This window comes from Pleurodeles waltl, chromosome 8, assembly GCF_031143425.1.
Source record: "Pleurodeles waltl isolate 20211129_DDA chromosome 8, aPleWal1.hap1.20221129, whole genome shotgun sequence".
In the NCBI taxonomy this organism is placed as follows: Eukaryota; Metazoa; Chordata; class Amphibia; order Caudata; family Salamandridae; genus Pleurodeles; species Pleurodeles waltl.
Genome location: NC_090447.1, coordinates 902,517,527 through 903,094,242, shown reverse-complemented (window position 1 = coordinate 903,094,242; position 576,716 = coordinate 902,517,527).

Here is a 576,716-nt window from a genome sequence, read left to right as displayed (position 1 = left end):
ATCACGGTTACTATGGATCCCAAAGTCTGGCTTTTTTCTGATGTATGTTTTCAATGTCACATACTGTGCTTCCAGATTTAGTATTGGGGACACTGTGTTAAGTCTGACTGCAGTCTCATGTCCAAGGAAATCCTCATAAGGTGAGTGGTAGTAAGCTCTCTTGTAGTATAGTGTACAAAACTCACATAGATCATTTGTTACACTGTTCAGCATGATTACTTATTTGGATGTAAACTCATACACCTCCATTCATGCAGTTTGGTGTGTTAGCTTAAATTTGTGGGAAATGTCACATACATTAGTTTTGCATTGAAGCAACAATTTTGAAGGCACTATTTTCTTGATTTGACATCCCTTGAGGAAGCATTATTCTGCCCAACACAGCATTATGATGTATAGTTTCTCTTTTCCTCTGAAATAACCCTCAAGAAGGGCAGAGTATGGTAGAATCCAGGCCCAAGCACAGCACCACCTATGCATAATTATCAGCCCACATTATTTCAGGACAGTTGTATTGACAATCTATAATCATTGACAGGAGGCAAAATTCACTGATGTACTGCACGGTTGATGTGTCACATAACACAGAGAAAAAGTGGTTGTGTAAGTGCTATTTATTGAAAAGTGCTGTAGTGCTATATGTACATTGTCCATGACTGTGAGACCATTATAGTGACATCTTCCATTGTGATCCTACACAAGTGCAAAAGAACATGTCATTGGACATGCTGGGATGAAGTGTCAGACAGTGCAGAGGTACAGGACTTGCCAATGAGTTAGTGAGAGACAATCACAGGGGAGGCTGACAAGATAAACAGTGGTTTGCAGAACAGTGCGTGAGTACAGTTGTTGCAAGACTGGCATGTTACAAAGTGCAGGACCTTGGTTATAGGTGGCCATGTGGCAGGGACTAGTGCTAGCGGGTACTTTTACGTGTGAAGGTGATCTGTTCATGGTCTTCATCTTCTGATGTGTGTGTTGCCTCCTCTGCCCTTGGTGGTGGTGGTTGTGAAGGGGCAGCGCACACCTCAGTGTGTGTGTAGACGTGGAGTCAGACATCCCAGTAGCTGCTACCTGTGGGGGTCTTAAGGGCAGTACTGCTGCAAGGAGGATCTGCTGGTTCTTAAAAATAGCAGCCACATCATGATGATAGGCAGCCAGGTCGGCCCTGAGGGGTTCAATGTTGCATTCGTGCATGCGTTGACAGGATTGCTGTTGTAGATGTTGGGTCAACTGTATTACAGCTGTGCTGATTTCTTTTAGCCTTTTTTCTACTTCCTGCAAGAGAGTTGTTCGCCCTTGCATCGCTGCTGCCTGTTCTTCATTTGACATCATGCACGAACGCACCCCCTCTAGGCTGGCTGCCATACTTTGCATCCCCACCCGCACCTCCTTGGCCAGCTCCCGCTGTACTCCGACTACAGTTCTTTCAAAGTTGGTGCCAGTGTCGCCAGAGTCCTCAGCTGTATTGGAGCTGGCAGGTCGTACAATTGAGGTGGTGGGTGGGTCCTCTGTGATGGCTGCTGCATCTGTGCTCCTCCTTGTGACTGAAGGTGGGGTCTGGAGGGTTCCAAGGACCTCTTGGAGGGTCTGCTGGCTGATGTTTGTCAGCTCGTCATCCATGTCATCAGGGTAGTCCTGGACAGGCATATCCGCAGGAGATCCATCGTCCTCTGCAATGAAATACAGTACAATTAGTGTGTCAGTGTTGTGAGCTTTGTAATGTGACATGCCTGTCTTGTGATTATTTTCACATTGTGATCTTGGTTCCTGTTCATTGCTCCTGTCTTTCAGATGGGCATTCTCCCAGGCCCATGCCCCACCTGCATGTGGTCAGTTTGTGGACTTGTCAGCATTATCTCCTCTAGGTGTTTGTTCTGGCCGAATAGTGACTTGCTTCCTTCTTGTCCTACTCAACCCTCTGTCTACTTCCATTCTCATGGTGAGGCCTTTCACTGGCTGTGGGTGCTCTGATGGCACTAGCACCACACTTAACAATCTGGACCTGCCCCAGTCTCTAATCTTTCACATCCACCTATATGTAGTTGAAATGTAGTGTCTATTATGTATAGCATTGTTATGGCACAATATGGATGTCAGCATTGGTAATGTGTACTGCTGATGTTGGGGCATGTGTAGTACACTGGAAATGCCCTGATGGTCGTAGCAGTGTCCTATTTCCTCCTCTGACTGTGCAGGTGTATTTCTGTGACCAGTTACATGTGTCCTCCCCCTCAATGCTGTTGTCTGAGCAGTATAACATTTGGGATGTTGCATTGTGACCCAGGCACAGGGTGGACCCTGACATATGCAGCATGGGTATGACATTAGTGCTGTGTACCTCCTAATGTGGATGACATTGGCTGATGTTTGCGGCAACTATGGACATTCACATTTGACAGCCTGGAACATTTGTCTTGTTTCAGGGGATTGTTAATGTTGTCATCCTAAACCCTCTAATTTGGGTGTGTTTGATCCATGGGGATGTTACTGCCATTAGCTACTTGACCAGCACACACAGCGGAGGTGGTAGTGGCAACTGTTGTCAATGTTACATTCCAGTTCTCAGTATGGCTGCAGGTTGTTAATTGGGCCCGAGTTAATGTAGGGAGTATAGTGGCTGACGTGTGACGGGATGCCAGTTTGATGTTGTGCCCTTCCCTCCTGACCTGGCTTTACCTTTGCAACATCGTTGGCATGGCAGCAAACACCCATGGAAAGGTTGTTGGTGTTGTGTAGTGATGTGCCCCAGGTTTCCTCTGAACGGGCCATGGCCCGGTGCCGTGCCCCTATACCCATGCCACTCCCTGGGTATGACTTACATGCATTGTGTAGTAGGTATTCCCCCCCTCTGGCAGTTAACATTTGTGCATTTTAATTCCCCATGCGACTTACCCTGCATGTGCGTTGTCTCCTGGTAGTCTGCGCTGTCCTGTCCTTGAACCCCTGTGACTATCTCCTCAGGGATGACAGCTGCGACCATCTCCTCCATGTGGTCCAGGGACTCCTGTGGTGCTGTACTCCCACGTCCAGTCTGCAGTGCTGCCTTCCTGTTCCTGGCCATTTTTTCCTTGGTCCTGCGTTTGCAGTCATGCCAGCGTTTCTTGCACTCGATGACTGTTCTCTGTACTTCTGCCACACTGTTAATCTTGTCAACAATTTGTTGCCATATTGCCTCTCTCCTACTGATTGGCAACTTTGAGGTAACAAACAGTTTGTGCTGGTGTTCGTCACCTCTTTCACCATAATTTCCTGCTCCTCTGCACTGAAGCAACACTTTCTTTTCTATTTTGCCCTGTCCTGGGTCTTGTGTGGGTCCTCCTGGCTCGTTCCTGGTCTGTTGTCGACTTCCTGGGGTTTTTGCAAGCATCTGGGATCCATTTTGGCTCTCCTTTGCACAAATTGCTGTGTTTGCGGCGAGTTTTGATGCTATTGCGTCAAAACACGCCGCATATCCAGTTTGCGGTGTCGTAAATCGCCTCACAGTCATTTCTGCTGCGTTAATGTCGTTTTTCTTTACGACGTGATGCTGTGGTGTGCATCAAATAAAATGACTCACACCTGTGGTTTGCGCCGCCATGCGTCAAAGTATAAATTTGATGCCCGCACGGCACACAGAAATGGCGTTAGTCAGCGGTAATATTTTTGACGCAAAACTGCGTCGGCGCAGTTTTGCGTCAAAAAGTATAAATATGGGCCTTGTTGTCAGGCTAGATCAGGACCCTACAGGAAAGAACAGGGCCTATCTACAATGGGTACCTGTTTCTATATGCTGTAACTACTGAAGGATGCTCTTCCATGTCTCCCAGTGTCAGCTAGAAAAACCCCGGTAAAGGCTCTTATTGTTAGCCGGTTGGACTCTTGTAATGCACTTTTTCCATCAGCCAATGATACATTACTGCCCAAATTGCAGGTCATGCAAAATATAGCAACACAGATCATTTACAGTCTTCCTCCAAGAACAGCCTTTACTACTCTTTTAAAATCACTACACTGCCTGCCTGTATGGAAAATAATTATATTTAAAATATGTTGCCTAATCCGTAAAGCCATACTAGGGTAATGTCTGAACTATTTACATCAGAAGCTTAAGTGCTATTTTCTTACTAGGAACATGCATCCCAATGATAAAGCATTACTGACCATTCCTTGCATCTGAGAATCTACGTGTGGTAGGCGGGTCTTCTCTTATCTGGCCCCCACCTATTGGAACAGTTTGCTCTTCCATGTTTGTACTTGCACTGACTAAAGCTAATTAAACAAAATATTAATAACTGCTCTGTTCTAAGTTTTTAGTACTCTGTTTGCTGTGGTTTACCATAGCGTTGAAAAACCCTGGTTGAGTGATTCATGTGAAATACTAAGTTACTATAATAAATAATAATCCACTTCTGTATCCGACCCACACTCCATCACGGTTTACCATATTTTTCAACTTGCATGACTTGATGTCAGCATTTGGACTTTGATCCTTTAGGCACCAGGGGGCATATTTATACATATTGTTTTTTTTCAAGCAAATTTAGCCCAAACTTCTCTCCATAATTATATTTTGATGCTAGACACGTCTAGCGTCAAAAATTGGAGTTTGCACCATTTTCTGGATGCTTGCACCTACCTTGCGTCAATGTGATGCAAGGTAGGTATTCCCATCTAAAAAATGTAGCTATCCTCATAGCCCCATTTTTATTCCCCCATGCTAAAAGCATGCATGGGTGGGAGGAGGGGCTAAGTAATAGTGCATAGCTTGCTTTGCACCACTATTTAAAACCGTGGTCACACCTGGCATTAGGGGACTTGTGGACCCATTTCCATGGCTAAACGCCATTGAATGGGACCATAGGTGCCCTTCTCAAGCCCCAGGAACACCCCCATCAGAGGGACACAAGAGGATGTGGGACCCCATCCCAGGTAAGTAGGGTTAGTATTGGTAAGTATTTTTTTTAAGTGCCACTGGGGGCCCTAACTTGGGGCCCCATGCAGGGCACTGGGTGCAATGGCCATTCCCAGTGGGTCCAGGTACCCTGTGCTGGCCACTGGGATGGAAGCCATGACTCCTGTCTTTTATAAGACAGGAGTCATGTGTTAGGATGGTTGTGCATCAGAAAAAGATTCTAGGCAGGTTAAGGCCATTTTATTTTGCCTCTAACCAGCCTAGCATAATTTTTTGAGGCAAAATCCCCTTCACCCCTACTGCCCCCCCCTACTTAGATAATGTCATTTTTTTACGCTAGCCAAACCTGAGCGCTGGCTTGTGGCATTCCATAAATTTGGCAACCGGCTGGTGCTTAGGAATGACGTAAGACGGCACTATACTTTTTGCTTTAAAACTGTGTTTGCGCAGTTGTGCAGCAAAAAAGTATAAATCTGGGGCTTAGGTTTTACCAAAAACTAAATTCATAACTGCAGTTCTACTGATTGGATTTTTGTCATTTTGGTGTCAAATAATGTATCAAAACCGACTCTTTTTTTATACTGGTGTAGGAATTTTCTTGTGTTGTTTTTTCATGGTATTGCTGTTTATGTGTTGCATAAATACTTTATACATTGTCTCTAAGTTAAGCCTGACCACGTTTGTGACAATCTACCCAGACTGTGCATAGGTTAAGTTAATGAGTTCTTATGGATCACCCTGCCAGTGACTGTGGCTTGATCAGGACTAACACCCTTGTCAATTGACAACCACATTTCTCATGTTTCCTGTGATAGAGAGCTGCCATGCACCTCTGTACCCTGATGCATGGTTGATTGCCAAACAAGGAAACCTGCTGCCACAGACAAATCTCAAGAGATATGGCTGTGCACTGTGATTTCATACTTGAGCCATACAGTGCTGAGCAGCACATATGATTGCTCTGCTACATTGTCTGAAATTGCTGTAAATTTTATCCATAAATGGGCCAATCACTTAATCCTTGGGCAGCATGACCGCTTCCTGAGTGCCAGTAGATGTCAGGAGTATTGGGGTATTGATTCTCACAGCTTTCTTGTAGATTCATTTTACCTTCCAGATGTTGTCGTCTTCCCTGGTCCACAGATTTTCTGAGAAAGTGGTAGTGAAGGGACAGGTTTATCTTGTGCACTATCAAGTAATTGGAAAATGTCCTACACCTAAACTGGACTACTCTCTTGCACTACTCCCACTTCCTTTTCAGCATGTACTCTTTGGTTTACTAGAAAGATTCCCTGAATCTCTAAATCCAACCTTGCTAACTCATTTTTCAATGTGAATGGGGTCAAAACCTTTCTTAGTAACAGCCCTTCATAAATAGGGTGTCCTCTGATCTGTCAGCATAGAAACTGGTTTCCCCTTCCACTTTGGTGCAGCCATAACGTTTAGGATGCCTTGGAGATGAACGGGAGCAGGTCTTGACATTGGCCCCTTGCATTACCAAGTCAAGCGAAAAAGAGTTGAGGCTTTCCATTTTTCTGGCAACTGTTCCTGTTCTGATTAATGGCTAATACCTGTCAAGAGGCAGTTCTTGGCATCATCCTACCTTCCCGAGACCAGAGGCCAAGTGGTTGTCCTCTCAAAACAGGGTGCGTAACTCCCAACAAGGAAAGTTCATTATGATTCAGGAGAAGGACTGAGAAGAAAGCAAATTATAAACAGTTTATCACTGTGGCCCTTTTATTCTGCTGCCCAGCTAGATGTGAAAGATAACTAAATCAATAGACTCCAGAGGGATACATTATGCTATGTATACCTCTAAAATCACTTAATTATTATTGGAGCAGTGTGTACAACAATTGTATCAACCTTACTTTATTATGCCTCAAACAAATGTAAAAATTTCTTACATGGAAAATAAACAAACCTACTCTCTCATTTAGTATGTACGGTCATTACAAAGCACCACCATAACATATAAATGTCCATACACATATGAAAACTAGTCCTTATATATCAATCTTTTTGAAAATAGACGCCCTATATAGATAGTCCAATCATCTAGGGTTCATTAAGAAAAGGCAGTCCTCTTTGGAAAGACTTTAGCGACTATGTCCTGTTCATTTATAATGGGAATTGTGGTGTTGTGTAGCCATTTTCAATATAGCTCCATGCACGTTATTTTAACATGCTAGGTCTGCTGCTGTGCACTTTAACCTAGGTAAATTGTATTCAGCGTTTCTTTATTATTGTCATAATAGCCACTTTTATGGTCTTGTTTTATCTATATCTCTCTAAGTGTTTTCCCCTAGGCCAGCACTCTGTTCTCAAACAAGACATTCTTGCTCACTCTGTGCTTCTTCTAAAGCTGCAGTAGGATAGCTTGCCGGTGAACGTGGTATAAGTTTATTCTCTGACATTCACAGAAAACACACATTGTTACATAGGGACATTTTCTCAGAACATCAGTTGTTTTATTAGAAAAACACTTCCCGGTCCCTTACACGTTAGAGGGAGATTCCAGCCAGAGAACCACAACTGTATGCTGATTGACGAAGGCTTTGCTACAGCTGCCTTGGCAGACTTCAAGCCTTTCCTCAGGTATGGGGCATGATCTCTTTCCAGGGGAACCTGAAGGGCAGAATTAGAGCTTAACACGCTGTGCTGTATTATAGCCCAGGTAAGAATGAGTCTATTTACTCTAGGGACAATGTGGTAGCGTTATTTTTATGTTTTACTCTTTTTGTCACAATTTTAATCTTGTCATGCTGTATCGTCTTGGTTATTGCAGTCCACGCTTTGCTTTCTAAGATGCAGTCACTTTATTAAAGCATTATTGCAATATCTAATGCCTCTGTTTGTCATTGTGTATGTGAGACTAATGTAACTGGGAGAAACGGATGAGACCTGAGTGACCAAGGCTTCCCTGAGAAACCAGTTATGTCATGCGTTCATCTGCCCAATCATCCCTGCCCTTGGGTAGCCGGAGCATAACCCAGATTGGAGTGACAAGTATCACCTGTAGTGAGCAGACTCAGTCTCCCACACCGCAGGCGATTCTGCCACTCAAAATCCCGTAGTCTCATTAGAATAATGAGGGCCTACACAACAGTGGCTGTCAGTCTTCCTATTTCCTTTTTATTGAATATTTTCTGCTTTCAATGATGGACTCCTCAAGAAAAACAAAGGGGGTCATTCTGACCGCGGCGGACGGCGGTCGCCGCCCGCCACGCGGTTCCCGCCAAAAGACCGCGGCGGTCATTCTGGCTTTCCCACTGGGCTGGCGGGCGACCGCCGAAAGTCCGCCCGCCAGCCCAACGGGAAACACCCTTCCCACGAGGACGCCGGCTCAGAATTGAGCCGGCGGTGTGGGAAGGTGCGACGGGTGCAGTTGCACCCGTCGCGAATTTCAGTGTCTGCTAGGCAGGCACTGAAATTCTTTTTGGGGCCCTCTTACGGGGGCCCCTGCAGTGCCCATGCCATTGGCATGGGCACTGCAGGGGCCCCCAGGGGCCCCGCGGCACCCCCTACCGCCATCCTGTTCCCGGCGGGAGAACCGCCAGGAACTGGATGGCGGTAGGGGGTGTCAGAATCCCCATGGCGGCGGAGCGCGCTCCGCCGCCATGGAGGATTCTCAAGGGCAGCGGAAAGTCGGCGGGACACCGCCGACTTTCCGTTTCTGGCCGCGGCTGAACCGCTGCGGTCAGAATGCCCAGCGGTGCACCGCCAGCCTCCAGGAAGAAAATTATTGCCCATTGTCACTAAAGACTCAAATTTTGTTTGAATCTTTCTCTTTGCACCCCTCAATAAATTCAAACCTCAATCTCTTTGAAAGGAGGACCTTCCTATTTTCTATTCACTGCTTATGTATAAGCAAATAATTGATGTAATAAGATGCTAGACTTCAGCCTAAATCATAGAACCAAAGTGAGTGGCAGAGCCAGGATTGTATTGCAATTTGTTAACACTTCATAAGTGACAATGTGTGCTGCCTTTTTTAGGCGCATGGCACTGTAAAAATATTAGGCATAGAAATTGTATCTAGTAGATACATACCAACAACTTTACTGAAATGGATCCCAGTGATGTAATATTAAAGACAATTACATTTCTAGATTCAGTTCTATTTATCTCCTCAGCACACCAAACATTCAACAAGTCTCACAGCCTCCTTTCCTCTCATTAGATCTAGCAATACTCAAAAACAGAAACCAAACAAGTTAAGATTTCTCACGCTCAAGTAAACTATATTGCTGACTAACATGCAGGCACAACTAAACTGTTACCTCCCTGACCTTTTCCCCCAAGAATCTGCAGGCAGTAAATGGGCAGACAGATACCTTCATCATGGTGTCACCAAATGAGACACTTGCACTAATGATGCAGTATACCACATAGCCCCCTAAATGTCACTGCAATTCCTCCAGTGTCAAAGTACATTTAATATAAAGGCCACAATACTACAAAATCTAGAAGCAGCGTCTATTGCTGACTTAGTTGTGCAGCAAATATAAAAATGATACATCCTGAATGCCTGTCATTGCTGTAGACACTGACCTCAATATTGTCACCACTCTCGCTCAAGCTCTTCACACTCTGTCTTTGGCCTGTCATCTCACCTGCATTCACTGAACTGATGACTGCAATAAGAAATAGTTGAAATTCGGCAACAAACATAACCAAATTGGTGCAACAAGCCTTTCACCCTCTACAGAATTTCATTGCACCCATTTCACCTCTTTTTGTTAGATTACCACACGTTTTCTATGGCTCAAGATTAATACCTACTCTAAATCTTGGAAGATCAAATCTGCGTTAGCAGGACTCAAAATCATGACCTTTAGATATGTAGTAATGCCAGCAGTGAGCTATATTGATATATTATGTGTGGTCGAAGTTTTTCCTGTCTTCTAAAATGCATTGTTTGGTTAACATATGCATATTTGTTCTCCAGTTGTTACTTGAGCTGCTAATTGTCTCTACAATGGCAAGATTAAATTCTTGGTATAGATGTGTTCTTATGTTGAAATGGGATGTGGAGTAGCAAATGTCTTTTTTACATAAGATGCGGAAAACCATACCTGAGTGGACAATCTCAGTGAGAACTTCACCAAAAGAAAGATAGAAGGCAAAATAGGATCCTCATAATGACATTGAGCAGAAAGGCACATAGTGTTAGAGAGGTTAAAGACATGAGAGAAAGCACATGGACAGAATTGGGAATATTTATACTACCTCCTCTACCTCCTGTATTTTGCATACGTATGATGGTGCAAGGTTGCCATTTGCTTTCTAAGAACAATGAAATAAATGCAATGGTGCTGGAGCTTGTGAAATATGATAATAGCCTGATCAGAGTTTGTGCAATGACTTCATTGCATTTGATTTGGTTTCACTGCTATTCTTTGCAACATGTCCATAGATACACTCTGACTATGGTAGCTATGCCTATGATGTGTCTGTTTTCAAGGTACACTTTTTTTCATTTCATTTTTTTTAGGTGCAGTATTTATTGCTTATGTATAATTGTATAATTCATATGATATGGAACTATTGCATATGTTGGCTTGTGTTGCATGCCAATCACATTCAGAAAATCTCACATGTAATTTACAGACATTTGTGTCAATGCTACATACATGCTTATTTGTTTCTGTGCAAATGACTAACTAAACAAAATCGCAGTAGATATGATCCTATGATGTTCATATTATACAATTGTTATTTCATACCCAACTTATGACAAAAATAAGCAAAACCAGTCCTCTTGCTGTTAACTACCTGAGCTATTGGCTTTACCATAAAGAGGCAGATTGAAAGACGAGGGGACAGAGGAATAAAGAACATGCTACAGTTATAAAAAACAAAACTATTAAATGATGAGCAAGGAGAAAATCCAAAGTCCACATTAAGTACATGTTACATATTAGAAAGAAAAAGTTTGACTGCAGAAAGCTAAAACTGCGAATCCCTGATACCTAAAAATAATGGTGAGGTTGGGCACTTTCTGCAGAGACCCTTTTTGCTTAAGTATTGTTTGTGAATTTACCGTAATTTGCACCTATGTGTTGCACATGCTCAAATCAACAAATGAGGCATTTTCACAAACAAATTATTTGGAGTGAATAAAGTGACTTGTATTTAATGAGTGATTAAGGGGCTGATTTCGAGTACCATGGTCCGAAGACTTCTATACTGACAGTGGCTGTGCAACCGCTCTGTCCTATGGTGGTCCGACAGCCCGAATTGCATGGTGGTAGTCTTACCGCCACAGGACTGCTGCCACCACCAACCTCTGACCCAGTGCCGCCGCAGCAGTCAGGAGAGTGGCGGAATATGCACTGCCATCCATATTACAATCCAACTTTCCACAGTCCTTTTCACGGCATGGACAGCTCTGTGAAAAGGTCATCAGAAAGGCAGAGAAGGGGCCACACGGGGGGCCCTGCACTGATGATACCCATGTTGTGGGCAGTGCACTGTGCTCCCTGCCAGCACAGTCAGTATTTACACTGTGCAATAGTACACATACCGACTGTGCAGTCGGTGCAGTCAGTGCAACTGACATTGGCCTTAGAGCCAAAGTCAATGCTGCCACACTGACTCTGCTGCCAGCCCCACAGGAAAATCATAATGTGATGGTCAGAAGGCAGCGGTTTGGCAGTGACCTCTCGACCGCCGCATTGGTGGTAAGGTGGACCGACTGCTAGGGTCCAAATAGGGCCATAAGTCAGTCCGATGTAAAAGCTTTCATCATCTGTTTGTCAAGTGTCATGAAAATGTTGTGTTAGTATTATCATCCCTATTACTTAACTCTGAACAAGAGGGAGCTAAATTCAAAATAATGCAGGCATTTGTGCTTTGGTTACCATGTATCAAAACTAGAACTGATTTGTTTACTCTTTCAACTCACTGGAACTTCACCTCAATTCTCATCCACATTTATTGTTTAGGGTTGTGGTGATTTGCTCCTAATTAGGAATGTGAGTCCCAGTTGTGTTTTTACTACTTCTGAAAAAAGAAAATCTAATTTAACCTGTTTGTTGAAGGTTGGGGTACCCCTCTGGACTAATTAAGATATTTTCCAGTATAAGAAAGGAACATTTTCAGATAAAAAAGAGAAAGAGCATGACAGAGCTATGAGTGGCAGATAGGTAGAGACAGGATACGTGCCAGAGAGCAAAGTCACTTAAAATGTATTACATAAACTGTTGTGATATATTATTCTTTCCTTGTTTAAAGGTAGTTAGAATCTCATTACAAAACAGAGCATGTTTGAATAAAGAGGTCTCTCAAAAATCTATAAAAGGAATAGTGATGAACAACAAGCCCTCAGCTCAGTGGGTTGAGCACCAACATTCGGGATACATTTAAGTACTAGTGTACACAAACCTAAATTCAAGTATGGCTGCAAACCTTTGCCTTATTTACATGTTTTATTTAGTTAGTGGTTTTAGAAATCATTGTCCCTTATCTTTAAGTCATTTCAGAATACTGTGACACAAGAGGCATGATTATTTAAAGCTCACAAAGGGCAGTGAGCCAAGTTGAGGCTGCGCTGCTTGATTGGGGGAGAGCTGAAGAGCACCATATCTTCTAGGAACACGTCAGTCCACGATGAACAGTGATGATGAATATTTATGTGCTGTCCTGCTCCTGGAACTTGAAGAGCTCACCCAGAAGTCCGTGGAGGACTGTAAAATGTACACAAAATGTTTGTAGATTGACTAAAGGTAACTATGTGTAGGACACGGCAAAATCGCTCCCTAACTTATTGATCTCCAGGAGGGGTGACTAATAGGAGTATGTGAAGAATAACTGCTGGACTACTGCTTGGGGTAATGGATTTGCTGCCCCCAGCTGCCCAATCATCTCCAATGTGATAAAGAAATACCTCAGACTTCTTAATCTTGGAATCTGGTTTTAATTGGTCAGTTCCTCATAATGTTCAGGTATGACAAGAAGAACAGGAACATTTCACAAGAAGAGTGAAAAGAAAAAAAGGGAAACAGATGAAACCAACTAAGAAAGGGTTACACATTACAACACACATTTTATAAATCTGGGTTTGTGTCAAAATGCATGGTGATGCATGGGAACTCTCCACCCATGTAATGCCTATCCATCGCAAAGTAATGCAAAGCAGCACTATGCAATTCATTCTGTTACTTTGTATTTCCATGGCTTAGGAAATTACAAACACTTTTTGCAATGGGACTGCACTAAAAAGTAATGCAATCGTGTCACAAAATCATAGACACTCGACCCTTCTCTCTGTAACCTTGACAGTATGTCAATTGATAAGGTTTCTAGCAGGGAACAAAGCAAAGGACTGGTATAAAGAACTTTTACACATTGTGTGGCAGCCAACCTGATGAATCCAGATGTGGGGAATTTTCAAACTTCTTCTTTAACAAGATTGCAGGCCTTCAACATAACATCAGCAAAGGCCCAATGTTGGAAAGGTAACTCAACTTTTGTCAAAAGTAAATTCGATTTCATATGGAAATGATTTGACTTCAACCCTCTCACAACTTGGAAAATATAGGCCCTCATTAGGAGTTTGGTGGGCAGAAAAGGCCGCCTGCCCAAACCCCGCAGGTCAGGAGACTGCCAGTGCAGTCTCTTTACCTCTGGCCCTATTATGAATTTCCCTCTGGACTAGCAGGCAGAAACACAGTTTCTGCCCGCTGGCCCAGCAGGAAATGCACAACAACATTGACAGTGGCTCATAATATGGCTGGCGACAATGCTGTTGTGCATCCAGTGCACCAGCACCAGGGTCGTAATGGGGCCCATTAGTCACTAAGACAAGACCCCACAATATGCAAATTAGTTTATCCCTGCTTCAAAAGATAATGTAATCAGGGATGTATTGCACCTATCTGTCTAAACTGCATCAATACCTACCTACAGGTAGCGTATCTGACTTCTTTAAAATCAGGCAGGTAGGACCTCTATGAAAATAGTAAATTGCAGACCAATAAATGAAAATAAATGTGAAGCCTCACAAAGTGAAACTAAAACACATTAACAAGAACTAACTTTTAGGTCTGTATTCAGAACAGATCACAGTTCTATAACAAGCCTATTCAAGATAGTGGGTGATTCCCCTGGGGTCTATGGGAAAGTGGACCCTTGCTCACCACTTAACATGTTTGACCACAATATCCTATTATTAATTTTTCAAGAACACATACACACTAATAGATGTGCTTTAAACATGTAAATCCACCTCCAAAGTCACAAGATCACCCCTGAAGTGTTTCAAGGCTATGTTACAGCCCCTACTCGTCTTTAGGTGGAACCTCTGGGAGGCTGATAGATCTCTTAGCCTAAAAGCAGTCTTCATTTTTGCTGGCCTCAGAACTCTGAACACTTTACCACTGCCAACCAGTGCTACAGTGGATGTGCTCAATCCTTAAAACATGGTAACACTGGCTTATACACAATTGGCATATTTAATATACTTGGACGTTCCTGGTAAAGTGGTACTATATGTACCCAGGGCCTGTAATTTAAATGCTACTAGTAAGTATTGTAACTGGTTTTATGGTTGTCAGGGTTATGCACCTTTTAAAAGCAAGAACTAGCACTTCCAGTCAGGGTAAGCTAGATATACACTTAGAGAAACTTGTGTTCACCCTCTGGTAGCTTGGCAGAAAGCACTCAGGCTTATCTAGAGAGGCAATGTGCAAAGTATTTGTGCAATACACATACACAGTAGCACAATGAAAACACCACACAAAGTCCTCTGTGCAGGGTTAGAAAAATAGATTATATTTTGATGAGTAAAACAAAATAAGAATGACAAACATGCAATCAGTAGAAGTCGAGATATTAATTTTTAAGGAATAAGCCAAAACTAGTGCTTAGAAGTCAATAGGGCTAAAAGGTAACTTGAGGTTGTACTAGACTGGGGTAATTCCAAAGTTCAGGCTGACCGCAATGGAGGGCAGGCTGGCTACAAACCCCATGCAGGGTCGACTGAGAAAGTGTCTTGAATGGAAGAAGCATCAAGGTTTAGGGCTTGTTGCGGGAAGCAGAGGAGGAGAAGCTTTACTGTTGATCGAGGACATGTAAGTGATATGTTGGTTCCAAGCTATACAGTGCCAAGGATGCGTCAAAGATCAGGTAGTGTTGGGCATTGAGGTGATGCGTCATCGTTGAACCTCTTGGCTGGAGCAAAGCATCAGCACTAAGCTGTGCAAGGTCAAAGATGTGTCAGGATTACTCATGCGGTTGGCAATGCGGTGTCTACAGCTCAGGCAACAGTGGCATGCATCAGCACTGAGAGGAAATATGCTGGTTCAACTCAGTACAACATTGTTAATGCATTGATTTTCTTCAGCTGCAGCAGAGAAACTCACTTCCAAAGGCCCAGAACTGGATTGGCATCACTTGGTAGAGCAGGACTCACAGCAATCAGAGTTCAGGTGCTGGTTGCAGGCACTCTTTAATGTCCCAGAGACTACAGGAGAATAGGGGCATGCCACTCTGGGTTGAGGTGAGAGGGGTCCAGTCTGTTCTCAGCGGGGCAGAGATCAGCAAGCAGCAGGGTAACTCATCAAAGGAGAGAGCAGTCCCTTATAGGGAAGCAGTCCAGCAGAGTGGCATTCCTTGTAGTACAACAGTTCCTACTCCTGGCAGAGTTAGTCACAGTTCCAGTAATGTACAGCTTTTATAGGGTGAGAAACCCAGTTCTTAAATTCAACGTGCCTTTGAAGTGGGAGTGACTGCAAAGAATGGTCTTTGAATTTCACAGATGGCCTTTCCTCCTCACCCCTGGCTTCAGACTATCAGTAGGTGGCAATCAGCTACTTGAGTGGAAACAGGCACTCCCTATTCATGTGTAAGTGTCAGCTCTTCCTGCCCAAAAACAGCCATCGGACTGCAGATTAATGTAGCTGATCGTAGACATACCTAACCTTCCTGATTTGTGGCTGTCTAGAAGGAACGCACAAAATGGAGCTCTCACCCACCCCAGATGTGTTTTGGGGACAGGCTGCAGTAACACAGAGCTGTGAAAGCAGAGAAATGCCCACTTTCTAAACGTGAAATTTCTAAAATAGTACTGTTGAATCTCACTTTACCAGTAAAGTGGATTTATCATTACTGTACCAAAAATATGAAACATGATGTAGCTACTTCTTTCTGATCAAGAATTAAAGCTTAAAAGTATATTAAGGAATGCTGGCCTATGAGAGGAGTAGGACTCATAGTAGTATAAAAATGGCTCTGGGAGGGTTTCATTACCAGGGCATGGGAAACTTAAAAGTTCATGACCTATCTTTTTTCATGGCACCCTGCCCTATGGGCTACCTAAGGCCTACATTAGGGGTGGCACATGTAATAATAGGGAAGTTTGAGGCTTGGCAAGAAGTCTAAATACCAAGTTGAAGTGACAGAGAAACTACAATTTCAGGCCTGAGACATGTTTAAAGGGATACGTAGGTGGGTGGCACAATCAGTGCTGCAAGCCCACTCGTTGCATTTAATTTTCAGGCCCTTGGTATAAGGAATACCACTTTACAATGGACTTACCAGTAAATAAAACTTGCCAGTTGTCTTCAAAGGAGCTAAGGCCAATGTCATAGCATTCTTCCCGCTGTTCAGTCAGAGGGAAAGCGCAATTCTAAAAAGGAAAAAAATTAGGAGTATTTGCTAATGTTCTGAAATTGTTTAACATATATTTTAATATGTTTATATTTTTGGTGAGTTGTGTGGCTTTGTAGTAAAGTACAGTGGCAGTTTTCATTTTTTTTTTTAAATATGTATTTGTAATAATTTTAATTGTTTTTTTCCACAAAAATATCGATAGGACAATTTATATAGTTTTTGAACAATTTTGTTGATTTTCCTCAATATTTCAGTTATGTGCATACATTTGACATGAGTTAATCTTTTCAATGATCATGGGCTTTTCAAATATTTTTCTTATTATTTATATATTTATTAATCCTTATGTTTAACTCTTATTACTATTTTATTTTAATTGTTTGAATTAGTCCATCTATTATGTTTTTAGTTTTTTTTTGGCAACATATTTTTTTAATTTAACAGTTGTAGATAGAATTCACAGAGATAGAGATTCTTCAAATTTGTGGTTGCTAATAACTTTGTAACTGATCTACAGATTTTTGATAGCTAATAACTTTGCAACTGTTTGATGAATAAGAAACATGGGGTCCTTAAAATGCACTTTGCCACCTATGCATAGACTTTGCACTCATTTGTGGAGCAAAATCAGCTGAATGGATTTCTATGAAGTGTGACTATTATTCATGGTGTGTAGATGATGTTTTTGAGTAGTACAGGTAAGTAGGGTAAGTCATTTAAGATATAAGGCATTTTAACTTTGTGGTATCTGTTGTTGCACTAGTTTCATGGAAATTTTACAGTGATTCATGGCAGTTTATGACATGGCATTATGTGATTGGCTAATGACTACCTTCACAAACATTAAAGGAATGCATTTGTTGTAAGTTCACTTTGGCTGTGTTCTACTTTACTTCTTTAGATATAGGTAAGTATTAGATATTAGGTTTTACATTTTTTTCCTAGCTATTACCACTTTACTAATGAAAGGGAAAATGTATAATTTACTGCAGTAGATCCTAGAAATTACTGTGGCTCATAAAAAATTAGTTCTCCATAAACTGATGTAAAGAATATATCAAATTACAACATTTCTCTACCTAATTACAGATTAATAATGTGGTAATAAGTAGGAAACAACAATTAAACCTACTACTTACCTAATCTATGTCCCTAACACAGAATGCAGCAAATGTTTGCTAAAAGGTACTTGGCTGCCTTATTGTAAAGACAGCCAGTATCCAACCACATGCTGCCTTCTCATCAGTATTTACTGATGTAGGTACCATGGTAAACCATGTCAGAATGTACAACTAGATATTTTACAACATAAATTTAACACCACTTGTACTATTTATACCTACTACCAAAAATTATGATCACCCTTCATCAGCCAGGCTAGCTTAAATCTGGTAGCTTAGCAAGAATGGGACCCACGTCTGGGCATACCCTTCCTACTTGGGGCGACAAATGCAAAAACAACATTCACCCCCAGTCACAGATCTGGGTTTAATCCATCAGTTTTTTTGCTTGCCATGCCATTCCAGTTTGGACCCAGCCATATGCAAATCAGTCTCAACTCTGTTCCCCATCGGAACAGTCCAGCCCAAACTGCCAGGCTAGTTCCTCCCTGGACCAGAAACAAGCATCCCGGGACTGGATCAGCCAGGCTAGCTTGAATCTGGTGGCATAGCAAGCACGGCACCCACCTCTGGGCATAACCTTCCCACTTGGGGTGATAAATGCAAAAAAAACTGATGATGGATGGAATGCTGAACAATGCAAACATTCACCCCCAGTCACAAAGATCTGGGTTTAAGGCATTGTTTTTTTGCTCACGACGTCACCCCAGTTTGGACTGATATGTAAATCAGTCTTGACTCTGTTCCCCATGGGAGCAGTCCAGACTGAACTGCCAAGCCAGGTCCTCCGTGGACTGGAAACAAGCATTTTAGGACCAATTTCAGGGTATCACCCTTCATCAGCTAGGCTAGCTTGAATCCAGTGGTGCAGTGAGCACTGGACCCGCGCCAAATTTTCATTTGAATCTTACAAATTTTTTTCGGGTTGAGTCTGCGAGTGCATTGCTGTCACATGCGTCTCTCATGGGAGACACTCTTGTGTTCAGTAAAGGGCTTGGAGCGCGCCTGTCACTCACCATTTGTTTGTTTGCATGGTACTCTTCCTTATAGCCCCGTAATTTATCAAGGCATTTATGGCACTATTTCTGTTCCTTGGTGAGGAGCAGGGATCAAGCACTAATTGATTTCAACGTAATTAGTGCCCGTCCTCTGCTCCCGATGTGATTGAGGTACTATTTTGTTCTAACTTCCAGTGCCCCCAAACAGAAGACTTGTGACTGGCAAAAATACGCCCTGCAGTTTCCGCTAGTCTTTTTTTGTTTTTGCTCATGGGCACTGTTGTCAAAAGTTGACAACTTGTTTGAAATATGTGAGACAGATTGCATTACAAATGCTTGTTTTATATATATATATATATATATATATATATATATATATATAGGTTGTTGATGAGTTAGTGTCAATGTTGCCATTGCTAATGTAATACAGCCTAGTGGAACCCTTAGTGAGATAATGGTGGCAATATAGCATTGAACCTTGAGCGTACTGTAATTAGAATGAGGCAGAGTGACAGTTTAATTTAGTTATTTGGCATTGGTGACATAATGTCAAAGGTGCTGCAATGGCCCTTTGGTGTACTGAAAAACAATGGAGGTACACTAGTTGTTTCCTTTTGTAGTTGCTTTATTTAGGTCTATTAAACATGTGCAAGACCTCCTCAAAGGCTGACAGTGTTTTGCCACTGTCTGGTTCATAAGGCTTTCCATGGTGAATGCAGAGCTTTAGCATTCTAAGCTACAGGGAAGAGAAAGCAAGGCTTTAGAGTGCTAAGCTTCAGGGAACAGAGGCCACAGTCTTGAAGATGTGTGGCAGAAATTAAAAAATACATATTTCCCAAAAATGTAATATGGTTTCTAGGAGGAATCTATGGATCATACTCTGTATTTTGTCACAATTAAGCAGGCCTTTATTTGACAACACACTCATTAAATAAACTAACAATGGCCCTTCAAAATTGTGGAATTAAGGTTTTAGGTACCTGTGGACATCAGAGTTAGGGTGGATGTTCACATAGAACAATGAGGTTTAAATACATGGTTTCTGCTGTTCAATAACACTTTAATGCACTTTGTATATTTTACTCCCACGCTGGCATAAAGCACAATTTCTCACCATTGATGACATTGAGCTACTGCATAATTCTTACATAACTGAAAAAAGATGATTATCCCAATTGTTGATAGTAACTGCCTGCAGGTGATGTATGGTAAACTTAGCAAAAGCCCCTCTTCCCTACATCTTTGTGTCAGAGTGAAAAAGTATTTACTTGCATTGAATGCATAAGATTTTTTAGGTAACACCATACATGTCAGCCAGTATTCAGAAGCATAATACCGAACAATTGAAAGAGCTCTTTAAAAATGATGTTTTGTCCTCTATTTTTATTTCTATTTGAGAGCTTATTGATAATAACAAGTCTTTTGACAAGAAAACAAACTGACCTGAAATATTTTCTTGTAGATCGTGTGCCTGAATGACAGTGGAAACAACTCTCAAAAGCAAACTCCATGTATCCTTTTCTTTCTCTGAAAACAGAACATCTTGCTACACATGCTCCAAAGACAACAGCAAATGAATTTCAGTGTAGAAGAAGGCCCTGTGTCTGTTTTAGTAGTGAAGCTTCAAGGTGATGACCTCTGTAATCTTGGCAGCTGGCGACTAAAATATGCCAATAATGAACAGAAGAAATGGAATGAATATAAAATCATGGAAGAATAAAATATGACTGTAGAAAAGGAAACAGAAACATATGTCACTAAAATATGTTTCACACATTTAATAACCACCAATCAACACAAATACACATCAGTTGGTTCTATTGTTTACTTTTGTAGTCTTGAGTAATAAGTGCCATACATGTCAATGGCATTTATTACAGTTTTAACACTATGCAGCACAGCAACCAAAGTTCCTATGCTATGTTGCCTTAAGATGAGAGAGCAGTGCAGGAGCATAAATAACTAGGCATAGCATAAAGAAGATATTGCATTGCTGCTGTCATCTCCAGCGCTTGTACACAATCATGCTGTCTAGCACCACATACTCAATCAATCAATCTATCAGACATTTCTAGAGCGCGCTACTCACCCACTAGGGTCTCATGGTGCTGACGGGTGGGGGGGCAGGGAAGGTGCTACAGCACGAACAGCCAAGTCTTGAGGAGTTTCCTGCAGGCCAGCAGGTCCCGGGTCTGTCTTAGGTGGGGGGGGGGATTCCAGGACTTGGCGGTGAGGTGGGAGAATGATCTGCCACTGGCTATAGATCGCTGGATGCAGGGTCAAGGTTGGCGGAGCGTAATTGAGGGTTGGGGGTGTAGAAGGTGGGTCTCTCATTGAGGTAGGCAGGGCCTGTGCTGCGGAGTGCTCTGTGAATGTGGATGAGGAGTTTAAAGGTGATCCTCTTGTTGATGGGGAGCCAATGTAGATCACTCAGGTGGGCAGAGATGTGGTTGCGGCATGGGATGTCGAGGATGAGGCGTGCAGAGGCGTTCCGTAAACATTGCAGTTTTTTTCTGGAGCTTGACAGTAGTTCCTGTGTAGAGAGTGTTTCCGTAGTCCAGTCTGCTGCTGACGAGGGCCTAGGTGACTGTCCTTCTGGTTTCAGGGGGGATCCACCTGAAAATCTTGCGGAGCCTGCGGAAGGTGTTAAAGCAGGAAGATGAGACGGCGTTGATTTGCTGGGTCAGGCTGAGCGATGAGTCTAGGATGAATCCTAAGTTGCGTGCGTGGTTGGTGGGTGTCAGTGGTGTGGCTAGGGTGGCTGGCCACCAGCAGTTGTCCCATGCGGAGCGGTTAGAACTGAGGATGAGGATCTCCGTATTGTCTGCGTTCAGTTTCAGACATCTCCTTTCCATCCAGTTGGCGATGGCCTTTATTCCGTCGTGGAGGTTGTATTTGGCAGTGGCGGGGTCCTTGGTGAGTGAGAGGATCAGCTGGGTGTCATCGGCGTAGGAGACGATGTTGAGGTTGTCGGATCAGACGATGTTGGCGAGCAGTGCCATGTAGATGTTAAAAAGGGTCGGGATGAGTGAGGACCCTTGGGGAATGCCACAGATGGTCTTGGTGGCTTCAGTGAGGGAGACGGACTCTCTTGGTACTGCCAGGAAGGAAGGATGTGATCCAGTCCAAGGCTTTGTGGCGGATCCCTGTGTCGTGGAGGCGTGTGCGAAGGGTGTGGTGGCAGATAGTGGCGAAGGCAGCCAAGAGGTCTAGGAGGATAAGGACCACAGGTTTGCCTTTGTCGAGCATGGTCCTGATGTCATTGGTTGCGGCGATGAGGGCGGTCTTGGTGCTGTGGTTGCTGGGGAATCCGGATTGAGAGGTGTTCAGCGTGTTGTTGTCTTCCAGGAAGCGGGTCAGTTGGCTGTTGACGATCTTCTTGATGACCTTCGCTGGGAAGGGGAAGAGGGATATGGGTCGATATTTCTTGAGATCTCTAGGGTCTGCCTTGGGTTTGTTTAGCAGAGCGTTGACTTCAGCGTGCTTCCAACTCTCCGGGGAGGTGGCAGTCTCCAAGGAGCTGTTGATGATCATACAGAGTTGGGGGGCGATAATGGGACTTGCTTTGTTGAAGACATTGCGAGGGCAGGGGTCGGAGGGTGAGCCGGAGTGGATGTAGCTCATGGTATTGATGGTGTCCTAGTCGTTAATGTGGGTCCAGGCGAGCAGGAGGTTGGTGTGTCTGGGGTCCGGTGCGTTGAGGTTTGTGGTTGCCACAGCAGTTGTGGGGGTCGGAGTGTTGAAGCTGTCGTGGATGTCTGTGATCTTGCAGTGAAAGGTGGAGAGGGAGTCAGAGGTCTTGCAAGGGCGGTGTGTCGTTGGAGCAGGACCTGGGGTTGGCGAGTTCCTTAACAATGTTGAAGAGCTCTTTGCTGTAGTGAGCGTAGTTGTCAATGCGTCCATTGTAGAAGAATATCTTGGTGGACTGGATCGGCTGGTGGTGCTTGTAGATGGCTATCCTGAGAGCGGTGTGGTTGCTCTCTGTTTGTTCATGGCACCACTTCTTCTTGATTTTTCAGCAATCCCGCTTGGAGGCCAGAAGGTCGGTGGTGAACCAGATGGCCTAAGTGCTGGAGCGGTTGTTGGAGGGTTTCCTGATCTGGGCGAGGGTGTTGGCACAGTCTTCTATCCATTGTCTGCGGTCGAGGGCGGCTGTGTTGGGGTCGGTGGTGATAGGTGGTGGGGCTCGGGTGAGGGTGGAGATCATCTGTTCTTCAGTGATCTTGTTTCATCTGCGGTGGGGGATCTGTTGTGGGTGGCGGTGTGTGGCGTGGTTCTGGAAGGTGAAGTGGACGCAACTGTGGGCAGTCGAATGGAGTTTGGTGGTATGCCTGAAGGTGATGTGGCTGCTCGCGGAGAAGACGGGCCGAGTGTGTGGCCAGCGGAGTGGGTGGGCAACATGACAAGTTGTTTGAGACAGAGGTTGGTGAGGTTGGCGATCAGGACAGTGAAGTTGCTGTCGCTGGTGTTCTTGAGGTAAAAATTCAAGCACTGAGGAGGATGTAGTCTGTAGAAGCAAGGGCATGGGTTCTGATTACGTCGGGGATGAAGCCACTGAACTGTGGCCTAGAGGTCTGTAGACGAGGGTTCCTCTGAGAATGGTGTTGGCGTTGATGTGAATCTGGAAATGTAGGTGTTCGGCGGCATCAAGAGCATTGTCTGTTTAAAAGTGCTTGCAGGATGTCTACCATAGGCTTTGTACTGAAGGAGTACCATTCAAATACATACTACTATGTTAGGACATGTTTTAATACTTTTAAAACATTGTGACGCGAATTCACTAACATTTTATATGAGTTTTGTGTTTTAAAACTCATGCAAATCCAGCAAACAGTGCTATGGTGGGATTTACCTTCCAAAGCAAATGAATCCATTGAAAACATATCTATAGCAATGCAAAGTAACCCTATTTTTACTCTGCACTACTTTGTGTCAAGGGTCCGTACCATAGGCGCCACATGTGGGTTCCTCTGCAACCATCCATGGGTTGGATGCAGATCCTTGTCTACTAACTTTTGAAGAGAGAGATTTGCACCAAAATGTCTCCTGTGTGAGGGAAGCAGGTAATTGGGCATGCAAGAGCATCCATCTGAAGAGCTGGGTTCCAAAATGGGATTTTTTTAGAGAGGAATTGGAGTGTGAAGCAAGAAGTGGAGATGGAAGGACAAGTCTGTTGTGATGGCATTGAAGATACTGAAACAAAGCCTTGGAACTGATCACTTGTCTTGGAGTCTTTTTCTAATCAAGACTTACCATGGGGTGACAAAAATGCTGTGATGTGGCAGGCACAGTCAAGGGGAAGGCTGCAAGTAGAAGGCCTATTGTTTGCACCAGTTCCGGAATCTGGTGTGGTTGCAGTGCGTGGCAGGAGGGGTATTGCCATCAAGCGTCATATCCACTAAAAACTTTTTTTTTCATGATACTAGTTGAGATGTCTGCACCAATAGCAATGACCTTGTTTACTTGAAAGACAGGCATGCAGAAGATTCCCCATAGAGCTTTGTGACAGAGAAGAAAGGATCTGAAAGAGGTATTCTTATTGGCTGCTATTATAGTAGCATTTTCATTGGCTAACAGCATATCATGTCTAAGATCATCAAGTGATTGACGCAAATTGGGAGCTGTCATTTTGAATAGTATTGCATTACAGCACTGCATCTGGTAATTTCCAAATGAATGAGGAGAGAGCATTTCACTTTAAAAGTGGATGTACAGTAAAGAGAATTCATTGATGGCATACCAATCTCCTTAGAGCTGCAACTATATTGGAAGAGCATCAAGATCAGAAGGTTTCTTATATTAGTTTGTTTTTTTAATTAGTTGTTTTAGCTTGTTTTTTCAGTTAATTGTATTAACCTATTTTCTTGTTTTTTGACTGGAATAATGGCAGTAGCTAGCATCTCACAACCTCCTTCCTTTTTTATCAGAGGCAGGTTAGCTGTTGAACCTGAAAGGATGGGAAAAAGTATTCTACTTCACAATTTAGTAATGAAAGTTGAGAATATTGGACACAATTCTGATCGTCGAAGGTTATGGAAACCAAACTGACATATACAAATCGTCAGTTAAGATGTTGGAGCAGCATTTTGGCATGCAGGTGAACATCGTGATGGAGAGGCACAAATTTGACTCTAGGTACCAAAAGAAACAGAGAAACTATCTAACTCTGTGGCCTCCTTGAAAAAATCTAGTGAGGATATTTGAATTTGGTAAACTCACTGATTCACTTGTTAGATACCAATTGGTATGGCGTACCAACAGTTTGAGGGTTAATGAAAAACTCTTAGCCAAGAATCCTAATCTAATGGAGGCTAGCTCTATAATTGAGATTATTGAGCATGCATCACGATGGAAAAAAGAAATGTGGAATGATGAATGGGTTGTTGCTGAGATAGATAGAATCAATGATAGGTGTCAAGAGGATGCAGTTAAGCAAAAAACAAAAAACAAAAACAAAAAAAAAACAGAATGGGGAAAAGCAGAAACAGTTGCTTGGGAAGGTCAAGTATTACCAATTTGTAAGGCTAATCGCTCCTCAAGTAGTCCAAGTTGCTATGGAAGACTCTCTACTTGTCAGAAGTGTGGCAATTAGGGCCACTATTCTGGGGTTTGTAAAAGTCACGAAAATCAGATTTTAAACACAAACTCTCTTCAATATGATGTCTGTTCTCACTGCAGATTCAGATAGTGTTACAGATGTGATAAAAATGCCTGAACGTATGGTTCTCTTTGGTGGAAAAGTGGGAGAAGAAGTAGACTCAGGTTCTCCTTAGACGTTGGTAGGAAACAAGAATTGGGACTCTATATTTGGTGCAGATGGGATTGAGTTCCAAAAGCCTGACAAATCCTGTGGGTTAATGTATAGCCTCTGTTGACCTAAAAGGCTATATTCAATAATGTTGAAGGACAGTGAAACAGTTGGGAACATTTATGTGGCAAGAAGGGGGACAATTTTTGGGATGGAGGCATCACTCCAATTTAAGAATTACCTTGACTCCTAATTCATCAGATTAGGTTATGAAGATTGCATGTTTGAGTGATGACAGTGACATAGTCAGTTGTTTTCCGGCAGCTTTTCCAGAAAAGCCTGCTTTGAGGGTTTGAACATAAAAGTATACTAAAACGGGAGCGAGGGTTGTAGTTTACAAAGTAAGGAAAGTTCTGAATTTGATAGAATTTGAAGAGTTTGGGAGTGATCAAGAAAATGTAGTCCTCTGAGTGCTTGGCACCTATATTTATGGCATCCAAAGATGGTGTAAAGAATATCAGAATGTGGGTTGACCTTAAATATGAACCTTTGGGTGGACAGGCATCTGCTACCTCATATTGCAGAGGAGATGTCATTACTGGGAAAAGAACAAGCGTTTGGTATTCTATACTTGTCTTCTGCATACCACCAAGTTTTGTTGAGTGAGGACTCTAGACACTTAAGTTCTTTTGTTACTGGTGCATTGGGTGCATTCCATTTCATAAGGATGCCATTTGGTCTAGCCCCAATGGCTGCTTGTTTTCAACACATGATGAGGAATATATTAGAAGGTGTCAAACTGATTTTAATTTTTCAAGACAACATGGCAAAAACAGAGATGATCACAATATGGTGTTGGAACAAGTAAGGTTGAAGTTGCAAAAGAGTGGGTTTACCTTGAAAAAGAGAAAAGTATCAATTCAGAGTAGGGACTGCCCTTTCTGGTTTACACCATCTCTAGGGAAGGAAGGTATCAGTCCCAATTTAGCCCTAGTTAAGTCACGGTTGAAGCCCTAATATCCAGTGACAAAGAAAGACCATTTGTTGGACTCACAAAGTACTTTTCAAAACTTATTAAAAATATTGTTTCCATAGCCAATGAGGCAACATCTGAAGAAAGGAAATAAAGTCTGAATTTAGTGATAAGTGGTCAAGTACTTTTGAATCCATCAAGAAACAATGGAATGGAATACTGACCTTGGGACATTTTGATGTATGTAAAAGAACCATTGTAAGTACTAATGCAAGTCTAAATGGATTAGGTGTGGTCTTGTCTCGGCTAGGTAACGACAAACAAAAAGTGGTTGCATTAACTTCTAGAGTGCTTAAGGGTTCAGAAGTTCAGAATTCTGTCATACAAATGGAGGAAGTTGCGTGCATTTGAGCAGTGAGGAATTTCACAGTTTATTTGTGGGGTATGCTTTTTCTGATATGCAGTGATCACAAGCCATTGGTGCAATTGTTCTTATATAAAGGAAGTAAGCATGGTACACCAAGGATTGCTTGGTGGTTGCAAGGTGTAAGAGAGTTTGACTTTGAGGTGCATATGTGAAAGGTTACAAAAAATAAAGTGCCAGAATGTCTTTCTACATTAGAAATAGTATGTGGTCACTACAAGAGGGAAGTAAACCTAGACTTCCACAGTAAAATTAGTTATTAAATTCAGTTCATCCAATCTCCTTGGGTTAATTTAATTTTTTTTTTCTTTTATCAACTCAGTTATTATAATCTGCAAAAGATAACAATAATATTCTAGGTGATCCTATACTCACAAACACAGTGAAAGTAAATATTGTGAATAAAAGTGACGGTGTTATGTACAATATATACAAAATATGTGGTGAGAATCAATGAAACATGAACTTCCAATGGCTCCTTCAATCCAGGAGTCCTGAAGTCTCTCAGAGACATGTAACATCAATCCACAATTAATTTATGTGGACATTTCGACCCTGTATATAGATATAAATCTACAATGGCTCATCATCAGGACTGGGAATCACTTTATATGGTAGCATCTAGAAATAAATAATCATCTATTTTAATGAAGGGATTATATTCATAAAACAAATACATCAATTATTTAAATAGGGGTTATCACTAACCTATTAGTTCAGATTTAGGGGGTCATTCCTACCCTGGTGGTCATGGACCGCCAGGGCAGGGGACGGAGGAAGCACCGCCAACAGGGTGGCGATGCTTCAGGGGCCATTCTGACCGCGGCGGTAAAGCCGCGGTCAGAAAAGGGAAACCGGCGTTTTCCTGCCGGTTTTCCCCTGCCCCAGGGAATCCTTCACGGCGGCGCTGCAAGCAGCGCCGCCATGGGGATTCCAACCCCCTTCCCGCCATCCTGTTTCTGGCGGTTTTTACCGCCAGAAACAGGATGGCGGGAACGGGTGTCGTGGGGCCCCTGGGGGCCCCTGCAGTGCCCATGCCACTGGCATGGGCTCTGCAGGGGCCCCCTAACAGGGCCCCATTAAGATTTTCAGTGTCTGCAAAGCAGACACTGAAAATCGCGACGGGTGCAACTGCACCCGTCGCACACCAGGAACTCCGCCGGCTCCATTCGGAGCCGGCTTCATCGTTGCTGGGGCTTTCCCGCTGGGCGGGCGGGCGGCCTTTTGGCGGTCGCCCGCCAGCCCAGCGGGAAAGTCAAAATGACCGCCGCGGTCTTTTGACCGCGGTACGGTCTTTTGGCGGTCACCGCCGGGGTAGGAATGACCCCCTTAGTGTTGTCATATCTTGATAAAGTCGTATTCCTAATAGGAACACAAATTCTTTAAGAAATCATTGTCCCTTAATGTTATACTACAAAGAGTAATTCACTGTGTAGAATTACTTACAATGTTAACGATTCTTCACAGTAGTCATTTTAAACGATGCCTCTTATTAGGTGTCTTCACCAGAATTATGATCTATCCCTTAAATCCTTACTTAATGGAGTACTGACAATAATGGCGGCTGATTATTAATTCATAGCTTCTAAAAAATACAATAAAAATATAATGGATAGCAAAAAGAGCGAGATTTAGAATGCCAAAAATACAAACTTCAATCCTTGATATTGGTATAATCAACAACTTACTTTCAGAATGTCATCCCGCGCAACGTCGCGTTACAACCTCTTGCATGTGTCTATCGGGAGCATTTACATCAAGCCAGCACATGTGTGCCTAATCAGGTAGGTTGTTTCCTTTCTGGTCCGCCTAAAGGAGGAGGGGGCAAACGTCATCGTACCAAGAAAACACTTTCAAACAACAACCTATTCCCTTTCTGGTCCACGGAGGCGTGCTTACGTAAGACGCCAACGTAGGCTCAATCCGCTTAAACAACAAGAGCTATTTCTGGTCCTTTACAGTGTTCTTACATTACATATACGTAGAACACTAAAACTGGCTTCATCTTAGTAAACAAATACACAGCCGTAGTTATCGTATTCAACCCAAGGAGATTGGATGAACTGAATTTAATAAATAACTGTACCATGGAAGTCTAGGTTTACTTCCCCCTTGTAGTGACCACATACTATTTCTAATGTTTATGTACCCAGGTCAAAGGGTTAGTGGGTTTTGCCTCATTTTCTGAAAATAGATTGTCTCTCTAGGCTGCTAATGGGAAATGATAATGATGCAGTTCTTGAAGAGCCTAAGGTGTTTTAAATTAGTCAAGAACCTATAAAGGAAAATGAATGAGAATTGATGAAAAGCAAGTATGTACTTTATGGGAAAATCAGTGAGTCTATAGTTAGGGGGTGGCCAGATTCAAGAATCCATAATGAGGTTGAGAAGTAGTATGGTGCAGGGAAAGAAAAGTTGTATATTGAAGGGAGTGATTTGTAGAGATATGGGAAGAATATTCCACCTAAAGGTGTGAGGATAAAATTGGTATGTTTTGCACATGAGGGTCACCTAGTTAGAAATGTAACTAGGACCAGGCTGAGATAATTTTATTGGTGGCCAGATATGGGCAGGTTGGTAGAGGAAGTGGTCAAGGATTGTAATATGGGTGGCCAGGCAGACAAATAGTGAATAGAGGGGTAAGCCCCAGTAGAAGTCACAGATGAACAATGTCAAAGGTGGGGAATGGATATTGTAGGACCTTTTTATCTGAAAAAACCTTCTTCAGAGAGGTTTGTAGTGTTGCTGGTTGATTATGACACTAAATTGGTGATGGCTAAGTGTTTCTAAAACCATCATTGATTCTTGAAGGAGAAATTTTCTAAGAAGGAAATTTTTAAGAATTATGTTACAGACAATGATGTGAAGTTTTTGTCACAAGTTATGGGAGAATATTCGGTGCTCTGGCATTGAGCACTGCCACACAACACCCTATCAACTTTAAGGCAAGGGCCTTGGAGAGGTTATGAATTAAATGGTGAAGGTATATGTGCAGAGAGCCTTGCAGAGAAGAATGTCTTTGCCGAATGCATTGTGGGAAACTCTCTGGACAGATAGGAACAGTCCTAATGGTGTAAGTGGTGTTTCCCCATTTGAAGGGCTAAGAGGTAGGTTAGCCAAAACTAAGGGGCATATTTATGAAAAGTGGTGATGCACCTAATGCAGCACCACTTTTCTTGTGCCCCTTAGCGCACGCATAATGCCTATGTGCCTTACTAAATATACGGCATACCATGGCGGTAGTTGGGAAAACAGCATCAGAACATTTGAGAGTAGTTCCGCACTTTGCAGGATTACCGTAAAACATTCTGACACTAATTATTCAAAGCACCCAGAGGCCCATTGAATCAGAGCCTTCTTTTGATGCCTGTTCTGAGCAGGCATTAAAGGGGGCGAAAAAATGACACAAAGAATCACTTAGATTTCTTTGTGCCATTTTTTAGGCCTCCTTAACAGAGGAATGTCCCCTTTGCATCAGTTATGCCTGGCACAGGCATAATGTAGCACAAAGGGTTACAAAGTGGAGAAATGCATGCTTTGGGTCACTCTATAGATTTGGCATGGCGATTGTGGTCTCATTGGACCATATTAGCATGAAAGAAGATGCTAATGTGACACAAGGAGGTGCTAGGAGCTCTAAAATCTGCCCCTAAGTTTTCTTCAGTTTGGTGGTTTCATGGAGATTATGGCTGGGTTTGTGCCACAAGTTACCAGAGTATTAAATGGTATCAACAGATGTAGAAGAAAATATATGATGCTTTGCATATGGTTAAGAGTGGGAGATAGAGTGCTGGGGACATTGTTTATATCAAGTCACATGGGTTTGTAAAGAAAGGCACCACACCTTTTAGGTGAACTTATAAAATTACTGGAGCAAAAACGAATGTTGTTGTTCTAGAATCTGGTGATGTGTGGAGTATGTCACAATTAGTAAAAACAAAAGACATTGATGATGATGTTATCAGTGGAGATGCTACTATTGGTCGTTTTAATCATGCTGGTCCCACTGAACCATTTGTGTGGGGTGATGTAGATCTTGTGATGATGGCCGTCCAGAAAAACAGCAAAGGCAGCATGAGGGAGTTAAAGGAATTTGTTTAGTCTGGGTTAGTAGGAGTACTGCCTTATTTTGAGTGGTAGCATATGAAGACAAGAAGAAGAAGGTGACAACCATTGTGAACTGCTTACATTTTTGCAGTTTGTGGAAGTATAGTAATTGCACCTGGTATTTTTGACCTCTTGCCTTTATCAATAACAGTATTCTATTTTATGAAAGTGTAGTTCTTTAGTAGCTATTTTGTATCAGTTGCATTTTATACACATTACCATTATTTTATTTTTGTGGTGTTGCATATGTTTTCTCCATTAGGTATTCTTATTGTTATTTTTGTTTGTGGAAAAAGGGGTGTGTTGGGATTGGTTTGATTGGGTGTGTAAAGGCATGCATCTTCAGAGCTGGGTTCCAGAATGGGAATATTCAAACAGGAATAGGAGTGTGAAGCAAGAAGTGGAGTGGGTATGACACAGTCTGATGGCATTGACGATACTGAAATAAAGTAATGGACTCAATCACTTGTCTTAGAATCTTTTTCTAACCAAGACTGGGTTGTATAATAGAGGAGCAAGTTTCTAAAGCCCCAACATGTTCCAAGCTTTCAATGTGTGGTAAACTGTACACCACAAATGCAATGTTGGAAAGTCATAAAGCATAATACACCTTTAAGCACAAAATGTGAACTTGAAAAAACAGTTGAAGGATGTGTGGCTTAAATGGTACAATGCTGTCTTTGCAGATATGTTTTTTTTTCTCTTAGCTTCTGACACAACACAATGCAGCAACTTTGGTTGCTGTGCTGCATTGCACCAAACATAGTAAATCTGCCCCTGTATCGGTGCTATAGAGCAGCAAACATGCAAAGTTTTAAAAATTAGCAGTAATAAAAACATTTCTAAACATTAATTCCTGCCTCAAGGAGATTATATATATTGAAGCAAAGCCATGTCTACAAATTTTATTAAATAAGGCTTTGAGTTAAAGTCCATGGGCCAGATTTTGAGTTTGGTGGATGGAAAACTCTGTCCACCAAGCTCCCGACAGGTTGGCCATTACATACACGGCGACCTCCCCGCCAGAGTCATTAATAGTTTTCCACTAGGTCAGTGGACGAAACCTGAATTTCCACTCGCTGGCCTAGTGGGTAACAGGCTGCACCAGCTCGTAATCGAGCCGGCAGTAATGCTGTAGCCTGCAGGGGGCACAGCACCCTCGCAATATTCACTGTCTGCAAAGATGGTGCTGCCCTGAGGCTCCCTTAATTTGTTCTCTGCCAGCCTTTTCATGGCAGTGCTACTGCCATGAAAAGGCTGGCGGAGAATGAGGTTGTGCTGCCCTGGCAGATTAGGACCACTACCTACCTCCAGACCACCGGGATTTCTGATCCTGGCGGAGCTGGCGGTTCCCTGGTGGCCTGACTGACAGGGTAGTAATGTGGCGTGATTCTGGCAGTCTACTCACCTCCAGACTCGTAACAAGGCCCCATATGTAGAGTCATGGGAATGTCCATGGTAAAATAGTGCAGAACACACATTTGCATTACTTTAGGGCTTCAGTCCAGTGCAAAAATATGAGCTGAAAACAAAATGCCAATGCTATTATTTGGGCTGGTTTAACTCAGTTTTGTTATGTAAAAACTGGCTAAAATTGTTAATTAATCTACCCCGAAATCTCTTTAAACAGAGGTTTTGGACTAATGATTTATAGTGTACAAATTACAGCCTTGAGGCATCCTTTTTTGTCCTCATGAATTACCAACTAAACGACAATGGACCACCTTACAATTTTAATTCTTTCCTTCTTCAACACTATGGAGCATATTTATACTCCGTCTGCGTTGATTGTGCGTCAAAAATTTTGACGCACAATCAGCGCAAACGTTGCCCCGTATTTAAACTTTGACGGCAGCGGACAACAAATTTCCGCCGTGTGCGTCATTTTTTGGATGCGGCAACCCGCCTTGCGTTACTTATAATTATAAGCAAGGTAGGCGTTCCTGTACAAAAAATGGCTTAAAGTGCTGTGCGTCGTATTTATGCTTTCGGGCAAAAATGACGCACGGCCGGGAGGCAGATCCAGAAAATGACGCACAGCCCGATTTGCGTCAAAAATTAACACCTGGGTCAGGGCAGGTGTTAAAATGGGGCAAACACACCTGTATGTAATCAGAACACACAGAAAAACAGCAGAGCAGCAACAGGGAGCCATGGAGGTCATTCTAATCCAGCATGCACGCAGACACAGAGCCCAGCAACAACAACAGCAGCTACAACAACACCAGCATGGACCCCAAAGGCAGCGCAGAAGGCAGGAGAGGATATTCCACCCAAGAACAAACCTTCAGGGCCTCAGGGAACACAACATCATACAGAGGTACCGGTTGAACTGGCAGGCCATTCAGCAGCTGCTGCGAACCATTGAACTGCAGTTGGCCCCCACTTTGGTGACACCCCACACCATCCCAACATCAACAAAGCTGCTTGCCGTACTTCATATGCTGGCAAGTGGCTCTTTTCAAACAACTGGTGCCCTGGTTGTCGGAATATCACAACCATCATTCTCCGCCTTTTTGCCCAAAGTACTGGATGCCATCATTCGACTGACACCCCGCCACATCTGCTTCCCTAACACACTGCAGAAGCAGCAGGAAACAAAACAGGGGTTCTACGCAATCAGTGGCTTCCCACACGTCCTTGGTGTAATCGACCGCACACATGTACGCCTTGTGCCACTTGCTGCAACTGAACACCTCTACCGCAACAGGAAGCACACACATTCCATCAACGTGCAGGCCATTGTCGATCACCAGGGATTGATCACCAACATCGTGGCTAAATGTCATGGGAGTGTCCATGACTCATTCATCTTCTGTCACTGCACCATCAATCAACACTTCCAGGATGGACGGTATGGCAATGGACTACTTGTTGGTAAGTACAAAAACCTACTTATATATACACTGCACAGCAACCCACTAGGACACACAACACATACACCACAACAGCAACATGTCAACAGGAACACACTGAGGTCATGACATCACTAGCCATGTTTCTGAAGTCACCATTGAACCTGTCACACATCGGAAATTACTGTACAGCCAAATGTGAAGACATCAATGAGTGTGGTTGCCTAAATGTCACCTTGCAAATTGTAAGTGTCCCAATGACCTCTACATTAATACATTGCCTAAGTCTAAAGGTATGGGATGTCCAGGGTACTTTCATATGAACGTGCTAACAACACTTTCAATTTTAACTCTGCATGGAACTATCATCTCACCCCCAGTGAAGACACACGGACACCTGTATCACAAGTCACAATGCTAGGGAGGGCACACTGTACTGAAAATCCCCAAACATATTGCTGACAAACGGTTAGCAGACCAACACTTGTTCAGCCAAGGAAACAACACAATGCAGATGGTATAGCCTACAAACATAGGATGTCACATTAGTACACAAAAGAGACACAGACAACACAAGACAACTGCTGTCATTAAAGGTCTTTTCAATAGTGCCAGCTACATCAAAATGATCCCATTCATTTTCTATTGCAGCTGATCAGGGGTATGGCATCCAGCTATGGATTATGACACCATGTGGCAACCCGAGTACAGCTGCAGAGCGTGCATACAACGAGGCCCATAGGAGGACACGCAGCATTGTCGAGCGGACATTCGGCATCCTCAAGTCAAGATTCCGCTGCCTCGACATCACTGGTGGTAGCCTCCTATATTCCCCCGAGATGGTCTGTAGGATCATCCTCACATGTGCAATATTGCACAACATTTGTGTCAGAAGAAACATTCCCCTCCTGGAACCAGAGCCACACATGCCTGAAGAGGAGGAAGAGGAGGATGATGGCCTGCAACAGGAGGGGGAACTAAAGAACACAGCTGCTGGTATACGCAGACGGCAACAGATTGTAAATAATTTCTTCTGAATATGCTCACCTTCACCACTTTAGTTAACTATTTTAAATAAACACCTATTATAATCACTGTATCATGGTCTGGCTATTCCTTTTTTACACAGCTTCATCTCTACTTATCAGAATAAGAGTGTTGCCTCATGGAGCATTGCTGACATACTGAGTAGGACACGGAACATCCCAGAGCTTATGTGATGCCTAACATACAATGGTCACATACACACACACTCTTAATGACATATATCATGTACATATCTCTTTTGAAGGCCTATAGCAGAGGACCACAACTATTTTCACACATACATGTTGAAAGCAAGGTCCAACACAGCATGGTGGTCTATGGTTTCTCACTTCATCAGATTATTCCCTCAGGATGGGCAGAATATGATGCAATCATGGTCACTGTGCAGATTTCTCTAACTACATAATATCTAGACAGTTGTATTGAGAAGCTACGTTATTTGACAGTAGGGACATTCCAATTATCTACTGCGCAGTTGATATGTCACATTACCCAGAGACAGATTTGTGGTGTAAGTGCTATTTATTGAAAAGTGCTGTAGTGCTATATGTACATTGTCCATTTCTGTGAGTCCATTATAGTGACATTTTAAATTGGGATCCAAAACAAGGGTTTACCAAAATGCTTTTGTCATGCTGGGGTTGCTGTTTCAGACAGTGCAGAGGGACAGGATTTGGCAATGAGTAGGAGAGAGACAATCACTGGGCTGGGTGACAAGATATACAGTGGTTTGCAGAACAGTGCTTGAGTACAAATGTTGCAAGACTGGCAAGTTACAAAGCGCAGGACGTTGGTAAATGTCGGCCATGTGGCATGGACTAGTGCTTCCGGGTACTTTTCCTTGTGAATGTGATCTGTTCCATGTCTTCTACTTCTGATGTGTTAGAAGACGTGGAGTCAGACATCCCGGTCGCTGCTCCCTGTGAAGGTCTTAAGGGCAGTACTGCAGCAAGGAGGATCTGCTGGTTCTTGAGAATAGCAGCCACATCACAATAGTAGGCAGCCAGGTCGGCCCTGAGGGAGTCATGTTTGCATTTGTGCATGCAGTGGAAGGTCTGGGGTGCGAGGTGTTGTGGCAACTCCCTTACTGCAGTGGTGAATTCCTTGACAGTTTCTTGTAGTCTTTGCAGTATGGATGTTAGGGCTTGCATAGCTGCTGCCTGATCTGCAGATGACATCATGCACAAATGCACCCACTCAAGGCTGGCTGCCATATTTTGCATCCCCACCCGCACCTCCTTGGCCAGCTCCCACTGTACTCCAACTACAGTTCTCTCAAAGCTGGTGCCAGTGTCATCTGAGTCCTCAGCTGTATTGGAGCTGGCAGGTCTTACAATTGGGGTGGTGGGTGGATCCTCTGCGATGGCTGCTTGTTCTGTGCTCCTCCTTGTGACTGAAGGTGGGGTCTGGAGGGTTTCAAGGACCTTTTCGATGGTCTCCTGGGGAATGTTTATCGGCTCGTCATTCATGTCATCAGGGAAATCTGGGACAGGCATATCGGCAGGAGATCCATCTTCCTCTGCAATGAAACAGGGTACAATTAGTGTGTCTGTGTTGTGGCCTACAGTACCTTTCACACGGGAAGCAATCTACAGGTGATACCAGGCCTTAAAAACTCCAAGCCAGTGTATTATTTGAGCTGACTTCCATGCAGTCAGATAGTACTATGACAATGGTATACCATAGGAAAGGGTGTGGCACACTGGATGACTCTTGTTAGTGTGTGTGTGTACATGAGGGAATATCAGGGTACACATATTTGTATTCCAGGGACCTCTTTAGACAGGTGGGGTGTCACCAGGCACTTGGGTGTGTCATGTTTTTAGAAAAGGGCTGACATGTAGATGGGATGGGATGTGCTGGATGCTTGTCATATGTGTGGCACTTGTGCTGTGTAGGTGCTGCATATGTGTAACTCTAGTGACAGTCTTTGCAAAGATTGTATGTAGTTGGAATTACTGCTGCCAAGGTTCTGGTCATACATTCCTGTTCCTGATGCAAAAGCATGTCAACTGCCTGATGTATGAGGCCTGTTTTCCCCTAGTTGAGTGATGGTGTTTTAGTTGTGTGCCATATGCTGCGATGAACCATGTTTCCAACATGTATGTGTGTAATAGGTGTGGTCCTCAGCTATTGCCCTTCAAAGGTGAACTGTACAGGATGTCAGTCATTTACATGTGTGTGTATGTGACCGTTGTATGATAGGCATCACATTTGTAGTGGTATTTTCTGTGTCCTGATTGTTATATCATCAATGCTCCATGAGGCGACACTCTTCTTCTGATATTTAGAGCTAAAGGTGTGCCGAAATGATTAGCCAGACCATGATGTGGTGTTCCTTATCAGTATTTATTTACAATAGTTCATTAAGTGGTGATGGTGATAATATTTAAAAAAAAATGTTCACAATGTGTTGGCGCCTATGCACTTCAGCAGCCGTGTTTGGTTGTTCCCCCTCATGTTGCAGGACAGAATCCTCCTCTTCCTCGTCTTCAGGCTTGTATGGGTCTGGTTCCAGGAGGGAAATTTCCTTTTGATGCAAATGTTGTGCAGGATGGAACATGTTAGTATGATCTTACAGACCATCTCGTGGGAATATAGTAGGCTACCACCAGTGATGTCGAGGCAGCGGAACCTTGACTTGAGGATGCCAAAGGTCCGCTTGACAATGCTGCGTGTCCTCTTATGGGCGTCGTTGTATGCATGCTCTGCAGCTGTACTCGGGTTGCCACATGGTGTCATTATCCATGGCTGGATGCCATACCCCTGATCAGCTGCAAGAGAAAATGAATGGGATCATGTTGATGTAGCTGGCACTATTGAAAAGACCTTTAATGGCAGTAGTTGTGTTGTGTTGTCTGTGACTCTCTTGTGTACTGATGTGACATCCTATACTTGTAGGCTATACCATCTGCATTGTGTTGTTTCCTTGGCTGAGCAAGTGTTTGTCTGCTAACCGTTTGTCATCAGTATGTTTTGGGATTTTCAGTACAGTGTGCCCTCCCTAGCATTGTGACTTGTGATACATGCATCCGTGTGTCTTCACTTGGGGTGAGATGATAGTTCCATGTACAGTTAAAATTGAAAGTGTTGGTAACACGTTCATATGAAAGTACCCTGGACATCCCATACCTTTGGACTTATGCAATGTATTAATGTAAAGGTCATTGGGACACTTACAATTTGCAAGTGACATTTCGGCAACCACACTCAGTGATGTCTTAACATTAGGCTGTACAGTAAATTCCAGTGTGTGACAGGTTCAATGGGGACTTAAGAAACATGGCTAGTGATGTCAGCACCTCAGTGTGTTCCTGTTGACATGTTGCTGTTGTGGTGTATGTGTTGTGTGTCCTAGAGGGTTGCTGTGCAGTGTGTATATATGTAGGTTTTTGTACTTACCAACAAGTAGTCCATCGCCATACCGTCTATCCTGGAAATGTTGGTTGATGGTGCAGTGACGGAAGATGTATGAGTCATGTACACTCCCAGGATATTTAGCCACGATGTTGGTGAACATTCCTTGATGATCGACAATGGCCTGCACGTTGATGGAATGTGTGTGCTTCCTGTTGCGGTAGAGGTGTTCAGTTGCAACAGGTGGCACAAGGCGTACATGTGTGCAGTCGATTGCACCAAGGACGTGTGGGAAGCCACTGATTGCGTAGAACCCCTGTTTAGTTTCCTGCTGCTTCTGCAGTGGGTTAGGAAAGCAGATGTGGTGGGGTGTCAGTCCAATGATGGCATCCAGTACTTTGGGCAGAAATGCGGAGAATGATGGTTGTGATATTCCGCCTACCAGGGCACCAGTTGTTTGAAATGAGCCACTTGCCAGCATGTGAAGTACGGCAAGCAGCTTTGTTTCTGTTGGTATGGTGTGGGGTGTCACCAAAGTGGGGGCCAACTGCTGTTCGATATTTCACAGCAGCTGCTGAATGGCCTGCCAGTTCAACCGGTACCTCTGTATGATGTTGTGTTCCCTGAGGCCCTGAAGGGTTGTTCTTGGATGGAATATCCTCTCCTGCTTTCTGCGCTGCCGTTGGGGTCCCTGCTGGTGTTGTTGTAGCTGCTGTTGTTGCTGCTGGGCTCTGCGTCTGCGTGCACGCTGGATTAGAATGACCTCCATGGCTCCCTGTTGCTGCTCTGCTGCTCTGCTGCTTGTTCTGTGTGTTCTGATTAAATACAGGTGTGTTTGCCCTATTTTAACGCCTGCCCTGACCCAGGCGTTAGTTTTTTACGCAAATCGGGCTGTGCTTCATTTTCTGGCTCCGCCTCCCGGCCGTGCGTCATTTTTGCCCGAAAGCATAAATACGACGAACGGCCGTTTAAGCCATTTTTTGGACGGGAACACCTACCTTGCATATAATTAATGCAGGGCGGGTTGCCGCATCCAAAAAATGATGCACACGGCGGAATTCTGTCGCCCGTGGGCTCGGGCGTCAAAGTTTAGATACGGGGCAACGTTTGTGCTGATTGTGCATCAAAATCTTTGAAGCACAATCGGCGCAAATGGAGTATAAATATGCCCCTTACTTCTTTGATTCTCCAGAATCGGCCTGGCAATGGCTCATGGATGAATGTGCCCACCAAGACTCTGCATAGATACCCACACAAACCTCCGACAGCCTAATGGCAGCCGCTGATGGATTGAAACCTAAGCCTCAATGCCGTTGGTCCTGTTCGTGGTAGTGACATCAGGGCCCAGACTCTAACTCCTCTTCCACAGTCTCCCTGAGCCCACAATTGCCCTCCATCCTTATCAATGACCCATCAAATTCCCAGCATGAAGGAGCACCAACCACTACTTGAGGATATCCCTAATGAGACATCACAGGCACAAATAGACTGCAAAGATGACTCTCATCTTTCACAAAGTCCTACATTATGATCATCCCACAGCAACCCTTTGGTGAGGGCTCAGAAAATGATCTCTAACTGAAGTATAATACAATGGCTAATATTTATCCTTCATAGAGGAGGGGTCCACCACTCTCCCCTTTTTGATTTTGTGCCTTGTTTCCTATGTTCTAGTTTTCAAGGGAGGTGGCAGATGCTTCTGGGAGACAAGTATGCGGTGGGGTGGGGTGCGGTGGCTGTTGAGGGGGTTGATTCTCAGTAGCATTGTAATGTTTTGTTGCTTATTAGTTCAGCCTTCTACATCACCTGGGTTCATAGGTCTTATTACATACAGGTTCACTACCTCAACTTACTTCACAAGATGCGTTCTGGGTGGCACCAGATGACACACACAAACGCCTTATCAGCCGCTTGTCTGATGAATGGAGGTATTATATATATATCCTCTTCCCCATCATTGCAATCTGCAGTACTTCCACCATGGCAAACTTCTGAACACTTTCTAAAATGTTAATGGTCTCTTAGACAAAGTGAAATGTACAGAAATTCTCACTTTTGCATACTAACAATCCCAAATGTCCTACTGCTCCAGGAGACTCACCTCCTGGGCATTCACTGCAATGTATTAGCCTGTAAAGGATACACTAGGGTCTACCACGCAGGATGTATCAGGGGTTCCAGAGTGTGGGCGTATTGCTGCAAAGGTCTTTTCCCATGGTATACTCACATGAGGTAAGAGACTCTTAGATTCACTTGTTGGCCCACACCAGAACAATTGAGGGACACACCATTAATCACATGAGTATGTGTGCCCTTGCAGTGACCCTTTACATCTGCCTTCAAGACGTTTCTACATACCTACTAGATCTCCCACTGGAGTTGACCTTGATAGGAAGTGATTTTAATGTGGTCCTGGCACCTGATATTGATGTCTCAGGGCCTCCTCCACATCCTGACATGCTAACGCCTGCCACCTTTCTGACTGGGCCACCTTGCTTGGCTTGTGTTATGTGTGACCGACATGGCTCCTGAAACACTTGCAATTCACACATACCTCTGGAGCACATCGCACTTACATATAGATTTGGTCCTCATGCTTGCACTGGACTGCAGCAGTGTCACCCAGATACAAATTCTACTGAGAGGCATTTATGGTCATTCTCCGATCCTCCTTCATCTCGACCCCCAGAGAGATGGCTTGTATCCAATACGGTGCCTTAATGCACGGTATTTGCAGGACAAATCGTAAGTCCATGCACTTGGTGTGGAACTTCCAAATTATTTTAGCAACAGCGAGGGATTGGTTGCTTCTCTTGGTACACTATAGGCTGGCAGTAAGGCAACCCTGTTGGATTTGCCATAGGTTATCTTTGTGTACATGAACAAACCCATTTACTTCAAATCACCCAGTTAGGGGATTGTGCCCTCTGTCTGGAAACTAGTATCGCTGAGAACCCAGACGAGGACACAACCCAAAAACTTTGACTTCTTAGAGATGAAATACACCACCAATCTCTCTAGGCGGCAAACTTATATGGTGAGCTACTATGGCCAATATATATATAGCTGAGGAGACAAGAATGGTAAACTTTTGTACTGGCTCACCTCCCACCGCCAAACTACTAGGATTGTTCCCGAAATTGTAGATGATGAGGGCAATAAAATGCACACACTAATAGAGGTGGCACAAAACTTTGCCCGCTACTTTTGCAAACTATACGTAGCCCCACACAGGAAACATGCATACTTCTCTACACAATTCCTTCTGGACCTATCTCTCCCCTGATTATCCCAGAATCAGACTCAGATGATGGATGAGCCTCTTATAGACACAAAAATAGCCACAGCTCTACCCATGCTCACCACAGGGAAAACCCCCAGTCCTGACAGTTTTCTGACTGAATATTACACAACCTTCAGAGAAATTCTAGACCCTTGACTATTGACCCTCTACAAGGATGTAGGACAGGAAGGCACCTTTCTACCTTAACTGGACCCAGCAACAATTGCTGTAATACCAAAATCACAACCTCCTTCTACCTCTTGCACAGCTTGCCGCCTCATCTCCCTTATTAACTGTGAGGTGAAAAGTTTTGCCTCCACATTAGCCGCTCAGCTTAAACATGTCCTTCCCACTCCGATACATCCCGGTCCATGTGGCTTTATATCTGATGGCATTGTATCTGACGCCTCAATGTGGCTCTGGCCACCTTCATTGCCTCCCTGCTGACCCACCTCAACTTTTCCTTGATTTTGAGACTGCATTTGATACAGTGGACTGGGACTATCTGAGGGCAGTATTGGCACATGCTGGATTTGATCCCATTTTCGCAAACTTGTACAGGCCTTTTACTCCAACCCTACAGTGCAGGTACAAATTAATGGGACTCTATCAGATGAGGAACCAGGTAGAGGTGTCCCCTGTTTCCTCTTCTCTTTGCGCTCGTGATAGAGCCAATTAGCACATCTGAGCCCTAGCGATGTTCACATCCAAGGTTGGAACTGGGAAAGAGGAGGGAAAGATCGCATTGCTTTATAAGCAGATGATGTCCACCTCTGGCCAACCATGCCACCACTGGTTTCTGTCTTCACATCTTCCAAGGTTTTGAAGAGGCCTCGGGCCTCCTAGTGAACTCCTCTAAATCAGTGCTGATGCCCTTGGATAAATCTCTGGACCGCTTTGATTGGCAAGCCAATATTTTAATCTCCCATCTTGATATCAAATACCTGGGCATCTGGGTGCCTATATACCCGGATCTTACCTGGAATCTAAACCTGGACCCACTGCTGAAGAAAACCAAGCAGGACCTCACTAAATGGCAATTTCTCCCACTAAACGTAAAGTGTCATATAGATCTCTATAAAATGTTGATGTTGCCAAAGTTCCATTATGTAGTTCACAATACACCAATTACCATACCAAAGATGTGGTTTGGACTTCAGGATAGGATTGCAACCTCTTTCCTGTGGCGAGGGACTCGACCCGCCTGCCCTGAAGAACTGCACATATGAAGTTTTTTCAAGAACTTCAACTTGACTGCTCACTCACAGCAGCACAATTTTATAAATACCTGCAATTACACCATGCCCTCTACACCCAGGTTTCCTGTGCTGACCTACTTCCAGAATTCAGCCCTCTAGAAGCCAAACTCCTCATTGGGACACTCGACAAACAAAGGTTATCTCGAATTTACCAAAAGCTTATCTTAAATATACTAGGTGATCTAAACCACCTCAGATTCAACATTAGTGGACCTCAATAGCAGTTGAATTCACTGAGGTGCTGGGGGTGGGAGGTCCACCTATCTCCAATAGTGTTCTTGTTGGAGATTCAGGAAGTCACTGGAGGCAGAGTAGAAAGCCCAAGCACTTTCCATTCTCTCACAGTGTCGCTGGGCAGTTGATTGGTGTGCCCAGCTTGAGAGATCGGTCTATGAAGCCAGGAGATGCTCTTGTAAACATAGTCTAGTGTGGTGGAAATGGTTGGGGCAAAATCCATAAGACTCCATCTGCTGAGGAAGGGGGTGTACTATTTGGTGGTACCATATTTGTTATTTGATTGCCATGTTGGATATTCTTGCGATTAAAAATAACAGCTTTGTGCTAAGTGCTGCCAGGATAATTCACTGTTTTTATGATAAACATAACAAAGTTTGTTATAAAAATACACTTGGTGGCTTACTTTCATCCCCTCTGTGCTGCTGGAATGTCACTTTTATGACAGTCCAGCAGTGCACACTGCAGATCTATATGTGCAAGGCCACATAAAGCCAACCTGCATGGCTTTACATGGCCTTGTAGATATGGAGTGAGGCAACGCAGCGCTAGTCACTGCATTGCCTGACACTGAAAGGGAGGTGTGCCATGGGCATTATGATGAGTGTTCCCATGTAACACCCATGGCATTTGACTCATTCTCAGATTTACCAAATGTTGTAAACCTTGAAATACGTGAAAATCGTACGCCTCCCCTCATAGGCCTAATGAGGAGAAACAATTTTATTTCTTCTCATTTTTCTCTGCATTCTGCAGCACACATTGAAAGAGGAAAAGTCTCAAATTATTAATTTTGTTCAGGAAGGTGTCCCTTCCTGCACAAAAACAATCATCCCTATAATGCAGACACCATTGCACCACGTGCAAGGGTGCCTTTGTTGTCTCATGGCTGCCCATTGTGCATCAGTGTAGGAGGAAAGGACAGGAATGTACCAAATCTCACAGATATGGTGCATTTCTTTCCTTTCATTTTGACACAGGGCAGTGCGGCAAGAATTCTTGCAGCACTGTCCTGTACCAAAACCTCATAATTGAGGCCCTGAGTATCCATTGATGGTTGCTCAGATTGCTTGCGATTGTGAGAAAAAGAGGTAGACTGTTTGTTTAAGGATGTGTGGATTCTCTTTGCTCTAAATAATTTGGAACTCTCACCTAGTCTTGAAGATGGTACTGATGAACTTTTGAAGGGTATTGAAATTGTACCATTGTAAGTGCTGATAAAGTGTGAGAAATGAATATTTGGACCATCTCCCAAAAACAAAATGTACGGTTGTATCATTTTTACCTTGCCTTCTCAGTGACATTTCCCCACTATTTAAACATTTTCAAAGCTTTTATGTATTGTGCTTTCTTTATAAACTGATTTTGTATGTAAGGGTTGATTGATGGGGTTTGAGACAGAGCTTTGCTTTTTTAACTGAATTATCAGTGAACTATAGATTTAATAATACATCTAAAGGGTTTAATTGAGTGGCAAAGCCTCTCAGTGATTTTCTGTACTTTTTGAGTTTTATTGATTTATTCTTGTGATGCATCAAAGCACATTGTTAGTGGAGTAGCAAATGACTGGAGAATATTTTCCACCAAATCCTGTTTAGTTTCTTATCCCATGCCTAGCTCCTTTTGCAGCAGTGTATCTTAACTTTTCTGTAAAACAAATCCCAAAAGCCCTATGCCCAGAATGACTCACCTCTTCTCTAGAGAGGCTCTACAACTCGCTAAGCTACCTCCTTGCTAGATGAGGTTTCCTCCCTCTGTCGGAACCAACAATTAGATTTTTCTCTTGCTGGGGATGGAGCCAGAAAGTCTTGAAAAGCCATTTGAATTAAGGAAACAGATCCCGTCACCCAATTTGACATGACTGAGACAAAGGAGGCAGTGAAAAGGTTGTACTTTTTACTTTCTACTGTTACAGCCCTTCCCTCAGATGGCTAATCACATTCAAGTGCCAATGTTTCTACTGGGACCAAGAGGGCAGGTTAATTTCCTCTAGAGAGCATTGCAATTACCTCCAGCCAGGAATGCATATTTATTTGAAACATTTTATAATACACCAAGAGAGGTTCAGTTACACTGAAATGTATCACAAAAACATTTTGGGTGTAGAGATAAGCTAGGTGTAACAACTATGATACTTTTAACATGAAGATGTCGAGGCCAATCCCTCCATCTCTCCTAGAGATTGACTCATGCTCTTGTAATAGGTCAAGGAAGGTAAAGAAACCCCATACTGAGAGGAAAAGTAACAAGGCTCCAAAAATTGGAGAGGGTCCAAATTACTATTCTCCTGTGTAAATGCCTTAATTGTTCAGAAGGTAGGGGACTTGACCAGAGGACAGGGACCCAAATGTCCTCTAAAAAAGAGTATACACCATCAAAAAGAGGTAAAGCCCCACTCAAAGTTCTTTAAGCAATCAAATTCAAAGTTTATTGCATTGTTATTGCTGTCATTGCTTTTGCTTCCAAGTGTTCAAAAGAAAAAATCACTTTTTATCCTTTAGTAAAAGCGACACCCAAAATAATGGCACGAGAAGAAAGGAAAAGAAACAGCCAACACGTGTTTCGCCCCCTCTGGCTTTATAAGCCGGGGCTTTCTCAAGGCTGAAAAACAAAGGAAAAACCTAATGATTATATTAATGAAGAGAAGTCGATAAAGATTCAAAGGTCACCGAAATGTGAACAAGAGAGCAGAATATTCTGCGAAAGGAATCACCAATGTTGTGCGGTAGATGAAACCGATACAAAGGCACTAGTCATTTGTGAATAATTTCACTAAAATCTTTGATAAGATAAGATAAGATATCTGATACTTAGATCCCAAAAAGAAGATAAAAAGGAAGAAAGAGGCAGTGCTAAAAACATATTCAAAATGAAGCTTAATTACTGAGACACTACATTAAGAAAGTGATTAGGTTAAGCAAAATGTATCATGAAGATAAACATTGATAATATAAATTAATTACATTGTGTAACAACTTTGTGACAGTTATTGAAGCATTTCTATTTTGAATCGTAATGCTCATAAAGTAATTAATTAAACACACAAATTAAATTTAGGCCATTGAGGCTCGTCTACAATATTTGTAAAATTCATAGATCTAAGATGTTACATTGCTGAGTATAACATAAGTTATGTTGGTTAAATTAACGAGAAACACTGGGACAAAAAGGGCGGAATCTCCGTGTAAAACAGAGACCGCTCCTTACCTTTTAGATTCTATTATTGTCGAAAAACGCCGATTTTCATGGGCGTGAGGTCCTATGGAGCTGGGACGGGCGCGTTAAGTGTTGCGCTCCCACTAAACAAACTTTTATCGACTAGCGTCGTTCTGTTTCAGAAATGAAACAAACAACGGACTACTAACATTATCAAAGAAAGGAGAAAAGATGGGCGCCATGTTTAACACAGTGCATGCAATCGAAAAAACATATTGTCAGTGCTTCCAAATAGTAAGCATATAAAATAAACACATCATTGTTATGTAATTTTTTGTTTGTAACAGGCACACCACCTAATGTAGCATAAACATAAAGAAAATAAGACAAGGTTAAAAAACGAGCAAATGTAAAGCAGAATAGAAAGAAAAGTCAGACTGGAAATATAATTTGAAATATCTGAATAGAAACTGGTAACCAACATATAAATATGAAAGAAAAAAAGAATGAAAGTGAAAAAATAAATGAAAGTGAAAAAATAAAAATGTATGATTAAATGAAAAGAAATGGCGAAGAGAAAATATGTCTGAAACAATTTTGTAGTCTGGGAGACACTTGCCTAGCAGAATGAGAGCACTGATTATTTTGTGTCATAACAAAGAACTAAACATTTAAACAGTGTATTTTTGAAACCAAAAAACGGCCTTATTTTCTACAGTAACCAATAATGCCATTCATAATCTTTGTTGAGGCCTTTGTTAACTGTGTCGTATTTAATAATAAGACGACTTTCTTCTTGACGTAGTCGCAATGCCCTGTTACCACCTCGCGGGGAGGGTGGAATACGTTGTAAACCACTGAAAGTGAAAGTAAATTGTTGTGAATGACAGTGTTTGAAATGATCAACCAGTGGTGATTGAATGTCAGATTTTTGTATATTCCGAAAGTGTTCCTGAATTCTAGTTTTTAATGGGCGAATCGTGCTGCCAATGTAAGTTAAGTCACAAGGACACCAAATGGCATAGATGACGTAGGTACTAGCACAGTTAATAAAATCTGAAATCTGATGAGTGTAATTATTGATATTAGCAGTTGTAGATTTAGAACGACCCAATCTACATACAGAGCATTTGCTGCAGGTAAAGAAACCTTTTGGTTTTGAGGGTAGGAAAGTAGTAAAAGGTCTTGGTTGAAGAAAAGAAGGGCAGAGTTTATTCCGGAAGTTAGGTGCCCTCCTGAAGCCAATTTGGGGGTAGTTGGTAATATATTGATTGATTGAAGTGTTGTTCAAAAGTAAGAACCAGAATTTCCTAAGTGATTTTCGTATATAGTTATGACCGTTATGAAAGGTGGTAATAAAACGAATCAAATTGTTCTTATTGGTTTTTTTAGGTGTGTTCAACAGTATATTCCGATCCATGTTTCTTACTTCATCTCTAATAGTATCTAGGGAGGCCTTATTGTACCCCCTTGATGTTAATCTTGTAATCATTTCAGAGGATGTGTTATCATAGTCAGAGATATTAGTGCAATTAAGCCTTGCTCGTCTGAATTCTCCTTTCCGTATATTTCTAATTGTACTGGAAGAATGGCAGCTAGTGGCATGGAGAATTGAATTGGCTGATGTCATTTTACGAAAAAAATTTGTCTGAAGTTTGTTATCTTCAACATAAATCAAAAGATCAAGATACTCAATTGAGGAGTTAGAGATATGATAAGTTACATCAATATTCCAAGGGTTTGGTGTGAGAGACTGAATAAATTGTTGAAGATAAACTTCCGAACCTTGCCAAATAAGCAAAATATCGTCAATATATCGCCCCCAAAATATAATGTGTTTGATAAAACGTTCTGAGCGATCTGACCAAAGCCAATAAATTTCCACAGCTCCCATCAGGATGCATGCGTAGGATGGAGCAAATTTTGCCCCCATCGCAGTACCTTTAAGCTGTAAGTAAAAATTGCCATCAAAAAGGAAATAGTTATTTTCAAGGCTAAATTTGAGAAAATCCAGGATCATGGTATTCCGTGTCAATAGTTCCACTGATCTAGTGGATAAGCATTTGTTCACTGCTTCAAGGCCATCATTATGTTGAATAGACGTGTAAAGACTAACAACATCAATGGTTGCAAGAAAAAAATCTGGTTGCCACTCTATGTCTTGAAGTTTTTGCAAAATGTCTTTGGTATCTCTAACATATGAAAATAGATTTATCGGGACGGGCGCGTTAAGCGTCGCGCTCCCACTAAACAAACTTTTATCGACTAGCGTTGTTCTGTTTAAAAAATGAAACAAACGACGGACTACTAACATTATCAAAGAAAGGAGAAAAGATGTGCGCCATGTTTAACACAGTGCATGCAATCGAAAAAACATATCGTCAGTGCTTCCAAATAGTAAGCATATAAAATAAACACATCCTTGTTATGTCATTTTTTGTTTGTAACAGGCACACCACCTAATGTAGCATAAACATAAAGAAAATAAGACAAGGTTAAAAAACGAGCAAATGTAAGGCAGAATAGAAAGAAAAGTCAGACTGGAAATATAATTTGAAATATCTGAATAGAAACTGGTAACCAACATATAAATATGAAAGAAAAAAGAATGAAAGTGAAAAAATAAATGAAAGTGAAAAAATAAAAATTTATGATTAAATGAAAAGAAATGGCGAAGAGAAAATATATCTGAAACAATTTTGTAGTCTGGGAGACACTTGCCTAGCAGAATGAGAGCACTGATTATTTTGTGTCATAACAAAGAACTAAAAATTTAAACAGTGTATTTTTGAAACCAAAAAACGGCCTTATTTTCTACAGTAACCAATAATGCCATTCATAATCTTTGTTGAGGCCTTTGTTAACTGTGTCGTATTTAATAATAAGACGACTTTCTTCTTGACGTAGTCGCAATGCCCTGTTACCACCTCGCGGGGAGGGTGGAATACGTTGTAAACCACTGAAAGTGAAAGTACATTGTTGTGAATGACAGTTTTTGAAATGATCAACCAGTGGTGCTTGAATGTCAGATTTTTGTATATTCCGAAAGTGTTCCTGAATTCTAGTTTTTAATGGGCGAATCGTGCTGCCAATGTAAGTTAAGTCACAAGGACACCAAATGGCATAGATGACGTAGGTACTAGCACAGTTTATAAAATCTGAAATCTGATGAGTGTAATTATTGATATTAGCAGTTGTAGATTTAGAACGACCCAATCTACATACAGAGCATTTGCTGCAGGTAAAGAAACCTTTTGGTTTTGAGGGTAGGAAAGTAGTAAAAGGTCTTGGTTGAAGAAAAGAAGGGAAGAGTTTATTCCGGAGGTTAGGTGCCCTCCTGCAGCCAATTTGGGGGTAGTTGGTAATATATTGATTGATTGAAGTGTTGTTCAAAAGTAAGAACCAGAATTTCCTAAGTGATTTTCGTATATAGTTATGACCGTTATGAAAGGTGGTAATAAAATGAATCAAATTGTTCTTATTGTTTTTTTTATGTGTGTTCAACAGTATTATCCGATCCATGTTTCTTACTTCATGTCTAATAGTATCTAGGGAGGCCTTATTGTACCCCCTTGATGTTAATCTTGTAATCATTTCAGAGGATGTGTTATCATAGTCAGAGATATTAGTGCAATTAAGCCTTGCTCGTCTGAATTCTCCTTTCGGTATATTTCTAATTGTACTGGAAGAATGGCAGCTAGTGGCATGGAGAATTGAATTGGCTGATGTCATTTTACGAAAAAAAATTGTCTGAAGTTTGTTATCTTCAACATAAATCAAAAGATCAAGATACTCAATTGAGGAGTTAGAGATATGATAAGTTACATCAATATTCCAAGGGTTTGGTGTGAGAGACTGAATAAATTGTTGAAGATAAACTTCCGAACCTTGCCAAATAAGCAAAATATCGTCAATATATCGCCCCCAAAATATAATGTGTTTGATAAAACGTTCTGAGCGATCTGACCAAAGCCAATAATTTTCCACAGCTCCCATCAGGATGCATGCGTAGGATGGAGAAAATGTTGCCCCCATCGCAGTACCTTTAAGCTGTAAGTAAAAATTGCCATCAAAAAGGAAATAGTTATTTTCAAGGCTAAATTTGAGAAAAGCCAGGTTCATAGTATTCCGTGTCAATAGTTCCACTGATCTAGTGGATAAGCATTTGTTCACTGCTTCAAGGCCATCATTATGTTGAATAGACGTGTAAAGACTAACAACATCAATGGTTGCAAGAAAAAAATCTGGTTGCCACTCTATGTCTTGAAGTTTTTGCAAAATGTCTTTGGTATCTCTAACATATGAAAATAGATTTATCATGAAAGGTTGAAGCTCTCTATCAATGAGGGAACCCAATTTAGAACATATAGAATTTACTCCTGAGATAATTGGTCTTCCCTTTGGTGGGTGTCCTGTTTTGTGAATTTTAGGAAGTAAATACAGGGTCGGAATAGTTGGGAATTGAAGAAAAATAGAGTTTTTTTCAGAACTAGATAGCATATGATGAGAATGCCAATGTTCCAACAAATCAAACAGTTTTTGTTGTATTTCTATTGTTGGGTTGTGTGTAAGCTTTTTGTAGCATGTTGTGTCTTGAAGTTGACGGTAGGCTTCCTTGAGATAATCTTCAGTGTTAAGAATCACAATATTTCCACACTTGTCTGCCTCTTTTATGATGATATTATTATTAGTTCTTAGCTGTTTAAGTGCTTGAGCCTGTTTACTTTGAATATTGGTTGATAAATATCTCCGACGAGCACAATATCGTTTGAACTCACGATCTAGATCACATAGTACTGCTTTTGAAAACAGATCAATAGAGTTGCCTGCCGGAAGGACAGGAGTGAAAGTAGATTTAGTGCGGAGGTCAGAGGACACATATTGACTGATATTTAGATCAAGTTCTTTAGCAATGACAGATGGTGTAACATCTGATTCAGTACTATTTGAAAGATTACAAAGGAGAGATATATCAGATAAATCCTGAACTGTAATGTCATGGGAAGAGTATGTAGAGGGTAATGAGCTAGAAGAAGTAGGTAGAGAAGAAAAAAAAGATTTAAGCTTAAGGTGTCGAATGAATTTAAACATGTCAATTTTGGTTTGAATAATATCCCAAGAGTGGGTTCGACAAAAAGACAGTCAATATGTGTCCTCTGACCTCCGCACTAAATCAGGTGTGCCTGTTACAAACAAAAAATGACATAACAATGATGTGTTTATTTTATATGCTTACTATTTGGAAGCACTGACGATATGTTTTTTCGATTGCATGCACTGTGTTAAACATGGCGCCCATCTTTTCTCCTTTCTTTGATAATGTTAGTAGTCCGTCGTTTGTTTCATTTTTGAAACAGAACGACGCTAGTCGATAAAAGTTTGTTTAGTGGGAGCGCGACGCTTAACGCGCCCGTCCCGGCTCCATAGGACCTCTCGCCCATGAAAATCGGCGTTTTTTGACAATAATAGAATCTAAAAGGTAAGGAGCGGTCTCTGTTTTACACGGAGATTCCGCCCTTTTTGTCCCAGTGTTTCTCATTAATTTAACCAACATAACTTATGTTAAAGTCAGCAATGTAACATCTTAGATCTATGAATTTTACAAATATTGTAGACGAGCCTCAATGGCCTAAATTTAATTTGTGTGTTTAATTAATTACTTTATGAGCATTACGATTCAAAATAGAAATGCTTCAATAACTGTCACAAAGTTGTTACACAATGTAATTAATTTATATTATCAATGTTTATCTTCATGATACATTTTGCTTAACCTAATCACTTTCTTAATGTAGTGTCTCAGTAATTAAGCTTAATTTTTAATATGTTTTCAGCACTGCCTCTTTCTTCCTTTTTATCTTCTTTTTGGGATCTAAGTATCAGATATCTTATCTTATCTTATCAAAGATTTTAGTGAAATTATTCACAAATGACTAGTGCCTTTGTATCGGTTTCATCTACCGCACAACATTGGTGATTCCTTTCGCAGAATATTCTGCTCTCTTGTTCACATTTCGGTGACCTTTGAATCTTTATCGACTTCTCTTCATTAATATAATCATTAGGTTTTTCCTTTGTTTTTCAGCCTTGAGAAAGCCCCGGCTTATAAAGCCAGAGGGGGCGAAACACGTGTTGGCTGTTTCTATTCCTTTCTTCTTGTGCCATTATTTTGGATGTCGCTTTTACTAAAGGATAAAAAGTGATTTTTTCTTTTGAACGCTTGGAAGCAAAAGCAATGACAGCAATAACAATGCAATAAACTTTGAATTTGATTGCTTAAAGAACTTTGAGTGGGGCTTTACCTCTTTTTGATGGTGAGAGGAAAAGTAGGTGAGAAGAGGAAGTACATGAGAAACCCTACTGCTAGTTGGTATTCGTAAAATCAGGACTTTGCTACCAGGTCACAGCATCTCTAATTCCAAGCTATAGTTTGTGAGGTCTCTGCCTATAAGAGAGAGAACATGAATTATAAAGTGTTGCACATAATAGGAAAATCATGACAAAGAAAGAAACATATTTTATGACTTACCCCTATCACGCAGATGGTACACTGTAAGTAGCCCCTGAGAGCACTGCAAGTTCCACTCAGGAACAAAAATAAGATGTACAGCTATTGCAGTGCTGTGAAGGAGGAAGCCTGGGAAAATGAGACAAACAAAAATGTACTTTCACCATTAATTTGCATTTGTTAAACTCATTAGAAAACTTTGAGTTACTGATAATATTTTCCTGAGTAAAGCTATGTTCAGAGACAATCTAGCCTAACCTCCACAATGAAAGCAACTTTCAGATGTTTAGTCCTTTAGCACATTATTTCCAATATGCAGCACATCACTCTTTTTAGATCTTGAGCACTCATACCAGTGGCACATCACAGGGTGAATTGTAATACAATGAATGGTTTTCCTACAAAAGCAAGATAACCTCCCTCTCCAAATGTCACTACAGTGCTTTCACACTGCATCCAAGCCAGAGCATGTATTTAATTGTTTAAAGATTTAATTCAAAATAAAGTTAACAAGTTAACAGTTCAGAAGCATGTTGCCTTTGTTTTGAGTTTAAACTAAATACATAAAAAATGCACAATAATATTTAAAATAAAAGACCTATTTCTAACTTTTTCTAAGCTTAATAAACATTTTAAATGTTCCCTATACTTCACCATAGGGATATCTTTGCAGTCATGGAGAGATCTCTGTATAGAAAAGATAGAATAGATAACTTTTCCCAATATATTAAATAAGGGAGATCTCCATCATGGTGGCAAAGATCCCTCTATGGTAAAGTACAGTGAAAAGTAGAAATGTTTAGTACGCAAGTTGCACATTTATGAATTTCACATTACTTGAAATTTGCAAAATGCTTGGGAATTAAAATTAAATCACTTGCACCAATTTTTGTTTACATGAGACTTGTTTGACTAGAAAATGTCTTGAGTGGAACCATTCTCACCTAGAGTCATTTTTGGATTGAAACGGTCTCTTGCTAGTTCATGATTCTTGTTGCAAGATATTTCATCTCATGAAAAAATGATGTGAGCTTTTAGCAAATGACATTTCAAGCCACTCAAACATAATGAAAAGGAGAGAAATGCTGGATTTTGGAAGGATAAGATTTGCTAATCCCACTCCAACATAAGCAATAGGGGGAGAAGTGCTGATCTTTGAAGGGTTTAGGTTTACTATTTCTACTCCAAGTAAGCAACACTGGGGGATGTTTTGGACTTTGTAGTGGTCAAATGTACTTTTCACACTTAAACCTGAGCAACAGAAGAGAAAGTGTTTGAATTGGATGGATCAGGTTTACTATTCAAACTTCACTGTAAGCAACAATGGGGAACATGTTTGACTTTGGAAGGATCAGATATTTAATTTCCACTCCAATCATAGACACAGTAGGGAACGTGTTGGACTTTGGAGGGGTCAGATTTACTAATTCCGCTTCCCCCTAAAGAAGAATTGTGTCAGTGTTGGACTTTATACAACTTAATTTTAATTGTCCCCATCCTAAATTAATAGAAAATATAATATAGGCACAGTGAATAAACATGAAATATATTTCCAAAAACATATACAAAAAATATCAAATAAAACACTTCTTACACTATTACCATTGAGTGACTACAACCACCAAAATTAATTAAATTATTAACAGAAAAGATAACAATAGACATTTTTTACAAATGAATAACACTAGAAAATTAATATACGAAAAACACACACATATTTTTTAAAAACAATGACTATTTACCACAATCAATTATCCAATTAACAAATTACCACAAAAATAAAGAATTACAGTGTTTCTAAAATTTAAATAATCAAAAATACATTTGCATAATTAATTATCAAACAACAAAATAAAAAATTGAAAAAGCTAATCACTTGAAAAATGATATTTAAAAACTGATTTTCTACTGCTAAAATTCAGTGCAATATGGGCCAAATGTCATAGCTGACAAAATGAGGCAACCACTTTGTTTAATAATGGAATCTGGTGATATCTGACTCTGTAACAGGAGCAACCATCTCTTCAGGGACACAGAGCTCTTACCTGTTAGAATCAGCCAATGCCATTCTCTAGCTAGCAGCAAATATAAGGCAATTGCCGACTCTTCCTATACTTTCAAAGTCACAAGGATATTTCAAGTGCTTTTCAAACTTGATCCTTACAAATGGCTTTGAAATTGCGATATAGATTCACAATTCTTTCTACCAAAAGGTCAAGTAAAGAAGCCTGATCATCTGCAGTAGAAAAGTCTTGGTGGTGACTGTGACCTGATACCCTGCATAGACTAGGTCAATCACATGTTTTGATACAGAGCTTGGTATTGTGAGATGCTTGTCACTTAAACATAAACCAGAGCAGTGGGTTTTGATTTAATTGTGGAATTATGTGTAGCTCTGAGATCTGCCATAAGACTATCTTTGTGTTGGTAGTGAGCACACTTTAAATCTCTCCACCTCTCAATTTCCAAGAGGTCTGCTACTACTAGGAGTGTCAGACAATCCCTTGATGTTTGCATAGTGACTTCTTTTTTGAGAGTGCACGGACAGGCTTGCTAAATGACTGACCAGATGCATTCTTCAGAATCAGAACCCTTTCTATCTCAAGTAGCAAGTGGAAATCTGGACTTAATGTTAAATAGGTTATTTTACTTTCTCAGTTTGTATTCCTGAAGACTGACATTTGACTTCTCATTCTTTGGAAGCGTTCTTTCTTTTAGGGTTACTAAATAGTAAAATCAGAGCTTGATGTGCTATAATAAGGTGAATGACTAACTGTAGGCAAACAAGTGGAAGTGCTAACAGCCAGACGACAGCTTACCTTTTTTTCTGAGGACTGGTGAGGCTGTGAATGGCATAGAGCATGATGCAACAAGATGTTTTGAGATCGTTCTCCCTCTGGTCAATTGAGACTCCCAGACCAACTTGTATCTTATCTAAAATGATCTCATTGAGAAGGTCTGTGTCAAAATATACCAAGTCAGAGCCACATTTAATGTTGTTGTGAAAAAACATCTTGGCATCTGTTGGACCATCTAAATGGATTGCACTGTTTGTCATATTTAGCATTAGGACACTCATTACGACCCTTGCGGTCGGTGATAAAGTGGCAGTAGTACCGCCAACAGGCTGGTGGTAATTACCGCCAAATTATGACCATGGCGGTGTTATCTCTGATAGACAGCCAATGTACCACACTGACCGCCAGGGTGGAAACACCGGTCACCAAGGCAGTAGCCTTCTACAACCAGGTGTAAAACAAAGTTCCACCCACCATATTATGACACCACAATCCGCTACCTTTTCTGGGGTGGTACCAATGCCATGAAAAGCCTGGGAGAAACAGAGCACAGAAGTGAAAGGACTCACTTTTTTTTGGAGACACAGAGAAGAACCACTCCGCCATGGAACCTGAGCTTCAAGTCTTCCCAATGATATTCTACGTTATGATCCACCTGGAACACCAATGCCGGCAAAGACGATGACAGTGAGTACAGCCACCTAGCATAAAAGGGGGGGAGGAAAAAGAGAGTGAAACACACATGCACCACACACACCCAACATACACACGCCATAAACACAATCAGCTGCATTGCAAAAACAATCTGATCACGAAAATCTGCTGAATAGTGCAAGGACAACAGGAATTGACAAAAATGATTGTAATCAGTCCAACAATAAAATTATAATTTCGATTTGGTCATGATACAGATCTGTACATATATATAACAGAGGGACAATGCCCAGTCCTTAGCGCAAAGGGCCCACATGGCCACAGGGCACAGTCCAAGGCCCTACTCAAAACCTGCACAAATCCGGATAGAACACTGCATGGGCATCAATTGTCAAATAGGCAGGAACCTCAGGGGGAGGGGAGGGGAGGGGAAGGGGGTGGCCCCTCAACCAGACACAGGAATAAGTCCACTGGTTCTGGAGGGGGTAACATGCCCTCTGCTCTTGGTCCTGCTGGAGTGCAAGGCCACAGTCTCTCAAGTGGGTGTCTTGCTCAAGGGTTCTGGAAGGGGCAACACGCCCTGTGCTCTTGGTCCTGGGGAGTGCAAGGCCGCAGTCTCTCGAGTGGGTGTCTTGCCCACAGGTTCTGGAGGGGGCAACATGCCCTGTACTTTGTCCAGGGGGGCGCAAGGCCACAGTCTCTCGAGTGGATGTTTTCCCCTCTGGTTCTGGAGGGGGCAACATGCCCTGTGCTTTGTCCTGGGAAGTGAAAGGTCACAGTCTCTCAAGTGGGTGTCTTGCCCACTGGTTCTGGAGGGGCCAACATGACCTGTGATTTTGGTCCTGGGGAGTGCAAGGCCTCCGTCTCTCAAGTGGGTGTCTTGCCCACTGGTTCTTGGTCAGGCAACATGCCCTGTGCTCTTGGTCCTGGTGAGTGCAAGACCTCAGACTCTCAAGTGGGTGTCTTGCCCACTGGTTCTGGTGGGGCAGGCTGCATGGTAGCCCATGGAGGCTGGACTATACGGCATCCACCAGCGGTGACGCCTACACTGCAGTGGTGATTGTGGAAGGCTTCTGTTTAGCCCCTGCACCCTCTGATGGCGGCATAACCACGGCTGGTGGAGGGGCCCTGGGACAACTGGTGGTGGTGGCAGTGTTTGGCTGTCAGCTTCCGCTGGCCTAGAGTGCATCCTGTTCTTCTGCTCATGGGTTGGGGATTCCTTGCCCTTCCTGGCACTGGTGCATGGGCTCTTCCCCCCTCTGCTTGCTGGTGCTGGCTCCTTCCTCTTCTTAGCAGCTGGTGAAGGCTCCTTTCCCTTCTTGTCAGCTGCTGCAGGCTCCTTCCCCTTCTTAGCAGCTGCTGCAGGCTCCTTCTCCTTCAGTGCTGTTGTCCTGGAATCCTTTCCACCACGAGTCAGTGGTGTAACCACTGGGCCCGTAGACTGTTTGGTTGAGGTGCTTGGCTGGGTCCTTGCTATCCTGCCCATACGTGCAGGATAGGCGGCGGGATAGGGAAGAGGTCAATCTGGGAAAGGAAATGCTTTTTAGGGATGTTGAGGCGGGAAGAGGGAGGGGTAATGGGAGTAGAGGATGAGGGAGTGGTTGTTGGAGGAGTTTGTCTGCTGGATTTGGCTGCAGGTGCATGGGCTGTACCTTTTCTGCAGGAGGAGGAGACTGGAGATGCCCCTGTGGCAGCAGTGGACCCTGAGGACAGTGAGGATGAGGAGGCAAAGGATGAGGGTGTGGACAACAGAACATTAGTGATCCATCGGTACTTCCAATGACACACAGGTGAGACAGTGCAACATTTCTATGACTATTGTTGTATTCTGTGTGGCATTGCCATGCTGGCATTACCCACTTCTTTCCCCTTTTTGCTGTAATCTCTGGATATTGATTTTGCAGATGTTGGTGATATGACACATTCTCCTGGTGTGATCAGAACACCCAGCTACAGGTCATTATTTCTGTGCTCATTTTATGCACAGTTAATTTGCAATGGTTGTTGCTGTTTCAATCAATACAAATTTGCAAAACATGAATTACTAGTAGTTGATTTTTATCCAAGGATGTTTATTGTAGTGCTAATATCTAGAGGGGAAAGTGCAATGGGATGAGGTGATGATGGAGGAAAGTCCAGGGTATTGTTTCAGTCTGTTTATAGCACAGGTGCATTGTCCATGGGGACATAGGAAGGGGAGCTATGGCAGTTCAAGGTGTACAAAGTGACTGAGTGGGACACAAGGAGACAATCAGGAGAGTCTTATTTCCTGGTGGTGGTCTTGGCAAGTGTATCTGCCTTCTGTCTGGTTCACAGGGAACGTTTGCGGATGTTTCACCTTCTGCAGGGGGAGGGGTGCCAATGGCCTCATGGCCACTAGCGGCAGCAGAAGTGGAGGGCTGTTCATTTGACTGGCTAGTGGTAGGAGCCCGCTGGTGTGGCACTGCCTCCCTCATAATGTTGGCCATGTCTGCCAACACCCCTGCTATGGAGATCAGGGTGTTGTTAATGGCATGCAAGTCCTCCCTGATCCCCTGATACTGTCCCTCCTGCAACCGCCTGTTCTCCTGCACGTTGCCAAGGATCGGGCCCATCGTGTCCTGGGAATGTCGGTAGGCTCCCAGGATCTCTGAGTGTGCCTCCTGGACAGTCGGTTCCCTGGTCCTGTCCTCTCTCTAGCGCACAGCAGTCCCCCCAGTTCCACTGTTGGCCTGTGCCTCTGTCCCCTGAACGGTGTGCCCATTGCCACTAACCCAGGCCCCTGATTGTCTTGGGTATGAGGTGTGGCCTGGGGTCCCTGTACAGGTGGACACACTGCTGATTGACGTGTCCTGGGGACAGAGGTGTGGGTACTCTGGGTGGGTGCTGTGGTGTTGGTTCCTGATGGGGGAGGCTCTGTGGTGGTCTGTGACTATGTTTGGGTGACCGACTGTCCAGTGGTCCCTGACGGGCCGGTATGATCGTCCAGATCCAGAAGTCCAGAGTTACTGTCATCATTGTGGTCCTCTTTTGTTTGGGGACTGGATAGTGGTGGCACCTCCTCTCCAGTGACATTGGCTGGGGTACCTGTGGGGATGTAAATGATGTATTATGCTTCAGGTGTCTGACATTTGTACTTAAGTTGCTTCCCCTTTATGGTTGTTGTTCCCCGCCAGCTTTTGCTCGTGTATGTTGGTGTAAAATGGTTATGTTAGTTTCCCTATGCTGTGCATGCTTTGGTGATGAGGGTCCATGCAGGGCTGTGAGGGTTGTCCATGCATTGGTACACCATGCAGGGCTTGGCATTGGGATCAGTGTGATGTGATGGTGGAGTGTGTGGAATGGACTGGAGTGATGGGAGTGAGGGTAAGGTGTGTGAAGGCATGCAGGTATGCAGGTATGAGGAGTGATAATTGTTAAAAGTTGACTTTCCAGTGTCCAGTCCTCCTCCAACTCCGGCCAGGCCCTCAGGATGCAGTATTGCCAGTATCTGTTCCTCTTATGTTGTGAGTTGTGGGGGTCCACCGCCAGTCCTTGGTCGTTCCACCTCTTCCTGATGGCATCCCTTGTTCTTGGGTGCTGTCCCAAAGAGTTGACCCTGTCCACAATTCTCCACCATAGCACCATCTTCCTTGCTATTGATATCTGCTGCACCTGTGCTCCAAACAGCTGTGGCTACACCCTGATCATTTCCTCCACCATGACCCTTGACTCCTCCTCAGTGAAACAGCAGTGCCTTTGTGGTGCCATGGGTGTTATGTGATGTTTGTTACTAAGGGTGTGTTGGGGTGTGTGATGTGGAGTATGTGAGGGGTGTGACTGGTGTGTGTGTCTAGTTGTTGCAGTGGTCTTGGTGTCAGTCTGGTGACAATGATTTGTGTTTGTAAAGGGTTGTGGGTAATGTGGGTGTGTGTTTTATAGTGGTGTGGGTGTGGTGTGTGTATGGGTGTCAGGTGTGTGTTGTTTGAATTGTCTAATGTAGGGTTATTTTGTCTCTGGGTGTCCATTGTGAGCGCAGAGGTATATACCGCCAATGGTTTGCCGCAGTTGAATGTCAACCATGGTGATTCATGGGTCATAATGTCATGGGTGTTGTTTTGTTGGCATAATGGTGTGGGTTTTTGGACCGCCACTTTAACACTGACCTTTGGGCTGGCGGATTTGTGTATGTGGCTGTTTTCTGTTGGATTGGTGTGGGTGTGGGTGTGTCATAATATGGTGGAGGGATATTTGCCAGTGAAGCAGTAAGTTGGTGACCATCAGCACACAGTAAGTGCCATTTACCGCTAATGTCATAATGAGGGCCTAACTGTTGCAAAATATTGGATGCACTGTGGGAAAGTACCCCCCCACTTTGGCCTGTTTGTGAGTGTGTGTCAGTGTGTTTTTACTGTGTCACTGGGATCCTACTAGCCAGGTCCCCAGTGCTAATAGATAAAAACCTATATGTCAGTGTGTTTTGCCTGTCTCACTGGGATCCTGCTTGCCAGGACCCCAGTGCTCATAGTTTGTGTTCTAATTTGTGGATGCCTGTGTAGTGCCTAACTGTGTAACTGAGGCTCTGCTAATCATAATCTCAGTGCTTATGGTCTCTCTGCTTTTAAATTTGTCACTGTAGGCCAGTGACTTCATTTACCAATTTCAATTGGCATAATGGACTCCCCTTATAAGTCCCTAGTATATAGTACCTAGGCCAAGGGGGTTGGGGTTCCAGGAGATCCATATGGGCTGTAGCATTTCTTTTGCCACCCATAGGGCGCTCAGACAAACCCTTACACAGGACTGCCATTGCAGCCTGCGTGAAATAGTGCAAATACTATTTCACAGCCATTTTCACTGCACTTAAGTAACTTATAAGTCACCTATATATCTAACCTTCCCTTGCTGAAGGTTAAGTGCAAAGTTACTAAGTGTGAGGGCACCCTTGCACTATCAAAGATGCCCCCACATAGTTCAGGGCCATTTCCTCAGACTGTGTGAGTGTGGGGACGCCATTGCACGTGTGCACTACATATATGTCAATACTTATGTGTAGCTTCACAATTGTAACTCCAAATATGGCCATGTAACATGTCTAAGATCATAGAATTGTCCCCCCATACCAAATCTGGTATTGGGGAGCCAATTCCATGCATCCTAGGAGCTCCACCATGGTCCCCTAATACTGCCAAACCAGCTCTCTGAGGCTTGCACTACAGCTGCTGCCCCCTCACAGACAGGGTTCTGCCTTCCAGGGTTCTGGGCAGCCCAGTCCCAGGAACGCAGAACAAAGCATTTCTTCTGAGAGCAGGTTGTTACACCCTCTCCCTTTGTAAATAGGTTTTACAGGCTGGGGAGGGGTAGCCTCCCCCAGCCTCTGGAAATGCTTTCAAGGGCACAGATCTGGGTTTAATCCATCAGTTTTTTTGCTTTCCATGTCATTCTAGTTTGGACCCAGCCATATGCAGATCAGGCTCCACTCTGTTCCCCATGGGAACAGTCCAGCCCGAACTGCCAGGCTAGTTCCTCCCTGGATCAGCAACAAGCATCCTGGGACCGGATTCAGGGTATCACCCTGCATCAGCAGGCTAGTTTGAACTGGTGGCATAGCAAGCACGGCACCCACCTCTGGGCAAACCCTTCCCACTTGGGGTAATTAATGCAAAAACAACAGATTATGGATGGAAGGCTGAACAATGCAAACATTCACCCCCAGTCACAAAGATCTGGGTGTAATCCATTGTTTTATTGCTCATGACGTCACCCCAGTTTGGACTCAGCCATATGTAAATCAGTCTTGACTCTGTTTCCCATGGGTGCAGTCCAGCATGAACTGCCAACCCTGGTTCTCCGTGGACTGGAAACAAGCATTCTGGTACCACTTTCAGGGTAACACCCTTCATCAGCTAGGCTAGCTTGAATCCAGTGGTGCAGTGAGCACTGGACCCTTGCCAAAGTTTCATTTGAATCTTACAACATTTTTTAGGGTCAAGTCTGTGAGTGCATGCGCTTACACATGCGTCTCTCATGGGAGACACTATTGTGTTCAGTAAAAGGGCTTGGATCGTGCCTGTCACTCACCCTTTGATTGTTTGCATGGTACTCTTCTTTATAGCCTCGTAATTCGTCAAGGCATGTCAGGCATTATTTCCATTCCTCGGTGTGGAGCAGGGATCAAGCACTATTTGATTTCAACGTAATTAGTGCCCGTCTGTTGCTTCCGATGTGATTGGGGTACTATTTTGTTCTAACTTCCAGTGCCCCCAAACAGAAGACTTGTGACTGTCAAAAACGTGCCCTGCAGTTTCCACTAGTATTTTTATTTTATTTTTTGCTCACGGGCGCTGTCGTCTAAAGATGACAACTTGTTGAAAATATGTGAGACACATTCCATTACAAATGCTTGATGCTTGTTATATAATATATATATATAGGTTGCTGATGATGATGTTGCCATTGCTATTGTAATAAAGCCTAGTGGAGCCCGTAGTAAATTAATGGTGGCGATAAAGCATTGAACCTTGAGTGTACTGTAATTAGAATGAGTGGCAGATTAATTTGGTGATTTGGCATCGGTGACATAATGCCAAAGGTTCTGCAATGGCTTTTTGGTGTATTGCAATTAGCTGGAGGCACACTGGTTGTTTCATTTTTGGAGTTGCTTTATTTAGGTCTATTAAACATGTGCAAGACCTCTTCAAGGCTGGCAGTGTTTTGCTACTGTCTGGTTCATAAGTCTTTCCATGGTGAATGCAGAGCTTTAGCGTTCTAAGCTACAGGGAAGAGAATGTAAGGCTTTAGAGTGCTAAGCTTCAGGGAACAGAAGCCACAGTCTTGAAGATGTGTGGCAGAAATTTAAAAATATATATCTCCCAAAAATGTAATATGGTTTCTAGGAGGAATCTATGGATCATACTCTGTATTTTGTCACAATTAAGCAGGCCTGTATTTGACAGCACAATCATTAAATAAACTAACAGTGGCCCTTCAAAATTGTGGAATGAAGGTTTTAGGTAACTGTGGACATCAGAGTTAGGGTGGATGTTCACATAGAACAATGAGGTTTAAATACATGGTTTCTGCTGTTCAATAACACTTTAATGCACTTTGTATATTTTACTCCCACGCTGGCATAAGGCACAATTTCTCACCATTGATGACATTGAGCTACTGCATAATTCTTACATAACTGAGAAAAGACGATTATCCCAACTGTTGATAGTAACTGCCTGCAGGTAATGTGCGGTAAACATAGCAAAAGTCCCTCTTCCCTACATCTTTGTGTCAGAGTGAAAAAGTACTTACTTTCATTGAATGCATAAGATATTTTTGGTAACACTATACATGTCAGCCAATATTCAGAAGCATAATACCAAACAATTGAAAGAGCTCTTTAAAAATGATGTTTTGTCCTCTATTGTTATTTCTATTTGGGAGCTTATTGATAATAACAAGTCTTTTGACAAGAAAACAAACCAACCTGAAATATTTTCTTGTAGATCGTGTGCCTGAATGACAAGTGGAAACTATTCTCAAAAGCAAACTCCATGGATCCTTTTCTTTCTCTGAAAACAGAACATCTTGGTACACATGCTGCAAAAGACAACAGCAAATTAATTTTAGTGTAGAAGAAGACCCTGTGTCTGTTTTAGCAGTGAAGCTTCAAGATGATGACCTCTGTAATCTTGTCAGCTGGCGCCTAAAATATGCCAATAATGAACAGAAGAAATGGAATCAATATAACATCATGGAAGATATAATATGACTGTAGAAAAGGAAACATAAACATATGTCACTAAAATATGTTTCACACAGTTAATAACTAAAAATCAACACAAATACACATCAGTTGGTTCTCTTGGTTACTTTACTAGTCTTGAGTAACAAGTGCACTTCATGTAAATGGCATTGTAAACAGTTTTAACACTATGCAGCTCAGCAACCAATGTTCCTATGCTCTGTTGCCTTAATATGAGAGAGCAGTGCAGGAGCATAAATAATTAGGCATAGAATAACTAAGATATTGCATTGCTGCTGTCATCTCCAGCGCTTGTACACAATCATGCTGTCTAGCACCACAAACTCAATCAATCAATCAGTCATTTGTAGAGCGTGCTACTCACCCGCTAGGGTCTCAAGGCGCTGATGGGTGGGGGGGCAGGGAAGGTGCTACAGCACAAACAGCCAGGTCTTGAGGCATTTCCTGAAGGTCAGCAGGTAATGGGTCTGTCATAGGTGGGTGGGGAGGGAGTTCCAGGTCTTGGCGGCGAGGTGGGAGAATGATCTGCCATCGGCAGTAGCTCGGTGGATGCGAGGAATGGTGGCGAGGTCAAGGTTGGCAGAGTGGAGTTGACGGTTGGGGGTGTAGCAGGTGAGTCGCTCATTGAGGTAGGCAGAGCCTGTGCTGTGGAGTCCTTTGTGAGCGTGGATGAGGAGTGTAGATCTCTCAGGTGGGCAAAGATGTGGTTGCAGCGTGGGATGTCGAGGATGAGGCGTGCAGAGGCGTTCTGTATACATTGCAGTATTTTCTGGAGCTTGGCCGTAGTTCCCGCGTAGACAGCGTTTCCGTAGTCCAGTCTGCTGCTGACAAGGGCCTGGGTGACCGTCCTTCTGGTTTGTGTGGGAATCCACATGAAAATCTTGTGGAGTATACAGAGGGTGCTGAAGCAGACAGATGAGACGGCGTTGACTTGCTGGGTCATGGTGAGCGATGAGTCTAGGATGAATCCTAAGTTGGTGCATGGTTGGTGGGCGTTGGTGCAGTTCCTAGGGTGGCCGGCCACCAGCAGTCATCCCATGCGGAGCGGTTGGAGCCGAGGATGAGGATCTCCGTCTTGTCTGCATTCAGTTTCAGACGGCTCCTTTCCATCCCGTTGGCGATGGCCTTTATTCCATCGTGGAGGTTGGTTTTGGTGGAGGCAGGGTCTTTGGTGAGTGAGAGGATCAGCTGGGTGTCATCGGCGTAGGAGATGATGTTGAGGTTGTGGGATCGGACGATGTTGGCGAGTGGTGCCATGTAGATGTTAAAAAGGGTCGGGCTGAGTGAGAATCCTTGGGGAACGCCACCGATGGTCGCGGTGGCTACATAAAGGGAGGGAGGGAGACGGAATCTCTGGTTTCTGCAGGAGAGGAAGGATGTGATCCAGTCCATGGCTTTGTGGCAGATCCCTGCGTAGTGGAGGCGTGTGCAAAGGGTGTGGTGGCAGACCGTTTCGAAGGCAGCCAAGAGGTCTAGAGGATAAGGGCCGCAGTTTTGCCTTTGTCGAGAATGATCCTTATGTCGTTGGCTGCGGCGATGAGGGAGGGCAGTCTCGTGCTGTGGTTGCTGCGGAATCCGTATTGAGAGGTGTTCAGTGTGTCGTTGTCTTCCAGGAAGCAGGTCAGCTGGCCATTGACGATCTTCTCGATGTCCTTCACTGGGAAGGGGAAGAGGGAGATGGGCCTGTAGTTCTTGAAATCTCTAGGGTCTGCTTTGGGTTTCTTTAGCAGGGCGTTGACTTCGGCATGCTTCCAACTCTCCGGGAAGGTTGCAGTTTCAAAGGAGCTGTTGATGATCATATGGAGTTGGGGGGTGATGATGGGACTTGCTTTGTTGAAGACATGGTGAGGGCAGGGGTCGGACGGTGAGCCGGAGTGGATGGTGCTCATGGTATTGATGGTGTCCTCATTGTTGATGTGGGTCCAGGTGAGCAGGAGATTGGTGTGGCTGAGGTCCGGTGCATCAGGGTTTGTGTTGGCCGCAGCGGTCTTGGCGGTCGGGGTGTTGAAGCTTTCATGGATGTCTCTTATCTTGCAGTGAAAGAAGGTGGAGAGGGAGTCACAGAGGTCCTTTGAGGGAGGTGTGTCGTTGGAGCAGGACCTGGGGTTGGTGAGTTCCTTAACAATGTTGAAGAGCTCTTTGCTGTTGTGAGCGTTGTTGTTGATGCGTTCCTTGTAGAAGGATCTCTTGGTGGACCGGATCATCTGGTGGTGCTTGTGGATGGCTATCTTGAGGGTGGTGTGGTTGCTGTCTGTTTGTTCATGTCGCCACTTTTTCTCGTTTTTTCAGCACTCCCGCTTGGAGGCCAGAAAGTCAGCGGTGAACCAGATGGCCTTAGTGCTGATGCAGTTTTTGGAGGGTTTCCTGATGGGGCAAGGGTGTTGGGCAGTCATCTATCCATTGTCTGAGGTTGAGGACAGCTGTGTTGGAGTCGGTGGTGACGGGTGGTGGGGCTCGGGTGAGGGTGAAGATCATCTGTTCTTCAGTGATCTTGTTACAGCTCCGGCGGGGGATCCGTTGTGGGCAGTGGTGTGTGGCGGGTTTCTGGAAGGTAAAGTGGACTCAACAGTGGTCAGTCGAGTGGAGTTCGGTGGTATGGCTGAAGGTGACATGGCTGCTGGTGGAGAAGACGTGGTCGAGGGTGTGGCCTGCGGAGTAGGTGGGCAACATGACAAGTTGTTTGAGACCGAGGTTGGCAAGGTTGGAGATTAGGGCAGTGGAGTTGCGTTCTCGAGGTGGTGCTGGCGTTCTCAAGGTGAAAATTCAGGTTGCCGAGGAAGATGTAGTCTGTAGGTTCAAGAGCGTGGGTTCTGATTATGTTGGTGATGGAGTCACTGAACTGTGGCCGGGGGGTGTGTAGACAGAGGGCTCCTCTGAGGGTGGTGTGGGCGTTGATGTGAATCTGGAAATGTAGGTGTAAAAGTGCTTGCAGGATGTCTACCATAGGTTTTGTACTGCAGGAGTACCATTCAATTACATACTACTATGTTAGGTCATGTTTTAATATTGTTAAAACATTGTGGAGGGGATTCACTAACATTTTATACAAGGTTTGTGTCTCAAAACGTATGCAAACCCAGCAAACAGTGCTATGGTGGGATTTACCTTCCAAAGCAAATAATGAATCCATTGAAAACTTATCTATAGCAATGCAAAGTAGCCCTATTTGCTACTCTGAACTGCTTTGTGTCAAGGGTTCATACCATAGGTGTCACATGGGTGTTCCTCCATCTATGGGTTGGATGTAAATCCTTGTCTACTAACTTTTGTAGAGAGAGATTTGCACCAAAATGACTCCTACTGGAGGCAAGCAGGTAATTGAGCATCCAAGAGTATCCATCTCAAGAGCAGGTTCCAGAATGGGATTTTATGAGAGGAATTGGAGTGTGGAGCGAGAAGTGGAGAGGGTAGGACAAGTCTGTTGGTGTGGCATTGAAGATACTGAAATAAAGCCTTAGAACGGATCACTTGTCTTGAAGTCTTTATCTAATCAAGACTTACCTTGTAGTGAGACAAATGCTGTGATGGGGCAGGCAAACCCAAGGGGAAGGCTGCTAGTAGAAAGCCTATTGTTTGCACCAGTCCCGGAATCTGGTGTGGTCGCAGTGCTTGGCAGGACGCATATTGCCCTCCAGCGTCGTATCCACAAAATTTAGTTTGTTTCATGATACTAGTTGAGATGTCTGCAGAAAAATAGCAATGGTCTTGTTTACTTGAAAGACAGGCATGCAGAAGATTCCCCATAGAGCTTTGTGACAGAGAAGAAAGGATCTGAAAGTGGTATTCTTATTGGCTGACAACTACTATTAAAGAAGCATTTTGATTGGCTAACAGCAAGTCATGTCTGAGATCTTCAAGTGATTGATGCAAATGGGGTGCTGCCATTTTGGAATGGTATTGCATTACAGGACTGCATATTATAATTTCCAAATGAATGAGGAGAGAGCATTTCATTTTGAAAGTGGATGTACAGTAAAGAGAATTCATTGCTGGTAGACCAATCTTCTTAGAGCTGCAACTATATTGGAAGAGCATCACGATCAGAAGGTTTCTTATATTATTATTATTATTTTTTTTAACTAGTTGTTTTAGCTTGTTTTTTCAGTTAATTGTATTAACCTATTTTCTTGTTTTTGGCTGGAATAATGGCAGTAGCTAGCATATAACAACCTCCTTACTTTTTATCAGAGGCAGGATAGCCCGTTGAACCTAAAAGGATGGGAAAAAAGTATTTGATTTGTACCTGGTTGCATAATGGGGTGAAATTGTTTTTCAGATAGGAAGCAAGGAATTCTACTTCACAATTTAGGAATGAAAGTTGAGAATATTGGACAAAATTCTGATGGTTGAAGGTGATGGAAACCAAACTGACATATACAAATTTTCAGTTAAGATGCTGGAGCAGCATTTTGGCATGCAGGTGAATGTAGTGATGGAGAGGCATCAACTTTACGCTAGGTACCAAGAGAAACAGAGAAAATATCTAACTCTGTGGCCTCCTTAGAAAAATCTATTGAGGATATTTGAATTTGGTACAATCACTGATTCACTTGTTAGAAACCAATTGGTATGGGGTACTAACAGTTTGAGGGTTAATGAAAAACTCTTAGCCAAGAATCCTAATCTAATGGAGGCTAGCTCCATAATTTAGATTACTGAGCATGCATCAGGATGGAGCAAAGAAATGTGGAATGATGAATGGGTTGTTGCTGAGATAGCAAGAATCAATGAAAGGTGTCAAGAGGATGCAGTTAAGCAAAAAAAAACAAAAAAAGAATGGGGAAGAGCAGAAACAAGTATTACCAATTTGGTAAGGCTAATCGCTCCTTAAGTAGTCCAAGTTGCTATGGAAGACTCTCTACTTATCAGAGGTGTGGCAATTAGGGCCACTATTCAAGGGTTTGCAAATGTCACAAAAATCAGATTTTAAACACAAACATTGTTCAACAAGTCCAAGAATTGCAAGAATGTTTAAATAAAGTTATCTTCAATGTGATGTCTATTCTCACTGCAGATTTAGATAGTGTTACAGATATGATAAAAATAATGTACGGTTGTCTTTGGTGGAAAAGTGGGAGAAGAGGTAGACTCAGGTTCTTCTTACACGTTGGTAGGAAACAAGAATTGGGACTCTATATTTGGTGCTGATGGGATTGAGTTCCAAAAGCCTGACAAATCCTGTGGGTTAATGTATAGCCTCTATTGACCTAAAATGCTATATTCCCAAGACAATAATGTTCAAGGAAAGAGAAACAGTTGGGAACATTAATGTGGCAAGAAGGGGGGGACAATTTTTGGGATGTAGGCATCACCCCAGTGTAAAAATTACGTTGACTCCTAATTCATCAGATTAGGTTATGAAGATTGCATGTTGAGTGATGACAGTGACATAGTCAATTGTTTTCTGGCAGCTTATCCAGAAAAGCCTGGCCTGCCTTGAGGGTTTGAACATAAAAGTATACTAAAACAGGAGCAAGGGTTGTAGTTTACAAAGCAAGGAAAGTTCTGAATTTGATAGAATATGAAGAGTTTAGGAGTGATCAAGAAAATGTAGTCCTCTGAGTGCTTGGCACCTATATTATTGGCATCCAAAGATGGTGTAAAGAATATCAGAATGTGTTTTGACCTGAAATATGAAGCTTTGGGTGCACAGGCAACTGCTCCCTCATATTGCAGAGGAGTTGTTATTACTGGGAAAAGCACAATTGTTTAGTATTCTATACTTGTCTTCTGCATACCACCAAGTTTTGTTGAGTGAGGACTCTAAACAATTAAGTTATTTTCTCACTCCATTGGGTGCATTCCATTTCATTAGAACAAAATTTGGCCTAGCCCGAATGGCTGCTTGTATTTAACAAATGATGAGGAAGATATTAGAAGGTGTCAAACTGATTTTCATTTTTCAAGATGACATGGCAAAAGCAGGGATAATCACAATATTGTGTTGGAAAAAGTAAGGTTGAAGTTGCAAAAGAGTGGGTTTACCTTGAAAAAGAGAAACGTATCAATTCAGAGTGGGGACTGCCCTATCTGGTACACACTATCTCCAGGGAAGGTATCAGTCCCAATTAGCCCTGGTTAAGTCACCTTTGAAGCCCCAATATCCAGTGACAAAGAAAGACCATTTGTTGGACTCACAGAGTACTTCTCAAAACTTATTAAGAATATTGCTTCCATAGCCGATGAGGCAACATCTGAAGAAAGGAATTAAAGGCTGAATTTAGTGATAAATGTTCAAGTACTTTTGAATCCATCTAGAAGCAATGGAGTGGTATACTGACCTTGGGACATTTTGATGTATGTAAAAGAACCATTGTAACTACTAATGCAAGTCTAAATGGATTAGGTGTGGTCTTGTCTCAGCTAGGTAAAGACAAAGAAAAAGTGGTTGTATTAGCTTCTAGAGTGCTTAAGGGTTCAGAAGTTCACTATTCTGTCATAGAAATGGAGGCAGTGGCGTGCATTTGAGCAGTGAGGAATTGCACATTTTATTTGTGGGGTATGCTTTTTCTGATATGCAGTGACCACAAGCCATTGGTGCAATTGTTCTTATATAAAGGAATTAAGCGTGGTACACCAAGGATTGCTAGTGGTTGCAAGGCGTAAGAGAGTTCGACTTTGAGGTGCGTATGTGAAAGGTTCAAAAAATAAAGTGCCAGATTGTCTTTCTAGGCTGCTGATGGGAATTGATGATGATGCAGTTCTTGAAGAGCTTAATGTGTTTTAAATTAGTCAAGAAGCTATAAAGGAAAATGAATGAGAATTGATGAGAAAGCAAGTATGTACTTTATGGGAATATCAGTGAGTCCATAGTTAGTGGTTGGCCAGATTCAGGAATCCATAATGAGGTTGAGAAATAGTATGGTGCAGGGAAAGAAAAGTTGTATATTGAAGGGAGTGATTTGTAGGGATATGGGAAGAGTATTCCACCTGAAGGTGTGAGGATATAATTGGTATGTTTGGTACATGAGGGTCACCTAGTTAGAAATGTAACCAAGACCAGGCTGAGAGAATTTTATTGGTGGCCAGATATGGGCAGGTTGGTAGAGGAAGCGGTCAGGGATTGTAATATGTGTGGCCAGGCAGACAAATAGTGAATAGAAAGGCAAGCACCAGGAGAAGTCCCAGATGAGCAATTTCAAAAGTTGCGAATTGATATTGGATGACCTTTCTACCTGCAAAAACCTTTAGAGAGGTCTGTAGTGTTGCAAGTTGATTATGACACTAAATTGATGATGGCTACGTGTTTTCTAAAACCATCATTAATTCTTGGAGGAGATATTTTCTATGAAGTGAATTTTAAGAATGATGTTACATACAATGATGTACAGTTTGTCTCACAAGTAATGGGAGAATTTCCTGTGCTCTGGCATTGAGCACTGCACACAACACCCTATCAACCTTAAGGCACGTGCCTTGCAGAGGTTATGAATTAAATAGTGGAGGTATATTTACAGAGAGCCTTGCAGAGAAGAATGTCCTTGCTGAATGCATTGAGGGAAACTCTCTGGACAGATAGGAACACTCCTAATGGTGTGAGTGGTGTTTCCACATTTGAAGGGCTGAGGGGTAGGTTAGCCAAACCTAAGGGGCATATTTAAAAAGTGGTGATGCACCTAATCCAGCACCACTTTTCTTGTGCCCCTTAGCGCCCGCATAATGCCACCATGTATGTGCCTTATTAAATATATGCCATACCATGGCGGTAGTTAGGAAAAAAGCATCAGAACAATTGACGATAGTTCGGCGCTTTGCAGGATTAGCGTAAAAAATTCTGACACTAATTCTGCAAAGCACCCAGAGGCCCATTGAATGGGAGCCTCCTTTTGATGCCTGCTCTGAGCAGGCATTAAACGTGGCGAAAAAATGGCACAAAGAAATCTCCTAGATTTCTTTGTGCCATTTTTTCAGCCACCTTAACAGGGGAATGCCCCCTTTGCATAAGTGATGCCTGGAACAGGCATAATGTAGCGCAAAGGGTTACAAAGTGGAGCAATGCATGCATTGGGACACTTTATAAATTTGGCATGGCGATTTTGGTCTCATTAGCCCACATTAGCATAAAAGAAGATGCTAATGTGACGAAAGGAGGTGATAGGAGCGCTTAAATCTGCCCCTGAGTTTTCTTCAGTTTGTGATTTTATGGGGATTGTGGCTGGGTTTGTGCCACAAGTTACCAAAGTATAAAAGGGTATTAACAGATGTACAAGAACATATATGATGCTTTGCATAAGGTTAAGAGTGGCAGATAGAGTGCTGGAGACACTGTTTATATCAAGTCACCTGGGTTTGTAAAGAAAGGCTCCACACCTTTTATGTGAACTTATAAAATTACTGGAGCAAAAAGGAATGTTGTTGTTCTAGAATCTGGTGATGTGTGGAGTATGTCACAATTAGTAAAAACAAAAGACACTGATGATGATGTTGTCACTGGAGATGCTTCTATTGATGGTTTTAATCATGCTGGTCCCACTGAAACATACATGTGGGGTGCAGTAGATCTTGTGAAGATGGCCGTCCAGAAAAACAGCAAAGGCAGCCTGAGGGAGTTAAAGGAATTTGTTTAGTCTGGGTTTGTAGGAGTACTGCCTTATTTTGAGTGGTAGCATATGAAGACAAGAAGAACAAGGTGATCACCATTGTGAACTGCTTACATTATTACAGTTTGCGGAAGTATAGTAATTGCACCTGGTATTTTTGACCTCTTGCCTTTATCAATAACATTTTCTATTTTATGAAAGTATAGTTCTTGTATTAGCTATTTTGTATCAGTTGCATTTTATACACATTACCACTATTTTATTTTTGTTGTGTTGCATATGTTTTCTACATAAGTTGTTGTAGGAAAGTCCTCCTTTTTGCTCTGGTCACCCCCACACTTTTTGGACAGGTACTGGTGGCTACTGACTCTTGGCTGTGCCCTGGGTACTGCTTACCAGTCCAAGGGCCAGTGCTCTGTGTAAAATGGATATGCAAATTAGGCAAATTATAATTGGCTAAGTTAACCTACCTATAAGTCCCTAGTATATGGTAGGGCATGTAGGTTTAGGGACCACAGCATAGGTGGTGCACACCTAGGTGCACTGCTGAGGTGCCCAGTGTCATTTTAAAGGCAGGCCTGCCTTGCTGGCTGCTTTTAAATTAAAGTTATATGCAAATTCGACTTTGGAATTAAAAGTAGTTCCAAAGTCTTAAACTACCTTATTTTTACATATAAGTCACCCCTAAGGTGTGCCCTATGTGCCCCTAGGGCTGGGTGCCATGTAACTATAAGCAGGGACTTTATAAAAATAGATTTATAAACCCTGGTGAGGTAAAAACAGCCAAATTCGTTTTTCCCTCATTGAAGTAAATGGCCTTCATGGGCTAGAATGGGGAGACTTTATTTTAAATTTTAAAATCTCCTTAAATGTTGCGTACCAAGAATTTGGTATCAAATTAATTGTTGTAATAAATCCCACAACTTCCAGTTGTTGGATTTAATATAACTTGTTCAGGTAAAAAGTTTTAGACTTTACCTAAAAAGTTGCCAATTTCAGCCCTGGATTGATTTTGCTGCTGTGCTCTGATTGGCCAGCCTGCAGCAGCTTAGCCAAGCTGCCTTGATGAGGTGTGAAGTGGCCTGGCTTCACACAAAGGAATGTGTTTGTGGGAGAGAATCTCCCCTGAGCAGATGGTGAGGCAGGAAGGGGGAGGGCTGCCAAACTGGTCTTCAAAGGCAGAGAAGGACATTTGGAGCAACCAGCAACACCCCCACATCCTGCAACCCCAGACAACTAGGTGCCCCCTTGATTAGATTAGGAGAGGGCAGGAGAGGGGTATGTTTATGATTTTTAGCCACACCAGTGGGTGGGCTCAGCCAGATGTAACCTCCAAAAATCAGATTCAGCCATGTTGGATTTTTAGAGAATGTTGCCTTCTGGGCTGGATTTTTGCCACACTTCCCAGGAAGTGGTCATCACAGGGGGACGACCCTGTACCTGATTGGAGAACCAGGACCCCCCTGCTTTTCACCCAGGAGCAAGGATAAAACTGGCAGACCTGCACCCACACCTCAGATCCCCTTCAGATTTCAACAAGAAAAGAACTAAAGGAGAAGAAGGACTGCCCTGCTGGACCCCTGGCCTGCACCTGGAACCTGCACTCAGAAGGACTGCACCAGCTGCACACTTGGGCTTCACCACAAGAAGGACTTTGCCTGGCTTCAACTGGTTCAAGGAGGGACTCCCTGTTTGCTACAGGTGAAAAATTGCTATCCAGAGTCCCCCTGCACCAACTCCTGAAGAAAGTGACCGACTGAACACTGTCCAGTGGCCAAAAAGGAGTTTGCGCCAGGTGCATTCTGGGAGTTGTAGTCCGCACCCCCCAAGGACCATCTCAGAACTTCTGGACCCTTGGGGTGAGCTGTGGACCCCAAAAGAACCTTAAAAGAACATCTGGGTGAAGCCCCAGAAGTTTGGAGAAGATTTGAGAATTTTCGTAAAAAGCTCTATAGAGGGACCGACCCGCCGCGGAAATTCTAGCCGGCTTGCCTCAACCGCGACCCGGCCTGACTTGGTGGTTCGTCCCGGTAAAGAAAAATCTCCGAAAAAGAGACTAAGGCCCTCATTCTGACCTTGGCGGGCGGCAGAGGCCGACCGCCAAAGTCCCGCCGTCAGGTTACCGTTCCGCGGTCGAAAGACCGCGGCGGTAATTCTGACTTTCCCGCTGGGCTGGCGGGCGGTCGCCTTCAGACCGCCAGCCAGCCCAGCGGGAAAGAGGCTTCCACGATGAAGCCGGCTCGGAATCGAGCCGGCGGAGTGGAAGCTGTGCGACGGGTGCAGTTGCACCCGTCGCGTATTTCACTGTCTGCGCAGCAGACAGTGAAATACATTTAGGGGCCCTCTTACGGGGGCCCCTGCAATGCCCATGCCAGTGGCATGGGCACTGCAGGGGCCCCCAGGGGCCCCGCGACCCCCCCTACCGCCATCCGGATCTCGGCGGTCCGACCGCCGGGATCTGGATGGCGGTAGGGGGGGTCGGAATCCCCGCGGCGGTGCAGCAAGCTGCGCCGCCGCGGAGGATTCAATGGGGCCGCGGTACACTGGCGGGACCCCGCCAGTGGTGCCGGTCCGACCGCGGCTTTACCGCCGCGGTCGGAATCCCCATTGGAGCACCGCCGGCCTGTCGGCGGTGCTCCCGCGGTCCTCCGCCCTGGCGGTCAAAGACCGCCAGGGTCAGAATGACCACCTAAGTTCGAAGGTAAAAAGTTGACCGGGACCTCCCAGCCATCGTATCCGAGAAGGGCTCCATAGACGTCGGATCAAGATCCAGGTTTACCTCGGTCGAAGGATTTTCACCTCGAAAAAACGACTAAGTCCGAAGGTAAAAATCTCCACCGAGGAATCCAGCATCGCGTAACCGGAGAAGGGCTCCAGGAGGTCGGATAGGACTGGCAGGTTCGTCCCGCTGAAAAAAAAAAGAAATCGTCAAAATAAAGACTAAGTCAGAAGGTAACTTTTTAACCGAGGCCTCCCGCGACCTGTAGCCGAGCAGGGCTCCATCGCGGTCGGCCTGAAACTTTGACTTTGCCCCGGTCGAGGTGCAACCAGATGACCCGATTGGCGCTTTTTGTTTCTAAGCGCTAGAAAAATAATAATTCTTTAAAAATTCATATCTCCGGTTCCCCTTATCCAATTTTATTAGTTTCTGTGTCATTTTAAAGATAAAAATATAAACTATTTTTATAAATTGGTTTTGGATTTTTAAACTGTTTCCTGTGTTTTATTTAATTACTGTTTTGTGATATTTGAATGCTTTACACACTGTCTCCTTAGTTAAGCCTTGACGCTCGTTGCCAAGCTACCAAGGGTTGAGCTGGGGTTAATTTACTGAGACCTAACTGGACCTAAGTGGAGGTTAGTGGCTTGTTGCTGGGTGTAGGTACCTACCTGCCCTTACCAATAACCCATTTTCCAAAAATTTTGGTGGCAGCGGTGGGATCCTGTACTTGTGTTCAGTATCAGGTTACAGTTTTAAGTAAAACAAATTAAAAATCCTTTAAATTGTCTTAGTGCAAAAATTGTTTTTTTTTAAAAACAATTTACATTTTTAATTTGGATTAATTTCTATTATTGAATTTTTGTAATTTTTCTAAATTATTGTTTCCAATTTTTGCAAAACGTTTTTGTTGACACAAAACTAGGGAACCATGGAGCTTGATCTGGCTAGCCTACCCACACTGACAGTAGTCCAGCTTAGGGGGTTGTGTACTGAAAGAAGGTTGCCTGCAACCACTGACCTCAGGAAGCAAGTCCTGATCAAATCCCTGACAGCATGGGCTGAGGCCCAAGAGGTAGACACAGAGGAAGCTCCAGAGGAGAGAGAAACAGGGGAGGATGCTAGCTCTAACCTCTCAGGGTGGGGGAGCCGTGAGCCATTTCACTTTTAAAGGGAAAGGGTATCAGGGAAAGAATTATGATCCCGCTAAAGCAGGAAAGTTTCAGGAGCTTGCTAAGGCCGGCAAGTGTTTTGAGTGTCATCAACCTGGACACAAGAGAGGAGATGCTATCTGCTCCAAGAAGCCCCCCACTGGTGGGCAATCCCAAGGGATTGCTAGTGTAGGGTTGGGGGTGGAAGTTGGCCCAGGGCTGGAATCAGGGTACACAGAGGTCGCCTTAGTATCCGTGGGTGGGGTGGACATTGCAACTATGGCCACCTTACCTCCTATCATGGAGAGGTATAGGCAGAGGCCTAAAGTCAATGGGACTGAGGGAAGCTCTGAGAGATACAGGAGCCAGTGTGACAATGGTCACAGAGAAGCTGGTTTCTCCAGAACAGGTCTTACCTGGTGTCTTCCACCAAGTGACTTATGCAGATAGCAGAACCAAACTCCATCCCATGGCCATGGTGAGTCTGGAATGGAGAGGTGTGACTGGCCCTAAGAAGGTAGCTATAGCTCCTGCCCTCCCAGTAGAGTGTCTGCTGGGAAATGATCTTGAAGCATCTGAATGGTCAGAAGTGGAGAGAAGGGTCCATGCACAGATGCTGGACCTCCCTGAATGGGTGTGTGCTGTCACCAGGTCACAGGCAGCACAACAGGGAAGTGCTGGATACTTGGACCCTGGAACAATGGGCCAAGCCTCCAAGAAGAAGAGAAAGGGCACTGGGTCTGACTTGCCAGCCCCTACAAGTACAGAGGGTCAGGAAGAATCCAACCCTGAGGGGGAGGATCTGAACTCTGAGGGAGGGACACTTTCCCTGCAAACTCTGCCTGACTTGGCAGAACTGCAAGGGGCAGGTGGGCCCACCAGAGAGGATTTGTGCCAGGGACAAAGAGAGTGTCCCACTCTTGAGGGCCTGAGGCAGACTGCTGCCAGGCAAGAACAAGGGGATACCAGTGGGACCCACAAGGTTTATTGGGAGGATGGAGTTCTCTACACTGAGGCAAGGGCCCTCAAACCAGGGGCTACTAGGAGAGTTGTGGTCCCCCAGAAGTATAGAGAATTCCTCCTTACCTTAAGCCATGATATCCCCTTAGCTGGACATTTGGGACAGACCAAGACCTGGAACAGGCTGGTCAACCATTTTTATTGGCCCCAAATGTCAGAAAAAGTCAAGGAGTTTGGCAGCTCCTGTGTCACCTGCCAAGCCAGTGGCAAGACAGGGGGCAAGCCAAAGGCTCCCTTGATACCACTGCCAGTGGTTGGGACTCCCTTTGAGCGGGTGGGGATTGACATTGTTGGTCCCCTAGACCCACCAACTGCCTCAGGTAACAGGTACATTGTGGTGGTTGTGGACCATGCCACCAGGTACCCTGAAGCAATACCCCTCCGGACAGTCACTGCTCCCACAGTGGCTAGGGCCCTACTTGGTGTTTTCACCAGAGTGGGGTTCCCAAAGGAGGTGGTCTCAGATAGGGGCACAAACTTTATGTCAGCCTATCTGAAAGCCATGTGGGATGAGTGTGGTGTTACTTATAAGTTCACCACCCCTATCATCCACAGACCAATGGTCTGGTGGAAAGATTTAATAAGACCCTGAAGGGCATGATCATGGGTTTGTCTGACAAACTCAGGAGGAGATGGGATGTCCTCCTCCCATGTCTGCTGTTTGCCTACAGAGAGGTGCCACAGAAGGGGGTTGGATTCAGCCCCTTTGAGTTACTGTTTGGGCACCCTGTAAGAGGCCCATTGTGCTTGGTGAGAGAGTCTTGGGAAAAGCCTCTCAAAGAGTCCAAGGAGAATGTGCTAGATTATGTGCTGGGCCTGCGGTCACGCATGGCTGAGTACATGAAGAAGGCAAGCAGAAACCTGGAGGCCAGCCAGGAGCTCATGAAGCTCTGGCATGATCAGAAGGCTACCATGCCTGCGTATCACCCAGGACAGCTGGTGTGGGTTTTGGAGCCCATGGCTCCTCGGGCACTTCAGGCCAAATGGACTGGGCCCTATCCAATTCTGGAGAAAAAAGGTGAGGTCACCTACTTGGTGGACCTTGGCACCCCCAGGAATCCTCACAGGATCCTGCATGTTAACAGGATGAAACCCCACCAGGACAGGGCAGACATGACCATGCTGATGGTCACTGATGAAGGGAAGGAGGAGGAGGGTGAACCTCTGCCAGACCTCCTGCCACAAAGGCACAAGATGGGTCAGTGGAGGGAGTGGTACTCTCTCCCAAATTGACAGATCAGCAACAAAAAGACTGCAAGCAAGTTTTGGAACAGTTTGCTAGTCTGTTCTCCCTGACCCCTGGACTCACCAATTGGTGTGTCCATGATGTTGACACTGGTGACAGCTTGCCTGTCAAGAACAAGCTGTACAGGCTGTCTGACCAGGTCAAGGCCAACATCAAAGCTGAAGTGGCTAAGATGTTGGAGCTCAAGGTAATTGAGCCCTCTGAAAGTCCTTGGTCCAGTCCAGTGGTACTGGTGCCCAAACCTAACCCCAAGGTGGGAAGAAAGAATTGAGATTTTGTGTGGACTACCGAGGTCTAAACGCAGTCACTAGGACTGATGCTCACCCCATACCTAGAGCTGATGAGCTCATTGACAGGTTGGGGGCTGCCTAATTCCTGAGCACATTTGATCTGACCTCAGGATATTGGCAGATTGCCTTAAGTCCAGGAGCTAAGGAGAGGTCAGCATTTTCCACACCAGAGGGCCACTTTCAGTTCAAGGTGATGCCCTTTGGCATGAAAAATGCTCCTGCCACCTTCCAACGGTTGCTGAATAGAGTCCTATCTGGGTTGGAATCTTTCAGTGCAGCTTATCTGGATGATATAGCTGTATTTAGTTCCACCTGGAAAGACCACCTGGTCCACCTGAAGGAAGTGCTTCAGGCCCTGCTTCAAGCAGGCCTGACTATCAAGGCAAGCAAGTGCCAGATAGGGCAAAGCTCAGTTGTGTACCTGGGCCACCTTGTTGGTGGAGGCCATGTACAACCTCTCCAGCCCAAGATCCAGACTATCCTGGATTGGGAGGCTCCTAAAACCCAGACTCAAGTCAGGGCCTTTCTTGGCCTGACTGGGTACTACCGGAGGTTTGTTCAGGATTTTGGGACCATAGTGGCCCCTCTGACTGAGCTTACCTCCAAGAAACAGCCCAAGAAGGTCATTTGGACCCCAGAGTGTCAGAAAGCTTTTGACACCCTAAAACAGGCTATGTGTTCAGCACCAGTGTTACTGGCCCCTGACTATAGCAAGGAGTTTATAGTGGAAACAGATGCTTCAGAGGAAGGGATTGGGGCAGTGTTAGCACAAGTTAATGAAGAGGGCCAAGATCACCCAGTTGCCTTCATCAGCAGACGACTACTCCCCAGAGAGAAAAAAGGGAGTGCCATTGAGAGGGAGGCCTTTGCTGTGGTCTGGTCCCTGAAGAAGTTGAAGCCTTACTTGTTTGGCACTCACTTCCGTGTACAAACTGACCACAGACCTCTTAGATGGTTGATGCAGATGAGGGGGGAGAACCCAAAACTGTTAAGGTGGTCCATTTCCCTACAGGGGATGGACTTCACAGTGGAGCACAGACCTGGGACTGCCCATGCCAATGCAGATGGCCTTTCCAGGTTTTTCCACTTAGCTGATGAGGACTACCAGGGTGTAGGTTAGTACCCATCACTTTTCATCTGGGGGGGGGGGGCAGTGTAGGAAAGTCCTCCTTTTTGCCCTGGTCACCCCCACACTTTTTGGACAGGTACTGGTGGTTACTGACTCTTGGCTGTGCCCTGGGTACTGCTTACCAGTCCCAGGGCCAGTGCTCTGTGTAAAATGGATATGCAAATTAGGCAAATTATAATTGGCTAAGTTAACCTACCTATAAGTCCCTAGTATATGGTAGGGCATGTAGGTTTAGGGACCACAGCATAGGTGGTGCACACCTAGGTGCACTGCTGAGGTGCCCAGTGTCATTTTAAAGGCAGGCCTGCCTTGCTGGCTGCTTTTAAATTAAAGTTATATGCAAATTCGACTTTGGAATTAAAAGTAGTTCCAAAGTCTTAAACTACCTTATTTTTACATATAAGTCACCCCTAAGGTGTGCCCTATGTGCCCCTAGGGCTGGGTGCCATGTAACTATAAGCAGGGACTTTATAAAAATAGATTTATAAACCCTGGTGAGGTAAAAACAGCCAAATAGTGACAGAATTAAGGGAGTTATTCTAACTTTGGAGGAGTGTTAATCCGTCCCAAAAGTGACGGTAAAGTGACGGATATACCACCAGCCGTATTACGAGTTCCATAGGATATAATGAACTCGTAATACGGCTGGTGGTAAATCCGTCACTTTTCCGTCACTTTTGGGACGGATTAACACCTCCTCCAAAGTTAGAACAACCCCCTAAGTCCGAAGGTAAAAAGTTGACCGGGACCTCCCAGCCATCGTATCCGAGAATGGCTCCATAGACGTCGGATCAAGATCCAGGTTTACCCCGGTCGAAGGATTTTCACCTCGAAAAAACGACTAAGTCCGAAGGTAAAAATCTCCACCGAGGAATACAGCATCGCGTAACCGGAGAAGGGCTCCAGGAGGTCGGATAGGATTGGCAGGTTCGTCCCGCTGAAAAAAAAATCTTCAAAATAAAGACTAAGGGCCTGATTCTAACTTTGGAGGACGGTGTTAAACCGTCCCAAAAGTGGCGGATATACCACCTACCATATTACGAGTTCCATAGGATATAATGGACTCGTAATACGGTAGGTGGTATATCCGCCACTTTTGGGACGGTTTAACACCGTCCTCCAAAGTTAGAATCAGGCCCTAAGTCAGAAGGTAACTTTTTAACCGAGGCCTCCCGCGACCTGTAGCCGAGCAGGGCTCCATCGCGGTCGGCCTGAAACTTTGACTTTGCCCCGGTCGAGGTGCAACCAGATGACCCGATTGGCGCTTTTTGTTTCAAAGCGCTAGAAAAATAATAATTATTTAAAAATTCATATCTCTGGTTCCCCTTATCCAATTTTATTAGTTTTTGTGTCATTTTAAAGATAAAAATATAAACTATCTTTATAAATTGGTTTTGGATTTTTAAACTGTTTCCTGTGTTTTATTTAATTACTGTTTTGTGATATTTGAATGCTTTACACACTGTCTCCTTAGTTAAGCCTTGACGCTCGTTGCCAAGCTACCAAGGGTTGAGCTGGGGTTAATTTACTGAGACCTAACTGGACCTAAGTGGAGGTTAGTGGCTTGTTGCTGGGTGTAGGTACCTACCTGCCCTTACCAAAAAGGGGTGGGGGACTATTGAAAGAGGAATGGGAGTGTGAAACAACAAGTGGGGTGGGTATGACACAGTCTAATAGCATTGACGATACTGAAATAAAAAGAATTGGACTCAATCACCTGTCTTAGAATGTTTTTCTAACCAAGACTGGCCTGCATAATAGAGAAGCAAGTTTCTAAAGCCCCAACGTGTTCCAAGCTTTGCATGTGTGGTAAACTGTACACCACAAATGCATTGTGGGAAAGGCATAAAGCATAATACACCTTTCAATACAAAATGTGTACTTGACAAAACAGTTGAAGGATGTGTGGCTTAAATGGTACAATGCTGACTTAGCAGATATTTTTTTTTCTCTCAGCTTCTGACACAACACAATGCAGCAACTATGGTTGCTGTGCTGCATTGCACCAAACATAATAAATCTGCCCCTGTATCTGTGCTATAAAGCAGCAAACATGCAACGTTTAAAACATGTGCAGAAATAAAAACATTTCGAAACGTTAATTCCTGCCTCAAAGAGATGGTATATATTGAAGCAATGCCATGTCTACACATTTTATTAGATAAGGCTTTGAGTTAATGTCCCTGGCCTGATTTTGAGTTTGGTGGATGGAAAACTCTGCCCACCAAGCTCCCGACAGGGTGGCCGCTACATAAGTCATTAAGAGTTTCCCACTAGGTCAGCGGACGAAACCTGAATTTCCGCTTGCTGGCCTAGCGGGAAACAGGCTACACCAGCTTGTTATTGAGCCGGCAACAAAGCTGTAGCCTGAAGGGGCAGAGCACCCTTGGAATATTCATTATCTGCAATGCAGACAGTGAACATTGTGAAGGTGCTGGCCGGGGGGGGGGGCCTTAATTTGTTCTCCGCAAGCCTTTTCAGGGTAGTGCTACTGCCATGAAAAGGTTGGTGGAGAATGAGGTTGTGCTGCCCTAGTAGATTAGGACCACTACCTACCTCCAGACCACCGGGATTTTCTGATCCTGGCGGAGCTTGTGGTTCCCTGGTGGCCTGACCGCCGGGGAACTAATGTGGCGTGATTCTGGCAGTCTAGCGATCTCCAGACTCGTAACAAGACCCCATATGTAGTGTCATGGGAATGTCCATGTGCCACACCTGGAATGTTCCCTTTATGTAAATCAATGTAAAATAGTGCATAACACACATTTGCATTACTTTAGGGCTTCATTCCAGTGCAAAAATATGAGCTGAAAACTAAATGCCAATGCTATTATTTGGGCTGGTTTAACTAAAACTAAAATTGTTATTTAATCTACCCAAAGATCTCTTTAAACTGAGGTTTCAGACTAATGATTTATAGTTTACAAATTACAGCCTTGAAACATCATTTTTTGTCCTCGTGAATTACCAACTAAGCGACAATGGACCACCCTCCAATTTCAATTCTTTCCTTCTTAAACACTTTATACTTTCCTGAATGCCACCCTGAGTGGGATTTTTCATGTCAAAATACAATTTTTAGTTTGGGAAGCAATGCGACCCTGCAGTCCCTGCAGCATTCCCCATACAGTGGAAGTACATTGATGAATGTTCAGTTTGCTGTCATCATAATTCTTGCATTTATTATTTTGTAGTTTGTTTTGAGGAATAACTGCTTCCACCATGAATATTAATGAATGCTTAATGCATTTTGGGATCCAGTCCTTTGTACTAGAGCTATGCTATTCATAACCTGTAAATCAATCACACATTTTTTAGCTTTAATCATAATGCTACTAATTTACTAAGATTTTGAGTTTGGTTACTTTTGGGATGTAGCCTAGCACAAAATCCCTTTGGCATTCAATAAGCTAAGTCAATTGGCAGACTCTGTGTGGTTTAGTAAATATCACTTAGTGCAACGCAAAGTATAGTGCTGCCTTGCATTACTTTGCATCATGTAGGTATTACATGGGACGATCATGGCCGTTTCTGTGCATCCACCCATGTATTTTGACATAAACACAGATTTTCAAAGACTTGTAAACGCAGGTGTGGGCCAAAATACTGTGCCTGCCCAACAGAGGTGTGACTAGGAAAAGTATCTTTGTTTCTACTTTCTACTTTCTGTTTCTAAGCGTGATGCATTCTGCTTTACACTTAGAAACAAAAAATGGTCTTTTAGTGTCGTTTTTTGCAGGACGATATTCCTTTCTGTACAAAAACAATCCTGCCTGTAACTCATACACATTTGCACCATGACAATAGGGTACCTATTGCTACCAGGTCACAGCATCTCTAATTCCTACAGTTTGTGAGGTATCTGCCTATAGGAGAGAGAACATGAATGATAAAGTGTTGCACATGATATGAAAATCATGATACAGAAAGAAACATATTTTAGGACTTACCCATGTCACGCAGATGGTACACTGTAAATAGCTCCTGAGAGTACTCCACTCAGGAGCAAAAATAAGATGTAAAGCTATTGCAGTGCTGGGAAGGAGGAAGCCTGGGACAAATGAGACAAAAAACTAGTTTCACCATTAATTTACATTTTTAAAACTCATTAGAAAACTTTGAATATGACTGATAATATTTTCCTAAGTAAAGATATGTTCATAGACAATCTAGCCTAACCTCCACAATGAAAGCAACTTTCAGATGTTTAGTCCTTGAGCACATTATTTCCAATATGCAGCACACCACTCTTTTTATATCTTGAGCACTCATACAAGATGCACATCACAGGGTGAATTTTAATTAAATAAATGGTTTTCCTACAAAAGCAAGATAACTTTCCTTTCCAAATGTCACTACAGTGCTTTCACACTGCATCCTAGACAGAGCATGTATTTATTTTGATTAAAGAGAAACTTCAAAATAAAGTTAACAAGTTAACAGTGCTGAAGCATGTTGCCTTTGTTTTGAGTTTAAACTGAATACATAAAAATGCTCAATAATATTTAGAATAAAATACCTATTTCTAACTATTTCTAAGCTTAATAAACATTAAAAAATTTCCCTATACTTCACCATAGGGATAACTTTGCAGTCATGCAGAGATCTCTGTATGGAAAAGATAGAATAGAGGACTTTTCCCCACATATTAAATAAGGGAGATCTCCATCCTGGTGGCAAAGATCTCTCTATGGTAAAGTACAGTGAAAAGTGGAAATGTTTAGGGCACAAGTTGCATATTTATAAATTTCACATTACTTGAAATTTGCAAAATCTTTGGGAATTCAAATTAAATCCCTTGCACCAATTTCAGTTTACATGAGACTTGTTTGACTAGAAAATGTCTTGAGTAGAACCATTCTCACCTAGAGCCATTTTCAGATTGAACCGGTATCTTGCTAGTACATGAATCTTGTTGCAAGATATTTCATCTCATGAAAAAATCATGTGAGCTTTTGGCAAATTACATTTCGAACCACTCTAACATAAAGAAAAGGAGAGAAAATGCTGGATTTTGGAAGGGTAAGATTTGCTAATCCCACTCCAACACAAGCAATGGTAGGAGAAGTGCTGATCTTTGAAGGGTTTAGATTTACTATTTTTACTCCTAAGTAAGCAACACTAGGGAATGTTTTGGACTTTGAAATGGTCAAATGTACTTTTCACACTTAAACCTCAGCAACGGAAGAGAAAGTGTTTGACTTGGATGGATCAGGTTTACTATTCAAACTTCACTGTAAGCAACAATAGGGAAAGTGTTTGACTTTGGAAGGGTCAGATTTTTTATTTCCACTCCAATCATAGACACAGTAGGTAAAGTGGACTTTGAAGGGGTCATATTTACTATTTCTAATTCAATCTGAGACACAGTAAGGAAAGTGTTGGACTTTGGAGGGGTCAGATTTACTAATTCCACTTCCCCCTAAGGAAGAGTTGTGTCAGTGTTGGACTTTATAAAACGTAATTTTAATCGTCCCAATCCTAAATTAATAGAAAATATAATATAGGCACAGTGAATAAACATAGAATATATTTCGAAGAACATGTAAACAAAAATATAAAATAAAATACTTCTTACCTTACCGTTGAGTGACTACAACCACCAAAATGAATTAAATTATTAGCAGAAAAGATAAAAATAGACATATTTTACAAATGAATAACACTACAGAATTAATATACGAAAAACGCACACATATTTCTTAAAAACAATGACTATTTAACACAATCAATTTTCCAATTCACGAATTACCACAACAAGAATTACCATGTTTCTAAAATTTAAATAATCAAAAATACATTTGCAGACTTAACTATCAAACAACAAAATTAAAAATTAAAAAAGCTAATGAATTGAAAAATGATATTTAAAAAACTGATTTTCTACTGATAAAATCCATTGCAATGTGGGCCAAATGTCATAGCTGACAAAATGAGGCAACCACTTTGTTTAATAATGGAATCTGGTGATATTTGACTCTGTAACAGGAACAACCATCACTTCAGGGACAAAGAGCTCTTACCTGTTAGAATCAGCCAATGCTATTCTCTAGCTAGGGGCAAATATAAGGCAATTGCCAACTCTTCCTATACTTTCAAAGTCACAACGATATTTCAAGTGCTTTTCAAACTTGATCCTTACAAATGGCTTTGAAATTTCTGTATAGATTCTCAATTCTTTCTACCAAAAGGTCAAGTAAAGAAGCCTGATCATCTCCAGTAGAATAGTCTTGGTGGTGACTGTGACTGGATACCCTGCATAGACTAGGTCAATCACATGTTTTGATACAGAGCTTGGTATTGTGAGATGCTTGTCACTGAAACATAAACCAGAGCAATGGGTTGTGATTTAATTGTAGAATTATATGTGGTTCTGAGATCTGCCATAGGACTATCTTTGTGTTGGTAGTGAGAACGCTTTAAATCTCTCCACCTCTCAATTTCCAAGAGGTCTGCTACTACTAGGAGTGTCAGACAATCCCTTGATGTTTGCATAGTGACTTCTTTTTTGAGAGTGCACGGACAGGCTTGCTAAATGACTGACCAGATGCATTCTTCAGAATCAGAACCCTTTCTATCTCAAGTAGCAAGTGGAAATCTGGACTTAATGTTAGATAGTTTATTTTACTTTCTCAGTTTGTATTCCTGAAGACTGACATTTGAATTCTCAATCTTTGGAACGATTCTTTCTTTTAGGGTTACTGAATAGTAAAATCAGAGCTTGCTGTGCTATAATAAGTTAAATGACTAACTGTAGGCAAACAAGTGCTTACAGCCAGACAACAGCTTACCTTCTCTCTTTGGACTGGTCAGGCTGTGAATGGCATAGAGGTTTTGAAATCTCCCTCTGGTCAATTGAGGCCCCCAGACCAACTGGTCTCTTATCTAAAATGATCTAATTGAGAAGGGCTGGGTCAAAATATACCAAGTCAGAGCCACATTTAAAAAATGCGAAATGCGAAAAACATCTTGCCATCTGTTGGACCATCTAAATGGATTGCACTCTTTTGTCATATTTAGCATTAGGACACTTATGCCCTCATTATGGCCCTGGTGGTGACAAAGTGGCAGTAATACCGCTAACAGGCTGGTGGTAATTACCGCCAAATTATGACCATGGTGGTGTTATCTCCAATAGACAACCAATGTACTACACCGACCGCCAGGGCAGAAACACCGGTCACCACGGCGGTAGCCTCCAACAACCAGGCGTAAGACAAAGTTCCGCCAACAATATTATGACACCACAATCTGCTACCTTTTCTGGGGTGGTACCAACGCCATGAAGAGCCTGGGAGAAACAGAGCACAAAAGTGAAAGGACTCTCCATTGGAGACACAGGGAAGAACCACTCCACCATGGAACCCGAACTGCAAGTCTTCCCGATGATATTCTACGTTATGATCCACCTGGAACACCAACGCCGGCAAAGACGACGATGAGTACAGCCACCTAGCATAAAAGGTGGGAGAGGAAGAAGAGACTGACATATACATGCACCACACACCAGACATACACACGCCATACACACAACCAGCTGCATTACAAAAACAATCTGATCACGAAAATCTGCTGAATAATGCAAGCATAACAGGAATTGACGAAAATGATTCTAGTCAGTCAGTCGAACAATAAAATGATAATTCCGATTTGGCCATGATACAAATCTGTACATATATATAACAAAGGACACTGCCCAGTCTTTAGCACAAAAGGGCCACAAGGCCACAGGGCACAGTCCAAGGACCCACTCGAAACCTGCACAAATCAAGATAGAACACTGCAGGGACATAAGTTGTCAAATAGGCAGGAACCTCAGTGGGAGGGGACGGGGTGGCACCTCAGCTGGACACAGGAATAAGCCCACTGGTTCTGGAGGGGACAACATGCCCTCTGCTCTTGGTCTAGCGAAGTTCAAGGCCACAGTCTCTCAAGTGGGTGTCTTGCTCATGGGTTCTGGAGGGGGTACATGCCCTGTGCTCTTGATCCTGGAGAGTGCAAGGCCACAGTCACTCGAGTGGGTGTCTTGCCCACTGGTTCTGGAGAGGGTAACATGATCTGTGCTCTTGGTCCTGAGGAGTGCAAGGCCACAGTCTCTCAAGTGGGTGTCTTGCCCACTGGTTCTGGATGGGGCAATATGCCCTGTGCTCTTGGTCCTGGTGAGTGCAAGGCCACAGTCTCTAAAGTGGGTGCCTTGCCCACTGGTTCTGGTGGGGCAGGCCGCGCAGCAGCCCATGGAGGCTAGACTAAATGATGTCTGCCAGCGGTGACGGCTGCACTGCAGTGGTGGTTGTGGAAGGCTTCTGTTTAGCCCCTGCACACTCTGATGGCGCCATAACCACGGCTGGTGGTGGGGCCCTGGGACAACTGCTGGTGGTGTTGGTGTTTGTCTGGCAGCGTCCGCTGGAGGAGGGTGCCTCCTCGCCTCCTGCTCATGGGGTGCGAATCCCTTCCCCTTCCTAGCCCTGGTGGATGGGCTTTTCCCCCCTCTGCCCACTGGCTCCTTCCCCTTCTTAGTAGCTGGTGAAGGCTCCTTTCCCTTCTTATCAGCTGCTGCAGACTCCTTCTCATTCTTAAGCAGCTGCTGCAGGCTCCTTCCCCTTCAGTACTGTTTTCCTGGAATCCTTTCCACCACGAGTCGGTGGTGCAACCACTGGCCCCGTGGACTGTTTGGCTGAGGTGCTTGGCTGGGTCCTTGCTACCCTGCCCAGATGTGCAGGACGGGGGGAGGGGTAGGGAAGAGGTCAATCTGGGAAAGGAAAAGCTTTTTAGGCATGTTGAGGTGGGAATAGGGAGAGGTGATGGGAGTGGAGGATGAGAAGGCAGAGGATGAGGGTGTGGACAACAGAACATTAGTGATCCATCAGTACTTCCAATGACACACAGGTGAGACAGTGCAACTTTACATTTCTATGACTATTGTTGTATTCTGTGTGGCATTGCCAGGCTGGAATTACCCACTTCTTTCCCCTTCTTACTGTTACCTCTGGATATTGATTTTGCAGATGTTGGTGATATGACACATTCTCCTGGTGTGATCAGAATAGCAAGCTACAGGTCATTATTTCTATGCTCATTATATGCACAGTTAATTTGCAATGGTTGTTTCTGTTTCAATCAATACAAATTTGCAAAACATGAATTACTAGTAGTCGATTTTTATCCAAGGGTGTTTATTGTAGTGCTAATATCTAGAGGGGAAAGTGCAATGGGATGAGGTGATGATGGAGGAAATTCCAGGGTATTGTTCCAGTCTGTTTATAGCACAGGTGCATTGTCCATGGGGACATAGGAAGGGGAGCTATGGCAGTTCAAGGTGGACAAAGTGACTGAGTGTGACACAAGGGGGACAATCGGGAGAGTCTCATTTCCTAGCGGTGGTCTTGGCAAGTGTATCTGCCTTCTGTCTGGTTTGCAGGGAACGTTTGCAGGTGTTTCACCTTCTGCAGGGGGAGGGGTGCTAATGGCCTCCTGGCCACTAGTGGCAGCAGAAGACGAGGGCTGTTCATTTGACTGGCTAGTGGTAGGGGCCCACTGGTGTGACACTGCCTCCCTCATAATGTTGGCCATGTCTGCCATCACCCCTGCTATGGAGATCATGGTGTTGTTGATGGCCTGCAAGTCCTCCCTGATCCCCTCATACTGTCCCTTCTGCAGCCACCTGTTCTCCTGCACGTTGTCAAGGATCTGGCCCATCGTGTCCTGGGAATGTTGGTAGGCTCCCAGGATTCTGTCCTCTCCCTAGCGCACAGCAGTCCCCCCAGTTCCCCTGTTGGCCTGTGTCTCTGTCCCCTGAACGGTGTGCCCACTGCCACTAACCCCAGGTCCCTGATTGTCTTGGGTATGAGGTGTGGCTTGGGGTCCCTGTACAGGTGTACACACTGCTGATTGACGTGTCCTGGGGATAGAGGTGTGGGTTCTCTGGGTGGGTGCTGTGGTGTTGGTTCCTTATTGGGGAGGCTCTGTGGTGGTCTTTGAATGTGTTTGGGTGACCGACTCTCCAGTGATCCCTGATGGGCCAGTTAGATCGTCCAGATACCGAAGTCCAAAGTTACTGTCATCACTGCAGTCCTCTTTTGTTTGGGCACTGGATAGTGGTGGCACCTCCTCTCCAGTGACACTGGCTGGGGTACCTGTGGGGATGTAAATGATGTATCATGCTTCAGGTGTCTGACATTTGTACTTCTGTTGCTTCCCCTTTATGGTTGTTGTTCCCCTGCCAGCTTTTGCTTGTGTATGTTAGTGTAAAATGGTTATGTCAGTTTCCCTATGCTGTGCATGCTTTGGTGATGAGTGTCCATGCAGGGCTGTGAGGGGTGTCCATGCATTTGTACACCATGCAGGGCTTGGCATTGGGATCAGTGTGATGTGATGATGGAGTGTGTGGAATGGACTGGAGTGATGGGAGGGTAAGGTGTGTGATGGCATGCAGGTATGGGGTGTGATCATTGTTAAAAGTTGAATTTCCAGTGCCCAGTCCTCCTCCAACTTCAGCCAGGCCCTCAGGATGCAGTATTGCCAGTACCTGCTGCTCCCATGTTATGAGTTGTGGGGGAGGAGGAGGGGGTCCACCGCCAGTCATCGGTATAGCGAGCTGGTGCCTTGCTGCTATGCAACATACATTCCCCTGTAGGTCATTCCACCGCTTCCTGATGGCCTCCCTTGTTCTTGGGTGCTGTCCCACGACGTTGACCCTGTCCACAATTCTCCGGCCGTAGCTCCATCTTCCTAGCTATTGATATTTGCTGCACATCTGCTCCAAATAGCTGTGGCTAGACCCTGATCATTTCCTCCACCATGAAACTTAGCTCCTCCTCAGTGAAACAGCAGTGCCTTTGTGGTGCCATGGGTGTCATGTGATGTGTGTTGCTGAGGGTGTGTTGGGTTGTGTGATGTGGAGTGTGTGAGGGGTGTATGGGTGTGAGTGGTGTGTGTTTCTAGTTGTTGCAGTGGTCTTGTTGTCAGTCTTGTGACAATGATTTGTGTTCGTAAAGGGTTGTGGGTAATGTGGGTGTGTTTTACAGTGGTGTGGGTGTGTGGGTGTGTGGGTGTGGTGTGTGTATGGGTGTCAGGTGTGTGTTGTTTGAATTGTCTAATGTAGTGTTATTTTGTCTGTGGGTGTCCATTGTGAGCATAGAGGTATGTACCACACATGGTTTACCGCAGTTGAATGTCCACCATGGTGATTCGTGGGTCATAATGTTATGGGCGATGTTTTGTTGGCGTAATGGTGTGGGTTTTTGGACCACCACTTTAACACTGACCTTTGGGCTGGCAGATTTGTTTATGTGGCTGTATTCTGTCTTTTTGGTGTGTGTGTCATAATATGACTAATATTTGCCAGTGCAGCGGTAAGTTGGCGGCCGTCAGCATGGCAGTAAGCTCCATTTACTGCTAATGTCATAATGAGGGCCTAACTGTTGCAAAATCTGGCATGCACTGTAGGAAAGTAGCCTATTTCTAGCATGGTTATCCCACTTTTGGGCTGTTTGTGAGTGTGTGTCAGTGTGTTTTTACTGTGTCACTGGGATCCTGATAGCCAGGACCCCAGTGCTCATAGATAAAAACCTGTATGTCAATGTGTTTTGCCTGTCTCACTGGGATCCTGCTTGCCAGGACCCCAGTGTTCAAAGCTTGTGGCCTAATTTGTGGATGCCTGTGTAGTGCCTAACTGTGTCACTGAGGCTCTGCTAATCAGAACCTCTATGCTTATGGTCTCTCTGCTTTTAAATTTGTCACTGTAGGCCAGTGACTTCATTTACCAATTTCTATTGGCATACTGGACCCCCCTTATAGGTCCCTAGTATATGGTACCTAGGTACCCAGGGCATTGTGGTTCCAGGAGAACCATATGCGCTGCAGCATTTCTTTTGCCACCCATAGGGAGCTCAGACAAACCCTTACACAGGACTGCCATTGCAGCCTGCGTGAAATAGTGCACACACTATTTCACAGCCATTTTCACTGCACTTAAGTAACTTATAAGTCACCTATATGTCTAAACTTCACTTGCTGAAGGCTAGGTGCAAAGTTACTAAGTGTGAGGTCACCCTTGAACTAGCAAAGGTGCCCCCACATCGTTCAGGGCCATTTTCCCGGACTTTGGCCCTCATTCTGACCCTGGCGGTCGGTGATAAAGCGGCGGCCAAGCCGCCAACAGGCCGGCGGTCTAAAATATGCAATTCTGACCCTGGCGGGAACCGCCAACACAGCCCGCCAACTTAACACTCCGACCGCCACAGCGGTACAAACAAACAGCGCGGCGGTTCCCGCCAACAGCCCGGCGGCAGACAAAGTACCGCCCACCCTATTACGACCCACCAATCTGCCACCTTTTCCGGGGCGGGAGCACCGCCGATAAGAACACGGCGGAAACAGACTACGAACGGGAAAACGCTCACCTCTACGCACTCCACGCGAGATTCCGGCAGTATGGAGCCAGAGTTACAGGTCATCCCCGCACTCCTATTCCTCCTCATATACCAGGAGCACGCCCGGCGGCGCGGAAGACATCGGTGAGTACTGCACCTACGACACAGGGGAGGGAAAAGATTACCGGCACACACCCACCCACCCACACCCACTACAACACACATCAATGCATTCCCACAGATCACTGTCACAACCCACAAACCACCCCCCTCCGAAATAATGCAAAGACCAAAAGAAGAGATCATAAACGGGCAGATATATTGAAATATGTACGCCATTAATCCCAATAAATAAATAAACTATGTACAAAATATATACAGCTACTAAATGTAGTCCAACCACTGTCCGTGGATCACAGGGGTCCTGTGCAAAGGGGCAAGGCCCAGTCCCACGACAAGAACTCCACGGAGAGAACACTGCAGGGGCATCAGAAAGAAAATAGGACAGGCACCTCAGGGGGAAGGGAAGGGGGGGCACCTCAGCCACTTGAGTACACGACGCCAGATCCACGAGGGGACTCCATGACCACTGGGCCATCCTGGGGAGAGCAAAGCCACAGTCCATACAGTCCATACAGTGGGTGGCCTGCCCACTGGGCCATCCTGGGGAGAGCAAAGCCACAGTCCATACAGTCCATACAGTGGGTGGCCTGCCCACTGGGCCATCCTGGGGAGAGCAAAGCCACAGTCCATACAGTCCATACAGTGGGTGGCCTGCCCACTGGGCCATCCTGGGGAGAGCAAAGCCACAGTCCAAACAGTCCATACAGTGGGTGGCCTGCCCACTGGGCCATCCTGGGGAGAGCAAAGCCACAGTCCATACAGTCCATACAGTGGGTGGCCTGCCCACTGGGCCATCCTGGGGAGAGCAAAGCCACAGTCCATACAGTCCATACAGTGGGTGGCCTGCCCACTGGGCCATCCTGGGGAGAGCAAAGCCACAGTCCAAACAGTCCATACAGTGGGTGGCCTGCCCACTGGGCCATCCTGGGGAGAGCAAAGCCACAGTCCAAACAGTCCATACAGTGGGTGGCCTGCCCACTGGGCCATCCTGGGGAGAGCAAAGCCACAGTCCATACAGTCCATAACAGACCCCACTGCCACTGGAGGAGGCAAGTTGGCCAGAGGACATCCTGCAGCCCTGCCCGAGATAGATCCTGCCCTGCCACGTCTGCCAAAGGGCCAGCGGTTCTTGCCCTGAAGGGCCCAGTTCAGCGGTTCTTGAGACGGCGGGGCCCAGTTCAGCGGTTCTTGAGACGGCGGGGCCCAGTTCAGCGGTTCTTGCCTTGAAGGGCCCAGTTCAGCGGTTCTTGCCTTGAAGGGCCCAGTTCAGCGGTTCTTGCCTTGAAGGGCCCAGTTCAGCGGTTCTTGCCTTGAAGGGCCCAGTTCAGCGGTTCTTGAGACGGCGGGGCCCAGTTCAGCGGTTCTTGAGACGGCGGGGCCCAGTTCAGCGGTTCTTGCCTTGAAGGGCCCAGTTCAGCGGTTCTTGCCTTGAAGGGCCCAGTTCAGCGGTTCTTGCCTTGAAGGGCCCAGTTCAGCGGTTCTTGCCTTGAAGGGCCCAGTTCAGCGGTTCTTGCCTTGAAGGGCCCAGTTCAGCGGTTCTTGCCTTGAAGGGCCCAGTTCAGCGGTTCTTGCCTTGAAGGGCCCAGTTCAGCGGTTCTTGAGACGGCGGGGCCCAGTTCAGCGGTTCTTGAGACGGCGGGGCCCAGTTCAGCGGTTCTTGAGACGGCGGGGCCCAGGTCAGCGGTTCTTGCCTTGAAGGGCCCAGTTCAGCGGTTCTTGCCTTGAAGGGCCCAGTTCAGCGGTTCTTGCCTTGAAGGGCCCAGTTCAGCGGTTCTTGCCTTGAAGGGCCCAGTTCAGCGGTTCTTGCCTTGAAGGGCCCAGTTCAGCGGTTCTTGCCTTGAAGGGCCCAGTTCAGCGGTTCTTGAGACGGCGGGGCCCAGTTCAGCGGTTCTTGAGACGGCGGGGCCCAGTTCAGCGGTTCTTGCCTTGAAGGGCCCAGTTCAGCGGTTCTTGCCTTGAAGGGCCCAGTTCAGCGGTTCTTGAGACGGCGGACGGTCTATGGCCAACTGCTAAATGCCTGGTGGTGCCCTCCTGGGCAGCGGGGATGGTGCTCCTTCACTGCCCACCTGGGCTGTGGGTGGTGGGGCCCTCCTGGCCAGCTGGGCTGGGTCCTCCCTGGGCAGCGGCTATGGGGCTGGTGGGCTCTCCCGGGGCAGCTGTGCCGGTTCCTCCCGGGGTAGCGGCTATGGGGGTTGTGGGCTCCTCCTGGGCAGCAGGCCTGCTGCCTGACCTCTCCAACTTGCTGCCCTTGCCCTCCTTAGTCGTCGGCCTGTGGCCCTTTCCTCCCTTTGGAGCTGTGGCTGGTGACTGTCTCTGGGTGGTGTCCGGGGGGGATGTAGATGGCGGGCTCCTGCGGCGCCCCTTCCGCCTTCTGCTCCTCTTCCCAGGGGGTGGGCTGGCTGTCCCCTTGCTGCTGGGCAAAGATCCAGACATGCGGGCTGGCGGGCTCCAATACCCCTGCACCCTTGTCAAGGGGGCTGCAGGGCTGGTGGTGGCTGAGGTGCTCTTCTTACCCCGACGAGAAGGAGGGGGGGGCTCAGGGTCAGGAAAGAAGTTAGTAGTGGCGAGGAAGAGCTTCTTGGGACAATGGAGAGTGGTAGGTACAGTGGGAATGGGAGTGGAGGGAGAGGATGTGGTTGTAGGTGAGTCACGTTTGCTGTCTTTGGGTGCAGGTGCAGGAGGGATAGGCTGTCGTGAGGTGGATGGCTGTTGGGTGGGTGGGTGGCTGCGTTTGTGTGGTGTGGAAGAGGGGGTGACAGACACAGTGGGAGAGGACACAGGGGACGTGTAAATGGCAGTGGGGGTGGTGACTGCACGTGTGCGGACTGGAGTGGAGGGTGTGCTGGTGATGGAAACACTGGCTGATGGTGAGGTGAATGGAGGTGTGAGTGTAGACGTCACAGGGAGGGAGGAGGGAGACGAGGAGGTGGGGGTCACAGAGGTGGTAGTGACTGTTGGCATGTCTGCATCGGAATGTTGCGTGTGTGAATGTCTGCGTGATCTGTGGTGCTTATGTTTGGATGAGCTTCTCTTGGGTGTTGAGGTGTGTGCAGGCTGGTCTGATGGTGTGGGTGGGACAGGCAGAGGAACAGGAGACTGGGAGGAGGGAGTTAGTAGAGGCAGGCAGGAGACAGGGACAATGGCTGCCGTCAGTGCTGAGGCCAGAGCCTGGAACGATCGCTGATGGGCAGCCTGACCCGAATGAATGCCCTCCAGGTACGCATTGCTGCGATGAACCTCCCTCTCCACCCCCTGGATGGCATTCAAAAGGGTAGTCTGCCCAACAATGAGCGTTCGGAGGAGGTCAATGACCTCCTCACTGAGGGCAGCGGGGGTAACAGGGGCAGGGCCTGAGGTGCCTGGGGCGAAGGAGATGCCCGGCTTCCTGGCAGAGCGGGCACGGGGCGAACGCGGAGGGGCTGCTGGGAGGGCGGAGATGGTGCGCTGGGTGGCGGCTGTACCTGTAATGGCGGGGGGCACGGATGGTGCCACCCCCGCAAGGGAGCCCCCTTCCGAGGACGTGTCCGTGTCGCTGCAGGCTCCAGTCGTCCCCGTCGTGGAGCTCCCCTCGCCCTCCGTCTCACTGGTCCAGTCTGACTCTGTGGCATGGCCCTCCTGGGCCATGTGAGATGCAGCTCCCTCCTGCCCCGATGCCACTTCTCCTCCGCCTGATGATGCTGATGCACACAAGCACAGAAAGACAAACAAAAAGGGGGGGGGAGAGAGAAATAAAGGGATATTGATTACATGGATCTCCGGTACAGTTAGCGGACATGACAGACACAGATGCCCCCTGCACTAAGTTGCGCACTTGGGGTCCGCTACGCATTCCGTGGAACATGCCCTACACGCCTAGAGTTGACAACTGCACCCATGGATGACACGGCCCAGGGATGGCTGTACTGACAAACTACTGAGGGTGGTGGCTGGGGACACAGGGGCTTACGGGGGTGCCCAGCCTACAGATATCGCCCTGGCCTAGGGGGACCCACAGCCCTCCTCCCCCACCCAGACACCTCCACTGCGCGACAACAGAGTAGATAATGCTTGGACTCACCCCCTTGTGTCTGCTGTGCTGCCCTCACGTGCCCATCCAAATCAGGGTAGGCCACCGCCAGGATCCGGAACATCAGGGGGCTCAGTTGACGGCAGGCACCCCGCCTATGTTGGGAGGCCATCCCCAGCAGAGACTCGGCGGTCTTCTTGGTCCCGCGGCGGATGTCCTCCCACCTCTTGCGGCAGTGGGTGCCCCGTCGATGGTGGACCCCCAGGGCCCGGACTTCCTTGGCGATGGCACGCCAAATCCCGATCTTCTCATGGGCGCGGACCTATGTGACACGTACAGGGAGGGAGAAATACCACGTTCAAGTTACTCAGCATTTTCCTTTCCAGTGGCCCAACGCCCCCCATCCCCGCCAGGCCCCCCGCCAGGCCCCCCGCCATGCCCAACATGCCCCCCATCCCCGCCAGGCCCCCCGCCAGGCCCCCCGCCATGCCCAACATGCCCCCCATCCCCGCCAGGCCCCCCGCCAGGCCCCCCGCCAGGCCCCAACATGCCCCCCATCCCCGCCAGGCCCCCAAGCCAGCCAGTGGCCCCAAATCCAGATTGAATTAAACTCACTTGTTGGTCTGGAGGACCGTAGAGTAGCGCATACTGGGGGAGGACCCCATCCACAAGTTTCTCCAACTCCTCTCCAGTGAAGGCAGGGGCCCTTTCCCCAGTCGCAGCAGCCATTGTCCCTTCCAGACCGAGGTCACAGCAACACTTGCAGTATAGGTCCTCTCCTGTGAAAGTTCAAGTCGCAAGTGGATAAGTAGATAGAAAATGGCGGTCACGTCCGCGGCGGTGCGTACCGCGGCGGTGCGTCCCGCCACCGCCGGCGCCCTTCGCCATTGGCTCCTGAAACCCATAGGCTTCAATGTTAACCAATGCGGGTTCGCGCCGCGGTCTTCGCCCGCCGCCCGCCGCGGTGTGCCACGCCAGCGCATTGACCTCACATCCCATTGTCACACTTCACAGGTCAGGCAGCCGCCATTTCCAGGGCCCACATGGCTCAATTTCAACTGCGTCACACAGGCCTAGGCCTTGCATAGCCACTCAGACACGCCATTCACTGCATAGAGAATCGTATACTGTGCTAGCTGTGAGTACGTACCTGTGGGTTGCCTGACTGTGTGCTCCATGTTGTCCTTCCTAGGCACCGTCCGCTGGGTTGGGCGAGGAGACGGATGAATCCTCCCGTGTACCGACCGCTGGTGGACCTGTCGACAATGGAAGAACGCCACATTATCCTGACCTACCGTCTTAACCGTGCCACTATCCATGAACTGTGTGCCCGGCTGGAGCCCGACCTGATGTCCCCCATCCGCCAACCCACAGGGATTCCCCCTCTGGTGCAGGTCATGTCAGTACTACATTTCTTGGCAAGTGGGTCATTTCAGACAACCGTGGGAATTGCTTCCGGGATGTCTCAGCCCATGTTTTCAAAGGTGTTATCCAGAGTGTTGTCTGCCCTGATGAAATCCGTGAGGAACTACATCATTTTCCCTGAGGTGGGCGAATTGGCTACAGTGAAGGGTGATTTCTACGCCCTTGGACATATTCCCAACGTAATTGGTGCCATTGATGGGACCCATGTGGCTTTGGTTCCCCCAAGAGACAGGGAGCAGGTGTACAGGAACAGAAAAAGTTACCATTCAATGAACATCCAGGTGGTGTGTTTGGCTGACCAGTACATCTCGCATGTAAATGCCAAATTCCCAGGGTCAGTGCATGACGCCTACATCCTGAGGAATAGCAGCATCCCTTACGTGATGGAACAGCTACAGAGACACCGTGTATGGCTAGTGGGGGACTCTGGGTACCCCAACCTGTCGTGGCTACTGACCCCAGTAAGGAATCCCCGGACCAGGGCAGAGGAACGGTACAATGAGGCCCATGGGCGTACTAGGAGGGTGATCGAACGCACCTTTGGCCTCCTAAAGGCCAGGTTTCGCTGCCTGCATATGACCGGTGGATCCCTAATGTACTCACCTAAGAAGGTGTGTCACATCATCGTGGCCTGCTGCATGCTTCACAACCTGGCTTTGCGCCGCCAGGTGCCTTTCCTGCAGGAGGATGGTCGAGACGGTGGTGTTGTGGCAGCGGTGGAACCTGAGGAGAGTGACGAGGAGGAAGACGACGGGGCTGAAACAGACAACAGGGACAGAATCATTGAACAGTACTTCCAATAGGACACAGGTAACATTTCAAAGATAATTTAGTAAATGTTAACTACTCTGCAGCATCTCTGCTGCCTGTCTATTTGCCCCAGTGTATGATGACTGAGTTTTGGCTTTTCCCTCCCTATTTCAGATCTGGGGTCCCCACTACGAGTCCTGTGCTTCGTTTCCCCATGGACTACAGCTTTGTGGCAGCTGTTTGTTGACTTCACCATGTACAAGGACATATTTGCACTGTCATGTCAATTACAATCTATTGAAATCACAGCCAGACTCCTGATATTTTGGTGCAAAATAGGTGTTTATTGAAGTGCTCAAAATGGGATGGGTGGTTTCAAGTGGGTGGGGGCTATGGTGAAGGAATGTCCATGGCAGAGTCCAGAGTAACAGTCACACAGGTGCATTGTCCAGAGGCCTGTGGAGAGATGGAGCATGGGCAGTTCGAGGATGGACAGGGTGACAATGTGGGACAGTGGGATGACATCAGGTGGTATCCATTGCTGGCGGGGGTCTTGACATCCTACTCTGTCTTGCGAGATCTCAGGGCCCTCTTGCGGGGTGGTTCTTCTCCTGCAGGAGGTGGGGGTCTGGTGGGCTGCTGCTGTGCGGGGGCCTCCTGTCCACTAGCGCCGGCGGAGGTGGATGGCTGTTCTTGGTCCAGGCTAGTGGCAGGGGCCCTTGGGTGTTGTTCAGTGTCCGCCCTGCTGTTTACGAGGTCCTGCAGCAGCCCTACCATGGTAACCAGGGTGGTGTTGATGGCTCTGATGTCCTCCCTGTACCCCCGATAGTGTTCCTCCTGCAGCACCTGGATCTCCTGGAACCGGGCCAGTACCGTCGCCATCGTCTCCTGGGAGCGGTTGTATGCTCCCATGATGGTGGTGAGGACCTCGTGGAGAGTGGGTTCCCTGGGCCTCTCCTCCCCCCCCTGTCGCACAGCTGCCCGCCGAGTTGCCCTGTTTCCCTGGGCCTCTGCCCCCTGGCCGGTGTGCCCACTACCACTGCCCCCAGGTCCCTGTTGTTGGGGTGGTGGGTTATCCTGGGTGCCCTGTAGTGGTAGACACACCGCAGATTGACGCGCCCTGGAGACAGAGGCATGGGCCCGCTGGGTGGGAGCTGTGCTGGTGTTCCCAGAGGAGTTAGGGTCTATAGTGGCCTGTGCCTGTGTGAGGGGAACCGACTGTCCAGAGGTCCCCGATGGTCCGGGCTGGTCATCGGTGTCCAGATCGACAGAGCTGCTGTCATCGCTGACGGCCTCTTGGGTGGGGGGTGTGGATAATTCTGGCCCCTCCGCCGCGGTGTGTTGACGGTCGGGTCCTGCAGGGGTATAGAGGTATGGTTATAGTTTCAATGTGTGGCATATGGGTGTATCTGTGGGTTCCCGTGTCCCCAAGTGCTGGCATTCGTGTGTGGGGGCTTTGGTGAGGGTGGCTTGTGGGGGGGATGTGTATATGCATTGGGCATGCTTTGTTGATGGGTGTCCATGCTTAGTGGACGCATGCAGGCCTAGGTTTTGGGATGTGTGGGTTGTGATGGTGAGACATTGGCGGGGAATAGGTGTGCTGGGGGTGGGGGTGAGGATGGTGGTGGGGGTGAGGGTGGGGGTGAGGATGGTGGTGGGGGTGAGGGTGGGGGTGAGGATGGGGGTGGGGGTGAGGGTGGGGTTCGAGGATGGGGGTGAGGGTTGGGGTCTGATTTGGCATGCAGGTGGGGGGGAAGCAGTATTGAAGCTTCAACTTACCAGTATCCATTCCTCCGCCGACTCCTGCGAGGCCGTCAGGATGCAGGATGTTCAAGACTTCCTCCTCCCATGATGTGAATTGTGGGGGTTGAGGTGGGGGTCCTCCGCCAGTCTTCTGCACGGCGATGTTGTGCCTGGATACCATGGAACGCACCTTCCCCCGTAGGTCGTTCCATCGCTTCCTGATGTCTTCCCGATTTCTGGGGTGCTGTCCCACTGCGTTCACCCTGTCGACAATCCTCTGCCATAGCTCCGTCCTCCGGGCAATGCTGGTGTATTGTATCTGTGTGCCGAACAGCTGGGGCTCTACACGAACGATTTCCTCCACCATAACCCTGAGTTCTTCGTCTGTGAAGCGGGGTTGTCTTTGGGGTGCCATGGGGTGGTGTGTATGATGTGTGGGGTGGAGTATGTGTATTTAAGTGAGTTGGGTGTGGTGGTGTGTGTTGTTTTGTGTGTGGATAGTGTGTGGGTGATGGTGTTGAGTGGCTGTGGCTGTTATGTTTTGGATGCTGGTGTCTCGCTCTTGTCTTCTTTACGAATTTTTAAGCGTAGGGGTTTGTGGGTGATGTGGGTGGGTGTTTTATATTGTATTGTGTGTGTGGGAGTGGTGTGTGTATGTGTATCAGGTGTGTGGGATTCAAATCGTCCAATGTGGGTGAGTTTTGTTCGTTTGTGTGTATTCTGACCGCGCCGGTGTGTCCCGCCAATGGAATACCGCGTTTGAATGACCGCCGCGTGGATTCGTGGGTCGTAATGGCATGGGCGTATTTCTGTTGGCGTGGCGGTGGAGGTTTGGTCACCTCCACCTTTCCGCCGACCGCTGGTCTGGCGGTCTGTTGTGGCGGTCGGATTTTCGGAGGTTTGCCTTCTGCGGGTCAGAATGACCGTGGCGGGTTTCCGCGACCGCGGCGGGATTATGGAGGATTTCTGACCGGCGGTAGGCGCCTTTTACCGCCGAGGTCAGAATGACCACCTTTGTGTGTGCGGGGATGCCATTACACTTGTGCACTACATATTGGTCACTACCTATATGTAGCTTCATAATGGTAACTCCACATATGGCCATGTAACATGTCTAAGATCATGGAATTGTCCCCCCATTCCAAATCTGGTATTGAGGAGCCAATTCCATGCACCCTGGGGGCTCCACCATGGATCCCCAGTACTGCCAAACCAGCTCTCTGAGGTTTGCACTGAAGCTACAGCTGCTGCCACCTCATACACAGGGTTCCGCCCTCCTGGGGTCTGGGAAGGCAGAAGAAAGCATTTCCTCTGAGAGCAGGGTATTACACCTCTCCCTTTGGAAATAAGTATTACAGGCTGGGGAGGGGTAGCCTCTGGAAATGCTTTGAACGGCACAGATGGTGGCCACCTTACATAAACCAGTCTACACCGGTTCAAGGACCCCTTCCCTCCTGCTCTGGCGGGAAACTAGACAAAGGAAAGGGGAGTGACTACTCCCCTGTCCATCACCACCCCAGAGGTGGTGCCCAGAGCTCCTCCAGTGTGTCCCAGACTTCAGCCATCTTGCTTTTAAAGGTAGGGGGCACTCTGGTGGGCTCTCAGAGGCCAATGCCTGCAGGTGACATCAGAGACCCCTCCTGATAGGTCCATACCTGAAAAGGTAGCCAATTACCCTTTCAGGGCTATTTAGGGTCTCTCCTGTGGGTTCTCTTCAGATTCTGCTTGCATGTTTCCTTCAAGAATCCTCTGCAATAGCTTTGACTCTTCTGACTTCGGTTCAACCGCAGCCTGCTCCAAGGAACGCTGTAACTGCAACAACGTTTCTACAAGAGACACTTTTTTTCAGTAACCTCAGCTACAAGTCATCAACTGCAACAGTTTCCACTGTGTGCATGCTCTGGGGACTCCCTGTCTTCATCCTGCACTAGAAGGCCCAGAGAAATCTCCAGTGAAGTGACAGAGTCACTCCCCTGCTCCAAGCAGGCACCTTCCAAGGCGATGACTGGTACCCTGGGACTCCTCTCACGGCAACGAGCATGCTCCTAAGGACACAGAGCATGGACATTGTCAACATAGACTGCCCTGAGATCCTGCTTACACAATTTGGAGGAGGTAACGCCTTGCCTTCCCTGAGAACGATAGTACTCCTGTGTATTGTGTCTTCTTCACCTCTTGAGGCCTCTGTGCACTCTTTGCAAAATTCCTTTATGCACAGCCAGGTCCAGGTCCCCAGCACTCCACTCTGTGATGCTCAACTTGCTGAGTTGTTCTTCGGTGGTGTGGGACCTTCTTTTGTTATGCTGCATCAACTATGTTTTGCACCTCCTTTGAACCTAGATCTTGTGGCTTCTGGGGGTGCTGGCTGGCATACTGAGGGGTCTCTAAAGTGCTGAGAGCCCCATCTTTCTCCTCAAACAGAGTTGAGGCCCCCCAGGTCCCTCCTGGTACCACCCAGCACCATTTTTGATGAACAAAGCACTTTTGCCATAGCCAAGGCTTGTTGGTGACTTCCAACACGAAATCTCATCTGCAATAATCTTCACGGTGTGTTACATCTTTTGCATTATGCAGGAACCCGCTGGCATCTTCCTAGGTTGCATTTCTGCATTCTTTGACTAACCTGGGACTCTTCTTTTTCACCCTCTTCTGGGTTGGCAGGGGTTCCTGTCCTTCCTGGAACTTCTTTCGACTTCTGGACTTGGTCCCCTTCCTTTGCTGGTCTTAAGGTCCAAGAATCCTGCAGTTGTTCTTTTCAGACTTGGTTGGCTGCTGCAAAATCCCCAAAATGAGGTGTAGTGTGTCCTGAGGAAACTTGTAGTACTTTACTCCTGCTTTTCTGGGCTCTGGGGTAGGATAATTTAGTTACCTTTACTGTATTCTTACTCTTCCAGCAATTCTGCACACACTACACTTGTCTAGGGGGTAATTTGTGATTCACATCCCACTTTTTTAGTGTATGTTTTGTGTTGCCCCTACACATATTTTCTCCCATTGCATTCTATATAGCTACCTCTATCAACCGAAGCTGCTAGAACAGTACTACATTCACTAACAAAGTATAACTGGACCTGGTGTAAGGTGTAAGTACCTAATGTACCCACTACAATCCAGGCCAGCCTTCTACATGCACTGTGTACTGTAGGGAGAAAGACCAAGTACAGATCGTTGGTGAGACACATTTTGAAAAATTGGAATAGAACCAAATGCTATAATTTTGTCTGGATCAATCAAAGGAGAGGATATTCCCTCAGAATTTTAGAGAGGCCTTAGAAATGTTATGCGTTGCTTAAAGGCAGATTTCTGCGCTTTGCCGCTTGGCAGACTTAGACAAGAGTTTCCTCATGCTCTTTCCTAGATGTTTTAAAACAAGTACATCGTCACAGTAAATCGGGAATTTGAGAATGACCTGTATGGACTTGCAAATAATTTTCCTGAGGGAACACAACTGTCAAGAAAACATTGACATTAAGATGTTTATATTCATAAACGGTGCATCAAACACAGTGATGTATAGGACTCTGTTTTCAGATCTTAATTGGTTCTAAATCTTGTCCAGATTTACATTTAAAAAAACAACTGCACCTTTGGTGTATGATATCCTAGATGCGATGTTTGAGGTGTGTTTCTAGCTGAATTTCAAGATTCTACTTCTGTGAATTATATCGCCAGCATGGCATATGAAAATAGAAACAATATGATCCCCCCAGGTGTGGGACAGGTTGCAGCTTAGACAATGTCCTGTTTCAGGAAATTGCCAAGTTTCTCCATGACCTTTTTTTGGATGTTCAAGTGTATCCTCTAGTAGTGCTGAGTCATTGAAACCACTAACTCTTAATACATGCAATATATGCAGGAAAATACATTAGCCTTTGAGCTTGCCAATGCTTTGGATGAAATAAGTAAACATCTGGCAGGAGTCCAAGGTCTCTTCCTGTTCTGTTGCCTTGGCAACTAGCTGACACAGAACTTTCTAAAGGCCCAATTTGACTGCACACTTAAAACTAAGGAAGCATCAAGGGGCATATTTATGAAATGATTGCACCACCATACTGTCATCTTTTTTGGAGCTCCAGCAGTGAAAGCCTCCCAACCATATTAATGAGGCCACACAGAGCCACTCCGTGTGGCTTTGCATGAATCATATATATCTAGTGACAAAGCAGTGCAAGTTGCTGCATTGCCTTCTACTGCCCCAGGGAGGCATTCAAATGGCATTGTTGTGGGTTTTCCCATGCAATGCCTTAGATTTTGATGCTGCCCCAGATTTGCTTAATCACATAAACGTGGGGCAGTGTCAAAACCTTACATCCCCCCCAGAGCAGAAATATTTTCATTTCCCTGAAAATGCCTCTCAGGACTGTTATTGTGTAGTAAGTCGTTCTCCCTGCCCAAAATCATTTGTGTGTGCAATGTAGGCAACCTTGGTACAAGGGTGCCTGTCTTGGTGCTAGGCAGCAAATTGTGCACCAGTTCAAGGGGAAAGGACAGGAATGCACTGCATTTCTTAAATATGGTGCATTTCTGCACTTGCACATTATCGTAGGGCAGCACAGCAGGAACAGCACTGCCCTATGCAAATTACCCATAAATATGGACTCCAGTGCCCAGAGATGTCTCTACCAGATAGAGTTCACTGTTGGTAATGTGAGAGTGATAGGAGAGTCATGTGGAAGAGCCTACTGCACTTGGGAAGAGTCTATAATGCATAGGCGTAGATGCATAATTTGCAGGCATTAAGAAGGGCCCACTGGCAGAAGTGTGAAAGTGATAATGTTCCTAGCAATTTTAAGGACGCCGGTGTCTACTAAGAATGGAGCTGGCACTCCTTAAATTTTAAACTTCGGTAACAGTTCAGAGAGTTCCTCAGTTGATAGGACACTACCATGAATGGAAAATACTTTGTGCTTGATGTTTCTTTCTCTATAGATTATGGTGTCAGTCAAAATCCAACATGTGCTGCCATATCCCAGATGTGGCAGTGCACCCTCCAGGTGTATTTGATCAGGGCATGAGGTTGTGTTGAGCTCAATTATGATAGAGATTGTTAGTTTGTGGTTTTGTGTTACTCTTCACTTTTGCAGAGGCTGTGGAAATGCCCTTTTGCTCATATTTATGACAGGTGCTTTGGACAGCTGGGCAGGTACCATTATGAGCTAGTTGACAACTACACCAGTAAAACAAATAACTTTGGTCACTTTCTTTGATGTGCAGATCTTTAATCTTACTCAATGAGTGTTCTATTACATTTCAACATTTATGCCTGCCCAGGATATTGACCTGGTACTCACAGCTGTCAATGCAAAATTCCCCAGAATGCTGCTGGATTTAACAAAAAAATCCCATGGGACCCAAGCCATAGTATTGCTACCATTTACCCCATATCTTGGTATGTTTTGGGGGAAAGCCCCTGTCAGTAGAGATGGGTTCCTCTAACTTCACGCATCAGTCCACTCTAGTGTTCCACATGGACAGGTTAAACTGTGGTCCTCCGTTTTTGGGTAATATCTCTTTTGGCCATGATTGTGGCCATGTCAATCAGGTAACAGTCTCTATACCTGTCCCACATGTCATTGAGGACCCCAAGTAGGGCCTGTGTTGAGAAGTTGATTGGGCAGCCCAGTACATGCTTCAGGGTGTCTGTGATCAAGAACCAGTATGATGCAATCAGAGGGCACTACCAGGTCACATAGAAGAAGTCTGCATCGGAACAGGGACAGCAGAAACAGTTGGTATACTCATGTGCCAGAGTCATGGGGTAAGATATGTCACATGTAAGTAGCTCATGTGTATGAGCTGAATGTTTAGGATATCACAATCTCCTGAGGAAACATATGTGCCTGACTCCAATCAAGATCCGCCCAGGGGCTGACCTATTGCTCCCAAAATTGTTTCAGAGAAGGAAACCCATCGAGGTGTTAGAGACTGCTATGTGGTAACTTTGGGACATGCACCTTTACCCCATTTTCCCATCAGCAGCTTAACTTCAAGTAAATTATGATCAGGAAATCCTACTTGTTTATCTTTGTATGTGTATAGGGCAGGTCAAAGTTGGAGACATTTATGGAACTGGATCTGGGACAGGGCAAATTGTTTTTGCAAGTCCTGAAATGTATGGATATTACTTCCTTGCCAGGGGTCACCTAGGTTTGTGATGCCTATTTCATCCTATGTAAGAAAGCCAGTGAGTCATGCATTAAATGCAAAGCACTGCCCTTCTCATAGGTGGATTTGCTGTGTCAGGGTTTTGTTCCATCCCATTTCCCATACTCCTGTGTGCCAGCACATAAAGACTACTCAAATAACTTTGGGAAGTCTTTGTGGGAGTGAGTTTTCACATAGTAATCCCATCACTTTGTCTAACCTAAAGAGTGAGAGTCCTGTCCATTACACCGGGCCGTTCTAGCCCTCTGTCAGCCAGTAATTAATAACTAGTAAATGTGCCATTCTGTAGTAAAGTTGAAGGTCACCACTGCACTTTCCGCCATCATATAGTGTTTGTCTGCACATCTCAAAGAGATGATGAAAGGTTGAGTAACCTGCTGTTCAGGATAGGCTAGGGGAAATTCAGGAAAATGTACAAATTGTGAGGTAGAATCATCACTTTAAAGAGGGACACATGGCCCAAAACCAGGAGGAGCTACGTTGTGCGCCATTGTAGGTCAATTTTCACACCTTTTGTGGGAGGGTTCAGGTTGAAACTCCAGTCACAGCAGATATTTAGCCCCAGATATTTGAAGTTTGCACAATAAATGAGTATAGGTGAGTGCCATGTTTCAACAGAGTCCTCTTATGATATAGGGCCCAGCATTAACTTATTCTGGTTAACCTGGAGGACCAAAGCCTCTTCATATTGGTTTAGTGGCTTAACGCAGTGTAGGCCCGATAGATGTGTGTGAGAGGCATAGGAATATGTTGTCTGCAAAAAGTGTAATTCTACCTTGGGTACCATACAGGTATCAAATATCACCAGCAGGGAAAGGTATTAAATCACTAGGGCAAACAGGAGTGAACGGAGGGGGCATTCTTGTTTGTTTCCCCCCGTGGATAGGTCTGTATCCATACCTGTAATTTGAAATATAGCAGACAGTCCTATATGCCTACTTAGTATTGGTCCCAGGTCCATTTTCCCCAGTCCCTAGACCAGGAATCACCAATCCACATCTTCTAATTCTCTCATGTTGGCCATTGTCACATGTACTTATCTTATACAGTAGTACGTGCCATGGCCTAGCATGAATCCACAATGATTTGGATGGACCAGCATAGTCAATAGTCACCTGAACCTGTTAGCGAAAAGCAAATATCTTTAACTCTGTGTTAATTAAGGATATGGATCTATATGAAGCACTCTGATCTGGAGGAAGACCTGATTTAGGGATGACCTTCAGGGGATGGTGGCTTTTTTCATTCTCTAATCTTGCCTACTCCAGAGGGAAGCAGTCAGGGGCTGGTATTTTACCAGAGTATTGGCTCATCTATCTCCTCCACTGTGATCAGTGTGTCTAGGATAATCCTTTTTGTAGGTGAGAGTGATGGGAGCAGAATGTCATCAACCATGGGTCTCTAAAGCTCACATGCTGGGCACACCTGGTGAATGTACAGTAAGCAGTAATATGCAGTAGAAAATGCTATGATTTCAGGGGAGCTACTTGTTGGGAAGCACGTTGAGTCCAGTACCTCAGGGATTATTCGGGAGCTCATGTCTCTAATAACCAGCCACTACAGCAACTTTCTAATCTAATCACTGTGTTCGTAGACTTTTTGCATCAAAGTTCTCTAACATAGGTAGACCTGCTGGGGAATTTCATTGTCCAGGACCCCTTGGTGGCAGATGGTGTCAATTGGACCTCTAATATATTGTTTTTCTAATCATAAGATATTGGCTTTAAGAGCTGCCAATTCCTGGGCTCCTGCCTTTTCTGTGCATCAGATATAGCCCTGGCAATTCCCCTAATGGATGCCTTGCTCGCAGCCCACAACAGCCAGGGTGAATTTACTGTACCATGGTTTATTTTAAAATTATGTTGTATTTCAGTGGAAAGAAACTCTCCATATTTCTTGTATGCCAGATCCAGGTGTTGATGCACCAGAAGATTCACAATGCCCCTGTTTCTCTTTCCAAGGCTACCACCAGTGGGGAATCATAAAACAGAACATAAGAGCTCTAGCTGGATAAATCAAAAGCTTTTATTATCAATAACAACACTTTAATTGATATCAGCTATATCATTAGCTTGCAGCATATGCTACTTTTAAATTTTTCTATAACTTGGATATCTTTTTTTACATGCACCTACTAACATATATTACACAGTACTTATTAGGACAAAATGTAACACTTAGCATAAATATAAAATGTATTACTAGTCGGGTCTCACAATCACATACTATTGTTGCCACAAAATTCTTGTAGAAACATAAACAGTGAGGGTCATGCCCACATTTTCAATTCTGAATCATCAAACTATAGTCCACTCAAGGTGAAGACTGACTGAACATGTATGTGTCCAACATCTTATAAATTAAACAGTCCACAATCCAATTGATTCTTATACATCTTTACAGCAGGCTTCTTATAGTCTGTGTAGTTGATTCATTGCAGCCTATTTGTTCAAGACTGCCTCAGGACAAAACAAGGTTGTGTACAACCACTTTAAAAATGTCATGATCAAATGATACTTACGATAAAAGCTCAAATCAATTTATGGGACATAGTGGAATTATTTTTTAGGTGCACACAAACAGTGTACAATTACAGAAAGAAGTCCAGACCCTTAAAGCAAGAGACATCTCTAAGTGTGTTGTATTAATGAAAATACCCATGTTGCAGTGCGTGATTCAGTCTCAGATTTTAAAACAAGGCCGCTAGTGCTACTGAAAGAGTGACATAGTAACAGACCATTTATAGTAGCATAAGCGTATTAGACATATAGCTTGCAGTACAACAGAGGAGGCAACAATGAGGCCACCTTAACACTCTCATACCCACTGTCGCACCCAGAGAGACACTCATACACACACTCTCATACCCTGACACTCTTGCACCCACAGTGACACTCTGGGGAGACTCTCACACCATTTCACACACCCATACAGAGACTCCCACACCCACCCTTACACCTACACATTCAGAACAAGACACAAATTCTCACACTCAGACAAACACTCTCATGTCCACTCTCACACCCAGACATATGTTGGTGCATACAGCTAGGTAGTGAATTAGTGAGAAAAGTAAATAGATGTCAGGTTTGGTTTTGACAACTTAGAGAAAGTATTGGTGCGTGGGATATGTTTATTATTTCAACCACACATGTTATATTTATTTATAATAAGAAACGGTGGTCTCAGAAACTCTTATGAACTTGTGACCTACTGCAGCAGGAGAATGTTGCAGACTATGTTACCAAGGTAGCAGAGCTGCATGAGCATTAAGGTAAGGGTATAAAAAGGATTGGACTGTGAGTTAACATTCACAGTTCTTTTGGGAAAAAAGTATTTTAATGTTTGTTTGGTGTAAATATATTTTTCAATACAAACAGGTGTCTATATCACATTGGTTTTGAATAGAAGGTAAAAACACATTTTGCCAAGTGGATCTATGGATCCGCTGCTAAGTTACGGGGGTGCTCTGATCTCCACAGACCCGGCTAATCTTGGCTATGTTTTGAGCAGTGTCTGAAAGAGCTAACTATAGTTTCCAGTTATAAGTGGTTTAACATATGTTCAATATGAAAGGGAGATTGTGAGTGGTTTTATGATTGAAACCAAAGTTGAAAGGTCTGCCATTAATGGTTGTCTTGTATTTGAGTTGCGTACTATTCTTCTGCTTGGTTTTTGTGTAATTTCAATTAGATGAAATTCTAACTGATAATGAGAGACAAACATCCAGACCAAGTAACACACTCAGCAGGTACGTGTACTGAAATGTAGTTTCATTTAAAATGTGTCACCAAAGGCATGAGGGTGTATAAGTTGAACAAAAGTGAGCAGTATGATGATAAAAAGGAATATCAATCAAAGGTTTTTGATCAAAATAAAGGAAAGTAGAATAATCACCAAATAACAAATAAAAGGCTCTACTTGGAATTAGAAAACCTGCCTGTCAAGCCTTAAAGTTTCCTTTTACTATAGTAAACTTACCCATCAGCTAGGTTGTAGCTAGGCCACAGAATCGGGTGACTAATAATACTAAAGGGGTGGTTTTTACGGGATCTGGCGCTCACCTTCACATTAGTATTATATTATATCTCAACAAACTCAAACTTTCCTCAATCCAATGGTGCTTAGGCTAAGAAAACCTCCTAAGCTGCTAAAATTTAGCAATGATAACAACCCAATGAGTGTTATCCTCAACTCCTAACATGTTTGAGTGAGTGTATCAGTCCCTCTATGGGTGAGCACTAGATGTTTAAGTAAATATGGCAGTATATAACTGCCTCTTTTAGTAAGTATATAGGCCTCTAAATGTGCTTGTAAGTGACTGTATAAGTTATTTGTTGGCTGTATTGATTAGTATAGGTGTATCTAATTGTGTGCACAACTGGCTCTAATACTGCTGGATACATACCTGTTGTCTGTGTGTGAACTTGAATGTATAAGTGACTCTCTCAGTGTCTGACTGGGTGTGTGAATGACTCTATTCTTATGTTATTAGGTATTTGAGTGGCAGTATGTGTGGTAGGGTGCATATGTTCCTGGGGATAGGGGTCTGTAAGTCTATCTAAATCAGTTAATTTCAGAACGACGTTTCACCTCTTTAGCACAAAGCACCCTGCTCAACAGCCTATTAAGAGCCTACCTAAGGTTTGAGTTTTGTGTGCTAAAAGGGGAGTCTAAGGCATGTCAAACAGCTTTTCTAATGCCAAGCCGAGCTGACAGTAAAACTGTACACTTAGGCTCACTGTTTGTCTGAATGAGCAACAAGGTTATGACACTAGTTGACTACATATCAGAATGAGTGTATAAGTTCCCAACTAGCTATGATACGGCTGCATGCATAGCTGGTGTCTGGATGTGTGAAAGAATGTATAACTGGCTCCTTCAGTGTCTGACTGAGTATGTGGGTGGTTCTATACTTTAATAAATAGTTATGTTAGTTGGATTATTAGTGGTAAACTGCACATAAACTGTGCATATGGGCCTGCAAGTGCACATGTAACTCAGTGAACGGCAGAAGGACATGTATTGTTTTTAAAGCACAATTGCCTAACTACAGCCTTGCTTAGAAGTGAGTTTTGTCTAGTAAAACTACATTTCAAGGCTTGTCAAGCAGGGTTTTCTAATAACAACTTGAGCTCACAGTAAAACTGTACACTAAGGGTCTGTGGTGGTAGGCCAGAGCCATGTTTAAAGGGTAGATTTCTAGATAAGTGGCTAGGTTGTTTGAGTACCTAACCACATATCAGAGTGAATGTATCATTTGCCAATTAGGTCTGATACGCCAGCATACATAGCTGTTGTTTGCATGTGTGCATGAATATATAAATGACTCTTTCTGTGTCTGATTGTGTGTGTGAGTGGTTTATTGTTTTGTTCTTACACACATGACTTGCAGTATGCTTGGCAGACTGCATATATACTTGAACATACCGGTCTGCAAGTGCACATCTAAGTTAGTTGAAACTCAAAAGTATAGGTTTCACCTTTTAATCACAAAGCACCCTGGTGTATGCCTACCTACATCCTACCTTAGGTGTAAGTTTTGTGTAGTAAAACAAGAGTGTAAGGCTTGTCAAACAGGTTTCTAATGCCAAGTCGAGCCGACAGTAAAATTGCATGCTTAGGCTCACTAGTAGTAGGACTGAACCATGTTTACATGACTATTTGTCTGAAAGAGTAACTATATTATTACAGTACTTGACTACATATCAGATTGACTGTATTGGTTGCCAACTAGGTCTGATACTAGAACAAGTATAGTTGCTGTCTGGATGTTTGCATGAAGGTATAAATGACTCTTTTAGTGTCTTACCGGGTGTGTGAATGGTCTATTATTTTCTTCATAGATATATGACTTCTAGTATGGTAGGAAAAGTGAATATATACATGTGTATACCAGTCTGCAAGAGCACATCTGAGTCAGTTAAACTCAGAAGGACACATTTCTACTTTAATCACAGAGCACCCTGCTCTATACCTACCTACGGGGTGCGTTTTGTGTAGCAAAAAGGGAAGTGTAAAGCTTGTCAAGCAGGATTTCTAATGCCAAATCAAGCTGACAGTAAAACTGCACACTCAGGCTCTGATTTATACTTTTAAACGCAAACCTGCGTAAGTGCAGGTTTGTGTCAAAAAGTATACCGCTCCCTAGTGCCATTCCTGGGCGCCATCTGGGCATTATATTTAAGCTATGATACTAACTGGCGGTAAGGCCCAGTTGGCGTCAATATTATTGACTCTAACTGGGTGGGGGAGGTGTAGGGGAAACTGGAGATTGTGAGTGAAGGAATGGTGCTGGTCAGGTTAGAGTAAAAAAAATGACTCTAACCTGATTAGCATAATTATTTCCATGCACAACCCCCATGAACATGACTCCGGTCTAAGTAAAGACAGACGTCATGCCCCCCATTTGAATGGCCATGCCCAGGATACTTAAGTCTGGGGTATGCATGAGTGCATAAGTAGCTCTTTCTCTGCATAACTAGGTGTGTGAGTGGCTCTATCCTTTTGTAAATAGGCATGTGAGTTGCAGTATAAGCAAGAGATTACATATATTACTAGACATATCAGTCTGCAAGTGCACATCTGAGTTTGTGAAACTCAGAAGGACATGTTACACCTTTTAATCACAAAGCACCCGATTCTGTGCTCTTAACATATTAAGCACTCCTCATATTCCATGAACTCAACACATAGGTCAAATCTCAATAAATAATCAAATGTCCGCAAATAATTCAAATAAATTCCATTGTTTGGCACATGATCTTCTGTATTCTTCTTTTCAATTTCCGTTCTAGCCAAGCCAAAACGTGTTTCGTCTGGGGGTTACCCCACGACTTTCTAAGGGCTTTCTATAGCTTCAAACAATATACAATCTTTAAGTATACAGCAATCTTAAATTGATATGAGTCTCCTCAATCCATTCTCATGCAGTGTATTACATTAATTCATATACAAAAAGAAGAAACCATATTTATCAACAGTTTATAAATTCACCGCCATTTGGGGGTCTTCTATTCCTATATTTTGCATCTGTCTCCTCTTAACCAAAGTGAAATACTCTTAAATATCTTTAAAAATTTAATCTGTGTATATATTATATCATGCTCACACCAGTAAATAGCAATTCCCCTACTTCAGGATTTATGTGGTCTGATTCTTGTTCCCTCTATAATATGACAAGGAAATCTACCTGTTGATCCCTTTTGATACACCTCAATCTGGCCTCCTCTATATGTTTCGTCATCCTGAATAGCACTGCTTGTGTTTGTTTAGTTTTGCAAATTATAATATCTGTATAGTAAAATCAGTAATTGTTAGATACCTCATAATTTCATACCTCATCTTGGTTTCAGATTGCTCTTTTGACAATCCCTACCCTGTTCCGCTTACCTGACCGTTTATTTATTCATTATTAAGCTCCTCCTTCCTAGGGTGCCTCTATCTGTCATTGGTGAGAATCCTATCCTGAAAACAGATTAGTATTCATTATTACATGCTGAATTCTCCTCTAACAGTAACTCTTCTGTAGTTAGAATATAGATTAAAGCTCAATCACGTACCTCTATTTGCTTCCGTTTGCTTCCATGTCGCCTCAGATCAGCGAGTGCGCCGATAACATCCAAACGGAGTCCGTTTTCTCTTTCCCTATATATGTACCTGCCCTCTCAAGGCATAGAGAGAGGACTGGGTTTCTTCTTGAGCTAGTACGTTTGTCTGTTTTCTATCAATTTGAATATTGCTCCTACATTTTCCACGTATTTTAAATTCTCAAGTATATAAAATTGCGAATAATCGTGATTCTTATCCAGCTCTCTGACCCTTCGTAACATGCAAGTTATGTTGATCCATTTGTTCATAATATATAAACACAAGCAACTAATATATTCTTGGGCTTTACTAATCTTTATCACTTCCTGTACTAACGTAAGTTTAAAATATCGCTACTTACACCATCATTACATCTTCACTACAATTCCCATAATGCATACTAACAAATGTAAGGGATCTTATATTTAATGTATTATTATCATTATAATCATGTTCAACTTTTATGAGCTTTAAGCTACAGCTTATACACAATAAATTAATTATATATTCTTTTAGATCCCTTTGTGTAAAGAAAACCTCTTTTTATGCATTTTGTATCATCCTTCATAGTTCCTTATACTAATTCAAAATCATACTTTAATGTACTGCTCTTGTGTACATTGCTCAAATCATCATATCTCCTTTTTATCTCCCACCTAAAAAATACTCTAATTCTAATACTCTAATTCATGATCAGTGGTCAATTCACATTCCACTGCTCTCAAACGCATGAGCCATATCAATTCTTTCCTCCTCAATGCTAGCTCTCTGTTCCCTCCTTGGGGATTCTTCTCTATGTGTTCAAATCTAAAGAATTTAAATTCTTTGTGAGCACTTTGTGCTGTACATGACCTCATTTGCAAAGCAATAGGATAACGTTCATCATCCTGTCTAATAGCCCTCCAATGTTCTTAAATTCTGACTCTAAGATGACAAATAGTGCTTCCCATATATATTCTTTCATATTTAAAAAACAACATATATTACAAATGTCGTATTACAGTTTATATGTGTTTGAATAGTGTATCCTTTATCCCCGCATCCTTGAAAGTCTTTTTTCGCTTGACATGCCCATCTACAGACTCCGCAACCCCCACATTTAAAAAAACCTTTATTATAAGTATCTAACCAGTTAGTCCCAGTTTTTTTATTCGAATAACTAGGGCTGAGAACATTACTAAGTGCTTTTCCTTTCCAATATGACACCTCAGGTTTGCTTTTAATATATTTTCTTAATACTTGGTCTTGTAATAGAATATCCCAGACTTTCTTCATACTTTTCAGTAATAAAACTGAGTTATCTGCATAATCAAATACTATCCTTGTCTTTTGAATTTTCTGTAACTTGAAATTGCAAATTCTGTTGTCGAGATATTTGCGATGCCTTGCGCTGCGATTTCTTCACATTATATTCTCGATATTCCCTAGTAACAAATTGTTTTCCCATATCCTGAATACAATGACGGAAATCCTTGTCTTTACTGCAGTTGCGTCTTGCTCTTACCATTTCTCCAAATGGTATTGCTTTTATCTGATGTACAGGACGCGCACTAATGGCATGTAGTATTGAGTTGCAGGATGTTGGTTTACAATGTAGTTTACTTTCTATCTTATTGTCTTCCACATAAAGTTCCTTATCTAAAAAGTCTATATGTGTCTAACTATACTGGTATGTTAATTTAATATTCACCTCATTACTATTCAAATATTCACAAAATCCCTTCAAATTCTCCACTCACTGATATGTTATTGCAGATGATAGATCTAATTCTTAATCACAACTATTTCCTTTTTAATAATGAATGTTTCAGGCAAAAACAAGGGTTGGCAATGGGATCGATATTCTCTCCCTCGTACGCAAATTTGTTCATGGGATGGTTTGAAGAAAGATGGATTTTGGGACGTGGAGCAGCAGAATAGCAGACATATATCCTCTATTAGGGAAGACATATCAATGACTGTTTCATGATATGGACAGGCAGTGTGGAGAATTTGAAGGGATGTTGTGAGTACTTGAATAGAAATTAGGTGAATATTAAATTCACATACCAGTACAGTTTGACAAATCTAACATGGAGGCACTAACTTACACATTCAAGTTACCTATCTAGAGAAGTAGTCTTTTAAACATGGTTTGGGTCTGCTACTGCGTTTCCTAAGTGATATGTATTCATAAAAGGATAGAGTCACTCACACACCCACTCAGACACAGAAAGAACAACTTATACATTAATGCCCACATCCAAACAGTAATTATGTATGCTGCAGTATGACAACTATTTGGCAATTGATACAGTCACTTCAATGTGTAGAAAAGAACTCTCATAACCTGGTCACTGATTCAAACAACTAGTCCTTTAAACATGGTTCAGGCCTATTACTGATGAGCCACAGTGTACAGTTGTACTATTACCTCAATTTGACATTCGAAAAGCTGATTGGCAAGTCTTACACTACCCTTTTCCTACACAAAACTCATTCCCTAGGTAGGTTATAGGTAGGCCATAGAGAAGTGTGGTTTGTGATAAAAAGGTAAAATGTACTTTTGAGTTTAACTGACTTTGATGTGTACTTACAGACCCCTATGCTCAGGTATATATGCACTCTGCTAAACATACTGCCACTCATATACCTAATAACAAAGGATGGTGTCAATCACACACCCAGTCAAATACTGAGTGAGCCTCTTATATATTAATGCACACTCCAAGACAGCACTTATGTATCCAGCAGTATTGGCCACATGGTTACATACCCCTGTAGTCACCAACACAGCCAGGAAGTTATTCATATCATCACTTCGATGCACATTTAGAGGCTTCTGCACTTAGTAATAGAGCCAGTGATGTTCTAGCATATTTCAATATGTATCTGGTGGCACAACCATAGAGGGACTCATACATTTAGTCAGTTGTGTAGGCAAGTATCAACACAACCTAGTCAACCATCTTAAGAAATAGTTTAACCATTGCACAGGACTACCGCTGTACATTCTTAGCATGCAGTTTTAGTCAGCTTGAATTGCTGTTACAAAATCTGCGTGGCAAGTGCTAAAGTCTCCTTTTGCTAGAAATAACTGAACATTCAGTTAGACTGTAGGTAGACCATAGGGCAGACTGAATTCTTGTCAAAGGGTAACCATGTACCTTTGCCTTTCACTGAATTACAGATGCTCTTGTAGACCGATACACCCAATTATACATGCAGTATTACACACATGCTAATAGATCAAACTACATACTCATGCATACACTGACACACCCAAACACAGACATATGCATAAGCTATAACAGTCAGGCATACACTAATGCTTAGAACAACAGACCCAAATATACATTCATGCATACAGTCACATATGCAAGTACACATGGAATGTGCATAGTGACACACCCAAGCATAAGCTGATCCACACACTTATATATGCAATCACTCACAGATGCATAAACCGCCACCCCTACATACAAATTCCTTCATAAACTGGTGTACCCTGGTACACACTAATATATGCATTGATGTACTCAGGTACACACTAATACTTACACTGTTACACCCAGACATACACTACTTCATACACTAATATACTCATTTAGACACTGATGTATACACTTACACACCCAGGCACACACTCATACATTTAATTATACACTAAAGCACAGTCTGGTGCACACAATGTCATATGCAGGCACTGACTAACATGCACATGCTGACACCAAAGGGACACAGTCATGCATACTCTCACATATCCAGACACACACTGATGAAGCACTAACACACTGAGGGACACAACTGTTAGTGAGAAAGGTAGGAACACAGTGTGCCCTATGTATACACTCAGTACTTTATAGATTTACAGATGCATACTGAGAAATTTCTTCAAATATTTAGCCAATTTAAAGACCACCAATGTGCTTGTTAGTTACTTACTGTATCTAATTTTATACTATATTCTGTAGAGGTAAACACATTATTTGTTTTCCAGTGATCTACTTTCATTTAAAAACAATTGACAGTGCCTAACAAAACACAAAGAAGAATGAAACAGAAACAACGATAGTAGTACCTAGTTAACACTGACTGTAAAAAGGAAGATGAGGTGGGAAATGTGCAGAGAAAGAAACAGTCGCTGGTAAAAGTACTAAAGATTTTTTGACAAAAACATGCTGCAAAATGCAAAATGAGGGAAATATGTCAATTGAAACAGAAATTTAAAGTGTGCTGACAACAGGAAGAATTTCATGGTGTTAACAGTAGGAACTCTAATTGTAAAAGAGAGACTTTGACTTGGAGACAGAAACAGTTTAAGGAGTTAAGAGTAAAAATGTTTCGGAACAGTATACTTCGAAATTTGTTGAAGAAGGTTAAGAAGTATAAAAGGAGAATTGTTATTCTTGATCAAAAGCAATATATTTAGAGTATCATTGAGAAAGCATTTGCCAGGTTTTCTTAATATTTAACAGAATTAAGTCACTAGATAAAATTATACTGAGCGCAGGAAGAAAAATACTAGGTAAAAGGCTTATTAACAAAGGTAATTTTTGTAAAAATTTTAAATGTGAAAAGAAGCACACATCTAGTAAAAAACCTTTTTTTTAATGGAGTGTTACCTACAAAAGAACATATTAGTGCATGCAGTTGACTTAAATGATTGTTGTTATGAAGTAAAAAATTATACTTTCAGAGAGGAAGAAGAGTTAATTCCTAAGAATGTAGAAAAGCCATAGCTTTAGAGGTACAAGGAAGGTGTTGAGAGGCTTCTGTGTACACTTGGAAATGGAGTATTTGTACTGTCCATCACAAATCAATTGATAAATTGAAAGCTTTCCTTAGAGAATTTAAATGGATAAGTATGAAACAGAAAAGTATAATACTGCAAGGTTTATATCCATGCAAAATTAAGAAATACACTAACTTACAAAGGCATTCATTGGCATGTCTTTCAAAGAAAGTGTGTAAAAGCACTTTTTATCACTTTATAACATTAGCTGTTGCACCGCGGGCCGCAGCGGCGCATCCCGGCCACACCGTGGTGCTCGCGGCGGCCCTTTTCTCCAGCCGCGCACTGTTCTCAGAGCGCGGCGGGCCGGAGACCCAGAATTGGGTTGCGGTTTTCGCTGCGCACGGCGTGCGTAGTTCACACTGCTCTATGGTATCTGGGCCTCCCCCCGTAGCTTTACTCACCTGCCACGCGCCTTAGGGCTTTTCTCATTCGACATGCATGGTTTTAAAGCATGCCTTCTCCTTCCCAGCATGCTGTGCACTTCCCTTCTTCCCTGCATGCATCTGTTCCTCTTGTACAGGGGTATATTTTCTATCTTTAGTTATGGCTTCTTCCCAAGCCAAGATGGTGGTGTAACTTCTTCCTGTTTATCACTTCCTGTCTAGGGGTATATAAGGGGAATCCTTTCTTATTCTCATTGTGTTGCAACACTTCAGCGGTGGTGGTCGTCACGCTCCGGCTGGTTTTTGTTTGAGACGCCAGTGGTTCTTGTTCTGCCTTCAGTCTTCCAGATTTCCAGGATCTTGAATTCTAATTCCTTGTGTCCTCCTTCTGTTTCAGGGAGTTCCTGTTGGAGGTTTTTTCCCCCTTGGGGTTTTTCCTCTGGGACTCCTTCTGGAGGGCACGGACTGTCGTGGCTTACTATTGTCAGCAGCACCGTGGCTACCGGAAGGGGTCGCCCCTACCTCGGCCAGAGCAGGACTTGCAGGAACCGGGGCCGCTCACCATCCCTCTCCAGTGTCGAGGGTAAGCCCAGGGTGAATCGAGACAGATTGCAACGCCCAAAACTCCAGTCGCTGACCGGAACCATGGAGAATCCCGTGATGAGTACACAACCAACAAGTCAGACCTTGCTCCTGACGATCCAACAACAGGCCCAAGAACTCCAACAGCTACGTACCGAAAATTTGGCTTTCCGACAAGAGTTAGCCTCTAGAGCCACAGATGTTCCTATTGTCTCTGCAACCACAACTCGCTTCTCTGGGGACCCCAACAAGCTGCGAGAGTTCCTGGATGCCTTGACAGTCTATTTCGCATTCCGTCCTTCACAGTTCATGCAAGACAAGACTAAGGTTGGATATTTGATCAGCGCTCTATCTGGCCCAGCCTTGGCCTGGGCAACCCCTTTGGTGACAGGCAACGACCCCAACCTATCTAATTATTCAGGCTTTGTCGCTGCCTTTAAACAAATGTTTGAGCGTCCTGGACTGGAGTCTTCAGCAGAAGAAGCTCTGTGCGATATTCAACAAGGAAGTCAGGACGTCCTACAATACATCACACGATTCAGACAGTTGGCAGCTGAAACTTCTTGGGTGGAGCTTACTTTGGTAACCCTGTTTGGCAGGGGTCTCAGGGATGACATCAAAGACGAACTAGTGCACTCCGCCAGAGTGGAGAACCTCAAGGGTTTAATGGATCTGACCCTTGCAATAGAATATCGTCTAAATGAGCGAAGGATGGAGAAGAAAAAGAGTCGTATACCATCACACCCAATATTGTCCTGCGCCCTTCCTTATCGCTCCGAGGAGACTCGCTCTGAACTTAAAGGTGCTACTGAGGAAGAGCCTATGCAAATTGGCATGGCACGAGGGCCATTATCACCTAGTGAGCGGTAAAACAGGTGCCATGGAAAGACAGATTATGCAAACACCTAAGGAAGTACCAGAACAAGTCCACACAGTGGATGGTTCACTCCTAGCCTCGGGACCTGTCCGCCATACCACTCCTACCTTATGTCTGCAGTTCGGGAAACATCAAGAAAACATTTCCTTCAACTTAATATCCTCACCGCATTACGTAATGATCCTGGGGATTCCATGGCTAACTTGCATTAATCCCTACATTCATTGCGAAACTAGAACCATTTCTCTTTCCTCCCACTTTTGCCAACACTATTGTTATTTAGCAGGAAACTATTGGTCACCGAAGAGTCTCTTACTCACACCACCTAAGGTGGGATGTTCCATTAACGTCCTACAAGGAGTACCCAGACACTATCTAGAATATGCTGATGTATTCCAGAAACCAGAAAGACCAGAACTGCCACCCCAAAGAGAATACGATTGCGCCATTCCTTTGAAACCAGATGCCGTGGTTCCTTTTGGGCGAATGTATTCTCTAACCGAGCCTGAGAAAATGATCCTCAAGGAATATCTAGAGGAAAATGTACAAAGTGGTTTGATTGCCCCTTCCTCTTCACCTGCAGGCGCTCCTCACTTCTTCGTACCAAAAAAGACGAAAGACTTGAGTCCTTGCATAGACTTTAGAGCATTAAATAAGATTACTACTAAGGATCGCTACCCTCTGCCTCTTATTAAGGACATCTTAGAAGCCATCAGAGGGCTAAGAAATTCACCAAGTTAGATCTTAGAGGAGCATCCCATCTTTTCAGAAGAAAGGAAGGTGATGAATGGAAGACCGCCTTCAGAACACCTTTCGGCCATTATGAGTATCGGGTGATGCCTTTTGGACGAACCAATGCTCCCTCCATCTTTCAAAGATTCATGGACGCTATTTTTTCTGATCTTCTACATCAGACTGTTGTTATCTATCTGGATGACATTCTAATATTCTCTGTCCACCCAGAACAACACACTAAACATATACTCCAAGTATTGGAAAGACTTAGACAACATAATCTATTCTGCAAGCCAGAAAAATGCAAATTTGACCAAACTGAGGTAAAATACTTGGGGTATTGCATTAACCAAGTAGGAGTTGCCATGGATTCCGATAAAATTCAAGCCATTCTGGATTGGCCGTCCCCTTCTTCCATCAAGGAAACTCAGTGTTTTCTGGGATTGGCCAATTTTTATCGACAGTTTATAGCTGACTTTGCCCAGAGAACCAGTTATATCATACAAACCCTTAAGAAGGACAATCTAAGGAAGGGTTTTTGTTGGACCCAAGACGCCGAGTTTGCCTTTCAAGGGCTAAAGAAGGCCTTCATTCAAGCCCCCATTCTACTGCATCCAGACACCACCAAACAGTTCATCGTTGTCACGGACGTCTCAGAAAGAGCAATCGGGGCTGCCTTGCCACAAAAACAAGATGATGATGGGCTAGAGCATACTGTATTCTATCTCTCACACATACTATCCGACTCCAAACGTAACTATTCGGTGTTAGAACGAGAACTACTCGCCTTGAAGACAGCTTGCACGGAATGGAGGCACTTTCTTTTGGGATCAAAAGAACCTTTTGAGGCACGGACAGATCACAGGAATTTACAGAGTTTGAGAAACTTTCAGTGCCAAAATAGTCGGCAGGCTCGATGGGCCTTCTTTTTTTAGTCACTATGATTTTTACATCACATATATCCCTGGTTCTCAGAATATCTTGGCAGATGCCCTGTCCCATCGCTACCTGGAGTGAAACGATTCTCCTATACAAAACCTATTTGAAAATAAAAAGATCATTGACCTAGTACAGACATTCCTAGACAAGGTTAAGACTGAATATTCCAACCTTGAAATAACTGAAATGAACAATTTACGGCCACAGCTTCATAAAGATCAGGAATACTATTATTACAAAAAAGCCCTGTTTCTACCTACTAAGATAGTCCAGACAGAAGCCCTACTTATTTGCCACGACTCCCCTGTCTCAGGTCATCGCGGAATGAAGGCTACTCAAGAGCTCCTGCTTCGTTCTTTCTGGTGGCCCACAATCAAAGCAGATACTGAGGACTATGGGGGTCATTACGACCTTGGCGGTATAAGGCGCTTACCGTCGTGCAGAAGACCGCCAATACACCGCCGGGGTAGACCGCCACAGCTATTATGACACACATCTCGGAATCCACAGAAATTCAGACACCCACACAACACCGCCACACCAAAGGTCAGCAATAAACATGCGGAAACAAATCCTCCACGCCAGCAGAAGCACACCCATGATATTACGACCCACGAATCCACGCGGCGGTCTTTCAAACGCGGTATTCCATTGGCGGTACACACCGCCGCACTCAAAATACACACACATATACAAAACACCGCCACATTGGACATTTCGAAATACACACACACGATACACATACACACACCACTACCACACACCCAATACAATATAAAACACACACCCACATCACACACAAACCCCTACGACCACAATTTCTGAGAGAAGGCCAGAGAGAGAGAGCACAGAATAGAGAACCCCATCACACAGAGGCACACTACACCATCACCCACACAACACCCACGCACAAAACACCACTCACCACACTCATCAACACATACACCACCCCACACATCACACACACCACCCAATGGCACGCCAAAGACACCCCCGCTTCTCCGAGGAGGAGCTCAGGGTCATGGTCGAGGAAATCATCCGGGTAGAGCCACAGCTATTTGGATCACAGGTACAGCACACATCAATAGCCAGGAAGATGGAGCTATGGCAAAGAATAGTCAACAGGGTCAACGCTGTGGGACAGCACCCAAGAAATAGGGAGGACATCAGGAAGAGGTGGAATGACCTACGGGGGAAGGTGCGTTCCACGGTATCCAGGAACCACATTGCGGTTCAGCGGACTGGCGGCGGACCCCCGCCTCCTCTCCCACAACTAACAACATGGGAGGAACAAGTCTTGTCCATCTTGCATCCTGAGGGCCTCGGAGGAGTCGTTGGAGGAACGGACACTGGTAAGTCAAATTTCAACTATCATATCCCCCACCCCTACCTGCATGCTATCCCCCACCCTCACACCCTCCCCTATCACTCCAAATCCTCACCTATCTACCCATGACATCAACCACCCATCCCAACCCCAAAACCTGCATGACCTAACTAAGCATGGATACCCATTACTAAAGCATGCCCACTGCACAGACCCACAACACCCCCCCAACTATCATCACAAAAGCCCCCACACAGGAATGCCTGCACTGGGGTACACGCACACCCAAACATTGCACATCATGAAACACACACATGCAATAATCATTTACTCATACCCCAGCAGGAACCCGAAGGAACAACACCACACCAGAGGGTCCAGACAACACCACTCCACCCCCAGAAGAGGCCCACAGTGACGACAGCAGCTCTGCCCCACTGGATGTTGATGACCAGCCCGGACCATCGTGGGCCTCAGGACAGTCGGTTCCCCTTGCCCAGCCACAGCCCAACACCGAACTGCCACCCTCTGGGAACACCAGCACAGCACCAACCCAGCGGGCCCAAACCTCCCTACCCAGGACAGGTCAATCAGCGGTGTGTCCACCACTACAGGGCACCCAGGCGAACCCAACACCCCAACAACAACAGGGACCTGGGGGCAGTGGTAGTGGGCACACGGTCCAGGGGACGGAGGCACAGGAACACAGGGGAACTGGGAGGGCTGCTGTGCGACAGAGGGAGGACAGGCCAAGGGAACCTACTCTCAATGATGCCCTCACCTCCATCATGGGAGCATACCACCACTCCCAGAAGACGATGGCAACGGCACTGGCCAAGTTGCAGGAGACCCTGCGTTTGCAGGAGGAATAGTATTTGGGCTTCAGGGAGGAGCTCAGGACCATCGGCTCCGCCCTGGGCACCATTGTAGGGGTGCTGACGGACATTCAAAAGACCTTGAGGGACACCGTGGCACTCCAAGAGGCCCCTGACACTAGCCAGGACGATGAAATGCCCACCACCTCCGCCGGCGCTAGTGGACAGGAGGCACCGCCACAGGAGCAACACACCAGCACCCCATCCCCTGCAGACGGACCACCACCACGCAAGCGGGCCCTGAGATCCAGGAACAGGACAGAGCAAGATGGCAAGACCCCCGCCAGGAAATAATACCACCCTGATCGTCCTCCCACTGTCTCACTTTGTTACCCTGTCCAAATCGGAACTGCCCCAGCTCCACTTCCAATGGCCAGATGTGCAATGTACCTGTGAGACTAATAGACTGGACTCTGCCATGGACATTCCTCCACCATCACCCATCCCTATTTCACAACCCCCCTTCATTGTTATGCACTTAAATAAACACCCTTGAAACACTAATAAAACTGGAGTCAGTCAATGATTGTGAACTTTTTATTGTCAATTACAGTGTTAAAAAGGTTACCCATTGGAAGGCCAACATACCAATGTCACACATCACAAGCCTTTCAAGGGTGCAAGCTGTTGACACGTAAGTTACCACAATAGTGAAACCGAAATGGAAGGGGAGAACTCAGTTAACAAATAGGGAGTGAAATGTAGGTACAGGATAGAGGTAGACGTGTGAAAGTTAATAACATGTGAAACATGAAAATGTACTCACCTGTGTCTCACTGAAAATATTGCTGTATGACTGACTCCCTGTTGTCGTTTTCATCTTCGTCAGCTTCCTCCTCATCACTGTCCACAGGCTCCCCAGGCTCCCCCGCTGCAACAACACCGTCATCTGGATCATCCTCCTGCAGAAAAGGCACCTGGCGTCGCAATGCCAAGTTATGGAGCAGGCGATGATGATGTCGCACACCTTCTTCGGTGAGTAGAATAGGGATCCACCAGTCATATGGAGGCACCTGAACCTGGCCTTAAGGAGGCCGAAGGTGCATTCGATAACCCTCCTAGTCCGCCCATGGGCCTCATTGTACCCTTCCTCTGCCCTGGTCCTGGGATTCCTCACTGGGGTCAATAGCCATGACAGGTTGGGGTAACCAGAGTCCCCCAATAGCAATACACGGTGCCTCTGCAGTTGACCCATCACATCAGGGATGCTGCTATTCCGCAGGATGTAGGCGTCATGCACAGAGCCAGGGAACATAGCATTTACCTGCGAGATGTACTGGTCTGCCAAACAGACCATCTGGACATTCATGGAATGATAACTCTTCCTGTTCCTGTACACCTGTTCATTCCTGCAGGGGGGAACAGAGCTACATGGGTCCCATCAATGGCACCTATGACATTGGGGATATATCCAAGGGCATAGAAATCACCTTTCACTGTAGGCAAATACTCCACCTCAGGGAAAATGATGTATCTTCTTACGTGTTTCAGCAGTTCAGACAAAACTATGGACAAGATGTTGGAAAACATAGGCTGGGACATCCCTGATGCCATGGCCACAGTTGTCTGAAAAGACCCACTTGCAAGGAAATGCAGCACTGACAGCACCTGCACGTCAGGGGGATTCCAGTCGGATGGCGGATTGGTGACATCAGGTCTGGCTCCAACTGGGTACATAGTTCCTGGATTGTGGCACGGTGAAACCGGTAGGTCACGATGACATGTCTCTCTTCCATTGTCAACTGGTCCACCAGCAGTCGGTACACCGGCGGATTCCGCCATCTTCCAATATGTCCCAACTGACGGTGCCTAAGAAGGACAACAGCGAAGAAACTGTCAGCATTCCTCCAGGTATGTACCCACAGTCACACAAAAGACTACAACAGACAATTAACCCATCCGGGAAAGGTTTTGAGTGAAGGCCTCGGTATTTGTGACACAGTAGTAATTGAAGCCATGTGGGCCCTTGAAATGGCGGCTGCCTGACCTCTAAACTGGGACAATGGGATTGTGGGGTAACTGCGCTGGCGTTGGACACCGTTGCGGTAGGCGGTCGTAGAGCGTGGCGCAATGCTGCATTGGTTAACATTGGACCCTATGGGTCCTAGGAGCCAATGAACAGGTGCGCTGGCGGTGATGATGCGCCCCGCTGTGGACGTCACCGCCGCAGACGTCACCATCATTTTCTGTCTCTTCAATCACTAGATACCTGACCTTCGACAGGAGAGGACCTACACTGCAAGTGCTGCTGTGACCTCGGTCTGGAAGCGACGATGGCTGCTGCGTCTGGGGAAAGGGCCCCTGCCTTCACTGCACAGGAGTTGGAGAAACTTGTGGATGGGGTCCTCCCCCAGTACATGCTACTCTATGGTCCTCCAGACCAACAGGTTAGTACACAGGGAGCACGTTGTATGGGCTAGGCCTGGGTGGAGAGGGCTGGGTGGAAGAGGGAAGGGGCCAGGGTACATAGAACAGTTATGCATAGGGATGAATGGGCCACAGAGATAGAGTTGGGAGGGGACCAATCACAACGACGGTGCAGTAGGTAATGACTGTCCTCTTTCCTTGTGCATGTCATGTAGGTCAGCGCCCACCAGAAGAGGGACCTCCCCCAGTACATGCTACTCTACGGTCCTCCAGACCAACAGGTTAGTACACAGGGAGCACGTTGTATGGGCTAGGCCTGGGTGGAGACGGCTGGTTGAAGAGGGAAGGGGCCAGGGTACATAGAACAGTTATGCATAGGGATGAATGGGCCACAGAGATAGAGTTGGGAGGGGACCAATCAAAACGACGGTGCAGTAGGTAATGACTGTCCTCTTTCCTTGTGCATGTCATGTAGGTCAGCGCCCACCAGAAGAGGGACCTCCCCCAGTACATGCTACTCTACGGTCCTCCAGACCAACAGGTTAGTACACAGGGAGCACGTTGTATGGGCTAGGCCTGGGTGGAGACGGCTGGGTGGAAGAGGGAAGGGGCCAGGGTACATAGAACAGTTATGCACGGGGATGAATGGGCCACAGAGATAGAGTTGGGAGGGGGCAAATCCCAACGACGGTGCAGTTGGTAATGACTGTCCTCTTTCCTTGTGCATGTCATGTAGGTCAGCGCCCACCAGAAGAGGGACCTTTGGTGTGCCATCGCCAAGGAAGTCCGGACCCTGGGGGCCCACCAGAGACGGGGCACCCACTGCCGTAAGAGATGGGAGGACATTCGCCGCTGCAGCAAGAAGACGGCGGAGGCTCAGCTGGGGATGGCCTCCCAACGTAGGAGGGGTGCCCGTCGCACCATGACCGCCCTGATGTTCCGGATCCTGGTGGTGGCCTACCCAGAGTTGGATGGGCGCTTAAGGAAATCACAGCAGACACAAGGGGGTGAGTACTACCTCATCATATGGACTTTGCGTGCAGTGGAGGTGTCTGGGTGGGGGTGGTGGGTTGTGGGTGTCCCTAGGCCAGGGCGAGTTAGGTAGGCAAGGCCCCTCCGTTATGTAGGCCATGTGGCACTCTACCCCAGCTCAAAACAGAGGGAAGTGGATGTATAGTTGCCCCTTTGCCATTCATGTGGGCAGATTACTACCATTGCCGTGTAGGCCATATCCCAGAAATAGCATGTGCAGAGGTCAGGAGCATGGCGTAATGCATGGGGCTGCTGCGTCTGTCTTGTCCGCCAACGGTAGCGCTATGCCATGCACTCAAACTTTCTTTCTTCTGTCTCCCCCCTTTTCCTGCTCTCCCTGTCCTTTTGTACATCAGCATCAACAGGCGGAGGTACAGTGGCACCGGAGCACGAGGGAGCTGCATCCCACATGGCCTTGGAGGGCCACACCACAGACTCTGAATTCACCAGTGGGACGGAGGACGAGGGGAGCTTCACGTCGGCCACCAGATCACCAACCAGCGACACAGACTCGTCCGCCGATGGGAGCTCCCCTGTGGTAGCGGCACCATCTGTGCGCCCCACTTCTACAGGTACAGCTGCCACCCCCCTACCAGCACCGTCCTCCCAGCAGCCCCTCAGCGTGTGTCCTTTGCCCGCTCACCCAGGAGGGTGGGCATCACCTTCTTCTCCCTCCTCCCTCCCAGTCTTGTCTACACACACACCTGCATGCACCACATCTACAGGCACTAGGACTCGCACCAGAACACCCAGCACCACAAGCCGCTCACCTGCACTCACCACCTCCACTGCCATTTACACATCCCCTGTGTCCTCTCCCAGTGTGTCTGTGACACCCCCTCCCAAAGTACACAAACGCCGTCAATCACTCACCCAACATCCATCCACCTCACGACAGCCTCCAGTACCTGCACCTGCACCCAAAACACCTAAAGTGACACCTCCTACACCACCTCCTCTACCTCCACTTCCAGACCCCCTACAACTACCCATCCCAGTGTCCGTCAGAAACTGTCCCTCTGTCAAATTGACCTGTTTGCCCCCACCCGCCCCTCCAGTTCATCAGTCCCGTCGTAGCGCCTCAGCCAAAAAGCCTCCTGTACCAGTGGTGCGTGTTCCAGGTTTTTGGAGTGCACCGTCCACCAGGGCAGGCAGTAGGACCCGGAGCCAAGGCACTGTCAGCCCACCCCCTGTAAAGGCACCGAAATTGGAGAGTGGACGACGGCACCGTGTCAAAACTCCTGGTGGGACAACAAGTGAAATGGGATCGAAGTCGATTAGTGAGTCAGCTGTAACTCCAAAGAAGGTGGGGAATGTTCAGAGGAAGTCTCCCCAGCCTGTTGTGAGTGTCACGGTGGAGAAGTGCGCCATCATTTTCGGCGGTCCAGACACAACCGCCAGCACCGTCGTTACTGGTCCAGAGACCACCCCCAGAGTCATTGCCCAGGAGGGCCCGAGTATCGTTACTGGTCAGGAGACCACCACCAGAGTCAGTGCCCAGGAGGGCCCGAGTATCATCACTGGTCAGGAGACCACCGCCAGAGTCAGTGCCCAGGAGGGCCCGAGTATCGTCACTGGTCAGGAGACCACCGCCAGAGTCAGTGCCCAGGAGGGCCCGAGTATCGTCACTGGTCAGGAGACCACCGCCAGAGTCAGTGCCCAGGAGGGCCCAAGTATCGTTACTGGTCAGGAGACCATCGCCAAAGTCAGTGCCCAGGAGGGCCCGAGTATCGTCACTGGTCAGGAGACCACCGCCGGGCGATGATGGAACGTCATGCCACACCCCAGTGTCCAGTGTGGAGTTCGTCATGCCACACACCAATGTCCAGTGTGGAGTTCGTCATGCCACACCCCAATGTCCAGTGTGGAGTTCATCATGCCACACCCCAATGTCAAGTGTGGAGTTCGTCATGCCACACACCAATGTCAGTATCTGAACCGCCATCTCAGGCTACCGCTGAACAGTCCATAACCAGCCATGTCAAAGCACCGCTGAACAAGGGCAAGACCGCCATGTTGAAGACCGCTGAACAGTCCATAGCCAGCCATGTCAAAGCACCGCTGAACAAGGGCAAGACCGCCATGGTGAAGACCGCTGAACAGTCCATAGCCAGCCATGGCAAAGCACCGCTGAACAGTCCATAGCCAGCCATGTCAAAGCACCGCTGAACAAGGCCAAGACCGCCATGGTGAAGACCGCTGAACAGTCCATAGCCAGCCATGGCAAAGCACTGCTGAACAGTCCATAGCCAGCCATGTCAAAGCACCGCTGAACAAGGCCAAGACCGCCATGGTGAAGACCGCTGAACAGTCCATAGCCAGCCATGGCAAAGCACCCCTGAACAAGGCCAAGACTGCCATGGTGAAGACCGCTGATCAGGGCAAACACCGTGTGGGTATGAATAGACCGCCACATCAGGCATCCTTCTCCTATGTGCAGCTGGGGCAGTGACAGGATAGGAACTTTCACGGGGAGACTCATCCAGTCTGGTTACCAGTCCCACCCAGTACCAGTTGAGAACTGCATCTACTTGCGTCAACGTGGCTTTGCACTCCCCAGGATTGTCCAGTGGGCAACCCACCCACTGTAAAGACTTGAGAGACTGTGGCTTTGCACTCCCCAGGATGGCACAGTGGGCAAGCCACCCACTGTAAAGACTTGAGAGACTGTGGCTTTGCACTCCCCAGGATGGCACAGTGGGCAAGCCACCCACTGTAAAGACTTGAGAGACTGTGGCTTTGCACTCCCCAGGATGGCACAGTGGGCAAGCCACCCACTGTAGAGACTTGAGAGACTGTGGCTTTGCACTCCCCAGGATGGCCCAGTGGGCAACCCACCAGCTGTAGAGACTTGAGAGACTGTGGCTTTGCACTCCCCAGGATGGTCCAGTGGGCAACCCACCCACTTTAAAGACTTGAGAGACTGAGGCTTTGCACTCCCCAGGATGGCACAGTGGGCAAGCCACCCACTGTAAAGACTTGAGAGACTGTGTCTTTGCACTCCCCATGATGGCACAGTGGGCAAGCCACCCACTGTTGAGACTTGAGAGACTGTGGCTTTGCACTCCACAGGATGGCACAGTGGGCAAGCCACCCACTGTATAGACTTGAGAGACTCTGGCTTTGCACTCCCCAGGATACATCAATGGGCATAGAGCCCCGTCGTGGATCTGGCTTTGCAGTCATGTGGCTGAGGTGCCCCCCTTCCCTTCCCCCTGAGGTGCCTGTAGTGTTTCAATCTGATGCCCCGGCAGTGTTCTCTTGGATTTTGGTCAGGTATCTATTGTGTGCCTCGCCCATGCATTTTTGGACTGTTGGTGCACGGACATTGTTGTGTACATATCTGCACTACTTCTTGTATTGTATATATAAATATGACAGATTTCGAGATATGATTCAGTATATTTTTATATGACATGTATATTGGCACATTACAAAATGTTAACGGATCTTGCTTTGTCTTTGCATTCTTCCGGGGGGATTGTGGGTTGTTAATATGATATTTTTGACTGCATTGGTGTGTATGTTGTACTATGCGAGGGTGGGGGTGTTTGGTGGGTGTCCCCCTAACTTTTGCCTCCCCCGTGTCATAGATGCAGTACTCACCGGTATGTTCTGCACCTACGTCGCTGTTGTTCGTACAGGAGCAGAAAGGCAAGGGCAGGGAGTATTTGGAGTTCCGGCTCCATGGAGTCGTCGTTCCTTGTGGAGTGTGTTGAGGTGAGCGTTTTCCCATAGAAAAGGCTGTTTCCGCCGTGTTTTTATCCACGGTGAATCCGCCCCGGAAAAGGTGGCGGATTGGTGTGTTGTAATAGTGTGGGCGGTACTTTGTCTCCCGCCTGTCTGTTGGCGGTGACCGCCACGCTGTTTGTAATTCCACCAGGGTCGTAATTCCCTTTTTTTGTCCGCCGGCCTGTTTGCGGTATTACCCCACCTTTTACACCGTCCACCAGGGTTGTAATGACCACCTATGTGTCTTCCTGTCCCATCTGTGCACAAGCCAAGACATCTCGTAATAAACCAGTAGGATTACTCTGTCCGTTACCTGTCCCACTAGGTCCATGGCACACTATATCCACTGATTTTATGTGCTCTTTGCCTTCTTTGGTTGGGAATCAGGCAATAATTGTAACAATTGATTCCTTCACAAAGATGGCACATTTCACGGCATCAAGAAAACTACCAATGGCTAAGGAACTAAGCCAAATGTTTATCCGGGAAATCTTTCGGCTTCATGGCCTACCACAAGTCATTATCTCAGATCGGGGTCCCCAATACATCTCCCGATTTTGGAGACAATTTTGGAAGACACTAGGAATAGAAGTGGCCTTATCATCACATTTCCATCCCCAAACAAATAGACAGACTGAACGGCTAAATCAAGGCCTTGAACAATATTTATGTAGCTTCTGTAATGCTACGCAGAGTAATTGGTCTACGTATCTACTACTTGCAGAATTCTCCTACCACAATTCAGTACACAGTGCCTCGAAAGTCTCCCCTTTCTATTGTTCTTATGGATTCCATCCAAAGGTCTTTCCTATTCCTCTGAAAGAAACCTCCAATCTTCCTGCCATTACCTCATATGTCCGGCAACTACAGGGTATCCAACGTGTCATACATTCTAATCTTTTAGCCACTAAGACATGCATGAAAAGGATGGCTGATAAGAAACGTTGTGAGGCCCCGCGTTATCAGATCCACGATAAGGTCTGGCTTTCCTCTAAATTCTTACCTCTCTGATTAACCCAAAATAAATTTAAACCTCGATATTATGGTCCATTCCAGATTCTTCAGAAAATCAATCCTGTGTATGTTCGTCTTCGCTTGCCTCTGACTTGGAAAGTACATCCTGTATTCCATGTCTCACAACTCAAACCCTACGTCCCTGATCCTTTTCACAGACAATTTACCTGTCCTCCTCCTCAATTGATTGATAACGTGCCTGAATACGAGGTCCAGGAAATCTGTGATTCTCGGATCTTCCGTGGTCGTCTCCAATACCTCATTCATTGGAAGGGCTATCCTATGAGTGAATGCTCCTGGGAAGATGCACCTTTGGTTCATGCCCCTCTTTTGATCCGTCGTTTTTTCTGTCTTTTCCGTCACAAACCTGGGGCCTCGGGGGGGACCTACTGTTGCGCCGCGGGCCACTGCGGCGCATCCCGTCCACACTGCGGGGGAGGCCATGGGGGAAGCCGCGGTCCAGGTCAAGGGTCGCGGTGCCCGCGGCGGCCCTTTTCTCTGGCCGCGCGCTGTTCTCGGAGCGCGGCGGGGCCGGAGACCCAGAATTGGGTCGCGGTTCTCGCTGCGCATGGCGCGCATAGTTTACACTACTCTAGGGAGTCTGGGCCTCCCCCCCCTAGCTTTAATCACCTGCCACGCACCTTAGGGCTTTCCTCATTCGACATGCATGGTTTTAAAGCATGCCTCCTCCTTCCCAGCATGCTGTGCACTTCCCTTCTTCCCTACATGCATCTGTTCCTCTTGTACAGGGGTATATTTTCTATCTTTAGTTATGGCTTCTTCCCAAGCCAAGATGGTGGTGTAACTTCTTCCTGTTTATCACTTCCTGTCTAGGGGTATATAAGGGGAATCCTTTCTTCTTCTCACTGCGTTGCAACACTTCAGCGGTGGTGGTCACGCTCTGGCTGGTTTTCGTTTGAGACGCCAGTCGTTCTTGTTCTGACTTCAGTCTTCCAGATTTCCAGGATCTTGAGTTCTAATTCCTTGTGTCCTCCTTCTGTTTCAGGGAGTTCCTGTTGGAGGTTTTTTCCCCCTTGGGGTTTTTCCTCTGGGACACCTTCTGGAGGGCACGGACTGTCGTGGCTTACTATTGTCAACAGCACTGTGGCTACCAGAAGGGGTTGCCCCTACCTCAGCCAGAGCAGGACTTGCAGGAACCGGGGCCGCTCTCCATCCCTCTCCAGTGTCGACGGTAAGCCCAGGGTGAATCGTGACATTAGCTGCCTATCATTCAAAAATGTGAAAGTTAGGGGCATATTTATAAGCCCATAGTTTCACATTGCACCACATTAGAGTCATTCTTTTTTTTTACGCTAATGTGGCCCAACAAGGCTAAAATCCTCACGCCTTATTTCCAACGTGGTGCAATGCATTCATTGAGCCACTTTGTAAACCTTGGCAGTACATCATGCCTGCTCCAGGCATAATGTATGCAAAGTGGGTGTTCCCCCGTTAGGGGCGGGCACTGTGTTTAGAGAAACCAGAATGTGTTTATATTTGTTGCTGCACACTCATAGAAAAGTGGACAGAAAAAAGTGGCAGAAATCTGGTACATATATGTTTGTAGAACAATGCTTTGATTTAGCCACAAAGGAAACAATATGTAAATATTAGAGGATGATACAGTGCCAGGTAGAGCAATACATAACAGATTAGAATTGGTACCGGACCCAGAAGAACTTCAACCATTAAATGTGTATGAATCAATTCTCATTCAAACTATAACCTATTTCAAGCAATAGGTTGAATGAAACCAAAAACATGGAAACCACAGCTAACATAGTTACATAAAGGACTGAAAGGATGAGTTGGAAGCTTACCTTTGAACGTTAGGAAATTTTTGACACTTTTGGTTTTGGGAAAGATATAGATGAACCACTCATCATTCTAATAAAAGGTGTGCCTACCGAAAGTAAAACATATCTGGCAAGAGTTAGTGGATATGTGTAAAGTGAAAAAAGACCACATTATATTTGATAGAAAATAATGTTTTTAACAAAAATTTCGATATTATTGGAGATGCAAGTTGTTTTGATCATGCAGTATTACAATCAGATGGACAGTTTGAAAAAGTGGATAAACAGAAATCAGAAGAAAAATATAAGCACTACAGTATCTATCCACTTTATTCCAAAAAATCTTGCCATTGATCTGTTTCAAGTGAAAAAAGCTTAAGGAGCTCCAATGAGTGTATGGGAAAAAGCTTAGAAGCTTTTTCATAGCTATTAACCACTGGAGTAGGTGGCCGATACGATTACCATCCTGTACAAAGCAGTTGAATATAGGTCAACAAAACTGTGTTCAGGTTACCCTAGGTGTCACCAGTGTATGCCCTATAATTTCCATCTATTATTTGAGAGTGACTTGTCAGGACTCTCTTGCGCTGTGAACTATGATCTAAAGACAGGAGTTAATCTGCAGAATCTCTCTGCAAGGGAGTTTGCTGACAAAGTACAAGACAAGGAAAAAAGTGGAATACAACTTACTTAATTTGATGTCATTTCAACGTGATATCAATGATTATTGGCATCGTCCTCATGGAGAACTTAAATGTCTGCTGCGAAATTTAGGTGTCCCTTGTTGGTTTGTCACTGTTGCACAGAGTATGCTTGGGATGATTTACTTGAGTTTCTAATAGAAGCAAATTCTAAAATGAAGTTTATTAATTTGAAGCAAGAAGACCTTTGCTCTTTGGAACCTGCTAATGTTTGCATGTATTATAATCACAAGTTGCAAGCGATGTTGAGTTTCATATGTAATAAAGCAAATCATCCTCTTATTGAATTTATGGATTGTTTTTTGGAATAAAGAGTACCAGGCAAGAGGTGCTCCTCTAAAACACATAGGTGGTCAATACAACCCTGGCGGACGGTGTAAAAGGTGCGGTAAAACCGCAAACAGGTCGACGGACAAAAAAAGGGAATCATAACCTTGGCGGAAACCGCCAACAAATACAACCACTTTAACACACCGCCCGCCACGGCGGTACAGACAAGCAGCACGGCGGTTACCGCCAAAAGACAGGCGGAAGACAATGTACCGCCCACACCATTGCAACCCGCCAATCTGCCACCTTTTCCTGGGCGGATTCACTGTGGATAAAAACACGGCGGAAACAGCTTTTGCTATGAGAAAACGCTCACCTGAACACATCCCACGAGGAACGAGGACTCCATGGAGCTGGAACTCCAAATACTCCCTGCCCTTGTCTTTCTGCTCATTTACGACCAACAGCGACGTAGGCGCAGAAGATACTGGTGAGTACTGCATCTACGACACAGGGGAGGCAAAAGTTAGGGGGACACCCACCGAACACCTCCACCCCCACCCTCGCATATTACAACATACACACCAATGCAGTCAGAAATATCACATTAACAACCCACAATCCCCCCGTAAGAATGCAAAGAAAAAGCGAATTTCGGTCAAACATTGTAATGTGCCAATATACATGTCATAAAAAAATATACAGATATATATCTCTAAATCACTCATAATTATATATACAATACAAGAAGTAGTGCAGATATGTACACAACAATGTACGTGCACCAACAGTCCAAAAATGCATGGGCGAGGCCCACAATAGATACCTGACCAAAATCCGAGAGAACACTGCCGGGGCATCAGATAGAAACACTACAGGCACCTCAGGGGGAAGGGAAGGGGGGCACCTCAGCCACATGAATGCGGAGCCAGATCCACGACGGGGCTCCATGCCCATTGATGTATCCTGGGGAGTGCAAAGCCACAGTCTCACAAGTCTTTACAGTGGGTGGTTTGCCCACTGTGCCATCCTGGGGAGTGCAAAGCCACAGTCTCACAAGTCTTTACAGTGGGTGGTATGTCCACTGTGCTATCCTGGGGAGTGCAAAGCCACAGTCCCGCAAGTCTTTACAGTTGGTGGTTTGCCCACTGTGCCATCCTGGGGAGTGCAAAGCCACAGTCTCACAAGTCTTTACAGTGGGTGGTTTGCCCACTGTGCCATCCTGGGGAGTGCAAAGCCACAGTCTCTCAAGTCTCTACAGTGGGTGGTTTGCCCACTGTGCCATCCTGGGGAGTGCAAAGCCACAGTGTCTCAAGTCTCTACAGTGGGTGGTTTGCCCACTGTTACATCCTGGGGAGTGCAAACCACAGTTTCTCAAGTAGATGCAGGTCTCCACTGGTTCTGGAGGGGGACTGGTGCCCAGACTGGATGAGTCTACCCGTGAAAGTTCCTGTCCTGTCACTGTCCCAGCTGCACATGGGATAAGGATGCCTGATGTGGTGGTCCATTCATTCCTACACGGTGCATGCCCTGTTCAGCGGTGCTTTGCCATGGCGGTTCAGGACTGTTCAGCGGTGCTTTACCATGGCGGTTCAGGACTGTTCAGCGGTGCTTTGCCATGGCGGTCTTTGCCCTGTTCAGCGGTGCTGTGCCCTGTTCAGCGGTGCTTTGCCATGGCGGTCTATGCCCTGTTCAGCAGTGCTTTGCCATGGCGGTCTTTGCCCTGTTCAGCGGTTCTTTGCCATGGCGGTTCAGGACTGTCAGGCGGTGCTTTGCCATGGCGGTCTTTGCCCTGTTCAGCGGTGCTTTGCCATGGCGGTCTTTGCCCTGTTCAGCGGTGCTTTGCCATGGCAGTTCAGAACTGTTCAGCGGTGCTTTGCCATGGTGGTCTTTGCCCTGTTCAGCGGTGCTTTGCCATGGCGGTTCAGGACTGTTCAGCAGTGCTTTGCCATGGCGGTCTTCGCCCTGTTCAGCGGTGCATTTGCCATGGCGGTCTTTGCCCTGTTCAGCGGTGCTTTGTCATGGCGGTCTTTGCCCTGTTTAGCGGTGCTTTGCCATGGCGGTTCTGATACTGACATTGGTGTGTGGCATGACGATCTCCACACTGGACATTGGTGTGTGGCATGACGATCTCCACATTGGACATTGGTGTGTGGCATGACGATCTCCACACTGGACATTGGTGTGTGGCATGACGTTCCATCATTGGCCAGCAGGGCTGTGGCATCCTGTCCCCTCCTGGGCTGTGACTCTGGCGGCGGTCTCCTGACCAGTAACAATACTTGTGCCCTCCTGGGCTGTGACTCTGGCAGTGGTCTCCTGACCAGTAACAAGACTTGGGCCCTCCTGGGCTGTGACTCTGGCGGTGGTCTCCTGACCAGTAACGAGACTTGGGCCCTCCTGGGCTGTGACTTTGGCGGTGGTCTCCTGACCAGTAACGAGACTTGGGCCCTCCTGGGCACTGACTCCGGCGGTGGTCTCCTGACCAGTAATGATACTTGGGCCCTCCTGGGCTGTGACTCTGGGGGGGGTCTCCTGACCAGTAACGATACTTGGGCCCTCCTGGGCTGTGACTCCGGCGGTGGTCTCCTGACCAGTAACGATACTTGTGCCCTGCTGGGCTGTGACTCTGGCGGTGGTCTCATGACCAATAACAATACTTGGGCCCTCCTGGGCTGTGACTCTGGCGGTGGTCTCTGGACCAGTGGCGACGGTGCTGGCGGTTGTGTCTGCACCGCCGGAAATGATGGCGCACTTCTCCACCGTGACACTCACAACAGGCTGGGGAGACTTCCTCTGGACCTTCCCCACCTTTTTTGGAGTTACAGCTGACTCACCAATCGCCTTCGATCCCATTTCACTTGTTGTCCCACCAGGAGTCTTAACACGGTCCCGTCATCCACTCTCCAATTTCAGAGCCTTTACAGGGGGTGGGCTACCAGTGCCTTGGCTCCGGGTCCTACTGCCTGCCCTGGTGGACGGTGCACTCCAAAAACCTGGAACACGCACCACTGGTACTGGAGGCTTTTTGGCTGAGGCGCTACGACGGGACTGATAAATTGGAGGGGGGGTGGGGGCAAAAAGGTTAATTTGACATAGGGACAGTTCCTGACGGACACTGGGATTGGTAGCTGGAGGGGGTCTGGGAGTGGAGGAAGAGGAGGTGGTTGACGGAGGTGTCCCTTTAGGTGTTTTGGGTGCAGGTGCAGGTACTGGAGGCTGTCGAGCGGTGGATGGATGTTGGGTGAGTGATTGCCGGCGTTTGGGTACTTTGGGAGGGGGCGTCACAGATACACTGGGAGAGGACACAGGGGACGTGTAAATGGCAGTGGAGGTGGTGAGTGCAGGTGAGCGGCTTGTGGTGCTGGGTGTCCTGGTGCGAGTCCTAGTGCCTGTAGATGTGGTGCATGCAGGTGTGTGTCTAGACGAGACTGGGAGGGAGGAGGGAGAAGAGGAGGAGGGGGACACAGTGGAGACAGTGGATGTTGCTGTGTCTGTATGGGTGTGATGCTTGTGTGAGTGCCTGTGGTGTGTGTGGTGCCTATGTTTGCTTGAGCTACTTTTGGGTGTTGACTTGTGTGCAGGCTGGTCTGTAGGTGTGCTTGGGATGGGCTGCGGTACAGGGGACTGGGTCTGGGTGGAGGAAGTTGGAGGGGGGAGGCTAGACACAGGGACAATGGCTGCCATCAGTGCTGAGGCCAGAGATTGCAGGGTTCGCTGAAGGGCAGCCTAATCAGAATGAATACCCTCCAGGAATGCATTACCGTGTTGCAACTCTCGTTCTACACCCTCGATAGCATTCACAATGGTAGACTGCCCAACAGTGAGGGACCTGAGGAGGTCCATGGCCTCCTCACTGAGGGCAGCTGGGGTGACTGGGGCAGGGCCTGAGGTGTCTGGGGCGAAGGTGATGCCCACCCTCCTGGGTGAGCAGGCACGGGGCAAACACTGAGGGGATGCTGGGAGGGCAGTGCTGTAGGGAAGGTGGCGGCTGTACCTGTAGAAGTGGTGTGCACAGATGGTGGCGCCACCACAGGGGAGCTCCCATCGGTGGACGAGTCCGTGTCGCTGGTGGGTGATCCGGTAGCCGACGTGAATCTCCCCTCACCCTCCGTCCCACTGGTGCATTCAGAGTCTGTGGTGTGGCCCTCCATGGCCATGTGGGATTCAGCTCCCTCGTGCTCCGCTGCCACTGTACCTCCGCCTGATGATGTTGATGTACAAAAGGACAGGGAGAGCAGGAAAAGGGGGGGTGAGACAGAAGAAAGAGAGTTTTAGTGCATGGCATACCGCTACCGTTGGCGGACAAGACAGACGCAGCAACCCCATGCATAATGCCATTCTCCTGGCCTCTGCACATGCAATTTCTGGGATATGGCCTACATGGCAATGGTGGAAATCTGCGTACATGGATGCCACAGGGGCAACTATACCTCAACTTGCCACTCTTCTGAGGTGGGGTAGAGTGCCACATGGCCCACATTATGGAGGGGCCTTGCCTACCGAACTCGCCCTGGCCTAGGGACACCCACAGCCCACCTCCCCCACCCAGACACCTCCACTGCACTCAAAGTCCGCAGAATGAGGTTGTACTCACCCCCTTGTGTCTGCTGTGATGTCCTTAAGCGCCCATCTAACTCCGGGTAGGCCACCGCCAGGATCTGGAACATCAGGGGGGTCATGGTGCGACTGGCACCCCTCCCACGTTGGGAGGCCATCCCCAGCTGAGCCTCCGCCGTCTTCTTGCTGCAGCGGCGAATGTCCTCCCATCTCTTCCGGCAGTGGGTGCCCCATCTCTGGTGGGCCCCCAGGGTCCGGACGTCCTTGGCGATGGCACGCCAAATGTCCCTCTTCTGGTGGGCGCTGACCTACATGAGATGCAATAGGGAAGAGGCACAGTCATTACCAACTGCACCATCAATGTGAGTGGCCCCCTCCCTACTCTGACCATGTGGCCCATTTATTCCCATGCTTTACTGTAGTATGAACTCTGGCCCCTTTCCTCTTCCACCCAGCCCTCTCCACCCAGGCCTAGCCCATACAACGTGCTCCCTGTGTACTAACCTGTTGGTCTGGAGGACCGTAGAGTAGCATGTACTGGGGGAGGACCCCATCCACAAGTTTCTCCAACTCCTGTGCAGTGAAGGCAGGGGCTCTTTCCCCAGATGCAGCAGCCATCGTCGCTTCCAGACCGAGGTCACAGCAGCACTAGCAGTTTAGGTCCTCTCCTGTCGAAGGTCAGGTAGCTAGTGATTGAACAGATAGAAAATGGCAGTGATGTCCGCAGCGGTGACGTCCGCAGCGGTGCGCATCATCACCACCAGCGCACCTGTTCATTGGCTCCTGGGAACCATAGGGTCCAATGTTAACCAATGCAGCATTGTGCCGCGGTCTACGACCGCCTACTGCGACGGTGTGCAACGCCAGCGCAGTTACCCCACAATCCCATTGTCTCAGTTTAGAGGTCAGGCAGCCGCCATTTCAGGGGCCCACACGGCTTCATTTACTACTGCGTCACACATAGCTAGGCCTATACTCAACACACATACAGGAAGGGTTTTGTGTTTGGTGCCGTGTTCTGTGTGACTGTGGGTACATACCTGGAGGAATAGTGACTGGTTCTTCACTGTTGTCCTTCTTAGGCACCGTCAGCTGGGACATATGAAAAGATGGCGGAATCCTCTGGTGTACCAACCACTGGTGGACCTGTTGACAATGGAAGAGAGACATTTAATCGTCACCTACAGGTTTGACCGTGCCACAATCTAGGAACTATGTACCCAGTTGGAGCCAGACCTGATGTCACCAATCCGCCATCTGACTGGAATCCCCCCTGACGTGCAGGTGCTGTCAGTGCTCCATTTCCTTGCAAGTGGATCTTTTCAGACATCAGTGGCCATGGCATCAGGGATGTCCCAGCCTATGTTTTCCAACGTGTTGTCCAGAGTGTTGTCTACCCTGCTGAAACACGTAAGGAGATACATAATTTTCCCTCAGGTGGCGGATTTGCCTACCGTGAAAGGTGACTTCTATGCCCTTGGACATATCCCCAACATCATAGGTGCCATTGATGGCACCCATGTAGCTCTGGTCCCCCCCGCAGGACTGAACAGGTGTACAGAAACATGAAGAGTTATCATTCGATGAATGTCCAGATGGCCTGTTTGGCAGACCAGTACATCTCGCAGGTAAATGCTATGTTCCCTGGATCTGTGCATGATGCCTACATCCTGCGGAATAGCAGCATCCCTGATATGATGGGTCAACTCCAGAGGCACCGTGTATGGCTATTGGGGGACTCTGGTTACCCCAACCTTTCCTGGCTATTGACCCCAGTGAGGAATCCCAGGACCAGGTCAGAAGAACAGTACAATGATGCCCATGGGCGGACTAGGAGGGTTATCGAATTCACCTTCGGCCTCCTTAAGGCCAGGTTCAGGTGCCTCCATATGACAGGTGGATCCCTATTCTACTCACCGAAGAAGGTGTGCGACATCATCATCGCCTGCTCCATGCTCCATAATTTGGCATTGCGACGCCAGGTGCCTTTTCTGCAGGAGGATGATCCAGATGACGGTGTTGTAGCAGCTGTGGAGCCTGTGGACAGTGATGAGGATGAAGCTGAGGAAGTAGAAAACAACAACAGGGAGTCAGTCATACAGCAATATTTCCAGTGAAACACAGGTGAGTACATTTTCAGGGTTAACATTACATTAACTTTCACACGTCCACCTCTATCCTGTACCGACATTTCACTCAGTATTTGTTAACTGAGTTGTCCCCTTCCATTTCAGTTTCACAAATGTGGTAACCTACGTGTCAACTGCTTGTATCCTTGAAGGGCTTGTGATGTGTGACATTGGTATGTTAGCCTTCCAATGGGTAACCCATTATGACACTGTAATTGATAATACAAAATTACAAATCATAGACTGACTCCAGTATTTTTTAGTGTTTCAAGGGTGTTTATTTAAGTGCTAAAAAATGAAGGGGGGTTGTAAAATGGTGATGGGTGATGGTGGAGGAATGTCCATGGCAGAGTCCAGTCTATTAGTCTCACAGGTACATTGCACATCTGCCCATTGGAAGTGGAGCTGGGGCAGTTCCGATTTGGACAGGGTAACAATGTGGGACAGTGGGGGGACAATCAGGGTGGTCTTATTTCCTGGAGGGGGTCTTGCCATCTTGTTCTGTCCTGTTCCTGGATCTCAGGGCCCGCTTGCGTGGTGGTTGTCCGTCTACAGGGGATGGGGTGCTGGTGTGGTGGTCCTGTGGCGGGGCGTCCTGTCCTCTAGCGCCGGCGGAGGTGGTGGGCAGTTCATCATCGTGGCTAGTGTCAGGGGCCCCTTGGAGTGCCACGGTGTCCCTCAAGGTCTTTTGAATGTCCTTCAGCACCCCTACGATGGTGCCCAGAGCGGAGCCGATGGTCCTGAGCTCCTCCCTGAACCCCAAATACTGCTCCTCCTGCAGACGCAGGGTCTCCTGCAACTTGTCCAGGACCGTGGCCATCGTCTCCTGGGAGTGGTGGTATGCTCCCATGATGGAGGAGAGGGCCTCGTGGAGAGTGGGTTCCCTTGGCCTGTCCTCCCTCTGTCGCACAGCAACCCTCCCAGTTCCCCTCTGTTCCTGTGCCTCCGTCCCCTGGACCGTGTGCCCACTACCACTGCCCCAAGGTCCCTGTTGTTGTTGGGGTGGTGGGTTACCCTGGGTGCCCTGTAGTGGTGGACACACCGCTGATTGACCTGTCCTGGGTAGGGAGGTTTGGGCCCGCTGGGTGGGTGCTGTGCTGGTGTTACCAGAGGGTGGAATTTCGGTGTTGGGCTGTGGCTGGGCAAGGGGAACCGACTGTCCTGAGGCCCACGATGGTCCGGGCTGGTCATCAAGATCCAGTAGGGCAGAGGTGCTATCGTCAGTGTGGGCCTCTTCTGGGGGTGGAGTGGTGTTGTTCAGACCGTCTGGTGTGGTGACATTCCTTTGGGTTCCTGCAGGGGTCTAAGAACATGATTATTGCATGTGTGTGTTTCATGGTGTGCAATGGGTGGGTGTGTGTGAACCCCAGTGCAGGCATTCCTGTGTGGGGGCTTGTGTGCTGATGGTTGGGGGGTGTTCTGGGTATGTGCAGCTGGCATGCTTTAGTGATGGGTGTCCATGCTTAGTTGTGTCATGCAGGGCTTGGTGTTGGGATGGGTAGTTTGTGTTATTAGTACATTAGTGAGGAGTTTTGGTGATAGGGGAGGGTGTGAGGGTGGGGGTATGTGATAGCATGCAGGTAGGGTGGGGGATGTGATATTTAAGATTTGACCTACCAGTGTCCATTCCTCCAAGGACCCCGAGGCCCTCAGGATGCAAGATGGTCAAGACCTGCTCCTCCCATGTTGTTAGTTGTGGGGGAGGAGGTGGGGGTCTGCCGCCAGTCCGCTGTACCGCGATGTGGTGCCTGGAGACCGTGGAACGCACCTTCCCCCGTAGGTCGTTCCACCTCTTCCTGATGTCCTCCCTATTTCTTGGATGCTGTCCCACTATTCTTTGCCATAGCTCCATCTTCCTGGCTATTGAATTGTGCTGTACCTGTGATCCAAATAGCTGTGGCTCTACCCAGATTATTTCCTCCACCATGACCCTGAGCTCCTCCTCGGAGAAGCGGGGGTGTCTTTGGAGTGCCATGGGGTGGTGTGGGTGATGTGTGGGGCGGTGTATGTGGTGATGATTGTGGTGAGTGTAGTGGTATGTGGTGTTTTGTGCTTGGATGTTGTGTGGGTGATGGTGTTGTGTGCCTCTGTGTGATGGGGTTGTCTATTCTGTGCTCTCTCTCTCGCCTTCTCTCAGAATTTCATGTTGTAGGGGTTTGTGGGTGATGTGGGTGTGTGTTTTGTATTGTATTGGGTGTGTGGGAGTGGTGTGTGTATGTGTATCAGGTGTGTGTATTTTGAATTGTCCAATGTGGCGGTGTATTGTAATGTGTGTGTATTTTGAGCGCAGCGGTGTGTACCGCCAATGGAATACAGCGGTTGAAAGACCACAGCGTGGATTCGTGGGTCGTAATGGTATGGGCGTGTTTCTGTTGGCGTGGAGGTGGAGGATTTGTTTCCGCATGTTTCTCGCTGACCTTTGGTGTGGCTGTATTGTGTGGATGTCTGAATTTCGGCAGATTCCGTGATGTGTGTCATAATAGCTGTGGCGGTCTACCGCCGCCGCAGCGGTGTATTGGTGGTCTTCTGCACGGCGGTAAGCGCCTTATACCGCCAATGTTGTAATGACCCCCATACTCTCTTGGATAAAGGATTCACTTTGGAAATGACAGAAATGCCTCTGTACGGTCTTTTATTGAACAGCATGTTACATGCACCATTCCAAAAGGTAATTATTGGATTTGGCCCTTTTTGCATGGTTACCCCCAATCTCTTTGCCTCTGACCACCTGTTTTTGATTGTGTGATGCATTTTGTTTTTGCTGCCTTTAGGACTAAGGGCACCTTTACCACTGCTGATCACTGCTAAAGTGCATGTGCTCCCTGTCTAAATGATATGGGCGATTGGTCTATCCATGACTGGCATATTTGATTTACTAGTAAATCCCTAGTACAGTGCACCAGGTGTGCCCAGGGCTTGTAAATCAAATGCTACTAGTGGGTCTGAGGCACTGTTTGTGCCACCAACATGAGTAGCCCTGCAAACAAGTCTAAGGCCTGCCACTGCAGTGCCTCTGTGTACAGTTTTAAACTGCCATGTCAACCTGGCATGTGTACGTATGTGCCAGGCCCAAACCTTCTGTTTTATTACCTGTAAGTGACCCCTAAGGTGGGACCAAGGCAGCTGATTGGCAGGGTGTAGTGTACTTAAACAGTGGGACATTTGCTAAGTTCATTTTCACTATTGCAAGGACTACCTCTTTCAAAGAGTAACATGGGAATTAACTGGAGTGTGTCTGGGGCCAGGGAAGAGAAAGGAAGGGTCTTGTGCGCTAAGAAGACTTCTCTTTGATGTTTGGCTACCAAAAAGACAGAAATGGGCATAGGTGCTGGAACTCTGACACCACATAGTTGGAATCCTTCTGGACTGAGGAAATTCTGCCAAGAGCTGGATGCTTTAGGAGAGACTGCCACTCTGCCTGTTGCTTTGTTGTGCTGGCCTGCTGCTTGCTGCTTCTGTATTGAGAGTGAAAGGATCTGACTTTGCTTCTTACATTCTTATTCTCCAAGGTTTTGGACTGAGCTTGCCTCCTGTTAAGAAATCTCAGGGACATCAAAGACTTCACCTGCCAACACCTGGGCTCTCCTGCTGAGAGTCTCTACTCGCCAAGTGGTGCCAAATCTAGTTCCTGGGCCCTTGGGTGTGAGTTCCAGTGAAACAAGGAAGAAACTAGTGTATCGACTTCCAGAATGACTTTGGACCTGGTGCCGCTCTCTGACCTCACACTGCTGCCTGCACTTGAGCCGTGGTCCCTACTGAGTGCAATGAGTGCAACCTACAGTGCAGACCTGCTGCTACCACCACAGCGTGAGTCCCGCATGCCATGTCCCTGATCTCATCGACACCAGACTTTGATTCCACTGCAGCACCTGTGATCCCTGGAGTGATCACATACCTCGAAGTCAAAGCCTCACGTCTGGACCTGCTAGATTCACTGACCCAGTTTTGGAGTAAAGAACCAATGCCTCTCCATCAAAGCTGCATCGACTGCAACAGTAAGCAACTGACACCTCAACTCCCCTGCCTAGCGGTACGGATCAGACGCTTCTCCTCCCCTTTGCAGTAAGGAACAGATGCTGCACCGTCACCAACAATGCCTCACCTCCCTGAAACATCTTTAGCTGCTTGACTCCCTTACCCTGGCTAAAGTGAGAGTCCCTCCTTGGGCAGGGTGCAAATCACTGCCAATTAGAGACCTCATTTCGAATAACAATGATGACAAAGGCCGAAGACACCAACTTCTACTTTTCCATAAAGATTGATGTGGCAAGTATTGTCGCTGAAGATACAGATGTAAAGGAAAATGTTATACAAGGTACTGTTTTGGTTTTACAAGACCGATAATTTCCAAGGGAATAGTGAACATCTTTTTATCTGTAGTCAGGCATGTACTGACATGAAAATGACCAAAATATACATATAATCTGAGTAGATCAGAGGCCTCCAGGTATATTACTGTTTATAATCCTGTCATTCTGAAATTATGAAATGCAAATATAGGCATACAGTTTGCTGCAGACAACTCCATTGCTGTTGCTTGCTATGTCACTTCGCTTATTACTAAATCAGAGAAGACAGAGATCAAGGAAATTTGGAAGGAAATTCCTGTAGAAAAATCTCTAATAAGAAATTGTACAGCTTCGGGTTGAAAATGCTTTCACATAGGGAGATAAGTTCCTATGAATTTTGTGACAAGGTAAATCCAGCTAGCTTGTACTCTAAGTCTAGGGGAATTGTTTGTGTTAGTCAAGGCTTTACCAACATGTAAACCAGAGTACTAAAGACTTTCCAGATATTCAGCACCAAGCAGAGTTTGATCTGGATAATACAGATATTATAAAAACAAAAATGTTGAATGCCTACTATCCAAGAAGAATTCCACACCTTCAAAACTGGTCTTTTCACAAAATTCTGCAACATTAAAAGTACACAAACAATGTGATGAACAAAATCAATAAAGGTAAAAATGCTATGGTTGGTTGCAACAGTTGTTTGGTTCACTATACAAAGGGTAATTTTACAACCCACAGAAAATGTAGTTGTCAAACTGCTGAGAAAAAAATTGTTTTTCTACTTAGCACTTTTTAACTTTTCAAGTCTTGGCGTTCTGAAATGGACATTGATTGGACAGTATGAGCACTGTGAAGAATCTTTTAATGCTGTAAAAGATAGCATTGAGGTGCTCATTATGACAATGGCTGTAAATCCCACTTAGCGCCATGCTGACTGCCGCTAACATACAGCGGCGGCGGCGGACATCCGTTCAACATAATATGACCCACTCACACCAATCCATCACTACTCAGCCACAGACACAAGTCACCTACATCAAAGGTCAGCAATAAACTGGTGGTTCCAAAACCCACACCGCTATGCCAACAGAACAACACCCATCACATTATAACACACAAGTCACCACAGCGGACATTCAATGGCAGTAAACCATTGGCGGTATATACCGCCGCACTCAAAATACACACACACATACAAAATAACACTACATTGGTCAATTTAAATAACACACACCTGACACCCATACACGCACCACACCACACTCCCACACCACTATAAAATACACACCCACATTACCCACAACCCCTTACAAATACAAACCATTGGCATGAGACAGACACCATGACTACAGACAAAACCAGAGCCACACACCACCTACACCTATACACCACCCACGAACCCCACATCACACACCCCAACACATCATCCTACACTCCCTCACCTACACAACTCACACAACACCAATGGCACCACAAAGACACCCAGGATTCTCAGGAGGAGCTAAAGGTCATGGTGGAGGAAATCATCAGGGTAAAACCACAGCTATTTGGACCACAGGTGCAGCAGATATCCATTGCTAGGAAGATGGAGCTGTGGTGGAGGATCGTGGACAGGGTCAACGCCATGTGACAGTACCCCAGAACAAGGGACGCCATCAGGAAGAGGTGGAACGACTTACAGGGAAAGGTGCATTCCATTGCAGCAAGACACCATCTCACTGTACAGAGGACTGGCGGTGGATCCCCACCTCCTCTCCCACAACTAACAACATGGGAGGAGCACATCTTGGCAGTCATGCATCCTGGGGGCCTGGCTGGAGTAGCAGGAGGACTGAACTCTGGTAATTCAACTCTATACTACTATCACCCCCCCCTACCTGCTTGCCATCACATACCCCCACCCTCACCCTCACTCCCATCACTCCACCACCTCCCACACACCCACCATCACATCCCACTCATCCCAATGCCAAGCCCTGCATGCCATACCAATGCATGGACACCTCTCACAGACCTGCATCAATACCTATCACCAAAGTATGCACACTATAGAGAACTAATCATCCCACCATACCCCAACGTACACAAGTGAAAGTTGCCAGGGCAAATACAAACAAAGAAGGCAACCCACCGATGCACAATATGTCACACACAGAAACAATAACACATCATTTACATCCCCACAGGTATCCCAGCCAGTGTCATCGGAGAAGAGGTGCCAGCACAATCCAGTCCCCCAACTAAAGAGGCCCACAGTGATGACAGCAACTCTGGTCTCCTGCATCTGGATGACCAACCTGGCTAATTACTGACCTCTGGACAGTCGGTTACCCAGGCATAGTCACATACTACCACAGAGCCTTCCCCATCTGGAAACACCACCACAGCACCCACCCAGTGTACCCATACCTCTGTCCACAGGACCCGTCAATCAGCAGTGTGTCCACCATTACAGGGACCACAGGGCACACCTCATACCCAAGACAATCAGGGACCTGGGGTAGGTGGCAGTGGGCACACAGTTCAGGGGACAGAGGCACAGGACAACAGGGAAACTGGGAGGACTGCTGGGCACCCGGGGGAAGACAGGCCCAGGGAACCAACTTCCTAGGAGCCACTTGCAGAGATCCTGTGAGCCTACCAACATTCCCAGGATACGCTGGGTCAGATCCTGGACAACGTGCAGGTGAACAGGCAGTTGCAGGACGGACAGTACCTGGGGATCAGGGAGGACTTGCAGGCCATCAACACCACCCTAGTCTCCATAGCAGTCATGGTCAACATTATGAGGGAGGCAGTCCCACAATAGCGGGCCACTGCCACTAGCCAGACATCTGAACTGCCTTCAACCTCCGCTGCCGCTAATAGACAGGAGGCCCCACCACAGGAACAACAGGCTACCAGCACCACTCCCCCTGCAGAACGTGAACAACCCTGCAAACATTCCCTGCGATCCAGACAGAAGCCAGAGACTATTTCCAAGACACCCACCAGGAAATGGGACTCTCCTGATTGCCAACCTAGTGCCCCACTCGGTCACCCTGTCCACCTTGAACTTCCATTGCTCCCCTTCCTATGTCCCCTTGGACAATACACTTGTGCACCAAATAGACTAGAACAATACCCTGGACTTTCCTCCATCATCACCCCATCCCAATGCACTTGCCCCTCTCCTTCTTAGCACTTCAATGAACACCCTTTGAAAAAATATAAATTCAACTGTACAGTAATGTTCACATAGGAAAGACCTGTAGTTGGCTGCAGTGATCACACCAGGAGCCACAATGCGGCACCAGCATCTTCAAAATAAATTGCCAAAGGGTACAGTGAGTGGGCATAGAAGTGGGAAATAACAGCATGCCAGTGCCAAACATAATCTAAATAATGGCAATGAAATGTGAAGTAACACTGTCTTACCTGTGTGTCATTGGAAGTATTGTTGTATCACTACTGTTCTGTTGTCCTCATCCACTGCTTCCTCACCCTCAGTGTCCACAGGGTCCACTGCTGCCACACGGCCATCTCCAGCCTCATCCTTCTGCAGGAAAGGCACATGGCATCTCAAGGCACAGTTGTGCAACATGTACAATGCGACAATTATCTGGCAGACCTTCTTGAGTGAGTAGCACAGGGATCCCCCAGTTAGATGGAGGTACCTTAACCTGGCATTCAGGAGGCCAAAGGTCTGTTTGATTATCTTTATTATTGTCCCATGTGCCTCATTGTAACGTTCTTCTGCCCTTGTCCTGACATTCCTTACAGGGGTAAGTAGCCATGATAGGTTGGGGTAACCTGAGTCACCTGAAAATATCAAGGGACAACATTTAGGCACACACTATCCTATATGGCCCACACCATACCCATACACAAACAACTACTGGGTGGAAACCAGGGCTCACCTATTAGCCACACCCAGTGCCTCTGTAGTTGGGCTATCACATTTGGGATGCTGCTATTCCTCAGGATAAAGGCATCATGCACCAACCCATGATACTTAGCATTGACATGGGAGATGTACTGGTCCGCCAAGCACACCATCTATACATTCATGGAGTGGAAAATCTTATGATTTCAGAACACCTGTTCATTTTGCCGGGGGAGGACAAATGCAGTATGACTTCCATCAATTGCCCCAATTATGTTGGGGATATGTCCCATTGCATAGAAGTCAGCCTTCACTGTGGCAAAAACCTCCACCTGGGGGAAAACAATGTAGCTGCACATGTGTTTAACCAGGGCAGACAACATTCTTGTCTGCTCTATTGAGAACATTGGCTGTGACATTCCTGCTGCCAAGCCCACTGTCACTTGGAAAGAACCAGTTGCCAAGAAATGGAGCACCCTGTCCTCATGTGCATTAGCATTATCTGGCAGGGAAGCAGAGGCACCGGTGATGGAGGGAGTTGCATACCACAAGACCCAGGAGGCAGAGTCCACTGACGGTGAGGGTACCAGTGGAACAGAGGGCGAGGGGAGCACCACAGTGGAGACCAACATCAACAATTTCCATTGTGTCCCGGTATGTGATTGTATGTATTCCAGCCTCCATGGGCTGCTGTGCAGCCTTGCCCCTGCAATTCCATAGGGTATGACACCCAACTGTGAGACTGTGACCTTGCACTCCCCAGGATCAAGAACACAGGGCGCAATGCCCCCTCCAGAACCAGTGGGTAAGACACCCACCAATCCCAGCCTCCATAGAATCAAGAGCACAGGGCACGATGCCCCCTCCAGAACCAGTGGGTAAGATACCCACCAAACCCAGCCTCCCCAGGATCAAGAGCACAGGGCACAATGCCCCCTCCAGAACCAGTGGGTAAGACACCCACAAACCCCAGCCTCCCCAGAATCAAGAGCACAGAGCACAATGCCCCCTCCAGGACCAGTGAATAAGACACCCACCAAACCCAGCCTCCCCAGGATCAGGAGCACAGGGCACGATGCCCCCTCCAGAACCAGTGGGAGACACCCACCTACCCCAACCTTCCCAGGACCAAGCACAGGCTGTGTTTCCCCCTCCAGAACCAGTATGAGAGACACCCACTTGAGAGACTGTGGCCTTGAACTCCCCAGGACCAAGCACAGGGCATGTTACCCCCTCAAGAGCACGTGGGCTAGTCACCCACTTGAGAGACTGTGGCCTTGCACTCCCCAGGACACAGCACAAGGCATGTTCCCCTCTCCAGAGCATGTGGGCAAGTCACCCACTTGAGAGACTGTAGCATAGCACTCCCCAGGACCAAGCACAGGGCATGTTGCCCCCTCCAGAGCATGTGGGCAAGTCACCCACTCGAGAGACTGTGGCCTTGCACTCCCCAGAACACAGCACAGGGCACGTTACCCCCTTCAGAACCAGTGGTGTTGTTCCATCTGCCGGCTGAGATGACCCCCGTTCCCTGTCCCCCTGAGGTGCCTGCCTATTTTTCAACTGATGCTCCTGTAGTGTTCTCTCCGTGTTTGTGCGGGTGACAAATGGGGCCTTGGACTTTGGCCTGTGGCCCACGCAAAATGAGGACTGTACATATGTATATACCAGTTATATTGCATTTTCATATTTTTACTGTGTTGATATTATTACACGCACTTTAGCAAATTCCTGTTGTCCTTGCCTTATTCCTCAGGGGTACGAGTACATATGTTTTATTACTGCAGCTGATTGTGTGGATGGTGATGGGGGTAGGGGCGTGTGTGTTGCATGTGTGTGTCATTCTCTTTTTCCTCCCCCTCTCCCCTCTGTGCTAGGGGGCTGTACTCACCGTGCTTGTTTTCACTCTTGTTGGTGTTCGTGGTGGAGCAGGATATAGAAAATCATTGGATATATTTGCTCTTCGGGCTCCATGGTGGCGTGGTTCTTTCCTGTGTCTCCAAAGGTGAGTCCTTTGACTTCGGTGCTCTGTTTCTGCCAGGCTTTTGATGTCGATGGTACCGCCCCGGAAAAGGTGGTGGTTTCCTGCCCATTAATATCGTGGGCAGAACATTGACTTCTGCCTTGCTGTAGGTGGCTACCGCTGAGGTGGCTGTTATTTCCGCCCTGGAGGTCGGTGTGGTAACATGGCTATCTATCTGAGTTCTCACTGCCATGGTCATAATTTGGCGGTAGTTACCACCAGCCTGTTGGCGGTATTACTGCCACTTTATCACCGACCTCCAGGTTTGTAATGAGGGCCTGAGTGTCCAATTTTTGCCAACTATCTGAAAATGTTAAATGAAAAAATTGAACAAGAGGAAACAATTGCTACTGAGATATCAAAGGATATTTCTCAAAGCAGCAAGAGTTCTGTACCTCTCAGTCGAGATCCTCTTGGACAGCCAATAAATGAAAATAAAGCTGCCATCACCTTGAATGATGTGGAGACAGCAATAGAACAAGCAAGAGAAGAAAATGTTGGCTTGAAAGTTAGTTGGACAACCGAATGATGAGCAGAAAGAAATATGTATAGAAGTGAAAGAAAAATATAGAGCATGGGTTACTTCACTAAAAGGACAATGTAAATTCTCAACATTTAAGCTATTAGTTTTGTATGTATGTGGACAAGCTGGCATTGGGAAAAGCTTTATAATCTAAGTTCTAACCACTTACCTACAGAGAAATACAGACTCCATTATGTTGAGTGAACAGCACCTATTCGATAAGCTGAACACAACTTTGAAGGAATTACCTTGCATCGACTACTTATGCTACCTGTTGAACACAGTAATAAACTTGAATACTAAGGGGCATATTTATACTCTGTTTGCGCCGAATTTGCGTCGTTTTTTTCGACGCAAATTCGACGCAAAACTAACTCCATATTTATACTTGTGGCGTTAGACGTGTCTAACGCCAAAGTCCATGGAGTTAGCGTCATTTTTTTGCGTGAACACCTTCCTTGCGTTAATGAGATGCAAGGTAGGCGTTCCCGTCTTAAAAAATGACTCCCAGGCATGTGCGTGGTATTTATACTCCCGGGCAAAAATGACGACCGGGAGTGGGCGGGGCAAAAAACCCCGCATTTGCGCCTCTTTTTAACGCCTCGGTCAGGGCAGGCGTTAAGGGACCTGTGGGTCACCCCCTGCCACCCTTGCCCACCCCAGGAGGACACACAAGGATGGAGGGACCCATCCCAGGGAAGAAAAGGTAAGTTGTGGTAAGTATTTTTTTTTTAAAAAAATTGTGGCATAGGGGGGCCTGATTTGTGCCCCCCTACATGCCACTATGCCCAATGACCATGCCCAGGGGACATAAGTCCCCTGGGCATGGCCATTGGGCAAGGGGGCATGACTCCTGTCTTTGCTAAGACAGGAGTCATGTTAATGGCGTCTGGGCGCCCTAAAAAAATGGCGCAAATCGGGTTAAGACGATTTTTTTGCCTCAGCCTGACTTGCCCCATTTTGGGACGCCCAAACGCCATTTTTCCCTACGCCGGCGCTGCCTGGTGTACGTCGTTTTTTTTCACGCACACCTGGCAGCGCCGGTTGGCTAACGCCGGCTAACGCCATTCAATAAATACGACGCCCGCATGGTGCTTCAGAATGGCGTTAGCCGGCACTAATCTTTTTGGCGCAAAACTGCGTTAGCGCAGTTTTGCGTCAAAAAGTATAAATATGGCCTTAAATGTTATCTGGTGAAGCACGTCACAGAGTTTGCAGAGTTTTCAAGAAATTAAAAACTTGTAATCATCGATGAGATGAGCATAGCCTCAAACGTAATACTTGCCTTTTCTCATTCAAGAATGCAACTGATACTGAAGACAGAGTCTAACATACTTTTTGGAGGAAAGTATGTAATTGTTTTCAGTAATTTATTGCAACTAACCCTGTGAAAGAACAGCCTGTGTTTAAGACACTTGTACATGAAGAAACTCAAAATTCTTTAGGAAGCACTGCAAATGCAAATTTGTGGTCGAACTCCCAATACAAAAAACGAATTAGAAACATGTGTCAAGCTTCGGATATGCAATATGTAAACTGGCTGAAGAATATTAGAGTAGGAGTACTGTCAAAAGATTCAAAACAGAACCTGCAAACTCAACTTATGAAGAACATATTTTCATTCAAAAATTCTGCAGCACAGCTAATGTTTGACTTCAGTCAAAAACAAAAATCCATTGTGGTTCAATATCTACTCTTCAGGAATGTTCCTCTTTGAGTGAACAATTGCTGCAACTGGAAAAAGGACAAATAGTGATAATGCTGTTGAATGGGAAACTGCAATCAAAATTGGATCTTTGGAGAAGTCTGTTTCCAAAACTGCAGGACTAGAAAAGTGTTTACATGTTTGCCACTGTATGGTAATTTTGTGGTGTAATTTAAACATTGAGGAAGGATTAGTTAATGGTGCCATGGGTAAAATAATGTATTTCATTTATTTTTATCCTAACACGAATATCGTTGAATGTCTAGAAGCTGAGTTTGATCAACTTGAAGGTGTGAAACAGATAGCAAGATCTTCTTACTTGTAAAAGACTTGTATTTTAGAAGAAAACAGTTTCCCAGGAAGGTATGTCTTATGTAGCATTTTCACAGGTTAGATCTTTGTCTGATTTGTATCTCATATAGTTTAATGACAGCAAAGTAAATGGTGATTCAAATTGTGTGGAAGAGTTTATTTGTTTGTGAAGCCTACATGCTCCTCATTTAGATTTAGGACAGTATCCAGTTTATTAAAAGCCTAGATTCTTAGCAAAATGAAAGGCTTCAAAAAATAGTGGGGAGATTCCTGAGAAAAAGTGTAAAAAAGCAAAAAAACATATTTCAAGAAGAAAAAATAAATAGAAAGTGTTGGTAAATAGTTACCAGTTGTTTAACCCCTTAGCTGCTGGGCCTTTTCCCCCCCAGTGCTGAGCCCTTTTTTGGCTATTTGGGGTAGTTCGCGATTAGGGGTTCATAACTTTTTGTCCACATAAGCTAACCACGCCAAATTTGCGTCCTTTTTTTCCAACATCCTAGGGATTCTAATGGTACCCAGAGTTGGTGGTTTCCCCTGGAGGAGACCAAGAAATTAGCCAAAAAACAGTGAAAATTTTGTTTTTTCCAAAAAAATGGGAAAAAAGGGCTGCAGAAGAAGGCTTGTGGTTTTTTCCCTGAAAATGCCATCAACAAAGGGTTTCTGGTGCTGAAATCACTATCTTCCCACCTTTCAGGAACGGGCAGACTTGAATCAGAAAACCAAATTTTTCAACACAAATTTGGCATTTTACTGGGACATACCCCATTTCAACTATATGTGGTGCTTTCAGCCTCCTTCCAGTTAGTGACAGGAATGGGTGTGAAACCAATGCTGGATCCCGGAATGCTAAACATTTCTGAAAACTAGACAAAATTCTGAATTCAGCAAGGGGTCATTTGTGTAGATCCTACAAGGTTTTCCTACAGAAAATAACAGCTGAAATAAAATAAAAAATGAAATTGAGCTGAAAACAACAGCCATTTTTCTTTATGTTTTACTCTGTAACTTTTTCCTGCGATGTCAGATTTCTAAAAGCAATATACCGTTTTGTCTGCTGGACTCTTCTGGTTGCGGGGATATAAAGGGCTTGTAGGTTCATTAAGAACCCTAGGTACCCAGAGCCAATAAATGAGCTGCACCCTGCAGTTGGTTTTCATTCTATACTGGGTATACAGCAATTCATTTGCTGAAATATGAAGAGTGAAAAAGAGGTATCAAGAAAACCTTTGCATTTCCAAAATGGGATCAAGATAAGGTTTTGAGGAGCAGTGGTTATTTGCACATCGCTGAATTCCGAGGTGCCCATACTAGCATGTGAATTGCAGGGCATTTCTCAAATAGACGTCTTTTTTACACACTCTCTTATATTTGGAAGGAAAAAATGTAGAGAAAGATAAGGGGCAATAACACTTGTTTTGCTATTCTATGTTCCCCCAAGTCTCCCGATAAAAATGATACCTCACTTGTGTGGGTAGGCCTAGTGCCCGCGACAGGAAATGCCCCAAAACACAACATGGAGACATCCTATTTTTTTTATAGAAAACACAGCTGTTTTTTCCAAAGTGCCTACCTGTAGGTTTTGGCCTCTAGCTCAGCCGGCACATAGGTAAACCTACCAAACCTGTGCATTTCTGAAAACTAGAGACCTAGGGGAATCCAAGGAGGGGTGACTTGCAGGGCTCGGACCAGGTTCTGTTACCCAGAATCCTTTGCAAACCTCAAAAAGTGGCTAAAAAAACAAGTTTTCCTAACATTTCGGTGACAGAAAGTTCTGGAATCTGAGAGGATCCTCAAATTTCCTTCCACCCAGCGTTCCCCCAAGTCTCCCGATAAAAATGATACCTCACTTGTGTGGGTATGCCTAGCGCCCGCGACAGGAATAGCCCCAAAGCGCAACGTTGACACATCCAAATTTTTTGAAGAAAACAGAGGTGTTTTTTGCGAAGTGCCTACCTGTAGATTTTGGCCTCTAACTCAGCCGGCACCTAGGGAAACCTACCAAATCTGTGCATTTCTGAAAACTAGAGACCTAGGGGAATCCAAGGAGGGGTGACTTGCGGGGCTCGGACCAGGTTCTGTTACCCAGAATCCTTTGCAAACCTCAAAAAGTGGCTAAAAAAACAAGTTTTCCTCACATTTCGGTGACAGAAAGTTCTGGAATCTGAGAGGAGCCACAAATTTCCTTCCACCCGGCGTTCCCCCAAGTCTCCCGATAAAAATGATACGTCACTTGTGTGGGTAGGCCTAGCGCCTGTGACAGGAAACGCCCCAAAGCGCAACGTGGACACATCCAAATTTTTGGAAGTAAACAGAGGTGTTTTTTGAGAAGTGCCTACCTGTAGATTTTGGCCTCTAGCTCAGCCGGCACCTAGGGAAACCTACCAAACCTGTGCATTTCTGAAAACTAGAGACCTAGGGGAATCCAAGGAGGGGTGACTTGCGGGGCTCGGACCAGGTTCTGTTACCCAGAATCCTTTGCAAACTGCCCGCGACAGGAAATGCCCCAAAACAGAACGTGGACACATCACATTTTTTCATAGAAAATAGTGCCTACCTGTGGATTTTGGCCTCTAGCTCAGCCGGCACCTGGGGAAACCTAGCAAACCAGCACATTTTTGAAAACTAGAAACCCAGGGGAATCCAAGATGAGGTGACTTGTGGGGCTCGGACCAGGTTCTGTTACCCAGAATCCTTTGCAAACCTCAAAATGTGGCTAAAATAACACGTTTTCCTCACATTTCGGTGACAGAAAGTTCTGGAATCTGAGAGGAGCCACAAATTTCCTTCCACCCAGCGTTCCCCCAAGTCTCCCGATAAATATGATACCTCACTTGTGTGGTTAGGCCTGGTTCCTGCGACAGGAATAGATCACACAACGGTCAATGTTGGTCCTTACGTGAGGCAGCTGTTGACCCTGGGGTGATCCATTCCTGACACAGGCACTAGGTGTAGGCACTCAAGTGGGGTAGTGTTTTTATCAGGACAGGTGAGGAGTCACTGGGTGGTAGGAATGTTGTGGATCCCAGCATATTGCTGTATTTTTTGTGACAGAAATGCGAGAAAAATAGAGTTTTTTTTCAACATTTCAGCTTTGCAGGGTATTCTGGGTAAGAAAACTTTGGGGAATCCACACAAGTCACACCTCTGTGGACTCCCCCGAATGTCTAGTTTCCAGAAATGTTTGGGTTTAGTGTGTTTCTCTATATGGCCGCCGAATCCAGGACCAAAAACACAGGTGCCTGCCTTACAAAACCAGTTTGTTTTGCCATAGACAATTTTGATGTCTCCACAATATGATGTGGGTGGTGGAATTTGGGGCTGAACTAAATTGGGGAGCTCCCAAGAGAGCACTCTCTCTCTGCTTGCCGCCGCATTCACCTGCTCTCTGGGTTGGCCTAACCCACTATTACCCAGTTGCACGAACAGCTTGCGAAGGGACAGCAGGACTGTCCTCATCACCTCCCTCATAATGTACTGGAAGAGGAGTTTTCGAATGGGACTCCTCTGACTGAAAAATCACTCCCAGAGTCTGCGCCATTGTCCTATCCCTCAGATGCTGTCTCAGTATCTGATGTCTCAGTCTCTGATCCTATGTCAGAGCGGTCCTCTATAACCCGAGTGCAGGCAGCAGTCATCCATCAAGATGCCATCTCTGCTATTGGCTAAACCGTTGCTCTAAAACACTAGCCTACGTAGACAGTCATAAAATCGATGGTGTGTGTGAGATACGTGCAACAGTAGAGGCCACCTTACCTGCGCTTCTTCCCTCAATCAGCACGTACTTTCAAGACACTAAAAAAACACCTTGTCACATACCATTCGTCACAGTCTTTAGCACCTCCTGCGCCCAGTCCAACAATCATTATTGGTGCTCCCACTCCCTCCTCCTCGGATTCCCTCATTACCACCCAGCAAAAGTGCCCTTCATCTCTCCATAGACTTTACTAATGTACTCAGCTATTTACATAAAATACAGATGTGGTCTTTGCAGTAGGCATATAAACCTTCTGCGCTTCTTTATGGCACTAAAACTGCCACTAGACAAGTCGGACCCTTTTCCCCCCAGGGAAACCACACACATATTGACAAAAGTGATATATATATATATGACAGCCAACCACCTGAAACTCGACTCAAGCAAAACCGAAATAATCCTCTTTGGCCCACACAAAAACACCTGGGACCCCCCATGGTGGCCCACCACGCTAGGCCCTGTACCCACCCCCGCCAACCACGCACGCAACCTCAGCATCATCCTAGACTCCTCCCTCTCGATGACCCAACAAATCAACGCTCTTACCTCCTCATGCTTCAACAAACTCCGTATACTGAAAAACATTCAAATGGATCCCCACAGAGACCAGAAAAACTGTCACTCACGCACTCATCAGCAGCAGGCTTGATTACGGAAACGCCCTCTACGCCGGCACCACTCTAAAACTCAAGCGCAAAGTACACGCATCCAGAACTCAGCAGCACGACTCATCCTCGACCTCCGCCGCTGTGCTGCGATCGGGGGCCAGGAAACACTTTCAGGAATGCCTCGTAAGAAAGGGGAGACTCTCCCCTTTCTTACGAGGCCTTCCCGAACGTGGAAAAGGCCGTTTTCCCCATCAAAGCAAGAAGCGGCCGCAAGGCTGCTTCCTGCTTTGATGAGGAAAACACCTTTGAAACGTCAGTGCGCCTCGCGGGGCGCTGACGTCACAAAGGGGCGGGTGGGGGGCGGGGGAGACACGGTAGCTTCCGTGTCTCCCGGGGGGAGTAAAAAAAATAATAATAAAGCACCCGAGGATTTATTAATGCCCTTCCTGGTGTCGGCCACTGGTCGTGACCCGCACCCGCACCAAAGGGGTTAATCAATCTGGAGTAAACAGCTATGACAATGTAGTTCTCAGTGCCTCATCCGGCTCACACAACTGAAAAGAAAAAAGATAAAAGATTATGCTCTTCGCTCTCTATCTCATTAGAACAGTGACAGATCAAAAACTTATTCTGCATCTTGTATTAGAGATCCTACAGATATGTGCACTGGAGCTGTACACTTAACTCAAAATACTCAAGAAGATGACCAAGAATTTTTGATGGTCGTACTTGGTATGAAGAGATGACACATATTGACAACCTATTTGGACCTAGTTATTCGTGGCAGCATGACTGTGAAAATTATTATTCATCAAAAACAGAAATCAATTCAGAAAGATGTATCTACTTAAGTTTACTTGACTTTAAAACTGTCAGTTTTAACAAATTCTTTGAAGATGCATCAGAGAATAATACATGCACAAAATGTCACTCAGAACTTCTATCAACTGTGAGTATAAGATGAACTGTAAAACATATCATCCTAATGCTCAGGGATGCAGACCGGATGGAACTAAATTGGAACCAGAAATTACAAATTTTAAAACTGGACAAATCTCTATTTCTGGTAAATCATATAGCTGTATAGCCATTGTTTTCCATGGAGGTCCAAGTAGTACATCTGGACACTACACTAACTACTCAAAAAAAAAAAAAAAAGAACTGGATGGATAGAGTGTACCAACAGCAACATTATACTCAAGCAGAGATTACCTTATAAACCACCTAATTCCTAGCTACTCTTTCTTCAACCAAAATTCTAAAGAGGACTACTACTTAAAAAATAGAATAATACACTTTTGGCACTTCTAATACAAGAAATGAAGAGATCATGGGTCCTACCAAGGGTGATGTCTACATTAGAGATTCCAAATACTGAAATGTAGTACTCTTGGAAGGAAACAACACAGATTCCACTAAATTGGAAATAAAGATTACAAACTAGAAGCTAGGAGAAACAACTATTTTATAGATAACAAATACTGTTAAAGTTATTAACATTTTTTTAAAGACATTATGTTGGTGTATTTCAGTATCAACAAGTACACTACAAATAATTGAACAGTAACAATGCAGCCATCCTCCATTGTGTGCCATGAGCTATTTATATTTTACCACATATCAGCATCTGTTGTTTTCATGGATTTGTTGCAATTATATCCCATCCATTCCCCACGTGTCTATAAAGAACAGTGCATTAACATTTGTCAACTCTCATTCTGTTGATTCTGAGGATACATTCAGTGATCCCTCCTTTTTTCCTTCAAACCTGTCTTGGAACATGTCCCACCTTTGTAAGTTTATCATCTTGTGCGCACTGACAAAATCTTGTTTCCTCTGACACGGCCTACTCACTAACATCACACACCCAACCTTACACACTGGGTCCTGCCTGCCCCATCCACATGATTGCAACTCTTCCCTAATAACAGGGTTAAGGGCTTGAATTTTCATTCCATCTCCCTGTCTTTGTGTCTCCTAATACCACCCAACAGGCTAGACACTGGATTTTGCTCTATAGACTTCCCCCCAATCATTCCTAGTCACTGTAGTATGGTATCCCAGAGTGCACTAACTTGGAAGCAGTGCCAGGCCAAATGCAAAAAGGTAACATTCCAGAACTGGAAATGATAGCATCCACCTGTTTTATTTGGGTCTATCTTATGGAACAGTGCATTGCAATGTATGTAATTAAAATGTTCCAATTTAAATTGAGCATTGCAGGATCCCAAATGTACCAGTGCACAGAACCTGTTCCACTGTGTGTCCCTCATCTGTATTCCCAGTTCTTCCTCCAATACTGCCTTGGCTGGGATGGAAATTCTAGGCTTATCAACACGCCTGGTCTTATTTAAGCGCACTACTAAGTGTAAGGAGCCCCATACTTCATATAGTGTCTGAAATAGATAGAATGAAGGTGGAGCATCAGGGTATGCTAGCCATATCTCACGCACTATGGCCCAGATGTATACTTTTTGATGCAAAACTGCACTAACACAGTTTTGCCTCAAAAAGTTTAGCGCCGCCTTGCGCCATTCTTCAGCACCAGATGGGCTCCATATTTAAGAAATGGCGAAAGCCGGTGCTATGCTTGGGCTAGCGTCACAAAAAGAGACACCAGCCAGATGGGGGGGTGGTATGGGAAAAGGGGGTTGTTCAACAAAAAATGACAGTAACCAGCCTATCGTCATCGACACAACCACCCAAAGATGACTCCTGTCTTAGTAAAGACAGGAGGCATGCCCATCACCCCAATGGCCAGCACAGGGGACCAGCCTCCCCTGGACATGGCCATTACACCCAGTGCCAGGCAGGGGGTTCCATGTAAGGGCCCCCAATTGCACTTTAATAAAATATTAATAAATACTTACCTCACTCACCTGGGATGGGGTCCCCGATCCTATGGTGTCCCTCTGGTGCAGGTGGGGGTGTTCCTGGGGCTTGGGGTGGGGACCTGTCTGACCCAGGCATTAAATAATGATGTTAAGCAAGCGGTCATTGTAGTGGATGGCAGTAAGGTGGCATTGCTGTCAGCAGCAGGGCCATGACAGCAAAACACAGCAAAACACCACCAACTGTATCATGAGCTATAATACGGCCTGGTGGTGTTTTGCTGGCAGATGCTGCTGCTGGCAGCAGCGCCGCATCCCATCTCCTGCTGGAGGACCCCCTGCAAGCAGGTAAGTCAGGATCTCCGACAGGAGATGGGGGTGAGGGTTGTGTGTGGGGTGTTGTATGTGTGAGTGGGGGGTGTCTGATTTGTATGCATGCATGAGGGTGTGCATCACGTTGAATGAGTGCATGAATGACTGAATGTGAGTGTACGTGTATGTTGTGTGTTGTGAATGTGTGTGTGCGACAACGTTGGTGTGTGTTTGCGGTGTTTGGGAATGTATGTGTGCAGGCATGGGTGGATGTGGGTATGCATGTGTGTATGAGTGTGTATGTGTGCATGTGTGGGTGTGTAAATGGGGGGAGGGTGGGGGAGGACTCATGGGAGGATGGGGGGTGCGGGGGAGACCCCTATCAGTGCCAGGGAAGGAATTACCTGGCAATGATAGTGCCTCCCGCCATGGTTTTCGTGGCGGTACGCTTGCTACAAAAACCATGGCGGTAGGCGGGGTCATAATCCCGAGGGTAGGATTGTGACGGCCACCTAGCTGGACACAGAAGTCTCTAGCCCAGCAACTGTTACCACCCTTGCAGTCGGTGTGTTAAAGTGTCTGTCTAAGCAGTTTTTGCCGTGGTCATAATTCCTTTATTTTTTACCGCCAGGGTTGTAATGAGGGCCTTAGGGCCATATGTACAAACACATTTTCCCATAGACACAGAAAGGGTAAAACCCTTTGCTACATCTGTCATATTTTGGCTGGGAACCCCTACCTAACATCTCATTGACGCAATGTGGGTTCACGTATCCAAAAAAAGGCGCTAACTCCAATATTTTGATGCTAGAGAGGCCTAGCATTAAAATACATATATAGAGTTAAGTTTGCAATGTCTTAGCGTCAAAAACAATGATGCTAAAATGGCGCAAAGAAAGTATAAATATGCCCCTATGTTTGCTAAGTTGGCATTTATCAGAAACTGTCCTTGTCCCACATCAAAGGGTCTTGTGCCACCTCACAGGATATAAATATCTCTTTAGAATAAAGGTTGCCTAGAGTCTTGAGCTCTCATCCTGCCAAGCACTGACATTCACTGAGCCAGCAAGGTTGCAAAATGCTGGGAGATCCCAGAGGTTAAACCCACATGCAAAAGGGGCCCTTCCCAATATTACCTTCACCGCAAATTCCCATAGTGATGCTGTGTGACTAACAAGATAGGGGACAGAGAATACATCCCTCCCACCATCATAAAGTAATTGGGGCAGTATAGTGCTACTGATTACATCCACTAGTAATGCCTTTTCCTAATTGTCTCCCTCTGAAAGCCAGTGTGATGCATGCTGCTCTAATAATGCTAAATAATACATTTCCATGTTTGGGAGCGCCAATCCATCCTCCCGCCTCTCTAGGTGAGTAAAAAAACTCACAGGCCACTCTACACCATCCTCCTGGTATTTATACTCTGTTTGCACTGAATTAGCGTCATTTTTTTTTTACTCTAATTCGGTGCAAAACTAACTCCATATTTATACTTTGGTGCTAAACCCTTCTAGCGACAAACATTTGGAGTTAGAGTTATTTTTGGGAAGTGGAAAGCTATCTTGCCTTAATGAGATGCAAGGTAGGCGTTCCCGTGCAAAAAATGGCTCATGGCCTTAATGCCATATTTATACTCCTGTGCAAAAATGGTGCATAGGAGGGAGGAGGGGTCAAAAAATGGTGCAAAAGGTTGCTTTGCCCCATTTTTTAATACCTGGGTCAGGGCAGGCGTTAGGGGACCTGTGAGCCTATTTCCATGGTGGAACACCAGGCAATAAGCCCACAGGTGCCCTCCCCAGGTCCCAGGGACACCCCCACCCACACAAGAGGGACAGCGGAGGATGGGGGACCCCATCCCATGTAAGTACAGGTAAGTATTTTTTTTTTTAAAGTGCCATTGGGGGCCCTCAAATTGGCCCCTACATGGCATAGGAGCATTGGCCATGCCCAGGGGACCTTGGTCCCTTGTGCTGTTACTGGGGTGGTGGGCATGATTCCTGTCTTTTCAAAGACAGGAGTCATTTGGTATGGATGGTTTTGCATCAGAAAATGACTCTAGGCAGGTTAGAGTATTTTGTTTTTACTCTAACCTGCCTAATGTAATTTTTTAGTGCAAAAACCCCTTCTTCCATACGGCCAGCTGAACCCGACTAAAGTCACTTTTTTTGCCGCTAGCCTTCCCTTTGCTCCGGCTTGCACCATTCCATAAATATGGTGCCTGGCTGATGCACAGAAATGGTGCAAGCCGGTGTTAAACGTTTTGATGCAAAACAGAGTTGGTGTAGCTTTGCACCAAAAAGTATAAATCAGGGCCTAGGTAGTTTATCTCACCCACTGGGATACCCCATCTTGTCATGACTTTCCAAATTTATGTTGCCAGTGGTTCCAGAGCCATTGCAGAAAGAAGAAGAGAAATCAGACAGCTTGACAGTTGCTTCTACCCACCCCAAATGACTCTGAGCACAGGCATCAAGTCTAACCATGGCAGTGGGGGGGTGTATAACAATTGCACCCAAGAACAGAACATCGGTCCAAATCCCATCACCTCTAACACAGACATTAAGTAGTGCCAGTCCGATGTATCAAAAGCTTTGGCAATGTTAATAGAGACTAACACCATTTCTTTTCTACTGTCCTCTACCTCGTGCATCACATGCATCATGCATCTGTGGTTCATAGTTGTATTCCTTCCAGGAATAAATCCACACTGCTGGGGTGATTCATACGGGAGATCATCAGTCCCAGTTGAAGTGTCAAAAGCTTGCACAGAACCTTAATATCAGTATTTATCATTGTAAGCAGTCTGTAAGTGGACGGATTTGATGGTTTCACCCTTGGCTTCAGGACCACGGTGATGCAGCCTTCACACATAGCGGGGTGGAGCACTCGCTCCTCCAGACCTTCAGCAAATACCTCAAGCAGTCGATGTGTGATCTCTGTATTAAACGCCTGATCGAATTTGACCACAAATCAATCACTCTCAGGATCCTTTGTAGTTAGCAGCATTGCCAATGTCACCTTGGCCTCTTCCAATGTGCCATCCATGTATAGTTCCTGTGCCACTATCTCTCTCACCCTCTGAATCTGCAGGCCCACCAGAAAGGTAGCTATGTGCTCCCAATCAGAAGTGGAAGGGCTAGAGTACACTTGTTCTAGATGATCTCTAAAAACCTCTAGTATATCATATTGTGTGGAAGCATCTCCACCCCATGGCCTCTTAAGGTAATGCACCAGTGGGTGTGGCATCTCATGACAGAGGATCCAGACCAAGAGTCACCCATTACTGTCTCCCTTCCTATGTAGTAATTGACAATGTGATTTGAATGTATAGTGTTCCAGTCTGAGATCGGTTCCCCTCCCAGTCACTTTTCATCCTCTAGAATAATCTCTGTAGTTCTGCAAGGGCTTCCTTCTTTTTGAGTAGCTCCGATTGTAGTTTTCTTCTTATACCACAGGTGAGGGCCACACAGCTCTCCCTCAACACTGCCTTCCGTGACCTCCATTCTGTTGAGTGGCTCTGTGTCTTGACCCAGTTAAATTTGAAGTAGTCTGTCAAGGTGAGCACTACCTCCTCTCTACCCATCGGGTCCTGCAATATCTCTGATGTGAATCAATACGTGTATGGAGACTAGAGAGTACCTCATGATTCAACCAGGCAGGCTACTGACACCTGGTCAGAAAGGTAACCCAAAAGGTGCAATTTCCCCTGTACTCTGGAAGTCAGGTGTGCTGTCATCAGTATTCTATTTAATCTTCTGGCAGTGCCAAGTGTGGCTGAGTAGCAGGTGTATTCCTGTTGCTCTGAATGACTTTGCCTCCAGGCATCACCAAGCCCAAGTTGTGTCATAACCTCCTTCACTTTTGCAGTCAATTCTGATGTAGTACATTGTCAGGGGGGATGACAATCAAGGATGCCAAAGTACATTGTCGGGGATGACAATCAAGGGTGCCATCCATAATACAATTAAAGTCCCTAAATCAGAGTATTTCTGTACCAGTTGCTAGTGATATCACATCCCTCAGTTCAGTATAAACGGAATCATGATCGTCATTTTTTCCATACAAAGTGACAAATGCTCCATCCGCTCCATCAAGTCTATCCTGCAGTAGTATATAGTGTTCCTCTACTCCGCCTCCATATTGGTCAGTGCAAATGATGTTCCTGGAACAATCCAAACTAGCACCCCCCAAGAAAAGGATGAGTAGGTGGTATAGTATGTCCGTCCCTTCCATTTCTGTTCACTTTGTTTGGTTCTTTTTCAGTAAGGAGGGTTTCCTGTAAGCATGAACATGTTGATCCCATGATGTTTGAGGAGTTGTAGCACTCCATAACATTTCTTGTATGAGCCTAACCCTCTCACATTGCAGGAGAGAAGTTCTGCTTACTTGTAAAAGTCATTAAACTAGCTCATCAGGTGGCAAATTAGCTTAGACCCCCACATGATAAAATGGCAACAACCCCAAAGTATTAAACAACTAACAACTTTAACACCTTTCCCCCCTACCTAGGACAAATGACGTTAACTGAACCCTTTGTGCCTGCCCAGTAAAATCACTAAAAATGGTCATAAGTCATGACTATTCTACCCTATGTGATTTCCACAGCAGTTCCTAAATCACCCCTAATAATAGGCTCTGTTTCCTTCTCTGAAGACCGCCTGTAGAAATAAATAAAATACAGACTTCAGATGCTCAACTGCTGTAACAGCGTACATATGTAATTCATGCACTGTTTTGACATGTTTTTACATTCTGGTGGTGCCATGGCTATATTTCTTTGTGGTTTCCCGAGGATAGTTGTTTTCCACACAGTTTACATTTTATAAACTGTACACAGTCTCTCGTCCCCACCATGCACAGTTTTTTCCTCAAAAATGTTACTGCAAATATTACAGTGAAATTATCAATTATGTTATCAAAGATGTCATGAGTGCCATAATTTGTGGGGTAATTAGCAGTGCATGGCGAAGGCGTGAGTTATAGTTACCTTAGGACACGAGCTATACTTCTTCGAGATAACTCTAACTATAACAGTTGAATTTCTATGATTTGTACATTTAAAATGTGAACTATAACATCCTTGTAACCTTTGGTTTGTAAGTGAATTTCAATGTGTTTTTAAAGTCTATTTCCTAACTATAATGTCCCTAAGAACTTTGTTTTTTTCAGTGAATTTCGATTGTTTTTTTTACCGTACATTAATTTTTTATTACTATACGTTAATCCAACCACCGCACCTCACGGCCTGTGGCTGTGTGTGCCCATGGTTGGCCACAGGATAGGCCCTAAGGTCAACCCCCTATAAGCACTCAGCCTTTGCACCATGCAGAGGCTTTTCCCGTAAGACCTTGCCTTCAGCCAGACCCTGTGGCCACACCCCTAACCACCCAACCCTACACTGTACATGGCCCTTTGGCCACACGTGGCAGGAATTGGTTGTGGCCTCTCTGAATGTGAGAATAGGTGTAAGAGAATGTATCTGGCGGTGAAAATGGCTGTGAGAGTGTCTGGGTGTGTCAGTGTGTGCGTGGGTCTGAGTGGATTCATGAGGGTGTCAGTGGGTATGTGTGTGTGCAAGGGTCTGAGTTGGTGTGTTACTGTCTGGGTGGGCTAGTGAGTGGGTGCACGAGGTGAGTGTACGAGGGTCTGAGTGGGTCTGTGAGCGGCTGCATGAGTGGTTCTGTGAGTGGATGCAAAGGTGTATGAGTGGGTGTGTTGGTGGGAGAAAGATATTGAAAGAGAGAGAAAAAAAGTGGGAGGTGGAGAGATAGTGATCTTTTTAGGCTTTGACGTATGACATATTTGGAATAAGATATTTATGCACTATTTGAAAAGAAAAATGTATTTCTCATTTAAAAAGAGCAAGATAATCTTTCAGTATGAGCCTTAAACATTTGTAGCTAAAAAAAATTAAATAAAGGAGTGAAATAACCAGGCACACACCTGATCAGGAACCTTCAGCGCTCAGTGTGAAGGTCTGCGACCTTCACTCTGGAGCTATTGTTTGTTTAATATATTTTTTTAGGTAGTTACGGGTTATCTGGGACGGATGGAGAGCCTCAAGGCCACCCTTTCAGTCCCTGACTATATTTTTTTATTTATTTTGTAATATGCCCTTACGGGCTACCTTGGTCCTGGCTGTCCCCAGGACCATCAGTGCCTCCTCAAGGGGAGTCGCCCCCCCCCAGCTTAGAAGAAGCCCCGTGGAGGTGGTGACCCCCGGGGCTGCAGTTGGGCCACGTGGCCCCTGCACACTAATAAAATATAACTCAAGGGAGGAGGTGGTCCCCAGGACTGTGGGGAGGCTTACAGGCCGCCCCCATGCCAAATAATAATTATGCACAAGTGAGGTGGTGAGCCCTGGGGCACAGGGGAGCTCTGCAGCCACCAAGCACATAATTTCTACTTTGTCTTGGGGAAGTGATGGTCCCTGAGGCTGCAGTGGGGCGGCTTTACCCCTGCACTCCAATTTCATCTGATCTGCCACAAAACGCTGCAAAATGTTAAAACAAGAATGTTTTTTAGCCCTGGGGAGGCCCTTTGAGACACCCAGCAACAGAGCTAAGGGGTCAAGGTGTTCGTACCCTGTCCCCTTTTGTTTTTTAAATTCTTTTTGTCTGGGACTTGGCTTCAGCCATGTCCCAAGATAGCTGTAAACACTTCAACAGCTTCCTTGTTGAAGTGTTAGGACCAATCAGATCTCTGCACGAGATCGGGCAAGGTAATGAATCTGTTGCATCCCTCCAAATTTGGATTTTTCTTAATTTCTCTAAAACTACTGAACAGATTTACAATAAAACAAAAAAAGGTCGCTTTCCGGCCCAGGACCTAGTTTTCTGCCAAATTTGGTTTCATTCCATCCAAACGTTTTGGTTCTATCGCTGTTCAAAATTCCTATGGAAAAATGAATGGGGAAAAAGTGTTTTGGGATGCCCCCTTTTCCTTGGACCCAACCCCCCAGACGGATCACCCAAAACTTTCCAGTAAGTAGCTCAAGCAAGCGTTGTATTTCCTTGGAAATGTTTGTGAAGATTCTATAGAAACTTGGTCCTAAGTGTAACTGCCTAATAGCGACTGCCGCCAGCTGATACATGGTACATGAATGTAATGGAACATGCCACAAAGTCACAAGGGCCACCGGGCCACCATTTCACTAAATGCCAGGACCACATCTTTAATTGTGTAATACTGAACCTAAGCAAGTAAAGGGTGTGCATGTTCCTGAGATAGTAGCTTGAGTGCACTATGTGTTAATGCAGTGCATCATGATCTGAAAGCAAGATGAATTTGAATTAGAAAGGAATTATATATAGATAACATACAAAATAACAGCCTCAGAAGGCATCATCATAGAACATCAGTGATGATAAATAATCTTAAATGTTGCTAAGCATAACGGGTGCTCCAGAAATTAAGTATACCACTGTTAGATTTTAAGTAATGGCAACGTTTTATCATGTTCATTTAGTCCGTGGGTATTTGTCTGAAATTTTTCAATGTACTTTGCTTCAATCTTTATCAGTAGAGATTCAGGGGGTCATTTTTACCTCAGGGGTCTTTTTTAAAGACCGCCGAGGGACCGCCGTGCGGAAGACCGCCAGTGGTGGCGGTTTGCCGCTCAGCCTATTATGACCGTTGACAGCTCTCCGTCCTTTTACGGATGGAGAGCCGCCAAAAGTCATACTGGCGGGAGGCAGGGAAGTGGAGGTTGCTCCACCTCCACCGCCACACCAACAGAACACCGCCCAGCGAATCACGTACTGTGATTCGCTGTGGCGGTGTTCTGTTGGCGGTGCGGTGTCAGCGGAGCTGCCCCAATGGCTCCCGTCCCCTCCCGGAGGATCGTCGGACCAGGTAAGTCGATCGTCCGTGAGGGGAGGGGTGTGGGGGTGTTGTGTGTTGTGTGGGTGCATGGGGTTGTGCGTGTGTGTATTGTAGAGGGGGGGGTGTGAGTGCGTGTATGCCTGCTGGGGTGTTGTGTGTATGGGAATGAGTGCGTGTATGTCTGTGGGTATGTCTGTATGGATGTGTGCGTGTATGTTTGAATGTGGGTGTGCGTGTATGACTGTGTGTGTGGATGTAGGCATGTATGTCGGCATGTGTGCGTGCGTATGTAGGTGGTGCCTGCGTGCGTGTCGTGTGGGTATGGGTGAAGTGATGTTGGGGTCGGGTGGGGGGGGCCCTGCCACCTTTGGAGGGTGGCAGGGGTTGTGGGGGGGTAGGGAAGGGAGTCGGTGGGAGTGGGTGGTGGGGGAGACACCTATCAGTGCCAGGGAAGGAATTCCCTGGCACTGATAGTGCTTACCGCCATGGATTCATGGCGGTTCAAACCGCTGGAAATCCACGGCGGTAAGCCGGGTCCAAATACCGCCGGCAGTATAGTGACGGCCGCCGGGTTGGAGACCCAGGTCTCCGCCCTGACGGGGAACCGGCGGATGACCGTGGTAACCGCCAAGGTCATAATTCCACAAAATAAGACCGCCAGCCTGTTGGCAGTCTTACCGCCGGTTCTCCGCCTTCCGCCAGGGTCATAATGATCCCCTCAGTGTCCATGGTGTTTTACACTGGATAAGCAATCTGTGTTGTAGAATTTTGTTTCTTAGTAGAAGACTAGTTTGTTCAATGTGTGTCTCACCACAAGGTTACCAAATACAATTTACAATATGTTATTTCATTGTGGTTGGATAGTTCTATTGATTGTTACCTCTTTGGAATTAGCCACTCAATCATAGGAATTACAATGGCCACATTTGTAGTGCCCTATAACCGGAAGAGGCTGTAAAGTGTGATTGCAAATCTTTAGGTTCTGGCTTCCTTGTGGCTTTAACCAAATGTTGTCTTATATCCTTTCCTCTCATAGTAGAGAACAAAGGATTTGGAATGTCAAGTGCCACTAGTATTCTCCAATTAGTCTTGGGGGTTTTCTTTTTTTTGTTGGCAATGGAAGAGAAAGTGAACACCCAAGGTAAAAGGATGCTATTGTTTTTCTTTTGGTACTAATAGGCTTTCCCTCAGGGTAAACCATACTCTTTTGAGTACATTCTTCCCACATTTCTTTGGGTACTCTCAATTTATTTGTTTTTGGCAAAGTATCTCTCCATTATTGAAATAGTCTTCTTTAGGACAACAGTTCCTACCGATAAGTGGGAACTGCCCATAGGGCAGACTATTTTTAAGAGTCTTGGATGATTACTTGTATAATATAAGAGAGTATTGTTTTCTGGGGGTTTCATACACAAATTAACAAATAATTGCCCATCCTACGCTATAATTCAAAGGTCTAAGAAATTCAATCTCTTCTTATTAGTTGTTATGGTGAAACATAAATCTGGTGAATGTTCATTTAACCATTCATTAACGTTTTGTTAAATCCAACACAGGACCTTGCCAAATGAAAAATAGTCATCTATATATCTGTGCCAGGATTTTATATTACTAATGTATGTACTCTACTTTCCATGAATCCATTTATCCTCAAAATAGGCCATGAAAATATTTGCTAGCTTTAGGGCAAATGCCCAACCCATGGCTATACCTTTCACCTGTAAGTATAGATCATTTTTAAAGGTGAAAAATATTTTGGAGACAAACGGTGGCCAGCAACATGAGTAATTTTGTTGAACTGTTACTGAGTGTGTTCTTTTTCCAGGACGTGACTCATTACTGCTAAGGCTTCATCTTGGGGTATGTTGGTGTAAAGGAACCTTCTGTCCATAGATACCATCAACCTCATATTTTGAGATTAAATCCATTGAGTCCCAAACATATGCTTTAGTTTCCTGCACCAAAGGTTTGAGGAAAAAATCAATGTACTAGGCTAAAGTCTCAAGTAGAGATCAACATCACACAATTATAGGACGACCTGGAGGATTTTCCAAACATTTATGAATTTTTGGATGCACATGAATTCCTGGAAATCATGGGTGCTTTTATTGAGAAATGTAAATTCTTTGGTGCTGATCTAGTTGTTTTCTAATGCCTCTTCTGTGATGGACAGAATCCGATGTTGTAACTCTAAAGATGATTTACGGGAAAGTGGTTAATAGTGTGTGTCCCTATTGTTAAGTTGTCTCATTACTTCTCTATCATACTCACAGCTGTTGATTATTACAATACTACTGCCTTTGTCGGTGGGGTTGATTATAATTTGCAGGCTTCTAGATAGAAAGTCTAGCACTTGAGATTCATTTTGTGTGAGATTTTGTGGGACAAACAAATTCTTTTGATGTAACAGAACTATTTCTCTAAGGATAGTTTATTTGAAAACTGCCATTTGGGGATGCATACCTGCAGTGGGAGGGCAAAAGCTATATTTATTCTTCAGACTTGTCGTGCTATTCTGTCCTGTATTTTCCTCAAAGACAAAATGAATTTTAAATGACATTTTCTTAGAAATATAATATTTTTTACTTTGGGTTCTATTGAGTTTTGTATAATGAATGGTACAAAAGACAAGCCTTTAGTTAGGCAAGATTCTTCAGAATCTGTTAGCATATGATGAGATAGGTTGTAGATCTTGATTTCAGTTGTAGCTACCGTCTGCACGCCTTCCTTCTGATCTGTATCTCTCCCAATTGCTGGGCTCTCCCTCTGTTTCCTCTCCTGTTTCTCCCTCCTCTGCCTAAAAAAATAAACTGATCTGGTGGTAGGATGTCTTGTGCTCCTTCATTAGTCTTTGTGCTAGAGTTCAAAGAAGTATCTAATAATGTTATAAATCTCCTCCGTGATCTACCATAGCTGGGAGTGATGTGGTTGCTAGGCAATATAGATTTGAAAAAACTTCTTTTAGGTATGGATACTTGATTCAATTACTGTAATTAGTAATATATTTGACACTTTAGTGATTTTATGGTATGTAGTAAATTATTGATTTCAAAGTTCTGCTTGGTAATATCACCAGGGAATCCTATGTCATCACTGATAGTTTCATCTCCAAGAATATTATTTTTCTAAATCTTCAATTGCTTCAATTCCCGGTCACTCTGCCTTTATGTTCTCTCTATTTAGAGTGCTAGCCAATCTCTATACCATTTGGCCCCAAAACCACTGAAGTGTGAGATCATTTTTACTGTCTGAGAAGATTACTGGGAAAAATTTGAACCTATAAACCCCATGGCGTAGTGTTGTTTTTCAAGGACTTGTGTAAGTGTATACTTATTTGTTTTTTCTTTAGTCTTTTTAGTCTGTCTTGCCTAATTTGATGTTCACAACAGTGAATGCCCCCCAACAAAGAGGGGTTCTCTAGTAATTTAGTGATTTGTTCCTCTGTATAACTGACTGTGAAAGGTTTGGACATGGAAATTAGTCATTAGTGTAATTGTACATGTTTCAATCAATCAAATACCTTTGTACAGATAAAAGACCTAGATATCCAAAGGAGCAGTTATTTCAAATGTCATCAATATGCATCAATCTCTTTCAACATGTGTAACATGAATACCCCCACAGCCAAATGGAAGCTAATGGGGTAATCATCGGAAATACTTCTGGGGTGAACATTGATGTCGCTGACCATTAATATATCAGCCACTGGGAACAATATGAGGGCCATACTGTTGTAGTTTGGACTCTTGCTCTAGGCAAGACTGCTGGTTTAAGAATGACAGTACTTTTGTTTTTAGGTGACTATGCCTATCCTACAACAAATCGCAACTGTTGTCCCAACCCTTCCGGCATACTAGCAGCACCTCACCAGAAACACAATAGTAAAAGGTGATTTGTGGCAGCCTTTTAGCATGAACTCGAGAATAAGACATCTCAGGGAGTGTTGTGGTTAAACGGAGATTACCGCTTTCTCACAGATACATTATGCCCCTCATTCCAACTTTGGCGGGCGGCGGTCGCCGGCCGCCAAAATTCCCCCGCCATTTGGCCGCTAGGCCATTTCGACTTTTCCGCTGGGCCTGCGGGCGACCGCCAAGAGAGCGCCCGCCGGCCCAGCCGGAAAGGCCCTGCAACCCAGAAGCCGGCTCCGAATGGAGCCGGCGGTGTTGCAGGGGTGCGACGGCAGCAGATGCACCCGTCGCGATTTTCACTGTCTGCTAAGCAGACAGTGAAAATCATGCTGGGGCCCCCAGGGGCCCCAGAACACCCGTTCCCGCCATCCTGTTCCTGGCGGTAAAAACCGCCAGAAACAGGATGGCGGGAAGGGGGTCGGAATCTCCATGCCGGTGCTGCTTGCAGCGCCGCCATGGAGATTCAGCCCAGACAGGGGAAATCCGGCGGGAAACCACCGGATCCCCTTTTCTGACCGCAGCTTTACCGCCGCGGTCAGAATGGGCAGGAAAGCACCGCCAGCCTGTTGGCGGTGCTTTCCGTCGGTCACGGCCCTGGCGGTTTTTACCGCCAGGGTCGGAATGACCCCCTATGTCTCATTCAAACACTGGCAATGACAAAGATGCAGTAAAGTTTCAATAGTTTTTATTTAACACAACTGCAATTTGCGATATGTGCATGGGCTGCAATGATTAGGATAATGAACAGTGCAAGAAACAGGATTGTAAAGATGAGAGTCATTATTACAAAGATCCCCACCATCTTGCAGTAGCATGTAAAGACATAAGAGGTGTAATATGCTCTAATACCCTAATATGATAGGCCTAACCTCCTACCTAAAAGAGAGCTGGGTTTGTTAAACCTAATTTGCCACTGCCATGTCCATGAGAGGAGCCTCCAACCCTTGTTACCTTGGAATGAGGTTTCTATCTCAGACTCTGCAGGGACACGAAAACTGGGTCAGCGTCAAGACGACATGCAGCATCGATATCAGCTATGGTGCCGATGCCCGCTGGTCGGAATCCTTCTGATTATCTGTCTAAAGTACGATGTATTTATACAGATCTACCAGGACCCCTGACGTAGGTGTGTTCCCAAACAATAGATAACAGACATGCTTGAGACGGCAATTATTATAAACAAATCCCTCGAAAGTATAGAGAGGGAAAATCCCTAAGTGTGAAATCCTACTGTTTGTTTGTCTTTGTCGCTTGATCTTGACGCCTTAGCACGGTGGCACTGATAATGCAAAGCAGAACAAGTGGCCTAACTTTAAACAAGGCAGCCATCTTAGATCAATTAAATAATTAAATGGGCTAAGACAGAGCAAGCTAAGTAGGTTAAAAGTCACTAGGTGACGGGGGCATGAGTCGGCAAGCCAGAGGCTAAGCAAACTCCTGTTATCCCATTAAAACAAACTAGGATTCACTACAATACGACAGAGTGACTTATGATCTGCAGACATATGGATATATTCCTAATACCGAGGGTATTAAGTCTGCCAACTGACACAAAGGCCCAGGGAGTCCATCCAATCTCTAAATCTACTAACCTCTGTCTGTAAGTTAGTCATGGTGGTTCCTGTTGTGGAAATCTTGGGGTTAGGAGAAGAACTGAAATCCTCTCCCACAATGGTCTTTCCCAGAGGAAACTTTGAGATGGCTATTGTGCAGTCCTCAAGAGTCAAGATCCACAGATGAGGTAACATGTATATGTGTTTCTTGCAAAATTAAAAAAGGAGGTTGAAAGCATTTGGTGTATCAGAGGGCTGACACCCTTTTGACACGGTCCAGAAAGCCATTCACATTCCAAGTCATAACAAACTGTTTTGTCAACAGCAGAATTGTACTTGTGAGTGTCGGTAGTCCTTGGATGGGGTCACTGTTAATTGTGCTGATGTGGATGTCGATGGCCGGAGGGAGACCAGGGGCATCTTTACAGATACTTATGCATTGATGCATCAGAAAATATTGTGCTCGACACTATGGATACATCATATTTACAGGATGGGGCACCATGGGGTAAGGTCCCATGGTGCATCAAAATAAAACAGATGCATTGGTGGGAGATATGTCATATCAAAAACTGGTGCATGTGCTGCAAAGGTGATGCATGGCTGCTTTGGGGGCATGTAAAGCAAGGGGAACCAGCCTTACCAGCCTTGCGTCACTTTTTAGTGCATACTGCATCAGAAATCCTTCGAAAAGTGATGCATTTCAAAAGAAAAGTTCTCCCAAACATCTAAAGGGAGAAATGGAGCAGGCAGCAGCAGACAGGGCAACAATCCCAACAACCCCAAGCACCAGCCAGGATGTCCAGACAGAAGTCCAGGGGAAGAGGAAGATTAATTTTAGTGAGAAGGAGAATCATATACTCATAAAAGAGGTGACAAAGTATGAACATCAACTTTTTGTCACCTCAAAATTACCATTGGGATAAAAGAGGCCAGTCGGAAGCCCATAGTGGATAAAATCAACGGTATAGGGGAAAACAAAAGGATAGTGACAGACTGCAAGAAGTGCTGGCACAGTTAAAAATGCAGGACCAAGGAGAAACTGGCCAGCAACCTAAACGCAGCCGTGCAGAATGGAGTAGGAGGACCTGAGGTCCCGGAGGAGCTGATTTCCTTGGAGGATGAGATGGCAGTAGTCATCCTGGTGGAATTGGTGGCAGGAGTGAAAGGATCCAACATTGCAACCTATGAGGGGCAACAAGACCTACAGGGAAAGGGGCAACATGGGACAATATCACCAAATATGTCATGTTCTCTGGAGCAACATGCTATGTTCTGGTACTGCACTGCTCTCAGGGTAAGGGAAAGGGATGGAAACAGACACATGTCCAGATATATGATAGAAATGTACATCCAAATAACCAGTTACATGTTGCAAAGCTCAATCCGGCTTCATCACGGTTATCATCATCTGTGATGTGCAGCACCAGTCCAGGTTTATCTTTGTATTATAGGACCTGTTGGTCTATGTATAACATCAGTTACCAGGACAAAAAGACCCACAATACTAAGCAAAAGATCTGGCGGACATGATTACAACAAAGTGGTACAGGGCATTGTAGCAAGTACCTTTCTGTGCTGCCCTACGTCACAGGGAAAGGACAGGAATGCACTGCACATACAAAATATGGCACATTACTGTCACTTCCTGCTTCACTGGAGCACAATTTGCTGCCTAGTGCCAACGCAGGTAGCCTTGCACTATGGAGCAAGGGTGTCTGCATTACATGCAGGATTATGTTTGGGAAGGAAGGAACACCTTCCTGCACAAAAACAGTCCATGGAGGTGTTGTCCTCTGTCTGTGTGGAGCATAATGCAGCGCACAAGGAACGAGGAAAAAATGAGGTGAAGTGAAAAGATGTCTCCTCCTGGGGAGGCATACAGTTTTGATGCCTTCTGATGTTGACACATCATTGTAAATCTTGAAATGCATCAAAACCCAAGGGTGTTGTGTGGGAAAACCCCAATGACACCCACAGAATTGCCCCCCCCGATGCAGAGCAAGGCAATGCAGTGACTTGCAATGCCCTGTCTTACTCTATATCTAAGAGGCCATTAAGAGCTACACAAAGTGATTTGTATGTCCTTGTAGATATGGTTATGCACTCTGAGCTGCTGCAGTGTCAATAAAACTGATACACTGGGGGCACATTGGGCTTGTAAGTATGCTCCCTGGACTGCAACAATACAACATGTCAGGACACAGGAAGCCTTGACACCCTGACATGGATAAAGCATGCTCCTTTGCACTATGAGTCTAGTGTGTTTTTTCTTGGGGCTATGGAGCAAAATCTGGCATGCAAAGCTAAATGTGGAATGGCTTTATCAGAGAATACAGCATTCACCTGAGATGGGAATTGTATATTGGGCATGTAAAGTACCACTAAATAGGAGCATGTGAAGGGCTACGTCAATAGTCACTAGCATGAAACTGTATTGCGCACAGCTGCCCTGATGTGTGAGTTGTTAGCACAGATGAGTAGTCTGCCATGGTAACCAACACCCTAACTCCTGTTATGTACAAAATCTTGGGGAAAATGCAAGTGATGCATTAAATATGAATGTGTGTGTGCAAACAATAGATGGTATGTGAGACTGGTAGCTAATGTAGATGTGGCGGAGCACATTGAATTGGCACTGTGTTATAATGGGGGCACCTCGCATAGAAAGGAGGCTGTGGGGGGTATAGTATGTGTCATGAAGGGTCAGAAGAGCAATTCTCGTACCAGGCTACATATGTCAAAGCAGGAGAATGGGAAATTTGGAAGTGGCTTGATCATCCAGGTTGCCACAACTATGTGCATGGTCTTGGGGGGGATGCAAGTGATACATAAAATATGAGGATGCATTTGTACAAACATTAGATTACATGTTGCTAGCTGTGTAGAATAGTGTGGACGCATGACCAATGTGATACTTGCCCACATGAATGCACAAAGTGCATGCAAGACAGCACAACAAGGCAGACTGCTGTGATTTAATATGTGTAGGGCTGACAGCAGGATCCATTTAAACACATCATCAAACCCACTTCACTTTCACAGGATGTGTTGCCTGTGTAGTGGCCAGAGGGAATGCATGGCATCCTAGTGACTTGGGACAATGTGCACAGTAGTGCTGGCAATACATGAAAACACATTAAGTATACCCATCATGAAAAAGAATGTTAATCTTCAAGGCAGATGTTTATCTTACCTCAACGCACCCACGTTGGCAGGGTAGAAAGCTGTGTAGCTGTGATGCAATGTGTGGTATGCCACAAACAATCACCCTTTTCACACAGATGTGTGTGAACAATGCACAGAGACTGCCAACTGAAAGGCAACTACAGTGCCACTTGGCCTCAATACATACAGGTCACATAGGTACTACACACCAATGTTGAAATGAAAGTGAAGAAGGATAAATACTGTATGTCAGCCAGATTACTTATGTCAACATATAGCAAATATTACAATTGATATATCTCCATTTCTTTGCAGCAAGAGAATCTACTACTCCTGACCAGCTGCCTGTCCTGGTTGACTAACCTGCAGCAATGTCATCCTGCCCCCAAAGATGAGGACATGTTTCAGAAAAATCCTGGACTACATTGTATCACCTTCTCCATTTGTGGGACGGGCTGACAGCATTCATGTGTTTCCAGGGGAATCACCTACAAGGGGTGGCTACCCCATCTGCAAGCCCCGGGGCAGCTCTGGACTCTAATAACCCTCAGGTAGTGGTTCAACACCAAGCAGTAAGTGTACAATAGCAGATGGCAGATGAGGTGCTGGTGGGAATGGAGACCATTCTGGGCACCCTAGAGGGAGTCCGTAAGTGCTCAGTCCAAATAAGGACATATCTGAGGCAATAAGAGACACCTATGCTCCTCTCCAGAGATTAAATCTGCCCCTGGCTGAAATCGCTGGTGTCATGACGCAGAGGCAACAATAGACCTGCCGATGTGACACCGGTGAGGTTGCCACCCTGCTGGGGGCTGTATGCACCATCCTCAAATCTATGGAGTAGAAATAGGACTTCTACATATCAACAATGGGTGCATTCACTGCAATGTTGTTGCTGTGCTGATAGGACACCAGACCCTTCTCTTCTCTGCTGTGATGCCTTCCTTGTTGGCACAGGCAAATGCTGCTTGTGACAGGAGAGCCACATCTTCAGCCCATGATGTATGTGTGCCTCAGATGCCTTCTGCACAAACACCACTCCCCTCAGGGGATGCGCAACACACATCAGATGAGGAAGATGTGGGCTTTCCCAATTTCCAGAGGAGAACTAACCAATAATATGTGTCTGTGTCTTTTGGCCAGTTTCCCATTGGACCTGTGTTGATTAACATGTGATCGCCCTTGTCATCTGGTACTGTCTTCTTTGTGCTTGCCCACCTTTTTAGTTTTATCCATTTGTGGACTGTCGATGAAGCCTACCATCTCTAATGGCAATTTTTATCTCCTCCTCACTGGAATGTCTTCTCCTCCATGTGTCACATGGTATGTATCCCCCATGGGCTCTGGCTGGACTAAGGGTGGATGGTAAATGTTGCTCACCTGGTAGAGTTTGCAAAGATTTTATCACTCCACACACCACTTGGAGCATGGACTTTGGCTAAAATTCCACAACGGCCGTGTGGCAGTTTACTGGCGCCCACCGTGCCTACCCCTAGTTTAGAGTAAAGTCAGGGGGTGCCATCACTCCCAACCAAAACTCCAGCTGGTTTTACATGTGTCTACACCATTCTTTCTGCTGTTAATTCCCCCGTCCAATCCCTTCAACTCACTTATAGAAGGCATGTCAAGTCCAAGGGATTGAGTTTGCGCTATGTAAAAAAAAAGCTTACTTTTTAAGCCCTCACCACAGGTTTGGGATATCTATCCCATACCCTGTAATTTCTATTTAGACGTGGCTGTGTCTTGGTTGGGCCTGCGGCTAATTTGTTGCATTCTTGTTCTTGACTGAGTCTCTCTAGGTCCTGCGTGTATTCTCCAAGCTCCCCATCCCTTCCTACCCCCTGCAGGAATGTGACTTGTGAATGGAACTGGACATGCCTACGCACTGCTTCAGGCTCTGAAGCAGTGCACCCTGATCTTCTCTTCTTGGAGTAGCACCGTCCCCTCTCTGCAATCATGTACTGTCTGTCTCAGGCATTTGTTTACCAAAGTCTAAAAGACCTCTGTAGGAAAGTCCTTTTTTTTTGCCTGATCACCCCCACTCTTTCTGGATAGGTACTGGTGGTTACTGACTCTTGGCTGTGCCCTGGGTACTGCTTACCAGTCCCAGGGCCAGTGCTCTGTGTAAAATGGATATGCAAATTAGGCTAATTATAATTGGCTAAGTTAACCTACCTATAAGTCCCTAGTATATGGTAGGGCATGTAGGTTTAGGGACCACAGCATAGGTGGTGCACACCTAGGTGCATTGCTGAGGTGCCCAGTGTCATTTTAAAAGCAAGCCTGCCTTGCTGGCTGCTTTTAAATTAAAGTTATATGCAAATTCGACTTTGGAATTAAAGGTACTTCCAAAGTTTTAAACTACCTTATTTTTACATATAAGTCACCCCTAAGGTGTGCCCTATGTGCCCCTAGGGCTGGGTGCCATGTAACTATAAGCAGGGACTTTATAAAAATAGATTTATAAGCCCTGGTGAGGTAAAAACAGCCAAATTCGTTTTTCCCTCATTGAAGTAAATGGCCTTCATAGGCTAGAATGGGCAGACTTTATTTTAAATTTTAAAGTCTCCTTAAATGTTACATACCAAGAATTTGGTATCAAATTGATTGTTATAATAAATCCCACAACTTCCAGTTGTTGGATTTAATATAACTAGTGCAGGTAAAAAGTTTAGACTTTACCTAAAAAGTTGCCAATTTCAGCTCTGCATTGTTTTTGCTGCTGTGCTCTGATTGGCCAGCCTGCAGCAGCTTCTGCCAGGCCACTTTAATGAGGTGTGAAGTGGCCTGGCTTCACACAAAGGAATGTGCTTGGGGGAGAGAATCTCCCCTCAGCAGATGGTGAGGCAGGAAGGGGGAGGGCTACCAAACTGGTCTTCAAAGGCAGAGAAGGACATCTGGAGCACCCAACAACACCCCCACATCCTGCAACCCCAGACAGCTAGGTGCCCCCTTGATTAGATTAGGAGAGGGCAGGAGAGGGGTGTGTTTATGATTTTTAGCCACACCAGTGGGTGGGCTCAGCCAGATCTCTCCTCCAAAAATCAGATTCATCCATTTTGGATTTTTAGAGACTGTTGCCTTCTGGGATGGATTTTTGCCACACTTCCCAGGAAGTGGTCATCACAGGGGGACGACCCTGTCCCTGATTGGAGAACCAGGGCCCCCCTGCTTTTCACCCAGGAGCAAGGATAAAACTGGCAGACCTGCACCCACGCCTCAGATCCCCACCAAATTTCAAGAAGAAAGAACTACAAGGAGAAGAAGGACTGCCCTGCTGGACCCCTGGCCTGCACCTGGACCCTGCACTCAGAAAGACTGCACCAGCTGCACACTTGGGCTTCACCACAAGAAGGACTTTGCCTGGCTTCCACTGGTTCAAGGAGGGACTCCCTGTTTGCTACAGGTGAAAAATTGCTATCCAGAGTCCCCTGCACCAACTCCTGAAAAAGTGACCAGCTGACCACTGTCCAGTGGCCAAAAAGGAGTTTGCGCCAGGTGCATTCTGGGAGTTGAAGTCCGCACTTCCCAAGGACCATCACAGAACTTCTGGACCCTTGGGGTGAGCTGTGGACCCCAAAAGAACCTTAAAAGAACATCTGGGTGAAGCCCCAGAAGTTTGGAAAAGATTGGAGAATTTTTGAAAAAAAGCTCCATAAAGTGACCGACCCGACGCGGAAATTCTAGCCGGCTTGCCTCAACCGCGACCCGGCCTGACTTCGTGGTTCGTCCCGGTAAAGAAAAACATCCAAAAAAGAGACTAAGTCCGAACGTAAAAAGTTGACCGGGACCTTCCAGCCATCGTATCCGAGAAGGGCTCCACGGACGTCGGATCAAGATCCAGGTTTACCCCGGTCGAAGGATTTTCATCTCGAAAAAACGACTAAGTCCGAAGGTAAAAATCACCACTGAGGAAACCGACTTCGCGTATCCGGACAAGGGCTCCAGGAGGTCGGATCCAACTGGCAGGTTCGTCCCGGGGAAGAAAAACATCAAAAAAGAGACTAAGTCAGAAGGTAACTTTTTAACCGAGGCCTCCCGCGACTTGTAGCCGAGCAGGGCTCCATCGCGGTCGGCCTGAAAGTTTGACTTTGCCCCGGTCCTGGTGCAACCAGATGACCCGATTGGCGCTTTTTGTTTCTAAGCGCTAGAAAATAATAATACTTTAAAAATTCATATCTCCGGTTCCCCTGAACCGATTTTAATCGTTTTTGTGTCATTTTAAAGATAAAGATATAAACTATTTTTATAAATTGGTTTTGGATTTTTAAACTGTTTCCTGTGTTTTATTTAATTACTGTTTTGTGATATTTGAATGCTTTACACTTTGTCTCCTAAGTTAAGCCTTGACGCTCGATGCCAAGCTACCAAGGGTAGAGCTGGGATTAATTTACTGAGACCTAACTGTACTTTTGTGGAGGTTTGTGGCTTGTTGCTAGGTGTAGGTACCTACCTGCCCTACCAATAACCCATTTTCCAACAACCTCTTTTAGTGAAAAAGTAACTTCATTTATATATATGCGTATGGGACATCTATATTTTGTTTTCTTAATTGTTGTGATGCCTACAATTAAAACAAGTTTTGTGTCACCTTTGATTTCTTTTTAGAGGTTCATATATTATCACCATATTGGCCTTTCTGTAATATTGAGGTTAATTTCTATAATTAACAACTATTGCCGTGTTTGGTTGATATTAGTGTCTTTTGCTAGTATAGCCGATACTTCACTATGAATATAACATAATAGTTGTTGAAAGACACATTTATGTTGTGTACGCATTAATGTATCCCTCATTTGGGCAGTCAGTATGTCTCTGCTGTGTCCCTTTGTTCAATGTATGCTCTCTTGTATCAGCAGTCAGTTGCTGCCTGGAATCTATCAGAAAGACTCTAAGTTGTGTGGTTTGGTATGCATAATAATTGTATAATTTTATGTAAAAATATACATACATATAGGAACCATGTAGGACCCATGATATGACCCCTGCTTTCTTAGGTCTGTCTTGGATTGCACATTTCTAATTGTGCATGAGAGGCACATTCTAATTAGTGAACATCTCTGATCTCTTTTCTTTCTTCCTATGATCACATTAACTCTGACTCTTTTTGGCTAGGTAATCTAATTGAATTACCGGATCCTTCTCCCCCCCCAAAGCCATTGTAGTTTCTGCTCAGTGAACTTGATGGGGATGCAGTTAAGTTTCACCTAGGTCTTGACATTGCCAGCGCAAGCCAGACTCCTTTGTATCAACGTAATCTGACAACAGGAGGACACCAATGAGGGCTCTGTGGTGCGTCATGAAATATTCAAAGGGAGGGGGAAGTTGAAGGGGAGAAGGCAGGATGGGAGCTGGCCTGGGGTACAGGAGGGAGCTCAGGTGAGGTAAGGGAGTGGCCTCAGGTGAGGGAGGGCAGAAGGGGGATTTTCAACAGTCATGTGGTGGTTTGAATGTTTCCTGGGCTCATCGCGCAGGGACCCGTGCAGTATCCTGAGATCTGGTGTGAGCCCCCCCAGCAGATTGCACACTGGAGAGTGAGCCGACTACTATACCCATGCGTTCATTGCTCATTGGAATGGGGCTGCTGAGGAAACATGTGCCAGGAGACTCTAGATCCCTGCCAATCCCCAAGCTGAAGGAGAGAGATCCGTTTGTGGTGGGAAGTAGCTACTATTGCACACTTTTGCCCCCTCTTCCCACCATCGGTCCACCAGAATTTGTGATAGGGGTGAGTCTGAGGGCACAGTTTTGAATATCAATAAATGAAGGAGGGAGGCTGGGAATGCTTCTAGTGGCTACAAGAGTGCTTCTTCAGTTATATGGTTTCTGTCTGACATAATAATTAAAACCAGACGGCATTCCAACGCATGCAGAACTCTAAAAAACTTCACTGAGTTTTTGGATGAAGAATTCAGAGTAAAAGTCTGCAAGCTCCACCAGTTCCTAGTCTGAACATCATTTACCTCTCAAACAATGTTGGGATTTGGGCTGCATGAACTGATAGTGTGATTCATACTACACCTATGAAGAAATGCACTATTTTTAACCTGCGTGTTATTTGTTTGTTGCTGATTGGACTAAGTAAAACATGGTGGATGTGTTGATCCAAAAGAAACTTCCTACTATCTAAAGGGAATTTTGTGTCATAGACCCATGGCATAATCTACACATGCCAAAGGGAATAGACAAGGTGAGCACTAGGTGCATCTAAACTAGCAAGTAGTCCCCCAGGTTCACAAGCATGAAGTGCCACAATTAGCAAATAGTAAATGAGAAGGGTGTTTGAATTTTCAATGCAGGTGGGGGGTACTTTCATGGATACTAGCCAGAAAGCAGCATTGATGTGACAATAAAATGGTGTAAGGGAGAGTGTGCACGTGGCTGGCAACAGTGTGTGAACCAGCACATCCTTGATTTGTGACTCTGAGTTGACATAATCATCCGTATGATACATATAGCATAACATACACACAGTGCAACAGTAGGTGTCTACCTGTTTGGGGTGTGTGTCCATTCACAGCAAAAGGGCCACTTGCAGTGCACAATCATGTCTAAAGACCCCTTAAATGACTCCATTACAAAATTGACAAACTCTTGCCCATAGGCGTCTCACAAAGTTACACATGTTTACTAACACTGCATGAATGTCCTACAGCATGTGCTTAACATAAGCATATATGACAACTCCTACACAGTAAATTATTAGGCAGTCATGAACACAGAAAACCTTGTTTAGTAAAAATATTATACAATATACAAATCTAAAACTACCTACACTACACTTGTTTGTTCTATCTATGCTATGACTGAACTAACCTAAGCTAACTAACCTATGCTACCTTAACTTAACTCTATCTTAACCTACCCAATCTTAAGTTACACTACTCTACACATATACCACAACAGACATGTTATACATCAATCCTGCCCCCTTGATATACATAGTCATACAATACAAACATAACCTAAACCTATACACAAACTAGCTAAACATTAAAACTTAAACAACTATATGTTTTTGTACTTTTTATTTATTTATTGTTTTTTTATAAACATATTCTAAACATCATCCCCCACCAACTAAAAAACCTACCCATCCATATCCCCACCTAACAACAACTCACTAATCAAATTAAACTTACTAATACTAGCCTATCCTATCCCTATGCTTAGACATATCTCAAACTATGTATAAATACTAATAAATAAAAGCAACACATAAAAAACAAGGGTAAAGGCTAAACATAGGAGGGAGGGCTTTATCTGGGACCTAATATAGTCCTTAGACTGCTCTAATGTCTGCACCATCTGCCACATATTTGCAAGTTCAGCCCAATACCAGGCGTTCCCTCCTTGAGGTCCACAAGGTCTTTCAGGGCGTTTGTCTCGAAAACAGCCCTCTCTCACAGGGTCATTTTCAAGGACTGTGGTTTTGGGACGACTGAGCTGTTGATGTGGCTGGAACTGCCACCATTCCACCACCATGGTGCACGTTTACATCCTGGCTGGTGTTTTACCTTGTTGGTCCTTGTTGGCCTTGTGTTCCGGACTTCCATGCCCCTGCTGCATTCTCTTCCACGTACAAAACTCCCTATGTGCCTGTAGGCCCAGCCAACATGCCTGTTGTGGCTGTACCACTCCAAATGCCATCTCTTGCTAGGCAGTCATTTTGTCTGGTGGGGTGGAAGGAAATGTGTATCAGACAAATCTTAGCTGGTACATGTTATCATCAATAATAGGCTTAATTTTTTAAAATATCACATGTGGCATGTCAAGCCAAAACAACATTTGTTGAACGAGAATTATCAATCTTCATAAGAAAGATATACTTCTCCTAATGTAACAATGCGAATGTACTCAGATGCTGGAATTGTAGGTAAATGAAATGGCAGTGTCAGCACAAATAAATGTATAACCATATAATGTTGCGGCTGGTTAAGCTAGGGACTCAATAGGAGTTGTTAAGCATCATGGAACAGTTTATATCCTATGGTCAATAACCTATGTAAAATGTGTAATGTCTAGCAGAGACAAGTGTTGTGCTTTAGCACTGGTTAACTGCTATGGCAAAGATACAAGGCTACACACATTGCAGCATAAACTGACTCGGTGCCAGGTAGTGAAAACAGATGGAGGGTGGCTAGCTACCTCCTATTAAACAGACCTGTTGGACACTTCTTCAATACTGACTCATGGAAATGTCAAGAACTCTATTACATAGCTCATGTAATACATTTCAAGCAATACCTCTGGGACCTTTACATATCCTAGTGTCTGTACATTTTATATCAGCAAGGATTATTTCATAAATGCACATCATCTAAAACCATATCCATGTAATGGGTTTGGGCATGTGTGCTGTAGATCTCACATTTATAAGTACCTTGTGCTGTATCTTGCAGGTATTCTCCAAATAGGAATCAAGGCTGACAGGTTTGGTGGGGACCAGTAGGGGTAACACTACCTGTAGATAAACTGTGTAATGGGCTACATGCTGATAACACAGTGCAGACATGCATGTGGTCCTCTACACATTGCCTTTTTTTGGAAAAACATTAATACAAAGGTATGATCATGTGTCTAATATGGGACATTGGGTATAAGATGGCCATGAGTCAGCATGTAACTGCATTTTCATATGCCACCTGGTGAATTGTGCAACATCAACCCATACTTATTCTGCCTGCACTAAGGTAGGATAATTCACATCCTGTCAGGACCTGCCAAGTGAAATATCCATGCATTGCCATGTGGATAGCTACACTAGCAATGTTCATCAGACAGGCAGATTGAAGATGCACGTTCCAAAGCCATGTCAAATAGAGTTTCACTCCTACATCTTTACAAACTACCATGGCATTTTGGAAAATGTTTCTCTATCACCCGATCTCACATGTCAATGATATTCAGTACTCTGAAGGATGCTCAGGTACCCATAAGGCTGGATTAAAATTGACATATATCATGATAAATGTGGCCTCAGTGGAGAACCAAAGTAAAGGATTACTATGGACAATGTACTTACACACTCACAGCAACACAATGGGATATGTCATTTGGCCAATGGGATTCCACTAATGAATTAGACATTTTAACTTTGCCCCCCCCACAAGTATATATGCAGAATTTATCCTAGGAAGGAGTGTTGTTTTGTGATGCCTAGCCACACAAGCATATCTGATTTAAAATCTGTCTAGAAGCCTAGCCGCTGGTACATATATGGATGCCAAAACATTGTGGTTTTTGAATGACATGAATGTCTGATCTACCTTTGATCTTTCACACTGTACCAATTGAGGTAGTGATGAGAAACGTATTCTGCATGTATGGGTATAGTATGATGTGAACACACAATAGTTAGACTATTACCTTAGAAAAAATGTTCATTGTGTATAGTTTCCCATAAACATGTAATGTTGCCTATTGGTAAAATGGTTTTGGATATGTGCCACACCCCATCGCACCTGTGCCACGCTCACATTTTGAATTTAGCAAGCATACTGTCTTAAAAATCCTGGTCTATCTCATGCAAATTTTCTGTCAATGGAAATATTAGTTACTTTTTGTCAATGGTATGGGAGCTAGGCAATTGAATTCCTGACCATCTTTAGGTGTTGGGGTTGGTCATAGTACATGTGCCAGAAGCGTTAACATAGTGTCTGGCCAAACATTACCACAGCAGATTATGAGCCATCAGTCATGTGGGCCATACATAAATTGAAAAATGCATGCACAGTGACATCTGACCCTATCTATTACACATGCCACTTTGTACTACTTTATTTGTGATTTTATCTTGTAAGGAAAATTGTGTACAGGTGAATGGTGATACACCTTACACGTATCAATGTTACCAATATCAATGATCACACAATCTTTACAAGGCAGAGAAAACATTCAGGTGAGACTCACTGGTTGGATCAGAATCCCTGAAGGTTTTCACCTCAGCAAGTGTATGGTGCAGGACCACCTAAAAGAAAAAAACATGATACATTGCTCTATGAATATTGAACATGTAACTGTGTACATATTAAGCACAGTATATTAACTTGACAAATCTCTGGTATTGCCTGCACGCTGGACATGTAGCATGTGTCAAAGTTGACAGTGCTATATGATTAACATATGTGTGTCATGTTGCAGTGTTCAATGATAATATCAAACAAATCATGTCTCTGGTGCTCAGAGTACAGACTATGAGCAAAATCATCCTTCCTTTCTACATAGTGCAAGTGTGCACTGCTTTGATGTCTATATGAACAGTCGAATTAGACAGGCCACATGCTGGAAAATATTAACTTTGCTTATACATTCTCAATTCTACATGTGTGTTACGAACAATGCAAAACACAACAGGCAGTCAACATGCTTGTTTTTTTTCTTTACTTAGGGGGTCATTATGACCCTGGCGGACGGCGGTATTTTGGAGAAAGGTACTGCCAACAGGCTGGAGGTACCTTTCCCCAAAATATGACATTGACGGTTTGGCTCAAGCCAAACTGCCAATGTACCACTCCATCCACCAGGGCGGTAACAGCCACCGGGCTGGAGAATTCAGTCTCCACACAGGCGGCCGTCACTGTCCCACCCATGGGATTATGACCCCGTCTACTGCCATGGTTTTTGTGGCAATCTTACTGTGATGAAAACCATGGCGGTAGGCACTAGCAGTGCCAGGGAATTCCTTCCCTGACACTGGTAGGGGTCTCTGCCGCCCCCCGCCCCCTTCACAGTCCCCCTTCCCCTCTCGAACCCCCAACATACACACACATTCATGCACCAACATACACATGCATACACACACTCATACCCACATCCACCCATGAATGCATACATTCATTCCTACACACATCAACACACACCGGCATACATTCTAGCACACACGCATTCACACCACACAACATACACGCACACTCACACATTCATGCACACACGGATTCCACACGCCACACACCTGCATGCACGCAAACACAAACATACACCCTCACCCCCACACACAAACACAACACCCCCCACCCCACTCCCCTGTCGGAGCACCCGACTTACCTGCTTGCAGGGGGTCCTCCGGCAGGAGACGGGATGGGTGGCTGCTGCCAGCAGCAGCGTCTGCCAGCAGAACACCGCCAGGCCTTCTCATGTGTCATGATACGGTCTGTGCGGTCTACTGGCCTGGTGCTGCTGCTGGCAGAAGTGCCACCTTACTACCGTCTGCGGCCATAACTGTAGCCGGAATTCCACCAGCCTTGTGGCGGGATTCCAACTATGGTCATAATACGGCAGACAGTAAGTTGTCACGGCGAAGGTGTTTTGGCGGCCATCGCCACGGCGGTAGGCGGTTATTACCGCCAATGTTATAATGAGGGCCTTAGTTCCTCACATGTTACCAGAGGAGGGAAGATAAAAATCAACCTTTCATGCCCTGTACAGGCTCATTTATGAATTGTGAGCACGTTTCCAAATACACGTATGTCAAATTAATTAGGGTGAACCAAATACCCTGTCCATGGCAGATGGCCCCCACGGTCAGGAGCCAGCAATAAACTTTCAGCCCAGAAGACAACACTCCCTGCACAGTGCCATATGTGGCCTCTGGCACCTCTGGGCCTCCCCTGCACTGAATGGTCTGTTGGGGCTATTGTTAGGGTACTGTGAACAGATCTCTGGTGCATGTTTTTGCATTTAAATGAGTTAGCCTGTATTATGGCACCAATTTACAATCCGAGATGATCATCCCGATCAGCGTCCCAGCTCACCAGATCTGCCCATCTGTGCTCCAATTGGTAAACAGTGCAGTCTACTCCAAAAACATGGCTGAAGTGGTACTGGATTTTTCCACACCACTCCTTTTGCTCTCTGGTAGGGTACCCTTGACTCACCCTACTCCCCTTACGTATCATATTAGGGACAAAGAAGACCATCAGCCAAAGCAGGCCCCCAAATCTCTTCTCAGACAGGTTCTTAGGTCTGCCCTTCCCCAACATCTCTTAAGTAAACCCCCTACCCTTAACAGTAACTAAACTAAAACTAACCCTTATCCCACCCTTAAAACTATAAAACCCTAAATAGACCTACACCGAACAAAACAGAGACAAAACAATAAAAAAGACTAATACAATTCACAAATAACAAACTTTAAACATACCCGGGACAGCACAGACACCAAAAAGGCCAATATTCATAATTCAAAACAAGAGCGGACACCAAACACCTCCAACAGCCAGCATAGACAAAAATATTGTACGTGAAAGCAACTTCAGACTTTCTGGTTTGCAACATGGCAGAGCCATTGCATCATTTCCTGGGTTGTTGCTACAAATTTTCTTCACAAAGTTTGTTTTTTTCTGCTGCATCAGTAGAGAAATAGCCAATGTGTGACTAACACACAAAGTATGCCAATGCACAATGTATTGTTTTTAATGCATCAGCGTTGATGCCTGGCTTCCGATCGATGCTCCAAGTGTAATGTGTCACACAAATGGCCAACAAATCTGTGTTTTGATTGACGCAACTAGCCTATTGTGTGTGGTACAGTGTGCAATGCAGATAAACACTCCCAGAGGTAACTTTTCTCACGTATCTTCTCTTACCTGAAATGCTTGAAGACTTTTGATGTTTTGCATGTCTATGTTAAAAGTGTGCATATGCGTGTTTCATTGTATTCATGGTGTGGACATTATGACTGACAATCTATTTCTGTGAAATATACATATATACTGTGAATTGTTGAGACCTTTGCATTATTTTTATGTATTACAGTTGGTATGATGTTTGGCTGAACATAGGTAGCTACATAGAGGGCCTTTTTACTTACACATATATTGCAGTCCTGTGCAATTTAAATACACATTGTTAAATGATTATGCATGAAGTTAAAAAAAAATACTATGACCCTAATTACGACACTGGCGGTAACGGATCTGCCATGCTGGCGATGGCAGACTGACTGCCATATTACAACATCAGGGGTCAACCCACTGAAACCAAGACAGTTTGCCAACTGCACCGCTAGCAAGTACAGCAAAGTACAAAAAGGAGCCACAGATGACTTCTTGGAAGCCATGGAATTCCACCATGAAACCTTCCCAGTGCTCTTCCTCACGTTTTTCCTCTGACTGCTGATTCCACTGCCATCTGTAAGGACACCTGCAGAATACACAAGGGGGGAAGTGGAGAGTGACACACCAATGCACACCATACACACCATGCATGAACTCCAGTGGTCACACATGTTCACACATGCAACACAACAGCCGTACCGAGACACACACAGAACACAGCCATTCCAAGCACACAAGTCACAGACACACACCTGGGATCACAACTACACAACCACACCAATAGCATCAACAAACAGAGACACACAAAGCAATACAAAGGCACAACACTACATACAATGCCCAAAACAATAAATAAAAGTGAATCTGAATGAAAAAATGCCTACAAATGCACATTTCCCAGCACATGATAGATAGATGGAAACTCATCAAACAACAAAAATATTCAACAACTCTATGTGAAGTCAAACAACAGGAATCCTGTGGAGGAAACATGAACATAAAATGGCCAGTCCAAATTCCAATGGACACAACTGTACCTGTGAAAGGCCCCAATTTGACTCCTGACAGCCTAATGGCCTCCACAAGGTAGCGTCATCAATGGGGCAGGCAGGCACCTCAAGGGTCCGGGAGTGGGGGTTTAGGTTTTGGTGGGGGGTCCTTGAGCTTATGCTTGGGAGAGGGTGGGGGTTTCACCCTTGCTCTTGACGGAGGGGAAGCTGCCTTGGAACCATGTATCTGGCCAGCTTCCTTCTTGGGGACAAGGGACGGCTTCTTCACAGCTGGAGGGGCAGTAGAGGTAGAAGGGGGGTCATGGGAGGACTTGGAGGTAGAGGGACTTGGCTTGGGGAGGGAAACATGAGAGTGAGGGGCAACATGGGGTCAGGCAGGATCAGGGAACAGATCAAGGCAGGAAAGGAAAAGCTTAGCTTCTTAGGACCAAAGGAGATGGATTGGGAAACAGGTTTGGGAGTGGAGGTAGAGGGAGTGATCGTTGGATGTGTAGTTGTGCTGAATATGGGTGCAGATTTATGCAGAGTATATATTTGTGAGGTAGAGGTATGTTGAGTGTCTGAGTGTGGTGTTTTTGGTCCTTGGAGGAGGGGGAAGGGAGGGTGGGAGTGGACAGACAGGTCGTGTGGATGAATGTTGGCATGGTGTCTGCATGTAAGTGATGGTGGTTGTGGTGAGTGTGGATATTGTGCATGGGGTGCAGATATGAGTGTCTGCTGTTGTGGTGACTGAGGGCAAAGTGATGACAGGTACTGGGAGTGAGGATTCAGTGCTGGCAGGTGTGAGTGATGTTGTGACGGCAAGGGAGGAGGTGCTGGGGAGATGGAGGAGGTAGTAGCTGATGTCGTGCCTGCTTATGTGTGTTGTGTGTGTGCATGCTTGTGATGTGATTTGTGGTGCCTGTGTTTGTCTTGGCATAGCCTGTCTGTTGATTTGGGTGAGTGCTTGTCTGTATGTGTGGTTTGGCTGAGAGGGGAGGGCTTTGGGATGCGTGTTGAACATTCTGTGCTATCAATTGTAGATGTACTATGGATTATGTATCACCACTCTTCCCAGTCTGCTACCTGATGACTCAGGATTGTGTGGACACCGACTTTGCTGCAGGAAGCCTAATGACAGCATGATACATACACATCTTTAATGTGTTTTAGGACTGAATTTCTGTGACCTATAACACTTTTGTTGCATGTTTACAATGAGTAAACACATTACACCAAAACTTTTGTCTATGTGTATTTATTGTGTATACCAAAGGGTGGATAGGGTGCAAAACAGTGAGACCATGGTGATTGATTCCATCAGAATGTAAGGCCCAGCAGTTAGTAGCACAGGTCCAGTATCCATGTGGCATTAGGAAGTGAGGCTATGGCAGTAGGCACACAGGGGAGACAGTTCCTGAGAGGCTCATTTCTTGGCACTGGGGTTGGTCTAGGCTTCTGTCCCTGCAGGAGGTCTAGGTCTGTGACCACATTTGCATGACGGTTCCTCAGCAACAGGGGTTGCCAGAGTGGTGGCTTTTGAGTTCTAGGGCATGACCATCATCCCACTAGCTGCAGCAGATGTAGAGGGCTGGTCAGTGGGTTGCCTAGTGGAAGGGACCTGGTGGTGGGTGGAGGACTCACACAGGCCTGTGACAACCTTCTGCATCAAGTCTTTCATGGAGGCCATTGTAGTATTGCGGGCATGCCACTCCTGCATGGTCTCCTGGTGGTACTACCTCTACTGGCTCAGGTTTTCCCCCAACGGGTCTACTAACTGACCCATCTTGTCCTAGGTCCTTGATAGGTTGTATGCTCCCAGGACTTGTGCTATAGCCTCATGGGCAGGTGGCTCTCTGGGTTTCCCCGCCCTGTGCCCCCTAGGTGCACTCCCACTGGCCCTAGCTCCCTGTACCTGTGTCTCGGGCACAGTGTGCCCACTCCCACTTACACCAGGACCTTCATCATCTTTGTGGTGGGTCCCTGTACAGGTGGGCACATTATGGATTAACTTTGCCTTGTGAGGGCATTGGATGACAGGTGTTGTGGTGGCAGAGGTTGTGGTGGGCTCCATGGTGTCCTGGGTGAGGCTGGTGGAGGTGGACTGCCCAGAGAGGCTGGATGGGCCAGGTAGTTCTTCCAGTTTCAGACATCCTGTGTTGCTGTCATCACTGGTGTCTTTATCAGGTCAGGGACTGGCTGTAAGTGGCACTGATTGCCTGACGACATTCTCAGTGGCATCTGTGGATTACAGGGATTTTTATTTACATCTGCCTGATGTACTTTACAGGAGCTGCAGGGTGACTTCTATGTGTCTTGCTTCAGGACTCAGGTGTAGTTGTGGAAGGGGAATGTGCATTGTTAGGTGGCTACAGGATGATGTATTTGGAAGTCATAGTGCTTCATGCTGTACATGCATTGGGTGCATTTAGGTGTGGACTTTGGGATTGGTGTTTGTGGGGTAGGGTGGGCATGCAGGGGACGGGGATGCATGCATTACAAGTACACTTCATACAAGGGGACTATTGGTGACTTACCCGGTTCCTGTCCTCCGGGGATTTTTACTGAGACCCTCAGGTTGCAGGATTGCCAAGACCTTCTCCCCTCATGATGTGAGCTCCAGGGTAGGTGGTGGGGGCGCACCACCAGTTTTCATGAAGGCAAGTTGGTGTCTAGGCTCCATGGAGCGGATTGTCCCCCTCATGTTGTTCCACCTCTTGCATATGTAATCCTTTGTGCGTGGGTAGCTTTCCACTGAGTTTACCTATCAATTATCCTCTACCATAACTCTATCTTCTTTTCCAGTGAAGTTTGGTAGACTCATGCCCAAACAGCTGTGGCTCTACCCTGATGATTTCGTCCACCATGATCCTTGATTTGTCATTGGTGAAACAGGGGTTCTGTTGTCGGGACATGGTGAGTGTGATGTATGTGTGAGTATGAAGTATTTAAGTGAAGTGTGAAGCATGAGAGGTGTGCATGTGCCTGTGATGTCGGTGTGCAGTGCAGACTTCAGCATGGACATGCAATGTCTGTCAGTTGTTTGTCGTGGTAAGGGGTTGTGGGTTGTGTGTGTGTTTTATAGGGGGGATGTGGGGTGTCTATATGTTTCATGGGTGGGGTATTCGAATTGGCCTAGGTGGTGTTGTGTTGCAGTGGAGGTTCTATCTTGTCTGCCGCGGTCCCGACCGCCAATGTATTACCACTACACTATGTCCGCTGTTCTGATTTGTGGGTCGTAATAGGGGGTGCAGTCTTGTTCTGCTGTGGCAGTGTGGGTAGTGGCTCCACATCTCTGCCGCCATCGTTCGGCCTGACAGTGTCCGTTTTGTGACTGTGTTCTGGCAATTTTGTTTTTATGTGTTGTAATTGGGCGGGCAGATTGGCAGCGCCAGAACAGTGGTCTTCAGGACAGACTGCCAATGTCATAATGAGGACCTATCTGTCTACATTCCTGCCATAGGATGTGTTTGGCGATTCAATACACACACCCAGGGAAAAAAATCATACACTGGTTGCTTCAGTCAGTCTACATTGCATGTGGCATCCAGTTCACAGATTAACCTTGTCTCTGCCAGGCCTTTTCCCCCTCAGGTGCCAGGCCTTTTTTTGGCTATTTGGGGCAGGGCGCTCTTAGGCCCTCATAACTTTTTGTCCACATAAGCTACCCACACCAAATTTGCGCACTTTTTTCCAACATCCTAGGGATTCTAGTAGTACCCAGACTTTGTGGGTTCCACTGAAGGAGACCAAGAAATTAGCCAAAAATACACTGGAAATGTTTTTTTTTTTTTTTTTTAAATGGAAAAAAGGGCTGCAGAAGAAGGGTTGTGTTTTTTCACCTGAAATTTGCATCAACAAAGGGTTTGTAGTGCTAAAATCACCGGCTTCCCAGCTTTCAGGAACAGACAGACCTGAATCAGAAAACACAATTTTTCAACACAATTTTGGCATTTTACTGGGACATACCCCATTTTTACAATTTTTTGTGGTTTCAGCCTCCTTCCAGTCAGTGACAGAAATGGGTGTGAAACCAATGCTGGATCCCAGATTTCTGAAAAGTAGACAAAATTCTGAATTCAGCAATGTGTAATTTGTGTAGATCCTACAAGGGTTTCCTACAGAAAATAACAACTGAAATAAAAAAATATTGAAATTAAGGTAAAAAAACAGCCATTTTTATCTACATTTTACTCTGTAACTTTTTCCTGCGATGTCAGATTCTTGAAAGCACTATACCGTTACGTCTGCTAGACTTTTCTGGTTGCGGGGATATATAGGGCTTGTAGCTTCATCAAGAGCCCTAGGTACCCAGAGCCAATAAATGAACTGCACCTTGCAGTGGGTTTTCATTCTACACCCGGTATACAGCAATTCATTTGCTGAAATATAAAGTGTCAAAAATAGGTATCAAGAAAACCTTTGTATTTCCAAAATGGGCACAAGATAAGGTGTTGAGGAGCAGTGGTTATTTGCACATCTCTGAATTCCGGGGTGACCATACTAGCATGTGAATTACACGGCATTTCTCAAATAGACATCTTTTTTACACACTGTCTTATATTTGGAGGGAAAAAATGTAGAGAAAGACAAGGCGCAATAACACTTGTTTTGCTATTCTATGTTCCCCCAAGTCTCCCAATAAAAATGGTACATCACTTGTGTGGGTTGGCCTAGTGCCCGCAACAGGAAATGCCCCAAAACACAAATTGAACACATCACATTTTCTCAAAGAAAACAGAGGTGTTTATGCAAAGTACCTACCTGTGGATTTTGGCCTCTAGCTCAGCCGCCACCTAGGGAAACCTACCAAACCTGTGCATTTTTGAAAGCTAGAGACCGAGGGGAATCCAAGACTGGGTGACTTGTCGGGCTCTCACCAGGTTTTCTTACCCAGAATCCTTTGCAAACCTCAAAATGTGGCTAAAAAAACACTCTTTCCTCACATTTTGGTGACAGAAAGTTCTGTAATCTGAGAGTAGCCACAAATTTCCTTCAATCCAGCATTCACACAAGTCTCCTGATAAAAATGGTACCTCACTTGTGTGGGTAGGCCTTGTGCTCGCAACAGGAAATGCCCCAAAACACTATCTGGACCCATCAAAATTATCAAATAGAAAAATACCTGTTTTTGCTGGGGGGGGGGGGCACTTTCTGCGTTGATCACCTAATATTTTCTTACCCAGAATCCTGAGCAAACCTCAAATTTAGCTAAAAAATAAAATTTTCCCAGATTTCTGTGTGGGATCACTGCACCAGGACAAATTTCCCACCACCCAACATTCCCCTCAGTCTCCTGGCAAAAATGATAACTCACTTGTGTAGAGGTGGGCCAAGTCTTTGTGACAGGGAAGAGCCAAAAACACGTCGAAATTGAGGGGAAACCAAAGTGGTCCAAAGGGCAGTTTGAAAAAAAAACATTTTTAGATTGACAAGTGCAGCAGAAATGTTAACTGTATAGATGAGACAATGCTGGGTGGTAGGAATTATGTGGATGAATGCAGATTCCGGAAGGTTCCATCACAAAAATGTGGGAAAAATGTGTGCTTTCCAGCAAAGTTGCAGGTTTGCAGGGCATTGTGAGTAAGGAAATGGTGTGGGGTGCATGTGAAGCACACCAACCTGGAATCAAATAGATGTTTAGTTTTCAGATGTATCTAGGTCTTGTAGATTTTTCTACATGGCAGCGTCCCAAAATAAAAAAAAGTGCAGCCCTCACCATTCCAAGTGGGACGATTTTGAGAGTTACCAAGCTCTCATGGCCCAAATGTGAACAAAACACCAAAAATAATCAAATGTCCTCTTGATTGCCATGGGATAAGATGTTTTAGTGTCTGGGGGAGAGCTGAAAGACTGTTAGCCCCTTCAGTTCGGGTGGGGGCATAACCAGGTCCATGCTGGTTAGTAGCCACCACCCCACTATTTTCTTTTCTTTTTTTTATTCCCTGGCATCTAGAAGACTTTCTGTCCCCCCCCCCCCCAGGGTGTGGATCGGGGTAATTGCCCAATCTGCCCACTGGTGGGCAGAACAACTTTGGCCCCATTTATTTGGGCTGCGGGTATGGCCATACCCCCAACCTCCTATTTTGAAGAAAAATCTTCCCTGGTCTCTGGTGGGCTTTCTGCCCCCTTGGGGGCAGATGGGCCTTCCAAAATAGGCCAATCTGCCTCCAAAGAGGGCTGGTATGGCCAACAGTAATGTGCCCCCATGGGGAGAGACCCTTGCCCAAGGGTCTGCCTCCTCCTAAGAAAACACACACATACACGCACACCAATCCATGGTGTCTAGAGGTTTCTGCCCCCTTTGGGTGCAGATTGGCCTAACAAAAATAGACTGATATGCCCCCAAGGGGGGCAGAAATGGCCTAAATACAATTTGCTCACCAGGAGAGCGACCCTTGTCTAAGGGGTCGCTCTCCATACATAGAAACATAAAGTAAATAAAAAGATATATATATCCCTAGTGTTTAGAGGTTTCTGCCCCCCGGGGGGGCAGATTCGCCTAATTATATTAGGCTGATCTGCCTCTGGGGGGGGCAGAAGAGGCCTCAAAATATTTTGCCCCCCTTGTCAAAGGGGCCGCTCCCCTAATGCATTAGTATTTGAAAAATAAAAATTCCCTGGTGTCTTGTGGTTTCTGCCCCCCCTTGGGGCAAAAATAGCCAAGAAATAAAGTGCCCCCCAGAGGAGCGGCCCTTGCTCCCCATATTGAAAAAAAGAAAAGAAAAATAAAATTCCCTGGTGTCTAGTGGCATTCCTGCTGCCCGATTGCATCGCTGCAGAAATGCTCAGAGAGACATGAAAGGAGAGGAAAGGCCTTTCCTCTCCTTTCATGCCTCTCTGCCCCCTTCACGTCATCAGACGCCCCTGGGGGTCACAGGGGGCAGGGGTGGAAGGGGAAGTGATTCCCCTTCCATCTCTGCCCAGGGGAAGGGAGTGCTCGGCCATCAGGGGTAGTCCTAGCGCTCCCCCAGGGGGCCCATAGCAGGACAAGCTGGTCTCATCCTCGGAACTGGGCAACCAGTGCTGAGGGCGAGACCAGCTCGTCCTAGGCACAGAAGCATTTAAATGTATAGATATGTATGGTATGTGGCTAGGCCAATATGACACTTGTTATTGTGTGGCAAACATCATTTACCAGACTAAAATACTCCAAAACCACAATATAATGATGTGGTACACATACATCTGCTGTCTGGGCAGGATGCACAATACACCTGGGGAAAGTGTTTGCTAAAAATCTTAACCCATAGTTGGATTATCACAAGACTAGCTTGAGTAGACCATAAAACTTTGGAGGTGGGTAGCCAGTCACACCAGATGGCCATATATGTACTTACTGATGGATAAGGTCACTCTAACCTGAAATGCGTCACTACAAGCTACCTCAACACGAGTGATAGTGCATGTAGTTATACCTTGGAATCTCTTTTGGACTTTGATTTTCATTATGTTCTGTTTTCATCAGCACACACATTTAGCAGTAAGACTCACAGCATTATTTGTTTTGCAGTAAGACACAACAACACTGTCACATCCATTCCTGTAAGTAACAGTTGCATCCTTGCCTAATGGGGCAAGTGTGCCTGCATTGGGCATAGGTAGCCAATCCAGCACTGGCACATCTCAAGAGTCAACATTTATATGTGCTATGTAGGATACCACACTGATTATGCTATGTGCTTGAAAATATTGATGTGTTGTAGGGAGAATATCTGGGTTGCACTGTGTGCCCATGCACATCATATGGCCCTTTGTTCAAACTCATGGGACAAAAAGGTCAAGATACAGGACTAAGGTGCATATTTATACTCTGTTTGCGCCGAATATGCATCAAAGATTTTGACACACATTTGGCGCAAACCGTGCACCATATTTAAACTTTGACACCCAAGCCTGCGGACGTCAAAATTCCTCCGTGTGCATAATTTTTTGGATGTGGGAAATTGCCTTGCTTTAATGACATGCAAGGTAGGCATTCCCGCCCAATAAATGACTTTAAGGTCTGTGCGGCTTATTTATACTCCTGCGTCATTTTGAAGCACAGGAGGGGGCGGGCCTTAAAAAGAGGTGCCCAGCCTGATGTGCACTGTTTTTTAATGCCTGGGTGAGGACAGGCGTTAAGGGACCTGCGGGCTCACTTCCATGGTCACTGACCATGAAAGGAGTCCAGAGGTGCCCTTCCCTGCCCTCAGGGACACCCCCTGCCACCCTGGCCCACCCCTGGAGGACACCCATGGATGGAGGGACCAATCCCAGGTAAGTACAGGTAAGTTGAAGTAAGTATTTTTTTAAATTTTTTAAAGTGGCATGGGGGGGCCTAATTTGGGCCTCCCTACATGCCACTGTGCCCAATGACCACGCCCAGGAGACCGAAGTCCCCTGGGCATGGCCATTGGACAAGGGGGCATGACTCCTGTCTTTGCTAAGACAGGAGTCATTTCAATGGGGGTTGTCATGATTTTTTACTCAAACCTGACCTGCATAATTTTTTGACGCACAACCCCCATTTTCCCCTACGCCAGTGCTGCCTAGTTTGAGTCATTTTTTTTTACTCTGACCAGTCTGCAGCGCCGGCTAACGTCATTCCTTAAATAAGGCGCCCGCATGGCGCATAGGAATGGCGTTAGCTGGCGGTAATATTTTTGACGCAAAGCAGCGCCGGCGCTGGTCTGCGTCAAAAAGTATAAATATGGGCCAAAACGTGTGTCAGGCAAGAAAAATGTCAAGTCGTGCAAGACATACACTTAGTCAATGCACACTATTTACATCTACACTCCATTTGGATTGGGGTATGATGTCTGATGGTTAGTACACTTTGCAGCACATATAATGACAACATGTGCACACTGTTCCACATTCCTACCTTTGCTTGGTGTACGTCTTCCTGGAGCATATGCATTTGGTACATAATACAACAAATTAGTGACAATGCTAGAGAGCCTTTACATCCCAGCGGTGGCTCTAAGTAGTAGGGTTAAATATTTTTTTTTACAAAGGATATCTCGTCCTCCTAGTATATCACGTGCCACCTTGGGTTACGCCAGTCTGACCCGTAAACGGTTATGGGTAGACTTCTTTTCAAGGGTATCGAAGCACACTGAGGAATTTGTGTAAGAAGAGTCCACAATTCACAAAGTTATATTTTTCATCTTGTCATGCTGTTTATTTTCAGAAGAATACAGAATATATATTGACAATGTCTTCGTCAAACTGCAGCTGACACGTGTTTCGTTCCATGGTCTTTTTCAAGGCTGCAATATGTATGTTTTGCACCCCATATCAATCTCAGTTGTTCGTGTCAAAAGCAAAAAAAGCCAGTATATCAAAATACATCCAGTGAAGCTGCACAATTAAACAAAATGATGTTTGTTTATACAAATACACGACTAGAAGACATAGATCTGTGCCATAGTGAGTTCAAGACAAAAAAAACAAAAGAATGAATACCAAGACTCCACCAAAAAGTGTGCCGCCATAAAAAACATTAAGAAAAGAGAATACACCCATAAGGTGAATAGAACGCAAAAATAAAAGGTGAGAGAGTAGAGCGGTTGATAACCTGAAAAATGATAAACCAAGAAAGGTCACGCAATTACATCAATAAGTGGGAAATACATCAGGAAATTAACTGACTTAAATATTGAGCCAATATGTACTAGAGAGGAGGAAGGGCTATGTATGCCTAGAACAAAGGGCAAATAGTCAAATGAAATTGAAGGGTAAAACCAGTGCCATATAGAACGGGCCCTAAGTAACAACCTCTTACCTCATATAAGGAAAAACAGGTAGCCTCCTCCCAGATGCAACGTAACCACAAAAACGTACTGTAAGGCCTATACAACACAACTGTAACTGTGTATCGCGTCTGGAAAATGCCCACCCATTTTTGGACATCCACTGCCTGTATCAGTTTATAGGCCCAGCTACTACCGTTCATTGTGTCTCCTTCGCAGATGGTCAAAAAAGTATTAGCCGAGCAATCAACCCCCTGCAGACTTATTAAAAAGTGACAAACGTGCGGAAAGTAGAAAAACCATGAGCAAGAGAGAAAGGAATCACTGGGACAGTGTCTGGAAATACAGAAAACAATCTCCCCCCAAAAAAGAGCCCAATGTGAGTAATCCCAATGGCTGCCACCAGTTGATAAAACTATCATGCACAGGTCATGAAAAATTCGGATTTTAACCTAGATGGGAGTATGCATTAAATGATATAGGCCCTCATTACAACTTCGCCGGTCTTTGCCAAAGACCACCGAAGCTGCGGGTGCCAGTTTACCGCCAGTTCTGGCAGTATATCTGGCTCCCTATTTTGACTTTCTTGCTGGTCCAGCAGAAAAGTCACATCAACGATGCAGCCAGCTCGTAATAGAGCCGGCGGCAATGTTGATGTGCAGCGGGTGCAGTAGCACCCGTCGCCATTTCACTGCCCAAAATTAGGGCAGTGAAATGCGCGATGGGGCTGTGCATGGGGGCCCCTGCACTGCTCATGCCAAGTTCAGGGGCAATGCAGGGGCCCCCAGAGGCACCTCGAGTCTCCTTTATCACTAGCCTTTTCATGGCGGTGTTTACCGCCATGGCCAGGCTGGCGATCGGGGTCTCATAATCCCCAGGGCAGCGGTGCCTGGCGGTATGTTGGAGTGGCCGGCGGTATGGCCGTGTTATCGCCAGCTGACCGACGGCCGCCAGGGCCGTAATGAGGCCCATAATCTCTGAAATCCTCATTTTCAAGGAGCTCCAAATAGAATTAAAAACCTTCAATCCCTTGAAGCGTGTCAGCTTGAAGTACCCCGTCTCAATAGTGCCAGTTTGTGGGATGATAGCACTCCGTCAAGAGAGATATTCCAGAAACAAATGCCATAGCCCCCATAGTTCCCACCCCATCACTTTGATTAGCTGGGATATAAATGCTGCTAAAAAATAAATACATAGATCGGGTAGCAAAAGTCTCCCTTCGATTCTAGGGAACTGCAATATCTATATACCGGCCTGGGGCTTTTTATCCCCCTAAATAAGTCTTTGCCATACCACTTCCACCTTTGTAAAAAATGCTTTGGGTAAAGACAGGGGTATACACCAAAATAGATATAAGTAGAAAGGAAGAATAATCATCATAGTTAAATTGCATTGTCCTGTTAAACTGATATGTAAGCAATGCCACTTGCTAAATATCTGTAGAGTTCTTCTGCAGAGTGCGTCAAAGTTAAATTCAGTTATGTCCTCCATTTTCAAAGAGATTTCCACCCCTAAATACATTGCAGATTTAACCCAATGGCCATCATCTACCAAAGGCCCAATATTGGCTAAGACCAGAGTTTTATCAAGATCGTTTCTATTCTGAAATATCTCCAAAGTTTTTAGCCACTAGCTTAATAGCTACCAAAGAATCCTCTGCAGCAGAGGTAATTATAACGAGATCACCAGTGTAGATGAGCACTTTGAGTTCAAGTTGGTGAATCTGCAATGAGGTGATATCTCTCGAGCTCCTCAAGACTTGGATATAAGCATTGATATAAAGCGCTAAGAGCAGAGGAGAAAGAGGGCATCCCTGACGAGTCCCATGGTTTATCTGAATTGTATCTGTAGGCCAGCCTAAACATAACACTTGGGCCATAGAATTCTGATAGAGATGTTGAACACGGGCAATAAAATGAGGACCGAACCCTGATGAGGCCATACTAATCCAAAGAAACGGCCATGACGTCAGGTCAAAAGTCTTTTCGGCATCCTATAACATTATAGCCCCGACTGGGCTACCATGAGCATGACTATCACTATGAGAGAGGTAGAAGCACAACCCTTAAGTTAAGACCACCACTCACTCCCAATCCATAATGCAAGCACACTAATGTGGGGAGGATTCTGTTGCACTTCCGACACTTCTCAGTCATTTGCTATATACCAACTACACCCAGGAAGATCTCTCTTTTATGGATGGACAGACCTCACCCACTTCGTCATGGCATGCTTCATTATAAGCCAGTTTATCCCGCAGGGTTAAAATAGTTCTAACCCTGCAGTCTCCACCGTAGCCCAAGGGAGAACGAGTGCCCTTTAGGACAAGGAGATCAGAATTAAGTATCTTCTGGTCAAAAAGCACCAGTATCAATAAATAGGCAAAGCTACCTCCTTCTATCCAAAGACACAGTTATATTCAGGATAACAGGATGATGTGGGGCAGGGTTAAAACAGATTTTGTACTAGTCTCTCCTATGTTCCTGGGGGCTACCAATCGGTGTGCTTGGGATCTGTGATGGATCTACACACCTTCTCAAATACCTGTCAACATGTTTCAGCCTACTGAGGTACCTGTCTGGATCATTTTAACCTCAGGCCTACTGTCCTCTGGCCTTCTCAAGGGCAGAAATTATGTTCAGAGTCCCTACTGCCAATCGCATGTTTAGCTAGTATAAATGCAACAAGGTAAGACTAGTTCTTACCTTGTCCTCTATGCATCTCCCTGCAACTGTCAGGGAAAAAATCCCCCCTATTGTCACATATTCATCAAAGAAAGGGCTCCTCGATGTTACCTAATTCTGGTTTGTCAATTGGATTGCTTCTGCCCTAAGCACACCCTGCCTCTAGGGCAGTTACCACAATATTGACATGGGCTGTGGTGTCCCACTCTGAAACAAAACTGTGTTGATTCTCATCAACACAATCTGTAATGACCTTTGTCAACATTTTTGCGCAAGATTCAAGTGTAAATTTTGAACTCTGCATTAATCAAAGACATAGGCCTAAAAGAGCCACAGAGTAAGGGATCCTTCCCTTTTCTAGGAAAAATAAAATGTTGGTCTCTGTCCTTGACCTGGGAACATTCCAAAGTGATTCACAAGAGTTGAACAAATCAAAAAGGACTGAAACCACAAGTTGTGATAGTCAAGAATAGAGTTCAAGTGGCAGTTGATCTGGGCACCAAGCCTTACCTCCTGCCAACTAGCCAATGGTGCCTTCTACTTCAGACGCCAATATCGTCCCTTCTACCTTGATCTGCTGCACAGTGGACAGTTTCTGGTGATGGTGCACTGAAGAAACTGATCAACTGCCTCTGCAGAGGGTATTACTTCCTCATCATAGAGCTCTTGATAGTATCTGCAAAACTCCTCCCGGAGGAGAACTAGATAACTTCATCCTCACGAGGGGTTTAAATGCCAGATATAAAAAATCAGTTGGCTCTATCCCTGGCCTTAAAAGACAGTATTTAACAAAAAAGTTAGTTGTTTAGCCCGAGCCTTCTTCATAACATTATCAAGAATACATTCCTGAATTCCTGAATCCATAGGATTCAATTATTTGACGAAGGGCATCTCTAACTGACTTCTTAGACTTATAATAGTTTTCCTTAGCGAGCTATCACCTTGACCAAATTAAGAAGATTCAACACATGGATTAAAAGTGACATTAAAATCGTCAGCTGTTCTGGTCATAGATGTAGCTCAGACAGCAAGATATTCACATCCTCAGGAGTGAAAGTGCTGGCACTAAACAAACAACGCAACATGAAGCAGAGTTGGCTCTTATTAACCTTTGCAATGAGCCAACGCCACCCACATCTATATGATTGTCTATAAGTATCCAGTTTTTAACTCGAGCCAATAAAGCAATCCTTTCTTTGCATGAAGAAAAGCAGGCTGAAACCAGGATCTGGTACCCTAGGTCTTGCAGCAGAGAAGTTTGTGGAGGACGGAGATGAGTTTCCTGTACCCCTACTAAATGTGGATGAAGATAGTGTATCTCTTTTATTAGCTTACACTTATTAGATGACTTTAACCCATTTATATTCAAAGAAAGAATATGAACACGCTGTTCAAGACTACTCCCCTGACTCGGTCGTAGCATATTCGAACAGACATCCAGGACATCCAGTTAAACAATGAAGACTCATTCTGCATAGCACCTTTTCAGATAAAACATTACGGAATATAACCTATTTTTTCTTTTGTTGCAAAGCACCACCACAACCCCATCTTCAAGAAGAGCCCACGTGAGAAAAGAGAGAACCCTAACCATTGCCCCTAACCTAACCCCTTCTCCACCTCCCCAACCGTTCTCCCCTGAGCTAAGTCCCATACAAAAAGGGCCCTCCCCTTTAACTTTGTGTTTATTTATCATTGCAGCTCTTAGGGGCCCAGGAGGGCCGGCCCAACAGAGAAAAAAGAAAAGTAATCAACAGTAGCCTCTCAGTGATGAGAAACATTCATAGATGCTATTAAATATTAAGAAAAGATTTACTATAAAAGTAACATAACCCTATTCTCCATCTTCAGTGGCAGAGAAGTTAAAGAAACCTGCTACACCCCTCCAGACCCTCCAGCTTTAGACTACGAGCAAGCCAAGACCAGTTAGGAGAAGGATGTGTGCAAGGGATTCCCCCAACTCTGCCCTTCAGTGAACCAATCCTAACCCAGAGATCAGTTCCCAGTCTGTACACCTGATGCACCTCATATGATAAACAGCCCAAATAGAAAGGAGAGTAATGTTTCAGGCACATAGAAGCCTTTCTCAACCCCGTGCTGCCATTTCTACACCAGCTCTTGAACTTTCACACTGTCAGAGCACAAATAAATCTGCCTCCTCATGTGTGTCAGCAAGGTTGCCGGTTCCACTAGCAAGGCGACTGCCCCGAGCTTTTGGAGTGCTGAAATATACCATTGAAGCTGACAACACCTTACAACGGTTTGATGTGAAAAGTCATAGCAGACAAAGAATTCCACCCCAAAGGCTTTGCCAGGTGTTTAGGGGTAGAGGCTTGGTAATTTATTTTCTCAAGTTAAAGTTTAGTATGTATATTATATTAAAATTGCCAGTGGACACTGAGATGGCTTGCTGGGTGGTTTAAAAGGAAAGTTATGAGCCATCTGAATCATACAGTCCATATCCCATTCACTTAGAGCGGAAAATGCCTCTCAAAAGAGGCAAATCACAAAGCCTGATAGGTCGTCCCTTTCCTTGCCTTCTGGCACCTTGAGGACGAGGAGGTTGTCCCTATGTGACCTATTTTCAAGGTCTTTCTCCTTAGATGAGAGTGTAGCTACATTTTTGTCCTGTTGAGTGATCTTTGTGCTGGATTCCAAAACTGACTTTTGTAGGGTCGATTGAAATGGCTTCCACTGCGACAATCAAGATTGTAGTATATCCATGTTCTTTGAGAGCTTCCTAAGGACCATTTGGATTTTCAGATGAGTGACTTTTAAAGCCAAGGAGTCCTTCCTATATTCCTCCTGGTGCTGCAGCAGATGATAGATCGCATCCATGGTTGGTGCCTCCTGTGCTTACCCTGACCCCGACCCTGGCCCCTGACGTCCATGTAGAGATGGCAGTGGAGAAGTTTGGTCTATGGACTGAGATAAGGCCCCAGTAGGTGATGTGATAGAGGGTATTAAAACCGAAAGTGAACAGTTGGTAGGGGTCAACTCTGTGCCATCTGAGTCCCACAGTATTGTTTGTGCCTCCCCCTCTGTGTCAGGCGTAGGATCAATAATGTCCTAATCAAAAACATCCAGCACAAGGTCCTCTGATCTGTTAATAGGACCACCCTCTCACTCAATCCCTTTCTTAAATACAGAAGTTAATTTGGGAGCAAAGCCAGTGTTCAGAGAAGTTTTCTCCAGAAGTAACAAGTCATTTGGGACCAGTACCATTTGCACCGCCTTATTCACCCCCTTATCCCAGTCACTATCAGATAGATCAGAGAAGAAAAATAAAGTCTCCTTCATGTTGCCAAGCCGAGTCTCTGATTTTAACACTATCAGTTTTCCGTGATTCCCAGGCTGAGAAGGCCCAAGGGATTTTTGTGGTTTGACTTGGAGAGGTGGGGCCAGATGAGGTGATACTTCAGGTTGATTAGCCTCAGACCCCCAGAGAGGCAACCAGTTTGGAAATGTGAGACAACTCTGTCTCCAATATCGTGGGGGATCACCATAGTGGACAACAGAGACAGGAAAGGAGACTTGTGCTATCTTCTGAAATAGATTCTGGGACTGGACAGCCATACCTTTGCTGCCTAGGCCAGTATCCCTCCTCAGTTCAACAACCCCAAGAGGCATGAGGGGGTACGAACAATTCCAGTGTCTGCTGTGATCGGACAGCCTTCCCCTTCCATAGAGTAGTAGGTTCCGCTCCAGCTACTGCTCTAGCTGGTGTAACATCCTCAGATTCTCCCCCTTCAGTCTTCTCTTTTCCTTTTTCTACTAGCATCAGAGTTGAATTTTCCACTTTCTCCAGGGCATCAGTTGCTGCTGCAAGAGGTTGGATAGCCCCCTTGCCCACCGTGCCACGACTGCTGCAAGTACCCCAACTCTGCCTGCCAGACATAAGGCTCTTTCTTTCCATCGTGGAGGCAATCTGGGACCTACTAATGTCAAGCCACCCTCCTTTTTTGCCCCCCCTTTAAAGCATTTTGCTCCACAAAGAAATTATACCTCCGCAGGTGGCTAGCAGGAGCCTGCAAGCTAGAGCCATCTCTCCTTGCAGCAACCTCAAGGGCAAGCCAGCCTACATTGAGGGCAGTAAAAATAAGGGAATTAAAAAATAAAATAAGAATAAGGCTCCAAAGTTCAACAAAGTTCAACAATGTATCTGCATAGGACCACAGTATTTGTCTATATCTGTTCTTGGGCAGGCAGTGAAAGGTTTCACAAGAAGAGCTAGAGCTTGAAACAAAGTAGCAGCGACAGGGGAAAGCAATCACCTGTCTTTTTACTCTACTGAGAGATTGCCTGCAGCTGGAGCTGAACTAGAGTATGGGAGACTGGTAGCTCTGACTGGAAGTCTGCACTATTGAGCAGGTGAAAACACCTTGGAATGAATCCTGACCACCAAAGCACAGAACAATACCAGAAAGGTCAGAGGTGGACAATTTTCAATTGTTGCACTTTCCTAATATTCCTGAGTTGCTGATGCTGATCATCAAAAAGCATGTTTAGAGTCATAGTAATGCTCTCACAGGGCAGAAGATGTAAGGTTTGAGTTTTTTTAAAAGTCAATGAAAATGGTCCATTTGATAACACTGAAGCCTCAAACAGGGTTTAAACACTGCAGGAAGTGTTTTAAACAGCACTTGGAGTTGTTTTGAATACAAGTGAAAACAGATTTGTGATGAAAATCGACGGCACCTCTCCCAGGCACCTCTCCCAGCTGCTTCTCCATGCAGACACTGAGGCAGGCTGCACGACCTCACCAGCCAATGAAACCGCCTCCACCATGACCCTCCTCCGTGCAGTTCTCCAGGCAAGCAAGGTCCTGTGCTCATCCAAGGTTAAGCAAGGCTCAGTAAAAGTTATTTGGAGCTGAGAACGTTGCTCCACCTGCACTCTGTTCTTTAGCCTTTTCGTGTACCTCGGTTGGAAAGTGAAGGGGGTTCCGCAGTCAGACAGTTATACTTCATATGTTTTGAAGGCAGATAGTCAGATAACAGATATCAGACAAAAGATAGGTAATCCTTGCACTCTCACACAGCTGGACCGCCTGCCGGCCCCTAGCATCCTCACCCTAAGCCACCATCTTCTATGTATTTTACCAACCTGTTTCACACTCACACATATATATACATCTTGTGGAACCACTGATGTTGTTGCTGCACTACCTGTCAATGACAGAGACTTGGAATTGTTTACTTACTTACTAGTGATTTGGGTGAGTACATGTGGGGTAGTTGAAGCAGGTTCCATGGATAGTTGTAAGATTTGTTGTCAGACTTCAGCTGCTGCTGCTTTTCATGAGTCAATATGTCATGTCATGGTGCACTGGGATTGACACATAGGTATGCAATACATGCTATCTCTAGGTATTACACAACAATGTTGTAGTTGATATCTGTCTACCACGGGCCTGTTCACAATCCATTGTTCTTCACAAGTGTGCCTGTACATGACTGTCAATATGGCTGGGAGATATGTGTTTTTGGTACTCTTGTTGTCACTTTGTGATCCAATATGGACATTTACCCATGTCTGGGGCCTACACTGACAATCCATGGCACTTATGGCATAACAGAAGTATTGTTTGTGCATTGTTCTTTACACTTTAATCAACATACCAGTGTACTGGTATGTGTGACACACTTACTAAATGACACAATTACATTTACTCACTCTCCTGAAAACAACGAGTCATGACTGATACATAGAGTAGGTACACCTTTGAGGAGATTCTTATCTCACATTTATCTCTGTACTTTTCTGGTTTAACACATATTTGATTTGTAATGTGTTATTTCATGTAGCGGATGTGGTCCCATTCATTTACACTAGGTGAAATGGCACACTAGTAGTCACTGATGATCCGTAGCTACTACCATTGATATATTAGTGAGTGCATGTCAATGTGGAACATCATTGTATACATATAGCAGTTTATTGGGCCCACTATGTGGACAGGAAACAAGGGCCCAGATGTTTAAAAAGGTGACACTGAACAGTGCAGTAAGTCACTGGCAATGTAGGACATCATTCTGGTCATAGAACACTGTCCTGATTTTTAAAGTTGAAGTGGCAACAATAAGCTGCATAGCACAGAGACAGGCACAGTTGTGACATGGTGCTTGTGTGGCTGCATTTCATGTGTGAGGACTGATGATGTATGCCTGTGTGCCACAGAATGCACCACATAGTGGCAAAAGTGTGTTGGGTGACCTCATTATGAACTCGCCAGTAATCACTGGCGACCACTGTGGAGACAGTGAACAGAAGACTGCACACCACAGAATAATGATGCCAAAAAGTCAAACCTCCAAAAATCCTGCAACCTCCACCCACCGCCAGGGCATATGATGGCGGAAAGGCAGTACACCCCACCCCAACACCGCCATGCTGACAAACCCTCCGCCCACCAAATAATGATGCACAAATCAGCGTGGCGGATAGTGAATGCCACACGACCATTGGCGGTACGGACTGCCACGGCCAGCAATGGAACCTACCAACAACAAATGCACACATTGGCAAGTTTGAAACCCACACACCTGACGCACGTCCACAACACTATAAAACACTCACATACACACCCTATAATTCTTTGCATCGCCAATAGCAGGACTGAGATAGCCAGCACAACACGCATACACTGAACCCAACGTCACACAAGTCACACACACAAATACCACCAAAACACATACATTCCACAAACACCATTACAAGCCACACACACAACCACAAAACAGCACCATCATGAATACACCCACAACACGTCACCCAAAACACACACCATGGCACCCCCTAACCACCCCGCTTCACAGACAGGGAGCTAAGGACCATGGTGGAGGAAATACTCAGGGTTGAGCCACTACTATTTGGGGCACAGGTGCAGCAGACACCCGTGGCCAGGAAGATGGAGTTATGGCAGCGGAAAGCCAACAAGGTCAATGCAGTGGGAAACCATCCACGTACAAGGGGCGACATCCGGAAGAGGTGGAACGACCTGAGGGGGAAGGTTCGGTCTATGAAATCCAGCAGCGCCGGTCAGAAGACTGGTGGTGGTCCCCCACCTACTCCTTCCGACTGGGAGGAGAAGGTCCTGGCTACCCTGCACCCGGAGGGCCTCAATGAACTCACTGGAGGACTGGACTCTGGTAAGTCAACTACAACACCTTAACAGTCACCACACCTGTAATGCATGTATCACTCCATCCCCTCACTACCACCAGGACCCCATTCCCTACCCAGTCAACAACTCCCACATCCTAGTTCCCTGCATGACCACAATCCCACAAACAGATCTCTATCCAGCCCCCTGTGCACAGTCACCTATCCCTGCATGGAATCCCAGTGGCACTACAGCACCCACAAAGCACCTCCACCCCCCATATAAAATGCAACTAAATATACACAAAGGGACCTTGTATGCCATGATAGGGGAATATAATCATCAAATAGTGCAGAGCAGTGCAGAAAATGCTGATACAGTACCCTACACCCACCTGTCTATTCCCCCACACACAGGCACCACCACCCATGTCACCCGGACAGAGACATCAACGCCTGCCAGCCCTCCACCTGAAGACAGAGGCTCCACTCAGGAGAGTGCAGAGGGATGTCTGGAAATAGAGGTACTCCCTATCCCATCACACAGTTCTGGTCTGTCACCCTCCAGAAGCCCCACCCAGGACCCCACTGACACCCTACCACACAGCCACCATCATCAGCTCTGGTCAAAAAACCCTGCACCAGTGTCTCATGGCCACGGCCTGGTGGACCACATATACAGAGGCCAGAGCTTCCACCCAACAACAGGCAGGATGATGAAGGGCCAAATGCAAGTGGGACTGCCAGACCTGTGTACAGGCACAGGGGACTAGGGCCAATTGGAGGACATCAGTGGCCCAGGGAGGTGGCCAAAGGAGGGATTCTGCAGCCCTGGAGGTGCCATCTGAGGTCCTGGGAGCATACCACCATACTCAGGACCGGATGGGCCTGATCCTGGCCACCATGGAGCAGAATCAGAGGCTGCAGAGAGCACACCACCAGGAGGCCATGGAGCAATGGAAACAACTCAGTTCCACCATGGCCTCCATTGCAGGGGTGCTGCAGCACCAGTACCACAGCCAGCCTGAGTCCTCCATCCACCTGCAAGCCCTGACCACTAGCCAGGACACTGACCTGCCATCTACATCTGCAGCAGCGACTGGACTGGTGGCACTGCCAGAGGACACACAGGAAACCAGCAACCCTACTCCTGCAGCCCAGCTGCACCTTTGCAAACGTGCCCTCAGACCCCAGCTATACTACTGAAACACCAGCCAATACCAAGACCAGTGCAGGAAGCGACTCTGCCCTGAACTGTCTCCCTTGTGTGGCACTGAGCTACCTTGTTGACATACCACTTCCATCACACCATTTTCCAATGGACACATGGACCAAAAAACAGTGCTGCCAACAGCTGAGCATATGTACCTGAGTATGTATTTGCACAGTGGGCCCATTCTCTATCACTGTCCCAACACTTATGTATATTTTGCCATTCAATAAATACACCTATGCACCCAAATCGTATGTCCCTCATCATTATGAGATATGAATTGTGAGTGTGTATGCATTAGCCAGTCAATATCATAATTACACCTTTATTGCAGGAGGGGGTTCATCGGACTGTAGTGTCTGAAGTATGTCACACTGTACCTAATATTGGGTTCCGTGGCACATGCCACTTCAGTCATCAGTTAGCTGTGTCACTGATAAAAGACACCACAGTATTTATAACATTAGTCAGACTGTAAGTATGCAGTGAAGACATCAGCATCATTGAACAGTACCTTAGAGTCACTTGAAGTACAGGTGGATTAGCTGGGTCCCGGAGTTGAGATCTTCCCCCTCTTCTTCCTCAACATCACTCTCATCCCCTCTCTGAGGTTGCAGGGCTGGTTGGACAACGCCCTCCTCTTCCAGAAGGGGGATAGCTTTCCTCACAGCCAAGTTGTGCAGCATGCAGCAGGCCACCACTATCTTACACACCTTGTCAGGGACATAGCACAGGGATCCCCCAGAGAGATGGAGGCAATGAAATCTAGCCTTCAGGAGACCTATTGAGCTCTCAGTCACCCTCCTAGTACATTCATGGGCCTCATTATAATTCCTCTCTGCACCTGGCCTGGGATTCCTCACTAGTGTCAGGAGCCACTGCAAATTGAGGTAGCCAGAATCACCCGCAAAAGGGGGCAAAAGAGGACTTGAACAAACTGTCTTCACTTGCATACAGACTGGGTGTCAGCAATGTAACTGATCCTGTGTCATACACCCTCATCTAGGATCCAACCTCTCCCCCCTTGTAGTTGTCCCATCATATGTGGCACACTGCTGTTTCTCAGGACAACTGAATCGTGGATTGAGCCTGGGAACCTGGAATTGACATGTGATATGTACTGATCATCAGTTCACAGCAATTGTACATTTATGGAGTGATAGTTCTTACGATTCCTATACACCTGTTCATTCACTCTTGGGGGTAGGAGAGCTATTGTCACGTTTTATCTTTGACTTACCGCCCAGATCAGATGAGGATGGTGTGCGGCCTTGGTTCTTGCAAGTCCTACTCTGGCCAAGGTAGGGGCGACCCCTTCCGGTAGCCACGGTGCTGCTGACAGTAATATGCCACCACAGTCCATGCCCTCCAGAAGGAGTCCCAGAGAAAAAACCCAGAAGGGAAAAATACTCTTAGACAGGAACTCCCTAGAACAGAAAGGAGGACACAAGAGAATCAGTACTTCGATGCCTGGAAAATCACTGAAAAGACCGAGGAAAAACAGAAGCAAAAACTGGAGTCCAAAAGAAGACCAGCTGGAGCGTGACCACCACAGGAGAAGTGTTGCAAAACAAAGAGAAGAAGAATATATCCCCTTATATACCCCTTGACAGGAAGTGACATACAGGAAGAAGTAGAACTGCCATCTTGGATTGGGAAAGGGGCTATAGAACAATATAGGAAAGATACCATTATGGTAAGGGGAACAGTTGCATGCAGGGAAGGTGAAGGAGAATGGTATGCTGGGAAAGAGAAATCATGGCTCCTCCAGGAAGAAAAAGGAGAAGGCCCTAAGATGGGGCACCAGGTAAGTGAGAGGGCTGAGGGGGGGCGCAGGCACCCCGCGACAACACCCACACCACACATTATACGTGGCGAGGACCAACAACCAATCCTGGGCCTCTGGCCCACCACGGTAAAGAAAACAGAGCACGGCCAGAAAAAGGCCTGCAGCGGGCCCCGCGATCCAGAAAATGGACAGCGGCCCCACCACAGCCCAAGCGGGAGATGCCGCGGGCCTCCGCAGCATGACAGCTATATGGGTTCCATCAATGGCACCTATCACATAGGGGATATTTGTAAAGGCAGAAAATCCAGATTTAATGGTAGGGAGTTGAGCCATTTGGGGAAACTGGACATATGTTTGCAAGTGCTGAATGTAGGCATCCAGGAATCTGGACAGGATTTGGCTGAACATTGGCTGTGAGACCCCTGTAGTCATGCCCACTGTCACATGAAATGAGCCCGTAGCCAAGAAATGGAGCAAAGAGAGCACTTGCACAGTTGTAGAGATGGCATGCTGATTTGAATTTGCCGGTGTCAGGACATGATCAATTATGGTTAGTTGGCATCTGTCATGCTTATATGTGTTTGAGTGTGGCGGATGCCTGTATGCATGTGTGTTCTATGTGTGACTGCCCAGCCATAGTTTGTCTCGCACATTCTGCCTGTGAGTTGAAAACATGCATGTCAACAATGGCCGCTCCATATGGAACGACATGACTGACGTTTGTTTCTTTGCTCTGTGTGTCCCATGCAGGTCAGCGCCCATCAAAAGAAAGGACTTTTGCAAGCCATCGCCAAGGAAGTGTGGACCCTGGGGGTCTACAACTGGTGGAGCACCCACTGCAGGAAGCAGAGGGAGGACCTGAGGCGCTGGGATGGGAAGACCGGAGAGGCCCAGCCGGGGAAGCCCTCCCAATGAGGAAGGGGTGCCCATTGGACCCTGACCCCCCTAATGGCCTGCATATTGGCAGTGGCCTATTCAGATCTGGATGGGCACTTGAAGGCAGCACTGCAGCCACAAGGGGGTGAGTACCAACACAGTTGTGATACCACTTTGATGGATGTATTTGGGTGGTGTGAGAGGTATGAACTGTAGTGCCAGGCACTTCGACAGGTGTGTCCCTGCAGTCCTGCCCCCTCCATTTCTTTGGGATGGTGTAAGGGCTCATTTTGGCAGGGTCTAATGGCCTATGAGGGGTCCCCTATCCCTCACCTGGTATTCATTGTGGCCTTATGTACTTGTAAGTGCATAGGCTGGGCATGGTCTCTCTGGGTCGTGTTTCATGAGGGTTATATGGTGTATTCTGGGGTCATGCCCACTAGTCAGGGGCACATTCATTAAGTATGTTGTCTGTGCTGAGGGTACGTGCGTGACCTGGGTGGGAGTGTGTGGGAGCCAGTCTGTACATATATTAAGGATTTGACATAGTTCTCCCTTGTTTTGCTTTCCCACCCCTGTGCTCTTGTGTCCTATGTGTATATTAGCATCATCTGGCAAGGGACTGAGGCACCGGCGGGTGGGAATGCAGCAGCCACAGTTCCAAGGAGGCAGTGTCAACTGATGCCAAGGGGACCAGTGGGTTGGAGGGCGAGGGGAGTACCACCGGGCAGGCAACTACCACTGGATGTAGTGACTCTGATACTTCCTTCGATGGTAGCTTCCTGGTGGTGGCGGACCCTACTGGGCCCACCCATTCTTTATCATCTTTCACCACCCCCATACCATCACTGCCCTCCCAGTTGCTCCCCACCCAGTTGCCCATGCCTGCTCACCCCTGGTGGGTGGGCATCTCCTTCGCCCCAGGCACTTCATCCCCTGCCCCAGTCAGCCCTGCTGCCCTCACGGAGGAGGCTTTTGACCTCCAGACGACGATCTCTGTAGGGCAGGCAACCATTGTGAATGCCAACCAGGGGCTAGAATCCCAGATGCAGCAATGCATTGCATACCTGGAAGATATTCACAGTGCCAAGTCTGGCCTACAGAGATCTTTTCAGGCTCTAGCCTCCTCTTTGATGGCAGCCAGTGTCCCTGGTCTTTCCGTCCTCCCTCCCACCGGCTCTACCCCTTCCAGCACCCCACACCCTTCACCCATCCCAAGCACACATACAGACAGCCATGCACACAGATCAACACACAAGAATCACACTGACAAACACAAGCACCACACTTCCCACCACAGACATGCACACACCCTACATACAAAAGCACACACAAAAACATTCAGTTCCCCCAGTGTCTCGAGCTTCCCTGCCACCCTGTCTGTCATCTCACCATGCACTCCCACATGCACTGCACCCTCAGTCACTGCTGCTGACCCCATTCATACAGCACACTCACCAGACCTGCAGACACCCAGATAACATCCATGTACACTGGCAGCCTGTCTTCTCCCACTGCGTCCACCCCCTCCTCCCAAAACACTCAAACATTCACACACATCCACATCACACACATACACCACACATAAGCATACTTTACAGACACCTGCAACCACGTCCGGCACACCTACACCTGGTATGAGCACTCCCTCAAACCTCCACTCCCAGGACTGCCTCCAAATCCGACTGCACCTAAGAAGCTTTTTCTATCCCGTGTTGACCTGTTTGAACCCACTGGCCCACCCCGTGTTGTCCTAAACGTGCCCATGTCGTTTCCCAGTCTACTCCTTCCTTGTCCAAGTCCACCCCAGTCCGCTCTCCACATTCCAGTGCCCCTTCCGCAGGAAGGAAGATGCCCCATGTTGCCCCAGGTGCCTCTGCCACCCCCCTGGTCCAAGCCCACTCCCCCTCCTTCCAAGGGCAAGCCCAAACCCCCTCCACCTCCAAAACCTAAGCCCAAGACCCCCCTTCCAGATGTAAGTCCCCACCCCTGCCACTCACTGCCCCTGTTCTCTGAGGTGCCTGGCTGCCCCATTGATGCCCCCTTTGAGTGGAGTACCCTTTGCACATGTGGGAGTGAAGTTCGGCCTATTTTGGTCCTTCAGGGTTTTTCCAATGGACTGGCCAATGGCCATATTTGGACATAACATTTTTTCATTTCAATAAAATGTCAGTGCCCAGTAGTGCTGTTGGCACACTATAGTAACATTGTTCAGCGTTTCACTGTGGGGGGGTGGTGTGCACATGTGTGCACTTTGGTGCAGGTCTTTGTTGCCTTGTGTCTGCCTTGTGTCTGGTAAGTACATCTTGTTTTGGTAGGTATGGCATTGGATGTGTGAAGGGGTTGTGAGTGCGTTACAGGGTGGGTGGGGTGGTTGTGTAACTGTGCCCTTTCTTCCCATGTGTACTAGGCTGTGGTACTTACAGTCTTCATCTTCGTCGTGAGTCACAGTCCTGGAGGAATATGGCAAGGAGCAGCACTGGCATTATTTCCAACTCTCGCTCTATGTCTGCATCAGCTTTTTCTGTGTGCCTCCAGTGACTGTTTCCTTTTATATTGTTTGTTTCCAACATGTTTTGCATGATGGTGGTTTCCGCCCTGGAACTGATGACAGTCTTGTGTTTCATTATTTGGTGGGCGGGTAGGGCCTTTCCGCTGGCCTGTGGATGGCCTCTTCCATCCTCGTTGGGACTACAAAGATGGCGGTGTGTGGATGGACAGCTACTTGTTTCTGATATGCTTACTTATTTGGAAATCCGGACCACCAGCCTGCTGGTGGTAGTTACCGCCATGTTTATAATGACCTCCTTAATGTTTTTTCAGTGGTACACATGACTTGGGAAGAGGAATTGATTTTATACATTTCACAGTTCACCTCATGTTAGATACATGACCTGCCTCATGGACAATGAAAGTTACATGTTAACACAGACACAACAGCCATGGAAGCCCGTCCTTGAACACAGTGATGCAACACAGCATTTTGCCTAGCATTGAATCTATACACCACTGAAAAGGCACACACAGTGGCTTTGCATGTCTTAACATGTTTGACTTGCAGGTTTTGCACTGCATGTATGCCATGATGTATGGTGGAAGTATAAAGCTGTTTATGTACATCAGATGTGCTTACCAACCAGTAGGCCATCCCATATCTCCCATTCTGGAAGCGCTCATTGATGATGGAGTGCCTAAAGATGTAGGCATCTTGAGCACTCCTAGGATACTTGGCCAGTGCATGAGGAAACGTCCACAGCTGATCCACAATTGACTTTGATGTACTATGTGTGTTTTAAATTGCAGAAAAGGGGTGAGGTTGCAGCAGGAGGAACCAATTGCACATGTATGCAGTCCATAGCCCCAGGACATGTGGAAAGCCAGCAATGGCAAAAAAACCTTGTTGTGTGTTCAGCTGTTCTTGCTGTGTCTTGGGGAACATAAGGTACTGGGGTGTGAGGCTGATGATTGCATCAAGGACAGTGGGTAGAAGGTTTATTATGATGGCTAGGAGATTCCTGCCACTTTGGCAGTCTGGAATGACTCAGATGCCAACATGTGGAGGACTGCCATCAGCTTGACCTGCGGAGGGATGTTGGTGGACCTCTGCGATGCTGCCTGTAGCCTTGATGCAATCTGATTCAGTAGGAATATGATAGACTCCCTCCTGAGTGTGTTAGGTGATAACCTCCTACTCCCTGTGTATGTACCAGAGCCAATCCATCACATTTTACACCTGAGTTGCCGATGCCCAGAAATTTTAATTCATTTCAGGCGTCTGAACGCCGCTTGCCGATGATCAGTCCCTTTTTTCAAAAGTTCTAACTATCACTGCGTTGGTTTTATGTCAGAATTTATGCATATTTTAAGATCTGCATGGCGCAGCCGGTTCACACCTATGTATATTTTGTTGCAGGCCTACAATAAGTGACACATTGGCCTAAATGCATCACTTTGTAAATATGGAGTACCGACTGCACCACTAGACTGTCACAAATAATGAAACAACTGCTCCACAAACTCTTTGTAAATATCCCCCTAAGTCTTCATAAGGCGTCAGGTGGAAGGCCCCCTTCCTCACCGACTAAGATCCCAGACTGAGTGCAGCACCATACAATGCCCCTAGGCATGACAGCATTGTAGGTTTTTACTCAAAGGCACCTCCAGTCTTAGTTCTGTCCGCTGGTCAGGAGTTGCCTGTGGGCCTTAGTTAGCAGAGTTTTTCTAACAACAGGATTCTGAAGTGCTTCTAGTTCGGGCATGGTCTTTTTAGAATCTTGTTCTCTTCTTTGAGCCATGTTTTCTAGCACTGGAAAGCCCCCGGGTCTCTGTTCTTGGATGTTACGGTCTGGGTTGGATGCATGCTGCATGTCTTTATATTGTGTTGTCCACCCCCAGGCCTCTTTGGGATGTCAAAGAAGTATGAGCAATGATTGTGAATCATGTTACCCCTTGCCAATCACATTAGCATGTATTGGACATTGAGGGCCTACAGCTTTTGTTTAACTTCGCTAAGCGGTCTTTGTCCTTAAATCTGCAATACCATATTACATCCCACCTCTATAAGTGCCTTTGTAGTGTTGCTCACCAATTTCAGTCCCACTGACCCACCATTGCAAGGGAGCAGTTGTCTGCAAACACCAGTACAGCTATTGCAACTTACACTTTAAACTGCTGAAGAAAGAACACTGCTCGAGTTAGAATGAGTCTGACCTGGCTCCCCAAGTCCCTACAAGTGATAGTGGGTTTCCCCGCATCTCCTGTAAAACATGTTTTAGTTTTTAAAAGGCCAACTTGGTTGATTTTACGCTAACATTACTATTGTAAATGTAATTTGTTTTATAGTCAGTCTTGAAGAAGGGATCATTAAAAGTACTGCAATTATATATTACCTGAAAAAGAGCTTGCCCATTTCCTTGATGCTTTCACTGGGTGCAGCGCCACCTTTCATAAAAATGCCCCAAAGTGAATAAAAACACATTATTTTGTGAAATAAGCAACTGTTTTGAAGTCTTAATATGCAGATAATTAGAGAGTGTGTGTGCATTTTTGTCTGTGTGTGTAAAAATTCCTGGTTAAATCTGACAGGCACTTCACCATACTCGACTGAATGCACTTGTACCCAACGGTTTATCACAAAAATAAATGTATTAGGGTTGTGCAACACCCCAAACATTCGCTGAAGCTATGCCCCTGATCACTCCACCTAATCCACCTCCTGAAACCTTCTTCAACTCAGAAACGTTTCATCCTGTCCCGTGATCTCCATGTTAATACATGTTTCATTGTGTCCCTCATGCCAATTGACCCTAGTGCCACTGTGCTAGATTTACTATTGACAGTTATCCCGTGCATAACCTATTTCTTGCGCTGAGACCCTATTCTCTGAAACATGGACCTTATTAGTCCTCGTTGGGAAGCCATCCCCAACTGGGCCTCTGTCGTCTTCTGTGCCCAGCGTCTCAGGTCCTCCCACCATTTGCAACAGTGGGTGCTCCACCTGCCATTGACGCCCAGGGTCCGTGCCTCCTTGGCGATGGCATGCCATTTACCCTTCTTTTGATAGGCACTGACCTGCAGAGGCAATACACACAGGAAAATTGAATTAGACAAACAGTCCTGTCTGTTACACTTATGGTCCACCATACCCCTTCACATCACCATTTACACACACATGGCCAGCACTCAAACTATACGCCGCCCAGAGGACATCCACCCACCCCCTTACACAAGGCCCTCACACACACCACTCCATGCATTCCTTCCACATGCAACATGCCGGCGGTGTACTCACCTGTTGGTCTGGAGGCCCATACAGCAGTCTGTACTGGGGTAGGACCCCATCCACCAGTCTCTCCTACTCCTCCGAAATGAAGGCTGGGGCCATTTCCCCAGTCACATGGGCCATGGTAGGTTCCAGACAAAGGTTACAGCATCACATGCAGTGTAGGTCCTCTGCTGTGGTAGATTAGGTAGCAAGTGAGGGATCACATAGAAAATGGCGGTCACGTCTGAGGCGGTGCATACTGTCATCGATGGCATAGATCACCGTTGGCCACTGTAACCCATAGGGCCCAATGTTAACCAGTAAGGAATTGCACTGCAGTTCCTAACGCCTCCCGCAATAGCGCCCAACATCAGTGGAATTACCTCACTTCCACCTGTCCCTCCACACAGGACAAGCGGACGCCATTTTAGGGGGTAGGCCCTGGAAAAAAGCAGCATCACTGGTAAAATTAGGAAATACTGGATAAATCACACTGACCTATGACAAGTTAACAGCATACAAATTCTGTTGTAGCTCCATTGTTCAGTTTGTGACCGGCTCCTCATTATTTTGCCCCATAGATTCTTACTACTGCGGATGAATAGGAGATGGAGACATACCCCATGTACAGACCCCTACTGGACATGGCAACACTGGAGGACAGCCACATAATACTCACCTATAGACTTGTCAGGGCCACAATCACAGAACTGTGTGCTCAATTGGAGCCTGTCCTGATATCTGCTATCCGTCACCCCAATGGGATCCCCCTCTTGTGCAAGTTCTGTCAGTGCTCCATTTCCTGGCAACTGGTTCTTTCCAAGTGAAAGTGGGCTTGGCAGCAGGAATTTCACAGCCAATGTTCTCAATAGTGCTGACTAGAGTGTTTTCTTCCCTGTTTAAACACATGTGCAGGTACATTGCATTTCCCCAAGTTGAAGATTTGGCAACAGTGAAGGCTGAGTTCTATGCAATGGGACATGTCCCCAACATAATTGGGGTGATTGATGGAACACATATTGCATTTGTCCCCCCGTCACAATGAACAGGTGTTCAGAAGCAAAAGAGTTTGCACTCTATGAATGTACAGATGGTGTGCTTGGCGGACCAGTACATCACCCACGTCAATGCAAGGTATCCTGGGTCGGTGCATGATGCCTTTGTCCTGAGGAATAGCAGCAGCCCAAATGTGATGTCCCAACTACAGAGGCACAGGGTGTGGCTAATAGGTGAGCTCTGGTTCCCACCCAGTATGGGTTGGTGTATGTGTATGGTGTGGGCCATATGGGATAGTGTGTGGCTAAATGTTGTCCCTCAATAATTGCAGGGGACTCTGGTTACCCAAACCTACCATGGCTGCTGATCTCTGTGAGTAATGCCAGGACAAGAGCAGAAGAACGTTATAATGAGGCACATGGGTGAACCAGAAGGATCATTAAGAGAACCTTTGGCCTCCTGAAGGCCAGGTTCCAGTGCCTCCATCTGACAGGTGGATTCCTGTGCTACTCACCCAAGAAGGTCTGCCAGATAGTGGTGGCATGCTGCATGTTGCATAACCTGGACCTCAGACGCCGTGTCACATTCCTGCAGGAGGAGGAGCCTGAAGATGACTGTGTGCCAGCAGTAGACCCTGTGGACATTGAGGATGAGGAGACAGAGGATAAGGATGAGGACAACAGAACATCAGTGATCAGACAACACTTCCAATGACACACAGGTAGGCCAGTGTTACTTCACATTTCAATGACATTTGTTTAGTTTTCTGTGGCAAAGGCATGCTGATATTTCCCACTTCTGTGACCACTTACTGTTCCCTCTGCAATTCATTTAGCAGATGTTGGTGATTTGACAAATACTCCTGGTATGATCACTGCACCCATCTGCAGGTCATTAATTTTAAGTTAAATTTGGAATGTTTGTACCTTTTTCAATTAATACATAGTTGAAAAACATGACATACTCCAAAGTTCTTTTTCTCAAGGGTGTTTATTGAAGTGCTAAAATAATGAGGGGCAAGGGGATGGGGTGATGATGGAGGAAAGTCCAGGGTACTGTTCCACTCTGTTTCTAGCACAGGTGCATTGTCCAACGGGGCAGAGGAAGGGGAGCAATGGCAGATCAAGGTGGACACAGTGACTAAGTGGAACACAAGGGTGACAATCAGGAGAGTTTCATTTCCTGGCAGGGGTATTGGCAAGTGTCTTTGGCTTCTGTCTGGATTGCAGGGAACCTTTGCAGGGTGGTTCTCCTTCTGCAGGGGAAGGGGTGCTGGTGTCCTCTGAGTCCTCTGGCGGGTCCTCCTGGCCACTAGCGGCAACGGAGGTGGAAGGCTGTTCCGATGTCTGGACAGTGGCAGGGGCCCGCTGTTGTGTGACTGCCTCCCTCATAATGTTGGCCATGTCTGCAAGCACCCCTGCTATCTAGATCAGGGTGCTGTTGATGGCCTACAAGTCCTCCCTGATCCCCTGGTACTGTCCCTCCTGCAGCCACCTATTCTCCTGCACATTGTACAGGATCTGGACCATCATGTCCTGGGAATGTTGATAGGCTCCCAGGATCTCTGCAAGTGCCTCCTAGAGAGTCAGTTCCCTGAGCCTGTCCTCCTCCTGGTGCACAGCGGTCCTCCCAGTTTCCCTGTTGGCCTGTGCATCTGTCCCTTGAACTGCTTGCCAACTGCCACTGACCACAGGTCCCTGATTGTCTTGTGTATGAGGTGTGGTCTGGGGTCCCTATAGAGGTGGACACATTGCTGATTGACATGTCCTGGGGACAGAGGTGTGGGTGTGCTGGGTGGGTGCTGTGGTGGTGTTTCATATTAGGGGAGACTCTGTGGTGGTGTGTGACTGGGTCTGGGTAACCGGCTGTCCAGATGTTGGGCCAGGTTGGTCATCCAGCTCCTGAAGGCCAGAGTTGCTGTAGGCAGCTTCAGTTGGGGGACTGGATATTGCTGGCACCTCCTCTCCGCTGACATTGACTGGGATACCTGTGGGTATGTAAATGATGTGTTATGGTTTCTGTTTCTGACATTTTGTGCTTCCATGGCTTGCCCTCTTTGGTTGTATTTCCATGGCAGCTTTCACTTGTGTATGTTGTTGTATGGTGGGATTGTTAATTCTCTATGGTGTGCACGCTTTAGTGATAAGTGTCCGTGCAGAGCTCTGAGGTGTGTCCATGTATTGGTAGAGAATGCAGGGCTTGGCATCGGGATGAGTGAGATGTGATGGTGGGGTGTGCGGGAAGTGGTGGAGTGATGGAGTGAAGGTGAGGGTGGGGGTATGCGATGGCATGCAGGTAGAGGGGTAGTAGTAGTAGAGAGTTGACTTACAAGAGTCCAGTTCTTCTCCTACTCCGGCCAGACCCTCAGGATGCAGGATTGCCAAGAATTGCTCCTCCCAGGCTGTTAGTTGTGGGGGAGGAGGTGGGGATCCACCACCAAGTCCTCTGTACAGCAAGCTGGTGTCTTGCTGCAATAGAACGTACCTTCCCCCGTAGGTCAATTCACCTCTCCCTGATGTCATCCCTAGTTCTTGGGTGCTGTCCCACAGCGTTGACCCTGTCCACGATTCTCCGCCATAGCTTCATCTTCATAGCTATCGATATGTCACATGTGCTCCAAATAACTGTGGCTCTGCCCTGATGATTTCCTCCACCATGACCCTTAGCTCCTCCTCTGTGAAACGGGGGTGTCTTTGTGGTGCCATGGGTGTTGTGTGAGGTGTGTAGGTGAGGGTGTGTTGGGTAATGTGTTAGGGTGTGTGATGTGGAGTGCTTGACTGGTATAGGTATTTATATGGTGTGGGTCTGGTTGTGTCAGTGGTCTTGGTGTCAATCTCCTAGCAGTAATTGTTGTTTGTAAAGGGTTGTGGGTAATGTGGGTGGGTGTTTTATAGTGGTGTGGGTTTGTGTGTGTGGTATGTGTATGGGTGTCAGGTGTATGTTGTTTGAAATGTCCAATATAGTGTTGTTTTGTATATGTGTGTCCATTTTCAGCACCGCGTAGTGTGTACTGCCAATGGTTTACCACAGTTGAATTTCCACCGTGGTGATTCATGGGTCATAATGTGGTGGCCGTAGTTCTGTTGGCGTAACTGTGTGGGCTTTGAAACCGCCAGTTTATCACTGACCTTTGGTGTGGCGGATTTGTGTCTGTGGCTGAATACTGACGGATTGTTGTGTGTGTGTCATATCGGATATCCGCGGTGGTGGCGGTAAGTTGGCAGCAGTCAGCGTGGTGGTAAGTGGGATTTACGGTCAATGTCATAATGAGGGCCATAGTGCACATTAGATTTCACCCAAGGCTCTGCACGGCTAAAAGTCAACCTGTATCAGTAAACTAGTTTACTTGAAGTCAAAAATCTTTCTTTCGGGACCACAGTCATGTATGTAATTATTGTCAGCCCAGCACCGTAGAACTACAGGCGGTATACCTATGAAATGCTTAACAGGAATACTTTCTGAGTACATTCCTTTGGCATTCGGTTTACGAGTATGGATGCAGTATATATTTAATCACCAAACAGCGTCACTTTTGCGAGGCTTTCTATTTACTACAGCTTATCTGGGAAACAACAATCCATCCCAAGTATTTTTCAGTATTCTTGTTTGTCTTCTTGGAAAACAACAGCATTTCGGAACCATTGCTCTGCTGCTCTTCTATGTTTTTATGTCATTCTAACCTAGTAAACATTTTGTACACGCAACAAAATTTCATTTCATGTCCGTAGGGTTTTTTTTTTCTTCGTGAGCATTAGTCCTAAAAATATAGTGCTGGAAAGGCAGTCAATAAAACCACATAAAAGGAATGTCTCTAGGATTTGTGAGAGACCGTGATCAATAACTCTAAATTGAAAAGTAAGTCAGTTATAAAAATGCTGAGTTCCACTCGAAATTGTTAAAGTGAACACCAAAGTTTCTAGAATGCTTACAAAGCAGAAATAGTAATTACGTAAATTGCTCTCGTAATTCAACAGTGGTACAAATGGTAATAATATGAGTTATCTATTTTTGCAGACGATGTGATCCTCTTTTAATTTCAATTGCGCAGACACATATCTGATGTAGAATGAACGAGACACAGAACTAGAAAAAACTTACAATGCAGCTGACATAATTCGTATCAGGCTGTTCCTGCAGCTCTTATAATGACATGATCAGACCGCTTCATTCTTCCCACCTAACTATCTTACAAGAATAAAAGCACTCAACTGGTTGAAGCATATTTGTGAATAGGTCATTCCTTACAAGCTGGTATGCTTATCTACGTAGATCTATAGGAAGATACTCTGAGACTGTGTTGGAGAGTGAGAGAGAAAGAGGGAGGTGAAGACTAAGAGAGAAAAATCAATAGAGAGAAAAAGAGAGGCACGGTATGAACAAGATACATCAAGGAGGCGAGAGAAAAAAACAGGGACAAAAACGCAGATGAGTGAAGGAGAAGAGGTTGAAGGAAAGAGGGTTGTGAGAAAGGGAGACAAAGAAAGAGTGTGAGAGAGGGTAAATGCTCATAGAGGGAGAGGAATGAAAGAGAGAGCGAGAACGTTAAAAGTCAGACGCACATAAACTGATCTGTTATCAAAATAAATGAAAAAAACGCTGCCTTCTGGGAAATTGTAAGCACAGTAAAAAGCAAACGTTAAAACAGAAAGTACTTGGTAACATACTATTTTAACAAGCCCACACACAAAGAGTTAATTACGACATACATTATTGTCGGTCACACACCAGAGATCGAAAAAAGATTATCACATTTTCATTCTAAATATTTTCGCGATATTTGTATCTAATTGATAAGCAGAGACATCGTACTGAAACCTTGTAACTCTGAGGTTAACCAAAGATCTCTGCAACTTTCACATATGCCCGCAGATTCGTGGGACAAGCGTAAATTACTTAGAAAGAAGAGGCTTTAAGCCAACAATTATGGGAAAATATTCACAAACTTCGAATTGCAGTAAGTAACATTGTATAACTACTACACTTGGATTACAAAATGTGATTCAAAAAAATCTGGCTGGAGACTTCCACCTCTCCTATTTTTTTCTGTGAGGAGATCTGTGCCACAGTGGCAGAAATTTCTGTACATGTGGGTACACATTTTGTAGTAAATGGTAGCGGGACAAGGGGAAGGGTAGAAAACATTGAATACTTATTACTAAAGGGAGGAGTTCGGAGAAATTTAAGGAGAGGTTCGCAGAAGGATATGCTAATACAAACACACAAGCTCAAATCCACACTAGCGCGCACACACACACACACACAAAAGAAAGGCCATTTCCTTTCACAAGCCACAGGTCTGAAGTGATTAAAGCCCAAAGGCTTGAAAACAGGATTAAAGGTGCTGCAGCCCAATTCTGTGGTAAGTCAACCACCGTATATGGCCAATTTCAAGTAACGAAACAAAATAATATCAATTAAAGCAGGAAAATAAAATGCCACTCCATAAAAATTGAAGTGAAATTAATTACCTTTTTTATTTGATATATTTTAGGCTTATAATGTGCATTAATAGTACAATAAGAAAGTAGAAGGTTTTGGGCAGTTCCCAAGTTTAGCTGGAGAGCAGCTCCTTTATATAGAGCACATTACAACACAGACATTTTGAATCTGTTCAGGTCAAATGTCTGTTTTTCAAGCAGAGTTTTAAAGCATAAGATTAGCACATTGTTGTCCATGCTGAGCTGGAATGTGACAAAGTTATTTGCCGTTTTCACAGCAAAGTTTTAAAGCACTTGCAAATCCTATGCTTAAAGAGTGTTTTAATAGGTTAAATTGTCAATTAAAACATACAGTTTTAGCTCTACAAAACCAATACAATTAATCAGTCATAGTCATCTCAAGTAAATATGACTCATGCCCAAACATACCTATAACTCATGTTACAACCATACTCCTCTCATCAATGATTCAATTGCAAATGTTGCAGTGATCTTATCGGTGATGTCACAGAAGATGTCATGAATGATGTAATATGTGGGTTAAGGCATGTCAAGAACTCAAGTTATACTTGTCTTAGGGAATGAATTATAGTTACTAGAGTAAATTAGAACTGGTAAACTTCAGTGGCTTTTTGAGTTTAAAATGTTATGTTGGCACTGAAATTTTCACCTAACTATAACATCACTTCATTTTAGTTTTTTAAGTGAATTTTGGGTCTTTTTGTATGTAAACTAATATTTTATTACCATGTGTGAAGCCAATCCCTCACTGTTCACGGCCAACCCCTCACAGTCAGGCAATTTCATAATGTGTCTGTTTAGCCTCACTGAGACTTCACTGGCTCCAGAATGCCTTCTTTTTTAGTGATGGAGAGACAGTGTATGACCCCTCTTACCAAACAACTATTGGCTCTGATGAACTCAACTCCTGGGGCCTTTTTAAAAAAAAGGGGGAAGTGAAGGTGTGAGGCCCCCCTCCCCTAGTCATTATTCCCCCAAGGGACCCTATTCCCTGGGGTAAAATATATATATATATTTTATGGGTAGGGGACAGGTGGCTCCTGGGCCTGAGCTCAAGTGGCCCCCGGAAGCACCAACCACTGGAGCCATATCTTAACTATTCAGGAGGGGCTACTGGTCACCCTCCCCGAGCATTAAGGGGCCCCTGGAACCCCATTCCCCAGGGCCAAGTAGATCAACATTAGTTTAGAGGGTGTATGGCCCTCCTCCACAGCCCAAATAGGTCCCAAGGATGCCATCCTAAAGGGATATATTTTGATTATAAATGAGGGGGTGCATAGCTTCCTGCTCTGAACCTTGAAAGGCCCTAGCACCCCATTCCCCTGGGGGGCAAGTAACTAACTATTAGGAGAGGGAGGTATATGAGACTTCTACTGAATTCCAAATGTCCCCAGGGAACCCCATCATCTGGGGGTAATATTTCAATTAGCAGGGAGGAGGGTTACTGCCTGCCTCCCCTAGTCTTAGAAGGCCCTGGGGACCCCATCATGTAGGGCCAAATAGCTGACTAATAGGGGAGTGAACCATGTGTCCCTCTTTCCAAATCTAAAATGGGACATGGGGAGCCCATCCCCTACAGCCAAACATAGCTCTGAGGTCATGGGGTGAGCCCCAAGGCTCCACAGACCAATTTTGCTTTCCACACTGGGGCTGGCATAGCTTATGCCTGGAGGGATCAGCTCCATCTTCTTGTTCCCGACAGCATAGATCAAACACAATTTCCTTTCCCGCAAGAGCATGGGCAGGGGAACAGAAGTGCGTGATCACAAGGCGGCAGCATTTCCTAAGCTCCCACAGGGTAGGAGTGCACACTTCTATCCCTGCCCACCTTCCTGTAAATGGAGAAAATCTTTGTGTCTTGGAGGATGGCTCCCTGGGACACAGTTAAATTGGCTACCTTAGGGAAAGGGGTTCTTGGGGTCTTGTAAGGCAGGGAGCCTGCACACTCCCTACCCTCTACTTATTGTTTGGCCGTGGGGAATGGGGTCCATTTTATTTTTTCCTGCAATCCTACAGTAGCCTCATACAATTGTGGCAAAAACAGCTGCATGTTTTTATTTTATTTTTGAGTCACACAAGCCTGGGAGGGAGTCAGAGTATCCCTCACTTGCCCCCTTATGTTTTTTAAAATGAAAAAAGAAGGACAGGGGACTAAGTCCCTGAGTCCTCTAATTCCTCTGAGCAAACTTTTTTATCATGTTCCTGGCAGCCAATCAGAACGCTCGCTCCGAAAGGAGCACGTTCCCTGAAAGAGTGATTAGCTCAAGGACAAAAAAAGGCCCTGAGCCAATCAGAATGTTCTATTTTTTAAAACTTAATTTGAGAGACTCTCCCAAGAGTCTCTTCAACCAAACCATCTAGATATACTAATATGTTTGGAGCTCTTTATTTCTGAAGCTACTGAACAGATTCACACAAAATCACAAAAAGCATGCTTACATTCAGGCCAGGTTTTGCCACTTGAGCATCCAACTGTCCACATGACAGGATCTGCTGGAGTACAGGGAGTGGGTACAGGTCCACAGTTGCAGAGCCATAATGACTCTCCTACAGCCTGGACTAGGCCCTATACTGGGAGTTACATTTGAGCGGCCCTGGTCTCTGCTGAGCAGAAAGAACCTACATGACACTCCATTTCCATCACTTCCATGCATGTCAATACATCATGTGGCCATCAACAATTTGGCATGTGGTGTTTGTGGCAACCCGAAGGGCAGAGTGAGCCATGATGTGCCCTCCACAGAATAGTTTAGCAAGGCAAGATGTGGTTTGAAAGATCTGTGGCACTATGCACATTGCTCACATGATTCTCAAACTACTCATATAAGATGCCTACACAGCTAATGTTGTCATGCAATGCATGTTGTCTGACACGTACAGCAATCATGAGGAAAGACATGTCAGCTGATGGCAGTAATGTCCACTTACATAGTTATGTGCATCCAACACAAGTATAATCTAGGACCCCAAAAACCTCACACAATACAATGAGACAGAACTGAACATGTGGCACTGGCCACAATACCTGCACATTGTCCATTCTGTTAATGCCACACAGACTACAACAACTGGCACACAAGATATTTAACTGGCTCACATGGACACATTCTAGCCTGTGAGGAGTTAAAGGATGGTGACGTACAGAGCAAACTATGCACATGAGGAACGTACCTGCTCCTTTGGTGAACCATAGAGCTGTCCAAACAGGGCTAGGATTTCATCAACTAGCCTCTCAAGCTCTTTTGGAGAGAAGGCAGGGGCCCTATCACCTGCTGGGCGTGGCATGATTCCTCCCAGAGGTGGCACACAGTAGCTCAGGTCAATCACAATACAATTTCCATGTGGGCATGCAGATTAGAGTTATACTATTTCTCTCACAATAAGAGGTTTATACACACTCCTCTAAAAGTTTGTTAGCTGTATTGTTACATGCCACAGCTGCCGGCATGCTGATTAGTCATTTCATTCTATTAACCGTTTGTGCTCTAAAGTCAGAGGTTTTTCATCAAGATTTTTTTCTGTTTTTGTCTTCATCTTTAGAAAAACTTTACCATCATATGATGACAATAAATCAGTCTTGTGAGCTTCACAGCATAGACACTCTTAGTCACATGATACCACTGACATGCATCATGTATGTTGCTGTGGACACACCAACTAATGTTAGAAATCATGTCATATTATACATAGGTACTCAGGGAGAACAAGGATGTGACAACCTCCTGTCTACTGTCCACTGCCAGACATTCAAACCATGTAGCAAAGGCGCATAATAATTTATTACCAATTGGATAGGCAAACAATAGTGGACTTATGTTGTCATTTGGAGCCAAATCTGATGCCAGCTATTAGTTATCCAACCAGCATATCACGCATTGTACAAGTTGTGTCAGTATTACACTTCATAGCCACAGGGTCCTTCCAACATGTAGTGGCTCTATCTTCTGGTATGTCGCAACCTATGTCAGTCTGATATGGAAGGATGTCCTCTTAGCAATTTTGAAACAGTTATATCCAGTTTCCCCAACATGAGGAGTTAGCCCGTGTGAAGGATGACTTTAATAGTTTTCCATGCATCCCACATATGGTGGGAGCCATTGACGGCACGCACATTGGCTTGGTCCCACTGCAGGCCAATGAAAATGTTTATCACAACAGAAAGAACTTCCAGAAAAAACTTCCACCCATCAATTTGCAAGTTGTCTGTTTGGCGGATCTTTACATTTCACATGTGTGTGCTTGATATTCGGGTTCAGCCCATGATTCCTTCAAAATGCAGAAAAGCACCATACCCCAGATTCTGTCAAAACTGAACGTAGAGAGGGCCTGGCTGATTGGAAAGTCTCATCTTTCCTGATTGTTTGTATGCAATGTCAGGTGCTGTAGTCATGAAGTGAATGACTCATTTTTTCACATATGTCCCATTCCGTTCCTTTACAGGAGACCCTGCATATCCAAACCGTCCTATGTCAGGGGAAATCCACTTCAATGAGGCCCATGGAAGCAGACAACTGGTAGTGGAGCAGGTGTCTGTACATAACTGGTGGAGCCCTCCTCTACTGATCCGAAAAAGTGTGTCAGATCACCGTAGCATGCTGCATGCTGCACAACATCGCCCTGCAGAGGAATATCCTGTACATCCCAGAGTAGGGAGAGTCTACAATGACATCAGGTTATAATGCTAAAATGTCAAGCGAGGATGACAGTGGTGAAGAGGAAGGAGCTGACTTGTAGGAAGATCTCATCAACAGCTAATTTTCATGAGTGTGTGTCATCTGATTTAATGACTGTGACTGTACAATGAACTGTAGTTGTGAGAATGTGTGGAGTTGAATGTTTTGGCAACAACTAGGGAGCTGATGCTCTGCAATATTCAGCCAAAGGCTGCTTGAAGCATTAGCCTTTGACATATCACCACCTTGATGATGTTGATTTGTTTATGTCTGTTTTCTTGCAAAGTCATTACATTTCCAGATGCTTGATATGTGATTTGTTCCAGGTAATGTAGGTCATAGATTTGGGGTATATGAGACCTGTGCCCAGACAGCTTCCATGGTGTTTGGGTGAAAGGTCAGAAGTACACATTGGACTTGTTTTGTGTGCTGTGTTGGGCCAATTGCATCATGTGTGTCAAAATGTAAGCATAAAATATGTAGTCATAGATTGTGACCAAGTCAGTTATCCTTCACATTGGATAAACACTCTTCTTGTATGACCTGTATGTAGCTGTAGATCTGTTTCATCACTTCAGGCCACAGTGCTGGTGAAAAACACTGACATATATGTGTGTCATACAAACAGATGCATGGTCATTGGATTATGATGGCCCTGTGATCAGGGACTGGTGTACTGCCATCTGTCTGTATCTTAGATTATGCGTTGTTGGTTAACTTTGGTGTGGTATGTGATAAGGCTTGTGGTGGTGAAATTAATCGCTTTAATATCAACTTATTCTACAGGACAACGTCTGACAAGTTCCTTCTTTCTGCAGTCTGGGGGGCTGTATTTTGGAACATGTACTTTGACTCACTGTGAGTCACACATTCTTGTTTCAGAAAGTACAGATATGTAGAGAGCCTATGTGCTGTACACTGAAAGAAAATGTTTGGTGTGACCAGACATGTACAGGTATGTGTTTGTGTGTAATGATTGTAATTCTGAGCAGGACACTCGTAGTCTGATGTGCTGAATTTTCTCTTCTTTGGTGAAGAATTTTGATAGCCCAGAGAACTCATAACAGGAGTCAAGCTCAATCCAAGCCCCTTGAGAGCACTTGAGGAGAAATCAGAGTCCTTCCAGCAGAGTCAGGGATCAGCAGCCTACAGCCAGCAGGACAACAAGCAGGCCAGCAGTCTATCCAGCAAATTAGCCAAGATGAGTCCTTTGAGCAACACAAAAGGATGATGGTTAGGGTGCTGAAACTTTTCAAACACCCACCCTTAGTCACAGACCTGGGTTAAATCCATTGTTTTTTTGCTCACCATCCCACCCCAGTTTGGAACCAACCATAGGCAGAGCAGTCTTGCCCTGCTCCCCATGGAAACAGTCCAGTCTAAACTGCCAAGTCAGGTCCTACCTGGACCTGAAACCATCATCCTGGGATCGCTTTTGGGTATAACCCATCAACAGCCAGGTTAGCATGAATCTAGTGGCACAGTGAGAAATGGACCCATGTCTGGGCAGCCCTCTGACAGAGTCCAGTTGTAGGTCCAGAAGTGTCTTAACTAGTGGGGTCACAGACCCAGTATATGTACCAAAAGTGATTTTGAAGTGGAGGAAACTTCAAAGAGTGGTTTTGAGGTGCACAAGTCACCTTTTCACCCCATCCCTGTCTGCCAGGAAACACTTGGGGAGGTTTCCCTTTGTGTGAGAGCAGGCCCCTGAAATTTGAAGTATAAGTTAGAGCCCCTCCACCCTGCCCACAGAAACCGTCTGTATGCAGATTAATGCAGATGCAGCTGAGTGTCCTGTGTTTATGACTGTCTGGGTGGAATGCACAAGGGGAGCTGTCAACCAGCACAGATCAGACGTGGTTTGTTCACAGACTGTAAGGCACAGATGGAGTAAGTACAGAGAAATGCCTAATTTCTAAAAATAACACAAAAGGATGATGGATGGAGTGCTGAAACTTTTCAAAGACTCAACCCCGCTCACAGATCTGTTTTTTTCCATCATTTGTTTGCTCAACATACCACCCCAGTACGGACGCTGCCATATGCAAATTAGTCTTAACCCTGTTCCTCATGGGAACAGTCCAACCCGAAATGCTAGGCCAGGTTTTTACTGGACCAGAAACAAGCATCCTGGGGCCAGTTTCAGGGTAGAATCCTTCATCAGACAGGCTAGCTTGAATCCAGTGGCACGGTGAACACGGGGCCCATGTCTGGGCATGCCTTTCTCACTTAGGGCAACTTTAGCAACACAAAAGGATGATGAACGGAGTGCTAAAAAGTTTCAAAGACTGACCCCCAGTCACAGATGTGGGTTTAAATAAAACTGATTTACACATGTATGGGTCCAAAGTGGAATGGTATGGCAAGCAAAAAAAGTAATGGATTAAACCCAGATCTTTGACTGGGGGTGAATGTTTGATTTGTTCCATACTCCATCCATCATCTGTTGCTTTTACTTTGTAAAAGTGGCATTTCTGAAAAGTGATATAGAATCGAACTTCACCAGTAAGTTGGATTTCTCACTACCATTCCAACCATACTAAATATGACAAGCCAATTCCTCTCAGATCAGAAATTACCACTTCAAAGCATATAAGGGAATCTCTAATGCAGGCCTATGAGAGGAGCAGTCTTCACAGTAGTGAAAAATGACTTTGGATGTTTTTCACTACCAGGAAATGTAAAACTTAAAAGTATTTGCTGCTAGAAATTGGGTCTCTAGTTGGAAGAGGTATACACTTTTGTCCAAGTACGGACCACAATAATAGTCAGGGTAAGTCATACAACAACCCAAGTTTTCCTGTGCTCACCCTTGGGTAGCTTGGCACAGAGGAGGCAGGCTTAACTTAGAAGGCAATGTGTAAAGAATTTGTGCAATAACTCATACAGTAACACAGTGAGAACACCACAGGTTTAGAAAAATAGATAATATTTATCTGAATAAAAGAAGATCAAAAGGACAAAAATTCAATATGTACAAGTCCAGATATAACTTTTTAAATGTTTGAAAGAGTTTAATCCTTAAAAATCAGTGGTTGTATCCTTGTAACTCAAAGTACCTGGGATGCGTCAAAAATAACAACGCACAGGGCCACAGAGGAGGAAATGCGTTGAAAAATAAGAAGGTGTTTCGGATTTTCCAGCATGGCACAGATGATCTGTTGTTTCTTTCAATGCTGCAAGGTGATACGTTGATTTCCAAGATCACAGCCTTGGTTCCTCACTGTGATGAGGGGATAATTTGACACCCAGGGAAGATGAGTTGAAAACTCTCGATGCGCTGGTCAGAAGGAGCAGTTGCTGCATTAATCCAATAGGCGATACAGTAACCTTTAAGCCACGAGCCAGGCACTGCATCATTTTCTGCAGGCTTTCAATCAATTTGCTTACACATGTGGATTTTCTTCTCTGGGGTGAAGTCTTTGTGGCCCTGAGACTTCAGAACAGGAGGCAAGCTCCATCCAAGCCATTGGAGAGCACTTGTGGGTAAGGCAGAGTCCTTCCAGCAGAGTCAGAGGTCAGCAGGAAGAAGGGCAACAATCAGGGCCACATTCCTTCTCAGCAAAGCAGTTCAGAAGAGTCCCTTCTGCAGCCAGGCAGTCCCTCTGACATAGTCCAGGTATACATCCAGAAGTGTCTGATTCACTGGGGTCACAGACCTAGTTAAATACCCAAAAATGCCTTTGAAGTGGGGGAAACTACAAAGAGTGATTTTGATGTGCACAAGTTCCCATTTCAGCCCAGTCTTGTCTGAAAGGATCCCTGTGGGGGTAATCACTCTTTTGTGTGAGGGCAGGCCACTGGCCTATGGATTGTAAGAGAGAGCTCCTACACCCTTCCTGCCCAGGGAGACCCATTCCGTATGCAGCTGAATGCAGATGTGACCGAGTGTCCTGTGTTTAATGCTGTCTGGGTGGAATACACAAGGGGAGCTGTCAGCCAGCACATACCAGATTAGAGACAGGCTGTAAGGCATAGATGGCAGTAAGTGCAGAGAAATGCCCACTTTCTAAAAGTGTCATCTCTAAAATAGTATTAGTACATCCACTTCACCAGTAAGCAGGATTTCTTTTTACCATTCTGGCCATACGAGACATGGCAGGGCTACTCATTCCAGGTCAGAAGCTACCACTTAAAAGTTCTTGTGCTAGTCTATGAGAGCAGCAGGCCTCTCAGTAGTGGAAAATGAATTTGTGAGTTTTCCCACTACTAGGACTTGTACAACACATAAGTACATGCCCTGCCTCTTACTTATATAGCACCCTGCCATATGGGTTATCTAGGGCCTACCTTAGTGGTGACCTTTATGTAGAAAAGGGGGAGGTTAGATTGAAATGCCAAGTCGAAGTAGCAGTGAAGCTGCACACACAGGCCTAGCAATGGCAGATCTGAAACATGGTAAAGGGGCTACTTAGGAGGGTGGAACATTCAGTGCTGCAGGCCCACTAGTAGCATTTATTTTACAGGCCCTGGGCACATGTAGTGCACTTTGCTATGGACTTACAAGTAAATTATATGCCAATTGGGTATGAGCAAATGTTACCATATTTTTAGGGAGAGAGCACATGCACTTTAGCACTGGTTAGCAATGGTAAAGTGTCCAGAGTCCTAAAGCCAACAAAAATGGTATCAGAAAAAGAGGATGAGAAAGACAAAACGTTTGTAGTGACCCTTCAGAGAGGGCCATTTTCCAACCAATGCCCTGCCTTTTACTTACATAGAACCCTGCCTTATGGCTTACCTAGGGCCTACCTTAGGGATTACTTATATGGAAGAAAAGGGGAATTTAAGCCTTGGTAAGTAGTTTTAAATGGCAAGTCAAAGTGGCAGGGAAACTGCACAAACAGTCCTAGCAATAGCAGACCTGAGACATGGTTAAGGGGCTACCTATGTGGGTGGCACAATGAGTGCTGCAGGCCCACTAGTAGCATTACATTTACAGGCCCTGGGCATACCTAGTACACTTTACTAGGGACTTACAGGTAAATTAAATATGCCAATTGGGTATGAGCCAATGTTACCATGTTTAGGAGAGAAAGCATATGCACTGAAGCACTGTTCAGCAGAGACAAAGTGTGCAGAGTCCTAAATAAAGCAAAAAGTGGATCAGATAAATGGAGGGAGACAGGCAAAAAATGATAGGGGAAAACCACTCCAAGGCTGTCAGGTCAAACAGCATGTCATATTTAAAAAGGCCTGCTGGTATCAAAGCTTTTTGGGAAAACATCTTCTACAAACTCTATACTACATGCAGATTCAGGTAATTTAAGAAAACAGATTAAAAATATTCCTAATAGTGCATTTTTAAGAGTCAAAATAATCTGTAGTTTACAGTCAGATTTTGAAATTCAGAAAGTTGAAATAACCAGTAGATTCCTACACAGAGGATGTCATACTAAATTGGTGGATCAGGTTAAGGAGCAACCTACGAAAATTAATAGAGATACATTACTAGTAGACAAAGTGACTGATAAAAGTGAATTGTATAATGATGTCCGATGAATTACTATCTTTAGCAATGGGAACAAAATACTATACAGAGGTTAGTTGGAACATTGGAAGATCCTTTCATTGGATGTGGATGTTATTAAATTCATTTCAAACAAACCGATTATTACTTATAAAAAAGCTCTAAGTTTCAGGAATATACTAAGTCCTAGTGATACAATGCAATATCAAACTGATCGCCAGGAGACTAGTGGATCTGGTTGGCTTACTGGCAAACCAAAGACATGATATCGATGCTCCAAATGTGTATGTAGTAAAAATCCCATGGACAGTGTTAATACTTTTTCAGATGTTTCTGGCACGTTGTTATTTTCAATCTATTCATTCATGTTTATATTATCAGTTGTATCTGTAATAGACAGTATGTGATTTCCACGACACGGAACAACACGGAAACCTAAAGAAAGACGGAAAGAACCTGTAAGAGCAATCAAGAATAAGGACACAAAATATCCTATGGCAGTTTATTTTCATAGAGAGCACTCGCCATCAGAATTATATGCACTCAGATTTCTGGGAATTGAACATGAAGAGAGTGACAGACATAGCGGGGACCTGGGCCAAAGAGTGAGAAAGAAAGAGACTTTTTGGAACAGTAAACTAAACAGGGTTGGTTTGGGATTGAATTTGGATCAAGAACTGCAGTTACTAAAGAAGAATTGGTGTTTGTTTTAAACTGAATTAGACAATGTACTGAAGTTAGGCGCTGCATTGTATTGAATGAATATTACTATCCTTGGTGTAATTAAAAAATGAAACTAATATTTTTTGGGCTAATAAGAAGATATGTTGGTTTAGGTGTACTACACTTATAATAATTGACAATAGCAAGTATCATAGCAATGAAGGGTTCATTTGTCATCTTTTAACATGAATCGCACTAACAATAGCACAGTCCTTTAAACAGTAAGAATGCCATAATTTTATAAAAGGGTTTGATCCCTGGATTTAACTATGTCATCTTCAGACATTACTCGCTCTAAGAATAGCACAGTTGTTTGAAGAGATAGCATGCTATAATTCTAAAACAGAGTTTGATCCCTGGTACAGTCAGGGAATAACTAATAGCTTCTTTTTATCTGTGCCATTAATTTGACATGACATTAAAGACTGATGTTAATTGTTTATGTTTTATTTTATTTTGTTTTCTCTATAGATATTTTATTTTTCACATTGAAACGAATAAGAAACGTTTCTCTGAATCCTAAAGAGTATTGGCAATGTATACAGAATCCTAACCGCTGAAGTGATGTCACATTTGGTTTGGTCTGTGAGGTGGAAGCGATGAAACAAAAGGGTTTAAAACTTGATGCAGTTGCAAAGGGAAGTGGTGGTTTTTGTAAGTGTATTCTTTAATAACGTAGGTGGAACAGGAATTCCTGGTATGTTTCAAATGATTTTGCGAAATGCTACAGGATCGTGGATATATATATGGGTGCTGTTTCTGAAAGTTCGATTGCTCAATTGATAGGGGAGTGGTCTTCTCCTCGCACATATAACAATGCAAAAAAAGGGTTCGATTCTGGGCGTATGATCGAAAGTAATAATCGGTGTTTTTTAAAACTGCGTGATTATTTGTAAAAGTAGTGAGAGGTGGTATTAGTTCCTCCAACTTCAGTAGTAGAATTGTTTTAGTTAGTTTGGAGATCGTAGGCACGTTGTTGTATTGGAGATATACTGTATTGGAGAACTATAGCGGTCTCTTATGCTTTTAAATTTGATCGGCTACTATGGTGGGTTTTTGAATTAATGACGGCGCGCGCAAATAACCTTCCTTTGGTAGCCCATGACGTATAAATAAGGTGAAGTTGGCGCTAGAGAAGTTTAATCAGTTCGTTGTTTATCCCGTGAGTTACTGCACACCGTGACTTGGTGAGTTTATCTTCACCTATTGCTCCGTAACGATTTGGTAAATGGATTGGTTTATACTTGATAACGCTTTTCTATTGAAACAGTAGTCAGTCGGGTACTTAGTAGGAAATGCCGGGGATTGAGCAGTGAGTAAGGAAATAGTCCCCGCTTATTACTCCTAGCGTGTACGTGTACATTAAAATATCAGGATTTGTGTTTATTTTTTTAGCGTGTATAGGTGCAACAAAGCACAAGGATCGGCGTTCACATGTCTGTTTTGTTTCAGAATGGTTTTTAACAAACTTTCCTCTATGAGGAAACTGTAGCAGATTAAATGTTTGACAGTGAAGAGAGTATGAGCCAATAAAGATGTCAGTAGTTGTTTGAATTTAAACCTGTTATCACGTACTAACACTGATTTATACACGGCAGCTTGTATTTTGGTTATCTTTCTTATCAATAGTGGTGAACATGTGGATCGGCTTATTTTACCCGTTATTATTCCTGTCTCTTTGTTTGTTTATTGGTGTCTTCTGTATGTTTTTTAGTGCTTCCCCGTATCAAGTGGTATTATGACTGAGAAGAGAGGTCAGTGGTCTTTAAACTTTTTAATGCCACGCCCTCCCACGTGGGAAAAAATTACCCCCCCCCTCCAATTTTTCAGTTATTCAATTAAATTGCCAACGTTTAAATATGCCTATACTTATTTAAACTTCGCAGTTAAGTTGTTACTCTTTTAAAAATGAAATACATTATGCTAACCATACTTTTCTGATCAGGCAGGCCTTACCATCCTGTAAAAGTATCCAGTGTGATTATTAGAAGTGGGGGTGAGTCTTGAGAGTATTTGAAGTGTCTTCCCTTTTGATACATACTCCCAGTTTGGATATAAATGACGAAATATGTTAGTGATGGCCCATTGCAGAGTGGTTTACTGCTGCTCATTTATTTTAATTTAAAACAATGCCCTGTTTTTAGCATAATGCTTCTTTGGTCCCGAGTATTGCAGCCCCCCGGGATAACTTGAGGCCTCCTCGGGTGGCGGGGTGTTTGAAAACCCCTTAGATACGTGGAGGATGGATCATAATTGGAGTGATTTTTTTTTTTTTGTGCACCCACAGAACTGAAAGTATTGTTTTACATTAGTGATGGGTGGTTAAATCCCAAACTTCACAATTGAAATGCGATTATGGTTGGAACAGCTTAATGAAGACTTAAATTGGGTTTCAGATTATTTTGGCATCAATATTTGGTTTAAATATGGCAACATGGACATAATGAAGAAAGGCCTTATGAGGATGGCGAAGTGCACTTTAATTAAATGCCATAGTCATAACCTTATTTTAGACTTTTGGTTACTTTTATTATCAAAGTATAAAATGCCAAAATATGATCTATTGTTTTAATTGACAGACTGAAAATCGGATGGTATGAAAACATCCTACTTGTCTTGAAGTAATATCAGAGGTATGCAAAGAAGGAACAAATTCAGTAACTGGTACATCAGGTTATATTGGTAGCTTAGAACTTTCTTGATCAATCCTCCTTATTCTGGCAAGCACAATAAAACCAGTCTACAATATAATAAAGGTGTTTTTAATCTGCTGTGTTGGTGATAGAAGATGACATTGTGGTACTTTGGTTCTTCACAATTGAAGTTTGAAGACATCTTCTGTGATCAAAATTAAATAAGTATCTATAAACATCAACAGTCATTTGGAGTGGACTTGCTGTTAGTAAAACTGAGTGATTTTCAGATCACATTTAGCTTTATTCGGTGTGGGTTTCTGTTTTTATCCTTTGTGGGGTCTGGTTGTTTTAAAACACTCACATTCTCACATTCTCACATTGTGGGGACTGGTTAGCACAAGGCAATGTCTTCTGAGTCCTGTGTTTACATAAAGTGTTAATATTTTGCTCAATGCTTCCCCTGTAGACAGGAGGCAGTACTGCATTTTTAAACACTCTTTGCTCATTAGGAACACATGCTAGAAGCAGGAAGCACATACATTTCAAAGGAAAAGTTGCCTAACTCTGTACTCAAAATATATTTCATGCAAATGAACCTTTTCTCCATTAAGGTAAAACTTTATTTACATAAAGCTGTTGAATTTAGTTTCTGAAGTTACTCCACTATTGCAGTTTGGTCCCTATCTGTAATAAAAAAATGATGGTGTACTACACCATGATACCACAAACTGATATGATTGCCTTTTGTAAATAAACTATTGTTACATTTTAATGCTTTTATCAGAAATTCAGGGGAGGGTGGGCATATGAGGGGTCAGTACTTAAAACAGAGGGACTGGGTAGGGAAAAGAGAAGGTGCTGACACAGCCATTGCTGACCACAGTAAATAAAGCAGATGTCACAGCCTCCTTGGCTTTATTCAATTGTAAAATAGTGCCTCATACATAGCAAGCTTTACTGAAGTAGGTGTAGACACACTGGCCGTATTTCACACTACTTAGTGGCAATTTTTTTAAAGCCAAAACGTGGGGGAGGGGTGTTGGATCCCACATTCTTATCTTGCCTTAGGGCCCATGGTGCCCTTATGACTGCATTGGTATCTCTACTTTGCGCTTGATTTAGATCTTGGTGCCTGAGTTACACTGTCATGACAGTGGTGGATATCCCATCCGCCAAAATATAAATCCTATAGAACATTATGGGATTCATATTTTAGCAGACGGGATATCTGTCACCATTGTAATGGAGTTACTCATCTGCCAAGATCTAAATTAGTCCCGTGAGACTTACCTCTTCAGCTGAGGTGATGTTCTGCTGTAAACAGCCCACCTTATGTTGGTGTCCACTTCAATTTGCCCTTCCTGTGTATTTTAAACTTTGTCTTCCTACACTGCACTAGTTGAATTACAACATACTACAATAGCATAGGATGTCGTCAGCCACCTACCTTATGAGTGATATAGTTTTCAAGTTGGCAGAGTGGAGATGTGGCTTTTAGCCAGAGCTGCGGACTTTAGTTTTGACATTGGATCAAAATCCTGTGATTCTGGGCAAACCACTTACAAGTTAGGTGGGCAGAACTGCCTGAAGACTGCCATACCTGCCAGGATCTAGGATCCCAAGTGGGCGATGGTGGTCAGGCTTGTAACCAGCCATGGAGGTGTTGAACTCTGCACTGTCTTGCTGATTACATTCCCTCTATCCAGCCTTTTCATGGCGGGGAGCCTGCCAAGAAAAGGTGGGCAGAAAGCCAGTGTCGGGGGGCCACAGGGAGTGCCCCTAAACTACTGATTGAATGGGCAGTGCAGCGGCCCCTCTGCCCTGCACCATCAAAATGCAGTGTCTGCTTTGCAGCCAGGGTGCTGGTTGCCTCCCTCTGTGCTACGAGATTGCATTAGGCTGCTCTAAGGGAGCAGAGTGCTATCTCGTAGCATTGCTCAACGGAATGCTCTATTACAATGTTTCTGCCAGTCAGATTGGGGGGGGGGATGCCACTGTCATGGCGTCCTCCCTATGAGTTTGGCAGTCCTGTGTTGGGACCACCAAGCCCATAATGAGGTTGTTAATCTCCCCATGCTTAAAAAGAAAAAAGAGTGACCTAACTAGTGCTCATGTAAGTGCTCCAAAGTGGAGTGACACAGGCGCAGCACTGGAGGGAATGAGGCATTCACAGAAGTATGTGAGAAGTACCCTTTGTTGCCTCACCATGAGAATTTTGTTGCTGGTCAAGCTTACTAATGCTAGTTCAGCCACAGGCCAAGATGAGACTGCTTCTTGGATCTCAAGGTCTATCAAGAGGTAGCTGCAGCCTGTCCTACATCACTATTGCACCTACTGAGAAAATGAAATGCCTGTTTGTTCATATTTATCTTTTGTATTCTGTAGAATAAAGAGAACACTGAGGCCCTGTTAGAAAGGTTCAACCTGCTTAGATTAAAAGGTGAAAAGGAAGAGACCATTGTCTCCTGGCCCCACTAGTTTTCATTTTTACACCACTCTGGATGATTGTAAATACTACAACTGTAATAGGGAAATGTTTATTCTGTGGAGTACAAAAAGTCTGATAGGAATGCAGGGTGGGTAAAGACTGTACAAACAAATAAGCAGGTCACTAAAGGCTGATAATTGAAATGTGTCCAGCTAGAAGTCCAATCAGACTCTGAGATCTTCCATAACAGTTTAGAAAGCAGCCCAATACCACAGCTTTGATTTACTGTTTGTGTGCTGGTGCTTTCAGTGATAAAGAAGGCTCATTCAGAGGCAGACACTGAACTTCTAAACTGGAAATTAATTCCTTTTACCCTTTTCTGAGAGCTTCCCAAAGGGGAAGATGGCTAATAAAAAAATAATAATATACACACATATATATATATATATATATATATATATATATATATATATATATATATATATATTCATTATTAAGAATTATGACATGGCCAACACTGGCCACATCATAGAGCTTTTTTTATTGCAGGTGGCAGGGTGGTGTGGGGGCTACTTGGCAGGTTGGTCAGTGGGAGAAACACCGAGAATGGAACAGATGGGGGAGCGATATAACACAGCCAGCGCTGGCCATGTCATTGTGCTATAATGAGGAGGGATGGTGGATTGGTAGGCTATGTTGTGGAAGGATAAGTCAAGGGCAAAACAATGGAGGTTGTGGAGGGGCTTGGGGCAGCATGGACAAGAGGGAAGGTATTGAGGAGGAAGCAAGGACAATGGAGGAATGGGAGAGAGGGGCTTGGGCAAGCAACACACACAATTAAAGCAGGGAGGGAAAGTAGGTGGGCACAAGCAGCAACATGGTCTTCAAGGGATGGAGAGAGGGTGGGGCCAAGTAACATTCAGGAGGAAGGGGCAGGGAGGGAGAAGTACATGAAGGATCCAGCAAAAAAGGCCACACTCCACCAGAGTGCTTAAATCTAAAGATAAAAGCAGTGCCTGAAAAGGATAACCACATGAGGAGGCAGAAAGCATACAGCAGCTGACTAAGAAGTGAGTGACAAAGCCAACCACTGGTAAGTACTGGACAGCCTACAAGCCCACTGATTCCTAACAAGATGTTATGATGAGATCGTGCATGTGCTGTCTAAGAGGGACCTGCAAAAGAAGGAATCCCCATAAGAGGTTTATAGTGACTGCAAATGTAAATTGTGCTGTCACATAGATTTTCCGTGTTGGGTAGTTAAAGTTTTGACTTCAATAATTTTGTTGCCTAATGTTGGAAAATGGGTTATTGGTAAGGGGAGGTAAGTACCTACACTTAGCAATAGGCCACTAACCTCCACTTAGGTCCAGTTATGTCTCAGTAAATTAAACCTAGCTCAACCCTTGGTAGCTTGGCAACGAGCGACAAGGCTTAACTTAGGAGACAAAGCGTAAAGCATTCAAATATCACAAAACAGTAATTAAATAAAACACAGGAAACAGTTTAAAAATCCAAAATCAATTTATAAACATAGGAAATATTTTTAGCTTTAAAATGACACAAACACGAATAAAATCGGATAAGGGGAACCAGAGATATGATTTTTTTAAAGAATTAATGCTTTCTAGCGCATAGAAGCAACTAGTGCTCAAAGGGTTAAAGGTCACACTGGAAAGGAACAAGGTCCAGAGTTCAGGCCACCCATGAAGTAACACTGTCACACATACTTTCAGAAGTGTTTGATTCAGGAAAGTGGTCCACAGCGCAAGGCAAGGGTTTAGAGGCTCTGGTGTGCCTCTTGTAGTCTGGGACTACAACTCCCACAATGCACCTCTTTAATTTATGGAGTTGCTCCAAACGTCTCCAAACTTCTGGATCTTCTTCCAGAGGTCCTTTTTGTGGCCTTGAGGTGTCCACAACTTGATCCAAGGTTCCAGAAGCTATGAGTTGCTCCTTGGGAGTTGGGACTACAATTCCCAGAATACACCTGGTCAGAATCATCAAATGGCCACTGGACACTGGTCAGCTGGGCTCTGCAGGACTTGATGCAGGGGACTCTGGGCAGCTCCTTTGTACCTGTAGCAAACAGGGAGCCCCTTCTTGAAGCAGTAGAAGACAGGTAAAGTCCGTTTAGTGGTGAAGCCCAAGTGTGCAACTGGTGCAGTCTTCCAGAGTGCAGTGTCCAGGTGCAGCCCAGGGGTCCAGCAGGGCAGTCCTTCTTCTCCTGTAGTTCTTCCTTTTTGGAATATGATAGGGATCTGGTAGGGAACTGAGGTGTGGGTGCAGGTCTGCCAGTTTTATCCCTGCTCCTGGGTGAAAAACAGGGGGGTCCTGGTTCTCTAATCAGGTGCAGGGTCATTCTCCCTGTGATGACCACTTCATGGGAAGTGTGGCAAAAATCAGACCAGGGAGCAACAATACTCAAAAATCCATCAAGGCTGAAAGTGATTGTTGGAGGTTACATCTGGCTGAGCCCACCCACTGGTGTGGCTAAAACTCCTAAACACACCCCTCTCCTGCCCTCTCCTAATCTAATCAAGGGGGCACCTAATTGTCTGGGTTTGCAGGATGTAGGGGTGTTGCTGGGTTGCTCCAAATGTCCTTCTCTGCCTTTGAAGACCAGTTTGGCAGCCCTCCCCCTTCCTGCCTCGCCATCTGCTGAGGTGAGATCTCCTCCCACAGGCACATCTTTGTGTGAAGCAAGGCCACTTCACACCTCATTAATGCAGCCTGGCCAGGCTGCCAGAGGCTGGCCAATCAGAGCACAGCAGCAAAAACACTACAGGGCTCAAGTTGGCAACTTTTCAGGTAAAGTTTAAGACTCTTTACCTGAACAAGTTATATTAAATCCAACAACTGGAAGTTGTGTGATTTATTATAACAATTAATTTGATACCAAACCTTTGGTATCTGTTGCTTAAGGGGACTTTTAAAATTAAAATAAAGTCTCCCCATTCTAGCCTATGGAAGCCATTCACTACAATGACGGAAAAACGAATTTGGCTGTTTTACCTCACCAGGGCTTATAAAACTATTTTTATAAGGTCCCTGCTTATAGGTACATGGCACTCAGCCCTAGAGGCACATAGTCACACCTTAGGGGTGACTTATATGTAAAAATAAGGTAGTTTAAGACTTTGGAACTAGTTTTAATTCCAAAGTCGAATTTGCATATAACTTTAATTTAAAAGCAGCCAGCAAGGCAGGCCTGCCTTTAAAATGACACTGGGCACCTCAGCAGTGCACCTATGGTTGCACTATCTATGCTGGGGTCCCTAAACCTACATGCCTTACCACATGCTAGGGACTTATAGGTAGGTTGACTTAGCCAATTATAATTAGCCTAATTTGCATACTGATTTTACACAGAGCACAGGCCCTGGGACTGGTTAGCAGTACCCAGGGCGTGTTGGAGTGTAGCTTTTGTGATAAAAAATTAACATGAAATGTTTGTGAATTAATGCGTAATGATGCTGCATAGAAAATGTATTAATGTGCTTTACTAAACGCATGCGTTTGAAATGTGCCCACGGGGATTGGCTACCAATGAATACGATGACTAATGAAATTGACTAATGATGAAATATGAATGTACTAATGTATGATTTTGTATTAGAATTAAGGATTATATGTTAAGGTTTTGCTAATTAATCACTAGGCCTTAGTTAGCATGAGTCGGGGCCTAGCTGCCCGGTTTCCTATTAAATGTGTTTTTCTAACGTGCAAAGTGCTGACTTGCTGAAGGACATGTACTCGTACTTTTCCAAGTTAGAGGATGTATGTAACCGTAATAAATCCGTTCTCATGAGACTGGACTTGCCCAAGGAGACATTCTTGCTGAATACAACAGTGTAGACTTGCAACAGGTAGAAGGTCACCTAAACTGGTTTAGACAATGGAGCTACTGACTGGGCCTGAGAAACTAAAAGTTTTCACCTGACATTCTACCCGATGGAGATGTCAATCAAAGGAGCCAATAAACTACGTGAGAACTGTTATGGGGTGACAATCCTAATGAAGCGACAAGCGGATCATTGGAGGGAGATAATGGTGCACCAAAACTTGAAATTAGAGGACTGTACAACAGATTTGGTATAACTGTATGACCCAAGGAGGAATCATGCTATTCTAGAGACTCTGTGAAGCCAGTCTTGCAGTTAGCTTGACACTCTGTCACTCTGCCTAAAGACTTTGCTATTTGATTCTTAAAACCATCCTCATCCTTGCCTTGCCCATTTTTATACTTTTCCTCCATATGAGGGAAGTACTTCTATTGCCCGGTCTTGCTGAACTTTGCCGAGTTTCCTGGCTGATAGCGAATCAACTGATGTCCTGAGGACGAAGGCTGACTCTGTATGCTGACCCATTACGGAGAGTAACTATATGATGATGTAATTGTCTGTTTGCCTTTTCTTCTAGGTACCAACTGCTAATTTGACAGAGACTATAGTTAGAGGTTTTTTAAATTGATGTTGCTAAATTGTTTTGCATGAAGTCCAACATGCTAATGCTAATTCGAGGTTAGTTAAGGAGTTCACGGAATGACGGAAATAGACAAATGACTGAATCTATGCTTTGTTGAATAATGCGCTAATGATACTCTGCTAAAGTTAATTCATGTTGGCATTGTGCTATGTTCTAATGTTTATGACTTTTGCTCTGCTGAAATCTTATTTGAGTTGCCACGTTATAACTATGTTAATGTGTTTTATGGTTTTGAGACTAATAAACTTGCTAGTAGAGTGTAATCAATAGGGAATAAATATCATAATCTTGATAAATCTGGTGTGGTTATTCGTGTCCAGAGGGTCATGGTGTGTTTCGATTCTTCTTAATGTCAGTGATCAATTCTATTGATTTGCTTTTGTGCTGATTGATGATGTTAATGATCTATTGATGGACATGTTGTGTAGTAATCTCGTCCTAAGGAGACTTCAATCAGGGTCAAAAGATTCATCGGCCTAAAACGAGTTCCAGAGTGAATAAATTATCTAGATTGGGACGTGTTATCAGTTCTGGTAGCAGAGGACGGTTTAGGCCCTTTGGAGCCCTATGACGAGGGACCATTGCTTGGAATTGTTTTTCGATATAATGCAAATGGGAGATATGATGTGCCCCTAAGTCCCCAATGACTTTCCCGGAATCTCTGAGCTTGCTTAAGCTTCTTGGCGTTCTAGTGATAGTATGTGTGACGTAGAATTTGCGCTTTGTGAGAATTTAGGCCAGGTAATGTTTTAGTAGGAGTGTGCGTACTCGTCAGTATGAGAGTAGGGAAGTCGGCGAACTTCATGTGAGTGTGGCACTTTGTGCTAAAAAATTGTCCATGTGGTTGTTGGTGATGTACAGACCCGGCGTGGTCTAAGACTCCGGAGTATATTGATAAGTGTACGAGACACTTGGTTTATGTTGTAATTTGTGCGGTTTAATAGGTCAATCGGGCGTGGTTGACAAGTCGAGTTTGAGTCAAAAGTGTGAGTGAAACCTTCAATGGATATTTGGCAAGTTCTAAAGTGCACTAGGATGAACCATTGACAAGTCGAGAGTAGAATTTGCGGGTCAAATTTTGCTTGCGAGTGCGGGATCTGAGAAGGGGAGAGTAGCGGCCGAGGCTTCAAGTGAAATCTCTGTAAAGTTCTGAAGCGATTGTGTTACCCTTCCTGTAGTAAACCGGCAAATTTGAGTTCTGTTGTTGAACTTCTCGCAATATATTCCATTAGTTGTGTGGATCCAGAGTGAGGGTGACAAGCCGCAAGACTTTGTCAGCCACAGTGTGTGTGAGTGTGACGTCATTGGAGCCGTGCTGGGATAGGTCAGTTGCCAAGAGGGGTCACGCACGGATTGGCAGCCGTCCGTGAGAGGCAATAGGTTGAGAAGGTAGGCGAAGAGTGTTCTGGGAATTAGTCACTTCCTGATTAGATTCTAAACAAGATAAAAGACACAAAAATGAAGTTTGTAAAGGCTTTAAAGAGTGCTTTGAGGGGAGATACATATATAATTGCGAGTGTGGGGGAGCCTACACCGCCAGAGGATACTCTGGCTTACGCCGTAATGGAGTAGAAGGGAGTTGCGCCGTGTCTTTGGCTAAAGCAGTGGTGCAAAATGACAGAGAAGGAAGGATGTTTGGCGTTCTGGAGCACGGAACGTTCACTATAAGGATTTTGGAAAATTAGCGGAGGGTGTTAAATGAGCAGAAGCCACCTCCGTGACCAGCTCAGTTTGAGGCGTTAGCGATTTGGGAACTGGCGGCAATTCAGAAACAGCAACAGAAATTTGAGAGGAGGATGAGGAAAGCAGAAAAGACTCTAGCGGAGGCTAGATGGGATAGTGAGACTAGGATGTGGAGAAGGGAAATAATAGACGGAGTTAGGATATTTCCGGCAATGACACAGGGAAGAAAAGCCACTGGTAAAATGGACAAGGGTTCTAGTAAGCAGAAGGAGACACAGAGGTCCTGGGCAGATGATTCAGATGATGATGAGTTCCTTAATCAGTTGTTACATGATCGACCACCACCATATGCCATAAATGACAATAGACCGAGTACTGTACGGGTCCTGTAAATTCGACACAGTCATGGAAATACAAATGTAGCACAGGCTAATAATGTTACATCAGCTCCGATACAGAATGGTGTTAGTGTATCCACTGCACCCGAGACGCAGATACAGTTACAGCCACCACCAATTCAGAGGCTCTACCCTGATGTCCCAGTATTAGAGTCGACTACGAATTTGATGGTGCCACCTGATCCAGTATACGCAAGACCAAATTTAGTGAAGATTGAGCCAACTCCACATTTGCTGCCGCAACATGGTTCCGAATTACACTTCGGTCACAGGACCGCAGTCAGTTACAGCACCTATGATGAATCAAGCTGTAGGAGCTACTGCTCCACCGGAATTGGGAAATGGGCAGACACCAGCTGGTATATCTTTGCCGATTACTGTTGGTCCGCCAGTACCGCTATATGCGCAAGCGAAGCCTAGTGTATGCGATCAAGGAGTAATGACTCAAGAGGCAATAAGAGGAGGGTTCACAGGAAGCTCTCAAGGTAGGACACAGGGGGAACAGACAGCAGAAGGGTCTAGATCATTGTTGGACTTCAGTCCGATTGGAGTTCCATTAGAGACAATGAGACACGCAGGTTTGGGACTATTGACTCCGCAAGGATTGAATGCCAGCACGTCACAACCATCGATGATGCAAGCTGGAAATATCTCGTTGCAAGGGTTAAATGTGCAACAACTGAATTAATGGCTAGACAAGCTTAACACTCTGCAGACTACTCCTGTAACAGCAGAGCGGTCAGAAAGAGAAGACTTCCTTAATTTTGTGAGGTTGGGTGTGGATGCAGCTGAATTAGTTGAAGGAACTATGGGGGTGAACAGACTAGAATCATACACTGAAGCGGAATTGAGGTATCTGTGCCCGAAAATAACCAAAGAAGTGAGTAAGGTGCATCAGAGGTTAGCGAACTTGGCAGACAAATACGGCATAGACTGGGATAATACCAAGCATCTGAAATGGAGCTACAGGTTAGACCTCAAGACTAAAGACTTTGATCACATGAGAACCACTGGAATAAAGGCACACCTTAGGGAGATACTACAGAGTGCTCACATTTGGGGAGCATTAGAGAAGTGGGAAGGCACATGGGCGAAGAAGAGAGATAAGAGGAAAAGTGACTGCCTGGAGCCGCAGCAGACGAAAGCTGTGACAGACACAGGAACAATAAAGATGTTACCAATGAGAGAGACCGCTGGAGGGGTTCTAGTTCATGTACCGTGGTCTAGGGGAGATATTTTGTCATTCACGAATGACTATCCCAGGTTGAGGGAGAAGCCGATAGAGTGGTATCAGCAGACAGACAGGTTTGTGAAGCTTGCGAAGTGTCTCTGGGAAGACTTGAACACACTGTTTGAGATTATAGTTCCAGCAGATTTGTGGCTCGAGTGCAAGAGAAGTGTGGATTGGCCAACAGAGGAACCAGCAAGGGACAAAATTATGGGAGCACCGTCTCCTGATGTAATGAGGTATTACCATAAGGTGATTGAGTTTCTAAAACAGAGTGTCGCCGAAAGTTACTGATTGGCAGAAAATTGATTGAATGGCACAAGAAGGCAAAGAATCGATACATGCCTACTATCAGAGGTTGTTAGAGGTGTTCAAACATTACAGTGGTACAGAGGTTATAGAACTGAAAGACATGAATCACCTTGTGTTCAGGTTTGTTGAAGGATTGAGGCCAGAGATTAGTCAGATGATTAAGAATCATTTGATTTGTTGGCAAGCGAAGCCGATTGATGAGTTATTGCAGTCTGCGAAATACTGTAGTGACGAGATTGAGTTGAAACAGAGAAAATGATAGTGATGCAAATGAAGGCAGCTCAAGCAGGGATGCAGGGAAATGGAGTGCAACAGATGATACAGCAGCCGCAGGGTAACGGGATGTTTCAGACGCAACCAAGAGGCCGAGGAGGTTTTGTGAACCGTGGTCCAGACTTGAATACAGTTGTGGTTCAAAATGATGTGCAAGGGATAAAGGAGTTACCATGCCATGCGTGCGGGGGCGTGGGACACTGGAAGCGGGAATGTCCAATGATGGTGTTGTTCAACAAAGCAATGATGTTGGTACGTTTCAAAATGTGAGGGGTCCCAGAATGAGGGGTCAAAATTCAGACTTCCAGAATAACATGGTCCAGATGCAGGGTCTCCAGCCCATGCAACAAGTGCAAATGCCGCGTGTACAACCAGCACAGATGCAGCAAGTGCAACAGATGATTCCATTAGTACCTAGACAGCAAATGCAGTTGACTTTAGCTCTGATGGGACAGCAACAGGTGATGCTTCCTCAACAGGTCACAGGTCAAACAATGAGTCAAAATAACACAGTGCAACAGTTCCCATTGCGTGGTGAGAATGGAATAAACGATGAATGGTTGGATTATTGTTCAGATAGTGAGGAGTGCAGGCTTGCAGCGTCCCTAGAAGTAGATCTGAGGGGACCCTATGTACAGGGAAAGGTGATGGGTCACAAGGTTTCATTTCTGGTTGACACAGGGGCTACACGCTCTACAGTCAGAAGTGCATAGGTTCCGAAACTGCCCCTATCAGGACGTACTATAAAGGTGGTAGGAGTAGCGAATCAGCTCCTGACTAATCCGATCACAGATCCAGTTCAGGTTGAGATTGGTACCTTCCAAGGTTTGCACAGGTTTGTAGTCTGTGACTCAAGTCCCGTGTCCCTATTGGGAAGAGACTTGCTGTGTAAAACGAGGTGTTCAATCACCTGTTCCAATGAAGGAATCGAGGTGCAGACAAATAGTGAGGATGAAGGGGATGATGGTCAGATCTCAGATCCAGAGACAGACAACAGATGAGGAGTACCCGTTGATAAACTTCTTCCCGATGTTCACAGTGACCGATTTGCCGACCAAGTTACAGGGAACAGTGACAGAGAAAGTGTGGGACTTGACAGGAAAGGAAGTGGGACTGATAAAAGGAGTAGAACCAGTCAAGGTAGAGGTAAAGCCAAATGCTGTGTTTCCACAGGTACCGCAGTACCATATGGCACAAGGGGCCAGATGTATGAAACTTTTTTGCATTCGCAAACAGTGCGAATCGCAAAAATCACCCGTTTGCTAATGCAGAAACCGGGTCGGCGATGCATGAAAGGCATTCGCATACCAAAAATAAGAAATCGCAAAAATTGCGTTTTTTTCCCCCGGTATTTCCAGTAGGAAATTGCGAGGCGCAAAATGCGATTCGCAAAATCCAAGTAGCAACTCGATGCACCAAACAAAAGGAATTTGGGATTTTTCGCAGAATGGCATTTTGCACATGCACAATACCACTAAGTGAAACAAGGTGGTAACCAGGTGCAACCTATATAAAGAGGACCAGAATGCTACAGACTCTTTTCCACAATGGCTGCACTCTACGTCATGGCGAGGAGGATGAGGATCTTGGCAGGTTTGAGGAGAGGGAGGCGGAGACAGGAGCACATTTTCAGAGTGCGCATCACTCTTTTTGACCAGACTGAGGAGGAAATATTTGAGAGGTATAGGTTGAACTCAGCCATGATACTTGATTTGATAGCTGAGCTACAACCCATACTGCAGCACAGAACACATAGGACTCATAGTATCCCCACCCATGTGCAGGTATTATGCTCCCTTCACCTACTTGCCTCAGGGAGCTATCAAGGGGTCATAGCAGCAGCTGGAGGGGTCTCACAGAGTACCCTCTCTAGATTTTGCAATGCATTTATTAACGCCATGCTGAGCAGGATACACCAGTACATCAGAGTCCCCCACTCCCCACAGGAAATACAGCAGACAAAAATAGATTTTTACCAGATAGCACAGTTCCCCCATGTCCTAGGTGCCACAAATGGTACACATGTTGCAATCTGTCCACCATCAGCCACAGAGTATGTGTATCGCAACCGTAAATACCAACATTCCATGAATATACAGGTGATTTACAATGCCTCCTACATCATTACTGATCTCGTGGCCAGGTACCCAGGGAGCACACATGATTCATACATCTTTCGCCATAGCGGGATTCACACAAGACTGCTAGCTGGGGAGTTTGAAAAAGGATATCTACTAGGTATTGTCCCTCTGTACACTGGCGCATTGATGGCGTGCTGATGTCAGATGGCTCAGTTACTCAATATACCCTCTGTCTCTTCCAGGAGACAGTACCTACGCAGTGCGCACCTACATGACGCCCTACCTCAAACCTGCAACACCAGCAAAAAGGAGATACAATGCAGCACACAGGGCGACCCACAACGTGGTGGAGCGCACCTTTGGACTGCTGAAGAGTCGCTTCCGGTGCCTCCACAAAAATGGAGGGGCACTACAGTACAGCCCAGAGACGACATGTAGAATAGTGGCTACTTGTGCTATCTTGCACAATATAGCTACCACCAGGGGCATACCTGTAGAACTATGTGATTCTGAATCTGATGATGATGATCCCATACCACCCCTACAGCCAGCAGACAGGACCAGTGCAGCAGAGGGAAGGCAAAGGCGTGCTGACATCACACACAACCATTTCAGATGTAAGTATGAATAAGACAAATGCACTGACAAATGTACCTGTAGTGAGTAAATTTATTACCTTAATGTCAATTAATGTTAGTCCAACGAATACCAACAAAAGTGAGTTATAAAAAAAAATAGTTCAGAGTAAAGCACTATTCCTTCATAGTGTACTCATTACCCCTCTGGCCACTACAGTCACTTCTTACGGCCAAGCACACCACTCGGGTGCCCAGTTGCCTCACTGGCACCTTGATTGTCTGCCTCTGTGGCAGTGCTGTGCCTGGCACTGTGCCGTCTGGTGTCCATTGCGGGCACAGCTAGGCTGCAAAGGCTGGAAGTGTCCTCCGTGTCCCCCATTGCAAGCTCGCTAGGTGTGGCTGACCTGTTTCCCATGATGTTTTTAATCACATTTGTGATTTGGACTAGTCCGTGAGCCACATCCCTGCAGCTGTGTGCTGCCTCCACCTGTGCAGCCACTGCACAACGTGAAATTTGGGAGGTGGAATTAGCCAGCCTAGTGACAGAGCGACAAAGTCCCCCGACCATGTTCATGAAGCATCGCTCCTGCCTGCGGTGGCTCACCCTATCATGGTGCAGCTCCTGACATAGTTCCCGCACAGCAGAAGTGAGCTCCCTTGTGTCCTGCGATGCCTGGACCTGTCCCTCATGCAGCTGTTCAATATTTGCATTCAGGCACTCCAGCTGGCGATGCAGGCCCCCCATGGTGGCATTACGTTGATGCATCTGTTTCTGTAATGCAGTGATCTTTTTATTCTGCAGGCGCTGCTGCTGCAACATAGCCGATTCCAGGCCACCAAAGAAGGAGGTTCCCTCACCTGCCTCATAGGCCTGTGCACCTGCATTTGTAGCCATCCTGCGGGGTGCTGTTGTCTGCTGCGAACTGGGCTCCTGCATCTGGGTGCATCTGCCAGTTGGGGATGGTGTATGTGGGCCTTCCTGCTGCTCATTGGAGTCCTGACTGAACTCTGGCAGTGGCAGTGCTCTGGCCCTGCGTCAGAGTGGCACAATGGTCAGAGACCCACTCGTGTTGGAGTCTGAAGCTGGATGGGTGTCAGTCTCCCCTAAGCTGGCACATGCTGTGGCTGCTGAGCCTGGCCCACCTGCAACGACAATATGCAGCATGTCAGTTATGTTTGTTACAATTACATTCACACAATGGTAATAAAGGTACAGGTACTTCTCTTCACTGTGTTGTGGGTGTTGTGTTCTTCTGGGTGTCGCTCTACTTAATTACATTGTATGTGCTACTTTCAGCTCTGGGTTGTGGACTGCCACTCCCATAATGCATTGTTGTGCTGCTTCTAAGATGTGGAATGGACTACTTCTCACAATGTTTTACATTATTTACTAATTCCTAAGGGGCTTTTGTGCATACACATATGGGGTTACAATTCAATATTGCACTTACCTTTGCTGGTACTTGGTGTGCCGGAGGTGTCTATCTCGGTGACCCCACTGACTGCTTCAGGGAGGAGTGTTGACTCCACTAGGTCCTCTAACGGGGTGGAGGGTGACTCTGTGGGTGGGCCGCCTCCTGTGCTCCTGGCCCCCTGCAGTCGTCTTGCCACCCTCTCCTTGGCACGGGACCGCAGGTCGTACCACCTCTTAATTTCTTCTACCGAGCGCTGTGCCACTCCAACAGCTCAGATCTTTGTATGTCTGCCCAGAGTCTCCTTTTCTCACTCTTAGGCACCTGGAGTGAGCTTTTGCCTAAAAGCCGGTCATGGCTCCTGACCACCTCCTCTGTCAGCACCTCCAGCTCTTGCTCGCTAAATTTGAGCTTACGCTTTCTTTCTCCCTTCTCCTTTCCTTGGGCTGAGGTGTCCATGGTTGTTCTGGTGTGCTGCCTCCTTCAGAGTGTTGCTCAGTGTGGCTGGGCTGACTCTCTCTGGATGCTGGTTTGGGTTTGGCACCTGAAACTGCCTGGGATTACTCACTTCCTGCTTGTGATGTCATCAGGCTCCTCCAGGTGTGCTTTCTCGCAATTTGCGATTTTCTATTACCAAATCGCAATTTGCGAAAATGCAAATTGAGATTCGGTAAATCAGCCTCGCAAACCACAAATAGCGATTTTTAAGAAATCGCTAATTCAGAATCGCAATTATGATACCTGGCCTATTACGACTCGGAGATTTCTTACAAATCACTATTTGCGATTCGCAAAGCCATTTCTTCCTACATCTGGCCCAAGATGTACTCATACAGGTGACGCAGATAATTGCAGACTTCGTGAAGCAAGGGGTCCTAAAAGAGGTGACGAGTAGCCCATGTAATTCACCAATAATGGGTCTGAGAAAGCCTTGTGGGAAGGTCCGAATTGTCCAAGATTTGAGAAAAATTAATGAGATAGTGGTGAAGTGTTGCCCTATAGTGTCAAATCCAGCCGTGATTATGTTTCAGGTTCCTTGTGATGCAGAGTGGTTCACAGTCGTGGACTTGTCTCAAGCATTCTTTTCAGTGCCTCTTCATTAGGATAGCCAATTTTTGTTCAGTTTTAAATTCCTGGACAAGGTTTACAGTTGGTGTAGAATTCCTCAAGGGTTTTCAGAATCACCTTCCATCTTCAATCAGATATTGAAGAAGGATTTAGAATCATTGGAACTGCCTTTTAATTTGACTCTAGTGCAGTACATTGATGACTTGCTGATTGCGTCCAAAACAAAGGATGACTGCAGGTATGATACTGTTGCCTTACTGAAACACTTGGGAAAGAACGGACATAAAATGTCCCCAAAGAAGTTGCAGTACTGTCAGAAAGAAGTAAGTACTTAGGCCATCTGATTGAGAAAGGGTCAAGGAAAATATCTAAAGAAAGAGTGATAGCCATATTACAGATGAATCCCCCGACATCCAAGAGAGACGTTAGGATGTTTTTAGGAATGGTGGGTTACTGTCGCCAGTGGATTCCGAACTTCTCAGTTATCTCTAAGCCCTTGGTGAGGTTGACTGTTAAGGAGATTCTGGATGGTCCGGGTACCAAAACTATGTCCGAGCAAGAAATGAGGGCATTCATGGAACTGTATTGTTTTGTCATGAACGTGATGCTTGTTCTTTGACTATCCAGACACAGGTCCATGGAGGTGCAAACCGCCCAGTGGCATATTTTTCAGCTACTTTGGACCCAGTAGCAGCAGCCTTACCGGGTTGTCTGCGTGCAGTTGCAGCAGTTGGTCAAAGCCTCACACAGTGTGAAGGCATAGTGATGGGACATCCCTTAACAGTAATGGTCCCACACTCAGTTGAAATACTACTCACCAGAACAAAGACGAAGCACGTGACAAATGCTCGCTTGACTAAGTATGAAACGATTATGTTGGGGTCACCTAATGCATCTTTGAAAAGATGTACTGTATTGAACCCAGCAACTTTGCTTCCTAATGAGAATACAGAAGTCGATGATGCTGAGGAAGTTGAACATGATTGTCTTGAGGTAACAGAACTGTGCATCAAACCGAGACCGGACATTAAAGACACTCAATTAGAGGAAAATGATTACATCATTTTTATTGCTGGCTCATGTCTGAGAGACTCAGTAGGAGTACTGAGAACTGGATATGCTTTGTGTACAATCACTGGTATCCTAGAAGCATCTTCACTTGAAAGAGTGTACTCTGCTCAAGTGGCTAAATTAATTGCTCTTACTAGGGCTTGCCATGCCGCTGACAAATTGAAAGTCACTATCTACACTGATAGCAGATACGGATTTGGAATTGTCCATGATTTCGGCCAGCTATGGTCACAGAGGGGTTTCATGACCTCTTCTGGTTCTCCAGTGAAAAATGGCGAAAGGATTAAGGACTTGTTGCACGCAATTCAGTTACCTCTTGAAATTGCCGTGGTGAAATGCAATGCTCACGTGAAATCACAAGACTTTGTGTCAATGGGAAATGGATATGTAGATCAAGTTGCAAGGTTTTGTGCATTGAACTGTATATCGTTCAAGGATCAGTGGGAATTGTTACCGGAAAATGAAAATGAGACATGCACAGGTTACGCATTGAGGGTGGTTGACACAGTGGAAGAGTTAAAATTATTGCAGGGACGTGCCAGCAGAGAAGAAAAACATTCTTGGCTTAAAATGCAATGTGTACAAAGACCTGATGATTTGTGGGTTTCAGATGAGGGGAAAATGGTTTTGCCAAACAGTCTCTTGTCACAGTTTGAAAGGTTATACCATGGTCAAGCACATATTGGGAGAGACGCCATGATCAGGTTGTTCAAAATTGATTGGTTCAATCCGAAATTCAGACAAGGTGCAGAAATAATCTGTCACAGATGCATCATCTGTCAGCAGATGAATGCGGGGAAAGGGACCGTGGTGAATTTGAGCCACACTGGGAGAGCAGGAGGTCCATTTAGCAGAATGCAGATGGATTTTATTGAGATGCCTGTGTGTGGAGGTCTGAGACATGTGTTGGGGATTGTGTGCATTTTCAGCCATTGGATTGAAGCTTACTCTACACATAGAAATGACAGACTCACAGTAGCGAAGCTGCTGCTTAGGGAGTTAATACCACGTTTCGGGTTCCCGATCTCTTTAGAATCAGATAGAGGAAGTCACTTCAACAATGAGGTGGTGAAGCTCTTGTGTGCTCCACTGAACATTGAACAGAAGTTGCATTGTAGCAACCATCCCGAAGCCTCAGGACTAGTGGAACAGATGAATGGTACCTTGAAGTCGAGAATGGCAAAAATGTGCGCAGCTACAAATCTGAAATGGCCAGATGCATTGCCCTTCGTGCTGATGTCAATGAGAAATACGCCTAACAAGAAAACAGGACTGTCTCCTCATGAAATTCTTATGGGTCGAGCTATGAGTCTGCCCGCAGTGTCTGCAAATGCTTTTATGAATATCACAGATGATATAGTGTTGGACTACTGCAAGGGTCTGGCTGACGTGGTCCGCTCTTTCTCTCACCAGGTGGAGGCAATCACACTGCCACCGATAAATGATCCAGGTCACAATCTGAAAGCTGGTGACTGGGTTGTTGTCAAGAAACACGTGAGGAAGTCGTGTTTGGAGCCACGCTGGAAGGAGCCATATCAAGTAATACTGACGACAACCACTGCTGCTGTGAAATGTGCAGGAGTTCCAAACTGGATACATGCCAGTCACACAAAGAAGGTGACGTGTCCAACTGATGAGGAACTTGAATTGTCAAAAACAATTGCAGTAAAGGAAGTTTCAGGGCCGGAGAGTGATCAAAGGGGAACTGAGACTGGAGGAGAGCCCGTTGAGGGCGGCTTGGTCACTCAAACAGTAAACGGTATCTAGAAGGGTGACAGTGGGCCTATCTCAACTGAGGCACCAGGGGAACCAACCCAAAGAGCTTCTTCCAGAAGCAGACGGATGCGGATTTGAAGTTGAACCCCTGACATACCCAGAAGGCGAAGGAGTTGAGGCGGAAGGAAGTCGAAGTGTTCAGACTCCTCCTGAGCCACTTGCAGAGCCATCCAGAGAGAACACCACAGCACAAGCGGAGGGCAGTGAACAGCAATCTGAAGGATTAAAAAGTAAAAAGGCGCTCAAGGGAGATAAGTGGCCAGAGTCGCAAGCTGCAAAAGGGAAAGTGGTCATTGATGAAACAATAGAGGAAGAAGTCGATACCACAAGGAAAGAAGATCTGAGTGAGGGAGAATTGCAGGGTGACCACAGATTGAAAAGAAAGAGAGTAGCAAACAGAAGATACGCAGGTCCTGAAGGGGCTTATGCAACGACAGCTGAATGGCAACAGGAGTTCTTGGCGTTCTGTTTTGATCGAGAAGTTCCAGGTCAATATTATGGTACTTGAAGTTGGCTACAAATAAAGAGACTGTGTTAACCTGAAATTGAATGAGGGAAACTGAGAAAAGAGACTAATGAAGATTACCGGATTTGACATTGTTAACCTGAATTGACTTTGAAAAACGATTCTGACAAGCTACTAACCTGATTTGACGAGGATCCTAGAGTGAGTGAACGCTGTAAATATTTGCTGAAGAAAGACTTTGCCTAACTCTGCAGAAGAAAATAAACCTACTAACCATCCTCAAATTAGTTGTTTACATTTATAGTACTTTGCTTTCTGATTCTTTACAGATCATGAGTAACACTGGAAATAATAGTTAGGGGAGTAGGATTTGCAAGTGGTTGTGTGTTATTTTGGGTGTTGTGTGCATGATAGTAATCATAGCTGTGATTGTGGGAATGCCATTGGTGGATAAGAATGAGACTAACAATGCTACAATTCCTGAGACTGTTACACTAACAGCATGGGAGAGATTTGAGCAGGATACAAAATAATTGCATGGGGGAACTAACACAAAAAGGGAACTGTCTACTAATGTTTTCTATTGCTTGTTGAATGAGTATGTTGAAACAATGGATGCGAAGAATTATGTGTGCACAAAAATTCCTTTGTCAGTAAAAGAAGGGGTTACTTACCATAGTTTGCCGCTAACATACGGGATATGTTGTAGTTTGCTTATAACAAGCATGTATAATCAGGAATATATTCAGTACTTCTATTCTAATCTAAATGTAGTTTTTTCTTTTGTGCCTCTAAATGAATGTTAGAGTTAGATAGCTAAGGATCATAATATAAAAATAGTTAGGGGTTTCTTTGAGCCAACACTGACATTTGGAACAGCTTATGCGCATCGCAATAATTTAACATGCTTACTAACGCCTGTAGAGAAGAGCTTCTTAGATCACACTGATGATAGAAGAAAAGCAGTAAAAGAGAAGCTAGAAAAAGGATTAGAAAAACAAACATTTGCAAATGATTATGCTTATAGTGCAGCAATCACACAAGACAAATTAGCTTTAGATGCATTACACGTAGGATAGCTTTGTATATACAGGCCAAAATCTGATGATGATACTTTATTTGTGGGAATGAGTGAGTGCAGACATGTGTTTTTGTTTCAGAGTAAGTGGACGTTCATGTTAAATGGACAGGATCCAGCGATCCCAGGGATCTATTCCATATGTGGACTTAATGCTTATTATCGTCTTTCAAAGGGATGGTATGGGACATGTTATTTGGGAATAGTTTTTCCAAAGGTCTACCAATTTGACGACTTAAGGAAGTTTCCTAAAATGTCTGAATTACATCGTGCTAGACAGAAATGTGAGACAGCTGCCACTGTCGTGGGTGATATATTTGGAGCAATAATTCCTTCAGTGGGAGTTTTCTTGAACTCAATAAAAATTTGAAAGTTGTCTACTATTGTGGATAACATGCTGACAAACTTTACAGGGGCTATACTCCTGATGGATACTGAACTTGCTGCGGAGAGGGCTATGACTCTTCAAAATCGGCTTGCTTTAGACATTCTTTTAGCGAAAAGTGGCGGAGCCTGTAATATGCTTAATGAGCGCCACTGTTGTGCGTTTATTCCGGATAATAGTGATAAGATTAGGAGCATGCTTACAAACCTAACAAGAGATAGTACAGATTTGAAGGAACCAGGAGTTTGGGAAAAGGTTGGAAAAGGACTTGCTAAATGGGAAGTTGGTTTAAAGACATATGGAATGGGATATTGGGAAAAATAGTACAGGGAATATTAATAATTTTGGCTTGTTTATTCGGACTATGGTTATTGAGCAAATGCAGTAAAGGAATTAAAACAAAATGGGCAAAATATAAAGAGGAGGGAGGACGAGAAAAGGGACAAAATGTACAGAGCAAGGTATGAAAAGGCGAAACGAAAAGAAGAGAGTGAAATGAGGGTACTGAACAAATGAAAGAAAATGTTATAAGGTGGATTTGTGTGATGACAAGTGTCATCAGATGAGGGATTGGTGGAGTGTAGCTTTTGTGCCAAAGGCCTGCCTTTAAAATGACACTGGGCACCTCAGCAGTGCACCTATGGTTGCACTATCTATGCTGGGGTCCCTAAACCTACATGCCTTACCACATGCTAGGGACTTATAGGTAGGTTGACTTAGCCAATTATAATTAGCCTAATTTGCATACTGATTTTACACAGAGCACAGGCCCTGGGACTGGTTAGCAGTACCCAGGGCGTGTTGGAGTGTAGCTTTTGTGATAAAAAATTAACATGAAATGTTTGTGAATTAATGCGTAATGATGCTGCATAGAAAATGTATTAATGTGCTTTACTAAACGAGTGTGTTTGAAATGTGCCCACGGGGAGTGGCCACCAATATATGCGATGACTAACGCAATTGACTAATGACGAAATATTAATGCACTAATGTATGATTTTGTATTAGAATTAAGGATTATATGTTAAGGTTTTGCTAATTAATCACTAGTCCTTAGTTAGCATGATTCGGGGCCTAGCTGCCCGGTTTCCTATTAAATGTGTTTTTCTAATGTGCACAGTGCTGACTTGCTGAAGGACATGTACTCGTAGTTTTCCAAGTTAGAGGATGTATGTAACCGTAATAAATCCATTCTCATGAGACTCGACTTGCTCAAGGAGACATTCTTGCTGAATGCAACAGTGGACTTGCAACAGGTACAAGGTCGCCTAAACTGGTTTAGACAATGGAACTACTGACTGGGCCTGAGAAACTAAAAGTTTTCACCTGACATTCTACCCGATGGAGACGTCAATCACAGGAGCCAATAAACTACGTGAGAACTGTTATGGGGTGACAATCTTATTGAAGCGACAAGCGGCTCATTGGAGAGAGATAATGGTGCACCAAAACTTGTCCAATCGGAAATTAGAGGACTGTACAACAAATTTGGTATAACTGTATGACCCAAGGAGGAATCATGCTATTCTAGAGACCCCTGTGAAGCCATTCTTGCCGTTAGCTTGACACTCTGTCACTCTGCCTAAAGACTTTGCTATTTGATTCTTAAACCCATCCTCATCCTTGCCCGTTTTTATACTTTTCCTCCATATGAGGGAAGTACTTCTATTGCCCCGTCTTGTTGAACTTTGCGGAGTTTCCTGGCTGATGACGAATCAACTGATGTCCTGAGGACGAAGGCTGACTCTGTATGCTGACCCATTACGGAGGGTAACTATATGATGATGAAATTGTAATTGTCTGTTTGCCTTTTCTTCTAGGTACCAACTGCTAATTTGACAGAAACCATAGTTAGATGTTTTCTAAACTGTTGTTGCTAAATTGTTTTGCATGAAGTCCAACATGCTAATGCTAATTCGAGGTTAGTTAAGAAGTTCACGGATTGACGCAAATAGACAAATGGCTGAATCTACGCTTTGTTGAATAATGCGCTAATGATACCCTGCTAAAGTTAATCCATGTTGACGTCGTGCTATATTCTAATGTTTATGACTTTTGCTCTGCTGAAATCTTATTTGAGTTGCCACGTTATAACTATGTTAATGTGTTTTATGGTTTTGAGACTAATAAACTTGCTAGTAGAGTGTAATCAATAGGGAATAAATGTCATAATCTTGATAAATCTGGTGTGGTTATTCGTGTCCAGAGGGTCATGGTGTGTTTCGATTCTTCTTAATGTCAGTGATCAATTCTATTGATTTGCGTTTGTGCTTACTAATGAGGTTATTGATCTATTGATGGACATGTTGAGTAGTAATCTTGTCCTAAGGAGACTTCAATCAGGGCCAAAATATTAATCGGCCTAAAACGAGTCCCAGAGTGAATAAATTATCTAGATTAGGACGCGTTATCAGGCACCATCAATCAGGAAAACACCAGTAAAAAGTGGAAAATGGGGGCAATCAGCCCTGTTCTCTCACACCTAATGTTTATGGAAACTGTTAGAAATTGGGTCTTAGGTTGGCAGTCAGGTTACCCCCTGTCCAAGCAAGGACCCTTCCTCAGTCAGGGTAAAGGAGAATAACACTGTTACCCCCCACCCTCTCACCCTCTTGGTAGCTTGGCATGATCAGGTAGGCTTAACTTCAGAGACCAGGTGTAAAGTATTTGTACCAACACACAGTAATATAGTTAAATCACCAGAAAATGACTCAACACAGGTTAAGAAAAATAGCCAATATCGATCTAAATAAAACAAGACTGAAACGACAAAAATCTGACATACACAAAGTTATGAATTTCTAAAGGTTAAACTCAAATAGCGCTTCGAAACACAATGCTTCAATGAGGTGATAACACAGCATCATGACTGAGTTGTTCCTAACAATCAGACTCCAATGGCACTGGATACAGAGTCCCACGGACCCCCAGGTAGAGTATCTTAATAAACTGTGAGAACAAGTGGGTGCACAAAGTTGGATCATGGCGCTGCTGGATCTGAGACGGTGCCTGTTCCGGTGCTGCGGGGTGAAGAGGCGTTGCCTCCTTTCTGAGAACAGTGGAGGTGAGGCAGCGTTGGTGTGAAGTGTTGAATCTGTGCCCTTCGGGAAGCGTCGGTCACATGGTGCAGTGACTTCAAAGGAGTCACGGACTTCGGTGGGGCTGCAGCGATGTTGGGCCTGCGAGGGTCGTCGCACTCCAGTGAGGACCATAGATTTTGTTGCAGGTGGAGTCACTGGATAAATATGCACCTAAATGGTTCAGACCTACGACATCAGATGTATGTTTACGGAGGGACCCAATCAGATCTGTAGGCTTTATCATTGGCTTGTTCCCATAATCTACACCGCCACTCACAAGATAACAAATAGGCATATATTTAAAGACATTCTTAAACCCACAGATGGCCAAATAATATTCAATCTTCGCTAAGAGTGCCTGATAAAGATTAACACTGTATAATATGTCAAAGGCGGTAATATCACAGTAATCCATGAAATACCGTTCTACATGAATTCACGCAATATAATAGCAATCCACCCTTTAAAAATTGTTTGTTTTAATTCATACATTTCACAGGCATCAAGTCAGCCTTTCTGCCATGGTTATAACTTTTCATAATAAACAGACATGTTCTACTTCGTCTGTTGTAGTCCTGTCAGAGCAACCAAATCAAACCTACTGTTTTGAGCATAAGCTTCTCGTCTCCCATATTCAACACTAAAGAAAGGAAGACCAACATGTGACCAGCGTCATAGCCCTTCTTTCAGTAGTGTATCTTAAAGTGATTTTACTTTTGATCACATACGGTATGGCAATAGCTGTGTTCTCCAATCAGCCCTAATAAATGATAGGTGCCTCTCGCAGTGGTAGAGGGTAATTATTCAGCGAGGCACAGTAAAAAAGTGTGACAAGACACCACAAAAAATTGCAATTTATGTAAACAGTCATCAGTGCATTTAATAGGTGCAAAATCACTTAATTTTAAAAAATAACTGCAGGATACCAGGTAAAACCTACAGTTCAGCCTGTTGAAAGATTTGTTTGTGACTTTTCCACTTCTTCTGGGAAACTGTAGTGTTCAATGTAAGCACGCTAGGGGTTTTATAATCTTCTCGGGCAAGAACATTAAAAGAATGTTCACACAGGTTTAGTTTCTCTAAATGTGATATTTTGAAGCTTAAAGGCCCCTGTCAAAAAATTCCAAAATGATTTCTTTCATATTCCGGAAGGCATAGCACTGACTGAATCCAGTAAATAATGCTGTACCTGGAGGCAGCATGACGGCATGTCGCAATTACCTGCCGTAGGTACATGCAGGAATGCGGAGAGGGAAATTATCACTTAACCCTAGCTAGAGCGAAATGTCCTCAGTACCCATAATAATTATGAAGAAAAAGGCTGTGGTTTGCTTGACGCCAGGAGTCACTTGTTATCTTAATGTTGTTTCAAATTATCTCTAAGTGCGCAATCAAAACCTTTTGCCAAGTTCTATAGTTCTGAAATTTCTCAGAATGCAACTGCTAAGAGCCACCTGAGAAGCTGAAAGTCCATTACCAATATGTGATCTGTACTTTAAAGAGCTTTAGTAGTCATTTTTACTGAAGCAGAAAACCCACATTTGGTTGAGATGTTGTAGGAAAGTACCATCTTTCTTGGCATGTTACCCCCAATTTTACATGTATGTCAGTATGTTTTTGCCTTTCTCACTGGGATCCTGCTATTCTGGACCCCAGTGCTCATAGTCTGTGGCCTCAATGTGTGTACCTGTGTAGTGTCTGTGTCACTGAGGCTCTGCTAATCAGAACCCCAGTGCTCATGCTTTCTCTGCCTTTACATTTGTCACTACAGGCTAGTGACTACATTTACCAATTTCAATTGGCATACTGGAACACCCTCATAATTCCCTAGTATATGGTATCTAGGTACCCAGGGAATTGGGGTTCCAGGAGATCCATATGGGCTGCAGCATTTCTTTTGCCACCCATAGGGAGCTCAGACAAACCTTTACACAGGACTGCCATTGCAGCCTGAGTGAAATAACGCACATGTTATTTCACAGCCATTTTCACTGCACTTAAGTAACTTATAAGTCACCTATATGTCTAACCTTCACTTGCTGAAGATTAGGTGCAAAGTTACTAAGTGTGAGGGCACCCTTACACTAGCAAAGGTGTCCCCCACATAGTTCAGGGCCATTTCCCCGGACTTTGTGAGTGCGGGGACACCATTACACGCGTGCACTACATATAGGTCAATACCTATATGTAGCTACACAATGGTAACTCCGAATATGGCCATGTAACATGTCTAAGATCATGGAATTGTCACCCCATTCCAAATCTGGTATTGGGGAGTCAATCCCATGCATCTTGGGGGCTCCACTATGGACCCTCAGTACTGCCAAACCAGCTCTCTGGGGTTTTCTCTGCAGCTACTGTTGCAGTCCCAGGAAGGAGGAACAAAGCATTTCTTCTGAGAGCAGGGTGTTACACCCTCTCTCTCTTTGGAAAAAGGGGTTAAAGGCTGGGGGGGTAGCCTCTCCCAGCCTTCACCGGCTTAGGCAACCACCAGTCCCTGCTCTTGTGCGAAACTGGACAAAGGAAACGGGAGTGACCACTCCCCTGTCCATCCCCACCCCACGGGTGATTCCCAGAGCCCCTCCAGTGTGTCTCAGACCTCTGCCATCTTGTTTCCAGAGGTGTGAGGGCACTCTGGAGGCCTCTGAGTGGCCAGTGCCAGTTGGTGATGTCAGAGACCCCTCCTGTTAGGTGCATACCTGACTAGGTAGCCAATCCTCCTCTGAGGGCTATTTACGGTCCCTCCAGTGGGCTTTTCCTCAGATTACAACTTGCAAGAATTCATCAGAGTTCCTCTGCACCTTTCTCTTCAACTTCTGCCAAGGAACGACTGCTGACTGCTCCAGGACGCCTGCAAAACTGCAATAAAGTAGCTAGAAGACTGCCAGCGACATTGTAGCACCTAATCCTGCCGGCTTTCTCGACTGTTTCCTGGTGATGCATGCTCTGGGGGCTACCTGTCTTCACCTTGCACTGGAAGCCATGAAGAAATCTCTCGTGGGTGGACAGAATCTTCCCCCTGCTCCGGCAGGCACCAAACATCAGCTTTACCGGTACACTGGGTCCCCTCTCATCCTGACGAGCTTGGCCCCTGGAACACAGTTGGTGGACCCAAGTGATCCAGACTGTCCAGTGGTCCAACTGAATTTGGAGGAGGTAAGTCCTTGCCTCCCCTCCCCAGACAGTAATCCTGTGCACTGCGTGATCTGCAGCTACAAGGGCTTCTGTGCACACTTCCAAGCAATCCTGCATGCGCAGCTGAGCCTAGGTCCCCAGTACTCTGTCCTGCGATGCATAGCTCCCTGAGTTGATCTCTGGTGTCGTGGGACCTCTCTTTGCATTGTTGAGATGACTGCCATGTTCAGACTTCTTGAACCTGTGTTCAAGGACTTCTGTGGGTGCTTCCTTCCTGTTCATGGGCTCTCTACGTTGCTGAGGGCCCCCTCTGTCTCCTTTCCCAAGTGGCGACATCCTGGTCCTTCCTGGGCCCGGGCAGCACCCTTTTTCTCCAACTGTGACTCTTGCAGCTAGCAAGGCTTGTTTGCAGAATTTTGCCAAGGAAACAACTCTGCTTCCTCCAACATGCCGTGGGACATCTTCTGCACGAAGAAGAACTACCTACCTCCTTTTGTTGTTGCAAATCCTGCAGCTTCTTTCAACCTGAGGCAGCCATTTTGCACCTTCATCTGGGGTTAAGTGGTGTCCTGCCCCCATGGACACTTTAGCGACTCTTGGACTTGGTTCCCTTCCTTTGCAGGTCTTCAGGTCCGGGAATCAGTCTTCAGTGCTTTGCAGTCTGTTGTGGTCCTTGCAAAATTGTTAATCACGACTTTAGTGTGTTTCTGGGAAAATAGTAGTACTTTACTCCTACTTTCCAGGGTCTTGGGGTGGGGTATCTGTGACACCATTAGTGTTTTCTTACACTCCCAGCAACCCTCTACACACTACACAAGCCTAGGATTACATTTGTGGTTCGCATTCCACTTTCTTAGTATTTGGTTTGTGTTGCCCCTGGGTGTATTGCATTCTATCGTATTCTACTGTGTTTGCACTATTTTCTGACAGTTTTACTTACCTGATTTGGTCAGTTGTGTATATTTTATGTATGTTACCTCCCAAGGGAATATATCCTCTGAGATATTTTTGGCACATTGTCACTAAAATAAAGTACCTATGTTTTTAGTAACTGAGCATTTTTTTTTTTTTTTTACTGATATAGTACCTATATGATATAAGTGGTATTGCATGAGCTTTGCATGTCTCCTAGTTGAGCCTTGGCTGCTCTGCTATAGCTACCTCTATCAGCCTAAGCTGCTAAAACACTACTAGACTTTAGTAATAAGGGATAACTGGACCTGGCATAAGGTGTCAGTACCATTGGTACCCACAATAAGCCAGGCCAGCCTCCTACAGGTGTTGAGTACTTTTCAATTACTTAGGATCCAGCATTAGGGCCACCATCTTAAAAGCTACGACTAGAAATTATTATTGTTCAGTTAGAGAATTTTAGTCAGATACAAGTTGGAAAATGGTTATTTACCCGAGAGTTTTTATGAGTGCTTAATTATAAAAATCATAAGTGCCAGGGCCCTAGGTAGGAGGCCACTGTATCTTGCACCATACATTGCCGGTGCCAGCACTGCCAGTGACAGTAACAACACAGCTGCTTGCCATCTTGCTCCTACAAGTGTAACAATTCCAACTATTCTAGGCCCATAGAGCCATAAGACTGGCTTCGGCAGCAGGTATAAGTCATTATTAATTTATATTGAATTAATAAACAACTGTTGCTGTGGTCCTCTCTAAACTAATACAAACACCACCACCATGTGGGAGACTGTTGTAAGTGCCAGGGTCGACAATTAAGTGCCAGTGCCAAGCACTGAATCCACCGGCTCAAACTAAGCACTGGTTTTCGTGCAAGATAATTTGTTGACATGGAATAGTTATAATACGATTTAGTTTTCAAGTGACAGTGGCTTAGGTAGCGTACCAAGAACCACAGTGCAAAAAACGAAAATTCCCCTCTAACTGTTGGTTAGGTAGTAAAACAGTGTTATACCTGGCATTCTTGCTGTGGTTTCCCCTGACTTTTTGCCATCTGACCATCTGTTTTGCTGACTTGGGGCCTGATTAAGACGTTGGCAGATGGGATACTCTGTCACAAATATAACTGATATCCCGTCTGTCGCATTACAAGTTCCATTATATCCGCCATCCACAAAGGTCATAATCAGGCCCTTAGATTTTGCTGGCTTTAGGTCTCTGGACACTTTGCCTATGCTTACCAGTCCTAAAGTGCATGTTGTCTTTCCCTAAAACATGTTTCAATTGGCTAATCCACAATTGGCATACTTAGTTTACGTTAAAGTCCCTAGTAAAATGCACTACAATTGCCTCTGGTCTGTAAAATAAATGGTACTGTAGCACATTGTGCCACCCACTTCAGTAATCCTTTTAACATCACTCAGGCCTGCCACTGCAGATGCTGTGGGTGTAGTTTTAAACTGCCATGTCAATCTGGAAAGGTAACCCTCTTTACATGTCTGGGTAATGAAAAACGCTTAATTCCATTTTTCACTGCTGTAAGGCCCATCTCTCCCATAGGTTAATAATGGAGTTGCTTCATTACCTTTCTTAAGTGTAATCTCAAATTGGGACCAGATATGCTTCGAGTTCAGTGTCTCTGTATTCACAATTTAAAATCACAGCTTAGGGTGAAGTTGGACTTTAATTTGCATGAGTGAAAGTGCCACTTTTAAAAAGTTGTCATTTTCTTACTTTACACACACAACGCCTGGATCTCTAATAATGAGGATGATTTTTTGTTTAAAGAGATGCCAGGGATTCCATATTTCTATACATTACCAAAAGTTCACAAACCTACCAGACCTCCCCGGTGTGTGTCCAATAGTTTCAGGAATTGGCCCGCCATTGGAACCCTTGTCACAGTTCTGTGACTTCTTTCTAAAGCCATCAGTCCATAAAATGTAACCCTATTTGAAGGACACAAGGGATGTTTTTGAACCTCATCAAAGACATAGTGCAATCAAGAAACAGAGTTCCTGGTGGGGTTGGATATTGAGTCCCTCTATACCACACTAGGCTTTGGAGATGTTTAATTGATGATATCCTCCTAATACGGGGAGGTGGTTGAGATTCCATAGACTAATTCCTGTAATGGCTCAATAGCAGGAATCCTCTTCTACATTTTACTTCCACTATTACCAATACATCTTTGCCCTTCATGGAATTGGAAATAACAGCAAGAGAGGTAATACTGGCCATGAAAGTTTACCACAAACCGACAGATCAGAACAACCACCTATCTTTCAACAGCTTTCATCCAACGTCCCTATGAGAAACTCCCCCATTTGGGCTGTTCCTGTGACCTCAGAGTAACTGTTTAGATGTGAGGGGCTTTCAGCAGGAGTCTCAAACTCTGGAGGAAACTGGAAGAGAAGAATTACCCACATCAAGTTGTAGATTAGAAACAGAAAAGAGCCAGGAACTGCATTTGAGACTCGCTGATGGAAAGCAGGGAAAAACCCAAAATAGATAGAACAATATGTGTCACAATAAGTAGTATGGCATCAATCCGCGTGAAATGGATAATCACAAGGAACTGGTCCATCCTCATCTCTAGTGGCTTAGATCTAACAACACCTATGTTCTCATATAAATAGAGTGCCAGCATTAAAGACATGCTGATTCACACAAAACCTTAAAATACTTACTTTCGTCATGAACCAAGAATGTAGGACCTCTCTTCAGTGATGGGCCACATGGCATGTGGCTTATGTATTGTTTGTCCCACAATAGTGAAGGTGGGACTGAGTTACCCATAGGTTCAAACCAAATTTACTAATTGTAACTCAGAGAATGTTATCTACCTAATTTGTAATCCGGGTAATCTACTACATATTGTGATGACAACTCGTACAATAAAAATCAGACTCATCAAACACAAAAGCAACATTAAATGAAAAAATGTTACAACACAATTAATCACAGTTTTTGGAGAGGAAACATATGGTTGAGGATAAAAAATGGACAGTATTGGACAAGCCAGAGATTCCATTTAATATGAAAGGTGTGAAAAATGTCCTGTTTAGACATGAACAAAAATTAATATATTGCATCCATAGTCATGAGGTAGGATTAAATAATGATATCCCCTTGGCATCAGAAGAACGTTCTCTGTGTATATACCTTGACTGAGAATGTGTCCGGAGACACAAGAGGGAATTGTAAATCCCTCTTTTGTGACCACAGCAAGATATGAGGATGCCCCCACATCCCTCGACATTCCATCGTCTTCACCAATAATAATACATGAATTTCAGAGTTGTTGACTGTTGTACCTATTTGTGTTATAAATAAGAAAATAAACCAGGAATATCATATATGTATACTTATGTATCTCCTAAGACACATATTCTGAGGCATATTAGCACTTTCTCCCAGTTTTCATAAGTATACCATGCACTTCCAAGATAGTGGCACCATGTTTAATACATAGGAAGGCCCACGTGGTGTGGTAGTGCTGAGACTGTATGGTAGGATAACCCACGCTGAGTTGGGCAGGGCTAATTAGTAGCAGATTACGTTGCAGCCGCTAGAGCAGAATGAATCATGACAAATGAATGCACCTGATTTTCCATGAGTTCACCCGCATGCACTTGTGAACATTGTTGGAGATCGTTAATTGAACTTCTATTTTCCACCAATAAGAAACATGGCCCATCCCATTGCACCCCATCTGGTCGGCACTCCAATGCACCTGATTAGGGATGGCTGAAATAAAGGAAGTACATGCAACTTTGACTGCATCTCATGGGGCAGCGGGTGGCACGGACCAATGGTGTTTTTCCCATGAAGATGTGAGTAAAGGGGAAACCCTTTGGGGATTTGCACTGATGGTTTAACACTGAGTGGTAGGTTGGAACAGAATACGGAGCATTGAGATTTGCTTAGTTTGGGCACCATAGATGTGATGGGAATTATGTTCACATAGATTGACATTTGTGCATGGGGCAGAGTAAGGCACGATCAACCAGGTCAGAAGGTTTCTGATTTACGGTTGATTCATTACACAGACATGTCCACGGAGGTGCATTGGGTTCATGATTCCCTGGCATCTGAGTAGCTAGATGGAGATGCATGTCCACACACTCAATAATTGGGTAATGATACAGTACAAACAGTCAAGTTTTTAATTGAATGTGCTGTCATGTTACATACATTTATTCTATATAATAGTGTGTGACTACAAACACAGAACACTCAGTCATACCTGCACTCATCTGCATTGTGAATGGGTCTTCCTGGGCTGGGAGGGTAGAGGGCCTGCCCTCACACAATGGACTGCCAAACCCTCTGCTGAAACCCTGGCAGACAGGCTTGTACGGAAAGGGGACCATGTGTACTTCAAAACTACTCTTTGATGTCTACCCCACTACAAAGGCATTTTGGGTATCACAGGGCTGTACCCAGAGACTGCTGGACATCTCAATAACTCCTAGGGCAAACATCTTGGAGACCTCCTCCTTGATGCTGGCCTTCACCTTATCTGACAACCTGTAAATGTTGTTCTATACAGGGGGACTGTCTCCCGTGTCAATGTCACAGACACAGAGATGGCTGAGTCCAGGAGTAAGGGAAAACAGGGAAAAGAACTGCTCTAACGAATCATAGCAGTCTCTTCTCTGATCTAGAGTCAGTGAGTCAGAGAAATTGACATTCTCCACTGACCCATCACCTTCTTTGGCAGAGAGGAGGTTGGGGAGAGATTTACTCTCCTCTTCCATGGCCTCATTTGTAACAAGGATCAGACTGACCTCAGATCTCTCTAAATGAGGTTTGAGTTTGTTATGATGGAGAACCCTTAGGGAGTACATAGGGGTCTTGAGGTCCACTAGGTAAATTGCCTCCCCCTTCCGCTCCTTGATCTCAAATGGGCCAGACCAGTGGCCCTGGAGAGCCCTAGGCTCTACCGACTCCATTACCCAAACCTTGTCTCCAGGTAAGAACTCAACTAGAGTGGCCTTCCAGTCATACCACTCCTTCATCACCTCTTGACTGGCCGGAAGGTTACTCTTTGCCTGCTTCCAAAAGCTTTAGGTTTGGTTGCGGAGGGCCAGCATGTAGCTGACCACATCCCGGGGAGGTGTCTTGGAAGCTTTCTCCCAGCCCTCCTTGATTATGCTTAGCGGTCCCCTGACAGGGTGCCCATAGAGAAGCTCAGAGGGGCCTGAACCCCACCCCTTTCTGGGGCACCTCTCTATAGACAAACAGGCATGGCAAGAGGACATCCCACTTATGCCTCATGGCCTCAGGTAGGGCGGTGATCATGTGCCTAAGGGTCTTGTTGAATCTCTCAACAAGCCCATTGGATTGAGGATGATAAGGGGTGGTAAACCGGTAGGTCACCCCACACTCATCCCACATGGACTTCATGCACGCAGACAGGAAGTTTGTGCCTCTGTCAGACACAACTTCCTTAGGGAATCACACATGGGTAAATATTCCCTTCAGGGCTCTGGTCACCACCAGTGCAGTCACTGTTCTCACAGGAATTGCCTCTGGAGAGCGGGTGGCATAGTCCACCAAAACCAGGATAAACCTGTTGCCCAAGGCAGTTTTGAGGTCCAAGGGACAAATGATGTAGATGCCCACCCTTTCCAAGGGGGTGCCAACGACGGGGAGTGGGATCAGGTGGGCTTTAAGCCTTTTCCTTGTCTTCCCACTAGCCTGGCAGGTAGGGCAGGCCCTGCAGAAATGATCTGAGGCTACCCACATTATAGGCCAATGGAAGTGGGTGACAAGCCTGGCAAAGGTCTTGTCTTGGCCTCAAATGTCCTGCTAGGGGGATGTCGTGAGCCAGACCCAGTAGGAAGGCCCGGTAACACTGGGGGACCACCAGCACACGTGCTGCCCCAATGGCCGGAACCTTAGGCTCACTGTAAAGGAGATCATTCTTCCAGTAGAGATGGTGATCGCCAGAGGCTTCACCAGCTGCTTAGGATGAGGCCTGTCGCCCCATACCCTAAAGGGTGGGGCATTCCTTCTGTGCCTTGCAGAATTCTGCCCTGGTTGGCCCACCCTCTACTTGCCAGCCAGCAGGTTCAGGCAGGTTGCCCAGGTCAGCTATGTCCTCTCCAGTTGGCTCAGGGGCCTCCTCCTCCTCAGGGGCCCGTCCACCACCGTGGGAACATCTGAGGTGGTTTTTCGCACATCTTGCCCTCCCTCTTTGCAGCTGTCTGTATCATTGATCCAGGCTCCAGACTCCCTTGACTCCCTTCCCGGGCAGCCATGGACCTTGTGGTCATGCAGACCCCCTCAGGCAAACCTAACATCTCTAGGTGGGATCTGAGCTCTACCTCCTTCCAGACAGTATGCTAAAGATCATTGCCTAATAGACAATCTACAGGCATAGCAGGACTCACAGCTACTTTCAGAGTACCAGAGACCCCCCCCACTCAAAGGGAACCAGAGCCACCGGTAGGTGACGCTCATGATTGTCAGTGACTATGACCTGGTGGAATGTATTAGGGACTATCTGCTCTGCTGACACCAGCTGACTCTTGACAGTAGTCATACTGGCTCCTGTGTCACGCAGAGCCTCCACCCTTTGCCCATCAATGGTGACCCACTGCCTATACTTTGAAGTATTTGTAGGCATGCAGGCTTTAGGCACCATCTCTCTATCTCCCAGGGATACTAGGGACACCTCTGTCTGCCCCCCAAAGCTAACTGGGACTATTCCCCCCCCTCCAAGCGCTACACTAGCCAACCCAGGTGTCTGTCCAGTGGTGGACTGTGCTCATTCGGAACATTGGGAGTCGCCCTTAGAGTGCCCATGCTGGTAGCACTTCTAAGCATTTGGGGATGAACTTCTCAAATTTCCTGGCAAAGATCCCTGGTTTCTTCCCAAATCTAGAAGAGGAATGGTTACCATCTCCCACCCTTGGGAACTGTTTTGGGGGCCTTTTGAGAGTTCCTTATCTTTACGTTTATCTCCCCCCTCTTTCTTCTGTTGGGAACCCTGACCACCTTTGTGGGGGTCCCTCCTAGATGCCTTCTTGGACACGCTGTTGCTAACCCAGAGGTCCACCTCCTCAGTAAGCTTCCTGGGATCAGTCAGCTTACTATCTACCAAGTGTTGGTGCAACTCTGTAAAAGAAATACTGAGCACATGCTCTCTCGGAATCAAGTCATTTAACCCTTTGTAATCATCTACTTTGCTGTCCCACACCCATCCATTCAGTCCCTTATTGGAGAAATCAAAACAATCTACCCAAGTTTGTGTGGAAAGTTTGGTGCTGTCCCTAAACCTCTGACGGTATTTCTCAGGGGTAAGCCCAAACTTGGCTAGTAAAGAGGCTTTCATGGTTGCATAGATATTCTGATCAGGTGGAGCTAGTGTGAGATGTGTCTCTCCCCACTGCTGGTACATAAAACGACAAGGCCACCCCCCATTGCTCTTCAGAGGTCCCATGGGCCCTTAGTGCAATTTCATAGGCAGCCAACCACTTGTCAATTTCATCTCCCACCACAACACTTGGCACTACATTCTTGGGTATACAAACCTTTTTCTCCCCAACAGGTCCTGCATGTATGCGCCACCATCACTTCTGGACTCAGACTGTCTTGCCTTGATCTCCAGCTCCTTGAGACTCAGTTCATGAGCCAACAAAAGTTTATTTTCAGCCAAGGCTGTCTTAGCTGCAGCCTGAGTGGCTGCTCTCTCAGCTTCAGCCTGTTTGGCTTCTCTCTCTGCCCTCCTTTCCTCCTGCTGAGCCTCAATTTTCAACCTTGCCATCTTCAATTGAAACTTCTTCTCTCTCCTTTCTTCTGCGGTCACACCTTGATCAGAGAAACTACTCCCTGGTTTGGCAGGGGGCACAATTGCAGTGGTAACATCATCCAATGATGGCAAAAAATCCTCTGAGGGGCCATCCTCTGGACCCTCCTCCTGAGCATCCTTCTCTGAATGGGCTTTTGGCCATGTCCTCAGTGCCATTTGAAATTCCTCCTTTCTGGAGGAACCTTGGGTGGGTACTCTCATATCCATGCATAACCCTTTCAGCTGTTTGGTAGTATATGTTTCCAACAGGGCTAGGTCAAAATCTCCAGCTTGAGACCCAGCCTGAGACATGTTGTGTGAGAATTTTAGTTAGAAAATTGTCAGGAAAAACAAATTTGCAAAAAGAGATAAAAAATCAAGTTGACCCTCAACTGTGGGTAGGTAGTGAAATACGTAGCTGCTGTGTGTCACTGCACAAACACAAGTCCTATTCTCACCGCTGATCACCAATGTTAGAAATGGGGTCTTTGGTTGGCAGTCGGGTTACCCTCTGTCCAAGCAAGACCCTCCCTCTAGTCAGAGAAAGTCACACACTCCAAATGATCCTGTGCCGACCCTCTGGTAGCTTGGCACTGAGCAGTCAGGCATAACTTAGAAGGCAATGTGTAAAGTATTTGTGCAATAAATCATACAATAACACCACATAGCACCACAAAAATACACCAGTGTTTAGAAAAATATATAATATTTATCTGGATAAATGCAGGTGAAAATGACTAAGATTTAATAAGTAAATGTTGAGATATCACTGAAAAGTGATATAAAGGGGGTTATTCCAACTTTGGAGGAGTGTTAATCCATCCCAAAAGTGACGGTAAAGTGACGGATATGCCACCAGCCGTATTACGAGTTCCATAGGATATAATGGACTCGTAATACGGCTGGTGGTAAATCCGTCACTTTTCCGTCACTTTTGGGCCGGATTAACACCTCCTCCAAAGTTGGAATAACCCCCAAAGTGTCTTAAGTCTTTTAAAAGCAAACAAAATCTCTTTCAAGCACAAAGTACCTGGTTCGCATGAAAAATCTCCACAAAGAACCGCAGAGGAAGAGATGCGTGGAAATAAAAGGGTGTGTGCCGATTTTCTCGGATTTCAAGGATCTCCAGCGCTCTGTTGTGGATCCTCTTCGGGTTGCGGGGTTTTCAGACACCCCGGGGACGATGAGTGGATTTCCTGCGCTGGCAGGACAGAGTCAAAGGAGCTGTGTAGAGTCGGTGGGTGTTGCGTCCAATTTTCTAGCGCATGGCAGGCGCTGCGTCGATTCATCTCTGGAAGTCGGGCTATGATGTTCCGGTTTGGCATTGCGTCGAATTTCCGGTTGCTACGCTGGCGTTGCATCAATCTTCTCGATGGGAAGTTGGGTTGCGTCATTCTGGATCTGCATGCAGTGAAATTTTCACCACGGTTCAGGCTATGCATCATTTCTGGAGGGCTGTGTGTCGAATTTCACTACACAAGGACTCCTTCTCATAGAGATTAAGGGGGTGATTCTAACCCCGGCGGTCTTAGACCGCCGGGGCCAGGGTCGGCGGGAGCACCGCCGACAGACCGGCGGTGCCCCGCAGGGCATTCTGACCGCGGCGCTTTGGCCGCGGTCAGTGCAGGAAAACCGGCGGTCTCCCGCCGGTTTTCCGCTGCCCCTTGGAATCCTCCAAGGCGGCGCAGCTTGCTGCGCCGCCGAGGGGATTCCGACCCCCCCTACCTTCATCCAGTTCCCGGCGGTCCGCCCGCCGGGAACCGGATGGCGGTAGGGGGGGTCGCAGGGCCCCTGGGGGCCCCTGCAGTGCCCATGCCACTGGCATGGGCACTGCAGGGGCCCCCGTAAGAGGGCCCCTAAATGTATTTCACTGTCTGCTGCGCAGACAGTGAAATACGCGACGGGTGCAACTGCACCCGTCGCACAGCTTCCACTCCGCCGGCTCGATTCCGAGCCGGCTTCATCGTGGAAGCCTCTTTCCCGCTGGGCTGGCGGGCGGCCGCCAGCCCAGCGGGAATGTCAGAATCACCGCCGCGGTCTTTCGACCGTGGAACGGTAACCTGACGGCGGGACTTTGGCGGGCGGCCTCCGCCGCCCGCCAAGGTCAGGATGAGGGCCTAAGTCTTTTTGGTCCTGAGACTTCAGGGAACAGGAGGCAAGCTCTATCCAAGCCCCCAGAGAGCACTTCTTCACCACAGCCAGAGAGAGCAGCAAGGCAGGAGTCCTTCACAGAAGGCAGACAGGTGAGTCCTTTAGGCAGCCAGGCAGTTCTTCTTTGCAGGATGCAGGTTCTCGTTCCAGTTCCTACTCCAGGAAGTGTCTGAGTTGGTAGGGGCAGAGGCCCTGTTTAAATACCCAAATGTGCCTTTGAAGTGGGGGAGACGTCAAAGAGTGGCTTAGAAGTGCACAAGATACCCTTTCAGTTCAATCCTGTCTGCCAGTGTGGCAGTCCTTTGTGTGAGGGCGGCTACTGTCCTTTGACATGCAAGTGTCAGGCCTTCCACCCTTCAGCCCAGGAAGACCCATTCAAAATGCAGATGTATGCAAGTGAGGCTGAGTATCCTGTGTTTGGGGTGTATCTGAGTGAATGCGCAAGGGAGCTGTCAACTAAACACAGCCAGACATGGATTGTAAGGCTCAGAAAGATTTAAGAGCAGGGAAATGCTCACTTTCAAAAAGTGGCATTTCTAAAATAGTAATATTAAATCCAACTTCACCAGTCAGCAGGATTTGGTATCACCATTTTGACCATACCAAATATGACCTTCCTACTCCTTTCAGATCAGCAGCTACCATTCAAACAATGCATGAGGGCAGCCCCAGTGTTAGCCTATGAAGGGGGCAGGCCTCCCAGCAGTGTAAAAACAAATTTAGGAGTTTTACACTACCAGGACATGTAAACTATACAGGTGCATGTCCTGCCTTTTGCCTACAAAGCACCCTGCCCTATGGGTTACCTAGGGCATACCTTAGGGGTGTCTTAAATGTAGAATAATTTGAGTTTTCGGCTTTTCTGGCCCTGTTTTTGCTGGTTTTAGGACTCTGCACACTTTACCACTGCTAATCAGTGCTAATGTGCATATGCTCTCTCCCTACAAACATGGTAACATTGGTTTCTACTGAATTGGCATATTTGATTTACTTGTAAGTCCCTTGTAAAGTGCACTACATGTGCCCAGGGCATGTACATTGAATGCTACTAGTGGGCCTGCAGCCCTGATTGTGCCACCCACATAAGTAGCCCCTTAACCACTTCTCAGGCCTGCCAATGCAAGGCCTGTGTGTGCAGTTTCACTGCCAAATCGACTTGGCATTTAAAACTACTTTCTATTCCCTAAACTCTCCATTTTCTATATATGTCACCCCTAAGATAGGCCCTAGGAAGCTCACCGGACAGGGTGCTATGTAGTTAGAAGGCAGGACATGTGTTGGTTATATATCCTGATAGTGGAAAACTCCTAAACTGGTTTTCCACTACTGTGACGCCTCCTCCTATTTGAGTGGTAGATACTGATAAGAAAGGGGTAACAAGGTCATTTAGCATTGCTAGAATGGTAATACAAAATTCTGCGTTTTGGTGAGATTGGATTTTATATTACTATTTTAGAAATGCCACTTTTAGAATGTGAGCATTTCCCTTCACTTAAAATCCACCCATGCCTTACAGCCGGTATCCAATCCATGTCTAGGTTGGGCTGGTTGACAGTTCCCTTGTGCATTTCACCCAGACAACACAGGATACTCAGTCTAACCTACACTCACCTGCATACTGAATGGGTCTTCCTGGGCTAGGAGGGTGGAGGGCCTGACACTTATATTTCACAGTCTAGTGTCCTTCCCTCACACAATGGACTGCCAAACCCCCTACTGGGACCCTGGCAGACAGGCTTGTACTGAAAGGGGACCTTATGTACATCAAAACCACTCTTTGAAGTCTCCCCCACTTCAAAGGCATTTTGGGTATATAAACTGGGTCCCTGACCCCACCAAATCAGGCACTTTTGGACCTGAACATGCAACCTGTCAAGAGGAACTGCCTGGCTGCCCAAAGGACTCATCTGGAATTCTTTGCTGTGAAGGACTGCTGGCCTGCTGTCTTACTGCCCTCTGACTTTGCTGAGAGTGCTCTCCACCAAGGGCTCAGATTGAGCTTGCCTCCTGTTTTCTGAAGTCTAATGCTAAAAAGACTGAGGGCCATATTTATACTTTTTGACGCAAAACTGCAGTTTTGCGTCAAAAAAATTAGCGCCGGCTAACGCCATTCTGAAGCACCATGCGGGTGCCGTATTTATTCAATGACGTTAGCCGGAGTTAGCCGCCGGCGCTGCCTGGTGTGCGTGAAAAAAAATGACGTACACCAGGCAGCGCCGGCGTAGGGGGATATGGAGCTTGGGTGCCAAAAAATGGGGCAAGTCAGGCTGAGGCAAATTTTTCGCCTCAATCCGATTTGCGCCATTTTGTTCGACTCCCAACCCCCATTGAAATGACTCCTGTCTTAGCAAAGACAGGAGTCATGCCCCCTTGCCCAATGGCCATGGCCAGGGGACTTCTGTCCCCTGGGCATGGTCATTGGGCATAGTGGCATGCAGGGGGGCACAAATCAGGCCCCCCTATGCCACAAAAAAATGAGAAAAAAAAACTTACCTGAACTTACCTTAATGTCCCTGGGATGGGTCCCTCAAGCCTTGGGCGTCCTCCTGGGGTGGGCAAGGGTGACAGGGGGTGTCCCTGGGGGCATGGGAGGGCACCTCTGGGATCCTTCCAAGCCCACAGGTCCCTTAACCCCTGCTCTGACCAGGCACTAAAAAACGGCGCAAAATCGGCTGGACGTCATTTTTTTTGACCCGCCCACTCCCGGGCGTGAATTTTGCCCGGGAGTGTAAATACGGCGCACATGCCTCGGAGTCAATTTTTTAGACGGGAACGCCTACCTTGCATATCATTAACGCAAAGTAGGTGTCCACGCTAAAAAATGACGCAAACTCCATGGACTTTGGCGCTAGACGCGTCTAACGCCAAAGTATAAATATGGAGTTAGTTTTGCGTCGGAATTGCGTTAAAAAAAACGACGCAATTCCGGCGCAGAGTATAAATATGCCCCTTAGGCCCTCATTACAACCCTGGAGGTCGGTGATAAAGCGGCAGTAATAACACCAAAAGGCTGGCAGCAAAAAAAAATGAATTATGACTACGGCAGAAACCGCCAACACAGACAGCTACTTTGTTGCTACCGCCGTGGCGGCGGGTGAGTTAAGCACTGCCCGGTAACCACCAACAGCAAGGTGGATGACAAGTTTCCACCCACTGCATTACGAGACACCAATCCACCACCTTTTCTTGGGTGTTACCAATGCCATCAAAAGCACAGTGGAAACAGTACACAGAAGGGAATCGACTCACCTCTGGACACTCAAAGAAGAACCACGACACCACGGAGCCCGAACTACAGGTGTTACCCATGCTGGTCTACCTCCTCTTACACCAGGAATACCAACAGCGGCAAAGACTACCACGGTGAGTACCGCCCCTAGCACACAGGGGAGGGGGGAGGAAAAAGTGACACAAACATGCAACACCCCCACCCCCAATAACATACATACAAACAGATGCAATACCATTACATGTCCCCCCCTTACCCCTCAGGAATAATGCAAGGACAAAAGGAATAGAGTAAAGTGAGTGGAATAATATAAAGTTCTAGAAATACATCCTCAAATCACAAAACAGTATTTACAAGTATATACAAATGGAGGGACACTGCCCAGTCCATAATGTCCGTGGGCCACAGGGCCATATTACATAGGCCAAGGCCCTACTGGACTCCTGCCTCAATACGGAGAGAACACTGCTGGGGCATCAGGTCGAAAATACACAGACACCTCAGGGGGAGGGGGAAAGGGGGCACCTCAGCCGGAAGATGGTGCACCGCCACTGCTCCTGGAGGGGGCTACATGCCCACTGCTTGGTCCTGGGGAGTGCAAAGCCACAGTTTCAAGTGGGTGGCTTCTCAACTGGTTACGGAGGGGGCTTTGTGCCCAGTGTGCTTCCTCCTGGCAAGGAGGGGGTGAGTGGATTCCTAATTCCACTGGTTCTTGAGAGGGCTTTGTGCCCGGTGTGCTTCATCCTGGTTAGGAGGGGGTGAGTGGATGCCTTTTTCCACAGGTTCTGGAGGGGGCTTTGTGCCCAGTGATGCAGCACTTGGGGAGTGCAGGGTCACAGTCTCTCACCTGGGTGTCACACCTACAGGATTTGCAGGGGCCAGGACGCACTACAGCCCATGGAGGCACGACTACACACTGCCCTCTGGTGGTGACGGCTGCTCAGTGGTGGCAGTGCTGGTGTCTGGGCTGGCAGTGGTGGGGGGAGGCTCCAGCTCATCCCCTGCAGCCTCAGACGGCTACCCACTGGGGCTGCTGGCAGTGGTGCTGGCGGTGGTGCTGCCAATGGTGGGAGGAGGCCCCAGCCCATCCCCAGCAGCCTCGGGCAGCTGCCCACTGGGGCTGCTGGTGCTGGTGTAGTGGCAGTGCAAGTGGCGGTGCAGGTGGCAGTGCTGGCGTCGTGCTGCCAGTGGCGGGGGGAGGCTCCAGCCCATCGCCTGCAGCCACAGACTGCTGCCTATTGTGGCTGCTGCTGCTGGTAGTAGTGCAGGTGGCGGTGCTAGTGGCGGTGCTGCCAGTGGTTGGGGGAGGCTCCAGCCCTTCCCCTGCAGCCTCGGACATCTGAAGTGCCATGGCTGGTGTTGTGTGCTCAGATTCTGCTCCAGCACCAGGCCTCATATCCATCCTGCCTGCAGCGTCCGGGCCTTTGTCATTTCCTTGGCAGCTGGTGGTCCCTTCTGGCCCTTGGCAGCTGGTGGTCCCTTCTGGCCCTTGGCAGCTGGTGGTCCCTTCTGGCCCTTGGCAGCTGGTGGTCCCTTCTTGCCTTTGCCAGCTGGTGGTCCCTTCTCGCCTTTGCCAGCTGGTGGTCCCTTCTGGCCCTTGGCAGCTGGTGGTCCCTCCTTGCCTTTTCCAGATGGTGGTGCCTCCTTGCCTTTTCCAGATGGTGGTGCCTCCTTGCCTCTGCCAGATGCTGGTGCCTCCTTGCCTCTGCCAGCTGGTAGTGCCTCCTTGCCTCTGCCAGCTGGTGCAGGCACACTGGCTGTGCTGACTGGTGTCTCCTTGGAACCTCTCACAACTACAGTAGCTGCCGAAAAAACAGTGACCGTGGACTGGGTGGCTGAGGTGCTAGCCCGGGTTCTGACCACCCTGGCATAAAGTGAAGGATGGGGGGGTGGGAGGGGCATGGAATAGGTCAAGGGTGGAGAGAAAAGGCTTTTTAGGGACCCTGTTGCGGGAAGAGGGTGAAGGTTTGGGAGTGGAGGAAGAGGGAGAGGTGGTAGGATGTGTCTGTCTGCTGTGTTTGGGTGCAGGTGCATTGGCTGGATGCTGTTGTGAGGTGGATGGCTGTTGGGTGTCTGAATGCTTGCGTTTGTGTACTTTGGGAAGAGGGGGCACAGACAGTGGGAGAGGACACAGAGGACGTGTGCATGGATGTGGGGGTGGTGACTGCCAGTGAGGGGCGTATACTGAGAGGCGTGATGGTAATGGAGGCAGTGGGTGTGGATGTAGTGCATGCAGGTATGAGTGGAGACGCTATTGGGAGGGAGGAGGAGGGCGACACAGTGGAGGCAGTGGATGTTGGTGTGTCTGCATCTGGATGGTGCTTGTGTGAGTGCCTGTGGGATGAAGTGTGGTGCTTGTGTTTGCCTGAGCCACTCCTGTGTGTTGTCTTGGGTGCATGCTGGTCTGATGGTGTGCTTGGGATAGGCTGGGGTTGAGGGGAATGGGACTGGGTAGAGGAAGTTGGAGGGGGGATGCTAGAAACAGGAACAATGGCTGCCATCAGGCAGGAGGCCAGAGCCTGGAGTGATCTCTGTTGGGCTGCCACGCCTGAGTGAATGCCCTCCAGGAATGCATTTGTTTGTTGCAAATGCCCTCCCAGCCCCTGGGTGCCATTCACTATGGTTGACTGCCCAACAGAGATGGATCGTAGGAGGTCAATAGACTCCTCACTGAGGGCAGCAGGACTGACTGGGGCAGGGCCTGAGGTGCTTGGGGCGAAGGAGATGCCCACCATCCTGGGTGAGCGGGTACAGAAAACACGCTGAGGGGCTACTGGGAGGCCGGTGCTGGTACGGGGGAGGCGTCTGTAGTTGGGGTGGGCACAGAGGTGTCTGACACCTCCTCCGTTGGAAGCTCCCTGGTGGTGGCGCTGTCCGAACTGACCCCTCCAGTGTCCGCCATAGCGCTCCCCTCGCCCTCTCTCCCACTGGTGCCCTCACCATCGGTGGATTCGGTCTCCTGGGCCCTGTGGGATGCAGCTCCCTCCATCGCCGGTGCCTCTGCTCCTCTGCCAGATGATGCTAATGCGCAGGACAGGGTGACAATACAAAAAGGGGGGTGGGGAGAGACCGAGAATACACTTGGTCAATGCCAGCAACACCAACGTTGGCGTACATAACACACAGGAGACAGCCCTATGCACTAGGCCATGCACTACCATTTACAATGGTAGTCACCAAGCCATGGAGAATGCAGCCTAACGCCAATAGCAGCATACCTAAGACCCACAGGACCCTGCCCAGTAGTAGATGCCCACTAGCATGTTTGGGGCTGGAATGTATCAGACCCTGCCCAACATTGAACCTACCCTGCTGTGTTAGCCCTGGCCTAGGGGCACCCACAGGCCCACATCTTCCACCAAGATAATACCCCAACATGTGCAATTTGCTGAATTGGGAAGCTGTACTACCCTGCTTGTGGCTGCTGTGATGCCTTCAAGCGCCCATCCAACTCCGGACAGGCCACTGCCAGTATGCGGAACATAAGGGGGGGGTCAGGGTTTGACGGGCACCCCTTCATCATTGAGAGGCCATCCCCAGCTGGGCCTCCATGTTCCTTGCCCAGCGTCGCATGTCCTCCCACCGTTTGCGACAGTGGGTGTTCTGCCTGCCGTAGACCCCCCAGGGTCTGCACGTCCTTGGCGATGGCATGCCAAATACCCTTTTTCTGATGTGCGCTGACCTGCAGAGAAAGATACATAGAAAAATAAGTCTCTCCGACTACTCCGAAGTGAAGGCTGGAGCCATGGTCACTTCCAGACACAGGTCACAGCAGCACTTGCAGTGTAGGTCCACTCCTGTTGAAGGTCAGGTAGCAAGTGAGTGAACAGATAGATAATGGCGGTCACGTCCGCGGCGGTGTGTACCGTCACAGCCGGCGTACATCACCATTGGCTACTGTAACCCATAGGGCCCAATGATAACCAATGAGGAGTTGCACGGCGGTCCTCGATCGCCTCCCTCAATGGCGCACAACGTCAGCAGAATTACCTCATTTCCACTTGTCCCTCCACACAGGTCAGGCGGCTGCCATTTCAGTGGGGGGCAGGCCATGGCACCTAATTGCGTCACAGCAGACATAGGCACATTTACGGGACTACATGTTACTATTCTGTTTCTGTCACAACATGCAAGGCATTTTACTCTGAGGATTTGTTTGAATGTGACCAGCTGCTCATCGTTTTTCCCCTAGAGCACAACCACTGAGGATGATTAGGAGATGGAGACATACCCCCGTGTACAGACCCCTGGTGGACTTGGCAACAATGGAGGACAGGCACATTATCCTCACCTACAAACTTGATAGGGCCACAATCCAAGAGCTGTGTGCCCAATTGGAGCCAGACCTGATCTCAGCTATCCGTCACCTCACTGGGATCCCTCCTCTTGGGCAAGTCCTATCAGTGCTCCATTTCTTGGCAAGTGGCTCCTTCCAAGTGACAGTGGCCATGGCAGCAGGGATGTCACAGCCTATGTTCTCAAACGTGCTGGCCAGAGTGTTGCCTGCCCTGATTAAACACATGCGCAGCCACATCGTTTTCCCCCAGGTGGAGGATGTGGCCACAGTGAAGGCTGACATCTATGCAATGGGACATATCCCCAACATCACTGGTGCAATTGATGATACACATAGTGCCTTTGTCCGCCCCAGAGAAATGAACAGATGTTCAGAAATCGAAAGAGCTTTCACTTGATGAATGAGCAGATTGTGTGCCACTGGCGGACCAGTACATCTCCCATGTCAATGCAAAGTATCCTGGGTCTGTGCATGATGCCTTTATCCTGAGGAATAGCATCATCCCATATGTGAAGGCTTAACTACAGAGGCACCGGGTGTGGCTAATAGGTGAGCCAATGGTCCCCCCTCAGTGTATGTTGGTATATGGGAGGGGGGTTGGCCGTGAGGGTGAGTGTCTGGCTAACAGGTATCCCTCGATATGTGCAGGTGACTCTGGTTGCCCCAACCTCTCATGGCTACTGACCCCAGTGAGGAATGCCAGGACAAGGGCATAGGATCGTTACAATGAGGCACATGGGTGAACAAGGAGGATTATTGAGCGCACCTTTGGCCTCCTGAAGGCCAGGTTCAGGTACCTCCATCTGACAGGTGGATCCCTGTGCTGCTCACCAAAGAAGGTCTGCCAGATCATCGTGGCATGTTGCATGGTGCACAACCTAGCCTTGAGACAGCAGGTGCCTTTTCTGCAGGAGGATGAGGCTGAAGATCGGCGTGTGGCAGACCTGGAGCCTGTTGACAGTGACGAAGAGGAGGCAGAGGATTAGGATGTGGACAACAGAACAACTATCATACAACAGTACTTCCAGTGCCACACAGGTAAGGCACTGTAACCTCACCTTCGATTGCTGTTTTGTGTAGTGAATTGTCTATGGCTGGCTGGCTGCTTTTCCCACTACTATGGCCACTTACTGTACCCTTTAACATGTCTGTTTGCAGATATTTGTGTGCTACACTGACTCCTGGTGTATTGACTGCAGCACATTACAGGTCATACCTTTGTATACTTAACTGTACAGTCTATTTGCAATGTCTACAGATTGTTAAACGAATACATCCTTAGATCATTTAACATACTCCATACTTGTATTTTTCCAAGGGTGTTTATTTCAGTGCTGAGAAGTAAATGGGGATGTGCAATGGGCTTGGGTGATGGTGGAGGAAAGTCCAGGATAGAGACCAGTCTACTGGTATCACAGGTGCATTGTCCAATGGGGCATAGGAAGTGGAGCAATGGCCGTTCAAGGTGGACAGGGTGACACAGTGGGACACAAGGGTGACAATCAGGAGAGTCTTATTTCCTTGCGGGGGTCTTGGCAATGTTCTCTGGCTTCTGCCTGGATTGCAGGGACCGTTTGCAGGGTGGTTCTCATTCTGCAGGGGTTGGGGTGCTGGTGGCCTGTTGGTCCTGTGTCGGGGCCTCCTGTCCACTAGCGGCAGCGGCTAGTGTCAGGGGCCCATTGGTGTGCCACTGTCTCCCTCATGGTGTTGCCCATGTCTGCCAGCACCCCTGCAATGGTGACCAGAGTAGTGTGGATGTCCCTCAGGTCCTCCCTGATCCCCAGGTACTGTCCCTCCTGCAGACGCTGGGTTTCCTGCAACTTGGCCAGTATCTGGCCCATTGTGTTCTGGCAATGGTGGTATGATCCCAGGATGTTGATGAGTGCCTTCTGGAGAGTCGGTTTCCTGGGCCTGTCCTCCCCCTGTCGCACAGCAGTCCTCCCAGCTTCCCCGTTGTCCTGTGCCTCTGTCCCCTGAACCGTGTGCCCACTGCCACTGACCCCATGTCCCTGATCGTCCTGTATTTGTGGGGTTGACTGGGGTCCCTGTAGTGGTTTGACACACTGCTGATTGATGTGTCCCGGGGACAGTGGTATGGACCCGCTGGGTGGGTGCTGTGGTGGTGTTTCCTGAGGGGGGAGGCTCTGTGGTGGTATGGGACTGTGCCTGGGTAACCGACTGTCCAGAGATTCCTGATGGGCCAGGTTGCTCATCCAGATCCAGGCATGCAGAGCTGCTGTCATCACTGTGGGCCTCTTCTGTGGGGGGACTGGATGTTGCTGGCACCTCCTCTCCGGTGATATTGTGTGGGGGACCTGTGGGGATGTAAAAGCAGTGTTATTGTTTATGCGTGTGACATCTTGTGCATGGGTATGTTGCCCTCTATGGTTGATATTGCCATGGCAGATTGGCCTTGGTCTGATTTGTTATTTGGGTGGCTAAGTGATTGTCTCTAGTGTGCATGCAGTGGTGATGGTTTTCCATGCAGATCTCTGATTGGTGTCCATGCATTGGTGTTGCATGCAGGGCTTCGTTGAGGGAGGGGTGGGTTGTGATGGTCGGGTATGTGGGAGGTGGTGGAGTGATGCGAGTGAGGGTAAGGGTGGTGGGGCTATGTGATGGCATGCAGGTAGGTGGGGGGGCGATAGAAATAGAGAGTTGACTTACCAGAGTCCAGTCCTCCTGCTACTCCTGCCAGGCCCTCAGGATGCAGTATTGCCAAGACTTGCTCCTCCCATGTTAGTTGTGGGGGAGGAGGTGGGGGTCCACCACAAGTCCTTTTTACAGCTATCTGGTGTCTTGCAATCACAGAACACACCTTCCCCCATAGGTTGTTCCACCTCTTCCTGATGTCATCCCTTGTTCTTGGGTGCTGTCCCACGCCGTTGACCCTGTCCACGATTCTCTTCCATAGCTCCATCTTCCTAGCAATGGATGTGTGCTGCACCTGTGATCCGAATAGCTGTGGCTCTACCCTGATGATTTCCTCCACCATGACCCTTAGCTCCTCCTCAGAGAAGCTGGGGTGTCTTTGTGGTGCCATGGGTGTAGTGTGTGTGTGTGTGTGTGGTGTGATGTTTTGGGGTGTGCTGCGGGGAGCGTGGATGGTGTATGGGTGATGGTGTTCTGTGGCTCTGGTTCTGTGGGTGCTCTTGGTGTGGCTCTCTCTCAGTTTTAATTTTTGTTTTAGTCCTAAAGGGTTGTGGGTATTGTGGGTGTGTTTTATAGTGGTGTGTGGTGTGTGTATGTGTGTCAGGTGTATGTAGTTTGAATTGTCCAATGTAGTGTTTTGAATGTGTGTGTGTATTTTGAGCGCAGCAGTATGTACCGCCGATCGTTTACCACGGTTAAATGTCAACCGCAGTGATATGTGGGTCATAATGCTGTGGGCATTGTTCTGTTGGCGTGACAGTGTCGGTTTTGGTACTGCCAGTTTATCACTGACCTTTGGGCTGGCGGACTTGTGTGTGTAGCTGTATAGTGGCAGATTTCTATGTGTGGGTCCTATGGGTAGTGGTATACCGCCGCATTCGCTGTATGTTGGCGGCAGTCAGCATGGCGGTAAGCGGCACATACTGCCAATGTCATAATGAGGGCCTTACCCTCTTGAGGAAATTCCTTGTGTGCCGAAACTGAACGCACACAGCCTGTCGGAAACAATGCACAGCCTGCCTTGTGATGAGAAAATCTCCTCACAGCTGAACAGGAACAACGCAGACTGATTTCCTGAGCGAAGATCGATGCAGTGCCTGCATTGCGACCAGAAGTTTGATGCACGGCCCTACTGGATCAATTCACAGCTGAGCGGAAATGAAGTAGCCTGACTTCCTGAGGGAAGAATCGACTCCGCGCCTGCCGTGCGACAGAAAATTAAACGCATCGCCTACTGGATCGACTGAATACCTGTGACTTATTCCTGCACGCCCAGGATTTTCCACGCATCAGCCCTGGCATCCAAAGATCCCTGCATCTCAATGAGGAACCAAGACTTCCCACCAGAAATCTAAGCAAAGTCCCTTGTGGCGTAGAAAGAAATAACTCATTGTTTGTGGCGCATTGGAAAATCCACTGCACACCGTATTTTTCCACGCATCTCCTCCTTTGCGGTCTCCGTGCGTGTAATTTTTTACGCAAACAAGGTACTTTGTGAAACCAAGAGACCATTGTTCATTTCTAAGATTTAAGACTCGTTTTAATCTTGCAAAAGTGATACCTCCTATTGTGCTTCTTGAATCTTTATCGTTTTTACCTTAATTTAACCAGATAAATCTTATATTTTCCTAAACCTGTGTGGTGTATTTTTGTGGAGTTTTCACTGTGTTACTGTATGGTTTATTGCACAAAAGCTTTACACATTGCCTTCTAAGTTAAGCCTGACTGCTCAATCCCAAGCTACCAGACGGTGGGCACAGAATAATTTGGATTGTGTGTGATTTACCCTGACTAGGATTGTGGTTCCTATTTGGACAAATGTGAATTCCTCTGCCAACTATAGACCCCATTTTTAACATTGGTGATCAGCAGTGAGGATCGGACTTGTGTTTCTGCAGTGATATACAATAACTATGTGTACACTACCTATCCACAGTTAAAGGTCAATTTGTTTTTTCTCTTTTTGCTGCAATTTTTCCTGTTTGACATTTTAATCTGAATCCTATACAACCTGTCTCTGGCTGGGTTTCAAGGAGGGGCTGGATGGTTTGACCTACCTAAGCTGGAGACATACACTGTCAGCCAGCTGAAAGGGTTCTGCAAGGGGGTGCCTCCAGGAAGGAGTACAAAAAGGCACCGGGGGCCTGGACAAAACCCCGTTCACAAGAGGATGTTGAGGCGGAGGGGGCCAGCGGATGGCTTCCTAGAGGATATTCCACCAGCAGTAGGGGATGACACCCCTGGATTTGTGCCCCCCGAGAAAAGCAGGTAGCAATGTCTCTAATCATGGCCTGACCAGAAGGAAAAGTAAGAGGGAATTCAAGCTGTAATTGTCAAGATTGAAAATAGAGGCAGAGGAGAGTAGAGCAGAAAGAGGCTGAGAGAAAAGCCAAGTAAGCTGAGGCTGAAAGGGTCTTGGCTGAAAAGAAACTACTTCTGGCTAATGAATTGAGTCTGAAAGTGCTGGACCTTAAGTCTAGGTTTGAGCCCAGCAGTGATGGTGGCAGCATGCATACAGGACCTGCTGGAGACAAAAAGGTTTGTATACTCAAAGATGTGGTACCAAGTTATGTGGTTGGAGATGACATTGACAAATGGTTTTTCTGCCTATGAAGTTGCATTAGGCATCCATGGGGTTTTTGAAGATGGTTGGGGGGTGGGGTTGTGGGAACATATACCTGCAATTGGGAGGGACACACTTCTCACATTAGAAGAGAAGGACCAAAAATTCAATTCAGGCACTGTACCAAACTCTCCACACAAACTTGGGTAGACTTTTTGGATTTTTCTAGCAAGGCACTAAATGGATGGGTGCAGGGCAGTAAAGTAAATGATTATGTGGGGTTGTGTAATTTGATCCAGAGAGAGCATATGCTCAGTGTTCTCTTTACAGAGTTGCGCCAGCACTTGATTGACAGTAAGCTGACTAATCCTAGGAAGCTTGCTGAAGAGGTCAACCTCTGGGCTAGCACCAGAGTGTCCAAAAAGCTATCTGGGGGACACCCACAAAGGTGGTCAGGGTTCCCACCAGAAGGAAGAGGGGGGAGAAAAGTAGTTCTCAAAAGGGCCACAAAATAATTCCCAAGGAAAGGGTGGGACCCAGTCCCAACCTGATTCCGCAAGGAAACCAGGATTCTTTGACCATAAGAAAGGGAGGTTTGCACCCCAATGCATAGAGTACACCAAGTATGGTCACTCCGAGGTTGACTCCAAGTGTCCAGAGAGGGCACAGACTCCCACTGGAGGGCAGACAACTGGGCTGGCTAGTGTAGCACTCGGGGAGGAGATAGTCCCAGATAGTTTTGGAGAGCAGATAGAGGTAACCCTAGTGTCCCTGGGAGAAGTGATGCCAGAAGCCCATATGCCTGCTAATACTTCCAAGTTTAGGCAGTGAGTCACCATTAAAAAGCAAAGGGTGGATGCTCTGCGTGACACAGGAGCCAGCATGACTACTGACAAGAGTCAGCTGGTGTCAGCAGAGCAGGTCATCAACAAGACATTCCACCAGGTCATAGTCGCTGACAATCGTGAGAGTCACCTACTGGTGGCTCTGGTTCCCTTTGAGTGGGGGAGTTGTGGTACTCTGAAAGTAGCTGTGAGTCCTTCCATGCCTATTGATTGTCTGTTTAGCAACCTTGAGCTCACTGTCTGGAAGGAGGTAGAGCTCAGTTCTCACCTGGAGATGTTAGGTTTGTCTGAGAGGGTCTGCATGACCACAAGGTCCACGACTGCCCTGGAAGGGAGTCAAGGGCATCTGGAGCCTGGAACAATGGCCCAAACAACTGCCAAGGAGGGGGCAAGAGGCGCAGTAAACCTGTCCCAGAAGTTCCCACGATGGTTGACCGGGTCCCTGAGGAGGAGACCTCTGAGCCAAATGGGGAGGACATTGCTGCCCTGGGTAACCTACCTGAGCTTGATCGATGGCAAGTTGAGGGTGGGCTAACCAGGGAGGAATTCTGCAAGGCACAGAAGGAATGTCCCACTCTTGAGGGTCTGAGGCAAAAGGCCCCAGCCCAAGAAGTAGATGAAGCCTCCGGCGATCACCATATATATTGGGAGAATGTTCTCCTCTACAGTGACCCTGAGGTGCCAGAGGCTTGGGCAGCATGTGTGCTCGTGGTACCCCAGTGCTACTGGGCCTTTGTACTGGATCTGGCTCAAGGCTTTCCCCCTGGCGGGACATCTGGGGCAAGACAAGCCCTTCGCCAGGCTTGTCACCCACTTTTATTGGCCCCAAATACGGGTGGTCTCAAATGCATTCTGTAGGCCCTGCCCAACCTGCCAGGCTAGTGGGAAGACAGGGAAAAGGCTCAAGGCCTCCTTGATCCCACTTCCCCCTTATTGGCAACCCCTTTGAAAGGGTAGTCATAGACGTCAGTGGTCCCTTGGACCCTTAGACTGCCTTAAGCAACAGGTTTCTCCTAGTTTTGGTGGACCATGCAACCCGCTACCCAGAGGCAATCCTTTTGAGGACAGTGACTGTACCGGTGGAATTGGTGAACTTTGGGGTTTTTTCAGATTCAATGCTACAAAGTGGAAAGAAAATATGCCCCTAAGTACTTAAGATGACTTTCCCAGAATCTTGGAGCTTGCCAATGATTGTTTGAAGATGTTCTCGGTGTTCTAGTGACAGTGTGAAGTTGTTTGTGCTTGCACAGCTTATGCAAATCCCAAGTAATTGTGATGTTTGTGAGGGTTTAGGGAGTTTGCGTACTCCAAATGAAGTTGTAGGAGTGTGCATACTCTGCAGTGTGAGAGTATGGAAGTCATAGAACTTCATATGTGTGTGGCGCTTTGTGCTCAAATATTGTCCACGTCGTTGTTGGTATAAAGACCCTGCAAGGTCTAAGGCGCCACTGTACATTGAACAGTGAATGAGACACTTGCTTTTTGTTGTAATTTGTCTGGTTTGATAGGTCGATCGGACATAGTCGACAAGTCAGAGTGTGAGGGAAAGTGAGCAAAATAATTTTTCAACAGATTTGGCGAGTCCCTCTCATCAGTTGAGAGTGAAATTTGCAGGTTGAATTTTGCTTGTGAATCAAGGAAACTGAGAAAGAAGGAGTAGCTGCTAGAGAGAAAAACTGTCAGTAAGAAAAATCCATAAGGTTTCTGAAGCGATTGTGTTGCACTACCTCCATTAAATGGACAAATTGGGTTTTGATTTTGTTTAGTGCTTGCAATAATTTTGCCTTTGTTTTGTGTGAATCTGGGGTTGGGAGGACAAGACTTTGGGGGTGATACTGACCCCGGCGGTCTAGGACCGCCGGGGCCAGGGTCGGCGGGAGCACTGCCAACAGGCTGGCGGTGCCCCGCAGGGCATTCTGACCGCAGCGGTTTGGCCGCGGTCAGAACAGGAAAACCTGCAGTCTCCCGCCGGTTTTCCGCTGCCCTCATGAATCCTCCATGGCGGCGCAGCTTGCTGCGCCGCCATGGGGATTCTGACACCCCATACCGCCATCCTGTTCCTGGCGGTTCTGCTGCCAGGAACAGGATGGCAGTATGGGGTGTTTTGGGGCCCCTGGGGGCCCCTGCAGTTCCCATGGCAATGGCATCGGCACTGCAGGGGCCCCCGTAAGAGGGCCCCACAAAGAATTTCAGTGTCTGCCGAGCAGACACTGAAATTCGCGACGGGTGCTACTGCACCCGTCGCACACCTCCCACTCCGCCGGCTCGATTCGGAGCCGGCTTCATCGTGGGAGGGTGTTTCCCACTGGGCTGGCGGGCGGCCTTTTGGCGGTCGCCCGCCAGCCCAGTGGGAAACCCAGAATCACCGCGGCGGTCTTCGGACCGCGGAGCGGTGTTCTGGCGGGGGAACTCTGGTGGGCGGCCTCCGCCGCCCGCCAGAGTTAGAATGACCCCCTTTGTCAGCCGCAGTACGTGTGAGTGTGAGGTCATCGGAGCTTGGCTGGGATAGGTTGGTTAGTGAGAAGGGTCACGCACGGATTGGCAGCCGTCCGTGAAGTGCAATTGGTTGAGAAGGTTGTTGAAGAGAATTCTAGGATTAAAAGTCACTTCCTGATTTGATTTAGAGAAACATAGTTCACAGAAATGAAATTTGTCAAATCTTTAAAGGGTTCTTTAAGGGGAGATATGTACATTACAACTAGTATAAGGGATATTGCACCACCAGAAGATACACCAGCTTACATTGTAATCTAAGAAAATGGTGCTGCGCCATGTCTTTGGCTGAAGCAATGGTTCAAAGTGACAGAGAAAGATGGGCATTTAGCATTTCCTGCCCACGGAACATTTAATTTGAGGATCTTAGGGGATATGAGGAGGGTGCTGTATGATCTGAACCCCCCCCCACTGAGACCAGCACAGCTCGAGGCATTAGCAATCTGGGAATAAGTAGCTAGACAGCAACAGCAACATAAATTCGAGAGAAGAATGAGAAAGGCAGGAGGCTACATGGGACAGTGAGCAGAGGTTTTGGAGAACAGAGACTTTACAGGGAATTAAATTGTTTCCAGCAATTACACAGGATAGCGAGAGAGAAAGAAGGAAAGCCACCAGAAAGACAAACAGAAGACCTTCCGAGAGTAGGGATTGGATAGCAAAAGATTCTAGAGTATGTTTTACACTTGAGGAAGAGTCAGACAATGAGTTTATTTTGCAGTTATTAAGAAATTGTCCACCATATGCAGCACAAGAGTGGTCCGAGCACTAGTGAAAAACCTTCAGCACCGACACAGGTTAACATGACAACTAGTTGAAGTGAGGCACACATGAAACTTCAAGTGGTATTTTCCTTTATTTATTGAAGTACAGAGCAAAGGCAAATTGTGTGTTCTTACAGAAGGGGCACAGAGGAAACAACGGTCTTCATAGGAACATAGAACACCATGACCTCATAGTAATGATGTTACACTATTCCATGTCCCCATTAGAGACACGAGGAAATACAAGATAATACGATCACCACATTATATTTTCCTTTTTTTTTTTTTTTAATTGAATCAAACTCATGACATAACAAAATCTTGAAACATCTTTGGTTTTTGACAAATTCTAGTGCTTGTTCTACATTTGTATTTATCGTTAATGACCAATTTATTTTCACTACCAGAAACAGCGACATCACATTGAACTCATGCAGCTGGATCCAACGCTATATGTGAATTGTTCCACCAACTCCCATCTGACAACTTCACTGCATTCTTACGCACTTCACATATTTGTTGAGAGTCCTCGAACTTAGATAATCCTTTTTTGACTAAAACAGGATTTTTCACCCTTACCCAATCACCAACTTTTAACTTCCTATTCTTGTTACCCACATCAGTTACTCTTTTCAGTCCTCTAACATTAGAGTTATGTTCTGCAACCTGCCAGAGTTCTTTTAAATCACTACCTTCATGGAACAACTTTACCATATAAAAAGGGCACAATTCAGTTGATGCCAATCTCCCTCTCATAAGTTCAAATGGAGTTTTCCCAGTAGCAGTATGGGGTGTGGTGCGATAAGACCATACTAATTCCTTAATAGCCTGATCTATCGACGAATGATTTCTATACGAAGCTTGAATACAATCTACCAGTGCCTGATTAAATCGTTCGACCATGCCATTACTTTGTGGATGGTAAAGAGGTGTTCTGATATGTTTCACACCACATTTATTCAAAAATTGAAGCATCTCCGCCGAAACAAACTGAACACCATTGTCAGTGAAGATCTGGTCCGGAAAACCTTCATGACTAAAGATATTCAATCTCCTCGACTTTGAAAATACATTTGTCTTTTCTCAATGCCACACCTCTCCTCTCCAGTGTGTACAACTCTTGCTTTAAGGCTTTGTCATGCTCTGGCTCGTCATTGGAAAAAACTAGAATGTCATCTTGGAAGATTACTACGTTAGGATTGTCTGGAAACATGTCTGACATTAGTCTTTGGAAAGCTGCAGCCGCTGAGGCTAAGCCAAAAGGGAGTCTACAAAATTGATAGGTTCCATCAGGGGTAATGAATGCAGTTAAATGTCTTGAATCTACATCCAAATCTACCTGATGATACGCTGATTTTAAGTCTACTTTGGTAAACCACTGGGAAGAACCAATCTTTGCAATTAAATCATCAATTCTTGGGAGAGGAAAACTGTCTACCCAAATCGCCTCATTCAAACTTCTCAAATCCACACACATCCTCAGGTCACCTGATTTTTTTTTTCTTGGCTAAAACTATGGGTGATAACCAGAATGTTGCTTCAATCTTTTCAATCACACCCTGTTCACACATTTCTCTTAGCAGCTTAGACAATTCAGACCTCACACTCAGAGGTACATTCCTTAGCTTATGCTTGACCTGGACAGCGTTATGTTTGAGTTTTATTGTGTGAGTAATTAGTAATTTTACCCAATTGTTCTTGAAATAATTTGTTAAATTTCTGTTGCCATACTTCCACTGAAGTGGAAACATTGTTAGCTGGACTTAAACTCTCTTCATCTAAGACTACAGGTTTGTCTCGACACGGCTTGATAGCCAAATTAAATTCTGCCTGATGAAGTAGTCCTAGAACATTGATACCCTTTTTTGCATACATAGCTAGATGTGTTTCCAAATTTGTGTTGACTACATTGTTTTGCATGAAGTCCAAACATGCTTTTCTAATCAGAACGTTAGGGTATTCACTGATGATGTTTGCTACATGTAATAACAGTTGATGTCTTTTTCCTTTGCCGCATCCAAATGTATGCTATTCCATTTGTGCAGTTATTCTTGCTATTAATTTGTATTGTAACCTTAGAATGTGTAATGGCTCAAGCTTTGATTAGATTGCGATTCTTTTGGCACTTCGGTCAGCCATTATTGTTTCTGTATGTTTATCATTTGATTTTGAGACTGAGGGGGTCATTATGAACATGGCGGTAAACAGTCTCCCACCGTGGCCACGGTGAATAGAATCCCGCCATTGGCAGTGAACAGAAACCCACCATATAAAGACGCAAAAAACAGAATCTGTCAAAAATATTCCTATCACCAGTCACCGCCAGGGCCTTGTCAGTGAAAAAGCTGCACATCCCACCCATCCACCGCCGAACACTCAAATCCCCCGCTCTCCAAAAAATAATGCACAAATCACCGCGGTGGTCAGTGGATGTCGAACCACCATTGGTGGTACAGATCGCCACGGCCAGCATGTGGACCTAACAGTAAGAAATGCACACATTGGCAAGTTTGAAACCCACACATCTGACACACATCCACAATACCATAAAACACACACAGACACACCCAACAATCCTTGGCATTGCCAATAGGAGAAGCCAGACAGACAACACTACAGGCAGACACTGAACACCACATCACACGACTCACACACCCAACCACAAAACTGCACCCTCACCAATATCCACACAAAACACCACCCAAAACACACCCCATGGCACCCCCCAAATACCCACGCTTCAGAGAAAGGGAGCTAAGGACCATGGTGGACGAGACATTCAAGGTCGAGCCACAAATATTCGCGGCACAGATCCAGCACACACCCATCGCGAGGAAGATGCAGTTATGGCAGACCACTGTCAACAAGGTCAACACAGTGGGAAATCATCCACGCATGAGGGACGACATCCACCAGAGATGGAACGACCTGCGCGGGAAGGTGAGGTCCACGGCATCCCGGCACAGCATTGCGGTCCAGAAGACTGGGTGAAGACCTCCACCAACACCCCCGACAACGCTGACTGGGAGGAAAAGGTACTGGCCATCCTACACCCTGAGGGCCTCACTGGACTCACTGGAGGAATGGACTCGTAAGTCATCTACAGTTAACCCATAACCATCACACCTGTAATGCATGTACCACTTCACCCTCCAGCTACCACCAGTACCACTACCCCACCCAGGCCATAATCACTACATTCAGTCACCCTGCAAGCCAAGAAACCCACCACATCCCTCCCTCTGTGCTCAGCCACCTACCCCTGCAAGGCATCACAATGGCACTACACCACCCACAATGCACCTCCATATCCCAAGCAAAATTCAATGGCAACCTCACAAAAGCACCCTTCATGGCCCACCAGTGGAAAAACTGCACAAAATAGGCCGATTTTGCAATTGTAACATACATGTCCATTCTCCCCAACAGGCACCACCACCCATTCCACCCTGATGGACAGGACAAGGAGTGGCAGCGGCCCACATGGAGACAGAGGCACCACTCAGGACACTGTAGAGGGAAATCTGGACAGTGAGGAATACCCTGGCCCTTCACATAGTCCTGGCCTGTCACCATCCAGCAGCCCCACCTAGGATACCACTGACACCCCTACCACCCAGCCACTGACATCAGCTCTTGGCATCCATCCCCATCACCTGTGTATCCAGGCCACAGACTGGTGGAACACAAGGACAGAGGCCACAGTCACCACCCCTACCAACAGGCAGGAAGACGATGGCCCCAGTACAAGTGGTACTGCCAGACCTGTGCAGGGGACACAGGCTCAGGGGATAGGCCCAGTGGGAGGTCATCAGTGACCCGGGGGGAGGCCAAAGGATGGATGCTGCAGCCCAGCAGGTGATCTCTGAGGTCATGGGAGCATGCCACCACACCCAGGACAGGATGGGTCAGATCATTCCACCCTGGAGCAGAATCAAAGGCTGCAGATAGCACACCACCAAGAGGCCATGGAGCAGTGGAAACCGCTCAATGCCACCATAGCAGGGGTGCTGCTGCACCACTTACCAACCCAGCCTGAGACCCCCACAGACCAGGAATCCCCTACCACAGACCAGCCATCAGCAGCAGCAGCAACTGGACTGGTGCCACTATCTAAGGACACACAGGAGACCAGCACCTCTACTGGTACAGGCCAACACCAGGCACCCAAACGGTTCCTCAGGCCCAGTTATGGCACTGGAACACCAGCCAAGAGCAAGGCACCGTCAAAGAAGTGACTGACACAAACTGTCCCCCAAGTGTGTCACTCAACCGCCAACCCCACTGTGCAATATTAACTCAACAACATGTAAAATACAGATGGACATATTACCACTGCCAACAATCGCTGAGACCATGCAGCCAGTATGGACATCCACCAGCAGCCCACTCCAATCACTGTAAAGTACACCATGGCATCCCTGACACCTAATAAAACACATGTACACCAAAGTCAATGTCCCCTGTCAGTATGTTGAATCAAATCAAAGTGGGCATGCAATTGTCATTGTAATCATATAATCATACCTTTATTGCAGGAATGGCACCCACGCACAACATGGGGTGGTGTCAACAAATGTCTAACAAGTTGTTTATCATGTCACATGTCACCTGCAAACCTTATTACAGTGAAAATGTCTATAGACCCAACACCCACATAGGGGATAACTCATACTGACAGTATGCCGCACAGAGAACAGAAGCAAATAGTGCATCGTAGTCACTGGAAGTATAGTTGGATCAGTTGGTTCCTGGAGTGTACATGTCCCCCCCCCCCTCTTCATCATCACTCTCACCCCCTCTCAGAGGAGGTTGGTCTGGATATACAGCACCTTCCTCCTCCAAGAGGGGAATAGATTTCCTCACAGCCACGTTGTGCAGCATGCAGCAGGCCACCACTATTCTACACACCTTTTCAGGCCCATAGGCCAGGGATCCCCCAGAAATATGGAGGCAACAGAATCTAGCCTTCAAGAGACATAGGGCCTGATTACAACTTTGGAGGAGGTGTTAATCCATCCCAAAAGTGACAGATATACCACCAGCCGTATTACGAGTCCATTATTTCACAGCCATTTTCACTGCACTTAAGTAACTTATAAGTCACCTATATGTCTAACCTTCACTTGCTGAAGATTAGGTGCAAAGTTACTAAGTGTGAGGGCACCCTTACACCAGCAAAGGTGTCCCCCACATAGTTCAGGGCCATTTCCCCGGACTTTGTGAGTGCAGGGACACCATTACATGCGTGCACTACATATAGGTCAATACCTATATGTAGCTACACAATGGTAACTCCGAATATGGCCATGTAACATGTCTAAGATCATGGAATTGTCACCCCATTCCAAATCTGGTATTGGGGAGTCAATCCCATTCATCTTGGGGGCTCCACTATGGACCCCCAGTACTGCCAAACCAGCTCTCTGGGGTTTTCTCTGCAGCTACTGTTGCTGCCAATCCACAGACAGGATTCTGACCTCCTGGGGTCTGGGCAGCCCAGTCCCAGGAAGGAGGAACAAAGCATTTCTTCTGAGAGCAGGGTGTTACACCCTCTCTCTCTTTGGAAAAAGGGGTTAAAGGCTGGGGGGGGGGGGTAGTCTCTCCCAGCCTTCACCGGCTTAGGCAACCACCAGTCCCTGCTCTTGTGCAAAACTGGTCCATCCCCACCCCACGGGTGATTCCCAGAGCTCCTCCAGTGTGTCTCAGACCTCTGCCATCTTGTTTCCAGAGGTGTGAGGGCACTCTGGAGGCCTCTGAGTGGCCAGTGCCAGTTGGTGATGTCAGAGACCCCTCCTGATAGGTGCATACCTGACTAGGCAGCCAATCCTCCTCTGAGGGCTATTTACGGTCCCTCCAGTGGGCTTTTCCTCAGATTACAACTTGCAAGAATTCATCAGAGTTCCTCTGCACCTCTCTCTTCGACTTCTGCCAAGGAACGACTGCTGACTGCTCCAGGACGCCTGCAAAACTGCAATAAAGTAGCTAGAAGACTACCAGCGACATTGTAGCACCTAATCCTGCCGGCTTTCTCGACTGTTTCCTGGTGATGCATGCTCTGGGGGCTACCTGCCTTCACCTTCCACTGGAAGCCATGAAGAAATCTTTCGTGGGTGGACAGAATCTTCCCCCTGCTCCAGCAGGCACCAAACATCAGCTTTACTGGTACACTGGGTCCCCTCTCATCCTGACGAGCTTGGCCCCTGGAACACAGTTGGTGGACCCAAGTGATCCAGACTGTCCAGTGGTCCAACTGAATTTGGAGGAGGTAAGTCCTTGCCTCCCCTCCCCAGACAGTAATCCTGTGCACTGCGTGATCTGCAGCTACAAGGGCTTCTGTGCACACTTCCAAGCAATCCTGCATGCACAACTGAGCCTAGGTCCCCAGTACTCTGTCCTGCGATGCATAGCTCCCTGAGTTGATCTCTGGTGTCGTGGGACCTCTCTTTGCAGTGTTGAGATGACTGCCATGTTCAGACTTCTTGAACCTGTGTTCAAGGACTTCTGTGGGTGCTTCCTTCCTGTTCATGGGCTCTCTACGTTGCTGAGGGCCCCCTCTGTCTCCTCTCCCAAGTGGCGACATCCTGGTCCTTCCTGGGCCCGGGCAGCACCCTTTTTCTCCAACTGTGACTCTTGCAGCTAGCAAGGCTTGTTTGCAGAATTTTGCCAAGGAAACAACTCTGCTTCCTCCAACATACCGTGGGACATCTTCTGCACGAAGAAGAACTACCTACCTCCTTTTGTTGTTGCAAATCCTGCAGCTTCTTTCAACCTGAGGCAGCCATTTTGCACCTTCATCTGGGGTTAAGTGGTGTCCTGCCCCCATGGACACTTTAGCGACTCTTGGACTTGGTTCCCTTCCTTTGCAGCTCTTCAGGTCCGGGAATCAGTCTTCAGTGCTTTGCAGTCTGTTGTGGTCCTTGCAAAATTGTTAATCACAACTTTAGTGTGTTTCTGGGAAAATAGTAGTACTTTACTCCTACTTTCCAGGGTCTTGGGGTGGGGTATCTGTGACACCATTAGTGTTTTCTTACACTCCCAGCAACCCTCTACACACTACACAAGCCTAGGATTACATTTGTGGTTCGCATTCCACTTTCTTAGTATTTGGTTTGTGTTGCCCCTGGGTCTATTGCATTCTATCGTATTCTACTGTGTTTGCACTATTTTCTGACAGTTTTACTTACCTGATTTGGTCAGTTGTGTATATTTTATGTATGTTACCTCCCAAGGGAATATATCCTCTGAGATATTTTTGGCACATTGTCACTAAAATAAAGTACCTATGTTTTTAGTAACTGAGTATTTGTTTTTTGTTTTTTTACTGATATAGTACCTATATGAGATAAGTGGTATTGCATGAGCCTTGCATGTCTCCTGGTTGAGCCTTGGCTGCTCTGCTATAGGTACCTCTATCAGCCTAAGCTGCTAGAACACTACTAGACTTTAGTAATAAGGGATAACTGGACCTGGCATAAGGTGTCAGTACCATTGGTACCCACTACAAGCCAGACCAGCCTCCTACAGGTGTTGAGTACTTTTCAATTACTTAGGATCCAGCATTAGGGCCACCATCTTAAAAGCTACGACTAGAAATTATTATTGTTCAGTTAGAGAATTTTAGTCAGATACAAGTTGGAAAATGGTTATTTACCCGAGAGTTTTTATGAGTGCTTAATTACAAAAATCATAAGTGCCAGGGCCCTAGGTAGGAGGCCACTGTAGCTTGCACCATACATTGCCGGTGCCAGCACTGCCAGTGACAGTAACAACACAGCTGCTTGCCATCTTGCTCCTACAAGTGTAACAATTCCAACTATTCTAGGCCCATAGAGCTATAAGACTGGCTTCGGCAGCAGGTATAAGTCATTATTAATTTATATTGAATTAATAAACAACTGTTGCTGTGGTCCTCTCTAAACTAATACAAACACCACCACCATGTGGGAGACTGTTGTAAGTGCCAGGGTCGACAATTAAGTGCCAGTGCCAAGCACTGAATCCACCGGCTCAAACTAAGCACTGGTTTTCGTGCAAGATAATTTGTTGACATGGAATAGTTATAATACGATTTAGTTTTCAAGTGAAAGTGGCTTAGGTAGCGTGCCAAGAACCACAGTGCAAAAAACGAAAATTCCCCTCTAACTGTTGGTTAGGTAGTAAAACAGTGTTATACCTGGCATTCTTACTGTGGTTTCCCCTGACTTTTTGCCATCTTTCCATCTGTTTTGCTGACTTTGGGCCTGATTAAGACCTTGGCAGATGGGATACTCTGTCACAAATATAACTGACATCCCGTCTGTCGCATTACAAGTTCCATTATATCCGCCATCCACAAAGGTCATAATCAGGCCCTTAGATTTTGCTGGCTTTAGGTCTCTGGACACTTTGCCTATGCTTACCAGTCCTAAAGTGCATGTTGTCTTTCCCTAAAACATGTTTCAATTGGCTAATCCACAATTGGCATACTTAGTTTAAGTTAAAGTCCCTAGTAAAATGCACTACAATTGCCTCTGGTCTGTAAAATAAATGGTACTGTAGCACATTGTGCCACCCACTTCAGTAATCCTTTTAACATCACTCAGGCCTGCCACTGCAGATGCTGTGGGTGTAGTTTTAAACTGCCATGTCAATCTGGAAAGGTAACCCTCTTTACATGTCTGGGTAATGAAAAACGCTTAATTCCATTTTTCACGGCTGTAAGGCCCATCTCTCCCATAGGTTAATAATGGAGTTGCTTCATTACCTTTCATAAGTGTAATCTCAAATTGGGACCAGATATGCTTCGAGTTCAGTGTCTCTGTATTCACAATTTAAAATCACAGCTTAGGGTGAAGTTGGACTTTAATTTGCATGAGTGAAAGTGCCACTTTTAGAAAGTTGTCATTTTATTACTTTACACACACAACGCCTGGATCTCTAATAATGAGGGTGATTTTTTGTTTAAAGAGATGCCAGGGATTCCATATTTCTATACATTACCAAAAGTTCACAAACCTACCAGACCTCCCCGGTGTGTGTCCAATAGTTTCAGGAATTGGCCCGCCATTGGAACCCTTGTCACAGTTCTGTGACTTCTTTCTAAAGCCATCAGTCCATAAAATATAATCCTATTTGAAGGACACAAGGGATGTTTTTGAACCTCATCAAAGACATAGGGCAATCAAGAAACAGAGTTCCTGGTGGGGTTGGATATTGAGTCCCTCTATACCACACTAGGCTTTGGAGATGTTTAATTGATGATATCCTCCTAATACGGGGAGGTGGTTGAGATTCCATAGACTAATTCCTGTAATGGCTCAATAGCAGGAATCCTCTTCTACATTTTACTTCCACTATTACCAATACATCTTTGCCCTTCATGGAATTGGAAATAACAGCAAGAGAGGTAAGACTGGCCATGAAAGTTTACCACAAACCGACAGATCAGAACAACCACCTATCTTTCAACAGCTTTCATCCAAAGTCCCTATGAGAAACTCCCCCATATGGGCTGTTCCTGTGACTTCAGAGTAACTGTTTAGATGTGAGGGGCTTTCAGCAGGAGTCTCAATCTCTGGAGGAAACTGGAAGAGAATAATTACCCACATCAAGTTGTAGATTAGAAACAGAAAAGATCCAGGAACTGCGATAGAGACTCGCTGTTGGAAAGCAGGGAAAAACCCAAAATAGATAAAACAATATGTGTCACAATAAGTAGTACGGCATCAATCCGCGTGAAATGGATAATCACAAGGAACTGGTCCATCCTCATTTCTAGTGGCTTAGATCTAACAACACCTATGTTCTCATATAAATAGAGTGCCAGCATTAAAGACATGCTGATTCACACAAAACCTTAAAATACTTACTTTCGTCATGAACCAAGAATGTAGGACCTCTCTTCAGTGATGGGCCACATGGCATGTGGCTTATGTATTGTTTGTCCCACAATAGTGAAGGTGGGACTGAGTTACCTATAGGTTCAAACCAAATTTACTAATTGTAACTCAGAGAATGTTATCTACCTAATTTGTAATCCGGGTAATCTACTACATATTGTGATGACAACTCGTACAATAAAAATCGGACTCATCAAACACAAAAGCAACATTAAATGAAAAAATGTTACAACACAATTAATCACAGTTTTTGGAGAGGAAACATATGTTGAGGATAAAAAATGGACAGTATTGGACAAGCCAGAGATTCCATTTAATATGAAAGGTGTGAAAAATGTCCTGTTTAGACATGAACAAAAATGAATATATTGCATCCATAGTCATGAGGTAGGATTAAATAATGATATCCCCTTGGCATCAGAAGAACGTTCTCTGTGTATATACCTTGACTGAGAATGTGTCCGGAGACACAAGAGGGAATTGTAAATCCCTCTTTTGTGACCACAGCAAGATATGAGGATGTCCCCTCATCCCTCGACATTCCATCGTCTTCACCAATAATAATACATGAATTTCAGAGTTGTTGACTGTTGTACCTATTTGTGTTATAAATAAGAAAATAAACCAGGAATATCATATATGTATACTTATGTATCTCCTGAGACACATATTCTGAGGCATATTAGCACTTTCTCCCAGTTTTCATAAGTATACCATGCACTTCCAAGATAGTGGCACCATGTTTAATACATAGGAAGGCCCACGTGGTGTGGTAGTGCTGAGACTGTATGGTAGGAGAACCCACGCTGAGTTGGGCAGAGCTAATTAGTAGCAGATTACGTTGCAGCCGCTAGAGCAGAATGAATCATGACAAATTAATGCAACTGATTTTCCATGAGTTCACCCGCATGCACTTGTGAACATTGTTGGAGATCGTTAATTGAACTTCTATTTTCCAGCAATAAGAAAAATGGCCCATCCCATTGCACCCCATCTGGTCGGCACTCCAATGCACCTGATTGGGGATGGCTGAAATAAAGGAAGTACATGCAACTTTGACTGCATCTCAAGGGGCAGCGGGTGGCACGGACCAATGGTGTTTTTCCCATGAAGATGTGAGTGAGGGGGAAACCCTTTGGGGATTTGCACTGATGGTTTAACACTGAGTGGTAGGTTGGAACAGAATATGGAGCATTGAGATTTGCTTAGTTTGGGCACCATAGATGTGATGGGAATTATGTTCACATAGATTGACATTTGTGCATGGGGCACAGTAAGGCACGATCAACCAGGTCAGAAGGTTTCTGATTTACGGTTGATTCATTACACAGACATGTCCACGGAGGTGCATTGGGTTCATGATTCCCTGGCATCTGAGTAGCTAGATGGAGATGCATGTCCACACACTCAATAATTGGGTAATGATACAGTACAAACAGTCAAGTTTTTAATTGAATGTGCTGTCATGTTACATACATTTATTCTATATAATAGTGTGTGACTACAAACACAGAACACTCAGTCATACCTGCACTCATCTGCATTGTGAATGGGTCTTCCTGGGCTGGGAGGGTAGAGGGCCTGCCCTCACACAATGGACTGCCAAACCCTCTGCTGAAACCCTGGCAGACAGGCTTGTATGGAAAGGGGACCATGTGTACTTCAAAACTACTCTTTGATGTCTACCCCACTACAAAGGCATTTTGGGTATCACAGGGTAGGCCCAGAGACTGCTGGACATCTCAATAACTCCTAGGGCAAACATCTTGGAGACCTCCTCCTTGATGCTGGCCTTCACCTTATCTGACAACCTGTAAATGTTGTTCTATACAGGGGGACTGTATCCTGTGTCAATGTCACAGACACAGAGATGGCTGAGTCCAGGAGTAAGGGAAAACAGGGAAAAGAACTGCTCTAACGAATCATAGCAGTCTCTTCTCTGATCTAGAGTCAGTGAGTCAGAGAAATTGACATTATCCACTGACCCATCACCTTCTTTGGCAGAGAGGAGGTTGGGGAGAGATTCACTCTCCTCTTCCATGGCCTCATTTGTAACAAGGATCATACTGACCTCAGACCTCTCTAAATGAGGTTTGAGTCTGTTATGATGGAGAACCCTTAGGGAGTACATAGGGGTCTTGAGGTCCACTAGGTAAATTGCCTCCCCTTCCGCTCCTTGATCTCAAATGGGCCAGATCAGTGGCCCTGGAGAGCCCTAGGCTCTACCGACTCCATTACCCAAACCTTGTCTCCAGGTAAGAACTAAACTAGAGTGGCCTTCCAGTCATACCACTCCTTCATCACCTCTTGACTGGCCGGAAGGTTACTCTTTGCCTGCTTCCAAATGCTTTAGGTTTGGTTGCGGAGGGCCAGCATGTAGCTGACCACATCCCGGGGAGGTGTCTTGGAAGCTTTCTCCCAGCCCTCCTTGATTATGCTTAGCGGTCCCCTGACAGGGTGCCCATAGAGAAGCTCAAAGGGGCCTGAACCCCACCCCTTTCTGGGGCACCTCTCTATAGACAAACAGGCATGGCAAGAGGACATCCCACTTATACCTCATGGCCTCAGGTAGGGCGGTGATCATGTGCCTAAGGGTCTTGTTGAATCTCTCAACAAGCCCATTGTATTGAGGATGATAAGGGGTGGTAAACCGGTAAGTCACCCCACACTCATCCCACATGGACTTCATGCACGCAGACAGGAAGTTTGTGCCTCTGTCAGACACAACTTCCTTAGGGAATCACACATGGGTAAATATTCCCTTCAGGGCTCTATTCACCACCAGTGCAGTCACTGTTCTCACAGGAATTGCCTCTGGAGAGCGGGTGGCATAGTCCACCAAAACCAGGATAAACCTGTTGCCCAAGGCAGTTTTGAGGTCCAAGGGACAAATGATGTAGATGCCCACCCTTTCCAAGGGGGTGCCAACGACGGGGAGTGGGATCAGGTGGGCTTTAAGCCTTTTCCTTGTCTTCCCACTAGCCTGGCAGGTAGGGCAGGCCCTGCAGAAATGATCTGATCTACCCGCATTATAGGCCAATGGAAGTGGGTGACAAGCCTGGCAAAGGTCTTGTCTTGGCCTCAAATGTCCTGCTAGGGGGATGTCGTGAGCCAGACCCAGTAGGAAGGCCCGGTAACACTGGGGGACCACCAGCACACGTGCTGCCCCAATGGCCGGAACCTTAGGCTCACTGTAAAGGAGATCATTCTTCCAGTAGAGATGGTGATCGCCAGAGGCTTCACCAGCTGCTTAGGATGAGGCCTGTCGCCCCATACCCTAAAGGGTGGGGCATTCCTTCTGTGCCTTGCAGAATTCTGCCCTGGTTGGCCCACCCTCTACTTGCCAGCCAGCAGGTTCAGGCAGGTTGCCCAGGTCAGCTATGTCCTCTCCAGTTGGCTCAGGGGCCTCCTCCTCCTCAGGGGCCCGTCCACCACCGTGGGAACATCTGAGGTGGTTTTTCGCGCATCTTGCCCTCCCTCTTTGCAGCTGTCTGTATCATTGATCCAGGCTCCAGACTCCCTTGACTCCCTTCCCGGGCAGCCATGGACCTTGTGGTCATGCAGACCCCCTCAGGCAAATCTAACATCTCTAGGTGGGATCTGAGCTCTACCTCCTTCCAGACAGTATGCTAAAGATCATTGCCTAATAGACAATCTACAGGCATGGCAGGACTCACAGCTACTTTCAGAGTACCAGAGACCCCCCCCCCACTCAAAGGGAACCAGAGCCACCGGTAGGTGACGCTCATGATTGTCAGTGACTATGACCTGGTGGAAAATATTAGGGATTATCTGCTCTGCTGACACCAGCTGACTCTTGACAGTAGTCATACTGGCTCCTGTGTCACGCAGAGCCTCCACCCTTTGCCCATCAATGGTGACCCACTGCCTATACTTTGAAGTATTTGTAGGCATGCGGGCTTTAGGCACCATCTCTCTATCTCCCAGGGATACTAGGGACACCTCTGTCTGCCCCCCAAAGCTAACTGGGACTATTCCCCCCCCCCTCCAAGCGCTACACTAGCCAACCCAGGTGTCTGTCCAGTGGTGGACTGTGCTCTCTTGGAACATTGGGAGTCGCCCTTAGAGTGCCCATGCTGGTAGCACTTCTAAGCATTTGGGGATGAACTTCTCAAATTTCCTGGCAAAGATCCCTGGTTTCTTCCCAAATCTAGAAGAGGAATGGTTACCATCTCCCACCCTTGGGAACTGTTTTGGGGGCCTTTTGAGAGTTCCTTATCTTTACGTTTATCTTCCCCCTCTTTCTTCTGTTGGGAACCCTGACCACCTTTGTGGGGGTCCCTCCTAGATGCCTTCTTGGACACGCTGTTGCTAACCCAGAGGTCCACCTCCTCCTTCCTGGGATCAGTCAGCTTACTATCTACCAAGTGTTGGTGCAACTCTGTAAAAGAAATACTGAGCACATGCTCTCTCAGAATCAAGTCATTTAACCCTTTGTAATCATCTACTTTGCTGTCCCACACCCATCCATTCAGTCCCTTATTGGAGAAATCAAAACAATCTACCCAAGTTTGTGTGGAAAGTTTGGTGCTGTCCCTAAACCTCTGATGGTATTTCTCAGGGGTAAGCCCAAACTTGGCTAGTAAAGAGGCTTTCATGGGTGCATAGATATTCTGATCAGGTGGAGCTAGTGTGAGATGTGTCTCTCCCCACTGCTGGTACATAAAACCACAAGGCCTCCCCCCATTGCTCTTCAGAGGTCCCATGGGCCCTTAGTGCAATTTCATAGGCAGCCAACCACTTGTCAATTTCATCTCCCACCACAACACTTGGCACTACATTCTTGGGTATACAAACCTTTTTCTCCCCAACAGGTCCTGCATGTATGCGCCACCATCACTTCTGGACTCAGACTGTCTTGCCTTGATCTCCAGCTCCTTGAGACTCAGTTCATGAGCCAACAAAAGTTTATTTTCAGCCAAGGCTGTCTTAGCTGCAGCCTGGGTAGCTGCTCTCTCAGCTTCAGCCTGTTTGGCTTCTCTCTCTGCCCTCCTTTCCTCCTGCTGAGCCTCAATTTTCAACCTTGCCATCTTCAATTGAAACTTCTTCTCTCTCCTTTCCTCTGCGGTCACACCTTGATCAGAGAAACTACTCCCTGGTTTGGCAGGGGGCACAATTGCAGTGGTAACATCATCCAATGATGGCAAAAAATCCTCTGAGGGGCCATCCTCTGGACCCTCCTCCTGAGCATCCTTCTCTGAATGGGCTTTTGGCCAGGTCCTCAGTGCCATTTGAAATTCCTCCTTTCTGGAGGAACCTTGGGTGGGTACTCTCATATCCATGCATAACCCTTTCAGCTGTTTGGTAGTATATGTTTCCAACAGGGCTAGGTCAAAATCTGCAGCTTGAGACCCAGCCTGAGACATGTTGTGTGAGAATTTTAGTTAGAAAATTGTCAGGAAAAACAAATTTGCAAAAAGAGATAAAAAATCAAGTTGACCGTCAACTGCGGGTAGGTAGTGAAATACGTAGCTGCTGTGTGTTACTGCACAAACACAAGTCCTATTCTCACCACTGATCACCAATGTTAGAAATGGGGTCTTTGGTTGGCAGTCGGGTTACCCTCTGTCCAAGCAAGACCCTCCCTCTAGTCAGAGAAAGTCACACACTCCAAATTATCCTGTGCCGACCCTCTGGTAGCTTGGCACTGAGCAGTCAGGCATAACTTAGAAGGCAATGTGTAAAGTATTTGTGCAATAAATCATACAATAACACCACATAGCACCACAGAAATACACCAGTGTTTAGAAAAATATATAATATTTATCTGAATAAATGCAGGTGAAAATGATTAAGATTTAATAAGTAAATGTTGAGATATCACTGAAAAGTGATATAAAGTGTCTTAAGTCTTTTAAAAGCAAACAAAATCTCTTTCAAGCACAAAGTACCTGGTTCGCATGAAAAATCTCCACAAAGAACCGCAGAGGAAGAGATGCGTGGAAATAAAAGGGTGTGTGCTGATTTTCTCAGATTTCAAGGATATCCAGCTCTCGGTTGTGGATCCTCTTCGGGTTGCGGGGTTTTCAGACATCCCGGGGACGATGAGTGGATTTCCTGCACTGGCAGGACGGAGTCAAAGGAGCTGTGTAGAGTCGGTGGGTGTTGCGTCCAATTTTCTAGCGCATTGCAGGCACTGCGTCGATTCATCCCTGGAAGTCGGGCTATGATGTTCCGGTTTGGCATTGCGTCGAATTTCCGGTTGCTACGCTGGCATTGCATCGATCTTCTCGTTGGGAAGTTGGGTTGCGTCATTCTGGATCTGCATGCAGTGAAATTTTCACCGCGGTTCAGGCTATGCATCATTTCTGGAGGGCTGTGTGTCGACTTTTGCCACACAAGGAGTCCTTCTCATAGAGATTAAGTCTTTTTGGTCCTGAGACTTCAGGGAACCGGAGGCAAGCTCTATCCAAGCCCCCAGAGAGCACTTCTTCACCACAGCCATAGAGAGCAGCAAGGCAGCAGTCCTTCACAGAAGGCAGACAGGTGAGTCCTTTACGCAGCCAGGCAGTTCTTCTTTGCAGGATGCAGGTTCTCGTTCCAGTTCCTTCTCCAGGAAGTGTCTGAGTTGGTAGGGGCAGAGGCCCTGTTTAAATACCCAAATGTGCCTTTGAAGTGGGGGAGACGTCAAAGAGTGGCTTAGAAGTCCACAAGATACCCTTTCAGTTCAATCCTGTCTGCCAGTGTGGCAGTCCTTTGTGTGAGGGCGGCTACTGTCCTTTGACATGCAAGTGTCAGGCCTTCCACCCTTCAGCCCAGGAAGACCCATTCAAAATGCAGATGTATGCAAGTGAGGCTGAGTATCCTGTGTTTGGGGTTTATCTGAGTGAATGCACAAGGGAGCTGTCAACTTAACACAGCCAGACATGGATTGTAAGGCTCTGAAAGATTTAAGAGCAGGGAAATGCTCACTTTCAAAAAGTGGCATTTCTAAAATAGTAATATTAAATCCAACTTCACCAGTCAGCAGGATTTGGTATCACCATGTTGACCATATCAAATATGGCCTTCCTACTCCTTTCAGATCAGCAGCTACCATTCAAACAATGCATGAGGGCAGCCCCAGTGTTAGCCTATGAAGGGAGCAGGCCTCCCAACAGTGTAAAAACAAATTTAGGAGTTTTACACTACCAGGACATGTAAACTACACAGGTGCATGTCCTGCCTTTTGCCTACAAAGCACCCTGCCCTATGGGTTACCTAGGGCATACCTTAGGGGTGTCTTAAATGTAGAACAATTTGAGTTTTCGGCTTTTCTGGCCCTGTTTTTGCTGGTTTTAGGACTCTGCACACTTTACCACTGCTAATCAGTGCTAATGTGCATATGCTCTCTCCCTACAAACATAGTAACATTGGTTTCTACCGAATTGACATATTTGATTTACTTGTAAGTCCCTAGTAAAGTGCACTACATGTGCCCAGGGCATGTACATTGAATGCTACTAGTGGGCCTGCAGCCCTGATTGTGCCACCCACATAAGTAGACCCTTAACCACTTCTCAGGCCTGCCAATGCAAGGCCTGTGTGTGCAGTTTCACTGCCAAATCGACTTGGCATTTAAAACTACTTTCTAATCCCTAAACTCTCCATTTTCTATATATGTCACCCATAAGATAGGCCCTAAGTAGCTCAGCGGACAGGGTGCTATGTAGTTAGAAGGCAGGACATGTGTTGGTTATATATCCTGATAGTGGAAAACTCCTAAACTGGTTTTCCACTACTGTGACGCCTCCTCCTATTTGAGTGGTAGATACTGATAAGAAAGGGGTAACAAGGTCATTTAGAATGGTAATACAAAATTCTGCGTTTTGGTGAGATTGGATTTTATATTACTATTTTAGAAATGCCACTTTTAGAATGTGAGCATTTCCCTTCACTTAAAATCCACCCATGCCTTACAGCCGGTATCCAATCCATGTCTAGGTTGGGCTGGTTGACAGTTCCCTTGTGCATTTCACCCAGACAACACAGGATACTCAGTCAAACCTACACTCATCTGCATACTGAATGGGTCTTCCTGGGCTAGGAGGGTGGAGGGCCTGACACTTATATTTCACAGTCTAGTGTCCTTCCCTCACACAATGGACTGCCAAACCCCCTACTGGGACCCTGGCAGACAGGCTTGTACTGAAAGGGGACCTTATGTACATCAAAACCACTCTTTGAAGTCTCCCCCACTTCAAAGGCATTTTTGGGTATATAAACTGGGTCCCTGACCCCACCAAATCAGGCACTTTTGGACCTGAACATGCAACCTGTCAAGAGGAACTGCCTGGCTGCCCAAAGGACTCATCTGGAATTCTTTGCTGTGAAGGACTGCTGGCCTGCTGCCTTACTGCCCTCTGACTTTGCTGAGAGTGCTCTCCAAGGGCTCAGATTGAGCTTGCCTCCTGTTTTCTGAAGTCTAATGCTAAAAAGACTTAGGGCCATATTTATACTTTTTGACGCAAAACTGCGCTAACGCAGTTTTGTGTCAAAAAAATTAGCGCCGGCTAACGCCATTCTGAACCACCATGCGGGCGCCGTATTTATTCAATGACGTTAGCCGGCGTTAGCCGCCGGCGCTGCCTGGTGTGCGTGAAAAAAAATGACGTACACCAGGCAGCGCCGGCGTAGGGGGATATGGAGCTTGGGCGCCAAAAAATGTGGCAAGTCAGGCTGAGGCAAATTTTTCACCTCAACCCGATTTGCGCCATTTTTTTCGACTCCCAACCCCCATTGAAATGACTCCTGTCTTAGCAAAGACAGGAGTCATGCCCCCTTGCCCAATGGCCATGGCCAGGGGACTTCTGTCCCCTGTGCATGGTCATTGGGCATAGTGGCATGTAGGGGGGCACAAATCAGGCCCCCCTATGCCACAAAAAAATGAAAAAAAAAACTTACCTGAACTTACCTTAATGTCCCTGGGATGGGTCCCTCCAGCCTTGGGCGTCCTCCTGGGGTGGGCAAGGGTGACAGGGGGTGTCCCTGGGGGCATGGGAGGGCACCTCTGGGATCCTTCCAAGCCCACAAGTCCCTTAACGCGTGCCCTGACCAGGCGCTAAAAAACGGCGCAAAATCGGCTGGACGTCCTTTTTTTTGACCCGCCCACTCCCGGGCGTGAATTTTGCCCGGGACTGTAAATACGGCGCACATGCCTCGGAGTCAATTTTTTAGACGGGAACGCCTACCTTGCATATCATTAACGCAAAGTAGGAGTCCACGCAAAAAAATGACGCAAACTCCATGCACTTTAGCGCTAGACGCGTCTAACGCCAAAGTATAAATATGGAGTTAGTTTTGCGTCGGAATTGCGTAAAAAAAAACAACGCAATTCCGGCGCAAACAGAGTATAAATATGCCCCTTAGGCCCTCATTACAACCCTGGAGGTCGGTGATAAAGCAGCAGTAATAACACCAAAAGGCTGGCAGTAAAAAAAAATGAATTATGACTACGGCGGAAACCGCCAACACAGACAGCTACTTTGTTGCTACCGCCGTGGCGGCGGATGAGTTAAGCACTGCCCGGTAACCGTCAACAGCAAGGTGGATGACAAGTTTCCACCCACTGCATTACGAGACACCAATCCACCACCTTTTCTTGGGTGTTACCAATGCCATCAAAAGCACAGTGGAAACAGTACACAGAAGGGAATCGACTCACCTCTGGACACTCAAAGAAGAACCACGACACCACGGAGCCCGAACTACAGGTGTTACCCATGCTGGTCTACCTCCTCTTACACCACGAATACCAACAGCGGCAAAGACTACCACGGTGAGTACCGCCCCTAGCACACAGGGGAGGGGGGAGGAAAAAGTGACACAAACATGCAACACCCCCACCCCCAATAACATACATACAAACAGATGCAATACCATTACATATCCACCCCTTAACCCTCAGGAATAATGCAAGGACAAAAGGAATAGAGTAAAGTGAGTGGAATAATATAAAGTTCTAGAAATACATCCTCAAATCACAAAACAGTATTTACATGTATATAAAAATGGAGGGACACTGCCTAGTCCATAATGTCCGTGGGCCACAGGGCCATATTACATAGGCCAAGGCCCTACTGGACTCCTGCCTCAATACGGAGAGAACACTGCTGGGGCATCAGGTCGAAAATACACAGACACCTCAGGGGGAGGGGGAAAGGGGGCACCTCAGCTGGAAGATGGTGCACCGCCACTGCTCCTGGAGGGGGCTACATGCCCACTGCTTGGTCCTGGGGAGTGCAAAGCCACAGTCTCAAGTGGGTGGCTTCTCAACTGGTTATGGAGGGGGCTTTGTGCCCAGTGTGCTCCCTCCTGGCAAGGAGGGGGTGAGTGGATGCCTTCTTCCACTGGTTCTTGAGAGGGCTTTTTGCCCGGTGTGCTTCATCCTGGTTAGGAGGGGGTGAGTGGATGCCTTTTTCCACAGGTTCTGGAGGGGGCTTTGTGCCCAGTGATGCAGCACTTGGGGAGTGCAAGGTCACAGTCTCTCACCTGGGTGTCACACCAACAGGATTTGCAGGGGCCAGGACGCACTACAGCCCATGGAGGCACGACTACACACTGCCCTCTGGTGGTGATGGCTGCTCAGTGGTGGCAGTGCTGGTGTCTGGGCTGGCAGTGGTGGGGGGAGGCTCCAGCTCATCCCCTGCAGCTTCAGACGGCTACCCACTGGGGCTGCTGGCAGTGGTGCTGGCGGCGGTGCTGCCAATGGTGGGGGGAGGCCCCAGCCCATCCCCTGCAGCCTAGGGCGGCTGCCCACTGGGGCTGCTGGTGCTGGTGTAGTGGCAGTGCAAGTGGCGGGGTAGGTGGCAGTGCTGGCGTCGTGCTGCCAGTGGCGGGGGGAGGCTCCAGCCCATCGCCTGCAGCCACAGACTGCTGCTTATTGTGGCTGCTGCTGCTGGTAGTAGTGCAGGTGGCGGTGCTAGTGGCGATGCTGCCAGTGGGTGGGGGAGGCTCCAGCCCTTCCCCTGCAGCCTCGGACATCTGAAGTGCCATGGTTGGTGTTGTGTGCTCAGATTCTGCTCCAGCACCAGGCCTCATATCCATCCTGCCTGCAGCGTCCGGGCCTTTGTCATTGTCCTTGGCAGCGGGTGGTCCCATCTTGCCCTTGGCAGCTGGTGGTCCCTTCTTGCCCTTGGCAGCTGGTGGTCCCTTCTGGCCCTTGGCAGCTGGTGGTCCCTTCTGGCCCTTGGCAGCTGGTGGTCCCTTCTGGCCCTTGGCAGCTGGTGGTCCCTTCTTGCGTTTGCCAGCTGGTGGTCCCTTCTTGCCTTTGCCAGCTGGTGGTCCCTTCTGGCCCTTGGCAGCTGGTGGTCCCTCCTTGCCTTTTCCAGATGCTGGTGCCTCCTTGCCTCTGCCAGATGCTGGTGCCTCCTTGCCTCTGCCAGCTGGTAGTGCCTCCTTGCCTCTGCCAGCTGGTGCAGGCACACTGGCTGTGCTGACTGGTGTCTCCTTGGAACCTCTCACAACTACAGTAGCTGCCGAAACTACAGTGACCGTGGACTGGGTGGCTGAGGTGCTAGCCCGGGTTCTGACCACCCTGGCCCAAAGTGAAGGATGCGGGGGTGGGAGGGGCAGGGAATAGGTCAAGGGTGGAGAGAAAAGGCTTTTTAGGGACCCTGTTGCGGGAAGAGGGTGAAGGTTTGGGAGTGGAGGAAGAGGGAGAGGTGGTAGGATGTGTCTGTCTGCTGTGTTTGGGTGCAGGTGCATTGGCTGGATGCTGTTGTGAGGTGGGTGGCTGTTGGGTGTCTGAATGCTTGCGTTTGTGTACTTTGGGAGGAGGGGGCACAGACAGTGGGAGAGGACACAGAGGACGTGTGCATGGATGTGGGGGTGGTGACTGCCAGTGAGGGGCGTATACTGAGAGGCGTGATGGTAATGGAGGCAGTGGGTGTGGATGTAGTGCATGCAGGTATGAGTGGAGACGCTATTGGGAGGGAGGAGGAGGGCGACACAGTGGAGGCAGTGGATGTTGGTGTGTCTGCATCTGGATGGTGCTTGTGTGAGTGCCTGTGGGATGAAGTGTGGTGCTTGTGTTTGCCTGAGCCACTCCTGTGTGTTGTCTTGGGTGCATGCTGGTCTGATGGTGTGCTTGGGATAGGCTGGGGTTGAGGGGAATGGGACTGGGTAGAGGAAGTTGGAGGGGGGATGTTAGAAACAGGAACAATGGCTGCCATCAGGGAGGAGGCCAGAGCCTGGAATGATCTCTGTTGGGCTGCCACGCCTGAGTGAATGCCCTCCAGGAATGCATTTGTTTGTTGCAAATGCCCTCCCATCCCCTGGGTGCCATTCACTATGGTCGACTGCCCAACAGAGATGGATCGTAGGAGGTCAATAGACTCCTCACTGAGGGCAGCAGGACTGACTGGGGCAGGGCCTGAGGTGCTTGGGGCGAAGGAGATGCCCACCATCCTGGGTGAGCGGTTACAGAAAACACGCTGAGGGGCTACTGGGAGGCCGGTGCTGGTACGGGGGAGGCGTCTGTAGTTGGGGTGGGCACAGAGGTGTTTGACACCTCCTCCGTTGGAAGCTCCCTGGTGGTGGCGCTGTCCGAACTGTCCCCTCCATTGTCCGCCATGGTGCTCCCCTCGCCCTCTCTCCCACTGGTGCCCTCACCATCGGTGGATTCGGCCTCCTGGGCCCTGTGGGATGCAGCTCCCTCCATCACCGGTGCCTCTGCTCCTCTGCCAGATGATGCTAATGCGCAGGACAGGGTGACAGTACAAAAAGGGGGGTGGGGAGAGACCGAGAATACACTTGGTCAGTGCCAGCAACAACACCAACGTTGGCGTACATAACACACAGGAGACAGCCCTATGCACTAGGCCATGCACTACCATTTACAATGCTAGTCACCAAGCCATGGAGAATGCAGCCTAACGCCAATAGCAGCATACCTAAGACCCACAGGACCCTGCCCAGTAGTAGATGCCCACTAGCATGTTTGGGGCTGGAATGTATCAGACCCTGCCCAACATTGAACCTACCCTGCCGTGTTAGCCCTGGCCTAGGGGCACCCACAGGCCCACATCCCCCACCAAGATAACACCCCACCATGTGCAATTTGCTGAACTGGGAAGCTGTACTACCCCGCTTGTGGCTGCTGTGATGCCTTCAAGCGCCCATCCAACTCCAGACAGGCCACCGCCAGTATGCGGAACATAAGGGGGGGGTCAGGGTTTGACGGGCACCCCTTCATCGTTGAGAGGCCATCCCCAGCTGGGCCTCCATGTTCCTTGCCCAGCGTTGCATGTCCTCCCACCATTGCGACAGTGGGTGTTCTGCCTGCCGTAGACCCCCCAGGGTCTGCACGTCCTTGGCGATGGCATGCCAAATACCCTTTTTCTGATGTGCGCTGACCTGCAGAGAAAGATACATAGAAAAATAAGTCTCTCCGACTACTCCGAAGTGAAGGCTTGGGCCCTTTCCCCAGAGACTCGAGCCATGGTCACTTCCAGACACAGGTCACAGCAGCACTTGCAGTGTAGGTCCACTCCTGTTGAAGGTCAGGTAGCAAGTGAGTGAACAGATAGATAATGGCGGTCACGTCCACGGCGGTGCGTACCGTCACAACCGGCGTACATCACCATTGGCTACTGTAACCCATACGGCCCAATGATAACCAATGAGGAGTTGCACGGCGGTCCTCGATCGCCTCCCTCAATGGCGCACAACATCAGCAGAATTACCTCATTTCCACTTGTCCCTCCACACAGGTCAGGCGGCTGCCATTTCAGTGGGGGGCAGGCCATGGCACCTAATTGCATCACAGCAGACATAGGCACATTTACGGGACTACATGTTACTATTCTGTTTCTGTCACAAGATGCAAGGCATTTTACTCTGAGGATTTGTTTGAATGTGACAGCTGCTCATCGTTTTTCCCCTAGAGTACAACCACTGAGGATGATTAGCAGATGGAGACATACCCCCGTGTACAGACCCCTGGTGGACTTGGCAACAATGGAGGACAGGCACATTATCCTCACCTACAAACTTGATAGGGCCACAATCCAAGAGCTGTGTGCCCAATTGGAGCCAGACCGGATCTCAGCTATCCGTCACCCCACTGGGATCCCCCCCTCTTGTGCAAGTCCTATCAGTGCTCCATTTCTTGGCAAGTGGCTCCTTCCAAGTGACAGTGGCCATGGCAGCAGGGATGTCACAGCCTATGTTCTCAAACGTGCTGACCAGAGTGTTGCCTGCCCTGATTAAACACATGCGCAGCCACATCGTTTTCCCCCAGGTGGAGGATGTGGCCACAGTGAAGGCTGACATCTATGCAATGGGAGATATCCCCAACATCACTGGTGCAATTGATGATACACATAGTGCCTTTGTCCCCCCACAGAGAAATGAACAGATGTTCAGAAATCGAAAGAGCTTTCACTTGATAAATGAGCAGATTGTGTGCCACTGGCGGACCAGTACATCTCCCATGTCAATGCAAAGTATCCTGGGTCTGTGCATGATGCCTTTATCCTGAGGAATAGCATCATCCCATATGTGAAGGCTTAACTACAGAGGCACCGGGTGTGGCTAATAGGTGAGCCAATGGTCCCCCCTCAGTGTATGTTGGTATATGGGTGGGGGGTTGGCCGTGAGGGTGAGTGTCTGGCTAACAGGTATCCCTCGATATGTGCAGGTGACTTAGGTTACCCCAACCTCTCATGGCTACTGACCCCAGTGAGGAATGCCAGGACAAGTGCATAGGATCGTTACAATGAGGCACATGGGTGAACAAGGAGGATTATTGAGCGCACCTTTGGCCTCCTGAAGGCCAGGTTCAGGTACCTCCATCTGACAGGTGGATCCCTGTGCTGCTCACCAAAGAAGGTCTGCCAGATCATCGTGGCATGTTGCATGGTGCACAACCTAGCCTTGAGACAGCAGGTGCCTTTTCTGCAGGAGGATGAGGCTGGAGATCGGCGTGTGGCAGACCTGGAGCCTGTTGACAGTGACGAAGAGGAGGCAGAGGATTAGGATGTGGACAACAGAACAACTATCATACAACAGTACTTCCAGTGCCACACAGGTAAGGCACTGTAACCTCACCTTCGATTGCTGTTTTGTGTAGTGAATTTTCTATGGCTTGCTGGCTGCTTTTCCCACTACTATGGCCACTTACTGTACCCTTTAACCTGTCTGTTTGCAGATATTTGTGCGCTACACTGACTCCTGGTGTATTGACTGCAGCACATTACAGGTCATACCTTTGTATACTTAACTGTACAGTCTATTTGCAATGTCTACAGATTGTTAAACGAATACATCCTTAGATCATTTGACATATTCCATACTTCCAAGGGTGTTTATTTCAGTGCTGAGAAGTAAATGGGGATGTGCAATGGGCTTGGGTGATGGTGGAGGAAAGTCCAGGATAGAGACCAGTCTATTGGTATCACAGGTGCATTGTCCAATGGGGCATAGGAAGTGGAGCAATGGCCGTTCAAGGTGGACAGGGTGACACAGTGGGACACAAGGGTGACAATCAGGAGAGTCTTATTTCCTTGCGGGGGTCTTGGCAATGTTCTCTGGCTTCTGCCTGGATTGCAGGGACCGTTTGCAGGGTGGTTCTCCTTCTGCAGGGGTTGGGGTGCTGGTGGCCTGTTGGTCCTGTGTCGGGGCCTCCTGTCCACTAGCGGCAGCGGCTAGTGTCAGGGGCCCGTTGGTGTGCCACTGTCTCCCTCATGGTGTTGCCCATGTCTGCCAGCACCCCTGCAATGGTGACCAGAGTAGTGTGGATGTCCCTCAGGTCCGCCCTGATCCCCAGGTACTGTCCCTCCTGCAGCCGCTGGGTTTCCTGCAACTTGGCCAGTATCTGGCCCATTGTGTTCTGGCAATGGTGGTATGATCCGAGGATGTTGATGAGTGCCTTCTGGAGAGTAGGTTTCCTGGGCCTGTCCTCCCCCTGTCGCACAGCAGTCCTCCCAGCTTCCCCGTTGTCCTGTGCCTCTGTCCCCTGAACCGTGTGCCCACTGCCACTGACCCCAGGTCCCTGATCGTCCTGTATTTGTGGGGTTGCCTGGGGTCCCTGTAGTGGTTTGACACACTGCTGATTGATGTGTCCCGGGGACAGTGGTATGGACCCGCTGGGTGGGTGCTGTGGTGGTGTTTCCTGAGGGGGGGGGCTCTGTGGTGGTATGGGACTGTGCCTGGGTAACCGACTGTCCAGAGATTCCTGATGGGCCAGGTTGCTCATCCAGATCCAGGCATGCAGAGCTGCTGTCATCACTGTGGGCCTCTTCTGTGGGGGACTGGATGTTGCTGGCACCTCCTCTCCGGTGATATTGTGTGGGGGACCTGTGGGGATGTAAAAGCAGTGTTATTGTTTATGCGTGTGACATCTTGTGCATGGGTATGTTGCCCTCTATGGTTGATATTGCCATGGCAGATTGGCCTTGGTCTGATTTGTTATTTGGGTGGCTAAGTGATTGTCTCTAGTGTGCATGCAGTGGTGATGGTTTTCCATGCAGATCTCTGATTGGTGTCCATGCATTGGTGTTGCATGCAGGGCTTCGTTGAGGGAGGGGTGGGTTGTGATGGTCGGGTATGTGGGAGGTGGTGGAGTGATGGGAGTGAGGGTAAGGGTGGTGGGGCTATGTGATGGCATGCAGGTAGGTGGGGGGCGATAGAAATAGAGAGTTGACTTACCAGAGTCCAGTCCTCCTGCTACTCCTGCCAGGCCCTCAGGATGCAGTATTGCCAAGACTTGCTCCTCCCATGTTAGTTGTGGGGGAGGAGGTGGGGGTCCACCACCAGTCCTTTTTACAGCTATCTGGTGTCTTGCAATCACAGAACACACCTTCCCCCATAGGTTGTTCCACCTCTTCCTGATGTCATCCCTTGTTCTTGGGTGCTGTCCCACGCCGTTGACCCTGTCCACGATTCTCTTCCATAGCTCCATCTTCCTAGCAATGGATGTGTGCTGCACCTGTGATCCGAATAGCTGTGGCTCTACCCTGATGATTTCCTCCACCATGACCCTTAGCTCCTCCACAGAGAAGCTGGGGTGTCTTTGTGGTGCCATGGGTGTAGTGTTTGTGTGTGTGTGGTGTGATGTTTTGGGGTGTGCTGCGGGGAGCGTGGATGGTGTATGGGTGATGGTGTTCTGTGGCTCTGGTTCTGTGGGTGCTCTTGGTGTGGCTCTCTCTCAGTTGTAATTTTTGTTTTAGTCCTAAAGGGTTGTGGGTAATGTGGGTGTGTTTTATAGTGGTGTGTGGTGTGTGTATGTGTGTCAGGTGTATGTAGTTTGAATTGTCCAATGTAGTGTTTTGAATGTGTGTGTGTATTTTGAGCGCAGCAGTATGTACCGCCGATCGTTTACCACGGTTAAATGTCAACCGCAGTGATATGTGGGTCATAATGCTGTGGGCATTGTTCTGTTGGCGTGACAGTGCCGGTTTTGGTACTGCCAGTTTATCACTGACCTTTGGGCTGGCGGACTTGTGTGTGTAGCTGTATAGTGGCAGATTTCTATGTGTGGGTCCTATGGGTAGTGGTATACCGCCGCATTCGCTGTATGTTGGCGGCAGTCAGCATGGCGGTAAGCGGCACATACTGCCAATGTCATAATGAGGGCCTTACCCTCTTGAGGAAATTCCTTGTGTGCCGAAACTGAACGCACACAGCCTGTCGGAAACAATGCACAGCCTGCCTTGTGATGAGAACATCTCCTCACAGCTGAACAGGAACAACGCAGACTGACTTCCTGAGCGAAGATCGATGCAGTGCCTGCATTGCGACCAGAAGTTTGATGCACGGCCCTACTGGATCAATTCACAGCTGAGCGGAAATGAAGTAGCCTGACTTCCTGAGGGAAGAATCGACTCCGCGCCTGCCGTGCGACAGAAAATTAAACGCATCGCCTACTGGATCGACTGAATACCTGTGACTTATTCCTGCACGCCCAGGATTTTCCACGCATCAGCCCTGGCATCCAAAGATCCCTGCATCTCAATGAGGAACCAAGACTTCCCACCAGAAATCTAAGCAAAGTCCCTTGTGGCGTAGAAAGAAATAACTCATTGTTTGTGGCGCATTGGAAAATCCACTGCACACCGTATTTTTCCACGCATCTCCTCCTTTGCGGTCTCCGTGCGTGTAATTTTTTACGCAAACAAGGTACTTTGTGAAACCAAGAGACCATTGTTCATTTCTAAGATTTAAGACTCGTTTTAATCTTGCAAAAGTGATACCTCCTATTGTGCTTCTTGAATCTTTATCGTTTTTACCTTAATTTAACCAGATAAATCTTATATTTTCCTAAACCTGTGTGGTGTATTTTTGTGGAGTTTTCACTGTGTTACTGTATGGTTTATTGCACAAAAGCTTTACACATTGCCTTCTAAATTAAGCCTGACTGCTCAATCCCAAGCTACCAGACGGTGGGCACAGAATAATTTGGATTGTGTGTGACTTACCCTGACTAGGATTGTGGTTCCTATTTGGACAAATGTGAATTCCTCTGCCAACTATAGACCCCATTTTTAACATTGGTGATCAGCAGTGAGGATCGGACTTGTGTTTCTGCAGTGATATACAATAACTATGTGCACACTACCTATCCACAGTTAAAGGTCAATTTGTTTTTTCTCTTTTTGCTGCAATTTTTCCTGTTTGACATTTTAATCTGAATCCTATACAACCTGTCTCTGGCTGGGTTTCAAGGAGGGGCTGGATGGTTTGACCTACCTAAGCTGGAGACATACACTGTCAGCCAGCTGAAAGGGTTCTGCAAGGGGGTGCCTCCAGGAAGGAGTACAAAAAGGCACTGGGGGCCTGGACAAAACCCCGTTCACAAGAGGATGTTGAGGCGGAGGGGGCCAGCGGATGGCTTCCTAGAGGATATTCCACCAGCAGTAGGGGATGACACCCCTGGATTTGTGCCCCCTGAGAAAAGCAGGTAGCAATGTCTCTAATCATGGCCTGACCAGAAGGAAAAGTAAGAGGGAATTCAAGCTGTAATTGTCAAGATTGAAAATAGAGGCAGAGGAGAGTAGAGCAGAAAGAGGCTGAGAGAAAAGCCAAGTAAGCTGAGGCTGAAAGGGTCTTGGCTGAAAAGAAACTACTTCTGGCTAATGAATTGAGTCTGAAAGTGCTGGACCTTAAGTCTAGCTTTGAGCCCAGCAGTGATGGTGGCAGCATGCATACAGGACCTGCTGGAGACAAAAAGGTTTGTATACTCAAAGATGTGGTACCAAGTTATGTGGTTGGAGATGACATTGACAAATGGTTTTTCTGCCTTTGAAGTTGCATTAGGCATCCATGGGGTTTTTGAAGATGGTTGGGGGTGGGGTTGTGGGAACATATACCTGCAATTGGGAGGGACACACTTCTCACATTAGAAGAGAAGGACCAAAAATTCAATTCAGGCACTGTACCAAACTCTCCACACAAACTTGGGTAGACTTTTTGGATTTTTCTAGCAAGGCACTAAATGGATGGGTGCAGGGCAGTAAAGTAAATGATTATGTGGGGTTGTGTAATTTGATCCAGAGAGAGCATATGCTCAGTGTTCTCTTTACAGAGTTGCGCCAGCACTTGATTGACAGTAAGCTGACTAATCCTAGGAAGCTTGCTGAAGAGGTCAACCTCTGGGCTAGCACCAGAGTGTCCAAAAAGCTATCTGGGAGACACCCACAAAGGTGGTCAGGGTTCCCACCAGAAGGAAGAGGGGGGAGAAAAGTAGTTCTCAAAAGGGCCACAAAATAATTCCCAAGGAAAGGGTGGGACCCAGTCCCAACCTGATTCCGCAAGGAAACCAGGATTCTTTGACAGTAAGAAAGGGAGGTTTGCACCCCAATGCATAGAGTACACCAAGTATGGTCACTCCGAGGTTGACTCCAAGTGTCCAGAGAGGGCACAGACTCCCACTGGAGGGCAGACAACTGGGCTGGCTAGGGTAGCACTCGGGGAGGAGATAGTCCCAGATAGTTTTGGAGAGCAGATAGAGGTAACCCTAGTGTCCCTGGGAGAAGTGATGCCAGAAGCCCATATGCCTGCTAATACTTCCAAGTTTAGGCAGTGAGTCACCATTAAAAAGCAAAGGGTGGATGCTCTGCGTGACACAGGAGCCAGCATGACTACTGACAAGAGTCAGCTGGTGTCAGCAGAGCAGGTCATCAACAAGACATTCCACCAGGTCATAGTCGCTGACAATCGTGAGAGTCACCTACTGGTGGCTCTGGTTCCCTTTGAGTGGGGGAGTTGTGGTACTCTGAAAGTAGCTGTGAGTCCTTCCATGCCTATTGATTGTCTGTTTAGCAACCTTGAGCTCACTGTCTGGAAGGAGATAGAGCTCATTTCTCACCTGGAGATGTTAGGTTTGTCTGAGAGGGTCTGCATGACCACAAGGTCCACGACTGCCCTGGAAGGGAGTCAAGGGCATCTGGAGCCTGGAACAATGGCCCAAACAACTGCCAAGGAGGGGGCAAGAGGCGCAGTAAACCTGTCCCAGAGGTTCCCACGATGGTTGACCGGGTCCCTGAGGAGGAGACCCCTGAGCCAAATGGGGAGGACATTGCTGCCCTGGGTAACCTACCTGAGCTTGATCGATGGCAAGTTGAGGGTGGGCTAACCAGGGAGGAATTCTGCAAGGCACAGAAGGAATGTCCCACTCTTGAGGGTCTGAGGCAAAAGGCCCCAGCCCAAGAAGTAGATGAAACCTCCGGCGATCACCATATATATTGGGAGAATGTTCTCCTCTACAGTGACCCTGAGGTGCCAGAGGCTTGGACAGCATGTGTGCTCGTGGTACCCCAGTGCTACTGGGCCTTTGTACTGGATCTGGCTCAAGGCTTTCCCCCTGGCGGGACATCTGGGGCAAGACAAGCCCTTCGCCAGGCTTGTCACCCACTTTTATTGGCCCCAAATACGGGTGGTCTCAAATGCATTCTGTAGGCCCTGCCCAACCTGCCAAGCTAGTGGGAAGACAGGGAAAAGGCTCAAGGCCTCCTTGATCACACTTCCCCCTTATTGGCACCCCCTTTGAAAGGGTAGTCATAGACGTCAGTGGTCCCTTGGACCCTTAGACTGCCTTAGGCAACAGGTTTCTCCTAGTTTTGGTGGACCATGCAACCCGCTACCCAGAGGCAATCTATTTGAGGACAGTGACTGTACCGGTGGAATTGGTGAACTTTGGGGTTTTTTCAGATTCAATGCTACAAAGTGGAAAGAAAATATGCCCCTAAGTACTTAAGATGACTTACCCAGAATCTTGGAGCTTGCCAATGATTGTTTGAAGATGTTCTCGGTGTTCTAGTGACAGTGTGAAGTTGTTTGTGCTTGCACAGCTTATGCAAATCCCAAGTAATTGTGATGTTTGTGAGGGTTTAGGGAGTTTGCGTACTCCAAATGAAGTTGTAGGAGTGTGCGTACTCTGCAGTGTGAGAGTATGGAAGTCATAGAACTTCATATGTGTGTGGCGCTTTGTGCTCAAATATTGTCCACGTCGTTGTTGGTATAAAGACCCTGCGAGGTCTAAGGCGCCACTGTACATTGAACAGTGAATGAGACACTTGCATTTTGTTGTAATTTGTCTGGTTTGATAGGTCGATCGGACATAGTCGACAAGTCAGAGTGTGAGGGAAAGTGAGCAAAATAATTTTTCAACAGATTTGGCGAGTCCCTCTCATCAGTTGAGAGTGAAATTTGCAGGTTGAATTTTGCTTGTGAATCAAGGAAACTGAGAAAGAAGGAGTAGCTGCTAGAGAGAAAAAATGTCAGTAAGAAAAATCCATAAGGTTTCTGAAGCGATTGTGTTGCACTACCTCCATTAAATGGACAAATTGGGTTTTGATTTTGTTTAGTGCTTGCAATAATTTTGCCTTTGTTTTGTGTGAATCTGGGGTTGGGAGGACAAGACTTTGGGGGTGATACTGACCCCGGCGGTCTAGGACCGCCGGGGCCAGGGTCGGCGGGAGCACTGCCAACAGGCTGGCGGTGCCCCGCAGGGCATTCTGACCGCGGCGGTTTGGCCGCGGTCAGAACAGGAAAACCTGCGGTCTCCCGCCGGTTTTCCGCTGCCCTCATGAATCCTCCATGGCGGCGCAGCTTGCTGCGCCGCCATGGGGATTCTGACACTCCATACCGCCATCCTGTTCCTGGCGGTTCTGCCGCCAGGAACAGGATGGCAGTATGGGGTGTCGTGGGGCCCCTGGGGGCCCCTGCAGTTCCCATGCCAATGGCATCGGCACTGCAGGGGCCCCCGTAAGAGGGCCCCACAAAGAATTTCAGTGTCTGCCTAGCAGACACTGAAATTCGCGACGGGTGCTACTGCACCCGTCGCACACCTCCCACTCCGCCGGCTCCATTCGGAGCCGGCTTCATCGTGGGAGGGTGTTTCCCACTGGGCTGGCGGGCGGCCTTTTGGCGGTCGCCCGCCAGCCCAGTGGGAAACCCGGAATCACCGCGGCGGTCTTCGGACCGCAGAGCGGTGTTCTGGCGGGGGAACTCTGGTGGGCCGCCCGCCAGAGTTAGAATGACCCCCTTTGTCAGCCGAAGTACGTGTGAGTGTGAGGTCATCGGAGCTTGGCTGGGATAGGTTGGTTAGTGAGAAGGGTCACGCACGGATTGGCAGCCGTCCGTGAAGTGCAATTGGTTGAGAAGGTTGTTGAAGAGAATTCTAGGATTAAAAGTCACTTCCTGATTTGATTTAGAGAAACATAGTTCACAGAAATGAAATTTGTCAAAGCTTTAAAGGGTTCTTTAAGGGGAGATATGTACATTACAACTAGTATAAGGGATATTGCACCACCAGAAGATACACCAGCTTACATTGTAATCTAAGAAAACGGTGCTGCGCCATGTCTTTGGCTGAAGCAATGGTTCAAAGTGACAGAGAAAGATGGGCACTTAGCATTTCCTGCCCACGGAACATTTAATTTGAGGATCTTAGGGGATATGAGGAGGGTGCTGTATGACCCCTCCCACTGAGACCAGCACAGCTCGAGGCATTAGCAATCTGGGAATAAGTAGCTAGACAGCAACAGCAACATAAATTCGAGAGAAGAATGAGAAAGGCAGGAGGCTACATGGGACAGTGAGCAGAGGTTTTGGAGAACAGAGACTTTACAGGGAATTAAATTGTTTCCAGCAATTACACAGGATAGCGAGAGAGAAAGAAGGAAAGCCACCAGAAAGACAAACAGAAGACTTTCCGAGAGTAGGGAGTGGATAGCAAAAGATTCTAGAGTATGTTTTACACTTGAGGAAGAGTCAGACAATGAGTTTATTTTGCAGTTATTAAGAAATTGTCCACCATATGCAGCACAAGAGTGGTCCGAGCACTAGTGAAAAACCTTCAGCACCGACACAGGTTAACATGACAACTAGTTGAAGTGAGGCACACATGAAACTTCAAGTGGTATTTTCCTTTATTTATTGAAGTACATAGCAAAGGAAAATTGTGTGTTCTTACAGAAGGGGCACAGAGGAAACAACGGTCTTCATAGGAACATAGAACACCATGACCTCATAGTAATGATGTCACACTATTCCATGTCCCCATTAGAGACACGAGGAAATACAAGATAATACGATCACCACATTATATTTTCCTTTTTTTTTTTTTAAATTGAATCAAACTCATGACATAACAAAATCTTGAAACATCTTTGGTTTTTGACAAATTCTAGTGCTTGTTCTACATTTGTATTTATCGTTAATGACCAATTTATTTTCACTACCAGAAACAGCGACATCACATTGAACTCATGCAGCTGGATCCAACGCTATATGTGAATTGTTCCACCAACTCCCATCTGACAACTTCACTGCATTCTTACGCACTTCACATATTTGTTGAGAGTCCTCGAACTTAGATAATCCTTTTTTGACTAAAACAGGATTTTTCACCCTTACCCAATCACCAACTTTTAACTTCCTATTCTTGTTACCCACATCAGTTACTCTTTTCAGTCCTCTAACATTAGAGTTATGTTCTGCAACCTGCCAGAGTTCTTTTAAATCACTACCTTCATGGAGCAACTTTACCATATAAAAAGGGCACAATTCAGTTGATGCCAATCTCCCTCTCATAAGTTCAAATGGAGTTTTCCCAGTAGCAGTATGGGGTGTGGTGCGATAAGACCATACTAATTCCTTAATAGCCTGATCTATCGACGAATGATTTCTATACGAAGCTTGAATACAATCTACCAGTGCCTGATTAAATCATTCGACCATGCCATTACTTTGTGGATGGTAAAGAGGTGTTCTGATATGTTTCACACCACATTTATTCAAAAATTGAAGCATCTCCGCCGAAACAAACTGAACACCATTGTCAGTGAAGATCTGTTCCGGAAAACCTTCATGACTAAAGATATTCAATCTCCTCGACTTTGAAAATACATTTGTCTTTTCTCAATGCCACACCTCTCCTCTCCAGTGTGTACAACTCTTGCTTTAAGGCTTTGTCATGCTCTGGCTCGTCATTGGAAAAAACTAGAATGTCATCTTGGAAGATTACTACGTTAGGATTGTCTGGAAACATGTCTGACATTAGTCTTTGGAAAGCTGCAGCCGCTGAGGCTAAGCCAAAAGGGAGTCTACAAAATTGATAGGTTCCATCAGGGGTAATGAATGCAGTTAAATGTCTTGAATCTACATCCAAATCTACCTGATGATACGCTGATTTTAAGTCTAGTTTGGTAAACCACTGGGAAGAACCAATCTTTGCAATTAAATCATCAATTCTTGGGAGAGGAAAACTGTCTACCCAAATCGCCTCATTCAAACTTCTCAAATCCACACACATCCTCAGGTCACCTGATTTTTTTTTTCTTGGCTAAAACTATGGGTGATAACCAGAATGTTGCTTCAATCTTTTCAATCACACCCTGTTCACACATTTCTCTTAGCAGCTTAGACAATTCAGACCTCACACTCAGAGGTACATTCCTTAGCTTATGCTTGACCTGGACAGCGTTATGTTTGAGTTTTATTGTGTGAGTAATTAGTAATTTTACCCAGTTGTTCTTGAAATAATTTGTTAAATTTCTGTTGCCATACTTCCACTGAAGTGGAAACATTGTTAGCTGGACTTAAACTCTCTTCATCTAAGACTACAGGTTCACTGATGATGTTTGCTACATGTAATAACAGTTGATGTCTTTTTCCTTTGCCGCATCCAAATGTATGCTATTCCATTTGTGCAGTTATTCTTGCTATTAATTTGTATTGTAACCTTAGAATGTGTAATGGCTCAAGCTTTGATTAGATTGCGATTCTTTTGGCACTTCGGTCAGCCATTATTGTTTCTGTATGTTTATCATTTGATTTTGAGACTGAGGGGGTCATTATGAACATGGCGGTAAACAGTCTCCCACCGTGGCCACGGTGAATAGAATCCCGCCATTGGCAGTGAACAGAAACCCACCATATAAAGATGCAAAAAACAGAATCTGTCAAAAATATTCCTATCACCAGTCACCGCCAGGGCCTTGTCAGTGAAAAAGCTGCACATCCCACCCATCCACCGCCGAACACTCAAATCCCCCGCTCTCCAAAAAATAATGCACAAATCACCGCGGTGGTCAGTGGATGTTGAACCACCATTGGTGGTACAGATCGCCACGGCCAGCATGTGGACCTAACAGTAAGAAATGCACACATTGGCAAGTTTGAAACCCACACATCTGACACACATCCACAATACCATAAAACACACACAGACACACCCAACAATCCTTGGCATTGCCAATAGGAGAAGCCAGGCAGACAACACTACAGGCAGACACTGAACACCACATCACACGACTCACACACCCAACCACAAAACTGCACCCTCACCAATATCCACACAAAACAGCACCCAAAACACACCCCATGGCACCCCATGGCACCCCCCAAATACCCACGCTTCAGAGAAAGGGAGCTAAGGACCATGGTGGACGAGACACTCAAGGTCGAGCCACAAATATTCGGGGCACAGATCCAGCACACACCCATCGCGAGGAAGATGCAGTTATGGCAGACCACTGTCAACAAGGTCAACACAGTGGGAAATCATCCACGCATGAGGGACGACATCCGCCAGAGATGGAACGACCTGCGCGGGAAGGTGAGGTCCACGGCATCCCGGCACAGCATTGCGGTCCAGAAGACTGGGTGAAGACCTCCACCAACACCCCCGACAACGCTGACTGGGAGGAAAAGGTACTGGCCATCCTACACCCTGAGGGCCTCACTGGACTCACTGGAGGAATGGACTCGTAAGTCATCTACAGTTAACCCATAACCATCACACCTGTAATGCATGTACCACTTCACCCTCCAGCTACCACCAGTACCACTACCCCACCCAGGCCATAATCACTACATTCAGTCACCCTGCAAACCAAGAAACCCACCACATCCCTCCCTCTGTGCTCAGCCACCTACCCCTGCAAGGCATCACAATGGCACTACACCACCCACAATGCACCTCCATATCCCAAGCAAAATTCAATGGCAACCTCACAAAAGCACCCTGCATGGCCCACCAGTGGAAAACCTGCACAAAATAGGCCGATTTTGCAATTGTAACATACATGTCCATTCTCCCCAACAGGCACCACCACCCATTCCACCCTGATGGACAGGACAAGGAGTGGCAGCGGCCCACATGGAGACAGAGGCACCACTCAGGACACTGTAGAGGGAAATCTGGACAGTGAGGAATACCCTGGCCCTTCACACAGTCCTGGCCTGTCACCATCCAGCAGCCCCACCTAGGATACCACTGACACCCCTACCACCCAGCCACTGACATCAGCTCTTGGCATCCATCCCCAACACCTGTGTATCCAGGCCACAGACTGGTGGAACACAAGGACAGAGGCCACAGTCACCACCCCTACCAACAGGCAGGAAGACGATGGCCCCAGTACAAGTGGTACTGCCAGACCTGTGCAGGGGACACAGGCTCAGGGGATAGGCCCAGTGGGAGGTCATCAGTGACCCGGGGTGAGGCCAAAGGATGGATGCTGCAGCCCAGCAGGTGATCTCTGAGGTCATGGGAGCATGCCACCACACCCAGGACAGGATGGGTCAGATCATGCCACCCTGGAGCAGAATCAAAGGCTGCAGATAGCACACCACCAAGAGGCCATGGAGCAGTGGAAACCGCTCAATGCCACCATAGCAGGGGTGCTGCTGCACCACTTACCAACCCAGCCTGAGACCCCCACAGACCAGGAATCCCCTACCACAGACCAGCCATCAGCAGCAGCAGCAACTGGACTGGTGCCACTATCTAAGGACACACAGGAGACCAGCACCTCTACTGGTACAGGCCAACACCAGGCACCCAAACGGTTCCTCAGGCCCAGTTATGGCACTGGAACACCAGCCAAGAGCAAGGCACCGTCAAAGAAGTGACTGACACAAACTGTCCCCCAAGTGTGTCACTCAACCGCCAACCCCACTGTGCAATATTAACTCAACAACATGTAAAATACAGATGGACATATTACCACTGCCAACAATCGCTGAGACCATGCAGCCAGTATGGACATCCACCAGCAGCCCACTCCAATCACTGTAAAGTACACCATGGCATCCCTGACACCTAATAAAACACATGTACACCAAAGTCAATGTCCCCTGTCAGTATGTTGAATCAAATCAAAGTGGGCATGCAATTGTCATTGTAATCATATAATCATACCTTTATTGCAGGAATGGCACCCACGCACAACATGGGGTGGTGTCAACAAATGTCTAACAAGTTGTTTATCATGTCACATGTCACCTGCAAACCTTATTACAGTGAAAATGTCTATAGACCCAACACCCACATAGGGGATAACTCATACTGACAGTATGCCGCACAGAGAACAGAAGCAAATAGTGCATCGTAGTCACTGGAAGTATAGTTGGATCAGTTGGTTCCTGGAGTGTACATGTCCCCCCCCCCTCTTCATCATCACTCTCACCCCCTCTCAGAGGAGGTTGGTCTGGATATACAGCACCTTCCTCCTCCAAGAGGGGAATAGATTTCCTCACAGCCACGTTGTGCAGCATGCAGCAGGCCACCACTATTCTACACACCTTTTCAGGCCCATAGGCCAGGGATCCCCCAGAAATATGGAGGCAACAGAATCTAGCCTTCAAGAGACATAGGGCCTGATTACAACTTTGGAGGAGGTGTTAATCTGTCCCAAAAGTGACGGATATACCACCAGCCGTATTACGAGTCCATTATTTCACAGCCATTTTCACTGCACTTAAGTAACTTATAAGTCACCTATATGTCTAACCTTCACTTGCTGAAGATTAGGTGCAAAGTTACTAAGTGTGAGGGCACCCTTACACTAGCAAAGGTGTCCCCCACATAGTTCAGGGCCATTTCCCCGGACTTTGTGAGTGCGGGGACACCATTACACGCGTGCACTACATATAGGTCAATACCTATATGTAGCTACACAATGGTAACTCCGAATATGGCCATGTAACATGTCTAAGATCATGGAATTGTCACCCCATTCCAAATCTGGTATTAGGGAGTCAATCCCATTCATCTTGGGGGCTCCACTATGGACCCCCAGTACTGCCAAACCAGCTCTCTGGGGTTTTCTCTGCAGCTACTGTTGCTGCCAATCCACAGACAGGATTCTGACCTCCTGGGGTCTGGGCAGCCCAGTCCCAGGAAGGAGGAACAAAGCATTTCTTCTGAGAGCAGGGTGTTACACCCTCTCTCTCTTTGGAAAAAGGGGTTAAAGGCTGGGGGGGGGTAGTCTCTCCCAGCCTTCACCGGCTTAGGCAACCACCAGTCCCTGCTCTTGTGCAAAACTGGACAAAGGAAACGGGAGTGACCACTCCCCTGTCCATCCCACCCCACGGGTGATTCCCAGAGCTCCTCCAGTGTGTCTCAGACCTCTGCCATCTTGTTTCCAGAGGTGTGAGGGCACTCTGGAGGCCTCTGAGTGGCCAGTGCCAGTTTGTGATGTCAGAGACCCCTCCTGATAGGTGCATACCTGACTAGGCAGCCAATCCTCCTCTGAGGGCTATTTACGGTCCCTCCAGTGGGCTTTTCCTCAGATTACAACTTGCAAGAATTCATCAGAGTTCCTCTGCACCTCTCTCTTCGACTTCTGCCAAGGAACGACTGCTGACTGCTCCAGGACGCCTGCAAAACTGCAATAAAGTAGCTAGAAGACTACCAGCGACATTGTAGCACCTAATCCTGCCGGCTTTCTCGACTGTTTCCTGGTGATGCATGCTCTGGGGGCTACCTGCCTTCACCTTGCACTGGAAGCCATGAAGAAATCTTTTGTGGGTGGACAGAATCTTCCCCCTGCTCCAGCAGGCACCAAACATCAGCTTTACTGGTACACTGGGTCCCCTCTCATCCTGACGAGCTTGGCCCCTAGAACACAGTTGGTGGACCCAAGTGATCCAGACTGTCCAGTGGTCCAACTGAATTTGGAGGAGGTAAGTCCTTGCCTCCCCTCCCCAGACAGTAATCCTGTGCACTGCGTGATCTGCAGCTACAAGGGCTTCTGTGCACACTTCCAAGCAATCCTGCATGCACAACTGAGCCTAGGTCCCCAGTACTCTGTCCTGCGATGCATAGCTCCCTGAGTTGATCTCTGGTGTCGTGGGACCTCTCTTTGCAGTGTTGAGATGACTGCCATGTTCAGACTTCTTGAACCTGTGTTCAAGGACTTCTGTGGGTGCTTCCTTCCTGTTCATGGGCTCTCTACGTTGCTGAGGGCCCCCTCTGTCTCCTCTCCCAAGTGGCGACATCCTGGTCCTTCCTGGGCCCGAGCAGCACCCTTTTTCTCCAACTGTGACTCTTGCAGCTAGCAAGGCTTGTTTGCAGAATTTTGCCAAGGAAACAACTCTGCTTCCTCCAACATACCGTGGGACATCTTCTGCATGAAGAAGAACTACCTACCTCCTTTTGTTGTTGCAAATCCTGCAGCTTCTTTCAACCTGAGGCAGCCATTTTGCACCTTCATCTGGGGTTAAGTGGTGTCCTGCCCCCATGGACACTTTAGCGACTCTTGGACTTGGTTCCCTTCCTTTGCAGGTCTTCAGATCCGGGAATCAGTCTTCAGTGCTTTGCAGTCTGTTGTGGTCCTTGCAAAATTGTTAATCACAACTTTAGTGTGTTTCTGGGAAAATAGTAGTACTTTACTCCTACTTTCCAGGGTCTTGGGGTGGGGTATCTGTGACACCATTAGTGTTTTCTTACACTCCCAGCAACCCTCTACACACTACACAAGCCTAGGATTACATTTGTGGTTCGCATTCCACTTTCTTAGTATTTGGTTTGTGTTGCCCCTGGGTCTATTGCATTCTATCGTATTCTACTGTGTTTGCACTATTTTCTGACAGTTTTACTTACCTGATTTGGTCAGTTGTGTATATTTTATGTATGTTACCTCCCAAGGGAATATATCCTCTGAGATATTTTTGGCACATTGTCACTAAAATAAAGTACCTATGTTTTTAGTAACTGAGTATTTGTTTTTTGTTTTTTTACTGATATAGTACCTATATGAGATAAGTGGTATTGCATGAGCTTTGCATGTCTCCTGGTTGAGCCTTGGCTGCTCTGCTATAGCTACCTCTATCAGCCTAAGTTGCTAGAACACTACTAGACTTTAGTAATAAGGGATAACTGGACCTGGCATAAGGTGTCAGTACCATTGGTACCCACTACAAGCCAGACCAGCCTCCTACAGGTGTTGAGTACTTTTCAATTACTTAGGATCCAGCATTAGGGCCACCATCTTAAAAGCTACGACTAGAAATTATTATTGTTCAGTTAGAGAATTTTAGTCAGATACAAGTTGGAAAATGGTTATTTACCCGAGAGTTTTTATGAGTGCTTAATTACAAAAATCATAAGTGCCAGGGCCCTAGGTAGGAGGCCACTGTAGCTTGCACCATACATTGCCGGTGCCTGCACTGCCAGTGACAGTAACAACACAGCTGCTTGCCATCTTGCTCCTACAAGTGTAACAATTCCAACTATTCTAGGCCCATAGAGCTATAAGACTGGCTTCGGCAGCAGGTATAAGTCATTATTAATTTATATTGAATTAATAAACAACTGTTGCTGTGGTCCTCTCTAAACTAATACAAACACCACCACCATGTGGGAGACTGTTGTAAGTGCCAGGGTCGACAATTAAGTGCCAGTGCCAAGCACTGAATCCACCGGCTCAAACTAAGCACTGGTTTTCGTGCAAGATAATTTGTTGACATGGAATAGTTATAATACGATTTAGTTTTCAAGTGAAAGTGGCTTAGGTAGCGTGCCAAGAACCACAGTGCAAAAAACGAAAATTCCCCTCTAACTGTTGGTTAGGTAGTAAAACAGTGTTATACCTGGCATTCTTACTGTGGGTTCCCCTGACTTTTTGCCATCTTTCCATCTGTTTTGCTGACTTTGGGCCTGATTAAGACCTTGGCAGATGGGATACTCTGTCACAAATATAACTGACATCCCGTCTGTCGCATTACAAGTTCCATTATATCCGCCATCCACAAAGGTCATAATTAGGCCCTTAGATTTTGCTGGCTTTAGGTCTCTGGACACTTTGCCTATGCTTACCAGTCCTAAAGTGCATGTTGTCTTTCCCTAAAACATGTTTCAATTGGCTAATCCACAATTGGCATACTTAGTTTAAGTTAAAGTCCCTAGTAAAATGCACTACAATTGCCTCTGGTCTGTAAAATAAATGGTACTGTAGCACATTGTGCCACCCACTTCAGTAATCATTTTAACATCACTCAGGCCTGCCACTGCAGATGCTGTGGGTGTAGTTTTAAACTGCCATGTCAATCTGGAAAGGTAACCCTCTTTACATGTCTGGGTAATGAAAAACGCTTAATTCAATTTTTCACTGCTGTAAGGCCCATCTCTCCCATAGGTTAATAATGGAGTTGCTTCATTACCTTTCATAAGTGTAATCTCAAATTGGGACCAGATATGCTTCGAGTTCAGTGTCTCTGTATTCACAATTTCAAATCACAGCTTAGGGTGAAGTTGGACTTTAATTTGCATGAGTGAAAGTGCCACTTTTAGAAAGTTGTCATTTTATTACTTTACACACACAACGCCTGGATCTCTAATAATGAGGGTGATTTTTTGTTTAAAGAGATGCCAGGGATTCCATATTTCTATACATTACCAAAAGTTCACAAACCTACCAGACCTCCCCGGTGTGTGTCCAATAGTTTCAGGAATTGGCCCGCCAGTGGAACCCTTGTCACAGTTCTGTGACTTCTTTCTAAAGCCATCAGTCCATAAAATATAATCCTATTTGAAGGACACAAGGGATGTTTTTGAACCTCATCAAAGACATAGGGCAATCAAGAAACAGAGTTCCTGGTGGGGTTGGATATTGAGTCCCTCTATACCACACTAGGCTTTGGAGATGTTTAATTGATGATATCCTCCTAATACGGGGAGGTGGTTGAGATTCCATAGACTAATTCCTGTAATGGCTCAATAGCAGGAATCCTCTTCTACATTTTACTTCCACTATTACCAATACATCTTTGCCCTTCATGGAATTGGAAATAACAGCAAGAGAGGTAAGACTGGCCATGAAAGTTTACCACAAACAGACAGATCAGAACAACCACCTATCTTTCAACAGCTTTCATCCAAAGTCCCTATGAGAAACTCCCCCATATGGGCTGTTCCTGTGACTTCAGAGTAACTGTTTAGATGTGAGGGGCTTTCAGCAGGAGTCTCAATCTCTGGAGGAAACTGGAAGAGAAGAATTACCCACATCAAGTTGTAGATTAGAAACAGAAAAGAGCCAGGAACTGCGATAGAGACTCGCTGTTGGAAAGCAGGGAAAAACCCAAAATAGATAAAACAATATGTGTCACAATAAGTAGTACGGCATCAATCCGTGTGAAATGGATAATCACAAGGAACTGGTCCATCCTCATTTCTAGTGGCTTAGATCTAACAACACCTATGTTCTCATATAAATAGAGTGCCAGCATTAAAGACATGCTGATTCACACAAAACCTTAAAATACTTTCGTCATGAACCAAGAATGTAGGACCTCTCTTCAGTGATGGGCCACATGGCATGTGGCTTATGTATTGTTTGTCCCACAATAGTGAAGGTGGGACTGAGTTACCTATAGGTTCAAACCAAATTTACTAATTGTAACTCAGAGAATGTTATCTACCTAATTTGTAATCCGGGTAATCTACTACATATTGTGATGACAACTCGTACAATAAAAATCGGACTCATCAAACACAAAAGCAACATTAAATGAAAAAATGTTACAACACAATTAATCACAGTTTTTGGAGAGGAAACATATGGTTGAGGATAAAAAATGGACAGTATTGGACAAGCCAGAGATTCCATTTAATATGAAAGGTGTGAAAAATGTCCTGTTTAGACATGAACAAAAATGAATATATTGCATCCATAGTCATGAGGTAGGATTAAATAATGATATCCCCTTGGCATCAGAAGAACGTTCTCTGTGTATATACCTTGACTGAGAATGTGTCCGGAGACACAAGAGGGAATTGTAAATCCCTCTTTTGTGACCACAGCAAGATATGAGGATGTCCCCACATCCCTCGACATTCCATCGTCTTCACCAATAATAATACATGAATTTCAGAGTTGTTGACTGTTGTACCTATTTGTGTTATAAATAAGAAAATAAACCAGGAATATCATATATGTATACTTATGTATCTCCTGAGACACATATTCTGAGGCATATTAGCACTTTCTCCCAGTTTTCATAAGTATACCATGCACTTCCAAGATAGTGGCACCATGTTTAATACATAGGAAGGCCCACGTGGTGTGGTAGTGCTGAGACTGTATGGTAGGAGAACCCACGCTGAGTTGGGCAGAGCTAATTAGTAGCAGATTACGTTGCAGCCGCTAGAGCAGAATGAATCATGACAAATTAATGCAACTGATTTTCCATGAGTTCACCCGCATGCACTTGTGAACATTGTTGGAGATCGTTAATTGAACTTCTATTTTCCAGCAATAAGAAAAATGGCCCATCCCATTGCACCCCATCTGGTCGGCACTCCAATGCACCTGATTGGGGATGGCTGAAATAAAGGAAGTACATGCAACTTTGACTGCATCTCAAGGGGCAGCGGGTGGCACGGACCAATGGTGTTTTTCCCATGAAGATGTGAGTAAGGGGGAAACCCTTTGGGGATTTGCACTGATGGTTTAACACTGAGTGGTAGGTTGGAACAGAATATGGAGCATTGAGATTTGCTTAGTTTGGGCACCATAGATGTGATGGGAATTATGTTCACATAGATTGACATTTGTGCATGGGGCAGAGTAAGGCACGATCAACCAGGTCAGAAGGTTTCTGATTTACGGTTGATTCATTACACAGACATGTCCACGGAGGTGCATTGGGTTCATGATTCCCTGGCATCTGAGTAGCTAGATGGAGATGCATGTCCACACACTCAATAATTGGGTAATGATACAGTACAAACAGTCAAGTTTTTAATTGAATGTGCTTTCATGTTACATACATTTATTCTATATAATAGTGTGTGACTACAAACACAGAACACTCAGTCATACCTGCACTCATCTGCATTGTGAATGGGTCTTCCTGGGCTGGGAGGGTGGAGGGCCTGCCCTCACACAATGGACTGCCAAACCCTCTGCTGAAACCCTGGCAGACAGGCTTGTATGGAAAGGGGACCATGTGTACTTCAAAACTACTCTTTGATGTCTACCCCACTACAAAGGCATTTTGGGTATCACAGGGTAGGCCCAGAGACTGCTGGACATCTCAATAACTCCTAGGGCAAACATCTTGGAGACCTCCTCCTTGATGCTGGCCTTCACCTTATCTGACAACCTGTAAATGTTGTTCTATACAGGGGGACTGTCTCCTGTGTCAATGTCACAGACACAGAGATGGCTGAGTCCAGGAGTAAGGGAAAACAGGGAAAAGAACTGCTCTAACGAATCATAGCAGTCTCTTCTCTGATCTAGAGTCAGTGAGTCAGAGAAATTGACATTATCCACTGACCCATCACCTTCTTTGGCAGAGAGGAGGTTGGGGAGAGATTCACTCTCCTCTTCCATGGCCTCATTTGTAACAAGGATCATACTGACCTCAGACCTCTCTAAATGAGGTTTGAGTCTGTTATGATGGAGAACCCTTATGGAGTACATAGGGGTCTTGAGGTCCACTAGGTAAATTGCCTCCCCCTTCCGCTCCTTGATCTCAAATGGGCCAGACCAGTGGCCCTGGAGAGCCCTAGGCTCTACCGACTCCATTACCCAAACCTTGTCTCCAGGTAAGAACTAAACTAGAGTGGCCTTCCAGTCATACCACTCCTTCATCACCTCTTGACTGGCCGGAAGGTTACTCTTTGCCTGCTTCCAAAAGCTTTAGGTTTGGTTGCGGAGGGCCAGCATGTAGCTGACCACATCCCGGGGAGGGTGCCCATAGAGATGCTCAAAGGGGCCTGAACCCCACCCCTTTCTGGGGCACCTCTCTATAGACAAACAGGCATGGCAAGAGGACATCCCACTTATACCTCATGACCTCAGGTAGGGCGGTGATCATGTGCCTAAGGGTCTTGTTGAATCTCTCAACAAGCCCATTGTATTGAGGATGATAAGGGGTGGTAAACCGGTAAGTCACCCCACACTCATCCCACATGGACTTCATGCACGCAGACAGGAAGTTTGTGCCTCTGTCAGACACAACTTCCTTAGGGAATCACACATGGGTAAATATTCCCTTCGGGGCTCTGGTCACCACCAGTGCAGTCACTGTTCTCACAGGAATTGCCTCTGGAGAGCGGGTGGCATAGTCCACCAAAACCAGGATAAACCTGTTGCCCAAGGCAGTTTTGAGGTCCAAGGGACAAATGATGTAGATGCCCACCCTTTCCAAGGGGGTGCCAACGACGGGGAGTGGGATCAGGTGGGCTTTAAGCCTTTTCCTTGTCTTCCCACTAGCCTGGCAGGTAGGGCAGGCCCTGCAGAAATGATCTGAGGCTACCCGCATTATAGGCCAATGGAAGTGGGTGACAAGCCTGGCAAAGGTCTTGTCTTGGCCTCAAATGTCCTGCTAGGGGGATGTCGTGAGCCAGACCCAGTAGGAAGTCCCGGTAACACTGGGGGACCACCAGCACACGTGCTGCCCCAATGGCCGGAACCTTAGGCTCACTGTAAAGGAGATCATTCTTCCAGTAGAGATGGTGATCGCCAGAGGCTTAACCAGCTGCTTAGGATGAGGCCTGTCGCCCCATACCCTAAAGGGTGGGGCATTCCTTCTGTGCCTTGCAGAATTCTGCCCTGGTTGGCCCACCCTCTACTTGCCAGCCAGCAGGTTCAGGCAGGTTGCCCAGGTCAGCTATGTCCTCTCCAGTTGGCTCAGGGGCCTCCTCCTCCTCAGGGGCCCGTCCACCACCGTGGGAACATCTGAGGTGGTTTTTCGCGCATCTTGCCCTCCCTCTTTGCAGCTGTCTGTATCATTGATCCAGGCTCCAGACTCCCTTGACTCCCTTCCCGGGCAGCCATGGACCTTGTGGTCATGCAGACCCCCTCAGGCAAACCTAACATCTCTAGGTGGGATCTGAGCTCTACCTCCTTCCAGACAGTATGCTAAAGATCATTGCCTAATAGACAATCTACAGGCATGGCAGGACTCACAGCTACTTTCAGAGTACCAGAGACCCCCCCCCCACTCAAAGGGAACCAGAGCCACCGGTAGGTGACGCTCATGATTGTCAGTGACTATGACCTGGTGGAAAATATTAGGGATTATCTGCTCTGCTGACACCAGCTGACTCTTGACAGTAGTCATACTGGCTCCTGTGTCACGCAGAGCCTCCACCATTTGCCCATCAATGGTGACCCACTGCCTATACTTTGAAGTATTTGTAGGCATGCAGGCTTTAGGCACCATCTCTCTATCTCCCAGGGATACTAGGGACACCTCTGTCTGCCCCCCAAAGCTAACTGGGACTATTCCCCCCCCCCCCTCCAAGCGCTACACTAGCCAACCCAGGTGTCTGTCCAGTGGTGGACTGTGCTCTCTTGGAACATTGGGAGTCGCCCTTAGAGTGCCCATGCTGGTAGCACTTCTAAGCATTTGGGGATGAACTTCTCAAATTTCCTGGCAAAGATCCCTGGTTTCTTCCCAAATCTAGAAGAGGAATGGTTACCATCTCCCACCCTTGGGAACTGTTTTGGGGGCCTTTTGAGAGTTCATTATCTTTACGTTTATCTTCCCCCTCTTTCTTCTGTTGGGAACCCTGACCACCTTTGTGGGGGTCCCTCCTAGATGCCTTCTTGGACACGCTGTTGCTAACCCAGAGGTCCACCTCCTCCTTCCTGGGATCAGTCAGCTTACTATCTACCAAGTGTTGGTGCAACTCTGTAAAAGAAATACTGAGCACATGCTCTCTCAGAATCAAGTCATTTAACCCTTTGTAATCATCTACTTTGCTGTCCCACACCCATCCATTCAGTCCCTTATTGGAGAAATCAAAACAATCTACCCAAGTTTGTGTGGAAAGTTTGGTGCTGTCCCTAAACCTCTGATGGTATTTCTCAGGGGTAAGCCCAAACTTGGCTAGTAAAGAGGCTTTCATGGGTGCATAGATATTCTGATCAGGTGGAGCTAGTGTGAGATGTGTCTCTCCCCACTGCTGGTACATAAAACCACAAGGCCACCCCCCATTGCTCTTCAGAGGTCCCATGGGCCCTTAGTGCAATTTCATAGGCAGCCAACCACTTGTCAATTTCATCTCCCACCACAACACTTGGCACTACATTCTTGGGTATACAAACCTTTTTCTCCCCAACAGGTCCTGCATGTATGCGCCACCATCACTTCTGGACTCAGACTGTCTTGCCTTGATCTCCAGCTCCTTGAGACTCAGTTCATGAGCCAACAAAAGTTTATTTTCAGCCAAGGCTGTCTTAGCTGCAGCCTGGGTAGCTGCTCTCTCAGCTTCAGCCTGTTTGGCTTCTCTCTCTGCCCTCCTTTCCTCCTGCTGAGCCTCAATTTTCAACCTTGCCATCTTCAATTGAAACTTCTTCTCTCTCCTTTCCTCTGCGGTCACACCTTGATCAGAGAAACTACTCCCTGGTTTGGCAGGGGGCACAATTGCAGTGGTAACATCATCCAATGATGGCAAAAAATCCTCTGAGGGGCCATCCTCTGGACCCTCCTCCTGAGCATCCTTCTCTGAATGGGCTTTTGGCCAGGTCCTCAGTGCCATTTGAAATTCCTCCTTTCTGGAGGAACCTTGGGTGGGTACTCTCATATCCATGCATAACCCTTTCAGCTGTTTGGTAGTATATGTTTCCAACAGGGCTAGGTCAAAATCTGCAGCTTGAGACCCAGCCTGAGACATGTTGTGAGACATGTTGTGTGAGAATTTTAGTTAGAAAATTGTCAGGAAAAACAAATTTGCAAAAAAAGATAAAAAATCAAGTTGACCGTCAACTGTGGGTAGGTAGTGAAATACGTAGCTGCTGTGTGTCACTGCACAAACACAAGTCCTATTCTCACCACTGATCACCAATGTTAGAAATGGGGTCTTTGGTTGGCAGTCGGGTTACCCTCTGTCCAAGCAAGACCCTCCCTCTAGTCAGAGAAAGTCACACACTCCAAATTATCCTGTGCCGACCCTCTGGTAGCTTGGCACTGAGCAGTCAGGCATAACTTAGAAGGCAATGTGTAAAGTATTTGTGCAATAAATCATACAATAACACCACATAGCACCACAGAAATACACCAGTGTTTAGAAAAATATATAATATTTATCTGGATAAATGCAGGTGAAAATGATTAAGATTTAATAAGTAAATGTTGAGATATCACTGAAAAGTGATATAAAGTGTCTTAAGTCTTTTAAAAGCAAACAAAATCTCTTTCAAGCACAAAGTACCTAGTTCGCATGAAAAATCTCCACAAAGAACCGCAGAGGAAGAGATGCGTGGAAATAAAAGGGTGTGTGCCGATTTTCTCAGATTTCAAGGATATCCAGCTCTTGGTTGTGGATCCTCTTCGGGTTGCGGGGTTTTCAGACATCCCGGGGACGATGAGTGGATTTCCTGCACTGGCAGGACGGAGTCAAAGGAGCTGTGTAGAGTCGGTGGGTGTTGCGTCCAATTTTCTAGCGCATGGCAGGCACTGCGTCGATTCATCTCTGGAAGTCGGGCTATGATGTTCCGGTTTGGCATTGCGTCGAATTTCCGGTTGCTACGCTGGCGTTGCATCGATCTTCTCGTTGGGTTGCGTCATTCTGGATCTGCATGCAGTGAAATTTTCACCGCGGTTCAGGCTATGCATCATTTCTGGAGGGCTGTGTGTCGAATTTTGCCACACAAGGAGTCCTTCTCATAGAGATTAAGTCTTTTTGGTCCTGAGACTTCAGGGAACAGGAGGCAAGCTCTATCCAAGCCCCCAGAGAGCACTTCTTCACCACAGCCATAGAGAGCAGCAAGGCAGCAGTCCTTCACAGAAGGCAGACAGGTGAGTCCTTTACGCAGCCAGGCAGTTCTTCTTTTCAGGATGCAGGTTCTCGTTCCAGTTCCTTCTCCAGGAAGTGTCTGAGTTGGTAGGGGCAGAGGCCCTGTTTAAATACCCAAATGTGCCTTTGAAGTGGGGGAGACGTCAAAGAGTGGCTTAGAAGTGCACACAATACCCTTTCAGTTCAATCCTGTCTGCCAGTGTGGCAGTCCTTTGTGTGAGGGCGGCTACTGTCCTTTGACATACAAGTGTCAGGCCTTCCACCCTTCAGCCCAGGAAGACCCATTCAAAATGCAGATGTATGCAAGTGAGGCTGAGTATCCTGTGTTTGGGGTTTATCTGAGTGAATGCACAAGGGAGCTGTCAACTAAACACAGGCAGACATGGATTGTAAGGCTCTGAAAGATTTAAGAGCAGGGAAATGCTCACTTTCAAAAAGTGGCATTTCTAAAATAGTAATATTAAATCCAACTTCACCAGTCAGCAGGATTTGGTATCACCATTTTGACCATATCAAATATGACCTTCCTACTCCTTTCAGATCAGCAGCTACCATTCAAACAATGCATGAGGGCAGCCCCAGTGTTAGCCTATGAAGGGAGCAGGCCTCCCAACAGTGTAAAAACAAATTTAGGAGTTTTACACTACCAGGACATGTAAACTACACAGGTGCATGTCCTGCCTTTTGCCTACAAAGCACCCTGCCCTATGGGTTACCTAGGGCATACCTTAGGGGTGTCTTAAATGTAGAACAATTTGAGTTTTCGGCTTTTCTGGCCCTGTTTTTGCTGGTTTTAGGACTCTGCACACTTTACCACTGCTAATCAGTGCTAATGTGCATATGCTCTCTCCCTACAAACATAGGAACATTGGTTTCTACCGAATTGACATATTTGATTTACTTGTAAGTCCCTAGTAAAGTGCACTACATGTGCCCAGGGCATGTACATTGAATGCTACTAGTGGGCCTGCAGCCCTGATTGTGCCACCCACATAAGTAGCCCCTTAACCACTTCTCAGGCCTGCCAATGCAAGGCCTGTGTGTGCAGTTTCACTGCCAAATCGACTTGGTATTTAAAACTACTTTCTAATCCCTAAACTCTCCATTTTCTATATATGTCACCCATAAGATAGGCCCTAAGTAGCTCAGCGGACAGGGTGCTATGTAGTTAGAAGGCAGGACATGTGTTGGTTATATATCCTGATAGTGGAAAACTCCTAAACTGGTTTTCCACTACTGTGACGCCTCCTCCTATTTGAGTGGTAGATACTGATAAGAAAGGGGTAACAAGGTCATTTAGCATGGCTAGAATGGTAATACAAAATTCTGCGTTTTGGTGAGATTGGATTTTATATTACTATTTTAGAAATGCCACTTTTAGAATGTGAGCATTTCCCTTCACTTAAAATCCACCCATGCCTTACAGCCGGTATCCAATCCATGTCTAGGTTGGGCTGGTTGACAGTTCCCTTGTGCATTTCACCCAGACAACACAGGATACTCAGTCAATCCTACACTCATCTGCATACTGAATGGGTCTTCCTGGGCTAGGAGGGTGGAGGGCCTGACACTTATATTTCACAGTCTAGTGTCCTTCCCTCACACAATGGACTGCCAAACCCCCTACTGGGACCCTGGCAGACAGGCTTGTACTGAAAGGGGACCTTATGTACATCAAAACCACTCTTTGAAGTCTCCCCCACTTCAAAGGCATTTTTGGGTATATAAACTGGGTCCCTGACCCCACCAAATCAGGCACTTTTGGACCTGAACATGCAACCTGTCAAGAGGAACTGCCTGGCTGCCCAAAGGACTCATCTGGAATTCTTTGCTGTGAAGGACTGCTGGCCTGCTGCCTTACTGCCCTCTGACTTTGCTGAGAGTGCTCTCCAAGGGCTCAGATTGAGCTTGCCTCCTGTTTTCTGAAGTCTAATGCTAAAAAGACTTAGGGCCATATTTATACTTTTTGACGCAAAACTGCGCTAACGCAGTTTTGCGTCAAAAAAATTAGCGCCGGCTAACACCATTCTGAACCACCATGCGGGCGCCGTATTTATTCAATGACGTTAGCCGGTGTTAGCCGCCGGCGCTGCCTGGTGTGCGTGAAAAAAAATGACGTACACCAGGCAGCGCCGGCGTAGGGGGATATGGAGCTTGGGCGCCAAAAAATGGGGCAAGTCAGGCTGAGGCAAATTTTTCACCTCAACCCGATTTGCGCCATTTTTTTCGACTCCCAACCCCCATTGAAATGACTCCTGTCTTAGCAAAGACAGGAGTCATGCCCCCTTGCCCAATGGCCATGGCCAGGGGACTTCTGTCCCCTGTGCATGGTCATTGGGCATAGTGGCATGTAGGGGGGCACAAATCAGGCCCCCTTATGCCACAAAAAAAAGAAAAAAAAAACTTACCTGAACTTACCTTAATGTCCCTGGGATGGGTCCCTCCAGCCTTGGGCGTCCTCCTGGGGTGGGCAAGGGTGACAGGGGGTGTCCCTGGGGGCATGGGAGGGCACCTCTGGGATCCTTCCAAGCCCACAAGTCCCTTAACGCGTGCCCTGATCAGGCGCTAAAAAACGGCGCAAAATCGGCTGGACGTCCTTTTTTTTGACCCGCCCACTCCCGGGCGTGAATTTTGCCCGGGAGTGTAAATACGGCGCACATGCCTCGGAGTAAATTTTTTAGACGGGAACGCCTACCTTGCATATCATTAACGCAAAGTAGGTGTCCACGCTAAAAAATGACGCAAACTCCATGGACTTTAGCGCTAGACGCGTCTAACGGCAAAGTATAAATATGGAGTTAGTTTTGCGTCGGAATTGCGTAAAAAAAAACAACGCAATTCCGGCGCAAACAGAGTATAAATATGCCCCTTAGGCCCTCATTACAACCCTGGAGGTCGGTGATAAAGCGGCAGTAATAACACCAAAAGGCTGGCAGTAAAAAAAAATGAATTATGACTACGGCGGAAACCGCCAACACAGACAGCTACTTTGTTGCTACCGCCGTGGCGGCGGATGAGTTAAGCACTGCCCGGTAACCGTCAACAGCAAGGTGGATGACAAGTTTCCACCCACTGCATTACGAGACACCAATCCACCACCTTTTCTTGGGTGTTACCAATGCCATCAAAAGCACAGTGGAAACAGTACACAGAAGGGAATCGACTCACCTCTGGACACTCAAAGAAGAACCACGACACCACGGAGCCCGAACTACAGGTGTTACCCATGCTGGTCTACCTCCTCTTACACCAGGAATACCAACAGCGGCAAAGACTACCACGGTGAGTACCGCCCCTAGCACACAGGGGAGGGGGGAGGAAAAAGTGACACAAACATGCAACACCCCCACCCCCAATAACATACATACAAACAGATGCAATACCATTACATATCCACCCCTTAACCCTCAGGAATAATGCAAGGACAAAAGGAATAGAGTAAAGTGAGTGGAATAATATAAAGTTCTAGAAATACATCCTCAAATCACAAAACAGTATTTACATGTATATAAAAATGGAGGGACACTGCCTAGTCCATAATGTCCGTGGGCCACAGGGCCATATTACATAGGCCAAGGCCCTACTGGACTCCTGCCTCAATACGGAGAGAACACTGCTGGGGCATCAGGACGAAAATACACAGACACCTCAGGGGGAGGGGGAAAGGGGGCACCTCAGCTGGAAGATGGTGCACCGCCACTGCTTCTGGAGGGGGCTACATGCCAACTGCTTGGTCCTGGGGAGTGCAAAGCCACAGTCTCAAGTGGGTGGCTTCTCAACTGGTTATGGAGGGGGCTTTGTGCCCAGTGTGCTCCCTCCTGGCAAGGAGGGGGTGAGTGGATGCCTTCTTCCACTGGTTCTTGAGAGGGCTTTTTGCCCGGTGTGCTTCATCCTGGTTAGGAGGGGGTGAGTGGATGCCTTTTTCCACAGGTTCTGGAGGGGGGTTTGTGCCCAGTGATGCAGCACTTGGGGAGTGCAAGGTCACAGTCTCTCACCTGGGTGTCACACCAACAGGATTTGCAGGGGCCAGGACGCACTACAGCCCATGGAGGCACGACTACACACTGCCCTCTGGTGGTGATGGCTGCTCAGTGGTGGCAGTGCTGGTGTCTGGGCTGGCAGTGGTGGGGGGAGGCTCCAGCTCATCCCCTGCAGCTTCAGACGGCTACCCACTGGGGCTGCTGGCAGTGGTGCTGGCGGCGGTGCTGCCAATGGTGGGGGGAGGCCCCAGCCCATCCCCTGCAGCCTAGGGCGGCTGCCCACTGGGGCTGCTGGTGCTGGTGTAGTGGCAGTGCAAGTGGCGGGGTAGGTGGCAGTGCTGGCGTCGTGCTGCCAGTGGCGGGGGGAGGCTCCAGCCCATCGCCTGCAGCCACAGACTGCTGCCTATTGTGGCTGCTGGTAGTAGTGCAGGTGGCGGTGCTAGTGGCGGTGCTGCCAGTGGGTGGGGGAGGCTCCAGCCCTTCCCCTGCAGCCTCGGACATCTGAAGTGCCATGGCTGGTGTTGTGTGCTCAGATTCTGCTTCAGCACCAGGCCTCATATCCATCCTGCCTGCAGCGTCCGGGCCTTTGTCATTGTCCTTGGCAGCGGGTGGTCCCATCTTGCCCTTGGCAGCTGGTGGTCCCTTCTTGCCCTTGGCAGCTGGTGGTCAATTCTGGCCCTTGGCAGCTGGTGGTCCCTCCTGGCCCTTGGCAGCTGGTGGTCCCTTCTGGCCCTTGGCAGCTGGTGGTCCCTTCTTGCGTTTGCCAGCTGGTGGTCCCTTCTTGCCTTTGCCAGCTGGTGGTCCCTTCTGGCCCTTGGCAGCTGGTGGTCCCTCCTTGCCTTTTCCAGATGCTGGTGCCTCCTTGCCTCTGCCAGATGCTGGTGCCTCCTTGCCTCTGCCAGCTGGTAGTGCCTCCTTGCCTCTGCCAGCTGGTGCAGGCACACTGGCTGTGCTGACTGGTGTCTCCTTGGAACCTCTCACAACTACAGTAGCTGCCGAAACTACAGTGACCGTGGACTGGGTGGCTGAGGTGCTAGCCCGGGTTCTGACCACCCTGGCCCAAAGTGAAGGATGCGGGGGTGGGAGGGGCAGGGAATAGGTCAAGGGTGGAGAGAAAAGGCTTTTTAGGGACCCTGTTGCGGGAAGAGGGTGAAGGTTTGGGAGTGGAGGAAGAGGGAGAGGTGGTAGGATGTGTCTGTCTGCTGTGTTTGGGTGCAGGTGCATTGGCTGGATGCTGTTGTGAGGTGGGTGGCTGTTGGGTGTCTGAATGCTTGCCTTTGTGTACTTTGGGAGGAGGGGGCACAGACAGTGGGAGAGGACACAGAGGACGTGTGCATGGATGTGGGGGTGGTGACTGCCAGTGAGGGGCGTATACTGAGAGGCGTGATGGTAATGGAGGCAGTGGGTGTGGATGTAGTGCATGCAGGTATGAGTGGAGACGCTATTGGGAGGGAGGAGGAGGGCGACACAGTGGAGGCAGTGGATGTTGGTGTGTCTGCATCTGGATGGTGCTTGTGTGAGTGCCTGTGGGATGAAGTGTGGTGCTTGTGTTTGCCTGAGCCACTCCTTTGTGTTGTCTTGGGTGCATGCTGGTCTGATGGTGTGCTTGGGATAGGCTGGGGTTGAGGGGAATGGGACTGGGTAGAGGAAGTTGGAGGGGGGATGTTAGAAACAGGAACAATGGCTGCCATCAGGGAGGAGGCCAGAGCCTGGAATGATCTCTGTTGGGCTGCCACGCCTGAGTGAATGCCCTCCAGGAATGCATTTGTTTGTTGCAAATGCCCTCCCAGCCCCTGGGTGCCATTCACTATGGTTGACTGCCCAACAGAGATGGATCGTAGGAGGTCAATAGACTCCTCACTGAGGGCAGCAGGACTGACTGGGGCAGGGCCTGAGGTGCTTGGGGCGAAGGAGATGCCCACCATCCTGGGTGAGCGGGTACAGAAAACACGCTGAGGGGCTACTGGGAGGCCGGTGCTGGTACGGGGGAGGCGTCTGTAGTTGGGGTGGGCACAGAGGTGTTTGACACCTCCTCCGTTGGAAGCTCCCTGGTGGTGGCGCTGTCCGAACTGTCCCCTCCAGTGTCCGCCATGGTGCTCCCCTCGCCCTCTCTCCCACTGGTGCCCTCACCATCGGTGGATTCGGCCTCCTGGGCCCTGTGGGATGCAGCTCCCTCCATCGCCGGTGCCTCTGCTCCTCTGCCAGATGATGCTAATGCGCAGGACAGGGTGACAGTACAAAAAGGGGGGTGGGGAGAGACCGAGAATACACTTGGTCAGTGCCAGCAACAACACCAACGTTGGCGTACATTACACACAGGAGACAGCCCTATGCACTAGGCCATGCACTACCATTTACAATGCTAGTCACCAAGCCATGGAGAATGCAGCCTAACGCCAATAGCAGCATACCTAAGACCCACAGGACACTGCCCAGTAGTAGATGCCCACTAGCATGTTTGGGGCTGGAATGTATCAGACCCTGCCCAACATTGAACCTACCCTGCCGTGTTAGCCCTGGCCTAGGGGCACCCACAGGCCCACATCCCCCACCAAGATAACACCCCACCATGTGCAATTTGCTGAACTGGGAAGCTGTACTACCCCGCTTGTGGCTGCTGTGATGCCTTCAAGCGCCCATCCAACTCCAGACAGGCCACCGCCAGTATGCGGAACATAAGGGGGGGGTCAGGGTTTGACGGGCACCTCTTCATCGTTGAGAGGCCATCCCCAGCTGGGCCTCCATGTTCCTTGCCCAGCGTTGCATGTCCTCCCACCGTTTGCGACAGTGGGTGTTCTGCCTGCCGTAGACCCCCCAGGGTCTGCACGTCCTTGGCGATGGCATGCCAAATACCCTTTTTCTGATGTGCGCTGACCTGCAGAGAAAGATACATAGAAAAATAAGTCTCTCCGACTACTCCGAAGTGAAGGCTGGGGCCCTTTCCCCAAAGACTCGAGCCATGGTCACTTCCAGACACAGGTCACAGCAGCACTTGCAGTGTAGGTCCACTCCTGTTGAAGGTCAGGTAGCAAGTGAGTGAACAGATAGATAATGGTGGTCACGTCCACGGCGGTGCGTACCGTCACAGCCGGCGTACATCACCATTGGCTACTGTAACCCATACGGCCCAATGATAACCAATGAGGAGTTGCACGGCGGTCCTCGATCGCCTCCCTCAATGGCGCACAACATCAGCAGAATTACCTCATTTCCACTTGTCCCTCCACACAGGTCAGGCGGCTGCCATTTCAGTGGGGGGCATGCCATGGCACCTAATTGCATCACAGCAGACATAGGCACATTTACGGGACTACATGTTACTATTCTGTTTCTGTCACAAGATGCAAGGCATTTTACTCTGAGGATTTGTTTGAATGTGACCAGCTGCTCATCGTTTTTCCCCTAGAGTACAACCACTGAGGATGATTAGCAGATGGAGACATACCCCCGTGTACAGACCCCTGGTGGACTTGGCAACAATGGAGGACAGGCACATTATCCTCACCTACAAACTTGATAGGGCCACAATCCAAGAGCTGTGTGCCCAATTGGAGCCAGACCTGATCTCAGCTATCCGTCACCCAACTGGGATCCCCCCTCTTGTGCAAGTCCTATCAGTGCTCCATTTCTTGGCAAGTGGCTCCTTCCAAGTGACAGTGGCCATGGCAGCAGGGATGTCACAGCCTATGTTCTCAAACGTGCTGACCAGAGTGTTGCCTGCCCTGATTAAACACATGCGCAGCCACATCGTTTTCCCCCAGGTGGAGGATGTGGCCACAGTGAAGGCTGACATCTATGCAATGGGAGATATCCCCAACATCACTGGTGCAATTGATGATACACATAGTGCCTTTGTCCCCCCCAGAGAAATGAACAGATGTTCAGAAATCGAAAGAGCTTTCACTTGATGAATGAGCAGATTGTGTGCCACTGGCGGACCAGTACATCTCCCATGTCAATGCAAAGTATCCTGTGTCTGTGCATGATGCCTTTATCCTGAGGAATAGCATCATCCCATATGTGAAGGCTTAACTACAGAGGCACCGGGTGTGGCTAATAGGTGAGCCAATGGTCCCCCCTCAGTGTATGTTGGTATATGGGTGGGGGGTTGGCCGTGAGGGTGAGTGTCTGGCTAACAGGTATCCCTCGATATGTGCAGGTGACTTAGGTTACCCCAACCTCTCATGGCTACTGACCCCAGTGAGGAATGCCAGGACAAGTGCATAGGATCGTTACAATGAGGCACATGGGTGAACAAGGAGGATTATTGAGCGCACCTTTGGCCTCCTGAAGGCCAGGTTCAGGTACCTCCATCTGACAGGTGGATCCCTGTGCTGCTCACCAAAGAAGGTCTGCCAGATCATCGTGGCATGTTGCATGGTGCACAACCTAGCCTTGAGACAGCAGGTGCCTTTTCTGCAGGAGGATGAGGCTGGAGATCGGCGTGTGGCAGCGCTGGAGCCTGTTGACAGTGACGAAGAGGAGGCAGAGGATTAGGATGTGGACAACAGAACAACTATCATACAACAGTACTTCCAGTGCCACACAGGTAAGGCACTGTAACCTCACCTTCGATTGCTGTTTTGTGTAGTGAATTTTCTATGGCTTGCTGGCTGCTTTTCCCACTACTATGGCCACTTACTGTACCCTTTAACCTGTCTGTTTGCAGATATTTGTGCGCTACACTGACTCCTGGTGTATTGACTGCAGCACATTACAGGTCATACCTTTGTATACTTAACTGTACAGTCTATTTGCAATGTCTACAGATTGTTAAACGAATACATCCTTAGATCATTTGACATACTCCATACTTCCAAGGGTGTTTATTTCAGTGCTGAGAAGTAAATGGGGATGTGCAATGGGCTTGGGTGATGGTGGAGGAAAGTCCAGGATAGAGACCAGTCTATTGGTATCACAGGTGCATTGTCCAATGGGGCATAGGAAGTGGAGCAATGGCCGTTCAAGGTGGACAGGGTGACACAGTGGGACACAAGGGTGACAATCAGGAGAGTCTTATTTCCTTGCGGGGGTCTTTGCAATGTTCTCTGGCTTCTGCCTGGATTGCAGGGACCGTTTGCAGGGTGGTTCTCCTTCTGCAGGGGTTGGGGTGCTGGTGGCCTGTTGGTCCTGTGTCGGGGCCTCCTGTCCACTAGCGGCAGCTAGTGGCTAGTGTCAGGGGCCCGTTGGTGTGCCACTGTCTCCCTCATGGTGTTGCCCATGTCTGCCAGCACCCTTGCAATGGTGACCAGAGTAGTGTGGATGTCCCTCAGGTCCTCCCTGATCCCCAGGTACTGTCCCTCCTGCAGCCGCTGGGTTTCCTGCAACTTGGCCAGTATCAGGCCCATTGTGTTCTGGCAATGGTGGTATGATCCCAGGATGTTGATGAGTGCCTTCTGGAGAGTTGGTTTCCTGGGCCTGTCCTCCCCCTGTCGCACAGCAGTCCTCCCAGCTTCCCCGTTTTCCTGTGCCTCTGTCCCCTGAACCGTGTGCTCACTGCCACTGACCCCAGGTCCCTGATCGTCCTGTATTTGTGGGGTTGCCTGGGGTCCCTGTAGTGGTGGACACACTGCTGATTGATGTGTCCCGGGGACAGTGGTATGGACCCGCTGGGTGGGTGCTGTGGTGGTGTTTCCTGAGGGGGGAGGCTCTTTGGTGGTATGGGACTGTGCCTGGGTAACCGACTGTCCAGAGATTCCTGATGGGCCAGGTTGCTCATCCAGATCCAGGCATGCAGAGCTGCTGTCATCACTGTGGGCCTCTTCTGTGGGGGGACTGGATGTTGCTGGCACCTCCTCTCCGGTGATATTGTGTGGGGGACCTGTGGGGATGTAAAAGCAGTGTTATTGTTTATGCGTGTGACATCTTGTGCATGGGTATGTTGCCCTCTATGGTTGATATTGCCATGGCAGATTGGCCTTGGTCTGATTTGTAATTTGGGTGGCTAAGTGATTGTCTCTAGTGTGCATGCAGTGGTGATGGTTTTCCATGCAGATCTCTGATTGGTGTCAATGCATTGGTGTTGCATGCAGGGCTTTGTTGAGGGAGGGGTGGGTTGTGATGGTCGGGTATGTGGGAGGTGGTGGAGTGATGGGAGTGAGGGTAAGGGTGGTGGGGCTATGTGATGGCATGCAGGTAGGTGGGGGCGATAGAAATAGAGAGTTGACTTACCAGAGTCCAGTCCTCCTGCTACTCCTGCCAGGCCCTCAGGATGCAGTATTGCCAAGACTTGCTCCTCCCATGTTAGTTGTGGGGGAGGAGGTGGGGGTCCACCACCAGTCCTTTTTACAGCTATCTGGTGTCTTGCAATCACAGAACACACCTTCCCCCATAGGTTGTTCCACCTCTTCCTGATGTCATCCCTTGTTCTTGGGTGCTGTCCCACGGCGTTGACCCTGTCCACGATTCTCTTCCATAGCTCCATCTTCCTAGCAATGGATGTGTGCTGCACCTGTGATCTGAATAGCTGTGGCTCTACCCTGATGATTTCCTCCACCATGACCCTTAGCTCCTCCTCAGAGAAGCTGGGGTGTCTTTGTGGTGCCATGGGTGTAGTGTGTGTGTGTGTGTGGTGTGATGTTTTGGGGTGTGCTGCGGGGAGCGTGGATGGTGTATGGGTGATGGTGTTCTGTGGCTCTGGTTCTGTGGGTGCTCTTGGTGTGGCTCTCTCTCAGTTGTAATTTTTGTTGTAGTCCTAAAGGGTTGTGGGTAATGTGGGTGTGTTTTATAGTGGTGTGTGGTGTGTGTATGTGTGTCAGGTGTATGTAGTTTGAATTGTCCAATGTAGTGTTTTGAATGTGTGTGTGTGTATTTTGAGCGCAGCAGTATGTACCACCAATCGTTTACCACGGTTAAATGTCAACCGCAGTGATATGTGGGTCATAATGCTGTGGGCATTGTTCTGTTGGCGTGACAGTGTCGGTTTTGGTACTGCCAGTTTATCACTGACCTTTGGGCTGGCGGACTTGTGTGTGTAGCTGTATAGTGGCAGATTTCTATGTGTGGGTCCTATGGGTAGGGGTATACCGCTGCGTTCGCTGTATGTTGGCGGCAGTCAGCATGGCGGTAAGCGTCACTTACTGCCAATGTCATAATGAGGGCCTTACCCTCTTGAGGAAATTCCTTGTGTGCCGAAACTGAACGCACACAGCCTGTCGGAAACAATTCACAGCCTGCCTTGTGATGAGAAAATCTCCTCACAGCTGAACAGGAACAACGCAGACTGACTTCCTGAGCGAAGATCGATGCAGTGCCTGCATTGCGACCAGAAGTTTGATGCACAGCCCTACTGGATCAATTCACAGCTGAGCGGAAATGACGTAGCCTGACTTCCTGAGGGAAGAATCGACTCCGCGCCTGCTGTGCGACAGAAAATTCAACGCATCGCCTACTGGATCGACTGAATACCTGTGACTTATTCCTGCACGCCCAGGATTTTCCACGCATCAGCCCTGGCATCCAAAGATCCCTGCATCTCAATGAGGAACCAAGACTTCCCACCAGAAATCTAAGCAAAGTCCCTTGTGGCGTAGAAAGAAATAACTCATTGTTTGTGGCGCATTGGAAAATCCACTGCACACCGTATTTTTCCACGCATCTCCTCCTTTGCGGTCTCCGTGCGTGTAATTTTTTACGCAAACAAGGTACTTTGTGAAACCAAGAGACCTTTGTTCATTTCTAAGATTTAAGACTCGTTTTAATCTTGCAAAAGTGATACCTCCTATTGTGCTTCTTGAATCTTTATCGTTTTTACCTTAATTTAACCAGATAAATCTTATATTTTCCTAAACCTGTGTGGTGTATTTTTGTGGAGTTTTCACTGTGTTACTGTATGGTTTATTGCACAAAAGCTTTACACATTGCCTTCTAAGTTAAGCCTGACTGCTCAATGCCAAGCTACCAGAGGGTGGGCACAGAATAATTTGGATTGTGTGTGACTTACCCTGACTAGGATTGTGGTTCCTATTTGGACAAATGTGAATTCCTCTGCCAACTAGAGACCCCATTTTTAGCATTGGTGATCAGCGGTGAGGATCGGACTTGTGTTTCTGCAGTGATATACAATAACTATGTGTACACTACCTATCCACAGTTAAAGGTCAATTTGTTTTTTCTCTTTTTGCTGCAATTTTTCCTGCTTGACATTTTAAACTGAATCCTATACAACCTGTCTCTGGCTGGGTTTCAAGGAGGGGCTGGATGGTTTGACCTACCTAAGCTGGAGACATACACTGTCAGCCAGCTGAAAGGGTTCTGCAAGGGGATGGGAGTACCTACCCGGGGTGCCTCCAGGAAGGAGTACAAAAAGGCACTGGGGGCCTGGACAAAACCCCGTTCACAAGAGGATGTTGAGGCGGAGGGGGCCAGCGGATGGCTTCCTAGAGGATATTCCACCAGCAGTAGGGGATGACACCCCTGGATTTGTGCCCCCTGAGAAAAGCAGGTAGCAATGTCTCTAATCATGGCCTGACCAGAGAGAAAAGTAGAGAGGAGAGGGAATTCCAGCGGTAATTGTCAAGATTGAAAATAGAGGCAGCGGAGAGTAGAGCAGAAAGAGGCTGAGAGAAAAGCCAAATAAGCTGAGGCTGAAAGGGTCTTGGCTGAAAAGAAACTACTTCTGGCTAATGAATTGAGTCTGAAAGTGCTGGACCTTAAGTCTAGGTTTGAGCCCAGCAGTGATGGTGGCAGCATGCATACAGGACCTGCTGGAGACAAAAAGGTTTGTATACTCAAAGATGTGGTACCAAGTTATGTGGTTGGAGATGACATTGACAAATGTTTTTTCTGCCTATGAAGTTGCATTAGGCATCCATGGGGTTTTTGAAGATGGTTGGGGGGTGGGGTTGTGGGAACATATACCTGCAATTGGGAGGGACACACTTCTCACATTAGAAGAGAAGGACCAAAAATTCAATTCAGGCACCGTACCAAACTCTCCACACAAACTTGGGTAGACTTTTTGGATTTTTCTAGCAAGGCACTAAATGGATGGGTGCAGGGCAATAAAGTAAATGATTATGTGGGGTTGTGTAATTTGATCCAGAGAGAGCATATGCTCAGTGTTTGCTTTACAGAGTTGCGCCAGCACTTGATTGACAGTAAGCTGACTAATCCTAGGAAGCTTGCTGAAGAGGTCAACCTCTGGGCTAGCACCAGAGTGTCCAAAAAGCTATCTGGGGGACACCCACAAAGGTGGTCAGGGTTCCCACCAGAAGGAAGAGGGGGGAGAAAAGTAGTTCTCAAAAGGGCCACAAAATAATTCCCAAGGAAAGGGTGGGACCCAGTCCCAACCTGATTCCGCAAGGAAACCAGGATTCTTTGACCGTAAGAAAGGGAGGTTTGCACCCCAATGCATAGAGTACACCAAGTATGGTCACTCCGAGGTTGACTCCAAGTGTCCAGAGAGGGCACAGACTCCCACTGGAGGGCAGACACCTGGGCTGGCTAGTGTAGCACTCGGGGAGGAGATAGTCCCAGATAGTTTTGGAGAGCAGATAGAGGTAACCCTAGTGTCCCTGGGAGAAGTGATGCCAGAAGCCCATATGCCTGCTAATACTTCCAAGTTTAGGCAGTGAGTCACCATTAAAAGGCAAAGGGTGGATGCTCTGCGTGACACAGGAGCCAGCATGACTACTGACAAGAGTCAGCTGGTGTCAGCAGAGCAGGTCATCAACAAGACATTCCACCAGGTCATAGTCGCTGACAATCGTGAGAGTCACCTACTTGTGGCTCTGGTTCCCTTTGAGTGGGGGAGTTGTGGTACTCTGAAAGTAGCTGTGAGTCCTTCCATGCCTATTGATTGTCTGTTTAGCAACCTTGAGCTCACTGTCTGGAAGGAGGTAGAGCTCAGTTCTCACCTGGAGATGTTAGGTTTGTCTGAGAGGGTCTGCATGACCACAAGGTCCACGACTGCCCTGGAAGGGAGTCAAGGGCATCTGGAGCCTGGAACAATGGCCCAAACAACTGCCAAGGAGGGGGCAAGAGGCGCAGTAAACCTGTCCCAGAAGTTCCCACGATGGTTGACCGGGTCCCTGAGGAGGAGACCCCTGAGCCAAATGGGGAGGACATTGCTGCCCTGGGTAACCTACCTGAGCTTGATCGATGGCAATTTGAGGGTGGGCTAACCAGGGAGGAATTCTGCAAGGCACAGAAGGAATGTCCCACTCTTGAGGGTCTGAGGCAAAAGGCCCCAGCCCAAGAAGTAGATGAAGCCTCCGGCGATCACCATATATATTGGGAGAATGTTCTCCTCTACAGTGACCCTGAGGTGCCAGATGCTTGGGCAGCATGTGTGCTCGTGGTACCCCAGTGCTACTGGGCCTATGTACTGGATCTGGCTCAAGGCTTTCCCCCTGGCGGGACATCTGGGGCAAGACAAGCCCTTCGCCAGGCTTGTCACCCACTTTTATTGGCCCCAAATACGGGTGGTCTCAAATGCATTCTGTAGGCCCTGCCCAAACTGCCAGGCTAGTGGTAAGACAGGGAAAAGGCTCAAGGCCTCCTTGATCCCACTTCCCCCTCATTGGCACCCCCTTTGAAAGGGTAGTCATAGACGTCAGTGGTCCCTTGGACCCTTAGACTGCCTTAGGCAACAGGTTTCTCCTAGTTTTGGTGGACCATGCAACCCGCTACCCAGAGGCAATCCTTTTGAGGACAGTGACTGTACCGGTGGAATTGGTGAACTTTTGGGTTTTTTCAGATTCAATGCTACAAAGTGGAAAGAAAATATGCCCCTAAGTACTTAAGATGACTTTCCCAGAATCTTGGAGTTTGCCAATGATTGTTTGAAGATGTTCTCGGTGTTCTAGTGACAGTGTGAAGTTGTTAGTGCTTGCACAGCTTATGCAAATCCCAAGTAATTGTGATGTTTGTGAGGGTTTAGGGAGTTTGCGTACTCCAAATGAAGTTGTAGGAGTGTGCGTACTCTGCAGTGTGAGAGTATGGAAGTCATAGAACTTCATATGTGTGTGGCGCTTTGTGCTCAAATATTGTCCACGTCGTTGTTGGTATAAAGACCCTGCGAGGTCTAAGACGCCAGTGTACATTGAACAGTGAATGAGACACTTGCTTTTTGTTGTAATTTGTCTGGTTTGATAGGTCGATCGGACATAGTCGACAAGTCAGAGTGTGAGTGAAAGTGAGCAAAATAATTTTTCAACAGATTTGGCGAGTCCCTCTCATCAGTTGAGAGTGAAATTTGCAGGTTGAATTTTGCTTGTGAATCAAGGAAACTGAGAAAGAAGGAGTAGCTGCTAGAGCGAAAAACTGTCAGTAAGAAAAATCCATAAGGTTTCTGAAGCGATTGTGTTGCACTACCTCCATTAAATGGACAAATTGGGTTTTGATTTTGTTTAGTGCTCGCAATAATTTTGCCTTTGTTTTGTGTGAATCTGGGGTTGGGAGGACAAGACTTTGTCAGCCGCAGTACGTGTGAGTGTGACGTCATCGGAGCTTGGCTGGGATAGGTAGGTTAGTGAGAAGGGTCACGCACGGATTGGCAGCCGTCCGTGAAGTGCAATTGGTTGAGAAGGTTGTTGAAGAGAATTCTAGGATTAAAAGTCACTTCCTGATTTGATTTAGAGAAACATAGTTCACAGAAATGAAATTTGTCAAAGCTTTAAAGGGTTCTTTAAGGGGAGATATGTACATTACAACTAGTATAAGGGATATTGAACCACCAGAAGATACACCAGCTTACATTGTAATCTAAGAAAACAGTGCTGCGCCATGTCTTTGGCTGAAGCAATGGTGCAAAGTGACAGAGAAAGATGGGCATTTAGCATTTCCTGCCCACGGAACATTTAATTTGAGGATCTTAGGGGATATGAGGAGGGTGCTGTATGATCTAAACCCCCCCCCCCACTGAGACCAGCACAGCTCGAGGCATTAGCAATCTGGGAATAAGTAGCTAGACAGCAACAGCAACATAAATTCGAGAGAAGAATGAGAAAGGCAGGAGGCTACATGGGACAGTGAGCAGAGGTTTTGGAGAACAGAGACTTTACAGGGAATTAAATTGTTTCCAGCAATTACACAGGATAGCGAGAGAGAAAGAAGGAAAGCCACCAGAAAGACAAACAGAAGAGCTTCCGAGAGTAGGGAGTGGATAGCAAAAGATTCTAGAGTATCTTTTACACTTGAGGAAGAGTCAGACAATGAGTTTATTTTGCAGTTATTAAGAAATTGTCCACCATATGCAGCACAAGAGTGGTCCGAGCACTAGTGAAAAACCTTCAGCACCGACACAGGTTAACATGACAACTAGTTGAAGTGAGGCACACATGAAACTTTAAGTGGTATTTTCCTTTATTTATTGAAGTACAGAGCAAAGGAAAATTGTGTGTTCTTACAGAAGGGGCACAGAGGAAACAATGGTCTTCATAGGAACATAGAACACCATGACCTCATAGTAATGATGTCACACTATTCCATGTCCCCATTAGAGACACGAGGAAATACAAGATAATATGATCACCACATTATATTTTCCTTTTTTTTTTTTTTTATTGCATCAAACTCATGACATAACAAAATCTTGAAACATCTTTGGTTTTTGACAAATTCTAGTGCTTGTTCTACATTTGTATTTATCGTTAATGACCAATTTATTTTCACTACCAGAAACAGCGACATCACATTGAACTCATGCAGCTGGATCCAACGCTATATATGAATTGTTCCACCAACTCCCATCTGACAACTTCACTGCATTCTTACGCACTTCACATATTTGTTGAGAGTCCTCGAACTTAGATAATCCTTTTTTGACTAACACAGGATTTTTCACTCTTACCCAATCACCAACTTTTAACTTCCTATTCTTGTTACCCACATCAGTTACTCTTTTCAGTCCTCTAACATTAGAGTTATGTTCTGCAACCTGCCAGAGTTCTTTTAAATCACTACCTTCATGGAACAACTTTACCATATAAAAAGGGCACAATTCAGTTGATGCCAATCTCCCTCTTATAAGTTCAAATGGAGTTTTCCCAGTAGCAGTATGGGGTGTGGTACGATAAGACCATACTAATTCCTTAATAGCCTGATCTATCGACGAATGATTTCTATACGAAGCTTGAATACAATCTACCAGTACCTGATTAAATCGTTCGACCATGCCATTACTTTGTGGATGGTAAAGAGGTGTTCTGATATGTTTCACACCACATTTATTCAAAAATTGAAGCATCTCCGTCGGAACAAACTGAACACCATTGTCAGTGAAGATCTGTTCCGGAAAACCTTCACGACTAAAGATCTTTTATAAATAATCAATCCACAGGCGAGTAGTGGGAAACCTGACTGGCTCAACCTCTACCCATCTGGATAAGTGATCAACTATTACCACAAAATATCTCATATTGGGAGGTAAAATATGGTAAGGATCCAGGAAATCAAGGCCACGTTTTTGCCAAGCCCTCGCTGGAGAAGGAATTAATGTTTGAAACATGACCAAGATATTCAATCTCCTCGACTTTGAAAATACATTTGTCTTTTCTCAATGCCACACCTCTCCTCTCCAGTGTGTACAACTCTTGCTTTAAGGCTTTGTCATGCTCTGGCTCGTCATTGGAAAAAACTAGAATGTCATCTTGGAAGATTACTACGTTAGGATTGTCTGGAAACATGTCTGACATTAGTCTTTGGAAAGCTGCAGCTGCTGAGGCTAAGCCAAAAGGGAGTCTACAAAATTGATAGGTTCCATCAGGGATAATGAATGCAGTTAAATGTCTTGAATCTACATCCACATCTACCTGATGATACGCTGATTTTAAGTCTAGTTTGGTAAACCACTGGGAAGAACTAATCTCTGCAATTAAATCATCAATTCTTGGGAGAGGAAAACTGTCTACCCAAATCGCCTCATTTAAACTTCTCAAATCCACACACATCCTCAGGTCACCTGATTTTTTTTTCTTGGCTAAAACTATGGGTGATAACCAGAATGTTGCTTCAATCTTTTCAATCACACCCTGTTCACACATTTCTCTTAGCAGCTTAGACAATTCAGACCTAACACTCAGAGGTACATTCCTTAGCTTATGCTTGACCTGGACAGCGTTATGTTTGAGTTTTATTGTGTGAGTAATTAGTAATTTTACCCAGTTGTTCTTGAAATAATTTGTTAAATTTCTGTTGCCATACTTCCACTGAAGTGGAAACATTGTTAGCTGGACTTAAACTCTCTTCATCTAAGACTACAGGTTTGTCTCGACCCGGTTTGATAGCCAAATTAAATTCTGCCTGATGAATTAGTCCTAGAACATTGATACCCTTTTTTGCATACATAGCTAGATGTGTTTCCAAATTTGTATTGACTAAATTGTTTTGCATGAAGTCCAAACATGCTATTCTAATCAGAACGTTAGGGTATTCACTGATGATGTATGCTACATGTAATAACAGTTGATGTCTTTTTCCTTTGCCGCATCCAAATGTATGCTATTCCATTTGTGCAGTTATTCTTGCTATTAATTTGTATTGTAACCTTAGAATGTGTAATGGCTCAAGCTTTTGATTAGATTGCGATTCTTTTGGCACTTTGGTCAGCCATTATTGTTTCTGTATGTTTATCATTTGATTTTGAGACTGAGGAGGTCCTTATGAACATGGCAGTAAACAGTCTCCCACCGTGTCCACGGTGAATAGAATCCCGCCATTGGCGGTGAACAGAAACCCACCATATAAAGATGCAAAAAACAGAATCTGTCAAAAATATTCCTATCACCAGTCACCGCCAGGGCCTTGTCAGTGAAAAAGCTGCACATCCCACCCATCCACCGCCGAACACTCAAATCCCCCGCTCTCCAAAAAATAATGCACAAATCACTGCGGTGGCCATTGGTGGTACAGATCGCCACGGCCAGCATGTGGACCTAACAGTAAGAAATGCACACATTGGCAAGTTTGAAACCCACACATCTGACACACATCCACAATACCATAAAACACACACAGACACACCCAACAATCCTTGGCATTGCCAATAGGAGAAGCCAGACGGACAACACTACAGGCAGACACTGAACACCACATCACACGACTCACACACCCAACCACAAAACTGCACCCTCACCAATATCCACACAAAACACCACCCAAAACACACCCCATGGCACCCCCCAAATACCCACGCTTCAGAGAAAGGGAGCTAAGGACCATGGTGGACGAGACACTCAAGGTCGAGCCACAAATATTTGGGGCACAGATCCAGCACACACCCATCGCGAGGAAGATGCAGTTATGGCAGACCACTGTCAACAAGGTCAACACAGTGGGAAATCATCCACGCATGAGGGACGACATCCGCAAGAGATGGAACGACCTGCGCGGGAAGGTGAGGTCCACGGCATCCCGGCACAGCATTGCGGTCCAGAAGACTGGGTGAGGACCTCCACCAACACCCCCGACAACGCTGACTGGGAGGAAAAGGTGCTGGCCATCCTACACCCTGAGGGCCTCACTGGACTCACTGGAGGAATGGACTTGTAAGTCATCTACAGTTACCCCATAACCATCACACCTGTAATGCATGTACCACTTCACCCTCCAGCTACCACCAGTACCACTACCCCACCCAGGCCATAATCACTACATTCAGTCACCCTGCATGCCAAGAAACCCACCACATCCCTCCCTCTGTGCTCAGCCAACTACCCCTGCAAGGCATCACAATGGCACTACACCACCCACAATGCACCTCATATCCCAAGCAAAATGCAATGGCAACCTCACAAAAGCACCCTGCATGGCCCACCATTGGAAAACCTGCACAAAATAGGCCGATTTTGCAATTGTAACATACATGTCCATTCTCCCCAACATGCACCACCACCCATTCCACCCTGACGGACAGGACAAGGAGTGGCAGCGGCCCACATGGAGACAGAGGCACCACTCAGGACACTGTAGAGGGAAATCTGGACAGTGAGGAATACCCTGGCCCTTCACACAGTCCTGGCCTGTCACCATCCAGCAGCCCCACCCAGGATACCACTGACACCCCTACCACCCAGCCACTGACATCAGCTCTTGGCATCCATCCCAACACCTGTGTATCCAGGCCACAGACTGGTGGAACACAAGGACAGAGGCCACAGTCACCACCCCTACCAACAGGCAGGAAGACGATGGCCCCAGTACAAGTGGTACTGCCAGACCTGTGCAGGGGACACAGGCTCAGGGGATAGGCCCAGTGGGAGGTCATCAGTGACCGGGGGGAGGCCAAAGGATGGATGCTGCAGCCCAGCAGGTGATCTCTAAGGTCCTGGGAGCATGCCACCACAACCAGGACAGGATGGGTCAGATCATGCCACCCTGGAGCAGAATCAAAGGCTGCAGATAGCACACCACCAAGAGGCCATGGAGCAGTGGAAACCACTAAATGCCACCATAGCAGGGGCGCTGCTGCACCACTTACCAACCCAGCCTGAGACCCCCACAGACCAGGAATCCCCTACCACAGACCAAGATACAGACCAGCCATCAGCAGAAACTGGACTGGTGCCACTATCTAAGGACACACAGGAGACCAGCACCTCTACTGGTACAGGCCAATACCAGGCACCCAAACGGTTCCTCAGGCCCAGTTATGGCACTGGAACACCAGCCAAGAGCAAGGCACCGTCAAAGAAGTGACTGACACAAACTGTCCCCCAAGTGTGGCACTCAACCGCCAACCCCACTGTGCAATAATAACTCAACAACATGTAAAATACAGATGGACATATTACCACTGCCAACAATCGCTGAGACCATGCAGCCAGTATGGACATCCACCAGCAGCCCACTCCAATCACTGTAAAGTACACCATGGCATCCCTGACACCTAATAAAACACATGTACACCAAAGTCAATGTCCCCTGTCAGTATGTTGAATCAAATCAAAGTGGGCATGCAATTGTCATTGTAATCATATAATCATACCTTTATTGCAGGAATGGCACCCACGCACAACATGGGGTGGTGTCAACAAATGTCTAACAAGTTGTTTATCATGTCACATGTCACCTGCAAACCTTATTACAGTGAAAATGTCTATGGACCCAACACCCACATAGGGGATAACTCGTACTGACAGTATGCCGCACAGAGAACAGAAGCAAATAGTGCATCTTAGTCACTGGAAGTATAGTTGGATCAGTTGGTTCCTGGAGTGTACATGTCCCCCCCCCCTCTTCATCATCACTCTCACCCCCTCTCAGAGGAGGTTGGTCTGGATATACAGCACCTTCCTCCTCCAAGGGGGGAATAGATTTCCTCACAGCCACGTTGTGCAGCATGCAGCAGGCCACCACTATTCTACACACCTTTTGAGGCCCATAGGCCAGGGATCCCCCAGAAATATGGAGGCAACAGAATCTAGCCTTCAAGAGACATAGGGCCTGATTACAACTTTGGAGGAGGTGTTAATCCGTCCCAAAAGTGACGGATATACCACCAGCCGTATTACGAGTCCATTATATCCTATGGAACTCGTAATACGGCTGGTGGTATATCTGTCACATTTGGGACGGATTAACACCTCCTCCAAAGTTGTAATCAGGCCCATAGTGCGCTCAATCACCCTCCTAGTACGACCATAGGCCTCATTGTAATTCCTCTCAGCATCTGCCCTAGGATTCATCACTGGTGTCAGGAGCCAATGCATGTTGGGGTAGCCAGAATCACCTGCAAAAGTGGGCAAAACAGGACTGTAACTAACAACCCTTAGTTGCAGACAGCCTGGCTGTCAGCTATGTACAGAAAATGTGTAAGACACACTTACCTACGATCCATCCTCTGTCCCCTTGTAGTTGTTCCATCATGTGTGGCACACTGCTGTTCCTCAGTACAAAGGAATCATGGACTGATCCAGGGAACATGGCATTCACATGTGAGATGTACTGGTCTGCAGTACACACCAATTGAATGTTCATAGAGTGAAAGTTCTTCCTGTTTCTGTACACCTGTCCACTTACTCTTGGGGGGATGAGAGCTTTGTGGGTGCCATTGATGGCACCTATCACATGAGGGATGTTGGCAAAGGCATAAAAGTCTGACTTGATGGCAGGGAGTTCAGCACTTTGGGGAAACCTCACATATGACTGCAGGTGTGGTACAAATGCATTCAGGAATCTGGACAGTATGAGGCAAAACATTGGCTGTGAAACACCAGTGCCCATGCCCGCTGTCACCTGAAATGAGCCCGTGGCCAGGAAATGGAGTGCAGAGAGCTCTTGCACTTCAGTAGGGATGGCATGCTGATTCCGATTAGCCGGTCTCAGTGCTGGATCCAGTAATGTATAAAGTTCATGAATAGTAGCACGAGTGAGTCGGTAATTGATAATGATGTTACCCTCCACCATGGTCTCCAAATCAACAAGTGGTCTGTACACCGATGGGGCCCTTGCTCACCACATGGGTCTGTACCTAGGAGGAGTGGAGAGCACATGCGAGGGACACACATTCATCTGCTCAACATGTTGAGTATTCAGCACTGCTGGCAAACAAGTCAATGACACATATGCATTGTAGGATGTTAAACTGGAGTGACATGTCCTCACTGATACATCTGGACTGTTGTGGTGAGTAAAGGTTTTTTTGTCCATGCGTTTGGGGGATGGGGTCCATAGGGCCTGCATGGGGCTAATGAGAAATGATTAACTACGTAGTAGTGACCAAAAATGTCTGCCCCCATTAATCCAGAGATGTAGCAGTGGAAGTGACCTCATACCGGTAGCGGTTGTCGTAATGGCGTAAGGCGGTGTTCACCACAGTGCAACCATTCATTGGTTAACATGGTTGTCAATGGGGAATATGGGCCTATCATGATTCATGCCGGCGGTGACGGTGCACACCGCCCTGGAGCGTACGCTATCTCGTCACCCCAACTTCACTTGACTCCCAGATTACGTGCATGCAAGTACTTCACTAAGTGTGCTGCAGTGTCCTGACTCTGGTCTTGGAAATGGCACGAGTGACAGGGAAAAGGGCCCCGGCCTTCACAACGGAGAAACTGGAGAAGCTGGTGGACGGGGTCCTACCCCCGTACACCAAGCTATATGGTTGACCAGAGGTACAGGTGAGTAGGCGGATTGGGGTGTATGCATGTGTATAATGGTGTTAGATGGCTGTAAACTTGTGTGCACAATTTGACACTGTACAGCGGTGGAATTCATGACATACTGCCTGTGTGAGGTGCTGTAATGCTGTTGTGAGTGTCCGTCCCATGGGGGACGCATAGCCAGCTGTATCAAATGGGGATTGTCTTACCTCTGTGTTACTTTTCTGTGTGTCCCCTACAGGTCAGCGCCCATCAGAAGAGGGGACTATGGCAGGCCATCACCAGGGAGGTGCAGACCCTGAGGGTCTAAACCGGCAGAGTACCCACTGCAGGAAGGTGTGGGAGGACCTGCGGCACTGGGCCAGGAAGACCTGCAAGGTCCAGCTGGGGAAGTCCTCCCAATGAGGAAGGCGTGACCATTGGGCACTGACCCCCCTAATGCACTGCAGTCTGGCGTTGGCGTATCCAGACTTGGATGGGCGCTTGAAGGGGGTGAGTACAGAGACCATTGCATGCCTCCTTGATGGATGTCTGAGGGTGCTGTAGTATGTAGGCTGTCTAGTGGCAGGGACTCAGACAGATGTAATTCAGCATATAGGACACCATGGGCAGTTAGATGATAAGGGACAGGTCTGCAGTTCTTCAGGTCGTTCTGTGATTTTGGAGATGGATGTAAACCAGGGTTGTGGCCACTAGTCAGGGGCATAGCCATGAGTATAGCTGTAGGTGCTGCATGGTGGTATATTTGCAGGGTGGGAGTATGTGTGAACCAGTTATGTACATCCATTCAGCTATTTACAAATGTCTCTCCTGTTTTGCCTCCCCACCCCTGTTCTCCTGTGTTGTCTGTGTACATCAGCATCTGGCGAGGGAGCAGTGGCACCGGTGAGTGGGGATGCAACAGCCCAAGGTTCCAAGGAGACAGAGCCGAGCAACGCCAAGGGGACCAGTGGGTTGGAGGGCGAGGGGAATACCATGGGGGAGGCAACTACCACTGGAGATAGTGATTCTGACACCTCCTCTGATGGAAGCTCCCTGGTGGTGGCGGACCTTAGTGGGCCCACCCATTCTTTGTCATCTTCTACCACTCCCATACCATCACGGCCCTCCCATTTTTTCCCCACCCAGTTGCCCGTGCCTGCTCACCCAGAAGGGTGTGCGTCTCCTCCCCAGGCACCTCATCCCCTGCCCCAGTCAGCCCTGCTGCCTTCACGGATGTGGCTATTGACCTCCTGAGGACCATCTCTGTAGGGCACACAACCATCGTCCATGCCATCCAGGGGTTAGCATCACAGATGCAGCAGACCAGTGCCTACCTGGATGGCATTCATGGTGCCGTGTCTGGCCTACAGAGATCTTTTTAGGCTCTGGCCTCCTCTTTGACAGCAGCCAGTGTCCCTGGTCTTTCCGTCCACCCTCCAAACACCTTTACCCCTTCCAGCATCCCACTCCCTTCACCCGTCCCAAGCACACATTCTGACAGCCATGCACACACCTCAACACACAAGAAGCACACAAAGAAACACAAGCACCACACTTCCCACCACAGGCATACACAGAGTAAACATACAAAGGCACACACAACAACATCCATTTCCCCCTGTGTGTCCACCTCTTCCGCCTCACTGTCTGTCACCTCTACATGCACACTCGCAGGCACTAGACCTTCATTCACTCTTTCTGGCCTCATTCTTGCAGTCACCACAACATCAGACATCTAGTCATGCACCCCAGACACCACACCTGCACTCACCACGACATCTCTGAGTTACACTTGCAGCACACTCACCAAACATGCAGCCACACAGACAACATCCATTTACACTGGCAGCATGTCTTGTCCCACTGTGTCCACCCCCCTCATCCCAAGACACTCAAACGTTCCCAGGCACCCACCCAACACACATCCACCACACCTCAGCATACTGTACAGTTACCTGCATCCACGTCACGCACACCTACACCTGGTATGACCAATCCCTCTACCTCCACTCCCACACCTTCCTCCAGGTCCACCCCAATTGCCCCTAAGAACCTTTCCCTATCCCGTGTAGACCTTTTTGAACCCACCGGCCCACCCCCGTCTCATCCCTAAACGTGCCCACCTCCTTGCCCTGTCCACCCCTCCCACTTCCAAGTCCACCCCTGCCCGCCCTTCACATTCCCCTGCACCTTCCGCTGTGAGCAAGAGACCCTGTGCTGGCCCAGGTACATCTGCCGCACCCCAGTCCAAGGCCGCTCCCACACCTTCCAAGACAAAACCCAAACTCCCTCCACCTCCCAAACATAAGCCAAAGCCCCCCCAGACGTAAGTCCCCACCCCCTGCCCATGTTCCCTGAGGTGCCTGGCTGCCCTATAGATATCCCTTTATGGTGGAGTACCATGTGCAGATGTGGGAGTCAAGTTGGGGCCATTTGGACCCATCAGCCTTTTAGCTATGGACTGGCCATTGGCCTAATGTGGACATTCTGTTGCTCCTGGAGCGTTATTAAAGTTTGTGTGGCCAGTGTTGGTGTTGGCACACTCTGGATCCGTGGTTCCTTGTTTCATTGTGGGGGGGTGTTTTGCACTTGTGTGTATTTTGGGCTGGTTTAATTTGCCTTGTGTCGGATAAGTATCTCTTGCTCCGGGGTGTATGGCTTGTGCTGTTGTGAGGGTTGTGGGTGCGTTGCGGGGTGGGTGGAGTGGGTGGGTATGTAACTGTGCCCTTTCTTCCCTTGTTTAGTAGGGTTGCGTGCGGTACTTACCGTCATCATCTTTGTTGGCGGTCTCGGTCGTGGAGGTATATGGCAAGGAGCAGGACTGGCATGATTTGCAACTCTCTCTCTCTCCATGTCTGCTTCAGCGTGTTGTGTGAGCCTCCGGTGACTGTTTCCTTGTATTTGGATCATTTCTGCCTGGCTTTGCCTGGTGGTGGTTCCCACCCCAGAACTGACAGCAGTCTAGTGCTTCATTATTTGGTGGTCGGGTAGGGCCTTTCCGTCGGCTTGTGGGCGGCCTATTCCGTCTTTGTAGGCACTCCTCTGCTCGAGGTGAGTGGTTTTCAGGCTGCCTGTTTTTCATGTGCTTCATTATTTGGTGGGCCAGACCGCCTGACTGTTGGCGGTAGTTACCGCCACTGCTGGCGGTGCGGTCTTTCCCGCCGGGTTCATAATGAGGGCCTAAGTAACGTGACTTTAGCATTGTTAATATAGGAAATGAACATTCTAACTTTTACATAAAGGTGTGGTTATTCATGGCCACAAGGTCATGATGTGTGGAAATTACTGATTCCTATTGATTATTAATGTCATTGATTGTTATGGTTATTGATTTTGTATTGGTACAGGGTTCATAGTGGGAAAAACTCAAAGTGCAATCAAAAGGTCCATCGGCCATTTCTCAGCTCCCTTGTAAATTTACTTAATAAGGGCTGACGAGCTAACACCATCCCCCAGAACTAGCCTTCCTAACTCTGGGAATTTCAGCGAACAAGGCCCCCGAAGATCTCAGGCACCTCAGGGAGAGGTAGGGTCTAATAAAGCAGTTTAGATAGCTAGCACCTGTGTTATATTAAAGGCCCTATACCAGTAACAGAGAGCCTTGAACAACAGATGCTTCTTCATAGGAGGCCAATGGAATTTATATAGGGCAGAGCCCATCGCAGCCCTTCTAGGAAGGTTCAGCAGTAGCCGAGCCACAGAGTTCTGTAAGCGTTAGAGCCTCTACAGCCAGGACTGCGAGACTCCTGGATATACATTAATCCAGTCACGGGATGACTGAAACCTGTATTACTGTTTTTCTGCAGTTTCCGGCTGGAGTCCGATGTTTTTTTGGAGGGATTTTAAAATCCCAAACCATTTGCCAGCTAAGGCAGTGATCTGGTGATCTGGCCACCCTGGATGCTTGAAGGAATATGAAGCTAGTGGTACCAACGCCAATAAACACAGGGGCAGGAAAGGTTTGTCAGAAAGGGGTATGATAACCTTTGGCAGATGACCTATCCTCTAAGTCGCCCCTTTTTAAACGTCATTGCTTTCTCCCATCTTTTACATCCATCAAACTCAACTATTCCACAAAATAGGCTGTGTTTCTTTTTCGTGACTTCTCAGCAGAGCGCTCTAAAATGCAGAATAAGAGCATTCTAGTAAAGCATTTGCACCATTAAAATGCCATATCCTGGTTTCTGTGCAGCATATCTGAAAGACAGCATGTCAGACTTGAACAAAAAGAAGCGTAAGAAGCTTTGTTGGTCGTTTTAGGGTTGGTGATAAGACATCTGAAAAATGTTAAAATCATGTGCATCTGCAAAACGTTTGATTGCCAGCTTTTTTTAGTGGCTCTGATGTTCACATTCCCTAAAGGTGTGACAACCACTGGCCTTTAGTGCAGTTTTCTCAAACGCATTCCCTCCTTGTGGACAAAAGCTATTTTGATATAAAAGATACACACAATGGAAAATGCTAGATTTGGTGTGTTGACATTGACCTCCAGTTTATTACTTTATATTTGTTTCGTTCAACCAACGTTTGTGTGATCAAAAATGACCAGGTAGCCTATATGGCCCAATCCTTTGTAGAATTGGGTTTTCCCTTATCAATGCACTATTTAGAGCATCTGTATAAAGAATAGTCTACATTAGGGCTAGGAGACAGCCTTGTTTTATGCCACGATAGGTGGGAATTCGATTTGTAACTGAATTTTCTCGTCATCACTTGCTGTGGATCCCTCTGACAGGGTAAAGAGAAATAATTACTTTGAGTAGAGTGTGTGGTGTGCACTATTTGACTAGATTAGCAAAAGTGTGTTTCGATTTACCCCTTCAAAAGCTGTAGAGTAGTCTACATAGACATGGCAAGAGGGTGGGTGGGCTGCGAGCGTGCAGAGACGAACAGTATGCCATGTCTGACTGAGCAAATATATGATCTAAGGTGCATGACTTTGCCTGGATCCTGTGGAGTAAAAGGGATTAATTTCTCTCCAGGTGCCAAATCTTCTAGTTCCTGTAACAAACCTAATTAATATGCTTTTGCCTCGATATCCAGTAGATCAATTTAGCCAGTAGTTTGCTAGATTGGCATTGTTACCATTTTGGTAAATTGGATTCAGAATGGAGCCTCTTCAAGATTGCGGCATTCGTGGTGGAGAGCTGTTATGTTTCATCTAGAACCAAGATTCAGCTCTAAAGAGAGCCTGGTAAGTCGTTGGGGCCATGTGCCACGTCATACTTTCTGGGAAGATAGCATCCCCTGTTCTCCTGTTTATGTAGACCCCACAGACGTGCTAAATCCACCTTAAAGTGGGAACACCATTGCCTGTAATATAGATTTTGTTGTTTTAGAGCATTGGCAACATTTTGTCTGGTTGTTATGGCTTAACAGAGCGTGAACATGTTGTCATTCTGATTCCGGGTGTTTTGCCTTTGCCGACCAGTGTAGTGTAGTGTAAGATTTATTTTAGCTCATTAGACATTTCTAGGCCTGGCTTATTCAATTTATACTTATTGTAAGCTCTTGTGGCGGCTCTAAAGATTGACTTTTTAATATCGAGGGTATACCATTTTTTTATTGGCCCATTGCTGTTGATTTACAGTTGCCGTCCTTCTAAGTTATGTTGTACAAGTCTTATTGAATCCCAGTTCAATTGGAAGTACTTATCCAGTGTAAGTTCGGCTAGAAACATTTCTATGGATAATATTTTTCCACACATTGAAAAGGGCTTAACACACCATGCACCACTTTAGCTTCTTTAATATTGAGTAGTTCCCTTACCCATTTGAGGTGTCTTATCTTTAACTGTTCTACAATAAAATGCTCGAGTTGAAAGTGTGCCCTTGGTTGAAGATGGTTGTTAGAAATTGGGTCTCTAGTTGGCTGAGGTATGCACCCTCTCCAAGTAGGGACAACAATCCTAGTCAGGGTTAGGCACAACACAAACTAAACTATCCTGTGCCCAACCTCTGGTAGCTGGCACAGAGCAGGCAGGTTTAACTTAGAAGGCAATGTTAAAGTATTTGGGTAGAAACTCATACAGTAACAGAGAGAACACCACACAAATCTGTCGCATAGCCTTGGGTCTCACTGCAACGCATTTGTTGCTGCTAGTAAAGTTGAGTTAATCGGCACAATTTTGTCATTTGGTGTGTTTCAGATTGTTTCAGGTGTGCCTTTAGCCCTGGATAATACTGTAATGCTTCTATTAGTTTAGTGCCAGTGTTGTTTAACAGAAAACTAGCTAAGTTGCCCGGGTGGTTTCCTCTTTCATTACCTGGAGTAAATATAGGTGAAATGCTGGAGGATTTCCAGTATGCTACACCTGTTCTGCAGTTTACTTCCTTCTACTTGATGAACTTGCACTTGAGTTTCTATTGTGCGGCATTGATGAACCACTGGCAAAGGCTTGGTGACACTGGAACTTCTGGTACTGATATCAATAAAAAAATCTGCCGCGGGTGTTTTTGAGGAGGGTTCAATGGCTGGGCAGTCACTGCTTTCATTCGAACAGTGTTGATCTTGTGTTGGATCTCTGGCTATTCTAATTGGGCTAGCACCTTCTACTAAACCAGACCTTTTTGTGACTTTGGAACCAGTGGTGGGTGAAATGAGATTTCCGAGGTTGGACTTTTGGCACCTATAAAATACAGTCACAGTGACTGCTTTTGCTTTGTCGTTGTCTTGCAGCCCTCCGTATAATCCCCTCTAATGCACCCCTCCCCAGTTACCAGTAAAATGTGTTGCTCCATGGAAGATACCAATATATTTAACTTATGCAGGAAGTGTTGAGTTTTATTTTATTAAATAAGTCTTCTCTTCTGTTAGATGTTGCATTGTTGTGTGGCATTATAAAGATTCTGTGAGACAGCTTCTAGCTTTGCAACAAAGCAGCATCAGTTTTCAAATGTCTTCAGCCTTGCTGTCTTTTTGATGTAATTTGTGCCCTCTCTATAGTAGACATTAAGGAGACTTATCACTACCAAATCCTGATCTGTCAAAAATCATCCACTTCGTTTGAACTATTGGCCGCTTGTGCTGTCTGTTGGGCTTTCCTGTTTTAAGCTAAGTGTGCTGGGGGCTTCTCCTGATCCCTTTTCTACAATAGCATATGTCGCATGGGTTACTAAACTGAGGGGCAACCAGGAGTGGAACAGAATTTCATTGCACTACAGTATGGAGAATTGCTGAAGATGGGATGGCACAAGCACAGTGCAAGTACAGCACAGTGAGAGAACTGCGTTTAGTTATCTCGAAATGTCACTTATTTCTGGCAGTCACCCTATCCAGATTTTCTTGTCCAACTTGGGAGGGGGCTGCTCAGACAGTGTCAGAAAATCAGCAGATTGGTTGAGATTTAGTCCCGGGCACTGGAGTTGTCAGAAGAAGGGCGGGCGGAAACTTTCAAAGGCTGTGGTTGGGAACAAGTCTGTTTCACTAGCAGTCTGGTGACAGCATCCAGAGATTCGCAAATCATAGTTGGCACTCAGGACACTGCAGGTCAGGCACCAGAAATGGTCACTCAGCTGCCACTGCTCGCTGCCTGATTTATAGGCTTATTAGCACTGCTTCTCTCTGCAGGGGAGAAGTAATTTGCCCTTTGAAGCAGTGACTATATTGAGCTGTTAATCTCAGTATATTACAGAGGTGTCGGGAGAGCAGAGCTGAGGTGAGATAATTGGAGCTGATGGGATGATGATGGGAATCAGAGGACTTCTTTGGGCACTTCTGTGCTCTGATTAGCAGCAGCACTGTAGTGTTGGGGCACTACACCCTCATGTTTTTATAATTAATGACATGGACACCACATTGTAGTTTCAGGAACTGGCCCAGGGGACGTGTGCCCGGCCCATTTTGTAAGCAAGGTCACCTAACTGACACCTGTGATGGATGGGTGTGGGATGAGTGTGGAAGCCAGCCCTCAGCAGAGTGGCTGGTGGAAACACTAGAATGTGTCCTACAGGACACTCAACCCTCCGAAACTTTATTGAAAATGGACAAACGAGTCCAAACTGTGGGAGAGAAACAAACAATCCAACAAAGTTGCCTACAGGACAGGATACATGGATAGGTGTAGCTAATGGCACCCAGCATCAGGGCATGCCTCCGTAGTTTAACCAGACTGCTCTGCACACAAATGGCAGTGTTGATGAAGTCTGGATACCTCAATCCCCTTTCTATGATGTTACAATGCACTCAGGCACTGTTGGTCCTGTCTCATCTGGGCTCACAGTGTTGGAGTCTATTTACAAAGTTCAATACAGGTGCATCTGGAGCAGTGAGGAGTCCACTTCAAAGATTTCTTGGAAGGCATTCAGGCTCCAAGGATAGTGGACCTCCAAAAGATTGAGGATGATCTGTATGAAAAGGCATTGTCCGTGAAGGCCTTCGTGCATTCTAACGTCTGCTGGTAGAGCAGCTTCAGACTTTCCTCTTGCGCCAGAATGCCACCACATAGGTGTCTCCTCAAGGCGCTTTTACTGGGCTGCCATGGGACTATGTGGACTGTGCTGGGCCTAATGCAGGCCAATTGAAGGCGTCGGTGAGGAACAGCCAACATGACCACATCCAAGTCGCGCTTGGAGCCACAAGGCTGGTTGTCATAGGGTCTATGTGCTCTAGCCATCAGGACTCCGGTGCACTGGCCTTTATCTGATAGTCTTTGGGTGATCAGTCTCTGTCCATGATCCCAGTGCTTCCTGATGCTGGCCATGGAGCTGCCTTGGACAAATCTCTCTTGGCAGGATTCCCCTTTCACTGAAATTCCCTTGAGGCCTTTGCCCCTGGATTGCCACAGGACTGCATGGGCTGTGCGGGCCTCTCATAGGCTGTGCCAAGGGGGTTGCTGCGGAACTCCCAACAGGGCCATGTACAAATCTTAAGCAACCCCAAGGTTGGATTGTCCAATGGTCGAGTATGCTTTCATTGACAGGTGGCAGGTTTATGGGGGGCTCGCAGCAGGTTTCTGGGTGTTCTGCCTCTAACGGTGCCAGGCATGGCTTGTCAACTGCTGGTCTTTCTGCTGACATCGGCTTCACTCTGTTGGTGCAGTGCTCTTTAGATGGTTTGGGTGTTGCAGATCTTACCATTTATTTGTTTAGATCAACAGGTGGCTGTGTCTTTCTTGGAAAATGGATGACTTGAGGGACTTCGTGGCCACGTGCGGTTCTTGCATTGTGTGTGCAGTTGGCAGTAGCAATGCCATCAATGCCAAGCAGCCGGTGACATGTGGTTGGATGGTCGCACTGAGAAGCTTGGGGCCTGGATGTGGTTGATGCGTACTGGCAGCTTACAGATGGTCCACCCGTGGAGCTGTCTCCAGTGACGCCTGTTCAACCCAGTGGCTGGCTTGTATTGATGGATGCCCTTTGGTACTGGTACTGGGCCTCAGTCCTATCGCTGTTCTCCCTTTCTCTTGCACACCTGTGGTGTTCCGGATCTTCTGTGTGAAAGGCCTGTCACACCCTTTCTTCTTCGATTCTTCATGTCATGGCATGGTGCCACGTTCCTCTCTCCTCTGTTTCCCTTCTTGATGTGGTGTTGTACCACAGCTTGCATGTTGCGCCTCATGGACCTCTCGCTGGCTTAGTCCTGTCTGTAGGACATGATTCGTTCTCCTCGCGGTCCTCTCGTAGACCTGGTCTCCTCTGGGATCTTCTTGGTGGTCCGCTCCCTGACTGGAGGGTCACCGTTCCCTTTTACCTGTCTTCACTCAAGGGTGCAGCACTTGTGCCTCAAGACTGTACTGCTGCAGCACTTGCTCCTGCCTCTGTCCGGTTTGCTTGACAGGGTCGGTCACTCCTTGTGACATGCTCAACAATGGGTCAACCGTGGGCATCTGGTGGTGCAATGTGACCAGCTGGTGCAGCCTCTTCTCAGACATTTCGTCTCTGTCCATGAAGGCTCTACCTTTCAATCGAGCTCCTGCCCATCCTGTCAGGTTCACTGATGCGGCGCTCTGCGCACCTCTGACTTTGTGCTCTGTCCTTTTTCATGGGTGTCCTTTTTGCTGCCGCTGGTCATGCCTGTTCTCCGGTCCTACTGGGATGGCTGTTAACCGCTAGGGGCTGCATGTGCAGCACACATTCTTCTCGTGCCCTACATGGGGATTGCAGTCTTAGGCATTGCTGCTTGGCTGGGGCAGCTTTGGGCATCAGCAGTCTCTCTTTTCGTTGTGCAGGTGTTGCACACATCTCTGCTCCTCATCTGTAGAGACCTTGATGGATTCTGCATGCCTTGGGACTGGGGTCGCTGTGCACAGTCTCACTGTACAGGTGTTCACAGGTTCTCCCCTTGACAGTCAATGTTTGTGGGTGCTGCTGCCACTTCACCTGTGGGCACGGCAGCCTTCTTGGCACTGCAGGCCTTTTATTTGCCTAATACTCTGTTTATTTTTTAAACACATGCAGTAACCACCGGTGGCCACTACATGGTGCTGCAGCCTCATGAATCCTGCAGGTCCGTGCTCTTCTTGTGGACCAGACGAGGGAGGGCTTTTTCTGCTGGTTCTCTGACCCTTTGCACAGGAGTGAGAGCTGGTGCTGGAGGTCTACACCTGATGCTCCTCTCGCATCCTCAACTGCCTCAAGCCGCCAGAAGATGATCCTGGTGCTGCACTTTACTTCCTGGAGCCCCCAGCAGTTTTTCCCTGATGCTGCGTGCCTGCCAGAGTGGCAGTGTGAGTGCAGCATGGGCTACATACTGCTTAATACAGACCTTTCGCCTTCCAAAGCCCACACCCCAGGTGAGTGCAGTTCTTTTTTTTTCCCTTCTCAATGCCTAAGCAGTGGGGAGGCAGGCGATATGCACTCTGTGCTGTGACGGATCAGCAGTTCAGCAGTCTTGATGGGGGCCGTCGCAGGCCAATCACCAGTCCTGTTGCTTCAGGGGTGGACCTTGGGCATTTCTGTCTTGCTTCTGTATGGGGCTGGGGCTAGCATCCGATGCTAGCACCATCTTGTCTTACTCCTCCCAGCCATGGCAATCTTCTTAGTGCTGTGAGCTGTCGTGTGGAGCCATGCAATGCAGAGGCAGCTCACCTCCTCGTGACACTGTTGATACATGCTCACTGCCTATGCGGGCACTGCAAGGGCGGGGGAGGCTTCTCTTCGCCATTCTGCCTACATACTGGAGTCTCTGTGCTTATGGCCTCAGACTTCTTCCCTTCATTGCAGGGATCACACAGCTGCAGGAGGGACAGTGGAAGAGCGCCACAGCAGGTTGGGGGCTGCTTCTGATGTGGCAGGCAGTCACCTTCTCTGTTGCTGCCCTGCGTGCCTCAATATTTAGGGTGCACATTGTCCACTGGATCTCATCTCTTTTCATGGATCAAGTTGCTGCCTGTTCCCACGCAGCCCCAGACTCGCTGGTTCACCTCACATCTGGCTAGTATGCAGGCGTTGGTGTGTGGGGGGGTCACTGTTCTGTGCTGAAGAATGCTTCTCCCTCTGTTTTCTCTAGGACCGGGCAGCGTGATGTTCCTGGCAGGCAGGACGGTCAACTGCGGGATCATGAATTATGGTTTGCATCTGTGGGGGTGCCTTGTGCATTTCCTCTTTGAGGCACAACGGAGCTGCAACTGTCATGAGTGGGGCAGACCTGCCCATCACCATTGTAGTGTTAGGGCCCTAGACCCTCATTCTACTGTAATTAATGACACAGACACCACATTGTAGTTGCAGGAACTGGCCCAGGGCATGTGCATCCGTCCCCTTATATTTGCAGGTTCTCTTGACTGGTGACGTCTGTGATGGATGGGTGTAGGCTGATTGTGGGAGCCATCCCACAGCAGAGCGGCTGGTGGAAACACAAGAATGTGTCCCGCAGGACACTAAAGCCACGTCGGCCCTTCAACACCACAATACTGCTCCACAACCCTTCTCTCCCATACCTCTCCTGCACCGCACTCGGTGCTCCTCTGTGCTCATCCATGCTGTGCTCTGTTTCCTCCTCACAAGACCTCTGACCTCTAGGTTCCTGCCAGATTAGAAGATCTTAATTAATGGATTTCCAAAGAAGACAATCATCATCACTTCTTTAACTAAACAGTAACTAATGTTGATGCTTTTTTTTTTTTAACCTAAACTGTGCTCCCCTTGTTGTAATTTAATAGTGATTAGATTAAGCATTATCAGAAGACATCTTGTATTTAGCAACTATTGTGAACATTTTGCGGAATCCATTTTGTATTCATGGCAGCCATTTTCTCTGCCATGTCCTCGCCATGTGCTCTGTCCTACCTTTCTGTTAACTTCTCTTGAAAACTTGTCTAGTGACAAGTTATATTTAGTATCTCCCACTTTCGCACATGCCCAGTAAGATCTGCAGCTGTTAGTAATCAGTAACAGACAGTAATGTGTCAACTAGTCCTTGAAAACTGTTAGCCCTCTTACCTGTCGACTGTGCATTTCCATATGACCTTATGTGTATGTAAGTCTTGCTTCTATAATTGTACCACCTTCTTTTAGCCCCTGCGTGGGTATAAAAGGACCATGCTCTCTTAGTTCAGTGTGCTACTTCAAACATTACCGAAGGGTGCTGTTTGAACTGTAGTACCACCTCATGAGGTTTAATAAACTTTGGCCCATATTTATACTTTTTGACGCACAACTGCGCCAACGCAGTTGTGCGTCAAAAATTTTACCGCCGGCTAACGCCATTCCAAAGCGCCATGCGGGCGCCTTATTTATGGAATGACGTTAGCCGGCGCTGCGGACTGGTGTGCGTCAAAAAAAATGATTCACACCAGGCAGCGCCGGCGTAGGGGAAAAATGGAGCTTGGGCGTCAAAAAATGGGGCAAGTGAGGACTGAGGCAACATTTTTGCCTCAACCCGATTTGCGCCATTTTTTGGGCGCCCAACCCCCATTGAAATTACTCCTGTCTTAGCAAAGACATGAGTCATGCCCCCTTGCCCAATGGCCATGCCCAGGGGACTGATGTCCCCTGGGCATGGTCATTGGGCATAGTGGCATGTAGGGGGGCACGAATCAGGCCCCCCTATGCCACAAAAAGAAAACGAAAAAAAATACTTACCTGAACTTACCTTAACTTCCCTGGGATGGGACTCTCCATCCTTTGGTGTCCTCCTGGGGTGGGCAAGGGTGGCAGGGGGTGTCCCTGGGGGCATGGGAGGGCACCTCTGGGCTCCTTCTGAGCCCACAGGTCCCTTAACGCCTGCCCTGACCCAGGCGTTAAAAAACGGCGCCCATCAGGCTGGGCGCCGTTTTTTAAGGCCTGCCCCCTCCTGTGCGTCAAAATGACGTCACAGTATAAATAAGGCGCACAGGCCTTAATGTCATTTTTTGGAAGGGAACGCCTACCTTGCATATGATTAACGCAAGGCTGGTTCCCCCTTCCAAAAAATGACGCACATGGTGGAACTTTGACGCCCGCAGGGTCAGACGTCAAAGTATAAATATGGGGCAGTGTTTGCGCTGATTGTGCGTCAAAAAGTTTGACGCACATTCGGCGCAAAGAGAGTATAAATATGCCCCTTTGTCTTTTATTTCAGTTTCTGTGCCAACTTCTTCCTATATGGTCTGAGGACTTTGTGCAGAGAAGGGTGAACCCCTTGCACTAGCAGGCCTTGCTGAGGCTTACTTCAACAAACTGGCGCCCGAACAGGGACTCATCGGCGACTCGGACGCCCAACGGATTGGTCACGACGAAGGATTGGGATCTCGCTGCAGACGATCAATGCCTGAGGAGACCTGAGTCTTGGCAACCACGGCGTTTTTCCCTTCTTTCTGATTTGACCATCCAGGTGGCGCCGGTCCTCGACTGAGATCCTTTTTGTTTATTTATCATGCAGTGACCTTTTGGTCGATTTTAGAACTTTGCAGTTGGAACCTGGAAACCCTGTGATTGGTAAGAGCTGTTTTACGGCACTTGCTGTGGGTTTTGATGCCTATGTTTGGTAATGAAGTTTAGCACTACTTGCCGTGGCTCTCGTGTTTTGGGTGACTAGTCAATTTGTGTCCTTTGAATTGATATATAAATTGCAATTTATATAGGCAGGTAATGAGGAGAATTTTCTCCAATTTAATTTTGATTTGAACGGCACCTTAAGTGCTACTTTGATTATAATATTGCATATTCTGCTCTATTTTTGGCATGCCTGTTTTTAGCGGACTTCGTAGGATGTGTTGCTTTTGTAATGGTACCAATTTGAAACTGGAAGAATCGCAACCGGCACCCCCAGAGGGGACGCCCAATAGAGATATGTATGTTAAATATGGTCTTTCTTCTATAATGTACAGCACATTATGGAATAAATACACTTGTGCGGATCCTGAGTTACATTGGCCTATGCATGGGTCATTTGATTTGCGAAAGATTGAGTATGTGGAACAATGTATGTGTAAGCGAAGGTCTAGGCAAGATATGTTTGACTGTGTACGAATGTGGGAGGAAGAAGTGCGTGGATGAGTGAAGCGTGAGCAAGCCTTGCTTGAGAAAGAGCAGCAGAAGAATGTATATGTGAAAGCATTGGAAATGAGAAAGAAAGTAATAAATGACTTAAAGGCGATAGAAGAGAAAGAACGTAAATTACAGGTAACTGGCCAATACACTGTTAGCAACCTCTCTATCCTATCCTTAATAAACCGCACAATGATTTTTTTATTACCAGATCGCCCTCCACCTCCGTATGTCGTTCCTTCTGCCCCTCATAAGTTAGCTGAGGTCTCCGGTTCGGAGCAACAGAAGATACGAGACAGTCGCTCTATGTTGCCTGCTGACCGTGCGTCTGAGCTTAGATCTATTGCTCGTAAAACAATTTGTAGCGTTGTCTCTGCTTCTGAACTTTTAGACAACATGAAAGGGTGGACGGAAAAGGAGCCGCTATATTTTACTGAGGCGTTTGGCACAGAAGTTATTGAACTATATCAGAAATATTCTGATGAGTTAGAGCCCGATGATGTAGCAGCTGATCATAAGCAAATGCGTGATGGTCTTTTTGTTTTCTCCCAGGTGGCTGATGCAATCAGGCGTTTGATGAAATTATGTGTTGTGGCAGTCCGTTTGCAAGAGGAGAAAAGGGCCGTGGACGTAGTTGCACGGACATCTCAGACTGGCGGGGTGCAAGCTTCCATCTTTGGAACAGATAAGATTATGATAGTTCATGCGAAGCCAATGCGGGAGGCCGCGCCTTTGTATGTTCCTCCTAAAGGATTGGGTACAAGTGATGAGAAAACTTCTGTTGATGCTAAGGGTTATTTTATTTATAATTGGGTGTATACTCCTTGGAATAGGGCAGATGTAATGGCACTTAAAACAGCATTGCCTGACCCGCGGAAAAATACAGCCGCCTTTTATGAGAAAGTTGAAGGAGCAATTAGTTCTTGTACTATGACTTTGGACAACTTGATTCTTTTGTTTTGCCTGAAGGTGTGGCTCTCATACAATATGTCGATGATATTTTGTTGGCAGCTGATACCCCTGAGCAATGTGAAAAGTGCACTTTGTCCTTACTTTCTTTTCTTGCTTCACACCATCATAAAGTGTCACGAAAGAAATTGCAATATTTTAGACCAAAGGTAACCTATTTAGGTCACCTTTTGTCTAAGGAGGGCCGTGCACTTACATCAGATCGTATTCAAGCAATTTTAGACACACAAGTACCCTCTACTCAGAAAGATGTTTGTGCATTCCTTGGTCTTACTTCTTTTCGTAGGCAATGGATATTAGGGTTTTCACACATTGTCAAACCTTTGCTAGCACTTTTGACTAAAGATACTCCAATGCCCCTCCCATGGACAGATGAATGTGAGACTGCTTTCCGGCAGCTACGACAAGCCCTTTGTTCAGCACCAGTGTTAGGTACTCCAGATTACATGAAGCCTTTTGCACTTTACGTACATGAGAAAGATGGATGTGCATTGTCAGTTTTAGTTCAGACATATGGCGATAAGCAGCGTCCCTGTGCATATTTTTCAGCAGTACTTGATACTGTCGCTCGATTGTTGCCTGGGTGTTTTCGTTCCGTTGCCGCAACAGCTGTGTCAATATGTCAGAGTGAAGGGATAGTTTTGTCACATAAGCTGTTGGTGTTAGTACCCCATGCGGTTGATGCTCTTTTAAATCAAACAAAGACACAACATTTAACAAGCGCTCGCCTGACAGGATATGAATTGACATTGCTGGCTCCTCACATTACACTAAAGAGATGTGCAACACTAAATCCAGCCACTTTGTTGCCGTATCCGGTGACTCAGCCTCAGTCACAAGAAACACATGATTGTATATTCCTTACCGAAGAACAGACAAAGGGTCGTATTGATTTACAAGATACGCCCCTTCCAGATGAAGATGGGGAATTGTGGGTTGATGAGTCTTGTTTGAAGTTGCCAGACGGTACAACCTCAGCTGCATATGCAATCACCACAATACACACGGTAGTGGAGACAGCTCGTATACCACAGAAGTCAGCTCAAGCAGCTGAACGAATAGCTTTGACACGAGCATGTGAGCTTAGTACGGACTTATGTGTGAACATTTATACAGACAGCTGCTATGCTTTTGGAGTGGCTCATGATTTTGGTTTGCTTTGGAAGGAGAGAGGCTTTCTCACATCCCACGGGATGGAGATAATGCACGGAGAATTAGGGGGTCATTCTTACTTTGGCGGGCGGCAGAGGCCGCCCGCCAAAGTAACCCCGTCAGAACATCGCACCGCGGTCGAAAGACCGCTGCGGTGATTCTGAGATTTGCCCTGGGCTGGGGGGCGGCCGCCAAAAGGCCGCCCGCCAGCCCAGGGCAAATCAACCTTCCCACGAGGACGCCGGCTCAGAATTGAGCCGGCGTAGTGGGAAGGTGTGACGGGTGCAGTGGCACCCGTCGCGTATTTCAGTGTCTGCATAGCAGACACTGAAATACTTTGCGGGGCCCTCTTACGGGGGCCCCTGCAGTGCCCATGCCATTGGCATGGGCACTGCAGGGGCCCCCCAGGGGCCCCGCGGCACCCCCTACCGCCATCCTGTTCATGGCGGGTTTCCCGCCATGAACAGGATGGCGGTAGGGGGTGTCTGAATCCCCATGGCGGCGGAGCGCGCTCCGCCGCCATGGAGGATTCCCCCGAGCAGCGGAAAGTCGGCGGGAGACCGCCGACTTTCCACTTCTGACCGCGGCTGAACCGCCGCGGTCAGAATGCTCGAGGGAGCACCGCCAGCCTGTTGGCGGTGCTCCCGTGGTCGGTAACCCTGGCGGTCACCGGCCGCCAGGGTCAGAATGACCCCCTTAGTGTATAACCTCTTGACTGCATTGACATATCCAAAGAAAATAGCTATTGTGAAATGTAGTGCACACAAGAGAGCGACTGATAAGATAGGGCAAGGTAATGCCCTTGCGGACCGCGTAGCATGTGAGACTGCGATGCAGCGAAGTACTACTTCTATGTATGTAGTGAAGTCACAAGCTGAACGTTGGCATAATGCTAGACAAGACGTATTAGATATACAGAAATCTGCTTCTGTGAAAGAACGTGAGCAATGGTCTGAAGAAGGAGAATTGGATGATGAGGGCTGTTGGTGGAATAAGCAGATGGATAAATGGAAATTGCCTATAGCTTTTGCACAACCTATGGTTCAGATGGCACATGGGCTGGCACATGTTGGAGCTTCAACAATAACAAAGCTGTTTACGCAAGTTTGGGAGCATCCAGAAATTTCCAGTACAGCTAAGAGGGTAGTACAGTCTTGTTGGATCTGTTTACAATACAATCCTGGAAAAGGGACACGTACTCCTGCGGGAGGGTTTGCTACACCAACTGCACCTTTCGAAGTTCTACAAATGGATTATATTCAGCTTGAACGCTGCAACAATTTAAAGTATGTCTTGGTGGTGGTATGTGCCTTCAGTAAATGGATAGAGGCGTACCCCACAAAGGATAATACTGCCATTACCACAGCGAAGGTGCTTTTGAAATAATTTTTCCCTAGGTTTGGTGTTTGCAGACTTTTATGGAATGACAACGGACCTCATTTTGTTGGGAAGTTATTAAGTATGTCCTGAAAGGATTAGGGATCAAACAGAAGTTCCATGCAGTTTTCCACCCACAATCAGCAGGGTTGGAGGAAAGGTATAATGCTACTTTGAAGCTGAAGTTAGCGAAGATACAGGCTTCCACATCCTTAACTTGGCCGGATGCATTACCGTTGGCATTATTGTCTATTAGGTCAGTGCCACACTCTCGAATCGGCCTTAGTCCTTACGAAGTGGTGTTTGGAAGGCCAATTAACATTTGGGGAGTTCCTAAGCCAAATTCTGTATATGATGTACCTTGTGTCCTGATGAATGATTATTTGGCACAGTTAACCAACAATTTGGTTTTTAATTCATCAACAGGTTTGAAAAGCACTTCCTGACAGATCTACAGGTGAAGGCCATGAACTCCGACCTGATGACCAGGTGATGATTAAGTCCTTTGAAAGATCAAGCAGCTTGGAACCAAGGTGGCGAGGCCCAGAGCAGGTGCTCCTTGCGACAAGGACAGCAGTTCGAGTGACGAACCGAAAGAATTGCGTCCATAGTACTCACTGCAAGAGAGTACTACCTACCTTGGTGGAACCTGCTGTGCTGACCGATCATCGAGAGATCTTGACTACGGAGAAAGGCCGTGCCACATCACCTGACGAATCTGCGGAGTTCTTCCCGGACCATACGATTTCTGGAGTGTCGCAATATAATTTGAGACCGAGGAAAGAATCTGAAAAAATTCTGGAAAAAAATGGTTGAGCTACCGCACTGGGTTAGTGAAACGGAGAGCCAATGTGGCAAGTGGGGGGGATCAGCCATGCATTAGAGTAGTGACACCCGTCTTGGCCCGTGGTGAAGAAAACAGCAGCTGCCCATGGAAAAGAGCTCCAACGATTGTTTTTAATTAATTTCTGAAAGGGTCGATTATCACTGTTGCTAAAATGAATAACAAACTGATCATTAGTACTATGGGGTTTGTTGTTGTTTTGGTGGTTATGGCAAATATTACCTGGTTTGTTGAAAAGATGGCTCCTGCTCGTGAGTTTTTTGTTGCCACTACTCCAGTACCAGAGGATCATTATTACTTTACGCTTCCCTATCAGGAGCAGAAGCACCGTCAATCGTACTTCAATAATACTTTCATTCAGATGTTGCATCATACTCATAATGCTACAAATACTACTAACTGTTGGGTATGTGGAATGATACCTGCGCATCAAAAGAAAGGAGGAACACCTTTCATTCCTCTTCCTTTTTCACACAATGGTTCTTGTCAAGCTTGGTATACGCTTTTGTTTGCATCTGGAAAACGTACATAGGGCGGACTTCTTTTTCGCCTTAATAAAGTATGCTACCAAGACAAAGATGGGTATGCCCAAGCCAAAGGAACTAAATGGGAATGGGAAGAGTATCAACCGGACAATGTTTCAATACCATATGTCTTCACAAATATAAGAGACTCTGACAAGAAAAAACAATTTGTGATTTCTGTTACAAAAACTAAAGCAGATTTATGTATACGTAGCATTGGGCGAATTCCAGTGGGGATAAGCGATTGTACTTTGATTTTAACTATTGAGGGTGTAAATAATAGTAGTTTTACAGCTTCACATAATACATATTTTGTTTGTGGTAACTATGGATATTACCAACTACCTGTTGGGTGGTCAGGTGTGTGTTATGTATCTTTTCTATTACCCCCTGTGTTTTTGGCCCCTGCATCATATCACCGAGATTTTAAACTGTTCAATTACATCATTAAAAATGGATATAAAAGGAAAATAAGTACAAATGAGGTAGACCAAACGGACACTAGCCTGCAACAATATGTTGACTTTAATTTAGGGTTGTTCTCCTTTGTGGGTGCTGCGTTAAACAGTAGGAAAGTGAGACAATTGACTAGGGTTGTGGAAGCTGTTACCAATCAGGCAGCTCTGGCACTTGAGAATATTACTGAGGAGCTCCAAATTGCGAGGATTGTAGCGCTCCAAAATCGTCTGGTACTAGATGTGATATTAGCTGATCGAGGTGGTGCATGTTGCATCATCGGTAGTAGTTGCTGCGTTTTTATTCCAGATCACTCACCTTCTGTATATGATGCAATATCTAAATTGCATAAAATTGCTGCAGAAATCCATACAGAGACTGGTACTTGGACTTTTTCTGGATGGTTTTGGGCTCTTGTTTCCTCTTAGGGCTGGAAACTACTGACTATCCTGTGTGTAATGATTGCAATATTTTTCACATGCTGTATCTGTATTCAGTGTGGTACAATGTTCTGCTCCATGTGTATTACTGCTTGTATGCCTACCAAAATAAATATTACAGAAATGAAAGCACAACACATGTTAGATAAGGAAATAGCTGAAATGATGAGCATAAATATACAAGATGAATATTTAGATTATCCCAGAAAGACGAATGTCTTCAGCTAATGCTGGAAGGGTCGTCTGTTGTAATTTAATAGCGATTAGATTACGCATTAGCAGAAGACATCTTGTATTTAGCAACTATTGTGAACATTTCGCGGAATCCATTTTGTATTCATGGCAGCCATTTTCTCTGCCATGTCCTCGCCATGTGCTCTGTCCTAACTTTCTGTTAACTACTCTTGAAAATCTGTCTAGTGACAAGTTATGTTTAGCATCTCCCACTTTCGCATATGCCCAGTAAGATCTGCAGCTGTTAGTAATCAGTAACAGACAGTAATGTGTCAACTAGTCCTTGAAAACTGTTAGCCCCTCCTACCTGTCGACTGTGCATTTCCATATGACCTTATATGTATGTAAGTCTTGCTTCTATAATTGTACCACCTTCTTTTAGCCCCTGCGTGGGTATAAAAGGACCATGCTCTCTTAGTTCAGTGTGCTACTTCAAACATTACCGAAGGGTGCTGTTTTGAACTGTAGTACCACCTCATGAGGTTTAATAAACTTTGTCTTTTATTTCAGTTTCTGTGCCAACTTCTTCCTATATGGTCTGAGGACTTTGTGCAGAGAAGGGTGAACCCCTTGCACTAGTAGGCCTTGCTGAGGCTTACTTCAACACCCTGATGTGTGCCACACTTGCTCAGTCAGGTCAAGATCACACTGATCATGTTACCTCTTAGCTAGGTCTCACCCAGAACTCCCTGACTGAAATTGCATCCGGTGCGACCACACCACTTTCAAATTAGAGAAAATAACACACATTTATTTGTCTCCCAAAGGCACAATTTAGTGAGTCAAAACTTATGAAAAAGTTTGGAAAGTATTTGTGTTCCAATAGGGGTGTATATTTAGTTGTCAACACTGTTTTCTCATGTTTTGTTGAGTGTCCCAGAACAGGGATGGAGTCAGGCAGACTGCTTCTACTGATGTTTCTGCTATCTAAAGGGTCTGCAGATGTGCATTGCAAGAAATCGATTCACTTTTAAAAGGTCAGTAGACACATTTGCTTCCTCAAATCATTATGATTATACCAATGACAGCAATTTGAAATTTAGCTACTGAGAAGTTTTCCCAGCTTTCGACTTTTAATGACGCATGTTGGAAGGATAAAATAGAAATGGTACAATGGCAAATATGGCCAAAAACGTACTTAAATGTTTAGCAATCACACTTGATGTGTGACATTGCTTACACATCTCCCACCATTTCATACACTCTCATATAACTATATCCTGTCATATTCGTGTTCTAAGACAGAGTTTCTAGGAGGCAGCCATTAAACAAGCAGTGACATGCCTCTCATCTGTATCATTACAATAACACCTTTCCTTTGCAGGAATCTCATACTAGTGTGCCAGGTATAGCTTTCTTTTTTAGAATTACACAATTTAAAGAAACATAATCCAGAATCAAAGGATGAACCCTCAGGATCTGTCAAACCCATGTCAGACGGATGCCATGTCCTTATTTATTTTCTAAATCCATTCATCCCTACACTAACACTGATAGACACCACTTGTATAGGACTCCACCATGGGTGGCATTTGCACTCAATTGTGAAGGTGACTAGTCCGTGATTTGGGATTGGTAGGGCAAAGGTAGACCTTAGCATGATGGTGTGATCATCAGCATGTTCAAGACACTACAGTATTCTGTCTGACATTTCTGCTGGATCGGCTGGCAGATACTACCTAAGTGCCATCACAACCTGAGGATCCGAGGAATCTTAGGAATCCCCACATTCCATGCACTGCCATGCCCTGTCTAAGGCCATCACTCCTTCCAGGCCCCAGCTACCCACAAACCCAGTGCTGGTCCCCTGAGCAGCCTAAGTCCTTTTCGGACCGTTGTGTTCCAGCCTCATTTTCCCCCCTGCTGGGACTATCCATCCCTCTGTGCCTTTTTTCTCTTTCTCTTATACTTCTGACCATCTTTCTCTCACCCTTTGCCTTTGCTTTGTACCTCATTCTCTCACTAGTTTCCATTAATGGGGCATGTCTCCCTCATGCTTTGCCTGTGATTTGTGCCCCTTCTCTCATGCTCTGCTGCTGCTTTGTGCCTTTCTCATTCGTTTCCACTGCTTGTGCCTCTTTCTCTCACTCATTTCCATTGATTGTGCCTCTCTGTCTACACTTTGCTCTTAGTTTGTGCCTCTTTACTTTGTGCCTCTTTCTCTTTATGTTGTGCTTCCATTTTCCTTCTCCTGTGCTTTTCTTTCTCTTGCCTCCCTTGCTCCTTACTACTTTTCTGCGTCTTTCTCCTGTCTTTTTATTGCGTCTTCGCCTCCCCTCCCCTTCGACCCTTACACTATCCTCCCTGTACTACTCCCATTCACATTACCAACTTAATGGCAGCCATATCGCTGGCAAAGAAAAGCACATCAGCGCCACCCAAGTCTGGACCGCATGCACCGAGCACCACATCTACTGGTCAAATCACCCATTGTAGCTACTCTGCAGCGATGCTCCACATTCTAGACCCTGGATTCCCCTTCATTGGCTGCTGCAGCACCACAGCACAGTAGAACCTTCCCCCTGCTCCCCATGTTACTTTACCTGCAGCACCTCAGATGCACACACTTATCTCACTCAGACTCCCACGTAACCCTCTCACAACCTCACCTCACCCACCTCCACGCCTGACCCTCAACATCCCCGCATGTGCATGCTCCAAAACACCAGCTCACTCAAAAAACACACCATCAAAATTTGGAACCTCTTAAACACAGCACAATGGACCTCCTTTTCCTAACAAAAACCTTGGTGAACCTCGCCTAAGCATGAGACATAGCTGTGGCCTTCCCAGTCGTATACAAAATTGCATGCTAGGATCACCGCCCCAAACCACATGGATGATTTGCCATCATATACAAAGACACCCTCAAATGCACAACCACCACTGACCTGGACACCCTTTTATTGGAACACATGCACTTCAACCTGCAAGTGAACAACAGCTCCACCCTGAAGGCCACCCTAACTTACAATCCTTGAGGCACCTTCAGGAATCTGATCTCAGAATTCATTGCCCCTTCACCATCAACTCCAAGATCTTTTTACTTCTCAACAACTTCAGCTTCCAGCTGGAAGATCCCTCTGACCCCTGCTCCTCTGACCTTCACAAAAGTCTACACAACATAGGAATTTCCCAGTTTGTCACAGACCCTACACACAATGCTGGAAATGCTTTAGATACAATATTTTCCTCTGGCAACAGCATCAGTTATGCTCTTTTTTACCACTTGCATGGACCAACCACTACATTATCCATTTCAATATCTCCATGCCACAAGCCAAAGCTATCATCAATACCAACCAACCAGGCTGGAGCTGGAGCAAAGCAACAACAAAAACAGACTTGCACTACATTCTAAAAAAAAAACTGAAAAAAACAACCCAACACCACCAAAAGCCTAGCCGAGGAGATCACCAGCTTCAACCAATTAATCTCCAACTGCGCTGACTCTTCTGCACCCATCAAAACTGATAAACACCCCAGAACCAACAGCTGGTCCTCCCAGGACATGGTAGTACTTCAGGATGCCAAAAAAATACTTCAAAAATCTGGAATGCAAATGGAGTACTTCACAAAGCTGATGCCAGATCAACCCACCAGGCCGGCCTCAGGCATTAGGTAAAGAAACAAAAACCAGAGGGCCCCTGCAATCCAAATGAGGGAAGTGAACTAGGGCGACAGTAAGCTTAATGCAAACTAAATACTGGCCTCCCCACAATCCTTTTTACAATCCCTCATAGGTCTCTAAATAAATATATCTAAACAGCATTATGTGAAAACTAAAATGTGATATACAATCCTGTTTTTGGTGCAAAACTGAATTGTATTAATTTTCACCTATGAACACTTCCTGACACTTACCAAGAAAAAAATCCCTCACTTAACAAATCAAAGTCATTTCCAATAGCATCAAAGAGATAATTGCCATTGTCAAGGAATTTACCACCTCAGATGCCTCGACCAACTCCAACACCCTCTCCAGGAACTCTGTAATGACCTTTCAAACTACTTCAACAGTAAAATTGAGAAGATATACAATAACTTTGAAAAGCAACTGAACCCTGAGGACACCATCAGCAAGTTGCATACCCATCACTCAGACAGACACCTAAACATCTGGAGAACACTAAATGGTGGAAGAAACTAACTCAATCATGAAGAAACACCCCTTCAGGGCCCCACAGACTCATGTCCACACCATAACTACAACCAAGGAGGAGCCATGATCAGCAAATTCCTCACTCGCATCATCAACTTCTCCATCAAGTCTGCAACTTTCCTGAGGAGTGGGAGCATGTTGCAGTCACAGCCCTCCTTAAAAATCCACTGACTGACCCCAACATACTGAGCAGTTTCCGACCCATTCCCCTACTACCATACACAGAAAAAGTGATAGAGAAAACAATCAACCAGCAACTCACCAACCACCTGGAACTCTACAATCTTCTCAAACAGGTCCAGTTCAGCTTTTGTAGCAATGACAGTATGGAGACAGCGGTCATAACCAGCACAGAAGAGACCCTCACCCTTCTAGACTGAGAAGAAACTGTCCCCCTCATGCTGCTGAACCACGCAGCAGCATTTGACTCTATATCACACTCCAGCCTCATTGAAGAATGACACATTACATGTATCCAAGGTCTAGCCCTCAAATGGCTAAGCCCCTTCCTTACAATTAGAACACAGCCATGTCCACCCTACAAGTCAGAGCCCAAGGTCCTGATCTTGTGGAGTCCCTCAAGGATCATCCCTCGGCCCCACCCTGTTCAACATTTAAATAGCACTACTTGCTGATGTCATCAGATTTTACTGAATCTCCTTCATCTCCTAAAATGACACTGAGTTCTTCCTCTCTGTGTCAGACAGGTCCCCAATGACCAGATCCAACTTCACCAAATGCATGATATGCGTAGCAGAATGGATAAGAACAAACTGCCTGAAATGCAACACATACAAGACAGAAGCCTTGACCTTCAGGAGCAAGGAGGGACTCCACCTGGTGCCCATTAGTTCTCAGTCCCACACCATTACCCTCTAACCATGCACAAAACCTGAGTGTCACACAAGATGACAAACTGAACATGACCACGCAAGTGGATGCAGTTAGCTCTTCCTGCTTCCATATGCTATATATCCTCCATAAAACCTTCCAGTGGAGCACCAGCGTAGGAAAGTACCATCTTTCTTGGCATGTTACAGGTAAAAATCAGGGTATGTCAGTATGTTTTTGCCTGTCTCACTGGGATCCTGCAGGTCAGGACCCCAGTGCTCATAATTTATGGTCTAATTTGTGTTGTCAGTGGTGCTTGACTGTCACTGAGGCTCTGCTAACCAGAACGTCAGTACTTATGCTCTCTCTGCTTTTACATTTGTCACTATGGGCTAGTGACTTCATTCACCAATTTTAATTGGCACACTGGATCCCCCCTTATAAGTCTCTAGTATATGGTACCTAGGTACCCATGGCATTGTGGTTCCAGGAGATCCTTTTGGGCTGCAGCATTTCTTTTGCCACCCATAAGGAGCTCAGACAAATCCTTTCACAGGACTGCCACTGCAGCCTGGGTGAAATAGTGCACACTATTTCACAGCCATTTTCACTGCACTTAAGTAACTTATACGTCACCTATATGTCTAACCTTCATGTAATGAAGGATAGGTGCAAGGTCACTAAGTGTGAGGGCACCCTTGCACTAGCAAAGGTGTCCCCACATAGTTCAGGGCCAATTCCCAGGTCTTTGAGTGCGGGGACGCCATTACACGTGTGCACTACATATAGGTCAATACCTGTATGTAGCTTCACAATGGTAACTCAGAGAATGGCCATGTGAGGTGTCTAAGATCATGGATTTGGCCCCCCATCCCAAATCTGGTATCGGAAAGCCAATTCCATGCATCCTGGGGGCTCCACCATGGACCCACAGTACTGCCATACCAGCTACAGCTGCTGCCACCTTACAGACAGGGTTATGCCCTCCTGGGGTCTGAGCAGCTCAGTCCCAGGAAGGCACACAAAGTATTTCCTTTGGGAGCAGGGTGTTAAACCCTCTCTCTTTGGAAATAGGTGCTACAAACTAGGGAGGGTAGCCTCCCCCAGCATCTGGAAATGCTTTGAAGGGCACAGATGGTGCCCTCCTTGCATAAGCTGGTCTACACTGGTTCAGGGACCCCCACTTCCTGCTCTGGCGCGAAACTGGACAAAAGAAAGGAGAGTGACCACTCCCCTGTCCATCACTACCCCAGGGGTGGTGCCCAGAGCTTCTCCAGTGTGTCCCAGACTTCAGGGATCTTGTTTTCCAATGTGTGGGGACACTCTGGAAGCCTCAGAGGCCAGTGCCAGTAGGTGACATCAGAGACCCCTCCTGATAGGTCTATACCTGATAAGGTAGCCAATCCCCCTCTCAGGGCTATTTAGGGTCTCTCCTGTGGGTTTCTCTTCAGATTCTACTTTCAAGTTTCCAGCAGGAATCCTCTGCAACTACTACTTCATCCTCCTACCTCGGATCAACCGCAGACTGCTCCAGGAACCCCTGTAACAGTAACAAAGTATCTAGAAAGGCTTCTTTTCCTCTGCAACTTCAGCTCCAGCCAGCAACTGCAACAATTTCCATGGTGTGCATGCTCTGGGAACTCCCTGTCTTCACCCTGCACCAGAAGGACCTAAGAAATCTCCCGTGGAGTGACAGAAGGTGCCTGCGTGAGCAGGGTAGTGGCTCTAAGTTGATGACCCGTTGTCTTGGACTCCTCTCCTGGCAATGACAATGCTCCTTAGAACACAGGTGGTGGACCCCTTTGACACAAACTGTCCTAAGGTCCTGCTGTCCAAATTTGGAGGAGGTAAGAACTTGCCTTCCCCGAGTACAACAGTACCCTTGTGCACTGTGTCTTATTCACCTCCTGAGGCTTCTGTGCACTATTTGCAAAACTCCTTCATGCACATCCTGGGCCAGGTCCCCAGCACTCTACCCTGCAATGCTCAACTCGCTGAGTTGACCTCCAGTGGCGTGGGACCTTCCTTTGTCGTGCTGCACCAACTGCATTTTGCACCTCCTATGTCCTGGTGTCCTGGGACTCCCGTGGGTGCTGTCTGATTGACTGAGGGCTCTCTGAAGTGCTGAGAGCCCACTCTTCCTCCTCACACAGAGTTGAGGCACCGAGTTCCCTCCTGGGTCCAGACAGCGCCACTTTAACACAAAATGTCACTTTACCAGAACCAAGGCTTGTTGGATGAATCCAGTGCCAAAACTTGCCTGCATCCAACATCTCTTCGTGGGACATCCATTGCATCACACAGGAACCCGCTGACATCTTCCTTTGGTGCATTTCTGCAGTCTTCATCCAACCGGGGACTCTCCTTTTGCACCCTCTTCTGAGTTGGCAGAGGCTCCTGTCCTTCCTGGAACTTCTTCCGACTTCTGGGCTTGGTATCCTTCCCTTGCAGGTCTTCAAGTCCAGGAATCCACCTTTTGTTGATTGCAGTCTTGCTTGGTTCTTGCAATAACTCTAATCACGACTTGTAGTGTGTCTTAAGGAAACTTGCAGTACTTTACTCCAACTTTCCTGGGCTCTGGGTTACTTACCATTGCTGTATTCTTACTCTCCCACCGATTCTCTATACACTACACTTGTCTAGGGGGGAATTCATGGTTCACATTCCACTTTTAGTATATGGTTTGTGTTGCCCCTAGACCCATTTTCTCCCATTCCATTCTACAGCATTTCCTATTGTTTGCACTATCCTATGTCTAATTACTTACCTTATTTTGGTGTCTAGTGTATATATTGTGTATAATACTTACCTCCAGAAGGAGTATTGCCTCTAAGGTATTTTTGGCCTTGTGTCACCCAAATAAACTACCTTTATTTTTGGTAACACTGAGGCCCGTATTTATACTTTTTTTAGCGCCGCATTTGCGCCGCTTTTTGACGCAAAACGGCGCAAACCTACAAAATACAATGGCCTTTTGCAAGTTTGCGCTGTTTTTGCGTCAAAAAACGACACAAATGCGGCGCAAAAAAAGTATAAATACGGGCCTGAGTATTGTCTTTACTTGTGTATAAGTACTGTGTAACTATAAGTGGTATTGCAGGAGATTTGTATGTCTCCTAGTTCACCCTAAGCTGCTCTGCTATAGCTACCTCTATCAGCCTAAGCTGCTAGAACACTAATACGTTTCACTAATAAGGGATAACTGGACCTGGTATAAGGTGTAAGTACCCAAGGTACTCACTACAAACCAGGCTAGCTTCCTACTACCAGACATACTGTCACTCAAGCCCTAGTCATGAGCAGACATGATTATGGCAATGCACTGCATGCTAGAATCCCCAACCACCTCCTCCACTGTCTTCAGACCACCCAGGCTTAGTCCTGGCCCTCCAATGGCACACGCGCATCATGCCTCACTTCAGATATGTCCACTGGGTGCTGATACACAAATGCTGCCAATTCAGACTCCTTGCACACGCATGTAAGGTACTGTACAACATTGGACCAGCCTACGTCAACTGCCGCTTCCACTTTCACCAGCCTACCAGACACCTATGCTCTGTGTCACTCTCTTTCACAGACACCCCGCATCTGGAAAAGCAGAACAGGATGCTTAGCCTTCTCCTATCTCATATCCAAAATGTGGCACAAACTCCCTTTGCACATAAGGGCCTACTCCTTGCTTCTGGAACATGGCAAGAAGCTTTTTCTTCAACTAATACCCAGCAGACAACCTTCATACATGTGCCAGTGCCTAGATACCCCTCGGTTGATAAGCTACACTTTTTAATTCCTGATAACATAAGATAACATAATAAAGCATTGCATGATATAATAAAACATATGACAAGACATGACATAAACATGGGTTTGTAGCAGTGTTTGAGTTACCCAGGAACTCCCCTACATCTGAAGGATAACACAAAAATCCTTAGGATTACATTCCTTTGCATGTTGAAATACAGCTATAGGGAACCCCAGAGAGAAGGTCAGATGAGAAAAAATGTCAACAAGATGAGTAAAAAAAAGAGTTATGGTCAAAGACAAAGATCAGAGAACTAGACAAAAGTTGTACTAGAAAGGGCTGGAGTGTGCAAGCCACACTAGAGGGAGGATCCCAAAATGAATCACAGAGAGAAAAAAGGCACAGTATGGTTGACAAAGTACTGTAATGCATGAGATTACAAGAGGAGGAAGAGAGCCTTAAGAAGTATGAGCAAGTGCATTCAGTGGATGTAAGATAATAGTTCAAGATAAAACTGATAGGCAAGTCAATTGAGACTCATGAGAGGTTGAAACAGATTACATTGCTAAGAGAGAATACTCATGGGTTTTGATGCATCCCCAGATTTACAAGATTGTTTAAACCTGGGGATGCACCAGAGTGTATGCCTCCCCAGGAATGGCACAAGATATTTTCTCCTTGTTTTTTTCTTACTGTGTGCTAAATTCTGCAGCATGCATAGAAAGAGGGGAAAAGCCTCCCAGGGCAGTTTTTATGCAGGAAGGTGCCCCTTTCTGCACAAAGACAATTCTGCATGCAACAGAGATGCCCGTGCACGGTGGTGCAAGAGTGCCTGCATTGGCGCTAGACAGCCAATTTTGCGCAAGCACAGGTGGGGAGGGACAGGAATGCGCCATATGCTATAGATACAGCACATTCCTGCAATTTCACTTTGACACAGGGCACCGCAACAAGGTAACTTGCTGCGCTGCCCTGCGCCAAATCCCCATAAAATGGCCCCAAGTTAGGAATGATCTCTGTGGCTACAAGGAAGTTGGTTGATAAACCAATGAAAGAAATCTAGGCTGTGGGATATATGTTACTGAGGAAAGCTACTACTTTAGCGAAAGACTGTGGAGGGTCTTGACTCCAAGCAAATTTGAACCTGCTGGCTAAATAAGCCTTGTCACACATCAAGCCACTCTGTGTTAATCAGATGTCCTCATACTTCATCTTACTTTAGCTTAGAATATTACCCAATATCTGAGAAAGTGATAGAGGTAGGACACACTCATCTCAATATTGTAGTTAGACCTGTGTGGCAGAGGGAAAAATCAGTAATGTCTTACCTCCTTTCTCTAATTTTCACTAGAACGTTAGCTTGTCTTGGATTTGTATGAATCAGTTGGTTTCTCTCTAGAAGGTTTGAGCTTCTTGACAATCCTCTTTCATTATGTCTTGCAACTCTGCAAAGTTCGCAAGACATTTTAAGAACTACCACATTTCTTTGTTTTTAGATCAGTATCATATTCAGGTATTACCATATACGTATTTGGGCTGACAGCTGAAAAATAGAGTTCACCACAATTGCATCTATCTTAACATTTTCAGAGAAGTCAAACAGAATGCTAATTTCTGTTCTTGTTGAGGTAGAAGCAGAGAACCTCTAAAGCATGGAGCTATGTTTGTCAATTAGAAGCCACCTTTTGTTCTTGTTTTGTTATGATAAAGCTGGATTTGGTCACAATACCAAAATTCACTCCTTAGATACTGTATATGAATTGGTGCTCATATCTCCTGTCAGCCCAAATACTTACATGGTAATACCTGCATTATTACCTTATATGATATGCTAGAAAAAATAATGTGTGACCCATTACAAATGGCAAATGTGTGATATGAATAAAGATGGTGTCCACATTCTATTTGGGAGTCACAATGATGTGTATCAATGATTTGCAACCATAACTGCAGTCAAATTCCATGGACCAGACACCAACAGGGATGTGGCTTCTGGGGAGGGGGAGTGTTATGCCCCCTAACTAATGTATTTGTTGATGAATAGCTGGGTGCATGGCCTTTCAATCGGGCATAGTGAGGTTCCTATCGGATTTAACTGGGACATTTACACACACACACAGCCAAAATGCACACACATTCTCTCTCTCTGTGTTGAAAGTCCTAAAAAATGTTAGTTATTCAACAAACTATTGTGGCTTCTCTCTAAGTACTTCTACCAATCTTCATTGCTCTCCCTTTACACTGCCCCTTAAGCCCCTTTCATGCACCCTGCTTGTTGTATAATGTATTTTAACATTATATTCCAGCATGATTGGGAAATCCGAAGTCCCCCCGCCCCTCCCTCCCCCAATCTTATTGACCAAGCTACACTCTTCGACCCCTAAATTGGCTTGGGGCTGTATTTGAGTCACAAAGGAGAAATTGTTCCCATTGAGGAACTTCTGCTTTTGAAATCACTGCTGCCAGTCTCATTTAATGGGCTTGACCTGCCAAAAAGTTCATTTAAGGACATGAGTGCTGAAATTGAAGGTTGCACCCATTTGTAGAGGTCCAATAATTGCATTCTGTCTATTTATTATTAAAGGTGGGAGATTTTGAAGCCTTCTGCAAATATTCATAGGAAAATATACCAGTTCTAAAATATGAGATGTATAATGCTGGTGAAAAACCATTGTTCACTTCATGTCTTTGGTAGTAGTATGCTTTTATTTATTTAAACTTTAAACAGGCAAAGCTATATAGGTTAAAGAGTTTATAACTGTATTTACATGTTCATAACTTACCTCATGTGTGAAACTTTCTGAGGGATCACAGACAACTGTCTTCATCAGTTTTCTCTATTTCATACAGAACATGAAGATTAATGGAGCATGTGGAACCTGGTGGGTGGTCCTCTGGACTCTCTTGCTGGCTATCATTCAATGGTCCTGGTGGATGACAATCTGCAATTTTGAGAGATCCTCTCCTCACTGCTAGAAGTGCCTCCACTGGTGAGACTTTAATACTGTTGGCATAGCTGAATACTGAGCAGGGATCATGTATGTTGGCCTTCTTAGCATTTTGTTTAGTTTTTCGCAAACTTCTAAAGCCAGAGATTGTAAAAGAAATGACAATGACAGTTACAAACAGTAATATCTCCCCAAATGTTTGTCTATACATTAGGACCATTGTTTCGATTCACTTACCATATCAGCCATGCTTAACATAAATGACCCAGGCAGACTAAATCAGGGCCAATCCCATCGAGGATGGGCTGCCAGTTCACGGTTTTCCAGTGGACTAATCAGCTAAATTGCTACTGTCAAAACGTAAAAAACCATGGGCTCCCCTGCCTGTAAACATGGTGTGATAATTGGGAATTTGGTGAAGTGTGAGCTCTGGCAATTCATGGTGGAGGTCTAATCTGTGAAATTCTATATCAGGCCTAAATCCTGTAAATTGTCATCTTCAACTACTATTATCCTGATGAGGTTAAATATGAAACAGTTTTCCATTATGACTGAGTCATCCATTTGAATGAGTGAACTAAAAAGGGATTTGCTATCTCCAATGTTCTCCTTCCTACATCTTCCACAGCAACATTCTCTCAGACACATTTAGCATTTGCATTCTATCTATCAAGTAGTGTCGTAAACACATTATTTCAAGAGTTTGTCTATGTTAAGGCCAATCACATTGTCTGCCCTAGAGATTGGCTTAACCCCTTGGAATGGAACAATTATTTTACAAAGTCTATGGGGAAAAGGGGGAAGGGTGTAAGGAGGAAGAGCTAGTGACAACCTCTAGTAGGTTGCAGTTCAGACAACCCAAAATGGATTTCAGAGGCACAGCAACTCAATGAAATAGGAAACATCAAGGTCTCAAAGGACACCCCATGTTTCACAGGGGTAGCTAAGGGAAAGAATTCAATTACTAAGAGGTTAACAACATCTGATAGGAATAGTATGTAACGCTAATAAAGCGTGGGGCTTTCAGGTGCAAACCAAGAGGATGGTGAAACTAGTCCTCGGCGTACTGCAATGATAGGAATGCTCAGGCTGTACCAGCAGACAAAAGGCTTAAAAAGAAGACAAACTATCAATAAGGTTATGAAAAGGGAACCACAAGTAGAAGGTAAGAGAACTATAGGGCCAAAGGGAATAGAACAAGGAAGGAAACAAAAAGGGGAGGGAACAAAAACAAGCACAGTGTGAATTATAGTGAAAGGTTACAACAACCGCTGTTGCCAGACCAGGGAAATCTATACAGTGGGTTTGTAATACCTGGTGTGCCAACATTGACCCATAAGTGTGCCTGTTTGAACTGGTCTTCCAGTGGTTGGGTCTGGGCATGAGTCTGGAATACATAGGCCCTCATTTTGACATTGATGGTAAATGTTGCTTACCGCCACGCTTACGGCTGCCAACATACTGTTGCAGTGGTGAATATCTGTTTGCCATAATATGGCACTGGCACACACACACACTCCAATCCAACAGAATAATGCCACATACATATATCTGCCAGCCCAAAGATCAGTGCTAAAGTGGTGGTCCCAATACCCATACCGTTACGCCAACAGAACAATGCGCACCACATTATGACCCACGGCTGACATTCAATGGTGGTAATCCATTTGCGGTACATACCACAGCGCTCAGAATGGACACCCACATACAAAAAAACACACATTGGCCAATATGAAAAACACACACATACCCACACCACACCCACACACCAACAGCACTATAAAACCCACACTCACATTACCCACAACCCTTTACGAATACAAACATTGCCACCAGACTGACACCAAGGCCACTGAGACAACTAGACACACACCACTTAGACTCATCCATCCCTGACGCAACCCACATTAAACACCCCACCTCATTACTCAACACATTCTCACCAACAGACACCACACAACACCCATGTCCCCACAAAGGCACCCGCGTTTCACTGATAAGGAGTTAAGGGTCATGGTGGAGGAAGTTGTCAGGGTAGAGCCACAGCTATTTGGAGAACAGGTACAGCAAATATCCATTGCAAGGAAGATGGAGCTATGGTGGAGAATCGTGGACAGGCTGAACGCCGTAGGACAACATCCACTTACAAGGGATGACATCAGGAAGAGGTGGAACGACCTACGGGGGAAAGTATGTGACATAGCAGCAAGGCACCAGATTGCCATACAGAGGACTGGCGGTGGACCCCCCCACAGCTTACAGCTTGAGAGAAGCAAGTCTTGGCAATACTGCATCCTGAGGGACACACTGGAGTAGCCGGAGGACTAGACACTGGTAAGTCAACATTTACCACTGATCACCCCCATACCTGCATGCCATAACATCCCCTCAGCCTCACTCCCATCACTCCATTCATCCAACATACTGCACCTACACATAAGACTAACACCAATGCCAGGCCCTGTCTGCAATACCAATTCATGGACAGCCCTCCCAGCCCTGCATGGACACCCATCACAAAACCATGCACAGCATAGAGAAACTATCAATCCCACAATACATCACCACACACAAGCAAAAGGTGGAAGGGAAACACCAACGATAGAGGGGAAGCTAGGGATGTACAATATGTCATACACATGAAGCATAATACATCACTTACATCACCACAGGTACCCCAACCAATGTCAGAAGAGAGGAGGTGCCACGACTATCCAGTCCCCCAACAGGAGATGCCCCCATTGATGACAGTAACTCTGGCCTTCTGGATCTGGATGACCATCTGTCCAGTGGTCTCTGATGGGCCAGGTAGGTCACCCAAGCCCACTCACAGACCACCACAGAGCCTCCCCCAATCGGGATTCAACACCACAGCACTCATCCAGCGTACCCACATCTCTATCTCCACGACACACCAATCAGCAGTGTGCCCACCTGTACAGGGACACCAGTCCACACTTCGCCCCCAAGAGAATCAGGGACCTGGGGTCAGTGGCCATACCGTTCAGGGGACAGAGGCACAGGCCAACAAAGACACTGGGAGGACTGCTCTCCACCAGTGTTAGGACAGGATCTGAGAACCGACTCTCCAGGAGGCACTCTCCAAGATCCTGGGAGCCTACCAACATTCCCAGGACACGATGGGCCAGATCCTTGACAACGTGCAGGTGGCTGCAGGAGGAACAGTATGAGGGGATCAGGGAGGACTTGCAAGGCATCAACACCACCTAGATCTCCATAGCAGGGGTGTGGCAGACATGGTCAACATAATGAGGGAAGCAACAGCACAACAGTGGGCCTCTACCACTAGCCAGTTCATTGACCAGCCCTCCACTTCTGCTGCAGCGAGTGGGCAGGAGGCCCCACCACAGGACATCAGCACCCCTCCACCTGCAGAAGGTGAACCACCCCACAAACGTTCCCTGTGACCCAGACAGAAGCCAGAGACACTTGCCAAGATCGCTGCCAGGAAATGAGACTCCTGATTGTCCCCCTTGTGTCCCACTCAGTCAGCTTGCCCACTTTGAACTGCCTATACTCCCCTATCTATAGCCCATAGGACAGTGCACCTGTGCTGCAAACAGACTGGAACAATATCCTGGACTTCCCTCCATCATCACCCCATTCCATTGCACTTTCCCCTCAATTTCTGAGCACTAAAATAAACACCCTTGAACAAAACTGGACTACTAGTCTTTCATGTTTTGAAAATGTGTATTTATGGAAAGATTTACATCCATTTCAAATGAACTGTATATTGTGAGAGCATAGAAATAATGACCTGTAGCTGGCTGTAGTCAGCACATCAGTACACAATTGTTACATCACCAACATCTGTAAAATGACAAACCATAGGTGACAGTAAGTAGAGGTAAAAGGAAGTTAATGCCATTATGCCACAACCACACAGACTTCACCAATAGTCATAGAAGTATGATGTTGCACTGTCTCACCTGTGTGTCATTGGAAGTACTGATGGATAACTGATGTTCTGCTGTCTTCATCCTCAGCCTCTTCATCCTCACTCTTCATCCTCACTGTCAGCAGTGTCTACTGCTGCCACAGGGGCATCTCCTGTCCCCTCCTCCTGCAGAAAGGGTACATGTCATCTGAGGGCCAGGTTGTGCAAAATGCAGCATACCACTACTATTTGGCAGACCTTCTTAGGTGAGTAGCGCAGGGATCCACCTGTCAGATGGAGGCAGCTGAACATGGCCTTCAGGAGGCTGAAGGTCCTTTCAATGATCTGTCTGGTTCGCCCATGTGCCTCATTATAAACATGTTCTGCCCCTGTCCTGGCATTCCTCACAGAGGTTAGCAGCCACAATAGGTTTGGGTAGCCAGAGTCACTTGTAAGTATTCAGGGACAACATTTAGCCACACACAATCCTATGGGGTTAACACCAGAGGCATACACTAACATACAGTGGGTGGGGATCAAGGATTATCTATTAGCCACACCCTGTGCCTCTGTAGTTTGTCATCACATGTGGGATGCTTCTATTCCTCAGAACAAAGGCATCATGCACCGACCCAGGATACTTAGCATTGACATGGGAGATGTACTGCTCCGCTAGGCAAACCATCTGCACATTCAGTGAGTGGAAACTCTTACGATTCCTTTAAACCTGTTCATTCTGGTGGGGGGGACAAACGCAATATGTGTACCATCAATTGCCCCAATAATATTGGGGATATGTCCCATTGCATAGAATCCGGCCTTCTCAGTGGCCAAATCTTCCACCTGGGGAAAGCAATGTAGTTGCACATGTGTTTTACTAGGGCAGACAAGACTCTTGCTAGCACTAATGAGAACATTGGCCGTAACATTCCTGCTGCCAAGCCCACTGTGGTGGTGGATGTTAGTGGGTGTCCCTAAGGCCAGGCCAGACACTGCAGCATGTCACCTGAAGGGTAATGGGTGTATGGCAGATACAGGTAACCTAGCTTGTCAGTAGTCCATTTCAGCGAGGGCATTGTGGGTCCCAGGAGTGCTGAAGTTGGTGGTGTGTGGTCCTCATCTTGCCTTAGTGACTAGCCATATCACTGGTAGTGCAATGCATAGTGCTTAAGCCTGATCCTTGTGTGTGACTGACGGTGATGTGTATGCCAATAGTGGTGTTGGCGCAGTCATTGACCCAGTGTATCCTTAGTCTCTCTCCCCCTTTCTTGTTTTGTCATCCTGTCCTTGTGTGCATTAGCATGATCTGGTGGAGGAGTAGGGGCACCGGCGACAGAGGGAGTTGCATTCCACAGGACCCACGAGGCAGAGTTCACCGAAGCCGAGAAAACCAGCGGAGCGGAGGGTGAGGGGAGCACCACGGCAGAGACTGGAGGAGATAACACCGAATCAGATACCTCCTCCGATGGAAGCTCAGTGGTGGTGGCGGACACCTCTGAGACCACCCTAGCTGCAGGTACAGCCACTACCCCCGTACCAGCATCGCCCTCCCAGCAGCCCCTCAGCGAGTTGCCCATGCCCGCTCACCCAGGAGGGTGGGCTTCTCCTTCACCGCAGGCCCTGCCCCAGTGAGCCCTGCTGTCCTGAGTAGGGAGGCTATTGACCTCCTGAGATCCATCTCTGTAGGGCAATCAACCATTGTAAAAGCCATCCAGGAGCTCGCATCCCAGATGCAGCAATGCATTCCTGGATGGCATTCACGGTGGATTGGAGGCACAACAGTGATCGATTCAGGCTCTGGCCTCCTCTCTGACAGCCATTGTCCCTGTTTCTACTGTCCCCTCTCCTACTACACCTTCCCAGTCCCATTCTCCTCAACCCCAACCCATCCCAGGCACATATACAGATGAGCATGCAAACTGGACAACACCCAAGAGTGTCACAGGCAAACACAAGCACCACACATCATCCCACAAACACTCACACAAACACCATACAGTTGCACACACATCCACCTCCACGGTCTCCTCTCCTCCTCACCTCCCTCCCAGTCATGTCCACAATCAAACTTATATGCACTACATCCACCACCGGCATCACCACACAAGCAGCACACACACCTCACTAGCAGACACCTCCACAACAGTCATGCACCCGTCCCCTGTGTCCTCTCCCACCCTGTGTGCCCCCCATCCTAAAGGACACAAACTAATGCACTCACACTCCCAACAGCCATCCACCTCACATCAGCCTACTGCCCATTCACCCAAATCCAGCAGACATACACCTTCTACAACCACTCCCATCACTCCTCCCGCTCTACAGTCCCTAAAAAGCTTTTCCTTGCTCGACTTGACCTCTTCCCTCCCCTTCCCCTTTCCTGCCTGTATGAGCAGGGTACCAAAGACCCAGCCCAGCACCTCTGCCAAACAGTCCACGGGGACAGTGGTAGCACCACCTACTCGTGGTAGTAAGGATACCACACCTTCATCAAAGAAGGGGAAGGAGCCTGCACTTCCAGGCAAGAAGGGGAAGGAGCCTGCACTTCCAGGCAGGAAGGGGAAGGAGCCTGCACCTCCATGCAAGATGGGGAAGAGGCCATCTACCCTTGTCAGGAAAGGTAAGGAATCCACACCCCATGTAATGGAGGAGACAATGCCCTCTACTCCAGCGGAGGCTGCCAGCATGACATCTCCACCACCACCAGCTGTCACGGGACCCCCACTGTCAGCTGATGAAGTACAGTCATCAGCAACTGCAGAGGCGGTCCAGGAGACATCTCTATCCACCACGACACTGCAGCTGTCACCACCAGCAGACGCTATGTGGGCCACCCTCCAGGGGCTGCTGTACGAGGGGCCCCTTCCAGAACCAGTGGGAAAGTCACCCGCCTGAGAGACTGTGGCCTTGCACTCCCCAACAAAGAGAAATGGGCAAGTTGCCCCCATCCAGAACCAGTGGGCAAGTCACCCACCTGAGAGACTGTGTCCTTGCACTCCCTAGGACAGAGCAATGGGCATGGACCTCCCTCCAGAACCATTGGGAAAGTCACCCACTCCAGAGACTGTGGCCTTGCACTCCCCAGGACAGAGCAATGGGCATGGAGCCCCATCCAGAACCATTGTGCTTGTTCCTGCATCTGGCTGAGGTTCCCCCCCCCGAGGTGCCTGACCATTTACAAACTGATGCCCCTGCAGAGTACTATCTGGGTGAAGTTTGGATTTGAGTTGGACCTTAGACTGTGCCCTGTGGCCATATGGGCCCTTTGAACATTGGACTGGGCCGTGCCCCTTTGTGTACGTGTGTACATATCTGTTTCATTGACAAATCTATTATGTTTTTAGATGTTGATTTGATTACAATCACTTTTGTCCATTCCTGTTGTCCTTGCATTATTCTGCCATGTTTCGGGGGCAAATTGTTTTTTGTGTGCAGCTGGTTGTGTGTATGGTGTTTGTTTGTGGATGTTGCGTGTGTTTGTGTCACTGTTTTCCTCCCTCTCTTGTGTGCTAGGCGGCTGTACTCACCGTCATCGTCTTCGTCGGGGTTGGTGTCTAAGCTGGAGCATAACATAGAAGACCATCGGGAAAACTGGCAGTTCGGGTTCCATGGTAGCATTCTTCCCTGTGTCTCCGATGGTGAGTCTTTCCTCTTCTGTGATGAGTTTCCGCCAGGCTTTTAATGGTGTTGGTACAGCCCCAGAAAAGGTGGCGGATTGCAGGGTCAAATATGGTGGGCGGTGCTTTGTCTTCCGCCTGGCTGATGGCGGCTACACCCGTGGTGTGTTCTTTCTGCCCTGGCGGTTGGTGTGGTACTTTGTCTGTCTATGGGAGTTATCACTACCATGGTCATAATCTGGCAGTACTTACCACCAGCCTGTTGGTGGTATTTCTACCACTTTATCACTCACCGTTAGGGTTTTAATGAGGGCCATAGTCTTTTGAATGCAAGTATCTATTTCCCATTGATCTGTGTGCCATCTCTACTAAATTCGCAATCACCTGTGTCTGAACTTGTCTTGGGATCTGACAAGCAATCCTTGCGATAATGTTTTTACCTCAATGCTGCACACTGTCAAAAATCATGGAACATCGACAACACTATCTGAGGAGGTCCTCTGTCATCAACAGTTTTTATTATTTAGAAAGGGAGATTGGATTATTAAAAAAAGACCTGGTACTTCTGGAAGCTGAGAATTCTCTCAGGATAGCCAAAGAAAGGTTTGGGGACAACTCTAAGAATTCTAAATTACCTCAAGAGTAATCTCTGTGAAGGCTTCTACTAAGGGTACCTCAGATATTAAGTGGATCCTGGATTCTCTGTCTTCTATTTTACACATGAACTCCCCTCTCTGCAGATGGCAATACGTGGCTCTTCAGTACTCCCAATGGACTCCTTGGTTGGCTTACTTCAATTTAACCTCAACATTCTATTGAAGAACTCACAGGAGCTTGACACAGTTGACTCTAATATTTTCTGCTCATCAGCACTCTGTATGCTTATGTCTATGAATAAGATTTGTCAAAGGATAGGTACAGGAAACCACTGATATTTGACACATGTTCTGAAAACAATTCAGTAGGATATAGCATCTGCATACTTCAAATGAGACTGATGCACAGTGATACATACAAAAATGAATTTAATTATGCTGTGGCAGGTGCTTGTGAGAACTAGTATTGCATGGATTAATCATTAAAAGTCAACTTATTGGTATGGGTAAAGTACAGTTGGATATAGCAGCAAGGGTTCTCTTTGTGCTTGGTATGTCTATTTATGCAGTGCACATATGTGTATAGCTGCAATTGTTTACTCATTTTGATAGTATTTCCAAGTAGTTTCAGGTTTGATTTTGAAGCATTTTTTGAGGTTTTGTCAATATTCAAGGTTTAGTTCTGTCTTTTTACTGACATACTTTTATTTGCTGCAGCGTTAGGTCGCACTCTTGTACTTTTTTAAGGAATACGCATGTTTGCTACATTAGGAATGGCAGGTTGGAGGTTTATGGTGCTATAAGACAGGTACCAGCCTTCATGTGCTACTGTACAGTGAGGTACATTCATTCTGGTATTTTGTTTTTGCTTCATGCATTTGTGTGTATTTAGGCCATCCCCGGTGACATGGGACATGTTGAATTCACCTCTGTCAGTCTGAGTGATACTGTCTTCCTGTTTTCTATGGAATATTATATGTTACCTTACTCTTGTGATTGGCAAACCATTGCATGATCCAGACATGTATGGTGGCTTGACATTCCTTCAAGTTTTTGTTTGTGCTGTTAGTCTGGCTTCCGTATGTGTTTTGAATGGCATTTTGTTTATTCCAATGTATTTCTGGTTTACCGGTTGCACTGAGGTGAAGAAGGGTTGAATGTGAGTACATTTCTGTAGTTTGTTTTGAGAAAAGGAAGACGTTTCTAAATATACCCTTAATGATACTTATTGCTAGAACATGTACTGTAAGTGCAATAGAAATGTGTGATGTCATTAGTATGTGAGTGATAATACAGTTCTATTGGAATGCTGTATTGAATCCTTGAATCTGTAAATGATCAACTTATTAGGAATAAGTCATTAGTAACCTATCTCCTGGTGTGAACATTAGTCATTTCAATCTAATCTTTAAAAATCACCATGAATCTGGTGAATACTCATGGTTAGGAGATACTTCAACATATCACTATGTGAAGCTGGATATTTACTTAACCCCATATTTTCAAATCTAAAAACCCTGCATGCTGACCAGCTTATTTACTTATTTTGGTCAGATCATCTCGCCATCCCTTTTTCCTCTTCATTCCCTGCGTCCCGATTATGTGATACCCAGTCCGGTTTTCTTGGCAGGAGCTGGTCGAAGCTTAATGCTTCTGTCTTGAAAGCTAGAGTCTAACTATCTGATACTGGGCAAATCAGTGGAATCAACCACCACCATAATTGATAGTTGGAAAAGGTCTTCGCTCAGTCCTTTAATTTCTGTCACAATCCGAAAGCACCACTGAACCATCCCTCTAGCCCCTTGGTTTAGTGAGACTTGGCATGAAAATAAAACGTTTTGTGAAAACCCTTGAAAGAATATGGTGCAAATTCTATTGTGCAGAGGACAAATCAAGGAATACATCTGCCTAAAGGAACATCATCAAAAGTGAAGTGCAGTCAGAGCTACCTTCTCTCACAAAATCACTCAAGCCTAAAATTACCCTAAAACTTATTTTCAAGTTGTGAAGCCTCTGTCAGATCCCATGAACATTTCCCCTGTTGTCCCTTATGCAAAATCTCAGTGTGATGAGTTGCTGACTTTTTTTTCTAACAAAATTCCAGATATTAAGGCTTCCCCCTCCTCCATATTAGACTCTAGTTGCCATTGGGGTCATTCCGTCATGCATTGTTCATTGAGCTCATTTCAACCCATGGATCTCTTGTTTTTTATCTCTCCTTAATACCTCCACATTAACTGCCACATTTGTGGCATTTATTTAGATTCAAATGGGGTATTAAAGTGGCATTGCCCAACTGCCATAATTAGAAAGTGGTGCAATGCTTGCATTGCACCATTTTGTAAACCCTTGTGCCACATCATCCTTTTGCCAGTTTGTTCGGCACTTTTAACGGCTGCTCAGAGTAGGCATTAAAAGAGGGCTTCCATTATTTATTATCGGCCCCTATGTACTCTGCAGGAGCAGCGCAAACATTTTGGCACTACTCCTGCAGAGTACATCTGTAGCATTTCACAGAATGACGCTATTGCCACCTACCCTGTGCCATGGTGTGCCATATTCTAAATATGGTGCACACTTGGTGGCAGTCGGGGGGCGCTAAGTGGTGCAGGGAAAGTGGTGCATCAATCGGTGCAGCACCAGGTTCCATAAATCTGCCCCCAAGTTCACCTATGGACACTTGTCCCCTCTCGGTGCTGGGTAAATTTAACCCTCAATTCCTGCATCTGCTCAACAAGCACGTAAATACTTCACTCTTGGAAGGCACTGTCCAAAGAGCTTGGAAGCATGCTAAGGTCAAGCCCCTGCTTAAAACACATAGGTGCTTATTTGCAAGCCCGGTGGTGCAGGGAGGGCAGCAAGTGACCTTGTTGCAGTGCCCTGTGGCACAGGGAAATGGCAGAAATTCACCATATCTACAAGACATGGTGCATTTCTGTCCTCTTCCCCTGCACTGGCGCATAATGGGCTGCCTAGCGCTGACACCGGCATGCTTGCACTGTAGTGCAAGGATGCCTGCATTGCAGACAGGATTGTTATTGTGTAGGAAGGGAGACCTTCTTGCACAAACAAACCATGGAGGCTTGTTCTCTTTTTATGTGTGTTGAATAATGCAGCACACATTGAAGGAAGAAAAAACAAGGCAAAATAAAGATATTTTTCCTTGTCGCGCCTCCCTTGTCGCGGGAGGCATTAGATTTTGACACATTCCCAGCTTTACAGATTCTTGTAAATCTAAGAAAGTATCAAAACCCATGGGTGTTACATGGGAAAACTCACTGCAACGCCCATGGAATGCCTCCCTGACACTAAGGCAATGCAGCAACTTGCATTGTGTTGCCTTATACCATATCTACAAAGCTACGAAAAGCCATGCAGAGTGGCTTTGTGTGCCCTTGTAGTTATGACTGCAACAAGCGCCATCAAGGCTTCACAAAAAGCAACGCATCAGTGTCATTAGTGTCAGAAAGAGCTTGTAAATAAGTCCCCTAATCATGATCCTTTTACTTGGTCTAATTATAGGTCGAATTATTTTACTTATGCTGGGCAAAGTTCTCAAAAGACATGTGAATAATCAACTTACGATGTATACAGAACTTAATGGCCTCCATAATCCACCCCTCACAATCAGGCTACATAGCAGGTTGTAGTACTGACTTGGCTCTTCTTGCTGTGACGTGACAGAACATCTTAGGCATCAACTAGACAATGGTGGCACTGCTGCACTGACTCTTTTAGATCTCAGGGCAGCTTTGACACGAAGAATCACAGCATTCTTCTTCAAAGATTAGAGGTTGTGTGTGCAGGACATGGTCCTGTTTTGGCTGGTCTCTTTCCTGCAAGACCAGGTGTCTCAGGTTCACACTGCACAAAGTTAAACCTGCTACCATCTAGTGTCCCTCAGAGATTTACACTTAGTTCAACCCTTTCCAATCTTTAAGTAAGGCCACTTTCGGATATTGTTGATAACTGCTGTCTTAATATTTTTTCATATGCTGACAACATTCAGATCATTGTCTCCTTGTCATCCCATGAGAATCATAGTGCAAAGGCCCTGTACAGCTGCCTTGCACAAGTTTCTTCCTGGATGAATGATAATTCCCCCAAACTGAATGGAGATAAGACCAAGGTCTTGCTGCCGGGCAACTCTCATGCCCATGGAGCTCTGTACTGTGGCCTGGGGCTACGGGAACTGTTCCCACTCCAGTATCCATGGTTAAGAATTTAGAGGTCTGGCTTGATAATCACGCTGTTCATGAGTCATCAAATTACCAATGTGGCCTCCACTTGCTTTGGTATTTTAAGATGGCTCAGGAAAATTCTGGGTTATTTTCCTGTGTCTGACAACAGAACTGTTACCCAGGACCTGGTTATTTCTTGGTTGGATTATGGAAACATTCTTTAGGTGTCACAAAAGGTCTGTTCACGCAGCTTCAGATTTGTGTAAAATGCTGCTGCAAGATTATTACTTAATTCCCCCAAGTTTTCCTCCACTGCCAGTCTGCTCCAGGAACTCCACTGGCTGCCAATTGAACCTTATGTTTAATTCTTAGCCTTATGCTTTGCGCACAAACACCTGTCTAACTCTGGCCTGATATATTTCTGATCGCTTGTGTTACCATATTTACGCAATTGTCTCTGCACTCAAGCAATGTTGATTTTATGGTACTCTCTAAAGTTAGGAAAACCGATCAAGGAGGTTGAGCCTTTTCCTTCCTAGGCCCGAAGCAGTGGAATTCCTTACCCCCTGCTTTGAGAGCTTGTTGCTCTCTTTCGCTATTCCATAGGAAATAAAAAACCTGGGGCCTTAATCACAAAGGCCGAGCAGCACACTTTACTACTGGAGCTTCATTTTTCTTATACTCTGGTGGTGCAGTGTGCTGGCCCATATATGCAAGGCCGCGCAAAGCTGCCTTGCACGGCTTTTCATGGCCTTGTAAATATGGCCCCCTTTCAAGCATAGCTCTGCATGAAATAGGCGTTTGATGGGTGTTGCTGTGGGTGTTCCCATGCAGCACCCATGGAACCTGACAAAATGTGACGCATTCCCAGATTTACAATGCTGGGAATGCGTCAGATTCCTACACCACATCAGAGGTGGCATTAAAGTGGTGCAACAGGGAGAAATAACATTATTTCTCCCCATTTTTCCTCTTCCTGTCTGTGCTGCATTCTGCAGCACACAGAGGAAAAAACATTAATGATGGTTTATGTGATGGGAGGTTCCCCTAAATCCCTGCAACAGGCACACTTGCACCATGGCGCAAATGTGCCTGCGTTGGAGCTAGGGAGCAGTTTGCGTACCAGCGTTGAGGATAGTACACAGATACAATGTATTTCTGTAAATACAACACATCCCTGCACTTTCAAAATGATGAAGCGCCACGCAGCATAATTTCTTTGTAAACGAGGCCCTCAATGGTTTTAATTCTGTTGTTGGAAAGGTCAGTTCAGAGGTGCCTAGTATTTTTTTGAAGCTTAGCGCTGGGAAACCTTTCTGGGTAGCCATATGCTGTACAGGTCTTAAGTAAATAAATAAATAAATAAATAATTATGTTGAAATGGACTTGAAGCACAGAGAATACAATCAATGCAAATAATTAGGCTACTTTATACCATTTTCAAGTTTAGTCCGTAGTGTCTATCAATCTTCATTCAGAATAGTACTATTAGTTGAAATATTGCGCTGCTGCCTAAGGTAGGAAGAGGTAATACTATATAGGTACACTATGATCAATAATGAAAATAAGGCCATCACTGATGTTGTTAAGCGTTGATGAAATTATGATATGTTTTATTTGGTTATAATGTACATGTATGTGAGCTGTCTGTGCCTTTGTGGCTCTTTGGTGATCCCATCATTGAAACTCAACCCCACTGTCTCTTAAAGCATTCTTTTTTACATTTTGAATTCTATCAATTCTAACTGTGTGTACTAACTAACTGAGATATTTATAATAAACTTTGATTTTAGAAATTATATCTGTATCTTATATAAACCTTTTGTTTACTAATAAAATGTGCTTTTTATGCATTCATTTCATTTACTCTGCAGTTCTAATACTATCTTCAGTTAGTTTCGGTCAATGCTTTGTTTAAAAATCTCCACAAAAAGTGTTTGATGCTCAGTATAAATCATCAAAGGAGAACATTCTTTCAACATTCTTTCAAACTGGGAGAGTCAAACTTGTTTATCCATATGAAGCTGTTGTTAAATGCCTACCAGAGCACGGTACCCATCTCCCCTTCAGACAGCAATCAACAAACTTTTTTAACAAGTACAGACCAACTGGAAACACAAGAAACCCCAGCAGTCCCCTATGATAGATGCAATGTTTTGTATTGTTTTCAGTTTCCATTGTTTGCATTATTCACATGTAAATCGCAGTTCGATACTTTTTCAAGTTTCGACCAGTGCAATTCATGATCAGAAATATCCCCACATCTTGTTTCATTATCGCTAAAAATTGTTAGTCTGATGCCTGAGAGGAAGAAAGAGCCCTTAACCTCCAAACACTTCTGGCCAGCCTGTGCCATAGGCCCAAGATCAATCTAGTTACCTCCAATTCCTATGGCATCTCCCAAATAGTTTTCAGGTATTCTTGTTTTGCATTGCCAATGATATAAAAAAAAGATGGATTTTTATTGGTAATGGCCAGCGTCTTGGCCACTTTCATTAATAATCTAGGTATTAGAGTTCCAAAGACTTTAATAAATTTAGGGGCAGAATTATGGAAAGTGGTGCTGCACTGAGTGCAGTGACACTTTCCCTGCACCCCTTAGCACTCCCTCTACGGCCACCATGTGTGTGCTGTATTTAAAATACGGCACACCGTGGCACTGGGTAGGGGGCAATAGCGTAATTTCTCATGACACAATTGATGTACTCTGCAGCAGTAGCACCAAATTATTGGCACTATTCCTGCAGAGTATATAGGGCCCCATTCTAAAGAATGGAACCCCCTTTTAATGCTTTCTCTTGAGCAGGTATTAAAAGTGCCGTAACAAATGGCTCCTACAAAGACTTCAGACCACCTAGAATGCTGCAGCTAGACTCATCCTCGGCCTTCCCCCATGAACCCACATCACACTCCACCTCGGACAACTCCACTGAGTTCCCGTACAGAAGAGATGTCAAATCAAGCCGCTGACCCACACATACAAGGCTCTATGCAACCATGTACACTAACCACTGCCTGAACTTCCATCAGCCATCGGGAAGACTATGTTCTGCCTCCCTTGCCCATACTTCCTACATATCCCAAAGCAGAAGTGGAGGAGGCTCCATCTCATCACAGCAAAATCCTGGAACAGCCTCCCCACGTACCTCTGGACCATCATCTCATTTCCACGATTCTGAATGGCCCTCAAGAGCTAGCTGTTCGAGTAAGCCTCTGGGAACTGCAAGCGACTGGATACTCTATCAGGTGCCGCACTTTATCAATCTTGATTGATTACCTTATTTCATTTACAGAAATATTGTCAATCATTTTATTTCTAGTATTTTGCAGACAACTGATTAGAGAACCTGTAATCTCCGCCCCCCCCCCCCAACGACACCATGGTAGCGCTGTATTTACAATAGAGCGCACCATGTTGCTCGTTGGCACAGCTGTGTCAGAATTTCTGATGCAGTTGTGGCTCTTTGCTGGACAAGAGTCAAAAATTTACGCTAATCCAGCAGTGCTAAGGGGGCCCTATTGAAAACAGTACAGTGTCACTTTAACGCCTACTCTGAGCAGGCGTTAAAAAATGATACTACAATGATGCACTGAAGTCTTGTCAATTTCACTGTGCCATTCCTGTGGGACTTCTACCTGGGGAATGCCTCCCTTGCATACATTATACCTGGTGCAGGTACAATGTGGCGCAAAGGTCTACAAACTGACACAATGGGACCATTGCACCAGTTTGTAAATATGGCACTAGGCGGGAGACTGTTCTGCGCCGCCGTAGTGTAAAAAACAAAATGCCGCTACGGTGGTGCAATGGGCTTGTAAATGAGCTCCCTTAAGACTTCACAACTGGAAAAGGTGGAGACCAGTCCAATGGAAAACACAGGTACACATAGTTGAGCAATCACATCCAGAGTCAGGCTGATCAGCTGTGCTGCTCTGCACCAGACACATTATGGCCATTATTACATAAGCACTTCTGGATCAGGAAAGACATAGATAGTAAAATACATACCATGTGCAGCAGCAAGCTGTCCGGCAATAGTGGCTTTTTTTGCTGCTATTTCACAGTTTGCAATTGGTCTGTTTATTCCGTTATCTTTGCTCATTTTCTTCTTCTTGGTTGCCTCAGTTCCTTAGACTGTGTTTGTTAGTTTTGTCTCCTTTTTCCGAGGTTCTCCCCTGTTGCTGCAATGGTCTTACATCCTACCTTAGCTCTTGAGGGGTTCTCAAGGTATGATCAGAGGCTAGGTGCATTATATATTCACACGGCACCAGGTAAGTCCACTTCCTATTACTATGGCAAAGCTTTTTGTATCCCTTTAGTGTAGTGTCCCCTCCTTGCTTGGCGCTATATTTCCCCAGGGGAGAGAATTGCAGATACCCCTAAGGGGCGAAGGAGAGTTTGGCCTAGCCATCTTCATCATGACTGGAACTGAGGTTGTCAGTAAAAAATGATATCAAACCCACCAGAGAGCTGATAAAATACGTTTGCACTGAGCTTCGCCAAATGGTCAGACTCAGACACACATGTAATCTCATTTTTACCTGTGACATTGATTTCAACAATATTCAGGTTCATCTAGAAGGCTATTACAATCAATCATGATTATTTTTACCTCAGAAACATTTCTTACCAATCTAGACCCAATAACAGATTGGATCAGGCACTCCATTCTTTCTAAGAATTAAATGAAACAAATAGTAAATTCCCAAAAAAAAAAAAAAAAAAAAAAAAATTTAATCTATACCAGAGCTAGACTCTAATGTAAAAGTAATAGACTACATTATTCCCTATATTGCAAAAGTTGACTCCTTCTAAAATAGGGAACCCCAAACATAGCATCAAAGCTTCCAACAAATTGTGAAATCCTAATAACACAAAGCAATCACTTGAACACCAATGATGAAAACCCCACCTGAAAGTGAATTTTTTTTATATGTGAGACGTGGAATTTTTGCCCGTAAAACATATTTATAGAGAAATACAGCCTCAATTGCCAAACAAATGAATGGGGCTATTAACCAAAATAAACCTATTCAATTCTTTCTACTATGGCCTGGATTCTGAGGTTGCCAGAAATCTGAAATGGGTGGTATTTATCAGGTTCATTAAATGCTCCACACTATGTTATATTTTCCAGGTCCCAATTAAAGACCAAAACATCAAGAATATTTATGAAACCTTAACTTACAAACTGCATGAAGCAATTAGTACTCACCCTATCTTCCGACCTCTCTCAGGTACTCTTCAGTTTCACAAGGCATAGTCCTTGTCCAATGGAGAAATGTGGACCCTCACTTACTTGTCAACTAACATCTGTTTTATAGCTTACTATGATGTATGAAAATGGTAGAAAGGGTGGAAACAAATCAACTACAAACATTACATTAAGCACACCTGCTCCTTTAAGACTCACAATCAGGATTCTGAGCAGGAGTGGAGAAAATCAGCTATGTCTAACACCAGCCATGAGCTTCTCACTGCAATTAAAGATTGTTAGTGAATAGCATTGCTTCTCCTAAATGTTGTAGTGTAGGACACCATTTGACTTTCAGCTGCACAGAGTAGTTTAGGTTTTCCATACTGATTCATGTTATATATTTACAATGTTAGGTAGGTTTACACAGCAATTAAGAATGGACCCTTTAGAATCTTCATCTCATTGCACTGTTTGTAATATCCACAACGTTGCCACTCTTCCCACTATTTATTACTTGCTAAATCTGAATATTATCACTGTGGTTAGCCCAGTACAAGATGCACATCCAGGTGTATGGTAACAACATCAAAATCTATATCTATTAAAAACATTATTGAGAGGAAATCGATAAAAGCCACAGGCATAGCTCCAGTGGGGTTTGAGGGGTATCACCCCCCCCTAAAAAATGTATTACACAGTAAATAGTTGGGTCGAAGTCATGTCCAAATTGACAAAAACACACTTTCATCTATGTATTGAAGGCCTTAATGTTTTGATTAGTTGAAAAATTATTGCATTTTAAGTTCCCCTAACATATGCATTCCCCTCTTCCCGGGGCCCCTTAATCCTCTCTCTGCTTCTCAGATATGTTTTTTAACACAATGTCCCAGCGTGATTGTTGGGAAATCTGAAGCTCACATACCCCCCAATCATATTGACCATGCTATGCCCCTGATAACAGCACTGTCTGCTTAGCCACATACAACAGTGAGTGAGAGAATCCTCCCAAATCCTAAGCAGACAAGAACAGAAAACTTAGTATTAGGTGATAGAGAATGAAAGCCTGCTGTTTCAATAACCCATAAGTTTAGATCCTGCTATTTCTACTAATCAGAAAGAGATACATGAGAATCATCTTTCGATTGGACCTCTCGGTCACCCTAAAAGTCAATATTGTGGTGAATGGCTGATAGGGCAACTATTTTTGCAATTTAACTTTCACCTTGGCTTCAGTCCTTACACTGAATACAATTAACAAGATGACTCATTATGGAATAGGTAGGCATGGTAATATGATTTACACTAGCTCGATAAAGAACTTGGGGACCATGTATGACTGATTTGAGAGTGCCAAGTTGGGCGCAATTGAGTTTGTGAATGAAAACTATGCCGTATGTACAAGCAGTCGCAAACGTGAAGTTGTGCTATGTCTGGTTTGAGAGTTGCAAAAATAGTGGTTGGAAAATGCGACACGCATTTAGTGAGTCACTAAATGTGAGCCGCAAAATAGCATGTACAAATGAATTGCAGTTTGCGAGTAGTCGTAAAATGGCCTGTTTGGACATGCAATTTAACACCAATCCAAAACAGATGTTAACTTGAAGCAACCTATAAAAACAGGGCTCAGGATGAATCAGGGACAACCCACAATGGCTGCTCTGTTGTACCTGATGGTGAGGACCAGACAAAAACCGGTTGACCAACAGAGGACACAGACTGGAAAGTATCTTCAGGGTCAGTCTGACTATGTTTGGGAAGACAGAGGAGGATATACATGAGCAGTACAAGCTGAGTAACAATGTGATCCTTGACCTAATTGCTACCATGGAACCACACCCTGAGAGCCCAACACAGCACAGCAATGCAGTCCACACCTATGTCCAGGTCCTATGCTCCCTACACCTATTGGTCAGTGGTAGCTACCATTGTGTCCTAGCACTGCCTGTAGGGGTATCGCAGGGTGCTCTATTGTGTTTCTTCAACAGCTTCCTAGGCACCATGCGCCTCCAGAAACACCAGGACATCTACATGCCCAGGGACAACCAGGAAATAAAGCATACCAAAACTCAATTGAACCTGATAACGGGATTCCCAAAGGTCATCTCCTGCTTAGACGGGACAAATATGTCCCACGTCCATCTGGAATACATATTTCGACTAGAAAGGGATGACTTTGATGAAGGACTCATATTAGGTAATTGAATGGATGTGCACAGAAATGTGTAGTTGTATACACATGAACCTTCATGTTTTATGGCTCATGTGTTTTCACAGGTGACAGTGCATATGCCCCTCGTGCTTGGATCATGACACCCTACTTGACTCCCAACACTCCCCAGGAGGGGCATTACAACATGGCACATTGGTGGACAAGGATTGTGATAGAACGTACCTTTGTCCTTCTTAAGTCCTGTTTCCAGTGTCTACAGGAGTGGGGGAGCCAAGCATTATGCACCTGAAACAGTGTTCAAGATAATGGGAACCTGCACAATATTGCACAAAATAGCCTGCAGGTGTGAATTACACATAGATATTTCAGAACCAGATTCTGACGACGATGACCCCACTCCACCTAGACAGCAGCCATTCAAGGGAAGCAGAGCAGCAAAGGGGAGAAGGCTCAGGGACCACATTGCAAGTAAATTATTTTGCAAGGTAAGAAATGCACCAGTACCCAACCCCCCCCCCCCCAAAAAAAAACTGACATGACAACTGTTGTTTCCAAAAAACAAAGGACAACACTTTAATTTTTTGGATGTAAACCACAGGATTTGATACCCTGTCCATATTTAGGGCAATCTATACTGTGCCTGCACATGTTGTGCGGTTATATCACTGCATGGGGGAGCATTAAGGAAAAATCAAGACACACAATGTCAGTGTGAAGTCACTTCCTTGTACTGCGTCTGGCATGTGGGGTGCAGATGTTGCATGTGCTGATTGGTGGCTGCTGGTACAGCATTAGACATGTGACTCAGTAGCAAGAAGAGGCACATGAAGAGGCAGGCACCTTTGTGGAGTGGCTGAATGCACTAAACCCTTTCCTACATTTAACAGCTACTGTGGGTTGAGGAGAACTAACATTCTGAGATCTAATCATAAGGGCGAAGGCTAGAACTTTGGAAACTGAGTTCTTCTATAATTCAGCAGACTACAATAGGCTCTTGAGATTTGACAGTTTTCACCCACGGGCACTAAGAGAGAACTTAACTGTGTCAGCTCCTCTGACCACGCTGTAATTGTTCTGACATAATGAAGTATACATTGCATGTTAAGAATTTGTCTGGTAAGCTTCTAGAGAAACATTATCCCAGTAGGTTAATCAAGAAAGCAAACAAAGGGATGTTGAATAATAACAGGGATCAGTTACTGATGGCCTTTCAGAGGGACATCAAAGAAAGATGAATCTGTGTAACTACCTTTAGCCCACTATACAACAGACTACAAAGGATTATCAGCAAGCGCTTGAGGATTTTACAGTAAAGTGGCCTTGTTCTAGACCAATGTATTCCTTCAATACAACAAATAATATTAAGGATATTCTGGTACATACTCGCCTGAGAAAACACAAAGTACGAGGGAGTCAGGCTACTCTATGGAATATACCTCCCCATCAGGCCATTCTCCATGTGGCGGGTGCAGTGTCTGCTCCCTAAATAAAATAAAAGAGGTGGATGTAGTTTTAAGGACTCCTTGGATGCTGAAACATCTTCCGAATTGCAACTCAAAAAATGTTATCTACCTGCTTAGGTGCCCATGCAACTTAATTTATATAGAGATGACCTCAAGGAAAGTTTCAGACATGAATAGTGGAACATAACACCATTAGGTGCAAAAAGGATGCAACAAAACTTACCAAACATTACATTGAAAAGGGCCATGGTGAGGATGATATGGAATGAGAAACTTGACCAAACATGCCTTGATATCACAAAGCCCTTGCTATTATTTGACCAGAGATGGATCTACCATCTTCGGACGGTTTTGGTGGGTCTGAATGATGAGGTCCCTTGGGGGTCCATGAGAACTTGACAAGAGGTGTCCAATATTAACCTGTAGATGAGACAGCAGAAGGTTGCTTCAGGTGGGTTAGAGGTGCCAATGACTTAAGAGGATTCAAGTCGGTCCTGCCACTGGGTGAGAGCTTTTAATTGAGTGATCTATTGAGAAAGAGGCCTTGAGTAATCTTGTGGTTTACTCCATTTGCCCTTTCCACACTAAGCCCAACCTTTTGTTCTATACCTATTAATAAGTATTAACTGGAAGTTACCCCCACTTCCTTCTGTGTACACATACACAACAGTAAAGCAGATTTGACTTCTCTTCCACTTATGGCATGCACAAACTTAGCAGTAAAGTGAACTTTACTTCTGGGCCATTTATGGTGTGCGCAGACCCAAGATGCATCTCCTTTGGCAACTGTAGTGAGGTGTTCACCTACAATTGATTGGCAGTGAGTCAAAATATTGATGGCCCGGGGCGTTTCATAAAGGAAAGCTGATTCAGCAATTGCCATGGTGGATATAAAATATAAAATAAATAAAAAAATCTCCCTTTTTATTTTCATTTTTATTTTGATCTGCAATTTTATTTTTATTTTCTTCCCCGACCATGTCATTTTAGTTTAAAATGGCAAGACGGACTACGTTTACCGGCCTCCACTGTGTGCGCATTTTGATGACGCATCATACTCTGCCTTGTCTTTGTAAGTTTCAATGGGTGGGGTGTACAACATTTCCCCGCATCCCCTAGGAGTGCGCATGTTGCTGACGTATCATGCTGTGACATGCCCTTGTAGGCTTGAAATGGTGAGGCGGACAACATTTCCTGACCTCCCCCAGACGCGTCCATGATGCGGATGCAGCTGGGCTGGAGATTTCCATCTGCAGCAGGGGTCAATAATTGTGGCACCATCTGGATTAAAATAGCTGACCCCTAGTGGTGCCAGGTTATCATTTCAGCATGGCAAGGGGTCGGAATAGGTACCACAGACCAAGGCTCCTTTTGACAAAGTGAGTACAGGGTGCTGGATTCAGCATGTGGGGGCTAGCTTTCTCATTCTTTCTAGTTATCATTGCAGAGGTAACAGTAGTATTCTCTTATGTAACTGATTGTGCTGTGAAACGGGACTGCATAAATTGGGACGGGGCTCTGTATTCAGAGCTTACCCACATGGGGACGTGTACCATACTGAAAGTGAGTTAGAGCTTGGTGTCCCCACAATTGGGCTTGATCCTTTATAACCATTTTGACTGCCATGCTATGGATATGACTAAGTATGTCTTTTGGTGGGCTGAAATTTGTAGGGCTTGTGCTTGTAAGCCTCTTAATCATGTACCTCCTTCCCAGTGTATGACTACGAAGGGCGTTGCCCCTCTCTTTGACCAGGAAACAAGAGGTCCCTTAATTTGGGGTAAGAATGAAGTTTACATTTTTTGTGTAGAGTTGATGGATGTAAAATAGCGGAATTTCCCTCTGCCCTTATCCAATTTATGTATAGTAATTTTTCCCCAAATTACAGGAGGTTATTGCATGAATTGGGTCACTTATCACCAGAGCTTGCAATTAAGTCTGCAGTCTCTCGTGTGGTCACATAGGTTTAAGTGATTTTTTCCAACATAAAGATGGGCCGGAAAAGTGTGACTTTTTGTTTTATATACTGCTACAGGTGGCTTGTGAAACATTAATCTGTCCTAAGGTAGGATCTTATGCATTAGGTTTCCCTACACATTAGATTGTAGTGTGAAACTAGGTAATTAGGTTTTGTAGGGATCCTTGGCCCTGATGAATGCCCAAGACCCATAGTGGCTTGGAGAAATGGGCAGAAACGTGTTGGCTGGTTAACAGGAGATTCGACACATAACTGTTGTGACATCACCTTCTTGTGTTTTAACAATTTTAACAATGCCTGTGTTCCCCATGAATAAAGGTAAAATGCTGGGGCTAATACATAATGTATTTTTATTGTAGTAGTCTGGATCCTGGTTATTATTCAGTAATTGTCACTGTGTTCTTTCTTCGGGATCTGCACTTCGCTGAACAAAAGGCCCACCTCCCGGCGTCACCAACTCAAAGCTATTATAGCACAGAGTTATGATGAAGCCAGTCGGGGGGAAGGGAATTAGGGAAGGGAACAGCAGGGAGAGAGATCTGAAAAGAAAAGGTTAGCACAAATATGCACTTATTTATAGCAGTATAACTCATCAATAGACTCTTGACTAAATGCATCTCTGTCATATCAGATGGAGACCCCTTTTGAAGTGAGGGCAAAGCCCCTTCTTTGAATCACGGAACAAGAACAAACTACAACCTCAGAACCAAGAGATGGCAAGAGCTTTGGACTATGATCATACTCTGAATATTAATCCTGTAACATCTATGCATTCATAACATGATCATTTGATCATGGCCTTGAAAATCTCAAATAATTAAATGTGCTTTTCATATATTATGCTTTCCAAAAAACAATGAAAACTATAATTTGCTTATTTCCAAAAATGTCTTCACATTCACAACTATAAGGCCGGAAAGTTTTTACTCATTGAACTGGAAGCGCTTTGTTCCTTATGCCAGATAGCTATTTCATTTGTTTCATCTGAAGCACTACGCTCGTTATGCTAACGGGCGCCTTACTCATGTGGCCTGAATCAGTTTGATTGCTGTGCCAAGGGCTTTTTATGCATGTGGATTGAAGTGCTTTGATTTCTGTGCCAATGTGGCTTTTCTCATATGAACTGAAGCAGTTTGATTGTTGTGCCAAGGGCACTTTACTCATGTGGACTAAAGCGCTTTAATTACCGTGACAAGGCCACTTTCCTCATGTGGACTGAAGCGCTTTAATTTCCGTGCCAAAAACGCTTTACTCATGTGGACTGAACCGCTTTAATTACCGTGCCAAGGCCGCTTTCCTCATGTGGACTGAAGCGCTTTAATTACCGTGCAAAGTGTGCTTTACATGTGTGTGCTGAAGCGCTTTGCTTGTTGTACTAAGGGGTGCTTTACTTCTTTGCTCTGAAGCGCTTTAATCATCGTGCCAAGGCGACTTTACTCTGAAAACTGAAAACACTTTGCTCTTTGTGCTAAGGGGGCTCTTTACCTTTTGGAAGAAACAACTCCCTTCAAGATTTGGCTCATCAAGACCTTACCGCTACGAGTACGACCTTCTCGTATCTGAATTCACCATGGAAACAAGGGTACTATGATTTGCCATCCATTTGCCATGCAGGAAAACTGCTCTTCAGAGGAACCCCCACGAGGTCTGACTGCATCGAAGTCTTCAAAATAGTGAGCAACGTGCTTGGGTGTGGCTGGGCTTTATAGGCCTGACACACCCCAAGATGGCTGCTGCCTCTAAAAACATGGGAATTGTAGTTCCTTCATGGAATAGCACTGATGAGTGCATCTTGTCCACCAATGTCCTGAACCTGCAGCTGTATGAGCTTTGCCACAGGGCAGACAACACTGATGGCCACCTTTGGAACAAGAGGGGATGACAAGTGGTGCACATAAAGTGCCGCAGCGCCGCGCAGCGCCGCGCAGCGGAGTTTCTGGCGGGACCTGGACCTCGCATGGCCTTATTCCTGACAGTAATCACTTATCAAGTACTCCCTTCTGCTCTGAGGAGAGAGGTGGTTGAGTCCGCCCTGGTGGTATTATTTCTACCAAGGTGTGGAGAGGAAGCCGAGCATGAATCATGACATTATTAGGTTGTGAGGCTTTCTCCACCATAAATGTGAATGTACCAAGTGTGGCCACGAGAGAGCAGGAACAAACGATGATTGTTGGATTCCTTGGTGAGGGAACCGGAAATAGGTTTCCCTTTTTGAAGCTGTCATTTTTGCTTGTGGTATATGCTCAGTAGCAGACATACTGCTTAATCTAGATAGCTCGCTGTTTGAGGCATCACCTATCACACCACTGGCAATGCTAGCAGTTTGTATTGCCTCTATTGCTGCAGTAATTTGACACAGCCTTCTCACCACTTCACCAGTGAAATGGCACATCTCCACCTGCAGGGCCAAGGTGCATCTGCTGTGTTGCATGATGGCTTGGGCTAGCCTACTGATAGCCCTATGAGGGCATCCATTCTTGTAGCAGGGCTGTGCTCATGGCGCCTTAACAGGTATCTGTCCTTTGCTATCTCCCTTCAGAGTTGGTCAAGCAAACCATTGATTGTATCAGAACATATGTTAAGTTGACCACCTCAAATCTTCCCTAAAACAGTTAATGGCCCTGTGAATACTAGGTATGAATTCAAGAAGGTTTGCTTTTTCGAAAAGACTATTGGAATATTAAGCCATGATAGTTGCCAATGCAATACAATATAGCACAAATAAAGCCCCTTGTTCAGCTTCATCACCCCTGATACCACTTTGTCCTTTCAAGATTTGCAATACAGAGTTTGTTTCCTGATAAATCTGACTTCAAAACATTTAAACTTCTGGACCCTAATATCTTTACTGAAGATAACTAACTCTGAAAGCTGCAAAATATTGAGATGTTAAAGAAATCCTTTGCTAAAGACTGTTTCAGATTCCTTAATGGACGTGGGCAGTAAGTTGTGAACCATTCCATTCAGCTTGAGAGTACCAGCTTGATGTTTCTCTATTGTGGCAGACATCCTTTGCTATCTTATTTTCTAGAGATGACAGCGCAAACAAAGGTTTTGTATGATGAACATTTAAACTTTATCAATTACATGAATAATACAGGACTAAATAAACTTCTGGTTACCACAAGCACTAGTATACAAAGTAACATCAAAAGGAGTAAAAAATGGTTAGTAGCAAAGTGATTTTTAATGATTGTGCATAGTTGGTATTCATTTCGGTTTATTTGTTTATTTGCCATGGTCTCTCAGCTGATGACATCTGTACATACCACACACGTATTAGTTAGGGACAGTGGCATTACCACAACTTGAACCTATTGGCGGTGAACATGAACAGTCATCTGTTATGGAATGCTCCCTGCTGGAGCAGACACAGTAGTTTTATTTCTGTGACATGAGTGGGCCCCAAAATCTTCCAATATGATCACAGCAGGTTCATATCTGTCTTTCGGTCATTGTGATTTTAGTGCTGTAGCTCCTTCATTAAGAAAGTCATCTGTTTTTCTGCAGTTTGTCAATCACTGTTAACAACATCATTTAGGACTAGAGCGAAAGGGATAAAGGGGAAAGAGGGAGGTAGATAGCAGAACAAACAACTTTGAAAGTTCAGGAGGCAATAAAGGCAACATTGTGACAAGGGTGGAAAAGTACAAAGGCAAGAGGAAGGTAGATATTAGGACAAAGAACTCCAGGGTTCAGGGGGCAATAAAGTCAGCATGATGACAAAAGGTAGACATGCTGCCTATTAAGGCATGAAAAAGAAGAAATGAGGATGAATTATGCAAAGGAACTAGCAGCAGAAGACATCTTTCTTAGTTTTCCAACTATGTTACATGTCGCTACAACTGCCACCTAAAGCACTATAATTTAGATGAAGATCCAGGCATAGAAAAACAAAGGAAAGGAACCAGGTGTCTAGAGAAGGGCAGATAGGGGTAAAAGTAGAAAATGCATGGTGTAAGGAAGAAAATCTCTTTCTATTACATTAGGATGACATATAAATGATGGGTGAATTAAGGCATGCAAGAGACTTTGTTGACTTTAACATTGGATCTATGGGAAACACTGTACAGAAAGATTTTTAGGTCTCCCCTGAACTGAAGATAGTCCTGTTCATTTCCCATGGTGAGAGGCAGATTGTTGCAGTCACCACCAGAATTCTTTTTACTCTGTTTGGTATGTGTTGAATCAGTTGTACAACATTGACTGGTCTTAGATTCCTTGCAGGTTGGTATGTTTTTGTCAGAATTTTAGGGTAACTGGGGACAGGTCAGTGTACTGCTTTGTGAATGCTAATATTGATCCATGCTTGTATTTGGAGTCAGTGGGGATTCATCAGGGCAGGTAAGGTGGGTTCACATTTCCTGAGGTTAAGGCATGACATGTAATATAGAGGTCAATTGGAATTGAGATGAAGGAATTGGCAACAGAGGCCAGTTGTACAGGTAGATATTGCATGAAACACAGCATACCATAAACAGTACAGTGTAGTAAGACATGATGACAAAGGAGGGATTAGGGGTAGAATGTATAGAGGCAAGCTGAGAAAGGAGACATTGTGAATAAAACTTGGAAGTAAGTTGCAGGTGGGAAACGTTGGCACACACAAGGAAAGGCAGGAGGTAGGGGACAGAATAGGGTGTGTGTAATTGTCCCTATTGTGCTGTCTCTTAAATTAAATAGCTGTGTAATATCTAGTGATGGGCATTGCCCATCACTGTGTATTCCATGCGGATTACTTAGCTACACTCCACTCTACCAGAAGGCAATGAAGTTGCCACCTTTGTCCAGGGAACTTTCCCCTGCTCAAATGTTTCATCATCCTGCCTCTATTCATGGTCATAAGCATATCTGTACCCTAGAACATCCACTATAAAAGTGATCTATTCCCATAGCCTGCTTGGAATGGCCATAGTGAGCAGACCCAAGATTCAGAATAATTCTACTTTAATGTAATGCATTTAAGTACAGCAGGTTGGTCTTTGGTCTTGTCTGTCATTGTGATCCACGGTTTTTATGCTGCTGACAATTCACTGTAGATTGTCTAGCTTGGACTTAGAGGACCAGAAAAAAGAATGTGTCATAATGAGCTTTGCGTTTGATGAAACTTTTCACAGTATTGTTGTTGCATGTGGAATTCTACAAATTCAACTTTCTATTTCCTATCCTGTCTTAAAAAAACTGTGGAAATGCACAGTCTCCAATTGATTTGCAGATCCATGGATTGTTCACAGATATTGAAACGTCTCATATTTCCTCTTGAATCTTTATTATTTTAGTTGAATAAAACATTTCTCTTGATGCATAAGTTTGTTTCATATGCAGAAATAACTGTACTACTTATTGATAATCTTCATAACTATGAATCTCCCTTCCTCATCCCAGAAAATACTTTTCTTTGATTGCAAGACCCTCTCTTTCGACCCAGATTTGTTTCCCAAGTTGCCTTCAATTCCATTTAATTCCTTGCTGATCTCACCTATTTTTTACTTCCATAAAGGGTGCTATGCCTCATGTATACAATTTATTTTCCAAGTCCAATTGATTTAGCCTATAAATAGAAATATGGATGGAAAGTATCAGAACATAAGTACTGGGATGAGGAAAGGATAGTAGGAATAATTGAATTTGATGATTTTTAATGCTAGTCATGCTATCAAAATCAATATACCCCAAATATCATAACTAATGCACCAGTTCAATCTTTATTATAATGTTGACAAAGAAAAAAGACCCAAGTAAATCAAGACAATACTGTGTTTGTCAGAACACTTGTACAAAAATTCAGAATGAATGTTAGATACATTAATTGTAAAATATGTAGTGGTGGTCAGTAAATTCTGCTCCGCTGGTGGAGTTTGCAGAGTTTTGCCACTCTTCGCTCCACTTTGAGTGGGGGGGGTGGCAAAAACTCTGCCTCTGCCATGTGGCAGAGTTTACTGGCACCCACCACTAAATTTAAAGATGTTGTAAATGGATTTTCTGAAAAACACTAGCAAATCACTGCGCTTGTCATACCAAGCCAGTTTCCAGCACAAAGAGTGCTGCTGATTGGCATTCTTTCACACTGCCAGGAAACTGCTTCTGCTGGGAGCTGCTCATTTCAGGGACACAGCATCTCCTTCACCTGCTCCTTAAGCACCCCTCCTGGAAGCTGCATGGGTGCTGTAGAGGGATCTGTGGTGCCACATCTTGCCTTCCTTCTGCAGAGGAACTATATTCAGACTGAACAATAGTGTTGAGGGTTTACGAGACTCAGAATCACATAGAGTGAGTGGAGGCTGATTTTAAACAACTCTCTTCCACGCCATCGGCTGGTGATTATCCTCAAATTACAAGGGTTCAAGGGAAGTTCCAAATGCACAAATCTGAGGCAAGACCAGGAGGTATTCAAGAGTCTGAATGCAGAGAATCTGAGCCTGCCCGTGAATGGATCCATCCAAGCTGCTCAAGTGATCCACCCTGAGCCGTACGTGACTCAGATCACTGGGATGATAGTGGTCAGTTGGTCTTCAAAGGGATCCTGACATGCCTGTTTGTGTGTGCAATCAAAGTGGCCGGAGAGGGGGGCTCTACACAAGGAAGTTATTTATAATATTGGAGTATACTGGGCATCTGTTTACCCTGAAGGCATGGTTTTTCTAATGAAGCATTACTCTGTATAGGAGTCTTAAAGTCTTTATTTGGATAGGATTGTGGGTTTCCTAGTGGAAGATGCTGTTGTGTGCACTAACACGTCCAAGTACCTTTCATGTCTGCAGAGCCCTACAACCATTTGTGAAACCATGCACTGTGTGCACTGGTTATTGTTGGGTGCGTGTTACAGTGAGTTCATTGTTATCCACCTATATGGGACTACCTGAGCTCTGTCAAATGGGGGTGCACTGTACTGTGTAATATGTTAATATGTTTTGTATGGTGTTTGTGTGTTGCTTCTTGGAGGTTAGCACTAGAAAAGGTATGTGGAGGTGAGACACTGCTTGCATCGCTCCCTGTTCAGAGATAACTAAGATGTGGAGCGAGGAAGGATACACTCATTAAAGAGGCTGCATTCAAGGGATGAGGTGTGGGGTTGGAGCTTGGACTTCCATAGAGCAAGCCTATGCAGGTTTGAGCCTGGCTCAGGCCGATGGTCTGACACTGGTACAGTTCTGAGGAGTGGGGAGACAAAAATAAGCAAGTGCACTGCCGTGCCCACTCCCCATCCACCCACCTCAATGCTGTTTTGCACAAGGAAATGAGATAAGCAGCTTTCTGCAAATGAAGTGTTTTCTGCAACATACTTTGCAGCCAGATCAGCTTCTTTGAACATAATGAACAAACTACTAATTTGGCTCTTGGACGACAACCTTAGAAAAACCTTATCCTTTTCTATAAATCTAGCAACATATTTATAGACTGTGGCCAAGCATTTCGAATAAAATCCCAGCTTCCCTTCAATGTTGAACTGTGTGACCTAGAGCAAACAGATTTACACCACTGTACCTCCTTGTCCTTAACTGCAAAATGTGGAAGCAATCACTAACCAAATGGTCCAGAGTCAGTCATACACAACAAAATAGTTATGCATACATAGGGTGATAATTTTATGTCATCCATTTTGTGATTTACTTTACAGGTGCTTCAAATGCATTGGTTGCACAGAGTTCCATCTTAAGGACACTGTTTTTGGGCTCTGGGCAGTTTTGTCCTATGTCGGAAGTGAGTACTTGAAGTTTACTTTTGACATTCTTTTAGTCACTAGTTTTAGTAATGTAATTTGGTACCAACTAAAATATTTTATTTGTTGGCATTTGGGGAAGGCATATTCATCTTCACGTATATTGTTTCAACATAGCATGCCAGATACGAATATGGGGAACATTCAGACTCACATGCTCAATGAGAGGTCACTAGTTACTACTGTCATATCAGCAAGAGTTAGAACAAGTTAAGGCAACGCTTGAAAGTGCAGCTCTCCTCTTAGGAACAGCGACACTCTACTTTCACGTGGCTCAACCAAGTACAGCACTGTTGTCTAGTCCCGACATTAGCCAGCAGTTCTTTACTTTACATTGTTTTTCAACCAATGCAGCAGTGATAGCAAAACCACAACTCCCAGAATGCATCTGGTGGTTGGCTAAAAACTAAGACTTGCTGAATGTCACTGAGGATACAGAGATACTTGGGAGATATACCATCAGTGCTTGAAGGGGCACGAGGCAATGAGTGTGAAAGTCTAGTTTGGCTGTGCCACTACTTCTTTGGGAAAAGAATCTGAAAGGGTAATCATACTGGCGATCACCAGATGGTGGTCACATTTTGTGTAACATTTAATATGATTCATTTAATTCCTGCACTGCAAAGCATCAGAGTGGAGTGTTTCTTTATTTATGGCATAGAATCACATTTCATGAATATTGTTTTGAGACTAACATTTTAAAAGTATTATTTGCATACTTATCTTGTATATTATTAAATGTAGTGTTCAGAATTAATTTAATTTGAAAGTATATTCATGTTTTATTAACTTGGCTGGCATGAAGGCCTACACATTATGGCCCATATTTATACTTTTTGATGCTACCAGCGCCGGCGCTGGTTTGCATCAAATGTTACCGCCGGCTAACGCCATTCCTATGTGCCATGCGGGTGCCTTATTTAAGGAATGACGTTAGCCAGGGCTGCGGACTGGTCAGAGTAAAAAAAAAAAAAAAGACTCAAACCAAGCAGCGCCGGCGTAGGGGAACATGGGGGTTGTGCGTCAAAAAATTGTGCAAGTCAGGTTTATGGCAAAAATCATGCCTCAAACTGGACTTGCGCCATTTTTTGACACAGAACCCCCCTTGAAATGACTCTTGTCTCAGCAAAGACAGGAGTCATGCCCCCTTGCCCGACTTCTGTCCCCTAGGTATGGTCATTGGGCACAGTGGCATGTAGGGGGGGCCAAATTAGGCCCCCCATGACACTTTAAAAAAATTAAAAAAAATACTTACCTTAACTTACCTGTACTTACCTGGGATGGGTCCCCCCATCCATGGGTGTCCTCCAGGGGTGGGGGAGGGTGGCAGGGGGTGTCCCTGGGGGCAGGGAAGGGCACCTCTGGACTCCTTCCATTGTCAGAGACCATGGAAGTGAGCCCACAGGTCCCTTAACGCTTGCCCTGACCCAGGCGTGATAAAACGGCGCACATCAAGCTGTGCGCTGTTTTTTTTAAGGCCCGCCCCCTCCTGTGCGTCAAAATGACGCAGGAGTATAAATAAGGCGCACAGGCCTTAAAGTAATTTTTTGGCCAGGAACGCCTACCTTGCATGTTATTAACGCAAGGCAGTTTCCTGCATCCATAAAATGACGCACACAGAGTAATTTTGATGTCTGCAGGCTCTGGGCATCAAAGTGCACGGTTTGCGCCGAATGTGCATCAAATGTTTTGACGCACATTTGGCACAAACAGAGTATAAATATGCCCCTTAATTTTCTTTTTCCACTTAACGTTCATTGTGGCGTTGTTTTCTTAAATGTTTCCTTAAAAATAAAATGCAGGTGATTGGAGCCGAGACACTTGAGTCAACAAGAACGTAATTGTGCGTAAAAGATAAAGCTTGGGGCGAACTATGCAAGGACAAAGAGAGGAGTGTTCCAGAAGCTTGTCATTCTTAATTTTTTTTAATTTGCTGAGGCCGAAGAGTATCAAGATAGGATGCGTCAGGGGTTGGAATTTGTAACTTGTTTTTAATGTTAATTAGGGTTTCATTCAAGAACCTTTGACTGTGATGTCATCGTCCTGGGAAACTGTGATTTAAGGAGGGTTTAGCTAGTATAGATTCAGACCCTTTCCTCTCTTTAGATGTGAACGCACCCTTCTGAGGGATAGACCTCATACTTTGTGTGGCTTCATGCCATCACACTTCTCCCAACAGAATATTCTACTGAATTTCTACTTACAGACCTTTCTCAAATATTTTTAGTATTAGGATGGTTAGAGTTTAGCTTAAATGGTTAGGCAGGAGAGTTTGGTTCTAGTGACCAAAAATCATTTGATTTTCCTGTTCTTTTTTATTGTTGCAATAGATGTTTTAATCTTGTACATGCTAACTAGGTTTAACATTGTGTGACACTTTAATTCTCCTTAAGTGATATATGTTTATACTATGGTTTTGAAGGCCACAGGCTCCATCAAGGGCAAGTTGTGAGTAAAGGTGATACACATCTTAAGGGGCCACACCATGTATGCAAAGGAGAGGAACCTGTTTCTTGTCTCTCCAAACATGCACAAGTACTATCCCTTTGCCCAGAGCTTGCTCCCTTGAAGCCTTACTCCCTTGTGTATGTCACCCCTGGCTTTAAGACAAACTAGTTACTCCACCAGGAAGTCTCCCAGCATCTCTGGCCAAATTCCTGTGGTCTCCTGCTGCCTTCCTACGACTCTCTACACAGCATTTCCCAAGTTGTACCTCCTGAGTCACAGCTTGTTTTCCTGGCATTTGACAAAGGCTTCCTGCCTTTCACCTCAGATTTGTGGACACTTTCCAGAATCTCTCACAGGCCTCCCTGACATGCAATGAGTCTTCTTCTCTACTCTGCAAACCTGCTGCCACTGAACTGCAAACTCGAACCCAAAGCTCGCTGAATCTTGCTAAGTTTTTATGTATTTCTGTGATTTCCTCCAATCCCTATAATATGTAACACATGTAGATGTGCTAGCTCAGGTACAGCCTTGAATGTAGCTGAACTAGATATATCTATCTTACCCTGTGACACCCACTTGAATGCATCCTGCAACCCCAAGACCAGCTTTAAAATATGTAGAATACATAATTGTTCTTATTGAGTTACCTAAGTAGAGCTCCTAGATTTGTAACCTCTTTTTGCTACGACAAAATATTAAAAAGATGGACACTTCACCTGTATTCAGCAGATGTAAGCACATTATAAATTCTCCTTTTATGTACAATAACTGTTGTTCAACATCTTCATCAGACATCAGTTTAGGACAAAAATGGGAAGAATTACATTTAGCTCACCTTGAAAAGAATGGTTAACCTTTGCAATAAATCGTGGGCCCTATCTTATCACCATAATGTCCTTCAAAAATTCTCAAGTGTGGATGACAACAGGCATGTGAGCCTAATTTCACAAATTTGTGAGGCGTGGTTATGACCATTACAAAAAACATTTGAAAGGCTGGAAGTCAGATATTTCTCCTAGCATGGCTTGTGAGGGAGGTCCACTATTACATGAGCTGTGCCCCATTTGTATTTTTGCAGGCATTCTTAGAATTACTGGAATTTGCCAAAATGCATGTAATAGCTCCTCAAGAAATGGACCTCATTTCTTTTTGTCCATAACTGTCAGAAAAACTGAAGGAGATTGTTGTAACAATTTGGCAAACACATTCGTTATTGGGGTCCATACTATCAACATAGTTCCTGGAATATAGGAAGAACAATGGAAATTTTCTGAGATGACGGAACCAGCTGACTCAGAATGACTTTTATGTTGCATATCTCTGCAATGTGTACTGCCATCAGACACTGTGGATGATGTGTTGCCTTTGATAGAATTAGAAATGCCAGATAATTCAGAGACTGGAAACCTGCTCCAATCCACTAAGTCAACAATGAGATGTTAATCATATAGCCTGTTCAGTTTATTAATCAGACTCCCTGAATCTGAGAGGAAAACACCAAAATAACCTCCAGATGGGCTCCTTTCCCTTCAACTGGGAGCATGTTTCCTCTCTCAGGGTGACCACATTTTATGTACATCTCTTCATTCTTCCTTGATGAAGCAGCTCAGTGCAGTGGGATATCTGTTGTAAAAAAGCTGAATATCCAGGCTGCCTATGCAGAGCACAAGCAGAAAGAAAAAAACATTTTCACCTTTTCTTTTCCCAATAAAAATAAATATTGTAACCTGCACTTAGGGCCATTCCCTTATTGTGGCTCACTTCTTCAGTTGCAGAATGAATAATCTCTGTTCAAACTTTCAGGCCTGTTTTTTTTTTGGGGGGGAAGGGGCGGGAAAAAACACATTTTCCACATCTTTCAAGAACCATGCACCAGTATTATATAGAAACTGTGTAGGTTCCATGTGGTTGATCAAAATGTGTGACTCTGGGGAAGCTGAGCGGTCCTGCAAACATCCATGAGAGCTTGATTGTGGGAGAGAGAATAAACCTGGGGATCATGTAATTATGACTTGAATTCCTAATGCATTTAATGTCATCAGAGGCACCTGAACTTTTGTAAATACTTGAAGTGAAGCTTTCAGCTTAAATTGGAGAAGCTGACATTGGCAACAATTATCTCCTACAAAAAAACCTTAGGATTGTTTTATGCCAATTGTTACAGTATTCATTTGAAGAGAATTGACTTTAATAAACAATGTATGTCCTTTAGGTCTATTACTGGTCTTAATTCTCTTCTTTTAGAACCCAACAATACAACTGTCATCCTAATTGCTGTTTTTGGTAGGAAACTTAAATTATGGTTTTGTTAGGCACGAACGTGTTTACGTTTACCAGTAACACCAAACTTTTTCTGTCTTTTGATGAGAAAGTTAAAATAACCCCAGCATATGGAGGAATCGAATTGATGCCACCTGCAATAGTCAATTGTCTGTTATCTACATTTGTCAGAAGTCTTGGAAGAGTGAAAACCTGCCTGCCACTAGACCGGATTTTCCAGAAATCACAGCATAGTCATGAATGTTGATGATCATTTCTTTGTAACTATGGGTCAAGCTCCTCTAACCTGAAAACATGCAGGAATTGCTTCTTGATCATACTATCTTCATCATGTACATTCATATGTGTTGGACCTGGCCCTTTTTGCAGGGTCATCCCCAAAATTTTTGCCTACCTCCTATTTTTTTTGACCTCTTGTTGTTGGCTCTAGGACTCTGAGCACTTTATCACTATTGATCAGTGCTAAAGTGCAGGTGCTTTCCCTTCGAAAGTTGCTATGATTGGCTTACACCTAATTGGCACATTTATTCTACCTGTAAGTCCCTTGTACAGTGGTATCTCTATACCCAGGACCTGTAAATTAAATGCTACTAGTGGACCTGCAGCACTGCTTGTGCCAACCACAGAAGTAGCCTTTCAAACCTGTCTGAGGCCTGTTAGGGCAGGGTTTGTGTGCACAGTTTACTGCCACAGGGACCTGGGAGCAAAATGTACTTGCCAGGCCTGGAGCTCCCCTTTTTTTTTTACATGTAAGTCACCCCTAAGGTAGGCGCTAGCTAGGCCTGTGGGCAGGGTGATATGTATGTGGAAGGTAAGACATGTGCCTGGTTGTAGCCTGTCCTGGTAGTGACAAATAGACTATTTGGTTTCTCACTGCTGTGAGTGCTGTCTTGCTCATAGGATTAAATTGGAAATGCCCTGCCATATGTCTAGGGGGTACAGTCTGATCTATGAGGGGTAGCGCAGGCGTGTTTAATATGGTTGTAATGCTAGGGAAAAAAGCAGCTAACTGGTTTAGGTGGATTTTTTATTACAATTATAGAAATGCCACTTCTAGAAAGTGAGCATTTCTCTTTGTTAATGACTGGTGTTTTGCAGCTTGAGTCCAATCCACATCTGGAGCAGAGTGACAGCTGGACTTTGTGCATAATTTTCAAACAGCTTGTACACAGGGAGGGTGGAGGTGTCACAGAGGTGCATCTGCATATTGAATGGTCTTCCTGTGCTAAAAGAAGGAGAGGTGGGGCACACCTGCATCTGTAAAGGCTGAGCCCTGGCCTCACACAAAGGGTTCATTTACCCCCCCAACTGATGCCTGGAGCCTGGGCTGGAGGAGAGAGGAGACACTCCTAGAACCAGTTAGTACTGGTTGGAACCTCTTCTCCCCCCTTTTGTAAAGCTTGTGCAAAACTGAGTGTAAGTACACGGCGTTCCCCCATGTTAAAGCAACACCAATAGGCTACTGAATTGGACACAGAATGCTGCTGGAGGGACTCACCAGGAACCGCCTTGGACTGCTGCTGTTGTGCTGACCTGTGACCTGCTGGGTCACCAGGAGGAACTGCCACTGACTGCAACTCTTTGTGCTGGCCTGCTTGTTTGGTCCCTACCGTTCTGTGCTCCCTTTGATTGTCTCCAGGGACTTGGTGCTGAGGTTCCCCTTCCCTGCATCACAGCACTAGAAAAGTAATTTATTCCCTGCTTCCCCAGTGTGAGGGAAGTGTTGTGAACTGTGTGCTAAAACGGTTTCTGAGTGAATCCCCGAAGTGCAGGAAGAGCGCTTCATTGTCTTTAAGTGTGTGCTGAGTGTTTTACTCTATTTGGATAAAGCGCGTGAAGAGCGCTTTTCCATTTTTGCCCGAGTGAAGATTCACTGCCGCAACCCGGGAGGGGCAAGAAAATCCAGGGGACACAAAGCGCGCTCCATGATAGGTGCCCCCAGGGCACAGGAGCGCACAGGACAGTGCTCCTGGGAAACAAGCAGGCACCTGCTTTGATGTGTTCACCGCCGCGGCCCGGGAGGGTTGTAGAAGGAGGTTCGTGCACCAGGTCGGGTGAGGGTGTGTCAGACTGGTGGTAGGAGCTGCTGCCTGGATGAAGGGTAACTTCCTTTGAAGTTCCTTGATTCTGCTGGGTCTCCTTGATGTATTGCTGTGGTTCGTGATCAGGAGGGAAACCTCATTGGAGGTCCCCCGTTATTGCTGACCCCCACTACTTGTTAATGGTAGCATATAGCAGGCCAGGATGGCAACCCTCAACTGAGGTTCCCGGTCCTGCCTACGATAATTCTACTGCACAGTGAAAGAAACTGAGCTCAGGAGCTCTGTAAGTTTGGACACAGGCGTCTCTGCTAGCCCTCAGAGATCACACTCACCAGTTCAGGTGAGACTAGCACACGGTGATGTGTGCATTTGTTTTCAGTGCCTTTCCTATGCCATTGGGGACTGTGTCTCACGAGGAGGTCATGGCCTCCATGTTTTATGCAAAGGGCTTTCTATAGAAATGGGGATGACATGAGCCCTTCTTATGTTTCATTTTTATGGACATTTATGATGGGTTTACTGCACCTTATGCATTTCTGGTGATGTGTTTTACTCTGATATGTGCATTGTAGTAACATGTGACAACCTGACTACTGCTTATGTTGCAGGATAACCAGTAACCTATGTGTTTCATGTGACTACTGCTGGCTTTTGCAGAGTACTAGTAACTATGTAATGTTCTGACAACTGCTTAGGTAGCAGGGTATTACTGACATGTGTTTGGTCTAATGATATTTGGTACAATACAGTTTTTTTTATATAACTTGGTGTTGTGTTCCCTTTATGGTGTATGTAGAGTATCATGTGTGTTGTGCAATCGCTTTACACATTGCCTCTCGGATTGGCCTGACTGCTTGTGCCAAGCTACGAAGGTGGTGAGCAGGGGTTATTCTAGGTGTGTAACTCCCTCACCCCGACTAGACTGCACGGGTTCTGCCTGGCTTAGGTGCATACCCTAACCAACTGAAACTCAATTTCTAACAATATGACGCTCTATGTTGTCAAAATATCTGAAACAATGGTACAAGGTTTGAGGTTTTTGTTTTTAAAAAGATTTATATAGAACTATCTCTAGATCATCATCAAACATTCTATAATCAGTAAATTGCATTCTTAATCATGGTTTTGGGTCTGCATTTGTAAAGGGTGTGTTGCTGCATTGGCCCCTATTAATGCCGTTGCCAAAGATTTTAAATTATTACACTGTACATCTGAGTGAAACATTGCTTGAATATCCATTTAGCTAGTAAAAAGAATTGTCTTCACTCTCCTAAATTACTAAAGTCACAAATGAACTCCCTTTACTAACTTAAACCATTTTATCTATTGGGTCCCAAACTATTCAGTCTTAAGTGTTTATTGGTTTCTGGCTTGTGAGAATTGTCTACAGTGGACCATCTGGTAAACTCTGAGGTAGGTCCAGTGCATATTTTGCAACAGAGTTTAGTTGACAGATAAATCTAGGAACTTTTATCAATTCGGGTCCGTCCATTTCTCTTTTAAAATACTTTGCACTAAGGAATATATGGGTAATGTTGAGGTGGTTAGAATTTGGAACTGAAGAATCTATCCTCGTTTGGTGCTGCCTGATTTTCATCTGGAGATAATTCAAAATCCGGTAAGAAATGTCAGGAAAACTATTGCCAGTTTTGAGTTCTTCCCTCAGCAAAAACAATTCCCCTTTTCCTTGTACTCACGTTGGTTTCAGCGGCATCCTCACTCCCAGTGGCTCTTGCGGAGGCTGTTCTTAGAACTAACATCTTCAGGTTTAACTGCCACTCAAGATGGTAGCCGCAAATCCTTTTGAGGTCAGCCCTCTAGTGTTTCTACCTTAGCCTCGTGCTGAAGCTTCCCTCCAGCTGTTTCTCTCTTGGAGCTTTGCACTCCAACTGTCATCCTTAGGAGAATGAGCAGTTTGTTTCATAGAGAATTCTTCCAGTGTTGAGTAATTAATTCTTTTTCTTTTTACGGTGTGTTCACCAGCTACTTTTTCCCTTCAGAAAAAGATACATTTTTTCCTTCTTCCAACAACTGGCTATCCGCTTTCTGAGGAGAATCCGTTTTGGCTTAGCAGAAGTTAAAGCAACTGCAGTAAGCAATCCTTTTGTATGATTTCCAGACTTGCCAATATATATATATATATATATATATATATATATATATTAATATATATATTTATATATATATATATATATATATATATATATATATATATATATATATATTAATATATATATTAATATATATATATATATATACATATGTATTCAAGAACTCTTTGCTTTGCAGACTTGTCAGTCTTAGAGACAAACCTCAGTGCTTAGATTAATTCCCAGAGACTTTGATTGAAAAAACTGAACCTTGAGAAGGAGTTTTCATTTCCTGTAAAAGACATTAGTAGTTTGTATATTTGTGAACTTTTGAACTGTTCTCCAGAGAACCTTGGAAACCTCTGACTCCTGGAGAAAAGAAGCTATTAAGTTAACATTGTTCTCTTAGAGAGAGGCTAGTCTCTCAAAATATCCAGGTTAGGAGAACGATAGAATTCGGTGAATGTGAATGGCTGAACAGTTGAATGCACAGTAGGAATCTACTTATCTATGCTCTTATCACCGGACTGCAGGTACTTCCTTTCAAGAAATCCCAATAAGAAGAAAGGTGCAGGTTTTCAGAGACACACTGAATATCCTATCTTCAAGTGGGAAGCACAGGATGGAACTGGATCTGGAGGCGGTGTCTCTTTTTCAGTTCCAATTCCCCTTTCCCCCAAGCGGATGCAGGGTTCAGATAATCAGTTAGACTGTGCAAGTATCTGTTGGAGGGAGTTGGGTAAAAGGCATCTGCTCCTGTGCGAGTTTGATTTAACGGGTAATCTCCTGACAGATTGAAGTGCCTAAAAATACCTATTTCCACTCAAGCAGAATGGCTTAAGGGTAAGATTTTAATACCTTGGTGGCACTTATGGACGAAATGCAAAAACAGTTAACCCTTACCCTAGATGAAAACAAAAACAAAAACTTTCGAGAGGAAATAAAAAGATCCCATTTTGAGACCCAGCAGCTCATGGACAAATTAAATAACTTCACTTCTGGGAATACCGCAGTGACTAGTGGGGTTTCAGGTAAAACCTCTCTACCTCAGGAATATCCACACGTCATTCATTCCATCTCCCCTTTCATTCCCCTGGCTCCACCTCAACATTTTAGTGGAAATCCTTACAAGGCCCAGATATGTTTAACCCAGTGCTCCTTGCACTTCCTTTGTCATCCCGTTATTTTTACAGAGGCTCGGTCAAAAACAGCGTTCATTTTGCCCTATTTGAGTGGAGATGCAGCGTCATGGTCCATGCCTTTGGTGTAACAAAATTATCCTATATAATATGATTTTGAAGTCTTTAAAACTGAATTCCTTCGAACATTTGACCACAGAACAATTTCCCAAGCCACAGATAATGAATTACTAGACTTAAAACAAGGGAATAGGGATTTGATCTCTTATCTGGCCCAATTCAGCAAATTTACCAAAAGAACTAAAAGATATGGTAGCCCAAATTCCAGATCCACCTACTGATGTGTCAAAATTAATTGATCTAGTTTTACAGATTGATCAGCATCTGTTTGAAAGAAATGCTGAACCCAAGAGAGAATTTCGTAATATCCCACCATGTTTCATTAGGATTAAAGTGGAAAGTATCAAGACCTCAGACACTATTCGGAAGAGCCAATTCAAATCGGCAGTGTTAGAGGTCCCCTGTCTAAAGAGGAAAAGGGCAAGCGTAGATCTAAGAATCTTTGGCCCACATTACAACCCTGGCGGTAAATCCCGCTTTCTACCGTGCAGAAGACTGCCAACATAACGCTGCAGCCGCGGAATTCCGCTACAGGTATTACGACCCACAGCTCGGAATCTGCCACAATACAGACACCCACACCAGTCTGCCACACCAAAGGTCAGTGATAAACTGGCGATACCAAAACCGACACCGTCATGCTAACAGGAATACGCCTACAGTATCACGACCCATGAATCAACGCAGCGGTCTTTAAACCGTGGTATTCCATTGGCGGTACACACCGCCACGCTCAAAATACACACACATTTACAAAACACAACCACATTGGACAATTCCAAATACACACACCTGATACACATACACACACCACTCCCACACATCCAATCCAATATAAAGCACACACCCACATCACCCACAAACCCTTACTACCAAAATGTTTAAAGAAGGCCAGAGAGAGAGACTACCTAAAACAACACCATCATCCACTGACCCACAACACCATCACTTAAACAACATCCACGCACCTCAAACAACATACACCAACACACCCCCTCACACATCACAACAGACACCACCTCACACATCACCCACACCACATCATGGCACCGTAAAGACACCTGAGGTTCTCTGTGGAGGAGCTCAGGGTCATGGTGGAGTAAATCGTCCGGGTAGAGCCACAGCTATTCGGATCACAGGTGCAGCAGACATCCATTGCTAGGAAGATGGAGCTATGGCGCAGAATTGTCGACAGGGTCAACGCAGTGGGACAGCATCCAAGGACATGGGATGACATCAGGAAGAGGTGGAATGACCTACGGGGGAAGGTACGTTCCGTGGTATCCAGACACCAGATTGCTGTACAGAGGACTGGCAGTGGACCCCCACCTCCTCCCTCACAACTAACAACATGGGAGGAGCAAGTCTTGGTAATTATGCATCCTGAGGGCCTTGCAGGAGTAGCAGGACGACTGGACTCTGGTAAGACACATCTTTACTACTTTATCCCCAACACCCCACCTGCATGCCATCACATACTGCCACCCTTACCCTCACTCCCATCACCCCAACAACCCACAGATACCCCACAACACAACCCACACATCCCAAAATCAAGCCCTGCATGTAACACCAACGCATGGACACCCATCACCAAAGCATGCCCAGTACAGAGACTCACTAATGCCCCAAAATCACCAATCACACAAGGACCAAGCCAATAATGCAAGCACATGAGTAGAGGGTCACCCACCCATTGCACAAGATGGCACACACAGATACAATAACTATGCATTTACACCCCAAAAGGACCCATACCCAACGTCACCGGACAGGAGGTGCCAAACATATCCAGTCCCCCCACAGAAGAGGCCCACAGTGATGACAGCAGCTCTGCACGCCTGGATCAAGATGACCAGCCCGGCCCATCAGGGACCTCGGGACAGTCGGTTCCCCTAAGACAGTCAGAAACCACCACAGAGCCTCCCCCTCAGGAAACACCAGCACAACACCCACCAACCGGGCCCATCCCTCTGTCCCCAGGACACGTCAATCAGCAGTGTGTCCACCACTACAGGGAACCCAGGCAACCTCACTCACACAGGACGATCAGGGACCTGGGGGCAGCGGGCACATGGTTCAGGGGTCAGAGGCACAGGATAACAGGGAAGCTGGGAGGACTGCTGTGTGACAGGGGGAGGACAGGCCCAGGGAACCGACACTCCACGAGGCACTCTCAAACATCCTGGGAGCATACCACCATTCCCAGGAGACCATGGGCACGGTACTGGCCAAGTTTCAGGAGACCCAGCGGCTGCAGGAGGAACACTACCTGGGGATCAGGGAGGACTTGAAGTCCATTAACACCACCCTGGTCACCACTGCAGGGGTGCTGGCAGACCTGGCCAACACCATGATGGACACAGTGGCACACCAACGGGCCCCTGACACTAGCCTGGACGATGAACAGCCCTCTACCTCCGCCGGCGCTAGTGGACAGGAGGCACCACCACAGGAACAACAGGACACCAGCACCCCAACCCCTGCAGTTGGAGAACCACCCTGCAAACGGTCCCTGAGATCCAGGAACAAGACAGAGAACATTGCCAAGACCACCCCCCAGGAAATGAGACCCCCCTGAACGTCACCCTTCTGTCCCACTTTGTCACCCTGTCCATCCTTAAACTTCCATTGCTCCCTTTCCTATGCCCCTTTGGAGAATGCACCTGTGAAACAAATAGACTGGACTCTGCCATGGACATACCTCCACCATCACCCCAGCCCATTTTACAACCCCCTCCACTTATTTGCACAGAAATAAACACACTTCAATCACAAAACAATCTGGGGTCAGTCTGTGCTTTCACAAATATGTAATTGCAATATCTATAGAATATAGCAATGTCAATTTACTTGTTCACATACCAATGTAACACAGCTGTAGGCCAGGAGTAAACATACCAGAGGGCACAAAGTGGGACCCGGATCTGTGAAATGGAAAGTCAAAGTGACAAGTCAGTGTCCATACACTGAGTGAAAATGAGAGACTTATGCTAGTTCCAACAATAGTATGAGATGTGGGAAGCGGTTACAATTTCTTACCTGTGTCTCCCTGGAAGTATTGCATGATGATGTTGCTTCGGTTGTCGATATCCTCTTCTTCTGCCTCCTCTTATTCACTGTCCACAGGCTCCACAGCTGCCACAAGACCACCATCTGGCCCATCCTCCTGCAGAAAAGGCACCTGGTGTCGCAAAGCCAGGTTGTGCAGCATACAGCAGGCCACGACTATCTGGCACACCCTCTTCGGTGAGTAGTATAGGGAACCACCTGTCAGATGGAGGCACCGGAATCGGGCCTTCGGGAGGCTGAAGGTACGTTCGATTATCCTCCTAGTTCACCCATGTGCCTTATTGTAGCGTTCCTCTGCCCTTGTCCTGGGATTCCTCACTGGGGACAGTAGCCATGACAGGTTGGGGTAACCAGAGTCACCTGCAAATGTCGAGAGACAACTGGTAGACACAAACTAACCCTTAGGGACAGCCCCATACCCAGAAACCTGTGTCAACTGTATTGGGACCTTGGCCTCACCTATTAGCCACACACGGTGCCTCAGGAGTTGCCCCATCACATAAGGGATGCTGCTATTCCTCAAAATGTAAGCGTCAGGCACAGAGCCAGGATACTTGGCATTGACATGGGAGATGTACTTGTCTGCCAAATACACCATCTTCACATTGATTGAATGGTAGCTCTTCCGGTTTCTGTACACCTGTTCATTCCTGCGGGGGTGACAAATGTCACATGTGTACCATCAATGGCACCAATGATGTTGGGGATATGTCCCAGGGCATAGAAGTCACCTTTCACTGTGGGCGAATCCTCTACCTGAGGGAAAACGATGTAGCTGCGCATGTGTTTCAGCAAGGCAGACAACACTCTGGACAACAAGTTAGAGAAAATTGGCTGGGACATCCCTGATGCAATGGCCACTGTTGTTTGAAAGGAACCACTTGCCAGAAAATGGAGAACTGACAGGACCTGCACTAGAGGGGGGATTCCTGTGGGATGGCGGATAGCTGACATCAGGTCTGACTCAAACTGGGCACACGGTTCCAGGATTGTTGCACAATCAAGTCTGTATGTGATTATGATGTGTCTGTTCCTTTGTTGACCGGTCCACCAGGGGTCTGTACACCGGAGGATGCCGCCATCTCATCACCTGCCCCAGCAGACGTGCCCTATGGAGGAGAACAGCGAGCAGAGTCATCCAACACTGAGGTATCACGATGTGTTATTTGCAGAAACTTTATTAATCCGCTATGTGCCGGTATCTGTCTGTATTCCCGACCTAGATAGGTGTGAAGCAGTTTTTTTCCATGCCATGTGGCTCCCTAAAATGGCGGCTGCCTGACCTGTAATGTGGGACAAGGGGATATGAGGTAACTGCACTGGCATTGTACACCGTCGCGATGGGCGGTCGAAGACCGCGGCGCAATTCTGCATTGGTTAATATTGGACCCTATGGGTACCAGGAGCCAATGACTATGTACGCCGTCGATGACGGTACACACCGCCGCGGACACGACCGATATTATCTGTCTGTTCACTCACTTGATACTTGACCTTCAACAGGAGAGGACCTACACTGCAAGTGCTGCTGTGACCTGAGTCTGGAAGCGACAATGGCTACAGTGTCTGGGGAAAGGGCCCCTGCTTTCACCGCAGAGGAGTTGGACAACCTGCTGGCTGGAGTCCTCCCACAGTACACGCTGCTCTACAGTCCTTCAGACAAACAGGTGAGTACACTGTGAGCATGATGGATGGGACATGAATGTATGGAGTGGCGTGGATGGAAGATACAGGGGGGGTGGGCAGAGGCCAGCATTTGAGGATGGTCAGTGTATGTGTTTCTGGGCCAGGGTGGGAGGTTGTGGCCAATGAGTAAGAAGAACCGGACGGGGGGTAAAATCCATTCTTACTTTACCTTTCCTCTAGGTCAGCGCCCACCAGAAGGGTATTTGGCTTGCCATCGCGAAGGAAGTGCAGACCCTGGGGGTCTATCATAGACGGAGCACCCACTGCCGCAAAAGATGGGAGGACCTGTGCTGCTGGAGCAAGAAGACGGCGGAGGCCCAGCTGGGGATGGCCTCAAAGCGTGTAAGGGGTGCTCGTCACACCATGACCCCCCCCGATGTACCGGATCCTGGCGGTGGCATATCCGGAGTTGGATGGGCGCTTGAGGGCATCACAGCTGCCAGGGTATGAGTACAGTCTCATTCAGCTGACTCTGCGTGCTTTATGAGGTTTCTGGGTGGGGGAAGTGGTCCGTGGGTTCCCCTAGGCCAGGGCAAACGTGCCAGGGTAGAGCTATTGTTAGACAGGCTCAGTGGCACTCCAACCCCAAAAGTGGTAGTGGCCCTCTACACCTAGTCAGGCTCCTGTGGGTTCCAGATGTGCAGGAAATGGGTCTAGGCACAGGCCCCCATGGGCATGTGATTTTCCCCTGAACTGTTAGTGCATGGCCTAGTGCATAGGGCTGCTCGCTGTGTCTTGTGTCCGCTAACGGTGGTGTTGTTGCAGGCATTGACCATGTGTCTCTTCTGTCTTTCCTCCCCTTTTTGTTTTGTCACCCTGTCCTTGTGTGCATTAGCATCATCTGGCGGAGGAGCAGTGGCACCGGAGCAGGAGGGAGCTGCAACTCACATGGCTCAGGAGGGTGAATGTATGGAGTCTTAAGGCACCAGTGGGACGGAGGGCAAGGGGAGCTCCACGACGAGGACAGGAGGAGACACCAGTGACAGCGACTCGTCCTCTGATGGGAGCTCCCTTGTGGTGGCGGGCACCTCTGTGCCCACCGCATCAACAGGTACACCCGCCACCCCCCCTACCAGCACCGCCCTCCTAGCAGCCCCTCAGTGTGTTTCCCGTGCCCGCTCACCGAAGAGGGTGGGCATCTCCTTCACCCCAGTCAGCTATGCTGCCCTCAGTGAGGAGGCTATTGACCTCTTGAGATCCCTCACTGTTGGTCAATCAACCATTCTGAATGCCATCCAGGGTGTTGAGAGGCATTTGCAGCAAACAAATGCATACCTGGAGGACATTCATTTTGGCGTGGCAGCCCAGCAGAGCATTTCAGGCTCTGGCCTCAGCACTGATTACAGCCATTGTCCCTTTGTTCAGCCTCCCCCTCCATCTTCCACTACCCAGACCCAATCCCCTCTACCTCAGCCTATCCAAAGCACACCATCAGACCAGCATGCACACTCATCAACACAGAAGAGTGGACATGGCAAGCATAAGCACCACACATCCCACAGGCACTCACACAAGCACCATCTCCATGCATACACACCAACATCCATTGCCTCCACTGTGTCCCCCTCCTCCACATCTCCCTCCTCCCGCCCAGTATCATCTCCACTCACACCTGCATGCCCTACATCCTCAGCCACTACCTCCATCACCAGCACGCCCATCACCACACATCGCTCACATGCAACCATCACCCCCACTACCATTCGCACGTCCCCTGTGTGCTCTCCCAGTAATTCTGTGAGCCCTCCTCCCAAAGTAAACAAACACAGGCACACCCACTCAACAGCCATCCACCTCACAACAGCCTCCAGCCCATGCACCCTCACCCAAACTCAGCAGACGTATACCTCCTACAACCACTACCTCTTCCTCCACTCCCAAACCCCCTCCATCTTCCCATCCCAGTTTGTCTAAAAAACTTTTCCTCGCTAACATTGACCTCTTCCCTACAATTCTCCCGCCCCCCAGTCCTTCGCCTAGGGCCAGGATGTCCAGATCACAGCCCAGCACCTCAGCTACGAAATCCTCGAGCACTGTGGTCCCTGCAAGTCCAGTAACATCGCAGGCGGCACCCATCAGGGCTCCCAGTGTGCCACCTAGTGAGGCCAAGGATCACCCTATTCCGCCACCTACCAAGGTGAAGAAGGGGCCCACATGCTGTAGGGAAAAGCCGCACCAACCTCCCAGCAAAGCCTCCAAGACAAGAGGACAGTGCCAAGGTCCCAGCAGTGACTTCCAAGGTGGGGAAGGGACACAAGGCTAAAGGGAAGTCAGCTCAGGGCACGGAGCCTCCAGGTGAGCGACTGGTGTCACCCCTTCTGCAAGACAGAACAGCAACCTGTAGGGCTGTGGCCACCGCAGCAACCACAGCCACCTGCACATCTGCTGCGTCTGCTACAGTCCCCAGCATCATCCCCAGTGGGCAGTCATCTGAGGCTGCAGGAGACGTCCTGGACCCTGCACAGACTACATGAGGCACCACAACCAGCACTGGCTGTACCAGCAGTTGGCAGTCTGTCGCCGCAGGGAAGAGTGTGTCTCTGCCTCCATGGAGTATCATGCTACCTGTTCCCAGGAAATCTCGTGGCTTTGACACCCAGGTGAGGGAATGGGAACTAACACACACCATGTGCAGCACTCTGGGCACCAAGCCCCCTCCAGAACCAGTGGAGAATTGCATCCACTAACCCAGTCCTTGGCAGGATGAAGCACTCTGGGCACCATGCCCCCTCCAGAACCAGTGGAGAACTGCATCCACTCACAGTATCCTTGGCAGGATGAAGCACTCTGGGCACAAAGCCCGCTCCAGAACCAGTGGAGAATTGCATCCGCTCACCATCTCCATGGCAGGATGGGGCACTCTGGGCACCATGCCCTCTCCAGAACCAGTGGAGAACTGCATCCACTAACCCAGTCCTTGGTAGGATGAAGCACTCTGGGCACCATGCCCCCTCCAGAACCTGTGGAGAACTGCATCCACTCACCCTATCCTTGGCAGGATGAAGCACTCTGGGCATCATGCCCCCTCCAGAACCAGTGGAGAACTGCTTCCACTCACCCTATCCTTGGCAGGATGAAGCACTCTGGGCACCATGCCCCCTCCAGAACCAGTGGAGAACTGTATCCACTACCCCAGTCCTTGGCAGGATGAAGCATTGTGTGCACCATGCCCCCCCAGAACCAGTGTAGAACTGCATCCACTACCCCAGTCCTTTTCAGGGTGAAGCACTCTGGGCACAAAGCCCCCTCCAGAACCAGTGGTGAGATACATCCACTCACCCTATCCTTGCCAGGATGAAGCACTGTGGGCACCATGCCCCCTCCAGAACCAGTGGAGAACTGCATCCACTACCCCTGTCCTTGGCAGGGTGAAGCACTCTGGGCACAAAGCCCCCTCAAGAACCAGTGGAGAAAACAATCCACTAGAGAGACTGTGGCCTTGCACTCCCCAGGAGCAAGCAGTGGGCATGGAGCCTCCTCGTGGAGCAGTGGCGTCGTCTCATCATCCGGCTGAGGTGCCCCCCTCCCCTTTCCCCTGAGGTGCCTGTTTTTTTTTCGACCTGATGCCCCTGCAGTGTTGTTTACGTTTTGAGGCAGGTATAATGTGTGGTCTTCTCCCATGCATTTTGGGACCACTGGTCCACGGACAGTGAATAGAACACTATCCAGACTTGTGTAGTTGCTGTACATATTTGTATATATTGATCTTTTACAGACCTGTTGCCCTATCTGGATTTTCGATGATTACACGCGTTACAATCATTTCATTTGGTGCTTGCAGTCTTCCAGAGGGTTACGAGGTGTATATGTAATGTTGATGCATGTATTTGTGTGTATGGTGTTGGGGGTGAGGGTGGGGTGGGGGTGATGCGTGTGTGTCACTCATTTCCCTCCACCCTCCCCTTTGTGCTAGGTGCCGTACTCACCATGGTCGTCGCCCCCCGTCTTTGATGTTCCTGGTAGAAGAGGAGGTAAACCAACATTGGTAACACCTGTAGTTTGGGCTCCATGGCGTCCTGGTTCCTCCTTGGGTGTCGAGAGGTGAGTGGTTTCCGTTCAAAGTACTGTTTCTGCCATGCTTTTGTTGGTGTTGGTACCGCCCCGGAAAAGCTGGCGGATAGGCGCCTTGTAATACAGTGGGTGGTGCATTGTCTTCCGTCTGTCTGTTGGCGGTTACCGCTGCAGTGTCTGTTTCTACTGTGTGGCGGTCGAAGTGTTAAAGTGGCTGTCTGTGTTGGCGGTTTCCGCCATGGTCGTGATAAAAAAAAAAAATTCCGCCGGCCTGTTGGCAGTATTACCGCCGCTTTAACGCCGATCGCCAGGGTTGTAATGAGGGCCTATGTTCAAAACTGTGATAAATGCATTCGGGGAAAGACAACACGATTAGCTCCTGATGGTGAGCTTCAGCCTCTTCCAATTGCACCATAAGCCTGGCACACCATCACTACGGATTTGATTGTAGATTTACCTTTAAGTCAAGGTTTTGACACAATCCTAGTTTTTGTAGACACCTTTTCCAAATAGTCATTTCATTCCTCTGAAGGTTCCTAGAGCCTCTCCGTGAGCACAGTTATTTTCACACAAAGTGAGAGCTCATGGCATTCCAGTGGTTGTAATCTCAGATCGAGGTCCCCAATTTGTTTCCCAATTCTGGAGGGCTATTATTAAACAACTTGGAATGGACTCACGTTCTTCTACCAGTTATCATCCGGAAATGGATGGACAGACAGAGTTAACCAGGAGATACAGCTGTACCTACGCTTATATCTCCTGGACCAAGATAATGATTAGCCAGATTTCATTTGGACAGCAGAATTCACGTACAACAATGCTATTCATGCCTCCACTGGTTATTCTCCTTTCTATTTGAACTCTGGTAGGCACCCAAACGTTATCTTAGGAAGGTTGGGAGGCTCGTTCCCAGCTGCGAACAAATTCGTAAGAAAATTCAAAAGACCTAACAATCCGCTAGAGAACACTTGACGAAGGTGACGGTCTCTTACAAGAAACATGCTGATAAAAAGAGGAGAGACAACCCTGGTTATTGGGAGGGTGAGAAGGTCTGGCTATCCACTCGACATTTACATTTAAAAGGGAACAAAAAATGGCAGCCTAGATATGTAGGACCCTTTAAAATAAAGAAAAAATATTGTAAATCCAGTGATAGTCAAACTCGCCTTGCCACTCAGATTAAGGTTCATCCAGTATTCCATGTCTCGCTACTTGAAAGAAGCCCTCCCAATGTTAGCATAACCACCCCTCAAGATCCTATCCAAGTAGATTCACATTTAGAATATGAAGTGTGTAGAATTTTAGACTCAAAGTTTTTAAAAAGGAACAGTAAATCACCTCATTCAGTGGAAAAGTTTCAGCCCAGAAGAAAGGTCCTGGGAAGCCTTCTAAGAAGTGCATGCTCCAAGGTTGATAAAGCAATTGCATGATACTTTCTCCAGCAAACCTTCTGTGGGAGGGAGTTCTTTGAAGTGGGGTAGTGTCAGGAAAGCTATTGCCAGCTTTAAGTTCTTACCTCAGCAAAAATGATTCCCCTTTTCCTTGTACCCAGGTTGGTTGCAGCGGCATCCTCACTCCCGGTGGGTCTTGCGGAGGCTGTCCTTAGAACTAGCTTCCTCAGGTTTAAGGGCGACTCAAGATGGTGGCCATAAATCCATTTGAGGTCAGCGCTCTAGTGTTTCTACCTTAGTCTTGTGATGAAGCTTCCTTCCAGCTGTTTCTCTAATTTAACGGGTAATCTTCTGACAAAAAATATGATATAACAGACTGTAGCTTCTCTTTTTGACTACAGTTACCAATCAGAATAACATCATTATCTTCAAACCTACCAACACCTCTATCATATTCAGGAGATGTCCAAGAGGAATCAACTAAACTCTATTAATCCACAGAAGTTAGAGAGCCAGGAGGAGAAGCATGTGCCCCCCATCCAATATATCCAGATATCAGAAATTGAAATGCATTTGACCAGAACTTTAATGTTAAAGCAGGAGTAGCATACCTGTATCACAACAATTTTTTATTATTCCATATCTCTACTTTACACTGGTATAATGGGTAAAGTGAGAAGTCTAGTGATGTGTGTGTGCGTTCCCATTATATAATATAAGAAATTATGGGGCATATTTATACTCTGTGCCGAATGTGCGCCAAACATTTTGACGCACATTCAGCGTAAACCTTGCCCCATATTTAAACTTTGACGCCCGACCCCGCAGATGTCAAAAAGCCTCCGTGTGCGTCATTTTTTTTGGATGCCGGAAACCGCCTTGCGTTAATGACATGCATTGTAGGCGTTCGCACCCAAAAAATGACTTCAAGGCCTGTGTGCCTTATTTATACTCCTGCGTCATTTTGACTCACAGGAGGGTGCGGGCCTTAAAAAATGGCGCACAGCCTGATGTGCGCCGTTTTTTAACACCTGGGTGAGGGCAGGCGTTAAGGGACCTGTGGGCTCACTTCCATGGTCTCTGACCGTAGAAGGAGTCCAGAGGTGCCCTTCCCTGCCCCCAGGGACACCCCCTGCCACCCTCGCCCACCCCTGGGGGACACCCATGGATGGGGGGACCCATCCCAGGTAAGTACAGGTAAGTTGAGGTAAGTATTTTTTAAAAAATGTTAAAGTGCCATAGGGGGGCCTAATTTGCCCCCCTATATGCCACTGTGCCCAATACCCATTGCCAGGGGACAGAAGTCCCCTGGGCATGGCCATTGGACAAAGGGGCATGACTCCTGTCTTTGCTAAGACAGGAGTCATTTCAATGGGGGTTGTGCATCAAAAAATGGCGCAAGTCTGGTTTGAGGCATGATTTTTGACTAAAACCTGACTTGCACCATTTTTTGACGCACACCCCCCATTTTCCCTACGCCAGCGCTGTCTCGTTTGAGTCATTGTTTTTGACTCTGAGCATTCCCAGCGCCGGCTAACGTCATTCCATAAATGAGGCGCTCGCATGATGCATAGGAATGGCGTTAGCCGGCAGTAAAATTTGACGCAAACCAGCGCCGGCACTGGTTTGCGTCAAAGTATAAATATGGCCCCATATGTCTTCCTTCATTCCAAGTCCGTAAGTGCTCTACAAGTACCATCCAAGAGGGACTAATAGAATGCTTGACTATCAAAACAATAAGATTATTTTTCCAAAATATTATTTCTCCTCTTTCTTTTTTAATTGGTGCCTAGGATCAAAATATAAAAAAACACAACAAGGTGAAGGATGGTATGCTTGAATAAACCTCAGGCTGCATCCCATTCCATCATTTTTCACCCAACATGCCACCGCTGTTTGGACCCAGCCATATGAAATCAGTCTTGATCCTGCTCCTCAGTCCATTACAGACTGCCAGGCCAGGTCATCATTGCCACTTTTGCAGAAATCCTAGAGATGTCAGCATCTTCTATAGGTTCAAAAGGAGACTTAACCAAACCGTCCAAACTGCAGGACGATCCCAAGAGGGGATTGGAGGTATTACCAACAGCTTCCTGAACCTGGACCTTTTAAGTAGCTTTCTGACCAAAGGGAAAGTAGACTGTAAATCACCCTGTGACTCTACTAAATTTAAGGGCTGCACATTGAGATGAAGGTAAAGGAAGCTAATCCCTTTGCAAAACCATCAGAAAGCATATACAATATAGTAAATGGATCCCCTCATATCAGGTCCAATGCAAAAAAATAAACACCAAGAGGAAAAATTCTCCCAGTGCTTAGCATAAGCATGAACACTAGAGTTTTACATGGCCTGAATATCTGCTGTGACAGAATAATCTTTGCAACCCTTTCTCAATTTCCAAACTCTAAAATTCAGTTGAATCTATCTGAGCAGTGGAATTGGAAATTGAAGAGTATTTAGATTGTGAGGAACAGTAAGCAAAGGTAGAATGGTCAACCCCATCAATCCGTCAAATGCAGAAATCAAATCAATGTATCCCGAATGGAGTAATTAGGATCATTATTGTTGTTTCCCTGCAAATCCTCAGAAGCACCTCCTGAAGGAGGGGAGGCATACATTGGCCCTCATTACAACCCTGGCGGTCAAAGACCGCCAGGGCTGTTTTGGAGGTTGCACCGCCAACAGGCTGGCGGTGCAATCTCAGGTATTACGACTGCGGCAGAAGCTCTGCGGTCGTACTGCCAGGACCGGCGGTTTTCCGCCACGTTGGTCTCGGAGGATTCAATCCTCCAGGGCAGCGCAGCCGAGGGGATTACGAGTCAGCCTCCCGCCAGCCTTTTCATGGCGGTAGTGACCGCCATGAAAAGGCTGATGGAAAGGGGAGGTGAGGGCCCCTGTGGGCCCCTGCACTGCCCATACCTTAGGCATGGGAAGTGCAGGGGTCCCCTGGCACAGCCCCATGAAGCTTTTCACTGTCTGCATAGCAGACAGTGAAAAGCGCGACGGGTGCAACTGCACCCATCGCACCGCCGCAACACCGCCGGCTCCATTTGGTGCCGGCTCCCATGTTGCGGCCGTCATCCCCGCTGGGCCGGCAGGTAGAAATACGGTTTCCGCCCGCCGGCCCAGCGGGGATGTCGTAATGGGCACTGCGGGAGTGCGGCCGCATTGGCGGCCGCGCAGCAGTTACAACTTGGCGGGCGGCGGTTGCCACCCGCCAAAGTTGTAATGAGGGCCATTGTCTACTGGGGCCAAGGTATCAACTGTGCATCCACTGCCCAAACACCCAAACTATCTCCATTCAGAACTGAGGAAGAAGAACATTCTCCAAGGATACAGACAGATCCAGTGTTGGAAGACTCATCCTGTCTATCACCCACTGAAAAGACTGTCGTTTGAGATAGAAGCTAATTGAGGAGGGAACTTTCTGACCTAGACTGTCTGTCTGTACCTTGTACACCCCTGGAATGCACATAGGGGCATATTTATACTCTGTTTGTGCCGAATGTGCGTCAAACATTTAGACGCAGATTTATCACAAACCTTGCCCCATATTTAAACTTTGAATCTCGTGCCCGCGAATGCAAAAATTTGCCGTGTGCCACATTTTCTGGATGCGGGAAACCGCCTTGCTTTAATGACATGCAAGGTAGGCGTTCTGATCCAAAAAATCACTCAAACACCCATGCGCTATATTTATCCAACCGCGCAAAAGTCCTGCACGGCCGTGAGGCGGAGTCATAAAATGAAGCACGGCCCGATTTGCATCAAAAAAATAACACCTGGGTCAGGGCAGGCGTTAAAATGGGGCAAACACCAGTACTTACTTAAAACACACAGAAGCAACAGCAGAGCTACAAAAGGAAGACATGGAGGTGCTTTTCATCCAGCATGCATGCAGATGCAGAGCACAGGACCAACAGCAGCAGCAGCTTTCACCACACCAGCAGGGACCCCAAAGGCAACACAGAAGGCAGGAGAGGATATTCAGCACCAGGACAACCCTTCTGGGACTCCACCAACAAGACATCATCCAGAGGTACAGGCTCAACTGGCATTCAGCAGCTGCTGCGCAACATTGAGCCACACTTGGCACCCAGCTTGCAGACACCCCACACCATTTCATCCAGAAACCAAGCTGCTAGCTGTACTCCACATGTTGGCAAGTGGCTCCTTTCAAACCACTGGTGCCCTGGTTGCTGGGATCTCACAGCCCTCATTCTCTGCCTTCCTACCTAAGGTACTGGATGCCATCATCTCCCTCACACCCGCCACATCAGCTTCCCCAACACACAGCAGAAGCAGCAGGAGACCAAACAGGGCTTCTATCAAATCAATGGCTTCCCACATGTGCTTGGTGCCATTGACTGCACACATGTACACCTTGTGCCACCTGCTGCAACTGAACATTTATAACGCAACAGGAAGAACACACACTCCATCAATGTGCAGGCCATTGTCGGTCACCGGGGATTGATCACCAACATTGTGGCAAAGTATCCTGGGAGTGTATATGATTCATTCATTTTCCGCCACTGCACCATCAACCAACACTTCCAAGATGTACAATATGGAAATGGCCTACTTGTTGGTAAGTACAGAAACCTACTTATATACACACAGCACAGCACTACAACAACACATACACCACTACATTGACACGTGGCCATGAAGACAATGAGGTTATGACACTGCTAGGCATGTGTGACATCCTGACCCATTTGGACATACACCTATGGACAAATGACAGAATCAAATAACAGATGCCACTCCACAGACAAAAGGGAACAATTTAAAACAACACAACACAATGACAGTGACATGGCCTCAACTGGCAGTACAACTTGGAAGATTAATCTTTCAATATCACATCAATAACACTCAACCAAACACCATTCCAACCAATACGTACTGTGTAAGGGGTGTGTAATGTGTTTTGTTGCAGAGCAAACACCATGACACACATAGCATGATGATGACTACAATGAATGTGACATGGAATCATTGAGGCTGTACCAATATCTCACATCACTCCTGATCTCACATTGCCCACTACCAATAAGCAAGTGGACTGTGCGAAGAACACATATTGATGTGACAATATTGAAAGTGCACATTCCTAAACATAAGGATTGAGACAATTTCACACACACAACAGATGTACAGGCATACGGACCTTCTGACACTCCAAATGACAAGCTCACAACCAAGTTAGCCAGCTGAACTAGAACATGTTCATTAGTATAGGTACACGTTAGAACCCTAGTCGACTTGGCAGGGGCAGAGAAATAGGTCTGCAGAGAATTTGTCACACATGTGAAATTTGTGCATAGTCAATTGTCAACACATCAGTGCTGACAACGTACGAAGATGTGTTGTACATTGTCACTTAGCCAAATCTAAAGGTCTCACTGATGTTTAACTAATTCTATTGCATATGTGAAATTGGATGGGATGTCCAGGGTATATAGATGCAACTGTGTTACCACCACTGTGGAATTGATTCTGTGCATGGAAGTATCATGTCACCCCCAGTTAAGATACATGGACACCTCTTTCACATGGCATAATGCAAGGGAGTACACAATGTACTGCAACTCTACAAAAATACTGCTGACATCCGGTCAATCAGCCAAACACCTGATCAGATAAGGAAACAACCCAATGCTGATGTTACATCCTAGAAGCTTAGGATTCCACACAATAACACAAACACAGATGAGTCACAGACAACACAAGAGAACTGCCATGCAAAGTGAAAATCATAGTGCAAGCAACATCAACATGTTCTCACTCATTTTCTCTTTCAGCTGATCAGGGGTATGGGATCCAGCCATGGATCATGACCCCATTTGCAAACCCAAGCACAGCATCAGAGTGTAGCCTATAATGAGGCACATCGGAGGACACGCACCATAGTCGGGAGGCCCTTTGGCCTCCTGAAGTCAAGATTCAGGTGCCTCGACATCACTGGAGGCAGCCTCCTATACTCACCTGAAATGGTGTGCAAATTCATTTTGACCTGTGCCATCCTGCACAACAAATGTGTAAGTAGGAACATTCCCCTACATGAACCCGACCCACAAATGCCTGAAGAGGAGGATGCTGCCCATAAACATGAGGGGGACCATCCAAACACAGCTGCAGGATTGCATCGGAGACAACATATTGTCCAAAATTTCTTTTAACTCTACTCATCCATCACCACTATCTTACCATATGTCAATAAACACCTATACTATTCACTACATTATGATCTGGGTAATCATTTTTGCGTAACATTATCCCTAACAATCAGAATCAGAGTGTAGCCTCACAGAGCATTGCAGAAATACAGATTAGGATACAGAAAAATCCACATCATATTTGATGGGTATGAATGTACACCCAACTTCACACACACTGTAAATGACATATATCCTGTCCATTTCACATTTGAAGGGCAATGTCAGAGGAGCACAGCTATTTGACACATACATGTTGGGAACATGGTTCTTTTCAGCATATGGCACACAACTAAGAAACCATCAGTCAATACGGTAACAAAATGCCTCATACATGAGCCAGTGGATGTGCTATTGCATTGGTAACAAGAAGGTATGACCAGACCCTTGACATCAGTAAGTAACATCAACTATCTTTGCAAGGAGTATGTGTGACAAGAATTCCATATAAGCAGCAAATGGATAGCACAGGTGCACCAGGTATGACTAGCATTGCTCACAAGACATCCCCTGCACATGCCAGCCCAGCTCTTAAGTCCTGCCACTGCCATGTTCACTGCCTCACCCCACCCTTCTTCAGAGTGCCCTGGAAATGGAATATGTGTACCCACATAACCCCTCATCTACACACACCCAGACTCACATTCTGAATCCAGTGTGCTTCCCTCTTTAGTATGGTATGCCTTAGTCATTGTTCTTCTATCTGCATGGACTTCTGGTTGAATAATGCACTGCCTTGTAGTCTGTAGGACCTGTAATCACCTGTCCATTGCTTCCCATGTGAAAGGTACTGTTGGCCCTTTTAACTTGTTTCTCACCTACAGGACTTGTGAGACTGAAGCTGCACACACCTGTGAGCACCTCCATGCAGACCAGCATTTGAACATGCACTGCCCTTGCAGCTGCCTGGAACAGCATAGGAGCTGCCATTATTTGTATATCCTGTTATGCATTGCCGTATAAATCACATGTGTAACACAGGCCTTGGGTTATTGTTTTACGTTCCAACACACAGGACAAACAGTTTTCATTTTCCACATTGTTGCTTCAGCTTAGACCAGTCTCAGTCCGCTCACTGTGTATTTGCCTTGTTAATTTTTTTTTCCTGATTGACCCTGCATCCTGTTGGCCTGACTGGTTCCTGTATTTGCATTACCATAAAGGCTCCCTGTGGCTACATTTGTCTCATAGTTGCTTTCCAAGCCTTCACTTTCCTCCTGGGGTATTGTCAGGTAGGTCTCCAATGAATACTCAAATACATTGTATACCATAATCAGTTTACTTATCATATAATGGGGTGAAACCTTTCTTCAAATAGCCTAATCATGGCCCATCCCTTTTCTGGGTTTCATGTATGCATGAGTGACAAATAGTGACAGTGTCCAATGGCTGTATGCATGGATTGGGTATGGTGCCTCCAGCACAACAAACATCAGATAATGTGCATAGGATGTCAACACATGTTAGGACCCTGACAGTCCACACGCTGATTCCCATTGCCCCCAACATATTGATGGGGCTTGCATGGTGAATAGCTGTGAGATTAATCAGCACAGAGGCACTGATGTTCCCGGCTGCAGTGGGAATTTCAGAGGCCACACTGTGTACAAATGTTGTGAGTAAACCTGTTGGTTTAAAATTCCTGATCCATTAACTTTGTCAGCACACCAAGGTTCCCCTGTTGTCAGTTTCATAACACGTCTGCAGTGCCATAGCTGGACTACACCCATGTTTGTTCTCAATTCCTCATTGGCTTTCCTTCAATTCAGCTGTGAAGGATACTTTTAAATGCAGGAAACAGCTCCCCAGACTCACGACTAGACCTGCGCGTAACTGTGAAAACATGGACCCCAATAATTGCTTAGGCTACACATGGCCCCACACACTTGAACCTGACACCTTTGTGTAATTTACCAATAGAAATATGTGCACAAGTGATGCTTGGTCTGCTGGTCCTCCACTGCCACAGGAGAAACATGGCTCATTTATATGACTCCAACTGTGGCGTGACATGACATTTGTGGATTATATTTTGGAGGCGGTGTCACAAACACCATACCCACATAGCATTATCCAATGCATGACTCATGGGTAGTATACAAACAAGTACCTAGGAAGTAGTATCCAACAATCCAGGACATGTGATGGCTTAGTCTTGGAACATTGCCATAATCAAACGTCTTCTATCTATCCTGAGCATGGTTTTTCATTGGTGATGCTTATGTCCCAAAAAGCCTAGGAAGTTCACACAGCATTTGTTGCTACGTGTATGACAAACACATTTCCTTTCTCATTTCCACACTGAATAGAATCTGACGGTTGGACACATTGACTCCACATGCATACAAGCAGATTTAAGGAAACGCGTCTTGTGATGGTCACACAGTGGGACAACTACATTAGTAAGAGCCAATTGACACACAGGCATTGAGTTACTGTATTGAGTTGCGTAGCCTTGCTATCCTCTATTGACGCAAAACATGCCCAAACTGGGTAATACCTAATTGTATTCCACACGTTTGGCCATCTATTGCATCAGTGAAGAGTGCAAATCCGGTTCAACAACTAGAGGATCATGGTCCGCAGTAGTATGATCTGTCACATGTACCCATACACCGGAATGCACAATGTAGGCGCAATCAGCCTATCTGTGTATTGTCACACCTGTCATGTACTATTACAAATGAGAAATGACCCAAACCCAGTCAAAGACAGAAATTGTGATGCATATGCGTCGAAAAATGACACTCATTGCCATGATACATCCATTGGCCCTGAGCAGTAATTCCCACACTGTACCCCATGAAATTGGTTAACTATGAAACATGTTTCACAATACGGATGCAGGGTTATTTCTAAACATGTGCATAAAAAAAAAAATTACGCATAGACTGTGTTATAATATTTTGACGCATAAGAATAAAAATGACCCACGTTTGAAGCAGGAAGTGATTTAATAGGATATCCTGTTTACAGAATTGGTACAGTGGGTGTACTTTCACTTTCACTTTGAACTCTGTGATATTTCCTGACTCTGTGGCTGTGTTTTGACTTGTCTCTCTGTGCATTTTGTGATTTTGTCTCCTGTGTGGTCTTTAAATTGCCTGTGGTATCCTGTGTAAGTGTATTTTTTGTCATTTCTGATGTATACATTTGTCTTTGTACTGTTGGGAGTCTGTTGTGGGTAGTGTTAGTTTGGGGATAGTTGGGCTGTTCTCTGTTATTTTTTTTTATTTCCCTCTCCTACTTTCCCTTCATTCTCCTCTGTACCCCTTTATTCCCTTTTTTGTGCAAGCATGTTGGGTAGGCCTCGTCTTGGCAGGATGTGAGAGGAAGAGCTGGGGGGATTTATTTGTCTGGTGTGCCACTTCCTACCCTTAATGATAGAGGCAGGTGGGCGTGTGATAAAGGGGTATCACACAGAGGCAAGGAGGCTCCGGTGGGCAAAGGTCCCGTACAATCTCAAGCGAATCTACAACACACCGCACAACGGCCACCAGCTGAAACAGCTGAAACACCGTTGGGCTGACCTGGTTGCCAGGGAGCAAGACCTGCTGGACTACCAGGGGATTGAGATTGGTGGCCCTGTTGGTGAGTACAATTCAGAGTAATGTTCACATTTAAAAGCTCTGTAGTGATAGTAGCAGATTTGTTCATATGCTGCAGGCAATGTTTTTGGACATGTGGAATGCAAGTTAAACATACAGTTGCTGTGAGTTATACAATAATTCCTGCACATTACCGTCATTTGTTGACGCAACAGCTGCACTTACTTACAAAACACAACAGAACCCTGTAAATTAGTGCTGCCTTCACATCAATAGATGTTGCCTGCCTTGTAGTGGGTATCTAGTGGTACTTACACCTTGTGCCAGGTCCAGTTATCCCTCATTAGTAGAATAGAGGTGTTCCAGCAGATTAAGCTGATAGAGGTAGCTATAGCAGAGCAGCTTAGGCTGAACTAGGAGACATGCAAAGCTCCTACTATACCACTTATATCATATAGCACTATGTCATAAGAAAACACACTACTCAGAGTTACTCAAAATAAAGTTACTTTATTTTAGTGACAATATGCAAAAAGTATCTCAGAGGATATACTCCCTTAGGAGGTAAGTAATATACACAAAATATATGCACACAAACCAAAATCAGGTAAGTAAACAGTTAGAAAAGTAGTGCAAACACTGTAGAACACAATAGAATGCAATAGGAGACAATAGGCCTAGGGGCAACACAAACCATATACTCCAAAAGTGGAATGCGAACCACGAATGGACCCCAGGCCTAGTGTACTGTGTAGAGGGTCGCTGGGAGTGTAAGAAAACACTAAGGGTGTCCAAGATACCCCACCCCAAGACCCTGAAAAGTAGGAGTAAAGTTACCCTGCTACCCCAGAAAGAAAGTAAAGTCTAGATAAGGGATTCTGCAAGGACAACAACTGACTGCAAGCACTGAAGATGGATTCCTGGACCTGACGACCTGTAAAGGAAGGTGACCAAGTCCGAGAGTCACGCAAGTGTCCAGGGAGGATTGGAGCCCACTAAACCCAGGAAGAAGGTGTAAAAGGGCTGCCTCGGGGTGGAAGAAGCCAAAGATTCTGCAACAATAGAAGGTGCCAGAAACTTCTCCTTTGGTCAGAAGATGTCCCACGGTGTGGTGGAGGATGCAGAGTTGTTTCCATGCAGAAAGACCGCAAACAAGCCTTTCTAGCTCCAAGAGTCACGGTTAAGGATTTTGGGTGCTGCCAGGGCCCAGGAAGGACCAGGAGGTCGCCCCTTGGAGGAGGAGACAGAGGGGGCGCTAAGCAACACAGAGCCCACGCAGAAGCAGGCAGCACCCGCAGAAGCAGCTAAACAGGCACTTAGAAGATCTGATGACGAGTGTTGACTCAGAGTTACAAAAGAGGATCCCACGGAGTCCAACTCAGCAAGTTGGGCAATGCAGGATGGAGTGCTGGGGACCTGGGCTAGGCTGTGCAAGAAGGAAGCCTTGCAAAAGTGCCCAGAAGCCTGAGCAGCTGCAGTTCACTCAGTACACACAGGATTACTGTCTGGCGTGGGGAGGCAAGGACTTATCTCCACCAAATTTAGACAGAAGGGCCACTGGACTGTCAAAGACACTTGGACCGAGCTCCTGTGTTCCAGGGACCACGCTCGTCAGGATGAGGGGACCCAGAGGACCGCTGATGCAGAAGTTTGGTGCCTGCGTTAGCAGGGGGAAGATTCTGTCGACCCACAGGAGATTTCTTCTTGGCTTCCAGTGCAGGGTGAAGGCAGACAGCCCTCAGAGGATGCACCACCAGGAAACAGTCGAGAAAGCCGGCAGGATGAGGCGCTACAATGTTGCTGCTATTCTACTTGCTACTTTGTTGCGGTTATGCAGGCGTCCTGGAGCAGTCAGCGGTCGATCCTTGGCAGAAGTCGAAGAGGGAAGTGCAGAGGAAACCTTATGAGCTTTTGCATTCGTTATCTGAGGAATAGCCCACCGGAGAGACCCTAAATAGCCCTCAGAGGAGGATTGGCTACTGAGAAAGGTAAGCACCTATCTGGGGGGGTCTCTCACGTCACCTGCTGGCACTGGCCACTCAGAGCTGTCCATTGTGCCCTCACACCTCTGCATCCAAGATGGCAGAGATCTGGGACACACTGGAGGGGCTCTGGGCACCTCCCCTGGGAGGTGCTGGTCAGGGGAGTGGTCACTCCTCTTTCCTTTGTCCAGTTTCATGCCAGAGCAGGGCTGGGGGGATCCCTGAACCGGTGTAGACTGGCTTATGCAGAGAGGGCACCATCTGTGCCCTTCAAAGCATTTCCAGAGGCCAGGAGAGGCTACCACTTCCAGGCCCTTCACACCTATTTCCAAAGGGAGAGGGTGTAACACCTTCTCTCAGAGGAAATCCTTTATTCTGCCTTCCTGGGAGCAGGCTGCCCAGGCCCCAGGGGGGCAGAAACCTGTCTGAGGGGTTGGCAGCAGCAGTAGCTGCAGTGGAGTCCCCGGAAAGCTAGTTTGGCAGTACCCGGGCTCTGTGCTGGAGACCCGGGGATGCATGGAATTGTTCCCCCCCAATTCCAGAATGGTATTGGGGTGACAATTCCGTGATCCTAGACATGTTACATGGCCATGTTTGGAGTTACCATTGTGACACTACATATAGGTATTGACCTATATGTAGTGCACGCGTGTAATGGTGTCCCCGCACTCACAAAGTCCGGGAAATTTGCCCTGAGCAATGTGGGGGCACCTTGGCTAGTGCCAGGGTGCCCACACACTAAGCAACTTTGCATCCAACCTTCACTAGGTGAGGGGTAGACACATAGGTGACTTATAAGTTACTTATGTGCAGTGTAAAGTGGCTGTGAAATAACGTGGACGTTGTTTCACTCAGGCTGCAGTGGCAGTCCTGTGTAGGAATTTTCTGAGCTCCCTATGGGTGGCAAAAGAAATGCTGCAGCCCATAGGGATCTCCTGGAACCCCAATACCCTGGGTACCTAGGCACGATATACTAGGGAATTATAAGGGTGTTCCAGTGTGCCAATCAGAATTGGTAAAATTAGTCACTAGCCTGCATTGACAATTTTAAAAGCAGAGAGAGCATAAACACTGAGGTTCTGGTTAGCAGAGCCTCAGTGATACAGTTAGGCACCACACAGGGAACACATATAGGCCACAAACTTATGAGCACTGGGGTCCTGGCTAGCAGGATCCCAGTGACACATATGAAATATACTGACAACATAGGGTTTTTACTATGAGCACTGGGCCCTGGCTAGCAGGATCCCAGTGAGACAGTAAAAACACCCTGACATATGCTCACAAACAGGCCAAAAGTGGGGGTAACAAGGCTAGAAAGAGACTACCTTCCTACACACATGGATACACACGAGAGGAATACACTCCGTGAATGAGTTTGCAAACCTACAATGGAGCATGTTTGCCACCACATGATAGTTAGGGCCACTGCATGCGTGCAGATATGTGTGTCTTACTCACTGGAGTGCCCGGGTCTGTACATATTTTCAGTGGTATATAGAATGCAGTATCATCATGTTTAAGAGGCTTGACTTTCTGATTTAATCTTACACATATTATTTGTATATGGAAGTGTTGTACAGTGCACAGACATTGAGCACATTTCTCCCTTCCATGCTTTACAGGTGGACCTGCCCCCTACACTATCGGAGAGGTGGTTCGATTTGAGGACCCAGGAATCTCCAGTAAGTGTTGATATTTCTGTTCTGTGTTGTGATTGACTCCTGTGGCTTGGACACATAGCAAGGTGTGATGCACTGTTCAATGATCGGATATGTTCCTTGAGTGGAATATCATTTTTTCCCATCTTTGAGTTGGGCAATCATTAGCGTATAGTCATAATTTGGGATTATAGGGCAGTCCTGTACACACGGCCATGTGAATAGGGATTACTTTTGTGGATAAAACTTAAATTCAGAAATTGTAGCAGAGGACCATATTTCTGATTTAGTCAGCAAGTCAGATGCCAAAGTCTTACCCACAGACTTGAGCTTCCCTATTCACTAATGAACATGTTTGAATGTAAGTGTGACTTCCTAGCAGCATGTGGCTCCACATGTTGTGCTACGTGTATGAGGCACTTGAGTACAATGGCCTAGGTGTGCATGCAGCTCATGGCCAGATGTGTGCTTTCATCTATCTGCTTGTTGTAAGTCATGTGTTAATGGTAGGAAATGATGTTGACAATTGCCTGCATTTCCAAACATAAGTGTGGATGGGATTGTCCAAGGTTTGGCTGTATCCTAGTTGGACATCCTCCTTACCTGTGGTGGACTGCCCAAACCCATGAACAGCTGTCCAAAGCTTCCTGGGTGTCCTTGATGTTTGAAAGTATTTGTTGCTTGTCCACCCACCCCCCCAGGCACAGGCGTAGGGTTGTGAAAAGTGTACCTAGGACTGATGATCCAAGTTTAATACACAGACATGTAAATCTGTAAGTCACTTGTCCAAACCTAGAATATCCACTCATGATTAGCAACTGCATTCTATCCTGCCAATTCCATTTATAACTCGCAGATCTTGTCGCCCTTGATTGTCATCCCGAAGATAGTAATTAGTTGGCCTGTCAGTGGTGGAGGACTTGCAGCATTTTTTTTACGTGACCAATGGCTGATCAATGATGCATAGGTCATTCAATTTGTTACCCATCTTTTAGAGTATTGCTGTGCTGTTTGATAGGACATGTGTAGGCTGCATTGGCATGCACTTCCTCAGGGACAATCGGTGATCTGTTTGATGATATGGGCTGTTTCTGGTACGTTAGATGTATTGTCTGATTTACTTCTGGAGCCATATCACACAATGAAGTACCTAATGTTTGGTTTTATATTTGTTTTAACAGCTGCCAATATGAATCTTATCCAGATTTGGGAGTAGGTTCAGCGCAGGGTGATGTTACCGCCACATTCTGGATGTGGAGTCTGGGTTCCGCAACATGGCAGGGCGTTATCGCCATGAAAGAGCCTCCGGACTGTGGAGGATATTTGCCCAAGGGGGCCATTCCGTGTCCACCACAGCCAGCACCACCACTACCACCCAGGTGGCACTAACCTTAGCAAGCACATTTGCAGGACCGTCAACCTCCACTGCTCCAGGACCTATCACAGCACTACCTGCACCTCCTCCTACAGGCATGGCACTGACAAGGGGACATACTTCTTCAACTGGCACCCAGACCACCCCTTCTGCAGTCATTGACCCAGCAGATTTTCAGCGGATGCAAAGGAACTTGGACCGTATGTTTAGGAAAATTACCAGGCTGCAGCAGGAAGTGGCACAAGTGAATAGGAGGGTGCGTGCCATAAAGACCCTGCAAACATGTAAACAATATACCCTCAGCCATGATTACCTCCCCTCCCTCCTCTTTCCTGGTTCTTTTCATTAATGGGTTTAGGGGGCTTAGTGTTAGGTTAGAATATGTTGTTAGTTTAGTTAGTAGTAGTGTGTGGGGGGGTGGGGGTATGATGCTTTTAACATCTGTTATTGTTGGGGTTTTGGTGTTTTAAAAAAAAGAAAATGAAAAAAATATATAAAATATAAAAATCCCCAAAAGAAATATTTGTTTAGTATAAAATAGTATGTGTTTATGTTAGTATATGTTGTCCTCCATGTGTCCCGTCTTATAGGCGGGGGGGGGGTTTGATGTTTATATCGTTTCGTTAAATGTGATAAGTAAGTTTAGCTTAGGTTAGTTAGGGCCAGTTGTGAGTAATGTGTAGTTAGGATAGGTTAGGTAAGGTGTTTCCCCTGGTTTTAGCTTCTGTTTTTACTGTTTAATAAATATTTAGGTAACCCTTTACAGTATGTGTCACATGCTTGGGGATCAGGGCCTTGGCATGAGTGAACAGTGTCTCTTTGGTATTTGTTTTTTTGTCCCATGCTGCAACCATATCCCAACTGAGCTGTTACATTGGCAGTTACACCAAAGCTACTTTGCTAAGATTCTGCCATCCATTGCACCCACCACTCATGGTTACTATGGATCCCAAAGTGTTGTTAATGTTTGATGTGTGTTTTTAATGTCACATACTTTTCTACCAGAATTGATACTGAGGTCACTGTGTTAAGTCTGCCTGCAGCCTGACATCCTAGCAAATCCTTATAAGGTGAGTAGTAGTATGCTCTCATGTAGTATGGTATACATAACTCACACCTATTATTTGTTACAATGTTCAGCCCGGTTACATAATTGTATGTAAACTCATATACATCCATTCATGAGTATAGTGTGTGTTAGGTAAAATTTGGGTCAAATGTCGAATATGTAAGTTTTGGCTTGAAGAAAAAGTTGAAGGCAATTTGTGGCTTAGACATCCCTTGAAGAAGCGTTATTCTGTCCAACACAACATTATGGTGTATAGTTTCTATTTTCCTCAGAATTAAGCCTCAGGAAGGGCAGATGATGGTACAATCCACACCACTGTGCATAATTATCAGCCAACATTCTTTCAGGTCAGGTGTATTGACAATCTATAATCATTGACCTGAGGTAATCATCACTGATCTCCCTCACGGTTGATGTGTCACATTACACAGAGACAAAGTTGTTGTGTAAGTGCTATTAATTTGAAAGTGCTGTAGTGCTATATGTACATTGTCCATGATTGTGAGTCCATTAGTGTGACACCTTCCATTGTGATCCTACACAAGTGAAAAAGGACATGTCATTGGACATGCTGGGGTGAAGTGTCAGACAGTGCAGAGGGACAGGATTTGCCAATGAGTTAGTGGGAGACAATCACAGGGCAGGGTGACAAGATAAACAGTGGGCTGAAGAACAGTGCTTGAGTACAGTTGTTGCAAGACTGGCATGTTACAAAGCACAAGACCTTGGCAATAGGGGGCCATGTGGCAGGGACTAGTGCTACCGGGTACTCTTATGGGTGAAGGTGATCTGTTCCACGTCTTCATCTTCTGATGTGTGTGTCTCCTCTGCCCTTGGTGGTGATGGTTGTGAAGGGGCAACACACAACTCAGTGTTTGAAGACGTGGAGTCCGGCATCCTGGTAGCTGCCAACTGTGGGGCTATGAAGGGCAGTACTGCAGCAAGGAGGAGTTGCTGGTTCTTAAGTATAGCAGCCACATCACTGTGGTAGGCAGCTAGGTCGGCCCTGAGGGGTTCAATATTGCATTTGTGCACACGTTGACAGGATTGTTGTAGGTGTTGTCAACTCTCTTACAGCTGTGCTGATTTCCTTCAACCTTTTTTCAAGTTCCTGCAAGATTGATGTTCGCCCTTGCATAGCTGCTGCCTGTTCTTCAGTTGACATCATGCACGAACACACCCCCTCTAGGCTGGCTGCCATATTTTCCATCCCCACCCGCACCTCCTTGGCCAGCTCCCGATGTACTCCAACTACAGTTCTCTCAAAGCTGGTGCCGGGTCGTCAGAGTCCTCAGCTGTGTTGGAGCTGGCAGATCGTACAATTGGGGTGGTGGGTGGGTCCTCTGTGATGGCTGCTACTTCTGTGCTCCTCCTTGCGCCTGAAGGTGGGATCTGGAGGGTTCCAAGGAAATCTTGGAGGGTCTGCGGGCTGATGTTTGTCAGCTCGTCATCCGTGTCATCAGGGAAGTCCTTGACAGGCATATCCGCAGGAGAGCCATTGTCCTCTGCAATGAGATATTGTACAATTAGTGTGTCTGTGTTGTGGGATTTCTAATGTGACGTGCCTGCCTTCCTATTAGTTTCACATTGTGATCTTGGTTCCTGTTCATTGTTCCTATCTTTCATGTTAGCATTCTCCCAGTCCTAATCCCCACCTGCATGTCGTATGTATTGTGGTCAGTTTGTGGACTTGCCAGCATCACACCCTCTTAGTGTTGGTTCTGGCCTATTTGTGAATTGCCACCTTCTTGCTCTACTCAACCCTCTGTCTACTTCCATTCTCATGGTGAGAACTTTCACTGGAAGTGGGTGTTCTGATGGCACTTGTACCACACTTAGCACTCTGGAACTGACGCAGTCTCTGATATTTCACATCCACCTATATGTTGCTGAGACCTAGCATACACTATGTATTGCATTGGCATGGCACGATACAGGTGTCAGCATTGGTAGTGTGTACTGCTGATGTTGGGATATGTGTGCTACATTGGATTGCACAGATTGTCCTAGCAGTGTTCCATTTCCTCCTCTGACTGTGCAGGTGTATTTCTGTAGCCAGTTACATATGTCCTCGGCCTCAATGCTGTTGTCTGAGCAGTATGACATTTGGGATGTTGCATGGTGTAATTGTGACCCAGGCATAGGGTGGACCCTGAAATATGCAGCATGGGTATGACATTAGTGCTCTGTACTTCATAATGTTTGACAATGGCTGATGTTTGTAGCATCTATGGGCAATCACATTTGACAGGATTGGAACATTTGTATTGATTTCAGGGGATTGATAACGTTGTCATCCTGAACCCTCTAATATGGGTATGTTTGATCCATGGGGAGGTTACTGCCATTAGCTACTTGACCTGCACACACAGCAGAGGTGGTAGTGGCAACTGTTGTCAATGTTAAATTCCACTTGCAGATATGGCCTGAGATTGTTAATTGGGCCCAAGTTCATGTAGGGAGAATACTGGCTGACGGGTGACAGCATGCCAGTTTTACACTGTACCCGACCCTCCTGGCCTGGCTTTACCTTTCCAACATCCTTGGCATGGAAGCACACCCCCATGCAAAGGTTGTTGATGTAGTGTAGTACTCTGCCCCAGGTTTCCTCTGAACGGGCCATGCCCCCGTACCATGCCCCTTTACCCATGCCACTCCCTGAATATCATGGCTTACATGAATTGTGTAGTAGGTATGTCCCCCCCCCGGTTGCAGTTAACAATGAGGCATTTTAGTTCCCCATGCGACTTACCCTGCATCTGTGTTGTCTCCTGGTAGTCTGCGCTGTCCTGCCCTTGAATCCCTGTGACGATCTCCTCAGGGATGACGGCTGCCACCATCTCCTTCATGTGGTCCAGGGCCTCCTGCGGTGCTGGACCCCCACCTCCAATCTGTAGTACTGCCTTCCTGTTCCTGGCCATCTGTTCCTTGGTCCTGCGCTTGCAGTCATGCCAGCATTTCTTGTACTCGATGACTGTTCTCCGTACTTCTGCCACACTGTTGATCTTGTCAAAAATGTGTTGCCATATTGCCTCTCTCCTACTAATTGGCAACTTTGAGGTGACAAGCAGTTGGTGCTGGTGTTTCGTCACCTCTTTAACCAGAATTTCCTGCTCCTCTGCACCGAAGCAACACTTTTTTTTCTTCCTCTCCCTGTCCGGGGCCTGGTGTGGGACCTCCAGGCTGGTTTCTGGTCTGTTGTCATCTTCCTGGGGTCTGTGCAAGCATCTGGGATCCATTTTGGCTCTCCTTAACATATTTTGCTGTGTTTGCGCTGCTTTTTGATGCAATTGTATAAAAAACCAGCACATTTCCGGTTTGCAACGTCGTAAACCGTCTCACAGTCATTTTCGCCGCTTTAAAGTCGTTTTTGTGCACGACGTGACGCATTGGTTTGAGTAAAAAAGAAATGACTCACACCTGTGATTTGCGCCGCCACGCGTCAAAGTATAAATTTGACACCAGAACGGCACAAAGAAATGGCGTTAGCCGGCGGTAACATTTTTGACGCAAAACTGCGTCAGTGCAGTTTTGCGTCAAAAAGTATAAATATGGCCCCTAGTTTTTAGAGAGAACAGATTGGTCTCTGCCCAACTCAGGATCTCCGATCCCAATGTAGCCAAGGTGTGAGGCTTCATGCCCCTTTGTCTGTTGATGTATGATTTTGCCACCTGATTGTCCATTCTCATCAAAACTGGTTTCCTGAACAAAGCAGGTGCTAAATTGTAAAGTGCTCTCCCTATGTCTGCCAGATGCCTCTAGTTGGATGAATGGATGAATCCATGTGTGACCAACTGCCCTGAGCCTTCATGTTCACCAAGCCTGCCGCAAGTGCCACTGACTAGCGTTCATTGTAAGAACCATCATCCGAGGATACACCATGCATATGCTGTGATTCACATTTGGAGGGGACAGCCACCAATGCAGTTAGTGGATTATCATGAGTTCAGTGTTCATAGTTCATTGTGTCTGGTTACCATTGGTGAAGAACATGTTGAACTAAGGGTTTCAGATGGAAGTGAAACCATGGAATTACTGCTGTGCAAGAAACCATCAAACCCTGCACTTTAAACATTATTTGGCTGACACTCATGTCTTTTGACAGATAGGAGAAGGCCAACTGAAGAGAACCCTTTCTGTCTTGAGGGAGAAACACCATTGCCAGTTCTGGGTTGAACATAGCACTTATAACTGTGTCTGGTGGCTTGGTATCAGGTGTGATTTCTCTTTGTTCAACGCACATCCTGAGGACAGCAGAGTTTCCTGTATCTACATGACATCATGGTGAACCTTAGAAAGAAAGAATGCCACAAATAGCCAGTCACCAAGATATGGATCGGTATGAAACCCTGTAAATGAAATTGGACTACAATTGGAGCAAGTTCTTGCATGAAGACTCTAGGTGAAGATTACATGCCAAAGGATGAACCCTAAATTCATAACGGTGGTTTTTCACCACAAAACAAAAACTGTTGACATTTGAAATACACAGGAAATTGAAAATAAGTGTCATGCATATCCAGTCATTAAATAATTTCCTTTTGAAATCAAAGGGATTATCTGTGTCACCATCTTGAAAGGGATTTTGAGAATCTTTAAGTTGAGACTTCAGATCCAAAAAAGGCCAGAACATGATCCCTGGTTTTGGCACTAGTAACAGTACTGAGTAGAAACTTTATTGTTGGTCTGCTAGAGGCACTGGCATGATGGCCCCTTTCTGACAGAGGGACTGAACTCCATCAAACAGAGTTGGTCTTTTCACCACATCCCTCGGCATTGAGGTTCTCCTGAAATGTGGCACTGGAGGATGAGTAAGAAATTCTATTCTGTATCCATGTTGATCAATGTCCAGAACCTATTTGTCTTTGACATATAGATACTATAGCGTCAAAATGTGGCAGATTTTTCCACCTACTGAAATTGATTTATCATCATTTATTTTGCTGCTAATATAATTGTGACTGCAGCAACTGAGGATGAGATTGTGTGGCTGCCACAGCTCACCCAACAGCAAGCCCAGCCTTGAAAAGCCTGTTTTGTGGATAATGTAGGTGCATAATGCTTCTGAATGAAGGACTCCTTAACATTGAAAGGACGAAAAGGTTGAAAGACCTTTTTCTCCTTTACTGTTTTTTTTTTTTTTAATTAAGTCATCTAACTGTGAGGAAAATAACTTCTCCTGTAACCTTCATTACAACCCTGGCGGTCGGTGATAAAGCGCCGGTAATACGGCCAACAGGCTGGCGGTAAAAGAAAAATGGAATTATGACCACGGCGGAAACTGCCCACAGAGACAGCCACTTTAACACACCAACCACCACGGCATTAGCAACAAGAACTGCGGCGGTAACTTCCAACAGCCAGGCAGAAGTCAATGTACCGCCCACACTATTACAACAGGCCTTTCTGCCACCTTTTCCGGGGCGGTACCAACGACATCAAAAGCACAGCAGAAACAGTACACAGAAGGCAAAGGATTCACCTCTGGAGACTCAAGGAAGAACCACGACGCCATGGAGCCCGAGTTGCACATATTTCCCATGCTTGTATACCTCCTCATGCACTACGAACAGCAACGTCAGCGAAAATGACCACAGTGACTACTGCCACCTAGCACACAAGGGGGGGGGAAGAGAGAGACACAAACACGCAACACCCCCACCCCCAACACCATACACACAAACAGATGCAGTAACATTACATATACAACCCGTACCCCCCAGGAATAACGCAAGGACAAAAGGAATTGATTAAACTGAGTGTAAGAAGATAAAATAGTAGAAAATTGTGCTTCAAAATCAAAACAGTATATACATATATACAAATGGAGGGACACTGCCCAGTCCGAAATGTCCGTGGGCCACAGGGACACATCACATAGGCCAAGGCCCCACTTGACTCCTGCAACAACACGGAGAGAACACTGCAGGGGCATCAGGTCGAAAATACACAGGCACCTCAGGGGGATGGGGAACGGGGGGACCTCAGCCGGAAGATGGTACAACACCACTGGTCCTGTAGGGGGCTACATGCCCTGTGCAAAGTCCTGGGGAGTGCAAAGCCACAATCTCAAGTGGGTGATTTGCCCACTGGTCGGTCCTGGGGAGTGCAAAGCCACAGTCTCTCAAGTGGGTGGTTTGCCCACTGCTTGGTCCTGAGGAGTGCAAAGCCACAGTCTCAAGTGGGTGACTACTTCCACTGGTTCTGGAGGGGGCATTGTGCTTCATCCTGGCAAGGAGGGGGTGAGTGGATGGTTTCTCCACTGGTTCTGGATGGGGCATAGTGCCCAGTGTGCTTCATCCTGGCAAGGAGAGGGTGAGTGGATTGCTTCTCCACTGGTTCTGGAGGGGGCCTTGTGCCCAGTGTGCTTCATCCTGGCAAGGAGGGGGTGAGTGGATGGCTTCTCCACCGGTTGTGGAGGGGGCCTTCTGCCCAGTGTGTTCCCTCCTGGCAAGGAGGGGGTGAGTGGATGGCTTCTCCACTGATTCTGGAGGGGGAATTCTGCCCAATGTGCTTCATCCTGGAAAGGAGAGGGTGAGTGGACGGCCTCTCCACTGGTTCAGGAGGGGGCTTTGTGCCCAGTGTGCTTCATCCTGGCAAGGAGGGGGTGAGTGGAAGGCTTCCCCACTGGTTATGGAGGGGGCCTTCTGCCCAGTGTGTTCCCTCCTGGCAAGGAGGGGGTGAGTGGATGGCTTCGCCACTGGTTCCGGAGGGGGAATTCTGCCCAGTGTGCTTCATCCTGGCAAGGAGGGGGTGAGTGGATGGCTTCTCCACTGGTTCCGGAGGGGGCATAGTGCCCAGTGTGCTTCATCCCTGACAAAGAAGGGGGTGAGTGGATGGCTTTTCCACTGGTTCTGGAGGGGGCATAGTGCCCAGTGTGCTTCATCCTGGCAAGGAGGAGATGAGTGGATGTCTTCTCCACTGGTTCTGGAGGGGGCCTTGTGCCCAGTGGGCTTCATCCTGCCAAGGAGGGGTCGAGTGGATGGCTTCTCCACTGGTTCTGGAGGGGGCCTTGTTCCCTGTGATGTAGCACTTGGGGAGTGCAAGGTCACAGTCTCACCTGGGTGTCACACCTACATGATTTACAGGGTCCAGGATGCACTACAGCCCATGGAGGCAGGACTACACACTGCCCGCCAGCGGTGATGGCTGCTCAGTAGTGGCAGTGGTGGTGCTGGTGGTGGGGATGCCAGTGGTGGGGGGAGGCTCCAGCCCTTCCCATGCAGCCTCGGACGGCTGCCAACTGGGGCTGCTGCTGCTGGCAGTGGTACTGGTGGAGGTGCAGGCAGTGGTGGGGGGAGGCTCCAGCCCTTCCCCTGCAGCCTCGGACGGCTGCCCACTGGGGCTGCTGCTGCTGGCAGTGGTGCTGGTGGCGGTGCTGGTGTTGGGGATTCCAGTGGTGGGGGGAGGCTCCAGACCTTCCCCTCCAGCCTCGGATGCCTGAACCGCCATGGTTGGTGGTGGGGGCTCAGAATCAGTCACAGCACCAGGCCTGCTGTCCTTCCTGCCTGCAGATACTAGCCCCTTGCCCTTCCCCTTGGCAGCTGGTAGTGCCTTCTTGCCCTTCCCCTTGGCAGCTGGTGGTGCCTTCTTGCCCTTCCCCTTGGCAGCTGGTGGTACCTCCTTGCCCTTCCCCTTGGCAGCTGGTGGTGCCTCCTTGCCCTTGGCAGCTGGTGGTGCATCCTTGCCCTTCCCCTTGGCAGCTGGTGCAGGCACACTGTCAGTGCTGATGGCTGGTTCCCTGGAGCCTCTCCCACCTGCAGTAGCTGCCGACACTACTGTGGCCGTGGACTGGGTGACTGGCCACCCTGTCCCAACGTGAAGGACAGGGGGAGAGGTAGGGAAGAGGTCAACGGTGGAGAAGAAAAGCTTCTTAGGGACACTGGGGCGGGGAGAGGGTGAAGGTTTGGGAGTGGAGGAAGAAGGAGTAGTTTTACGAGGTGTCTGTCTGCTGTGTTTGGGTGCAGGTGCATGGGCTTGGTGCTGTTGTGAGGTGGATGGCTGTTGGGTGTCTGAGTGCTTGAGTTTGTGTACTTTGGGAGGAGGGGGCACAGACACAGTGGGAGAGGACACAGGGGACGTGTACATGGATGTGGGGGTGGTGACTGCCAGTGAGGGGTGTGTAGTGATAGGCATGATGGTGATGGGGTAGTGGATGAGGATGTAGTGCATGCAGGTGTGAGTGGAGATGCTACTGGGAGGGTGGTGGACGAGGAGGAGGGGGACACAATGGAGGCAGTGGATGTTGGCATGTCTGCATCTAGATGGTGTTTGTGTGAGTACCTGTGGGAATATGTGTGGTGCTTGTGTTTGCTTGAGCCACTCCTGTGTGTTGTCTTGGGTGCATGGTGGTCTGAATGTGTGCATGGGATAGGTTGGGGTTGAGTGGAATGGGACTAGGTAGAGGAAGTTGGAGGGGGGAGGCTAGAGACAGGGACAATGGCTGCCATCAGGGAGGAAGCCAGAGCTTGGATTCATCTCTGTTGGGCTGCCATGCCAGAGTGAATGCCCTCCATGGGATGCATTTGTTTGTTGCAAATTGGCTGCCAGCCCCTGGATGACATTCACTATGGATGACAGCCCAACAGAGATGGGTCGCAGGAGGTTAATAGGTTCCTCACTAAGGGCAGCAGGGCTAACTGGGGCAGGGCCTGAGGTGCCTGGAGTGAAGGAGATGCCCACCCTCCTGGGTGAGCGGGCACGTGAAACTCACTGAGGGGCTGCTGGGAGGGTGGTGCTGGTACAGGGGTGGTGGCTGTACCTGTAGTTGGAGTGGCCACAGAGGTGTCCGCCACCACCAGGGAGCTTCCATCGGAGGAGGTATCACTGTCAGAACTGTCCCCTCCTGTCTCCGCTGTGGTGCTTCTCTTGTCCTCCGTCCCACTGGTGCCCTCACCATCGGTGGATTCAGCCTCCAGGGCCCTGTGGGATGCAGCTCTCTCCATCGCCAATGCCTCTGCTTCTCCACCAGATGATGCTAATGCACATAAGGACAGGGTGACAAAACAAAAAGGGGGGGGGAGAGACAAAGGATACACTTGGTCAATGGCAGCAACAACACCACAGTTGGTGTACATGACACACACACACACACAGGGAACAGCCCTACGCACTAGGCAAAGCACTACCAGTCACAATGCTATTCACCAGCCCATGGACAGGAATACCTAACGCCAATTGCAGCATACCTGACACTCACAGACCCCTGCCCAGTAGTGGATGCCTACTTGGTTGGTTGGAGGTGGTTCACATCATACCCTGCCCAACATTCGACATATGCTGCAATGTCCGGCTGGCCTAGGTGCACCCTAGGTGCACCCACAGGCCCACATCCCCCACCCTGAGACCACCCCACAGCACACAAGTAGTATATAGGGAAACTATACTCACCCCTTGTGGCTGCTGTGATGCCCTAAAGCGACCATCTAGCTCCAGATAGGCCACCGCCAGTATGCGGGCCACCAGGGGGGGTCAGGTTTCAACGGGAACCCCGTCCTCGTTGGGAGGCCATCCCCTGCTGGGCCTACACTGTCTTCCTTACCCAGCATCTCTGGTCCTCCCATCGTTTGCGACAGTGGGTGCTCCTCCTGCCATAGACCCCCAGGGTCTGCACGTCCTTGGCGATGGCACGCCATATACCCTTTTTCTGATGGGCGCTGACTTGCAGAGAAATATACATAGGAAAAGGTATCAGTCAAACCCTCTGGCCTCTTATACTCCTGGCCCACCATAGCCCTCATATCCTCTTACGCGCAGACATTGCCCCCCATAAATGCAGCACGCTGCCCAGAACCCTTCCACCAAACCCCCTACACGAGGCCCTCACACACAGAACTCCATGCATCCATGCCCCTTGCATCATTCTCAGTGTAGTCACCTGTTCGTCTAGAGGCCCATACAGCATTTGGTGCTGGGGTAGGACCCCATCCACCAGTCTCTCCAACTCCACAGCAGTGAAGGCAGGGGCCCTTTCCCCAATGACACAAGCCATGGTCAGTTCCAGACACAGGCCACAGCAGCACTTGCAGTGTATGTCCTCTCCTGTTAAAGGTCAGGTAGCAAGTGACTGAACAGATAGAAAATGGCGGTCACGTCCGCGGCGGTGAGTACCGTCACCGCCGGCATACATGACCATTGGCCATTGTAACCCATAGGGCCCAATGACAACCAATGAGGAGTTGCATGGCGGTACTCAGCCACCTCCTGCAACGACGCATATCGTCGGCGGTATTTCATCATTTCCACATGTCCAACCACACAGGACAGGAGGATGCCATTTCAAGGGGGGGCAGGCCATGGCACCTAACTGCGTCATAGTACACATAGGCACCATTTGGGCCTATCCAACAACATACTGTTAGTCACAACATGCAATGCAGTGTAGTGTTTGGAAATGTGGTATACTGACCAGCTGCTCCCCGTTTTGCCCCCTAGATTACAACAGCTGTGGATGAATAGGAGATGGAGACATCCCCCAGTGTACAGACCCCTGGTGGACTTGGTAAAAATGGAGGACAGGCACATCATCCTCACCTATAGACTGGACAGGGCCACAATCACAGAGCTGTGTGCCCAATTGGAGCCTGACCTGACATCTGCTATCCCCTCTTGTGCATGTCCTATCTGTGCTCCATTTCTTGGCAAGTGGCTGCTTCCAAGCGACAGTGGGCTTGGCAGCAGGAATGTTCTCAATAATGCTGACCAGAGTGTTGTCTGCTCTGGTTAAACACATGCACAGCTACATTGTTTTCCCCCAGGTGAAGGATTTGGCCACAGTGAAAGCTGACTTCTATGCAATGAGACATATCCCCAACATTATTTGGGCTATTGATGGTATACATATTGAATTTGTCCCCTCCCGGAGAAATGATCAGGTGTTCAGAAATCGAAAGAGCTTTCACTCCATTAATGTGCAGATAGTGTGTCTGGTAGATCAGTAGATCTCCCATGTCAGTGCAAAGTATCCTGGCTCTGTGCATGATGCCTATATCCTGAGAAATAGCAGCATCCCATATGTGATGGCTCAACTCCAGAGGCACTGGGTGTGGCTGATAGGTGAGCCCTGGTTCCCACCCAGTGGATGTTGGTGTATGGGTATGTGTGTGGGCCCTAGGGGTTTTTGTGTGTCTAACAGTTGCCCCTTGATATTTGCAGGTGACTCAGGTGGCTACTGACCCCTGTGAGGAGTCCCAGGACAAGGGCAGAAGAACATTACAATGTGGCACATGGGCGAACAAGGAGAATAAGAGAGAGTACATTCGACTTCCTGAAGGCCAGGTTTCGTTGCCTCCATCTTACAGGTGGATCCCTGTACTACTCACCCAAGAAGGTGTGCCAGATAATAGTAGCATGCTGCATGTTGCATAACCTTGCCTTGAGATGCCAGGTGCCTTTTCTGCATGAGGATGAGGCTGGAGATGGGTGGATGGCAGAAGTGGACCCTGTGGACAGTGAAGATGAGGAGGCAGAGGATGAGGACAACAGAACAGCTATTTAACAACAGGACTTCCAGTGACACACAGGTAAGACACTAACTTGACTTTGCATTGACAGTTTTGTATTTTTGACATTGTACATGGCAGGCAGATTCTCCCAATTCTATGGCCACTTACTGTACCCTTTGGCATCTTTATTTTCAGATCTCTATGCCCCACTCTGACACCTGTTGTGTTGACTTCAGCCAACTACAGGTCATTCCTATGTATATATTACTGTACAGTTGTATTGCAGTGTTTAAACCTTGTTAAACAAATACATACTTAAATCATTTGACATGCAACATACTTGTATTTTTTCAAAGGGTGTTTATTTAAGTGCTAATTAGTCAAGGGGTATGTGCAATGGGCTGGGGTGTTGGTGGAGGAAAGTCCAGGATAGAGTTCAGTCTCTTTGTATCACAGGTGCATTGTCCAAGGGGGACATAGGAAGGGGAGCAATGGCAATTCAAGGTGGACAGTGTGACTGAGTAGGACACAAGCGTGATGATCAGGAGAGTCTTATTTCCTGGCGGGTGTCTTGGCAATGTTCTCTCTCTTCTGCCTGGATCGCAGCAACCGTTTACGGGGTGGTTCTCCTTCTGCAGGGGAAGGGGTGCTGGTGGCCTTTTGTTCCTGTGACGGGGCCTCCTGTCCACTAGTGGCAGCGGAGGTGGAGGGCTGTTCATCGGTGTGGCTGGTGTCAGGGTGTGCCACTGCCTCTCTCATGGTGTTGGCCATGTCTGCCAGCACCCCTTCAATGGTGACCAGGGTGGTGTGGATGTTCTTCAGGTCCTCCCTGATCCCCAGGTACTGTCCCTCCTGCAGCCGGTGGGTCTCCTGCAACTTGTACAGTATCTGGCCCATTGTCTCCTGGTAATGGTGGTATGCTCCCAGGATGTTGGTGAGTGCCTCCTGGAGAGCCGGTTCCCTGGGCCTGTCCTCCCCCTGTTGCACAGCAGTCCTCCCAGCTTCCCTGTTGTCCTGTGCCTCTGTCCCCTGAACCGTGTGCCCACTGCACTGACACCAGGTCCCTGATCGTCGTGTGTTTGTGGGGTGGCCTGGGGTCCCTGTAGTGGTGGACACACTGCTGATTGACGTGTCCTGGGGACAGAGGTATGGGCCTACTGGGTGGTGCTGTGGTGGGGTTTCCTGAGGGGGGAGGCTCTGTGGTGATATGGGACTGTGCCTGGGTAACCAACTGTTAGGAGATCCCTGATGGGCCATGTTGGTCATCCAGATCCAGGCCACCAGAGGTGCTGTCATCACTGTGGGCCTCTTCTGTGGGGGGACTGGATGTCTCTCACACCTCCTCTCCAGTGATGTTGGGTGGGGGACCTGTGGGTGTGTAAATGCAGTGTTATTGTTTCTGCGTGTGACATATTGTGCATGGGTGGGTTGCCCGCTATGGTTGTTTTTGCCCTGGCAGCTTTGGCTTGTTTGAGTTATTTGGTGGGCTAGGTGATTGTCTCTAGTGTGCATGCAGTGGTGATAGGTGTCCATGCAGGTCTTTGAGGGGTGTTCATGCATTGGTGTTGCATGTAGGGCTTGGTAGTGGGATGAGTGGGTTGTGATGGTGGGTTATGTGGGAGGTGGTAAAGTGGTAAAGTGATGGGAGTGAGGGTAAGGGTGGGGGTTTGTGATGGCATGCAGGTAGGTGGGTGATAGTAATAGAGATTTGACTTACCAGAGTTTAGTCCTCCTGCTACTCCAGCCAGGCCCTCAGGATGCAGTATTACCAAGACTTGCTCCTCCCCTGTTAGTTGTGGGGGAGAAGAAGGGGGTCCTCCCCCAGACCTCAGTGTGTAGCTATCTGGGGTCGTGCAACCACGGAACACACCTTCCCCCTTAGGTCGTTTCACCTCTTCCTGATGTCATCACTTGTTCTGGGGTGCTGTACCATGTGTAGGAGGCTGGACTGGCTTGTAGTGAGTACCAAGGGGTACTTGCACCTTGCACCAGGCCCAGTTATCCCTTATTAGTCTATTGGGTGTCTAGCAGCTTAGGCTGATAGATAATGGTAGCTTAGCAGAGCAGCTTAGGCTGAACTAGGAGACGTGTGAAGCTACTACAGTACCACTTAGTGTCATATGCACAATATCATAAGAAAACACAATACACAGTTATACTAAAAATAAAGGTACTTTATTTTTATGACAATATGCCAAAGTATCTTAGAGTGTACCCTCAGTGAGAGGATAGGAAATATACACAAGATATATATACACAATAGCAAAAATATGCAGTATAGTCTTAGAAAACAGTGCAAACAATGTATAGTTACAATAGGATGCAATGGGGAAACATAGGGATAGGGGCAACACAAACCATATACTCCAAAAGTGGAATGCGAACCACGAATGGACCCCAAACCTATGTGACCTTGTAGAGGGTCGCTGGGACTATTAGAAAATAGTGAGAGTTAGAAAAATAACCCTCCCCAAGACCCTGAAAAGTGAGTGCAAAGTGCACTAAAGTTCCCCTAAGGACAAAAGAGTCGTGTTAGAGGAATAATGCAGGAAAGACACAAACCAGCAATGCAACAACTGTGGATTTCCAATCTAGGGTACCTGTGGAACAAGGGGACCAAGTCCAAAAGTCACAAGCAAGTCGGAGATGGGCAGATGCCCAGGAAATGCCAGCTGCGGGTGCAAAGAAGCTTCGACTGGACAGAAGAAGCTGAGGTTTCTGCAGGAACGAAAAGGGCTAGAGACTTCCCCTTTGGTGGACGGATCCCTCTTGCCTTGGAGAGTCGTGCAGAAGTGATTTCCCGCCGGAAGGATGCCAACAAGCCTTGCTACACGCAAATCGTGCGTTTGGCGTTTTTGGACGCTGCTGGGGCCCAGGAGGGACCAGGAGGTCGCAAATTGGACCTGCAGAGAGAGGAGACGTCGAGCAAGACAAAGAGCCCTCACTAAAGAAGGTAGCACCCAGAGAAGTGCCAGAAACAGGCACTACGAGGATGCGTGAAACGGTGCTTGCCGAAGTTGCACAAAGGAGTCCCACGTCGCCGGAGACCAACTTAGAAAGTCGTGCAATGCAGGTTGGAGTTCCGTGGACCCAGGCTTGGCTGTGCACGAAGGATTTCCGCCGGAAGTGCACAGGGGCCGGAGTAGCTGCAAAGTCGCGGTTCCCAGCAATGTGGCCCAGCGAGGTGAGGCAAGGACTTACCTCCACCAAACTTGGGCTGAAGAGTCACTGGACTGTCGGGGTCACTTGGACAGCGTCGCTGGATTTGAGGGACCTCGCTCGTCGTGCTGAGAGGAGACCCAAGGGACCGGTAATGCAGCTTTTTGGTGCCTGCGGTTGCAGGGGGAAGATTCCGTCGACCCACGGGAGATTTCTTCGGAGCTTCTGGTGCAGAGAGGAGGCAGGCTACCCCCACAGCATGCACAAGCAGGAAAACAGTCGAGAAGGCGGCAGGATCAGCGTTACAGAGTTGCAGTAGTCGTCTTTGCTACTATGTTGCAGGTTTGCAGGCTTCCAGCGCGGTCAGCGGTCGTTTCCTTATCAGAAGGTGAAGAGGGAGATGCAGAGGAACTCGGATGAGCTCTTGCATTCGTTATCTAAAGTTTCCCCAGAGACAGAGACCCTAAATAGCCAGAAAAGAGGGTTTGGCTACCTAGGAGAGAGGAAAGGCTACTAACACCTGAAGGAGCCTATCAGCAGGAGTCTCTGACGTCACCTGGTGGCACTGGCCACTCAGAGCAGTCCAGTGTGCCAGCAGCACCTCTGTTTCCAAGATGGCAGAGGTCTGGAGCACACTGGAGGAGCTCTGGACACCTCCCAGGGGAGGTGCAGGTCAGGGGAGTGGTCACTCCCCTTTCCTTTGTCCAGTTTCGCGCCAGAGCAGGGGCTAAGGGGTCCCTGAACCGGTGTAGACTGGCTTATGCAGAATTGGGCACATCTGTGCCCAACAAAGCATTTCCAGAGGCTGGGGGAGGCTACTCCTCCCCTGCCTTCACACCATTTTCCAAAGGGAGAGGGTGTCACACCCTCTCTCAGAGGAAGTTCTTTGTTCTGCCATCCTGGGCCAGGCCTGGCTGGACCCCAGGAGGGCAGCTGCCTGTCTGAGGGGTTGGCAGCAGCAGCAGCTGCAGTGAAACCCCAGGAAGGGCAGTCTGGCAGTACCAGGGTCTGTGCTACAGACCACTGGGATCATGGAATTGTACCAACAATGCCAGGATGGCATAGAGGGGGCAATTCCATGATCATAGACATGTTACATGGCCATATTCGGAGTTACCATGGTGAAGCTACATATAGGTAGTGACCTATATGTAGTGCACGCGTGTAATGGTGTCCCCGCACTCACAAAGTTCAGTGAATTGGCTCTGAACAATGTGGGGGCACCTTGGCTAGTGCCAGGGTGCCCTCACACTAAGTAACTTTGCACCTAACCTTTACCAGGTAAAGGTTAGACATATAGGTGACTTATAAGTTACTTAAGTGCAGTGTAAAATGGCTGTGAAATAACGTGGACGTTATTTCACTCAGGCTGCAGTGGCAGGCCTGTGTAAGAATTGTCAGAGCTCCCTATGGGTGGCAAAAGAAATGCTGCAGCCCATAGGGATCTCCTGGAACCCCAATACCCTGGGTACCTCAGTACCATATACTAGGGAATTATAAGGGTGTTCCAGTAAGCCAATGTAAATTGGTAAAAATGGTCACTAGCCTGTCAGTGACAATTTGGAAAGAAATGAGAGAGCATAACCACTGAGGTTCTGATTAGCAGAGCCTCAGTGAGACAGTTAGTCACTACACAGGTAACACATTCAGGCACACTTATGAGCACTGGGGCCCTGGGTTACCAGGGTCCCAGTGACACATACAACTAAAACAACATATATACAGTGAAAAATGGGGGTAACATGCCAGGCAAGATGGTACTTTCCTACACCATGGCGTTGACCCTGTCCACGATTCTCCACCATAGCTCCATCTTCCTAGCAATGGATGTCTGCTGCACCTTGTAGTGCTTTCCTCTTATCTAGTTTCTAAGCACTAACATAACACAACAGAAATGCACTTCTGAGGTCAAAGAAGACTTTTATTGTTGTTAATTCTTCCCCAACCACAATATTTATGAATGAATGACGAATTAGTAGCTTTCAAGTCCGCGTTAATCAAACAAAATATATCAGTTTGCAATATACACAGCAGGTTATATTTATAAGATATTGAATGCAAAGAAAAACAAATACTTCACCGTGTGGGAACTATTTACAGCTACATCTTTCTAAGGTCTGCAAGCTGATGACCCCTGTCAGCCGCGAGAAAGAGTTTCATCTACCCACACGGGATGCTGGCAGCTGGCGCCAAGCTCCAGCACGAGGTCCGGCAGATTCGAATCTGACTCTCTGCAGCCTGTTACATTCGTTACAAAGGTGTGCCCCCTCCTCTCAGACCTGGGAAACTGAGCAAGCCTTTTGGAGACTGGCCAGGTCTCCAAGACTACTCCTGTTCCCAAGCTCAAGCGAAGAAAACAACACCCATGTACTCTCTCTTATCATGTCTAGTCTACTGTGAGAAAAGCATCTTGGTTCTCTGGTGCAAAAACACAGCTTGGTAAAATACAGCTTGGATTCTCAACTGCAAGATCTAACTCCACGTTAAAGGCAATAGGCAGCTAACCTAAGTATCAAATGCAATGTCATGTTAAAGGCAATAGGCAGCTAACCTAAATATCAAATGCAATGTCTAGTGTCATGTCAAAGCCAATAGGCATCTAAGCTGAATACAAAATGCAATGTCTAATATCATGTCAAAGCCAATAGGCAGTTAAGCTGAATATAAAATGCAGTGTATAATATCATGTCAAAGCCAATAGGCAGCGGAGCTGAATACAAAATGTAATGTATAATATCATGTCAAAGCCAATAGGCAGTTAAGCTGAATACAAAATGTAATATATGATATCATGTCCAAGCCAATAGGCAGCGGAGCTGAATACAAAATGTAATATATGATATCATGTCAAAGCCAATAGGCAGAATATCTAATAGCATGTCAAAGTCAATAGGCAGCTAAACTGAATACATCATGTCAAAGTCAATAGGCATGCAATGTCAAAGCCAATAGGCGGCTAGACTGGATACAGCATGTCAAAGCCAATAGGCAGAATACAGAATGTAATGGCTAATGCAATGTCAAAGCCCATAGGCGGCTAAACTGAACAAAACATACCATGTGCTACTGATGAACATTGAGCAACTAATATGCGCAGTGGTGAAACACAAAGTCATTGGTCAAAACAAACTTTATCAAATGGCAGTACACACCTGTGATCCGAACAGCTGTGGCTCTACCCGGATGATTCCTCCACCATGGCCCTTAGCTCCTCTTCTGAGAACCTGGGGTGTCTATGGGGTGCCATTGGTGAAGTGTGAGTGGTGTGTGTGGGGTGATGTGTTGTGGTGTGTGCTGTAAGGTGTGTGGATGGTGTATGGGTGATGTGTTCTGTGGTCCTGGTTTTGTGGGTGCTCTTGGTGTGTCTCTCTCTCAGTTGTCAATTGTTTTGAGTTGTAAAGGGTTGTGGTTGATGTGGGTGTGTGTTTCATAGTGGTGTGGGTGTGTGGTGTGTGTATTTTGAATTGTCCAATATAGTGCTGTTTTGTCAGGTTGTGTGTATTTTGAGCACGGCGGTATGTACCACCAATGGTTTACCGCGGTTGAATGTCCGCCGCGGTGATTCATGGGTCATAATGCTGTGGGCGTAGTTCTGTTGGCGTAATGGTGTGGGTTTGGACACTACCAGTTTATCACTGACCTTTGGGCTGGCGGACTTGTGTGTGTGTTTGTTTAGTGACCGATTGCTATGTGTGGGCCATAATATGGGTAGCGGTAAACCGCAGCGTTATTTTGTCAGCAGTCGGCATGGCGGTAAGCGGGACTTACCACCAATGTCGTAATGAGGGCCTTAGTGATTTTTGAGCTTGCTCCAACTTCCATGATTTTAGCCACAATTGGCGATGACTTGCAATAAAACCTCCAGTAGCCTTTGTCAAAGACCACAAAAAAATCAAAGAGGCATCGGAGAGAAACTGCCAATATGTCCTTATTGGCTAAAATGTCAGTTGGGTCCTTTTGTTCTTGCAGTCCTTCATATAATAGTTGAAAAACTTTGAGCAATGTCTGAGCCAAATGTTCAGCAAATATCGCTATCTTAAGGACAACACTGGAGGATGCATATGACCTTTTGAGTGAAGTTTGTACCTATTTATTTACAGGATCAGACAATGCCGCCTCTTCAGAAGTCATTGAAGAAGGGATTTCCATTCTAGCTAAATAGTATTCACTTTTGGAAATTGAGTAAACATTTCTTCAAATGAACATGATGGATATCTCTTTGCCAGGAAGTATGGAAAGTTAACTTTATCAATCTCTTTCCATTCCTTCAAGAGCAAGGATTTAATAACTTAATGGACTGGCAGGTTTTCTATTGCTGAAGTGTTATCTTGGGCAAGAAACTCCTCAATCTGCCCCTCCTTCTGTTCGAGCCCCAGCATAGTCCTGATATGCTTCAGCATATTCTGGAATGTGATGTTTTGCACATCTTCCTCTCTAAGAGACAGGATCATCCTCATCATCCTGCAAACAATTTGCTCATTTTACTGGGGGCTGTGCCAAAACTGAGACAACTGCCTAATCAATCAAAACCTGCAATTCAGTTCTTGATACAGAGATAATGCAATCCTCGTCTGCCATGGCCGCTGCGAGGCAGAACAGTACATGCCTGGCAGTCCCCTGCCCCAGCTGGAGCAGCTGAGGAGAGCTGCACGTATTGCTCCGGGAGCCGCTAAAGCTGGGGCGTCAGATGCGAGCACAGACCTCCAAAAGAAGGGGCTTATACATACACGGCCTTCTTTATTTAAAAGCATACTTTCAGGAATTTCCTCACATTTTTCCTGTCAAATGAGTTGGCTCCAGAAAAAAATATTTCCAATAGGAACTGGAGAGAGGTAACACTTTAAACAATGGATTGCAATCCAAACACAGCATGTAATATATTTATCAGGAAAGAGATTGCTTGTTGCCTTCAATCATTTCAGTATCAATGAAGACAGGCTAATTCCCCCCCACCCCACCCCCACCCACCCCGCCTACAAAGTAGGATTTGCTGGCTTCCGATTGTAAGTAAAACTAGCTGTTTTTCCTCTTACTCCTTCTTCACAGCTGAATTCTCTCTCCTATCACAAGTGGCTGTGCAAATCTCTGATGCCATGACGATGCATTTAATGTACATCACAAAATCATAGCACTGGTGTCTGATTGCAAAAAAAGCTGAAAAAAACACATAGAGGTTAACTTCTACGCAGGGTTCAATAATAACTACTGGCCTGCAGTCTGTACCCGACCGTTTCACCATTAGTCACGGGGGTGAGGTCAGTGAGACCTGCTCACTTCACTACACCTTGTGACGAGCTGTGAAAGGGTGTGGAGTCATAGCATCAGTGTATGATTGACACTCAGCGCACAGTGCTACATGGACGTACACTGAATGCCGATGGCCCAGATTACATTTTTGTTAGAAGGTGGAGGTCCATAGCATTGCACACTATGGCCCAGATTTACTAAATTGTCATGCACTGCAGTGCAACATTCAAAATGCTGTAATGTGCTGCATGAAACGGAGATAGCGGGAGAGCAGCATATTTACAGAAATATAGCGCTCTCTACCCCTCTCCCCACCACTGGCGCTGACAGTTTTGCTCTATTGTACAACAGTGTATGCGTGAGTCTAGCATAGGTTTTGTACTGGAAGAATAGCTTTCCAGTACAAACTCCTATGCTTAGACTTCACTTAAAATGTTTCCTACCTTGTGTGCTGTGAGGTGTAGCACACATGTGAAGTGAAAACAAAGGAGAAATTAAAACATTTCTCTTTTTAATGGCTCCTTTCAAATGGTGTTAACTTTTTGTAACAAAAACCCTGTCTACCATTGTTTGTATCTAGGGTTTTGCCTTAAAAGGCATGAGTGGTTGCATGGGAACGCCCATCTACCACCCATGTAATTCCCCTTTGGTGCTAAGTTATGCAAAGTAGTCCTTAGCACTGCTTTGCATTACTTTTAGGGGACTTTCCAGCACCAAACAAGTTTTGCACTGGAAAGTAAATTAGGGAAAAAAACATTTTGTGCTTCTTAGCCTCACTTTTGTGAAGCTTACCCTGTGCAAAATGTTGGTAAATATACCCCTAGGTCTTTGCCAGACTGATGACCTCACAAGCCTCAGGGCTGTGAGATTGTTAGCCTGGCTTACATTGATTGAGGGCAACTTGAAGGCGTGGCCCTTTCTTTAGGGCTGTGGGGCTACGCCCCCCCCCACCTTTTGCCCCTCATGAAGAGTGTCTGTCAGGCTGAGTAAGTGTGAGCCTGACAGACACTCTTCATGTTCAGGTCAGGCAGCCAGGAGCAGACATGCACGATTTGCGCAGACTCCTGGCTGCCTGAGCTGAACTTTGCTGGGCTGAAGAGGTCCCAGCTCCAATGGGTGTGACCTTCTCGGCTCAGCAAAAGTGCCTCAAGGCCCTGCCCCGGGTGACGAGGGAAGCGTCACTCATTGACTTAAACCTGGGTGCTTCAGGTTTAAGCCCTGAAGGGCCTAGGGCGAGTGTCAATCAGTTGCACCTCGTCACAGAGTGGGGTGGGGTCAGCAGTCTCACTGACCCCATCCCACTCTGTGATGAAGTTGGGACTGCTGCCTTCCCTCATTGGCTGACCTAAGGTCAGCCAGTGAGGGAAGGCAGCAGTCCCAATACTCCTGGGACCTCGGAGGCTGAAGGTAAGTGTGTGTGTCTGTGATCTTTTTAAATGAATGTTTGGTGCGTGCGTGCATGTTTGAATGTCGATGACTGTTGTTATTGGATGTACGTGCGTGTGTGTGTGTGTCAAAGAATGAGTGCAAGTGTGCTGCCCACCCCCCCTCCTAAAACTGCCAGCTGCCACTGACAACCAGCAACGTCTTTTTACATGCATTAAAGCATGTTAAATTACAGAGCGTGTCTTGAGATGAGCAGTTTTCGCGCTGACCTTCACTAGCTTCTTTGTAAACATTTTTTCTAATCTTCAAGTCTCAATCTTTAAATGTAACAAAACAAGCTATTTGTAAGATTTTAAAGGGTGCAGAACCCCGACACTCCTATCAAGGAGCCACAACTTCCCACAAATTTGTCATTTGGAGGCATCAACAAGTACATTTCTTACTTTTTTCTCTGCAAAGTTTACAGCTACTTGCAGGCCATGGCTCTTGGCCGATTCTGTACCAGCAGTATCTTTCCTAATTAAATAGTGTCAGGACAGAAGAAAAACAGGAAGTGCAGGAGAAGGGAGGGTCCTTTAGCATTATGTCACATGTTGTTGTGGACATAAAAAAGGGATAGGCCGTGTTTAGTCAGATGCAGGGGATTCCTCATTCTGTGATTATTATAACAATGAGAACTGCGTGGGTGTAAAGACAACAAAAATGTTCTGTACGACATCAAAACAGCACCTACATTGTCTCTGTTTGATAGAAGCCCAATCTGCACCATTCGAAAACCTACCTGCCAGTTCATGAAACAGAGTGGTCTAATCGAAAATAGTCATAAATGCTGTTGCAAAGTCATGCTCACATATTTATGGATGCAAAATAGGTGCAAAAACAAAAAGGTGATGGATGGAATGCTTGAATTAATCTCAGCCAGGGGCTAGAGCTCGGGGTGCACCCAAATCCATAATTTTTATGCCCACCATGCCACCTCAGTTTGCACCCGGCCATATGCAAATCAGTCAAGACCCTGCTCCTCATCGGAACAGACGAGACAGTACTGCTAGGCAATGTTCTCCCTGAACCAGAACACAAGCAATCTAGGACTAGTTTCGTCCTGGTTAGGGCTCTTCAGCCAAGTATAGCTTGGTTCCAGTGGTACAGGGAGCCCAAAACCTAAGTCCGTGAATGCCCGGCACACTTGGGGCAGCAAACGCAAAAACAAAGTGCAATGGATGGAATGCTTGAATTAATCTCAGCGATTGGCAGTCGCTCAGCCACATCTAAACTGAGGTGTAATGGTGTGAAAAATAAATGTCAATATGTTTGGTGGATTTCAAGAAAAGTTGAAGTGCTTTACTTTTGTTTAAGCACAACTTTCATATAATGAAAATGCATTTCCACCTGAGTCTTCAGCAATATAATCTTCCCTCTTTAAATTTGTCTTAATTCTCTATGGTTTGTAGAAGTAGATTGCTTATTAAAGTTCATGAATGTTAATCCTTTGTTCTATCTATGTTTTCCTGTGCTGGTGCACTATGCTTTCTATGCATCGTATGTTGAGCGATACTAGCAATTCATCTTTAGCCACGTGTATCTTACAGTTTACTGCTGCAACAAGACCATACTTTAGTTGTCATTCTGAGGTTATTTGTTGGGTCTTTAGCTTTGTTTTGATGTAAACAGAATTCGCAATGCGTACCCTTTGTGTTAAGACACTTGAGGCAGTTTCTTCCTGCGCCTCTATTGTGCCGGTTGGTGCAATTTGGCTCATTAAAATATTTGCTGCTATACCAGGGTATGAGCTTCTTTCTAATATGTTATCTAAACTACGTGAGAACATGCTTTGGTGTGCTATCTCACTGAAGTACCTGAGTAGTCTAGATGGTCCACAACAAAAGACAGTTTTAATACAATATATATTTTTTTTTTGCCGAACAACATAATTGCCACGATTATGCAATTAATTTTACCTCGGGACAGTTTTGGTCATGGTCATTTAGCATAGTAATGCGTGATCGGCCTAACAGTCTGAATCTACATTGCACTGGTCGTTTTAACCTTGGTACTTTATGCGACTGTTCTTAAACAACACATTAAAAGAGGTAATGAGCTATCATTTTCTTCTTCTAGGGTGAACAGAATTAAAGTCCACAACACATGAGAAAATAATTGTTACAATTATCAAATTCCAATTGCACTTAATTTGTGAGTGGCTATGGGAAGAGGGTGTAATGGAGGGTGGACTCAGTCCAGTTAAAACATGGAGGCGATTAGAAAAGTACTTTAATTTTACACAGACTGTTCAGTTAAACCACTCTCTGCTACAATTCACAGTTCCAATTCTCCAGAAACGTTATACGCTATAAAGCGAATGACGTGGCCTGGCAATGATTAGCAAATGTTTTAATAGCTGTGGAACTGCATTACCTACACTTTAAACAGTTTCAGAGGTTACATGCCTCATGTACAAAAAAGTACATTTCAAAAAGTGTTTGTAAGTTACGCACCAACTGTTTGTGTATGCAACCAGATTTTGCAAACCTCCCTAAGTACAATATGTTGGTTCACAAAACACGAATTTGCTGGAGGTAGCAAAGCACCAGCTTAATTAATATACATTTGGTAGATCACAGGTTGTCCCCCTCTGTGATTTGCTACAATCACAGGTATAAGGCTAGCAAGGGACAGCAGATCACCATTCCTGTCGTTGCTTTCAAAAACATTTTGTTTTCTGAAATAAAACAAAGTTTAAAGTGACCTTATAGTTGGGTGGAAATGTTAACTGTAACATGATATGAAAAAAACACTGAGATTCGCCATAGTTATTAGGCCTAGCAATAACTTACACCCTCCCCATGCACTGCTCATGACCTCACATATTACATCACTCATGACATGTTCAATGACATCATTGATGCCATCGCTGATGATATCTCAAATGACATCTTTGATGACTTTAATGATAACATTATCTAATGAGATAATTTGTTATCAGCTTATCAGAGTACCAGGTATTCTTCAAGTTATTTCTACACCCTTTATCAATAGCCTCTTTACTGGTATAGGAGTCAGAGTTTTCCACATGATGTTAGGTGTGTAGAGAGAGTGAAACTTCTCAAGAATGGTTGTGTAAAGGACTAACTCTGTGTGCAGCTGACACTTGCGTTTCTGTGTAGTACATTGGCCACAATTAGATCCATGTGTGTAAAAAGTTTCCCACCGGGTTTAAGTATGTATGTTATAGGCGCTTACTCTTGCCTATTCTCGTAAGAGCCCTTGGATGTCTTGAGGGAATGGTCTTTGTATGAGAATTTCTGACTAGGATTAAAGAATGTACACTAGGTACTTGCCCACCCTTGTATGTTTGATTGAAGAAGGTCAGCTATCTGCAAAGTGTGCAGCAGACCCATACGTCTGTTAGATGTAGAGCGTCTACCGCCTAAGATGTCTTCAGTATTTAGTGGCCTTCTGTGGACGGGTTTTACTCAGATTAAACACTGCTTGCATTCAGAATTTAGAGTGAGTGGGGTTTTTGTGGAGTTTTTTTTTGCTCAGGTTAAACACTGCTCATAGTAGCTACTCTTCTACCTATGTGTGGTTCATTCTGTAACAAGAGATCATCGATCTGAAAATGTTTGCTACAGGGCAAAGGATGTGAATAGTAGGGACTTGGTCATCAAAAGGAGTTTGAGTTCTGAAGGAGTTGGTTTCCATGATTTGTCCACATTGTGAACACTGTCTGCGGCAGGGACTTACCTTTCTGAGTGTAGTTGATTGCCCACACAATGGTGCTTATCTATAATGTGTTTGGTATAGAGCAAGGGTTGTCCATAAGAGAAGCTTGGATCACCTAACATGGTTTTGTTTGATTTGTAATGTATGCTTTGTATACATCTGTGCAGTTTAGCACTTACCTTTGTATCTATAATTCTGTATTGCTATATATTGTAACATTGGAAGATTGGGTGAGGTCATCAACGATTTAATTTGAGATGTAATCAGGGATGTCATCACTGAAGTCATTGATTGTGTCATGAATGATGTAATATGTGTGGTCCTAAGCAGTGCATGGTTGAGGGGGAGAAGGTTACAGTTAGTTCTGATAACTATAATAGGTGAACTAAAGGTTATTTTTTTAGTTTAAAATATTAGTTTTAACTGACAATTTCCCCTAACTATAACATTACTTTAACCTCCGTTTTTCTGTGAATTTCTAGGATTTTTTAAAATATAAAGTATTACAACCAGATCTAACTAAATTAATTTTGGTATATTGACTAACTTTATAGGCTCCTTTCTAAATTAAAGTATGACCTCACAAATTAATGTAAATATAATGTAATTTTAAAATTTGTATCTTTGTGATTTTCTAAGGTTTTTTTTCTAATATAAAGTACCACTCTGTGTACATAAAAGGGTTTTGCAAGCTAGTGTTCTTTCTGTAAAGACAGGTGTTAATGATTTCTATTAACTTTGTGTACTGAATTACACTATATTAGTATACTTTTTTGTTTTTACTCCTGGTGGTCTCTCATAGGAGATTTCAGCCAATGCAAGGGCTATATGTTGTAGCATCTCCCACAAGACACCCATGAAATTCTTGCAGGAAAATACAGAAATCTATGGAGAGTTTTGTGTAGTATGAACCTGAGAGTTTAGCACATGCTAATTTAGTGACTTTAGTGGTTCACTCTGAGGGGGATTATGCCTCATCATTGAGGAGGGCTCACAATCCACTCATCCAACATCAGTTTCTCACAGCTTTCCTGAGAAAATCATGCAAATCATCCCACGCATACTCTTAACAGTTGAGACTGACACTCTGCCCCCTGTAGTAGAACCTCCATGTAGCATGATGTCTCTATGTAGTATATTTTGCTGGAAGACTGCCCTCTCCGGTGAGAGCTCTATAAAGGGTGAAAAGTGCTTGTGTAAGACATTTCTGAGGGATTGCCCCCTCTGCAAACACCTTTCAAGAAGTGCAAAGCTGTGGAAAATACAATTTCTTCATGGATTATTCTCTGATAACACCTCTCTACAGTCTGAAAACTATGCACAACCAGTTTACTGAGACATAAGCCTCTCTGATAAGACCTACAACAAGGTGATGTTTGTGTGCAAATTAAATTCATGACAGCCTCTCTTCTATCACCTCTGTACAGTGTGAAGGTTGTGTATAGAAGGGTTTACTGAGGCACTGGCTCAACTGCAACACCTTTCAATATGTGGCCAGATGTCCATAATAGGATTTATTCAAAGCTGGACTGTGCTGAAATCTCTCAATAGAGTGAAGCCTGTGTATGGAAGATTTTACTGACACAATGCCAATTGTAATAGAACCTCTATACAACATCATGTCTCGATGTAGTAGAGATTGTTGTGAGACTAGAGTCTCTGCTGACCGCTCTGAACAGGGTGAAGGCTGTGTGAGTAAGGCTTTCGGAAAGACTCATCCCACTATAAGCACCTTTCAAAATATACAAAGCTGTGGGAAATTCAATTTCTTCATGGACTGAGCTCTCTGCTAACACATATGCACAGGCTGTGCATACATCAGCTTTCTTGGACATAGGCCTCTCTGATAAGACCTTTATAGAAGGTGATGAGTGTGCGCATGTAGAAATTCATGAGGAGCTAACCTTTCTGTCAATAGCACTATGCAGGGTGAGGGCTGTGTGTAGGAGGGTTTACTAAGAGACTGGCAAATCTGCAAACACCTTTCAACATAGTTATAGCTGTTCCCAATATGATTTGTTCATAAACTGGACTGTAAGCTAAAATGTGTCTACAAAGTAAAGGCTGTGGATAGAAGAGTTTACTGGCACAACGCCCGCTGCAATAGAACCTTCATACAACACTCTCTATGTACTAAAGTTTGTTGAGAGACTGGCCTCTTTGTTCACAACTTTAAACAAGGTGAAGACTGAGGGTGTTGTTTATAAAGATTTGGCATAGGGCAGCCCCTCAAATCTTTTAGTTGTGCTACAGTATGCCAAATCAAAAGGGCAGGAATGCACCATATGTACAAGAAAAAGTGCATTCCTGTCCCTTCAGCCAGCCTCCTTTTAGAAATTGCTGCCTAGCACCAACACATGCACCCTTGCAACGGGGTGCAAGGGTGCCTGTGTTCTTGACAGGATTGTTTTTGTGTAGCAAGGGACATTTTCCTTCAAAGAAACAATCAATGGAGGCATTTACCTTGTTCTATGTGTGTTGCAGAATGCAGCACATTTGGAAAGAAGAATAATTGACGAGAAATAAAAACATTTCTCTTCATTACGCCTGCTCTGGGAGGCATAAAGTTTTGGCACTGGCCCAAGCTTACAAGTTTTTGTAAATCTGGGGCAGCATCAGAATTCATGCTTGTTGCGTAGAAAAACTCAACGCAACACCCATGAAATGCTTTATTGATGCAGAGAAAGGCAAGGCAGTGCTTTGTGCTGTCTTGACATACTCCATATTTATAAGGCCATGCAAAGCCATGCAGAGTGTCTTTGCATCATCTCATAGATATGATTGAGTCCTGCGCCACCTGACTGTCTAAAAAAGTGATGCTCCATCAGCGGAGGACGCTTGTAAATGAGGCCCTTTGTGTGTAAGGGATTTTTGAGAGATTGCTCATCTGCAAACAGCTTTCAACGTGTGGAAAGCTGAAGAACATTTAAGACCTGATTTAGATCTTGACGATATTACTGCCATCCCTGTGTGGCGACAGACCCAAGTACTCCTTAAAGCTGATGGAGTTACGACCACTGTATTTAGATCTATGGCTGTTCAACCTCCGTCTGCGTATACAGATTATACTCTGTTGCACGAGCAGTATTCCACAGCAGATTCCAGTGCTGGCATATACCACTCTCTTGCCGTCAAGATGGGATTGCACCAACCATATTTAGATAACACAGTTGTGCTGGAGATGTACCAACAGTGGTCCCATGACAATGGGAGTCCATCGAAGGACCCATTCAGCATTACATTATGGCTGTGGCTTTTGGATGGATACTAGCAGCCCACACCTGATGTATATTGGGCAATTGTGAACAGCTGCAAACCACACTATAATACACACTCCATTTCAGACCAATATTCCTTGCCTTAAACTGCTTGAAAACCATTTTGATGCTCATTTTGCTACTAAAGACACAGTTTTTTTCTGTTTTTGTCTCCCTCTGTATTTTTTCACTTACCTTAATGTTATGCTATTTCCAGAATCTTTTTGTTTGTTGAATACAATTACGGCAGGGACAAAGAATCCATGTTTAACAGAGGGAGAATTTTCTGTCATGGTGGTTGACATTATGAGAGTACAGCCAGAATTGTTTGGAGCACAAGTACAAAGTACAAGAATATCTCAGAAAAGGCAAATGTGAACCAGAATAGTGGACAGTGTGAATGCTGTAGCTAACACTCTGTGCACACAGGATGAAATTAGAAAGAGGTGGAATGACCTGCAGGGTGAGTGCATTCCCTGGTATCTTAGTGTCACCTGGAGGCCCTGAGGGGTGATGTTGGTTCTCCCACTCTTTCCCTGGGAGGAGAAGATCTTGCATATCCTACATCCTGAAGGATTGACATGAATCCCTGCTGGAATGAAGACTGGTAAGTTGGAGTTAGCAATGTTTATGCCTATAAGTAAGTTGTGCAGAATGTTTGAAGACACTTATGAGACTGAAACTCTGCCCCCTGTAGTAGAACCTCCATGTAGCATGATGTCTCTATGTAGTATATTTTGCTGGAAGACTGCCCTCTCTGGTGAGAGCTTTTCCCTTTTAGAATGAAGACTGGTAAGTTGGAGTTAGCAATGTTTATGCCTATAAGTTAGTTGTGCAGAATGTTTGAAGACCCTTATTAAAACATTAATATCTAAACCTAAATCTTCAAAATATCTTGCTTCTTCTATAGTACTAGCATCATGGTTGTATCTTTCTTTTTAACAGTGCTCAGAATGTTTTGTTAAATTGTGTGTTGTTCTCCATGAATCATCCCTTGCATTTGCCTAGTCCTTTGCTTTATCTCAATGTATGTTGTTCTAAACAAAACAGGTGCCAAACTCCATCTGTTTGCACATGAAGTGCATGTAAGTGGTATTTTCACCTATTCACATTATTATACATATATGGGTGTACATATTGTCAATGGTGATAACAAATGACTAAAACTGCCATGATACTCTGTTAATGTCTCTGCAAAACAATAGTGCTATATGATGTTCCTCAACCTCCCATAACCCCCACATATGTCAAAGTGTTGTGCATTTGTCATTCACCATGTTGTTACCTTCTTTTTACTCCACTGAATCGATGCAATTACTTACATATTTCATAGTATGTTGAATCAAACATTTGCATTCATGTTATGTGGCAGGCTGATTATAAGTAGTATTTTACTTTGCAGTGTCCATATGATGACCAATGGCATTAATTCCAATAAGTTGCACTACAGTATTTTGTGAGTCTGCTAGGCCTTGGAATGGTTTAATACTCAATGCTCCTCACTACTTTGTTGGGTTGAATGTCTGGCACATGTAATGTCCACTTTATAAAGAAGAATTTTTATTTCAGGACATCTCTTCAACATCATGACTGAGGTCTGCATCTGTGTAAATCAGCTTGCAAGTGTAAAATAATGACAATCGCATATATATTAATTAATCATAATTTACACTTTTAGCTTGATTCATTTATAGCCGAATACACATTTGAGGTACGACCTAGATTTTTAATTTCATATTGTTTATAATTCATTTTAGGTCCAACACCAAGGGCCAGTGGCCACCATCTGCAACTGAAGACACCGCCACTCCAGACCAGGATAAAATCTTCAGTGAAGATACCACTCATGCAAGTCCAGATGATGTGGAGGTGTCTGTTCAATCTGGTCTGTCTAGTCAGACAGCTACAGTGAGTTTCACTCAGCCCACACCTAAACCTCCCACCCTAGCAACAATAATACCTCAGCCAATGGATAACACTGTTTCCTGTGTCCAAAGGAACATCACACCAGTCTTGTACCCCTCAGGCCAGGCTGCTGTTGAGAAAACAACGCTACCACCTCCAGTTCTACGAAGACCAAATTGGATGGAACATACTGCCTCAAGGGCACAGGCTAGTGGGGTAGAGGTCGTGCAATGGAATCTGTGGGCCAACAAAGTGAGGCCACTGGGCTAACTGCCCCCCGACCACCACCAACCGAGTCTTGGGAGCACTAAAGCAGGCCTAAGAATTGATAGGTCAGGTCCTAACAGAGCTCTGGGACATTAGGCAGGTAGAGAGGAAGAACAATGTTGAAATGCAAAATCTCAACTCCAACTTCTGGTTTTTGACAGGGGTGATGTTTGACATGTATCATTATGTGCATTGCAATTCTCGCACCATCTACCCTGTCTGTGGTCCTTCAACATCAGGAAAAAATATACCTTCCTCAGCCACAGATGGAGGTCCTGCCTTAACAGAAAACTGTTCCACCCACCTCAGTCACAGCAACTGTGCCCCTCCCCCAGGAGTGGATGTTTTGTCCGGACCACTAGGAGAGGATGGCAAGATCTCCAGCAACACCTCCAAGAGACGCTGAACCTAATGTCCTCCAGTGTGTGTCTACTATCCACTCTGTGGACTATTTCATGGCACATTTACCTTTTTTATGGACAGCTGTGTTTTGTACATTGGACTACAAACAATATAAGTTCATCATAAATAGTTTTATCCACCACAAAACACATAATTTATTTTTCAGATTTTTCCTTTGATTTTATTTTTTAAACATTGTTTGGTTTTTATGTGTCAATTAAATGATTTCACATTATATAAAATAAAAGACTGGTGCAATATTTATTGTGGCATTTTCTTTTTTATGTCGTCTTTCCACCATCACGTATTACAAATATTAATCAATAAATTCCAAGCAAAAATAAGATATCACAGTTAGGTTGAGTGTTTTCTATATCTTACAAGCATTAAAAAAATTAACTCTCAATGTGTTGGTGTCATACATTTGGAAGTAACAATTCACTGTCCAAATTGTAGAGTTGTTTCTACAACGCATGTATAACCCAAATAGTTAGTGGCATTTTGAATTTAATGCTCCAAGACCTTGACACCATGGAATAAGGGGAAATATTCCAACCCATATTACATAGGGAAACTATTGTTAATTTGCGTAATCAGCTGGAGTCATACATCCTGCCTCACATTAGGAATTCCATAGCAATTACCTCAATATTCAAAATCAAGGTAGTGCTACATTTTGTGGCCATAGGATCATTTCAGTACATTGTGGCAGTATCTGGAGATATGTCACAACCAAATTACAGTGGTGTGCTACAAAATGTTATTTCCACAATGAAAAGATAAATCAACAGCTTGGACAATGGCAACAGATTGTAGATGTAGGAAATGTGAAGGGAGATAAGTAAGCCATGGGTCTTGACATATACATGTGCTTAGGGTAAGTTAAGTGGCACACATTGCCTTGATGGCAACATCTAACAGAATACAGTACTGAAACAATCTTAAGTACTTTCATTCAATCACTGTGCGAGTTGTCTCTGTATAAGATCTATACATCCAAAGTGTGTGTCTGCACCAGGATCAACCCATGTTCACTTTGTACTTTCCAACTGCAACATATCTCTGCAAATGACACAACTTTGAAATGTCCACATGAAGATGACATGGTAAAGAACCCCAAAACAGAATAATAAGGTAATATGAATGATTTCACATCAGAAATTTGACTCAAATTATTTTTAGGAGGGCACATATACTTATCACAAGCAAAGATAATCTATGTTAATAAACACAGTAGTCAATGTATGAAAACATCTTTACTTTGGACATTCGTGAACTGACCATGTCTACTGAATTACCATCGCAGATGATATGTTCAATATGTCAAAAGTTGTTCTAACATTTGATGTTACAATAGATAAGGGTAAACTCACACGTGGGTGAAGAAGTGATCAATAACATCTTGATGTAGGTCATTCCTTCCTCTTTACCACTGTCATCTGCATTGGGCATTTCAACAGCCTCACCTGGTGGCTCTTCATGGTCTCTATCCTCTGCGATGATTGGGAGGGTCCATTTCAGGGCAATGTTGTGCAACGTGCATCAAGCAACCATGATTTTGCACACCCCATCGGGTGAGCCGAGGAGGGCCCCACTGGTCTTGTCCAGAGAGTGAAATCTGGCATTTAGAAGTCCAAAAGTCTGTTTCACTGGCCTCTGTTTTCTTTCATGGATTTCATTGAATTGAAGTTCCCCTGGCATTTTTGTATTCCTCAGCGGTGCTAACAACCATGGTCAGCTAGGATAAGTTAAGTTTCCCATATGAAAGTAAAAAATATATTGAGCAAAAATATCTCATCCCATTGTACATTCCTGAACTATAAATAAAAAAAAGATCCTCATGTGATAGTGTACTTACTAACAAGCCAAGCCCTCTCAGTCTATGTTGGGACATTTGCAGGAGTATGGTTTTGTTCTGTAGTACAAATGAATCATGTGTTGACCCTGGGAAACTGGCTCACACACTGGAGATGTACAAAATCAGGTAAGCAGACAACTTGCACATTGAATAGAGGGGCTTCCAATTTCGGTAGACCTGTTCCCCGGCGTGTGGTGGCACCAAGGCAATATGTGTGCCATAAATTGTTCCAACCACATATGGTATGTCAACCAAAGTATAAAATTCTCCCATCACAATCGCAAAATCCTAATGTTGTGGAAACTGGATGAAGATGTTGATGTTTCTCATCATTGAAGAAATGACTTCTTGTAGCGCACCACTGAAAGTTGTCTGTGACATGCCTCCAGATCCTGCTACAGTGTATTAGAAAGATCCAGTGGCCACAAAACAAAGTACTGCCATGATTTTTGCTATTGGTGTCATTGCTGTTATATTTCTAATGTTAGGCAGAAGATCAGGCTCCAGCTGGTGACACAAATCCAGAATAGTTTGCTTATTCAATCTGTATTTGTTTCTGATGTCCCATTCCTCCATGGTGGCAAGGTCAGGAAAAGGTCTGATGACTTCAGGATGTTGTCTTCTACTCCTCCCTATGTTTCTATGTCTGCAGTTGAGAGAAACAAAGTATGACCTAAAATTCCCCTATAATACTTTGTTAATCAAAACACATCACGTCTTTGTAACAATACATAACTTTTAATGACATATATGTGCACATCATTTACTAGTGATTTTGCAACTTAGTATAACAATTTTTAACATGTAATTTTTTAAGGTGTAAATAATACATTAGGGGGCATATTTATACTCCGTTTGCGCCGGAATTGCATCGTTTTTTTGTACGCAATTTTGACGCAAAACTAACTCCATATTTATACTTTTGCATTAGATGCGTCTAGCGCCAAAGTCCATGGAGTTAGCGTCATTTTTTAGAGTGGACACCTACTTTGCGTTAATGAGATGCAAGGTAGGCGTTCCCGTCTAAAAAATCGACTCCGAGGCATGTGCGTCGATTTATACTCCAGGGCAAAAACCACGCCAGGGAGTGGGCAGGTCAAAAAAAATGACGTACGGCCGCTTTTGCGCCGTTTTTTAGCGCCTGCAAAAGGCAGGCGTTAAGGGACCTGTGGGCTCTGAAGGAGCCCAGAGGTGCCCTCCCATGCCCCCAGGAACCCCCCCTGTCACCCTTGCCCACCCAAGGCTGGAGGGACCCATCCCAGGGACATTAAGGTAAGTTCAGGTAAGTTCTTTTTTAAATTTTTTTTGTGGCATAGGGGGGCCTGATTTGTGCCCCCCTACATGCCACTATGCCCAATGACCATGCCCAGGGGACAGAAGTGCCCTGGGCATGGCCATTGGGCAAGGGGGCATGACTCCTGTCTTTGCTAAGACAGGAGTCATTTCTATGGGGGTTGGTAGTGAAAAGGAAATGGCGCAAATCGGGTTGAGGCGCAAAAATTGCCTCAACCTAACTTGCCCCATTTCTTGACGCCCAAGCTCCATTTTCCCCTACGCCGGCGCTGCCTGGTGTACGTCTTTTTTTTTAACGCACCCCAGATGGCGCCGGCGGCTAACGCCGGCTAACGTCATTCAATAAATACGGCGCCCGCATGGCGCTTCAGAATGGCGTTAGCCGGCGCTAATTTTTTTGACGCAAAACTGCATTAGCGCAGTTTTGTGTCAAAAAGTATAAATATGGGCCTAGAATTGTATCATTTACACTATTTTTTTTTTAATCCATCAACAAAAATATAAAATACACTGTGTAACTATTGTGATACAACACAGTAGCACAATACATTTAATGTGTCACAATTAGCTAAAAACGGTGTAGGGCGTATTTTACATTGGTAAATAAATTATCCACCATTTTGAGTGGTGGTGAAACACAACATATAAAAATAGACTGTTTCACATCCTAGAATAGCAGCTGCCTGACCTTGCCATGAGGACATTAGCAATATCCCGGCCGTTGATGGAACTTGACGATGTTGGAGGTGAAACACTTGATGATGGACACAGTCATAGGCTAACATGTGTGAAGAATCTAGGTAAAAAATCTGTACAAACTTTTTGAAAATGCTTGTGATAGATGTTAGACAATTGTGTCCCAGACATACAGGCAAATCAAACCTCAAAAAAATCTTTTTGTCTTTTTATTTTCTAATCCATGCAGGTCAACACCATCAGCAGAAGAGGATTTGGAAGGCCATCACCAAGAATGTGCAGACCCTGGGGGTTTATAAGCGGCACAGATTCCACTGCAGGAAAAGGTGGGAGGACCTAAAATGTTGCACCAGAAAGTCAATGGAAGTCCAGCTCAGTCAGTCCTCCTAATGTGGGAAGCATGTGAGCCATACACTAACTCCCCTAATGGCCTGTGTTAGTCTATCTGGAACTTGATGGACAGTTGAGAGCCCAACTGCAGCACCAAAGGGTAAGTTCTTGTATAAGTTCAACAGGTCAAATAAGTAATGTTTGTTACAGCAAATACATTTGCCATCAACATTAAGGTTGACATATGTGCAACACAGAAGAAGAGTTCTTGAAGGTGTGAGTTATGCCTGAGGTGTAAGATGATGTGTTTTGTAGATTACATTTTGGGAAAGGATGCCACTTGATTTGTGTTCACTGCCAAAGGACTGGTTTGAGCATATATAAATCTACCTAAACGGCGAGTATACCTAGGGTAGTTTGATTGTATAAGGGACAGTAGTAGTAGACAGGCCACCGGTGTTGTTTGTGTGAGGTGTGGTGCTCCTTTACTATTGTTAATGATAGGTTAGCCATAGTACAAGTGACATAGCATAAAATAGTATTATGGTGCAGTGGATGTTGCAAATGGCACAGTGGTAAGTTGGTTTTATGGACAAGCAAGAGTGAGCATGTGAGCAAAAATGACTAGTAACATCTGATTAAATAGCTACATTGTTGATTCAAAATTGAACCCAAATGTTTTTAAACCAAAAATGCTATTTCATTCATGTTAAAATTTACAGATTTGCTACATGTCTTACCCCTTCACTGATGTGCATTCAAGGTAGTCTGTTTAGTGATAGGTAATGAGGATTGGCATACAATTTTTGGTACAACACAGGCAGGAATGTGCACACATTGGTGACAGACTGCCACATACCGTAAGCCATTTTACAATGTCCTTTGTTATGACCCGGTGCTGTGCTGATGATGGTGACAAATGTGACATTTAAAGGGACTTTTGCAGATGGAAGGTTCCATTCCATATATGTTGTAGTATCCAATCTGGCAAACTCAATTTCAGGCCCAAGTCATGACTCATTTTTAAAATGTATAAATCTGTCAAGGTGTAATCTGTAGCCTTGTAAACACGCTGTACAGATGTATTTTTGGTTTTTATCCTTTTTGGTGACATAAGTTCACTATTTTAAAAAAACAAAGCCCACCCATTAAGAGGTTCATGCAGAGGAATTCAAATGGAAATGAGATTCAACGTCTTACATGATATGTGAGCTCTCATGGAGAATTACAAAACTGAGCAGATGGTTTCTATAAATGTTACCTAAATGCATGAGATAATGATAATAAAGTATCAGAGTTTGAGAGCCTTGAAGCAAATAAAGTCTGAAAACTTGGAAAATGTATTTTGATGAACGTTAATGCTAATTTCTATTCACACAGATACATTAAACATGTTGTATGTGTCATTTCAGCATCATCTGGAGCAGGTAAAGGGGACATTGGCCACATAGGTGGGAAGAAACTGGCACCTGCACTTCGGTTGGTCGGGCCACCAACACCAAGAAACCCAGGGGCCTGGAGGGTGAGAGGACTGGAACAGGAGCCACAATTAAAGTTTATTTTCATCAGAGGCCTACAGAGAAGACTAGCTCTTAGTGGTGGTGGACCCTACTGCAACATTACTACCTTAATGCTTGTTGGCAACCCAGAGACCCATCTCCACGCTCCCTCTTGCTGCCCCCCAGATGGCCAAACCCGCCCCCTAAAAGGGGTGGCATCTCCTTTGCTGCACTCACCTCCCCCCTGAACCTGCCCTCCGTCGTGCTGAGTGAGGAGGCTATTGAGCACCTATGGAACATCTCTCTAGGGCAGACTGCATTCCTAATTGTCATCCAGGGGCTTAGTTGCCAGGTGCAACAAATGGTAGCTTATCTGTTAGTATTCAAAGTACTATGTTTGGTCTACAGAAGTCACTCCACGGTCTAGCCTCCTCACTGACCACAGCCACCCAACCATTCCAGCCTTAGGCTCTTATTCCCACCTCTTCCCCATTCCAATTTGCTATTCCCAGCTCTATCCACAGAACACTCACTGCTTTGCACACATCCACTCCAACACACACACGCAGTACACCCATACATAAACACAGACACAGCAAAAAACACAGACACACACAAAAACATACATACACCACACCCACCACCATGACCACTACAACCACAAGCATACCCACAGACACCACGCCCATCACCACACCTATATGCACAGGCATGTCTACTACCAACACATTTGCAGACACCACACCTAACATCACACCCATGTGCACAGCCACCACCACTGTCAGCAAACCCACAGATACCACAGCCATCACCACACCCACATGCACAGGCACCACCACTGCCAGCATACTCACAGACACTACCCTCACCACCAAATTCACATGCATAGCCACCACAACACCCACATACATCACCACACTACACCCATCACCTGAGCAGCACACCCATTAATTCACACACATAAATTAGACACAACACCCACTTGACGCAAATGCCCAAACTCACCCAAACAAGAGATACCCATGAAATAACACACATCCAAATATATACCACTTACACCATATCCACAGACAACTGCTCCTTCAACAAATACACGCACATCACCCATTGCACTCCTTCCACCTCCGAATCCCAACTCCCTGCAACCATCCTATCCACTTTCCCAAGAAGGCATTTTATTTGCCTTGGTGTTGACCCCTTCCACATCCCAAGCAACCCCTTCCAAATGTAAACTCACCCCTTCGAAATCCACTCCTCTCAAACCCAAGCCCACCCCTCTCACAACCAAGCTCAGCCCTCCCAAACCAAAACCTAACCTCTCTAGACCACTCCCAAGTATGATCATTGAGGTGCCTGCTCTGTGCCAAATAGATGTCCCTTCCTGAGGAGGTTATAATTCCCAGTGCAACTTGGAGGCAGGTTTTTAGCCTGCTGCCCACAGCTCACCACCTGCACTCTGGACTTTATTTTGGACTTTATGGCTCTTGTTGTGACATTGGTGGTAAATCCTGCTTACCGCCACGCTGACGGCCGCCAACGTACCGCCGCAGTGGCGAATATCCTTTCGTCATATTACGACACACACACACCAAACCAACACCAATCCGACAGAATACAGCCACGTACACAAGTCTGCCACCCCAAAGGTCAGTGGTAAACTGTCGGTACCAACATCCATCTGGCTCACCTATTAGCCATTCCCTGTGCTGCTGAAGTTGGGCCATTACATTTGGGATGCTGCTATTCCTCAGGACGAAGGTGTCATTTACCGACCCAGGATACTTAGCATTGATGTGGGAGATGTACTGGTCCACCAGGAACACCTTTTGCGCATTAAGTGAGTGGAAACTCTTCCGATTCCTGAACACCTGTTCATTCTGGTGGGGGGGAAACGCAATATGTGTACCGTCAATCGCCCCAATAATATTGGGGCTATGCCCCATTGCATAGAATCCTGCCTTCACAGTGGCCAAATCTTCCACCTGGGGGAAAGCACTGTAGCTGCACATGTGTTTAACCAGGGCAGACAAAACCCTTGCCAGCACAATTGAAAACATTGGCTGTGTCATTCCAGCTGCCAAGCCCACTGTCACTTGGAAAGAACCAGTTTCCAAGAAATTTAGCACTGATAGTACTTGCACAAGAGGGGGGATCCCAGTGGGCTGACATATAGCTGATATCAGGTCTGTGTCCAATTGGGCACATAGCTATGTGATGGTGGCCCTGTCCAGTCTATAAGTCAGTATAATGTGCCTGTCCTCCAGTATAGCCAAGTCCACAAGGCGTCTGTATATGGGGGTTGTCTTCTCCTCCCATTCAACCACAGCAGTAGGTATCTAAGGGACACATGAGTGAGTAGGCTATCACAATTTGAACAATGGAACCACCACCTCAGTGCACATGTAGCATTTATGTGATGGGACAGTGGGAATGGCAAGGTATGTGCAAATCTAGGCTGTGACACAGTAAAGGTTAATCTGATCACTGTACATCACCATAAAAAAGGCAACCGCCTGTCCTGTATGTAGGGACAGGTGGAAGTGAGGTAACTCCACTGACGTTGGGCATTGTGGCAGAAGGTGGTCTTGCACCCCGTGCAATTCCTCATTGGATAATATGGGGCTCTATGGAGTACAGTGGCCAATGGGGATCAGCGCTGGCGGTGACGGTGTACACCACCGTGGATGTGACCGGCATTTTCTATCTGATTCCTCACTTGTTTTCTGACCTTCAACAGGAGAACACCTACACTGCGTGTGCTGCTGTGACCTGTGTCTGGAACCTACCATGGCCCGTGTGACCGGGAGAGAGCCCCTGCCTTCACTTCAGAGGAGTTGGAGAGATTGGTGGATGGGGTCTTACACCAGTACGGACTGCTGTATGGGCCTCCAGACCAACAGGTGAGTACCCCTTGGGCACGATGCATGTGGGAGGGATGCATGGAGATGTGGGTTCAAGCATCATGTCACAGGGATGTCATGTGGTGGTCTACATGGTGTGTGCTGGGCGATGTGTGTGCAATGGTAAAGAAAACAGGATTGGTGGGCCATATTTGTGACAGGCTGGATTGTTTGTGTAATGGTGCCCTCCCTTCTGTATCACCTCTGCAGGTCAGTGGCCATCAAAAGAAGGGGTTATGGCGTTCCATCGCCAAAGACGTGCTGACCCTGAGAGTCTATGGCAGGTGGAGCACTCGCTCTCAGAAACAGTGTGAGGACCTGAGATGCTGGTCACGGAAGACCACGGAGGCCCAGCTGGTGGTGGCCTCCCAACGTGGAAGTGGTGCCTGTCAGAACCTGACCCCCCTGATGGCCCTCATACTGGCGGTGGCCTACCCAGAGCTGGATGGGCGCTTGAGGGCATCACAGCAGCCACAAGAGGAAGAGTACAGTTCCCATTACAATAATAATTTATAGGTAGAATGGGATCTGGGTGGTGGGTGTCAGTTAGTGGGTGCCCCTTAATGCCAGGCCAGACATTGCAGCTTGATCCAGCTCCAGGGTAATAGTTGAAAGGAAAAAAAAAAATAAGGTAACCTAGCTAGGTTGCTTTCCATGTCAGATATAGCTTAGTGGGTCCCAGGAGGGGTGCATTTGGCAGAGGTTGTCCCTCATCTTGCTGTGGCATCTAGACAATTGTTTGACAGTGCAATGCATAGTGCTAAATCCTGATACTTGTGTGTGATGATACTGTATATGTCTTCTGTGGTGCTGGTGCAGTAATTGACCTAGTGCTCCCTTTCTTATCAAACACAAGCACCAGACATCAGCCCATAAGCACTAACTCAAACAGCAGACAGTTGCAGACACAGCCCCATCCACTGTCTCCTCTGTCTCCCTCTCCTCCTCCACCTCCTCCACCTCCCTCACAGTCACGTCCACACTCACACCTGCATGCACTGCTTCAACATCCACTACCAGCATCACCACACCAAGCAGCACACACCTCACTAGCTGACACCTACACAACATCCATGCTTGTGTCCCCTGTGTCCTCACCAACCCTGTCTGCCCCCCAAAGGTCAGAAACACAAGCACTCAGACACCCAACAGCCATAAACCTCACATCAGCACACTCCCCATGCATTGGCACCAAAGTCCAGCAGACGTACTCCTCCAACAACCACTCCCTCAACCTCCACTCCCATCCCTCCTCCCTCTTCCTGCCCCACCATCCCTAAAAAGCTTTTCCTTGCCCAACTTGACCTCTTCCCTCCCTGTCTGCCCTCCCACCCTGCCTGTAAGAGTAGGGTCCCAATGACCCAGTCCAGCATCTCAGCCAAACAGCCCACGCAGACAGTGGAGGCACCTCCTAGTTGTGGAGGCAAGACAGTGATGGATGCCATTCCACCAGCCAGGAACGGTAAGGATCCCACCACCAATGCCATGAAGGGGAAGAAGCCCTCGACTCCTGCTATGAAGGGGAAGGAGACCGCACCACCTGCCATGAAGGGGAAGAAGCCCTCAACTCCTGCCATGAAGGGGATGGAGGTCGCATCTCCTGCCATGAAGGGAGAAGAAGTCCTCAACTCCTTCCATGAAGGGGAAGGAGGCTGCGCCTCCTGCCATGAAGGGGAAGAAGCCCTCAATTCCAGCAGAGGCTGGCAGGATGAGACCACCACCAGTGGTCATGGAGCACTCTCCTCCAGTTGAGGCAGTGCAGCCCACTCCTCCTGCAGAGGCTGCACCTTCACCTGCTGAGACAGTGCAGCCTCACCTCCAGCAGTGGCTGCCCAGGAGGCACCTTCACCTGCTGACACAGTGCAGCTCTCACCTCCAGCAGAGGCTGGCAGGATAACACCACCACCACACCACCATCAGTGGTCACAGAGCCCTCACCTATAGCTGAGGCATTTCAGCCCACTCCTCCTGCAGAGGCTTCACCTTCACCTGCTGAGACAGTGCAGCCCTCACCTCCAGCAGAGGCTGCCCAGGAGGCACCTTCACCTGCTGACACAGTGCAGCCCTCCTATGCAGAAAAGGACATGTAGGCCACCCTCTCGGGACTGCTGAACAAGGAGCCCCCTCCAGAACCAGTGAGCAAGACACCCACCTGAGAGACTGTGACCTTGCACTCACCAGAGAAATGGTCATGGAACCCCCTCCAGAACCAGTGGGCAAGTTCCCGACTTCTGCTGAGGTACTCCCACTTGCAAAATTATGCCCCTGCAGAGCTCTGTGCAGATGACGTCAGGAAACAAGTTGGGCCTTGGACTGTTCCCTGTGGCCATGTGGGCCCTTTGTACTTTGTCCTGGGCATTGGCCCTTTGTGGACATTTGTACATAACTCTTTTTTATCCACTTGGTTAATTTGATGGCTCTTCACATTCAATACATTCTTATTAATGCGTTCTTGTTGTCCTTGCATTATTCTGCCGTGTGTCGTGTGCCATTGTTTTTCCTCTGCATCTGGTTGTGTGTATAGTGTGTGTGTGTCTTTTCTCTGTCATGCGTGTGTGTGTCACTCTCCTTTTCCTCCCTCCCCCCCTTGTGTGCTTGGCAGCTGTACTCACCCTTGTCTTCTTTGTTGGCGTTGGTGTTCCAGGTAGAGCATGGCATAGAAGAGCATCGGGAAGACTTACAGTTCTGGTTCCATGGTGGCGTTGATCTTTTCAGTGCCTCTGTAGGTGAGTCTTTCGTCTTCTGTGTTCTGTTTCCACCAGGCTTTTGATGGTGTTGGTTCTGCCCCAAAAATCGTGGGAGTGTAATTAGTGATGATATGGTGGGAGGTACTTTGTCTTCTGCCAGGCTGTTGATGGTGACCGCCGGCGAGCGTGCTGTTAACCACCTGGTGGATGGTGTGGTACATTGGCTGTCTATGGGAGTTCTCACCTCCATGGTCATAATTTGGCGGTAATTACTGCCGGTCTGTTGGCAGTATTTCTGCCACTTTATCACTCACCACCAATGTCATGATGAGGGCCTTTATTAGTCCAAATATGTCTCTGAGAGAGTTATCTGAGTGTAAAATTCTAATTTATTTTATTTCCAATACCTTTGTCCTGGCATTCATTTTTTATTAATAGTAATCGTTTGCTGAGAATATCCTTTATGCTGATGTGTGCGGCATGCACTTATTCTCATTTTTGACAGTGACAGTCACAGTTTTTATTTTTTACTTATGTATTTGGCACATACATTAGTGTTTGCATATCTGTGATGGACATGTTAATTTGGTGCAAGCATTCATCATGTTACTGGACAGTTACAGCTCAATTATCAATGTTTCTATTTTTGTAACTCGAGAAGGCATGTGTGTTTATTTTCACATGATGTGTTAATAATATACACACGTGCAATACACATGGGAGCTGACACTTTAGAGTTAAATGACATCTAATGTTGAACAGTAATATCAGAAACCAAGGGGACATCTGACCTTAATACACGTATGACATGTTTTAAGTTTAAAAGTAACATTGGTCGTACATGCTGTGTGCACTCTCTTGCACCCACTTGTAGCACCTACTTGTAGCATTTTGGGTGTAGTCTTTATGTATATAATATGGTAGTTTAGGGAAAATTATTACACACACCTGTATAGACACATTTTAATTTGGGACTCACATGACTTTTTGTGTAGGTGTACAATGTCATGAAGGCAGTTAGTACCAGACTGGTGAGTGTTACTCATATATTGGGGTCTGTTTTCCAAATCTTTTCAAACTACCACATTACAGACATATGTGGTAGTACTATTGCTCACAAGTATTTTTTAACATGAAAGAGCTAATGTACACTGACACTTCTGAAGATCACTGGTAAAACAGTCCATTGTCTTTGGCCCTGGTGACGATGGGGTTGATTTTCGTCTTGGTCTAGTAGCAGAAGGAAGGGGAGGACTTGTACGATTGGGTTCATGGTGGCAGAAAAAGTATGTTTTGTGCTTATATACCTCGGTAAAACTGGCTGGAGTCCTGTGGCCAGCTGCTTTTGCCTATTGAGCCATCTACGTGGGTGTATGGTCCTGGCAGTGATGGTGGCTTCTCTACAGACTTTCGTCTATGGACCAACCAACATCTAAATAGGGCAGACTGACTGCCAAATTGGTGGGTGGGTAATCTGGCAGAAAATTGAAGGTGGGACCGACTCTACCAAGTTCTAAATCAGGTCCTTATTTTCTCCAAGGACTGAGCTCTCTGCTAACATCAATGTACAGGGTGAAGGCCATGTGTGAAACAGTTTACCGAGACATATGAATCTCTGATAGGACCTATATAAAGGATGATGTGTTTGAGCAGTAGAAATGTATGAGGGACTATCCTGTCTACTAACATCATAATACAGAAGGTAGGTTCAGTTTGAAAGGGTTTAGCGAGAGACTGCCCCACCTCCAAACATATTTCAACATGGTGATAGCTGTCCATAATAGGATTTGTTCAGGAACTGGACTATATACAAAATCTCTTGCCTATGTACAGACTGCAGGTTGCACATACATCAGTTTTCTGATATGTAGGTCTCTCTGAGATGTTTATAAAGGAAGGTGTGTGTGTGCCATAGAAACTCGAGCGGGACTGAACGTTCTGCTAACACCACTATGCAGGGTGAGGGCTTTGTGTAGACAGGTTTAGCGAGAGGATGGAACATATGCATAGTCCTGTCAGCATGGCCATAGCTGTTCACAATAGGATTTCTTCAGAAAATGGACTATAAGCTAAATTCATTCAACTGAGTAAAGCTTGTGGATAGAAGAGTTTATTGACATACTACCCTCTGTAATAGAACTGATGTACAACATGGCCTCTTCATATAGTAGAGTATATTGGAAGGCTGGTATCTATGCTAATAGTTCTGTATAGGGTGGAGGTGTGTAAGAGATTTCTGAAAGACTGCTCTCTTTTCAAAACTCTTTCATCATATGGAATGTTGTGGAAAAATACAATTTCTTCATGGACTAGGCTGTCTGCTAACATCTCTCTTTCAGGTAAATATTGTGCATACAACATTTTACTGAGACGTAGGTCTCTCCGATAAAGCCTATATAAAGTATTATGTGAGAGTGCAGTACACATTCATGGAGGACTGGCTTCTCTACTGACACCACTATACAGAGTGAAGGTTGAATGTAGAATGGCGTAAGAAATTCGGTTACTAGTTGAGGGAGGTGAAATCCTATTTAAGCAGCAACCACATTGTGAAGTCACAAGCAACCCCAAATTAACCTGTGTTTATCATTCTGCTAGCATGGCACAAAAGCATTCAGGATTAACTTAGAGGCAACATGCAAAATATTTATGGACCACTTCAAACATAAATGAAATGAGAACAGAACACAAGAAAAATCCAACACCAGTTTAGAAAAATAGAGTAAAATTTAATAAATAATTTAAGACAAAAATACAATCAGTACAACAGAAGATATGCTTCAAGTGAAAATAGTGTTAGCCAGAAGTTTCAGCTGACCGTGATGGAGCGTGGGCTAGCTATGGGGATGCAGTTAGGCCAACTGAATAAGAGTATCAATACTATGCGCATTCCTGCATCGGGGATGTGTCATGCAGTGACAATTCCTGGGAGACACAAACCTGTGATGCAAGGTCCTGCAAAATTGAGGAGAAAGCTGTCAATGAGAGGCTTGCAATGAGAAGACCTACATCAAGGTGGTTTGACCTCTGGCTAGTTCCAAAGGAGCTGCAAGGCTTGAAATGTGGAGTCTTGTACCAAAGTCAAAGATGCAATTGACAAGGGGCTTGCAATGCTGAAGCAAAGCCTGTATCAGAGAGGAACCATGCAGAGGTTCCAATGGAGAGTTTTTTAAGGTGATGCAGCTCTCAATTATTCCAATGCAAAGTTTGTGGTTGGTGATGCATTGCACTGTGACTTTCATGCATGGGTTCTGCTGGAGCTACATTTGGGGCTGGTAGATCACTTTCACTTCTAATGGTCCAGGACAGAGGTGGCCCCACTTGGGAGGGTAAGACTCGCACCTGCCAGAGTCTAGGTTGTGAGTAGATGATGGAGGAAGCATGAAGCGTGGTCAGTTCCTGAGTCTTCTGACCAACGGGCCAGTCAACTAGTTCTTGGAGTCACTCAGGTGGTCCTAGGATCAGGATGCAAGTCCAATATCTTACTCAACCAGGATGGCACCAGGGCAGCATAGCAGAGCAACATAGTAGCAGTCCTTCTTGCAGGAGAGCAGCATAGCAGTCCTTCTTCTGAGTCTTTTACAGATCCACATGTGTACCGAAGAGTTGGTGTCTTGGGTCCAATATTTATATCTGGTGCCCATTTTGAAGTAGAAAAAGCCTCTACCCTTTGTAAAAGTGTCCTGTTTTTTGGGATGTGTAAGTGTAATAGGTGACAGCTCCTCCCCTTCATTTATTTAGAGTGGCCCATCCTGCAGACACTTAGCTTCTCTTTGCCTCGCTGTTAGACCTAACAGCCTTAGGGTGGTTACCCCTATCTTTTTGCCTGCCTCCCTCCACTTTTTGGACACTGTTTTTGCTGGTTGTTAGACTCTGCACACTTTACCACTGCTAACCAGTGCTAAAGTGCATAGGTTCTCTTCCTTTAAACATGGTAACATTGGATCATACCCAATTGGACTATTTAATTTACTTAACCGTTGCTAGTACACTATATGTGCCCAGGGCTTGTAGATTAAATGCTACTAGTGGGCCTGTAGCACTGATTGTGCCACCCACATAAGTAGCTCCTTAACCTTGTCTCAGGTCTGCCATTGCAATTCGACTTGGCATTTAAAAGTACTTGCAAAGCCTAAAACCCCTCTTTTTCTACATATAACACACCCCTAAGGTATGCCCTAGGTGACCCATAGGGCAGGGTGCTGTGTAGGCAAAATTCAGGACATGTACCTATGTAGCTTACATGTCTTGGTAGTGTAAAACTCCTAAATTCATTTTTACACTGTTGTGAGGTCTGCTCCCTTCATAGGGTAACATTGGGGCTGCCCTCATACGTTGTTTGAGTGGTAGCTGCTGATCTGAAAGGAGTAGGAAGGTCATATTTAGTATGGCCAGAATGGTGATAGAAAATCCTGCTGACTGGTGAAGTTGGATTTAATGTTACTATCTTAGAAATGCCACTTTTAGAAAGTGAGCATTTCTCTGCACTTAAATCTTTCTGTGCCTTACAATCCACGTCTGGCTGGCTTTAGTTCACAGCACCTTGCGCATTCACTCAGACACACTGCATTTTGAATGGGTCTTCCTGGGCTGGGAGGGTGGAGGGCCTGCTCTCACACAAAGGACTGCCACACCCCCTACTGGGACCCTGGCAGACAGGATTGAACTGAAAGGGGACCTGGTGCACATGTAAGCCACTCTTTGAAGTCTCCCACACATCAAAGGCACATTTGGGTATCTAAACAGGGCCTCTGCCCCTTCCAACTCAGACACTTCCTGGAGAAGAAATGTGTAACCAGAACCTGCATTCTGCCACAAACTGCCTGGCTGCCCAAAGGACTCATCTGACTGCTTTCTGTGAAGGACTACTGCCTGGCTGTTGCCCTGGTGCCGTTCTGCTCTCTGGCTGAGGTGAAGAAGTGCTCTCCAAGGGCTTGGATAGAGCTTGCCTCCTGTTCCCTGAAGTCTCAGGACCAAAAAGACTTCATCTCTTCAAGAAGGACTCCTTGTGTGGCAAATTTCGACACACAGCCTGCCAGAAACAATGCACAGCCTGAACATCGGTGAAAATTTCACTGCATGCCGAACCGGAATGACGCAGCCCGACTTCGCAACGAGAAGATCGACACAGCGCCAGCGTAGTGACCAGAAATTTGATGCACGGCCCACTGGATCGACGCATAGCCGAGCCGGAGCAACACAGCCCGACTTCCAGAGAGGAATCAACGCAGTGCCTGCCGTGCGGTAGAAGATTTGACGCAATGCCCACCAGATCGACACAGCTCCTGTGACTTCGTCCTGCCAGTGCGGGAAATCCATGCACTGTCCCCAGGGCATCTGAAAACCCCGCAACCCGAAGATGATCCGCGAAGATGAGCACCGGAAATCAGCGCACAGCCGTCCCTGCGTGGAAACTAAACTACGCATCGCCGTGTGCGGCCCGAGAAATTGACGCACACCCCTGTTTCCACAGTTCTCCTCCTCTCTGGCACTTTGCATGGATTTTTCATGCAAACCAGGTACTTTGTGCTTGAAAGAGACTTTGTTTGCTTTAAAAAGACTAAGACACTTTCTATCACTTTTCAGTGATATCTTTACATTTACTTATTACATCTCTGATAAATATTCTATATTTTTCAAAACACTGTGTGGTGTATTTGTGGTGCTAAATGGTGTTATTGTATGATTTATTGCACAAATATTTTACACATTGTCTTCTAAGTTAAGCCTGTCTGCTCAGTGCCAAACTACCAGAGGGTGGGCACAGGATAATTTGGATTGTATGTGACTTACCCTGACTAGAGTGAGGGTCCTTGCTTGGGCAGGGGGTAACCTGACTGCCAACCATAGACCCCATTTCTAACATTGGTGATCAGCGGTGAGGATAGGACGTGTATTTCTGAAGTGACCTACAGTAGCTAAATATTTCACTACCTACCCACAGTTGAAGGTCAACTTGATTTTTATCTTTTTCTGCAATTTCGTATTCCTGTCAATTTTTTTTTACCAAAATCCTCATTCAACATGTCTCAGGCTGGGTCTCAAGCAGGAGATTTTGACCCGGCCCTGTTGGAGACATATACTGTCAAACAGCTGAAAGGATTTTGCAGAGATATGGGAGGACCCACCCAAGGTGCCTCCAGAAAGGAGGAATTTTAAATGGCACTAAGGGCCTGGGCAGACGCCCATTCAGAGGAGGATGCTAAGGAGGAGAAGCCAGAAGATGGCTCCCAGAGGATATTTTGCCATCAGTGGATGATGTTACCACAGCAATTGTGCCACCTGCCACACCAGGGACCAGTGTCTCGGATCAAAGCGTGACCGCAGAGGAAAGGGGAGAGGAGAGGGAATTTCAATTGCAAATGGCAAGGCTGAAAATTCTATGATAGAGATAGGCCTTTTCACTTCCAGGACATGTAAAACCTGAAAGTAGATGGCACGCCTTTCAAATACACTGTACCCTTACCTCTGAGATGTTCAGGACACTACGGGTGACATAAGCATTAAAAATAAAGATTTGGCCATGGCATACTGCTTATTTTGTCAGATCAAACTGGCAGTTTAAAACTGCACACACAGGCTGTAATGTCAGGTCTGAGATATGCTTCACATGATTACATAGGTGGGTGGCACAATACGTGCTGTAGGCCCACTAGTAGCATTTAATATACAAGGCCCGGGTACATGTCTAACCAATGAACTAGGAACCTACAAGTAAATTAAGTGTGCTGATTGGGTTCTGTCTTGTTTAAAGGAGAGAGCATAAGCACTTTAGCATTGGTTAGCAGTGGCAAAATGCACAGTGTCCTAAGGCCAAGAAAAAATAAATTATCAAAAATAGGATGGGTAAAGGCAAAAAGTTCAGTGGAAGACCCTACTAAGACTGCCAGGTCGAACAAAGGGTTTCTTGTGTGAATGGTCTGTGAGCAAACACCATTCACCATGGTGACAGCTGTCCATGATAGGATGTGTTGAGGAACTGGACTGTCTGCTAAAATCTGTCAACAGAGTAAGGCCTGTGGATAGAAGACTTAACTAATACATTGCCATCCATAATAAAAGCTCTGTACAACATGCTATCTCTGTGCAGTAGAGTTGGTTGAATGACTGCTGTCTGTGCTGAGAGCTCTGTACAGGGTGAACACTGTGTTAGTAGACTAGCCCCTCTGAAAACTGTCATGATGCACTGTGAAAATAATGTAGCATTTAACTGTACAAGAACTAGCATCTCTGTGACTAACATCAACAGAGAAAGAACAACCTTAGCACATAATTTACTTTCCATGTATACAAACTCTCGTATCACTATGAAAACCTGTCAATGGGGTAAACTGTCTTTAAATAGAAAAACAGATTCTCATCACTATTGCAAATCCTTTTTCATATAAATGTCATTTATTTGTACAGAACTCCAGCTGTCGCAGACTACGGGGGAAGGTGCGTTCCGTGGTCTCAAGACACCACATTGCGGTTCAAAGGACTGGCGGCGGACCCCCACCTCCTCCCCCACAACTAACAACATGGGAGGAGCAGGTCCTGGCTATACTGCATCCTGAGGGCCTCACAGGAGTAGCTGGAGGAATGGACTCTGGTAAGTCAAATCTTTCACTACTTCATCCCCCACCCTACCTGCATGCTATCACATACCCCCACCCTCGCACTCACCCCATCACTCCAACTCCTCACATATGTCCCACTATCACAAACCACACATCCCAACACCAAGCCCTGCATGCAACAACAAAGCACGGACACCCATCACCAATGCATGTCCACTACACATACCCACACAGACCCCTAAACAATTATCACACAAGGTCCTACACAAGAATGTAAGCACTGGGGTACAGGGTCACCCACCCATTGCACACCATGGCACACACAGATGCAATAATCATGCCTTTACACCCCTGCAGGACCCCTAACCAACGTCACTGGACTGGAGGTTCTAGACATGTCCACTCCCCCCACAGAAGAAGCCCACAGTGATGACAGGAGCTTTGTCCAACTGGATCTAGATGACCAGCCTGGCCCATCGGGGACCTCGGGACAGTTGGTTCCCCTCACACAGTCACAGGCCACCACAGAGCCTCCCCCCTCAGGAAACACAAGCACAGCACCCACCCAGAGGACCCATACCTCTGTCCCCAGGACATGTCAAGCAGCAGTGTGTCCACCACCACAGGGAACCCAGGCTAACCCACCACTCCAAGAAAAACAGGGACCTGGGGGAAGTGGCAGGGGGGAAGACCCACTGGCCAGGAAATGGAGTACAGACAGGACCTGCACTTGAGGGGGGATTCCTGTTGGATGGCGGATTGATGAAATCAGGTCTGGCTCCAACTGGGCACACAGTTCCTGGATTGTTGCACGATCAAGTCTGTATGTGACTAGGATGTGTCTTTCTTCCATTGTCGACAGGTCCACCAGGAGTCTGTACACTGGAGGATGCCGCCATCTCATCACCTGCCCCAGCGGACGTGCCCTATGGAGGAGAACAGCGAGCAGAGAGTCATCCAACACTGAGATATCACAATGTGTTATTTGCAGAAACGTTATTAATCCGCAATGTGCCGGTATCTGCCTATATCCCTGGCCTAGATAGGTGTGATGCAGTTAACATCCATCCCATGTGGCCTCCGGAAATGGCGGCTGCCTGACCTGTAAGGTGGGTCAAGGCGATATGAGGTAACTGCGCTGGCGTTGTACACCGTCGCGGTGGGCGGTCAAAGACCGCGGCACAATTCTGCATTGATATGGTATTGCATGGGTCCCAGGAGCCAATGACGATGTACGCCCGCGGTGACGGTACACACCGCCGTGGACGTGACCGCCATTTTCTATCCATTCACTCACTTGATACCTGACCTTCAACAGGAGAGGACCTACACTGCAAGTGCTGCTGTGACATGTGTCTGGAAGCGACAATGGCTCATGTGTCTGGGGAAAGGGCCCCTGCCTTCACTTCGTAGAAATTGGAGAAACTAGTGGATGGGGTCCTCCCCCAGTACACGCAACTTTACGGTCCTCCAGACAAACAGGTGAGTACACTGTGAGCATGCTGCATGGGCAATGCCTGCTTTGAGTGGTATGGATGGAAGATACATGAGGGGGGGCTGAGGCCTGCATGTGCAGATGGGGAGTGTATGTGCGTCAGGGCATGGGTGGGAACTAGGGGGCAATGAGAATGACAGTCCGGACAGGTAAGTAATTTCCTTTCCCCCTGTACCATTCCTCTAGGTCAGCGCCCACAAGAAGAAGAGTATTTGGCATGCCATCGCCAAGGATGTCCGGACCCTGGGGGTCTACCACAGACAGAGCACTGACTGCCGTAAAAGATGGGAGGACCTGCGCCGCTGGAGCAAGAAGAAGGCAGAGGCCCAGCTGGGGATGGCCTCCCAATGTGGGAGGGGTGCCCGTCGCACCATGACCCCCCCTGATGTTACAGATCTAGGCGGTGGCGTTTCCGGAGTTGGATTAGCGCTTGAGGGCATTACAGCAGCCACAAGCGGGTGAGTACACTCTCATTCAGCAGACTCAGCGCGCATTACGAGGTGTCTGGGTGGGGGAGGTGGGCAGTGGGTTCCCCTAGGCCAGGGCGAACTTGGTAGGCAAGGTCCCTTGTGAGGCAGGCCAAGTGGCACCCCAAACCCACCAGTGGTAAGAGCCATCTACACCTAGTCAGGCTCCTGTGACTTCCAGGTGTGCAGCAATTGGTCTTAGGCCTCATACCCCATGGTCAGCTGAAATTTCTAGGAACTGTCAGTGCATGGCGTAGTGCAGAGGGCTGCTCCCTGTGTGTTGTGTCTGCCAACGGTAATGGTGTTGCATGCACTGAACATGTTTTTCTTCTGTCTTTCCCCTCCGTTTTGTGGTCTCCCTGTTCTTGTGTGCAATAGCATCATCAGGCGGAGGAGCATTGGCACCAGAGCAGGAGGGAGCTGCAACTCACTTGGCCCTGAAGGGCGAAGAAACGGAGTCTGAAGGCACCAGTGGGATGGAGGGTGAGGGGAGCTCCACAGCAGGGACAGGAGCAGACAGCAGTGACAGCGACTCCTCCTCTGATGAGAGCTCCCTTGCGGTGGCGGGAACCTCTGTGCCCACCGCATCAACAGGTACAGCCTCCAACCCCCCTACCAGCACTGCCCTCCCAGCAGCCCCTCAGCGTGTGTTCCGTGCACGCTCACCCAGGAGGGTGGCATCTCCTTCGCCCCAGGCACCTCAGGCCCTACCCCAGTCAGCCCTGCTGCCCTCAGTGAGGAGGCTATTGACCTCCTGAGATCCCTCACTGTTGGGCAATCTACCATTGTGAATGCCATCCAGGGTATCGAGAGGCATTTGCAACAAACAAATGCATACCTGGAGGGCGTATATTCTGGGCAGGCAGCCCAACAGAGAGTATTTCAGGCTCTGGCCTCAGCACTGATGGCAGCCATTGTCCATGTGTCCAGCCTCCCCCTCCAACTTCCTCCACCCAGACCTGTGTGGACATGGCAAACATAAGCACCACACATCCCACAGGCACTCACACAAGCACCAGACCCATGCAGACACACCAACATCCACTGCCTCCACTGTGTCCCCCTCCTCCACGTTCTCCTTCTCCCTCCCTGTCTCATCTCCACTCACACCTGCATGCACTACTTCTTCAGCCACTACCTCCATCACCAGCACGCCCATCACCACACACCACTCACGTGCACTCACCACCCCCACTACCATTCACACATCCCCAGTGTCCTCCCCAGTGTGTCAGTGAGCCCTCCTCCCAAAGTACACAAACACAGGCACACACCCACCCAACAGCCATCTACTTCACAACAGGTTCCGGCCCATGCACATTCACCCAAATTCAGCAGACGTACACCTCCTACAACCACTACCTCTACCTCCACTCACAAGCCCCCATCTTCCAGTCCCAGTGTGTCTAAAAACCTCTTCCTGGCTAACATTGACCTCTTCCCTACACCTCACCCCTGTCCTTCCCCTAGTGCCAGGCTTTCCAGGTCCCAGCCCAGCACCTCAGCCACCACATCCCCAGGCACAGTGGTGCCAGGAACTGCGGGGTCATCGAGTGCGCCACCTATTAGGGTTGCCAGTGTGCCACGTAGCGAGGGCAAGGACATTCCGCCACCTGCCAAGGTGAAAATGGTGCCCACATCCCAGAGGGAGAAGCCAAAACTACCAGCCACCAAGGGCTCAGCAAAAACCAAAGGGGATAGTGGCAAGACAACTGCGGCACCATCAAAGCTGGGGAAGGCCCAAAAGCAGAAAAGCAGGTCAGGAGAGGGCTTGGTGGCACCGACTGAGGGACCAGTGTCACACTTTCTGTCCACGACCACGCCATCCTGTACGGCGGCGAACACCGCTAGCTACCCCACCACCACAACCGCCACCTGCACCGCCACCTGCACCGCCACCTGCACTACCCCTGGAACGTCTACAGCCTCAGCAACAGTCCCCAGCCTCTTTCCCAGTGGGCAGCTGTCCGAGGCTGCAGGAGTTGTCCTGCTATGTCCCTCAGCAGGTGCTGACCCATGCACTGCCACCAGCACTGCCGCCAGCACCGCCGCCAGTACCGCCGCAACAGACACCGCAGCAATCACCACAACCTGCAACGCCCCCGGCACGTCTACAGCCTTGGTGACAGTCCCCAGCCTCTTCCCCAGTGTGCAGCCATCCGAGACTGCAGGAGACGTCCTGCTGTGTCCCTCAGCAGGTGCTGACCCATGCACCGCTGCCAGCACCACTGCCACAGACACCGCCGCAAGCACCGGCGCCACAGACACCGCCGCAAGCACCGCCACCAGCCCTGCAGTGTCCTCAGACACAGGCACTACCGCTGACATGGCTACCATCCCCAGTGGTCAGTCGTCTGAGGCTGGAGGAGAGTGCCTGGGCAGCTTCGATGAGGCATGACATCAATCACTGTTTGCACCTGCAGGTGGAAGGCACAGCCGCAGCAGTGTGGAGTATGTCGCTGCCTCCATGGCGTATCATGCTACCTGAACCTCGCCAATCTCGTGGCACGCGCACCCAGGTAAGGGAATTGTACCGGCCACACTGCACGTGGAGCACTCTGGGCACCATGCCTCCTTCAGAACCAGTGGAGAGATACATCCACTACCTCAGTCCTTGGCAGAATGAAGCACTCTGGGCACCATGCGCCCTCCAGAACCAGTGGAGAGATACATCCACTACCTCAGTCCCTGGCAGGATGAAGCACTCTGGGCACCATGCCCCCTCCAGAACCAGTGGAGACTGTTATCCACTTCAGAGACTGTGGCTTTGCACTCCCCAGGATAAAGCAGTGGGCAAACCACCCACTGGAGAGACTTGAAAGACTGTGGCTTTGCACTCCCCAGGATAAAGCAGTGGGCAAACCACCCACTGGGGAGACTTGAGAGACTGTGGCTTTGCACTCCCCAGGATTCAGCAATGGGCATGGACCCCCCTCGTGCAGCAGGGGCATCATGCGTTCATCAGGCTGAGGTGCCCCCTCTCCCCCTGAGTTGCCTGTGTATTTTCGATCTGATGCCCCAGCAGTGTCCTCTCCGTTTCGAGTCAGGTATCATGTGTGGGCTTCGCCCATGCATTTTGGGGCCAGTGGTCTACGGACAATGATTAGTACACTTTCCGGACTTGTGTAGTTGGTGTACATATTTGTATATAGTGAATTTGGAGTTTTGACTAATGGATTTTTCATGATTACAATCGTTACAATCATTTCCTTTTGTCCTTGCATTCTTCCAGGGGGTGGGGGGGTGTATATGTAATGTTGCTGCATGTATTTGTGTGTATGTTGTTGTGGGTGAGGGTGAGGGTGGGGGTATTGCGTGTTGTGTGTGTGTGTCACTCTCTTTCCTCCCCCTCCCCTTTGTTGTAGGTGCAGTACTCACCGTGGTCGCCGCCGCTGCTGTTCATACTCCTGGTAGAAGAGGAAGTAAACCAACATGGGCAGGACCTGTAGTTCAGGCTCCATGGCGTCCTGGTTCCTCGTTGGGTGCTGAGAGGTGAGTGTTTTCCCTTCTGTGTACTGTTTCCGCCATGCTTTTGATAGCGCTGGTTCCGCCCCAGAAAAGGTGGCGGATAGGCCTCTTGCAATACAGTAGACGGTACTTTGTCTTCCGCCCGTCTGTTGGCGGTGTCCACCACGCTGTTTGTTTCTACCACCGTGGCGGTTGGAGTGTTAAAGTGGCTGTCTATTTTGGCGGTTTCCGCCACGGTCGTAATCCCATTTTTTTTCCACCTGCCTGTTTGCGGTATTACCTCTGCTTTAACACCAACCGCCAGGGTTGTAATGAGGGCCATAATTCTCTACACAATAGAGAAGTAGATAATTGTTTTTCTAAATCAACTTACCTTTCCAAAAAATCTCTCCTCAAGATGTAGAACAGAGTGGCTACATTTACTGTTTCCAAAAATGTGTACTTTTGCGTACATATGTTATGGTATATACATTTGTAGAGGGCACTATGACCGGATAGGGTATCCTGGTGCTGAGCAGGTGTTCGCCAAGGTAGATCTAGAGCTTAATGGGACTACTTGAAAAGCCAGGTCTTCTGCATCTTGCGGAATAGAAGAAGTGAAAGGCAGGCTTTTATGTGTAGTGGCAGGTTGTTCCATGCTCTAGGAGCAATGTGGGAGAAGGCTCGACCACCAGATGTAGTTGTTGGTATGCGTGGGATTGGGTATAGTAGTGTTATGTTTTGCCTTATAAGTGTGGGTGGAGAGTTAGATTTGTGCTTATTTGGAAATGGAGAACAAGTGAAACTCCTTTAGGTGTGGTGTGTTGTGACTGGAATCGGAGGTTGAGAAGTTCAGACTGATTCTGACTGCAAAGTTTTGAATGGTCTGCAGCCTTCTAGTGATTTTTTGTTGATCGCCGCATAGAGGGTGTTCCCTTAGTTCAGCTTACTTATGGCCAGGGTGTGGGTGACAGGTTCCCGTACACTGATTTGGAGCCACTGAAAAATCTTTATCAGCATCTTTAGGGTATTGCATCATGAAGCAGTGATGGAATTAACTTGTGCGACCATTTAGAGTTTGTTGTCAATGATGTTTCCAAGGTTTGGAATGGGTGGTGGTTGTCAGTTATCCACTGGATGGAGCTCAATGGTGATGTGCTCTTCCCAGTTTCGATCTTGTCAGTGTTCAGCTTTAGACCGTTAGTCTTAATCCAGTGGGCGATTTCAGTCAGGCAGTGCATTGTCCATCAAATTTTCCATAAAAGAGACATCAACTAGATAGCAAGGTATTACGTATATGACACACCTTACTACCTACCTAATAGAGCTTGTGTTACATGTTCTTTATACAAAAAAGTAATGTATGAATAATCAAATAATGAACATACTAACTTGCATTTAATGAATGTGTTACTCCCAGTACTGTAGAGCAATTTCCATAGCAATCAAGTTTGCCTTCACTAAAAGCATGCCAGCAGGTGAAACGTTCTCTTGACATGTCTGCTCTACAGTGATGTTAGAAATGGGGTTCCTGGTTGGCTGGGGTATGTACCTAAGCGAGGGCGAACCCACAGTTGTCAGAATGTTATACATTAGTTAATCTGCAAAACTAGCAGTAGTCACATATAACACACAGGTTACTTAGTATTCTGCAACATAAGCAGTAGTCAGGAATCAAATTACTACACAAATGTGCTTGTTCCATATTAGAAACATTATAAGATTTATGGCAAGTCAGCAAAATATATTAGCAGGTAATGCTCATAAAAGGAACATTAGCATACATATATGTAATACATCATAAAACAACCAGATAAACATAAGGATATATTATGTCCATATCAGGAACAGTATACACTGCATGTCTGTCCGAAGTACCTGTTTGTGATGAAGGCACCTCCAGGTCCAGGAAAATATAAAAAGGGGCCCGTGGTGCTCCACTGTGCAAAACGGTGGCCCTCTGGTGATTTGGGGGAAGAGGAGGGTGACAAGCACCCCCACTGGACTTATAACAGATTGCTGGCCCCCTCACGAGGGGGGACCAAAGTCAGACAAATAATTTAGGGAGGGGGTCACACACCCCCTCTGGTTTGTAATGTGCGCCACCTGGGGCCTGCGATCTCTTGGGGCCCCCTCAGGCCTTCACTGGTCCTCCAATGAGGGGGGGCAACACAATGCCACTAGCCCACACAGGGCCACAAAAATGAGACTGGTGGAGTAGGGGGCCTCCGACGAGGCTTCTGCCCCTCCTGGGGTCTTTGGAAATGGCTATGGGGCTCCGGTGGGGCCGGGGGGAACCTCCGATGAGGCTTCCTTCCCCTCACCCATCCAAAAAAAGGCACAACGGGGCCCGGTGGGGCAGAGGAGCCTCCAATGAGGCTTCCTTCCCCTGCCCGGCTCTGAACACCAGGGAGAGCCGGTCCAGCCCACAGCAGCGGGCAGGCACCACAGTAGGTGCCTGATTGTGCCCCGGGGGTACGGAAGGAGTGCGCTCGCTCCTTTCCTTCAATCTGTTGGTACCCCAGGGGTCCCAGGGACAGCACGCTTTTGTCGCGCTCATCGTTTTGGTCGAACACCCAGGTCCGGACAGCGATCCTGAAATCAGCACCAGCACCTACCAAAGCGCACCACCAGCCAGACAAGAAGCGCTCTCAAGGCACTTGAAGATACTGAAAGCAGAGCGCTCCTCCCAGTGCACATCATCACTTTTAGCGAGGTGCCTTCCAAGTGCTATAAGGTAAAATGAAGCACTCCTCGTGCTTTAAGTGGTCAGGGGCCACAGCACCTTGCCCCTGGGAACAAAGTTAAGGAAAAAGAAGGACAGGTGGTAGTGCTCAGCAGCAGGCCAGCACAAGGGGGATGCAGGCCATTCCTTTACAGTGACCCAGCAGGTCAGAGGTCAGCACAGCAGCAGCAGTCCATGGCAGTTCCTGCTGAGTCCTTCCAGCATTCTGTGTCCAGTTCCAAGATGTCTCCTCTATGTGGGGAAAATTCCCCTGTACTTATACTCATTTTTACAGTGTTTTACGAAGGGAGGGGAGAGGAGGTTCCAACCAGTTACAACTGGTTCTGGGAGTGCCCCCTCTCTCCTCCAGCACAGGCTCCAAACATCAGTTGGGGGTAAATGACCCTATTGTGTGAGGCCAGGGCACAGCCTTTACAAATGCACCTGTGCCCCACCTCTTCCTTCTCTCTGCCCAGGAGGCCTATTCGGCATGCAGATGCAACTCTGTGACACCTCCACCCTCCCTTTGTACAGGCTGTCTGAAAAGTATGCACAAAGCCCAACTGTCACTCTGCCCAGATGTGAATTGGAGCCAAGCTGCAAAACACCAGAGTCATAAGCACAGAGAAATGCTCACTTACTAGAAGTGGCATTTCTGTAATAGTAATAAAAATTACACCTACACCAGTAAGCAGCATTTCTTATCACCATTACAACCATACCAAACATGCCTACGCTACCTCTCATAAATCAGACAATACCCCCTACATATAAAGCAGGGCATTTCTAATGCAATCTTATGAGAAGGTAGCACTCACAGCAGTGAGCCACCGAATTAGGCTGTTTGTCACTACCAGGCAGGCCACGCAACCTTGCACATGTCCTGCCTTCTACATTCATAGCACCCTGCCCATAGGGCTAGCTAGGGCCTACCTTAGCGGTGACTTACATGTAGTAAAAGGAGAGTTCTGGGCCTGGCAAGTACATTTAGATGCCAGGTCCCTGTGGCAGAAAACTGCACACACAGGCCCTGTGCTAGCAGGCTTGAGGCAGGTTTGAAAGGCTACTTCAGTGGGTGGCGCAAGCAGCGGTGCAGGCCCACCAGTAGCATTTAATTTACAGGCCCTGGGTATAGAGATACCACTGTACAAGGGACTTAAAGGTAAATTAAATATGCCAATTAGGCATAAGCCAATCATGCCAACTTTAGATGGGAGAGCACCTGCACTTTAGCACTGATGAACAGTGATAAAGTGCTGAGATTCCTAGAGCCAACAGTGAGAGGTCAGAAGAAAATAGGAGGAATTAGGCAATAATTCAGGGGGTGAACCTGCCACAAGGGCCAGGTCCAACAAGTGGTGTTTAATGTTTCAATTGTCTGTCTACACATTTTTCTAGATAATGTGAATGAAAGACAGCCAACACCAGACTTTTCATTACTTTTTTACCAATCAAAAGTAACAAACAAAATTATTTCACTGATTACTGAACTTACTATTATACTATGTGCTCAACATCCAATCAGAGACCTAACACTCATTTTTTTCTACTCTTATCAATCTATTAGTTTCCAGAATATTTCTCATTTAGTTCATCAGTACTCCTATGCTCTGCTACTCATATTATGAGGCTGTTTTGTATGTGGATATTGGGCCACAGATTAGTTTTCTGGGCTAGACAGTATGTCAACAATTGTAGAAGTGGCAGGTATCTGGTATTTTCCCCAAATGGGCATTACTTAGATAGAAAACACAGGTATGAAAAGGCATCAACTCTTACCCATGGTTGAGAGTATTATGAATTGTCAGAATCCTGACCTCACGATTGTGCACAATGGTGAGAACGGCTTGGGCACAATCACTGGTGTTGGACTTTAAATTCAAATGAAAGAGGCCTTTGTGCACTTGATATCTATCTTCCCTCGTAGTGCCTTTCTTGGTGTGTAGAGTCATTTTTTGCAAACATCTCAACAAAACAATAATGGCATTTCTCCTTGACCATGACATGGGCTCCATGTAGCATAATACCATCCGCTTTGACATGCTAGACATGACCATCATGATGGAGTGGATTTCCAAATACAGCAGAAAGGAACAGGATTTTTCTTAATACCATTAAGGAGTGCATTTTGTTATACATCTATGTGTTCTTTACACAATATTAATGCAATAGCTCTTCTTTAAGCCATCCTGCAACTCAATATTAATTTTTTTTTTATTAATAATAAAATATAACTTTGACCATGCAGGCCTCCATTGAAATCAGGAACAGGTAAATGAACACTAACTATGACCAATTAACTGACTCCTGTGAAAAGACCACAAACTTCTATATACCTTTTTCATAAAACATACAAGACATCTCAATAACCCCTTTCAACATAACCTCTTTGATGTATATACGACATTGTCATGCGCTGTAGGTTTTGGAGAGGGACTTGGCTCTCTGCATAGACCACATCCCATGGCAAACGGTGTGCGCTGTAGGGTTTGAGGAAGGAATGGCCTATCTGCACAGACCATTTCCCAGGGTGATGGACATGCACTGTAGGTTGTAGGGAGGGAGTGGGCTCCATGCACAGACCAACCACTCCCCTGAATGATGGTTGTCTGCAGTAGGGTGTTGAAATGGAGAGAGCTCTCAGAACAGACCAACCACTTCCCAGGGTGACAGGCATTCACTGTATGTAAGGCTTGGGGAGGAAGTTGTTCTTTTTCCCCTGACCAACCACCCGGCATGTTGACAGACATGCACTGTATGGAGTGGGGAGGAAGTGGGCTCTTTGCATAGAAAAAACAGTCCCCAGAGTGACAGGTGTACTTTGTAGGATGTGAAGGAGTGGGCTCTGGCTCCAACCATTTCCCAGGGCGAAGGATGCTCTCCATAGGATGTGGGTAGGAAGTATTCACTCTGCACAGAAAGCTCCCCTGGGTGACAGGCATGCACTGCAGGGTGCCACAACCCATGGCAATGAGCATGCAATTTAGGGGAGGGAGTGGGTCGTCACACAGACAACTCCCCAGGACAAAAGGCATGAGTTGTAGGTGTTTGGGTTGAGTGGCCTCACTGCACAAACCAGGGTGGCAGGACTGTGCTGCAGGATGTGGAGTGCGAGTGGCCTCTTTTTTCAGACCACTCCCAAGGGTAAGAGGTGGGCACTATAGGATGTGGGTAAGGAGTGATCTCCCTTCACTGACCAGTCCCCCCTGGCAAAGGGTGTTTGCTGTAGGGTGTGGTAGGGAGAATGGACTCCCTCCACAGATCAGCCACCCTTCAGGGTGATGGGAACGTGCTGTTGGGTGTGGGAAGGTATTGGCATTTCAGCGTACACCAACCACTCCCCAGGGTGAGGGGTGTGTGCTGTAGTGTATGGGGAGGAGTTGGGCTCTCCACACTGACTAACCATTGCCTAGGGTATTAGGAGCATGTGCCTTATGAAGTGGGGAGGAAGTGGGCTGTCTGCATACACACACCACTCCCCAGGATGATGGGCATGCTCTGAAATGTGTGGGGAAGAAGTGGACTTTCTGCTCCGTGAGTTGTAAGGAGTGGAAAGGGAGTATGCTCTCTAAACAGATCACCCCCCAGTTTGATGGATGTTCACTGTAGAGTGTGGGGAGGGATTGATCTTTCTGCACAGATCACTCCCCAGGGCATCAGATGTGCACTACAGGGTGTGAGGATAAATCAGCCTCTCTGCACAAGCAAACCTCTCCCCAGGGTAACAGGCATGCATTATATGGTGTCAGGAGGAAATGGGCTCTCCTCACAGGCCAAACATGCCCAGATTTACGCTGATGCTGTCAGGTGTGGGGAGGGAGTATGCTCTCTGCACAGACCACTCGCCAGGGTGACTGATGTGCCCTGTAGGATATGAGGAGGGAGCAATCTCGCTACACAGACCACTCAGCAGTGTCACAGAAGTGCATTGTAGGCTGTGGGGAGGGAGTAGCCTCCCTGCACAAAACACATACTAGCAGGGCGATAGGCATGCGTTGGAGGGTGTAGAGAGGGAGTTGGTTCTCTGCACAGACCACTCACGAGGGTTAACAGTAGTGTCTTGTAGGCATGTAGAGGGAGTGCTACCTCCACAATCTTTTCCAGATTAAAAAGTGCTGTAGTTAGTTTGAATAAATTTGGGGACATCATTCAATATTTTTAGTTAATCAGGGGATATGTCTACAGACATAGAGGAATTTATGTTTTTGGTCATGTCAGTTGCCACAGAAATACAGATTCATTGGTTACTGTCTGCCCATACACAGCTTTAAAAGTAGTAAATCAGAATTGTGGTCAAGGCAGAGAGATATGCCAGAGCTGACAAAGGATTGTTCAAGATTGAGTCACTGATCTAAAATCTTTTCTTATTAAAAATAATATTGAGCATTTTAAAGCTTATTGATAAATACATTCCTGGAAGAAATTCATATGCACTTTTGCACTTTTTTACTGTAGCATTAATATCAGATGGACTCTAGCCAGGGCACTCTTTGTAGGTGAAGATAAAATGAATTATTTACGATAACCAAATCAATTTGGTACTTCACTATTTAATCAAGAACTCAGAATTGTGTAAACAAGGAATCTTATCACTAGAGGTGCAAGTAAAAAATAAATGCTATGTAACAACACCACTGCAGAATTGTTTTCGATTTCTTAAAATTTGCAATCACAAACACAGAGTGCAAAATGGCAATTTGGTAAACTAGTGAATCGATATTTGGAAATCACACATTGTGATTTTTGTATTCTGGAGCAGCATGATGACATCAGAAACAGAAAGTTAGTCAATGCATGCTGTTTCTAGAAGACAGAGGCACAGGAGTAGGCAAAGAGACCCAGCACAGCACCAGGGAGGCATTCAGGAGAGTCACTCAGTACCAGGCAAACACAATGGCCACTGATGGAAATACCAAGGACACAGGAGAGAGAAAAATAAAACTTAAATTCAGTGAGCAGGAATTGGAGGTGCTCACAGAAAAGGTGGTCAAGAACCATGACCAGTTATTTGTCAAACACTCACTGCAGGTCCCAGAAAGTCAGAAGTTGAAAATGTGGAGTGACATCCAGGCCAAAATTTGTGCGGTGGGTGTTGTGCAGCATTCAATTGAGGAGCTATGCAAGCACTGGTACGACTTGTGATCACATGTCAAAGAGAGCACTGGTGGACCACCCATCCAGACACCGTCCACCCCCTTGGAAGACATGGTGGAGTCAACACTGCTTCCTGAAGCAGTCACTTCAGGCACAGACTGCACCAGCAAAGGTAAGGGCAGTAATGATTTGTATCACCATGTGTGCATGTACATATGTCCCCTGGAAAATTGTGATGGTACAATGCACTGTGATAAATTCTCCATGCCACATATTCCATTTGTTAGAAATGGGGTTTTTGGTTGGCAGTCAGGTTACCCTCTGTCCAAGCAAAAACCCTCACTCTAGTCAGGGTAAGTCACACACAATCCAAGATTATCCTGTGTCTACCCTCTGGTAGCTTGGCACAAGCAGTCAGGCTTAACTTAGAAGGCAATGTGTAAAGTATCTGTGCAATAAATCATACAATACCACCATATAGCACCACAAAAATACACCACACAGTGTTTAGAAAAATATATAATATTTATCAGGATAATTGTAGGTCAAAACAAATAAAGTTGCAATGTAAATTTGTAGAGATTTCATTGAAAAGTGATATAAAGTGTCTTAAGTCTTTAGAAAGTAAACAAAAGGGGTCATTCTCACCTCGGCGGTAAAAGGCGCTTACCGCCAGTCAGAAGACCGCCATAACACCGCCGCGGTCGCGGTAAACCGCCACGGTCATTCTGACCCGCAACTGGCAAACCGCCAAAAACCCGACAACAACAAAAGTCCGCCACACCAACGGCCAGCGAAAAACTGGCGATGACCAAACCTCCACCGTCACGCCAACAGAAATACACCCATGCTATTCCGACCCACAAATCCCTGCAGCGGTCTTTCAACCGCGGTATTCTATTGGCGGTACACACCGCCGCGCTCAAAATACACACACCTTTACAAAACACAGCCACATTGGACAATTCAAAATACACACACCTGAGACACATACACACACCACTCCCACACACCCATTACAATATAAAACACACACCCACATCACCCACAAACCCTTACGACCACAATTGCGACTGTAGGCCAGAGAGAGACAGCACAGAATAGAGTACACCATCACACAGAGGCAAATCACAACATCACCCACACAATATCCACGCACAAAACACCATACACCACCACACTCACCACACTCTACAACACATACACCACCCCACACCTCATCCACACCACCCCATGGCACCCCAAAGACACCCCAGGTTTTCTGACGCAGAACTCAGGGTCATGGTGGAGGAAATAGTTCGGGTAGAGCCCCAGCTCTTCGGGACACAAGTGCAGCACACCACCATTGCCAGGAAGATGGAGCTATGGCAAAGAATAGTGGACAGGGTCAACGCTGTGGGACAGCATCCACGAAATCGGGACGACATCAGGAAGTGGTGGAACGACCTACGGGGGAAGGTGCGTTCCATGGTATCAAGGCACAACATCGCTGTGCAGAAGACTGGCGGCGGACCTCCACCTACTCCCCCAGAATTTACTGCATGGGAGGAGCAAGTCTTGCATATCCTGCATCCTGAGGGCCTCGCAGGAGTAGCTGGAGGAATGGACTCTGGTAAGTCAAATCTTCACTACTTCATTCCCCCCACCCCACCTGCATGCCAAATCATACCCCCACCCTCACCCCCACCCCCATCACACCAACTCCTTGCAAATGGCTCACCATCACAACCCACCCATCCCAACACCTAGCCCTGCATGCGTTCACAAAGCATGGACACCCATCACCAAAGCATGCCCACTGCACATACCCATTTCCCCCACAAGCCACTGTCACAAGAGCCCCCACAAGGGAATGCCAGCACTGGGGTACACGGCCACCCACCCATTGCACACTATGGCACACACAGAAGCAATAACCATACTCTTATACCCCTGCAGGACCCGAACGCCACCACACCGCCCAGGAGGGTCCAGAAATGTCCATCCCACCCCCAGAAGAGGCCCCCAGTGATGACAGCAGGATTGTCTCCCTGGACCCAGATGACCAGCCCGGCCCATCGGAGACCTCGGGACAGTCGGTTCCCCTCACACAGCCACAGGCCACAGCAGACCTACCCCCCTCTGGGAACACCAGCACAGCTCCCACCCAGCAGGCCCATGCCTCTGTCTCCAGGACACGCCAATCAGCGGTGTGTCCACCACTACAGGGCACCCAGGTTGACCCACCACCCCAACAACAGCAGGGACCTGGGGGCAGTGGTAGTGGGCACACGGTCCAGGGGACGCAGGCCCAGGGAAACAGGGGAACTGGGAGGGCTGCTGTGCGAGAGGGGGGGGACAGGCCCAGGGAACCCACTCTCCACGAGGCCCTCTCCTCCATCATGGGAGCATACCACCGCTCCCAGGAGACGATGGCTACGGTACTGGCCAGGTTCCAGGAGATCCAGGTACTGCAGGAGGAACAGTACATGGGGTTCAGGGAAGAACTCCGAGAAATTAGTTCCGCAATGGGGACCATCGTCGTGGCTCTTAACCAGATTGTCACCACATTGCGGGACCATGTGGCACAACAAAGGGCCCCTGTCACTAGCATGGACCAGGAACAGCCTACCACCTCCGCTGGCGCTAGTGGACAGGAGGCCCCCACACAACAACAGGCCACCAGAACCCCACCTCCTGCAGAAGAAGAACCACCCCGCAAGCGGTACCTGAGATCTAGGAAGAAGACAGAGTAGGATGCCAAGACTCCCGCCAGCAAAGGATACCCCCTGATGTCATCCCAGTGTCCCACATTGTCACCCTGTCCAACCTTGAACTGCCCCTGCTCCATCCTTTCACAGGCATATGGACAAAGCACCTGTGAGACTGAAAATCTGGACTCTTCCACGGACATTACTCCACCAACACCCATCACCGATTTTCAACCAGGTCCCTAAATTTAGCACTTAAATAAAATCACTTATTGAACTTAAATTATCTGGAGTCTGCTTGTATTTTGAACAAATGTCTTAGACATAACGGTGCCAAAATGTTCAATTACATTGTGATGCCAACATACCACTGTCACACAGCTGTAGTCCATGGGCAAACAAAGCAGAGGTCACGCAGTGGGGCCCACATCTCTGAAAACGGAAGGGAAAGTCACAACTCAGTTAACATAAACTGGGGGGAAACTCAGACAGTAGAGAGGCAGGAGACTGTAAGTACATGTAAAATGGCAGTGTTGATTCGTACCTCTGTGTTATTGAAAATACTGTTGTATCACTGTGTCCCTGTTGTCTGTGTCGTCCCCGTCGTCTTCCTCCTCTTCACTCTCCACAGGCTCCACAGCTGCCACAACACCACCCTCTGGACCATCCTCCTGCAGGAAAGGCACCTGGCGTCGCAAAGCCAGGTTGTGAAGCATACAGCAGGCCACGATGATCTGGCACACCTTCTTCGGTGAGTACATTAGGGATCCACCTGTCATATGCATGCACCTAAACCTGGCCTTCAGGAGGCCGAAGGTCCGCTCGATCACCCTCCTAGTCCGCCCATGGGCCTCATTGTAACGTTCCTCTGCCCTGGTCCGGGGATTCCTCACTGGGGTCAGTAGCCACGACAGGTTGGGGTAACCAGAGTCACCAATTAGCCACACACGGTGTCTCTGTAGCTGTTCCATCACATAAGGGATGCTGCTATTTCGCATGATGTACGCGTCATGCACTGACCCAGGGAACCTGGCATTTACATGGGAGATGTACTGGTCAGCCAAACAGACAACCTGGACATTTATAGAATGAAAACTTTTTCTGTTCCTGTACACCTGTTCACTTTCACTGGATGGAATCAAAGCCACATGGGTCCCATCAATGGCACCAATGATGTTGGGAATATGTCCAAGGGCATAGAAATCACCCTTCACTGTAGCCAAATCGCCCACCTCAGGGAAAACAATGTAGCTCTGCATGTATTTCATCAGGGCAGACAACACTCTGGACAAAACCTTAGAAAACATAGGCTGAGACATCCCTGATGAAATGGCCACTGTTGTTTGGAATGATCCACTTGCCAAAAAATGGAGTACTGACAGAACCTGCACCAGAGGGGGAATCCCTGTGGGTTGGCAAATGGGTGACATCAGGTCTGGCTCCAGCTGGGCACACAGTTCCTGTATAGTGGCTCGGTCAAGTCTGTATGTCAGTATGACATGTCTTTCTTCCATTGTCGACAGGTCCACCAGCGGTCTGTACACAGGAACATTCCTCCATCTCCTCGCAAGTCCCAGCGGACGGTGCCTAGGAAGACAACATGGAGCACAGAGTCAAGCAAACCACAGGTACGTTCCCACAGCTTGCACAGTACACGATTCGCTATGCATTGAATGGCTTGTATGAGTGGCAATTCAAGGCCTAGGCCTGTGTGACGCAGTAGAAATTAAGCCATGTGGGCCCTTGAAATGGCAGCTGCCTGACCTGTGAAGTGTGACAATGGGATGTGAGGTCAATGCGCTGGCGTGGCACACCGTGGCGGTAGGCGGTTGAAGACCGCGGTGCAAAGCCGCATTTGTTAACATAGAACCCTATGGGTTTCAGGAGCCAATGACGAAGTGCGCCGGCGGTCGCGGTACGCACCGCCGCGGGCGTGACTGCTTAATCACTTGAGACCTGATCATCCACAGGAGAGGACCTATATTGCAGGACATCCGCCGCGGGAGCAGAAAGACCGCAGAGGCTCTGCTGGGGATGGCCTCCCAACGTAGGAGGGGTGCCACTCGTCTATTGACCCCCCTGATGTCTCGGATCCTGGCGGTGGCCTACCCAGATTTGGATGGGCGCGTGAGGACATCACAGCAGACACAAGGGGGTGAGTACAAGCACATTCTGCTATCTTAGCGCGCAGTGGAGGTGTCTGGGTGGGGGAGGAGGGATGTGGGTATCCCTAGGCCAGGGAGATTTCTGTAGGCTAGTCCCCTCCGTAAGGCATGGCCCTGTGCCCCCGCCCTCCACCTCTGTAGGGTGCAAGTACAGCTATCCATGGCCTTGTGTCACCTATGTGTGCAGATGTCGTCCATTGGCTTGTAGGCCAAGTCTCACTGATTGAGTAGTGTACCCCAAGTGCGCAGCGTAGTGCAGGTGGCTTCTGTGTCTGTCCTCTCCGCCAACTGTGTTGCCAATGCATGCACTCAACATGTCTTTATTTCTCCCCCCCCTTTTTTTGTCTGCTCTTCCTGTTCATGTGTGCATTAGCATCATCTGGCAGAGGAGAAGTGGCATTGGAGCACGAGGGAGCTGCATCTCACATGGCCCGGAGGGCCATGCAACAGACTCTGATTTCACCAGTGAGACGGAGGGCGAGTAGGGCTCCACAACGGGGACACGTGGAGACATCGACACCGACACGTCCTCGGAAGGGAGCTCCCTTGTGGTGGCGGCAACATCCGTGCCCACTGCAACAACAGGTACAGCCGCCACCCAGCGCACCAGCTCTGCCCTCCAAGCAGCCCCTCAGCGTTCGCCCCGTGCCCACTCGCACACCAAGGCGGGCATCTCCTTCGCCCCAGGCACCTCAGGCCCTGCCCCAGTTACCCCTGCTGCCCTCAGTGAGGAGGTCATTGACCTGCTCCGGACGCTCATTGTTGGGCAGTCTACCCTTTTGAATGCCATCCAGGGGGTGGAAAGGGAGGTGCATCGGAGCAATGCATACCTGGAGGGCATTCATTTGGGTCAGGCTGCCCATCAGCGATCGTTCAACGCTCTGGCCTCAGCACTGACGGCAGCCATTGTCCCTGTCTCCTGCCTCCCTCCTCCAACTCCGTCCACCCAGTCCCACTCCCGTTCCTCTGCCTATCCCAGACACACCTACAGACCAGCCTGCACACACCTCAACACCCAAGGTCAGCTCATCCAAACATAAGCACCACACATCCCACAAGCATTCACACAAGCAACATCCACATGCAGACATGCCAACAGCCACTGCCTCCTCTGTCTCCCCCTCCTCCTCGCCTCCCTCCTCCCTCCCTGTGACGTCTCCACTCACACTTGCATGCACCACTTCATCAGCCACTACGTCCATCACCAGCACACCCACCAGAACACTCCACACACGTGCAGTCACCACCCCCACTGCCATTTACACGTCCCCTGTGTCCTCTCCCAGTGTGTCTGTCACCCCCTCTTCCAAACCACACAAACGCAGGCAGCCACCAACCCAACAGCCATCCACCTCACGACAGCCTCCGTCACAAGCATCTGCACCCAACGACAGCACACTTGACTCTCCTACAACCACATCCTCTTCCTCCACTCCCATACCCAATGCACCTACCCTTCCCATTGCTCCTAAAAAGTTTTTCCTATCCAAACTTAACCTCTTTCCATCACCTGACCCACCCCCTCCATCTCGTAAAAGTCCAATCAGCACCTCAGCCACCACAAGCCCTGGACCTACAAGGACCATAGTCCAGGGATATTGGAGTCCACCACCTTCGAGGGCAGCTACATCGGCCAGCAGCAAAGGGACAGCCAGCCCACCCCCATGGAAGAAATCCAAAAAAGGCAAGGGCCGGCGCGAGAGGACAGAGACGGCAGCCTCCACAGGCACCACCCTGGCACCGTCAGGAAGTGGGGTGCCACCTGCCACATCTCCAAAGGGAGGCAAGGGACACAGAGGATCAGGCAAGGATGGCAAGGGCAGCACGGCCGACGAGTCCGGCAGCAGGCGAGCTGCCCAGGAGGGCCCCACCAGACCCATTCCGGGGGTGAAGGAGGACACCCACGGGCACGGGACACCAGCACAGGAGGGCCCCGCAAGCGAGAAGTCGGATGGCGAGTGAACACCATATATTGGCCAGATTTGGTGCCCTGGAGACACATGTGAAGAACCGCTGAACAGGGCACCGCCGTCTCAAGAACCGCTGAACAGGTCCCTTCAAGACAAGCACCGCTGAACAGGGCACCGCCGTCTCAAGAACCGCTGAACAGGGCCCTTCAAGACAAGCACCGCTGAACAGGGCCCTTGAAGACAAGCACCGCTGAACAGGGCACCGCCGTCTCAAGAACCGCTGAACAGGGCCCTTGAAGACAAGCACCGCTGAACAGGGCACCGCCGTCTCAAGAACCGCTGAACAGGGCCCTTCAAGACAAGCACCGCTGAACAGGGCCCTTCAAGACAAGCACCGCTCCGCTGGGCCCTTCCTCTCAAGCACCGCTCCGCTGGGCCCTTCCTCTCAAGCACCGCTCCGCTGGGCCCTTCAACTCAAGCACCGCTCCGCTGTGCCCTTCAACTCAAGCACCGCTCCGCTGGGCCCTTCCTCTCAAGCACTGCTCCGCTGGGCCCTTCCTCTCAAGCACCGTTCCGCTGGGCCCTTCCTCTCAAGCACCGCTCCGCTGGGCACCGGCGTCTCTGCACCGCTCTGCTGGGCCCTTCAACTCAAGTACCGCTCCGCTGGGCCCTTCCTCTCAAGCACCGCTCCGCTAGGCCCTTCAACTCAAGCACCGCTCCGCTGGGCCCTTCCTCTCAAGCACCGCTCCGCTGGGCCCTTCAACTCAAGCACCGCTCCGCTGGGCCCTTCCTCTCAAGCACCGCTCCGCTGGGCACCGCCGTCTCTGCACCGCTCCGCTGGGCCCTTCAACTCAAGCACCGCTCCGCTGGGCCCTTCCTCTCAAGCACCGCTCTGCTGGGCCCTTCCTCTCAAGCACCGCTCCGCTGGGCCCTTCCTCTCAAGCACCGCTCCACTGGGCACCGCCGTCTCTGCACCGCTCCGCTGGACCCTTCAACTCAAGCACCGCTCCGCTGGGCCCTTCCTCTCAAGCACCGCTTCGCTGGGCCCTTCCTCTCAAGCACCGCTTCGCTGGGCACCGCCGTCTCTGCACCGCTTCGCTGGGCCCTTCAACTCAAGCACCGCTCCGCTGGGCCCTTCCTCTCAAGCACCGCTCCGCTGGGCACTGCCGTCTCTGCACCGCTCCGCTGGGCCCTTCAACTCAAGCACCGCTCTGCTGGGCCCTTCCTCTCAAGCACCGCTCTGCTGGGCACCGCCGTCTCTGCACCGCTCCACTGGGCCCTTCAACTCAAGCACTGCTCCGCTGGGCCCTTCATCTCAAGCACCGCTCCGCTGGGCCCTTCATCTCAAGCACCGCTCCGCTGGGCACCGCCGTCTCTGCACCGCTCCGCTGGGCCCTTCATCTCAAGCACCGCTCCGCTGGGCCCTTCATCTCAAGCACCGCTCCGCTGGGCCCTTCATCTCAAGCACCACTGACACATTGGCAGAAGGGGCAGGCCTGCACGATACACTCTGGGCACCAAGACTCCTCCAGTACCGCTGGAGTCTGTCATCCACTTGTGAGACTGTGGCTCCCCAGGATGGCACAGTGGGCAAACCACCCACTGAAAAGACTTGTGAGACTGTGGCTTTGCACTCCCCAGGATGGCACAATGGGCAAGCCACCCACTGTAGGGACTTGAGAGACTGTGGCTTTGCACTCCCCAGGATGGCACAGTGGGCAAGCCACCCACTGTAGGGACTTGAGAGACTGTGGCTTTGCACTCCCCAGGATGGCACAGTGGACAAGCCACCCACTGTAGGGACTTGTGAGACTGTGGCTTTGCACTCCCCAGGATGGGACAGTGGGCATGGAGGCCCCTCGTGGATCTGGCGTCGTGGACTCATGTGGCTGAGGTGCCCCCCCTTCCCTTCCCCCTGAGGTGCCTGTAGTTTTCCTATCTGATGCCCCTGCAGTGTTCTCTCCAATGGATTTGGGTCTCATGTGTGGGCTTTGCCCATGTGTTGAGGACCATTGGTCCACGTACAATGACAGAAAGCCAATTTTGACGGGACAATTTACATATGTGTATATAGTTATGGGATGTTTGACTTACTTATTTACTTAGCCTTACAATATATTTGAATTCCAATAACATATTATTTTGTCTTTGCATTCTTCCGGGGAGTTTGGGGGATGTCACTCTGAGTTGTTGCTCTGCATTGGTGTGTAGGTAGTTGGGTGGGGGGGGGGTGTCGCGTATGTGTGTGCCTGTATTCTTTTCTCCTCGCCCCTCCCCTGTGTCGTAGGTGCAGTACTCACCGTTGTCTTCTGCGCCTGCGTTCGTGCTCCTGGTAGAGGAGCAGGTAGACAATTGCTGGTAGGATGTGTAGTTCTGGTTCCATGCTGTCCAGATTCCTCGTGGAGTGTGTAGGGTGAGCGTTTTCCCGTTCGTAGTCTGTTTCCGCCGTGTTTTTGTCGGCGGGGCTCCCGCCCCGGAAAAGGTGGCGGATTGGTGAGTTGTGATAGGGTGGGCAGTACATTGTCTGCCGCCTGTCTGTTGGCGGTGACCGCCGCGCTGTTGGTTTGTCCCGACCGCCAGGGTTGGAATGACCCCCAAAGACTCTTTCAAGCGCAAAGTACCTGGTTTGGAGTGGAAAATCTCCTCAGAGGGCCACAGAAGAAGAGATAAGTGGAAAAATGTTGTGTGCGTTGATTTCTCCCCAGCACACACGGACTTGCGTCGTTATTGTTCACGCGGGGAGGTTGTGCGTCATTTTTCGGCACGCAGACAGTCTCTTTCTGTGGATCGCGGGGATTACCAGATGTCCCGGGTCTGTGCGTGGATTCTCCTGCTTGTTTTCCGGCTGCGCGTCGTTCTGCGGGGCTGCGCGTCGAAGTTTCGCTCTCACGGCAGGCGTCGCGTCGATTTCTCCTCTGGAAGTCGGGCGGCGTTGTCCTTGCGAGGCCGTGTGTCGAAGTTCCGGTCATCCCGAAGGCGTTGCATCGATCAGCTTCGGTGTGCAGCATTTTTCTCGCCGCGGAACAAGCTGTGCGTTGAAAATTTCGCCGCACAAAGCGTCCAAGTGAAAAAGAGAAGTCTTTTTGGTCCTGAGACTTCAGGGAACAGGAGGCAAGCTCTATCCAAGCCCTTGGAGAGCACTTTCACAGCCAGGCAAGAGTTCAGCAAGGCAGCGGGCAACAGCAAGGCAGCAGTCCTTTGTAGAAAGCAGTCAGCTGAGTTCTTTAGGCAGCCAGGCAGTTCTTCTTGGCAGGATGCAGGTTCTGGTTCAGGTTTCTTCTCCAGCAAGTGTCTGATGAGGTAGGGCAGAGGCCCTGTTTTATATCCAAATGTGCCTTTGAAGTGGGGGAGACTTCAAAGAATGGCTAAGAAGTGCACCAGGTCCCCTTTCAGTCCAATCCTGTCTGCCAGGGTCCCAGTAGGGGGTGTGGCAGTCCTTTGTGTGAGAGCAGGCCCTCCACTCTCCCAGCCCAGGAAGACCCATTCAAAATGCAGATGTATGCAAGTGAGGCTGAGTACCCTGTGTTTGGGGTGTGTCTGAGTGAATGCACAGGGAGATGTCAACCAAGCCCAGCCAGACGTGGATTGTAAGGCACAGAAAGATTTAAGTGCAAAGAAATACCCACTTTCTAAAAGTGGCATTTCTAGAATAGTAAAATTAAATCCAACTTCACCAGTCAGTAGGATTTGGTATTACTATTCTGGCCATACTAAATATGACCTTCCTACTCCTTTCAGATCAGCAGCTACCACTTCAACAATGTATGAGGGCAGCCCCAATGTTAGCCTATGAAGGGAGCAGGCCTCTCAGTAGTGCAAAATGAATTTAGGAGTTTTACACTACCAGGACATGTAAACTACACAGGTACATGTCCTACCTTTCCCCCACACAGCACCCTGCTCTAGGGGTTACCTAGGGCACACATTAGAGGTGACTTATATGTGGATAAAGGGGAGGTTTAGGCTTGGCAAGTACTTTTAAATGCCAAGTTGAGGTGTCAGTGAAACTGCGCACAGACCATGCAATGGCAGGCCTGAGACAAGGAAAAAGGATCTACTTAAGTGGGTGGCACAACCAGTGCTGCAGGCCCACTAGTAGCATTTAATCTACCGGCCCTAGGCACATATAGTGCACATTACTAGGGACTTGCAAGTAAATTAAATAGTCCAATCAGGTATGATCCAAGATAACCATGTTTAAAGAAAGAGAGCATATGCACTTTAGCACTGGTTAGCAGTGGTAAAGTGTGCAGAGTCTAAAAGCCAGCAAAAACAGGGTCCAAAAAGTGGAGGGAGGCAGGCAAAAAGTTAGGGGTGACCACCCTAAGGCTGTCAGGTCTAACACCATTCAACACAACAATGCCTTATGGGAGTGGTAGTCCATACCCCAAATGTGCATCTACTACATACATAGCAGCATAGGGTAAAACCAAACAGAGAAAGAACACAACATACAATCAGAGACATGCAAGGTGAACAGCTAAAATGACATGCTGTGTATTGTTGCAGATGTTCCGGGCCCTGATGCAGCAGAAAGTGGAAAAGGGGGGAATGAAGAAAGTCAGCCACAGTCAGATTCAAACACCAGTAAGTCCATAATACCAGCACCAACCAGATGCAAGGCAAGAGGGCAACCCCTCCCTGAGTTTACACTGGACTCCAATGAATTGCAGCAAGATGTACTCACACCAAACTTAGAGGGTAGATGGACCCACAGACAGCAGCCCCTGTTCCAGCATCAGTCTACTCCCCTCAGGAGGTGTCGTGAAGAAGGCAGACAGAGCACAGAGGAAAATGATGGACCATCACTGTTCAGTGGTCTTGAGGCATCCATGCTGAGAGTGCAGAGCCTTCAATGTAAACACATGAGAGCAATGCACAGGCAGTTGGGGCCATATTTATACTTTTTGACGCAAAACTGCGCTAATGCAGTTTTGCGTCAAAAAAATTAGCGCCGGTTAACGCCGTTCTGAAGCGCCATGCGGGCGCCGTATTTATTCAATGACGTTAGCCGGCGTTAGCCGCCGGCGCTGCCTGGTGTGCGTGAAAAAAAACAACGTACACCAGGCAGCGCCGGCGTAGGGGGATATGGAGCTTGGGCGCCAAAAAATGGGGCAAGTCAGGCTAAGGCAAATTTTTCGCCTCAACCCGATTTGCGCCATTTTTTTCGACTCCCAACCCCCATAGAAATGAGTCCTGTCTTAGCAAAGACAGGAGTCATGCCCCCTTGCCCAATGGCCATGCCCAGGGGACTTCTGTCCCCTGGGCATGGTCATTAGGCATAGTGGCATGTAGGGGGGCACAAATCAGGCCCCCCTATGCCACAATTTTTTTTTTTTAAAACACTTACCTGAACTTACCTTACTGTCCCTGGGATGGGTCCCTCCATCCTTAGGCGTCCTCCTGGGGTGGGCAAGGGTGACAGGGGGGGTCCCTGGGGGCATGGGAGGGCACCTCTGGGCTCCTTCCGAGCCCACAGGTCCCTTAACGCCTGCCCTGACCAGGCGCTAAAAAACGGCGCAAAAGCAGCCGTACGTAATTTGTTTTGACCCGCCCACTCCCGGGAGTGTAAATATGGCGCACATGCCTCGGAGTCAATTTTTTAGACGGGAACGCCTACCTTGCATATCATTACCGCAAAGTAGGTGTCCACGCAAAAAAATGACGCAAACTCCATGGACTTTGGCGCTAGACGCGTCTAACGCCAAAGTATAAATATGGAGTTAGTTTTGCGTCGGAATTGCGTAAAAAAAAACGACGCAATTGCGGCGCAAACAGAGTATAAATATGCCCCTTGGTGTCTTAATCACAACATGTGCAAGCTGCATGAGGTACAGCAAGCTACAGCAGAACATGTAAGGGAGATGACAAATGCAATTAAGGATCTCTGCACTGTAATGCAGCAGGAGCATGTCACCCACCTTAGGCAACATCACCAATTGATGGGTATGTTGGATGGGTTCAGCAGGTCTGTCAATAGGCTCATTAACGCTACTGCTTTGCTGTCACAACGTGCTGTGGGCATGCAAGTGGAAATGGCACATTGCAGTCAGGACGTTTTACCAGGATTGGTGCAAGTCACCAATGTATTGTAGAAAATGGAGACAGCCCGGAGTGCTGCAAACAGCAATCTGGGTGGCAGGGATAATGAGGAGCTCTCTAGCCTCAGCAGTGTCACAGCTCCTGTGATGGCTCCTAGGCGTTGCAGTTTCAAACACAGTTATGTCTCTGAACCAGCAACAAGAGGTGCCACTGAGCATTCAAGCGGAGCGCGTGGACGAAAAAAGTAATGTTGAGAAGTTCAGGACCTTGCATATTATGTAGCAATGCATTGATACTATAATGTTAATAGTTTTACACTGTAATTGGGACCTGGTTGTGTCTTTTGATTAGCTATGGCATATTCACACATACATGTCCTGAAGTCAAGGCAATAAATGTGATACCCAAAGCAATAAATGAAAGTAGACATGGTGCTGTCATTACTTACATCAGAAATCGTTGCACGTAATCTCAGTACGTCTTTGCCTGCCCTTTACTGCGCTGGTTCTGTGTGTTGGGTGAAGGGGTGGTAAGTGGTTGTCATCCTCATCAAAGTCCATTGCTGTGGGTTCGACTGGTATGCCTGTTGTTGTGATGTTGTGCAACATTGCACATGTGGCCACGATATTGCAGGTGGTCTTCGGACTGTATTGCAGTGCACCCCACTCTTATGCAGGCATCGGATATAACTCTTCACCAGGCTGAAGGTTCTCTCATTCACGCATCGTGTCCTCCTATTTACTGCATTGTATCTTCATTCACTTGGCGTGGTAGGATTGAGGTACGGTGTCAAGATGTAGGACCACACTGCATATAAACTGTCTCCGAGAGTGAAAAGAGTGTAATATGAGTTTTTGTTATCTGTGACATCACACATGTTATGCAACATTGTTTACTATTATATTACCAAGTAGTTATCCTTTGCCAAACTCCCCAGCAAGTAGTCTTGGGTGTATTCCACTGTGCCTGAAGATGTATGTATCATGTGTGCTACCAGAGTATCTGGCTACAAGTTCACTTATTATGTTGGAGGCATTATATGACCTGGATGTTCATTGAATGTGTACTTTTCCTATTCTTATATACGTACTCTGTTGCAGATGGTGGACAGATTGCTACATGTGTCCCATCAATGCAGCCAAAGAAATGCAGAAATTGGGCTTCCTGATAGAAATCTAATTTAGTTTTTTTGCAAATCCTGTTGGGAGTTGGGAAATTGCATGTGCAGATGTAGTTGTGTCAACATAGCATTTAGGAATGCATTAAAGAAGCATGGAAGCGCACTTTGGGATACACCTACAGCTGCTGCTATGACCCCCTGATAGCTTCCTGAGGCTAAAAGGTGCAGGGACCATAATACCTGCACATGAGTGGTATTGTCGCGTAGGCTCTCATTATCCTAATGAGAGTACTGGATTTTGAGCGGCAAGATCGTTCACAGTGTGGGGGACTGAGTCTGACCCACAGTGGATGACACTTGTCACTCTAAATCTGGGTTTTGCTCAGGCTAACTAGCAGTGCCTCATCTCTCCCAAATGGAAGAGACAATTGGGCAGCCGAGCGCATGACATCTTAGCACTTCCCAGGGAAGTTGTGGTCACTCAGGTCACAACCGGTTCTCTCATTCACAGTACGGTCTCATATATAAATGACAAAGGCAGTTTAAGTTTTAAAGATTGGTTTAATTAAACAACTGCATTTTAGATAGTGAAGCGTGAGCTGCAATAACCAGAACTACACAACACAGTAAGATTAAAATATTAACAATGAGAGTGAAGCACAAGAATAAGGCTATCATAGTGCCTCTAGATAATTTTCTCTCTAAGTTATAGTTCGAGCACAGCATGTGAAGCTCTAAGCTTGCCTTTCAGGTTCTCCCGGGATGACATCAACCCTCATACCTGAGCAAAGGCCTGTAATCTGCATCAGCATCTGCAATGGGGTATCCAGCATCTAGTTGTAGGTTCCTGACTGGAATCTCCCTCTTGATGTGTACTAGGACTAGGAAGTGTTTTTATAACTAACACGCAGATGTTCTAAGAAAATGTCCCTACGTAAGGATCTGTATTTTCTACGAATACTGGAGACTAAACTTCTACTATGTTTACCGGCAATGTACCAGACTGTAGCCTTGACTGAAGCACAGGGCGATCAAGAATGCATTATTTGAGAACACAGTGCTGAACTAAGCTAAACAGTGTGATAGAAGAAACTAAAACAAGACAATAAAACTGGTTATTTTAAAAAAACAGTGCGAAGTTGAATAAAATACTTCTAGGGCAAGGTGCACAGCGGCCTAGTATGTTAAACTAGCGTGCATGAAGCTATATTAAAAATGGCAACACTACAGTATGGCATTGGTTCTGTGTGTGTGTCAATGCAGTAGGGTTTGTAAATCAGCTATTAAGTCAAGTATAAAGGCAGACTTCAACCTGTACTTGTCAAAAATCTCCTCCTCTGTCTGATAAAAAAGGGTAATGCGCACCCTAAAAATTCGCTCCTGTCTCCTCTTCCCTCTCCTCAAACCTGCCAGGATCCTCATCCTCCTCGCCATGATGAAGAGTGCAACCATTGTTGAAAAGGGCTGATGCATTTTGGGCCTCTTTATATAGGTTGCACCTCTTCACCATCTGATTTCAATTTGTGTAACTTGCACATGCAATATCCCATTTTGCGACTAATCGCAATTTGCGAATGCTTCATAAATGTGTATTGTGATTTGTTAATTGCGTATCACAGTCTGCGATTCGTAAAATCTAGTTGCAATTTTAAGGAATCGCTATTTTAGCGATTCCTTCAAAATACACTGCGAATGCCTTTAATACATCATGAAAGGCAATTTTGCATTCACAAATGGTGGAATTTACGGATTCACACAGTTTGCAAATGTAAAATCCTTTGATACATCTGGCCCAAGATTATTATCCATCACAAAATATGGGGAGATTATAAAACCCAAATGAGAAGATTTATGGAACAAACCAGAACATGCTTTATGAAAGCAGCATTTTACAGCACATTTTAACTGAAAAAGCAAACACATTGACATTCAAAACTTTTCCAAGCTTGCCTGTGTGTTTTCAAATGTATTCTAATTTATATTCTAAAAATTACCTAAGAAAAGCTTTATGATACATGTTGTGCTGAAAGAAACTTCAAATAAAACAAAAACGGGTGTATATGGCCTCACACACAGCCAACAGCTTTACCGCTTGGCTACAATGTTAAAAAATAGCTTCACGATATTGGACAAAACAACCGAGAAAGTCTGTGAAACATATGGGGCCAGATTTATGCTGGCCTTGTGCCATTTCAGCTCCACATTAACGTCATTTTTTTATGCTAATGTGGCGTTGGAAGGGGAAAAATGCTGCACTTCACATATAGAAAGTGACGCAATGCTTGCATTTTGTCACTTTGTTCACCTTTGCACCACATTATGCCTGCGCCAGGCATAATGTATGCAAGGGGGGCGTTCCATCGCCAGAGGGAGGCCATAAAAATATTGCAAAGGAATCTATGAGGTGCACTATGTGCAGTGCCACTTTTCATAAATCTGCCCCTTGGTTTAATAACAGGAAAGAAAAAAAATTAACTAAATGGTAAAACGTACTAATGTAAAATACTGGTTGAACGGCAGAGTTAAATCTATGATGGACTTTATAAGAACATTATTATGCATATGTACATAATTTGGGATCACATTTCTCAAATCTGCATTATATTGATGAATCTTTTACTAGTATTGATGCTTTCTATTACAGTTTCACAGAGTTACTGATTAAAGCAAGAAAACAAACAATGATACTGCAAAGATCACAATAGAATTTAAATCAAGGCTAGAATGAAGAACTGCAGTGAAAACATACATCAAACCCTCCATTTTAAAAACGTATTTCACTATGTGATGAGTAGACGAGGCTTCTAAGGGGGCATAGCCTCACGCCGAGAGACACCTAAGAGGCACTCTGCCCTCACTGAAACCCCCCACACCATGCTCAAAAAGAAAGACTAAAAAAGAGACAAATAGTCGGTGAGGCATTGACCAATGTCCTGGGGTGTGTTAACACCCCTTAATGGACATCAGGGCTCAGAACTTTGAAAAATGAGCTAGAAAGCCGCTTTGTCAGTTGCTTCCAGCTAGCTTTCCCTGCTACTGTGTGATTTTGGCTCTTCATCGGTTGACTGCGTGAAGGGAGCCGAAATCATGTGGTACTGGGTGAGTTGGCAGGTCTGATACCATCTTTCAAGACTCTTCAAATAAAAGACTTCCGAAGAACAATACCTTCATGAGACATCAATCAAATCAAGAGAAACCAAACATGGGAACCTACAATGAGAAATTATGGAGAAATTAATTGCGTTTATAAGTAGTACTAATATCTGTGGACAATCAAATAAGAGAGATTAAGCAGAGGGAAGAACATGAGAGCTTTTTTGGAACTGGTTCTGCTAATAAACATTCTTACTTTTACATACATTTTACCACATTCCTTAAAAACATGTTCAAGAGAAGAAATCACATTTACAATAATCCATGGAATCTTTAAACCTGATTGTATTATTTGTATCAATTTATCAACCTATCATTCTGAAACGGAAACTTCCATAACTCACTAAATTTATGTCAGATCATCCCTCTCATAAAAACGGTCTGTGCCAACTCAAAATAACTCAGCAATTGTTGATCTATCACTTACTCAGCAAGATAATGTAAATATGTGTTGCTGATCTACTTAGTAACTGATAGCAAAGAAGAAACGTTTGTCCTCTTTTCTCAACTTAGTTCACCCAGTAGAGCCCTCATTGTACGTGTCCGTAATAATTCCTGATATTTTCCTGCCCATTGATTAACATTGCCAGCAGTCCTGGTAATTTGGAGGTGGGACATTTCACGAATTATATGCTCTTGGGAAATAGCACACAACATTTGGAAATACCATGATAGTGTTTGCATGTTTTTACCGTATTCCACTTTTATTCTCTCCTGTATGCAGGAGTTGAAATGGCTGGTTGAAACAATACAGAGCTTAAGCTTTCCTTAAAAACACACAGTTTCAATGGGAACAGTAACCTCAGTTATATTACCTGTTGAATTTATCAGGCCACTTTTAATGAGGGGCTATATCAATATAATGGCCCATGGGAGGATGCTCTCCATCTAGTAAACATGTATGGGTTTAAAGATGAGAATTTTCAGTTGGTTCAGCTCCGTACGGATTAACCACAATTAGCTGCATGGTAAAGGGAATTCCTCTTTTGATCCTAAACTAGTCATTTGTGGCATTCCCCTGGGTTCCGTCCTTCTACCTACTCTGTTTTATATGTATATGTAGCAGCAGAGACTAGTGACGGCAAGTGTTGGTGCCTCCATTCAGGAATATGCAATATAGTCTGTTTAAAAATCCCCTCCATTTATAATATACAGAAATGAATCTCCTGTTTAGCTAATATTTTCAGGTGGATGTTATCGTCCTTTTTAAACTTATCGCTGAAACGTCAAAATTCTTCAACATCTGATTTGATACTCATGGAGTATCAATAACGTGAATAGACAATGAGTAGATACATAGAAATCACTGTTAAAGTGTCAGAACCTCACTGTACTCAGGAAAAAAAAGTACAAAATATTTTTTTTTCCAAAAACCTTTCCATGCAGAGTGAAAGAGCTTGTATTTTCTGCTTCAACTATGTAAATGCCACCCCCTTATCAACCTCCTAAAACAAGCTCAATTACTATTTAGTACCATGGTACATCTGGTGGTAAAACTCTAATATGAAAAGAATTACCTTGATCACATTAGCCCTCCTTTGAAAGTTGTCCAAAGTCCCCTGTTTCAAGCTAGGTGGCATACTTTTATACACTTCGGGGCATATTTATACTCTGTTTGCGCCGGAATTGCGTCGTTTTTCTTTACGCAATTCCGACGCAAAACTAACTCCATATTTATACTTTGGCGTTAGACGCGTCTAGCACCAAAGTCCATGGAGTTTGCGTCATTTTTTAGCGTGGACACCTACTTTGCGTTAATGGTATGCAAGGTAGGCGTTCCCGTCTAAAAAATTGACTCCGAGGCATGTGCGCCGTATTTACACTCCCGGGCAAAATTCACGCCCGGGAGTGGGCGGGTCAAAAAAAATGACGTCCAGCCGCTTTTGCGCCGTTTTTTAGCGCCTGGACAAGGCAGGCGTTAAGGGACCTGTGGGCTCGGAAGGAGCCCAGAGGTGCCCTCCCATGCCCCCAGGGACACCCCCTGTCACCCTTGCCCACCCCAGGAGGACACCCAAGGATGGAGGGACCCATCCCAGGGACATTAGGGTAAGTTCAGGTAAGTTTTTTTTTTAGTTTTTTTTGTGGCATAGGGGGGCCTGATTTGTGCCCCCCTACATGCCACTATGCCCAATGACCATGCCCAGGGGACAGAAGTCCCCTGGGCATGGCCATTGGGCAAGGGGGCATGACTCCTGTCTTTGCTAAGACAGGAGTCATTTCAATGGGGGTTCGGAGTCGAAAAAAATGGCGCAAATCGGGTTGAGGCGAAAAATTTGCCTCAGCCTGACTTGCCCCGTTTTTTGGCGCCCAAGCTCCATATTCCCCTACGCCGGCGCTGCCTGGTGTACGTAATTTTTTTTGACGCACACCAGTCAGCTGCGCCGGCTAACGTCATTCAATAAATAAGGCGCCCGCATGGCGCTTTGGAATGGCGTTAACATTTTTGACGCACAACTGCGTATGTCCCCTGGGCATGGTCAATGGGCATAGTGGCATGTAGGGGGGCACAAATCAAGCCCCCCTATGCCACAAAAAAATACGAAAAAATACTTACCTGAACTTACCTTAACTTCCCTGGGATGGGTCCCCCCATCCTTGGGTGTCCTCCTGGGGTGGGCAAGGGTGGCAGTGGGTGTCCCTGGGGGCACGGGAGGGCACCTCTGGGCTCCTTTTGAGCCCACAGGTCCCTTAACGCCTGCCCTGACCCAGGCGTTAAAAAACGGCGCCCATCAGGCTGGGCGCCGTTTTTTAAGGCCTGCCCCCTCCTGTGCGTCAAAATGACGTCACAGTATAAATAAGGTGCACCGGCCTTAAAGTCATTTTTTGGAAGGGAACGCCTACCTTGCATATAATTAACGCAAGGCTGGTTCCCCCTTCTAAAAAATGACGCACATGGTGGAACTTTGACGCCCGCCGGGTCGGACGTCAAAGTATAAATATGGGGCAGTGTTTGCGCTGATTGTGCGTCAAAAAGTTTGACGCACATTCGGCGCAAAGAGAGTATAAATATGCCCCTAAGTCTTCAGAAGGTTTTACACATGACAAGTCATATTTTATTTTCCCAATGAATACTGTCTTAGGTAGCTGAGAAAGGTGAGGAAAAATTGACCAAGGCCCAATATGCAGTTTGATATTGGCTCCAAATGCAGGACCCACAATACTCAAAGGGGTAGGGATTGGGTTAGGTTGGTGGGGTGTCAATCGATGTAACTCACATCTGCCTATGTGCTTATTTTGCATTGTTACCTTAAGTGCCGCTTCGGACCTGCTGCTTTCTTCCTGATACAAAGGACTCACATTGTTTAGAGTTTCCATGCTCCAGTGTACACAGTTTACACTGTGAAATGTAGGAACAGGGCGTCCTTCAAAGGCATGTCTTGCATTTATGAGTGCTCCGCCTCAAGTCTTTCATGGTTTGAGGAATACAGTCAAACTTTGCTCACGTTTTGTGTATATTTCAAAATCGCACCATACTTGCTTACACACGAGTTCTCAAGTTCAGGAAGGGTACACATTTGTGAACTCACACTAGCAAACATTAGCGAACCAAACTATTTCATGAGAGAAATGGTGGAAAGGCTAACTTTTAAATGTCATATGTGAGACACAGCTAGTTCGGATGTAGGGTGTGAAACCAAGACAATGCATTTAGGACCTTCAAGGAAACAGAGCAGCTTGTAGCAGCAGCTTCACTTTCTCACTAAGGACCTACCAAGAAAATTCCAGCAAATGAAAATCCTGCAATAATCACATGGGATGACAGACGCTTAAAGCAATTTATTTTTTGTTTTCAAGAATCAGAATTCCCAAAATCAAAACCATGCACAAGATCATACTTCCTGCTTTATAAATATTTGCCCAATCCACATTCTCATCCTCCCCTTCATTTCCGCATTGTATGTTGTGGATTTCACAAGCCCCATCCATGGGTGGATCACAAGCCGCCCACAATCTCACCCTTCTTTCCTACAATAAACTCAGTAGAGACACAAAGAAGACAGACTGACAGCGCTATTGGACCCACTGTGAGAACATGTAGCCCCATGTGCCCTGCCTGGGAGGAAAACAACTGCAAACAATGGCAACCAGTAAGTGGTCGAAACAAAACATGACACACCCTGCATCCAGGGCAGCACTATTACAAAGTTTATGTACTCTTTCTCATTTGCAACTTAGAACCAGGTGGCATTCTGCCGCACGCAGAACTCCATGGAATTTCACAGAATTTTTAGAAAACTCTGCAGAGTTCCGTGGAGTAGAACTCCTGACCTCCACCCACCCCTAATTTCAACCTGTCAGTTTGACAGACGAGATTAAACCTAACATCTCATTCTATCATAATTCATGTTTAGGTTTCTTCCACGTAATGCTAAGCCATGACTCAAATTGATGTATACACATTGGACCTCATGTTTAAACTAAATTTAGAAACCTCAGATATATTAGTTGCTATGTTGTTGCTGGAGCATTTTCAGCATTCGCAGGAATCAATGCTCAACGAGGTCAACAGATATTTGGACCCTGTGCAGTATGTGGTAGAACCATGCAACACAATTTCAGTGCAAATCAATTAAATTAAACAGTATGGCCAATGTGGCCATACAGGGAAATCTCCAGTCAGGAAGTAAGTTAAGGGATTTATTATAAACATAAGCTTAGTGCCATGTGAACAATTTGCAAAACAATGTTATAGAGATCTAAAAATCACCAAGGGTTGCCCAAGGCGACACAACTAGTTCAAGTTAACTAGCATTGACAAAACTAAGCATTCAACAATAATAATAGAAACCATTAACAAAAGAATCAGAGATACAGAAAATAAACGTTGCCCTGCTTTGATAAGCATTAATGCAACTCAAATTGTCAACGGTCAATTTAGCAAGGAAAACCCTACTTTTAGCCAAATTAAGGGATAACATATGCAGGGCGGAATACATGCAGGCAAAAAACAAACAAGACAAAAAGGGCAAAAACTATTTGGAATAAAGTACTCTTGGGCAACAAGGTACTAACTAAGGTTGGCAAAATATAGGTAAAAATGAAAAGTGTCAGCATGTCAGAAGCTTGGTCAAAGTCTTCTACGAAGGATTGGGGAAAATCTAGAAGACACAGCAAGTCATTTCAAAGGGGCAAAGCAGAGAGGAAAGTACCTATCCAAGGGGCTCAGCATGTGGGGTCCTTCATCAGCAAGGGTTCTGTCTGGATTCTGATGAGGGTCTGACCAAATTACAACCTGTCAATGACATATCAAAGTTCATACAATTAGAACAACAGTTTATTTAGCATAGAAGGGGAGACATCCAATAACAATCGATCACATAACTCCAAGGTGCAACAGTTATCTTAATTCCCAGGTCTGTTATTGGAACGGCATCCATCCATGTAGCTCCACACAAAATTTAAAGAAATGTTTAATTTTCTAGTCCACAGTCCTTGGATTCAAATATCTACATGTCTCTATGTGTAAAACAACAGTTGCCTGTTACCAAACTAACATTCTCCTAGAAACAAAATCTGAAAAGAAAATTTAATGTTAACTAAATGAATCAGCATTCTCTGCACAGTCACGAAATACAGGTCTAACTGGCCTAACTTAGGCTAATGTAAGTGAGTTTAAACAACACATCCAATTAATACATTGTAATAAACACATTTTAATATGCAAGCCTATAAATTTAACATCTGTAATTCTTCATTATTATTCATTTTATAGTCACTTTAAACAAATTGTCTCTTTCAATACATTTCAGATCAGTTTAACACAGAACTGCATTTCTCTTTTTTGCAAACGTATTTAAATAATAAGAAATTCAATATTGTTTTAAAACATAAAATTAGTCTAGAGTATCAATTACAACATAATATCAATGAAATTGTTCAAACATTTAATTAGCCCTTGATACCACCAGGGTTTCTAACATTAGTCTTAACAAATGCACATTTAAAATGTCTTATTGGTGCATCACTCTACAATCAAACTGTTAGTAACTTGGTCAACATAATACATAAACTATCATGTGTAGATGTCTACTGTGACATGAGGGACAGCACCAAACATTTGACTGCATCACTGTCCTGTCCTTTGTGAGAATGAGAAACTCAAATGTTTCTCTGTAAATTCTTGCAAGTTTATGGCAGAGGAGCCCCTCCCTCAAGAAAGACCTTAGAAAGGGAGTTAATCAGACAACTCTTAGAATAAGTAGAACTAATCTACATCCTACATGATTAGCCGTCTGGTTTGAAGACATGGAGGGGCAGCAAGTCAGCCTAGACTTTCTTCAGAGACCCCTCTTTCTCTCCATGGCTGTGAACTACAGCAAACAAGTCAGAACTTGAACTTTTAATTCATCCTCCCACGCTGTACACGTGGAATCTCAAAGCTTTTGGCTATATTTTACCTTTTATACACACTTTCTGCTCAGATCCTTAACCACTCCAAGCTGAACTTTCAGAAGTTGGCTGATAATGCAAAAATCCACTTTGAGATGCCAAATGATCCTGAGGATCATGGGTAACAATGGTGTAAGGAGCACTCTCCTTCCATGAACAGAGTGGAGACAAAGTTCATTGCACTAGGAGAAGATTTTGATGATCAATATCTGACCTTTGACAGTAGGTTCCCGTCTGTCCACTCTAAACATACCTTATGTCTGACCATCAGTACCTGCAAGAGTGGAATTCAAGGGTGTCTGCACTGTACAGAAGTCAATGAGGAACAACAGCACAAGATACCTATAGAAATTGTCACCCAGCAATGATTTTCCCTTCTTTATTGATTTTGCAGGTGTAATTAGATCTAGACCACCATACAAATATAAAAAGAGATCATGGGATTTAGGATTTGTCATTGGCTGGTGCACATGCTAACATCCCTATTTTTTCCAGAGGTGCACAAAAGACCTTGTGAAACAGCCTTTATTTCAGTAGGTGTGTTATGTGCTTGATGGAAATTTACTGTTTGAGGGATCTAATGTACTGTATTATTGAGAACATTCTTCCTTGATAAAGATTTTCCTTAGTAGAATAGAATAACATATGGAATACTTTCCAATTCAAATGATGCATTGTTTTACATTGTTCATTTGAGCATAGAAAGCTGTTTGGCCTCAAAGTCCTAATACATAAACAGCTTAAATCACAAAGATCAATTGTGTGTATTTCCTCAAGTTTGGTGTTATAATTCACAGAATTATAAAAAAAAAAAAAGAAATTTTGTGGCAGTGTCATCCTATTAGGCAAGTCATCACACTCTGTAGGGTCTGTAAGCACTGAAAATGTTTCTCAAAACAATATTTGGTTCATCAGTTCTAGAATGTGAGTTTTAAAATGTTTGCCAATATGCCTAACAAGTTCAACACTCTCAAACATAGTCCAATTAACAAAACATTTCTATCATAGTAGTGCCTTACTTCTGTATTAGATGTGAATTAAACCTTAATATCCATCCTGATTTGTAAAGCATTTTCTGTAAGTAATTTCTAGAAGTAAGGCAAATTTGCTCAGAGAAACTCTTCATATGCCTCTCTTGTTCCTTGACATTCATGAGCAAGTTACCACTTAGGGGGTTATTACAACTTTGGAGGAGGTGTTGATCCGTCCCAAATGTGACGGATATACCACCATCCATATTACGAGTTCCATAGGATATAATGGACTCGTAATACGGCTGGTGGAATATCCGTCACTTTACAGTCACTTTTGGGACGGATTAACACCTCCTCCAAAGTTGTAATAACCCCCTTAGACTTGTGTAAAACATACCAAATAAGGCAAAATATTCTGATTCAGAGCTGAAAATTACAGCTTAAGCCTGGAATACAATACCCCCTCTCTTTAAAAGAATTTGATAATTGGGTCCACTTTATTCCATTATTATTTAAATATTTCCAAGTTCAGGATTTTTTATTGCTTTCCTTGAAAGTCTGGTCTAACAATAACCCGTTAGTCAGTGAATTTTGTAACTCAAGATTAAATGCTGAAGATGTAAAATAATATCAGTTTAATCTCATCTATATTCACAGCAAAATATTTAACTGACATTTTTCAATGGTTCTCTCATTCATCGGAGTGGCTTTGATTTATGCTATTTGGAGATTTATTTAAAGACAAATTGATTAAATGGCTTACAATGACTATAGACTACAGGGTTATGAAATTAAGCTACACCACTATCAATGGCAATATGACTTATAAGTGGAAATGTAATCTGCATCCCACAGCGGCCCTTTCTCTATCAGGATATGGGAGGAAGCTTTCTGTCAATGGAGCCAATGGGGGCTCCAATGAGGGAAAGTTTAGGCTTTAGAGTCTGCCCCTTAGTAAATTAGGCAGGTGGCAGGACAGTGTGCTGAACACAGTACTATATTGCCTCTGCAATGAGCAACCTGCCTGCCAAACTCTAAATCACACACTTAATGTGCTTTAAACACTTCTACATGTATTTTCTCAAGAGAAAAAAGTTCCCAAACGCCTCAAATGAGGTATTAGGTGAATTTAACTTTAAATCACACTATTTATTCCTTTTTTCTTGCGGTTCAGGATGTGGTGAGAATTTAATGTATGTAAAGAATCTACTATTAACATTTAACACGTTGACAGAGTTCTCCACCCCTTTTATCATCTGTTTTTGCTAACACGCCACATACATGTTTTATATTCTGCCAATGAAGGTGCTATCTTTTCTAAATCTCGCTTTATGAAGTATTTCTATAGTCAGTATTTTGAATGAAGATTCACACAAATAACTAATTTGTTAGTAAATTGAGAATTCAAGTGAGATGTGCAGGGAAATATCCCTGATACCTACTTACAACATTCTTTACTCAACCTGAGTTTGAATAAGAGTTGGGCCAGAACATCAGTTCATAATGTTTTCAAACATTTCAGTAAAGAACCTGTTTTATGGGCTCTCAACAAATTAAAACAGATTGCAAGTGATATTTTTTCTGCACATCTAACAGACCCCTAATAAGTTGTTAAATACTTGTGTCACCCCACATACCATAAATGTTAAATAGTCAGATTTTTATTCATTTTCTTGTCCAAGTTGAGAGGTCATTAGCCCCGCTTTATTTAATATTTAACATCTTATGAGTGGACAAAAACAGTCTTTAACATTTTGGGCCTTTGCAAATTACAAGATGCTGTTATATGTTCCTGAGTGATAATAACCTACCACTCTCCATAAGGCTGATAATTGTGTTGCCTGAGCTTGGTTCCGATAAAAAACAATGCCATGTTGCTGTGCCATTCTCTGTGTATGTGAAGGTTTATTTTTTTATTCTGCATATACTGAACTCTGTGCATTTGTACTGCTGATTCTGTTTTTGTTATTCTGAGCCTGTTAAGCAATCTCTCCTAGGCAGATAGTTTCAGAGTTTAAGAATAGGTATACAATTCTCCAAGAAGATTTATGACACAGGCTAGGGTATGGAGGAGAAGCACTGACACAAGAGGTATTTACCTCTTAAATAAAAGTCCTTGTTAGCTCAGTATTGGTGTGTGAGAACAAAGTAATGTTTCTGTATGTTTTGAATTTGATAAAAATTAAACTGAAAAGTTACTTTAATGATTAACTTAACTCTTCATTTTAAATTTCTCCCATTTCAAAGTGTTCTTTTATAAACAGCATGTTTCTTGCTTCCAGTGGCCAGTGGACACTGTGCCATATTTATAAATGAAAAATACAGTCATTTTTTTAAATGGGGGAAATAAAGAAAAATATTTCTATGAAACATTAAGGAGGTCAATATGAGTTTGGTGGATGGGAAAGCACATTCGTCACACTACCGACTGGGTGGCCGCCACCTATGTTCCAACATATCTGCTGGAGTTATTATGAGAATCCCGCCGGCCTGGCAGGAAACAGGATACAGTATTGTCTCTGGCTCGTAATCGAGCTGGTAGCAATGCTGGTTCCAGCAGGGTGCTGGTGCACCCTCACAAAAGCAGGGAGTGAACATTGTGACGGTGCTGGGTGGGGGGGGTGAGAAAGTAGTCTCTTTCTAGCCCGGTTACTTCATTTTTGGCATGTTTGTCAATGTGTTTTTACTGTGTCACTGGGATCCTGCTAGTCAGGACCCCAGTGCTCATAGGTTGTGGCCTACTTGTCAGTCTGTTTCACTGTTTTAGTCAGTATGCTTAACTGTGTCACTGGAGTCACTAAGGGGGTGATTCCGACCCCGGCGGTCCTTGACCGCCAGGGCCGGGGTCGGCGGGAGCACCGCCAACAGGCTGGCGGTGCTCCTAAGGGCATTCTGACCGCGGCGGTATGGCCGCGGTCAGAAACGGAAAACCGGCGGTGTCCCGCCGGTTTTCCGCTGCCCTGAGGAATCCCCCATGGCGGCGCAGCTTGCTGCGCCGCCATGGGCGATTCCGACCCCCTCACCGCCATCCTGTTCCTGGCGGTTTCGACCGCCAGGAACAGGATGGCGGTGAGGGGTGTCGTGGGGACCCCGTAAGAGGGCCCCACTTTGAATTTCAGTGTCTGCTTAGCAGACACTGAAATTCGCGATAGGTGCTACTGCACCCGTCGCACACCTTCCACTCCGCCGGCTCCATTCGGAGCCGGCTTCCTCGTAGAAGGGTGTTTCCCACTGGGCTGGCGGGCGGCCTTTTGGCAGTCGCCCGCCAGCCCAGTGGGAAACCCAGAATGACCGCCTCGGTCTTTTGACCGCGGTACGGTCTTCTGGCGGTTCCCGCTTGGCGGGTGGCTCCCGCCGCCCGCCAAGCTTGGAATGACCCCCTAAGTCCCTCATTACAACCCTGGTGGTCGGTGTTAAAGAGGTGGTAATACCGCCAACAGGCCGGTGGTAAAAATATGGGATTTTGACCATGGTGGTTACCGCCATCCAAAACCGCCACTTTAACACCTTGACTGCTAGGGTGGTAAAGGCTGCTGGACTGGAGACTTCGGTCTCCAACCCAACGGCCACCACAATCCCACCCTCGGGATTACGACCCGGCCGACCACCATGGTTTTCATGCCAAACTTACCGCCACGAAACCCATGGCGGTAGGCGCTATCAGTTCCAGGGAATCCCTTCCCTGGCACTGATCGGGGTCTCCCCTGACCCCCCTCTCCGTCCCCAGGGTCCTCCCCCTCCCTCTCCTGCCTCCCCGCACATATGCACACCCACACATGCACAAATATACACACATCCACACACGCATGCCCACCCCCACCCACGCATGTACACATACATACCCACACACCGCAACACACACCAACATACCTTGTCACACACATGCATTCACAACACATAACACTCACAATCACTCATTCATGCATGCATCCTACGTGACACACACCTGTATGCATGCATACCAAAACATACACACAACACCCCCCACCCTCCACTCCAGTCGGAGAACCCGACTTACCTGCTTGCAGGTGGTCCTCTGACTGGAGATGGTCCGTGGCGCTGCTGTCAGCAGCAGCGTCCGCCAGCAAAATACCGCCAGGCCGTATCATTGCTCATGATGCGGTCGGCGGTGTTTTGCTGGCATGGCGGTGCTGCTGTCAGCAGCGCTGCCTTACCTCCGTCCGCCGCCATGACTGTCAGCGATGTTCCGCCAGCATTCTGGTGGAATACCGTTGGCGGTCATGATACGCGTAGACAGCTGGTAGCCATGGCGGCGGTATGTTGGCGGTCGTCACCGTGGCAGTAGATGTTCAATACCGCCAATGTTGGAATGAGGGCCCAAGTCCCTAATATATGGTACTAGGGTTTCAGGAGATCCTCCTTTGCTGCAGCATTTCTTTTGCCACCCATAGTGTAAGCACTATTTCAAAGCCATTTTCACTGCACCAGGTCACTTATAAGACACCTAAATGTCTAACCTTCATACCCTGAAAGCTTGGTGCACAGAACCTGTGTGTGAGTGCACCCCTGCACTAGCAGAGGTGCCCCCATGTCATCCAGGCCCATTTTCCCAGACTTCGTTAGTGCGGGGCACCATTATAAGTATGCACTATATATAGGTCAATACCTATATGTAGCTTAACAGTGGTAACTGTGAATATGGCCATGAGAGGTGTCTAACAACTCGGAATTGTACCCCAATACTGATTCCAGTATTGGTTGCACAATCCCATGCACTCTGGGAGCTCCACAATGGCTCCCCAGTACTGCCATACTAGCCTTCTGAGGTTTTCACTCCAGCCCCAGCTGCTGCCACCTCACAGACAGACCTCTGCCCTCCTGGGGCTTCAGCAGCTCAATTCGAGGAAGGCAGAACAATGCATTTCCTTTAGGAGAGGGGTGTTACACCCTCTCCCTTTGGAAATAGATGTTACAGGCATCGGATGGGTATCCTCCCAGAGCCCCTGGAAATGATTTAAGGGCACAGATGGTACCCTCCTTGCATAATCCAGTCTACACTGGTTCAGGGACACCCAGTCCCTGCTCTGGCACGAAACTGGTCAAAGGAAAGGGGAGTGGCTACTCCAGAGTGTCCCTGGGTTCTGCCATCTTGCCTTCAGGTCAGGGAGCTCTGGGAGCATCTGAGTGGCCAGTGCCAGCAGGTGACGTCAGAGACACCTCCTGATAGGTCCATACCTGGTTAGGTAGCCAATCCCCCTCTGAGTGCTATTTAGGGTCTCACCTCTTGGTGTTTCTTCAGATTTGGATTGCAAAACTCCAGAAGGAATCCTCTCCATCCTTTACTTCATCTTCTACTGATGGATCAACCACTGACTACTCCAGGAACTCTAAAAACTGCAATAAAGAAGCAGAGACTACTTCTGCAACCTTGTAACTTCAGCTCCTGCCAGCAACTGCAACAGTTTCCAGGTTTTGCATGCTCCAAGGACTACCTGTCTTCATTCTGCACCAGAAGAACTGAAGGAATCTCCCGTGGAGTGATGGAGTCACCTCTCTGCAGTGACGACTGGTCCTGACGACGAGCGTGGATCCTGGAACACAGGTGGTGGACTAAAATGACCCTGCCTGTCCAAAGGTCCAGCTGTCCACATTTGGTGGAGGTAAGAGATTCCCTCCCCATCTCAGATGGTACCCCTGTGCACTGTGTTTTTTGCAGCTCCTAGGGCTTCTGTGCGCTTTCCCAAGAAAGTCTAGGCCAGGTCCACAGCACTCTATCCTACGACACTCAGCTCCCTGAGTTGTTCTCCAGTGTTGTGGAATCCCTTTGCTTAGTGCTGCGACAACTGCCATTTGCAACTCCTTTTGTCCCCATGCTGTGGGACTCCTGTGTGCTCTGCCTGGTCTTGTGTGGCCTCTCTGAATTGCTGAGAGCCCCCTCTATCTCCCCCTCCTGGGTAGAGTCGACCTGGTCCTTTCTCGGCCCAGGCAGCGTCATTTTTTGCATTCACCAAGGCTTGTTGGTGGAATCCAGCAATGTAAACCAGACTTAATTCATCCATCCGGCATGTGACATTTACTGCACCAAACAGGAACCTGCATAAATCTTCTTTGATGCAATACCGACTTTGTCTTCTCACCCGTGGTTCTCCTTTTGCACCTTCATCCGGATTAGCAGGGGCTCCTGTTCTCCCTGGACACTTCAGTGTTTCTTGGGCTTGGTACCCTTCTTCCACAGGTCTTCAGGTCCAGGAATCTAATGTTGGTGTCTTGCAGTCTTCTACCGTGACTTCTAGTGTGTTTTAGGAAACTTGCTGTGTTTTACTCCCGCTTTCCAGGGCTCTGGGGTGGGGTATTTTACTTACTTTGGTGTTTTATTACACTCCCAGTGCCCTTCTACACACTACACTTGCCTAGGTGGGAAACCAAATTTTGCATTCCACTATTTTAGTATATGTTTGGTGTTCCCCCTAGGCCCATTGCAACCTATGGTGAGTTTCACTATTTGCACTATTTTCTGTTTACTTCCCTGTTTTTGGTTACTAGTGTATATATTGTGTAATTTACTTACCTCCTAAGGGAGTATAGTCTCCAAAATATTTCTGGACTTGTGTCACTAAAATAAATTACCTTTATTTTTTGTAACACTGAATATTGTCTTTCGTGTGTGAGTACCTTGTGACTACAGTGGTTTTGCAGGAGCTTTCCATGTCTCCTAGTTTAGCCTTGGCTGCTCTGTCTACAGCTACCTCTCGATAGCCTGGCTTCTAGACATTGACTACATTTCACTAATCAGGGATAACTGGACCTGGTATAAGGTGTAAGTACCTTAGGTACCCACTAAAACCAGGCCAGCCTCCTACAGGGGGGCCTTGCACTGTCCATGCCAAGTGCATGGGCAGTGCAGCAGCTGCCCTGTGGCCCCCAGCACATGTTCTCCACCAGCCTTTCCATGGCAGTGTTACTGCCATGAAAATGCTGGTGGAGAATGAGGTTGTAATCCACAGGGCAGTGCTGCATGCAGCTCTGCCCTGGTGAATTAAGTTCTTTGCCACAGCCACGCCGCTGGGATCCATGATTCTGGCAGAGCTGGTGGTTCCCTGGAAGTCGGACCACCAGGGTTATTATTTGGCATTCGGACCGCCACCGCAAGGGTGGCAGTCCTAAGACTGTTACACTTGTAATGATCCCCTAAGTCTTAGGCGGTCATTCTGACCGCGGGGGGCGGCGGTCGCCGCCCGCCATGCGGTCACCGCCGAATGACCGCCCGCGGTCAAAAGACCGCGGCGGCCATTCCAACTTTCCCGCTGGGCCGACGGGCACCCTCCAAAAGAGCGCCCGCCGGCCCAGCGGGAAAGCCCCTGCAACAATGAAGCCGGCTCCGAATGGAGCTGGCGGAGTTCCAGGGGTGCGACGGGTGCAGTGGCACCCGTCGCGATTTTCACTGTCTGCTAAGCAGACAGTGAAAATCTTTGTGGGGCCCTGTTAAGGGGCCCCTGCACTGCCCATGCCAGTGGCCATGCCAGTGGCATGGGCAGTGCAGGGGCTCCCAGGGGCGCCATGACACCCGTTCCCGCCAGCCTGGTTCTGGCGGTGAAAACCGCCAGAAACAGGCTCGCGGTAAGGGGGTCGGAATCCCCATGGCGGAGCTGCAAGCAGCGCCGCCATGGAGGATTCCCTGGGCCAGGGGAAAACCGGCGGGAAACCGCCGGTTCCCCTTTTCTGACCGCGGCTTTACCGCCGTGGTCAGAATAGCCCAGGAAGCACCGCCAGCCTGTTGGCGGTGCTTCCGCTGCCCTCCGCCCTGGCGGTCAGAGACCGCCAGGGTTGGAATGAGGGCCTTAGTGTTTTTCTCCACTTTCACTTAAGCTAATTACACCTTATTGTTCTATGAAGAATGTTTCGTCACTTTAAATTCATAATTTTTAAACAAAGGCTGTATGTTTCTGTTATAAATATGGCATGATGTCAACAGACCACTGGGAGAAAGATGCTTGCTATTTGTAGGTATGACATGTGGAAATGGGAGAAAATTTAAATGATGAGTTTTAAAGAATCTATATGAACACAAAATTAACTCTTCAGTTTAATTCTCACCCATTTCAAAGTGTCACATTTACCAACAGTAGCCATTTTGCTCCCAGAGGCTGGAAGATCAAATGCCATATTTATGACTGAAATTTAAGGTATAGGAAAATGTTCCATATTCTGAACATATTTGCAGAAGAGTTTTCTGCACATGAAATTGCTCCCATTTCAAAACATAGCTGTATGTTTGTGTTATACATTTAATGGTGCCACATATAGCAAAAGTTATGTTCTGTGCCACAAGTACATGCAACACAGATTCTGAATCACCCTTACACATATATTCCAATCATACATACTCCTGTTCATACATACCCAAAAATCACACTCTCATTGACACACATGGGAGCCCTGTCATAGTGCCCCTAGTCAAAGTATTTTTCTTCAAACCATAGAATTTGGCTTTATGGGCATTAGACTTAAAATCACTCAAGAGGAGAAGGGCATGCAGGTGTCTGGTATCAATGTCTGAGTTTCTTAGCCTTGAGCAGTTCACAATGCTTTTAACTTATCAGGTGTTTGTTTCACTACAGAAAAGTTTGGAGACCCCTGTTCTAAATTTAAAAGGGAGACAAATTAAGACAAACCTTAGAATGTTGGAACCAGGCTTATACCAGCCATAATAAGTTGAGAGTTACTCCATTTTGTTCAATGGAGTGCTTGACATTCCAGTGTTTTAATAATATGCAGCTAAGGAACCCGGCGAGAAGGGAAAAGACTCTGAATGATGCCCAGAGCAACTGACTATCATCTCAGAACCACTGCTCGTGTAGCTTAAGAAAGACAAAGAGAGGCAGAACACACACTATTATACTTTTGATCATTCAAGCACACAAAATATAATAATATTCAAAAGGGTTGCTTCTCTTTCAATGGGGAATCAAACCTGGAGGAGAATATTTCAGCAAGGGATCTGAGACTGTCACAGTGGAGGAGGACAGGTCATCAGAGAAGCAAGTACATTTGGGCATTGTTGCAGGATGATTGTACAAACACCAAAGCAGAGGCACCAGAATGTAAAACTGTATCACATTTAGGAGTCAAATATAATTAGATGAAAATGCACAAAAACAAAGTGGAAATCTGAAGGCAAGCAGAAGCAAATGGCAATGATGAATGGTAAAGTTTCAGAAGGGATTGGGAAACAACAGGTTGAAAAACACACACCTCAGTGTACACAATAGCTTAGTGATGAACTACTGAGAGTAAAATAAGGCAAGTCAACTTAATGGTGTTGCCAGGCACTGACCCAGTACCCGCAAGGGTATTACATAGTCAAGTATCCCAGACATCCTACCCACTAACTGGAAGTGAGTGCTACCATTTCCACCATCAGCATCCACACCTGACTGATCCCAAGTTTCAAATACTTGAATCCTGTAATCCTGGGTATAGGCATGGGATTAGCATGATCTTTCGATCTGCTGGAGCATTTTTACCCTTTGCAAGAATATATGCCCATTGAGGAGGGAGGATCCTTGCACCCTGTGACAGGGTGTGGTAGAACCACACAACTCAATTTCAAGATAAAGCAATTAATGATACATTATGAACCATTTGGCCATACAAGAACACTCCAGTCACAAACTCAAGCTCAACGTCACGTGGACAACTCTTAAGACAAATTTATGAAGATACAGAATCACTAAGGGTTGCCCAAGATGACTAAATACATTCAGGTGGAATAACAGTAATAAAACTAAGCCTTCAATGAAAAGAGTAAAAAACATTCATAAACTTATTTGTGATATAGAAATCAATCGTTGCTCGGGCTTAGTGAGCATCAGTCTGTTTCAAAGTTATAGTTTTCAGCTGAGCAAAGGGAAAACCATACAATAGCCATATTAATGATTAACATGTGTGGGGCGGAACGAATGGAGGCAAAAGACAAAAAGGGCAAAGAGAATTTGGAAAAAGGTTATTTCAGGCAACAAGGTACAAACTAAGGTGGGCAAAGATTCAGGGCATCCAGAGATCGGATCAATGTCCCGGGGTCAACAACATATTAAAGTTCATAAAGCAATCTGAATCACTCTGAAAGACAGTTCACCCTACATTGAAGGAGCATCATTCAATAGCAATCGATCACATGGCTTCAGGTTGTAACATCAACATCTTATCCCAGGTCTGTCATGGGACCTCAACCATTCATGTTGCTCCACACAGGATTGAAATATTTGTATAAATTGTTTGTCTAGGGCTCAGGATGTTCCACATTCAAGGAAACTTTTCACTTCTCTCTGTCTAAAGAATCGGGGTCTATTACGAAATGCAAATCTATCAAATCAACATTAATAATTCTTCATTAATATACCTGTTACATTCATTTAATACAAAATACTTTGTTAATAAATTTCAATAAGTATACCACAGATCTAGATTTCTCTATTTTTCACACATATTTAAATCATTAATCAATAGAAATTCAATAGTGTTTCAATACATTCTGTTAGTCTAAGGTCCAAAGTATAACATAATGTCAATTAAATCCTTCAAATAATTGATTTATATGGGATACCACCAGAGTTCCCAACACTAGTTTGAATGAATGCACAGTTAAAATGGCTTCTCGTGGCATCTTTCTATATTCAAGCTATAAGAACTTTGGTTAACATAATACAAATATTGCCATGTTTTGATGACTTCTGTGACATGAGGGACTTCACTAAAATTTCAATTACATCATTACTAATCCTGGCAGATGGTTTAAATTTTTTATTTTTTCGGTTCTGTAAATGGGGGTCATCTGTCTGTGGTACTTTTATATTCTTCTTTCTCTTCCACAATTATGACTTGTCTCTAGCTTTGTTTAAAGTTTTTTTACTACAATATTATAACGATACTTTGCAACATCCAATAATTAATAATAATATGACCTAATCTATGAAGGGACCACTTGAACAAAAAGGGATTAATAGCGTCAATGCTGCTTGGTGACTTCTTGCTTGTGGAAATAAGTTAATAATCCTAGTGAAATAATTTCAAAAGGGGAAGTAATTGGACAATATCCTTTTACATTACCTCCATCATGATACCCTGAGTTCCCTCTATCTGAAATGCGTAATATGGCTTGCAAGGGCTTTCATTTGTAATGTGCTCTGTATAAATTTCCATGATAAGGGCATTCATTCTGCATTTTTCCACACACATCCCTTCCTCACGCCCCTGTTGATGGGTATGGCATTGGTAAGTTCACCTCCAGGGCTTCCACATATTTGGCATCATTGTTTTGGTGGAGTCTAATTATCTGTACCTTAAGTCATCTGATATAAATTGGCTTTTCAACGACTTCCATTGCAGAGTCCTTGGAACAAGGTCAAAAGCTTCTGTTAGGTCAACAAAATCTATGTACAGATGTATTCTCTTTAGTTTGGGGTACTTCCATGTTATTCCACATTTTGAATGTGTATGCACTTTGGGCTTTACATTATCTGCCTGGCTTCTCTTTGAAATGGCAAAGTCCAAACCACATGTGAAATCAGTTTAAATCAAAATTACATTTATGGAAATGGATTCACTGTTAACAATCCTCATATCAATGTGCAAAATATCTGTCAGATCTAGATCCTTGTCTGCAGAACCGTGTATCAAACATATGGGTAAAAAAGCAACCAAAACCCTGGACAAATATGAACTAGGGGCCAGATGTATCAAGGTTTTTTGCATTCGCAAACGGTGCGAATGCCCGTTTGCGAATGCAAAAAGCCCTTTCAAAATGTATGAAAGACATTCTGAACGCAATTTTAAGGAATCACTAAAATAGCGATTCCTTAAAATTGCGACCCTGTTTAGAGAGTCGCAAATAGCGACTGTCTAAATTAGAAATCGCAAATGAGGATTCCTTATTTGCGATTCCTTAGCACATGTATGAAGCAATTCCTAAATGCGATTTGGGCATTTAGGAATCGCTAATTACCACCAAGTTGAACTTGGTGGTAACCATGTGCAAAATTAAAAAATGCATTTAAAATGCATTTTTAAAATGTATGTGTAAAGCACACATGCCCTTTTGGCATGTGTGCACCTTACATGTCCCAAAAAAAGATTTTGGGGTGCAGCAGAGGGGGCCTTAGGCCCCCAGCACCCTGAGGTTTTGCAGTTCCAAAGTTGCTATTTCTAGTTCAGAAATCGCAATTTTGGAAATGCAAAAAATTTGCAGATATGGACCAACAGGCCCATAGGTGCGAATGGGGCCGGTATCGCAATTTGCGATTCGGTAATTGCATTTGCGGTTTTTAAGAAATCGCTATTACCGATTCGCAAATGTGATACATGGCATTTTGCAAATCAGAAATCCGAATCGCAAAAGGCCTTCTTGATACAGCTGGCCCTAGGTCTTCTAGTTGAAAGCTAGTCAGCACCTGAAAAAGAATCCTGACCTTCAAGGGCCTCCCCTTGAACTATTGGCAAGCCTTTTTCTATGCAAAACAGTCAGCCTACTCCTAAACCAACCTCTGTGTATTAGTTTTAACTAGGAGTGGGTGATAAATGTTGTTCTGCCAGCGGAGTCGGCAGAATTTTGGTTGCTCTGTGTTATGCTCATACCATGGAGTTACAGCCAAATTCTGGCAACCCCATAGTGGTGGAGTTGTTTCTCATGCGCTCCTCGCCAATGGTAAGTTGCTGAGTGCGCATGAGAATTGGCATCCCCTAGCTTGATTGTTTTTGGTGCTAGGAGGGCACCCAGCATGACTTTCCCACCCCAAATGGTCACAGGCATCGTGACCCTTTGTATTGAGAAACCTGCTGCTCGACTAGAAAATCTATCTGAGCGGCAGCAAAATCAATTCAAGTAACAGCTGTGTCCTGTGGTGCACTGCATGGTACCATTCATGCTGAATTTTCAGCATGGAATGAGCTCTTGAAGCTAAAAAGCAGTACAAGCAGTACAGCATGCTGATTTCCGCCCATTCGCAGCACTCCACAGAATCCTGCTGTGTTTTCATGTAGCTCAGTGGAATTCTGTCAAGTGAAACTCCGTCCACTGCTAGTTTTGACTTTGAAGAGTCCTGGAGACAAAGGTGCAGGTGTGAAACAGTTCTGTTAGCTGCTGCAGCTTTAATTGAATATCTACTCAGGATCGTATATCCATACTTGTACTTGTAGGAGCTTTCAGCGAGTCCTTTTCATGCATTAGTCTGTTGTTGTGCCAGTTACATTTTTTTTTTTTTTTAATCTACAGACTACAAGAGGCAGCAGTGGGTTTGGCCATTTCAGCATTTGGCCAACTTCCCTGTAGTAACTGTATTCTGCTCTTTAACTAGGAGCACATCCACATGCAATGTAGCTCTGAAAGATACCAGCGACTACTATAGCAAAGTGTACTAATTGAGACCAAATAAATATTTTTACTTTTGGACATTTTTTTAAGTGATAAATACCCTACAGTTTCCCCAGCATTAAAGATTAAAAAACAAAACAACAAAAAACAAGCATCCACAGAGCCAAAATGTTAGCGGTAAAACCTATTGACTTTGTCAATGCCTATTTAAGAATTTCAGGAAGGTGTATGGAAACAGCAGCTGCGGTGGTTAGCGTAGAAATGTGACCTTGTTTTAAGTCTACTTCACACGCTATGGCTAACTCAGAGGCGTAGCCTGGTCAGTAAGATTGAGGGGGTATGAGCTTCAGATTTCCCAACAATCACACTGGCATGTAATGTTAAAATACAGGGGCTAAAGGGGCAGTGTAAAAGGAGATAACTGTGGATTGGAAGGAGGTCTAAGCGAGAGAAACATGATATTTTGTAAAATAATCAATATTTTGGGAGACTTTCAAAATGGATGAGAGAGAATGTGTGTGTGTTTTTGTCATTGTGTGCATGGACAAATCCCAGGTGAAATCCTAGAGACACCGCACCGTACTGACTGAAAGCACCTGGACCCAATTATCGATCAGAATATATATTTTTGGGGGGCATGTAGCACCCCAAACTTGCCCCTGGGCTAACTGCTGTCTGCACCATCATAATGAACCCTTGTGTTACACTGTCAACCCTGCATTCTCTAGAATTATTCCCAAATACATCTGTTTCATCAAAGATTTAAACGTATATACTGTGGACAGCAAATAATCCAATCTATTTTCTCACATTCTTGCATAAATACATTATCATTAATATCTAAAAAAAAAACATGAAATGCTGTTGATTCTCTTTCAGGACGACAATTAGTAACTAAAACTAGCATGCGTAGTTGAAAAAGAAACAGCCTGCAGTTTCAGTACTCTCTAGTCAATGATCTTTGAAAATTGTTTTATGCAACAAATATATGTGGCAAAATTTGAGAAACATGTTTTATATTTATCGTTAAACATTTTGTTCTGTAACCACTATATTCACTCTGCAAGACTAGCCTTTTCTTATTCAAGTTGGATGGTGTGATTCAATAAACAGTGGACAAAGTGAAAATCTTCACTAAAATTATTTTATGTGAACTGCAAGTCTGAGTTTTTCTCATATATGCAGATCTTAGGACCATAGTGTGGAGGAACATCTCAAAAGGTGTACTTGAGGCAAGAGGTGGACTGGCCCAGGCACCAAATAAAAGTGGTCCACATCCATGAAGTGCCAAGTGAAAAAGATGCCCTCAATTGTAAACCGAGCAGCTCTGAACTTTCTAAGACCTGATGTCTGAGGGACTGAGAACCCCAGGAATTTGTGATTGGTGCACGAATGTGTATATGATTTTTAGGGAGATGTAGCAGTGAAGTTCATTATGTTCTTTCCCCATCAAAAAGATAAAAACATTAAGCCTCATTACGAGTATGGCAGTCCAAGGACTGCTACACTCGAAATAACGGTCAGAGCACTGCAAATGTAGCAATCCGACTGCCACATTACGACCCTGGGAGTGGGAACGCCAGGGGACTGCTGTCCCCACCAGGAATATGATTCCTGGTGGCATGACGGTGGTTTGAGTTGCACTCAGCCAGGGCGGCGCTAAGCTCAGAGCTGTCTTGCTGATTACAGTTCCCCTTACCGCCATCCTTTCCATCACAGTCTGACCACCATGGAAAGGCTGACGATAAGAGTGTCCTGATGGCCCCCCTGTCAAGCACCCTCAGAATGCGCACAGTCAGCCTGGCAGGAACATTGTAATAGGGCCGGAGGAGGCACCGGTATGATGGTAACGTCCTACACCAGTCATTGGTGGTCTATTGGTCTGACCGCCAATGTCGTAATAAGGCCCGTAGACTCATCCTTGCTCTTATAACCAGTGTACTATTGATCCATTAATGCAACCTTCAAGGAAATTATGGCTTCCAAAATTATCCTCTTATTTTCTCCTCTCTCTTCCACCTTTGTCTATCCCCCAAACACTTTAGGTGACTGTGCCATCTTATTCTGGGTTCAAGGATGTGATCACAGTGTTTTGCTGCAAGGAGATTAACACTCCCAGATGTGTATAATTATTGAAACTTGTGAGCAGTGGATACCAGCCATCATGTGGGCACAAAGCATCCCACCACACCATAAAACTGACCCTCACATATCCCTAAACTGGCACACTGATTGACCTATCAGACTGGCCCAGATTACCCTAACAGACTGACCTATATGTGAGTCCCAGTTTACAGTCATGGTGGTACATGGCATACCTGTGTGTATAAAAGAATCAACACTCGCAGAAGTTTACTGCAAGGCTCTGTCCTAGACCCACTTTTATTTTATCCCTACACTTCTGACATGGGCCAAGCTTTCCACCAAAACTACAGAACATGGCTAAACAAATTAAGTATTGCTCAGACCTTAAAGTTTTTCTGTTTTTAGTTTATGAATACACTTAATGAGACCATATTATATTGAACATACAGAAAAACAAATAAATCAGTCATTTAAAAAAACAATATTATGTAAATTTTACAAAAGAAAGTACAACAAAAACCACCATAGTAGCATTTTTTCCCAATAGTAAAATCACATTTTAAAATCTCTTGGTCTGTGAGGATTCGGAAAAATAAAATAAAAAAACAATCTAACTACCACATCTAAGAAGGCTATATTTGACTATAGAGATTTTGCAAGAATTCGCTTCAACATGGGACGCAGTGGCATATCTTAAAAACATCTTGTCAATTATATTAGTAAAATACAATCTTACATACTACATTGTACTTATTGTACATTTCCAATTTGAGAAGCACCAGCAATGCCCATTATTCCATTTGAATTTACAAGTTATTGAAGAACTTGCATAAAAGGGGTTCGGTTCAATTCATGTCTAAATTCAACTCTAAACTTTAAAATATCATATCCTGTTTTACCTCATACAGTGGTAACGCTGCTATATATGGAACCATATCAAAACGTTCACAAGACTGAAGGGCTGGACAATGTTACAACCAAGGGCATCAATTCAGCTTAAGAATAAATTACTGGTTCCATCAGATTCTTTGAGCATTGCATGAGCATTTTTTCCTTACTATGCTGTGTGTTTTGTGCCCAAAAGAGCTCACTAATTCATCCACCAGTGTAAAAATATTTTATTTTGACAAGTGCCCACAAATGTATTGAAATATTTCAAGATATAAAACACAGCCTTATCGTGCCATGCACTCAGTTTCCTTTTCAAGTGATTTCCTTAAACCTTTGCTGAACAGTGAAGTGACAGCAAGCATTTCGAAACAGGACTCTCACTCAATCCCAGTGAGTATTCAGACCTAACATTTAAAGGTCATCTTCATATATTACTTGTGGCTGTATCTTTGTCAAAAAGGCCAGGACTAGGGGTAAATGTGAGTAGCCTCCAAAACAAGTAAAAAGATACAGAGATCTCACTATTGGCCTGATTTAGAGTTTGGTGGATGGGCTACTCTATCACAAACGTGATGAACACCAGTTCCGCCATATTACAAGTGCTAAAGAATATAATGGACTTGTAACACAATATATAGGATATCCGTCATGTTTGTACTGGAGTAACCTGTTTGCCAATCTTTAAATCATGACCTATGTAACATCAATTTAAGAGATGTTTTTATCTCCTAAAAAAACAAAAGAATGTCTCCGTTTTGTAACCAAATTCAATAATCTATGTCTTATCATAGTTGATTGTTAAACTGCTTGATTTGCAGTAGCTTAAGAACCCATTTAGTTTTTGCTTAAGGTCTCTTGTAGTGCAGTAAATAACATCTGAGTGTTAAAAAAGGGGTCTCTGGTTGGCAGCCAGTTTGCACTCTGTCCAAGCGGGGACCCTCAATCTAGTCAGCGTATGGGAGTTACACTCCTCAGAAAACCCCTGCCCACCCCCTTGGTAGCTTGGCAAAAGCAGTGAGATCTATCTCAGAGGCAATGTGTAAATTATTTGTACCCATACACACAGTAACACAGTGAAAACACCACAAAAGTGACACAACAACAATTTAGAAAAATAGCCAATATTTATTTAAATGAAACAAGACCAAAACAACAAAAATCCAATATACACAAGCAAAGTTAAGCATTTTTAAAGTACAAAGAGTTTTAATCCATAGAAATCAATAGATATGTTGTTTTTACGCAAAGTGTCAGGTTTGCGCCTGTTAGACTTTTCATCCTTGGCGTGGTCTCCCTTAACTTTTTGCCTCTGTTCCCCAGGTTGTTGATGTGTGCTGGACTCTGATTTTGCTGTTTTTGTTACTCTGGGCACTTTACCACTGCTCACCAGTGCTGAAGTGCAAGTGCTCCTGTTTAAATTATATGTAAGTGGTTCATCCATGATTGGCATATTTGAATTACTAGTAAGTCCCTAGTAAGGTGCACTAGAGGTGCCAGGGCCTGTAAATCAAATGCTACTAGTGGGCCTGCAGCACTGATTGTGCCACCCACATAAGTAGCTCTGTAATCATGTCTCAGACCTGCCACTGCAGTGTCTGTATGTGTATTTTTACACTGTAAATTCGACTTGGCAAGTGTACCCACTTGCCAGGCCTAAACCTTCCCTTTCCTTACATGTAAGGCACCCCTAAGGTATGCCCTAGGTAGCCCCAAGGGCAGGGTGCAGTGTATGGATAAGGTAGGACATATAGTAATGTGGTTTATATGTCCTGACAGTGAAATACTGCCAATTTCGTTTTCACTGTTGCAAGGTCTGTCTCTCTCTCATAGGATAATATGGGGGCTACCTTTAAATATGATTAAAGTGTAGATTCCCCTAGAGAGTAGATGGACATGTGGAGTTTGGGATCCCTGAACTCACAATTTAAAAATACATCTTTTAGTAAAGTTGATTTTGAGATTGTGAGTTTGGAAATGCCACTTTTAGAAAGTGAGCATTTTCTTGCTTAAACCATTCTGTGACTCTGCCTTGTTTGTGGATTCCCTGTCTGGGTCAGTTTGACAGTTGGGTTGTTTTTCACCTCACACCAGACAGTGACACAAAGGGAGCTGGGGTGTAATCTGCATTTCCTGATTTGCCATCTCTGCTAGGAGGGAGGGGTGGAGTGGTCACTCTCATCTGAAAGGACTGTGCCTGCCTCTGACAATGCTGTCTCCAACCCCCTGGTGTGTGTCTGAGGCCTTGCCTGGGCAAGGCAGGATTTCACAAGAAGGTGTGAGTCCCCTTTGAAGGAAGGTGACTTCAAAGACTAAAATGGGTATAAGAAGGGCACCCAAACTTACAAACTTTAGAAACACTTCTGGAATCAAGGGGAACCTCTGCCTGGAGAAGAGCTGATCGCTGAGGAACAAGTGCTGCCCTGCCTGTGACTGTGCTTTGTGGAGCTTTCCTGCAGTGCTGCTTCTGCCAGAGTAAGAGGGCAAAGACTGGACTTTGTGTGCCTTCCATCTTGAAGAAGAAATCTCCAAGGGCTTGATGTAGAGCTTGCCTCCTGTTATTGAAGTCTCAGGGATAGCAAAGACTTCTTCCTGCCAGCACCTGGAGTCTCTGGAGAGACCCCTACTCTGCTCTGTGGTGCCCTTCCAGTTCCTGGGACCCTGAAAGGAGAGGCTGGCAGCCTAAGGACAAAAATACACGCACCGCGCACCGTGCGGAGAAAAGATCGACGCGAATCCGATCGCGGCTGAGAAAACGACGCGACGCCGGCTCCGCAGCTGAGAAACGACGCCGCTGGAAACGCGACCGGAGAATCGACGCCCGGAGCAGGAGAAACGACGCGCAGCATCGCTGACGAAGGCTGAGAGATCGCAACCAGCGCCGCGGGACTTCGGACCGTCGCGTGGCTGGCTTTTTCGACGCGCCTCGCCGAGCCGAGCTGTTTTCGACGCATATACCCGTGCCGGGTTATTTTCGACGCACACCGCCCGTGCGGGGTTATTTTTGCCGCAAACCAGGTACATTTTCACGCTAGCAGCGCTAGTGTGGTGTTACAACTACCTAAAGACTCTTTTTATTTTAAACCTTTAAAAAATCATAACTTGACTTGTGTATGTTGGATTTTTGTCGTTTTGGTCTTGTTTTGTCTAGATAAATATTTCCTATTTTTCTAAACTGGTGTTGTGTCAGTTTGTAGTGTTTTCATTAAGTTACTGTGTGTGTTGGTACAAATACTTTACGCCCAGCACTCTGAGGTTAAGCCTACTGCTCTGCCAAGCTACCAAGGGGGTAAGCAGGGGTTAGCTGAGGGTGATTCTCTTTTATCCTAACTAGAGTGAGGGTCCTTGCTTGAACAGGGGGTAACCTGACTGTCAACCAAAGACCCCATTTCTAACATTGGTGACCAGCGGTCGGGATTTGGACTTGTATTTGTACTTGACATACAGTAATTAAGTGTACACTACTGTTTTTGATCTCAGACCACTACGTGACCACATACTACTAGTCTTGTGATTTTTGTTTTTTACTTGGACTGTTTTTCTCTGCATTCAGTTTCTTTTTTTTCGCTGATCCCGGGATTGACTTTGCTGAAACTTCATTTGAGAACTTGCTTTTCTGTTTTTGGAACTGTGCATATTTTCTTTTTAACCTCCCATCATGTCTCAGTCTGGAGATGCCCTAGCTGAAACTGCTTTTGATTTGGAGAAATTGGAGAGCTACAAGGTGGCTCAGTTGAAGCAGTTTTGTAGGAATGTTGGCTGTCCCATTGAGAGCTCATCCAAGAAGGATGAGCTGCAAAAGGCGCTGAGGGCCTGGGTGGCAGCCAAAGCAGCTGAGGGGCACACAGATGAGGAGCCAGAGGGAGAAGAGGAGTTGCAAGTCACTCACACTGATGTAGTGGGTGGGCCTGCTATGTCTCAGGGGAGAATCTCCAGGGCAGGTAGCAGTGTGTCCTCCAAGAGTCTGACACCTGGAGAGCTACAGGACAGACAGGCAGAGAGGGAGTACCAGTTGGAGCTGACAAAGCTCAGTCTAGAGATGGAACAGAGGAAACTGGCCCTTGAGGAAAGGAAGATAAACCTGGCTCATGAGCTCAGTTTAAAAGAGATTGATCAGAGGAGTCAGTCCAGTAGGGATGGTGGCAGCAATTCTACAGTGCAGCCTGAGAGAAGGGTACACATCCCAAAAGACCTTGTGAGGGATTATAAGAGGGAGGATGATATCTACTTGTGGTTCAAGGGTTATGAGTCAGCTCTCCACATGAACCTGGTCCCTGAAGCTCATTGGGGGGCAGCCCTGTGGAAGCATTTTGAGGCAGAGGGGAGGGACACACTGACGGCCTTAGGGGATGCTCAGAGTCTCACCTACCCTGCCATGAAGGAGGCCTTACTTACCAGGTATGGTCTCACCCCTGAGCAGTACAAAGAGAAGTTTAGATCCTACAAGAGAAAGGAATCCCAAACATGGTTGGAATGTGTTGATTCTTGTTGCAGGTCACTGGATGGTTGGGTGAAGGGCAGTAAGGTAAACACGTATGAGGGGCTTTACAATTTAATTGCTTGGGAGCACTTGTACAGTTTATGTTTTCCAGAGCTGCGCCAGCACCTCATTGACAGCAAGCTGACTGACCCCAGGAAGCTTGCACAGGAAGCGGACCGCTGGGAGAGCACCAGGGTCCAAAAGAGGTATGGGGGAGACCACGCCAAGGGTGGGCAGGGTCCCTCTCAGAAGAAAGGGGGGGGTAAGGGCAAACAGGATGAGTTCTCTAAAGGGCCCCAAACTGATTCCCAGGGTAAGGATTCCCAACCCCCCAGTGAAAAGAGGCCATGGTTCTCCAAAGGGAAGCCAATGGCAGGTGGTCCCCTACGTAAGTGCTATTCATGTGACCAGGTGGGTCATGTGAGGGGGGACCCCAAATGCCCCAAAAGTACACCAGCACCCACTGGTGCGCCGTCCCAGGGTTTGGCCAGTGTAGCGCTTGGGGAGGAGTTGGTTTCAGGTGGGTGGGAACCAGCAGAAATGACCCTTGTCTCACTAGGGGACAGTGAGATGGTCCAGAGAAACCTAGTGCCTGATAACACTAAGAAGTACAGGCAATGGGTGACCATCAATGGACAGAGGGTGGAGGCTCTGAGAGACACAGGAGCCAGTGTGACTACAGTGAGGAGTCACCTGGTGTCTGAAGAGCAGATTGATCCCCGGGTACTTCACCAAGTAGTTGCAGTAGACAACTCTGAGCGCCTCTGCAGAGTGGCGCAGGTTCCCTTTGAATGGGGGGGGGTCTCAGGTTCCTGGAAAGTAGCTGTGAGTCCAACCATGCCTGTTGATTGTTTGCTAGGCAACGACCTGGAGGATTCCCCTTGGAAGGAGGTGGAACACAGGTCTCACTTGGAGATGTTGGGTCTGCCTGGGTGGGTATGCGTATCCACCCGGTCTATGGCAGCCAATCAGGGTAGTCAAGAGCCCCTGGAGCCTGAAACAGTGGCCCAGGGGACCGCCAAGAAGAGGAAAGGCAGGAGGCGCGGGAAACCCGCCCCAGAAGTTCCCACGGTCCGGGAGGAGGCAGAGCCTGAGGGTGATGCCCCGGAGCCTAC